This window comes from Mobula birostris, chromosome 9 (genome assembly GCF_030028105.1).
Source record: "Mobula birostris isolate sMobBir1 chromosome 9, sMobBir1.hap1, whole genome shotgun sequence".
Taxonomy (NCBI): domain Eukaryota; kingdom Metazoa; phylum Chordata; class Chondrichthyes; order Myliobatiformes; family Myliobatidae; genus Mobula; species Mobula birostris.
This window is the reverse complement of record NC_092378.1, coordinates 307708-884423: the sequence shown is the minus strand read 5'-3', so window position 1 is coordinate 884423 and position 576716 is coordinate 307708. Positions and strand designations below refer to the sequence as shown.

The window sequence follows — 576716 nt, the reverse complement described above, 5'->3', positions numbered from 1 at the left end:
TCTAAGCTCATCCTGAGATGACTACCTTGGATAATTGAGACCACCACTTCACTGGGCCAAAAGGCACTGGCTGTGATTAAACAGAATCCACTGTACTTTGTCATTTATTCATCCATTGCCATTGGGTCTGAATCCAGCAACAATGAAGGGGGGATAGAGCACAGAACAATAGAACAGGCCCTTTAGACCATCATGTTGTGCAACTAATTAAACGAATAGCCAGCTAAACACCTGTTCTGCAGACACAATGCACAATGGGGCACAGACTGAACAGCAGTGACTGGGCAGGCTCGGACACTTTCCTCGGAGTGGAGGAAGCTGAGGGGTGCCCTTATAGAGCAGAGGTTCCCAACCTGGGGTTCATACATCCCTCCGTAAATGGTAGGGGTTCACGTATAAAAAAGTTTGGGAACCCCTGTTCTAGAGGTTTATAAAATCACGAGGAACATGAATAAGATGGATGGGAAGATAGGGGAGCCTAAGAGTAGTGACAGAGGTTTAAGGTGAGAGGAGAAAGATTTAAAGGGGACCTAAGGGGCAACTTTTCACACAGAGAGTGGTTGATGTGTGCATTGATCGCTCAAAGGAAGTGGGTGGGCTGGTATAACTATAACTTTTAAAAGACATGGACAGGTATACGGAGTGGAAGTTTTAGAGAGGTATGGAACATTTATGTGAGATAAGGAACATACGTGAGGGATGAGGAACATACATGAGAGATATGATCATACATGAGATATTGAACATATATGATAGATGTGGAACATACACGATGGATATGGAACATACATGTGGGATATAGAACATACATATGGGATATGGAACATACATGAAATATGGAACATACACTATTGTGACAAGAATACACATAGATTAAGATGTTAGCTGTCCTGTGCTGGCACCAGTGGGATCAGCGTTGGTCTGCCACCTGTCTTCAGGAGAAAGAGAGATAAGGAAAACAATGGAGCAGCATTTGGAGATGTTAATAAAGGGACGGGAGAGAGTAACGGAAGGAAAGCTGTCAAGATCGGCTCCCCCTTTGAACCCTGAACTGTTTGAAGTGATGGACAGGCGATACCCCAGCAGGGGGATAAAAAGGGACAGATTCGCTAAGGCAGGACACACACGACACCCCGAGGTAACGAGACCCTGGAAGCGGTGCGTCTCCCACAAGTCGGTGGGAAGTTTTGGACGGCTGGTCGCGGGACAAGCCATAGACGCACAGGGTGGAAAGGCACGATTGGCAGGAACCTGGTGTGTGTCCACCCTTGCCTGGGTGCCGGGTTCACCACAGAGAAATGATCGTATCTGGAAACGGAGGGGTCACGGTCAGTGACCTCAGATGACATCACAAAGGGCTCGCACGAAAGCTGACTGCGAAGGTCTGTATGTGGAAGCCGTTTGAATATTCATTCGTTTTGCTCTCTCTCTCCTTCCCCCCACTGTCTGCAAACTGAACTGAACTAAATTGAACTGAACTTTGCGTCACTTTGAAACTGGTCATTTCCCCCTAGACAACGATAGAGCTTGATTGATCCTGTTATCTTAATTCTGTGTACATGTGTGTTTATCATTGCTGAACTGTTGCATTTATTATCCTTTTGATTAGAGTACTGTGTTGCTTATTTCTTTAATAAAACTTTCTTAGTTCTAGTAATCCAGACTCCAACTGAGTGATCCATTTCTGCTGGTTTGGCAACCTAGTTACAGGGTACGTAACATAAGTGGGGTTCTCGTCTGCGATTTTGAACGCTAAATTTGGGACGGAGTAAATTGATTGGGTCAAAATTCCCGAAAGAAAGAAAAGACAAACAGCAGAAATGGAGGCTGAGGAATTTATAAAGGCGCCGACCTTGGAGGCATTAGAGGATGCCAGGAAATCGGAATTGGTAGCTGTGGCCAAACGGTTGAATTTTGCTAAGGGGAAGTCGACAATGAGGAGAGAGGAGATACACAGAGCTATTGTAGAGCACTATGTATCTAAAGGTGTGTTTCCCCAAGGCGAGCTGGGGGTGGTGTCTATTGAAAAACCTGCTGGAGACACGGTACAGGTGCAGCTTGAAAAACTGAGACTCGAGCACGAGTTCCGGGTACGGCAGTTGGAGCGAGAAGAGAAAGAGAGGGACAGACAGTTGGAGCGAGAAGAGAAAGAGAGGGAGAGACAGTTGGAGAGAGAGGAGAAACAGAGGGAAAGGGAATTCGAGCTGGAGAAGTTAAGGATAAGGGCAGAGCAGGGGCCCGTGCCGAACCAAGGTGGAGGGTTCCGGGCGACCCAGGAGGTTAGGCTGGTTCCCCCATTTGACGATACCGACGTGGATCAGTACTTTCTCCATTTCGAAAAAGTTGCTACAAGTCAGGGCTGGCCGAGGGATAAGTGAGCTGTTTTGCTTCAGAGTGTACTGAAAGGGAAAACCCAACAAGCTTACTCAGCTTTGTCCACAGAAGATGCCCAGAGGTATGAGGTGGTGAAAGAGGCCATCCTCAGGTTTTATGAGTTGGTCCCGGAGGCATACCGGCAGAGGTTCCGGAATGCGAGGAAGCAGTGGGACCGCACGTATTTAGAGTTTGCCTGTGAGATGCAGACATATTGTGAGCGTTGGTGCGCCTCGAAGGGGGTAGAGGGGGATTATGATAGACTGCTACAGCTGATCCTGATTGAGCAGTTTAAAGGTTGTGTCCCTGAGGGTATGAGACCCTACCTAGATGAGAAAGAGGCAGCCACGTTAGCTGCAACTGCTAAGTTAGCGGATGAGTATGCGTTGACGTATAAAATGAAGTTTGCCCCGAGTAAAGGCTACCAGAAGGGTAGTCAGGACGGCGGGGAGAGTCCGCCAGAAAAGTCAGAAAGTAAGCTGGGGACTAACGAGAAGGATAAGGTAGACCGGGAGCAGTCTGGTAGGAAGTCTCCTGGGGTCGTCTGTTACAATTGCGGGAAAGTCAGACACCTTGCGTCCAGGTGCTTTGCCCCAAAGAAGGAGACGGGAAAAGGAAAAACGGCGATTTTGACTGGCTGTATCGGGCTGGTAAATGAACCGCTAGGACAGGACAGGTCTGCCAAAGTTCAGGAAGGGCGCAAGAAGTTTATCTCGGCCGGATTGGTGTCGGTGAGGGAGGGGTTAAAACCAGTTCCAGTGCGGATCTGGAGAGACACGGGAGCGTGTCAGTCATTGATACTGAAGAGTGTATTAGAGTTTAGCTCAGAGACCCAGACTGGGGAGGTCAAGGTCAAAGGTATTGGGGAAGGGACAGAGGCAGTCCCTTTGCACCAGATACACTTACAAAGCAACCTGGTCTCTGGACTAGTCACGATCGGGGTGAGGTCCGAATTACCGATGAAAGGCGTGGAAGTCTTGCTCGGTAATGACCTCGCCGGGGGAATCGTGTTCGAAGCAGTGAGATTGACAGGTCAGCCTGCCAGCATTGAGGCCCCGCCCATGGACTCACAGGCTCATCACGGGACTGCGGTATTAAGTTAGCTGAGACGTTTCTGCCAGCCTTGTACGAGAAGGGAGTAGAAAGTGAAAAGAAGGAGTGTAGTGAAACAAGAGGTAGTGAGGGAGCTGAGACAAACTTAGCATTAGCCAGGAAAGAATTTTGCAGGCGCAGGAGCGAGACGAGGGGCTGATGGTGTTGGTGGACACAGCTCCCTCTGACGCAGAATTAACAAGGGAACCAGTAGGCTATTGTGTGGAGGAGGAAGTGCTAAGGAAGAAAGGGAAACCAAGTACTGTACCCGCAGATGAGGAATGGGGGGTGGTGCAAAAGAGTTATGGGGATGAGGTTTTTAACCTGGCCCACAAGGTACCCCCCCCGGTGGACATTTTGCGGTGCTGGAGGAAACAGTTGGTGGAATCATGAAAGAGGTTTACCGGCTGCCCAGGAGGAAGGATGTTATTGATCATGGCAGACGCGAACTGAGACAGTCACAGGCTTTTGATATGCTAACAAACCTAGTCGATGTTAGCGCGGAAATCAATGAAGCTAGGGTCTCCCTGATAAGAGAAAAAAACCATTTTGAAAAGATGAGTATGGTATCGACCAGATGGGAGGAGGCTATTGTTTTGGCCAGCTCTGCTGATAAGGTCTCTCCCTTAATCCCCGAACAAAGCGACTCTTTAGGAGAAGTAATTAAACGACTCACACACGTGTGTTTGATTGTCCTGAGGCGATGCAAAGAACTGGGACATTAGGTGGTGTCTGTTATACTAGGTCTGCCTAGCGAGCAACAGTCATATAGAATGAGTAATTCAGTGACTAAAGGGCTGACGAACACAGAGGTGTGTATTGGCGATGTAATACGGCTGTCTGAAGCCAGCTTGATAGTGAACCTTGAAAAAAATGAATTCGGCCACACGAGAGTCACTTACCTGGGAATTGTGGTGACACAGGGGCAGCTGGCAGCGATGCAAGCTAAAGTGCAGGCTATCTCTGACATCCCAACCCCGACAGACAAGAGGGCCCTCAGAAGGCTCTTGGAGATGGTGGGGTACTGTAGGAAGTTTTGCAATAACTCTGCGGTTACTACCCCTCCCCCTCCTACTAAGCCCTTGCGAGAGAAAACTAAGTCAGAATGGGACGACCCTTGTTATTGTGGTCCGGGACGAAACCCAATGAGAGGTTACATTGATCGCAATTCATCAGTGTTTTTGGCTACTATGAAGTTTGCTAAATTGGAGCCTGGTCTAAGGGATTATTAATAACACATATAAAAGGAACAGAAAATGTGATGGCTGACTGTCTGTCAGGTGTTGACAACTTCAAATTCGCTGTATTAGCCAAATAGCTCATAAAGATGTATATTTGTGTGTATCAAATAATGTATTCATGTTTGTAATTTTTACCCCGGTAAAAATCCTTAAAGGTGGGAGGTGTGACGAGAATACACATAGATTAAGATGTTAGCTGTCCTGTGCTGGCACCAGTGGGATCAGCGTTGGTCTGCCACCTGTCTTCAGGAGAAAGAGAGATAAGGAAAACAATGGAGCAGCATTTGGAGATGTTAATGAAGGGACGGGAGAGAGTAACGGAAGGAAAGCTGTCAAGATCGGCTCCCCCTTTGAACCCTGAACTGTTTGAAGCGATGGACAGGCGATACCCCAGCAGGGGGATAAAAAGGGACAGGTTCGCTAAGGCAGGACACACACGACACCCCGAGGTAACGAGACCCTGGAAGCGGTGCGTCTCCCACAAGTCGGTGGGAGGTTTTGGACGGCTAGTCGCGGGACAAGCCATAGATGCACAGGGTGGAAAGGCACGATCGGCGGGAACCTGGTGTGTGTCCACCCTTGCCTGGGCGCCGGGTTTACCGCAGAGAAACGATCGTATCTGGAAACGGAGGGGTCACGGTCGGTGACCTCAGATGACATCACAAAGGGCTCGCACGAAAGCTGACTGCGAAGGTCTGTATGTGGAAGCCGTTTGAATATTCATTCGTTTTGCTCTCTCTCTCCTTCCCCCCACTGTCTGCAAACTGAACTGAACTAAATTGAACTGAACTTTGCGTCACTTTGAAGCTGGTCATTTACCCCTAGACAACGATAGAGCTTGATTGATCCTGTTATCTTAATTCTGTGTACATGTGTGTTTATCATTGCTGAACTGTTGCATTTATTATCCTTTTGATTAGAGTACTATGTTGCTTGTTTCTTTAATAAAACTTTCTAAGTTCTAGTAATCCAGACTCGAACTGAGTGATCCATTTCTGCTGGTTTGGCAACCCAGTTACAGGGTACGTAACACTATGGATATGGAACATACATGTGGGATATGGAACATACATGAGAGATATGGAACATACACGATGGATATGGAACAAATAAATTCATTCTCCTTTATGCTTCTGCACTGGAAATGACATGAAACAATCTTGAATCATTACATAATTCTGAGATGGTAGCTGCTGGGAAAGGCATCTTGGCTGACAAGGACTACATATGCTGAGTAGTCTGTTTTCATGCTCTGACTAGATCAGTCGTGCTTGCTGGGCTGCCCTATTCTAGCAGGCAAGACACACAAGCACTGAGACGGGGAGTGCAGCACGGACACACCTTGCCAAGTCTCCTGCCTCGGAAGATTGCAGAGCACATTACTCCCTGAACCTCACACAGATCTGCAGCTGTGAGCTTGGACGGGCTCCATCTGTTCCTCACAATCTGTGCCCCGCATGCTTTCAGAGAGAGCGGGAGGTGACACTCACCGAGGGCTCACAGTGCACACAGAAACACTGAGAGGCTGTGTCTGCGCTTCACTATCTGCGTCCTTGTGTGTTTTCAGAGAGAGAGAGCAATTACACTGACTGAGCAATCACAGTTACACTGATAAGAGTTCAATTACACTGACCGATGGTTCACAGTTACATTGACTGAGAGATCAGAGTTACACTGACCAAGGGTTCAGTTACCATTTACACCTCGGACTTCAACTACTGCACAGAGTCTTGTCATCTTCAGAAGTTTTCAGATGACTCTGCCATAGTTGGATGTATCAGCATGGGAGATGAGGCTGAGTGCAGGGCTACGGTAAGAAACTTTGTCACATGGTGTGAGCAGAATTATCTGCAGCTTAATGTGAAAAAGACTAAGGAGCTGGTGATAGACCTGAGGAGAGCTAAGTTACCGGTGACCCCTGTTTCCATCCAGGGGGTCAGTGTGGACATGGTGGAGGATTACAAATACCTGGGGATACGAATTGACAATAAACTGGACTGGTCAAAGAACACTGAGGCTGTCTACAAGAAGGGTCAGAGCCGTCTCTATTTCCTGAGGAGACTGAGGTCCTTTAACATCTGCCGGACGATGCTGAGGATGTTCTACGAGTCTGCGGTGGCCAGTGCTATCATGTTTGCTGTTGTGTGCAGGAGCAGCAGGCTGAGGGTAGCAGACACCAACAGAATCAACAAACTTATTCGTAAGGCCAGTGATGTTGTGGGGATGGAACTGGACTCTCTGACGGTGGTGTCTGAAAAGAGGATGCTGTCTAAGTTGCATGCATTCTTGGTCAATGTCTCCCATCCACTACATAATGTACTGGGTGGGCACAGGAGTACATTCAGCCAGAGACTCATTCCACCGAGATGCAACACAGAGCGTCATAGGAAGTCATTCCTGCCTGTGGCCATCAAACTTTACAACTCCTCCCTTGGAGGGTCAGACACCCTGAGCCAATAGGCTGGTCCTGGACTTATTTCGTAATTTACTGGCATAATTTACATATTACTATTTAACTATTTATGGTTCTAATACTATTTATTATTTATGGAGCAACTGTAACGAAAACCCATTTCCCCCGGGATCAATAAAGTATGACTATGACTATGACTACACTGACCGAGAGATCACAGTTGCACTGACCGGGAGTTCACAGTTACACTGACTGGGGGTTCACAGTCACACTGACCGAGAGATCACAGTTACACTGACCGAGAGATCACAGTTACACTGACCGGGGGTTCACAGTCACACTGACCGGGGGTTCACAGTCACACTGACCGAGGGTTCACAGTCACACTGGCTAACAGATCACAGTCACACTGACCAGGGGTTCACAGTTACACTGACCGAGAGATCACAGTTACACTGACCGAGGGTTCACAGTTACACTGACTGAGAGATCACAGTCACACTGACCAGGGGTTCACAGTCACACTGACCGGGGGTTCACAGTCACACTGACCGGGGGTTCACAGTTACACTGACCGAGGAATCACAGTTACACTGACCGAGAGATCACAGTTACACTGACTGGGGGTTCACAGTTACACTGACCGAGAGATCACAGTTACACTGACCGGGGGTTTACAGTTACACTGACCGAGAGATCACAGTTACACTGACCGGGGGTTCACAGTTACACTGACCGGGGTTTCACAGTTACACTGAACGAGGGTTCACAGTTACATTGACCGAGAGATCACAGTTACACTGACCGGGGGTTCACAGTTACACTGACCGGGGGTTCACAGTTACACTGAACGGGGGTTCACAGTGACATTGACCGAGAGATCACAGTGACATTGACCGAGAGATCAGAGTTACATTGACCGGGGGTTCACAGTTAACACTGACCGAGAGATCACAGTTACACTGACTGAGAGATCACAGTTACCCTGACCGGGGTTTCACAGTTACACTGAACGAGGGTTCACAGTTACGCTGACCGAGAGATCACAGTTACACTGAACGAGGGTTCACAGTTACACTGACCGGGGGTTCACAGTTACACTGACCGGGGGTTCATAGTTACACTGACCGAGAGATCACAGTTACACTGACCGAGAGATCACAGTTACACTGAACGAGGGTTCACAGTTACATTGACCGAGAGATCACAGTTACACTGACTGGGGGTTCACAGTTACACTGAACGAGGGTTCACAGTTACACTGACCGAGAGATCACAGTTACACTGAACGAGGGTTCACAGTTACACTGACCGAGAGATCACAGTTACACTGACCGAGAGATCACAGTTACACTGACCGAGGGTTCACAGTTACACTGAACGAGAGTTCACAGTGACATTGACCGAGAGATCAGAGTTACATTGACCGGGGGTTCACAGTTAGCACTGACCGAGAGATCACAGTTACACTGACCGAGAGATCACAGTTACACTGACGGGGGTTTCACAGTTACACCGAATGAGGGTTCACAGTTACACTGACCGAGAGATCACAGTTACACTGACCGAGAGATCACAGTTACACTGACCGGGGGTTCACAGTTACATTGACCGGGGGTTCACAGTTACACTGAACGAGGGCTCACAGTGACATTGAGCGGGGGTTCACAGTTAACACTGACCGAGGGATCACAGTTACACTGACCGAGAGATCACAGTTACATTGACTGGGGGTTCCCAGTTACACTGAACGAGGGTTCACAGTGACATTGACCGAGAGATCAGAGTTACATTGACCGGGGGTTCACAGTTAACACTGACCGAGAGATCACAGTTACACTGACCGAGAGATCACAGTTACACTGACCAGGGTTTCACAGTTACACTGAATGAGGGTTCACAGTTACACTGACCGAGAGATCACAGTTACACTGACGGGGGTTTCACAGTTACACCGAATGAGGGTTCACAGTTACACTGACCGAGAGATCACAGTTACACTGACCGGGGTTTCACAGTTACACTGAACGAGGGTTCACAGTTACACTGACCGAGAGATCACAGTTACACTGAACGAGGGTTCACAGTTACACTGACCGAGGGTTCACAGTTACACTGACCGAGGGTTCACAGTTACACTGACCGAGAGATCACAGTTACACTGAGTGAGGGTTCACAGTTACACTGACCGAGAGATCACAGTTACACTGACCGGGGTTTCACAGTTACACTGAACGAGGGTTCACAGTTACACTGACCGAGAGATCACAGTTACACTGACCGGGGTTTCACAGTTACACTGAACGAGGGTTCACAGTTACACTGAACGAGGGTTCACAGTTACATTGACCGAGAGATCACAGTTACACTGACTGGGGGTTCACAGTTACATTGACCGAGAGATCACAGTTACACTGAGTGAGGGTTTACAGTTACACTGACCGGGGTTTCACAGTTACACTGACCGGGGGTTCATAGTTACACTGACCGAGAGATCACAGTTACACTGACCGAGGGTTCACAGTTACACTGAACGAGAGTTCACAGTGACATTGACCGAGAGATCAGAGTTACATTGACCGGGGGTTCACAGTTAGCACTGACCGAGAGATCACAGTTACACTGACCGAGAGATCACAGTTACACTGACGGGGGTTTCACAGTTACACCGAATGAGGGTTCACAGTTACACTGACCGAGAGATCACAGTTACACTGACCGGGGTTTCACAGTTACACTGAACGAGGGTTCACAGTTACACTGACCGAGAGATCACAGTTACACTGAACGAGGGTTCACAGTTACACTGACCGGGGGTTCATAGTTACACTGACCGAGAGATCACAGTTACACTGACCGAGAGATCACAGTTACACTGACCGGGGGTTCACAGTTACACTGACCGAGAGATCACAGTTACACTGACCGAGAGATCACAGTTACACTGACCGAGGGTTCACAGTTAGACTGAACGAGAGTTCACAGTGACATTGACCGAGAGATCAGAGTTACATTGACCGGGGGTTCACAGTTAGCACTGACCGAGAGATCACAGTTACACTGACGGGGGTTTCACAGTTACACCGAATGAGGGCTCACAGTTACACTGACCGAGAGATCACAGTTACACTGACCGGGGTTTCACAGTTACACTGAACGAGGGTTCACAGTTACACTGACCGAGAGATCACAGTTACACTGAACGAGGGTTCACAGTTACACTGAACGAGGGTTCACAGTTACACTGACCGAGGGTTCACAGTTACACTGACCGAGAGATCACAGTTACACTGAGTGAGGGTTCACAGTTACACTGAGTGAGAGATCACAGTTACACTGACCGGGGTTTCACAGTTACACTGAACGAGGGTTCACAGTTACACTGAACGAGGGTTCACAGTTACACTGAACGAGGGTTCACAGTTACATTGACCGAGAGATCACAGTTACACTGACCGGGGGTTCACAGTTACACTGAACGGGGGTTCACAGTGACATTGACCGAGAGATCAGAGTTACACTGACCGAGAGATCACAGTTACACTGAACGAGAGATCACAGTTACACTGACCGGGGGTTCACAGTTACATTGACCGAGAGATCACAGTTACACTGACCGAGAGATCACAGTTACATTGACCAGGGGTTCACAGTTACATTGACCGGGGGTTCACAGTTACACTGAACGAGGGTTCACAGTGACATTGACCGGGGGTTCACAGTTAACACTGACCGAGGGATCACAGTTACACTGACAGAGAGATCACAGTTACATTGACTGGGGGTTCACAGTTACACTGAACGAGGGTTCACAGTGACATTGACCGAGAGATCAGAGTTACATTGACCGGGGGTTCACAGTTAACACTGACCGAGAGATCACAGTTACACTGACCGAGAGATCACAGTTACACTGACCGGGGTTTCACAGTTACACTGAATGAGGGTTCACAGTTACACTGACCGAGAAATCACAGTTACACTGACCGGGGTTTCACAGTTACACTGAACGAGGGTTCACAGTTACACTGAACGAGGGTTCACAGTTACACTGAACGAGGGTTCACAGTTACATTGACCGAGAGATCACAGTTACACTGACTGGGGGTTCACAGTTACATTGACCGAGAGATCACAGTTACACTGACCGGGGGTTTACAGTTACACTGACCGGGGTTTCACAGTTACACTGACCGGGGGTTCATAGTTACACTGACCGAGAGATCACAGTTACACTGACCGAGGGTTCACAGTTACACTGACCGAGGGTTCACAGTGACATTGACCGAGAGATCAGAGTTACATTGACCGGGGGTTCACAGTTAGCACTGACCGAGAGATCACAGTTACACTGACCGAGAGATCACAGTTACACTGAACGAGGGTTCACAGTTACACTGACCGAGGGTTCACAGTTACACTGACCGAGAGATCACAGTTACACTGAGTGAGGGTTCACAGTTACACTGACCGAGAGATCATAGTTACACTGACCGGGGTTTCACAGTTACACTGAACGAGGGTTCACAGTTACACTGACCGAGAGATCACAGTTACACTGACCGGGGTTTCACAGTTACACTGAACGAGGGTTCACAGTTACACTGAACGAGGGTTCACAGTTACACTGAACGAAGGTTCACAGTTACATTGACCGAGAGATCACAGTTACACTGACCGGGGGTTTACAGTTACACTGAACGGGGGTTCACAGTGACATTGACCGAGAGATCAGAGTTACACTGACCGAGAGATCACAGTTACACTGAACGAGAGATCACAGTTACACTGACCGAGAGATCACAGTTACACTGACCGAGAGATCACAGTTACATTGACCGGGGGTTCACAGTTACATTGACCGGGGGTTCACAGTTACACTGAACGAGGGTTCACAGTGACATTGACCGGGGGTTCACAGTTAACACTGACCGAGAGATCACAGTTACACTGACCGAGAGATCACAGTTACACTGACCGGGGTTTCACAGTTACACTGAATGAGGGTTCACAGTTACACTGACCGAGAGATCACAGTTACACTGACCGGGGTTTCACAGTTACACTGAACGAGGGTTCACAGTTACACTGACCGAGAGATCACAGTTACACTGAGTGAGGGTTCACAGTTACACTGACCGAGAGATCATAGTTACACTGAAAGGGGGTTCACAGTGACATTGCCCGAGAGATCAGAGTTACACTGACCGAGAGATCACAGTTGCACTGACCGAGAGATCACAGTTACACTGACCGGGGGTTCACAGTTACACTGAACGAGGGTTCACAGTTACGCTGACCGAGAGATCACAGTTACACTGACCGAGAGATCACAGTTACACTGAACGAGAGATCACAGTTACACTGACCGGGGGTTCACAGTTACACTGACCGGGGGTTCACAGTTACGCTGACCGAGAGATCACAGTTACACTGACCGGGGTTTCACAGTTACACTGAATGAGGGTTCACAGTTACACTGACCGAGAGATCACAGTTACACTGACCGGGGTTTCACAGTTACACTGAACGAGGGTTCACAGTTACACTGACCGAGAGATCACAGTTACACTGAGTGAGGGTTCACAGTTACACTGACCGAGAGATCATAGTTACACTGAAAGGGGGTTCACAGTGACATTGCCCGAGAGATCAGAGTTACACTGACCGAGAGATCACAGTTGCACTGACCGAGAGATCACAGTTACACTGACCGGGGGTTCACAGTTACACTGAACGAGGGTTCACAGTTACGCTGACCGAGAGATCACAGTTACACTGAACGAGGGTTCACAGTTACACTGACCGAGAGATCACAGTTACACTGACCGGGGTTTCACAGTTACACTGAACGAGGGTTCACAGTTACACTGACCGAGAGATCACAGTTACACTGAGTGAGGGTTCACAGTTACACTGACCGAGAGATCATAGTTACACTGAAAGGGGGTTCACAGTGACATTGCCCGAGAGATCAGAGTTACACTGACCGAGAGATCACAGTTGCACTGACCGAGAGATCACAGTTACACTGACCGGGGGTTCACAGTTACACTGAACGAGGGTTCACAGTTACGCTGACCGAGAGATCACAGTTACACTGAACGAGGGTTCACAGTTACACTGACCGGGGGTTCACAGTTACACTGACCGGGGGGTTCATAGTTATACTGACCGAGAGATCACAGTTACACTGACCGAGAGATCACAGTTACACTGAACGAGGGTTCACAGTTACACTGACCGAGAGATCACAGTTACACTGAACGAGAGATCACAGTTACACTGACCGGGGGTTCACAGTTACACTGACCGGGGGTTCACAGTTACACTGACCGGGGGTTCACAGTTACACTGACCGAGAGATCACAGTTGCACTGACCGAGAGATCACAGTTACACTGACCGGGGGTTCACAGTTACACTGACCGAGGGTTCACAGTTACACTGACCGAGAGATCATAGTTACACTGAAAGGGGGTTCACAGTTACACTGACCGGGGGTTCACAGTTACACTGAACAGGGGTTCACAGTGACATTGCCCGAGAGATCAGAGTTACACTGACCGAGAGATCACAGTTGCACTGACCGAGAGATCACAGTTACACTGACCGAGAGATCATAGTTACACTGACCGGGTGTTCACAGTTACACTGACCGGGGGTTCACAGTGACATTGACCGAGAGATCAGAGTTACACTGACTGGGGGTTCACAGTTACACTGACCGAGAGATCACAGTTACACTGACCGGGAGTTCACAGTTGCACTGACTGGGGGTTCACAGTTACACTAACCGAGGAGGAGGTGTTTGTTATCTTGTGGCAAATCAGGGTGGATAAATCCCCAGGACCAAAGTGTTCCTTTGGACCCTACAGGGTTGCAGAAATTGCCAGGGCCTTAGCAGAGATATTTAAAACACCCTTAGCAACAGGAGAGGTACCAAAGGATGAGAGGATAGTCAATGTTGTTCCACTGTTTTAAAAAAGGCTCTAAACATAAACCAGGGAATTGGATTGGACATTGGCTTTGTGGGAGAAGCCAGAGAGTGGTAATAGAAAATAGCCTCTCTGACTGGCCAAATCCTCCCTCATCCCATTGTAGTCTCCATTATTTCGGCATAATACAGTGGTTTTAGATCGAACTATTGCACCCTGCATTTGTATGAGAAATTCAGTCATACTGTGATCACTCTTTCCAAGATGATCCCTATCTACAAGATCACTAATTTTACCTGTCTCATTGCACAGGACCAGATCTAAGGTAGAATGTTCCCTTGTAGGTTCAGTAACCTGCTTTTCAAGAAAGCCATCACAGATGCATTCTATGAAGTCCTCCTCAAGACTGCTTCGACTAACTTGATTCACCCAATCTACTTGCAAGTTAAAGTCCCCCATGATAACTGCTGTTCCATTCTTACATGCCTCAGATATTTCTGTTTATTGCCTGTGCCACTGTAATGTTGTTATTCGGTGGCCGATAGACAACTCCCACCAGTGATTTTTTCCCTTTACTATTCCTATTCTCTCCCCAGGTGGATTCAACATTCCGCTCCTTAGATTTTATATCATTACTCTGACCAAGAGCTCACAGTGCAAACTAAAACAGACCCACAGGCAGCTGGCAATAAACATAATCCACGCTGAATTTGTTTTGCTGTGGATTCAAAGCATTTAGAGAGTCATACAGTCTCAGAGAAGTACAGCACAAAAACAGGCCCTTTAGCCCATCTAGTCCATGTGGATCCAATTAAACTGTCTACTCCCATTGATCTGCACCAGGCACATAGCCCTCCATGTATCTACAATCCATGTACCTCTCCAGACTGCTCTAAAATGTTGACATTGAGCTTGCCTGCACCACTTGAGCTCGCAATTCATTCCACACTCTCACAACCCTCTGAGTGAAGAAGTTTCATGTCATGTTTCCCTTAAACTTCTCACCTTTCACCTTTAACCCACGACCTCTGGTTGTAGTCCCACCCAATCTCAATGGAAAAAGCCTGCTTGCATTAATCTAATGTCTACCCCTCATAATTTCGTATACCTCCATCAAATCTTCCCTCAATCTTCCACTTTCTATGGAATACAGTCCGAACCTATTCAATCTTATTGCTCAGGTCCTCTAGAACCGGCAATATCCTTGTAAATTTTCTCTGTACTATTTCAACCTTGTTTACATCTTTCCTGTAGGTAGGTGACCAAAACTGCGCACGGTACTCTAAATGAGGCCTCACCAATGTCTTATACAGCTTCAACATAACATCCCATCTACCTGTACTCGGTACTTTGATTTATGAAGGCCAATGTGCCAAAAGCTCTCTCTATGTCCCGATCTACCTGTGACACCAGTTTCACTGAACTATGGGCCTGTATTTCAAGATCCCTTTGTTCCACCAGGTTCCTCACTACCCTACAGATCACCATGTAAGACCTACCAAGTGCAACACCTCCCACTTGTCTGCAGTAAATTCCATCTGCCATTTTACAGCCCATTTTTCCAGCTGATGCAGACCCCTCTGCAAGCCATCACAGCCTTCCTCACTGTCCACTGCACCCCATCTGCAAATTTGTTGACCCAGTTTACCACATTATCATCCAGATCATTGACATGAATGACAAACAACAAAGGACTCAGCACCGATCCCTGCAGCACACCACTAGTCACAGGCCCAGTCAGAGAGGCAATCTTCTATTACCACTCTCTGGCTTCTCCCACAAAGCCAATGGCCAATCCAATTTACTCATCTTGAATGCTGAGCGACTGAACCTTTTTGACCAATCTCCCATGTGGGATCTTGTGAAATGCCTTGTTAAAGTCCACGTAGACAGCATCCGTCGTCTTGCCTTCATCCACTTTCCTGGTAACTTCCTCAAAAATCTCTATAAGATTGGTTAGACATGACCGACCACACATGAAGCCGTGCTGACTATCCTTAATCACTCCATGTCTACCCAAATACTTATATAATCCAGTTCGTTAGAATACCTTCCGATAACTTTCTCACAACAACTGTCAGACATACTGGCCTATAATTCCCTGGTTTATGTTTAGAGCCTTTTTTTAAACAGTGGAACAACATTGACTATCCTCTCATCCTTCGGTACCTCTCCTGTTGCTAAGGGTGTTTTAAATATCTCTGCTAAGGCCCTGGCAATTTCTGCAACCCTGTAGGGTCCAAGGGAACAGTTTGGTCCTGGGGATTAATCCACCCTGATTTGCCACAAAATAGCAAACACCTCCTCCTTTGTAATCTGTACAGGGTCCATGAAGTTGATGCCACTTTGCTTCACTTCTAGACTTTGTATCTATCTCCTGAATAAATACAGATGCAAAAAAAATTACTTAAGATCTCCTCCATCTGTTTTGGCTCCACACAAGGATGACCATTCTGGGCTTCCAGGGGACCAATTTTGTCCCTTGCAATTGTTATGCTCTTAACATATCTATAGAATCCCTTAGGATTCTCCTTCATCTTACCTGCTAGAGCAACTTCATGCCTTCTTTTAGCCCTCCTGATTTCTCAAAATCTCACTTTTGAAGACCTCCCACTTACCAAGTACACTTTTGGCAGAAAACAGCCTGTCCCAATCCACACTTGCCAGATCATTTCTGATACCATCAAAGTGGGCCTTACTCCAATTTAGAATCTCAACCCAGGGACCAGACCAACCTTTTTGCATATTTACTTTGGAACCAATAGCGTTCTGGTTACTAGGTGCAAAGTGTTCCCCTACTGAAACTTCTGTCACCTGCTCTGCCTCATTCCCTAACAGCAACATTGCAGGCTCACTTGATGGGACTTCTACATACAGATAAAGGAAACTTCCCCAAACACATTTCACAAATTCTACCCATCTAGTCCTTTTACAATATGGGATTCCCAGTCAATATGTGGGAAGTTAAAATCACCTCCTATAACAACTTTATGCTTGTTGCAACAGTCTGTGATCTTTTTACAAATTTGTTCCTCTACTTATAAGACCATAAGATATAGGAGCAGAAGTAGGCCATTCGGCCCATCGAATGTACTCCGCCATTAAGTCATGGGCTGATCCAATTCTTCCAGTCATCCCCACTCCCCTGCCTTCTACCCATACCCTTTGGTGCCCTGGCTAATCAAGAACCTATCTATCTCTGTCTTAAATGCACCCAATGAATTGGCCACCACAGCTGCTTGTGGCAACAAATTGCACAGATTTACCACACTCTGATTAAAGTAATTTCTCCGCATCTCTGTTCTAAATGGACATCCTTCAATCCTGAAGTCGTGCCCTCTTGTCCTAGACTCCCCTACCATGGGAAATAACTTTGCCATATCTAATCTGTTCAGGCCTTTTAACATTCAGAATGTTTCTATGAGATCCCCTTCACTCTCCTGAACTCCAGGGAATACAGCCCAAGAGCTGCCAGACATTTCTCATATGGTAAACCTTTCATTCCTGGAATCATTCTCATGAATCTTCTCTGAACCCTCTCCAATGTCAGTATACTCTTTCTAAAATAAGGAGCCCAAAACAGCACACAATATTCCAAGTGTGGTCTCACGAGTGCCTTATAGAGCCTCAACATCATATCTCTGCTCTTATATTCTATACCTCTAGAAATGAATGCCAACGTTGCATTTGCCTTCTTCACCACTGACTGAACCTGGAGGTTAACCGTTAGGGTATCCTGCACAAGGACTCCCAAGTCCTTTTGAATCTCTGCATTTTGAATTCTCTCCCCATCTAAATAATAGTCTGCCCATTTATTTCTTCCACCAAAGTGCATGACCATACACTTTCCAACATTGTGTTTCATTTGCCACTTCTTTGCCCAATCCCCTAAACTATCTAAGTCTCTCTGCAGGCTCTCTGTTTCCTCAACAGTACCCGCTCCTCCACCTATCTTTGTATCATCGGCAAATTTAGCCACAAATCCATTAATATCGTAGTCCAAATCATTGACATACATAGTGAAAAGCAGCAGTCCCAACACCAAACCCTTGTGGAACTCCACTGGTAACCAGCAGCCAGCCAGAATAGGATCCCTTCATTCCCACTCTCTGTTTTCTGCTGATCAGCCAATGTTCCACCCATGCTAGTAACTTTCCTGTAATTCCATGGGCTCTATCTTGCTAAGCAGCCTCATATGCGGCACCTTGTCAAAGCCCTTCTGAAAATCCAAGTACACCACATCTACTGCATCTCTTTTGTCTACCCTGCTTGTAATTTCCTCAAAAAATTGCAGTAGGTTAGTCAGACAGGATTTTCCTTTCAGGAAACCATGCTGGCTTTGGCTTATCTTGTCATGTGCCTCCAGGTGCCCCGTAATCTCATCCCTAACTATCAACTCCAACAACTTCCCAACCACTGATGTCAGGTTAACAGGTCTATAGTTTCCTTTCTGCTGCCTCCCACCCTTCTTAAATAGCGGAGTAACATTTACAATTTTTCAGTCATCTGGTACAATGCCAGAATCTATTGTTTCTTGAAAGAATGTTGCCAAATTTCCCATTATTCAATGGAATTAACTTCACAGGAAAGATAAACCTGGTTACTTCTTGTAGAATTAAAGCATGAAATTGTTTTGTGATCCCCAGCATTGCCTATACCAGAGACACCAGTACCAGTGCTGCCTGTACCAGTTGCTTGGACCAGGGCAGCAGGTATCAGCTCTATGTGGACCAGGGCAGCAGGTATCAGCTCTATGTGGACCAGGGCAGCAGGTATCAGCTCTATGTGGACCAGGGCAGCAGGTATCAGCTCTATGTGGACCAGGAGCAGGTCACTGACTCTCTCAGATTGATGAACAGTTCACAAGTGGAGATATCTAGGCTGACTGCTCAGCTGACAGGTTGAGTGAATTGGGGGAGGTATGACCTGTACAAAAGTGACAGGTTGCACCCGAACCCGAGGAGGACCAATATTCTCACAGACAGGTTTGTTAGAGCTGTTGGGGAAGGTTTAAACTAATTTGGCAGGGGGGAAGTGGGAATCGGAGTGAAGGGACTCAGGATAGGACGGATGGTAAAAAAAAGCAAAGATAGCGTGCAGTCAGACTGTCAGGAAGGGCAGGCAGATGATAGGACATAATTGCAGCTAGCAGGGTGAGTATCAGTGCATTAGGGATGCAGAATCAAAAAGGGTAGCAAATACAGTACTCATAAAGTGTTATATCTCAATGCAGAGTATGAGAAATAAGGTGGATGATCTTGTTGCACTATTACAGATTGTCAGGTATCATGCTGTGGCCATCACTGAATCATGGCTGAAGGATGGTTGTAGTTGGGAGCTGAATGTCCAAGGTTACATGTTATATTGGAGGGATGGGAAGGTAGGCAGAGGGGGTGATGTGGCTCTGCTGGTAAAGAATGGCATCAAATCAGTAGAAAGAGGTGACATAGGATCGGAAGATGTTGAATCCTTGTGGGTTGAGTTAAGAAACTGCAAGGGTAAAAGGACGCTGAAGGGAGTTATATACAGGCCTCTCAGCAGTGGCTGGGAGGTGGATCACAGGTTACAACAGGAAATAGAAAAGGCGAGTCAAAAGGGCAATGTTATGGTAGTCATGGAAGATTTTAACATGCGGGTCAATTGGGAAAATCAGGTTGGTAATGGCTCTCACGAGGGTGAGTTTGTTGAATGCCTACAAAATGGATTTTTAGAGCAGCTTGTCATTAAGCCTACAAGGGGATTAGTTATAGTGAATTGGCTGTTGTGTAATGAACTTGAGGTGATTAGGGAGCTTAAGATAAATGAACCCATAGGAGGCAACAATCACAATATGACTGAGTTCAACTTGAAATTTGATAGGGAGAAAGTAAAGTCTGACGTAGCAGTATTTCAGTGGAGTAAGGGAAATTAGAGAGGGGTTGGCCAAAGTAAATGGGAAAGAGCTGCAGGCAGGGATGTCAGCAGAGCAGCAATGGCGTGTGTTTCTGGGAAATATGAGGACGGTGCAGGATGGATGCATTCCAAAAGCCAAGAACCTGCTCAAATGGCAAAATAGTACAACCGTGGCTGACAAGGGAAGTCAAAGGCAATGTAAACGCAAAAGGGAGGGGATACAAAAACACAAAAATTAGTGGGAAGGTCGGGGACAGGAAAGCTTTTAAAAACCTACAGAAAGCAACGAAAGAGTCATTTGGAGGGAAAAGATGAAATATGAAAGCAAGCTGGCAAACAATATCGAAATGGATAGTAAAAACATTTTCAAGTATGTAAAAAATTAAAGTGAGATGAGAGTAGACACAGGACCACTAGAAAATGCAGCCAGAGGAATAATAACGCGGAACAAGGAGATAGCAAGTGAACTAAATGAGTATTTTGCATCAGCCTTCACTGTGGAAGACACCAGCTGTATGCCTGATGCTGTAGTGTGTGAAGGAAGAGAAATGGGGGCAGTTATTATCGCAAGAGAGAAGGTGCTCAAAAAGCTGGAAGACCTAAGGGTATATGTCACTGGGGCCAGATGAACTGCACCCTAGGGTTCTGAAAGAGTTAGTGGTAGAGATTATGGTGGCATTAGTAATGATCTTTCAAAAATCATTGGACTTTGGCATGGTGCCAGAGAACTGGAAAATTGTAACTGTCACTCCACTCTTTAAGAAATGAGGAAGGCAGCAGAAAGGAAATTATAGATCACTTAGCCTGATCTCAGTGGTTGGGAAGATGTTGGAGTCAATTGTTAAAGATGAAGTTATGGAGTACTTGGTGACACAGGACAAGAATCGACGAAGTCAGCCAGGTTTCCTTCAGGGAAAATCCTGCCTGACAAACCTGTTGGAATTCTTTGAGAAGATTACAAGTAGGATAGATAAAGGGGATGCAGCGGATGTTGTATATTTGGACTTTCAGAAGGCCTTTGACAAGGTGCCACACATGAAGCTGCTTACCAATTTAAGATCCATGGTATTACAGGAAAGTTACTAACATGGTTAGAGCATTGGTTGTTTGGTAGGAGGCAGCGAGTGGGAATAAAAGGATCCTTTTCTGGTTGACTGCCAGTGACTAGTGGTGTTCCGCAAGGGTCAGTGTTGGGACCACTTCTTTTAATGCTGTATATCAATGACTTAGATGATGGAATAGATGGCTTTGTTGCCAAGTTTGCAGATGATACAAAGACTGGTGGAGGGGCAGGTAGTGTTGAGGAAACAGGTAGGATGCAGGACTAAAACAGATTAGGAGAATGGGATAGAAAGTGGCAAATGAAATATAACGATGGAAGATGCATGGTCATGCACTTTGGTAGAAGAAGTATATGTGTAAACTATTTTCTAAATGGGGAGAAAATCCAAAAATCTGAGATGCAAAGGGACTTGGGGTTTCATGTGCAGAACAACCAAAGGTTAATTTGTGAAAAGTTAAATGTGAAAAGTAACAGTCCCAATACTGACCCCTGAGGAACATCACTAGTCACTTGTAGTCAACCAGAAAAGGCCCCTTTTATTCCCACTCGCAGCCTCCTGCCTGTCAGCCAATCTTCTATCGACGCCAGTATATTTCCTGTAACACCATGGGATTTTATCTTGTTAAGCAGCCTCATGCGAGGCACTTTATCAAATGCCTTCCAAAAATCTAAGTAAATGTCATCCATTAACACTCTTTAGTCCACCCTGCTTTTCCACCAACATTAGCATTCATTTCAAGAGTTCTAAAAAAAACAGCAGGGATGTAAGGCACTGGTAAAGCCTCACCTTGAGTACTTTGAACAATTTGGGCTCCTCAACTAAGAAAGATGTGCTGGCATTGGAGAGGGTTCAAAAGAGGTTCACAAGTATGATTCCAGGAATGAAAGGGTTATCATACGAGGAACGTTTTAATGGCTCTGGGTTTGTACTCACTGGAATTGAGAATGAAGGTGGGGGGGGGGGGATCTCATTGAAACCTTTTGAATGTTGAAAAGCCTAGACAGAGTAGATGTGGAAAGGATGTTTCCCGTGGTGGAGGAGTCTAGGACAAGAGGGCACAGCCTCAGGATACAGGGTCATCCATTTAAAACAGACATGTGGAGTAATTTCTTTAGCCAGAGGGTGGTGAATTTGTGGAATTTGTTGCCATGTGCAGCTGTAGAGGCCAGGCCGTTGAGTGTATTTAAGATAGAGATCGACAGGTTCTTGATTAGACATGGCATTAAGCGTTACGGGGACAAGGTCGGGGAGCGGGGCTGAGGAGGGGAAAAAAGAATCAGGAATGACTGAATAGTATAGCAGACTCAGTGGGCCAAATGGCTAATTCAGCTCCTACGTCTTGTTATGGTCTCATGGTCTAGGCGCACAACCCCTCAGCTTGCCTGTAATCACTGTGAGAGGGTGATGTGGGATTGGTAACTAGCAGGCTGGAAGGTGATGGATGTCATGGCAGGTTGACGGTGTTGGGATGAGGACAGGTTTGGCCCTGGGCATTGGGAACAAGCAGTGTCTGGAGAATCAGGTGGAAGGGAACGGTGGAATTGGTGAGAGCTCAGTCCTGTATTATCAGTCTGCAGTCAGAAACTGATCATTTGAGCTAGCTCACAAACACAAGAGATTCTGCGGATGCTGGAATCCCAGAGCAACACATACAAAATACTGAAGGCACTCTGCAGGTCAGGCCGCATCTACGGAGAGGAATAAACAGTCTCAGACCCTTCATCAGGATCATTTCTATATTCTCCTGGACTATAGGTTTAGATGCCACACATGACAATAACAAACCAATACCAGTGAATACCTTTGGACTGGTGTTCCACAGAGAACAGTTTCCCGACAGCCGGACTGACGATCGCACTGAATCAGACCTTACCGACAACCTGCTAAACCCATCACCACTCAGGGAAAAACCTGCCTCACCAGCTGGTTAGACCAGGAAAGGCTTTGTGCTCACCCAGACCTGCTACCACAGCCGCATAACTCCAGAAAAAGCAGCATCTCCCAGTAGCTTCCCATTTTAATTCTTCTTCCCTTTCCCATTCCAATATGTCAGTCCATGGCCCCCTCTATTGCTGCGATGAGGCCTCACTCAGGTTGGAGAAGCAACACCTTATATTCCATCTGGGTGGCTTCCAACCTGATGGCATGAACATCGATTTCTTGAACTTCTGCTAATTGTCCCCCACTCCTTCACCATTTCCTATTCCTGTTTCCCTCTATCACCTTATATCCTGACCTGTCCACCTCCCTCTGGAACTCCTCCCCTTCCCTTCCTTCCATGGTCTTCTATCCTCTCCTGTCAGACTTCCCCATTCTCTAGTCCTGTATCTCCTTCACCAATCGATTTCCCAGCTCCTTACTTCACCCCACTCCTGATTTTACCTATCATCTACTGCCTTGTATTTCTTCCTCCCCTCCCCTCTCCTCCCCTCCCCTCCCCTCCCCCACCTTCTTACTCCCACTGCTCATCTTTTTTCTCCAGTCCTGATGAAGGGTCTCGACCCGAAACGGTGACTGTTTACTCTTTTGCAGACATGCTGCCTGGCCTGCTGAGTTCCTCTGGCACTCTGCGTGTGTTCGGCATTCTGTTACTGTTTTACCTGATTTTACTTGTTTGTCTGTTTGTTTGTTTATTTATTATTTCAAGATGCAGCATGCAACAGACTATTCCAGTTCTCTGAGCCGTGCTGCCCAGCAACTCCTAATTTAGCCCGAGCCTAATCACGGGACGATTTACAATGACCAGTTACCCGACCAACTGGTACATCTTTGAACTTGAAGGAAACTGGAGCATTGGGAGGAAACCCATGCAATCCACAAGTAGGACATACAGACTCCATACAGGCGACAGACAGACTCCATACAGGGGACAGACAGACAGGGGACGTACAGACTCCATACAGGGGACAGACAGACAGGGGATGTACAGACAGGGGACAGACAGACTCCATACAGGGGACAGACAGACAGGGGAAGTACAGACTCCATACAGGGGACAGACAGACTCCATACAGGGGACAGACAGACAGGGGACGTACAGACTCCATACGGGGGACAGACAGACAGGGGACAGACAGACTCCATACAGGGGACAGACAGACAGGGGAAGTACAGACTCCATACAGGGGACAGACAGACTCCATACAGGAGACAGACAGACAGGGGACGTACAGACTCCATACGGGGGACAGACAGACTCCATACAGGGGACAGACAGACAGGGGACGTACAGACTCCATACAGGGGACAGACAGACTCCATACAGGGACAGACAGACAGGGGATGTACAGACTCCATACAGGGGACAGACAGACAGGGAGCGTACAGACAGGGGACGTACAGACTCCATACAGGGGACAGACAGACAGGGGATGTACAGACTCCATACGGGGGACAGACGGACAGGGGACAGACAGACAGACTCCATACAGGGGACAGACAGACAGGGAGCGTACAGACAGGGGACGTACAGACTCCATACAGGGGACAGACAGACAAGGGACGTTCAGACTACATACAGAGCAGGCCGGATTTGAACTCTGAACAATGATGCCCTGAGCAGTAAGAGTGTCACGTTCTTACTCTAGCTCAATGCACAGTGTAATGATCGGATCTGTAAGAACAGTTTACCAGACAAGCTCAACATTCTACATTCGGACATGCGATAATAATAATAACAAACTAATACCCAATCTCCTGCAGTCAGCCACGCCTCAGGCCACAGCTACTTCTGGAAAGCAGAGGTAACACAGTCTGGTGTACGGTCAGTGTCCAGCGTAATGCAGTCTGGTGTACGGTCAGTGTCCAGCGTAACACAATCTGGTGTACGATCAGTGTCCAGCGTAACACAATCTGGTGTACGGCCAGTGTCCAGCGTAATGCAGTCTGGTGTACGGTCAGTGCCCAGCATTATGCAGTCTGGTGTACGGTCAGTGCCCAGCATTATGCAGTCTGGTGTACGGTCAGTGCCCAGCATTATGCAGTCTGGTGTACGGTCAGTGTCCAGCATTATGCAGTCTGGTGTACGGTCAGTGCCCAGCATTATGCAGTCTGGTGTACGGTCAGTGTCCAGCATTATGCAGTCTGGTGTATGGTCAGTGTCCAGCATAACACAGTTTGGTGTACGGTCAGTGTCCAGCATAACACAGTCTGGTGTACAGTCAGTGCCCAGCATAACACAGTCTGGTGTACGGTCAGTGTCCAGCATAACACAGTCTGGTGTATGGTCAGTGTCCAGCGTAACGCAGTCTGGTGTACGATCAGTGTCCAGCATAACGCAATCTGGTGTGCGATCAGTGTCCAGCGTAATGCAATCTGGTGTACGGTCAGTGTCCAGTGTAACGCAGTCTGGTGTACGGTCAGTGCCCAGCATTATGCAGTCTGGTGTACGGTCAGTGTCCAGCATTATGCAGTCTGGTGTACGGTCAGTGTCCAGCATAACACAGTCTGGTGTACAGTCAGTGCCCAGCGTAATGCAGTCTGGTGTACGGTCAGTGTCCAGCGTAACGCAGTCTGGTGTACGGTCAGTGTCCAGCGTAACACAGTGTGGTGTATGGTCAGTGTCCAACGTAACACAGTCTGGCAAACAATATCAAAATTTGAATTGGCTTTTTACATTCATTCTGTGTTTGGCAGTGAAGGGAAGTAGCAGGAAGTCTGGCATTTCCTGATCTCAGGCATTCCTCTGTTGCCTTGGTAGACTCCCCCCACACCTAGTCACTGTGGTCTACACACTCCAGGCAAGACTGACACTAGGCACTAGACACTAGAATACTACAGCACAGTACAGGCCCTTCGACCCTCGATGTTGTGCCAACCCATATATTCCTAAACAAAAACTCATACTGAAGTTGTACTTTGCTCCCTCTGTGTCACTGCAAGTCCAGCTGTGCTTTGACCATCCAGAACAGCAGGAGGAAGAGGTGTTAAATGTTGATACAGAAACCCTAAAATAACACAGAAATTTACAGGACCCCAGGAAAACAGTGCTCTCTCAGTATGTTCTTTCTCCAAGCAGGCTGACTGTTGGCTGGACCTGTGACCTGTGACCTGTACACACTGCACAGCCATACTCACTATGAGCTTCCCTGCAGCCCACAGACAGACACTCGGCACCAGATGAAGAGGACTCATTTCCCTTAGTACACTCCATTCTGTCTCCCAACTTTAATTCCAGGGACTGGCTCCAACATCAGCCCCCCCAGCTCTTTCGTTGTTCACACAAACTCTCTGCTTGATGTACTTCCAGCTCCCCACCTCTCTTTCATACACACACTCATCTCCACCTCTCTCTCCCACACACACACACAGCTTTCCATCTCTGTCACACACTCCCAGCTCTCACATACACCTCCACCTCTCTCCCACACACACACACTCCTCCACCTCTCTCTCTCATGCTCCCCCAGCTCTCACACGCACTCCACCACCTCTCTCTCACACCCATACACACTCCCAGTTCTACACCTCTCTCTCACACATACACCCAGCTCTCACACGTACCTCCACCTCTCTCACACACACACTCCTCTCTCTCTCTAACACTCCTCTCCATCTCTCACACACACACAACTTGCTGCCTCACACTCACACACACGCAGTTTCCTGTCTGACATACATAGCCCAGCTCTTTGCCTGACACACATGTATATGTCTACACAGCTCTCTGCTCTCCCCCACCCCACACACAGTTCTCTGTCGGTGTCGGTCACCAGCAGTGGAAGGTATTACTCACCCAGAAGATGAGGTTGAAAACAAACATCAGATACTTGAGACAACACAGGCAGCCACTGGCCATGCTGCAGCTCCGGAACTCTAAGAGGAAAACAAACGAGAGGTCCAGGTAAAACACCACATACTTGCTGCCTTTGGGGGCTGTGTACTTGTCATTCTTTACACCTAGGTCGATCAGTCCCCTGGGACGGGAGCTGGAGTTGCCGTAGAAAGCGGCCGCAGTAAAGCCACTGCCGAACTGCTGGGCCGAGTGGGACGGCTGCCCGGCGTCGGAGACCCTGCTCTCCATTGACAGGCTCCGGGGTATGGATGTTTCATCACTACTCGACCTCTCCATGTCCCTCCGTTGCACAGCTCCCACATTCACCGCCAATCATATCTTGGTGTTTAGGAAGGGGTAGAGCAGGCTAGCCTCAACGTCGGGAACCTCCCTGCAACAAACTCCATCAGAGAGCCACACTGGAAAAGTAGAGTCCTCAGCACCAGCTGCTCAATGGGCAGCCCCTCTCTAAAGCCTAAATCCAGCCGCTGAACTCAGTGTGTGCACAGAGAGAACAGCCTGTTCACCAGCCCCCACCCCCCAGTGCCATCACTCGTTCAGCTGTCAGCTCGGTAATCTCCTGGCAAATGCACGTCGGCTGCACTTTACACCATACACTTCGAGCAGTCAGTGACCCAGTCCCTTGTCAAGACACGCCTGCTCTCCTCCTGCCCGTCCAATCGACAGTGAGCCCTCGAGGCCAGCACTACTAACTATCCGCCTCTGGCTGACAAAGAGCCCAAATCCCAAGGGTCTCCACACCGACAGCGGAAGCTGAGGAGCAGAGGGAAAGGACGTGTCCGAGGCCCTTCGCACTGCCTAGTATAAGGTCAGTGTATGAGACCCAAGACTGACCCCTTCTGCTCAGGCCAAGGGGAATTCAAAGTGATGATGGTGGACCAGACTTGTCTTCAGCACAACGTGACCACTCTCCATCCACACTCCGATACCCCTGTGGTTCAGACCTCTGTCAGAACGAGACGGGGGTGAGGTGACACAGCAAGGCCAGAGAACAGGATGGGATGACCATAATGCATACAGTAGGAGCAGAACTAGGATACTCAGCCCATCTAATCTGTTCACCATGGCTGATTTACTCACCCTTTCAACCCCATTCTCCTGCCTTCACTCGTAACCTTTGACACTCGGCCTTAAATATACCCAGAGACTTGGCCTCCGCAGCCATCTGTGGAAATGAATTCCACATATTCACTTCCTTCTGGCTAAAGAAATTCCTCATCTCCACTCCATTGGAACGTCCCTCTATTCTGAGGTTTTGCCCTCTAGTCCTAGACTCATCCACTATAGGAAACATCCTCGCCACATGCAGTCTGTGTAGCGCCTTTCATTTTTCAATAGGTTTCAATGAGATCCCCCTTCATTCCTCTAAACTCCAGCCAGTACAGGCGCAGAACCATCGAACACTCACATTGACCCTATTTCTCCCTCAATAGACACTGCCAGGCCTGCTAAGTGTTTCCAGTGTTTTTGCAGTTCCTTTGATTTTTAACAAGCTGAAGATGGGACTTTTCTTTTAAATGGAAATTCCACAAAGGGATTTAACCAAATTTCACACTGACGGACAGGACTGCTGGTTAAGAATAAATTTTGTTTGACATTGGCTGACTACTGGCACTGGCAAATTTTTAACCATTTACGTAAACAGTGAGCATGAAGGAGCCCATCCCTGAACCCAGGGTCACTATCAACACACCCCACTGCAAAACAGAAATCAGCTTGATCTTTAGGATCTTAAAAATTTGAAACAGTAAAAATCTGAACGTATTTAAGAACACTTGGGGTGCCAGGGTGGCATGGCAGTTAAGTGTGATGCTATTACAGCTGAGGGTGTCAGAGTTCATAGTTCAGAGTTCAATTCCAACGTCCTGTGTAACAGAGTTTGTACTTTGTTCCTGTGTTCACCTGGGTTTTCTATGGGTGCTCCAGTTTCCTCCCACAGTCCAAAGATGTACCAGTTCGTAAGTTGATTGGTCGAGATTCCTTAAGGTGGTCATTGCCGGGGGTGGGTGAGGTGTGACGGTGGAGAGGCAGTGAGGATAAGCTCCCACTACCTATTAAATGCTCCCAATGACCTGCACCTCGAATAGCCTCTGACAACCAAGGCCAGCTCCTGGCCTTCAAGTGTGGATTAGCTTCTAAACCATCAGAACTGTTTCTACTGACAGGAGAAGGAGCAAAGGCTGGTTGTTGGGGCCTTAAAACCAGTCGCTTTAGGCAGATGGGGCTTCTCAGCCGTGGTTGGCAGCTCATCTAGAAGGAGAACTCTAATCTCAAACCTCCACTGCCTCATGGTTATACGGACTCATGGGGAAGGCTTCAGGAGTAAACTCTGAGGAAAAATCCCGAGCTGGAGTCCTTAAGGCAATTCTACATTGAGTTCAAAGCTGAGTGCCAACTCCAGCAGTGCTGCTGGTACTAAACTGAATCAGTCTCTGCTGTTGCTTTGTATTCATCAGCTGTGTGGAGAGGGAGAGCCTGTTGCTCGGGCAAAAGCTTGCTCTCCATGTTGTACTGCCCTGGCCTGCTTGTGCACTGGCTGAAAATCATATAGACAGCTGGCATGCAATGACCATGGTCAAACCTGACCAATGGGGGCCCTCAGCTCATTGTACATTGTAATGTGATTGGATTAGGCTTAAATAGGTGGTTGCTGGGCAGTGTGGCTTTGTAGGCCCAAAATACACACATACATAAACATGGCAACAGAGAGCCTCTGTGTGCTGTCTGACCGATGGGTCATACATCGTAAGCTGGGGCAGTGGTGTAGGAAGTGGGGGGTGGACAGTGTGACCCTCTCTCTGTACATCATCTTTACCAGTAACACACACAAAAATATAGAAACATAGAAAAACCTACAACACAATACAGGCCCTTCGGCCCACAATACTGTGCCAAACATGTACTTACTTTAGAAATTACCTAGGGCTACCCATAGCCCTCTATTTTTCTAAGCTCCATGTACCTATCCAGGAGTCTCTTAAAAGACCCTATCGTATCTGCCTCCACCAGAGTCACCGGCAGCCCATTCCACGCACTCACCACTCTCTGCATTAAAAAAAACTTACCCCTGACATCTCCTCTGTACCTACTTCCAAGCACCTTAAAATTGTGCCCTCTCGTGCTAGCCATTTCAGCCCTGGGAAAAAGCCTCTGACTGTCCACATGTTCAATGCCTCTCATCATCTTATACATCTCTATCAGATCACATCTCATCCTCCGTCGCTCCAAGGAAAAATGGCTGAGTTCATTCAACCTGTTTTCATAAGGCATGCTCCCCAATCCAGGCAACATCCTTGTAAATCTCCTCTGCACCCTTTCTATTGCATCCACATCCTTCCTGTAGTGAGGCGACCAGAACTGAACACAGTACTCCAAGTGGGGTCTGACCAGGGTCCTAAATAGCTGTAACGTTACCTGTCGGCTCCTAAACTCAATCCCACGGCTGATGAAGGCCAATGCACTGTATGCCTTCTTAACCACAGAGTCAACCAAAGTGCTGGAGAAACTCAGCAGGTCAGGTCAGCATAAATGCAAAGGAATAAACAATCGATGTTTCGGGCTGAGACCCTTCATCTTGTTTGTCACCTTTACTAGTGCCCCTCTCAAATCTTGTGTTTACAGAAACCTTCCCTCAATCCTGCATTTAGGAAGCAGCCTGTGTTCTGTGCTCCTCAACTTTGCATCTAGGCAAAAGTACTGTGATGAAGTTTTAGCACTGGCGGAGAGCAACCAGTCACTACACTGAAGTACAAGTGACATCAGTAGTTCATATGCAGCTCACCCCAGGAAGTGCCAGGAGGATTAGATTAAAGCATATTTATTCAGAATATCCTGCACTATCATCTAAATCAGAAATTGTTTGAACCTTGAAGCCCCATGTGCATGGATGAGGGCAGTTCACCTCTGCCATGTTACAGCCCAAAAAGTGCAGGTACAGAGAGTTTCGGGAATGTGCTGCACTGTCCCACAAATACTTCACATTGTTGAGCGTGAAGCTAGTTCTGAAATAGACATGCACAGGATGGGATGATTAAAGACTCTACGCCCATGACAGTGCAACACTATAAATAGGCTGCTCTATGCCCATGCCCCTGCCAGGCCATCACGTATGCTGCACAGCATATACATTCTGAGCACTCAAGCTCAAATATAGACATGTCCTGCTGAAAACCTTCTTCACCAGCCTGGACATCTCAACCTGTTATAATTACAGAGAACGACACAGCACAGATAAAGGCCCTTCAGCCCAATCTGTCTATGCTGACCCAGCTAGTCCCAATTTCCTGCACTACTTATGAGAGAGATATATATATCTTATTGTAATTTATAGAATATTTTATATATTGCACTGTACTGCAGCCACAAAACAACAAACTTCGTGTCATATGTCAGTGATAATAAAGAAGATTCTGATTCTGAGGACATGCTTCAGACTCCCCAGTTCCAAGGAATAAAGACCTTCCCTGTCTAACCTTTCCCCATCACTCAGCCGTCACTAATCCTTTGGGTGCATTGCCGGGCAGGGCTGGAAGGGCCTATTCCCTGCCGTGGAAGAAGGAAGAAGAAAGAAGAAAGCCCTTAACTCCGAGTGGAGTCATCGGGACGCCGTCATGACAGCGTTTTTTTAGCAGGCTTTCTTATTTTTACAAGGCCGAGTTGCTAGCTCATGGGTGGAAAGCGTGCAAGGCAGCCAGCTGGATTCGAACTTGGGAGCTTTCGCTCCGAAGTCTGGCACTGATGCCACTACGCCACCAGCCGGCCAATTCCCTGCTGTATTTATTTCTGTCTAAATAAATAATTTAGACAGAAAGCCTATCACATACAAACAGCTGATCTCTGGGCCTGAACTTCAAAGAACGTCACTTTGATCTTTACAGTGGGGAAGTCTTGAATATTTGCCACATCATGGATTGGTGATTTAAAACCAAGGGGCATGGGAACCTCACAGAGAGAGCAACTCTCTGGAACCCCCCACTCTGAGAGATAATGTGAGAAGGTTGATAAAGTTAAAACACTGGTCAAGAGGGTAAGAGGAGGACGGAGGGGAGGAGAACAAAGTTTGAGAAAGAGATAATGAAGAGAAAGGAGAGACAGAGGAGAGAGGGGGAGAAGAGAAAGAGAAACAAAGAAAGAGAGGGAGAGAGGGAAGGAGAGGGGATGAGAGATGGAGAAACAGAAAGAGTGGGAGAGAGAAATAGAAAAAGCAAGGGAAGGAGAAACAGATAAATGGAGACAAAGAGGTAGGGATGGAAGGAGAGAGAGATGGGGGAGAAAGAGAGGGAGAGAGAGACGGGGAGAAACAGAGAGGGGGAGAGACACTAGGAGAGAGGGAGAGAAAGAGAGAGACAGAGAGAGAGGGGAGACAGAATGAAGGAACAACAGAGGGGAGGGAGACAGGGGAGTAGAGAGATAGGAAGAGGGAGGGACAGAGAGACAGACAGACAGAGATGAATGAGGTACAATTCCCTATGATGAACATGATTAAACAACTCCGCATACTCACCCCCTGACCCACACACACAAATGGACACCAAAACACCAGCATGCCTGGCATGTGAAAGGGTAAACAATGGGGGGCAGGAGTGGCCCATTGGTTCATCACACAATTAAATTATGTCTGCTCTTTCCCTCTGCACCTCTTTCCTTCACTAAACCTGTATCTTTCATTTCTTTAATATCTAAGAACCTATTAAACTCTGCTTTGGTTATATCAATACACGAGCCTCTGCACACCTTGTGGGAAGCTGGTGGAGGTTGGGTAGAAACAGTGATGCCAATGTAATTAATCTAGAGATACAGCATGGTTCCAGGCCCTTCCGGCCCAATGAGCCTATGTGCCCAATTAACCCACGTAACCAATTCCACCCATGTGACCAATTAATCCACGAAGTGTGGGAGGAAACTGGAGCACCTGGAGGAAACCCATGCAATCACAGGGAGAATGTACAAAATCCTTACAGACAGCTGCGGCATTGACCCCGGGTTGATGGTGCAGTACTAGTGTTATGCTAATCACTATGTCATTGTGCTGCCCCAATTCTGTAAGTTTCTGGGTCATTATGGAAACGGATGAAGCTGCTGCTGTCCAGCGGGAGATGCAGGAGTCTTGGGTGCCACGCCACCAGGTTCTGAAACAGCTGTGGGCTGGCTTCATTCACCTCAGCCCTGAACTCACTCCACAGCTGTGGCCTGCAGCCATCGGGCTCCTGGGCTGGCTTCACTCGCCTCAGCCCTGAGCAGACTTTGTGGCTGTACACTCACTTTCGGAGACTCTGCAGTTCATGTTCAATGGGTTTTTGTTACTTTTCTTTAACTATTTGTGCAATTTGATCAAGGAGCTTCAGCGCTGAATTGAGTCCGTGGCCGTAGCCTGCAACCACCAGGCCCCTGGACTGGCATCACTTGCCTCAGTGGCTCCGTGGCTGTGGATTCGGCAGTTCACGTTCCGTGTGTTACCTGTTTATTTTTTATTTGTTTGCACAACTGATGCCTTCTTTCACAGTTTGGGTCTTTGATGGTCTTTGTTATGTGGGGTTTTTCTTTAAACAGGTTCTATTGTGTTTCTTTGTTTTATGCTGCCTGAAGGAAGTCAAATCTCAGGGTTGTATACCGTAGCCATACTTTGATAATCAATGTACTTAGAACCTAGAAGGCTGGGATACGTGGAGAGTTGGAAAGGTGGGGGCTGATCAGATTATCCTCACGATGAAGCCTCTCCTCTCAGTTCTGAATGGCTCTTTGAGATGGTGCTCCAGGTCCGAACATACCGATCGGGGAAATCGCATCCCTGAACCCATCGTGTCAGATTTTCATGCGTTTCAGTGTGACTATCTTACATTTATTGAAACTTTGGACAGTACTGACCTCAGTCTAATGTCTCCTCACATGGAAAATCCTCCATGCCAGGAACCTTGCCTACAACTTCATCACAGGTAACGCCCTCCCCACCATTGAACACATCTACACGGAGTATCGCCGCAGGACAGCAGCATCCATCATCAGGAACCTCCACCAAGGCCATGCTCTCTTCTCACTGCTGCCATCAGGGAGGAGGTACAGAGGCCTCAAGACCCACACCACAGGGTTCAGGAACAGTTATTACCCCTCAACCATTAGGCTCTTGAACCAGAGGGGATAACTTCACTCACCCCAAATCTGAACTGTTCTCAAACCTAAGAATTCACTTTCAAAGGCTGTTCATCCATGTCTAGATATTACTGCTTATTTACTTATTATTGTTATTCAGAAACACAGAAAACCTGCAGCACAATACAGGCCCTTCAGCCCACAAAGCTGTGCTGAACATGTCCTTACCTTAGAAATTACCCAGGGTTACCCATTGCCCTCTATTTTTCTGAGCTCCATGTTCCGATCCAGGAGTCTCTTAAATGACCCCATCATATCCGCCTCCACCACCGTCGCCGGCAGCCCATTCCACGCACTCACCACCCTCTGCATAAAAAAACTTACCCCTGACATCTGCTCTGTACCTACTTACAAGCACCTTAAAACTATGCCCTCTCGTGCTAGCCATTTCAGCCCTGGGGAAAAGCCTCTGACTATCCACAAGATCAATGCCTCTCATTATCTTATACACCTCTATCAGGTCACCTCTCACCCTCCGTCACTCCAAGGAGAAAAGGCCGAGTTCACTCAACCTATTCTCATAAGGCATGCTCCCCAATCCAGGCAATATCTTTGTAAATCTCCTCTGCACCCTTTCTGTGGTTTCCACATCCTTCCTGTAGTGAGGGGACCAGAACTGAGCACAGTACTCCAAATGGGGTCTGACCAGGGTCCTATATAGCTGCAACATTACCTCTCAGTTCCTGAACTCAGTCCCACGATTAATGAAGGCCAGTGCACCGTATGCTTTCTTAACCACGTTGTCAACCTGCGCAGTAGCCTTGAGAGTCCTGTGGACTTGGACCCCAAGATCCCTCTGATCCTTCACACTGCCAAGAGTCTTACCATTAATACTATATTCTGTCATCATATTTGACCTACCAAAATGAACCACCTCACACTTATCTGGGTTGAACTCCATCTGCCACTTCTCAGCCCAGTTTTGCATCCTATCAATGTCCTGCTGTAACCTCTGACAGCCCTCCACACTATCCACAACACCTCCAACCTTTGTGTCATCAGCAAACTTACTAACGTATCCCTCCACTTCTTCATCCGGGTCATTTATAAAAATCATGAAGAGTAGGGGTCCCAGAACAGAGACACCACTGGTGACCAACTTCCATGCGGAATATGACCTGTCTACAATGACTCTTTGCCTTCTGTGGGCAAGCCAGTTCTGTTTCAACAAAGCAATTTCCCTTTGGATCCCATGCCTCCTTACTTTCTCAATGAGCCTTGCATGGGGTATGTTGTCAAGTGCCTTGCTGAAATCCATATACACTACATCTACTGCTCTTCCTTCATCAATGTGTTTAGTCACATCCTCAAAAAATTCAAATCAGGCTCGTAAGACACGACAAAGCCATACTGACTATTCCTAATCATATTATGACTCTCCAAATGTTCATAAATCCTGCCTCTCAGGAATTTCTCCATCAACTTACCAACCACTAAACTAAGACTCACTGGTCTATAATTTCCTGGGCTATCTCTACTCCCTTTCTTGAATAAGGGAACAACATCTGCAACCCTCCAATCCTCCAGAACCTCTCCCGTCCCCATTGATGATGCAAAGATTATCACCAGAGGCTCAGCAATCTCCCCCCTCGCCTCCCACAGTAGCCTAGGTCCTGGTGACTTATCTAACTTGATGCTTTCCAAAAGCTCCTGCACATCCTGTTTCTTTATATACGGTACATGCTCAAGCTTTTCAGTCCACTGTAAGTCATCCCTACAATCGCCAAGATCCTTTTCCATAGTGAATACTGATGCAAAGTATTCATTAGGTACCTCTGCTATCTCCTCCAGTTCCATACACACTTTTCCACTGTCGCACTTGATTGGTCTTATTCTCTCACGTCTTATCCTCTTGCTCTTCACATACTTGTAGAATGCCTTGGGGTTTTCCTTAATCCTGTCTGCCAAGGCCTTCTCATGGCCCCTTCTGGCTCTCCTAATTTCATTCTTAAGCTCCTTCCTGCTAGCCTTATAATCTTCTAGATCTCTATCATTACCTAGTTTTTTGAATCTTTTGTAAGCTCTTTTTTTCTTCTTGACTAGATTTACAACAGCCTTTGTACACCACGGTTCCTGTACCCTACCATCCTTTCCCTGTTTCATTGGAATGTACCTACGCAGAACTATGCAGAATTTCTGTTATTTTCTTTTGTATTTGCTCAGTTTGTTGTCTCTTGCACATTGGTTGTCCACCCTGTTGGGTGCAGTCTTTCATCGATTCTATTATGGTTATCGGATTTATTCAGTATGCCCATGGTAACATATAGTTTGATAATAAATTTACTTGAAACTCTCATTTGCAAACATTTTCTTAAGGTGGGGAGACAGATATTTCAGATGCAGTCTCTACACCTGTACTCAATGGCTCCTGCAACAGAGGCCAACAGACTATTCTCTTCCTCACGATCTGCACGAAACCTTTGCAGTTTTCAATAAATATTAATGACTTTAATGTGAGTGTAGGAGGCTTTCAGATGAGTTAAACATGTTGGTGTTGTGGGTAGTGAGGAAGGTTGTCCATGAATACAGATCAGATGAAACACTGGGTGGAGTTTTGGCCAATGGAACTCAATTGCAACAAGAGTGATGTGATGTATTTTGGGAAGTTAGCTAGGTGTAGGATATACACAGTAATGGTGGTGCACTAAGGAACATTAATGAACAGAGGGGTTTCAGCATCTATGTCTGTAGTTCCCTGAAAGGTCAGGGCACAGAATAAGATGGAATTTTATAAATCATTGCAATTCTGATCGCTAAACTATAGGAAAGATGTGTTTGTGCTGAAGAGAGTGCAGTGTAGATTCACCAGAATGTTGCCTGAATCACAAGACTTTGATTATGGGGAAGAGACTGGACAAGGTGGGACTATTTTTGCTTGAATGTAGGAGGCCAGGGGAGACCTGACAGAGGTGGATAGGATTATCAGAGGCACAGGTTCATCGAATTTTTACCCCATGGGAGGGCATCAAATATGAGAAGTGTGAAGAAGGAGTTTTAAAAGGAATCTCAGCAGTGTTGTTTCACACTGAGTGGCTGATATACAGAACTCACTAAAGGAGGAGGCAGAATTAGATACAGCCATTACGTTCAGAGACACACCTGAATAGGTTATCATACATCCTAATATGGGATTAGTGTAAATGGACAATGTGGGCTGAAGGGCCTATTTCTGAGCTACATGACTCGCTGACGAACTGTGTGGTGTACGTGCAGTGATTCATGTAGAAGGAGGTGGAGCTGCCGTTGAACATCAACAGCTTTTAATCCCTGCTGGAGAAACTCAGCTCAGCACCCTGTAGCATGTCAAATGAAATGGGAGCCATTTCTTTCTCTCCACAGATGCTGCCTAACCCACTGAGCTCGTCCAACAGTTTGTTTATTTGCTCCAGTTCACCGTAGCCTTGTCTTCACTGCTTTTTAAATCAATTGGTTTCAATACTCTGTTTTCAATTTTTTGACCACAATGGGTAAGTTACTGACTTTCCATGCTATACATTTTCCATGAAGATAGGTGGAGGCACGGGTAGTGCTGAGGAGGCAGCGGGTCTGGAGAAGGACTTGGACAAGTTAGGGGAATGGGCAAAGGATTGGCAGATGGAATACAGTGTCAGGATTTGTAAGGTCATGCACTTTGGTGGAAGAAATAAAAGGTAAACTATTTTCTAAATGGAGAGAAGATTCAAATATCAGAGGTGCAAAGAAACCTGTGAGTCCTTGTCCGAAAGGTTAACTTGCAGGTTGAATCGGTGGTGAGGAAGGCAAATGCAATGTTAGCATTCATTTCCAGAGGCCCAGAGTATCAGAACCAGAACTAATATCACCAGCAAATGTCCTGAAATGTGTTGTCTTTGTACACTGCAATACAATAACAGAGAAAAAACAGTGAGTTACAGTAAGCATGTCCTGGGTGGGGGAGGTCCTTCATGATGGACGCTGCTTTTTTGAGGAGGCTTGTACCCACGATGGAGCTGAGTAAGCTTACAACCTTCTGTAGCACCCCTCACCCCACAACACCAGACAGTGACACAGCCAGTTAAAATGCTCTCCATGGTACATCTGCAGAAATTTGCAAGTGCCTTGGTGACGTACTAAATCTCCTCAAACTCTCAATGAAATATAGCCACTGCCATGCCAACTTAGTAGCTACATTGATATGTTGGGCGCAGGATAGATCAAAGATATGGTTACCCAGTAACCTGAAACTGCTCACCCTTTCAACTTCTGGTGGCTCTTTGAGGATTGGTGTGTTCCTTCGCCTTATCCTTTCTGAAGTCCACAATCTGTTGCTTGGTCTTACTGATATTGAATGCAAGGTTGTTGCTGGGACACCGCTAGCTGATCTAGCTCGCTCCACTACATCCTCTCATCACCATCTGAAATTCTGCCAACAATGGTTGTGTTGTCAGCAGATTTATAGATGGCATTTGAGCTGTGCCTAGCCACACAGTCATGGGTATAGAGAGCAGTGTGCTAAGCGCACATGCCAGCAGTGGGCCAGTGTTGATTGCCAGCGAGGTGGAGATGTTATTTCTGATCTGCACAGATTCTGGTCTTCTGAGTAAGTCACCAAGAATCCAGTTGCAGAGAGAGGTACAGAAATCCAGGTTTGGGAGTTTTTCGATCAGAACTATAGGGCCCCTTATAAGATGATAAGACCATAAGACTTAAGAGCAGAAGTAGGCTATTTGGCTCATCAAGTCTGCTCCACCATTCAATTATGGCTGATCCTGTTTCCCCTCCTCAGCCCCAATCCCCAGACTTCTCCCCATATCTTTTTATGCCATGTCCAATCAAGAACCTAAATCAACCTGGCGATGGTCTTTGCATCATCAATAGGGACAGGAGAAGTACTGGAGGATTGGAAGTTTGCGAACATTGTTCCCTTGTTCAAGAAAGGGAGTAGAGATAACCCAGGAAATTATAGACCAGTGAGTCTTACTTCAGTGGTGGGCAAGTTGTTGGAGAAGATCCTGAGAGGCAGGATTTATGAGCATTTGAAGAGATATAATATAACACCTCAGGGGTGTGTGCTTAGCCCACTACTCTCTATACCCATGACTGTGTGGTTAGGTATAGTTCAAATATCATCTATAAATTTGCTGACGATACAACCGTTGTTGGTAGAATCTCAGGTGGTGACGAGAGGGCGTACAGGAGTGAGATATGCCAACAAGTGGAGTGGTGTCTCAGCAACAACCCGGCACTCAACATCAGTCAGATGAAAGAGCTGATTGTGGACTTCAGGAAGGGTAAGATGTAGGAACACATACCAATCCTCAGAGGGATCAGAAGTGGAGAGAGTGAGCAGTTTCAAGTTCCTGGGTGTCAAGATCTCTGATGATCTAACCTGGTCCCAACATATCGATGTAGTTATAAAGAAGGCAAGACAGCAGCTATACTTTATTAGGAGTTTGAGATTTGGCATGTCAACAAATACACTCAAAAACTTCTATAGTTGTACCGTGGAGAGCATTCTGACAGGCTGCATCACTGTCTGGTATGGAGGGGTTACTGCACTGGACCGAAAGAAGCTGCAGAAGGTTGTAAATCTAGTCAGTTCCATCTTGGGCACTAGCCTACAAAGCACCCAGGACATCTTTAGGAAGCAGTGTCTCAGAAAGGCAGCGTCCATTATTAAGGACCTCCAGCACCCAGGGCATGCCCTTTTCTCACTGTTACCATCAGGTAGGAGGTACAGAAGTCTGAAGGCACACACTCAGAGATTCAGGAACAGCTTCTTCCCCTCTGCCACCTGATTCCTAAATGGACTGAAGCTTTGGACACTACCTCACTTTTTTTAATATACAGTATTTCTGTTTTTGCACGTTTTAAAAAATCTATTCAATATACATAATTTATTTACTTGATTATTATGATGTTTTACTTTTTTTTCTTTCCTACATTACGTATTGCATTGAACTGCTGCTGCTAAGTTAACAAATTTCACATCACATGCCAGTGATAATAAACCTAATTCTGATTCTGATAATCTGATTAGGGATGGTCAGCATGGCTTTGTCAAGGGCAGGCCATGCCTTACAAGCCTGATTGAATTCTTTGAGGATGTAACAAAACACATTGATGAAGGTAGAGCAGTGGATGTAGTGTATATGGATTTCAGTAAGGTTCCCCATGCAAGGCTCCTTCAGAAAGTAAGGAGACATGGGATCCAAGGAGGCCTTGCTTTGTGGATCCAGAACTGGCTTGCCCACAGAAGGTAGAGTGGTTGTAGAGAGTTTGTGGAGGATGGTGACCAGTGGTGTTCCACAGGGATCTGTTCTGGGACCCCTCTTCTTTGTAATTTTTATAAATGATCTGGATGAGGAAGTAGAAGGGTGGGTTAGTAAGTTTTCTGATGATACAAAAGTTGGAGGGTTGTCAGAGGTTACAGTGTGACATCGATAGGATGCAGAACTGGGCTGAGAAGTTGTACGTGGAGTTCAACCCAGATAAATGTGAAGTAGTTCATTCTGGTAGGTAAAATTAGAAGACAGAATATAATATAATGGTAAGATTCATGGCACCGTGGAGGATCAGCGAGATCTTGGGGTCCATGTCCATAGGACACTCAAAACACATTGACAGTGTTGATAAGAAGGCATATGTAGTGTTGGTATTCATCAACTGTGGGATTGAGTTCAAGAGGCATGAGGCAATGTTACAGCTATATAAGAGCTCAGTGAGACTCCACTCGGAGTACTGTGTTCAGTTCTGGTCACCTCACTACAGGAAGGATGTGGCTACTATAGAGAGAGTGCAGAGGAGATTTACAAGGATGTTGCCTGGATTGGAGAGTGTGCCTTATGAGAATAGGTTGAGTGAACTTGGCCTTTTCTCCTTGGAGCGACAGAGGATGAGAGGTGACCTGATAGAAGTGTATAAGATGATGAGAGGCATTGATTGTGTGGATAGTCAGAGGCTTTTTCCCAGGGCTGAAATGAGTAACAAAAAGGTCCATGGCTTTAAGGTGCTTGGAAATAGGTACCGAGGGGATGTCAGGGGTCAGTTTTTCACACAGAGAGCGGTGGGTGTGTGGAATGCACTGCCAGTGATGGTGGTAGAGGCAAATAGAATTGGATCTTTTAAGAACCTCTTAGATAAGTACATGGAGCTTAGCAAAATACAGGGCTATGCGTAGGGTAACTCTATGCAGTTTCTAGTGTGGGTTACATGGTCGGCACAACATTGTGGGTTGAAGGGACTGTAATGTGCTGTAGATTTCTATGTTTTATGTTCTATATTCTAAATACAACCAACGACCTGACCACCACAGCTGCCTGTGGTAATAAATTACACAAATCCACCACCCTCTGGTTAAAGAAATTTGTCCTCATCTGTTTTAAATGGATGTCCCTCTATTATGAGGCTGTGCCCTCTTGTCCTAGACACCCCCCACAATGGGAAACATCCTTTCCATATCTATCCTGTCTAGGTTTTTCAACATTCAAAAGTTTTCAATGAGTTCCCTCTCATCCTTTCCAATTCCAGCGAGTACAGACCCAGAGCCATCAAATGTTCCTCATATGATAACCCTTTCATCCCTGGAATCATCCTTTTGAACCTCCTCTGAACCCTCTCCAATGCCAGCACATCTTTTCTTCGATGAGGAGCCCAGAACTGTTCATAATTCTCAAGGTGAGGCCGCTCCAGTGTCTTATAAAGCCTCAGCATCACATCTCTGCTCTTGTATTCTAGACCTCTTGAAATGAATGCTAAGATTGCATTTGCCTTCCTCACCACTGACTCTACCTGCAAGTTAACCTTTAGGGTGTACTGCACTAGTTCCTTTGTATCTCAGATTTTTGGATTTTTTTTCCCCGTTTAGAAAATAGTCTGCACATTTATTTCTACCACCAAAGTGCATGACCATGTATTTTCCAACATTGTATTTCATTTACCACTTCTTGTCCATTCTCATAATCTGACTCAGCCCTTCTGCAGCCTACCTGTTTCCTCAACACTACCTGCCCCTCCACCAATATCCATATTATCTGCAAACTTGGCAACAAAGCCATCTATTCCATCATCTAAATCATTGATATACAGCATAAAAAGAAACGGTTCCAACTCTGACCACTGCGGAACACCACTAGTCACTGGCAGCCAACCAGAAAAAGATCCTTTTATTCCCACTCGCTGCCTCCTACCAATCAGCCAATGCTCTAACCATGCTAGAATCTTTCCTGTAAAGATGAAGAGAAGATGGCGGCGCAACGGCAGCACGTGCAGCCACTTCGGTGGTGATGTCTGTTATCTGTCAAGTAGGGGACCGTGCACAATTCTGATTTGATTAGACAGACGTGAGAGTACGGAGGAACATCTGGAAAATTTCTGAAATGCCTGCTTCGCTGCCGCTGCTACTGTGTGGTAACCGGAATCTCCGGAGCAGAAGGCCTCGAAATCCTCGTCTTTGCGTGTTTCAGCAGCCGGGGCGAGGTCGAAGGCGCTCGGCAGAGGATGGCGCTCGGGAGGCTGTACTGGAGGGGCTGGTCGGAAGCTCGAAGTTTTCGGACGGACGGACTTGGTGTTGGCTGTGGTCGGCTGCTTCCAAGGCATCGGCAAGTTGTCAGTGCCTGGAGGTTTATGGCAGGGAGTTTCTCCCTTTTGCCGCCTGCTATCGGGGACTCAGGAGTCCATTGACTCGGGACTTTGAGACTATATTTACTGTGCCCATGGTTTGTTCTTCATCAAATTATGGTATTGCTTTGCACTGCTGTAACTATATGTTATAATTATGTGGTTCTGTCAGTGTTAGACTTTGGTTGGTCCTGTTTTCTGTGATATCACTCCTGAGAAACATTGTATCATTTCGCAATGCATTTATGCATTTCTAAATGACAATAAAAGAGGACTGAGTGTTCTCACAATCTAATCTAATCCCATGGGCTCTTAATTTAGCAGCCTCATATGTGGCATCGTGACAAAGGCCTTCTGAAATTGAAATATACAACATCCACTGCATCCCCTTTATCTATCCTACTTGCAATCTCCTCAAAGAATTCCAACAGGTTCATCAGGCAGGATTTTCCCTTAAGGAGACAATCCTGTCTTTGTCCTATCTGGTCCTCTGTCACCAAGTGCTCCATAACTTCATCCTTGTCAATTGACTCTAACGTCTTCCCAACCACAGAGGTCAGGCTAACTGGTCTATAATTATCTTTCTGCTGCTTTCCTCCTTTCTTAAAGAGTGGAGTGACATTTGCAATTTTCCAGTCCTCTGGCACCATGCCAGAATCCAATGATTTTTTTTTAAAGATCATTTCTAACGCAACCGCAATCTCTACCACTACCTCTTTCAGAACCCTAGGGCGCAGTTCATCTGGTCCGGGTGACTTACATAACTTTAGGTCATTCAGCTTTTTGAGCACCTTCGCTTTTGTAATAGTAACTGCACCTTCTCTTCCTTCACACACTACAACATCAGGCATACAGCTGGTGTCTTCCACAGTGAAGACTGATGCAAAATATTCATTTAATTCATCTGCCATCCCCTTGTCCGCACTATCATTTCTCCGGCCTCATTTTCTTGCTGTCCTATATCCACTCTCATCTCTCTTTTTTTTACATACTTGAAAAGCTTTCACTATCCACTTTGATCTAGTTTACTGGCTTTCTTTTATATTTCATCTCTTCCTTCCTTATGATTCTTTTAGTTTCTCTCTGTAGATCTTTAAAAGCTTCCCAAACCTCTGCCTTCCCACTGATTTCTGCTTTGTGGAGACGATGTTTCCTTTTGTGGGGGAGTCAGAGAACAGAGGACACAGCCTCAGAATAGAGGCATGTCCATTTAGAATGGAGATAAGGAGGAATCTCTTCAGCAAGACAGTGACCAGTCTCTGGAATTTGTTGCCACATGCAGCTGTAGAGACCACCTCATGGGTATATTTAAGACGGTGGTTAATAGATTCTTGATTAATCAGGTCATGAAGGGGTCTGGGGAGAACACATGAGATTGGAGCTGGGAGAGAAAACGGATCAGGCATGATGAAATGACAGAGCAGAGTCGATGGGCCAAATGTCCTAATTCGGCTCCTATATAGAAACATAGAAAACCTACAGCACAATACAGGCCCTTCGGCCCACAATGCTGTGCCAAACATGTCCTTACCTTAGAAATTACTTAGGGTTACCCATAGCTCCATGTTCCTATCCAGAAGTCTCTTAAAAGACCCTATCATATCCGCCTCCACCACTATCGCCGGCAGCCCATTCCACACACTCACCACTCTGCATAAAAAAACTTACCCCTGACATCTCCTCTGTACCTACTCCCCAGCACATTAAACCTATGTCCTCTTGTGGCAACCATTTCAGCCCTGGGAAAAAGCCTCTGACTATCCACATGATCAATGCCTCTCATCATCTTATACACCTCTATCAGGTCACCTCTCATTCTCCATCGCTCCAAGGACGTTCACTCAACCTATTCTCACAAGGCATGCTCCCCAATCCAGGACAACATCCTTGTAAATCTCCTCTGCATCCTTTCTATGGTTTCCACATCCTTCCTGTAGTGAGGCGACCAGAACTGAGCACAGTACTCCAAGTGGGGTCTGACCAGGGTCCTATATAGCTGCAACATTACCTCTCAGCTCCTAAACTCAATCCCACAGTTGATGAAGGCCAATGCACCATACGCCTTCTTAATCACAGAATCAACCTGTGCAGCAGCCTTGAGTGTCCTATGGACCCAGACCCCAAGATCCCTCTGATCCTCCACACTGCCATGAGTCTTACCATTAATACTATATTCTACCATCATATTTGACCTACCAAAATGAACCACCTCACATTTATCTGGGTTGAACTCCATTTGCCACTTCTCAGCCCAGTTTTGCATCCTATCAATGTCACATTGTAACCTCTGACAGCCCTCCACACTATCCACAACACCCCGAACCTTTGTGTCATCAGCAAAGTTACTAACCCATCCCTCCACTTCCTCATCCAGGTCATTTATAAAAATCACAAAGAGTAGGGGTCCCAGAACAGATCCCTGAGGCACTCCACTGGTCACCGACCACCATGCAGAATATGATCCATCTACAACCACTCTTTGCCTTCTGTGAGCAAGCCAGTTCTGGATCCACAAAGGAACTTCCTCTTGGATCCCATGCCTCCTTATTTTCTCAATAAGTCTTTCTCAAATGCCTTGCTGAAATATCTTATCGTCTTATACAGTGGAACAACATTAGCTGTCCTCCAATCCTCCGTTACCTCACCTGTCACTAAGGATGATTTAAATATCTTTGCCTGGTTTGCAGGTCCTCTGCAACTTCTGCACTTGCCTCCCATAGGGTTCAAGGCAACACCTTACTAGGCCCTGAGAATTTATGCACCCTGATTTGCCCTTAGACAGCATACACCTCCTGCTCTGTAACCTGCATAGGACCCACAAACTTGCTGCTGCTTTACCTCACTATGTCCATCTCCTGAGTAAATACAGATGCAAAAATACCAATCTCCCCCATTTCTTGGCTGCACACATAGATTACCATTCTGATCTTCCAGAGGGCCAACTTTGCCCCTTGCAATCCTTTTGCTGTTAACATATCTGTAGAATCCCTTTGGATTCCCCTGCACTGTATCTGTCAGGGCAGCCTCATGCCTTCTTTTAGCCCCCTGATTCCTTTCCTAAGTGTTCTCTGGCATTTCCTATGCCCCATAAGCACCTCATTTGTTCATCCCTGCCTATACCTACAATGCACCTCCATTTTCTTTTCTTAACCAGGGTGTCAAAATCTCTTGAAAGCACAGATTCCCTTCTGTAAACCTGCTATCTTTACCTTTTATTCTGACAGGCACATGCAAGCTTATGAAACCTAAAGCATCCTGCAATGAACAATGGTTTTGCTTCTAAATGTTCCTGCATTCCTTTCATGATATCAGCAAAGTTCATTTTGGCTGGTTTGGTTGGAGCAAACTATTCTTTTCCAGCCAATGCAGAGTCAACAAAACTGGTACTTGTTGCTCATTGGCTTTTCCATTTGCTTTAAAATACTGCTCAATCTGCTCCATACACAGCAACCAGTTATCTGTTGTGTAATTGAACGTGTCTATCTTTCCCATATAGCCAGCCATTTCTGCTTTTTTTTATGATTATCACCCAGTACTCACTCTTTATAAACCTGTGAATTCTTCCATCTCTTGCCTTTCTTAAAACTCTGTCATCTTTCCTTTTGTGAAAAAAACATGCTGCTCCGAAGGAAAAAAAACATACTGAGCTTTTTAAAAAACTTGACCATCTCTCACTGCGCATTTTTTAAAGTCAAATGTCCTGCAGCACTTCAACAAGTAGGTAGTCGTCTCAGGTTCATTTTAAACTTACTTGTCACTGCTGTTTTGTATCTCCAAAACATAAAACTATTTGCAAAATAGACGGGAGCCAGGAAAACTTGTTTTTTACTTTAAGCAAGGTGCACACGTATCACGTGGTAGTGTCATGATGCATGTAATTCACATTATTTTTACATATAACCTATAATGCATTATTTCAACAAATAAAGAATGCTTACACAAACAATATAGTTATCAAATATTAGAAATATTGAATACACAACAGATATCCACACATATGCCCGAGTCCAGGAAGCTGTCAACAGCTGGAGCCTCAGCACTGATCCCTGCTGTCACAACACACTCTGCAAAATCCCCATTTCCTGTTCATTTCCCAATCTCCGCACCCCAACAACATATTCCTCAGAATGTCATGTTCTCTGGTTTGTGTGTGGTTTCTGAATAGAGGTCTTCCGAAGGTCCCGGTACATCACACCAACCTCCTCCAGTTATCAAATCGGTCAGTTACAACCTCAAGAAATTCCATCAGCTTAGTCAAGGTCGCTCTTCATAAACAGAGTAACCTCTGTTCAGTCCTACTAATTTCAAACTATCTGTTACACAGAACACAGTAGAGTACATGTCCTTTGGCCTACGATGTGTCAACCTTTTACCCTACTCAAATCAATCTAACCCTTCTCTCCTCGACAACCCTACATATTTGTATCCTCCACGTGCCTTTCTAAGAGATTATTGAGTGTCCCTAATGTGTCTGCCTCAGCCACCCCCAGCAGGGCATTCCACACACTCAACCCTCTCTTTATAAAGAATTTACCTCTGACATCCCCCCTATACTTTCCTCAAATCACCTTAAATCTATATCTCCTCATATTATCTTTTACATTATAAAAAATTTCAGTGATTTTTCTACTATGCACACATCTTAAACAAATTTAGACAGATGTCTGTACAACCACATTCTGGTCTATCCATTCCGAGTAAGCGTGCTCTGGGTTTAATATTTTAAACAGGGTTGACTGATAATGACAGATTAACTGTGGTGTAAAATGGGGGAGGGGTCTAGTCCCAGGAACAATTCTGTTAGCACAGCTGCATCTTAAAGGAGCAGAGAGATTGTTTCAGCATACGACCGGCTTTTGTACCAGCATCCAAAGCAAGTAAAGTAAACCAGGAGAAAAACGTGTGACTCTAAAAGATTGGAGGCATCAGAAAGATCCCAGCGTCACATCACAAGCTGCACTTGAGAACAGCGATCACAGGCAGAGCAACATGCAAACTGCACGCAGTCCCAACCGTTGCAAACGGCACACAGTTCCAAATGTTACAAACTGCACACACTCACTTGTGTTGCAAAGAGCACAGTCCCCACATTGTGAACTGCACACACTTCCCTCCGTTGCAAACCACACCTAGTGCCTGATGTTGCAAATGGCATAAAGTCCCCATGACAAATAACACATGCAAACCTCATACAGTCCCCTACATTGCAAACAGCAGTTCCCCACATTGTAAAATGCACACAATCCCCTACAGTGCAAACCGCACACAGTCCCCATTGTAACAAACAGCACCCAAATCCCTACATTACAAACCGCACACAGTCTCTTATGTTGCAAACCACACAGTACCCCACGTTGCAAATAGCACAGAAATCCCTACGTTGCAAACCACACAGTTCCCATCGTTGCAAAGAGCACAGTTCCCTCCGCTGCAAACCGTGCACAGCTCCCACGTTGTAAACCTCACACAGTGCTCCACAGTGCAAACCGCACACAGTCCCCTATGCTGTAAACTGCACACTGTCCCCTAAGTTTTAAACGACACACTATGCCTCACGTTGAAATAATAGTCTCCTCCATTACAACCCACACAGTCCCCCGTTGCGAACTGTACAGCCCCCCGTTGCAAACTGTACAGTCCCCCCCGTTGCAAACCGCACAGACCCCTACGCTGCAAACCGTGCACAGCTCCCATGTTGTAAACCTCACACAGTGCTCCACATTGCAAACCGCACACAGTCCCCCACGCTGCAAACTGCACACTGTCCCCTATGTTTTAATCTACACACTATGCCTCACGTTGAAATAGTACAATCTCCTCAACTGCAAACTGCACACAGACCCCTAAGTTGCAAACCGCACAGAGACCCCTACGTTGCAAACCGCACACAGTCCCTACGTTGCAAACCGCACACAGTCCCTACGTTGCAAACTGCATACAGTTCCTACGTTGCAAATAGCACTCAGTCCCTACGTTACAAACTGCATACAGTCCCTACGTTGCAAATAGCACACAGTTCCTACGTTGCAAATAGCACTCAGTCCCTACATTGCAAATAGCACTCAGTTCCATACATTCCTTTGGGTAATTGATATTCATCCAAGTCACATACCAGAGCCAACTCTTCAAACTGTCAGCAAGATTCTGCAGCGGAATCACACACACAGGACATTATTTTTGCAGCATTTGATGCCAGCGAGGGTTCTTCCTACCCATCAGGGTGACCCCTGTCCGGTTTAACAGATGCTCAGAAAGGCTGAGAGAACAATATTCTTGGTTAGACAATCACTTGAAGAATATGTTTCAAAGGATAATGAAGCTGGTGACACAACACAGGCTGGTTCTCACAAGTGTTTTAAAAATGAATTTCAAATTCAGACGCAGCAATTTTTAACACTGTGGGAACTGAGTACATGGACTCAGGACCTTTGGCCCATCAGCATTACACTATGTATCTAAATTAATCTTTTAGCGGCCCACAGCTTTCCGGATAATCATACAAATTCTTGAGAAGCTCTCCATCCTCTCAGTGAAGAAGAAATTTCTCAAATCCCCTTTACATTTCCTTTCTTCTTTATCTAAAACTGACACTGCCCAGACTTGAATAGTCATTTCACATAACCCTACATCTAACCCTCCAAATTCCCTCATCTTAAACTGACCATCTTTCAAGAGGGTGAACCCTTGCAAGGCTACAGGCCCCGTTGGAGTAGCTGTTAGGACTCTGAAAACCTGTGCCAAGCAACTGGTGGTGTATTCAAGGACATTTTTAATCTTTCATTACTACAGTCGGAAGTTTCCACCTGTTTCAAAAGGGCACCAATAATACCGAAGGCCTGGGAGAGCACAGTGAGTTGTGTTAATGACGACTGTCTAGTGGCACTCCCATCTACAGTGATGAAATGCTTTGAGAGTTTGGTTATAGCCGGAATTAACTCCTGTCTAAGCAAGGACCTGGACCCATTACAATTTGCCTATGGACACAGTAGGTCTACGGCAGACATGATCTCCTTGGGTCTTCACGTGGCCTTGGATCAGCTGGACAATACTAATACCTATGTCAGGATGCTGTTTACTAACTACAACTCAGCTTTTAACATCATCATTCCTATAGTTCTGATCGACAAGCTCTAAAACCTGGGACACTGTATCTCCCTGTCCAATTGGATCCTTGACTTCCAAACTCAAGACCAGAATCTGTGCGGATTGGAAATAACATCCCCACCTCTCTGACAATCAACACTGGCACATCTCAGGGGTGTGTGCTTAGCCCACTGCTCTACTCTCTCTACATCCATGACTGTGCAGCTGAGCACAGCTCAAATGCTATCTATAAATGAGGGAGTTGTGAAGTAAAGAGCTGGGAAGTTGATTGGTGAAAGAGATCAGGGCTGGTGAAGGGGGAGAACGGAAGGCCATGGAAGAAAGAAAAGGGGGAGGAGCACCAGTGGGAGGTGAAGGGTAGGAAAGGAGATAGTGAGAGAGGGAACAGGGAATGGGGAATGGTGAAGGGGGTGGGGGGGGCATTACTGGAAGTTTGAGAAATCGATGTTCATGCTATAAGACTATAAGATTTAGGAGTAGAAGTAGGCCATTCGGCCCATCGAGTCTGCTCTGCCATTCAATCATGGGCTGATCCACTTCATTCCGTCATCCCCACTCCCCTGCTTTCATGCCTTCGGGCGTTCAAGATTTCGTGATGTGTGGGGGGGGGTGGGATTGGAATTCAGTGTCAGGGCAGGAAATCAGTGTGCTGGGGGAGATGGAAGATCCAAGGCTGTGTGCCCAGAGACCCAAGATCTTAGTCATAGTCATACTTTATTAATCCCAGGGGAAATTGGTTTTCGTTACAGCTGCACCATAAATAATAAATAGTAATAAAACCATAAATAGTTAAATAGTAATATGTAAATTATGCCAGGAAATAAGTCCAGGACCAGCCTATTGGCTCAGGGTGTCTGACCCTCCAAGGGAGGAGTTGTAAAGTTTGATGGCCACAGGCAGGAATGACTTCCTGTGACGCTCTGTGTTGCATCTCGGTGGAATGAGTCTCTGGCTGAATGTACTCCTGTGCCCACCCAGTACATTATGTAGTGGATGGGAGACATTGACCAAGAATGCATGCAACTTGGACAGCATCCTCTTTTCAGACACGACCGTCAGAGAGTTCAGTTCCATCCCCACAACATCACTGGCCTTACGAATGAGTTTGTTGATTCTGTTGGTGTCTGCTACCCTCAGCCTGCTGCCCCAGCACACAACAGCAAACATGATCGCACTGGCTATCACAGACTCGTAGAACATCCTCAGCATCGTCCGGCAGATGTTAAAGGACCTCAGTCTCCTCAGGAAATAGAGACGGCTCGGACCCTTCTTGTAGACGGCCTCAGTGTTCTTTGACCAGTCCAGTTTATTGTCAATTCGTACCCCCAGGTATTTGTAATCCTCCACTTTGGGCACAGAGCTCAGAAAAAGCGACACAACAGACTTTTAACATCATAAACCAGTGAGTTGTTCGTTATTTCTCACTTTTTGCTGTGTAACGGAGACACGTCTTTCTCCCTTATTAGGGAGAGAGAGAACCTGTGGTATGTCGAATACTGGGTAACTGCAAGTCAGTGTCTTTGCTGTTGCTTTGCTCACGCTTGAGTGCTCGGTGGCCGGTGCCAATGTTTTTTTTTGCCGATGGGGCAACGGGAGATTGTTGCTTGCTGCTGCCTACGTGCGGGAGGGAGGGGAGCTGGGAGGGGACTTTCGGATTCTAACATTTAACTGTCATTCATTCTTTGGGGTACTCCTCTATTTTCGTGGTGTTTGTGAAGAAAAAGCGTTTCAGGATGGATATTGTATACATTTCTCAGACATTAAATGTACCTTTGAAACCTTGAAACTTTTGAAGTGGAATTTAAACGGGTGGTCACTGGAAGATCCCAAGGGGATCTCAACACTAAACACGTCTTTCCCTCCCCCCACTTTCTGCTTGCCGCAGGGATCACTCCCTACGCGACTCCCTTGTCCATTCGCCCCTCCCCACTGATCTCCCTCCTGGCCCTTGTCCTTGCAAGTGGACCAAGTGCCACACTTGCCCCTACACCTCCTCTTTCACCACCATTCAGGGCCCCAAACAGTCCTTCCAGGTGAGGTGACACTTCACCTGTGAGTCTGTTGGGGTCTTATACTGAGTTCGGTGTGCAGGGTATCGCCTCCTGTATATCGTGAGACCTGACGTAGATTTGCTGAGAACCTACGCTCCATCCACCACAACAAGCAGAATCTCCCAGTGGCCACCCATTGTAATTCCACTTCCCATTCCCATTCCAACATGTCCATCCACGGCCTCCTCCACTGTTGGGTTAGGGCCACACTTAAGTTGGAGGAACAGGTGGCCTCCAACCTGATCGCATGAAGACTGGTTACTCGAACTTACAGTACTGGCCCCCCCTCTCCATCACCATTTCCCATCCCCTTTTCCCTCTCTCACCTTATCTCCTTACCCGGCTATCCACTCCCTATGGTGTTCCTCCTCCCTTTTCTTCCTTCCAGGGCCCTCTGTCTCTTCCACCAATCAACTTCCAAGTTCTTTACTTCACCTCTCCCCCTCCAGGTTTCACCGATCACCTTGTGTTTCTCTCTCCCCTCCCCCACCTTTTCAATCTACTCCTCAGCTTTTCAGTCCTGCCGAAGGGTTTCGGCCCGAAACGCCGACTCTACCTTTATCCATCGATGCTGCCTGGCCTGCTGAGTTCCTCCAGCATTTTGTGTGTGTTGCTCGGATTTCCAGCGTTTGTCAATGAACTGACTATGGACTTCAGAAAGGGTAAAACGGGGGACATGGCAGTCCTCATAGAGAAATCAGCAGAGGAAAGGGTGAGCAATTTCAGATTCCCGTGTGTCAATATCTCTGACGATCTATCCTGGCCCAACACGTTGATGCAGTTACAAAGAAGGCATGATAATGGCTATGTTTCATTAAGAGTTTGAGGAGATTTGGTACGTCACCAAAGACACTTGGAAATTTCAACAGATAGAACCATAGAAACTACAGCACAGAAACAGGCCCTTTGGCCCTTCTTGGCTGTGCCGAACCATTTTCTGCCTAGTCCCACTGACCTGCACACGGACCGTCCCACTGACCTGCACACGGACCATATCCCTCCATACACCTCCCATCCATGTATCTGTCCAATTTATTCTTAAATGTTAAAAAAGAACCCGCATTTACCACCTCGTCTGGCAGCTCATTCCATACTCCCACCACTCTCTGTGTGAAGAAGCTCCCCTAATGTTCTCTTTAAACTTTTCCCCCCCTCACCCTTAACCCATGTCCTTTGGTTTTTTTCTCCCCTTGCCTCAGTGGAAAAAGCCTGCTTGCATTCACTCTATCTATACCCATCATAATTTTATATACCTCTATCTAATCTCCCCTCATTCTTCTACGCTCCAGGGAATAAAGTCCTAACCTATTCAACCTTTCTCTGTAACTGAGTTTCTCAAGTCCCGGCAACATCCTTGTAAACCTTCTCTGCACTCTTTCAACCTTATTTATATCCTTCCTGTAATTCGGTGACCAAAACTGAACACAATACTCCAGATTCGGCCTCACCAATGCCTTATACAACCTCATCATAACATTCCAGCTCTTATACTCAATACTTCGATTAATAAAGGCCAATGTACCAAAAGCTCTCTTTACGACCCTATCTACCTGTGACGACACTTTTAGGGAATTTTGTATCTGTATTCCCAGATCCCTCTGTTCCACTGCACTCCTCAGTGCCTTACCATTAACCCTGTATGTTCTACGTTGGTTTATCCTTCCAACGTGTAATACCTCACACTTGTCAGTATTAAACTCCATCTGCCATTTTTCAGCCCATTTTTCCAGCTGGTCCAAGTCCCTCTGCAGGCTCTGAAAACCTTCCTCACTGTCTATTACACCTCCAATCTTTGTATCATCAGCAAACTTGCTGATCCAATTTACCACATTATCATCCAGATCATTGATATAGATGACAAATAACAATGGACCCAGCACTGATCCCTGTGGCACACCACTAGTCACAGGCCTCCACTCAGAGAAGCAATTCTCTACTACCACTCTCTGGCTTCTTCCATCGAGCCAATGTCTAATCCAGTTTACCACCTCTCCATGTATACGTAGCGACTGAATTTTCCTAACTAACCTCCCATGCGGAACCTTGTCAAAGGCCTTACTGAAATCCATGTAGACAATATCCACCGCCTTCCCTTCATCCACTTTCCTGGTAACCTCCCCGAAAAACTCCAACAGATTGGTCAAACATGACCTACCATGCACAAAGCCATGTTGACTCTCCCTAATAAGCCCCTGTCTATCCAAGTGCTTGTAGATTCTGTCTCTTAGTACTCCCTCCAATAACTTACCTACTACTGACGTTAAACTCAACGGCCTATAATTTCCCGGATTACTTTTCGATCCTTTTTTAAACAATGGAACAACATGAGCCACTCTCCAATCCTCCGGCACTTCACCTGTAGACAGCGACATTTTAAATATTTCTGCCAGGGCCCCCGCAATTTCAACACTAGTCTCCTTCAAGGTCCGAGGAAACACTCTGTCAGGTCCCGGGGATTTACCCACTTTAATTTTCCTCAAGACAGCAAGCACCTCCTCCTTTTCAATCTGTACAGTTTGCATGGTCTCACTACTTGATTCCCTCAATTCCATAGATTTCATGCCAGCTTCCTTAGTAAATACAGATGCAAAAAACCTATTTAAGATCTCCCCCATTTCCTTTGGTTCCGCACAAAGCCGACCACTCTGATCTTCAAGAGGACCAATTTTATCCCTTACAATCCTTTTGCTCTTAATATACTTGTAAAAGCTCTTTGGATTATCCTTCACTTTGACTGCCAAGGCAACCTCATGTCTTCTTTTAGCCCTCCTGATTTCTTTCTGAAGTATTTTCTTGCACTTCTTATACTCCTCAAGCACCTGATTTACCCCCTGTTTCCTATACATTTCATACAACTCCCTCTTCTTCTTTATCAGAGTTGCAATATTCCTTGAGAACCAAGGTTCCTTATTCCTATTCAATTTGCCTTTAATCCTGACAGGAACATACAAACTCTGCACTCTCAAAATTTCCCCTTTGAAGGCTTCCCACCTACCAATCACATCCTTGCCAGAGAACAACCTGTCCCAATCCACACTTTTTAGATCCTTTCTCATTTCTTCAAATTTGGCCTTCTTCCAGTTCAGAACCTCAACCCTAGGACCAGATCTATCCTTGTCCATGATCAAATTGAAACTAATGGTGTTATGATCACTGGAACCAAAGTGCTCCCCTACACAGACTTTTGTCACTTGTCCTAATTCGTTTCCTAACAGGAGATCCAATATTGCATCCCCTCTAGTTGGTCCCTCTATATATTGATTTAGAAAACTTTCCTGAACACATTTTACAAACTCTAAACCATCTAGACCCCTAACAGTATGGGAGTCCCAATCAATGTATGGAAAATTAAAATCCCCTACCACCACAACTTTATGTTTCCTGCAGTTGCCTGCTATCTCTCTGCAGATTTGCTCTTCCAAGTCTCGTTGACTATTGGGTGGTCTGTAATACAATCCCACTAATGTGGCCATACCTTTCCTGTTTCTCAGCTCCACCCATAAGGACACAGTAGACAAGCCCTCTAATCTGTCCTGCCTGAGCACTGCTGTAATATTTTCCCTAACAAGCAATGCTACTCCCCCACCTTTCATTCCTCTGCCTCGATCACATCTGAAACATCGGAACCCTGGAATATTAAGCTGCCAGTCCTGCCCCTCCTGTAGCCAAGTTTCACTAATTGCTACAACATCATAATTCCACATGTCAATCCACGCCCTCAACTCATCCGCCTTCCCCGCAATACTCCTAGCATTGAAATATATACACCTCAAAAGATTTTTACCACCACTCACAACCTTTCTATCAACGGATTTGCTTAAACTTTCAACATCATTTATTTTCACCCCAGCCACACTGTCAGCTCTGGCACTCTGGTTCCCATCCCCCTGCAAATCTAGTTTAAAGTCTCCCCAATAGCACTAACAAACCTCCCTGAAAGGATATTGGTCCCCCCTGTGGTTCAAGTGTAACCCGTCTCTCTTGTACAGGTCCCACCTGCCCCAGGAGAGGTCCCAATGATCCTGAAATCTGAAACCCTGCCCCCTACACCAGTTCCTCAGCCACTTGTTCCTCCTCCAGAGCATCCTATTCCTACCCTCACTGGCACCTAGCACAGGTAGCAATCCTGAGATTACCACCCTTGAGGTCCTGCTTTTCAACTTCCTACCAAGCTCTCTATACTCACTGTCCAGGACCTCTTCACTCTTCCTTGCTATGTCATTGGTACCGATGTGCACCACGACATCTGGCTGGTCACCCTCCCACTTCAGAATGTCATGCAATCGATCAGAGACATCCTTGACCCTGGCACCTGGGAGGCAACAAACCATCCTGGATTCTCTGTCACGACCACAGAACCTTCTATCTGATGTAGAAAGAGTTGCATCTAACTGTGCCTTATAGAGCCTCAGCATCACATCCTTGCTCTTGTACTCCAGACCTCTTGAAATGAATGCTTATATTTGCCTTCTCACCAGCAACTCAACCTGCAAGTTAACCTTCAGGGTGTTCTGCACAAGGACTCCCAAGTCCTTCTGCATCTCAGATTCGTGGATTTTCCCCCCATTTAAAAAAGTCTGCACATTTATTTCTACTACCAAAATGCATGACCATGTATTTTCCAACATTGTATTTCATTTGCCTCTTTCTTGCCCATTCTGCTAATCTGTCTAAGTCCTTCTGCAGCCTACCTGTTTCCTCAACACTACCTGCCCCTCCACCAATAAATCCTGCAGCATTGCTGATAACGGAACACTAATCAATTAGGCACCATAAGACCATAATGCCCTAATACATAGGAGCAAAATTAGGCTAGTAAGCCCATCGAGTCTGCTCTGCCATTCCATCTTGGCTGATCCCGGATCCCACTCAACCTCATACACCTGCCTTCTCACCACATCCTTCAATGCCCTGACCAATCAATAAACGATCAACTTCTGCCTTAAATATATGCACAAACTTGGCCTCCACTGGCCTGTGGCTGAGCATTCCACAGATTCACTACCCTCTGGCTAAAAAATTCCTCCCTACCTCTGTTCTAAAAGGTTGCCCATCAATTTTGAAACTGTGCCCACCATAGGAAACATCGTCTCCACATCCACCTTATCAAGACCTTTCAACGTTTGGTAAGTTTCAATGAGACGCCCCCGCATTCTTCAAAATTCCAGTGAGTACAGGCCCGAGGCTGCCATTTGCTCCTCATACGTTAACCCCTTCATTCCCAGAATCATTCTCGTGAACCCCCTCAGGACTCTCTCCAATGACAGCACATCTTTTCTGAGATATGGGGACCAAAACTGTTGACAATACTCCAAGTGCAGCCTGACTAGTGTCTGATAAAGGCTCAGCATTATCTCCTTGCTTTTATATTCTGTTCCCCTTGTAATAAATGCCAACATTGCATTTGCCTTCTTTACCACAGTCTCAACCTTTAAATTAACCTTCTGGGAGTCTTGCACTTTGTCTCATTTAGGTAATAGTCCGCACTATTGTTTCTTTTACCAAAATGCATTATCATACATTTCCCAACACCGTATCCATCTGCCACTTCTTTGCCCATTCTTCCAATTTGTCTAAGTCCTGCTTCCTCAACACTACCTACCCCTCCACCTATCTTTGTATCATCTGCAAACTTTGCCACAAACCCATCAATTCCATTAGCTAAATTATTGACAAACAATGTGAAAGACAGCGGTCCCATTACTGACCTCTGAGGAACACCACTAGTCACCGGCAGCCAACCAGAAAAGGCCCTGTTTATTCCCATTCGCTGCCTCCTGCCTGTCAGCCATTCCTCTATCCATGCCAGTATCTTTCCTGTAACACCACAAGATTTTATCTTGTTAAGCAGCCTCATGTGTGGCTCCTTATCAAATGCCTTCTGAAAATCCAAATAACATTTACTGCCTCTCCTTTGTCTCTGTTTCTAACTTTCTCAAAGAACTCCAACAGATTTGTCAGGCAAGATTTCCCTTGACAGAAACCCTGCTGACTTTGACTGATTTTATCATTAGTCTCCAAGTACCTCGAAACCTCAGTAATAGACTCCAACACTTCCCACATCACTAAGATTAGGCTAACTAGCCTATAATTTCATTTCTTTTGCCTTCCTCTCCTCTTAAAGAGTGGATTGACATTTGCAATTTTCCAGTCCTCCGGGACCGTGCCAGGGTCAAGTGATTGTTGAAAGATCATGACCAATGCATCCGTTATCTCTCCAGCAACCTCTCTCAGGGCTCAGGACTCTGTAGTCCATCTGGCTCACCTGTTCCCTCTCTCCATCGTCCCTCTCTCACCTGGTCACTGTCCTTATCGTCTCTCCCTCACCTGCTACGTCTACCCATCATCACAGCCTCACCTGGCTCACCCGTCTTCTGCCAGCCTCTGAATCTGCCTGCCTGTGGCTCCCTTTACTGGCTTTCTTCCCTGCACACTCTCAGTCCAAAACTGTCAACGATCTCCCTGCCCCCCTGGATGCTACCTGAGTGGATGAGTTTCTGTAACAATATGGTCTTTCCTCGACTGCAATCATTAATGCTTTATCAAATCGAGACATTAGTAAAATGTACCAGAGGATCCAAAAAATAATCTCAACATGAACAATTGCTGAAATTGGATATCAGAGGTAGACTCTGATTTATACTTTCTGAAATATAATCTGCAGAGTTTTGGAAGCAGTGGTACAGGCTGATCTGTGTGTAAATCTTGGTAATGAGTAGTGATGGATGTGAATTCCTCTCTCACCATCTGCTGTGCTGAGGGAAATGCTTGTCTGCACAAATGTCTTTGATAGGCGTTCAAGGATTGTGGCTCCATAGCTGGAGTGCCTGACATTACAGGAAGCCTGCCGTGTCATCGAAATAATCCTTTGCAATCCTCAGTAATTAAATAACAGGTGCTCCCAGAAGGCCTTTTGCTCTACACTATCTAATCTTAGAGATGTTTGGCAAGGAAACGTCAAACAATCCAGCTGTCACAGAGCCAACATCTGGATTACAGCAGCAGCCTGGGGCAACTGTTCCCATGAACATATCACGGCTGCTAAATCCTATCTTCTGAAAGAGGGTTTACACTCCACAGAAGAACTATAAAATACCAACTCCAGGATATAAAATTACCACGATGCAAATGCCTTTTCAATTTGTGAAAGCGCCTTATTCCTCTGATAATTCACAGATTTAAAAGCAAAGGATTTCACACAAAGACACATTCACACAGATGCTCAAACAGACACAGACCCTCACACACCCTAACACACTCACACATCCAGACACACACACACACACACACACACATCCATCCAGACACAAACATACACACAAAGATATACTCACACATCCAGACACACATACTCTGCAAGTTATGATAACCTTCCTCCCTGGCCACTATACTGCCAATTTTGCTGTCATCCACAAACTTGTTGATCCAGTTAAGCACATTATTATCCAAATCATTGATATTGCTCCCTGCGGCACTCCACTAGTCTCAGGCCTCCAGTCACAGAGACAAGCATCGACTGCTACTCTCTGGCTTCTCCCACCCAGACATCCCACCCTGCAAAAACTCACTTCAGGGAGGTAGCACCGTCAATTTACAGGAGACTTCCGGGAGAGGTGGGATGTCTGCAATAGAGTAGCTCCTTAGCAGCCAGCCAGATAGTTTAAATAACGTTAGCTATGCTAATGAACGAATGACGCCTGTTAAACTCACCTCAACATGTCCTTTACAGTCTTAACCCACCATGGGCAATAGAAAAGTCACTGTTGCAAACAGTGCAGCGAGCAACACTGTCATTATTTTTGACCCCTGTTAGGCAGGGGTACATTCTAGTGTAGTTTGGGGTGACGTACATTTCACATTTTCTTTTTTTGAAACACTCTCACTCTTGCTCTTGCTCTTGTTCTCTCTCTCTCGCGCACACTCTCTCGCTCCTGGTCGCTCTCACTTGCGCTCGCTCTCTCGCGCTTCCTCTCGCTTTCTCTCACGCGCGCACTTGCTTTCTCGCTCTTGCTCTCGCTCCTGGTCGCTCACTCGTGCTCGCTCTCTCGCGCTTGCTCTTCTGCTCTCACGCGCTCTCTCTCTCGTGCTCGCTCACTCGCGCTCGCTTTCTTGCTCTTGTGCTTGCTCTCTCGCTCTTTCTTGCGCATTCTCTCACGCTTGCTCTCAAAAAGTTCAGTTTCCGGGACATTGTATATAATTTGCGGGCATCAAGGAGCCACTATTAATATGCAGGAGACTCCCAGAACTTCCGGGAGAGGTGGGATGTCTGCCTACAAAGCCAATGTCTCATCCAGTTTACTATTTCATCTTGAATGTCGAACAACTGAACCTTCTTGAGCAACCTCCCATAGAATACCTTATCAAATGTCTTGCTAACATCCATGTAGACAACATGTACTCCCTTGTCTGGTAACCTACTCAATAAGCATTAGGATTGCACTTGGAACTTGTCTCTACTATCTGAAGGGTCTGATCAGGGCTGGATTTAGTGGGGCCAGGGCCCCTGGGCTGGAGACCCTGATGGGCCCCTGCCGACATCGTAAAATGCTGCTGTACCAAGCAATAAAAGGTAAGAACAAGAGCAAAGGTCGTACTGGTCTAAATATCAAAGCTGTGGACCGATTCATTGGTTTAGTACAATACATAGGCTATAAACTTACGGGCCTTAAGGGGAAGGACAGGAAGTAATGCAGATTCTTAGTTTGAAGGACAGCACCTAAAGCACTCAAAAATTGACCTAGGCTTAGTTGGCTTAGTAAAGTTATGAGGGAGACGAAGTATGATGTACCCAATCTTAAATCTTTATTTAGCTATTGCTGCACATACCATTGGCCTTATTTCTCAAATATTGCCAAAGCATTTTTATCTCGGTATTTTTCTCAACCGTGTGTTCTGAGAAAGTAAAATGGAAATGAGAAACAAAAAGGCGAAGAGAGATGGCACTATGGCAAACTAGGAAACTTGACAATACTCCAACAATCTTTTTGAAAAATGAGATCTAGCACATACTAACCTATTGCTTTGCTGTGTGGCTTGTAGAGTAAAGACCACTTATTACTTACTATTAGCCTATTGCCACAAAAACAGAAACAGCACTGACACACTAGCCTAGATATTTACAAAGTCAGAAGCTTGTTTTTCAAAATTAAAGCTTGGTTCTTCTGGATTTCTTTGCAGCAAAGTCGTTGTTCAGATCACTAAGATCCAGCTTCCGAACAAAATCACTTTCAAGTGACATCACAGTAAGATGACTCAGCCTGTCCTGTCCCATTGTGGATCTGAGCCTATGTAGTTGCCGTTATTAGGCCTGCCAAATATGTCAGTGGAGCCTCGGATAGGCAATCCCCTCTCGACCAAAAACTTCACAACCACCAACACTCTTCTCAATACGTCAGTTCAGTAGACACACTCTGACTTGAACTGTTTTTGCAGCTCTGTATCTATTCTTCCGCTGTCAGACACTAGAGTAACGTAGGTCAGTATCGATTTCCTGCAAACACGAGGAAATCTGCAGATGCTGGAATTTCAAGCAACACATCAAAGTTGCTGGTGAACGCAGCAGGCCAGGCAGCATCTCTAGGAAGAGGTACAGTCGACGTTTCGGGCCGAGACCCTTCGTCAGGACTAACTGAAAGAAGAGCTAGTAAGAGATTTGAAAGTGGGAGAGGGAAGGGGAGGTCGATTTCCTGCGGTGTTCGCTATTTTCATGCTCTCCTATGCGCTCAGCGGCATGTTTCCAGTCGCTAAAGCCAGTTTCGAAGATGGACTGACAGTTACCATCACTGAAGATGCGGCATGCAAGACGAAACACACAGCCGGTGGGAGGGGAATATAAGAGCCATTGCCCATTTACGAGCTTGCGTTTGAAGTGAAATTTGGAGAAAAAAAACGTCTCTGCTGTTTGTATACTCGTTCCAAAGCTTTGATATCCACATCCTTATCCTGGCAGGACTCCGGCCCTTTCTTAGCCCAGTACGCTCGGACTGAATCACCTAACATTTCCTTTCCCCAGCGAGCAGGATCAGTGCTGTAAGGATCCTCAGTAGCGGTAATGTTAACATTAATGGTGGCCCGACTTGGTTGTTCAGAGGCCTCTGTGGTCGGGAATCCCAAAGTCATGCTCTCTGCCTCTTCAACGTTAGCTGCTGACTGTGGCAAGGACGGTGGTCCTGTGCTAACACTGGTGTTAGCACTAGCTGTTGTACAGGTCTCCATTTGTCCACCGGTCTCAGACTGTGACAACAGCGATGGTACTGCTGCATCATCGAGAACAGGTTTAAACAATTCTGTCAATTTCATGTCTTTTTTAATATTTCTTTTTTACAGTCCTCTTTTCTTGTTTATCTTTTCTTTTCTGCGCTCCACTCTCGTATTTTTTTTGTCCGCCATGATTCTAGCTACCTATTTTGGGCCCTTCAGCGGCTCTGGCCCCTGGGCTGCAGCCCAGCCTAGCCCTGCCTAAAGTCTGGCCCTGGGTCTGATTAAGTTCGAGGGTATGCAGACAAGATTCCTCAGGACTTTGCGGGGCCTGGAGGGCTTGTGTTACAGACTGGACAGGCTGGGACATCTTTCCCTGCAATGCAGGAGATGGAGGGGTAACATTCGAGGTTTATAAAGGGTTGAGTGACACAGATGGGGTGACTGGATAGTTTTTTTTTCTGAGGGGAGGGGAGGGGAGTAAAAAACTAAAGGGAGTTGGTTTAAATTGATCTGTAAAATACCACGGTATTTTACCACTGGGTTAACTGACCAAGCAAGTGCTATTACAGTCTGTAAGAATTGCACGCGCCAAGATAAACACCCCCAGCAGGTTTAGGGTCCCTCTTCGCAGAGCTCAAAAATGCTGCCAATTCTCCATGTTCCTGGCATTTTACAGACCTTGAACTAAATACAACACTTTTCTTTCAGCCACGGAAACACAGGGCACCATAGTTGCTGCACCTCAGTGGGCTAAGTTGTATCTGTGGAGGATCATCGGGATAGTTGTGTATCAGGAACAACCCTACATCAGGACTACTTTTACATTTATCTTCCTCCTTGCGTCTGTGTGAGATGGCAGCATGATATAAAAGTATGAAGAGAGAATGTCTGTTACTGCACTGGCAGAATCAATGCAGAGGAAAACAGGTGTGACCTCGTTACAGGTAGGGGCCCGATCTGGCCCTTCATGTCTACAGATCACATTACAGGTAGGGGGCTGAGCTGGGCACTTCATGTCTACAGATCACATTACAGGTAGGGGCCTGAACCTGGCCCTTCATGTCTACAGATCACGTTACAGGTAGGGGCCTGAACTGGGCCCTTCATGTCTACAGATCACATTACAGGTAGGGGCCTGAGCTGGGCCCTTCAGGTCTACAGAACACATTACAGGTAGGAGACTGAGCTGGGCCCTTCATGTCTACAGATCACATTACAGGTAGGAGCCTGAGCTGGGCCCTTCATGTCTACAGATCACATTACAGGTAGGGGCCTGAGCTGGGTCCTTCATGTCTACAGATCACGTTACAGGTAGGGGCCTGAACTGGGCCCTTCATGTCTACAGATCACATTACAGGTAGGGGCCTGAGCTGGGCCTTTCATGTCTACAGATCACATTACAGGTAGAGGCCTGAACTGGGCCCTTCATGTCTACAGATCACATTACAGGTAGGGGCCTGAGCTGGGCCCTTCATGTCTACAGATCACATTACAGGTAGGGGCCTGAGCTGGGCCCTTCAGGTCTACAGAACACATTACAGGTAGGAGACTGAGCTGGGCCCTTCATGTCTACAGATCACATTACAGGAAGGGGCCTGAGCTGGGTCCTTCATGTCTACAGAACACATTACAGGTAGAGGCCTGAACTGGGCCCTTCAGGTCTACAGATCACATTACAGGTAGGAGCCTGAGCTGGGCCCTTCAGGTCTACAGATCACATTACAGAAAGAGGCCTAATCTGGGCCCTTCATGTCTAAGATCACATTACAGGTGGGGGCCCGAGCAGGGCACTTCATGTCTGCAGATCACATTACAGGTAGGGGCCCGATCTGGGCCCTTCATGTCTACAGATCACATTACAGGTAGGGGACGGATCTGGGCCCTTCTTGTCTGCAGATCACATTACAGGTAGGGGCCCGAGCTGGGCCCTTCATGTCTGCAGATATCATTACAGGTAGGGGCCCGATCTGGGCCCAATCTGGGCCTTTCATATCTACAGATCACATTACAGGTAAGGCCCCGATCTGGGCCCTTCATGTCTCCAGATCACATTACAGGTAGAGGCCCGAGCTGGGCCCTTCATGTCTACAGATCACATTACGGATAGAGGCCTGAGCTGGGCCCTTCATGTCTACAGATCACATTACGGATAGAGGCCTGAGCTGGGCCCTTCATGTCTATAGATCACATTACAGGTAGGGGCCTGAACCTGGCCCTTCATGTCTACAGATCACGTTACAGGTAGGGGCCTGAACTGTGCCCTTCATGTCTACAGATCACGTTACAGGTAGGGGCCTGAACTGGGCCCTTCATGTCTACAGATCACATTACAGGTAGGGGCCTGAGCTGGGCCCTTCAGGTCTACAGAACACATTACAGGTAGGAGACTGAGCTGGGCCCTTCATGTCTACAGATCACATTACAGGTAGGAGCCTGAGCTGGGCCCTTCATGTCTACAGATCACATTACAGGTAGGGGCCTGAGCTGGGTCCTTCATGTCTACAGAACACATTACAGGTAGAGGCCTGAACTGGGCCCTTCAGGTCTACAGATCACATTACAGGTAGGAGCCTGAGCTGGGCGCTTCATGTCTACAGATCACATTACAGGTAGGTGCCCGATCTGGGCCCTTCATGTCTCCAGATCACATTACAGGTAGGGGCCCGATCTAGGCCCTTCATGTCTACAGATCACATTACAGAAAGAGGCCTAATCTGGGCCCTTCATGTCTAAGATCACATTACAGGTAGGGGCCCGATCTGGGCCCATCATGTCTGCAGATCACATTACAGGTGGGGGCCCGAGCAGGGCACTTCATGTCTGCAGATCACATTACAGGTAGGGGCCCGATCTGGGCCCTTCATGTCTACAGATCACATTACAGGTAGGGGACGGATCTGGGCCCTTCTTGACTGCAGATCACATTACAGGTAGGGGGCTGAACTGGGCCCTTCATGTCTGCAGATCACATTACAGGTAGGGGCCCGATCTGGGCCCTTCATGTCTACAGATCACATTACACGTCGAGTCCCAATCTGGGCCCTTCATATCTACAGATCACATTACAGGTAGAGGCCCGATCTGGGCCCTTCATGTCCCCAGATAACATTACAGGTAGGGGCCCGATCTAGGCCCTTCATGTCTACAGATATCTACAGATCACATTACAGATAGGGGCCCGATCTGGGCCCTTCCTGTCTACAGATCACATTACAGGTAGGGGACCGATCTGGGCCCTTCATGTCTACAGATCACATTACAGATAGGGGCCTGATCTGGGCCCTTCATGTCTCCAGATCACATTACAGGTAGGTGCCCGATCTGGGCCCTTCATGTCTACAGATCACATTACAGGTAGGGGACGGATCTGCGCCCTTCTTGTCTGCAGATCACATTACAGGTAGGGACCCGAGCTGGGCCCTTCATGTCTGCAGATATCATTACAGGTAGGGGCCCGATCTGGGCCCAATCTGGGCCTTTCATATCTACAGATCACATTACAGGTAAGGCCCCGATCTGGGCCCTTCATGTCTCCAGATCACATTACAGGTAGAGGCCCGAGCTGGGCCCTTCATGTCTACAGATCACATTACGGATAGAGGCCGGAGCTGGGCCCTTCATGTCTACAGATCACATTACGGATAGAGGCCTGAGCTGGGCCCTTCATGTCTATAGATCACATTACAGGTAGGGGCCTGAACCTGGCCCTTCATGTCTACAGATCACGTTACAGGTAGGGGCCTGAACTGTGCCCTTCATGTCTACAGATCACGTTACAGGTAGGGGCCTGAACTGGGCCCTTCATGTCTACAGATCACATTACAGGTAGGGGCCTGAGCTGGGCCCTTCAGGTCTACAGAACACATTACAGGTAGGAGACTGAGCTGGGCCCTTCATGTCTACAGATCACATTACAGGTAGGAGCCTGAGCTGGGCCCTTCATGTCTACAGATCACATTACAGGTAGGGGCCTGAGCTGGGTCCTTCATGTCTACAGAACACATTACAGGTAGGAGCCTGAGCTGGGCGCTTCATGTCTACAGATCACATTACAGGTAGGTGCCCGATCTGGGCCCTTCATGTCTCCAGATCACATTACAGGTAGGGGCCCGATCTAGGCCCTTCATGTCTACAGATCACATTACAGAAAGAGGCCTAATCTGGGCCCTTCATGTCTAAGATCACATTACAGGTAGGGGCCCGATCTGGGCCCATCATGTCTGCAGATCACATTACAGGTGGGGGCCCGAGCAGGGCACTTCATGTCTGCAGATCACATTACAGGTAGGGGCCCGATCTGGGCCCTTCATGTCTACAGATCACATTACAGGTAGGGGACGGATCTGGGCCCTTCTTGACTGCAGATCACATTACAGGTAGGGGGCTGAACTGGGCCCTTCATGTCTGCAGATCACATTACAGGTAGGGGCCCGATCTGGGCCCTTCATGTCTACAGATCACATTACACGTCGAGTCCCAATCTGGGCCCTTCATATCTACAGATCACATTACAGGTAGAGGCCCGATCTGGGCCCTTCATGTCCCCAGATAACATTACAGGTAGGGGCCCGATCTAGGCCCTTCATGTCTACAGATATCTACAGATCACATTACAGATAGGGGCCCGATCTGGGCCCTTCCTGTCTACAGATCACATTACAGGTAGGGGCCTGATCTGGGCCCTTCATGTCTCCAGATCACATTACAGGTAGGTGCCCGATCTGGGCCCTTCATGTCTACAGATCACATTACAGGTAGGGGCCCGATCTGGGACCTTCATGTCTCCAGATCACATTACAGGTAGAGGCCTGAGCTGGGCCCTTCATGTCTACACATCATATTACAGGTAGGGGCCTGAGCTGGGCCCTTCATGTCTACAGATCACATTAGAGGTAGGGGCCTGAGCTGGGCCCTTGAGGTCTACAGATCACATTGCAGGTAGGAGCCTGAACTAGGCCCTTCATGTCTACAGATCACATTACAGGTATGGGCCCGATGTAGGCACTTCATGTCTACAGTTCACATTACAGGTAGGGGCCTGTACTAGGCCCTTCATGTCTACAGATCACATTACAGATAGGGGCCTGAGCTGGGCCGTTCAGGTCTACAGATCACATTACAGGTAGGGGCCTGACCTAGGCCCTTCATGTCTACAGATCACATTACAGGTAGGAGCCTGAGCTGGGCCCTTCATGTCTACAGATCACATTACAGGAAGGGGCCCGAGCTGGGCCCTTCATATCTACAGATCACATTACAGATAGGGGCCCGATCTGGGCCCTTCCTGTCTTCAGATCTCATTACAGGTAGCGGCCCGATCTGGGCCCTTCATGTCTACAGATCACATTACAGGTAGGGGTCCGATCTGGGCCCTTCATGTCTCCAGATCACATTACCTGTAGGGGCCTAATCTGGGCCCTTCAGGTCTACAGATCACATTACAGATAGGGGCCCGATCTGGGCCCTTCATGTCTGCAGATCACAATACAGGTAAAGGCCCGAAATGGGCCCTTCATGTCTACAGATCACATCACAGGTAGGGGACAGATCTGGACCCTTCTTGTCTGCAGATCATATTACAGGTAGGGGCCCGAGCTGGGCCCTTCATGTCTGCAGATCACATTACAGGTAGGGGCCTGAACTAGGCCCTTCATGTCTACAGATCACATTACAGGTAGGGGCCTGAGCTGGGCCGTTCAGGTCTACAGATCACATTACAGGTAGGAGCCTGACCTAGGCCTTTCATGTCTACAGATCACATTACAGGTAGGGGCCTGAGCTGGGCCCTTCATGTCTACAGATCACATTACAGGTAGGAGCCTGAGCTGGGCCCTTCATGTCTACAGATCACATTACAGGAAGGGGCCTGAGCTTGGCCCTTCGTATCTACAGATCACATTACAGATAGGGGCCCGATCTGGGCCCTTCCTGTCTTCAGATCTCATTACAGGTAGCGGCCCGATCTGGGCCCTTCATGTCTACAGATCACGTTACAGGTAGGGGTCCGATCTGGGCCCTTCATGTCTCCAGATCACATTACCTGTAGGGGCCTAATCTGGGCCCTTCAGGTCTACAGATCACATTACAGGTAGGGGCCCGATCTGGGCCCTTCATGTCTGCAGATCACAATACAGGTAAAGGCCACGATCTGGGTCCTTCATGTCTCCAGATCACATTACAGGTAGGGGCCCGATCTGGGCCCTTCATGTCTCCAGATCACATTACAGGTAGGGGCCTGATCTGGGCCCTGCATATCTACATAACACATTACAGGTAGGAGACTGAGCTGGGCCCTTCATTTCTACAGATAACATTACAGGTAGGGGCCTGAGCTGGGCTCTTCATGTCTCCAGATCACTTTACAGGTAGGGGCCTGAGCTGGGTCCTTCATGTCTACAGATCACATTACTGGTAGGGGCCTGAGCTGGGTCCTTCATGTCTGCAGATGACATTACAGGCAGGGGCCCGATCTGGGCCCTTCAGGTCTCCAGATCACTTTACAGGTAGGGGCCTGAGCTGGGTCCTTCATGTCTACAGATCACATTACAGGTAGGGGCCCGAGCTGAGCCCTTCAGGTCTCCAGATCACTTTACAGGTAGGGGCCTGAGCTGAGCACTTCATGTCTACAGATCACATTACAGGTAGGAGCCTGAGCTGGGCCCTTCATGTCTACAGATCACATTACACGTCGAGTCCCAATCTGAGCCCTTCATATCTACAGATCACATTACAGGTAGAGGCCCGATCTGGGCCCTTCATGTCCCCAGATAACATTACAGGTAGGGGCCCGATCTAGGCCGTTCATGTCTGCAGATATCTACAGATCACATTACAGATAGGGGCCCGATCTGGGCCCTTCATGTCTACAGATCACATTACAGATAGGGGCCCGATCTGGGCCCTTCATGTCTCCAGATCACATTACAGGTAGGGGCCTGAGCTGGGCCCTTCATGTCTCCAGATCACATTACAGGTAGGGGCCCGATCTGGGCCCTTCATGTCTACAGATCACATTACAGGTAGGGGACGGATCTGGGCCCTTCTTGACTGCCGATCACATTACAGGTAGGGGCCTGAACTGGGCCCTTCATGTCTGCAGATCACATTACAGGTAGGGGCCCGATCTGGGCCCTTCATGTCTGCAGATCACATTACAGGTAGGGGCCCGATCTGGGCCTTTCATATCTACAGATCACATTACAGGTAAGGCCCTGATCTGGGCCCTTCATGTCTCCAGATCACATTACAGGTAGGGGCCTGAGCTGGGCCCTTCATGTCTACAGATCACATTACGGATAGAGGCCTGAGCTGGGCCCTTCATGTCTACAGATCACATTACAGGTAGGGGGCTGAGCTGGGCCCTTCATGCCTACAGATCACATTACAGGTAGGGGCCTGAACCTGGCCCTTCATGTCTACAGATCACGTTACAGGTAGGGGCCTGAGCTGGGCCCTTCATTTCTACAGATCACATTACACGTCGAGTCCCGATCTGGGCCCTTCATATCTACAGATCACATTACAGGTAGAGGCCCGATCTGGGCCCTTCATGTCCCCAGATAACATTACAGGTAGGGGCCCGATCTAGGCCCTTCATGTCTGCAGATATCTACAGATCACATTACAGATAGGGGCCCGATCTGGGCCCTTCATGTCTACAGATCACATTACAGATAGGGGCCCGATCTGGGCCCTTCATGTCTCCAGATCACATTACAGGTAGGGGCCTGAGCTGGGCCCTTCATGTCTACAGATCACATTACAGGTAGGTGCCCGATCTGGGCCCTTCATGTCTCCAGATCACATTACAGGTAGGGGCCCGATCTAGGCCCTTCATATCTACAGATGTCTACAGATCACATTACAGGTAGAGGCCCGATCTGGGCCCTTCATGTCCCCAGATAACATTACAGGTAGGGACCCGATCTAGGCCCTTCATGTCTACAGATATCTACAGATCACATTACAGGTAGGTGCCCGATCTGGGCCCTTCATGTCTCCAGATCACATTACAGGTAGGGGCCCGATCTAGGCCCTTCATGTCTGCAGATCATATTACAGGTAGGGGCCCGATCTAGGCCCTTCATGTCTACAGATCACATTACAGAAAGAGGCCTAATCTGGGCCCTTCATGTCTAAGATCACATTACAGGTAGGGGCCTAATCTGGGCCCTTCATGTCTAGAGATCACATTAAAGATAGAGGCCTGAGCTGGGCCCTTCATATCTACATATCACATTACAGGTGGGGGCCCGATCTGGGACCTTCATGTCTGGAGATCACATTACAGGTAGGGGCCCGAGCTGGGCCCTTCATGTCTCCAGATCACATTACAGGTAGGGGCCTGAGCTGGGCCCTTCATGTCTACTGATCACATTACAGGTAGGTGCCCGATCTGGGCCCTTCATGTCTCCAGATCACATTACAGGTAGGGGCCCGATCTAGGCCCTTCATGTCTACAGATCACATTACAGAAAGAGGCCTAATCTGGGCCCTTCATGTCTAAGATCACATTACAGATGGGGCCTAATCTGGGCCCTTCATGTCTACAGATCACATTACAGGTAGAGGCCGGACCTGGGCCCTTCATATCTACAGATCACATTACAGGTAGGGGCCCGATCTGGGCCCTTCATGTCTGCAGATCACATTACAGGTAGGGGCCTGAGCTGGGCCCATCATGTCTGCAGATCACATTACAGGTGGGGGCCCGAGCTGGGCACTTCATGTCTGCAGATCACAATACAGGTAAAGGCCCGATCTGGGCCCTTCATGTCTACAGATCACATTACAGGTAGGGGACGGATCTGGGCCCTTCTTGTCTGCAGATCACATTACAGGTAGGGGCCCGAGCTGGGCCCTTCATGTCTGCAGATATCATTACAGGTAGGGGCCCGATCTGGGCCCGATCTGGGCCTTTCATATCTACAGATCACATTACAGGTAAGGCCCCGATCTGGGCCCTTCATGTCTCCAGATCACATTACAGGTAGAGGCCCGAGCTGGGCCCTTCATGTCTACAGATCACATTACGGATAGAGGCCTGAGCTGGGCCCTTCATGTCTACAGATCACATTACGGATAGAGGCCTGAGCTGGGCCCTTCATGTCTATAGATCACATTACAGGTAGGGGCCTGAACCTGGCCCTTCATGTCTACAGATCACGTTACAGGTAGGGGCCTGAACTGTGCCCTTCATGTCTACAGATCACGTTACAGGTAGGGGCCTGAACTGGGCCCTTCATGTCTACAGATCACATTACAGGTAGGGGCCTGAGCTGGGCCCTTCATGTCTACAGATCACATCACAGGTAGGAGCCTGAGCTGGGCTCTTCATGTCTACAGATCACATTACAGGTAGGGGCCCGATCTGGGCCTTTCATGTCCACAGATCACATTATAGGTAGGGGCCTGAACTAGGCCCTTCATGTCTACAGATCACATTACAGAAAGAGGCCTAATCTGGGCCCTTCATGTCTAAGATCACATTACACATGGGGCCTAATCTGGGCCCTTCATGTCTACAGATCACATTACAGGTAGAGGCCGGACCTGGGCTCTTCATATCTACAGATCACATTACAGGTAGGGGCCCGATCTGGGCCCTTCATGTCTGCAGATCACATTACAGGTAGGAGACTAGGCTGGGCCCTTCAGGTCAACAGAGCATATTGCAGGTAGGGGCCTGAGCTGGGCCCTTTATGTCTACAGATCACATTACAGGTAGGGACCCGATCTGGGTCCTTCATGTCTACAGATCACATTACAGGTACGGGCCTGAGCTGGGCCCTTCATTTCTACAGATCACATTACAGGTAGGGGCCTGAGCTGGGCCCTTCATGTCTACAGATCACATTACAGGTAGGGGCCTGAGCTGTGCCCCTTCATGTCTACAGATCACATTACAGGTAGGAGCCTGAGCTGGGCCCTTCATGTCTGCAGATCACATTACAGGCAGGGGCCCGATCTGGGCCCTTCATGTCCACAGATCACATTACAGGTAGGGGCCTGAACTAGGCCCTTCAGGTCAACAGATCACATTGCAGGTAGGGGCCTGAGCTGGGCCCTTTATGTCTACAGATCACATTACAGGTAGGGACCCGATCTGGGTCCTTCATGTCTACAGATCACATTACAGGTACGGGCCTGAGCTGGGCCCTTCATTTCTACAGATCACACTACAGGTAGGGGCCTGAGCTGGGCCCTTCATATCTACAGATCACATTACAGGTAGGAGTTTGAGCTGGGCCCTTTACGTCTACAGATCACATTACAGGTAGGAGGCTGAGCTGGGCCTTTCATGTCTATAGATCACATTACAGGTAGGGGCCTGAGCTGGGCACTTCATGTCTACAGATGACATTACAGGTAGGGGCCTGAGCTGGGCCCTTCATGTCTACAGATCACATTACAGGTAGGGGCCCGAGCTGGGCCCTTCATGTCCACAGATCACATTACAGGTAGGGGCCGGAGATGGGCCCTTCATTTCTATAGATCACATTACAGGTAGGGGCCTGAGCTGGGCCCTTCATGTCTACAGATCACATTACAGGTATGAGCCTGAGCTGGGCCCTTCATGTCTACAGATCACATTACAGGTAGGAGGCTGAGCTGGGCCCTTCATGTCTATAGATCATATTACTGGTAGGAGCCTGAACTGGGCCCTTCATGCCTAGAGATCACATTACAGATAGAGGCCTGAGCTGGGCCCTTCATATCTACAGATCACATTACAGGTAGGGGCGCGATCTGGGACCTTCATGTCTAGAGATCACGTTACAGGTAGGGGCCTGAGCTGGGCCCTTCATGTCTCCAGATCACATTACAGGTAGGGGCCTGAGCTGGGCCCTTCATGTCTACAGATCACATTACAGGTAGGGGCCCAATCTAGGTCCTTCATGTCTACAGATGTCTACAGATCACATTACAGAAAGAGGCTTAATCTGGGCCCTTCATGTCTAAAATCACATTACAGGTAAGGGCGTAATCTGGGACCTTCATGTCTAGAGATCACATTACAGGTAGGGGCCCGATCTGGGCCCTTCATGTCTGCAGATCACATTACATGCAGGGGCCCGAGCTGGGCCCTTCATGTCTGCAGATCACATTACAGGTGGGGGCCCAAGCTGGGCCCTTCATGCCTGCAGATCACAATACAGGTAAAGGCCCGATCTGGGCCCTTCATGTCTACAGATCACATTACAGGTAGGGGACGGATCTGGGCCCTTCTTGTCTGCAGATCACATTACAGGTAGGGGCCCGAGCTGGGCCCTTCATGTCTGCAGGTCACATTACAGGTAGGGGCCCGATCTGGGCCTTTCATATCTACAGATCACATTACAGGTAAGGCCCCGATTTGGGCCCTTCATGTCTCCAGATCACATTACAGGTAGAGGCCCGAGCTGGGGCCTTCATGTCTACAGATCACATTACGGATAGAGGCCTGAGCTGGGCCCTTCATGTCTACAGATCACATTACAGGTAGGGGCCTGAACCTGGCCCTTCATGTCTACAGATCACGTTACAGGTAGGGGCCTGAACTGTGCCCTTCATGTCTACAGATCACGTTACAGGTAGGGGCCTGAACTGGGCCCTTCATGTCTACAGATCACATTACTGGTAGGGGCCTGAGCTGGGCCCTTCATGTCTACAGATCACGTTACAGGTAGGGGCCTGAGCTGGGCCCTTCATGTCTACAGATCACATCACAGGTAGGAGCCTGAACTAGGCCCTTCATGTCTACAGGTCACATTACAGGTAGGGGCCTGAGCTGCGCCCTTCAGGTCTACAGAACACATTACAGGTAGGAGACTGAGCTGGGCCCTTCATGTCTACAGAACACATTACAGGTAGGGACGCGATCTGGGCCCTACGTATCTACAGATCACATTACAGGTAAGTCCCCGATCTGGGCCCTTCATGTCTCCAGATCACATTACAGGTAGGGGCCCGATCTGGGCCCTTCATGTCTGCAGATCTCATTACAGGTAAGGGCCCGATCTGGGCCCTTCATGTCTGCAGATCACATTACAGGTAGAGGCCCGAGCTGGGCCCTTCAGGTCTACAGTTCACATTACAGGTAGGGGCCCGAGCTCAGCCTTTCAGGTCTACAGATCACATTACAGGTAGGGGCCCGATCTAGGCCCTTCATGTCTACAGATGTCTACAGATCACATTACAGAAAGAGGCCTAATCTGGGCCTTTCATATCTACAGATCACATTACAGGTAGGGGCCCGATCTGGGACCTTCATGTCCGCAGATCACATTACAGGTAGGGGCCCGAGCTAGGCCCTTCATGTCTGCAGATCACAATACAGGTAAAGGCCCGATCTGGGCCCTTCATGTCTGCAGATCTCATCACAGGTAGGGGCCCGATCTGGGCCCTTCATATCTACAGATCACATTACAGGTAAGGCCCCGATCTGGGCCCTTCATGTCTCCAAATCACATTACAAGTAGGGTCCCGATCTGGGCCCTTCATGTCTCCAGATCACATTACAGATAGGGACCCGATCTGGGCCCTTCATGTCTCCAGATCACATTACAGTTAGGGGCCCGATCTGCGCCCTGCATGTCTACAGATCACATTACGGATAGAGGCCTGAGCTGGGCCCCTCATGTCTACAGATCACATTACAGGTAGGGGGCTGAGCTGGGCCCTTCATGTCTACAGATGACATTACAGGTAGGGGCCTGAACCTGGCCCTTCATGTCTACAGATCACATTACAGGTAGGGGCTCGAGCTGGGCCCTTCATGTCTTCAGATCACATTACAGGTAGGGGACGGATCTGTGCCTTTCTTGTCTGCAGATCACATTACAGGTGGGGGCCCGAGCTGGGCCCTTCATGTTTGCAGATCACATTACAGGTAGGGGCCTGATCTGGGCCCTTCATGTCTACAGATCACATTACAGGTAGGGGCCCGATCTGGGCCCTACATCTCTACAGATCACATTCCAGGTAAGGCCCCGATCTGGTCCCTTCATGTCTCCAGATCACATTACAGGTAGAGGCCTGAGCTGGGCCCTTCATGTCTACACATCATATTACAGGTAGGGGCCTGATCTGGGCCCTTCATATCTACAGATCACATTACAGGTAGGGGCCTGAACTAGGCCCTTCATGTCTACAGATCACATTACAGGTAGGAGCCTGAACTGGGCCCTTCAGGTCTACAGATCACATTACAGGTAGGGGCCCGATCTGGGCCATTCATATCTACAGATCACATTACAGGTAGGGGCCTGACCTAGACCCTTCATGTCTACAGATCACATTACAGGTAGGAGCCTGAGCTGGGCCCTTCATGTCTCCAAATCACATTACAGGTAGGGTCCCGATCTGGGCCCTTCATGTCTCCAGATCACATTACAGATAGGGACCCGATCTGGGCCCTTCATGTTTCCAGATCACATTACAGGTAGGGGCCCGATCTGGGCCCTGCATGTCTACAGATCACATTACAGGTAGGGGGCTGAGCTGGGCCCTTCATGTCTACTGATGACATTACAGGTAGGGGCCTGAACCTGGCCCTTCATGTCTACAGATCACATTACAGGTAGGGGCCCGAGCTGGGCCCTTCATGTCTTCAGATCACATTACAGGTAGGGGACGGATCTGGGCCCTTCTTGTCTGCAGATCACATTACAGGTGGGGGCCCGAGCTGGGCCCTTCATGTCTGCAGATCACATTACAGGTAGGGGCCTGATCTGGGCCCTTCATGTCTGCAGGTCACATTACAGGTAGGGGCCTGATTTTGGCCCTTCATGTCTACAGATCACATTACAGGTAGGGGCCCGATCTGGGCCCTACATATCTACAGATCACATTACAGGTAAGGCCCCGATCTGGACCCTTCATGTCTCCAGATCACATTACAGGTAGGGGCCCGATGTGGGCCCTTCATGTCTCCAGATCTCATTACAGGTAGGGGCCCGATCTGGGCCCTTCATGTCTCCAGATCACATTACAGGTAGGGGCTCGATCTGGGACCTTCATGTCTCCAGATCACATTACAGGTAGAGGCCTGAGCTGGGCCCTTCATGTCTACACATCATATTACAGGTAGGGGCCTGATCTGGGCCCTTCATATCTACAGATCACATTACAGGTAGGGGCCTGAACTAGGCCCTTCATGTCTACAGATCACATTACAGGTAGGAGCCTGAGCTGGGCCCTTCATGTCTACAGATCACATTACAGGTAGGGGCCCGAGCTGGGCCCTTCGTATCTACAGATCACATTACAGGTAGGAGCCCGATCTGGGCCCTTCATGTCTCCAGATCACATTACAGGTAGGGGCCCGATGTAGGCCGTTCATGTCTACAGATGTCTACAGATCACATTACAGATAGGGGCCCGATCCGGGCCCTTCCTGTCTTCAGATCACATTATAGGTAGGGGCCCGATCTGGGCCCTTCATGTCTACAGATCACATTACAGGTAGGGGCCCGATCTGGGCCCTTCATGTCTGCAGATCACAATACAGGTAAAGGCCCGATCTGGGCCCTTCATGTCTACAGATCACATTACAGGTAGGGGACGGATCTGGGCCCTTCTTGTCTGCAGATCACATTACAGGTAGGGGCCTGAGCTGGGCCCTTCAAGTCTGCAGATCACATTACAGGTGGGGGCCCGAGCTGGGCACTTCATGTCTGCAGATCACATTAAAGGTAGGGGCCTGATCTGGGCCCTTCATGTCTGCAGGTCACATTACAGGTAGGGGCCTGATCTTGGCCTTTCATGTCTACAGATCACATTACAGGTAGGGGCCCGATCTGGGCCCTTCATATCTACAGATCACATTACAGGTAAGGCCCCGATCTGGGCCCTTCATGTCTCCAGATCACATTACAGGTAGGGGCCCGATCTGGGACATTCATGTCTCCAGATCTCATTCCAGGTAGGGGCCCGATCCGGGCCCTTCATGTTTCCAGATCACATTACAGGTAGGGGCCTGATCTGGGACCTTCATGTCTCCAGATCACATTACAGGTAGAGGCCTGAGCTGGGCCCTTCATGTCTACACATCATATTACAGGTAGGGGCCTGAGCTGGGCCCTTCATGTCTACACATCATATTACAGGTAGGGGCCTGAGCTGGGCCCTTCATGTCTACAGATCACATTACAGGTAGGGGCCTGAACTAGGCCCTTCATGTCTACAAATCACATTACAGGTAGGGGCCTGAGCTGGGCCCTTGAGGTCTACATATCACATTACAGGTAGGAGCCTGAACTAGGCCCTTCATGTCTACAGATCACTTTACAGGTAGGACCCTGAGCTGGGCCCTTCATGTCTACATATCACATTATAGGTAGGGGCCCCATCTGGGCCCTTCATGTCTACCTATCTGATTATAGGTATGGGCCCGATCTGGGCCCTTCATGTCTACAGATCACATTACAGGTAGGGGCCTGAACTAGGCCCTTCATGTCTACAGATCACATTACAGGTAGGGGCCCGAGCTGGGCATTCAGGTCTACAGATCACATTACAGGTAGGGGCCTGACCTAGGCCCTTCATGTCTACAGATCACATTACAGGTAGGGGCCTGAGCTGGGCCCTTCAGGTCTACAGATCACATTACAGGTAGGAGCCTGAGCTGGGCCCTTCAGGTCTACAGATCACATTACAGGTAGGGGCCTGATCTTGGCCCTTCATGTCTACAGATCACATTACAGGTAGGGGCCCGATCTGGGCCCTACATATCTACAGATCACATTACAGGTACGGCCCCGATCTGGACCCTTCATGTCTCCAGATCACATTACAGGTAGGGGCCCGATGTGGGCCCTTCATGTCTCCAGATCTCATTACAGGTAGGGGCCCGATCTGGGTCCTTCATGTCTCCAGATCACATTACAGGTAGGGGCGCGATCTAGGACCTTCGTGTCTCCAGATCACATTACAGGTAGAGGCCTGAGCTGGGCCCTTCATGTCTACACATCATATTACAGGTAGGGGCCTGATCTGGGCCCTTCATATCTACAGATCACATTACAGGTAGGGGCCTGAACTAGGCCCTTCATGTCTACAAATCACATTACAGGTAGGGGCCCGATCTGGGCCCTTCATATCTACAGATCACATTACAGGTAGGGGCCTGACCTAGACCCTTCATGTCTACAGATCACATTACAGGTAGGAGCCTGAGCTGGGCCCTTCATGTCTACAGATCACATTACAGGTAGGGGCCCGAGCTGGGCCCTTCGTATCTACAGATCACATTACAGGTAGGAGCCCGATCTGGGCCCTTCATGTCTCCAGATCACATTACAGGTAGGGGCCCGATGTAGGCCGTTCATGTCTACAGATGTCTACAGATCACATTACAGATAGGAGCCCGATCCGGGCCCTTCCTGTCTTCAGATCACATTATAGGTAGGGGCCCGATCTGGGCCCTTCATGTCTACAGATCACATTACAGGTAGGGGTCCAATCTGGGCCCTTCATGTCTCCAGATCACATTACCTGTAGGGGCCTAATCTGGGCCCATCACGTCTACAGATCACATTGCAGATGGAGGCCTGAGCTGGGCTCTTCATATCTACAGATCACATTACAGGTAGGGGCCCGATCTGGGCCCTTCATGTCTGCAGATCACAATACAGGTAAAGGCCCGATCTGGGCCCTTCATGTCTACAGATCACATTACAGGTAGGGGACGGATCTGGGCCCTTCTTGTCTGCAGTTCACATTACAGGTAGGGGCCTGAGCTGGGCCCTTCAAGTCTGCAGATCACATTACAGGTGGGGGCCCGAGCTGGGCACTTCATGTCTGCAGATCACATTAAAGGTAGGGGCCTGTTCTGGGCCCTTCATGTCTGCAGGTCACATTACAGGTAGGGGCCTGATCTTGGCCTTTCATGTCTACAGATCACATTACAGGTAGGGGCCCGATCTGGGCCCTTCATATCTACAGATCACATTACAGGTAAGGCCCCGATCTGGGCCCTTCATGTCTCCAGATCACATTACAGGTAGGGGCCCGATCTGGGACATTCATGTCTCCAGATCTCATTCCAGGTAGGGGCCCGATCCGGGCCCTTCATGTTTCCAGATCACATTACAGGTAGGGGCCTGATCTGGGACCTTCATGTCTCCAGATCACATTACAGGTAGAGGCCTGAGCTGGGCCCTTCATGTCTACACATCATATTACAGGTAGGGGCCTGAGCTGGGCCCTTTAGGTCTACAGATCACATTACAGGTAGGAGCCTGAGCTGGGCCCTTCATGTCTCCAGATCACATTACAGGTAGGGGCCTGATCTGGGCCCTTCATATCTACAGATCACATTACAGGTAGGGGCCTGAACTAGGCCCTTCATGTCTACAAATCACATTACAGGTAGGGGCCTGAGCTGGGCCCTTGAGGTCTACAGATCACATTACAGGTAGGAGCCTGAACTAGGCCCTTCATGTCTACAGATCACTTTACAGGTAGGACCCTGAGCTGGGCCCTTCATGTCTACATATCACATTATAGGTAGGGGCCCCATCTGGGCCCTTCATGTCTACATATCTGATTATAGGTATGGGCCCGATCTGGGCCCTTCATGTCTACAGATCACATTACAGGTAGGGGCCTGAACTAGGCCCTTCATGTCTACAGATCACATTACAGGTAGGGGCCCGAGCTGGGCATTCAGGTCTACAGATCACATTACAGGTAGGGGCCTGACCTAGGCCCTTCATGTCTACAGATCACATTACAGGTAGGGGCCTGAGCTGGGCCCTTCAGGTCTACAGATCACATTACAGGTAGGAGCCTGAGCTGGGCCCTTCATGTCTACAGATCACATTACAGGTAGGGGCCCGATCTGGGCCCTTCATATCTACAGATGACATTACAGGTAGGGGCCTGAGCTAGGCCCTTCATGTCTACAGATCACCTTACAGGTAGGAGCCTGAGCTGGGCCCTTCATGTCTACAGATCCCATTACTGGTAGGGGCCTGAGCTGCGCCCTTCAGGTCTACAGATCACATTACAGTTAGGGGCCTGAGCTGGGCCCTTCATGTCTACAGATCACATTACAGGTAGGGGCCTGAGCTGGGCCCTTCATGTCTACAGATTACATTACAGGTAGGGTCCCGAGCTTGGCCCTTCATGTCTACAGATCACATTACAGGTAGGGGCCTGAGCTGGGCCCTTCATGTCTACAGATCACATTACAGGTAGGGGCCTGAGTAGGGCCCTTCATGTCTACAGATCACATTACAGGTAGGAGCCCGATCTGGGCCCTTCATGTCTACAGATCACATTACAGGTAGGGGCCCGATCTGGGCCCTTCATGTCTACAGATCACATTACGGGTAGGGGCCCGAGCTGGGCCCTTCCTGTCTACAGATCACATTACGGGTAGGGGCCTGAGCTGGGCCCTTCATGTCTACTGATCACATTATAGGTAGGGTCCTGAGCTGGGCCCTTCATGTCTACAGATCACTTTACAGGTAGGGGCCTGAGCTGGGCCCTTGATGTCTACAGATCACATTACAGGTAGGAGCCTGAGCTGGGCCCTTCATGTCTACAGATCACATTACAGGTAGGGGCCCGAGCTGGGCCTTTCATGTCTGCGGAACGCTGAAGAAACGGGAAGAGGACGGTGCCACTGGGAAGGAACAGTGGCATGGCAGATCGCAATGTAGAATCAGAATTGGTTTAGGTTGAGCTTTCAAAAGGCAGAAAAACAAAAACAGAATGGGAGTTATTGATCCGGTGGCTGTAATTCTGAGGGTGGCATGAGTCAGGACACTTCAGGTTTGTGTAACAGGGATGATACCGTAACCATGTGAAACTTTAATCCAGATTGGATAGGTGAAATTAGTTTGAGGAGAAGAACAATAAAAATATTATAAAGGTCATGAGGAAAGAGTGAGTATAATATGATAGATTTGACACAGTTTGAAAATGTCATTACTCAATATAGGACCCTGGTCAGACCCCACTTGGAGTACTGTGCTCAGTTCTGGTTGCCTCACTACAGGAAGGATGTGGAAGCCATAGAAAGGGTGCAGAGGAGATTTACAAGGATGTTGCCTGGATTGGGGAGCATGTGTTATGAAAACAGGTTGAGTGAACTCGACCTTTTCTTCTTGGAGCGACGGAGGATGAGACGTGACCTGATAGAGGCGTATAAGATGATGAGAGGCATTGATCGTGTGGATAGTCAGAGGCTTTTTCCCAGGGCTGAAATGGTTGCCACAAGAGGACACAGGTTTAAGGTACTGGGCTGTAGGTACAGAGGAGATGTCAGGGGTAAGTTTCTTTACTCAGAGAGTGGTGAGTGCGTGGAATGGGCTGCCAGGTCTTTTAAGAGACTTTTGGATTGGTACATGGAGCTTAGAAAAATAGAGGGCTATGTGGAAGTCTAGTTAATTTCTAAAGTAGGGACATGTTCAGCACAACTAGAGACTAGCTTAGTTGGCCATTTGGTTACTAATCTAATTGTTTCAGTACAACATTTTGGGCCAAAGGGCCTGATCTGTACTGTGTTCAATCAGAAAGGAGAGTATTAAATTGAAACAGAGTGAACAGAGTATTGTGTGAGCCAACTGGTCAGTGGCTGTCTGGGAACACTACTGACAGATGTGACAGCAAATAGCAGCGAAAGAAATACAACAATCAGAAAAATACTCCCCTCAGCAACAAACAACAGAGATAACTTATCCATGGAGGCAAAGGGCTGGTCAACGATCCAGTCCTGAAACATCACAACTTAAACCATCCCTTTCCCTCCACAGATGCTGCTCAACCTGTTGTGTTACCCCAGCGGACTGAGCGTTGCTCCAGACCCCAGCATTTGCAAGCTTGTGTGTTGCCAGAAATTGATCCATGGCTGACAGAAGAAATAAAAGCATTGCACTAAATCCAAGGAAAAGCCACAGGAAATTGCCAGGAATAACAGTCGGCATGAGAACTGGGAGCACTTTCAAATACAGAGGAGCATTGAGGAACTGATAAAAGCGGAAAAAAGGAACATGACAGAAACTTACAAGAAATAAAAATAGGCTACAGGAGTTTCTGCTTGGCACACCGGCAGATGAGGGAGAATTCATAAGGAGTAAGAAGAGACAACAGAGAAATTCAACAACTACTTTGCAATTATCTTCATGAAAGACACAAGAATCCAGGAATCCAGCTCCGGTGAGAGTGAGCACAGGCCAGCCTGAGTCAAGACCATTTTATGGAAATTCACCCAAATGGAATCTGTTTGGATCATTGCCAGAAACCTGAGATTCAGAATAAAATTCCCTCCGACAGAAATATCTACACCAACTTCAACTAGTTAGAGTTGCAGTTTCATGACACGTATGTCGATGATAATGGCTTCACATTACTCACCATCACGACAAATGCTGCTGTCAGGAAATGCAGCCCCTTCCCCAGGGGGTCACCTGTGTGCATTTTCAGAGTAATCTCAGCAAGGTTTCACACAGGAGGATGGTCACCATGGTTATATTACTTGGGGCTCAGGGAGACATCCTACAATGGATGCAGAATCTCTCTGATAAAACAGAAATCAGAATGTGTGGTGAAGAGAATTGCTCTCAGCTGGTCAGGCTGTGACCTGCGGTGACCTTAGGCATGAGTAACGACCCAGTTTGTCATAGTATACTAGTATTACAGCCACATTGTATCCCAGTAGAAAGTTACATTATATCCCATACCACAGTACCATTGTATCTCAGTACCAGTTACATTGTACTGCAGTACCATTGCATCCTAATACCATTGTATCCCAGTACCATAGTACCATTGTATCCCAGTACCATAGTACCACTGTATCCCAGTACCATAGTACCACTGTATCCCAGTACCATAGTACCATTGTATCCCAGTACCATAGTACCACTGTATCCCAGTACCATAGTACCACTGTATCCAAGTACCATAGTACCATTGTATCCCAGTACCATAGTACCATTGTATCCAAGTACCATAGTACCATTGTATCCTAGTACCATAGTACCATTGTATCCCAGTACCATAGTACCATTGTATCCTAGTACCACAGTTACATTGTATCTCAGTACCACAGTACCATTGTATCCCAGTACCACAGTTACATTGTATCTCAGTACCAGTTACATTGTACTGCAGTACCACAGTACCATTGTATCCCAGTACCATAGTCCCATTGTATCCCAGTACCATAGTCCCATTGTATCCCAGTACCATAGTCCCATTGTATCTCAGTACCACAGTACCACTGTACCCCAGTACCAGGAAAATTCACAGTGCCCCAGTACGTCTCTCTCAAGATGACCACTGTCCTCCCTATCTACCACCTCCTGTGACTGTACACACAACCAGTCTTACTAACCTCAGTCTAACCCGGGGTTTGACTGTAACCCCGATCGGAGTTACAAACGATGTTCAGGAAAAGACCCCTGTCTAACCCGGGGTTTGACTGTAACCCCGATCGGAGTTACAAACGATGTTCAGGAAAAGACCCCTGTCTAACCCAGGGTTTGACTGTAACCCCGATTGGAGTTACAAACGATGTTCAGGAACCGATGCCTGTCTAACCCGGGGTTTGACTGTAACCCTGATCAGGGTTACAAACGGTGTTCAGGAACCGATGCCTGTCTAAGTGGGCACGTGATTGAAACACGAACTGATGCTACAAACAACATTCAAGATCAGATCCCTGTCTAAGCCAGTGTGTTATTATACCCGTGACCGGGGTTACAATCGACCTTCAGGAAAAGACTCCTTACAAGCCGGAGTGTCTGTACCCTGGCCTGAGTTAGTGCAGAGAGTAATGGTACCAAGTCAAAAGACAGGCTCTGTAGCTCAACACAATTTGTAACAGCACAAATCAAAATCAATATCCCCGCACATAATCTAGTACCTACTCTAGAGGGTGGTAGAACTATGATCACTTTGGAATTATTCCACAAACATATTCCCCTTAAGAAGAGACAGGCAAAATGGGATCGAGAGAAAGAGAGAGAGAGATAGAGACAAAGGAAGACACAGCGAGAGAGGCAGAGAGAAAGGGCGAGTGAGAGACAAAGAAAAGCAGAGAGAGGGACAGGCAGAAAGAGAGGCCAAGAGGAAGGCAGAGAGGCAGAGAGCAATGTAGAAAGCGGCAGACACAGAGAGAGTGCGAGCTCTGAAAGTAAGGATCAGACAAGTAGGAGAGACCTTACATCAGGAAGTTCAGGAAGAGAACGAGGGTGGAGCTCAGAAATAGCAGGGAATAGAAAACACCACTGGGTGTAGTCTAACGATAGCAAAACTAGTGGCAATGCAGAATATTACATAAAACAGGAAACGTGACATGGGAAATATGTTAACAATGGGGAACTTTCTACACAGTCTAGTCCAAACTAAGCTAGCAGTAACAGTGTGGAGAATAAACTCAGGCAGCATAGTGAGAAAGTACAGTGCGTGAGGAACCAGTGAGGAAATAGACTATTTTAGATCTAAACATAAGAGATTCTGCAGATACTGGAAATCCAGAGCAACATAACATGCTGGAGGAAGTCAACAAGTCGGGCAGGGGAATGAAGAGTCCAGATGCTGCCTGACCTGCTGAGATCCTCCAGCATTTTGCTTGTGTATCTCTGATCTAGTACTGTGTGAGAAGAATGATCGATATTCGAACTTGTTGATGGAACTTGGACACAGGAAGCACAGGGCATGCCCTCTTCTCATTATTACCATCGGGCAGTGGAAGACCCGCACTCAATGATTCAGTAACAGCTCCTTCTCCACCACAATCAGATTCCTGAACCAATCATGAACCCATTAATGACCTCGTTAGTTTTCTGCCTTGCGTTCTACCGCTGCAAGCTAAAACACTTCACGTCACATCCATGATAATAAGACCATAGACCATAAGACCAAGGAGCAGAAGTCGGCCATTCGGCCCATCGAGTCTGCTCTGCCATTTTATTATGAGCTGATCCATTCTCCCATTTAGTCCCACTCCCCCACCTTCTCACCATAACCTTTGATGACCTGGCTACTCAGATACCTATCAATCTCTGCCTTAAATACACCCAATGACTTGGCCTCCACTGCTGCCTGTGGCAACAAATTCCATAGATTCACCACCATCCGGCTAAAAAAATTGCTTCGCATCTCTGTTCTGAATGGGCACCCTTCAATCCTTAAGTCATGCCCTCTCGTACTAGACTCCCCCATCATGGGAAACAATTTTGCCACATCCACTCTGTCCATGCCTCTCAACATTCGAGATGTTTCAATGAGGTCTCCCCTCATTCTTCTAAACTTCAAGGAATACAGTCCAAGAGCGGACAAACGTTCCTCATATGTTAACCCTCTCATTCCCGGAATCATTCTAGTGAATCTTCTCTGTACCCTCTCCAACGTCAGCACATCCTTTCTTAAATAAGGAGACCAAAACTGCCCACAGTACTCCGAGTGAGGTCTCACCAGCACCTTATAGAGCCTCAACATCACATCCCTGCTCCTATACTCGATTCCTCTAGAAATGAATGCCAACATTGCAATCGCCTTCTTCACTACTGACTCAACCTGGAGGTTAACCTTAAGAGTATCTTGTACGAGGACTCCCAAGTCCCGTTGCATCTCAGAACTTTGAATTCTCTCCCCATTTAAATAATAGTCTGCCCGTTTATTTCTTCTGCCAAAGTGCATAACCATACACTTTCCAACATTGTACTTCATTTGCCACTTCTTTGCCCATTCTTCCAATCTATCCAAGTCTCCCTGCAGACTCTCCGTTTCCTCAGCACTACCGGCCCCTCCACCTACCTTCGTATCGTCAGCAAACTTAGCCACAAAGTCCTCTATTCCAAAATCCAAATTGTTGATGTACAATGTAAAAAGAAGCGGCCCCAACACGGACCCCGTGTTTGATTCTTCACAGTTGACTTGGTCTCATTCCACAGCCACGTAAAAGAGTCTGTCACAGGCTCAACCTCAATCTGAACGACAAACTGATTTGTTCGGTTGCCACATCAGGCAACAACACGGATGGCCGTGCTGTACTGATTCAGCATGATGCCATGCCCGAAGGCACTCCTTGCCTTGCTGACTGTCACTGTGATCAGAAACGATCATTGTTTGGCAAACACCAGGTACATTTAATTTTGAAGAACAAGAATTTCAGGGTGTATATTGCATACATTTCTTTGATATTAAACGGAACTATTGAACTATTGAGTTTCCTCATGTTTCCTCCAAAATCCCAGAGACAACAATGTGGGAAGAAAGCAGAAACCTGGGGAATCCAACGCGATCAGAGCAAGAACATGCAGACTCCACATGGCCAGTGCCGGAGGAATGGATTGAACCGATGAACTGAGGTTGAGGGAGCTACTCTGTCCACTGATCCCCACCCAATACCACCAGCTGTTGCCTTCCTGCCTGCAAAACTCCTCATTGATGGTGATTCCATTTCTGAACCCAACTGATCCAATATTCATGCTTTTGGTGCTGGCCTGGAATAGTGTAAAACGTCTTCTCTTCTGCTGTAAAGGTGCATGGAGCTGAGAAAAATAGAGGGCTGTGGGTAAGCCTAGTAATTTCAGAGCTTGGCACAACTTTGAGGGCTGAAGGGCCTGTATTGTGCTGTAGGTTTTCTATGTTTCTATGTATGAAGCAGCCCCTCCCACACCCACTGCAGGCTGCACAACATCCCAACCTGGTATACACAGAAACAAGAAAGCCTGCAGATGCTAGAAATCAAAGCAACATACACAAAATGCTAGAGGAACTCAGCAGGCCAAACAGATCATCTATGAAAGAGAGTAAACAGTTGATGTTTTGAGTTAAGACCCTTCATCAGGACTGGAAAAAAAGAGAAGTCTGCGTAAAAGGTTGGGGAGAGGTAGTGGAGGAGGAAGTACAAGGTGGTAGATGGTAGGTGAATCTGGGATGGGGGAGGGGGTGAAATAAAGAGCTGGGAAGTTGATTGGTGAAACAGATAAAGGACTAGAGATAAACTATTTGAAAATCTAGTCAAGAAGAAAAGAAAAGCTTATGAAAAGTTCAAAAAATTAGGTAACGATAGAGATCTAGAAGATTATAAGGCGAGCAGGAAGGAGCTTAAGAATGAAATTAGCAAGAGTCCGAAGAGGCCATGAGAAGGCCTTGGCGGGCAGGATTAAGGAAAACCCCAAGACATTCTACAAGTATGTGAAGAGCAAGAGGATAAGACATGAGAGAATAGGACAAATCAAATGTGACAGTGGAAAAGTGTGTATGGAACTGGAGGAGATAGCAGAGGTACTTAATGAATACTTTGCTTCAGTATTCACTACGGAAAAGGATCTTGGTGGTTGTAGGGATGAACTACAATGGATTGAAAAGTGTGAGCATATAGACATTAAGAAAGGGGATGTGCTGGAGCTTTTGGAAAGCATCAAGCTGGATAATGCTCCAGGACCAGACGAGATGTACCCCAGCTACTGTGGGAGGTGAGAGAGGAGATTGCTGAGCCTCTGGCGATGATCTTTACATCATCAATGGGGATGGGAGAGGTTCCGGAGGATTGGAGGGTTGCGGATATTGTTCCATGATTCAAGAAAGGGAATAGAGATAGCCCAGGAAATTATAGACCAGTGAGTCTTACTTCAGTGGTTGGTAAGTTGATGGAAAAGATCTTGAGAGGCAGGATTTAAGAATATCTGGAGAGGCATAAAATGATTAGGAATAGTCAGCATGGCTTTATCAAAGGCAGGTCGTGCCTTACAAATCTGAATGAATTTTTGAGGATGTGACTAAACACATTGATGAAGGTAGAACAGTATTGATTTCAGCAAGGCATTTGATAAGATACCCTATGCAAGGCTTATTGAGAAAGTAAGGAGGCATGGGATCCATGGGGAAATTGTTTTGTGGATCCAGAACTGGCTTGGTCACAGAAGGTAAAGAGTGGTTGTAGACGGGTCATATTCTGCATGGAGGTTGGTGACCAGTGGTGTGCCTCAGGGATCTGTTCTGGGACCTTTCTCTATGTGATTTTTATAAATGACCTGGATGAGGAAGTGGAGGAGTGGCACAAAGGTTGGAGGTGTTGTGGATAGTTTGAGGGCTGTCAGATACTATAGCAGGACATCGATAGGAACTGGGCTGAGAAGTGGCAGATGGAGTTCAACCCAGCTAAGTGTGAGGTGGTTCATTTTGGTAGGTCAAATATGATGGCAGAATATAGTATTAATGGTAAGACTCTTGGCAATGTGGAGGATCAGAGGGATCTTGGGGTCCGAGTCCATAGGACACTCAAAGCACCTGTGCAGGTTGACCTTCATCAACTATGGGATTGCATTTAAGAACCAAGAGTTAATGTTATAGCTATATAGGACCCTAGTCAGACCACACTTGGAGTACTCTGCTCATTTCTGGTCGCCTCACTACAGGAAGGATGTGGAAACTATAGAATATTTACAAGGATGTTGCCTGGATTGGAGAGCAGGCCTTATAAATATAGAAAACCTGCAGCACAATACAGGCCCTTCAGCCCACAAAGCTGTGCTGAACATGTCCTTACCTTAGAAATTACCTAGGCTTACCCATAGCCCTCTATTTTTCTGAGCTCCATGTTCCGATCCAGGAGCCTATTAAAAGACTATCATTTCCACCTCCACCTCTGCCACTGGCCGCCCATTCCACGCACTCACCACACTCTGCGTAAAGAACTTACCCCTGACATCTCCTCTGTACCTGCTTCCAAGCACCTTAATCTATGCCCTCTCGTGCAAGCCATTTCAACCCTGGGAAGAAACCTTTGATTATCCACACGATCAATACCTCTCATCATCTTATACACCTCTATCAGGTCACCCCTCATCCTCCGTTGCTCCAAGGAGCAAAGGCCGAGTTCACTCAACCCATTCTCAAAAGGCATGCTCCCCAATCCAGGCAACATCCTTGTAAATCTCCTCTGCACCCTTTCTATGGTTTCCACATCCTTCCTGTAGTGAGGCGACCAGAAATGAGCACAGTACTCCAAGTGGGGTCTGACCAGGGTCCTATATAGCTGTAACATTACCTCTCAGCTCTTAAACTCAATCCCACGGTTGATGAAGGCCAATGCACCGTACGCCTTCTTAACCACAGAGTCAACCTGCGTAGCAGCTTTGAGTGTCCTCTGGACTCGGACCCCAAGATCCCGCTGATCCTCCTTATGAGAATAGGTTGACTGAACTCAGCTTTTTCTCCTTGGAGAGGTGTCCTGATAGACGTGTATAAGATGATAGTGATTGCGTGGATAGTCAGAGGCTTTTTCCCAGGGCTAAAATAGTTAACACGAGAGGGCACAATTTTAAGGTTCTTGTAAGTAGGTACAGAGGAGATGTCACGGGTAAGTTTTTTACACAGAGAGTGGTGAGTGCGTGGAATGGGCTGCCGGCGGCGGTGGTGGAGGCAGATACTATAGGGTCTTTTAAGAGACTCCTGGATAGGTACATGGAGCTTAGAAAAATAGAGGGCTATGGGTAAGCCTAGGTAGTTCTAAGGTAAGGACATGTTCGGCACAGCTTTGTGGGCCGAAGGGCCTGTATTGTGCTGTAGGTTTTCTATGTTTCTATGTTTTTAGAACCTGGGCCTCTGTACCTCGTTCTGCAATTGGATCCTTGACTTCCTAACCAGAAGACCACAGTCTGTGCAGATTGGTGATAACGTCTCCTCGCTGACGATCAACACTGGCGCACCTCAAGGGTGTGTGCTTAGCCCACTGCTCTACTCTCTATATACACATGACTACGCAGCTAGGCATAGCTCAAATCCCATCTATGAATTTGCTGATACAACCATTCTTGGGACAATCTCAGATGATGACAAGAGGGCATACAGGAGTAAGTAAGATATGCCAACTAGTGGAATGCTGTCACAGCAACAATCTGGCACTTATCATCAGTCAGACGAAAGCTGATTGTGGACTTCAGGAAGGGTAAGACGAAGGAACACATACCAATCCTCATAGGGGGATCAGAAGTGGAGAGAGTGAGCAGCTTCAAGTTCCTGGATGTCACAGAAACATAGAAACATAGAAAACCTACAGCACAATACAGGCCCTTCAGCCCTCAAAGTTGTGCTGAACATGTCCCTATCTTAGAAATTACTAGGCTTACCCATAGCCCTCTATTTTTCTAAGCTCCATGTACCTATCCAAAAGTCTCTTAAAAGATCCTATCATATCCGCCTCCACCACCGTTGCCGGCAGCCCATTCCACACACTCACCACTCTCTGAGTAAAAAAACTTACCCCTGACATCTCCTCTGTACCTGCTCCCAGCACATTAAACCTGTGTCCTCTTGTGGCAACCATTTCAGCCCTGGGAAAAAGCCTCTTGACTATCCACACGTTCAATGCCTCTCATCATCTTATACACCTCTATCAGGTCACGTCTCATCCTCTGTCGCTCCAAGGAGAAAAGGCCGAGTTCACTCAACCGATTCTCATAAGGCATGCTCCCCAATCCAGGCAACATCCTTGTAAATCTCCTCTGCACCCTTTCTATGGTTTCCACATCCTTCTTGTAGTGAGGCGACCAGAACTGAGCACAGTACTCCAAGTGGGATCTGCCCAGGGTCCTATATAGCTGTAACATTACCCTTCGGCTCCTAAATTCAATTCCATGATTAATGAAGGCCAGTACACCGTGTGCCTTCTTAACCACAGAGTCAACCTGCGCAGCTGCTTTGAGTGTCCTATGGGCTCAGACCCGAAGATCCCTCTGATCCTCCACACTGCCAAGAGTCTTACCATTAATACTATATTCTGCTATCATATTTGACCTACCAAAATAAACCACTTCACACTTATCTGGGTTGAACTCCATCTGCCACTTCTCAGCCCAGTTTTGCATCCTATCAATGTCCCGCTGTAACCTCTGACAGCCCTCCACACTATCCACAACACCCCCAACCTTTGTGCAAACTTACTAACCAGTCCTTCCACTTCCTCATCCAGGTCATTTATAAAAATCAGATCACTGAGGCACACCACTGGTCACCGGCCTCCATGCAGAATATGACCTGTCTACAACCACTCTTTGCCTTCTGCGGGCAAGCCAGTTCTGGAACCACAAAGCAATGTCCCCTTGGATCCCATGCCTCCTTACTTTCTCAATAAGCCTGGCATGGGCTACCTTGCCAAATGCCTCGCCGAAATCCATATACACTACATCTACTGTCAAGGTCTTTGAGGACCTAATCTGGTCCCAACATATCGATACAGTTATAAAGGTGGCAAGACAGCGACTATACTTCATTAGGAGTTTGAAGGGATTTGGTATGTCAACAAAAACACTCAAAAATTTCTATAGATGTACAATGGAGAGCATTCTGACAGGCTGCTTCACTGTCTGGTATGGGGGTGGGGGTGGAGCTACTGTACAGGACTGAAAGAGGCTGCAGAGGGTTGTAAATCTAGTCAGCTCCATCTTAAGTACTAGCCTACAAAGTACCCAGCACACCTTTAGGGAGCAGTGTCTCAGAAAGGCAACGTCCATTATTAAGGATCTCCAGCACCCAGGGCATGCCCTTTTCTCACTATTACCATCAGGTAGGAGGTACAGAAGCCTGAAGGCACACACTCAGCGATTCAGGAACAGCTTCTTCCCCTCTGCCATCCGATTCCTAAATGGACATTGAAACCTTAAACACTACCTCACTTTCTTAATATACATTATTTCTGTTTTTGCACGATTTTAATCTCTTCAATATACGTATACTGTAATTGATTAATTGATTGATTGATTTTCTTCTATAATACATATTTCATTGAACGGCTGTTGCTGAGTTAAGAAATTTCACAACAGATGCCAGTGATGGTAAACCTGATTCTGATCCTGGAAATGGTTAAAGGTCAGCACAACATTTTGGGCTGAAGGTCACATACTGTGCAGTAAAGCTTTATGTTCTGTGTTCTGAAAGTCATCATGGCATATAGCATTAGAGCCTACCTTGTCTGTGCCAAGCTAAGAAGTTGCCTTGTCCCCACTGGACCATCACCCTCCATACCCTTTGCATCCATGCAGCTGTCCAAGTTTCTCTTAAATGTTAAAATCAAACCCTACATCCCACTACGTTCACTGGAAGCTTGTTCCACACTCCCGCCACCCTGAGTGAATTCCCTCTCGTGTCCTCTGTAAATATTTCACCTTTCACTCTTAACCCATGATCTCTAGTTCTAATCTTACCCAACCTCGGTGGAAAAAGCCTGCTCGCATTTACCCTATCTATACCCCTCATAATTTTGTAAACCTCTATATAATCTCCCTTCAATCTTCTATGCTCAAAGGAATAGAGTCGTAGCAGAGACTTTTGAGCCATTAGCTCTGTTCTTCTCCCCACGGATGCTGCCTGTACTGCTGAGTGTTTTGATGGTTCTGTTATTCTCATGCTGATAATAGCAGTGGGAGCACCCAGTCTGTCAGACACCCTTACGGTGTGCTGTCTTCACCACACGCAGACAGTGCAGGCAGTTGCAGCTATCTGTTACACAAGGTGATTGGATTCTGCAAAACTCTGCTACGTTCTGTAGCTTCCTGGAAAATCCAGGATCTCTCCATGTGACAGATAGAATCCGCAGGTTGTTCAGGTACCAGGTAGTTTTGCCAGTGTCTGTAGCACGTCCCAGATTGCTGCCTTAGCCATGTCCACAAAGTATAAAACAGTATGTTCAGTCTTTGGAAAAACAAATGGCTTCTCTAGAGAACCAGCCCCCATGGCATCAGGGTACAGAGAACACTCTGATATTGGCAATGGCAGCAGGTCTGAAACCTGGCACTGGAACACTGCCAACTTCCCTCCCCCTTCCTGTCCTGTCTGTAGGCCGAGAGCGACCAGAGCTCCCGCGTCTGTCAAACAGGGAGCACTTTGTACAGAGAGAGACTACTCAACCAGCAGAGCTCTGCATCGTCAGCACCATGGGTGGAGGGTAATGGCAGAGCAATGTTAGGAAGTATCCTGTGAACACGGAAAGCCAGAAACAGTCACAACAACAGACTGATTACTCACAGGATTCACCGCATTCTCCAATGAGTGTGGAAAGGCAGTGAACCCTGAAGTCCCAACCTAGCTTAACCCCACCAGTACCAGCTCGCCAACGTCAAGTGACTTACCAACCTAGCTTAACCTCAACAGTACCAGCTTGCCAACGCCAAGTGACTTAGCAAGGGGCAGCAGTCAGGTTGTGAGATAGAACCATGTCACAGTGGCTTGTGACAGATCACATGTATGCGCGCACACACACACACACACACACACATCCACACGTACCTGATCCACACACACACACGTACCTGATATACACACACACACACACACACACACACACACACACACACACACACACATATCCATACATACCTGATCCACACACACACACTCACTCACTCAGAAAGTTCAAAGGATTCAGGATTAGGCACCATGATACGTGTTCTGTCTCCACAACCAGCTCGAAGAATCTGTCGAGTGTACTGCAGCTACTGGTCTCTCCACTCAAACCCACTACCAAGGATGACAAGGGCTTCGCAGGCAGGGAAACACCACCACCTACAGGTTCCCTTCTGAACTGTCCAATATCCTAACCTGAAAAATGTACTGTCCCTTTGTTGACAGAGGTTTTAAACCCCGGAACTCTTTCCCATACCCACACCTCCCCCGAGGGACTGTTACCATTCATAGAACATAGAATAGTACAGCACAGTACAGGCCTTTCGGCCCACAATGTTGTGCCGACCCTTAAACCCTGTCTCCCATATAACCCCCATCTTAAATTCCTCCATATAGTAGTCTCTTAAATTTCACTAGTGTATCTGCCTCCACCACTGACTCAGGCAGTGCATTCCACACACCAACCACTCTCTGAGTAAAAAACCTTCCTCTAATATCCCCCTTGAACTTCCCACCTCTTACCTTCAAGCCATGTCCTCTTGTATTGAGTAGTGGTGCCCTGGGGAAGAGGCGCTGGCTATCCACTCTATCTATTCCTCTTATTATCTTGTACACCTCTATCATGTCTCCTCTCATCCTCCTTCTCTCCAAAGAGTAAAGCCCTAGCTCCCTTAATCTCTGATCATAATGCACACTCTCTAAACCAGGCAGCATCCTGGTAAATCTCCTCTGTACCCTTTCCAATGCTTCCACATCCTTCCTATAGTGAGGTGACCAGAACTGGACACAGTACTCCAAGTGTGGCCTAACCGGAGTTTTATAGAGCTGCATCATTACCCAGCGATTCTTAAACTCCGTCCTTCGACTTATGAAAGCTAACACCCATGAGCTTTCTTATCTACCCTATCCACCTGTGAGGCAACTTTCAGGGATCTGTGGACATGTACCCCCAGATCCATCTACTCCTCCACACTACCAAGTATCCTGCCATTTACTTTGTACTCTGCCTTGGAGTTTGTCCTTCCAAAGTGTACCACCTCACAATTCTCCGGGTTGAACTCCATCTGCCACTTCTCAGCCCACTTTTGCATCCTATCAATGTCTCTAGCCCATAGATGCCCATAGATCCTATCTCTAAGAATCTTTTCCAACAGCTTTCCCACCACAGACGTAAGGCTCACTGGTCTATAATTACCCAGACTATCCCTACTACCTTTTTTGAACAAGGGGACAACATTCGCCTCCCTCCAATCCTCCGGTACCATTCCTGTGGACAACGAGGACATAAAGATCCTAGCCAGTGGCTCAGCAATCTCTTCTCTCGCCTCGTGCAGCCTGGGGAATATTCCGTCAGGCCCCAGGAACTTATCCATCCTAATGTATTTTAACAGTTCTAACACCTCCTCTCCCTTAATATCAACATGCTCCAGAACATCAACCTCACTCATATTGGCCTCACCGTCATCAAGTTCCCTCTCATTGGTGAATACCAAAGAGAAGTATTCATTGAGGACCTCGCTCACTTCCACAGCCTCCAGGCACATCTTCCCACCTTTATTTCTCATCGGTCCTATCTTCACTCCTAACATCCTTTTGTTCTTCACATAATTGAAGAATGCCTTGGGGTTTTCCTTTACTCTACTTGCCAAGGCATTCTCATGCCCCCTTCTTGCTCTTCTCAGCCCCTTCTTAAGCTTCTTTCTTGCTACCCTATATTACTCAATAGACCCATCTGATCCTTGCTTCCTAAACCTCATGTATGCTGCCTTCTTCCACCTGACTAGATTCTCCACCTCACTTGTCACCCGTGGTTCCTTCACCCTACCATTCTTTATCTTCCTCACCGGGACAAATTTATCCCTAACATCCTGCAAGAGATCCCTAAACATCGACCATATGTCCATAGTACATTTCCCTGCAAAAACATCATCCCAATTCACACCCGCAAGTTTACATATTACTATTTAACTATTTATGGTTCTATTACTATTTATTATTTATGGAGCAACTGTAACGAAAGCCATTTTCCTCTGGGATTAATAAAGTATGACTATGACTATGACTATGACTATTCTAGCCTTGCAGCCTCATAATTTGATCTTTCCCAATTAAAGATTTTCCTGTCCTCTCTGATTCTATCCTTTTCCATGATAATGTTAAAGGCCAGGGAGCGGTGGTCACTGTCCCCCAGATGCTCACCCACTGAGAGATCTGTGACCTGACCCGGTTCATTACCTAGTACTAGATCTAGTATGGCATTCCCCTGGTCAGCCTGTCCACATACTGTGATAGGAATCCGTCCTGGACACACTTAACAAACTCTGCCCCACCTAAACCCTTGGAACTAATCAGGTGCCAATCAATATTGGGGAAGTTAAAGTCACCCATGATAACAACACTGTTATTTTTGCATCTTTCCAAAATCTGCCTCCTAATCTGCTCCTCGGTATCTCTGCTGCTACCAGGGGGCCTACAGAATACTCCCAATAGAGTAACTGCTCCCTTCCTGTTCCTGACTTCCACCCATACTGACTCAAAAGAGGATCCTGCTACATTACCCACCCTTTTCTGTAGCTGTAATAGTATCCCTGACCAGTAATGCCACCCCTCCTCCCCTTTTCACCCCCTCTATCCCTTTTAAAGCACTGAAATCCAGGGATATTGAGAATCCATTCCTGCCCTGGTGCCAGCCAAGTCTCTGTAATGGCCACTACATCATAATTCCATGTATGTATCCAAGCTCTCAGTTCATCACCTTTGTTCCTGATGCTTCTTGCACTGAGGTACACACACTTTAGCCCTTCTACCTTACTACTTTTACACCCTTTATTCTGCTTCTCTTTGCTCAAAGCCTCTTTATATGTTAGATCTGGCTTTACGCTATGCACTATACTTGCAGTTCCCACTTGACCTTTATCCTCCTCCACCTCACCATCTGCTCTAACACTCTGGTTCCCCTCCCCCTGCAAATCTAGTTTAAACCCCCCGGAGCAGCACCAGCAAACCTTCCCACAAGGATGTTAGTCCCCATCCAGTTCAGGTGCAAACCGTCCCGTCAGAACAGGTCCCACCTTCCCTGGAACAAGGCCCAATTGTCCAGAAACATGAAGCCTTCCATCCTGCACCAACTCCTTAGCCACGTATTTAGCTGCATTATCTTCCTATTTCTAGCCTCACTAGCATGTGGCACGGGTAGCAATCCTGAGATTGCAACTCTGGAGTTCCTGTCCTTCAACTTTGCACCTAACTCCCTAAACTCTCTTTGCAGGACCTCCTCCTTCTTCCTATCCACATCATTGGTCCCTCCATAGACCACGACATCTGGCTGCACACCCTCCCTCTTGAGATTACCGAGAACTCGACCCGAGATATCACAGACCCTGGCACCAGGGAGGTAATAGACCATCTGGGATTCTCGATAGCTCCCACAGAACCTCTTATCTGTCCCCCTAACTATGGAATCCCCTATCACTACTGCTCTCCCTCCTTCCCTTCTGAGTTGAGGGTCCCATCTCGGTGCCGGAGACGCAACCACTGCAACTTGTCCCTGGTAGGTCATCCTCATCAACAGTACCCAAAACGGTATACCTATTGTTGATGGGAACGGCCACAAGGGTGCTCTGCTCTTTCTGTCTATTCCCCTTCCCTCTCCTGACAGTCACCCAGCTACCTGTCTCTTGACTCTCAGGGGTGACTGTCTCCCTGTAACTCCTGTTTATTTCTGCCTCTGCCTCCCGAATGATCCGAAGTTCATCCAGCTCCTGCTCCAGTTCCCTAACTCGGTTTGTCAGGAGCTGCAGCTGGATGCACCTTTCGCGGGTGTAGTCATCAGGGTCAATTGTGCTCGCCCTGATTTCCCACATCCTGCAAACGGATCACTCAACTGCCCTAACTGCTGCCTCCATTACCTACTTCTAAGTTAATTAAATTAATTAAAGGAACTTACTCGGCCTTACCTCACTGGGAGCAGGCTCGTCCTCAGCCTCTGCTCGCTGAAGCCTCTCGAGCCAAAGCCTTCCTACTCTGTCTCCCACTACTCCGTTGCCCGCTCCTACGACGCCTGCTCCGTTAATCTGTTCGCTTTTTAAAGTCCCCCGCTGTCTCACAGGCTGACCTTCACCCCACCCACACCTCCCCAGGGGTACTGTAGCATACACAGTGGCTCAGCCCCACCCACACCTCCCCAGGGGTACTGTAGCATACACAGCGGCTCAGCCCCACCCACACCTCCCCAGAGGATGGGTGAACACGTTAGCAGTCCCCACATCAAAGTAGAGAATCTGGAATAAACAATGGGGCTGCTCACCGCCTTGCTGAAGAAGAATGAGATAGTGGAACAAGAGAAATTCTATCTTAGTGCTGTGGAACTGTAGCCCTGACACAATAATGATACTTGTGACTAACACATTTCTTTCTGAAGGACAGACAGTGTGGTCCCAGGCTGAATTTGCTCACTGACAGTATATTAGCAAGGGTGTAGGTGGATCAAACCTCTGGCTGGGTAAACTTGGCCAGGAGCCATGGTGCAGGGAGCAGTTTCCCTAGTGCCGCCTTCACCCCAGGGCCAAGGTCATCCATCACCTATCTGCACGCTGCAAATCCGGTATAACATCAGTACAGATGCCCAACAAAAGAATGGTCATATTTCTAACACTCATCAGACTAAAAGTGTTTGACCACCTGATCCCTCCTCAGCATCTCGACCTTCGACAATAACCTTTCACACTGAAATCCAACAACAATCTCATACCTCCTGCCACCAATGACCAAATTCATCGCTGCCTTCACCACACAAGCACAACCTTTGGCCAACTGAGGGAAAGCGCCTTTGAAGGTCAGCGGTGACACATAATTCATGGTGCTCTGAACATCCGTGACTCCATCCTCAGACAACGTGAAGCACAGCAGAGACACCACCAACACTGTGTCTCTAAAACCCTCCAAATCCACTGCAGCCTAGACAATTCCATATCAGCATTGGACATCATTGATAAACAGATGGACAGTCCAGATTCCAAAACACACCATCCCAAAGTCCATCACAGGATGAGAATAGCAGGTGGACAGGGAAAGAAAAAAAAATCTAGGCTTTGGTAAGAGCCTCCTTGAAAGAAGAGTAAATAATTCCCAGGAGATACACACAATACACCCCCCCCCCCACAGGAGATACACACCCCTCCCAGGAGATACGCACACCCCTCAGGAGATATACACACCCCTCCCAGGAGATACACACCCCTCCCTGGAGATACACACATCCCTCCCAGGAGATACACACACCTCCCTGGAAATACACACCCCTCCCAGGAGATACACACCCCTCCCTGGAGATACACACATCCCTCCCAGGAGATACACACACCTCCCTGGAAATACACACCCCTCCCTGGAGATACACAACCCTCCCTGGAGATGCACACCCCTCCCAGGAGATACACACCCCTCCCTGGAGATACACACCCCTCCCAGGAGATACACACACCTCCCTGGAGATACACACACCCCTCCCAGGAGATACACACACGTCTCAGAAGATACACACACGTCTCAGAAGATACACACACATCTCAGGAGATACACACACCCCTCCCAGGAGAAACACACACATCTCTCAGGAGACACACACCATCCCAGGACATACACACCCCTCCCAGGAGATACAAATGACCTCTCCAACTGTCGATGAGAAATTCCAAAAACGGCAGAGGGTCCCTGGTCCACGGTTTAAGTTAGAGACACAGTAACCTGAAACTATACAGAATAGAACCAGGCCCTTCGACTCACCAAGTCAATGTGATCATTTCAATAAATACATTACTAATAAAAGAGAAAAGAAAACACAACGAAGGCCAGAACACCTGCCCTCTCACTGAATCTACGACAACGAAGGTGAAGACATCTGCCCTCTCACTGAATCTACGACAACAAAGGCCAGAACATCTGCCCTCTCACTGAATCTACGACAACGAAGGTGAAGACACCTGCCCTCTCACTGAATCTACAACAACGAAGGCCAGAACACCTGCCCTCTCACTGAATCTACAACAACGAAGGCCAGAACACCTGCCCTCTCACTGAATCTACAACAACGAAGGCCAGAACACCTGCCCTCTCACTGAATCTACAACAACGAAGGTGAAGACACCTGCCCTCTCACTGAATCTACGACAACGAAGGTGAAGACACCTGCCCTCTCACTGAATCTACGACAACGAAGGTGAAGACACCTGCCCTCTCACTGAATCTACGACAACGAAGGTGAAGACACCTGCCCTCTCACTGAATCTACGACAACGAAGGTGAAGACACCTGCCCTCCCGGAGAATCTCTGACTCCATGACTCTACAGCAATGAAGGTGGGGACTGAGATGTCCAGAATTAGTCCCTGTGAGAGGAGAGTCCTGGAGCGTGTGACCTAATTGCACCAGAGTCCCAGCTCAGCACTGGGCCAGCCATGGTTCAGTCTCCCTCACCTCTATAAGTTTAAACTGATATGGCAGGGGGATGGGAACCAGAATGATGGAGCTGAGGATCAGCCAGCAGGTTTACAAGTACATGATACAATATGTAATGTGAATGTAAGGAAGGGCAAGCCAATGATTGGGTACAACTGAAGACAGAGCAAAAACTTAAATTATACCTCAGAGACAAAATTCCATAAAACCATAAGGCATAGGAGCAGAATTAGGCCATTCAGCCCATTGATCTGCTCCTCCCATTCCATCATTGCTGATCCTGGATCTCACCCAACCCCCTACACCTGACTTCCCACCATATCCCTTGATGCCCTGATCAATCAGGAAACTGTCAACTTCCACCTTAAATATACGCATGGACTTGGCCTCCACCGCAGTCTGTGGCAGAGCATTCCATAGATTTTCTATACTCTGGCTAAAACAATTCCTCCTTATCTCTGTTCTAAAGAATCGCTCCTTTTTGAGGCTGTGCCCTCTAGTTCTGGATACCCACACCAAAGGAAATATCCTCTCCACATTCACCCTCTCTAGTCTTTCAACATTCAGTAGATTCCAACGAGATCCCCACACATTCTTCTAAATTCCAGTGAGTACAGGCCCAAAGCTGCCAAATGCTCCCCATATGTTAACCCCTTCATTCCTGGAATCATCCTCGTGAACCTCCTCTGGACAACATATCCCTTGTGAGATATGAGGTCCAAACCTGTTGACAACACTTCAAGTGTGGCCTGACTAGTGTCTTATAAAGGTTTGGCATTATCTCCTTACTTTTATATTCTATTCCCCTTGAAATAAATGCCAACATTGCATTTGCCTTCCTTACCACAGCCTCAACCTGTAAATTAACCTTCTGGGAGTCTTGCATGAGGACTCCTAAGTCCCTCTGCACCTCTGATGTTTGAACCTACTCCCCATTTAGATAACAGTCCACACTATTGTTCCTTTTACCAAAATGCATTATCAAACATTTCCCAACACTGTATTCCATCTGCCACTTTTTTGCCCATTCTTCCAATTTGTCTAGGTCCTGCTGCAATCGCATTGCTTCCTCAGCACTACCAGCCCCTCCACCAACCTTTGTATCATCCACAAACTTAGCCACAATGCCATCAATTCCATTAATAAGTCACTGACAAACAATGTGAAATGTATCGGTCCCAATACTGACTCTTGAGGAACACCACTACGCACTGGCAGCCAACCAGAAAAAGCCCCTTTTATTCCCACTCACTGCCTCCTGCCTGACAGCCATTCCTCTATCCATGCCAGTCTCTTTCCTGTAACGCCACAGGATATTTTGTTAAGCAGCCTCATGTGTGGCACCTTATCAAATGCTTTCTGAAAATCCAAGTAAATAGCATCCACTGCCTCTCTTTTGTCCATCCAGCTTATTACTTCCTCGAATAATTCCAACAGATTTGTCAAGGAAGATTTCCCTTCACAGCAACCATGCTGACGTTGACAACAGGAATTCTGCAGATGCTGGAAATTCAAGCAACACACATCAAAGTTGCTGGTGAACGCAGCAGGCCAGGCAGCATCTCTAGGAAGAGGCGCAGTCGACGTTTCAAGCCAAGACCCTTCGTCAGGACTACAAGGGTCTCGGCCTGAAACGTCGACTGCGCCTCTTCCTAGAGATGCCGCCTGGCCTGCTGCGTTCACCAGCAATTTTGATGTGTGATGCTGATGTTGAATTGTTTTGTCATTAGTCTCCAAGTACCTCGAAACCTCATCCTTAATAATAGACTCCAACACTTTCCCAACCACTGAGATTAGGCTAATTGGCCTATGATTTCCTTTCTATTGCCTTCCTCCCTTCTTAAAAAGTGAAGTGATATTTGAAATTTTCCAGGCCTCCAGGACCATGCCAGAATCAAGTGATTCTTGAAAGATCATGGATGGGAGGTGTATGGAGGGATATGGTCCATGTGCAGGTCAGTGGGACTAGGCAAAAAATGGTTCGGCACAGCCAAGAAGGGCCAAAAGGCCTGTTTCTGTGCTGTAGTTTCTGTGGTTCTATGGTTCTATCATAACCAATTCATCCGTTATCTCTTCAGCAACCTCTCTCAGGACTCTGGGATGTAGTCCATCTGGTCCAGGTGACTTATCCACCTTAAGACCTTTCAGTTTGCCTAGCACTTTTTCCTTTGTAATAGCAATGGCACTCACTCCTGCCCCCTGACACTCACTGACCTCTGGCACACTGCTAGTGTCTTCCACAGTGAAGACTGATGCAAAGTACTCATTAAGTTCATCTGCCATTTCTTTGTCCCCCATTACTACCTCAGCAGCATCATTTTCCAATGGTCCAATATCAACCTCACCTCCCTTTTACTCTTTAAATAACTGAAAAAACATTTGGCATTCCGCTTTATATTATTGGCTAGTCTGCCCTAATATTTCATCTTTTCCCTTCTCACAGCTTTTTTTAGTTGCCTTTTGTTGGATTTTAAAAGCTTCCTAATCATCCAACCTCTCACTCACTTTTGCCACCTTATATGCCCTTTTCTTGGCTTTTGTGCAGTCCTTAACTTCCTTGGTCAGCCACAGTTATCTGCCCCTGCCATTTGAAAACTTCTTCCTCTGTGGGACATAGCTATCCTGCGCCTTGTGAAGTCCCAGAAACAGTCATCTCTGCTCTGCTGTCATCCCACCAGTATTCTCCTCCAGTCCACCTGGGCAAGCTATTCTGTCATGTGTCTCTAATTCCCTTTATTCCATTGCAATACTGATACATGTGAGTTATGCTTCCCCTCTCAAACTGCAGTATGAATTCAATCACATTGTGATATCTGTCTCGTAGGTGTTCCTTTACGTTAAGCTCCCTAATAAGATCTGGGTTATTACACAACACCCAATCTAGGATAGACTTTCCCTGCGTAGGCTCAAGAACAAGCTGCTCTAAAAAGCCATTTAATAGGCATTCAACAAATTCCCTCTCTTGCGATCTGACACCAATCTGATTTTCCCAATTCCCTTGCATATTGAAGTCCCCCATTACAATTGTATCATTACTCTTAGTACATGCCTTTTCCAGCTCCCTTTGCAATCCCAACCCCACATCTTGCCTACTGTTTGGGGGCCTACATATGATTCTCATAATGTTTTTTTTTACCCTTGCAATTTCTTAACTCCACCCATGAAGATTCAACATTCTCTGACCCTAGGTCACCTCCTTCTAAAGATGTAATTCCACCTCTTACCAACAGAGCCACACCACCGCCTATTACTTTCTACCTGTTGTTTCGATGCAAAGTATATCCTTTGATGTTAAGATCCTAACAATGGCCTTCTTTCAGCCGCAATTTAGTGATGCCCACAATGTCATACCGACCAATCTCTAATTCTGCCATGTGTTCATCCACCTTACTCCAAATGCTATGCACATTTAAATACAGCACCTTCAGTCCTGCATTCTTCGCTCTTTTGAATTTTGCATCCGTGGTAAAATTTAACTCTTTGCTCTGTCTGTACCCAATCATTGGCTTGTCCTTCCTTATATTCATGTTACACCCATCATCTACTTGTAAACCTGCTGCCTCATCCTCAGCTCTATCATCCTGGTTCCCATCATTCATAAGAGCGAATAGTAGCGAAGAAGTGGGATTGAGATTGCAAAGGGAGCTGGAAAGGGCATATAATAGGGATAATGTCACAATTGTAATGGGGGACTTCAAAATGCTAGGAGATTGGGAAAATCAGGTTGCTGTTGGATCGCAAGACAGGGAATTGTTGAATGCCTACGAGATGGCTTTTTAGAGCAGCTTGTGATCAAGCCTACTCGGGAAACGGGTATCTTAGATTGAGTGTTGTGTAATAAGCCAGATCTTATTAGGGAGCTTAACGTAAAGGAATCCTTAGGAGGCAGTGATCATAATATGATTGAATTCATACTGCAATTTGAGAGAGAGTAGCAAACTCACATGTATCAGTATCACAATGCAGAAAAGGGAATTACAGAGGCATGAGAGAGGAGCTTGCCCAGGTGGATTGGAGGAAGATACTGGTGGGGATGAAGGCAGAGAAGATATAGCTGAAGTTTCTGAAAATAGTTCCCAAGGAGCGGGATATTTATGTCCCACAGAGAAAGAAGTTCTCAAATGTCAAGGGTAGGCAACCGTGGCTGATAAGGGAAGTTAAGGACTGCATAAAGTCCAAGGAAAGGGCATATGAGGTGGCAAAAGTGAGTGGGAAGTTGGATGATTGGGAAACTTTTAAAATCCAACTAAAGGCAACTAAAAAAGCTATAAGAAGGGAAAAGATGAAATATAAGGGCAAATTTGCCAATGAGATAAAGCAGGATACTGAAAGTGTTTTCAGTTGTATAAAGAATAAAAGGGAGGTGAGAGTTGATATCGGGCCACTGGAAAATGGTGCTGGTGAGGTAGTAATGGGACAAAGAAATGGCAGATGAACCTAATGGGTACTTTGCTTCAGTCTTCACTGTGGAAAACACTAGCTGTGTGCCGGATGTCCATGACTGTCAGGAAGCAGGAACAAATTCAAGGGTCTTAAGGTGGATAAGTCACCTGGACCATGTGGACTACATCCCAGAGTCCTAAAAGAGGTTGCTGAAGAGATAAAGGATGCATTGGTTTGTCATGATCTTTCAAGAATCACTTGATTCTGCCATGGTCCTGCAGGACTGGAAAATTGCAAATGTCACTCCACTCTTTAAGAATGGAGGAAGACAAACGAGAGGAAATTATAGCCTAGTTAGCCTAACCTCAGTGGTTGGGAAAGTGTTGGAGTCCATTATTTAAGTTGAGGTTTTGGGGTACTTGGAGACTAATGATAAAATAAGACCAAGTCAGTATGGTTTCTGCAAAGGGAAATCTGGCCTGACAAATGTTTTAGAATTCTTCAAGGAAATAACAAGCAGGGGGACAAAAGAGAGACAATGGATGTCATTTTGTTTGATTTTCAGAAGGCATTTGACAAGGTGCTTCACATGAGGCTGCTTAACAAGATAACATCCTATGTCGTTACTGGAAAAATATTGGCATGGATAGGGGAATGGCTGACAGGCAGGAGGCAGCAAGTGGGAATAAATGGGGCCTTTTCTGGTTGGCTGTCAGTGACCAGTGGTGTTCCTCAGGGGTCAGCATTGGGGCCACTACTTTTCACATTGTTTGTCAGTGACTTTAGACAGTGGAATTGATGGCTTTGGGGCAAAGCTTGTGGATGATACGAAGATAGGTGGAGGGGTAGGTAGTGCTGAGGAAGCAATGCGATTGCAGCAGGACTTAGACAAATTGGAAGAATTAGCAAAAATGTTGGGAAATGTATGATAATCCATTTCAATAAAAGGAACAATGATGCAGACTATTATGTAAATAGGGAGAAAATTCAAATATCAGAGTTACAAAGGGATTTGGGAGTCCTCATGTAGGACTCCCAGAAGGTTAATTTACAGGTTGAGTCTGTGGTAAAGAAGGCAAATAAAATGTTGGCATTTATTTCAAGGGGAATAGAATAAAAAACAAGGAGATAATGCTGAGCCTTTATCAGACACTAGTCTGGCCACACTTCGAGTACTGTCAACAGTTTGGGGTCCCATATCTCAGAAAGGATGTACAGTCATTGGAGACAGTCCAGATGTTTACAAGGATGGTTCTGGGAATGAAGGGGTTATCATATGTGGAGCATTTGGCAGCTTTGGGCCTGTACTCACTGGAATTTAGAAGAATGCGTGGGGATCTCATTGAAACCTACAGAATATTGAAAGGACTAGATAGGGTGGATGTGGAGAGGATGTTTTCTCTGATGAGGGTATCCAGAACTAGAGGGCACAGCATTAAAATTGAGGAGGCAACCTGTTAGAACGGAAGTAAGGAGGAATTGTTTTTAGCCAAAGAGTGTCAAATCTGTGGAACGCTCTGCCACAGACTACGGTGGAGGTCAGGTCCATGGATATATTTAAAGTGGAAGTTGATAGATTCCTGATTGTCCAGGGCATCAAGGGATATGGTGAGAGGACAGGTGTATGGAGTTGAATGGGATCCAAGATCAGCCATGATGAAATGTTGGAATGGACTTGATGGGCTGAATGGCCTAATTCTGCTCCTATGTCTTGTGGTCTACATGAAGACCAACAGTTGAGGCAAAGCCCTCTCTAGAAGTGGACTCGTTGCAGAGTTGGCTGTGCCGCTGACAGATGCTGGCAAAGGCCAGGAGGTCTCCTGTGATGAGGGATGGTTTCATTACAATGTAGAGATGGCTATTGGTCACAAAACCTGCACTGACTGTGAAGCAGTTTGGGCTGTCCTGATGGCCGCCAGTGCTACAGAAACATAAATCCCTACTTTCTTTAAACCCAGAGAGTGATGGACTGGGATGTGATGGGTTAAATCAGAGAGGACACAGTTTCCACCGAACTACTGACATTAAACTCCACCTTCTCCTTCACAGTCAGAGGCCCATAATCTAGGGCTGGAAGGCTGTGAAGAGAGGGTGGAGATTATACAGTCACTTTCCCAATGTTGTGCAACTCCTCAGAGTGCAACAGAGATACCTCGTGGGTCACCTGTAATCTCCAAACTGAAATGTCCCAGGACAGAGACACTCCTGACCCAACATGGCCCACCCTGCTACCCCTCCCTCCCCCTCTCCCCACTCACTGCTCCCTTCCTCATCCCCCCTCCCTCTTCCTCACCCTCACCTTCACCTTTCCCTCTCCCTCTCCCAGGCCTCGCTTTCTCTCTCCCTCCCTCCCTTTCCTCCTGTCGCTTCCTCTCACTTTCTCTCTCCCCTCCCTCATTTCTCCCTCTCCCTCACTACTCCCACCTCCTCACCACTCTTTCTCCTTACCTTTTTTCACCTCTCTCCTCCTCACTTTCCTTTTGCTCTCTCACTCTCACAATCGTTCCTCACTCTCTCCTCTATCACATCCTTTCTCCCCCACTACCCCCCTCTCCCTCACTACCCCTCCATTCCTCCCTCCCCGGCGACAAGTTTAACTCCCGATCTGCCGGACCTTCCGCTCCGCCGCCCGAGACCGCTGGCGCTTTCCCGGCGCTCACCTGGAGCCGGGGCTCCGCTCGGATCAGATGGCGATCGGCTCCGGCGCCTTTGGGGATCGGGATCGGAATCGGAATCGGAATCAGTTCCGGATCGGGATCTTTTGCTTTAGTTTTTCGCTTCGCCCGCAGCGGAAATGGGAGGAAAATGGGCGGTTCACCCGTCACATGATCCAGATTCCAGCGCTGTCCCAACCTCTGGATCCGATCCCGGCAGCTGGATCTGTTCCCGACTACTGGAGCCCGTTCCCAATTACCGGATCCTATCCCTATGGAGTCCCCGCAACAAGAGAGTTTCACCTACAGGAACCACTGTCACGCCAACAGAATCTGATAGCAGCGCACTTTCCGCAACAGAACCTAAAGGCCACTCAGGGGCTGATGATAGAAAACTAAATCAGCAAATGCTGGAAACACCCAGCAGGTCGGTCAGCGTCTGAGGTGAAAGAAACAGAATCAGTAATTCAGGTTAGACCGAGACGCTTCCTCAAAACTGGGGAAGACTAAAGAGAACATGGTTAATCTGCAGGTAAAATGGAGGTAGGGGGTTGTAATGGGGTAAAATGGGGAGTAACCATGGGGATCGGGTCACTAAGTGAATGTGGACAATCCTGTGGCCAGTGGTGTGCTTGAGGGGTCAGACTGTTGTTTGGCATCTTTCTTGACGATTTGGATAGGAACATTGGTAAAGTAGATGGATTCATTGACGGTGAGAATGGTTATCAGGAGTTTACAGACGGATAGTGAAGTCGGGGAGTGGGCCAAGGAATAGCAAATAGACTTTAATTGATAAGTGTGAAGCATTCCAGTTTGGAAAGTCAAAGTGAGGTAGAAATTTCATAGTGAATGTCAGGGACTGGTGAGCGTTGTAGGACAAAGACACCTAGGAGTCACTGAAAGTAGAGTCACAGGTAGAGAGGGTGGTGAAGGTGGCTTTTGGTACACTAGCCTTTATCTGTCAGGACACTGAATACAGAAGGGGGCTGCACTTGGAGTATTGTGTTCCGTTTTGACACCCTGCTATAGGAAAGAGTGCAGAGGAGATTTACAAAGATGTTGCCAGGACTTGAGAAACTTAGTTAATAGAGAAAAGTTGACTAGACTAGGAGACTGGGGGTGACCTTATAGAGGTCTATAAAATCATGAGGGGTATAGATACTCCCACTGAGGACATCTACATGAAACACTGCCACAAGAAAGCAGCATCCACCATCAGGGAACCTCACCATTCAGGCCATGCTCCCTTCTTGCTGCTACCAACAGGAAGGAGGTACAGGAACCTCAGGTCCTACACCACCAGGTTCAAGAACAGTTACTGCATTACCCCTCAACTATCAGGCTCCTGAACCTGCGTGGATAACTTCACTCACCTCAACACTGAACTGATTCCACAACACTGTTCCGTCTAAACTCCATGGGCGCGCAGCCACACAGTAACTGAAATGCTCCCACGCACATAGCCTTTGTCGCCATGCACTGGAATTTTCTTTTATAGTAATGTTAATATAATTTTGAAATCTAAAGTATGTGATTTTTCAATTTTCATTCTAAATATTCATTGTATGCAACTTTAAAGTGCCGTGCAGTTTTCAGGCCATGTAAAAATTTCCTACTCAGCGCAATGGTTGGTCCATGTAGCTGTGTAAAAGAATTAGACAGACATTGTTCTACAACCTATGGACTCACTTTCAAGGATTCTACAACTTATGTTCGCAGTATTATTTATTTACTTATTTATTTGTTATTATTCTTGTATTTGCAGTTTGTCTTCTTATGCACATTGGCTGTTTGTCAGTCCTTGAGAGTAGTTTATCTTTGATTCTAATGTATTTCTTTGTTCCAGTGTGAATGCCTGCAAGAAAATAAATCTCAGGGTTGTATAAAGAGACATATACTTTGATAATAAATTTACTTTGAACTTGAGAAACGGTGAATGCATACAGTCTTTTTCACTGAGTTGGGGAATCAAGAATGAGAGAGTGTAGATTTGAAGAAAGTGGGGAGAGATTTAATGAGAACTTAAATCCAGCTATCTACCTAGAGACACTGGCCTTTACCCCAGAGACACCAGCCCTTACCCCATAGACAATGGCAACCTTTACCCCAGAGACACCAGCCTTTACCCCATAGACACTGTCTCTCCTTCCAATTTAATCCATCTAGGCTCCTCATATTTGTTTACATCTCAAACACCTGCTTCAGGCTCCACAGCTCCTTCAGACTCACAGTGCTCCTCTGCTCCTTCAGGATCCAGTGCTACTCTGCTCCACTGCTCCTTCAGGATCCAGTGCTCCAAGGAAAACATGTCCATTTAATCCAGTCCTTCCTCCTCACTACAATCCTACAGTCCTGGAAACATCCTCATGATTGTCTTTTGTGCCCAGTCCAACACAATCACAACTTTCCTGAACTGTTCCCAATTACTACCGTGTACACTTACAGCATAACTTCCCTGCTCCGATAGTCAAGTAAGGAAACTATCCTGTGTGGCTTTTTAATCATATCATTGGTCTTCCTGCAAATTATGAGAAGACACAAGAGACCGTGGCCTCTGCGATCTGGCACAATGAGCAATCTGCTGGAGGAACTTGGTAGCAATGGGCTGGAGGTGCTGGCAGTGGTTCAGGGATAAGAGTGGAGAGTGGTCAGTATGGGGAGGAGTAGTGGGATGGGGCAGAGACAGATGGGGAGGTGGGGGAGCCGGTAGGTGAAATAGGTGGATGAGTGGGAGGGGAAACAGGTAGATGTTCGGGGGGGGGTTATGGGAAAGGAACAGAAGTAGAAAGACTGGAAGAGGATTGGTCGGAGACACGGGAGGTGAGGATTACCTGAAATTCTTCATATCATCAGGGATCTGTGGACAAACACACCGGAGTTCTTCTTTACCCACATCCTCTGCCACCCACAAGCATTAATTATTTACTTTGCACCATGAAGAGTCTGCAACCATTGAATGAACATTAGCCACCATTCTAGAGTCAAAAAATTACCCTGTGAATCTGTTTATTTTTAGTGTCATCACCCAGCTCCTGAAAGGAGTTGAATTAAACCACAGTCACACAAAGTGCTGGAGGAACTCGAGTCACTCTAAATATCTGATGTTATTTTATTTTGCCCTTGGCCTGGTGAAGGGTTTACCTCCATAATGTGCAGTTGGGAAAGGACAATGAAACAATAAAATTACACAGCTATCATCTGCAAGTTTACAAATTCGAGCTCTCTGGACTGGAAAATCACCAGCAGGTGGGGATTTCTCTCAACTCTGTCTGTAGGCTAATGTACAGAGCATGCTCCTGACAGCAATACTTCCCAACTGAAGCCGTGCCTGGTACTCAGCGTAGTAAAGTCTGCCCATACAGAATCACGCATACTTACACAGAGGCCCATCAAGTCTGTACTAGCTTGATGGAAGAGGAGTCCTGCTAGTTCCACCACAGCAGCTTTCACCTCCCCAACCATCCTTTCAGTTTTCTGACCAACACTACACTGGAGCTGCTTTCAATACACCCTCACTCTCAGTCTATTCCACAGCATACCTCCTGTAATTTCAACAAATCTCCTTCATACACTTTTGCTCTTGTCTTCTATATCATGCAGTAGAAATTTACGGCACATTACAGGCCTTTCGGCCCACAATGTTGTGCCGACCATGTAACCTACTCTAGAAACTGCCTAGAATTTCCCTACTGCAGAGCCCTCTATTTTTCTAAGCTCCATGTACCTATCTAAAAGTCTCTTAAAAGACCCTATTGTATCCACCTCTACAACTGTCACAGCAGAGCTTCCATGCACCCACCACTCTCTGTGTGAAAAATTTACCTCTGACATCCGCCCTGTACCTGCTTTCAATCACCTATGCCCCCTCGTGTAAAAGCCTCTGACTACCTACACGGTCAATGTCTCTTATACACCTCTATCAGGTCACCTCTCATCCTCCGTCTCTCCAAGGAGAAAAGACAAAGTTCACTCAACCTATTCTCATAAGGTATGCTCTCCAATCCAGGCAACATCCTTTTAAGTCTCCTCTGCACTCTCATATAGGACATAGAACATAGAATAGTACAGCACAGTACAGGCCCTTCGGCCCACAATGTTGTGCCGACCCTCAAACCCTGCCTCCCATATAAGCCCCACCTTAAATTCCTCCATGTACCTGTCTAGTAGTCTCTTAAACTTCACTAGTGTACCTGCCTCCACCACTGACTCAGGCAGTGCATTCCACGCACCAACCACTCTCTGAGTAAAAAACCTTCCTCTAATATCCCCCTTGAACTTCCCACCCCTTACCTTAAAGCCACGTCCTCTTGTATTGAGCAGTGGTGCCCTGGGGAAGAGGCGCTGGCTATCCACTCTATCTATTCCTCTTATTATCTTGTACACCTCCATCATGTCTCCTCTCATCCTCCTTCTCTCCAAAGAGTAAAGCCCTAGCTCCCTTAATCTCTAATCATAATGCATACTCTCTAAACCAGGCAGCATCCTGGTAAATCTCCTCTGTACCCTTTCCAATGCTTCCACATCCTTCCTATAGTGAGGTGACCAGAACTGGACACAGCACTCCAAGTATGGCCTAACCAGAGTTTTATAGAGCTGCATCATTACATTGCGACTCTTAAACTCTATCCCTCGACTTATGAAAGCTAACACCCCATAAGCTTTCTTAACTACCCTATCTACCAGTGAGGCAACTTTCAGGGATCTGTGGACATGTACCCCCAGATCCTTCTGCTCCTCCACACTACCAAGTATCCTGCCATTTACTTTGTACTCTGCCTTGGAGTTTGTCCTTCCAAAGTGTACCACCTCACACTTCTCCGGGTTGAACTCCATCTGCCACTTCTCAGCCCCCTTCTGCATCCTGTCAATGTCTCTCTGCAATCTTTGACAATCCTCTACACTATCTACAACAACACCAACCTTTGTGTCATCTGCAAACTTGCCAACACACCCTTCTACCCCCACATCCAGGTCATTAATAAAAATCACGAATCTTTAGTATCCATAGTGAGGTGACCAGAACTGAACACAGTACTCCGATTGGGGTCTAAATAAGGTCTTATATAGCTTTAACATTACCTCCCGTCTCTTGAACTCAGTCCCACAGTTGATGAAGGCCAACACATCATATGCCTTCTTAACAACACTATCAACCTGTGCAGCAGCTTTGAGTGTCTTATTGACACAGACCCCAAGATCTCTCTGATCCTCCACAATGCCAAGAGTCTTACCATTAATATTATATTCTGTCTTCAAATTTGACCTACGAGAAAGAACCACTTCACACTTATCTGGGTTGAACTCCATCTGCCACTTCTCGGCCCTGTTCTGCATCCTGTCGATGACCCGCTGTAACCTCTGACAGCCTTCCACACTATCCACAACACCCCCAACCTTTGTGTCATCAGCAAACTTACTAACCCATCCCTCCACCTCCTCATCCAGGTCATTTATAAAAATCATGAAGAGAAAGGGTCCCAGAACAGATCTCTGCAGAACAACACTGGTCACCAACCTCCATGCAGATTATGAACCACCTACAAGCACCCTTTGCCTTCTGTGGGCAAGCCAGTTCTGGATCCACAAAGCAAGGTGTCCTTGGATTCCATGCCTCCTTACTTTCTGAATGAGCCTTGCATGGGGAAGCTTATCAAATGTCTTGCTGAAATCCATATACATTATATCCACTGCTCTACCTTCATCAATGTGTTTAGTTACATTCTCAAAGAATTTATGAAAGCTTCTAAGATATGACCTGACCTTGACAAAGCCATGTTGTCCATCGCTTATCAAATTGTCTCTCCAAATGCTCATACATCCTGCCTCCCAGGATCTTCTCCAACAACTTGCACAACACTGGTCAGATTCACTGGTTTATAATTTCCTGGATTATCTCTACTTCCTTTCTTGAATAATGGAATGACATCTGCAATCCTCTGGTAATTATCCCATCGCTATTGATGATGCAATCATTGCCAGAGGCTCACCAATCTCCTCCCTCATCTCCCACAGTAGCCTGGGATATATCCGGACACAGGAACTTATCTAACTTAATACCTTTCAAGAACTCCAGCACATCCTCTTTCTTAATGTCTATAGTCTCAAGCAATTCAGTCTGCTGTAAGTCATCCCCACAATTGCCAAGGTCCTTTTCCCTAGTGAATACTGAAGCAAAGTATTCTTTAAGTACTTCTGGTACCTCCTCTGACTCCATGTACACATTTCCACTTTAGCACCTGTTTGGTCCTATTCTCACATGGCTCTTTCTCCTGTTCTTCATAAACTTGTAGAAAGGCTTGGAGTTTTCCTAAATTCTGCTCGGGAAGGCCTTCTCATGGCCCCTTCTAGTTCTCCTAATTTCATATTTAAGCTCCTTCCTGGCAACCTTGTAATTTTCTAGAGCTCTAACAGTACATTACCTAGTTTCTTGAACCTTTTGTAAGCTTTTCTTTTCTTCTTAACTAGATTTTCTATATCCTTTGGACACCATGTTTCTGTTATCCTACCTATCGTTTCCCTGCCTCAATGGAACATTACCTATGCAGAACTCCACATAAATGTTCCCTGAACATTTGCCACATTTCTGCCATGCATTTCCCTGAGAACATCTGCTTTCAGTTTATGCTCCCAAGTTTCTGCCCAATAGCATCATACTTCCCCTATGTTTTCCCAAATTGTCTGTTCCCATCCCTCTCCAGTGCTATGGTAATGGAGATAGAGTTGTGATTACTACCTCCAAAATGCTCTCCACTGAGAGACCTGACACCGGATCAGGTTCATTTCCCAATACCAGATCAAGTACAGCCTCTCCTCCAGCTGACCTATCTACATATTGCGTCAGGCGACCTTCCTAAACACACCTAACAAACTCCAACCCATCTAACCCCTTGTACTAAGGAGATGCTAAACAATATTCGGAAAATTAAAATCTCCCATCACAACAACCCTATTATTATTCCTCCATTCCAGAATCTGCCTATCTGCTCCTCGATGATCTTACACAATCTTCTCAAGCCCCAATTTTGGTGACATCTAACCATGGAAACTATCTAGGCATTCAAATCATTAACAGATGTGACAACAGCAGTGGACCCAGCAATAGTCCCTGTAGCACATCATGTCATAGGCCTTCAATTTGAAAATCAGCCCTCACCACTACCTTCTGATTAGATCCATTAGGCCAGCTTTCTTTTTGTTGGCTAGCTTACCTTGGATTCCACTCACTTAATCTTTTATAGTAGTTACCATGTGGGATCTTGCTAAAGTCCACGTATACAATATCTACCTCTCTGACTTCCATCATTTCTCACTTGATCACACCTTTAAAAACTTCTATCAAATTCATGTGATACAATTTCCCATGTATAAAGCCAAACCAACTCTCTCTAATCAGTCCTTGTCTTTCAAAATGCAGGTGCTGAACATATTGTTTGTCAGAATCCCATGTAGTAGCTTCCCCACCATTGATGACAGTCTCACTGACCAGTTGTTACTTGGCTTGTCCTTGCATCCCTTCATAAATAAAGGCACAACATTAGTCACCCTCTAGTCTTCTGATACCTCATAGCAAAAGATGACACAGGTATCTCTATCCGGGCCCCGACATTTTTCCTTGGCTCCTAGTGTACTAGGTCTTGGTCAGTGTCTTAGGTCTTGCTGAGTGGGCCCAGTGCCTTGGTCAGTGTCTCAGTCAGTGTCTCAAGTCTTTCTTGCTGAGTGGGCCCAGTGCCTTGGTTGGTGTCTCAGGTCTTTCTTGCTGAGTGGGCCCAGTGCCTTGGTTGGTGTCTCAGGTCTTTCTTGCTGAGTGGGCCCAGTGCCTTGGTTGGTGTCTCAGGTCTTTCTTGCTGAGTGGGCCCAGTGCTTTGATCAGTGTCTCGGGTCTTGCTGAGTGGGCCCTGTGTCTTGGTCAGATCCAGATATGGACACAAATGCTTAGAGGCACTTTGGGCCAAATATAGGCAAACAGGACATTTGGCAAAGTTAAAAGCCACTATAATATGCTTAGGGAAGATCTGAACTCACAGGCAGCTCCGACGAGGAGGCGATCGACCAGTACAGTGCCTGGTCTGCGCATTGCATGGATTACTGAGGCAGTACAGATATCACCTTCAGAATTTTACTAAATCAACAATGTTTATAATTGATTACTCATTGTGTAACAATTTAACTGATTGCATAAGCTTATAAATAGAAAAGTTGATAGTTTTGTGGTCTATTTCCTTTTTTTGGGGCGGAAGGCAGTGTTAAGAATCAGAATTAGGTTTATTTTCACTGACGTTGTCATGGTTTGTTTTGTGGCAACAGTACAGTGCAATACATAAGATATATGATCAATTACAAAAGCAAATACAGTATATCAAACTAAGTGAGTATTGCAAAGTAGTTGAAAGACAGTGAGGTAGTGTTCATGGGCTCATTGTCCATTTGGAAATCTGAGGGCAGAGAGGAAGAAGTTTTTCTTAAAAATGTTGAGTGTGTGTGACTTCAGGCTCCTGGAACATGGTAGCAATGAAGATGACCTGCCCTGGCAATGGGGGTCCTCAATGATGAATGCTGCTTATTTCAGGCATCACCTTATGAAGGTGTCCTTGATTAGGCTGTGGTTAAATCGGTGGGCTGCTGGGGACTATGGCTCGAAGGACCCAAAAGGCCTGTTCGACACTGTCCCTCTAAATAAATAAAATAATGACTCCGCAGGTGCTGGAAACACACACATACTGCTGGAGGAACCCAGCAGGCCAGCCAGCACCTAATGAAGTAAATGAACCGTTGAATTTTTGGGCCAAGACTCTTCATCAGGACTGAGAAGAGGAAAGGGGGAAAACCATAACAAAAAAAGAGGGGAAGAGAGGAAGGAGTATAAGCAAGACGGTGAGAGATGAAAGCAGATGATGGGAAAGTAGGCAGGTGAGCAGGGGAGAGGGATGAAGTGAGGATCTAGGAGGGGAGAAGGATGAAGTGAGGATTTGGGAGGGGAGGGGAGAGATATGGTGAGGATCTGGGAGGAGAGGGGGATGGTGAGGATCTGGGAGGGGAGGGGGATGGTGAGGATCTGGGAGGGGAGAGGGATGGTGAGGGTCTGGGAGGGGAGGGGGATGGTAAGGATGTGGGAGGGGAATGGAGAGGGATGGTGGGATTCTGGGAGTGGATAGGGATGGTGAGGATCTGGGAATGGAGAGGGATGGTGGGAATCTGGGAGTGGAGAGAGATGGTGAGGATCTGGGAAGGGAGAGGGATGGTGGGAATCTGGGAGGGGAGAGGGATGAAGTGAGGATTTGGGAGGGGAGGGGAGAAATATGGTGAGGATGTGGGAAGGGAGAAGGATGGTGGGAATCTGGGAGGGGAGAGGGATGGTGAGGATCTGGGAGGGGAGAGGGATGAAGTGAGGATTTGGGAGGGGAGAGAGATGAAGTGAGGATTTGGGACGGGAGGGGAGAGATATGGTGAGGATGTGGGAGGGGAGAGGGATGGTGGGAATCTGGGAGGGGAGAGGGATGAAGTGAGGATTTGGGAGGGGAGAGGGATGAAGTGAGGATTTGGGAGGGGAGGGGAGAAATATGGTGAGGATGTGGGAGGGGAGAGGGATGGTGGGAATCTGGGAGGGGAGAGGGATGGTGAGGATCTGGGAGGGGAGAGGGATGAAGTGAGGATTTGGGAGGGGAGAGAGATGAAGTGAGGATTTGGGACGGGAGGGGAGAGATATGGTGAGGATGTGGGAGGGGAGAGGGATGGTGGGAATCTGGGAGGGGAGAGGGATGAAGTGAGGATTTGGGAGGGGAGAGGGATGAAGTGAGGATTTGGGAGGGGAGGGGAGAAATATGGTGAGGATGTGGGAGGGGAGAGGGATGGTGGGAATCTGGGAGGGGAGAGGGATGGTGAGGATCTGGGAGGGGAGAGGGATGAAGTGAGGATTTGGGAGGGGAGAGGGATGAAGTGAGGATTTGGGAGGGGAGGAGAGAAATATGGTGAGGATGTGGGAGGGGAGAGATATGGTGAGGATGTGGGAGGGGAGAGGGATGGTGAGGATCTGGGGGGGAGAGGGATGAAGTGAGGATTTGGGAGGGGAGGGGAGAGATATGGTGACGATGTGGGAGGGGAGGGGGATGGTGAGGATCTGGGAGGGGAAAGGGATGAAGTGAGGATTTGGGAGGGGAGGGGAGAGATATGGTGAGGATCTGGAAGGGGAGTGGGATGGTGAGGATCTGGGAGGGGAGGGGGATGGTGAGAATATGGGAGGGGACAGGGATGAAGTGAGGATTTGGGAGGGGAGAGGGATGAAGTGAGGATTTGGGAGGGGAGGGGAGAAATATGGTGAGGATGTGGGAGGGGAGAGGGATGGTGGGAATCTGGGAGGGGAGAGGGATGAAGTGAGGATTTGGGAGGAGAGAGGGATGAAGTGAGGATCTGGGAGGGGAAGGGGAGAGATATGGTGAGGATCTGGGAGGGGAGAGGGATGAAGTGAGGATTTGGGAGGGGAGGGGAGAGATATGGTGAGGATCTGGAAGGGGAAGAGGAGAGATATGGTGAGGATGTGGGAGAGGAGGGGGATGGTGAGGATGTAGGAGGGGAGAGGGATGGTGGGAATCTGGGAGGGGAGAGGGATGAAGTGAGGATTTGGGAGGGGAGAGGGATGAAGTGAGGATTTGGGAGGGGAGAGGGATGAAGTGAGGATCTGGGAGAGGAAGGGGAGAGATATGGTGAGGATGTGGGAGGGGAGAAGGATCGATTATGACATTATTGCTATTAATGAGACTTGGTTGCAGGAGGAGCAGGACTGGCAGGTTAATGTTCTGGATTTCCGTTGTTTCAGACGTGATAGAGGGGGATGGATGAAAGGGGGAGGAATGGCGTTACTTGTCAGGGAGAATATCACAGCTGTGCGTAGACAGGACAGCCCCAAGGGCTCACCTACAGAGGCCATATGGGTGGAGCTGAGGAACGGGAAAGGTGTGACCACACTAATAGGGTTGTATTATAGACCGCCCAAAAGTCAGAGAGAATTGGAAGAGCAAATCTGTAGAGAGATAGCAGACCGATGTAAGAAAAAGAAAGTTGTAATGGTAGAGGATCTTAACTTTCCACATATTGACTGGGACTCCCACACTGTGAAAGGGCTGGATGGCTTGGAGTTTGTCAAATGTGTTCAGGAAAGTTTTCTAAATCAATATATAGAGGTACCTACGAGAGAGGATGCAATATTTTATCTCCTATTAGGGAACCAGACAGGTCAGGTGACAGAAGTATGTGTAGGCAAACATTTTGGGTCCAGTGACCATAATGTCATCAGTTTCAAGTTAATTATGGATAAGGATAAGTCTGGTCCTCGAGTTGAGGTTCTAAATTGAAGAACGGCCAATTTTGTGGAAATGAGAAAGGATCTAGGAAGAGTGGATTGGGATAAGTTGTTATCTGGCAAGGATGTGTTCAGTAAGTGGAAGGCCTTCAAAGGCGAAATTTTTTTAGAGTGCAGAGTTTGCATATTCTTGCCAGGATTAAAGGCAAAGTTAACAGGCATAGGGAACCTTGGTTTTCAAGGGAAATTGGCGAACTGGTTAAGAAAAAGAGAGAGGTATATAGCAGGTATAGGCAACAAAGAACAAATGACGTACTTGAAAATTATAGAAAATGTAAGAAAATACTAAAGAAGGAAATCGGGAAGGCAAAAAGAAGACATGAGGTTGCTTTGGCAGATAATGTGAAGGTAAACCCAAAGGGTTTCTACAAGTATATTAAGAGTAAAAGGATAGTAGGGACAAAATTGGTCCCCCAGAAGATCAGAGTGGTCATCTATGTGTGGAGCCTCATGAGATGGGGGAGATCTTAAACAGTTTTTTTGCATCAGTATTTACTCAGGAAACTGCCATAGCGTATGTGGAAGGAAGGGAAACAAGCAGTAGTGTCATGGAACATATAGAGATTAAAGAGGAGGAGGTGCTTGCTGCCTTACAGCAAATAAAGGTAGATAAATCCCCCAGGCCTGACATGATATTTCCTCAGACCTTGAGAGAGACTAGTGTAGAAATTGCAGGGCCCTGGAAGAAATATTTAAAATGTCCTGAGCCATGAGTGCGGTGCTGGAGGATTGGAGGGTAGCTCATGTTGTTCCGTTGTTTAAAAAAGGCTCCAAAATTAAACCAGGTAATTACAGGCCAGTGAGCCTGACATCAGTAGTAGGTAAATTATTGAAAGGTGTTCTGAGGGATCGGATATACAAGTATTTGGACAGCCAAGGGCTGATTAAGGATAGTCAGCATGGCTTTGTGCATGGTAGATTGTGTTTAATGAATCTTGTAGAGTTTTTCCAAGGAGATTACCAAGAAAGTAGATGAAGGAAAGACTGTGGATATTGTCTACATGGACTTTAGTAAGGCATTTGACAAGGTCCCACAAGGGAGGTTAGTTCAGAAGGTTCAGACACTAGGTATCCATGGAGGGGTTGCAAAATGGATTCGAAATTGGCTGTGTGGGAGAAGACAGAGAGTGGTAGTGGATGATTGCTTCTCAGACTGGAGGCCTGTGACTAGTGGTGTGCCTCAGGGATCTGTGCTGGGACCATTGTTGTTTGTTGTCTATATCAATGATCTAGATGATAATGTGATAAATTGGATCAGTTAGTTTACTGAAGACACTAAGATAGGAGGCGTTGTGGACAGCGAGGAAGGCTTTCAAAGCTTGCAAAGGGATCTGGACCAACTGGAAAAATGGGCCAGGAAATGGCAGATAGAATTTAATGCAGACAAGTGTGAGGTGTTGCATTTTGGTAGGACAAATCAAGGTAGGACATACACAGTAAATGGTAGGGCACTGAGGAGTGTGGAGGAACAAAGGGATCTGGAAGTTCAGATACATAATTCCCTGAAAGTGGCATCACAGGTAGACAGGGTTGTAAAGAAGGCTTTTGGCATCCTGGCATTCATAAATCAAAGTATTGAGTATAGGAGTTGGGATGTTATGGTAAGATAGTATAAAACATTGGTGAGCCCAAATTAGGAATATTGTGTGCAGTTCTGGTCACCTAACTATAGGAAGGATATCAGTAAGATTGAAAGAATGCAGAGAAGATTTACTAGGATGTTGCCAGGTCTTCAGGAGTTGAGTTACAGGGGAAGATTGAACAGGTTAGGACTTTATTCCTTGGAGCGTAGAAGAATGAGGGGAGATTTGATAGAGGTTTACAAAATTATGAGGGGTATAGACAGAGTAAATGCGAGTAGGCTCTTTCCACTTAGATTAGGAGAGATAAATACGAGAGGACATGGCTTTAGGGTGAAAGGGGAAAGGTTTAGGGGGAACATTAGGGGGAACTTCTTCACTCAGAGAGTGGTGGGAGTGTGGAATGAGCTGCCATCTGACATGGTAATAAATTGGATAGATACATGGATGGGAGAGGTCTGGAGGGTTATGGACTGGATGCAGGTCAATGGGACTAGTGGAATAAAGTTTCAGCACAGACTAGAAGGGCTGAATGGCCTGTTTTCTGTGCTGCAGTGTTCTATGGTTCTGTGGTTCTAAGGATGGTGAGAGTCTGGCAGGGGAGATTAATGGTGGGAATCTGGGAGGGGAGGGGAGGGGGATGAAGTGAGAATCTGGGAGGGGAGAGGGATGAAGTGAGAATCTGGGAGGGGATATGTCCTCCACTGTTCACTACACCAACTCCTCTGTCCAACTCCCCTCCATCCATCACACCACATCCTCTACAGTCCACCATCCAATTTAGGTGTCATGCACAAAGTTACTAACTATGTCAGCTACAGTATATTCTCAAATCAGTAACTTGACAAACTGACAAGTCAAGTGAAGACAGGTATAGTTTTTTAGCGAGTAATAATCTAGGGAATTCAATATTTTAAACAAATATAGAACAGTTTGTATTGGAACTCACTTTATTTTCTTATTGCCAACAAACACACTTTCAGGTTACAAAATGTTCTAAATAATTGGCATCACTGGAAAACCATGATATGTGCTGTTTTACCATAGTGCTTTTCATGACTTTTGAACATCACAAAGTATTTTTAAACAAAGCAAATTAACTCTGAAATTAAATCACTGTTTTTTAAAAAATACTTTATTTTCAAAATTTTCAAAAAAAACCCCAATGAAATCAACAAAAACATACCAGCTCAGACATGTATAAAAAAGAAATAAGCAAAAAAAAGGGACATAACATTAGAGGGATGCCTATTGTACAAAGTGCTTAAAAATACTAAACATTAAATCTCAAATGAGGGCCGTGAGGAATCAGCTGGGGGGAAATTGCTCACCCGCCCCTGGCCTCATCCAGGTAGGCAAGAAATGGATCCCAGATAGCCGAAAATTTTACAATTGAATTGGTTCTCAAGGACCTAAGTTTCTCCATCTGTATGACTGAGATCATATCAGCCATCCATCTCCGAAAGGAAGGGGGAGAAGGTGATTTCCATTCCCTCAAGATAAGTCTTTTGGCAACGATCATCCCCAGCATCAGAGACTGTTGTATGGCTGCAGGGAAACAAATAGTAGATTGCGAGCAGCCAAATATAGTGAGGCCAGCTTCCAAGGGGAAGGATCTTTTAAAGGCCTTTGAGTACCAGTTGAATATTTTGGACCAAAATCCAGACAGTAATGGGCAAAACCAAAAGGTGTGTGACAACGTGGCTTCCGTCCCTTGGTATCTATCACACATTGGCGAGACAAAAGGGTAAATCTTGTGCAATCTAAGTCACAGTTTAACTTGGGTAATGGAACAATCAAGTCTGTACACACAAGTTCCCACAAAAAACTGTGTCACCATCACACAGGCAGAATAACATCAAGGGAAAATGCTTTGTTGTTTTTAAAATGAGTTTTTTTTACACCTATGTGATTTAACAAGTTAGCAGGTGGCAATTCCAATGGTTTTGAACTTTCACTACTCAAGTCTTTGCGGCTATACTTAATCCAGTTTTGTGATTGAGAGAATGCAGCCTCAGGCACAGCGAACATAAACTACCGCACAGTCAGTCAGCTTAGAGAACTGGATTTCTGAACGGTTCATAGATCAGTCTGCACGTCTGGAGCTCCTGTAACCACCCACTGGGTGCTGCAAGAGGCGAAGACCTACATCTTATAGACTAACAAAGGAACCAACACACTTTCAGCAGCTCAAAACAAACAGCAAGAGAACCATAACAACAGGAATTCTGCAGATGCTGGAAATTCAAGCAACACACATCAAAGTTGCTGGTGAACGCAGCAGGCCAGGCAGCATCTCTAGGAAGAGGTGCAGTTGACGTTTCAGGCCGAGACCCTTCGTCAGGACTAACTGAAGGAAGAGTGAGTAAGGGATTTGAAAGTTGGAGGGGGAGGGGGAGATCCAAAATGATAGGAGAAGACAGGAGGGGGAGGGATGGAGCCAAGAGCTGGACAGGTGATTGGCAAAAGGGGATACGAGAGGACCATGGGACAGGAGGTCCGGGAAGAAAGACAAGGGGGGGGGGGACCCAGAGGATGGGCAAGAGGTATATTCAGAGGGACAGAGGGAGAAAAAGGAGAGTGAGAGAAAGAATGTGTGCATATAAATAAGTAACAGATGGGGTACGAGGGGGAGGTGGGGCCTAGCAGAAGTTAGAGAAGTCGATGTTCATGCCATTAGGTTGGAGGCTACCCAGACGGAATATAAAGTGTTGTTCCTCCAACCTGAGTGTGGCTTCATCTTTACAGTAGAGGAGGTGCTCCCGATGTGGCCTTTTATATATTGGTGAGACCCGACGCAGACTGGGAGACCGCTTTGCTGAACATCTACGCTCTGTCCGCCAGAGAAAGCAGGATCTCCCAGTGGCCACACATTTTAATTCCACATCCCATTCCCATTCTGACATGTCTATCCACGGCCTCCTCTACTGTAAAGATGAAGCCATACTCAGGTTGGAGGAACAACACCTTATATTCCGTCTGGGTAGCCTCCAACCTGATGGCATGAACATCAACTTCTCTAACTTCCGCTAGGCCCCACCTCCCCCTCGTACCCCATCTGTTACTTATTTATATGCACACATTCTTTCTCTCACTCTCCTTTTTCTCCCTCTGTCCCTCTGAATATACCCCTTGCCCATCCTCTAGGCCCCCCCCCCAGTCTTTCTTCCCGGACCTCCTGTCCCATGATCCTCTCGTATCCCCTTTTGCCTATCACCTGTCCAGTTCTTGGCTCCATCCCTCCCCCTCCTGTCTTCTCCTATCATTTTGGATCTCCCCCTCCCCCTCCAACTTTCAAATCCCTTACTCACTCTTCCTTCAGTTAGTCCTGACGAGGGGTCTCGGCCTGAAACGTCGACTGCACCTCTTCCTAGAGATGCTGCCTGGCCTGCTGCGTTCACCAGCAACTTTGATGTGTGTAGCAAGAGAACCATGCAAGTGTGAGGCACCAGCCCTTTGACGCAGCAAGAGGCAGGTTCAGTGGTTACAAGGAACTTAGGGCAGTGGCTGAGGATTTGAGAGTCATTGGAATTCCCTGCACCATTGGCTGTGTGATTTCACCCGAGAACTCAGCAGGTCAGGCACCTGTAGAGGGAAATGAACCTGGACAACCCTCAGAAAACACCACTGATACCAATATCAGTATTATACTTTCTGAATTTAAAACATTAAACTAACTCAAACAAGGACACAGGAGTTTGAAATGTGTCTAACTTTGCGTTTACTTTAAGCGAGTCACATGCATATCACGTGGTAGAGTGAGGATGTATACAATTCACATATTTATACATACGACTTGTAATACATTATTTACTGAGGAGTGCAGTGGAACAGAGGGATCTGGGAATACAGATACAAAATTCCCTAAAAGTGGCGTCACAGGTAGATAGGGTTGTAAAGAGAGCTTTTGGTACGTTGGCCTCTATTAATCGAAGTATTGAGTATAAGAGCTGGAATGTTATGATGAGGTTGTATAAGGCATTGGTGAGGCCGAATCTGGAGTATTGTGTTCAGTTTTGGTCACCAAATTACAGGAAGGATATAAATAAGGTTGAAAGAGTGCAGAGAAGGTTTACAAGGATGTTGCCGGGACTTGAGAAACTCAGTTACAGAGAAAGGTTGAATAGGTTAGGACTTTATTCCCTGGAGCATAGAAGAATGAGGGGAGATTTGATAGAGGTATATAAAATTATGATGGGTATAGATAGAATGAATGCAAGCAGGCTTTTTCCACTGAGGCAAGGGGAGAAAAAAACCAGAAGACATGGGTTAAGGGTGAGGGGGGAAAAGTTTAAAGGGAACATTAAGGGGGGCTTCTTCACACAGAGAGTGGTGGGAGTATGGAATGAGCTGCCAGACGAGGTGGTAAATGCAGGTTCTTTTTTAACATTTAAGAATAAATTGGACAGATACATGGATGGGAGGTGTATGGAGGGATATGGTCCGTGTGCAGGTCAGTGGGACTAGGCAGAAAATGGTTCGGCACAGCCAAGAAGGGCCAAAAGGCCTGTTTCTGTGCTGTAGTTTCTATGGTTCTATGGTTCTAAACCAAGAATGCTTAATCAACCTATATATATATATACGCAAATATTACTGAAATGTTAAATACACAACACTCCTCTCTGCTTAGCTATAAACTCCACTCAATAGAGAATACATCTCAACTTATACACTGAGTTCTACATAATACAACTATTGTATACTGCACATACATTCACAGCATAGTAAATTTTAAATTGTCCCACTCAAGTGTAAAGATTTAAACACTGTGGAGGTTTTGTTATTCTTGTGGGATAATGTCTTTGCTGACAAGGAGTCACTCTGCTTGGCAGGTGAGACTTGTGGCTGTGAAAACAATGTCAGGTACAGGGGCCTCCTCCATGGTGGTTGTAGGAGCTGACTCCATGACTGAAAACAGTGGTTCTGATAGTTCTATACACCTTTCTTCTCTTCTTCTGGTTTATGCATCTTAATCTTGGGAAGATGCATTTAGTTCTCTGGAGTATTAATCTTTCTATTTTATGATCTGATCTCTCCTCTTGGTTTCCTCATCCACACCACCATCTGATGAATTCTGTGTTTTTGTATCTCCATTGACTCCTTTCTTTTTGGCCTTCCATTCATTCAGCTGGGCTTCGGTCTTGCATCTACAAACACTTTTACAAGCAACATTTTGTCTCCTACTTGCAGTTCATGCAATAATCTTAATGCACACAGAGTAGATTCTGGTTCTTTATACTCACAAAAAACAAATGCTCGCAACTTTCCTGAAGCTCCTTGAACTCTCTTCCAGATTAAAACCATATTTCACAACTGCCTGATTAACATATCAGAAGCTTTCTCAGAAATGTCCACAAAAACTGTTGTAATCAAATCACTGCTTTCATCACTTTCACAATCCTTCTGAACTGCATGGTCCTTCCTTGGTCCAATGTGCAATGTGTTACGAATGTCATTCCTAGTTTTCTCCAGTATAAGTTCCCAGTTGGATAGCTGCAGGCTCTAGTTCAGTATCCTTGAAATGCCGTTCAAACTCATTTTGTGTAATGACTGAAAAAGCTGAACCAGAGCCCAATTCCATTTTAATTAATTTACTGTTAACTTCTGGTGTGAGCCATATTGCTTGTCGGCTGTCAGTTTCCACATTATAAATCTCGAGGCTACACAGTGCTGTGTCACTCTCATCATTATTAGACTTTTCATCAACAGGATGCAGATGAGTAATCTTTTTGCAACTGCTACTTGACTCCTTTTTATCTTTTTCTCTTCTTTGTACAGTCCATTTAGTTTTGTCTGCCTGACATGCTCTGTATATGTGTCCTACTTTGTTGCATTTTCTGCAAGTTTTGCCCTAAAGTTTGCATTGGTCTGGTGTATGTGAGCCCCTGCCACAATGGTAACCCAATTTGTTCAGCCAGGCCAATTTCTGTTTAGACATTGAAATTTTGTTCACAGTGATTAAATCTTTTGTTCATGACTGCAACTCAATTGTGTCTCTGTCTGCGGTTTATATTAAAACAACAATTTCAACTGCTCTTTTAAGTGTAAGTTGTACTTCAGTTAGGAGTCATTTTTGAATGCTTTCTTCTAAGATTCCACAAACAAAATGATCTCTCAGTGCATTAGTAAGCCCATTACCAAACAGCTAATGCTCAGACAATTTCTTCAATTCAGCCATGTCAACTGAAGTGGAGTCCCTTCCTTTTAATTCCAATTCCACCTATAAAACCTGAAGCATTCTTCAATCAACAATGGCTTTGGTTCTAATAGTTCCTGCATCACTTTGACAACATCCACAAAACTCATTTCTGCTGGTTTGGTTGGAGCAGTCAAACTTTAAATCAAACTGTATGCACTAAATCCAACGCACTCAGTACAATTGGTACTTATTCTCATTTGCTATTTCATTTGCTTCAAAATACTGTTGAATTTACTCAGTATATAAAATCCAGTTACTGGTTGTGTAATCAAGCATATCAGTCTTTCTGATATAGCCAGGCCATTTGTTTTTTTTAAAAATCTATGATTATGATCACCCAGTACTCACTCTTTATGAACCCATGAATTTTTCCATTTGCTGCCCTTTTTTTAAAACTTGATTGTCTCTGCATATGCTGGGCTGTTTTTTTCTCACTTGCTCTTCTTTGCTGTGCTTTCCTGCACTTCAACAGGTTGGTAGCCATCTTGAATTTGGTTTAAAAATGCCTCATCATTAATGTTATGTTTAATCACTTCAAAACATTAAACTAATTCAAAGGAAGACACGAGTCCAAATGAGAGTCTAACTTCATGTTTACTTTAAGCAAGGTGCTTGCGTGTCATGTCATAGCATGACGACATTTTCAATTCACGTACTTATACATATAACTAGAAATAAATTATTTAAACAAACAAGGACACCTAATCAATCAATATATATACAAGATTACTGAAATGTTAAATACACAACACCGGCCGCATAGAATCACCAACATTCATTAGAAGGATGTGAACTCTCAGACCAATGCTGGCTTACTGAGGCATGACTCACCTCAGGTCTCTGTCACATGGAGACAAGATGACCAGGCAGACAGAGGGAAAGAGTCAGCAATATGCCTCATTGATGATGTGGAACATCCTACGATTCCTGAGAATTCTCAACCCCTGTGGCCTCAAAGTGGAGAAGCTGCAAAGCCCTTCCCACCACTGAGCACATTTACACGGAGTGCTGGCACAAGGAAAGCAGTCTCCATCATCAAAGTCTCCCACCATCCAGACCATGCCTTCTCCTCACTACTGGCATCAGATAGGAGGTAGAGAGCCTCAGGTCCCACACCACCAGGTTCAGAAACATTTATTACCTTTCAACCATTGGTTAACTCCGCTCAGCTTAACACTGAACTGATTCCACAACCAACAGACTCGATCTCAAGGAGTCCACAACTCATCTTCTCAGTATTATTTGCACAATGTCTTTTTTTTTTGCACAGAGTATTTGTCAGTCTATATTTATGTATAGCTTTTCTTGAATTCTATTGTATTTCATTACTTTCCTATAAATGTCTGCAAGAAAGTGAATGTCAGGGTTGTATACGATGATATGCGTACTTTGATAATAAATTTACTTTGAACTTTGAGAAGGGGAGAAGGCACTGACAATGGTGGGATGGTGTGTCAGGGGCAGACAGGAGCCCAGCGGAGAAGGCAGGAGGAGTGAGGACCTCACAGACTACCACCATCCAGCCCATCAGACATCTCCTGCCCAGTCTCTGGTTTTCACATCGGCCTCATCAGTCATCTGAGAACCCATGAAACCAGATGGAGACATCACCCACAAGGGACCGTCCAGGAACTGTCTGGACACCAAAGTGAATGGATTGTTGAACCCACACTGGTGATCGCTATGGGTATGGATTCCCTAAAGGTTAAACTTGTAGGGTGAGTAAGCTCCTAAGGAAGGCAAATGCAATATTAGCATTAACGTTGAGAGGACCAGAAAATAAAAGCAAGGATTTAACACTGAAGCTTTATAAAGCACTGGTAAGTATTGTGAACAGTTTTGGGCCCCTTATCTAATTTAAGACCATAATATATAGAAGTAGGCCATTCGGCCCGTCAAGTCTGCTCCACTATTCAATCATGGGCTGATCCAATCCTTCCAGTTATCCCCACTCCCCTACCTTCTCCCCATACCCTTTGATGCCCTGGCTAATCAAGAACCTATCTATCTCTGCCTTAAATACACCCAATGACTTGGCCTCCACAGCTGCTCGTGACAACAAATTCCAGATTTACCACCCTCTGACTAAAGTAATTTCTCTGCATTTGTTTTAAATGGACGTTCTTCAATCCTGAAGTTGTGCCCTCTTGTCCTATACTCCCCTACCATGGGAAATAACTTTGTCATCTAATCTGTTCAGGCCTTTTAACATTTGGAATGTTTCAATGAGATCCCCCCTCATCCTCCTGAACTCCAGAGAATACAGCCCAAGAGTTGCCAGACATTTCTCATATGGTAACCCTTTCATTCCTGGAATCATTTCTCGTGAATCTTCTCAGAATGCTCTCCAATGTCAGCATATTGTTTGTAAAATAAGGAACCCAAAACTGCACACAATACTCTAAGTGTGGTGCCTTGTAGAACTTCAACATCACATCCCTGCTCTTATATTCTATACCTCTAGAAATGAATGCCAACATTGCATTCACCTTCTGCACCACTGACTCAACCTGGAGGTTAACCTTTAGGGTATCTTGTACAAGGACTCCCAAGTCCCTTTGCATCTCTGTATTTTGAATTCTCCCCCATCTAAATAATAGTCTGCTCATTTATTTCTTCCACCAAAGTGCATGACCATACACTGTCCAACATTGTATTTCATTTGTCACTTCTTTGCCCATTCCCCTAAACTCTCTAAGTCTCTCTGTTTCCTCAGCACTATCAGCTCCCCCACCTATCTTTGTATCATCAGCAAATTTAGCCACAAATCCATTAATCCCATAGTCCAAATCATTGACATGTACCATAAAAAGCAGCGGTCCCAACACTGACCCCTGTGGAACTCCACTGGTAATTGGCAGCCAGCCAGAATCGGGTCTCTTTATTCCCACTCTTGGTTTTCTGACCATCAGCCAATGCTCCACCTATGCTAGTAACTTCCCTCTAATTCAATGGGCTCTTATCTTGCTAAGCAGCCTCATGTGCGGCACCTTGTCAAAGGCCTTCTGAAAATCCAAGTACACTCCATCTACTGCATCTCCTTTGTCTATCCTGCTTGTAATTTCCTCAAAAAGTTGCAGTAGGTTAGTCAGACAGGATTTTCCTTTCGGGAAACCATGCTGGCTTTGGCCTATCTTGTCATGTGCCTCCAGGTACTCTGTAATCTCATCCCCAACAATCAATTCCAACAACTTCCCAACCACTGATGTCAGGCTAACAGGTCTATAGTTTCCTTTCTGCTGCCTCCCACCCTTCTTAAATAGCAAAATTACATTTGCAATTTTCCAGTCATACCAGAATCTATCGATTCTTGAAAGATCATTGTTAATGCCTCCGCAATCTCTCCAGCTACTTCCTTCAGAACCCAAGGGTGCATTCCATCAGGTCCAGGAGATTTATCCACCCTCAGACCATTAATCTTCCTGAGCACCTTCTCAGTTGAAATTGTCACTGCACATACTTCACTTCTCTGACAATCTCGAATGACTGGTATACTACAGGTGTCTTCCACTGGGAAGACTGATGCAAAATACTCATTTAGTTCCTCTACCATCACTGCATCTCTCATTACAATATTTCCAGCGTCATTTTCTATTGGTCCTATGTCTACCCTCGACTCACTTTTACCATTTATATACTTAGTATCTTCGTTGATATTAATTGCCAGCTTCCATTCATAATTCATCTTTTCCTTCCTAATGACCTTCTTGGTCTCCTTCTGCAGGTTTTTAAAAGTTTCCCAATCCTCTATTTTCCCACTAGCTTTGGTTTCCTTGCATGCCCTCTCTTTTGCTTTTACTTTGGCTCTGACTTCACTTGTCAGCCATGGTAGTGTCCTTCTTCCATTCGAAAATTTCTTATTATTTGGAATATATCTGTCTTGCACTTTCCTCAGTTTTCATAGAAACTCCAGCCCTTGCTGTTCTGCTGTCCTTCCTGCTAGTGCCTCTTTCCAGTCAACTTTGGCCAACTGCCATCTCATGCCTTTGTATTTTCCTTTATTCCACTGAAATACTGACACATTAGAATTTAACTTCTTCTCAAATTTCAAAATGAACTCGATCATATTGTGATCACTGTTCCCTAAGGGTTCCTTAACTTTAAGCTCTCTTATCACCTTTGGATCATTACACAATACCCAATCCAGTGCAGCCGATCCCCTAGTGGGCTCAACAACAAGCTGTTCCAAAAAGCAATCCCTTAGACATTCTACAAATTCTCTCTCGAGGTCCAGTACTGGCTTGGTTTTCCCAATCCACTTTCACGTTAAAATCCCTAACGATTATCATGACTTTGCCCTTCTGACATGCCTTTTCTATCTCCTGCTGTAATTTGTAATCCACATCCCAGCTGCTGTTTGGAGGCCTGTTTACATCTGCCATTAGGGTCCTTTTACCCTTGCCATTTCTTAGCTCAACCCATAGAGACTCTACACCTTCCGATCTTATGTCATCCCTCTTTAATGATTTAATATTATTTCTTATACACAGGGCCACACCACCCTCTCTGTCTACTAACCTATCTTTCTGATGCACTGTATATCCTTGGATGTTCAGCTCCCAATGGCAGCCATCCTTCAGCCAAGTTTCAGAGATGGCCACAAAGTCATACTTACCAATCTGTAGCTGAATTTCAAGATCGTCCATTTTATTTCTTACGCTGCGTGCATTCAAATATAACACTTTCAGTCCAGTATTTGTTGTTTTCTGTTTTAACTGCACCACATCTCTATTGCCCTGTAAATCATCCCCTGGCTGTGATTATGCCTTATCTCCTGCCTGTCTTTTCTATCATCTCTGTTGCATGCTATCTTTGACTTATTTCTGTTTCCCCGTTCCTCAGCCCTATCACTCTCGTTCCCATCTCCCTGCCAGATTTGCTTAATCCCTCCCTAATAGCTCTATAAACCTGTCTGCTAGGATATTGGACCTCTTTGGGTTCAGGTGTAACCTGTCCTTTTTGTACCTCCCCCAGAAGGGGCCCCAATGATGTGTTGGCATTGGAGAGGGTTCAGAGGAGGTTCACAAGAATAATCCCAGGAACTAAAGGGTTAACATATGAGGAGTGTTTAATGGCTCTGGGCCTGTACTCACTGGAGTTTAGAAGAATGAGGACAATCTCAGAAATCTATTGAACATTGAAAGGTCTAGACAGGGTGGACCAGAGGGCACAGCTTCAGAATAGATCGATGTCCATTCAGAACGGAGATGAGGAGGAAGAGGGCAGTGAATCTGTGGAATTCATTGCCACAGCTGGCAGTGGAGACCAAGTTGTTGGGATATTTAAAGCAGAGGTTAATAGGTTCTTGATTAGTCAGGGTATCACAGGTTACGGTGAGAAGGCAGGAGAATGGGGTTGAAAGGGATAATAAATCAGCCATGATGGAATGACACAGCAGACTCAATGGGCCGAATGGCCTAAATCTGCTTCTGTCTTTAATGGCCTTATGGGAGGGCGGGGAGATGCTGCCGATTAAGGCAATGACACGTTTGACATCAGTGAATGGCGCAGCACGTTCAATGCACCAAATGGCTGATGTCCATTGCCTGTGTCAGTAACTTTACATTTTGCTGTAAGCTAGTGTGGTATTGGACACAGCTAGTGTTAGGCAGTGTGATATATTTTGACATGCAGATATACCTTTAATCATTTCCACCCTGATACCTGCTCTATGTTAATTCAACGTCAGACTGAACGAGGCACAGTAACTGGGATTTTTACACATTATGGTTAGAAATGATTGATATATTATTTTGCTCCTACATTCTGCAGCCAGTAAACATACTGCAACTTCTAAGCATATCCCCACCACAGGGATCAGCTACTGGCGTGGATCCGCTCGACACCAACAGGTCACCTCGCTCCACAAACCTGTACGAGAAGAGTGAAGAACATTGCAGTAACAGAGTTACTAACCCAACTAACATCCAATCAGCAAGTGTAAGTGTTGCCCGTCAACAGAAGGTCAAAGTGGTGAGCGCAGCCCAGTCCATCATGGGTGAAGCCTCCCCACCATTGAGCACATTTATAAGGAGGGCTGTCACAGGAAAGCAACATCCATTACCAAGGACCCCCACCAGTCAGGCTATGCTCAGGACTCACATCTCCAGGTTCAGAAACAGTTATTACCCCTCAACCATCAGGCTCTTGAACCAGAGGGGATAACTTCACCGCCTCAACACTGAACTAATTTTACAGCCTATGGATTCACTTTTAAGGATTCATCTCATGTTCTCAATATTTATCGCTTATTTATTTATTATTATTATTTTCTTTTTATATCTGCACAGTTAGTTGTCTTTTGCACACTGGTTGTCTGTTCATCTCTGCTGTGTGTAGTTTTGCATTGATTCTATTTTATTTGTTTCTACTTACCGTGAATGCCTGCAAGAAAATGAATCTTAGTGTAGCATAAGGTGCATATATTGTGCGTACTTTGATAATAAATTTACTTTGAATTTTGAAGGTAGCAGTAGACACTCACCCCAACAGCAAACAGCCAGACAACACTGATTAATCACAAGCCCCTGGGGAGATGTGGGTGCAGTAGGGAGATGGGAGGGAGGAGAGAGGGGGAGGGAGCAGACTGGGGACAGAGAGTAAGGGTAGGGTGCAGGAGGGAGAGGGGAGAGGGATTGAGGGGGAGGGAGGAAGATGGGAGAGACAGTGGAGGGGAGAGAGATGGGAGGGAGAGTGGAGGGGAGGGAGATGAGAGGGACAGTGGAGGGAGGGGGAGAGAGAGTGGAGGGAAGGGAGAGTGGAGGGAACATACTGGGGACAGAGAGTAAGGGGAAGGTGGGATAATGTAGGTGGGTGTGGAGGAGGCCAGACTGAGGGAGGTGAAAGAGGGTTATTGTGAGTTGCCGAAGATGGGTGGGGTTAGGGGTATTGAGGATAAAGAGGGTACAAGCAAGGTGCAGGTGTGGAGTGGTGGGAGATGGGGGACAGGCAGGAGTATCAGGAGAGGTGGTGGGGGTGAAGTCTGTGACGCTCTTGAAAAGAGCAATTTCAGTGTTTCCTGCACTTTGGCTTTGCTTCAGATTTCCAGCATCAGCAGCAATTTGTTCGTGGTATTGTGGGCAGAGTGAGGTCAGGGAAGGGAGCGGTTCTAACAGGGAGGTTAGAGGCATCCACCCAACTGAACAAGGGTCCCTTAGAAATATCCACGCACAGATCATGAAGCACTCACACGGGGTATTTATGTGAGTACGGCATCAGTCAGTGGGCCAGTGGCAGGGGTAATGCAGGGGCACGGTGGGGAATGACCTGCAGTTTCCACAGGTAACACACAGGGTCGTCAGAAAGTTCACACAGCGGATGTCAGCCAGCAAGCCCACAATCAGTGGCAGGATCACTGGTGGCCAGTGTGGTCAGCACACCACACACACAATTCAGCCTCAAATTGATGACACAGAATTCTCTCTTTCACGGTGGGGACCTGCTTGCTTTACCAGACAGAGTGGCAGGGATTTGGATGAAGTTCAGTCCTCCTCCTCCCAACCCTCACACTTCACTTCCACCTACCCGTCCTACAGTGAGTGGTAGGGCACTGAGGAGTGCAGCAGAAGGATCTGGGAATACAGGCCTATAGTTCATTGAAAGTGGTAGCAGGATCATAAAGAAATCTTCTGGCACATTGGCCTTCATAGATCAATGTATTGAGTACAGGAGATCAGATGTTATGTTGAAGTTCTATAGTCAGTTGATGAGGCAAATTTGGAGTATCGTGTACAGTTTTGGTCAGCTACTACAGGAAAGGTATAAATAAGATTGAGATAATGCAGTAGATGGTTGCCTAAGTGAGTGGAGGCCTGTGACTGGTGGTGTGCCACAGGGATCGGTGCTGAGTCCTCTGTTGTTTGTCATCTCCCATCAAGGATCTGGATGATAATGTGGTTAACTGGATCAGCAAATTTACAGATGGCACCAAGACTGGTAGTGTAGTGGACAGTAAGGAAGGATATCATGGCTTGCAGATGGATCTAAACCAGCTGAAAAAATGGAAGATAGAACTTATTGCAGACAAGTGCGAGGTGTTGCACTTCGGTAGTAACAACCAGGGTAGGTCTTACATGGTGAATGGTACAGCACTGAGGAGTGTGGTAGAACAAAGGGATCTAGGAACACAGGTCCATAATTCATTGAATTTCCTATGAAAAAGCTGCCGCTTCTAACAATCTGCATCAAAGAACTGAATGAACCCCGGATCATTCGGGAGGCTGATGGGGTGATAGATAGGACATGTAGAGAGGCATTTACACCCAAGGTGCAGGACACAGGAAACTGGATCATAGTCAGGGAGGGTAAAGGGGTTAAGGAGCCAGTGCAGAGTGCCCCTCCCTCAACAATAGGTATATCACTTTGAATACTTTTGGGTTGAGCTAGCAGAGGAAAGCCACAGTGGTCAGGCCTCTGGTACAGAGTCTGGCTCTGTGACTCTGAAGGGAAAGTTTCGGCGGGAGGAGAGAGAGCAGCGCACCTGCGCGTGCGCAGCCCTCTGGTGAAAAATGATATTGCATCTGTTAAATAGGGGCCGTGGACAATTCTGATTTGATGGAGAGGGACGTGAAAGCACAGAGGAACATCTGGAGAAATTTCTGAAACGCTTGTTTGCTGCTGTCGTTACTGCATGGTCAGGAATCTTTCGGAGGGTAGGCCTCAAAATCCCTGGCTTTGCCTGCTGTTGGCGACCGAGGTTGAGGTCGAATCGTTCGGACAGAGATGGTGCTCAGTACTCGATGTTGGAGAGCTGATCAGAGCTCGAAGTTTTCGGATGACTCAGAGTCGGACTTTGGCATGGCAGGGAGAGTTTTTCTTCCTTCTCCCATCTGCGTGAGATGTGGGACATTTGAGAGACTTTGAACTTTTACTGTGCTCATGGACTTCTTCATCAAGTTATGGTATTGTTGCACTGTTGTAACTATACGTATAATTATGTGGTTTTGTCAGTTTTTTCAGTCTTGGGTTTTGTGATATCACACCGGATGAAATATTGTATCATTTCTTAATGCATGCATTACTAAATGACAATAAAAGAGGACTGCGTGTCTTTATAATCTAAAAATGGGTAGACAAAGCATGTTGTGGTGATAGAAAATTTGCTATTTAGAGGAACAGACAGGAGGCTCTGGGTGAGAACGAGATTCCTGGATTCCAGGTGCCAGGGTCTGGGACATCTTGGATAGAGTCCTCAGCATTTTTAAGTGGGAGGGTGAACAATCAGAGGTCATAACCCATATACATGGGTAGGATGAGTGGTGAGGTTCTATATAGTGAGTTCAAGGATGAATAAGCTCGTCTCGGGCTTCTAGACAGGTATAGATATTGACTGTAACCGATGTTTCGATGACAAACTCTGGGATCTTCAGGGATTATGCCCGGGCATGTCTAGTCTGGTGGTACTTGTACCCCTGTAGTCCATCATTAGTCCTCATCCAATCAGTTTTCCACTCTTCTGCCTTGTTTACAATCAAATTCCAGTTCTTACTTAGAGCAAGACCATCGTCTTTGTTAAAATTCTTACCCTCTAGATTTATTTCAATGGCTTCCTTTACCAGGCGGTCCCAAAAGCCATTGGCGTTGCACAGTAGGTTCGTGCCGTTGTCAATCCTATAGTCATTGCAAATGCAATGTTCTGCTACCGTCAATTTCTTCAGGTAACCCAAACAGATACACGACCTGTGATCCTTGATGCGAGTTTCCACCGTGCATCCATCTGATTGATATATGCTGCTCCGCATTCACAGAGAATCCTGTAAACACCAGCTGACCCAAGTCCCAGGTCATCTCTGACCCGCATAAGCTGTGACCTGAGCTTCCTTATGAGTTTGTAGATTGTATTAATCCGGTATTTCAGGATCCTGGCGATCCTTCCAGAAACCGTGGAATAATAGGGAAGACAAGCAGTAGTGACGAATTCCTCCTCGTTGTTTCCTGGTTTTTCCATTGGCCCTTTTAAGGGACTGATTGATTTCCTTCACATAGTAGCTATTCTGTAGGAATGTTGTGTGTAATCATCTTATTTCCCCGAGGAGACACTCCCGGTCCAAAATAGTCTTTGTGTGGTTAATCAAAGTAGAAAGAACTGCTCTATGTTGGGAGGCGTGATGGTGGCTGTTATTATTGAGGTATGAATCTGTGTGAATGAGTTTCCGGTAGACAACCGTGTCCAAGGCTACCATCCAATTTCTGTCATACTAGAATGTCCAGGAATGGGAGGCAACCATTTTTTTCCATCACCATCATAAATTGAATGTTTGGATGGACACTGTTCAGATGGTCGTGGAACTGTTGGGAGTGCCTGGAGTCCATGAGGCTGTTGGCATACTTCTGTTGGCAGTCTGGATTTCTTTAGTAAAGCGGACGTCATCCTGACAATCGAATTCGTGGGATCCCGCTGTAGAACTCTTATAGGTGTGATCATCTAGAATCTGTTAGACGTTCCTGTGGAGTTCAGGAAGTTAGGTGCTAAAGGGCAGGACTTCCAGAGTTGTGCCTACCCGTGTCACATGCTAGTAAGGCTAGAACTAGGAAGGTTATACAGTTTAATACGTGGCCAAGGAGTTGGTGTAGGAGGGAGGGTATAAGATTTTTGGATCATTGGGCTCTTTTCCAGAAAAGGTGGGACCTGTACAGAAGGGACAGTTTGCACCTGAACTGTAGGAGACTAATATCCTAGTGGGAAGGTTTGTTAATGCTGCAAGATGGGGTTTAAATTAGAGTTGTAGGGGGATGGTAACCAGAATGCCAGAGCAGTTAGTGGAGAGGTTGTGAAGGCAGATGTTGGTGAGACCTCAGACAGAGTTAGGAATCAAAAGATTGAGCCAGGTGCAACAAAATCGAAAAAGGGTGAATATAGGTCTGAAGGTGTTGTATCTGGCTGCGCGCAGTGTACAGAATAAGGTAGATGAACTTGCAGCACAGATGCAGATTGGCAGGTGTCATGTTGTAGGCATCACTGAATCATACTGAAAGATTATAGCTGGGAGCTTAATGTCCAAGGATACACATTGTATTGAAAGGACATTCAGGGAGGCAGAGGGGGCGGCTTTGGTCTGTTGGTAAAAATCATATTAAATCTTTCAAAAGAGCTGACATAAGGTTGGAAGGTTTTGAACCATTGTGGTAAAAAGACCCTGATAGGAGTAAAATACAGACCCCCAGACAGCAGAATGGATGTGGTCTACAAGTTACAAAGGGAGATAGAAAATGCATGCCAAAAGAGCAATGTTACAATAGTCATGGGGGAATTCCAATATAGATTGGAAAAATCAGGATGATGCTGGATTCCAAGAGGGGGAGTTTCTAGAATGTCTACGAGATAACTTTTCAAGAAAAGCTCGTGGTTGAGCCCACTATGGGATCAGCTATTCTGGATTGGGTGCTGTAAATGAACCACAACTGATTAGAGAGCTGAAGGTAAAAGAATCTTTAGGGGAAAGTGTACTTAATATCGAGTTCACCCTGAAATGTGTGAAGGAGAAGCTAAAGTCAGATGTATCAGTATTACAGTGGAGTAAAGGGAATTATAGAGGCACGGAAGAGGAGTTGGCCAGAATTGACTGAAAAAGAACTCTGAATGATAGCAGAGCAGCAATGGCTGGAATTTTTGGAAGCAATCGGAAGCCACAAGATATGTACATCCTGAAGAGGAAGAAATATTCTAAAGGCAAGATGACACAACTGTGGCTGAGAAGAGAAATCAAAGCCAGCATAAAAGCTTAAGGGAGGACGTATAATAGAGCAAAAATTAGTGGGTAGTTGAGAGGATTGGGAAGCTTTTAAAACCCAACAGGAGGCAACTGAAAAAGTCATAGAAATATAGAAAACCTACAGCACAATACAGGCCCTTTGGCCCACAAAGCTGTGCAGAACATGTCCTTACCTTAGAAATTACCTCGGGTTACCTATAGCCATCTATTTTTCTAAGATCCATGTACCTATCCAGGAGTCTTTTAAAAGACCCTATTGTATCTGCATTCCACCACTGTTGCTGGCAGCCCATTCCACGCACTCACCACTCTCTGCGTTTTAAAAAAAAAACACCCCTAACATCTCCTCTGTACCTACTTCCAAGCACCTTAAAACCGTGCCCTCTCGTGTTAGCCATTTCAGCCCTGGGAAAAAGTCTCTGACTATCCACACGATCAACGTCTCTCATCATCTTGTACATCTCTATCAGGTCACCTCTCATCCTCCATCGCTCCAAGGAGAAAAGGCCGAGCTCGCTCAAACTATTGTCATAAGGCATGCTTCCCAATCCAGGCAACATCCTTGTAAATCTCATCTGCACACTTTCTATGGTTTCCACATTCTTTCTATAGTGAGGCGACCAGAACTGAGCACAGTACTCCAAATGGGGTCTGACCAGGGTCCGATATAGCTGCAACATTACCTCTCAGTTCCTAAACTCAATCCCACAGTTGATGAAGGCCAATACACCATATGCCTTCTTAACCACAGAGTCAACCTGCACAGCAGGTTTGAGTGTCCTATGGGCTCGGACCCCAAGATCCCTCTGATCCTCCACACTGCCAAGAGTCTTACCGTGAATACTATATTCTGCCATCATATTTGACCTACCAAAATGAACCATTTCACACTTATCTGGATTGAGCTCCATCTCCCACTTCTCAGCCCAGTTTTGCATCCTATCAATGTTCCATTGTAACCTCTGACAGCCCTCCACACTATCCACAACACCCCCAACCTTGTGCCTATCAGTTGGAAGTTATTGGAAGGTATTCTAAGGAACAGGATAAATAAGTATTTGTATAGACATGGACCTATTAAGGATAGCCAGCATGGCTTCGTGCATGTTAGGTTATGTCTATCCACCTGGAAAATGGGTGAAGGCAAGGCAGCAGAAGTTGTCAAAATTTCTGTGCATTTGACAAGGTCCTGTACGGGAGGCTGGTCAAGAAGATTCAGTCGCTTGGCATTCAGGATGAGGTGGTAATTTGGAATAGACATTTGCTTTGTGGGAGAAGCCAGGGAGTAGTGGTAGAGGGTTGCCTCTCTGACTGGAGGCCACTGACAAGTGGAATGCTGCAGGGATCAGCACTGGGTCCTTTGTTTCTCATCTATATCAATAATAAGACAATAAGATATTGGAGTAGAATAAGGCCATTTGACTCATCGAGTCTGCTCTGCCAACTTCATCATGGCTGATCCAATTTTCCTCTCAGCCCCAATCTCCTGCCTTCTCCCTGTATCATAGACATAGACATAGAATAGTACAGCACAGTACAGGCCCTTCAGCCCACAATGTTGTGCCGACCGTCAAACCCTGTCTCAGATATAAGCCCCCACCTTAAATTCCTCCATATACCTGTCTAGTAGTCTCTTAAACTTCACTAGTGAATCTGCCTCCACCACTGACTCAGGCAGTGCATTCCATGCACCAACCACTCTCTTGAGTAAAAAACCGTCCTCTAATATCTCCCTTGAACTTCCCACCCCTTACCTTAAAGCCATGTCCTCTTGTATTGAGCAGTGGTGCCCTGGGGAAGAGGTGCTGGCTATCCACTCTATTTATTCCCCTTATTATCTTACACACCTCTATCATGTCTCCTCTCATCCTCCTTCTCTCCAAAGAGTAAAGCCCTTGCTCCCTTAATCTCTGATCATAATCCATTCTCTCTAAACCAGGCAGCACCCTGGTAAATCTCCTCTGCACCCTTTCCAAAGCTTCCACATCCTTCCTTATAGTGAGGCGACCAGAACTGGACACAGTACTCCAAGTGTGGCCTAACCAGAGTTTTATAGAGCTGTATCATTACATCACAACTCTTAAACTCTATCCCCCGACTTATGAAAGCTAACACCCCATAAGCTTTCTTAACTACCCTATCCACCTGTGAGGCAACTTTCAGGGATCTGTGGACATGTACCCCGAGATCCATCTGCTCCTCCACACTACCAAGTATCCTGCCATTTACTTTGTACTCTGCCTTGGAGTTTGTCCTTCCAAAGTGTACCACCTCACACTTCTCCGGTTGAACTCCATCTGCCACTTCTCAGCCCACTTCTGCATCCTAGCAATGTTTCTCTGCAATCTTCGAAAATCCTCTACACTAGCCACAACACCACCAAACTTTGTGTCATCTGCAATCTTGCCAACCCACCCTTCTACCCCCACGTCCAGGTCATTAATAAAAATCACGAAAAGTAGAGGTCCCAAAACAGATCCTTGTGGGACACCACTAGTCACAATCCTCCAATCTGAATGTACTCCCTCCACCACAACTCTCTGCCTTCTGCAGGCAAGCTAATTCTGAATCCACCTGGCCAAACTTCCCTGGATCCCATGCCTCCTGACTTTCTGAATAAGCCTACTGTGTGGAACCTTGTCAAACGCCTTACAAAAATCCATGTAGATCACATCCACTGCACTACCCTCATCTATATGCCTGGTCACCTCCTCAAAGAACTCTATCAGGCTTGTAAAACACAATCAGCCCTTCACAAAGCCATGCTGACTGTCCCTGATCAGACCATGATTCTCTAAATGCCCAGATATTCTATCTCTAAGAACCTTTTCCAACAGCTTTCCCACCACAGACATAAGGCTCACTGGTCTATAATTACCTGGACTATCCCTACTACTTTTTTTGTACAAGGGGACAACATTTGCCTCCCTCCAATCCTCCGGTACCATTCCCATGGACAACGAGGACATAAAGATCCTAGCCAGAGGCTCAGCAATCTGTTCCCTCGCCTCCTGGAGCAGCCTGGGGATTATTCCGTCAGGCCCCGGGGACTTATTTGTCCTAATGTATTTTAACAACTCCAACACCTCCTCTCCCTTAATATCAACAGGCTCCAGAACATCAACCTCACTCATATTGTCCTCACCATCATCAAGTTCCCTCTCATTGGTGAATACCGAAGAGAAGTATTCATTGAGGACCTCGCTCACTTCCACAGCCTCCAGGCACATCTTCCCACTTTTATCTCTAATCGGTCCAACTTCACTCCTGTCATCCTTTTTCTCCTCACATAATTGAAGAATGCCTTGGGGTTTTCCTTTACCCTACTCGCCAAGGCCTTCTCATGCCCCCTTCTTGCTCTTCTCAGCTCCTTAAGCTCCTTTCTTGCTTCCCTATATTCCTCAATAGACCCATCTGATCCTTGCTTCCTAAACCTCATGTATGCTGCCTTCTTCCACCTGACTAGATTTTCCAGCTCACTTGTCACCCATGGTACCTTCACCCTACCATTCTTTATCTTCCTCATCAGGACAAATTTATCCCTAACATCCTGCAAGAGATCTCTAAACATTGACCACATGTCCATAGTACATTTCCCTGCAAAAACATCATCCCAATTCACACCAGCAAGTTCTAGCCTTATAGCCTCATAATTTGCCCTTCCCCAATTAAAAATTTTCCTGTCCTCTCTGATTCTATTCTTTTCCATGATAATGCTAAAGGCCAGGGAGCGGTGGTCACTGTCCCCCAGATGCTCACCCACTGAGAGATCTGTGACCTGACCCGGTTCATTACCTAGTACTAGATCTAGTATGGCATTCCCCCTAGTCGGCCTCTCAACATACTGTGACAGGAATCCGTCCTGGACACACTTAACAAACTCTGCCCCATCTAAACCCTTGGAACTAATCAGGTGCCAATCAATATTAGGGAAGTTAAAGTCACCCATGATAACAACCCTGTTATTTTTGCACCTTTCCAAAATCTGCCTCCCAATCTGCTCCTCTGCATCTCTGCTGCTACCAGGGGGCCTATAGAATACCCCCAATAGAGTAACTGCTCCCTTCCTGTTCCTGACTTCCACCCATACTGACTCAAAAGATCCTGCTACATTACCCCCTTTCTGTAGCTGTAATAGTATCTCTGACCAGTAATGCCACCCCTCCTCCCCTTTTTCAGCCCTCTCTATCCCTTTTAAAGCAGTGAAATCCAGGAATATTGAGAATCCATTCCTGCCCTGGTGCCAGCCAAGTCTCTGTAATGGCCACTACATCATAATTCCATGTATGTATCCAAGCTCTCACTTCATCACCTTTGTTCCCGATGCTTCTTGCATTGAGATACACACACTTCAGCCCTTCTCCCTTACTACCTTTACACCGTTTATTCTGCTTCTCTTTCCTCAAAGCCTCTCTATATGTTAGATCTGGCCCTACTCCATGCACTTCTTTCACTGCTCTATCGCTCTGGGTCCCATCCCCCTTGCAAATTAGTTTAAACCCTCCCGAACCATGTTAGCAAACCTACCTGCAAGGATATTGCTCCCCCTCGAGTTCAGGTGCAACTCATCCAATCTGTACAGGTCCCAGCTTCCCCAGAAGAGATCCCAATGATCCAAAAATCTAAAACCCTGCTCCCTGCACCAACTCCTCAGCCACACATTCAACTGCCATCTCCTCCAATTCTTACCATCACTGTCATGTAGCACTGGCAGCAATCCTGAGAATGCCACCCTTGAGGTCCTGTTCTTCAGCCTCCTGCCTAGTTCCCGAAACTCACACTTCAGCACCTCATCCCTCTTCCTGCCTATGTCGTTGGTACCAACATGTATCACGACTTCTGGTTGCTTTCCCTCTCGTACCAGGATGTCGTGCACCCGGTCAGAGACATCCCGGACCCTGGCACCCGGGAGGCAACAAACCATGCGGGTGTCCTTCTCACGTCCACAAAATCTCCTGTCTGCTCCCCTGACTGTAGAGTCTCCAATGACGACAGCTCTCCTCTTCTCCGTCCCACCCTTCTGCACCACCGGGTCAGACTCAGTGCCGGAGGCCCTGCCACCGTGGCTCACACCTGGTTGGTCATCCCCGCCAACAGTATCCAGGACGGTAAACTTGTTATTCAGGGGAATGGCTACAGGGGTGCTCTGCACTACCTGTCTGCTCACCTTCGCTTTCCCCCCTCTGACTGTCACCCAACGACCTGCTCCCGACAGCCTAGGTGTGACTATCTCCCTGTAGCTCTCATCTATGACTCCCTCATTCTCCCTTACGAGTCGAAGGTCATCCAGCTGCTGCTCCAGATTCCTTACACGGTCTTCTAGATCACTCAGCCGTATGCACTTCTGGCAGATGTGACTCTGCAGGAGAGGGGAGTTCCCCCAAGACTGCCACATCTCACATGAGAGGCACATCACCGTCTCAGGAGGCATTGTAAAAACTAACTGCGAGCTAACTTGTCCTCCACCTCTTCTCGTCGAAGCCTCTCGAGTCAAAGCCTCAAAGCTCCACTCCTTCACTGGCCCACTCACTCACCTCATGTATCCCTTCATGTCCTGACCAATCAAGAATTTATCAACCTCTGCCTTAAATATACATAAGGACTTGGTCTCCACAGCTGCCTGTGGCAAAGAATTACACAGGTTCACGACTTTCTGGCTAAAGTAATTCCTCCTCATCTCCATTATAAAAGGATGCCCCTCTATTCAAAGGCTGTGTCCTCTGGTTTTAGACTCTCCCACCAGAGGAAACATCCTCTCCACATCCACTCTATCAAGGCCTTTCACCATTCAATAGGTTTCAATGAGGTCATGCCTCATTCATCTGAATTCTAGAGCAAACAGGCCCACAGTCATCAAATGCTCTTCATATGACAAGCCATTCAATCCTGGAATCATTTTCATGAACCTCCTTCAACCCTCTCCAGTTTCAGCACATCCTTTCTTAGGTAAGGAGCCTAAAAGTTTCAACATTACTTCCTTGCTTTTATATTCTGGTCCTCTTGAAATGAATGTCAACATTGCATTCGTCTTCCTCACCACAGACTCAACCTACAAATTAACCTTTAGGGAATCCTGCAAGAGGACTCCCAAGTCCCTCTGTATCTCAGTTTTTTATATTTGCTCTCCTCTTAGAAAATAGTCAACCCTTTCATTTCTTCTACCAAAGTGTATGACCATACAGTTCCCAACACTGTGGTCCATCTGCCATTTCTTTGCCCATTCTCCTAATCTGCTTCAGTCCTTCTGTAGCCTCTCTACTTCCTCGAAACTACCTGCCCCTCCACCTATCTTCAACAAAGCCATCAATTCCATCATCCAAGTCATTGAAATATAACATAAAACAATCAGTCCCAACACAGACCATTGTGGAACACCACTAGTTACTGGCAGCCAGCCAGAAAAGGATATCTTTATTCCCACTCTTGGCCTCCTGCCAATCAGCCACAACTTTATCCATGCTAGAATCTTTTCTGTAATACATGAGCTTGTAGCTTGTTAAGCAGACTCGTGTGACAGTTTGTGAAAGATCTTCTGAAAATCCAAGTTCTGTTGGGGGTCTGTATACAAATCCCATCAGAGTCTTTTTACCCTTGCAGTTCCTTAGCTCTATCCACAATGATTCAACACCTTCCGATCCTATGTCACCTCTTTCTAATAATTTGATTTCATTTTCACCAACAGCGCAACACCACCCAATCTGCCTGTCCTTTTGATGCAATGTGTATCCTTGGACATTAAGTTCCCAGCTATAATCTTTCAGTATGATTCAGTGATGCCTACAATATGACACCTGCCAATCTGCATCTGTGCTGCAAGTTCATCTACCTTATTCTGTATACTGCGCGCAGTCAGATACAACACCTTCAGCCCTGTATTCACCCTTTTCGATTTTGTCTCCCTTTTACAATGCAACTTATCCTGTTGACTGCTATTTTGAGCTGTCAATGGCCTCTCCGCACTACACATTGCCTCTTTGTAAACCAGCTACCTCATCTTCGGCACTATCATCCACCTTTCCTACGATACTTCTTGCATTAAGGTATACACAGCTCAGGACACTAGTCACACCATGCTCAACCTTTTGATTCCTAACTTTGTCTGAGGTCTTACTGATATCTGCCCCCACAACCTCGCCACTAACTGTTCTGGCACTTTGGTTTCCATCACCCTGCAACTCTAGTTTAAACCTCACCATGCAGCATTAACAAACCATCCGAGCTAGGATATTAGTCCACCTGTAGTTCAGGTGCAAACTTTCCCTTCTGTACAGGTCCAACCTTCTCTGGAATAGAGCCCAATGATCCAAAAATCTGATGCTCTCCCTACTACACCAACTCCTTACCCACGTATTAAACTGAAAGAAAGTAAAGTCTGACGTAGCAGTATTTCAGTAGAGTAAGGGTAATTGGGCACGTGGCCAAGTGGTTAAGGCATTGGACTAGCTACCTGAAAGTCGTGAGTTCGAGCCCCAGCCGAGGGAACGTGTTGTGTCCTTGAGTTCGGCACTTAATCACACATTGCTCTGCGACGGCACTGGTGCCAAGCTGTATGGGTCCTAATACCCTTCCCTTGGACAACACTGGTGTTGTGGAGAGGGGAGACTTGCAGCATGGGCAACTGCTGGTCTTCCATACAACCTTGCCCAGGCCTGCGCCCTGGAGAGTGAAGACTTTCCAGGCGCAGATCCATGGTCTCGCAAGACTAACGGATGCTTAAAAAAAAAGGGGTAATTACAGTATTAGAGAGGAGTTGGCCAGTAAATAGGAAGGAGCTGCTGGCAGGAATGTCAGCAGAGCAGCAATGGCATGTGTTTCTGGGGAAAATGAGGAAAGTACTGGATATGTTTATTCCAAAAATGAAGAAGTACTCAAATGGTAAAATAGTACAACCATAATGACAAGGGAAGTCAAAGCAATTGTAAAAGCAAAAGAAAGGCCATCTAACAAAGCTAAAATTAGTGGGAAGATAAGAGGATTGGGAAGTTTTAAAAAGCCTACAGAGAGCAACCAAAACAATCATTAGAAGGGAAAAGATAAAATATGAAAGCAAGCTAGCAAATAATATCAAAGTGGATAGTAAAAGCTTTTTCAAGTATGTAAAAAATAAAAGAGAAATGAAAATGGATATTAGGACCTCTAGAAAGTGAGGCAGCAGAAATAATAACAGGGGACAAGGATGTGGCAGATGAGCTAAATGAATATTTTCCATCAGTCTTCACCATGGAAGACGCCAGCAGTGTGCCAGATGTTGTAGTGTGTGAAGGAAAAGAAGCAGGTACAATTACTGTTACAAGAGAGAATGTGCTCAAAAAGCTGAAAGACCAAAAGATACGTAAGTCACCTGGACCAGATAAACTGCATCCTAGGGTTCTGAAAGAGGTAGCGTTAGAGACTGTGGTGCTATTAGCAATGATCTTTCAAAAATCATTGGACTTTGTCAAGTTGCCAGAGGACTGGTAAATTGCAAATGTCACTCCACTCTTTAAGAAAGGGCGAAGGCAGCAGAAAGGAAATTATAGACCAGTTAGCCTGACCTCAGTGGGTGGGAAGATGTTAGAGTCAATTGTTAAGGTCGAGGTGATGGAGTACTTGGTGACACAGGACAAGATGGAAGGAAGTCAGCGTGGTTTCATTAAGGGAAAATTCTGCCTGATGAACCCGTTGGAATTCTTTGAGGAGATTACAATTAGGACAGATAAAGGGGATGTAGTCGATGTTGTATATATGGGCTTTCAGAAGGCAGTTGACAAGGTGCCAACACATGAGGCTGCTTGCCAAGTTAAGAGCCAGTAACTAATGGTGTTCCGCAGGGATCGGTGTTGGGACCACTTATTTTCATGCTGTATATCAGTCATTTAGATGATGGAATAGATGGTTTTATTGCCAGGTTTGCAGATGATGCGAAGATTGGTGGAGGGGCAGGTAGTGTTCAGGAAATCGGTAGGATGCAGGACTTAGACAGATTTGCAGAATGGGCAAGAAAGTGGCAAATGAATTATAATGTTGGAAAATGCATGGTCATACACTTTAGTAGTAAAAATAAATGTGCAAAATATTTTCTAAATGGGGAGAAAATCCAAAAATCTGAGATGTAATGGTTCCTTGGGAGTCCTTGTGCAGAATACCCTAAAATTTAACCTGCAGGTTGAGTCATGGTGAGGAAGGCAAATGCAATGTTCGCATTCATTTCAAGACGTCTAGAATACAAGAGCAGAGATGTGAAGCTGAGGCTTTATAAGGCACTGGTGAGGCCTCACCTTGAGTATTGTGAACAGTTTTGGGCTCCTCATCTCAGAAGAGATGTGCTGGCATTGGAGAGGGTTCAGAGGAGGTTCACAAGGATGATTCCAGGAATGAAAGTGTTATCATATGAGGAATGTTTGATGGCTCTGGGTCTGTACTCTCTAGAATTTGGAGGGATGAGGGGGTTCTCATTGAAACCTTTCAAATGTTGAAAGGGCCAAGACAGAGTAGATGTGGAAAGGATGTTTCCCATGGTGGGAGAGTCTAGGACAAGAGAACACAGCCTCAGGATAGAGGGGCATTCATTAAAAACACAGATGCAGAGAAATTTCTTTTGCCAGAGGGTGGTGAATTTGTGGAATTTGTTGCCATGTGCAGCTGTGGAGGCCAGGCCGCTGGGTGTTTTTAAGGCAGAAGTTGATAGGTTCTTGATTGGACATGGTATCAAAGGTTACGGGGAGAAGGCCAGGAAATGGGGTTGAGGAGGAGAAAATAAAGGATTAGCCATGATGGGCCAAATGGCCTAATTCTGCTCCTGTGTCTTATTGTCTTATGGTCTAGAACAGAGAGGAGGAGGACTTTCTATAGCCAGAGAACGGTGAATCTGTGGAATTCTTTGCTATTGGCAGCTGTGGAGACCAAGTCCTTGTGTATATTTAAGGCAGAGGTTGATAGATTCTTGATTGGTCAAGGTATGAAGGGATATATAGGATCAGGGTCCTATATAGCTACAACATTACCTCTCGGCTCTTAAACTCAATCCTACGATTGATGAAGGCCAATGCACCATATGCCTTCTTAACCACAGAGTCGACCTGTGTAGCAGCTTTGAGTGTCCTATGGACTCGGACCCCAAGATCCCTCTGATCCTCCACACTGCCAAGAGTCTTACCATTAATGCTATATTCTGCCATCATATTTGACCTACCAAAATGAACCACCTCACACTTATCTGCGTTGAACTCCATCTGCCACTTCTCAGCCCAGTTTTGCATCCTATCAATGTCCCGTTGTAACCTCTGACAGGCCTTCACCGCCCCCCCAAACTTTGCATCATCAGCAAATTTACTAACCCATTCCTCCACTTCCTCATCCAGGTCATTTATAAAAATTACGAAGAGAAGGGGTCGCAGGACAGATCCCTGAAGCACACCACTGGTCACCGGCCTCCATGCAGAATATGACCCATCTACAACCATTCTTTGCCTTCTGTGGGCAAGCCAGTTCTGGATCCACAAAGCAATGTCCCCTTGGATCCCATGCCTCTTTACTTTCTCAACAAGCCTTGCATGGGGTACCTTATCGAGTGCCTTACTGAAATCCATATACACTACATCTACTGCTCTACCTTCATCAATGTGTTTAGTCACCTCCTCAAAAAATTCAATCAGGCTCGTAAGGCACGACCTGCTTTTGACAAAGCCATGTTGACTATTCCTAATCATATTACACCTCTCGAAATGTTCATAAATCCTGCCTCTCAGGATCTTCCTCATTAACTTACCAACCACTGAAGTAAGACTCATTGGTCTATAATTTCCTGGGCTATCCCTACTCCCTATCTTGAATAAGGGAACAACATCCGCAACCCTCCAATCCTCCGGAACCTCTCCTGTCCTCATTGATGATGCAAAGATAATCGCCAGAGGCTCAGCAATCTCCTACCTCATTTCCCACAGTAGTCTGGGGTACATCCATCCGGTCCCGGTGACTTATCCAACTTGATGCTTTCCAAAAGCTACAGCACATCCTCTTTCTTAATATTTACCTGCTCAAGCTTTTTAGTCCACTGCAAGTCATCCCTAGAATCACCAAGATCCTTTTCCGTAGTGAATACTGAAGCAAAGTATTCATTAAGTACCTCTGCCATCTTCTCTGGTTCCATACACACTTTTCCACTGTCACACTTGATTGGTCCTATTCTCTCGTCTTATCCTCTTACTCTTCACATACTTGTAGAATGCCTTGGGGTTTTCCTTAATCCTGTCCGCCAAGGCCTTCTCATGGCCCCTTCTGGCTCTCCTAATTTCATTCTTAAGCTCCTCCCTGCTGGCCTTATAATCTTCTGGATCTCTATCATTACCTAGTTTTTTGAACCTTTCATAAGCTCTTCTTTTCTTCTGGACTAGATTTACAACAGCCTTTGTACACCGCAGTTCCTGTTTGCTACCATCTTTTACCTGTCTCATTGGAATGTATCTACGCAGAACCCCACGCAAATATCTTCTGATCATTTGCCACATTTCTTCTGTACGTTTCCCTGAGAACATCTGTTTCCAATTTATGCTTCCAAGTTCCTGCCTGAGAGCCTCATATTCCCCCTTACTCCAATTGAACATTTCCCTAACTTGTCTGTTCCTATACCTCTCCAATGCTATGGTAAATAGCATTGTGATCACTATCTCCAAAATGCTCTCCCACTGAGAGGACTGACACCTGACCAGACTTATTTCCAAATACCAGATCAAGTACAGCCTCTCCTCTTGGAGGCTTATCTACATGTTGTGTCAAGAAACCTTCATGAACACACCTAACAAACCACTCCATCTAAACCCCTCACTCTAGGGACATGCCAATCAATATTTGGGAAATTAAAATTTCCCACCACAACAACCCTGTTATTATTATTCCTTTCCAGAATCTGTCTCCCTATCTGCTCCTCGATGTCCCTGTTAATATTGGGTGGTCTATAAAAAACACCCAGTAGAGTTATTGACCCCTTCCTGTTCCTAACTTCACCCACAGAAACTCCATAGACAATACCCCCATGACTTCCTCTTTTTCTGCAGCCATGACACTATCTCTGATCAACAGTGCCACGCCCACACCTCTTTTGCCTCTCTCCCTGTCCTTTCAAAACATCTAAAGCCTGGCACTTGAAGGAGTCATTCCTGCCCCTGCACCATCCAAGTCTCTGTAATGGCCACCACATCTTAACTCCAAGTACTGATCCACACTCTAAGCTCATCCACTTTGTTCATAATACTCCTTGCATTAAGATAGACACATCTCAAACCATTGGTCTGAGTGCATCCCTTCTCTATCACCTGCCTATCCTCCCTCTTGCACTGTCTCAAAGCTTTCTCTATTTGTGAGCCAACCTCCCTTTCCTCCATCACTTCAGTTCGGTTCCCACCCCTCAGCAATTCTAGTTTAAACCCCCCCACCCCCACCAGGATATTGGTCTCCCTCAGATTCAAGTGCAACCTGTCCTTTTTGTACAGGTTACACCTGCCCCAGAAGAGGCTCCGATAATCCAGAAATCTGAATCCCTGCCCCCTGCTCCAACCCCTCAGCCACACATTTATCCTCCACTTCACTCTATTTCTATACTCACTGTCGCGTGGCACAGACAGTAATCCCGAGATTACTACCTTTGAGGTCCTGCTTCTCAGCTTCCTCCCTAACTCCCTGTAGTCTGTTTTCAGGACCTCCTCCCTTTTCCTACCTATGTCATTGGTACCAATATGTACCACGACCTCTGGCTGTTCTCCTTCCCACTTCAAGATATCGTGGACACAATCAGAAACATCCTGTACTCTGGCACCTGGGAGGCAAACTACCATCTGCGTTTCTTTCCTGCGTCCACAGAATCGACTGTCTGACCCCCTAACTATAGAGTCCCCTATCACTACTGCCTCCCTCTTCCTTTCCCTACCCTTCTGAGCCACAGGGCCAGACTCTGTGCCAGAGGCACGGCCACTGTTGCTTCCCCCAGGTAGGCCATCTCCCCCATCAGTACTCAAACAAGAGTACTTATTGTTAAGGGGGACAGCACAGGGGTACTCTCTAGCACCTACTTCTTGGCCTTCCCTCTCCTGACTGTTACCCACTTCTCTGTCTCCTGTGGTCCTGGGGTGACTATCTGCCTATAGCTCCTCTGTATCACATCCTCCCTCTCCCTGACCAGATGAAGGTCATCGAGCTGCAGCTCCAGTTCCCTAACACAGTCCCTAAGGAGCTGCAGCTCGACGCACCTGCTGCAGTTGTGGCCATCCGGGAGGCTGGGAGACTCCAGGACCTCCCACATCTGACACCAAGCACAGAAAACCAGCCTCACACACATTCTTTCTTTCTGTATTCTAAACAAATAACTTACCTCACCTCGACGCATTATCACTGAAGCCCCATTGAGCCAAAGCCTTCCTACTCTGTCTCCCTCTACTCTGACGCCCGCTCTGTAAAGATGACTTTTTAAACTCTTCCCGTTGTTCTCACTGGCCAACCTCCATGTGCTTGCGCAGTCGTGTCCCGTTCAAACTGCTGAAGAAATAACCCAATAACTGCTGAAGAAATAACTCATTAAGAAGGTAAAGTTGGAATATGAATGTAAGCTAACCAATAATACTATAGGGGATACCGAAAGTTTCTTCAAATACATAAAGTGTAAGAGACAGGTGAGAGTGGATATTGGACTAATGGGCTCATGAAGTTTGCAAAGTTACCATTACTAGAACAAAGGGTCTTAGAAAACTGAAAGGCCTGAAGATTGATCAGTTACCTGGACCAGATGATGTACACGGCAGGGTTCTGAAAGAGGTGGCTGAAGAGAGTGTGATGGCATTAGCAATGAACTTTCACGAATCACTGGATTCTGGAATGGTTCCAGAAGACTGGAAAATTGCAAATGTCACTCCATTCTTCAAGCAGGGAGAGAGGCAGAAGAAAGAAAACTATTGGCCAGTTAGTCTGATCTCAGTAGTTGGGAAGATATTGGAGTTGATTATTAAGGATAAGGTCTCAGGGTACTTGGAGGTACGTGATAAAATAGTTCGTAGTCAGCATGGTTTCCTCAAAGGAAAATCTTGCCTGACAAATCTGATGGAATTCTTTGAAGAAATAACAGGTAGGATAGATAAAGGACAATCAGCTGATTTTGTGTACTTAGATTTTCAGAAGGCCTTCGATGAGGTGCCACACCTGAGGCTGCTTAACAAGCTATGAGCCCATGGTATCACAGGAAAGATTCTAGCATGGATAAAGCTGTGGCTGACTGGCAGGAGGCAAAGAGTGGGAATAAAGGGAGCCTTTTCTGGTTGGCTGCCGGTGATTAGTGGTGTTCACAGGGGTCTGTGTTGGGACCAATTCTTTTTACGTTATATGTCAATGATTTGGATGGTGGAATTGATTTGTTTTAAAGTTTGCAGATGACATGAAGATAGGTGGAGGGGCAGGTAGTTTTGCGGAAGTAGAGAAGCTACAGAAGGACTTAAGACAGATTAGAAAAATGTGCAAAGAAGTGGAAGATGGAATACAGTATCAGAAAGTGTATGGTCATGCACTTGGGTAGAAAAAAATACTAAAAACACCACATGGTGAGAAAATACAAAAAAAAACTGAGGATCAAAGGGACTTGGAAGTCCTTGTGCAGGATTCCTTAAAGGTTGATTTGCAGGTTGGGTCTGTGGTGAGGAAGGTAAATACGATGTTAGCATTCATTTCATCAGGACTAGAATATAAAAGCAAAGATCTAATGTTGAGACTTTATAAAGCACTGGTGAGGCCTCACTTGGAGTACTGTGAGCAGTTTTGGGACCCTTATCTTACAGCTTCAGGAAAATGATTCCAGGATTGAATGGCTTGTCATATGAAGAGCGTTTGAAGGCTTTGGGCCTGTATTCTCAGGAATTCAGAAGATTGAGGGGTGACCCAATTAATCTTTTTATTGATTTAAGGGAGGGAGGGAACGTCAACTCAGACCATGAGAGGCCTGTGTTGGGCATTTTCATGCCTTACAAGGCGCAGATTGGAAGTCTGTGTGGGGTGCCACATCTTGCACAGACTAGAGCAATGTGTGATTAAGTGCCTTGCTCAAGGGCACAAACACGCTGCCACAGCTGAGGCTCGAACTAGCGACCTTGAGGTAACTAGACGAATGCCTTAACCACTTGGCCACGTGCCCAACACAAATTGATTTAAAAGGAACATAAATTCAAATAAGAGGAGAATTATCTCAAATATATATATATGTATAACAATACAAACCGAGATTAAGATAGACATCAACATCATACATATTGTTAAGCTAGTATAAAATATATAATAAAAAAAAAGAAAACAGCAATTCTCCTCTTATCAGTTCATGAAGAGGAAAGAAAAAACATTGAACTTTAAATGGAAAAAAAAAACACTACACTATACAAAAAAAAATTTTTAAAACAGGGACTGGGCAGTCCATTTCGAGGATAAGACCAAAAGAAAAAAGAAAGACTTTCTGATCAAATCTAAAACTTCAGAAAAAAAAATTGGAAGAGTAATAAATCAAATTAAATGAAAATATTGAATAAAAGGTCACCAGATTTGCTCAAATTTAAAGGATGTATCAAATGTCCGACTTCTTATTTTCTCTAAACTTAAACAGGATATAATGGAGGAGAGCCAATAAAAGACAGTAGGTGGATTAGAATGCTTCCACTTCAATAAAATGGCTCTCCTAGCCAATAAAGTCGAAAAGGCTATCGTATGTTGAGTGGAAACAGGAATATTTCCTGCTTCCAATGGGATAATCCCAAAAATTGCTGTAAGTAAATTAGCTTGTAGGTCCAGATCCAAGACTTCTGATAGCATTTTTAAAGACATCTCTCCAAAAATTATCTAGCTTTATACAAGACCAATACATATGAGTTAAAGTGGCTACCTCAATATTACATCTGTCACAAATACGATTGATATTGGAAAATACGTGCTAGTTTATCCTTTGACATATGGGCCTGGTGCACTACCTTGAACTGTATCAAGGAATGACGGGCACAAATAGATGAGTTGTTAACCGAATAAAAAATTTTACCCCATTGATTATCTGAAAATGACTCTTGAAATTCCGATACCAAGCGTATTTAATTTTATCATTAGATACCATTCGTGTGTTCAATAACTGTTTATAGATTATAGCTATCAACCCTTTTTGAAATGGTTTAAACTGAAAGAGAGCATCTGTCATATTAGGTGGATAAGCAGAGGGGTAACTTGGCAACAAACCACGTAAAAAATTCCTAATTTGTAAATATCTAAAAAAGTGTACATTAGATAAATCATATTTATCCACTGAGAGAAAGACATTAAACAGTCCCCTAAAACAAATCTGAAAAAGTTATTATTCCCTTGGTTTTCCAAATTAAAAAGGCCTTATCCAAAATTGATGGTTTAAAAAAATAATTGAGATGGATATTACTAGAAGGAATAAAATTATTTAACTCAAAAAATTCATGAAACTGTAACCAAATTCTTAATGTATGTTTAATAACGGGATTAAACTTTTATCTACTAATCTTAGAAAACAAAAAGGGAAGAGGAGCTCCCAGTAAAGAGGCCAAAGAGAACCCCTTTGCCGAGTTTTCATCCAAATCCAACCATGATGGACATTCATGTATATCTGAATAATGAATCCAAAAAGTAATATATCGAATATTAATTGCCCAACAGTACATTCTAAAATTAGGCAAAGCCATACCACCGTCCTTTTTTAATTTCTGCAATAAGAGTTTACTCAATCTCGGATTTTTATTGTTCCAAATATAAGATAAGATTATAGAATCTATTCTGTCAAAGAACTTTTTAGGAACAAAGGAAGGAATTGCCTGAAATATATACAAGTATTTTGGTAAAACTATCATTTTAACAGCATTAATTTGACCTATTAATGATAATGTCATAGGCGACCATTTAGAAAGCATTTGTTTGGTGTAGTCAATTAATGGAAAAGAACTATATTTATAGAGATCCTTAAAATTTTTAGTAATTTTAATACCAAGATAGGTAAAGTAATTTTTAGCAGTACTAAAAGGTATTTGATGAAATGGATCCGAGTAATTATTAATAGGAAATAACTCACTTCACTTTGATGTAAATTTAATTTATACCCAGAAAAACTACTTAATTCAGAAAATATAGATAACATAGAAGGAATAGATTTCCTAGGATCTGAATTATACACTAACAGGTTACCTGCATATAATGAAACCTTGTGTATTTTGTCCCCTCTCTTAATACCCTGAACAGTATTAGAATCTCTAAGATCAATAGCAAGGGGTTCTAAGACCAAGTTAAATAATAAAGGGCTAAGAGGGCAGCCCTGTCGAGTACTCCTATGTAATCTAAAATAGGGAGATTTTAGATTATTAGTTATAATAGCAGCCATTGGAGCATGATAGATCAACTTAATCCAGGAAATAAATCCTGGGCCAAGATTAAATTTTTCCAAAACCTCAAATAAGAAAGACCATTCCACCCTATCAAAGGCTTTCTCTGCATCAAAAGAAACAACACAATCAGATTCTTTAGATGGAGAAGAATGAATAATGTTTACTAATCTTTGAATGTTAAAATGTGAATATCTATTTTTAATAAATGCAGTTTGGTCATTGGAAATAACAGTAGGCAAAATATTCTCAACTCTATTAGCCAAAATCTTAGAAAGAATTTTAAAAGCCACATTCAATAGAGAAATTGGTCTATAAGAAGCGCATTTAGATAAATCTTTTTCTGTTTAAATTCTGTTCTAATTAAAGTGATTGAAGCTTCATAAAAAGTTTTCCGGAGAGTCCCAGAGGACATAGAATCAGTGAAAATATCAGTAAAAGTCTTATAAAATTCCACTGTATATCCATGTGGTCCCGGAGCCTTAGCTGATTGGAGAGAGAATATAGCCCTTGCTATTCCCTCTTGTTTAATAGGTGCACCTAATGTATTCATAAGGGGTGACCTAATTAAAACCTATTGAATGGTGAAAGGCCTTGATAAAGGGAATGTGGAGAGGAAGCTTCCTACATTGGGAGAGTCTAAAACCAGAGGATACGGCCTTAGAATTGGCGGGGTATCCTTTTAAGATGGATATGAGAGGAATTTCTTTAGCCAGAGAGTGGTGAATGGGTGGAATTTCTTGCCTCAGGCAGCTGTGGAGGCCAAGTCCTTATGCATATTTAAGAGAAGTTTGGGTAGGTACATGGATGGGAGGGGTAGGGAGGGCTCTGGTCTAGGTGCATTTTGATGGGACTACAAACGTAAGTAAAATGATAGTTCTGCACAGACTAAATGGCCTGTGTCTGTACTGCACTGTTTCAATCACTCTCCACAACTGTTGAGCTCCTCCCTCTCTGATGATCTTGGCCAGGCTGTCCTGGCGGTGATAGTTCTGGACTCGAGGCTACAGGAGGTCAAGACTGCAGTACCCACGACCCTGCCTGCCTTCGTCACTGTGAACTGTGCACCAGGAACCAGTCGCTGTTCCTGCACTGTGTAGACATGGCATCTCAAATGGAAGAAGAGGGAGCTGATGCAGAGTGCTGGCTGTGTGATGGGGTGAACTGTGCTATCCTTGCCCAGCTCCCTGATCCCTTCTTCAGCCCCTAGTGTGCAATGTGGAAAGCAACTGGTTATGCAGTCACAAACTCACTGGGTATGAAGCTTGGTGAAAGGGGTTGCAGATACAACCATAGACATAGGAGCAGAATTAGGCCATTCAGTCCATCAAGTTTGCTCCGCCATTCCATCATGGTTGATCCCGGATCTCACTCAACCCCATACACCTGCCTTCTCGCCTTATCCTGTGATGCCCTGACCGATCAGGAAACAATCAACTTCCACCTTAAATATACACATGGACTGGGCCTCCACTGCAGTCTGTGGCAGAGCATTCCATAGATTCACTACTCTCTTACTAAAAAAATCCTCCTTACTTCTGCTCTGAAAGGTCATCCCTCAATTTTGAGGCTGTGCCCTCTGGTTTTGGATGCCTCCACCATAGGAAACATCCTCTCCACATCCACCCTATCTAGTCCTTTCAACATATGGTAGGTTTCAATGAGATCCCCACGCATTCTTCTAAATTCCAATGAGTACAGGCCCAAAGCTGCCAATCATTCCTCATAGGTTAACCCCTTCATTCCTGGAACCTGCTCTGGACTCTCTCCAATGACAACACATCCTTTCTGAGATATGGGGCCCAAAACTGTTGAAAATACTCTAAGTGTGGTCTGACTAGTGTCTTGTAAAGCCTCAGCATTATCTCCTTGCTCTTATATTCTATTCCCCTTGAAATAAATGCCAACATTGCATTTGCCTTCTTTACCACAGACTCAACCTGTAAATTAACCTTCTGGGAGTCTTGCACGAGGACTCCTAAGTCCCTCTGCACCTCTGATGTTTGAACCTTCTCCCCACTTAGGTAATAGTCCACACTTTTTTTTAACCAAAATGCATTATAATACATTTCCCAACACCGTATTCCATTTGCCACTTTTTCGCCCATTCTTCCAATTTGTCTAAGTCCTGCTGCGATTGCATTGCTTCCTCAGCACTACCTACCCCTCCACCTATCTTTGTATCATCCGCAAACTTTGCCACAAAGCCATCAATTCCATTGTCCAAATCATTGACAAACAATGTGAAAAGCAGCAGTCCCAATACTGACCCCTGAGGAACACCACTAGTCACCGGCAGCCAACCAGAAAAGGCCCTGTCTATTCCCACTCACTGTGTCCTACCTGTCAGCCATTCCGCTATCCATTCCAGTAATGCAGTAGGATTTTATCTTGTTAAGCAGCCTCATGTGTGGCACCTTATCAAACACTTTCTGAAAATCCAAGTAAATGACATCCACTGCCTCTCCTAGTCCGCCCTGCTTGCTACTTCCCAGAAGAATTCTAACAGATTTGTCAGGCAAGATTTCCCTTCACAGAAACCAATTTGACTTCGAAACCTCATCCTTAATAATAGACTCCAACACTTTCCCAACCACTGAGGTTAGGCTAACTGGCCTATAATTTCCTTTCTTTGCCTTCTTCCCTTACTAAAGAGTGGAGTGACATTTGTAATCTTCCAGTACTCCCAGACCATGTCAGAATTAAATGATTCTTGAAAGATCATGACTAATGCATCCATTATTTCTTCAGCAACCTCTCTCAGGACTCTGGGATGTAGTCCATCTGGTCCAGGTGACTTATCCACCTTTAAGACCTTTCAGTTTGCCTAGGACTTTTTCCTTTGTAATAGCAATGGCACTCACTCCTGCTCCCTGACACTCACTGACCTCTGGCACACTGCTGGTGTCTTCCACAGTGAAGACAGGTGCATCTGCCATTTCTTTGTCCCCCATTACTACCTCACCAGCATCTTTTTCCAGTGGTCCAATATCAACTCTCACCTCTCTTTTACTCTTTATATAACTGAAAAAAGATTTTAGTATCCTGCTTTATATTATTGGCTAGTTTGCCCTCATATTTCATCTTTTCCCTTCTTATAGCATTTTTAGTTGCCTTTTGTCCGATTTTAAAAGCTTCCCAATCTTACAACTTCCTACTCACTTTTGCTACCTTATGTGCCCTTTCCTTGTCTTTTATGCTGTCCTTAACTTCCTTTGTCAGTCATGGTTGCCTAGCCCTGCCACTTAAGAACTTCCTCTTCAGCGGGACATATCTAAACTGCACCTCGTGAACTATTCCCAGAAACCTCAGCCATCTCTGTTCTGCCATCATCCCCGCCAGTATCCTTCTCCAGTCAACCTGGGCAAGTTCCTCTCTCGTGCTTCTGTAATTCCCTTTACTCCATTGTGATACAAATACACACCAGGTATGCTTCTCCCTCTCAAATTGATTTGGGGGTGTTGTTGGAGATGCCTTAGCAATTCTCTGTAAATGACGCAATCAGTTGGCAGTGGCAGATGGGTGAAGTATGGGGTGCCAGTCTAGTAGCCTGACTTGTCCCAGATGATGTCAGGTAGAACCATAGAACACTACAGCACAGAAAACAGGCCATTCGGTCCTTCTAGGCTGTGCCAAAACTTTATTCCGCTAGTCCCATTGACCTGCACCCAGTCCATAACCCTCCAGACCTCTCCCATCCATGTACCTATCCAATTTATTCTTAAAACTTAAGAGTGAGCCCACATTTACCACGTCAGATGGCAGCTCGTTCCACACTCCCACCACTCTCTGAGTGAAGTTCCCCCTAATGTTCCCCCTAAACCTTTCCCCTTTCACCCTAAAGCCATGTCCTCTCGTATTTATCTTTCCTAATCCAAGTGAAAAGAGCCTATTCACATTTACTCTGTCTATCCCCTTCATAATTTTGTAAACCTCTATCAAATCTCCCCTCATGCTCCAAGGAATAAAGTCCTATCTTGTTCAATCTTTCCCCGTAACTCAACTCCGGACCAGAAAACATCCTAGTAAATCTTCTCTGCACTCTTTCAATCTTACTGATATCCTTCTTATAATTAGGTGACCAGAACTGCACACAACACTCCAAATTTGGCCTTACCAATGTCTTGTACAACCTCCCCATAACATCCTAACTCCTGTACACAATACTCCCAGGCATCGGGAGTGGTATTGGAGCTGCAGCCACCCAGCAAAGTGGGGTGTCTTGAGGTTCGAGGATTTTGTGTGCGAGAGGGTGGGAGGGAGGAGCAGGGCCGTGTTTTGCTGTTGTTGCTTTGTTGCTCGTTGTGCTGTGCATTGTTTTCCTGCTATATTGGCACCAGAATGTGGGGTGACACTTCTGGGCTGCTAACGCAATTGATGCAGGTTTAGATGTACACATGATAAATAAACTTGAATCTTGAACCTTGACACAGGTGAACCAATTCAAGGTGCCTGGAGCCCTGGTACTGTTGTGGCGAGAGGTGGTCTCTCCTTCCAAAACCTGCCGGTGAAAACAACAGCTCAATGCACTGTGAAATGAAAGCAACTGAAAGAGGCAATGCAAAGGCCATTGATGAGAAAAGCTGGGCAAAGGTGCAGACAGCGGTATCAGTGTGCGCACACTCACAGGCAAGCCATCAGCGCTGGAAAAACTCCACCTCCTCCTCCTCTCTGATGATCACACAGATGAAACAGGCAGTTGTTCCGGCTCCAATCAGCTGCCGGGCAAACAACAGCAGCTTCAGAATGAGCCACAGAAAACCCGTTGTATAGCTAGCAGAGTGACAGAACATCCCTGCTCTGAAACCTACTGTAAAACACCAGCAAATATCACGTCCCAACAGACTGGGAGAACATAGGCATGTCTTGTACACTGTGCTGATGGCAAGAGCTTGCAGCCTCACAGAATCTAAGGCCGTTCTACCCATCGAACTGTTCATTCCCTGACATTCCCTGCACTCCACTGGTCTTTCAGCACAGAATCCTCACCGCCACACCGCACCACTGTTTGTCTCTGACTCTGTCATTTCTCCCTGGTTAGTGCTGTCAGTGAACAAACACTGACGTAAACAGGATTTCACATCAGACACTGAACCTAACCCTACCCCAATGTTGAGCCTCTTCAGATGGATGTCACAGTTTGTAATTACCCACGTGACTGAGCCTTTACCCTTCAGTCTACCACAGGCAGGCAGGCCTTTGCTGTGTCCCATCCCCAAGGGCTCATTATCAGGAATCAAACTAGGGTAAAGAAACAACAGACCCCAGCCTCCTGCCCCAGCTGAGTCGTCAGCACATCAAACTCATGTCCAGCTGCCCCTTCAATGGGATCTTTCCATGCCACGGATTAGATATACCTCCCAAACATGCTTGTTCTCCCAAAATATTTGCCTTTGACAAACTTGTTCCCCCAACATGCTTGCCCCCAACACACTTATCTCCCCTACCTGCATGTTCCCTTGCACACGTCCCTCTGACACGGTTTGCCCCTTCCCCCACCCCTCCCCCTGCCATGTTTGCCCCCCTCCCTACAACACGTTTGCACACCCCTTGACACACGGTAGGATTACCTGCAGGCAGGCCACGCCAATGCCAACAGCTCCCATGATCAACAGGTGATCTGCAAGTACCTGCTCCAGGACGATGAGGCATCCTCCCTGCCAACACATTCCAAAGAAAACACACAATGCTTCAAATTGGCTCAAACCCTGTGCCAGGATTCCGTGCAGTAACACAGAAACGCGCACTGAAACCTGGAGCAAAGCAAGTATCGTGACAGTGTACAAAACAATGGACAGTGGGGAAACATTTCCATTTACACAGGAAGATCCAGTGAGTGACTGATGGTTCAGGCTAGGTGATAATGAATAGTCTAGTGCTGGAGAGAAGGAGGGGAAGGGAGGGTAACGACCTACAAGATCAGCCAGAGCTGAGCTTTGTCTCCCCCGGATGCATAACTCTGCACACAGATTCAAGAGGATGATTTTATATCACAGAAATGATTATTCAGAGATTATATATTTGTTAATTGATTCACAGATATAGCTAGCATTTATTAACCACTCTTAACTGCTCCAGAGAAGGTGGAGGTGAGTCACCTTCCGCAATTGCCAACGACAGTCTCACTGTAGGGAACAGTAACAGTCACACAGTCTCACTGCGTGAGCAGTAACAGTCACACTGTCACACTGCAGGGAACAGTAACAGTCAGACGGTCTCACTGCGTGAGTAGTAACAGTCACAGAGTCTCACTGCGTGAGCAGTAACAGTCACAGTCTCACTGCGTGAGCAGTAACAGTCACAGTCTCACTGCAGGGGACAGTAACAATCACACTGCGGAAGCAGTAACAGTTAGTCACAGTCTCACTGCAGGGAACAGTAACAGTCACACCACGGGGAGCAGTAACAGTCACATACAGTGGGGAACAGTAACAATCACACCACGGGGACCAGTAACAGTCACACAGAAGGCACAACAGCACCTTTACTTCCTTAGAAGTTTGCGAAGATTAGACACATTATGTAAAACTGAAAAATTTCTATAGATATGTGGTGGAGCGTGTACTGACTGGTTACGTCATGGCCTGGTATGGAAACATCAATGCCCCTGAATTGAAAAGCCTACAAAAACTAGTGGAAGCAGCCCAGTCCATCAGGGTAAATCTCTCCCACAATTGAGCGTGGTTGTAGGAAAGCAGCATCCATCAAGGACTCCCACCATCTAGGCCATGATGTGTTCTTGCTGCTGCCATCAGGAATGAGGTTTGAATTCCACATTGAAGAGAAACTTGGATAGGTACGTGGTCGGGAAGGCCATGGTACAAGTGCAGGTCGATGGGACTAGACAGGTTAATAACTGAGCATGGACCAAAAGGCTTGTTTCTCTGCTGCAGTGTTCCAGAAGCTTGGACCAGTGACCAGTCCATATTTTGGAGTGAGTAGCAAAAACAAATTCAAATAAGGCAGGGGCAAGCTGAGTGGCCCTCGTCAGACTGGACAGAGTCAGGTGAGTGGAGATTTTGAGCCTTTAGCTCATGGAGGCTTCAGTCAGAGAAAGCAAAAACAAAAACATGCAGGTAGAGGTTTGCCCTGCCTCTTTGCATTTCCTCAGCTGGGCAGTAGAGATGTCAGGCAGGATAGTGGAATGCTCCTCTTGCAGGATATGGGAAGACAGGGGGACCTCCGGTGACCCTGACAACCACAACTGTGAGAAGTGCATCCAGCTGCAGCTTCTAACAATCCGCAGTTAAGGAGTTGGAGCCGAGACTGCCTGAACTCTGGATCATTCTCGAGGCTGAAGGAGTGATAGATGGGAGATATAGAGAGGTGGTTACACCCAAGGTGCAGGATACAGGAGACTGGGTGACAGTCAGGAAGGGGAAATAGGTGAAGGAGCCAGTGCAGAGTACCCTGCGGCCATACCCCTCAACAACAGGTATATCACTTTGGATACTGTTAGTGGGGAGGGGGGCGGGGAATGACCTCACACAGGAAGGTCAGAGCAGTCGGCTCGCTAGCACTAAGTCTGGCTCTGTGACTTGGAAGGGAAAAGAAGAAGCACGCAATGGTGATAGGGGATTTGCTAGTTTGAGAAATAGAAAGAGGGTTCTTTGAGATTCCCAGATGCTATGTTGCCTCCCAGGTGGCAGGGTCTGGGTCATCTCTGGTCGAGTCCTCAGCATTCTTAAGAGAGATGGTGAACAGCCAGAGGTTATTTGTCAATGTAGGTACTAATGACATAGGTAGAACGAATGATGAGGTTCTGCAAAGAGAGTTCAGGGAGTTAGATGCTAAGTTAGAGGGAAGGACCTCCAGGGTTGCTACCATGTGTTAGTGAAACCAGAAATAGGATGATTATACAGTTTAACATATGGCGAAAGAGTTGGTGTAGGAGGGAGGGCATAAGATTTAGGACCATTGGGCTCTCTTCCAGGGAAGGTGGGTCCTGTATAGAAGAGATGGTTTGCACCTTAACTGGAAGGGAACTAATATCCTAGCAGGAAGGTTTGCTAATGCTGCATGGTGAGGTTTACACTAGAGTTGGGAACCAGAGTGCCAGAACAGTTAGTGGAGAGGTTGTGGAGGCAGACATTGGTAAGATCTCAGACAAAGTCGGGAATCAAAAAGTTGAGCATGGCGTGACTCATGACCTGAGCTGCATATATTTCAATGCAAGAGGTATCGTAGGAAAGGTGGATGAACCCAGGGACATGGATCAAACCTGGAATTATGACATTGTAGACATTGGTGAGACTTGGTTGCAGGAGGAGCAGGGCTGGCAGCTTAATATTCTGAGGGTTCTGTTGTTCTAGACGTGACAAAGCGGGAGGGATTAAAGGAGGAGGGGTGTTGTTACTAGGCAGGGAAAATGTCACGGCAGTGCTCCATCAGGACAGACTGGAGAACTCGACTAGTGAGGCGCTGTAGCTGGGACTGAGAAATAAGAAAGGTATGAGCACGTTAATGGGGCTACATTACAGACCACCCAGCAATCTGAGGGATCTGGAGGAACTAATTTGTAGAGAGATCACAGACTGCTACAAGAAACGTAAGGTTGTTATAGTAGGTGATTTTAACTTTCCACATATTGACTGGGACTCCCAAACTGTAAAAGGACTAGATGGGTAGAGTTCGTTAAATGTGTTCAGGAAAATTTCCTTAATCAGTATGTAGAAGTCCCAATGAGAGAGTGTGCAATACTGGATTTGCTGTTAGGGAATGAGACAAGGCAAGTGACAGCAGATTGTGTAAGGGAACACTGCATCTAGTCACCATGGTGCCATTAGTTTCAAAGTAAAGATGCAAAAAGATACTTCTGGTCTGCGGTTTGAGATTCTAATTTGAAGAAAGGCCAATTTTGATGTTCTCAACAATGATCTAGGAAGTGTGAATTGGAATAGACTGTTTTCTGGCAAAGGTGTGCTTGGTAAGTGGGAGGCCTTCAAAAGCAAAATTTTGAAAAGCCTGCATGTATCTTTCAGAATAAAAGGTAAAGATAACAAGTGTCGGGAACCTTGGTTTTCAAGAGATATCGAGGCCCTGGTTAAGAAATAAAATGAGGTCCATAGCAGGTATAATCAGGAGAGAACAAATGAGGTGCTTATGGAGTATAAGAAAAGCAAGAGAATACTTAAGAAAGAAATCAGGAGGGATAAAAGAAGGCATGAAGTTGCTCTAGCAGACAAGATGTAGGAGAATCCTCAAGGATTCTGCAGATACGTTAAAAGCAAAATGACCGCAAAGGACAAAACTGGTCCACTGGAGGATCAGCATGGAATTACATATGTGGAGCCAAAACAGATGGAGGAGCTCTGAAATAATTTTTCACATCTAAACTTACTCGGGAGACGGACACAGAAGCTATAGAAGTGAGGCAAAGCGGCATCAAGTTTTTCAAGGAAGTTACTAGGAAAGTTGATGAAGGCAAGGCAGTGGATGTTGTCTACGTGGACTTTAGCAAGGCATTTGTCAAGGTTCCACATGGGATGTTGGTCAAAAAGGTTCAGTTGCTCAGCATTCAAGATGAGGTAGTAAATTGGATTGGACATTGGCTTTACGGGAGAAGCCAGAGAGTGGTAGTACAGGGTTGTCTCTCTGACTGAAGGCCTGAGACTAATAGTGTGCCGCAATGATCAGTGCTGGGTCCACTGTTGTTTGTCATCTATATCAAAGACCTGGATGATAACGTGGTTAACTGGATCAGCAAATTTGTGGATGACACCAAGATTGGGGTGTAGTGGACAGTGAGGAAGGCTATCATGGCTTGCAGAGGGATCTGGACCAACTGATAAAATGGGCTGAAAAATGGTAGATGGAATTTAATGCAGACAAGTGCAAGGTTTTGCACTTTGGTAGGACCTACCAGGATAGGTCTTACACAGAGAATGGTAGGGCACTGAAGAGTGTGATAGGACAAAGGGATCTGGGAATACAGGTCCATAATTTGTTGAAAGTGGCATCACAGGTAGACATGGTCATAAAGAAGGCTTTTGGTACATTGGCTTTCATAATTCAATGTATTGAATACAGGAGATGGGATCTTACAATGAAATTGTATAAGATATTGGTGAGGTCTAATTTGGAGCATTGTGTGCAGTTTTAGTCACCTACCTACAGGAAAGATGTAAATAAGATTGAAAGAGTACAGAGACAATTTAGAAGGATGTTGCACATCTGCAGGGCCTGAGTTATAAGGAAGGAATGAGTAAGACAGAGTCAGAGTGGAGACTTTGAAGGGTGATAAAGGCCTCCGTTGGTCAGAGTTAACCATGGATATTATGTCCTAGCTGTCTAGACACACAAGCCTGGGCAGAACAATATGGAGAGCAAGCTGTTGCTCATGCAATAAGCTCTCCCTTTCCACACATCTGATGAACGCAAAGAAACAGCAGACAACGATACAGTTTGGTGTCCAGCAGCATCACAGGAGCTGCCAGTCAGCATTGAAGTCTTAGGGACTCCAGCTCCAGATATTTCCCTCAGGGTTTATCCCTGAAGCCTACCCCATAAGTAGGTATAGCCACAAGGGAACAGAGGTTTGAGATCAGAGTTTCCCTTCTCTTAGATGAGCTGTCAACCACGGCTAATGAGCCCCATCTGCCGAAAGAAACTAGTTTTAAGGTGCCAGTAAACCACCTTTGCCCCTTCTCCTGTCAGTAGAAATGGTTCCATTAGGCTCAGTAGCTAAGCCACATGTGAAGGCTGGGAGCTGGACTTGGTTGCCAGAGGCTATTTGAGGCACACGCCATTGGGAGCATTTAAAAGGTAGTGGGAGCTTGTCCCCATTACCACCCCTGGCTATAACAACATTAAGGGTACAGATAGGGTACATGCAAGCAGGTTCTTTCTATTGAGGGTTGGGTGGGACTACAACCAGAGGCCATGGGTTAAGGGTGAAAGGTGAAAAGTTTATGGGTTATTTCTTCAGCGGTTTGAACGGGGCACGACTGTGCAAGCGCGCGGAGGTCAGCCAGTGAGAACAGCGGGAAGAGTTTAAAAAGAAGACAGATTTACAGAGCAGGTGTCAGAGGAGCGGGTGTCGGAGTAGTGGGAGACTGAGTAGGAAGGCTTTGGCTCAACGGAGCTTAGGCGATAAAGGGTCGAGGCCAGGTAGGTTACCTGTTTAAAATAAAGACAGAAAGTATGTGTGTGAGGCCAGTTTTCTGGGCTCGGTGTCAGATGTGGGAGGTCCTGGTGACTATGACTATGACTCACTGCAGGAAGGACGTGGAAACCATAGAAAGGGTGCAGAGGAGATTTTCAAGGATGTTGCCTGGATTGGGGAGCATGCCTTATGAGAATAAGTTGAGTGAACCCGGCTTTTTCTTCTTGGAGTGATGGAGGACGAGAGGTGACCTGATAGAGGTGTATAAGATAATGAGAGGCATTGATTGTGTGGATAGTCAGAGGCTTTTTCCCAGGGCTGAAATGGCTAACACAATAGGGCATAGTTTTAAGGTGCTTGGAAGTAGATACAGAGGAGATGTCAGGGGTAAGTTTTTTTTTAAAACGCAGAGAGTGGTGAGTGCGTGGAATGGGCTGCTAGCAGCAGTAGTGGAGGCGGAAATGATAGGGTCTTTTAAGAGACTCCTGGGGGGCTACATGGACCTTAGAAAAATAGAGGGCTATGAGTAAAGCCTAGGTAGTTCTAAGGTAGGGACACGTTCCACACAACTTTGTGGGCCGAAGGGCCTGTATTGTGCTGTAGGTTTTCTGTGTTTCTATGGAATATGAGGGGAAAACTCTTCACTCAGAGGTTTGTGAAAGCGTGGAATGAGCTACCAGTGCAAGTGGTGCATGTGAGCTCCATTTCAATGTTTCGGAGAAGTTTAGACAAGTACATGGATGGTAGGGCTATTATCTCAGTGAAGGTCGATGACAGTAGGCAGTTTAAAGGTTTCAGCATGGACTAGATGGACTGAAGGGCCTGTTTCTGTACTGTACTTCCCTATGATTCGAAAAGAAAGAAATATTCTTCTTGACAAAAACTGAGAATCTCAGATTGTCAAATATTCTCTGTTTCTCTGAACTCCTTCAGCGGCAGAAGTCTGTGGTCCTTGCCTAGCATGGATTGTGTGATCCCAGACACAGTGAGCTTTAATTATCCTTCAGTGTGGGGACATTTCGTGTGGCCAATGAGTGCTGGCTTTGTCAGTGACATCACATCTTCTGAACAAACAAGAGCCTGAAAGAGTGGAAAGTGAATTGGTACAATGGCATACATGCATCCATTAACTTTACAAACTATTGCCCAGCTCATTAAACTCCTGGAATGTCACCAAGTTCTGAAGACTTTCAGGACCTCCACGTTTGTATATTCTGACAGGTCAGTAAGAAGGTCACTGTGAGGTTCTTCTAGAATTCCTGTAACACATATTATTCCTGCGATGGTGATCAGGCACTTGATTTGCAGGGGGATGGGAACCAGTGTGCCAGAGCTGACAGTGTGGCTGGGGTGAAAATAAATGATGTTAGAAGTTCAAGCAAATCCGCTGATAGAAAAGTTGTGAGTGGTGGTAAAAATCTTCTGAGGTGTATATATTTCTATGCTAGGAGTATTGCGGGAAAGGCGGATGAGTTGAGGGCGTGGATTGACACGTAGAGTTATGACGTTATAGCAATTAGTGAAACTTGGCTACAGGAGGGGCAGGACTGGCATCTTAATATTCCAGGGTTCTGATGTTTCAAATGTGATCGAGGCAGAGGAATGAAAGGTGGGGGAGTAGCATTGCTTGTTAGGGAAAATATTACAGCAGTGCTCAGGCAGGACAGATTAGAGGGCTTGTCTACTGTGTCCTTATGGGTGGAGCTGAGAAACAGGAAAGGTATGGCCACATTAGTGGGATTGTATTACAAACCACCCAATAGTCAATGAGAATTAGAAGAGCAAATCTGCAGAGAGATAGCAGGCAACTGCAGGAAACATAAAGTTGTGGTGGTAGGGGATTTTAATTTTCCATATATTGATTGGGTCTCCCATACTGTTAGGGGTCTAGATGGTTTAGAGTTTGTAAAATGTGTTCAGGAAAGTTTTCTAAATCAATATATAGAGGGACCAACTAGAGGGGATGCAATATTGGATCTCCTGTTAGGAAACGAGTTAGGACAAGTGATAGAAGTCTGTGTAGGGGAGCACTTTGGTTCCAGTGATCATAACACCATTAGTTTCAACTTGATCATGGACAAGGATAGATCTGGTCCTAGAGTTGAGGTTCTTAAGTGGAAGGCGGCCAAATTTGAAGAAATGAGAAAGGATCTAAAAAGTGTGGATTGGGACAGGTTGTTCTCTGGCAAGGATGTGATTGGTAGGTGGGAAGCCTTCAAAGGAGAAATTTTGAGAGCGCAGAATTTGTACGTTCCTGTCAGGATTAAAGGTAAAGTGAATAGGAATAAGGAACCTTGGTTCTCAAGGGATATTGCAACTCTGATAAAGAAGAAGAGGGAGTTGTATGACGTGTATAGGAAGCAGGGAGTATATAAGGTGCTTGAGGAGTATAAGAAGTGCAAGAAAATACTTAAGAAAGAAATCAGGAGGGCTAAAAGAAGACATGAGGTTGCCTTGGCAGTCAAAGTGAAGGATAATCCAAAGAGCTTTTACAGGTATATTAAGAGCAAAAGGATTGTAAGGGATAAAATTGGCCTTCTTGAAGATCAGAGTGGCCGGCAATGTGTGGAACCAAAGGAAATGGGGGAGATCTTAAACAGGTTTTTTGCATCTGTATTTACTAAGGAAACTGGCATGAAGTCAATGGAATTAAGGGAAACAAGTAGTGAGATCATGGAAACTGTACAGATCGAAAAGGAGGAGGTCCTTGCAGTCTTGAGGAAAATTAAGTGGATAAATCCCCGGGACCTGACAGGGTGTTCCCTCGGACCTTGGAGGAGACTAGTGTTGAAATTGTGGGGGCCCTGGCAGAAATATTTAAAATGTCGCTGTCTACAGGTGAGGTGCCGGAGGATTGGAGAGTGGCGCATGTTGTTCCGTTGTTTAAAAAAGGATTTGGGAAATTATAGGCCAGTAAGTTTAATGTCAGTAGTAGGTAAGTTATTGGAGGGAGTACTAAGAGACAGAATCTACAAGCATTTGGATAGACAGGGACTTATTAGGGAGAGTCAACATGGCTTTGTGCGTGGTAGGTCATGTTTGACCAATCTATTGGAGTTTTTCGAGGCGGTTACCAGGAAAGTAGATGAAGGGAAGGCAGTGGATATTGTCTACATGGACTTCAGTAAGGCCTTTGACAAGGTCCCGCATGGGAGGTTAGTTAGGAAAATTCAGTCGCGAGGTATACATGGAGAGGTGGTAAATTGGATTTGACATTGGCTCGATGGAAGAAGCCAGAGAGTGGTGGTAGAGAATTGCTTCCCTGAGTGGAGACCTGTGACTAGTGGTGTGCCACAGGGATCAGTGCTGGGTCCATTGTTATTTGTCATCTATATCAATGATCTGGATGATAATGTGGTAAATTGGATCAGCAAATTTGCTGATGATACAAAGATTGAAGGTGTAGTAGACAGTGAGGAAGGTTTTCAGAGCCTGCAGAGGGACTTGGACCAGCTGGAAAAATGGGCTGAAAAATGGCAGATGGAGTTTAATACTGACAAATGTGAGGTATAGCACGTTGGAAGGACAAACCAACGTAGAACATACAGGGTTAATGGTAAGGCACCGAGGAGTGCAGTGGAACAGAGGGATCTGGGAATACAGATACAAAATTCCCTAAAAGTGTCATCACAGGTAGATAGGGTCGTAAAGAGAGCTTTTGGTACATTGGCCTTTATTAATCGAAGTATTGAGTATAAGAGCTGGAATGTTATGATGAGGTTGTATAAGGCATTGGTGAGGCCGAATCTGGAGTATTGTGTTCAGTTTTGGTCACCAAATTACAGGAAGGATATAAATAAGGTTGAAAGAGTGCAGAGAAGGTTTACAAGGATGTTGCCGGGACTTGAGAAACTCAGTTACAGAGAAAGGTTGAATAGGTTAGGACTTTATTCCCTGGAGCATAGAAGAATGAGGAGAGATTTGATAGAGGTATATAAAATTATGATGGGTATAGATAGAGTGAATGCAAGCAGGCTTTTTCCACTGAGGCAAGGGGAGAAAAAAAACCAGAAGACATGGGTTAAGGGTGAGGGGGGAAAAGTTTAAAGGGAACTTCAAAGTTTAAAGCTTCTTCACACAGAGAGTGGTGGGAGTGTGGAATGAGCTGCCAGACGAGGTGGTAAATGCGGGTTCTTTTTTAACATTTAAGAATAAATTGGACAGATACGTGGATGGGAGGTGTATGGAGGGATATGGTCCGTGTGCAGGTCAGTGGGACTAGGCAGAAAATGGTTCGGCACAGCCAAGAAGGGCCAAAAGGCCTGCTTCTGTGCTGTAGTTTCTATGGTTCTATGGTTCTATCCAGGACTCTACCTTCAATGAGGTCATGTTGCCTTCACACACCAGGCTACTGCCTCCCTGCCTACACCCCCCAACCCTCACTTACACAGAGCAGGAATCACGATGGAAAGTTGTGCAGTCACACCCACCAAACTGACAGCATTCCTTGGTGTGAAGTTTAGATCTCAGCTCAGGGAAGAGGAGTAAACTATCACTGAAGGTGCAGCATCAATGGAAGATTCCTCCAGCCTCAACACCTCCAAGAGCAATCAACAAATCTCATCATCCGTTGATACCTTTACCATGGAGTTAATGTAAAATACATAAAAACATAGAAATCTACAGCACATTACAGGCTCTTCGGCCCACAATGTTGTGCTGACCACGTAACTTACACTAGAAATATCTAGAATTTCCCTACCGCATAGCCCTCTAATTTTCTAAGTTCCGTGTACCCATCTGAGAGTCTCAAAAACCCTATTGTATCTACATTTAGCACCGCCGCCAGTAGTGCATTCCACTAACCCATCATTCTCTGTGTGAATAACTTACCCCTCACATCCCCTCTGTACCTAATTCCAAGCACTTTAAAACTATGCCTCCTTGTGTTAGCCATTTCAGCCCTAGAAGAAAACCTCTCGCTATCCACACGATCAATGCCTCTCATCATGTTATACACCTCTATCAGGTCACCTCTCATCCTCTGCAGCTCTAAGGAGAAAAGGCCGAGTTTACTCAACCTACTCTCATAAGGCATACTCTCCAATCCAGGCAACATCTTTGTAAATCTCCTCTGTGCTCTCTCTCTACAGTATCCATATCCTTCCTGTAATGAAGTGACCAGAGCAGAATATAGTACTCCCAGTGGGGACTTGCTGAGGTCTTATATAGCTGTAACATTACCTCACAGCTTTTGAACTCAATCCCACAGCTGATGAAGGCTAACATACCATATGCCTTCTTAACAACACTGTCAATCTGCACAGCAGATTTGAGTGTCCTATGGACGTGGACCCCCAAGATTTCGCTGATCTTCCACACTGCCAAGAGTCTTACCATTATATTCTGTCATCAAATTTGACCTACCAAAATGAACTACTTCACACTTATCTGGGTTGAACTCCATCTGCCATTTCTCAGCCCAGTTCTGCACCCTATCCATGCTGTGCTGTAACCTCTGACAACTCTCCAGACTATCCACAACACCCCAACTTTTGTGTCATCAGCAAACTTACTAACCCACCCTTCTACTTCCTCATCCAGGTCATTTATAATAATCACAAACAGGAGGGGTCCCAGAACAGATCCCTGTGGATCACCACTGGTCACTAACCTCCATGCAGAATACTAACCATCTACAACCACCCTTTGCCTTCTGTTGGCAAGTCAACTCTGGGTCCACGAAGCAAGGTCTCCTTGGATCCCATGCCTCCTTATTTTCTGAAGGAGCCTTGCATGGGGTACCTTATCAAATACCTTACCGAAGTCCATATACACTACATCTACTGCTCTACCTCCATCAATGTCTTTTGTTATATCCTCAAAAAATTCAATCAGGTTCGTAAGGCACAACCTGCCCTGACAAAGCCATGCTGACTATCCCTAATTAGATTATGTCTCTATAAATGCTCATAAAACCTGCCTCTCAGGATCTTGTCCAACAACTTGCCCACCACTGAAGTCAGACTCACTGGTCTATATAATTTCCTGGGTTATCTTTACTCCCTTTCTTGAACAAGGGAACAATGTTTGCAATCTTTCAATCCTCTGGTACTTCTCCCATCTCTATTGATGATGCAAAGATCATTGTCAGAGGCTCAGCAGTCTCCTCCCTCGTCTCCCATAGTAGCCTGGGATACATCTCATCCGGTCCCGGAGACTTATCCAGCTTGATGCTTTTCAAAAGCTCCAGCACATCCTCTTTCTTATCCTCTATACACTTAAGCAGTTCAGTCTGCTGTAAGTCATCCCCACAATTGTCAAGATCTTTTCCCCTGGTGAATACTGAAACAAAGTATTCATTAAGTACCTCTGCTACCCCCTCCGGCTCCATGCACATGTTTCCACTATCACACCTGATTGGTCCTATTCTCACACGGCTCATCCTCTTTGCTCTTCACATACTTGTAGAATGGTTTGGGGTTTTCCTTAATCCTGCTCTCTAAAGCTTTCTCATGGCCCCTTCTAGCTCTCCTAATTTCATTCTTGAGCTCTTTCCTGGCACCCTTGTAATTTTCTAGAGCTCTAACAGTACCTAGTTTCTTGAACCTTTCATAAGCTTTTCTTTTCTTAATTAGATTTCCTACATTCTTTGTACACCATGGTTCTTTTACCCTGCCATCTTTTCCCTGCCTCAATGGAAGGTACCTATACAGAACACCATGCAAATGTTCCCTGAATATTTGCCACATTTCTGTTGTGCATTTCCCTGAGAATATTTTCCAATTTATGTTCCTGCCTAATAGCATCTTATTTCCCCCTACCACAATTAAATATTTTCCCAAATTGTCTCCTCCTATCCTTCTCCAGTGCTATGGTAAAGGACGCAGACACGAGGAAATCTGCAGATGGTGGAAATTCAAGCAACACACACAAAATGCTGGTGGAACACAGCAGGCTGGGCAGCATCTATAGGAAGAAATACAGTCGACGTTTTGGGCCAGCATCTTGTATGTGTTACTATAGTAAAGGAGACAGAATTGTGGTCACTACCTCATCCCCACTACCCCCTTGGAACTAACTCCCAACCCAGCCCCTTCTTCACTCTCCTGCTCATCTTAATTCTTCCTCTCCAGCGTCCAAGAGGCAAACAGACCCTACTTCCTGGTGGCATCCTTCACTAGGAGGGGTCCAGGAGACAAGCAGAACCAAGGACCATTGTAAGTATATTGGTACAAATACACATTTAACAGTTGATGAGATATCACTTCCAGAAAAATGTTTCTTACCTCTACCTTGTAGACATTTGATGGGTGGTCTCGTTGGCCACAGGCCTCTGTTACAGTTTTACAACAACTGTCAGGTACAAGCCTGTCACCCGAGTCAGGGGAGAGAATGTAGACACTGTCCTGCCAGTCAGACGAGCTGTTGCTGCCACAGCACTTAAACTACAACAGAGGAAGGCGCAGTCAGTGTCATCTTCTGGTGAATGTTGTTTGCCAAAGTCAAACTAAGCATTGTGGGCCGTTCTATATTGTTCACTACCTCCAGGGGAGGCATACTGAGTGGCAGAGAGAGGGTTCTTTCTTCTCCACTCCAAATAGGCCACTGGGTAATTCCAGTGCAGAGATGGAGATTTACTGGGGGTGATTTTTGTTTTACACAAGGAGTGGTGGGTACCTGGAATGTGCTGTCAGGGATGGTGGTGGTGGAGGATGCAGTTAGAAGATAGAGACACTCGAGAGGCACATGGATAGGCAGAGAATGGAGAGATATAGACCATGTACAGACAGATGGGATTAGATGGCCTTAGGTGTCAGAGACAACAGGAGAGAGATTGTGCTGTGAGATTCCAGCAACAGGCAAGAGTGTTAGGTAGAATGGCCCTGTTTACCACACGTGGCATGAAATAACACTGCAGCTGGAGGATACATTGACATCAACGACAGGAACACAGCAGCTGAACACCACATCAAAGACAGCCCTCCACTTTCACTCACATCCCCTAGGCATTCCCTCGGTCATCTCCCACCTCCCCTCGCAGACAGAGAGAAAGCCACAATTATTTCAAGGGACATTATATTAAAGTTGTGTAAGTCGTTGGTGAAGCCTAATTTGGAGTATTGTGTGCAGGTTTGGTCACCTACCTACAGAAAAAAGGTGAATGAGTGAAAGACTGCAGAGAAAATTTACAAGGAAGTTGTTAGAACTTAAGGACCTGAGTTATTGGGCAAGGTTAACTAGGTTAGGACTTTATTCTCTAGTGTGTAGAAGACCGGGAGATTTGATACAGGTATACAAAATTATGAAGGGTATAGATATGGTAAATGCATGCAGGCTTTTTCCATTAAGATTGGGTGAAACAAAAACTAGGAGTCATGGGTTAAGGGTGAAAGTTGAACTGTTTAAGGGGAACATGAAGGGAAACTTCTTCACTCAGAAGATGGTACATGCTGCCAGCACAAGTGGTGGATTGGAGTTTGATTTCAACATTTAAGAGAAATTTGGATACGTACTTGGATGGGAAGGGAAGGGTTATGGTCTGAGTGCAGGTTGATGAAGATTAATAGCTCGGCATGGATCAGATGGGCTGATGGGCCTGTTTTTGTGATGTGCTTTTCTATGACTATGACTATGAGGCTTCAGATACCAATAACAACACGACCTTCTCTTAAAGCCAGGTCATGAGGAAAGCATAACCTGAAACTGTAGAACTAGAAGATGAATGGTTTGGTAGGGCAGACAAAGAGAAACTATGTCCAGCTCTAGGAAGGAGGTAAACAAAGGACAGAAAGAGAAGGATATTGGTTAAATGTTCAGAGAGCCAATGAAGAGAGAAGAATTGTAATGGGGAAGCATTTGCAGAAGGGTTATTGGAAGTGCAGTCAGTGCTTAAAAAGTCCACAAGATGTGGGTGTGGGCAGCCAGACTAACAAAGGCTAATCTGCTCTCCCTATCGATGGCCAGCAGTAGCCACCCAGCCGTGTCACTGAAGCTGCCAGCAATCCCAGCACTGGCCTCACCGCTCCCCCCACCACACGCATTTCCCGGAGAGCCTGTATTCTGGATCATCTGTTCCACCAACCGGCAGACAGGAACCTTCCTTTGTGGTCATATCAGCAGGAATGGAGACACTGGGGCAGCTGCCTGTGAATGGTGTAGAACGATGTAACAGCCAGAGAGAGAAGGAGTCTCCATGGATACCTCCCACCTTCTTCGCTCCAGCACAGAGCTTAGTACCGACAACCAGCTCCAGAATTTCCTGTGACAGTTCACTTCCTGTCAATCTCAGCCATTCTGCAGCAAAGTTCCGCAGGAAGGAAGAGGCTGGGTTGAAGTGGGAGAGGTGGCTGTTCTTGGAAGATATGCTTCTGAATGAGCCATCCTAGTAAACAGCAAAGTGGAGATCAGAACATAGACCAGTTAAAGCTGTCCCAGGCACCTCCCTCGCTTCCTGCCATGTCACACAGAGGAGTTGCTTGCTGTTTGAAATGCAGGGTGTTTGTATGTGATAGCTGTCGTTTCTCAGAGAGTCTGCGGGATCCAGCCGCAGCAAACACAGAAGAGCATTAAACCATTTCTGGATCCAGCCTCGTTCAAACTTCAGTACCGTCCTGGTAAAATTCAGAGCCCAGCTCCCACACCCACCAGCCTCACTGCTTCCAAATATTACATCTGGGCATTTTTACCACATCTTTTATTCCCAAGGGCACAGAATTAGGCAATTATCTACTAGTCTCTCACCAGCCCACTTCAGTAATGTTTAACAGAAGCACAGAATCAGACAGCACAGAGACAGGCATTTCAGCCAAGCTAGTCTATGCTAACTACTATGATTCCACTTGAATCCCTTTGTCAGCATTAGGCCTGTGTCCCTCTAACTTCTTTCAGAGTCACAGAGAAATGCAGCTTGAAAGTCAGGCCCTTTGGCCCATCTAGTCTATGCTAAAACCATTTAAACTGCTTACTCCCATTGACCTCCACTGGAACCATAGCCCTCCGTACCCCTACCATCCATGTACCTATCCAAGCTTCTCTTAAATGTTGAAATTGAGCTCACCTGCACCACTTGTGCTGGCAGTTCATTCCACATTCGTGACCCTCTGAATGAAGAAGATTTCCCCCATGTTCCCCTTAAACTTTTCTCCTTTCACCCTTAATCCATGTTGGCCAGAAGAAACTACAGTCTGATCAAGTTCAGGGGAAGCAGACAAGCCGGTTGTCCCCATTTTGTGGACTCTCAACTGATTCTTGCTCTTGGATAATCTAATTAGAGTAACTGAATGTGGACACAGGAAGCTTCAGGTAGTGATCTGCTAAACTGAGTACATTCTCAAACAAGTAGCCATTTGTTATGTAAAGGACAAGGCCTGACTGGGTTCAAACTCAGGAACCTTTGCTCCGGAGTCTGGCGCTGATGTTACTGCGCCACCAGCTGGTGAAATAAGTTACTTGACCATAAATACAGATTTCTCTGTGACTCACTGATTGTCATTACAAGGGGTGATTCTTGTAACACCCATGACCTCTGGTTGTAGTCCCACCTAACCTCAGTGGAAAATGCCTGCTTATATTTACCCTGTCTATACCACTCATAATTTTATCTCCCAGTACCTATCCAAATCTCTTTAAATGTTGCTGCCACCTCCTCTGGCACCTCATTCCAGATTATCAGCCCTCTTTGTGTGAAAAACCTGTTCCTCAAATCCTCTTTCCATTTCTCTACCCTCTCCTTACACCAGTACTCTCTAGTTCTTCCTGTTCTGGGAGAAAGATTCTATCCATCCCATCTATTTTTGAGGCCTCCATCGGTTAGGGTCGGCCATGGATGTTGTGTCTGAGCCTCTAGATATTCAAACCCACGTAGCAAGCTCCCCTTCTCCACGCATCTGATGAACCCAAAGGAATGGCAGAGACTGACACAGTTCGGCACCAGCAGCATTGCAAGAGTTGGCAGTCGATGTTGAACTCAATGTAGGACTGCCTTAGGGACTCCAACTCCAGATTTTTCCCTCGGGGCATTCTCTTGAAGCCTTCCTCATGAGTGGGTATACCCACAAGACAGCGGAGGTTTGAGATCAGAATTTTCTTTCTCCTAGATGAGCTGCCAACCACTGATGAGTCCATCTGCCGGAAGCGACTGGCTTTAAGGTGCCAGGAACCTGCCTTTGCCCCTTTTCCTGTCAGTAGAAATGGCTCCACCAGGCCCAGTAGCTAAGCCACACGTGAAGACCAGGACCTGAACTTGGTTGTCAGAGGCTGTTTGAGGTGCACACCATTGGGAGCACTTAATAGGTAGTGTAAGCTTGTCCCGATTTCCTCCCCCCGCTGCAACAACCTGAAGGAATCATCCTATCTATGCCCCTCACAATTTTACAGACCCTCAGTAAGGTCACCTCTCAGTGTCCTGGGTTGCAGAGAGAAGAAACTGTACAACGCCTCAACAGCTGCCTAAGCAATGGTGTGTACAGCTGCAACACCACTCCTCAACTCTTACACTCAACGTCACCTCTACGAAGAAAGCTTATTAAATACCTTTCTCATTACCCTATCTTCACACATTGTAATGGGTGCATATCTGGTAATCTTTCAGGGGCTATGGACTTCCACCCAAAGAGCTCTCTGTACCTCAACATTCCAAGGTCACTGCCATTCATTTTCGCTGCCCTATTTGCTCCCAAAGTTCAAAGTAAAATTATTATCAAAGTACATATATGTCACCATATACAATCCTGAGATGTATTTTTTTGTGGACATACTCAGTAAATCCAAGAACCATAATAGAATCAATGAAAGACCACTCCAACAGGATGGACAAACAACTAATAAGACAACAAACTGCAAATACAAAGAAAAAATGATAAATAATGAGAACATGAGATGAAGAGTCGTTGAAAGTGAGTCCATAGCTTGTGAGAATAGTTCAGTGATGGGGCAAGTAAAGTTGAGTGAAGTTATCCGTTCTGCTGCATTTCCTCACACATGCCTGGATTAAACTCTGTGAGTTACTGCTCCACCCAGCATCCCAGCCAATCCATGTCCATCTGGAAACTGACTCATCAGATCGCCAACAGTCCCATCCAAGTATGGAGATTAGCAAATGTCATTTTGTAGGGATAATCCAGGTAATTATAGGTTAGCAAGCCTCATGTCAATGATAGGGAAGCTGCTGGAGAGGATACTGAAGGACAAGGTCTATTCACATTTAGAAAGGCATAGCCTACATAGCCTCGATGCTTTGCAATTCACCTACCGGAGCAACAGGTCAATGGCAGATGCCATCTCTCTGGCCCTACATTCCTCCTTAGAACACCTGGAGAATAAAGACCCATACGTAAGGCTCCTTTTCATTGACTACAGCTCTGCCTTTAATACCATCATTCCAAATAAACTGATTCCTAAGCTCTGGAACCTGGGCCTTAGCACTCAGATCTGCAGCTGGATCTTCAACTTCCTCACAGACAGGACCCAAGCTGTAAAAATAGGGGACAAGCTCTCCTCTACAATCACTCTGAGCACCGGTGCCCCACAAGGCTGTGTACTCAGCACCCTGCTGTACTCACTGTACACCCATGGTTGTGTAGCCAAGTTTCCATCGAACTCAATATATAAGTTTGCTGATGACACAATTGTAGGCCGTATCTCGGGTAACAATGAGTTTCAGTACAGAGGGGAAATTAAGAATCTGGTGGCATGGTGCGAAGACAATAACCTATCCCTCAGCGTCAGCAAGACGAAGGAATTGGTTGTTGACTTCAGAAGGAGAAGTGGACTGCACGACCCAATTTATATCGGTGGTGCGCAAGTGGAACAGATCAAAAGCTTTAAGTTCCTCGGGGTCAATATCACAAATGACCTGACTTGGTCCAACCAAGCACAGTCCACTGCCAGGAAGGCCCAGCAGCACCTTTACTTCCTGAGAAAGCTAAAGAAATTTGGCCTGTCCCTTAAAGCCCTCACTAATTTTTATAGATGCACTGTAGAAAGCATTCTTCTAGGGTGCATCACAACCTGGTATGGAAGTTGTCCTGTCCAAGACGGGAAGAAACTGCATAAGATCGTGAACACAGCCCAGCACATCACACAAACCAATCTTCTGTCCGTGGACTCACTTTACACCGCACGCTGTCGGAGCAGTGCTGCCAGGATAATCAAGGACACGACCCACCCAGCCAACACACTTTTCGTTCCTCTTCCCTCCGGGAGAAGGCTCAGGAGCTTGAAGACTCGTACGGCCAGATTTGGGAACAGCTTCTTTCCAACTGTGATAAGACTGCTGAACAGATCCTGACCCAGATCTGGGCCGTACCCTCCAAATATCCGGACCTGCCTCTTGGTTTTTTTTGCACTACCTTACTTTCCATTTTTCTATTTTCTATTTATGATTTATAATTTAAATTTTTAATATTTACTAATTTTTACTATTTTAAATATTTTTAATATTTAATATTTGTAATCCAGGGAGTGGGAAGCGCAGAATCAAATATTGCCGTGATGATTGTACGTTCTAGTATCAATTGTTTGGCGACAATAAAGTATAAAGTATACTTAGGGACAGTCAGCAGGCTTTGTGCGGGAGAGTTATGTCTTAAAACTTCATTAGGTTATTTGAGGAGGTGACGGTGTTTGATGAGGGTAAGGCAGTGTACAATATCTGTATGGACATTGACAGGTCCTTCATCATAGGTTGATTCAGAAGATAGAGCATAGGATCCAGGGTAAATTGGGAGTTTGGATTTGGAACTGCCTTGCCCATAGAAGACAGAGAATAGGCTGTTATTCTGGCTGATGGTCTGTCACCACTGGTGTTACAAGGATTGGTGCTGAGACCTCTGTTGTATACAGTTAGTAGCATGAATTGGGGCCAGCCCCACTTCCTGAAAGGAAATTGCAGAAAGTTAATTGCATACGTCTTGCTGAAGCCGATCGATGGACTGGGTGACGCTGCCCTCTCCTGGCTGCCCGTAATTCTCCATCATCTCTTTGTTCAGCTGCTCTTTCAACTCTTCACTCAACTACACAAAGACAGAGAAGCAGAACGGTGGTTAGGGTGCCTTTACTGCTCAGTCCCCGGCGAGCAGGAGCATGGGTAGATGTGGGTGATGGGCAGGTGGAAGCTGGTGGGGGAGGTGATGGTACTGAGGGAGGGGAAGCTGAAAAAGGTGAACAGAGACTCTTCTCCTTTTCCTGTTCTGTCCACTCACCCAGCTCCATCTGTCTATCATCCCATCCCCACCCCAAGCTCCCAGCCCCTCTCTCTAAGCCTTCCCACTCACCTCTTTACACCAATTATCCCCCCTCCACCGTCTTAGCCCTGAGTCAGGGTCTCAACCCAAAACATCGACTACCTCTCTGCCTCCACAAAAGCTGCTCAGCTGTAGTTCCTCTCGACTTGCTTGGGCTGCTCAGGAGGGTTTCAGCTGGTGCAGTGAGGGAGTGGGAATCAGAGCAGTTATCAGCAGTGACAGATAGATATTAGATCAACTGTCCAATATGACACAGGAACAGAATTAAGTGACATGGCCCATCAAGTCTGCTCCATCATGGCTGAATTATTAACCCCCTCAACCCCATTCTCCTGCCTCCTTCCATAACCCTTGATGCCCTGACTAACCAAGAACCTACCAACCTCTGCTTTAAATATACCCAATGACTTCGCCTCCACAGCTGTCTGTGGCAACGAATTCCACAGATTCACTGCACACTAGCTAAAGAAACTCCTCCTTATCTCTGCTCTAAATAGATGTCTTTCTATTCTGAGGATGTGCCCTCTGGTCCTAGACTCCCCACTATAGGAAACATACTCTGCACACCTTGGCCCTTCAGTATTCGATAGATTTTAATGAGATCTTCCCTCCCCTCCAGCCTCCATCCTTCTAAATTCCAACAGTAAAAGCCAGAACCTTCAAACATTCTTCATATATTAACCCCTGCATTCCTGCAATCATTCTCATGGACCTCCCCTGGACCCTCTCCAATACCAACACATCCTTCCTTAGATAAGGTCCCAAAACTGCTCACAAAGTTCCAAGTGTGCCTGACCTGGATAATGAATACAGTGGGACTGACAATCTGGCAATGTTTTTATGAAGAGATATAATGTGTAAGGGAATGAATTCAGAACAGGGATTAATACACAGAACTGCAATGTTGTACCCATGACAGAAACCTGGTTGAGAGAAGGGTAGGACTGGCATCTCAATGTTCCAGTGTACAGATCTCTCAGATGAGATTGAGCCAGAGGTGTATTACTGATCAGAGGCATGCCACCGCTATACAGTACAAGGAGAGGACACACTGTGAAAAGCTCATCCAGCATAGCAACAGGAAAATGCAGTCACTACAATAAGGTCATACCTCAGCCCCCTGAATTGCCAGCAGCAGACAGATGAACAGATGAGTGGACAGATTACGGAAAGATGTAAAAACAACAGGGTTGTTCTAGTGGCTGAATTTAAAATATCTTCTCTCATCCTCAATATTGATTGAGACTTCTTTAGTGCCAGAGGTTTAGATGAGGCAGAATTTGTTAGGTGGATCGAGATTTCTTGAAACAGAATGTAGGTAGTCAACCAGGGGAGGGGGTGTGTGCTCAACCTTACATTGGGAAATGAGCCTGGCTAGGTAATTGAAGCTCAGAGGGGATACTCCCTCTGCAAGTTTTAAAATAGTTAAAAATAAGGATAGGACTTGTCCTTATGAAAATGCTAAATTTGGGGAAGGTTAATTGCAACAATAATCAGCAGGAAGTTTGGACATGAGATTGGGAGTATGATGATGAACCCACATTTGCCATGTGGGAGTCTATTGAAGGAGATTTGATTAGGGCTTCGGATCAGCATGTTCTGTATGATAAGAGATGGTCAGGTTCACCAACCATGGGTGACAGAAGAATTTGTACAGGAAGTTTGATCAAAAAGATAAACTGAATATAACACACAAAATGCTGGAGGAACTCCGTAGGCCAGGCAGTGGCATGCCAGACAGTCGATGTTTCGGGCTGAGATCCTTTGGCAGGACTGGAGAATAAAAAACTGAGTAGATTTGAAAGGTGGGGGAGGGGAGAGAGAAGCACATGAGATTAAGTGAAACTAGGAGGGGGAGGGATGAAGTGAAGAGCTGGGAAGTTTATTGGTGAAAGAGATACAGGGCTGGAGAAGGGGAAGTCCCAATAGGAGAGAACAGAAGGCCATGGAAGAAAGAAAAAGGGGGGTGGAGAGAAGCACCAGAGGGAGTCAATGGGCAGGCAAGGAGGTAAGGTGAGAAAGGGAAAAGAGGATGGGAATAGTGGAGGAGGTGGGGGTGGGGGTGGGGGGGAAGGATTGGAAGTTTGAGAAATCGATGTTCATGCTATCAGGTTGGAGGCTACCCAGATGGAATATAAGCTGTTGTTCCTCTGACCTAAGTATGTCATGATCACGACAGTAGAGGAGGTATCAGAATAGGAATGGGAATGGGAAGTGGAATTAAAATGGGTGGCCACTGGAAGATCCCACTTCTTCTGGTGGACGGAGCATAGGTGCTCGGCAAAGCGGTCTCCCAATCTACGTCTGGTCTCACCGATATACAAGAGGCCACACCGGAAGCACTGAACGCAGTATATGGCCCCAACAGACTCACGGGTGAAGTGTCACCTCACCTGGAAGGACTGTTTAGGGCCCTGGATGATAGAGAGGGAGGAGGTGTAGGGGCAGGTGTAGTACTCATTTTACTTGCAAGGGTAAGTGCAAGGAAGGAAATCAGTGGGGAGGGATGAATGGACATGGGGTGTCGTGTAGGGAGTGATCCCTGCAGAAAGCAGAAAGTGGGGGGGGGGTGAGGGAAAGATTTGCTTGGTGGTTGCAACTGTAATGAAAACCAATTTCCCCCTGGGATCAACAAAGTATGACTATGACTATGATCTTGTTGGAGATGGTGGAATTTGCGGAGAATTATGTGCTGGACACGGAAGCTGGTGGTGTGCTAGGTGAGGACAACTGAACATAAATAAGGTTTTGGAGAGTGAAATCAGACAAGGCCTCAAAAAGGCCATAAAATGTCTTTGGCAAGTAAGATTATGATGTGCAATAAAGGCTCTTTGTTTTATACAGAGGGTGGTGGGTGTGTATGTGGAACGCCCTGCCGGGGGAGTTGTGTGTGTGGAATGCACTGACAGAGGAGGAGTTGTGTGCGTGGAACACCCTGCCAAGGAAGGTGGTATGTGTGTGTGGAACACCCTGCTGGGGGAGGAGGTTGGTGTGTGGAATGCACTGCCGAGGGATGAGGTGGGTGTGTGGAATGTCCTGCTGGGGATGTTGTGTGTGTGGAATGCACTGCCAGGAACAGTAGTGGAAGCAGATACAACAGGAACATTTAAGTGATATTTAGGCTATATTCACACTAGACCGGATATTTTTGAAAACGCCGGTTTTGCGTAAAAACAATAGGCGTCCACACCATATGTTTTTGAAAATACCTCCGTCCACATTAAAACGGGTATTTGGGCGAATCTCCTCCTACTGGACATGCGCAGGACACATCTACAGAAAACAAGCGACATGTTTGGTGTCGAATCTCACTGTGAAAGTGCGTGTTTGTGCAGTTACACACTAGAGAAACTTAAAAGGAAATTCCCAAACAACGGACAGCTGTTGGCTCTCGCGCAGGAGGACTTAAAACTAAAAAAAAACAAATACTGGAGCGCATGGAGGCAACCTACAGCGAGTTCATGGACAGTATGACCTGGCTGATGACGAACACTGAAAAACTGACTAATTCTGTAACATTAATAAAGCACCTTGTTAAATGTATAAAACATGTCTGCAACAGTGTTATCTTGTATTTCCATACAACTTTACATTAGGCTGTTACACATCTAATGTCAGAGAAGTACTTGCATAAATAGGTAAACCACCTTCATACAAGCAAACACGAGGAAATCTGCAGATGCTGGAATTTCAAGCAATACACATAAAAGTTGCTGGTGAACGCAGCAGGCCAGGCAGCATCTCTATGAAGAATTTTCAAATCTCTTACTATCTCTTTTTGCAGTTAGTCCCGACAAAGGGTCTCGGCCCGAAACGTCAACTGTACCTCTTCCTAGAGATGCTGCCTGGCCTGCTGCGTTCACCAGCAACTTTTATGTGTGCTGCTTCATACAAGCAAGGACAGAAATCAGGGCAAAGTGAGTATACTTATTTATTTAGTAAGTTATGGGTCAAAGTATTTGGTGAGTACATTTCTAACTCTTCTGGCTTCAGTCTCGTTGCTGTCTGTTCTGAAATTAGGTTGTTAGGTTGCGTTCAAGAAAACAATGAAATGCCGCGCTGCCACCACCATCTGTTCCGGCACGTCATGACAGCGGTTTTAGAAATCTCTGGTTACCCCGTCCACACGACTCTGCCCAATTGGAGTTTTCAAATTTACACACTCTGGAGGGCGTTTTAGAAAAGCTCCGTTTTCGGGGGAGGAAAACGCCATTTCAGTGTGGACAGAGGGTCAAAATGAAGAGAAAAAGCTTCAGCTACGGATTTATCTGGTCTAGTGTGGACGTAGCCTTAGACAGGCAAGGATTTGAGAGAAATAGAGCATGTGTAGTTGGACAGGACTAGCTAGATTAGTATTATGGTTAGTGCAGACCCTTGACTGAAGGGCCTGTTGCTGAGCTGTACTGTTCTGTGTTCGATGTTCGAGACAGACAGATGGCCACAGAATTGAGGGATACGGCCACATGTTAGGCACTTGACTGAAGGGCCTGTTTTTGTGCTAAGAGACTCCACATCTCTCCATCCTTGCCATTTCTGTAATGGAGGCAATGACCAATTACTCACTCATTCTGCAAACACGATATTGGGGAAATCTCCCAGCCAACCTGACTGGGACAAATGACTGGTTAAAATGAAATTGGCCGAACTTGCCACACTCCTCTGACTGCATCCAGTGGGCACAGGCTGGGAATATTGCCCCCTGTCTGAACGGGTGATGAGGCAGTGGCATATCACCCGTCCTTGGCAGGTTGAATCTGGCATCCCGTGAGCTGTGATGTTTTAGTCAGGTTACCCCCAGGTCAAACCTTGGTGTTTTGTGTCCAGCCTGGGTCTCCCACTCCCATTTCTCCTGATTCTGTATTCCCAGCTTGAGATTTGTAGAGAGGACAGACGGGGAGGGGATGAAGTAGAAAGACAAGTTCTCTAGACTTGAGCTGTGCCACATCAATTTAAAACAGCAACAGGCAGCCTGGTGCGTGCAGATTGTCAGTTAGACTGGTGTCTAAGGGTTCTATGGATACCCAGGTCCAGTATACCAGGTTCACTCTGTCTAAATCAGGGTTAAACTCACCCTTTGATAATAAACACAAGCAAGGATGCCGGCTACCAGCTCAATCAGGAAGATTAACAAGAGTGAAGAAAAGTACTGAAAAAGAAAGGAAAGCACAATAAACACAAACCCAGTTACATTTCACTAAAGCAGTTCCATGCTACACATCACCCAACAGGCAGGTTTTTACTGTAACACACGGGAAATTTAACCACTAGGTCTTCTGGTAATACTCCAGACCAATGATTGTTTCTCATTCCTGCTCATTACACTGCTCTCTCATCAGCTCCATGGTCTCCCTTAATTTACTGATGTTCTCTGCTACAACTCCTGCCTAAGCAAGGATCTGGACCCCTGCAATTTGCCTTTCACCACAACAGGTCCACAGCGGCTATAATCTCATTGTCTCTCTGCTCGGCCTTGGATCACCCAGACAATAGCAATATCTATATCAGATCTAAGAAGAGTCTTGGCCCAAAACATCGACTGTTTATTCATTCATAGATGCTGCCTGGCCTGCTGAGTTCCTCCAGCATTTTGTGTGTGTTGCTCTGGATTTCCGGCGTCTGCAGATTTGCTCATGTTTATGATTGCCTTCATCAGGCTGCAGTTTGTTCATTGCAGCTCGGCATTCAACACAATCATACTCAGAGTGCCAATAAACAAGCTCCAAAACCTGGGCCACTCTACATTCCTATGCAACTGGATCCTTTACTTTCTCACTGGGAGATCAGAGTCTGTCCGGATTGGAAATAATATCTCCACCTCACTGACAATCAACACTGGCGCACCTCAGGGAAATGTACTAATTCCACTGCTCTACTCTGTCTATACAAATGACTGTGTGGCTAGGCACAGCTCAAGCACCATCTATAAATTTGCTAACAACACAACTATTGTTGGCAGAATTTCAGATGGAGACGAGAGAGTATACAGGAGTGATATCTGGTTGGGAGGGTAGAGTATCTTAGCCCTTCAGAGCCTTTTGGAGCAAGATGGGATGCAAAATGTGAAGAGGCCCTTGAGTCGCTGAAGGGGGTGTCCTGTATCAGGATCAGGGCAGCGGGTTGAGACCTGTTGCATATGTCAGCCGGAGTCTGTCACCCTCTGAGAAAAATTATCCCACGCACAAGTTGGAGTTTCTGGCACTGAAAAAGGCTGTTGTGAATAAGTTTGGTGCCAAGTTTCTGGTGAGTACGGACAACAATCCCCTAACTTATATCCTGACCCCGGTGAAATTGGAAGCCACAGGCCATCAGTGGATGGTGCCGTTGTCTGCCTATGATTTCAGCCTCATGTATAGGCTGGGAAGTAGGAACTGATGCTGATGCTTTGTCCCAACGTGCGCATGCAGGGCTGGACAGGGATGAAGAGTGGGAGAGCGTTCCTGCCCCGGGGGTGAAAGCCATGTGCCAGTTTGCCATCATGGTGAAGGCAGATGGAAGGCAAGGGCAGGATTGAGTGGTAGATCAGTTGGGAGTTTCTCCATTCCACAAGCCTACTGTACCCTGACTGCTCAGTGAGATGACCCGGGCATTGGTACCATTTCGTCAGCAGCAGAAAAGGGAGGCATTGTCAAGGCGGAGAGCATGAAACACCCTGCGGTGCCTCTATTACTGAGAGAATGGCCCAGATTGGAGTTGAGGAACCTGATCCTATACTGGGTCACATCATCTCTGGACGGTCTCAGTGTTCCTAGCCGGGTCTGCCTGAGAAGTATCGAAGGATTGTGTTGAAGTCACTTCATGATGATTCTGGATATTCGGGGTTGAAAAGACCTCTGGATTACTCAGAGATCGGTTTTACTGCTCTGAATGAAGCTGGAGGTCGAAGAATACAGCAAGTCGTGCATTCAGTGCCTATGGAGGAAGACGCTGCCGAGAAGGGCAGCTCCCTTGTCCAACTTGCAGAGTGCGGGGCCCCTTGACCTAGTGTGTATGGATTTCCTGTCAATAGAACCCGATGCCAGCAACTTGGCAAATGTCTTAGTCATCAAGCTTTCCCTAACAAGGATCAGAGGGCGTCCATGGTGGCCAAAGTGTTATGGGAGAAGTATTTCATTTATTATGGCCTTCCCAGGCAGATAGATAGTGATCAGGGATGGGATTTCGAGAGTATGCTCATACATGAGTTACTGAGCATGCTTGGAGTTGAGAAGTTGAAGACTACGCCTCATCACCCACGGGGTGATCCCCAGCCTTAGAGATTTAATCGGACCTTGCTGCACATGCTTGGAACCTTGGAAGTCAGCAAGAACAAGTGGAGTCGACATATTGGACATCTGGTCCACTGCTACAACTGTACAGGAAATGAAGCTACCGGGTACTCGCCATATTATCTGACATTTGGGCACGAGGCAAGGTTGCCCATCGGCCTTTGTTTTAGGACTGGTGAGGAGGACCTACCACCAAAGACATATCAGAAGTATGCATCTGATATAAGAAGGGAGCTGAAAAGGGCTTATGAATTAGCTGAGGTCATGGTTGCCAAGCAGAATCAAGGAAATAAGAGGAGGTATGATCAAAAGGTTAGGATCTCCCAATTCATGACAGGAGACTGAGCCCTCATAAGGAATTTGGGGCTACTTGGGAAGCACAAGCTGGCTGACCACTGGGCAGCTATGCCCTACGTAGTGGAGAGTCAGATGCCAAACGTACCAGTTTTCCATTAAACCAGAGAATTGGAATTCGTCTGTCAAGATTCTCATCAGAATCACCTTCTGCCTCTGGGACAAGAGGTGCAGGTTGACCCAGAACCCAACCTGGAGCCTACAGCTAGTAAGAGGACTCTGAGGCAACGCAGGGTGACTGAAGGACCAACAGCAGGAGAGATTAGACCAGCCCCCACCCCGGAATGGGATACAGACTTGGAGGATGAGGGAATGGGGGTGTAGCGTATGCTGCCCTTTGCTAACTCCCCACTGATTGAGGAAGAAATTCCCAACCCTTCTCATGTTGAGTCAGGTGTAATTGGAGGGACTACCTGTGAATAGACTGGGTTTCAGCAGGATCACAAAAGGGATGAAGCGGGGCTCAGCCAAGTGGCAGAGGGGACTGAGTTGCAGGAGGGCATGAGTGATAGACCGGGGGAGGCCTCACCTGGTAGACCAGAAGTACCCCAAGGAGTGTCTGAACCTGAACAAGTAGATGATGGGGTAAGGAGGTCTCAAAGAATCAGGAGACCACCAGATAGGTTGGCCTATGTAGAACAGAGTGTGGCACTTATCACCTTGGGGAGCTATGTCACTGGCATTTATTTACACCTGGGTTGGATCTTGTGGTTTGTATGAAGAGTTGGCAAATTTTCTCAATGTCACGAGGACATGACTAATTTTGGTGGGGGTGGGGGAGACTGTAACACCCTGGGAAAGGTTTCACTGCTAAAGTAATGGTCATTCAGTGTTTGTATTACGGTTAGAGATAACGGGTGCTTTGGAATGTGAGCCGTCCATTGAAGGGAGTGTGTTTTTCATGTTGTGTGCCTGACACCGGTGTGAGCTGGGTCTTTCGTTTGGTGGGAGATGAAGGGAGAAGATGCTGGAGAGATGAGCTCGTAGGACTCGACCTGGAGCAGGGCTATGATCTGATGAAGCTTGGGGAGATGGAAGGAGGATCGGTGAAGGGGAAACCGTGAGCTCCTACTTGTTTCATTAAAATGGGCCCTTTTCTTTACTAACCCTTTAGTCAAATTGAGAATTATAAAGCCAAATCATTTAACTGTCTGTTATTTTGTGGTGCTGATTTGTAACAGGGTAACAAATCACGCAGCATCCACACAAATGGGGATTAGTGGGCTTGCACTTCATGTTTGGTAGGGCTGGAGGGTGTCTTCCCTGGATTTACGCAACCGATGGAACCAGTGTGTTTCAATTATAATGTATTGCAATGCACTACTGCTCTAAAACAACAAAGTTCACAACATATGCCAGTGATATTAAACCTAATTCTGATTATAATCACTTCACACAGCACCAAGTTCACAACATATGCCAGTGATATTAAACCTAATTCTGATTATAATCACTTCACACAGCACCGAATTCCACATTCTTATTACTCCATGGAAATAAGTCCCTCATCTTTTCATTTGCTTTAGCTGCTCATGCTGAATTTTCCTGGTTATCATTTTGGCTCAGGTTTAGTTAATGACCATTTCCAGCATCTTCCCCAGAATCAGTTAGAGAGGTTGGTGTACTTTCTCTGTACTCTCTTTCTGGACAGGGTGTTAACACGCGGATCCAAAAATGATTGGAAGATTACAACCAGCACCTCCACAATCCAACAAGCTTCCTGAAGGATTGGAACTAATCTACAAGCTGTTCACACTTTGTAGCATCTCATCCAGTATCAATATCACCCAATGTCAGGAGTCAAGCTGCAGTAAATTGATGACATTTGCATCTATGTACGCCCAGAGGGAGAACTCACTGAGGTGTACAACTGCAAAAACAAAAGTCTTTTATCAACCTGCACCCATGTACAACATCAGCTTCTGACCGGAAGGGTTCACAGTGAGGTGATACACAATCCACTCCCCACATGATTTGATCTATCCCCTAGACCCAGGCAAGTGTCAGTGATGAAATTCACTGCTTCCTTCCAAATCTGTGTCTTCAATCAATGGAAAGGATGAACGATGCAGTCACAGAGAAATTCCTTCCTTATCACTGGGTCAAAAATTGAGAATCTGATCTATGTGTGCTGAGCAATACAACAATACCAAAAGCTAACTCACCATTTCCTTCTCAAGGACAGTTTAGTCATGCAACAAGTGTTGGTCCTTGACTGACAATATGTGTGACAATAATAAACCAATTTAATTTATATTAATTACTGATTAAATTTATCAACATTTAATTTAACATACTGATAAAAGTAGTGAGCTCCAACCTCGATAAAATGTTTTGCATAATTCTACTGCTGGTTTAATGTCACTGATCCTTGTCCAGTGTGAGCCATTCTCAAGTCAAATACTTACTGCTACAAGGGCAGATTTCTGCTCTCGAATAACAGCACAGCACCCAAGGAACCCAGTGATTGTCACAAGGCTTCCAGCGAAGATAAGGATACTGGCAGAGACAGCAAAGGTGCTAGATGGCAGAATGTTCAGGTAGTCCCTCTTTTCATTCAGTATCCAAGCTCCAGTGAGAAGCACACCAACACCAGCTACCTTCAGAGGAAAACAACATCACACAGGGTGAAACCATCACTTGGACATTATGCGGCAACTTTGATTGGCATAATCGCAAACAATACCGAGGTGGCCTACAGAGAGGAAGTCATCTCTCTGAATTTTTACAAATCGGTGTCAAGAAAACAACCTCTCCTTCAATGTCACAAAAACAAAGGAGCTGGTTGTGGATTACAGGAGGAATGGAGACGGGCTAACCCCTATTGACATCAACGCATCTGGAGTTGAGAGGGTAAACAACTTTAAGTTCCTCGGCATCCCCATCACCGAGGACCTCATGTGGTCTGTACACACCAGCTGTGTGGTGAAAAATACACAACAGTGCCTTTCACCTCAGATGGTTGAGGAAGTTTGGTATGGGCCCCCAAATCCTATGAACTTTCTACATGGGCACAATTGAGAGCATCCTGACTGGCTGCATCACTGCCTGGTATAGGAACTGTACCTCCCTTAATCGCAGGACTCTGCAGAGAATGGTGTGGACAGCCCAGCACATCTGTAGTTGTGAACTTCACATGATTCAGGACATTTACAAAGACAGGTGTGAAAAAAGGGCCCGAAGGTTCATTGGGGACCTGAGTCTCCCCAAACACAATCTATTCCAGCTGATACCATCTGGGAAGCAGTACCGCAGCATAAAAGCCAGGACCAACAGGCTCCAGGACAGCTTCTTCCACCAGGCCATCAGACTAATTAACTCATGCTCATTTCAGGGTATTTCTATGTTACATTGACGGTTCTATTTATTACAAATTACTATGATTCCACTTTGCACATTTAGACAGACGTAATGTAAAGATTTTTACTCCTCATGTACGTGAAGTAAAGTCAATTCAATTAAACTGAAGAGTTTCATTCCATAACAGAGAAAACATGCCCAGTATGAAAATAAAAAACATAGAATATCCCAGCACAGACATTGATCATGGGCCAGTGAAACCAGCCACTCTTCAGGAGACCAGCTGACCTTGATTTCCCAATCACTCCCCAAGCTCTTCTGTCCCCATTTCAGACACCTACAAACTGCAGACTTTCTCAGACATCTGCAAATTTCAGGTACTGGCCAGCACTGACTGGGTGGTACAAAAAGTAAATTTCACTGGTGTATGACTCAATGATACTATCCTCCCTCAGTTAAAGATCTCATGCAATTTCCCTTATTCCAAAAATGCAGGCGCTTCACTTTTCTCCCAGGAATTGTGCCTGGAGGAACATTGGTTCCATACCTCAACTCCATTACAATTTGAGGAGACTTGGAGTGTCACAAAGACTCTTGTAAATTTCTACAGATGTATGGTGGAGGCCATTTCTTCTGGTTGCATCACAGCCTGGTATGGAGGCTCCAACGCACAGGATCACAAGAGGTTGTAGATGGTTATACACCCTCCCTACTACAGAGGACATCTTCAAGAAGTGAAGCCTCAAGAAGGTGGTATCCATCGTTAAAGACCCTCACTATCCGGGACACATCCCCTTCACGGTGTAGGTACAGGAGCCTGAAGACCTACATTTAATGGTTTAAACTAATATGGCAGAGGGATGGGAACCAGAATGATAGAGCTGAGGATGAACCAGCAGATTTACAGGTAGATGTTGGGTGTAACATGAATGTAAGGAAGGACAGGCCAATGATTGGGTACAAATGCAGACAGAGCAAAGAGTTAAATTGCACCACAGAGGCAAAATTCAAATGGGTGAGGAATACAGGACTGAAGGTGCTGTATTTAAATGTGCATAGCGTTCAAGATGCAGAGATGGCAGAGGAACTGAATGTGCATTTTGCATCAGTCTTCACAGTGGAAGACGTCTGCAGTGTACCGGTCATTGAAGAGTGTTAGGGAAGTGAAGTTTCTGCAGTGAAAATTACACAGGAGAAGGTGCTCAGGAAGCTTAATGGTCTGAGGGTGGATAAATCTCCTGGACTTGATGGAATACACCCTCTGGTTCTGAAGGAATTAGCTGGAGAGATTGCGGAGACGTTAACGATGAACTTTCAAGAATTGATTAGATCCTGGCATTGTATCGGATGACTGGAAAATTGAAAATGTTATTCTGCTATTTAAGAAGGGTGGGAGGCAGCAGATAGGAAACTATAGACCTGTTAGCCTGACATCAGTAGTTGGGAAGTTGTTGGAATCAATAGTTAGGGATGAGATTACGGAGTACCTGAAGGCACATGACAAGATAGGCCAAAGCCAGCATGGTTTACTGAAAAGAAAATTTTGCGAGACAAACTTACTGCAATTCTTTCAGGAAATTACAAGCAGGGTAGACAAAGGAGATGCAGCAGACGTGGTGTTCTTGGATTTTCAGAAGGCCTTTGACATAAGGCTGCTTAGCAAGATAAGAGCCCAAGGAATTACAGGGAAGTTACTAGCATGGGTGGAGCATTGGCTAGTCGGCAGAGTGGGAATAAAGTGATCCTATTCTGGCTGGCTGCTGGTTAGCAGTGGAGTTCCACAGGGGTTGGTGTTGGGACCACTGCTTTTTATGGCGTATGTCAATGATTTGGACTACGACATTAATGGATTTGTTGCTAAATTTGCCGATGATACAAAGATAGGTGGAGGAGCGGGTAGTGTTGAGGAAACAGAGAGCCTGCCGAGTGACTTAGATAGTTTAGGGGATTGGGCAAAGAGATAGCAAATGAAATACAATGTTGGAAAGTGTATGGTCATGCACTTTGGTGGAAGAAAAAAAATGGACAGACTATTATTTAGAAAGGGAGAGAATTCAAAATACAGAAATGCAAAGGGATTTGGGAGCCCTTGTGCAAGATCCCTAATGGTTAACCTCCAGATTGAGTTGGTTGTGAAAAAGGCAAATGCAATGTTGGCATTCATTTCTAGAGGTATAGAATATAAGAGCAGGGATGTCATGTTGAGGCTCTATAAGGCACTCATGAGACCACACTTGGAGTATTATGTGCAGTTTTGGGTTCCTTATTTTAGAAAAGATATACTGACATTGGAGAGGGTTTGGAGAAGATTCACCAGAATGATTCCAGGAATGAAAGGTTTACTCTATGTGGCATGTCTGGCAGCTCTTGGACTGTATTCCCTGGAGTTCAAGAGAATGAGGGGGGATCTCATAGAAACATTCCCAATATTAAAAGGCCTGAACAGATTAGATATGGCAAAGTTATATATACTGACTTCAGGATTGAAGGACGTCCATTTAGAACTGAGATGCAGAAAGATTACTTTAGTCAGAGGATGGTAAATCTATGGAATTTGCTGCCACGAGTGGCTGTGGAGGCCAAGCCATTAGGTGTATTTAAGGCAGAGATTGATAGCCGGGGCATCAAAGGGTATGGGGTGAAGGCAGGGGAGTGGGGATGACTGCAAGAATTGGATCAGCCTATGATTGAACAGCAGAGCAGACTCAATGGGCCGAATGGCTTACTTCAGCTCCTATATCTTATGGTCTTATGGAAATAAGTGGACAAATAAAGCAGGAAACCAAAAGATTTTTCCAGTTATATAAAGAATAAAAGGAAGGTGAGTTGATATTGGACCACTAGAAACTCATGCTGGTGAGGTAGTAATGAGGACAAAAGAAATGCAGATGAATTTATTAAGTATTTTCCATCAATCCTCACTGTGGAAGACACTAGCAGTATGCTAGAAATTAGAGTGTTGGGGGCAGCAGTGGGTGTAGCTGCTATTACTAAGGTGAAGGTGATCTTTCAAGGATCATTAAATTCTGAAATGGTTCCGGAGGAATGGAAAATTGCAAATGTCACTCTGCTTGCTGAAGAGAGGGAGGCAAAAAAGAGGAAATTATAGGCCAGTTAATCTGACCAGTGACTGGGAAGATGTTGGAGTCCATTATTAAGAATGAGGTTTTGGGGTACTTGGAGGCACATGATAAAGTAGGCCAAAGTCAACATGGTTTCCCTAAGGGAAAATCTTGCCTGAGAAATCTGCTGGAATTCTTTAAGGATATAATAGGCAGGATAGACAAAGGAGAATGGCTGTATGTTCTGTACTTGGATTTTCAGAAGTCCTTTGACAAGGTGCCACACACGAGGCTGCTTAACAAGATGACAGCCCATGGTATTACAGGATAGAGCATTGGCTGACTGGCAGAAGGCAAAGAGTGGGAATAAAGGGAGCCTTTTCTTGTTGCCGATGACCAGTGGTGTTCCACAAGGGTCGGTGTTGGGACCGCTTCTTTTCACGTCATACATCAATGATTTGGATGATGGAATTGATGGCTTTGTGGCCAAGTCTGTGGATGCTATAAAGATAGGTGGTAGGCGAGGTAGTGAAGCTGCAGAAGGACTTAGATAGATTAGGAGAAAAGGCAAGGAACTGGTAGATGGAATACAGTGTCAGGAGGTGTATGTTCATACATTTTGGTAGAATGAATAAAGCTGTAGACTATTTTCTAAACGGGCAGAAAATCCAAAAGTCAGAGGTGCAAAGAGACTTGGGAGTCTTTGTGCGGGGTTCCCTGAAGGTTAAATTGCAGGTTGAGTTGGCGATAAGGAATGTAAATGTAAAGTTACCATTCATTTCAAGGGGACTAGAATATAAAAACAAGGATGTAATACTAAGGCTTTATAAGGCACTGGTGAGGCCTCACTCGGAGTATTGTGAGGAGTTTTGGCCCCTTATCTAAGAAAAGATGTACTGGCATTGGAGAGAGTCCAGAGGAGGTTCATGAGAATGATACTAGGAATGACAGGGTTAATGTTTAAGGCTTTTGATGTTTCTGGACCTGTACTCACCAGAGTTTAGAAGAACAGACCGAGGGGCCTGTTTCTGTGCTGTCAGTGAAGTCTATGGATATTGAGAGGCCTAGACAGAACAAATGTTAAGAGGATGTTTCTTATAGTGGGTGAGTCTGGGACCAAAAGGCACAGCCTCAAAACTGAAGACATCAATTTAGAAAAGAGATAGGGAAGAACTTCTTCAGCCAGTTGGTGGTGAATCTGTGGAATTCATTACCACAGATGGCTGTGGAGGCCAAGTCATTGGGAATACTTAAAGCACAAATTGATATAGTCTTGAGTTGTCAGAGCATCATAGGCTACGGGGAGAAGGCAGGATGGGTTTGAGAGGGATAATAAGTCAGCCATGATGGAATGCAGAACAGAATTGATGGGCTGAATCACCTAATTTTGCTCCCCTGTTGTATGTATCTACCTCTACTACCACTCCACACAGCGCATTCTAGACACCCACTACTCTCTGTGTAAAAAAAAAGATGCCTCTCACATCTTCTTAGAATCAATTAAAGTTTAATTATCATTCAGACCATACTTGGATACACAATGTTCAAACACACCGCCATCTTACCAGAAGTAGCCCCCTCTTACCTTAAATGCATGCCCTCTGGTATTAGACTTTCAATTCTGGGAAACAGATACTTTCTGTCCACTCTATCTATGCCTCTCATAACCTTATAAACCTCTCACAGATCTCCCCTTAGCCTCTGATGCTCCAGAGAAAATAACCCAAATTTGTCTGACATCTCGATACAGCACATGCCCTGTATTCCATTCGACATTCTGTTAAATCGCTTCTGCACTCTCTCCAAAGCCTCAGCATTTTTCCATAAAAGGTAACCAGAACTGTATGCAATACTCCAGTTGTGGCCTAACTAGAGGTTTATAAAACTTCGACATAACTTCCTGACTTTTGAACTTAATGCCTCGACTATTAAAGGCAAGTATGCCATATGCCTTCTTAACCACTCTATCAACCTGTGGAACTAATTTCAATGGAGCTATGAACTTGGACCCCAAGATCCATCTGCTTTTCAACACTGTTAAGGGTAAGACCCTTAACAGTGTATTATGTCTTTACATTTGACCTATCAAGGTGCAGTTCTTCATATCTGGCTGGGTAAAACTCCATCTGTCATTTCTCCACCCATATCTGTAACTGATCTACATCCTGCTGTATCCTTTCCCTGTCTTCTGTGCATTCCCAACACCACCAAGCTTCTTATCACCTGAATGATTACTAACCCATCCATCTACAGTACAGCTCGCATGTTCTCCCTGTGACTCTGTAGGTTTTCCCTTGGTGATTTGGTTTTCTCCTAGATCACAGAGGTGGGTTAGTCCATTTGTGACCATAAGTTGCCACTCGTGGGTAGATACATGGTAGAATTTGCAGGAAGTGTAATGGTGGAATAGCATATGGTTTAAGGCTGGATTAGTTTACAAAGTGGTTGCTGGTCAGTACAAACCCTGTGGGTCAAAGGACTATTTCCTTTGTCCTCTCAGGATCTAAAATATTTCAGTTTCAGTGGCCCTGATAAGAGATTGAGGAACTTTTTGTGACTGACATCATCTTGGAGATGAGGCCACACTTACCCAGAAGATGATGTTAAAAACAAACAGCAGATACTTTAAGCAGATTGTCAGATAGTCTTCTGAATCCTTTTTGTAATTTTTGGTCATTTTCAGTTACTGAAAAACATCCAAAAGAGAAGAAAAATGAACATTTTATTCAAACTGATAAGGAAGTGTATCCACTTCGATAATCCTGCGGTTGTAGATAACAGTTGTTGCTTCCCTGGTTTCACGTTTCAGGAGACTGGCTGCAGGTTACTCGAGAGTGATGGGGAGCATCAGCTGTCAGTTAAGCACACAATGCATGCTGGAGGAACTGAGCAGGTCAGACAGCATCGATGGAGGGGACGCTTCATGCCGAGGTACAGTATTTCATCAGGACTGGAAAGGAAGGCTGACGAAGCCAGAAGAAGGAAGTGGGGAGAGAGGATGGAGTACAACCTGGCAGGTGATCGGAAAGGAAAGGCAGGTGCGTGGGGGAGGGGTAATGAAGTGAGAAGCTGGGAGGTGATAGGTGGAAAAGGTGAAGGGCTGAAGAAGGAGGAATTTGATAGGAGAGGAGAGTGCACCATGGGAGAAAGGGAAGGAGGAGGTGCATCAGAGGGAGGTAATGGGCAATTGAGGAGAAGATGGGGTAAGAGGCGAATCGGAATGGGAAATGGTATAAGAGATATGGGGGAGAAGTAGAAATTACCAGAGAAATCGATGTTTATGTTGTCAGGTTGGAGGCTTCCCAGACAGAATATGAAGTGTTGCTCCTCTAACCTGAGTGTCCTCATCGTGGCAGTAGAAGGGGAATGGGGACTGAACAGTCACTGGGAAATTTGCCTGTTGCAGATACAGTGAAGGCACTCAACAAAGCGCTCTCCCAATCTATGTCAGGTGTGACCCATGAAGAGGACGCCACACCATGAACACAAGACAAACCCAACAGACTCAGACAAAGATGAAGTGTTGCCTCACCTGAAAGGATTTCTGACTGGAAGCTGTCAGAAAAATCATCCAGCACAGAAATAAGCCCTTTGGCCCAACTAGTCAACTCCTCCACAATGTGCTTCTACCTCCTCCATCAGTAGCATGTTTCAATCATCTTGTATTGAAGGAGGAGATGAAGACAATAAACAATAGTCTAACTTAGGTGTTTACAACAAAGGCCTGCGTAACATTTGCCTCGACAGTCTCCGCTTGATCACTTTACATTATCTGAACAGGCGCCTCAATCCCTGACACTCACATTTAGTCAGTTCTGAACACTAGAGTAATATTTCTCTGTTCTTCCCACCATCGTTCTCCATCTGCCACAGTTGTGCCCACTTAATCACACTCTGCATCCTCCACACAGTGTGTTCTCTCTCCACCCACCTTTGTATCACAAACAAACTTTGATGAAAGGACCAAGTCTTTTGATTCAAGTCACGGATATAGACAGTGAATATCTGAGACCCAAGTACAGATCCTATTAACAGGCTGCCGCCCTGACAAAGACCCATTTACTCATATTCTCTGCTTTCTGCCCATTAACCAATCCTCAACCCTTGCATCACTTCACAAAATATTCATGATATTCTGTGGCCATGGCTTCTGCTCCTCAAATATGTCCACCATTTTCTCAAACACAGTTTTGTTTTCATAAGCTGGGATAATTATTAAAATGTTATGAATTTTAAACACCATATTTACATATCTACATTCTTACTACCTGCTTGAAAAACAATAAAAAGAATATTACCTTATATTACAACACCATCAGACACAGGAGCAGAATTAGGCCATTCAGCTCATTGAATCTGTTCTGTCATTCCATCAAGGCTGATTTTTTTTCTCAATCTCATTCTCCTGCCTTCTCTTCATAACCTTGAACACTTTTACCAATCAAGAATCTATCAACCTCTGCTTGAAATATTCCCAGTGACTTGGCCTCTACAGCCGTCTGTGGCAATGAATTCCACAGATTCACTAGCCTCTGGCTAAAGACATTTCTCCTCATCATGTTAAAAGAAATGTCCCTTTATTCTGAACCTGTACTCACAGAACCTTGATTCTCCCTTGACAAAACACATCCTCTACACGACGACTCTATCCAGGCCTTTCTGTATCCCAAACCAGGGAGGATTGCATCCGGTGGGTTTTAATGAGATTACTCCTCATTCCTCTGAACTCTATCAAGTACAGGCCCAGGGACAAGCACTACACAAAGGTTAACCCTTTCATTCTTGGGATCATTCTCATGAACTTCCTCTGGACTTTATCCGATGCCAACACATCCTTCCTTAAATATGAGGCCCAAAATTACTTATAATAATCCAAATTATTCCAAATTAATACAAATCCTCAGCATTACATCCTCGCACTTATATTCTAGTCCTCTCAAAATGAATGCCAACATTGCATTTGCTTTCCTTACCACCAACTCAATCTGTAAGTTATCCTTAAAGGAATCCTGAACCAGGACCCCCAAATCTCTTCACACTTCCAATTTCTGAATTATTTCCTATTTAGAGAATAGTCCATACCTTTATTTTTAACCCCACTCTCCCTATGCTATATTTCATCTGCCATTTCTTTGTCTATTCTGCCAATCTATCTAAGTCCTTCCTACTTTCTCAACACTACCTGCTCCTCCACCTATCTCCGTATCAGCTGCAATCTTGGCTACTCGGCCATTAATTTCTTCTGTTTCCTCACAATTTTATTTTGTCTTTTCTGCGAGATGGTAGATTTATAAAAAATCTTGATAGTTTACTCTCCTGATCTATATTCTCCATTTTTCCATTGTTTCTTCTTCTTAAGCCCATTACCCTGACTGGGGCAGAGGCTGCTAACAGCAGCTCACCAATCCTCTGTCCTGGGTCAGAATTTCAAGAACGTTCTTCCTCCCCCGGGATGAGGTCTTCAGAACTTCTGTTGGCGTTTCTGCAGCTCTGTGTTTTTTTTTGGGATGGGGTTACTAGCCCCATGCCCAACCCTCCTCCTTTTGCAGTCTGCTTGGGACTGTCCACGGTGGAATTTTTCCATTGTTTGATGGTTTTAAAAATGTCCCAATTGTCAAGTTTCTTATTCCTCTAAGAAAAACTCTATACCTTTTCAATAAGGCTAGCCTTACCCTCTTTGGGTCAAAGTCAAGCTTATTGTCATCAGCAAACACATTCCACAAGCTTTCCTCTTTTAAACTTGGCTCCCAGACCTGTGTGCCGCCTCCTCTCTCATCTCTCTCTAACTCACGATTGGTGTGCCGGTTATAGCTGAGTTCCACAAAGCTTTCCCCTTTTAAACTTTGCTCCCGGACCTGTGCGGGAAGATGATTTCACTCAGGTCCATTGCCCGATGAGAAAAAGGCCGCAGCGAGTTGCGGCAGCGTAACAGTGCTTTGACCAGCGACCAATCGCCCTTTGAAATTGATTAGTAAGAGCAAATTAAAGGAAGGCAGGGGCAAGTGCAGCGGCCATCGTCTGAGTGGACAGAGTCTGTGTGGTGACCCTGAGGCTTTAGCTCTTCGAGGCTTCATCAGCGAAAGCAAAGAAAATAAAAGCTCAAGGTCAAGTTTTTCTTATTCCTTCTTTATGTCTGCTCAGCTGGGACAGTGGAGATGTCAGGCAGGATAGTGGGAAGCTCCTCTTGCAGGATGTGGGAAGGCAGGGAGACCTCCAGTGTCCCTGACAACTACAACTGCCAGAAGTGCATCCGGCTGCAGCATCTAACAATCCACAGTTAAGGAGTTGGAGCTGGAACTGAATGAACTCTGGATCATTCGGGAGGCTGAGGGGGTGGTAGATTGGACATAGAGAGAGGTAGTTACACCCAAGGTGCAGGACACAGGAAACTGGGTGACAGTCAGGAAGGGAAAAGGGATTAAGGAGCCAGTGCAGAGTACCCCTGTGGCCATCCCCTTCACTACTACTACTACATCGACTCAGGCCTAGGGGGCCGGCGTCGGGCATAATGACGGACTCTCCACTTCTCCCTCTCCCTCATCAGTGTGTTCAGTTCATCTACATTAGCCACGCCACTGTCTTCTAGGAGCGTGTTGACCATAGTCTTGGGAGGGCGCCCAGGGTTCATCCTCCCCTTGCTTGGGCTCCCATATGATGACTCGGCTGCCAGGGAGCTCAGTGCCCCGCTAGTTGCAGTCTTTTCACCTCGATTTTAGTGGAGAGCATCGGTAGGTTGTTATAGAGCTCAATGTTCATCATGTGCTGTTGCCAACTCACATCAAGAGCCATCCGGAGCATTCGTGTATAGCAACCATCTAGAGACTTTCACATCGTCTTAGTGAGTGTCCACGCCTCGCATCCGTACATGAGAATGGACTCTATGACTGCTAGGGAGATCCTCTTTTTAAGTCCCCTCAGCAATAGGTGTATCACTTTAAATACTGTTGGGGGGGGTGACCTAACAGAGGAAAGTCACAATGGTTGGGCCTCTGGCAGGAAGGAAAAGGGTGGGGGGTGGGGGGGAAGAGGAGGCATGCTGTGGTGATGGGGATTCACTAGTTACAGGAATGGACAGGAAGCTCTGTGGGTGAGAATGAGATTCCAGTTTGATATGTTGCCTCCCAGGTGCCAGGGCCCAGGACATCTCTGACTGAGTCCTCAGTATTCTTAAGTGGGAGGGTGAACAGCCAGAGGTCATGGTCCATGTAGGTACCAATGACATGGGTAGGATGAATGACGAGGTTCTGTGTAGGGAGTTAGGTGCTAAGTTAACAGGTAGGACCTCCAGGATTGAGATCTCAAGATTACTACCTGTGCTACGTGCTAGTGAGGCCAGAACTAGGAAGGTTATGCAGTTTAATTCATTGCTAATGATTGGTAAAGGAAGGAGGACATAAGATTTTTGGATCATTGGGCTCTCTTCCAAGGAAGGTGAGACCAGTACAAAAGGGATGGTTTGCACCTGAACTGGGGGGGGGGCGGGAGGAACTAGTATCCTAGCAGAAAGTTTTGTTGATGCTGCACGGTGGGGCTTAAACTAGAGTTTTAGGGCAATGGGAACCAGAGTGTCAGAATAGTAAGTGGAGACAGATATTGGTAAGCCCTCAGACAAGGTCAGAAACCAAAAGATTAAGCATGGTTAGACTCGTGTCCTGAGCTGCGTATATTTCAATGCAAGAAGTGTCGTAAGAATAGTGGATGAGATCAGAGGATGGATCAACACCTGGAATTATGACATTGTAGCCATCAGTGAGACTTAGACTTAGTTGTAGAAGGGACAGGACTAGCAGCTCAATCTTCTGTGACAGAGCAGAGAAGGACGGGTGGCCTTACCGGCCAGGGAAAATGTCATGGCAGTGCTCCGTCAGGAAGGCCTGGACAGCTCGACTAGTGAGGTGTTATGGGTGGAACTGAGAAATAAGAAAGGAATGACCATGTTAATGGGGCTTATTACAGACCTCCCGACAGTCCTAGGGATCTAGGAAAACAAAATTTATTAACAGGTCGCAAAATATTGCAAGAAACACAAGGTTGTGATAGTAGGTAATTTTAACATTTCCATATATTGACTGGAAATCTCATCCCGTAACAGGACTAGATGGGATAGATTGTCAAACGTGTTCAGGAAAGTTTCCTTAATCAGTGCGTAGAAGTGCCAATGAGAGAGCGTGTGATACTGGATCTGCTGTCAGGGACTGAGACAGGGCAGGTGACAGAAGTTTGTGTAGGGGAACACTTTGCATCCAGTGACCACAATGCCATTATTTTAAAAATAAGTATACAAAGAGATGTGCCTGGTCTGCAGGTTGAGATTCTGAATTGGAAAAAGGCCAATTTTGATGGTATCAGAAATGGCCTGGCAAGTGTGGACTGGGACAGGCTATTCTCTGGCAAAGGTGTACTTGGAAAGTGGGAGGCCTTCAAAAATTAAATTTTGAGAGTACAAAGCTTGTAAGTACCTGTCAGAATAAAAGGTAAATAGAATAAGTGTAGGGAATCTTGGTTTTCAAAAGATATTGAGACTTAGTTAAGAGGGGGGAAAAAAAGGAGGTACACAGCAGGTTTAGGCAAGAAGAAACAAATGAGGTGTTTATGGAGTACGACAAATGGAAAAGAACATTTAAGAAATCAGAAAGGCTAAAAGAAGACATGAAGTTGCTCTAGCAAACAAGGTGAAGGATAATCCTAAGGGATTCTACAGATATGTTATGAGCAAAATTTCTAGGGGCAAAATTGGCCCTCTGAAGGACCAGAATGGTAATCCATGTGTGGAGCATAAACAGATGGGGGATCTTAACGCATTCTTTGCATCTGTATTTACTTGGGAGACGGATACAGAGTCTATAGAAGTGAGGCAAAGCGGTATCAACTTCTTGGACACTGTACAGATTACAGAGGAGGTGCTTGATACCCAGAGGCAAATCAGGGTGGACAAATCCCCAGGGCCTGACAAGGTGTTCCCTTGGAACATATAGGAGGCATGCAGAAATTGCCAGGGCTCTAGCAGAGATATTTAAAACATCCTTAGCAACAGGAGAGGTATAAGAGGATTGAATGATAGCCAAAGTTGTTCCGCTGTTTATGGAGGCTCTAAAATAAACCAGAAAATTAGACCGGTAAGTCTGACAGCAATAGTGGCAAAGTTGTTGGAAGGTATTTTAAGGGACTGGATATACAAGTACCTGGATAGACATGGACTGTTTAAGGATAGTCAGCATAGCTTTGTGCATGGAATGTCATGTCTAACCAATCTTATCAAGTTTTTCGAGGAAGCCACCAGTAAAGTGGATGAAGGCAAGGCAGTGAATGTTGTCTACATGGACTTTAGCAAGGCTTTTAACAAAGCCCTGCATGGGAGGCTGGTCAGGAAGGTTCAGTTACTTGGCATTCAGGGTTAGTTATTAAATTGGATTTGACGTTCATTTTGTGGGATAAGCCAGAGTGGTGTTAGAGGGTTGCCTCTCTGACTGGAGTCTGTGACTAGTAGCGTGCCACAGATCAGTGTTGAGTTCTTTCTTGTTTGTCATCTATATCAATGATCTGGATGATAATGTGGTTAACTGGTCAGCAAATTTGCAGATGACACCAAGACTGGGGGTGTAGTGGACAGTGAGGAAGGCTGTCATGGCTTGCAGAGGGGTCTGCATCAGCTGGAAAAATGGGCTGAAAAATGGTAGATGGAATTTAATGCAGACAAGTGCAAGGTTTTGCACTTTGGTAGGACCAACCAAGGTAGGCCTTACACAGTACACTGAGGAGTGTGGTCGAACAAAGGGACCTGGGAGTACAGGTCCATAGTTAGTTGAAAGTGGTATCACAAGTAGATAGGGTCATAAAGAAAGCTTTTGGCACATTGGCCTTCATAAATCAACGTACTGAGTACAGGGGATGGGACGTTATGTTGAAGTTGTATAAGACATTGATGAGGCCTAATTTGGAGTAGTGTGTGCAGTTTTGGTCACCTACCTACAGGAAAGATGTAAACAAGGTTGAAAGAGTACAGAGAAAATGTAAAGGATGTTGCTGGATCTGGAGGACCTGAGCTATAAGTAAAGATTGAAAGGATTAGGCCTTTATTCCTTATAAAGTAGAAAATTGAAAAAAAATTTGATAGAAGTATACAAAATTATGAGGGGCATAGATAGGGTAAATGCAAGCAGGCTTTGTCCACTGAGGTTGAGTGGGACTATAACCAGAAGTCACAGCTTAATGGTGAAAGATGAGAAGTTTAAGGGAAATATGAGGGGAAACTTCTTCACTCAGAGGGTCGTGAGAGTGCAGAATGAGCTGCCAGTACAAGTGGTCCATGAGAGCTAAATTTCAACGTTTAAGAGAGGTTTAGAGAGCTACATAGATAGTAGGGATAAGGAGGGCTATGGTCCTGGTGCAGGTCATTGGGAGTAGGCAGCTTAAATGGTTTTGGCATTGACTAGATGGGCTGAAGGGCCTATTTCTGTGCTGTACTTCTCTATGACTCTAAAAACCATAGCTCGCTCAACTTATCCTCATAGGACACATTCTGTAATCCAGGCAGCATCTTGGTAAATCTCCTCTGCACCATCTCTAAAGGTTGAATATCCTTCTTATAATGAGGCAACTGGAACTGAATCAGCACTCCAAGTGTGCCTAACCCAGAGCTTTATAGAGCTGCAGAATTACCTTCTAACTCTGGAGCTGCAAACCCCCGGCTAACGAAGGCCAACACAGCATGTGGCCTCTAAACCACCCTATTAACTTGAGCATCAACTCTGAGGGATCAATGGACATGCAGCCCATGATCTCTCTGTTCCTCCATACTGCCATTAACCCTGTATTCTGCCTTCATATTGGATCTTCCAAAGTGAATCACGTATTCCAAATGTTCATTCATTCTACATGGCACTTTTAATTTCATTTCCCCCCTATTCTCTCTTTTCAAACCATATTCACAAATAGGGCCTCTGCGCAAAACATCAACTCTGTAGATGCTATCTGACATGTTGAGTTCCTCCAGCCATTTGTGTGTTACTCACTAAAACAATGTTTCAGTTTCTCCCATTCCCCTGACTAGATCAGTCTACCACCCCAGTTTTAATTTCCAGTCCTAACCTTAAGGCACATTGTTATATTTGCAATGATGGTTTAAATCATCTAAAATTCAAGCCAGCTTTTAAAATAGCAAGTCATGTTTAGGCTAGGTAGAGTGCTTTGTGTTTTCTTCACAAGGACACACTCTGCCTCTCATGGACCAACTGGGTAAAACTGAAACATTGCCACTTGCTTCATTGGTATTTTAGCTTTTGCTTGTGTAGGAAGCATCATCACTGCCTGGGTGTCAGACTCCCACTCAAACACTCAGAAGCCAATGTACGAAGTCTAAGCTGCTGAGCATCACAAGTAGCACAAGCAAAAGATATAAACAACTCTCAGCTGAAATCAGCAGCTCATTCACATAACAGGCGTGGGCCTGCATTCTAGAAACCCGGTCAGTTCTGTAAAGTGCTGTCCAATTAGTCACACATCATTGTTTTCCATCAGTTCACAAATCATCAACTTAAGCAGCTCTCACTTTGCCACACAGAAGTTCATTTAGAACCCACCATCACCATCAGACTGTCTATACGCTGCAGACTCTGGTCTCACCACCACACTGTTGCGGAGGTTTTAAATTAATTTGGCAGGAGGCTGGGAACTGGAGTGATAGGGCTGTTGATGGGGCAATTGGTTTACAAGCAGCGGCAACGTGCAGTGAGACTGTGAGGAAGTACAGGCAGATGATAGGGCAAAACTAGTCAGTGGGATGAGGTGCAATTTAACAGGGGGACAAAATTGAAAAGGGTGATGAATACCAGACTGAAAGTGTTATTTTTGAATGAATGCAAAAGATGATCTTGTACCACAATTGGAGATTGGCAGGTATGACATGGTAGGAATCACTGAGTCATGGCTGAAAGAAGATTGCAGTTGAGAGCTTAATGTCCAAGGATACACATTGCATTGAAAAGGCAAGCAGGTAGACAGAGGGGACGGTGTGGTTCTGTTGGTAAAAAAGTGAAATCAAATCCTCAGAAAGAGGTGACATAGGACTGGGAGATATAGAATCCTTGTGGGTAGAGTTAAGAAATTGCAAAGGGTAAAAAGACCATGATGGGAGTTATATACAGGCCTCCTGACAGTAGCCAAGATGTGGGCTACAAATTACAACAGGTGATGTCAAAAGGGCAATGTTATGACAGTCATGGGGGATTTTAATATGCAAGTAAAATGCTGGAGTGCAAGAGACGGATTTATAGAATGCCTATGAGATGGCTTTTTAGAGCAGCTTGTGGTTGAGCCCACTAAGGAATTGCTATTCCGGATTGCGTGTTGTGTAATGAACCAGGTTTTATTAGGGAGCTTAAGGTAAAGGAACCCTTTGGAAACTGTTATCATAATATAATAGAATTCACCCTGCAAATTGAGAGGGAGCCGCTAAAGTCAGATGTATCTGTAGTTGAACTTGTCCTTTTTTCCTTGGAACAACGGAGGATGAGAGGTGACCTGATAGAGGTGTATAAGATGATGAGAGGCATTGATTGTGTGGATAGTCAGAGGCTTTTTCCCCGGGCTGAAATGGCTAACACGAGAGGGCACAGTTTTAAGGTGCTTGGAAGTAGGTACAGAGGGGATGTCAGGGGTAAGTTTTTTTTTTTTGCAGAGAGTGGTGAGTGTGTGGAATGGGCTGCCGGCAACGGTGGTGGAGGCGGGTACGATAGGGTCTTTTAAGAGACTCCTGGACAGATACATGGAGCTCAGAAAAATAGAGGGCTATGGGTTAACCCTAGGTAATTCCTCAGGTAGGGATACGTTTGGCACAGCTTTGTGGGCCGAAGGGCCAGAATTGTGCTGTAGGTTTTCAATGTTTCTTACAGTTGAGTAAAAGGAATTACAGAGTCATGAGAGGGGAACTGGCCAAAGTTGATTGGACTAGAACATTAACAAGGATGACGACAGAGCAGCAATGACTGGAGTTTCTGGGAGAAATTCAGAATGTGCAGGATTGATACATCCCAAAGAAGAAGTAGTATTCTAAATGCAGGATGATGTAACTATGGCAGACAAGGGAAGTCAAAGTCAACATAAAAGCAAAGGATCTTAAAAGAATCAGTTGATCTAGGCATGGTTCTGGAGGGCTGGTAAATTGAAAATGTTACTCCACTCTTCAAGAAAGGAGGGAGGCAGAAGAAAGGAATCTATAGGCCAGTTAGACTGACCTCCGTGGTTCGAAAGATGCTGTTAAGAATGTGGTTTTGGGGTACTTTAATACATATGATAAAATAGGCAAAAGTCAGCATGGTTTCCTTAAGGGAAAATCTTGCCTGACAAATCTGTTGGAATTCTTTGAAGAAATAACAAGCAGGTCAAACAAAGGAGAATCAGCAGATATTGTGTTTTTGGATTTTCAGAAGGCGGATGACAAAGTGCCACACATGAAGCCGCTCACCAGGTTAACAGCCATGGCATTAAAGGAAAGATACTAGCATGCTTAGAGGGTAGGCTGATTGGTAGCAGGCAAAGAGTGGGAATAAAGGGAGCCTTTTCTGATTGGTTGCTGGTGACTAGTGGTGTTCCACAGGGGTCTGTGTTGGGACTGCTTCTTTCTATGTTGTACATCAATGATTTGGATGTTGGAATTGATGGTTTCGTGGCTAAGTTTGCAGACGATACAAAGATATCTTGGAGCGCAGCTAGTGTTGAGGAAACAAGGAGGCTGTAGAAGGACCTAGACAGATTAGGAGAATGGACAAAGAAGTTGTAGATTGCTTACGGTGTCAGGAAGCGTATGGTTATGCACTTCGGTAGAAGAAATAAAAGCGTAGACTAAACGTGGAGAAAATTCAAAAATCCGATATGCAAAGAAAGTTGGGAGACCTTGTGCAGGATTCCCTCAAGGATAACTTGCAGATTGAGTCACTGGTGAGGAAGGCAAATGCAATGTTAGCATTCATTTCAAGAAGACTAGAATATAAAAGCAAGAATCCAATGCCAAGGCTTTTTAAGGCCCCATTTGAAGTACTTAAGTAGTTTTAGATCCCTTACCTGAGACAAGATATCCTGACAATGGACAGAGTTCAGAGGAAGTTCATGAGAATTATTCTGAAAATGAAAGGGCTATCATTTGAGGAGCGATTGATGGCTTTGGGTCTGTACTCACCAGAATTTGGAAGACTGAGTGGGGGGGGGTGGAATCTCATTGAAACCTATCAAATATTGAAAGGCCAGGATAGAGTGGATGTGGAGAGGATGTTTCCTATAGTGGAAGAGTCTAGCACCAGAGGGCACAGCCTCAGAATTGAGGGATGTCCATTTAGAACGAAGATGAGGAGGAATTCCTTTAGCAAAGGGTGAGGAATCTGTGGACTTCATTGCCACAGGCAGCTGTTCAGTCAGGTCATTGGGTGTATTTAAGGCAGAGCTTGACAGGTTCTTGAGAAGTCAGGGTGTGAGAGGTTACAGGGAGAAGGCAAGGAAATGGGGTTGAGAGGGAAATGAATCAGTCATGATGAAATGGCAGAGTAGATTCAATGGGCCAAATGGCCTAATTCTGCTCCCATGTCTATTGGTGATCAAAAAGTGTATGGTCCATATCAATGCTGGCCTGTTCTCGGTGCTTATTTCTCTGTGACTCTGTGTAGCCACACTGTGTATGAAATAATTCTCCCCTGTTTCACCAGATTTCTCATAATTACCTCAAATGTTTGTTGTGTATCCTTGGGAAGACTGCACTGAACATGCTTTATCAACAAGATACTGTATTTTCCATTAACTCCAACCACCACAGCTCATGAACACTCACCAGTACTGCCCATTAACACTAAGCTTTACTACTTAATAACACTAACCACCGCTGCTCATTAACACTAACCATTCCTACTTGTTAACACTAGCCTCCAGCTCAGCTTTTGCTCCACACTGATTGAAATTGCCCATTCCGGGAATCTCTTCCAATGCCAGTATCCTAGTCCACACCACAGGAGCGGTTACATCAGTAGAGTTATAAAACATGGAACGGTACAGCCCAGAAATAGGTCATTCAGCCCACAGTGCTGTGCCAAACCAAATAAATTAGTAATCAAATGGCCAACTAAACTAATCTCTTCTGCCGACACAATGTCCATATCCTTCCATTTTCCTCACATTCATCTGCCTATCTAAATGTCTCTTAAAAATCCCTAATAATTTTGCCTCCAATACCACCCTAGGTAGTGCATTCCAGGTGCCCACCACTCTTGTATAAAAAAATTTGCCCTCACATATCCTTTGAAATTTTCACCTCTCACCTGAAATACATGCCCTCTGGTATTAGACATTTTAAACCCGAGGAAAAAATACCGTCTGCCTCCTCTATTAATGTCCCTCACAATCTTATTTACCTCTATAAGAGTAACAGAGTTATGTAGCAGATGAACACGTTCTTTGGCCCAACTCAACTATGCCATCCAAGGTATCTGCCTGAGCTAGTCCTCTTACCCATATTAAATGGAGTAATTTCAAATGGTCACAGTGAGATACCTGGTTGAAATGTCACACAAGACCAGAAGACCTTAAGACACAGTTTACCGCTGCAGTACAGTGCAAAGACAGACCATCCTATACATTACAACAAGAAATACATCTATAGATATAAAATTAAATAAGTAGTGCTGGAGGGGAAGAAGCTGTTCCAAAAATGTTGAGTGTGTGTGTCTTCAGGCCCCAGTGCCTCCTCCCTGATGGTAATAATGAGAAGTAATGCATCAAACTGCAGAACTGTACACCAAAGAATCCAGCCCTTACAGCTCAGCTCGTTCATGCTGCCCCTGAAGCTTTTCCACATGTCATCAGGCCAATAGCTCTCTGACCTATCCCTATCCAAACACCTTTGAGATACTGTCAGCATAAGACCATAAAACTTAGAGCCGAATAAGGCCACTTGGCCCATTGAGTCTGCTATGCCATGAAATCATGGCTGACTCTTTTATCCCCTCCTCAGCCCCACTCTGCCACCTTCTCCCTGTAATGTTTGATGCCGTGTCAAATCAAGAAACTATCAACTTCTGCCTTAAATACACCCAATGACCTGGCCTCCACAAATTCACCACCCGCTGGCTAAAGAAATTTCTCTGCATCTGTTTTAAATGGATGCCTTTCTATCCTTAGGCTGTGCCCTCTTGTCTTAGACTCCCCTACCATGGGAAACATCCTTTCCATATCTACTCTGTCTAGGCCTTTCAACATTTGAAAGATTTCAACGAGATCCCCTTCATCCTCCTAAATTCCAGAGAGTACAGACCCAGAGCTATCAAATGTTTCTCTTACGATAACCCTTTCATGCCCGGAATCATCCTTGTGAACCTTCTCTGAAATCTCTCCTGTGCCACCACATCTTTTCTTAGATGAAGAGCCCAAAACTGTTCACAATACTCAAGGTGAGGCTTCACCAGTGCCTTATAAAGCCTCAGCATTACAGCCCTGCTCTTGTACTGTAGATTTCTTGAAATGAATACTAACATTGCATTTGGCTTCCTCACCATCGACTTGACCTGTAAGTTAACCTTCAAGGTGTTCTGCACAGGGAGTCCCAAGTCCCTTTGCATCTCAGATTTTTGGATTTTCTCCATTTAGAAAATAGTCTACACATTTATTTCTACTAACAAAGCGCATGACCATGTATTTTTGAAAATTCTATTTTATTTGCAACTCTCTTGCCAATTCTCCTAATCTGTCTAAGTCCTTCTGCAGTCTAACTGTTTCCTCAACACTACCTGGCCCTTCACCAATCTTCGTATCATCTGCAAACCTGGCAACAAAGCCATGCATTCCATCATCTAAATCATTGATATACAGGATAAAAAGAAGAGTTCCCAACACCGACCTCTGCAGAACACCACTAGTCACTGGCAGACAACCAGAGAAGGTTCCTTTTCAGAATCAGAATCAGGTTTATTATCACCGGCATGTGACATGAAATTTGTTAACTTAGTAGCAGCAGTTCAATGCAGTACATAATCTAGCAGGGAGAAAAAAAACGATAATAATAAATAAAATAAAACATAATAATAGATAAACAAGTAAATCAATTATGTATATTAAACAGATTTTAAAAATGTGCAAAAACAGAAATACTGTATATTAAAAAAAGTGAGGTAGTGTCCAAAGCTTCAACGTCCATTTAGGAATTGGATGGCAGAGGGGAAGAAGTTGTTCCTGAATCACTGAGTGTGTGTGCCTTCAGGCTTCTGTATCTCCTGCCCACTCACTGCCTCCTACCAATCAGCCAATGCTTCAACCATGCCAGTAACTTTCCTGTAATACCACAGGCTCTTAACTTGGTAAGCAGCCTCCTGTATGGCATATTGTCAAAGGCATTCTAAAAGTCAAAATATACAACATCCACTGCATCCCCTTTATCTATCCTATGTGTAATCTTCTCAAAAAATTTTAATAGGTTCGTCAGGCAAGATTTTCGCTTAAGGAAACGATGCTGACTTTGTCCAATCTTGTCCTATGTCACTAAGTACTCCATAACCTCATCCTTTACAACTGATTCTAACATCTTCCCAACCACTGAGGTCAGGCTAACTGGTTTATAATTTCCTTTCTGCTGCCTTCCTCCTTTCTTCTTTTTTTTTTGGCGTGTGCCTGAATGCGTGCGAGTCTGTACATGGGCGTGTCTATGCGTGTGTGTCTGCGTGTGCATGTGTGCGTCTGTGCGGATGCCTTTTTCATGCCTTTACAAGGTGTGGAGCGAGAGAGAGACTGTGTGGCGTGCCACTCCTCACACAGACATTTTCGCAGTATTTTTCCCTTTATTTTACGAGGTCGAGTTGCAATCTCGACACTCAACCCAGCATGGATGGAAAGCGTACTCGGGAGCGGACTCGACTAGTTTCGAGCCCGGGAACCTCCACTCACGGGTCTGGCGCTGATATCATTGCGCCACCAGCCGGCCCCGCCTTCCTCCTTTCTTAAAGAGAGGAGCGACACTTGCAATTTTCCAGTCCTCTGGTGCCATGGCAGAGTCCAATGATTTTTGAAAGATCATTACTAATGTCTCCACAATCTCTACCGCTACCTTCTTCGGAACCCTAGAGTGCAGTTCATTACGTTTGGGTGACTTATGTACCCTTAGGTCTTTCAGCTTTTTGAGCACTTTCTCCCTTAGAATAGTAACTGTGCTCACCCTTCAACATCTGCCACACTGCTAGAGTCTTCCACAGTGAAGAATTCTCATTTAGTTCATCTGCCATCTCCTTGGCCCCCATTACTATTTCTCCGACCTCATTTTCTAGCGGTCCTATATCTACTCTCATTTTTTTTTACAACTTGTAAAAGCTTTTACTATCCACTTTGATATTGTTTGCTTGCTTGCTTTCATATTTCATCTTTTCCCACTTAATGATTCTTTTAATTGCTCTTTGTTGGCTTTTAAAAGCTTCCAATCCTTTATCTTCCCGCTAATATTTGCGTTGTTAGATGCGCTCTCTTTTGCATTAGCTTTGAATTTCCTTGTCAGCCATGGTAGTATATTTTGCTATTTGAGTATTTCTTTGTTTTTGCAATACATCTGTCCTGCACCTTCCTCATTTTCCCCAGAAACGCACGCCATTGCTTCTCTACTGTCATTTCTGCCAGCATCTCCTTCCAATTTACTTTGGCCAACTCCTCTCTCAGAGGAGTAAATTTCCTTTACTCCAGGGAAATATTACTACATCAGACTTTACTTTCTCTTTATCAAATTTCAAGTTGAACTCAATCATATTGTGATCACTGTCTCCTAAGGGTACTTTTACCTTAAGCTCCCTAATTGCCTCCAGTTCATTACATAACACCCAATCTAGTATAGCTGATCCCGTAGTAGGCTCAACGAGAAACTGCTCTAAAAAGCCATCTCATAGGCATTCAACAAACTCACTCTTGAGATCCATTACCAACCTGATTTTCCCGATCGACCTGCATGTTGAAATCTCCCATGACTATCATAACATTGCCTATTTGACACGACTTTTCCATTTCCTGTTGCAATCTGTGGTCCACATCCCAGACTGTTGGGAGATCTGTATATAATTGCCATCAGGTTCCTTTTACCCTTGCAGTTTCTTGACTTAACCAACAGGGATTCAACATCTTCCAATCCTATGTCACATCTTTCTACTAATTTGATGCCATTCTTTACCAACACAGCCACGTCACCCCCCACTGCCAACCTTTCTATCCCTCTGATACAACGCATAACCTTGGACATTCAGCTCCCAACTACAACCATCCTTCAGCCCTGATTCAGTGATGGCCATAATATCATACCTGGCAATCTGTAATAGTGCAACAAGATCATCCACCATATTTCTTATACTCCATGCATTGAAATATAAGACTTTGAATACTGTATTTGCTACCCTTTTTGACTCTGCATCCCTAATGCACTGATACTCATCCTGCTGGCTGCAATTATGTCCTACCATTTGCCTGCCAGGGCCTTGCCTTGCTACTGGTTCCACGTAGCCCAGTACTACCTGTCTTGGGTTGGGTTGTCGGCAACTCAACCGGCACACCCCCCGGTGCACTTCGGTTAACCAGGGAGGTGGGTGTGTAGGCACCCAGCAGGACTGAAAACAAAACCTGTCAAAGGGCGGATGAACTCTTTGTGAGTCAACAGCCACCTACCGTCTGTGTGAGGAGTGGTGCGCCACACAGTCTTTCGTTTCGCGCCTTGCAAGGCATTATGATGACAGACAACCCAACAAACCCTATACTTCCAGAGCTGGGAGTGCTCAGGAACTCTGCGGAACGCCCAGACCCTGGCCTAGACAGGCAGTATGAAGATGCAACCTCAAACCCCATGGGGAGGGTTGAGTCCGACAAGGGGGCTGAGTGAACTGCGCCTCTTTTGCATTCTAAGGTAAAAACGATTATCTCAACCTTCAACGCAAACACCATCTGCCTCTTGCCTCGATGCACAGAGTTGGCATCACAGGCAAGCAGATACAAGATCTCCATCCTGGGGATCCAAGAACACCGTCATGTACACCCTGACAAAGTGATGAGGTTCACAGAGGTAGAGGGGAAGCAGCTCATCACCTCGTCCACGTGGAGAGAGCCGATGACGATGTCAGCACAAGGTGGAGTAGGGCTGATGTTGAACCACAAGGCGAAGGAGGCTCTGAGGGGCGTAGTCTCAGTCAGTGACAGAATCCTTACTGCGGAATTCGACGGAAACCTGGCGACCTCTGTCATCATCTGTTACTCCCTGCATGACTGCAGCGAGGAGAAGGAGGTGGAGGCCTTCTACAGTAAACTTCACGAAGCTGTGGCTTCAATACCGGCACATAACTTCCTGGCTGTGCTCGGTGATTTTAATGCCCAGGTCGGACTGGAAGATGTTCCATACTCATACCAAGACTTTACCAACAGAAATGGACAATATCTAGTTGATTTCATCCAGGAACACAGTCTCATTGCCGCCAACGCATAATTCAAGAAGTGTGATGGTAAACTGTGGACATATGAAAACACAGCCTCCATCTACAGGAAACAGCTCGATTATATCCTCATAAGAACAAAATGGCATAATTGTGTGATCAACACAGAAGCCTACAGCACCTTCAACTCGGTCAGTTCTGACCACAGAGTAGTGTCAATGCAAGTGAGACTGAGCCTGTGGCAACCCAAAGCCACAGGTCCAAAAGAGAAGATAGACTGGAAGACATTCTCCTCTCAACCTATTCTTCAAGCTCAGTACACAGTGGAGGTGAGAAATCGCTTCCGCCCATGGGAAAGGGGAGAGGAACAGACTCATAGACGCACACACAAATGCAACAAAGAGTTTCCCTACTGTGAAGCGAATCAAGATGAGTCGGATCTCGAAACATCCTGACGTCATCGCAGCAAGAAGTGTGGTCAATGCTTGTCATGCTGAACTTAGAAGGAGCAAAACAGAAGAGCTAAGAGACAAGTTCAAGAAAGCAAAGAAGAATCTCTTTGCCACCTACGACCGACTGAAGGAAGAGGAACTAGCTGAGAGGATTAGAGAGATAGAAGCTGCTAATGAAGACATGCAGCATGGAGAAGCATGGTGCCTAGTCAATGAGATCAGTAGACGGAAGAAGTCCCCATCAGGTCAAATAAGTGGTAAAACAGCAGAGGACCATGCCCTGACATGGTTTACCCACTTTAAGAACCTGTTGGGAAGCCCTCCAACGATCACGGAAGAAGAAGAGGACATACCCACGATACTAAGGCAAGTTGACATCGATGACAACCCATTCACCATTGAGGAACTGAAGAAGGCCAAATATGCACTCAAACAGGGCAGGGGCGCTGGACCAGATGGGATACCACCAGATGTCCTGAAGAACTGCGACCTGGACGACATCTTGCTGGACATATGTAATACGGCACTGATGAAAGGCGACAAACCAGAACAGTGGTCAGTCTCAAACATTATCCCATTCCCCAAGTCTGGATCCCGCACAAAGACAGATAACTACCGCGGTATCAGCTTGACCTGCATCTTAGCAAAGTTATACAATCGGATGATCTTGAAGAGGATTCGCACTGCCATTGACCCTAAGATTCAATAGAATGGTTTCGGCAGAAATGCACAACAGTAATACAAATACTTGCTCTCCGGAGGATCATCGAGGAAGTCAAGAAGAACAACCTACCAGCCGTGCTTACTTACATTGATAATTGCAAAGCTTTTGACTCCATTCACCAAGGTAAAATGCTGAAGATCCTGAAAGCTTACGGAGTGCCAGACCATCTACTGAGAGCAATAGAGTCCAGCTATACCAAAACCATGGCGAAAGTTGTATCACCAGACGGAGAAACAGCAGTGTTCGAGCTCCTGGCTGGTGTGCTGCAAGGAAACACTCTGGCATCTTTATAATCGTCCTTGATTACGCTCTGATTCAAGCTACCAAAGATCATGACAAGCTTGGTTTTACCATAAAACCAGGGCGAACCAAAAGGGTCAGACCAGTTACACTCACAGATCTCGATTTTGCAGATGACATAGTCCTGCTGTCTGACCAGATGGAGGAAGCGCAGCAGCTACTGACAAAAGTGGAAATTGAGTGCAATAAAGTTGGACTTCACCTAAATGCTAAAAAGACAGAATAGATGGCGTTTAACTGTGACGAAGCTACTCTCAAGACCGTAGAGAATGATACCATTAAGAAAGTCTTTGACTACAAGTACCTCGGGTCAAGAGTGATGAGTTCGGAGAAGGACATAAAGATACGGAAGGCACTGGCGTGCACGGCTATGAACGACATGAAGGAAATCTGGAAGTTGAGTCTGACCAGAGGGTTTAAAAAGAGGATTTTCATAGCAGTCATAGAGTCCATTCTCATGTACGGATGCGAGACGTAGACACTCACCAAGACGATGTGAAAGTCTCTAGATGGTTGCTATACACGAATGCTCTGGATGGCTCTTGACGCGAGTTGGCAACAGCACATGACGAACGTCGAGCTCTATGACAACCTACGGATGCTCACCACTAAAATCGAGGCGAGAAGACTGCAACTAGCGGGGCACTGTCTACACCATCCCGAGCTACCTGCCAGCCTAGTCATCATATGGGAGCCCAAGCATGGGAGGATGAACCCTGGGCGCCCTCCCAAGACTATGGTCAACACACTCCTAGAAGACAGCGGCGCGGTTAATGTAGATGAACTAAATGCACTGATGAGGGAGAGGGAGAAGTGGAGAGTCCGTCATCGTGCCCGACGCCGGCCCCCTAGGCCTGAGTCAACGTAGTAGTGGTAGTAGTAGTAGTATTTGCCTGCCCTTCCTGATATTCTGACTGCATTCTATCTTTACTTTTTTACCATCCGTCCTATCCTGAGTCCCTTTACTCCGGTTCCCACCCCCCTGCCAAATTAGTTTAAACCCTCCCCAACAGCTCTAACAAACCTGTCTGTGAGAATATTGGTCCTCTTCGGGTTCAGGTGCAACCTGTCACTTTTGAACAGGTCATACCTCCCCCAGAAGAGATCCCAATGATCCAAGAACCTGAAGCCCTGCCCCCTGCACCAGCTTCTCAGCCACACATTAATCTGCCAAATCATCCTGTTTCCACCCTCACTGGCAGCAACCCAGAAATTACTACCCAGGATGTCCTGCTTCTCAGCTTTCTACCTAGCTCTCTAAATTTTCTTTTCAGAACCTCTTTGCTTTTCCTTCCTATGTCATTGGTATCAATATGTACCAAGACATCTGGCTGCTCCCCCTCCCTTCCCAAAACATTGTTTTATGATCCAAGACATCCCTGACCCTGGTACCTGGGAGGCAACATTCCATTCGGGTGTCCCGTTCCCATCCACAGAATCTCCTGTCTGTTCCTCACTATTGAGTCCCCTATCACTACTGCTCCCTCTCTCCCTCTTTCCCTTCTGCATCATGGTTTTCCTTCTTTACCATAGACTCAGCCTGTAAATTAACCTTCTGTGAGTCTTGCACGAGGATTCCCAAGTCCCTCTGCACCCCTGGTGTTTGAACCTTCTCCCCATTTAGATAATAGTCCGCACTATTGTTCCCTTTACCAAAATGCATTGTCATACATTTCCCAACACTGTATTCCATCTGCCACTATTTTACCCATTCTTCCAATTTGTCTGAATCCTGCTGCAATTGCATTGCTTCCTCAGCAATACCTACGCCTCACGACAGTAGAGGAGGTATCAGAATGAGAATGGAAATGCAAAGTGGAATTAAAATGGGTGGCCACTGGGAGATTCCACTTCTTCTGGCGGACAGAGCGTAGGTGCTCAGCAAAGCCATCTCCTAATCCATGTCAGGTCTCACCGATATAGAGGAAGCCACACCTGGAGCACTGGACACAGCATAAGACCCCAACAGACTCATGGTGAAGTGTTGCCTCACCTGGAAGAACTGTTTGGGGCCCTGAATGGTAGTGAGGGAGGGGTGAAGGGGCAGGTGTAGTACTTGTTCCACTTGTAAGGGTAAGTGCCAAGAGGAAGATCAGTGGAGGGGGGGGGGGGAACAAATGGACAAGGAAGCTTTGTAGGGAGCGATCCCTGTGGAAAGCAGGAAGAGTGGGGAGGTGGGAAAATGTGTTTGGTGGTAGGATCCTGTTGGAGGTAGTAGAATTTCTGGAGAATTGTGTGCCACAAAGTCATCAATTCCATCATCCAAATCATTAACAAACAATGTGAAAAGTAGCAGTCCCAATACTAACCCCTGAGGAACACCACTAGTCCCTGGCAGCCAACCAGAAAAGGCCCCTTTTATTCCCACTTGCTGCCTCCTGCCTGTCAGCAATTCCTCTATCCATGTCATTATTTTTCCTGTAACACCACAGGATTTTATCTTGTTAAGCAGTCTCGTGTGTGGCACCTTATCAAATGCCTTCTGGAAATCCAAATAAATAACATCCACTGCCTCTTCTTTGTCCAGCCTGCTTGTTACTTCCTTGAAGAACTCTAACAGATTTGTCAGGCAAGATTTCCCTTGACAGAAACCATGCTTACTTTGACTGATTTTATTTAGGAAAGAGAAGCAGAATAAACGGTGTAAAGACAGTAAGGTAGAAGGGCTGAAATGTGTGTACCTCAATGCAAGAAGCATCAAGAACAAAGGTGATGAACTGAGAGCTTGGATACATACATGGAATTATGATGTAGTGGCCATTACAGAGACTTGGCTGGCACCAGGGCAGGAACGGATTCTCAATATTCCTGGATTTCAGTGCTTTAAAAGGGATAGAGAGGGCGGAAAAAGGGGAGGAGGGGTGGCATTACTGGTCAGGGATACTATTACAGCTACAGAAAGGGTGGGTAATATAGTAGGATCCTCTTTTGAGTCAATATGGGTGGAAGTCAGGAACAGGAAGGGAGCAGTTACTCTACTGGGGGTATTCCATAGGCCCCCTGATAGCAGCAGAGATACAGAGGAGCAGATTGGGAGGCAGATTTTGAAAAGGTGCAAAAATAACAGGGTTGTTATCATGGGTGACTTTAACTTCCCTAATATTGACTGGCACCTGATTAGTTCCAAGGGTTTAGATGGGGCAGAATTTGTTAAGTGTGTCCAGGATGGATTCCTGTCACAGTATGTGGACAGGCCAACCAGGGGGAATGCCATACTAGATCTAGTACTAGGTAATGAACCGGGTCAGGTCACAGATCTCTCAGTGGGTGAGCATCTGGGGGACAGTGACCACCGCTCCCTGGCCTTTATAATTATCATGGAAAAGGATAGAATCAAAGAAGACAGGAAAATTTTTAATTGGGGAAAGGCAAATTATGAGGCTATAAGGCTAGAACTTGCGGGTGTGAATTGGGATGATGTTTTTGCAGGGAAATGTACTATGGACATGTGGTCGATGTTTAGAGATCTCTTGCGGGATGTAAGGGATAAATTTGTCCCGGTGAGGAAGATAAAGAATGGTAGGGTGAAGGAACCATGGGAGACAAGTGAGGTGGAAAATCTAGTCAGGAGGAAGGCAGCATACATGAGGTTTAGGAAGCAAGGATCAGATAGGTCTATTGAGGAATATAAGGAACCAAGAAAGGAGCTTAAGAAGGGGCTGAGAAGAGCAAGAAGGGGGCATGAGAAGGCCTTGGCGAGTAGGGTAAAGGAAAACCCCAAGGCATTCTTCAATTATGTGAGGAGAAAAAGGATGACAGGAGTGAAGGTAGGACCGATTAGAGATAAAGGTGGGAAGATGTGCCTGGAGGCTGTGGAAGTGAGCGAGGTCCTCAATGAATACTTCTTTTCGGTATTCACCAATGAGAGGGAACTTGATGATGGTGAGGACAATATGAGTGAGGTTGATGTTCTGGAGCATGCTGATATTAAGGGAGAGGAGGTGTTGGAGTTGTTAAAATACATTAGGACAGCTAAGTCCCCGGAGCCTGACGGAATATTTCCCAGGCTGCTCCACGAGGTGAGAGAAGAGACTGCTGAGCCTCTGGCTAGGATCTTTATGTCCTCGTTGTCCACGGGAATGGTACCGGAGGATTGGAGGGAGGTGAATGTTGTTCCCTTGTTCAAAAAAGGTAGTAGGGATAGTCCGAGTAATTATAGACCAGTGAGCCTTACGTCTGTGGTGGGAAAGCTGTTGGAAAAGATTCTTAGAGATAGGATCTATAGGCATTTAGAGAATCATGGTCTGATCAGGGACAGTCAGCATGGCTTTGTGAAGGGCAGATCATGTCTAACAAGCCTGATAGAGTTCTTTGAGGAGGTGACCAGGCATATAGATGAGGGTAGTGCAGTGGATGTGACCTATATGGATTTTAGTAAGACATTTGACAAGGTTCCACATGGTAGGCTTATTCAGAAAGTTAGAAGGCATGGGATCCAGGGAAGTTTGGTCAGGTGGATTCAGAATTGGCTTGCCTGCAGAAGGCAGAGGGTGGTGGTGGAGGGAGTACATTCAGATTGGAGGATTGTGACTAGTGGTGTCCCACAAGGATCTGTTCTGGGACCTCTACTTTTCGTGAGAGACATTGATAGGATGCAGAAGTGTGCTGAGAAGTGGCAGATGGATTTCAACTCGGAGAAGTGTGAGGTGGTACACTTTGGAAGGACAAACTCCAAGGCAGAGTACAAAGTAAATGGCAGGATACTTGGTAGTGTGGAGGAGCAGAGGGATCTTGGGGTACATGTCCACAGATCCCTGAAAGTTGCCTCACAGGTGGATAGGGTAGTTAAGAAAGCTTATGGGGTGTTAGCTTTCATAAGACGAGGGATAGAGCTTAAGAGTAGCGATGTAATGATGCAGCTCTATAAAACTCTGGTTAGGCCACACTTGGAGTATTGTGTCCAGTTCTGGTCACCTCACTATAGGAAGGATGTGGAAGCATTGGAAAGGGTACAGAGGAGATTTACCAGGATGCTGCCTGGTTTAGAAAGTATGCATTATGATCAGAGATTAAGGGAGCTAGGGCTTTACTCTTTGGAGAGAAGGAGGATGAGAGGAGACATGATAGAGGTGTACAAGATAATAAGAGGAATAGATAGAGTGGATAGCCAGCGCCTCTTCCCCAGGGCACCACTGCTCAATACAAGAGGACATGGCTTTAAGGTAAGAGGTGGGAAGTTCAAGGGGGATATTAGAGGAAGGTTTTTTACTCAGAGAGTGGTTGGTGCGTGGAATGCAATGCCTGAGTCAGTGGTGGAGGCAGATACACTAGTGAAGTTTAAGAGACTACTAGACAGGTATATGGAGGAATCTAAGGTGGGGGCTTATATGGGAGGCAGGGTTTGAGGGTCGGCACAACATTGTGGGCCGAAGGGCCTGTACTGTGCTGTACTATTCTATGTTCTATTATTAGACTCCAAGTACTCCGAAACCTCATCCTTAATAACAGACTCCAACACTTTCCCAACCACTGAGGTTAGGCTAATTGGCCTATAATTTTCTTTCTTTTACCTTCCTCCCTTCTTAAAAAGAGTGGAGTGACAAATGCAATTTTCCAGGCCTCCGGGACTATGCCAGAATCAAGTGATTCTTGAAAGATCATGACCAATGCATCCGTTATCTTTTGAGCAACCTTTCTTAAGACTCTGGGATGTAGTCCTTCTGGTCCAGGTGACTTATCCACCTTAAGACCTTTCAGTTTGCCTAGCACTTTTTCCTTTGTAATAGCAATGGCACTCACTCCTGCTCCCTGACACTCAGACTTCTGGCACATTGCTAGTGTCTGCCACAGTGAAGTCAGATGCAAAGTACCCATTAGGTTCACCAGCCATTTTTTTGTCCCCCATTACTATCTCACCAGCATCATTTTTCAGTGGTCCAATATCAACTCTCACCTCCCTTTTACTCTTTATACAACTGAAAAAAACTTTGTTTCCTGCTTTGGCTATTGGCTAGTTTGCCCTTGTTTCATCTTTTCCCTTATCGCTTTTGTAGTGCCTTTTGTTGGATTTTAAAAGCTTCCCAATCATCTAGCTTCCCACTTCTGCTACCTTGTATGCCCTTTCCTTGGCTTTTATGCAGTTCTTAGATTCCCTTGTCAGCTACGGTTGCCTACCCCTGCCATCTGAAAACTTCTTCTGTGGGAAATATTGTGAACTATTCCCAGAAACTTCCGCTATCTCTGCTCTGCCATCATCCCCGCCAGTATCCTCCTCCAATCCACCTGGACAAGCTCCACTCTAATGCCTCTGTAATTCCCTTTATTCTATTACGATACAGATACATGTGACTCATGCTACTCTCTCTCAAATTACAGTATGAATTTAATCATATTATGATCACTGCCTCCAAAGGGTTCCTTTACGATAAGCTCCCTAATAAGATCTGGGTTATTACACAACACCCAACTGAAGATAGCATTCTCCGCCCCCCCCCCCCCACACACACACCATGTAGGCTCAAGCACAAGCTGCTCTAAAAAGTTGTAGGCATTCAACAAATTCCCTCTCTTGTGATCCAACACCAACCTGATTTTTCTAATCCCCTTGCATTTGAAGTCCCCCATTACAATTGTGACATTACTCTTTTACATGCCTTTTCCAGCTCCCTTTGGAATCCCAACCCCATATCTTGGTTACCATTTAGAGGCCTATAGATGATTCCTATTTTTTTTTTACTCCTGCAGTGTCTTAACTCCACCCACAAGGATTCAACATTCTCTGACCCTACGTCACCTCTTTCTAAAGATGTAATTCCATCTCTTACCAACAGAGCCACACCACCGCCTATGCCCTCCTGCCTGTCTTTTTGATACAAAGTATACCCTTTGATGTTAAGCAGCCAAATATGACCTTCTTTCAGCCTCAACTTGGTGACGCCCACAATGTCATACTGACCAATCTCTAATTGTGCCGTGAGCTGTTGATAAAACTCACATGAAATCTCTGCTAGAGTTTGCCAGAAAGCTTGTGGGAGACTCTGAAGTCAGCTGGAAGCGGGGCCTATGGTCTGATGAAGTCAAAATTGAGCTTTTTGGCCATCAGACTAAGTGCTATCTTTGGCATAAGCCAAACACCACACATCATCAAAAACACACCATCCCTACCGTGAAACACAGTGGTGGCTGCATCATCCTGTGGGGATGCTTCACTACAGCAGGCCCTGGAAGGCTTGTGAAGGTAGAGGGTAAAATGAATGCAGCAAAATATAGGAAATCCTGGAGTGAAACCCGATTCAGTCAGCAAGAGAACTGCAACTTAGAAGAAGATTTGTTTCCCAGCAAGACAATGACCCCAAGCATAAAGCCAAAGCTACACAGGAATGGCTTAAAAACAACAAAATTAATGTCCTGGAGTGACCGGGTCAGAATCCTGACCTCAATCCAATTAAGAATTTGTGGTTGGACTTGAAAAGGGCTGTTCACTCATGATCCCCATGCAATCTGACAGAGCTTGAGCAGTTTTGTAAAGCAGAATGGGGAAAAATAGCAGTGTCCCAACTTGCAAAGCTAACAGAGACCTATCCACACAGACTCAAGGCTGTAATTGCTGCCAAAGGAGCATCTACTAGATACTGACTTGAGGGAGGTGAATATTTATACAATCAATTATTTTGTGTTATATATTTGTAATTTTGAGAGTAGAACTAGGAGACATTGCCTCAAGATTCAGGGGAGAAGATTTAGGACTGACATGAGGAGAAACTGTTTTTCCCAGAGAGTGGTGAATCTGTGGAATTCTCTGCCCAGGGAAGCAGTTGAGACTTGTTCACTAAATATATTTAAGATACAGTTAGATACATTTTTACATAGTAGGAGAATTAAGGATTATGGGAAAAAGACAGGTAGATGGAGCTGAGTTTACGGACAGATCAGCCATGATCTTACTGAATGGCGGGGCAGGCTTGATGGGCCAGATGGCCTACTCCTGCTCCTATTTCCTATGTTCTTATATTCTTATTAATTTAGATCACTTTGTAGAGATCTGTTTTCTCTTTGATAAGAAAGAGTCTTTTTCTGCTGATTAGTGGCAAATAAAAGCCAAATTAAATCCACTGTGATTCAATACTGTAAAACAATAAAGCATAAAAACTTCCAAGGGTGGTAAATACTTGCTATAGGCACAGTATACAGATGTAGCTGTCGCATTCTTTCTCTGCTCTTATATACTGCACCCTTACCAATGAAGGAAAACATAGCATACACCTCTTTTTATCACCTCATCCACCAGTGCAGCCACATTCAGTGAACTATAGATTTGAACCCGAAGGTTCCTCTGTACTTCAGTGTTTACGAGCTGTGATCCAACATCTTCCTTTGCAACTGGATCCTTAAGCTCCTGATCCACATATTGCAATTAGTAAGTGCTGGAGCAACACCTGCACCAAAATTCAGCAACGCTGTACTCTCATCCCCTTGCGCTACTCCTTGTACACTCATGAACACCTGGCCAGATTCTGCTCTAACTCTATCAAAAAGTTTGCAGGTGATACCACCATAGTGAGCCATATCTCAAATAATGATGAGTCAGAATATAGGAAGGAGACAGAGAACCAAGTGACCTCTTGTCATGACAACAACAACAACCTTTCCCTCAATGCCAATAAAACAAAAGAGCTGTTCACTGACTTCAGGAAGGGAGCAGTGCACATACTCCTGTCTACATCAATGGTGCTAAAGTCAAAGGATTGATAGCTCTAGTTCCTAGGACTGAACATTACCAACAGCCTGTCCTGGCCCAATCACAAGGAAAACCATGGGCAAGAAAAGTTACCAGTGCTTCTACTTCACTAGATTTAAAATCTGGCATGTCGCCTTCGAGCTTCACTGATTTTTAATGATGCATGACAGAAAGCATCCTACCTGAGTGCATCAGAACTCGGTACTGCAATTGCTCTGTGCATGACTGCAAGAAACTGCAGAGTGTTGTGGACACAGCTCAGCACATCACAGAAATCAGCCTCGCCTCCACAGGTTCTGTCTATGCCTCAGGAAAATAACAAGCATAATCAAAGACCCTACCCATCCTAGACATTCTCTCTTCTCCCTCTGCCATCTGGCAGAAGATACAAAAGCCTGAAATCTCCAGCCATCAGCCCCAAGTAAAGCTTCTATCCCATTGTTATAAGATAATTGAATGGCTCCTGTACAATAAGATCGATTCCTGACCTCACATTCTACCTTGTTATGACCTTGCACCTTATTGTCTCCCTGCACCGCACTTTTTCTGTAACTATAACACTTTATTCAGCATTCTGTTATTGATTAACCTCATTGTACCTCAACATACTATTGAAATTATTTGATCTATGTGAATGGTTTGCAAGACAAGCTTTCACTATACCTTGGTACATGTGACAATAATAAATTAATTTACCATTTTAAGGTGCCTACCGTTATCTGTGTACTTTCTCCTTTCATTTGACATCCCAAAATGCAGCACCTCACACTTGCCCAGATTGAACTCCATTTGCCACTTAGACCAAAAGACCATAAGACATAGGAGCAGAATTAGGCCATCTAGCCCATTGAGTCTACTCCACCATACAATCATGGCTGATCCTTTTTTTCTCTCTTCCTCAACCCCAGTTGCTATGTCTAATCAAGAACCTATCAATGTCTGCCTTAAATACACCAATGAGCTGGCCTCCACAACTGCACGTAGCAACAAGTTCCACAGATTCACCACCCTTTGGTTAAAGAAATTTCTCTGCATCTCTGTTTTGAAAGGGTGCTCCTCTACCCTGAGGCTCTGCCCTCTTTTCCTAGACTCTCCCACCATGGGAAACATCCTTTCTACGTCCACTCTGCTAGGCCTTCCAACACTCAAAAAGTCTCAATGAGATTCCCTCCTCATCCTTCTGAATTCCTGTGAGTACAGACCCAAAGCCATCAAATGTTCCTCGTATGATAACCCTTTCATTCCTGGAATCATCCAATGCCAGCACATCTTTTCTGAGATAAGGAGCCCAAAATTGTTCACAATACTCAAAGTGAGGCCTCACCAGTACCTTATAAAGCCTCGGCATCACATCCTTGCTCATGTATTCTAAGCCACTTGAAATGAGTGCTAACATGGCATTTGCCTTCCTCACCACCGACTCGACCTGCAAGTTAACCTTTAGGGTGCTCTGTATAAAGACTCCCAAGTCCCCTTGCATCTCAGATTTTTGGATTTTCTTCCTGTTTAAAAAATAGTCCGCACATTTATTTCTACTAGCAAAGTGCATGACCATGCATTTTCCAACATTGTATTTCATTTGCCACTTTCTTGCCCATTTTCATAAACTGTTTAAGTCCTCTGCATCCTACTTTATCCTCAACACTACCTGCCCCTCCACCAATCTTCGTATCATCTGCAAACTTGGCAACAAAGCCTTCTATTCCATCATCTAAATCATTGATATGCAGCATAAAAAGAAGTGGTCCCAACACCAATCCCTGCAGAACACTAATAGTCATTTGTAGCCAACCGGAAAAGGATTATTTTATTCCCACTCGCTGCCTCCTACCAGTCAGGCAATACTCTATCCATGTTAGTAACTTTCCTGTAATACCATGGGCTCTTAACTTGGTAAGCAGCCTCATGTTTGGCACCTTGTCAAAGGCTTTCTGAAAGTCCAAATATACAACATCCACTCTATCCCCTTTACCTATCCTACTTGTAATCTCCTCAAAGAATTCCAACAGTTCATCAGACAGGATTTTCCCTGAAGGAAACCATGCTGACTTTGTACTATCTTGTCCTGTGTCACCAAGTACTTCATCACCTCATCCTTAACAATTGACTCTAACATCTTTCCAACCGCTGAGGTCAGGCTAACTAGTCTATAATTTCCTTTCTGCTGCCTTCCTCCTTTCTTATAAAGGAATGGAGTGACATTTGCAATTTTCCAGTCCTCTGGCACCATGCAAGAGTCCAATAATTTTTGTAAGATCATTTCTAACGCCACCACAATCTCTACGGCTACGTCATTCAGAACCGTAGGCTGCAGTTCTTCTGGACCTTTAGGTCTTTTAGCTGCTTGAGCACCTTCTCTCTTGTAATAGTAACTCCAGACATTTCTTTCACACACTACATCTGGCACACTGCTAGTGTCTTTCACAGTGAAGACTAATGCAAAATATTTAGTTCATCAGCCATCTCCTTGTCCCTTGTTATTATTTCTGCTGCCTCATTTTCTAGTGGTCCTATGTCCACTCTCATTTCTCTTTTATTTTTAACATACTTCAAAAAACTTTTACTATCCACGTAGATATTATTTGCTAGTCTGCTTTCGTATTTCAACTTTTCCCTTCTAATGATTTTTAGTTGCTCTCTGTAGGTTTTTAAATACTTTCCAGTCCTCTCTCTTCCCACTAATTTTTGCTTTGCTGTATGCCCTTTCTTTTACTATTACAATGTCTATGACTTCCCTTGTCAGCCATAGTTGTACCATTTTACCATTTGAGTATTTCTTCATTTTTGGAATACATGTATACTGCACCTTCCTCATTTTTCCCAGAAATGCACACCATTGCTGCTCTGTTAGCATCACTGCCAGCAGCTCCTTCCAATTTACTTTGGTCAATCCTCTCTCATACACTGTAATTTCCCTTACTCCACTGAAATACTGCTACATCAGACTTTATTTTCTCCTTAACAAATTTTGAGTTCAACTCAATTATATTGTGATTACTGATTCCTAAGGGTTATTTTACCTTAAGCTCCCAATCAACTCCAGTTCATTACATAACACCCAATCCAGTATAGCTGATCCCCTAGTAGGCTCAATGATAAACTGCTCTAAATAGCCATCTCTTGGGCATTCAACAAACTCACTCTCTTGAGATCCATTACCAACCTGATTTTCCCAATCAACTTGCATGTTACAGTAGTCATAGGAGATTTTAACATGCAGGTCAATTGGGAAAATCAGGTTGGTAATGGATCTCAAGAAAGTGAGTTCTATTTCCTGTTGTAATTTGTGGTCCACCTCCCAGTCACTGTTGGGAGGCCTGTTCATAACTGCCATCAGCGTCCTTTTACCCTTGCAGTTTCTTAACTAAACCCACGAGGATTCAACTTCTTCCAATCCTAAGTCTCATCTTTCTACTGATTTGACGGCATTGTTTACCAGTAGAGCCACACCACCCCCTCTGCCTATCTTCCTATTCCTCTGATATAATGTGTAACCTTGGACATTCAGCTCCCAACTACAGCCATCCTTCAGCTACGACATCATACCTGGCAATCTGTACTTTTCTGCCCATATCTGTAATTGAACAATACCTGCTGTATTCTTTGATATTTCTTGTGTCTACATCTTTTGTGTCATCTCCAAACTTGCTAATCCACCCATCTACATTTTCATCAATATCACTAATATATATCACATACATCAAAGGTGCCAGCACTGATCCTTATAGAACAACACTGGTCATGGATCTTCAGCTGGACCAACACTCTTCTAACTCTGTCTTTAATGGACAAGAGACTATCCAAACTTCAGTATCACCAAGAAACTTCACATTTGTATGTCCTGTACTCAAGACCAGACAGTTCATACACAAAAGCAACAAATATTTATAACATGGGAAGTCATTTCACCCATCACATCTGTGGAAGTCAGCCGTGGCTGATATCATGTTGTATACAATTGCAGGATTAAATTTCTTGTCCTTATTCTGTATGCGGCAACACAGGAAAGAAAGCAAAATGGGCACTGGAGAGCGCGGCCAGGCCACGCGGGCACCGGAGAGCGCGGCCGGGCCACGCGGGCACCGGAGAGCATAGACAAGAATTGCCTCTACTTCCTGGGAAGACTGAGGTTTTTTTGGAGTATGCAGGCCTCTCCTTCACATGTTCTACCAGTCTGTTGTCGCCAGTACAATCTTCTATGCAGTGGTGCGCTGGGGCAATGGAATCAACACAGGTGATGCCAATAGGCTCAGTAAACTGATTAGAAATCCTGCTTTGTTATAGGAGTCAAATTGAACACACTGGACGATGTTTCTCATCCTCTGCATGCCACCTTGGCTGAACAGAGAAAGACTTTTAGTAATAGCCTAAGATAACTGCGCTATATGAGGTCATTCCTACCCTCAGCCATTAGGCTCTATAATCGGTCAGCCTATAGCTGGGGAAGTGATGACCCCGCCCCCCACTCCCCGCTCTTGATAGACTGCTTGTGCTAACTTATTTCTTAGAGCTTACCCTGCCAGCAATCAGCTCAAAAAAAGCAGCTATGATCTCCGCAAAGCTAAGAAGGCTGCAAAACAACAATACAGGGACAAGATTGAGTCAAGATTCACAACGAACAGCACACGTGACTTGTGGGGAGGGCTGCATCCCATCGCAGACTGCAAAGCCAAGCCAAACGTTGTGGTGCCACCAACATCGCAGCCTCTCTCCCAAACGAGCTCAATCGCTTTTACACTCGGTTCGATGTCGCTAACTCTGAGCCTCCGAGGAAAACCACCACTAGGAACTGCAACCTCGTCATCTCTGAGGCTGAGGTTAGGGTTAGGGTTGTTTCCAATGAGCGGACAGTCACAAGGCTGCGGGACTGGACGGCATCCCAGGGCAGGTACTCAGAATGTGCACAGCACAACTGGCAGGTGTGTTTACTGACATTTTTAACTTCTCCCTCTCCCAGGGTAAAGTGCCCTCCTGCTTCAAGTTATCCACCATTGTCCCTGTACCAAAAAAGACCAGGGTAACATGCTTAAACGACTGACGGCCTGTCGTACTCACCTCAATAATAAGCAAATGCTTTGACAGGCTGGTCAAGGATTACACCTGCAGCTTGCTACCACCCAAACTGGACCCCCTACAATTCGCCTACCAACACAACCGATTGACAGATGACGCAATAGCCACTGCTCTACACATCGTCCTTACACCTCTGGAGAAGAAGGATGCTTATGTGAGAATGCTATTCTTGGACTACAGTTCAGCATTCAACACCATAATTTCATCCAGGCTCAACAGGAAGCTCAGAGACCGTGGCCTTGACCCTGCCTTGTGCAGCTGGATCCCGGACTTCCTGTCAGCTTATCGGCAGGTGGTAAGAGTGGGCACCCTCACCTCTGACCCTCAACACAGGAGCCCCTCAGGGCTGTGTACTAAGTCCCTTCCTTTACTCCCTGTATACCCATAACTGTGTTTCCACCTACCACTCTATTCTGCTAAATAAATTTGCCGACGACACTACATTGATTGGCCTAATCTCAAACAATAACGAGGTAGCCTACAGGGAAAAAATCATTTCTGACACAGTGCTGTCAAGAAAACCATCTCTCCCTCAATGTCACAAAAACAAAGAAGCTGGTTGTGGATTACAGGAGGAATCAAGGCCAGCTAACCCCTATTGACATCAATGGATCTGGGATTAAGAGGGTAAACAGCTTTAAATTACTCGGCATCCACATCACGGCGGACCTCACATGGTCTGTACACACCAGCTGTGGGGTGAAAAAGGCACAACAGCACCTCTTTCACCTCAGACAGTTGAGGAAGCTTGGTACAGGCCCCCAAATCCTAAGAACTTTCTACAGGGGCACTATTGACAGCATCCTGACTGGCTGCATCACTGCCTGGTTTGGGAACTGTACCTCCCATAATCGCAGGATTCTGGAGAGAGTGGTGCGGACAGTCTAGTGCATCTGCAGTTTTGGACTTCCCATGATTCAGGACATTTACAAAGACAGGTGTGAAAAAGGGCTCATAGGATCATTGGGAACCGAGAGGCCCCAACCACGATCTAGTCCAGCTTCTACCATCTGGGAAACAGTACTGCAGCGTAAAAGCCAGGACCAATAGTCTCCAGGATAGCTTCTTCCACCAGGCCATCAGACTGATTAACTCACGCTGATACGAGTGTAATTCTATGTTACATTGACTGTTTTATTTATTATAAATTACTATGATTGCACATTGCATATTTAGATGGAGACATAATGTAACAATTTTTACTCCTCATGTATATGAAGGATGTAAGATATAAAGTCAACTCAATTCAATTTATTTGGGTTCCTCTTCCAAGAAAAGATATGCTGGCATTGGAAAGGGTTCAGAGGAGGTTCATAAGGATGATTCCAGGAATGAAACAGTTATTATGCGAGGAACGTTTGATGGCTCTGGGTCTACTCTCGGCGAAATTTAGAAGGCTGAGGGGGGACCTCATTGAAACCTTTTGAATGCTGAAAAGCCTAAACAGATTAGCTGTGGAAAGGATGTTTCCCATGGTGGGGGAGTCTAGGACAAGAGGGCACAGTCTCAGGATAGAGGGGCGTCCATTTAAAATGGAGATGCAGAGAAATTCCTTTAGCTAGACGGTGGTGCATTTGTGGAATTTGTTACCACAGGCAGCTGTGTAGGTCAGGTCGTTGGATGTATTTAAGGCAGAGATTGATAGGTTCCCGATTGGACATGCATCAAAGGTTACGGGGAGAAGGCTGGGAAATGGGGCTGAGGAGGAGATAAAAGGATCAACCATGATTGAATGGCGGAACAGACTCGATGGGCCAAATGGCTTACTTCTGCTCCTATTTCTTAAGGTTCTTATGGACTTATTCTTTCTTACTTCTCTCCTAATATTTGTATATCTGTATATCCGTGCACTTGTAATGCTACTGTGCACTGTAATTCCCTTTGGGATCAATAAAATATCTATCTACCCAGTTCCACCAATTCCTCTGGCAGCTCATTCCATATGATGACCTGTGTAAAAACCTTACACCACAAATTTCCTTTAATCGCACCCCCCTCATCTCAAACCTGTGCTCTCTAGTTGTAAACTTGTGTCTTGCAAACACAACTCTATCGGTCCTATCTATACATCTCATAATTTTATACATCTCTGTAAAGTCAGCCCTCAGCCTCCAACATCCCAGCAAATGTAAACCCGGCATGTCCACTGTCTCCTTATTGGTTTTAAATTAAGACCATAAGACACAGGAGCAGAATTAGGCCATTTGACTGATTGGGTCTGCTCTGCCATTCAATCATGGCGGATCCTTTTAGTTTCCCCTCCTCAGCCGCACTCCCTGGCCTTCTCCCCATAACCTTAGAGACCTTGACCAATCACAAACCTATTGATCTCCACCTTAAATACACCCAACAAAATGGACGCCCTCTATCCTGAGGCTGTGCCTGCTTGTCCTAGACTCGCTCACCATGAGAAAAATCGTTTCCACATCTACTCTGTCTAGGCCTTTCAACATTCTAAATGTTTCATTGAGATCCCCCCACCCATCCTTCTAAATTTCAGAGAGTACAGGCCCAGAGCCATCAAATATTCATCGTAAGATAACCTTTCCATTCCTGGAATCATCCTTGTGAACCTCTCCAATGCCAGAACACCTTTTCTTAGATAAGGAGCCCAAAATTGTTCACAATACTCAAGGAGAGGCCTCATCAGTGCCTTAAAAAGCCTCAGCATCACATCCCTGCTGTTATATGCAGGTCCTCTTGAAACTAATGTTATCATTGCATTTACCTTCCTCTCCACCTGCTCAACTTGTGAGTTAACCTTTAGGGTGTTCTGCACAAAGACTCATAGATCCTTTTGAGTCTCAGATTTTTGGATTTACTCCCCATTTAGAAAATAGTCCGCATATTTATTTCTTTTACCAAAGTGCATGACTGTGCATTTTCCAACATTGTATTTCATTTGCCACTTTCTTGCTCATTCTCCTAATCTGTCTAAGTCCTTCTGCATCCTACCTGTGTCCTTCACACTAGCTGGCGCTCCACCAGTGTTCATACCATCTGCAAACTTGGCAACAAAGCCATCTCTTCCATCATCTAAATCATTGATATACAGTATAAAAAGCTGTCCCAACACTGATCCCTGCGGAACACCACTAATCACTGGCAGCAAAACAGAAAAAGATCCTTTTATTTTCACTCACTACCTCCTACCAATCTGCCAATGCGCTAACCATGCCAGTAAATTTCCTGTAATACCATGGGCTCTTAATTTGTTAAGCAGCCTCATGTATGGCACCTTGTCAAAGCATTCAGAAAATCTAAATATACAATATCCACTGCATCCCCTTTAACTATCCTACTTGTAATCTCTTCATAGAATTCCAACAGGTTCGTCAGGCAAGTTTTCCTTTAAGGAAACCATGCTGACTTTGTCCTATCTTGTCCTGTGTCACCAAGTACTCCATAACATCATCTTTAACAATCGACTCCAACATCTTTCCAATCACTGTGGTCAAGCCAACTGGTCTATAATTTCCTTTCTGCTACCTCCCTCCTTTCTTAAAGAGCGTACTGCCATTTGCAATTTTCCAGTCCTACGGAACTATGCCAGAGTCCAATGATTCTTGAAAGATCATTACTAATGCCTCCACAATTTCTACTGCTACCACTTTCAGAACCCTGGTTAAGGTAGCAGGTACCCCGAGGTCTTTCAGCTTTTTGAGCACCTTCTCCCTTGTAATAGTAACTGCACTCACTTCTCTTCCCTCACATCCTTCAACACTTGGCATACTGCTAGTGTCTTCCACAGTGAAGACAGATGCAAAATACTCACTTAGTTCATCTGCCATCTCTTGTCCCCTGTTATTATTTCTCCAGCCTCATTTTTTAGCAATCCCATATCCACTCTAATTTTATATACATACACTTGAGAAAGGTTTTCTATCAACCTTGATATTGTTTGTCAGCTTGCTTTCATATTTCATGATTTTCCTCCTAATGAATCTTTAATTGCTCTCTGTGGGATTTTAAAAGCTTCCAATTCCTCTATCTGCATGCTAATTTTTGCTTTGTTGTATGCCCTCTCTTTTGCTTTTACATTAGCTTTGACTTCCCTTGTCAGCCACAGTTGCATTATTTTGCCATTTGAGTATTTCTTTGTATTTGGAATATATCTATCCTGCTCCTTCCTCATTATTCTCAGATTCTCACACCATTTCTGCTCTACTAACATCACTACTAGCATCTCTTTCCAATTTAGTTTAGCCATCTCCTCTCTCATACCACTTGAATTTCCCTTATTCCACTGAACTACTGCTATGTCAGGCTTTACTTTTTCCCTATCATATTTCACGTTGAACTAAATCATATTGGGAGCTGAACGTCCAAGGATACACGGTGTATCAGAAGGATAGGCAGGTAGGCAGAGGGGGTGGCGTGGCTTTATTGGTAAGAAATGATATTAAATCATTAGAAAGAGGTGACATAGGATCGGAAGTGCAGAATCTTTATGGGTTGAGCTAAGAAATTGCAGGGGTAAAAGGACCCTGATGGCAGTTATATACAGGCCTCAAAACAGCTGCAATGATGTGGATTACAAATTAAAACAGGAAATAGAAAAGGCTTGTCAGAAGGACAGTGTTATGATAATTGTGGGGGATTTTAACATGCGAGTGGATTGTGAAAATCAGGTCGGCACTGGATCTCAAGAGAGAGAATTTGTAGAATGTCTGCGAGGTGGCTTTTTAGAACAGTTTGTTGTTGAGCCCACTAGGGGATCGGCTGTACTGGATTGGGTATTGTGTAATGAGCCAGAGGTGATTAGAGAGATTGAGGTGAAGGAACACTTGGGGGTCAGTGATCATAACATGATTGAGTACACTGTGAAGTTTGAGGAAGAGACGCCGAAATTCAATGTGTCGGTATTTCATAGAAACATAGAAAAGAGGTGCAGGAGTAGGCCATTTGGCCCTTCGAGCCTGCATCGCCATTCAGTATGATCATGGCTGATCATCCAACTCAGAACCCTGTACCTGCCTTCTCTCCATACCCCCTGATCCCTTTAGCCACAGGGGCCATATCTAACTCCCTCTTAAATATAGCCAACGAACTGGCCTCAACTGTTTCCTGTGGCAGAGAATTCCAGAGATTCACCACTCTCTGTGTGAAGTTTTTCCTAATCTCGGTCCTAAAAGGCTTCCCCTTTATCCTCAAACTGTGACCCCTCGTTCTGGACTTCCCCATCATTGGGAACAATCTTCCTGCATCTAGCCTGTCCAATCCCTTTAGGATTTTATACGTTTCAATAAGATCCCCCCTCAATCTTCTAAATTCCAATGAGTATAAGCCTAGTCAATCCAGTCTTTCACCATATGAAAGTCCTGCCATCCCAGGAATCAATCTGGTGAACCTTCTTTGTACTCCCTCTATGGCAAGGATGTCTTTCCTTAGATTAGGGGACCAAAACTGCACACAATACTCCAGGTGTGGTCTCACCAAGGCCTTGTACAACTGCAGTAGTACCTCCCTGCTCCTGTACTCGAATTGTCTTGCTATGAATGCCAGCATACCATTTGCCTTTTTCACCGCCTGCTATACCTACATGCCCACTTTCAATGACTGGTGTATAACGACACCCAGGTTTTGTTGCACCTCCCCTTTTCCTAATCGGCCACCATTCAGATAATAATCTGTTTTCCTGTTTTTGCCACCAAAGTGGATAACTTCACATTTATCCACATTAAATTGCATCTGCCATGAATTTGCCCACTCACCTAACCTATCCAAGTCACCCTGCATCCTCTTAGCATCCTCCTCACAGCTAACACTGCCGCCCAGCTTCGTGTCATCCGCAAACTTGGAGATGCTGCATTTAATTCCCTCATTTAAGTCATTAATATATATTGTAAACAATTGGGGTCCCAGCACTGAGTCTTGCGGTACCCCACTAGTCACTGCCGTTTATTCCCACTCTTTGCTTCCTGTCTGCCAACCAATTCTCTATCCACATCAATACCATACCCCCAATACCATGTGCTTTAAGTTTGCACACTAATCTCCTGTGTGGGACCTTGTCAAAAGCCTTTTGAAAATCCAAATATACCACATCCACTGGTTATCCCCTATCCACTCTACTAGTTACATCCTCAAAAAATTCTATGAGATTTGTCAGACATGATTTTCCTTTCACAAATCCATGCTGACTTTGTCCGATGATTTCACCGCTTTCCAAATGTGTTGTTATCACAACTTCGACAACTGACTCTAGCATTTTCCCCACCACGGATGTTAGGCTAACGGGTCTATAATTCCCCGGTATCTCTCTGCCTCCTTTTTTAAAAAGCGGGATTACATTAGCCACCTTCCAATCTTCAGGAACTAGTCAAGAATCTAAAGGGTTTTGAAAAATTATCACTAATGCATCCACTATTTCTTGGGCTACTTCCTTAAGCACTCTGGGATGCAAACCATCTGGCCCTGGGGATTTATCTGCCTTTAATCCCTTCAATTTACCTAATACCACTTCCCTACTAACATGTATTTCCCTCAGTTCCTCCATCTCACTAGACCCTCTGTCCCCTACTATTTCCGGAAGATTATTTAGGTCCCCCTTAGTGAAGACAGAACCAAAGTAATTATTCAGTTGGTCTGCCATGTAGAGTGGAAGGAAATTTCAGTGGAGTAAAGAAAATTACAGTGGCATGAGAGAGGAACTGGCCAGAGTTGACTGGAAAGGGACACTGATGGGAAGGACGACAGAGCAGCAGTGGCTGGAGTTTATGCGAGAAGTGAGGAAGGTGCAAGACAGATATATTCCAAAAAAGAAGAAATTTTCAAATGGAAAAAGGATGTAACCGTGGCTGACAAGAGAAGTCAAAGCCAAAGTTAAAGCAAAAGAGAGGGCAGACAAGGAAGCAAAAATTAATGGGAAGACAGAAGATTGGGAAGTCTTTAAAAGCTTACAAAAGGAAACTAAGGTCATTAAGAGGGAAACGATGAACTACAAAAGGAAGCTAGCAGATAATATCAAAGAGGATACTAAAAGCTTTTTCAAGTATATAAAGAGTAAAAGACAGGCGAGACTGGATATAGGTCCAATAGAAAATTATGCTGGAAAAATTGTAATGGGAGATAAGGAGATGGCGGAGGAACTGAATGAGTATTTTGCATCAGTCTTCACTGAGGAAGACATCAGCAGTACATCGGACACTCAAGGGTGGCAGGGAAGAGAAGTGTGCGCAGTCACAATTACGTCAGAGAAAGTACTCGGGAAGCTGAATAGTCTAAGGGTAAATAAATCTCCCGGACCAGATGGAATGCACCCTCGTGTTCTGAAGGAAGTAGCTATGGAGATTGTGGAGGCATTAGCAACGATCTTTCAAAAGTCAATAGATTCTGGCATGGCTCCGGAAGACTGGAAGATTGCAAACGTCACTCTGCTATTTCAGAAGGGGGCAAGGAAGCAAAAAGGAAATTATAGACCTGTTAGCTTGACATCGATGGTTGGGAAGTTGTTGGCATCGACTGTCAAGGATGACGTTACGGACTACCTGGAGGCATATGACAAGATAGGCAGAACTCAGCATGGATTCCGCTAGACAAGGGAGATGCAGTGGATGTTGTATATTTCGATTTTCAGAAGGTCTTTGACAAGGTGCCGCACATGAGGCTGCTTAGCAAGAGCCCATGGAATTACGGGAAAGTTACATAGGTGGATACAGTGTTGGCTGATTGGCAGGAAACAGAGAGTGGGAATAAAGGGATCCTATTCTGGTTGACTGCCAGTTACCAGTGGTGTTCCACAGGGGTCCATGTTGGGTCTGTTTCTTTTTACATTGTACATCAACAATTTGGATTATGGAATAGATGGCTTTGTGGCTAAGTTTGCTGATGATACAAAGATAGGTGGCAGGGCCGGTAATCCTGAGGAAACAGAGTCTGCAGAGAGACTTGGATAGATTGGAAGAATGGGCAAAGAAGTGGCAAATGAAATACAATGTTGGAAAGTGTATGGTTTCTGCACTTTGGCAGAAGAAATAAACGGGCAGACTATTATTTATATGGGGAGAGAATTCAAAGTTCTGAGATGCAACGGGACTTGGGAGTCCTCGTACAGGATACCCTTAAGGTTAACCTCCAGGTTGAGTCGGTAGTGAAGAAGGCGGATGCAATGTTGGCATTCATTTCTAGAGGAATAGAGTATAGGAGCAGGGATGTGATGTTGAGGCTCTATAAGGCACTGGTAAGACCTCACTTGGAGTACTGTGGGCAGTTTTGGGCTCCTTATTTAACAAAGGAGGTGCTGACGTTGGAGAGGGTTCAGAGAAGATTCACTAAAATGATTCCAGGAATGAGAGGGTTAACATATGAGGAACGTTTGTCTGCTCTTTGACTGTATTCCTTGGAGTTTAGAAGAATGAGGGGGGACCTCAGAGAAACATTTTGAATATTGAAAGGCATGGGCAGAGTGGATGTGGCAAAATTGTTTCCCATGGTGGGGGAGTCTAGTACGAGAGGGCATGACTTAAGGATTGAAGGGCGCCCATTCAGAACAGAGATGCGAAGAAATGTTTCTACCCAGAGGGTGGTGAATCTATGGAATTTGTTGCCACGGGCAGCAGTGGAGGTCAAGTCATTGGGTGTATTTAAGGCAGAGATTGATAGGTATCTGAGTAGCCAGGACATCAAAGGTTATGGTGAGAAGGCAGGGGAGTGGGACTAAATGGGAGAGTGGATCAGCTCATGTTAAAATGGCGGAGCAGACTCGATGGGCCGAATGGCTGACTTCTGCTCCTTTGTCTTATGGTCTTATATTGTGATCACTGTCTCCTAAGGGTTCCTTTACCTTAAGCTCCCTAATCGCCTCCAGTTCATTACATAACACCCAATCCAGTATAGCTGATGCCCTAATAGGCTCAATGACAAACTTCCCTGAAAGCTATCTCAAGAGACTCAGTCTCTTGAGATCCATTACCAAACTGATTTTCCCAATCCACCTACATGTTAAAATCTCCCATGACGATCATAACATTACCCTTTTGACAAGTCTTTTCTCTTTCCCATTTAAATCTGTGGTTCACATTCCAGCTACTGTTGTGAGGCCTGTATATAACTGCCATCAGGGTCCTTTTACCCTTACAGTTTCTTAACTCAATCCACAGGGATTCAACATCTTCTGATCCTATGTCACATCTTTCTAATGATTTAATGCCATTCTCCACCAGCAGAGCCACACCATCCATCTGCCTACCTTCCTATCCCTCTGATACAATGTGTAACCTTGGACATTCAGCTCTTAACAACAACCATCTTTCAGCCACCATTCAGTGATGGCCACAACATCATACCTGGCAATCTGTAATAGTGCAACAAGATCATCCACCTTATTTCTCGAACTCCGTGCATTGAGATACAACACTTTAAGTACTGTATTTGCTACCACTTTTGATTCTGCATTCCTAATGCACTGATACGCATCCTGCTGGCTGCAATTTTGTCTGATCATTTGCCTGCTCTTCCTAACAGAGTGACTGTATAGTGTCTTCGCTTTTTTACCATCCGTCCTCTCCTGAGTCCCATCACTCTGGTTTTCACCCCCCTGCAAATTAATTTAAACCCTCCCCAACAACTTTAACAAATCTGCCCGCAAGAATATTGGTCCTCCTCGGCTTCAAGTGCAACGCGTCGCTTGAACAGGTCATACCTCCCCCAGAAGAGATCCCGATGATCCAACAACCTGAAGCCCTGCCTCCTGCACTAGCTCCTCAGCCAGGCACTTACCTGCCAAATCATCCTGTTTCTACCCTCACTAGCACATGGCACAGGCAGCAATCCAGAAATTACTATCCTGAAGGTCCTGCTCTCAACTTTCTGCCTAGCTCTCTAAATTCTCTCTTCAGGACCTCATTGCTTTTCCTTCCCATGTCATCAGTACCAATATGTACCAAAACATCTGGCTGCTCCCCCTTCCCCACCCCCTCCAAAATGCTGTAGACATGATCTGAGACATTTCTGATCCTGGCACCTGGGAGGCAACATACCACCCTGTTGTCCCATTCACATCTACAGAATCTCCATCTGTATCGAGTCCCAAATCACTACTGCTCCCCTCTACTCCCTCCTTCCCTTCTACACCATGGGCTCATGCTCAGTGCCAGTACCCCGGTCTCCATAGCATTCCCATGGGAGGTCATCTCCCACAACAGTATCCAAAACAGTATACTCATTATTGAGGGGAATGGCCACAGGGGTGCTCTGCACTAACTGTCTATTCACATTTCCAATTCTCCTGACAGTCACCCAGCTACTCTGCTCCTGCAACTTCGGGGTGACTACTTCCCTGTAACTCTGATCAATTATCCTCTCTCTCTCCTGTCCAGCTGCTGCTCCAGATCCCTAACACGATCTTCAAGGAGCTGCAGCCGGATGGCACTTCACGCCTATGTAGTTCACCGGGAGACTCTGGATCTCCCAGGACTCCAACATCTGGCATGAAGAAGACACAACAGCCATGTATTAATATGTAGAGCACAAGTCCAGGAGCCAAGTATTGAGCGTGGCTGAACCTCAGAGGCAATAATGTTCTGTCCAGAAAAATCTATCCACCATTGCCCTTTGCTTCCGGTCACTGCATTGGGTCTACTTTCCCTTCCATGCGATGGAGTTTTTCAGCCTGGCATGCAGCACCTTGCCGAAAGCATTCCTAAACTCCACATTTTACAGCAGCAACACTGACCGCATGGAAATCACTGCATCCTCATCTACAACGAATCAAGTACTTTTCGCACTTGGTCCGTTCGTTGCCTTAGTACCCGGCTTCGCACAGTGGTTGTGCTGGAGAGAGAGGTTGGGGTGAGTAAGAGGGGGAAAAGGGGCAGAGGGGGTTTCGGAGAAGGGGTGGGAGGGGAGGGGGAAGGATTAAACGCTGCTTTGGCTGAGATGTTGCCGCAGATCGGGCGCGGTCCGCAGAGCGAAACATCTTCCCCGCGGTCGCGCCTCGCCTCCCCTCCCCACCCCACCCCTCTCCCTCCCCACCCCTCCCCTCTCCCTCTCCCTCTCCCTTACCCCGCCGGCCAGCTGGCCTGTCTCTCCGCCGCTGCTCCCGTTTTCCGGCCTGAAGGCGGGAGCTCTGCCTGAGGTGAGTTGGGGTCGGGTGGGGAGGGGAAGATGTGGGAATTTAGGGAGTGTGGGCAGACGTAGATGAGGAGTGGGGTGTGAAACGCCGCCCCTCCCGAACATTCGCCCACCGATTGCGGAGCGCTCACCTCTCGGCAGCATCCCGTCCCGGGGAATGGGGAGTGTGCAGTGCGGCTGCTTTCACCAACCAGTACGGTCGCGGTGCTAAACGCGTAACCTGGTGTCGCCCAACCCACAGTCCACTAGAGACGTTAATAAATCTCATACAGTATCACCTTAGCTCCGTGTTCGCTGATCTCTGCTCGTCTCAGATATAAATCTCTGCCTCCCAAAGGCCTACTTTATAATTGGTTGTTAATATTTCGTTAATTCTATCATTAACATTTTAAGGGAGAGGTTTTCGTCGGCAGATACGATGGGGAAAAGTGATCAGGCCCATGTGTAATTGTTCATAAATTCGGATGAACATAGAAGATTGAGTTGCATGGGTGGGCAGGGGAATGGGGTTTGCTTTCTTGTTGCTTTGCCACTTGTTGTGTTCTGTGTTGTTCTGCCAAGTATGGTGGGCAAGCTGTGTTTGTGCTGGAATATATGTTGACACTTGCAGGCTGTGGTGTGTTGGTTGTATGCTGACTAGAGACAATGATGAACCAATTCCTGGGAGCTCACATCACGGATGACCTCACCTGGCCCCTTAATGCCACCTCCCTGAACAAGAAGGCACAGCCTAAGAAGACTGAGGCAAGCAAGGCTCTCCCTCCCCATCTTAACTGTGTTTTACAGGAGCACCACTGAGAGCATCCTGACAAGTTGTATGGGAGCAGTCGAGCATTGGACCAGAAGTCCCTACAAAGGATGATGTGAACAGCTGAGAGGATCATAGGGGTCTCCCTACCATCCATTGGGGTCAATTATCATGGGGGCTGTGTACGCAGGGGCCTTAGTATTATTAAGGATCCCAGCCAGCCATCCATCCAGCATCCTCTTGGATTCTCTACCATCAGGCAGGAGACTATGATGCATAAATACAGCAATGGTCAGGATGATCAACAGTCTCTTCCCCCTGGCTATTAGGTTTCTGATCTTCAAGCCGCATCATATACAAAGTGTAACTGGTTAATCTTTTCCGTACCTTACAATATTCAATATTAATGCACTTTAGTTTGTCACTTACATGTGATTCATCTGTAGATTTTATCCTTACCTTCATAAGTTTTCGTGTGTGTCCGTCCATCGTCGACATCGATGAGGACCTCAACACCATTATGATGGTGTCGAGACTAGCGCGTGATTTGGATTTAAGTGAGGGAGAGTTGCGCAGTGTCAGCCTCACTCTCTCTTCCCAATTCCCATCTGGATCCAGTGGCAAGACGGAGTCGAGACGGCTGGAGATGGGACTAATGCTGTGCTTTACACCCTGGTTCAGAGAAACGTCTCATTTCTATATACATTATATACGTTCACAAAGGATGATTCCAGGAATGAAAGGGTTATCATACGAGGAATGTTTGATGGCTCTGGGTCTGTACTCTCTGGTACTGTATTTAGAAGGATGGCGGGGGGATCTCATTGAATCCTTTTGAATGTTGAAAGGCCTAGATGGAGTAGATGTGGAAGGATGTTTCCCATGGTGGGAGAGTCTAGGACAAGAGGGCACAACTTCAGGATAGAGGGGCACCCATTTAAAACAGATGCGAAGAAATTTCTTTGGCCAGAGGATGGTGAATTTGTGGAACTTATTACCACAGGCATCTGTGGAGTCAGGTCGTTTGGTGTCTTTAAGGTATTGAAGGGTTCTTGATTGGACATGGCATCAAAGGTCATGGGGAGAAGGCCGGGTTGAGGAGGGGAGAAAAGGATCAGATGTGAATGAATGATGGAGCAGACTTGATGGGCCAGATTTCTGCTCCTATGTGTTTAGGTCTTATGGTTATAGATGTTTATATAGTTAAATGACAATAAACTTGACTTTAAATGAGAAAGTATGACAGGGAAAAGACGGTAAAGGAACCATGGTTGATAAGAGGTGGAACATCTAATTTAGAGGAAGAAAGAAGCATAGATCAAGCAGGGCTCTTGAGTACTGAGGTGCAGCCAGAATGGAGCTTAGGAAGGGACTTAGGAGAGCCAGAAGAGGGCACGAAAAGGCCTTGCTGAGTAAAATTAAGGTAAACCCTAAGGCTTTCTACATGTATGCGTAGAACAGGAGGATGACTGGGGTGAGGGTAGAACCATTTAGAGATAAAGAGGAAACATGCCTGGAGTCGGAGGAGGTAAAGAAACTCCTTAATTAATACTTTGGTCCAGTGTTCACCAGTGAGGGGGACCTTGAAAAATGTGACACAATGAGGCCAAACTCAGGGTGGAGTAGCAACACCTCATGTTCTGTCTAGGGAGCCTCCAATCCAATTGCATGAATATTGATTTCTCCACCCTCTCCCCTCCCTCATTTTTCCATTCCCCATTGTCGTTCCCCTTTCATCCTTTTTTTTTTCCTCACCTGCCAGGTCACATCATCACTTGTGAGAGGTAACTCTCTACCATCAGCATCAGTTTCCCTTCACCAAGCCAATTTTCAATCCAAGTTTAAACAAGAGAAAATCTGCAGATGCTGGAAGACTAAGCAACACACACAAAGTGCTGGAGGAACTCAGCAGGCCAGGGAGCAACTATGGAAAAAAGTACAATCGAGGTTTTGGGCTGAAACCCTTTGGCAGGAGAGGAGAGAAAAAGCTGTTGGGTAGATTTGAAAGGTAGGGGGAGGGGAAAGAGAAATGCCAAGCGATAGGTGAAACTTGGAGGGGAGGGATGAAGCAAACAGCTAGGAAGTTGATTGGAGAAAGAGACAGAAGGCCATGGAAGAAAGAAAAAGTTGGGGGGGGGGCACCACATTGTATTCCATTTGGGTAGCCTCTAACCTGATGACATGAACGTCAATTTCTCAAACTTCCAGTAATACCTCCCCCCCTCACTATTCCCATCCCCTTGTCCCTCTCTCATGTTATCTCCTTGCATGCCCATTGCCTCCCTCTCCCCACCCCCCCCATTTTTCTTTCTTCCATGGCCTTCTGTCTGTTTTTCCAATCAACTTCCTAGCTCTTTACTTCATCCCTTTCCCTCCAAGTTTCATTTTTCTCCAGTCCTGTTAACAGGTTTCAGCCCGAAACGTCGACTGTACTTTTTTCATAAATGCTGCCTGGCCTGCTGAGTTCCTCCAGCATTTTGTGTCTGTTTCGATCCAAGTAGCCAATTTGCCTTGGATCCCTTGGGTCCTAATCCTTTTGGATGAGTCTCCTATGTCCAGCCTTAACAAAGGCCTTGCTAAGGACCACTTAACTTTCCTCACAAATATACTTTGTTCCCTCATTCAGATCAGCCTGACCTGCCCTTGATGAAGCCACACGGTCTATTGGTCCATCCATTTCCAAGTGATCATTTATTCTGTCTCTCAGAATTTTTGTCCAATAGCCTCCTTACCACTGATGTTAGACACACAGACAGATCTGGAACTTACTAGACTTTTTCCTGCTACCCTTCTTAAAAGGAGCGATCACATTTTCCATCCTCCAGTCACTTAGTAGTAAAGAGTTAAAAATCACAGCCAGAGCCTTGGCTCCCATCGCAGCCTGGGGTAAACCTCATCTAACACTGAGGATTTATCCACCTGTAAGCTTGCCTTATTGAGTACCTCCTCTTTATTTTCAATGGGTTTCAATGGGTACATTTAATGTCAGAGAAATATATACAATATAAGTCCTGAAATTCTTTTTCTTCACAAACATCCACAAAAACAGAGAGATGGCCCCAAAGAATGAATGACATTTAAACGCTAGAACCCCAAAGTGCCCCCTCCAGCTTCTCCCTCCCACACACAAGCAGTAGCAAGGCAATGAACACCCTCCACCCCCGCCAGCAAAAAGCATCGGCGTCCTCCACCGAGCACTCAAGTGTGCAGCAAGCAGCAATAAAGACACAGACCTGCAGTACCCCAAAGACTACTCATTCACCCGGTAACTCGACATACCACAGGCTCTCTCTCTCCCTAATAAGAGAAAAAGAGGTGTCCCTATTTCATAGCAAGAGGGGAGACATAACAAACAACTTGCTGATTTATCATGTTACAAGTCTTTTGCGTCGCTGTTTCCGAGCTCTGAGTCCTGAGAGTCGGCCTCAGAAAGGCGCAGCCCTTTGGACACACAACCCACAGCAGCTTTTCCCGCTGTTTCGTGTTCTCCCACGATGCTTCAGTCAGGGACACCTAGAATCAGCACATCTCCAGAGCCATGAAAATCTGGAACCCTGAAGGCACGCTGGACTTCCAGGCTGTGTCCTTGGGATATCAAAAAGTCGTGAGGCCCTGACAGCAGGTCCCATTCCCGCAAAGAACTGAAGTCCAGAGTGGAACTCCAGGTCAGGGTCTTCAAAAGAACCTTGAAAAGGAAAAAAAGAGATATCAAAGATAGAAATGGAGCTGTTTATTTACAGAAACTCATCAAAATTTTACTTTTCCTTTTGCTAAATTCCCCAATTCCTTTGTGAATATCATGTTCATTTAGGACTTCTTTAAAACCTACATTCACAGATTGCCTCTGTTGTCCCTAATAGACCCTACTCTTTCCCTGATTTTTTTAGCCCTCAATATACTTGTAAAATGCCTTCAGATTTAGCTCAATCCTACACATCAGTGATATTTACTGAGTCCTTTCGGCCCTCATAATTTCATTCTTATGTGTTTACCAATGTTTTATACTTTTTGACAGGCCTCCATATATTTTAATTACCCTACCCTCTTTTTAACTTTATCTGAACCTCAATATCCCTCAATATTAACAGAATTCCCTGTACTAGTCACCCTGGCCTTCACCCTTACAGGAACATGTTAGCCTGAACTCCACTGAATGCTTCCCACCATGCAGATGTGGACTTACCTGCAGGTTGATGTGCCTCAACTACCTTAGCAAGGTCCTATCTGGTTTTAATGAAATTGGTCTTCTTCAATGATAACGATAATATACCAGGTCTATCCTATTTTTTCCAGCAACAATTTTAAAATATATGGAGTCACGGTCACCATATCCATAATGTTTTTCCATTCCATTTGATGAGCTACATTCTCCAAGATAAGGTCCAGTAAATTTTCTTTCACGGATGATCTAGAATTAGTATTGGGTTTATTGTCACCGATATATGTTGTAAAATCTGTTGTTACGTGGTAGCAGTGCAGACATGATCAGTTACAATATAGGAATAGTGAGGGAGTGTTCATGAACCAGCTGATGGCAGTGGGGACGAGGCTAAGCCTAAATTGTTAAGTGTGAAAGACTCACACCAAGACTCACCAAAGTCTAAGTGTGAGGCTCCTGTACCTCCTCCATGATTGTAATAATGAGAAGAGGGCATGAGAATAATGGTTGTAGATGGGTCATATTCTGCATGGAGGTCATTGACTCATGGAGGTGTGCCTCAGGGATCTATTTTGGGACCACTTCTCTTCATGATTTTTATAAATGACCTGGATGAGGAAGTGGAGGGATGGGTTAGTAAATTTGGTGATGACACGAAGGTTGGGGGGTGTTCTGGATGGTGTGGAAGGCTGTCAGAGGTTACAGTGGGACATTGATAGGATGCAAAACTGGGCTGAGAAGTGGCAGATGGAGTTCAAACCAGATAAGTGTGAGGTGGGTCATTTTGGTAGGTCAAATATGATGGCAGAATATAGTATTAATGGTAAGACTCTTGGCAGTGTGGAGGATCAGAGGGATCTTGGGGTCTGAGTCCATAGGACACTCAAAGCTGCTGCACAGGTTGTCTCTGTGGTTAAGAAGGCACACGGTGCATTGGCCTTCATCAACTGTGGGATTGATTTGAAAAGCCGAAAGGTAATGTTACAGCTATATAGGACCCTGGTCAGACCCCACTGAGAATACTGTGCTCAGTTCCGGTCACCTCACTACAGGAACAATGTGGAAACTATAGAAAGGGTGCAGAGAAGATTTACATAGAACATAGAATAGTACAGCACAGTACAGGCCCTTCGGCCCACAATGTTCTGCCGACCCTCAAACCCTGCCTCCCATATAAGCCCCCAACTTAAATTCCTCCATATACCTGTCCAGTAGTCTCTTAAACTTCACTAGTATACCTGACTCCACCACTGACTCAGGCATTGCATTCCATGCACCAACCACTCTCTGAGTAAAAAGCCTTCCTCTAATATCCCCCTTAAACTTCCCACCCCTTAGCTTAAAGCCATGTCCTCTTGTATTGAGCAGTGGTGCCCTGGGGAAGAGGCACTGGCTATCCACTCTATCTATTCCTCTTATTATCTTGTACACCTCTATCATGTCTCCTCTCATCCTCCTTCTCTCCAAAGAGTAAAGCCCTAGCTCCCCTAATCTCTGATCAGGCAGCACCCTGGTAAATCTCCTCTGTACCCTTTCCAATGCTTCCACATCCTTCCTACAGTGAGGCGACCAGAACTGGACACAGTACTCCAAGTGTGGCCTAACCAGAGTTTTATAGAGCTGCATCATTACATCATGACTCTTAAACTATATCCCTCGACTTATGAAAGCTAATAGCTCATAAACATTCTTAACTACCCTATCCACCTGTGAGGCAACTTTCAGGGATCTGTGGACATGTACCCCCTGATCCCCCTGCTCCTCCACACTACCAAGTATCCTGCCATTTACTTTGCACTCTGCCTTGGAGTTTGTCCTTCCAAAGTGTACCACCTCACACTTTTCCGGGTTGAACTCCATCTGCCACTTCTCAGCCCACTTCTGCATCCCATCAATGTCTCTCTGCAATCTTTGACAATCTTCTACACTATCTACAACACCACCAACCTTTGTGTCGTCTGCAAACTTGCCAACCCACCCTTCTACCCCTAGATCCAGGTCGTTAATAAAAATCACGAAAAGTCGAGGTCCCAGAACAGATCCTTGTGGGACACCACTAGTCACAATCCTCCAATCTGAATGTACTCCCTCCACCACGACCCTCTGCCTTCTGCAGGCAAGCTAATTCTGAATCCACCTGGCCAAACTTCCCTGGATCCCATGCCTTCTGACTTCCTGAATAAGCCTACCGTGTGGAACCTTGTCAAATGCCTTACTAAAATCCATATAAATCACATCCACTGCACTACCCTCATCTATATGCCTGGTCACCTCCTCAAAGAACTCTTATCAGGCTTGCTAGACACGATCTGCCCTTCACAAAGCCATGCTGACTGTCCCTGATCAGACCATGATTCTCTAAATGCCCAGAGATCCTATCTCTAAGAATCTTTTCCAACAGCTTTCACAGCACAGACGTAAGGCTCACTGGTCTATAATTACCCAGACTATCCCTTCTACCTTTTTGAACGAGGGGACAACATTCGCCTCTCTCCAATCCTCCAGTAACATTCCCGTGGACAACGAGGACATAAAGATCCTAGCCAGAGGCTCAGCAATCTCTTCCCTCGCCTCATGGAGCAGACTGGGGAATATTCCGTCAGGCCCCGGGGACTTAGCTGTCCTAATGTATTTTAACAACTCCAACACCTCCTCTCCCTTAATATCAACATGTTCCAGAACATCAACCTCACTCATATTGCCCTCACCATCATCAAGTTCCCTCTCATTGGTGAATACCGAAGAGAAGTATTCATTGAGGACCTCGCTCACTTCCACAGCCTCCAGGCACATCTTCACACCCTTATCTCTAATCGGTCCTACCTTCACTCCTGTCATCCTTTTTTTCTTCACATAATTGAAGAATGCCTTGGGGTTTTCCTTTACCCTACTCGCCAAGGCCTTCTCATGCCCCCTTCTTGCTTTTCTCAGCCCCTTCTTAAGCTCCTTTCTTGCTTCCCTATATTCCTCAATAGACCTATCTGATCCTTGCTTCCTAAACCTTATGTATGCTGCCTTCTTCCACCTGACTAGATTCTCCACCTCACTTGTTACCCATGGTTCCTTCACCCTACCATTCTTTATCTTCCTCACCAGGACAAATTTATCCCTTACATCCCGCAAGAGATCTCTAAACATCGACCACATGTCCATAGTACATTTCCCTGCAAAAACATCATCCCAATTCACACCCGCAAGTTCTAGCCTTATAGCCTCATAATTTGCCTTTCCCCAATTAAAAATTTTCCTGTCCTCTCTGATTCTATCCTTTTCCATGATAATGCTAAAGGCCAGGGAGTGGTGGTCACTGCCCCCCAGATGCTTACCCACTGAGAGATCTGTGACCTGACCCGGTTCATTACCTAGTACTAGATCTAGGATGGCATTCCTCCTGGTCGGCCTGTCCGCAAACTGTGACAGGAATCCGTCCTGGACACACTTAACAAACTCTGCCCCATCTAAACCTTTGGAACTAATCAAGTGCCAATCAATATTAGGGAAGTTAAAGTCACCCATGATAACAACCCTTTAATATATGCTGTTTAAGACCATAAGATAAAGGAGTAGAAGTCGCCCATCGAGTCTGCTCCACCATTTTATCATGAGCTGATCCATTCTCCCATTTAGTCCCACTCCCCTGCCTTCTCACCATAACCTTTGATGCCCTGGCTACTCAGATACCTATCAATCTCTGCCTTAAATACACCCAATGACTTGGCCTCCACTGCTGCCCGTGACAATAAATTCCATAGATTCACCACCCTCTGACTAAACAAATTTCTTCGCATTTCTGTTCTGAATGGGCGCCCTTCAATCCTTAAGTCATGCCCTCTCGTACTAGACTCCCCCATCATTGGAAACAACTTTGCCACATCCACTCTGTCCATGCCTTTCAACATTCGAAATGTTTCTATGAGGTCTCCCCTCATTCTTCTAAACTCCAAGGAATACAGTCCAAGAGCGGACAAACGTTCCTCACATGTTAACCCTCTCATTCCCGGAATCATTCTAGTGAATCTTCTCTGTACCCTCTCCAACGTCAGCACATCCTTTCTTAAATAAGGAGACCAAAACTGCCCACAGTACTCCAAGTGAGGTCTCACCAGCACCTTATAGAGCCTCAACATCACATCCCTGCTCCTATACTCTATTCCTCTAGAAATGAATGCCAACATTGCATTCGCCTTCTTCACTACCGACTCAACCTGGAGGTTAACCTTAAGGGTATCCTGTACGAGGACTCTCAAGTCCCGTTGCATCTCCGAACTTTGAGTTCTTTCCCCATTTAAATAATAGTCTGCCTGCTTATTATTTCTGCCAAAGTGCATAACCATACACTTTCCAACATTGTACTTCATTTGCCACTTTTTTGCCCATTCTTCCAATCTATCCAAGTCTCTCTGCAGACTCTCCGTTTCCTCAGCACTATCGGTCCCTCCACCTACCTTCGTATTGTCAGCAAACTTAGCCACAAAGCCATCTATTCCATAATCCAAATCTTTGATGTACAATGTAAAAAAGAAGCGGCCCCAACATGGACCCCTGTGGAACACCACTGGTAACCGGCAGCCAACCAGAATAGGATCCCTTTATTCCCACTCTCTGTTTCCTACCAATCAGCCAACGCTCTATCCACTTCTGTAACTTTCCCGTAATTCTATAGGCTCTTATCTTGTTAAGTAGCCTCATGTGTGGCACCTTGTCAAAAACTTTCTGAAGATCAAAATATACAACATCTACTGCGTCTCCCTTGTCTAGCATACTGGTAATTTCCTCAAAAAATTGTAATAGGTTTGTCAGGCAGGATTTTCCTTTAAGGAATCCATGCTGAGTTCTGCCTATCTTGTCATATGCCTCCAGGTACTCTGTAACCTCATCCTTGACAATCGACTCCAACAACTTCCCAACCACCGATGTCAAGCTAACAGGTCTATAATTTCCTTTTTGCTTCCTTGCCCCCTTAAATAGCGGAGTGACATTTGCGATCTTCCAGTCCTCCGGAACCATGCCAGAATCTATCGACTTTTGAAAGATCATCGCTAATGCCTCCGCAATCTCCACAGCTACTTCCTTCAGAACACGAGGGTGCATTCCATCTGGTCTGGGATATTTATTTACCCTTAGACTATTCAGCTTCCTGAGTACTTTCTCTGTCGTAATTGTGACACTTCTCTTCCCTGCCACCCTTGAGTGTCCGGTATACTGCTGATGTCTTCCTCAGTGAAGACTGATGCAAAATACTCGTTCAGTTCCTCTGCCATCTCCTTATCTCGCATTACAATTTCTCCAGCTTCATTTTCTATCTGTTCTATATCTACTCTCACCTGTCTTTTACTCTTTATATACTTGAAAAAGCTTTTAGTATCCTCTTTGATATTACTTGCTAGCTTCCTTTCATAGTTAATCTTTTCCCTCTTAATGACCTTCTTGGTTTCCTTTTGTAAGGTTTTAAAAACTTTCCAATCCTCTGCCTTCCCACTAATTTGTGCTTCCTTGTATGCCCTGTCCTTTGCTTTAACTTTGGCTTTGACCTCTCTTGTTAACCATGGTTGCATCCTTTTTCCATTCGAAAATTTCTTCTTTTTTGGAATATACCTATCTTGCACCTTCCTCACTTCTCGCATAAACTCCAGCCACTGCTGCTCTGCCGTCTTTCCCGCTAGTGTCCCTTTCCAGTCATCTTTGGCCAGTTCCTCTCTCATGCCACTGTAATTTCTTTTACTCCACTAAAATACTGACACATCAGATTTCGGCTTCTCCTTTTCAAATTTCACAGTGAACTCAATCATGTTATGATCACTGCCTCCTAAGGGTTCCTTCACCTCAATCTCTCTAATCACCATTGGTTCATTACACAATACCCAATCCAGTACAGCCGATTCCCTAGTGGGCTCAACAACAAGCTGTTCTAAAAAGCCATCTCGCAGACATTCTACAAATTCTCTCTCTTGAGATCCAGTGCCGACCTGATTTCACAATCCACTCGCATGTTAAAATTCCCCACAATTATCATAACAATGACCTTCTGACAAGCCTTTCCTAGTTCCTGTTGTAATTTGTAGTCCACATCCCTGCAGCTGTTTGGAGGCCTATAAATAACTGCCATCAGGGTCTTTTTTACCCTTGCAATTTCTTAGCTCAACCCGTAAAGATTTTGCACCTTCCGATCCTATATCACGTCTTTCTAATGATTTAATATCATTTCTTACCAATAAAGCCACGCCTCCCCCTCTGCCTACCTTTGTATCCTTCCGATACACCATGTATCCTTGGACGTTCAGCTCCCAGAGACATGCATCCTTTAGCCAGGGCTCTGTGATGGCCACAATATCACACCTGCCGATCTGTAACTGTACGACAAGATCATCCACCTTATTGCTTATGCTGCGTGCATTTAATTATAACACCTTAAGACTAGTATTTGGTACTTTTTGCTTGAGATCCTGCAAGAGATCTCTAAACATCGACCATATGTCCATATACATTTACAAGGATGTTGCCTGAATTGGGGAGCATGCCTTATGAGAATAGGTTGAATGAACTTGGCCTTTTCTCCTTGGAACAACAGAGGATGAGAGGTGACCTGATAGAGGTGTATAAGATGATGAGAGGTATTGATCATGTGGATAGTCAGAGGCTTTTTCCCAGGGCTGAAATAGCTAACACAAGAGGGCACAGTTTTAAGGTGCTTGGAAGCAGGTACAGAAGAGATGTCTGGGGTAAGTTTTTTACGCAGAGAGTGGTGAATGCGTGGAATGGGCTGCCAGCAACTGTGGTGGAGGCGGATCCGATAGGGTCTTTAAGAGACTCCTGGATAGGTACATGGAGCTTAGAAAAATAGAGTTGCTATGGGTAACCCGAGATAATTTCTAAAGTAAGTACGTGTTTGGCACAGCATTGTGGGCTGAAGGGCCTGTTTTATGCTGTAGGGTTTTCTATGTTTCTAGGGCATATCCCAGGTGGTGAGGGTTCCTCGTGGTGGATGCCATCTTTTTGAGCATTGCTTTTTGAAAATGTTCTCAATGGTGGGGAGGCTGGTGCCTGTGAAGGAGCTGACTGAGTCCAATCCTCTGCAGCCTCTTGTGATCCTGTGCACTGGAGCCTCCATACCGGAGGGCGATGCAACCAGTCACAATGGTTTCCACCCTGCACACAGAAATTTACAAGTCTTTGCTGCTGAAAATCTGAAGTAAAAGCAGAAAATGATGTAAGTACTGAACCAGTAAAATTTTCTGATGAAGGTTTGTTAACCTGAACCATTAATATTGTTTATCTCTCCAGTCTGCTGAGGATTTACAATGTTTTCTGTTTTAATATCAGATATTAGAGCACAGGGAAGTGAACAGAAAGTATATATTTCTCACTGATGGTGCTGAATTGGCAAAAGATGACTTTGTAGATTTAACATGAAGCAAGTCCTACTCAGACAGAAAGCTGTCAGAATGTTGCGAATCATAGTAAGTGTGGCATCAGCCATTGTCCTACCATCACAGTTCTGTGGGCAGGAACAAGTAGATGTGACTGTGAGTGAGGCAGGTAGGAGGACCCAAGAGGTGGTGCTGGAGGAGCCTCAGCCTTTGAATTTGTCCAAGGACCTTGAGGTTCTTGCACCTTGTGTGGGTGGATGGGAGTGGAGGCTATAGATGAATATCGTTACTGTGGCACCATGGTTTAGGAAGCTATTCAAGAGGGGGAGAGAAGAGAAATGCAGTTGTAATTGGGAACAGTATAGTCAGGAGAAAATCCTCCAGCACACAGATTCAGAATCACAAAGACTGTGTTGTCTGCCTGGTGCCCACGTTCGGGCATCTCATCTGACCTGCAGAGGAACTTGGATTCAAAGGGAAGAGATCCAGTTATTGTGGTCCATGCCAGTATTAATGATGTGGGAAGAATGAAGGAAGAGACTGTGATGAGGAATATGAACAGATAGGGACTGAATTAAAAAGCAGAACTAAAACAGTAACAATGTCTGGGTTGTTCCCTGAGCCGTGAACAAATTGGCACAGGGTTAATAGGATCAGAGCTAAGTGTGTGGCTTAAAGGTAAAGGAAATATAAATGTAATGATTGGCTTTATTTGTCTCATGTACATCACAACATGCAGTGAAATGCAGAACAGTACACTGTACTGCTGTCAAAAACAACGAATTTCATGACATATGTCAGAGATAATAAACCTGATTCAGATTCACATTGAAACTCTCCATCCATCAGAGATGTTTACCAGGAGTGCTGCGTACGCAGGGCCCTTAGCACTGTCAATGACCCCTCGCATTTGTCCAACAACCTATTTTGTCCCCATGGCATTGAGTTCAAAAGTCGTGACATAATGTTACATCTATATATGTTTTTAGTAAGACCCCACTTGGAGTACTGTGTTCAGTTCTGGTCGCCTCACTACAGGAAGGATGTGGAAACTATAGAAAGGGAGCAGAGGAGATTTACAAGGATGTTGCCTGGATTGGAGAACATGCCTTATGAGAATAGGTTGAGTGAACTTGGCCTTTTCTCCTTGGAGAGACGGAGGATGAGAGGTGATCTGATTGAGGTGTATAAGATGATGAGAGGCATTGATCGTGTGGATAGTCAGAGGCTTTTTCCCAGGGCTGAAATGACTAATACAAGGGGACATAGTTTTAAGGTTCTTGGAAATAGATACCGAGCAGATGTCAGGGGTGAGTTTTTCACACGGAGAGTGGTGGGTGCATATAATGCACCACCGGCGGCAGTGGTGGAAGTGGATACACTAGGGTCTTTTAAGAGTCTCTTAGATAGGTACATGGAGCTTAGAAATAGAGGGCTATGTGGTAGGGAAATTCTAGGCAGTTTCTAGAGTAGGTTACATGGTCGGCACAACATTGTGGGCCAAAGAGCCTGTAATGTGCTGTAGATTTTCTGTGTTCAATGTTCTCCTAGGGAAGGTATGACCTGTACAGAAGGGATAGGTTACTCCTGAACCTGAGGGGGACAAATATCCTTGTGCGCAGGTTTGCTAGAATAGTTGAGGAGGGTTTAAGCTAATTTGGCAGGGGCATGGGAACCAGAGTGATAGTGGGAGCAGTTGGTATGCAAGCAAAGGCAGTGTGTGGTGAGACTGAAGAAGGACAGGCAGATTATAGGGCAGAATCACATTCAGTGGGATGAGTTGCAGTGTAATAGGGGAGAAAATTGAGAAGGTGAATATAAGACTGAAGATATTGTACTTGAATGCATGCAGTATATGGAACAAGGTAGATGATCTTGTAGTGGAGTTAGAGATTGGCAGGTATGATGTTGTGGGCTTCACTGAATTGTGGCTGAAAGAAGATTATAATTGAGAGCTTAACATCCAAGGATACATATTGTATTGAAAGGACTGGCTGGTGGGCAGAGGGGGTAGCACAGCTCTGTTGGTAAAAATTAAATCAGTTCCTTAGAAAGAGGTGACATAGGGTCAGAAGATTAAAATCCTTGTGGGTAGAGTTACAAAATTGCAAGGGTAAAAAGATCCTGATGGGAATTGCATTCAGGCCCGCAAACAGAGATGAGGATATGGGTTACAAATTACAATGGGAGATAGAAAAGGTATGTCAAAAGGGCAATGTCATGATGGTCATGGGAGCTGAAGGGAGTGGCCTGAACTTTTCCATAGAGGCTGCCTGGCCTACTGAGTTTCTCCAGCATTTTTTGTATGTGGTGCTTGGATTTCAGGCATCTGCAGATTTTCCCTCGCTTATGGTAAGAGAAGGGAAAAACCCTGATCTCAAACCTCTGCTGCCATGCATGTCACAGAGCATGTCAAACCCAGTCATGGAGAAGGCTTCAGAAGTAAACCCCCGAGGGAAAAATCCAGAATTGGAGTCCCTAAGGCAGTCCTACATGGAGTTCTATGCTGATCGGCAACTTCTTCGATGCTGTTGGTACTAAACTGTATTGGTCTCTGCCGTTCCTTTGGGTTCATCAGATGTGTGGAGAGGGGGAGCTTGCTACATGGGTAACAGCTTGCTCTCCATATCGTACTGCCCAGGCTTGCATATCTAGACAGCTAGGATGCAATATCCATGGTCAGCTCTGACCAACGGAGGCCCTCACCTCACTAGCATGAATAGAGCATTGGCAAACTGTGGGAATTAGAGGGAGCCCTTTTAGATTGGCTGCTGATGTTTAGTGGTGTTCTGCAGGGAACCACTTTTTTATATGTTGATGGAATTGGTGGCTTAGTGCCCAGGTTTGTGGATGATACAAAGATAGGTGGAGGGGCATGTAATGTTGAGGAAACATTGACTCTGCAGGAGAACTTGGACTGATTCGGGGAATGGGAAAAGAAATTCTGTTTGGGGGGAACCAAACTGAAGAGATGGAGGAAGGGGAGTTTGGCACACAAATAGAGAAAGCTTTGAGACAATGCAAGAGGGAGGATAGGCAGGTGATAGAGAAGGGATGCACTCAGACCAATGGTTTGAGATGTGTCTATTTTATTGCAATGAGTTTTATGAACAAAGCAGATGAATTTAGAGCGTGGATCAGTACCTGGAGCTATGATGTTCTGGCCATTATAAAGACTTGGATGGCTGAAGGGCAGGAATGGTTACTTCGAGTGCCAGGCTTTAGATATTTCAGAAAGGACATGGAGGGAGGCAAAAGAGGTGGGGGCATGGCACTGTTCGTCAGAGATAATGTCATGGCTGCAGAAAAGGAGGAAATCATGGAGGGATTCACTGTGGGTGGAAGTTAGAAACAGGAAGGGGTCAATAAATCTACTGGGTGTTTTCTATAGACCACCCAATAGAAACAGGGACATCGAGGAGCAGATAGTGAGACAGATTCTGGAAAGATGTCATAATAACAGGATGTCGTGGTGGGAGATTTTAACTTCTCAAATATCGATTGGCATGTCCCTAGAGCGAGGGGTTTAGATGGGGTGGAGTTTGTTAGGTGTGTTCAAGAAGGTTTCTTGACACAATATGTAGATAAGCCTATAAGAGGAGAGGCTGTACTTGATCTGGTATTGGGAAATGAACCTGGTCAGGTGTCAGATCTCTCAGTAGGAGAGCATTTTGGAGATAGTGATCACAATTCTATCTCCTTTACCATAGAAAAAAAAAATTCTATCTCCTTTACCATAGCATTGGAGAGGGATAGGAACAGACAAGTTAGGAAAGCGTTTAATTGGAGTAAGGGGAAATATGAGGCTATCAAGCAGGAACTTGGAAGCATAAATTGAGAACAGATGTTCTGAGGGAAATGTATGGAAGAAATGTGGCAAATGATCAAGAGATATTTGCGTGGGGTTCTGCGTAGATACATTCCAATGAGACAGGGAAAGGATGGTAGCATACAGGAACCGTGGTGTACAAAGGCTGTTGTAAATCTATTCAAGAACAAAAGAAGAGCTTATGAAAGGTTCAAAAACTAGGTAATGATAGAGATCTAGAAGATTATAAGGCTAGCAGGAAGGAGCTTAAGAAAGAAATTAGGAGAGCCAGAAGGCGCCATGAGAAGGCTTTGGCGGACAGGATTAAGGAAAACCCCAAGGCATTCTACAAGTATGTGAAGAGCAAGAGGATAAAATTTGAGAGAATAGGACCAATCAAGTGTGAAAGTGAAAAAGTGTGTATGGAACTGGAGGAGATAGCAGAGTTACTTAATAAGTACTTTGCTTCAGTATTCACTACAGGAAATGATCTTGGTGATTGTAGGGATGACTTACAGTGGACTGAAAAGCTTGAGCATGTAGATATTAAGGAAAAGGATGTGCTGGAGCTTTTGGAAAGCATCAAGTTGGATAGGTCACCGGGATCAGATGAGATGTACCCCAGGCTACTGTGGGAGGTGAGGGAGGAGATTGCTGAGCCTCTGGCGATGATCTTTGCATCATCAATGGGGATGGGGGAGGTTCTGGAGGATTGGAGGGTTGTGGATGTTCCATTATTCAAGAAAGGGAGTAGAGATAGCCCAGGAAATTATAGACCAGTGAGTCTTACTTCAGTGGTTGGTAAGTTGATGGAGAAGATCCTGAGAGGCAGGATTTATGAACATTTGGAGAGGCATAATATGATTAGGAATAGTCAGCATGTCTTTGTCAAGGACAGGTCGTGCCTTACGAGCCTGATTGAATTTTCTGAGGACGTGACGAAACACATTGATGGAGGTAGAGTAGTAGATGTAGGGTATATGGATTTCAGCAAGGTATTTGATAAGGTATCCCATGCAAGGCTTATTGAGAAAGTAAGGAGGCATGGGATCCAAAGGGACATTGTGTCATGGTTTGGTCTGTGAAGTCCGCGTTCCAGTTCACGGTTTGGTCCATGGACTCCAGGTCATTCCGGCTGTCCTTGTTTCAGTTAGGCTTAATCATAGGCACCTGATGCTCGTCTTGGGGCTGGGAATATAAGTGGCCCTGGGTTCGAGTGTGGATGCTGGTTCGTCTCGTCAGTATCCCATCCTCACCTCCATGGTGTGAGTCAGGCTGTCTTTGCTGTTACCCTGCGGTTGGATCTGTTCCTTCCTGTCCTTGCCTCTGTTGGGTAAGCCAGGCCATCTTTGCTGTTACCCTGAGGCTGGACTGTCCCCTTCCCTTCCCCTTCCTTCTGAAGCCTCACCTGCTACCTTCGCCTGTGTCCTCGCTTGTAACCCCGTCAGATTCAACTGCCAGGGCAAGATCGGGGCTTTGCTGTGTCTTGATAAGGAACTGTCTTTCGTTGTTTGGAACTGTCTCTTTGTGTTCTTGCCATCACTAGGTAGGTCCGGCCGTTTTCTGTTACCTTGAGTTGGGAACTGTCTCATCGTGTTCAGCATTCTGTGTATGAGTCCCGGCCCCACGTTCTGTTCCCAAGGAGGGGTCCTGGCTCTGTGTTCTGTGTATGAGTCCCGGCCCTACGACCTGTTCCCAAGGAGGGGTCCCGGCTCAGTGTTCCATGTCCCTGTGTTCCTGTGTCTCTCAAGACCAAGGCTCCAAGCATCTAGTCCTCGTCCAAGGCTCCGAGCATCCAGTCCTCGTCCAAGGCTCCAAGGTTCCTGTCTCCCAAGACCACATCAGGTCTTCGCCTAGCTCCGGAGTGTGAGCCCGAGTCAAGACCCAGGTTCTGGGTCCTTGCCCAGTCTCTGGCTCGGAGTCCAAGCCCAGTCTCCTAGTTCCTAGTTCCTTGTCCTGGTCCTGCTTTCCTAGCTAAAGTCCTAGTCCAAGTCTGTGTTCCTGTCCCAGCTCCTAGTCTGTGTCCTGTCCCGTCCCTAAGCCTAGTCCAGTCCAGTTCCTAGTACTTCAGTGTCTGTGTCTTGCATTTGGGTCCGCCATCAACACTCACCTTATGACACATTGCTTTGTGGATCCAGAACTGGCTTGCCCACAGAAGGTAAAGAGTGGTTGTAGGCAGGTCATATTCTGCATAGAGGTCGGTCACCAGTGGAGTGCCTCAGGAACCCCTACTCTTCGTGATTTTTTATAAGTGACCTGAATGAGGAAGTGGAGGGATGGGTTAGTAAATATGCTGATGACTCAAAGGTTGGGGGTGTTGTGGATAGTGTGGACGGCTGTCAGAGGTTACAGCGAGACTTTGATAGGATGTAAAACTGGGCTGAGAAGTAGCAGATGGAGTTCAACCCAGATAAGTGTGAGGTGGTTCATCTTGGTAGTTCAAGTATGATGGCAGAATATAGTATTAATGGTAAGACTCTTGGCAGTGTGGAGGATCAGAGGGACCTTGGGGTCTGAGTCCATAGGACACTCAAAGCTGCTGCGCAGGTTGACTCTGTGGTTAAGAAAGCATATGGTACATTGGCCTTCATCAATCGTGGGATTGAATTTAGGAGCCGAGAGGTAATGTTGCAGCTATATAGGACCCTGGTCAGACCCCATTTGGAGTACTGTGCTCAATTCTGGTCGCCTCACTACAGGAAGGATGTGGAAACCATAGAAAGGGTGCAGAGGAGATTTACAAGGATGTTTCCTGGATTGGGGAGCATGCCTTATGAAAACAGGTTGAATGAACTCGGCCTTTTCTCCTTGGAGCAACGGAGGATGAGAGATGACCTTATAGAGGTGTACAAGATGATGAGAGGCATTGATCGTGCAGATAGAGGCTTTTTTGCAGGGCTGAAATGGCTCACACAAGAGGGCACAGTTTTAAAGTGCTTGGAAGTAGGTACAGGGTAGATGTCAGGGGTAAATTTTTTTTACACAGAAAATGGTGAGTGTGTGGAATGGGCTGCCAGCAACAGTGGTGGAGGCAGAAATGATAGGGTCTTTTAAGAGACTCCTGGATGGATACATGGAGCTTAGAAAAATAGAGGGCTATGGGTAAGCCTAGGTAGTTCTTAGGTAAGGACATGTTACCTTTGTGGGCCGAAGGGCCTGAATTGTGTTGTAGGTTTCTATGTTAATTTGCAAATTGAGTCAGTGGTGAGGCAGGCAAATGAGATATCAGCATTCATTTTGAGAGGACTACAATGTAAAAGCATGGATGCAATGTTGAGGCTCTCTAAAGCACCGGAGAGGACTCCTCACCTGAAGGATTGTGAACAGTTTTGGACACCTTATGCAAGAAAGGATGTGCTGACATTGGAAAGGGTTCAAAGGAGATTTACGAGAATGATTCTGTGAATGAAAGGGTTATCTTATAAGAAACGTTTGATAGCTCTGAGCCTGTACTTGGTGGAAATGAGAAGAATGGGGGGGGGGGGCGGGGATCTCACTGAAACCTACCGAATGTTGAAAGGCTTCAATACAGTGGAAGTGGAGCGAATGTTTCCCATGGTGGGGGGGGGGGGGGGTCAGGACCAGAGGGCACTGCGTCAGAATATAGGGACATTCATTTAGAACAGAGATGAGGAATTTCTTTAGCTGGAGAGGTGAATCTGTGCAACTCATCATTACAGGTGGCCGAGGAGGCTCGATCATTGGGTATATTTAAAGTGGAGGTTGATAGTTTCTTGATTAGTCAGGGCGTGACAGGTTATCGGGAGAATAGCTCTGATCGAATAGCGGAGCAGACTAGACGGGCTGAATTACCTTAGTCTGCTCCCATATTTTATGTTTGTCCGGAGAATCCGGGTCAGGTAATTTGATGACCAATTATAGGGCATTTCCAAAGCCCATCTTTCACACTGTTTTAATGGACCGCTGCGAGCGCTGATAGTTACTGGTCGTGTGCCCTCTGAACAACAGTTCCTCAACACACCTCGTCCTGTCTAAACATTTCTACTTTACCAGGGGTGGATCTGTGGGTTTCAGTGAGAGCGCTTCCAACCCCAGAGAAGTCTTTGGAGGAGTCTCCTAATCCAAGAATCATCGCGCACCTGTCGGCCTCTCCAAGGGCTGTGGAAGAAAGTCACCATCTGTCCCTTGTTCCTGACCCGATCACTCCAGGTTCCAGCTTTCAGTTCGGGACGGGGCACCAGCTCTCTCCTCCTCCGAGCCTGTGTCTCGGTCCCCAAGGGCGGCCGGGGAGGCGGGGCGCCCTAAACCGCGCTGGTTACCGCCCCCGAGAGCGGAGTCGGGCGGCCGGCTCTGGTGTCGTTCAGCGGGCTGGAGCACCGATGGGAACCCGGCACTCGAGCCGGTGCATCCTCCGCCGGGCACCGCGAGTCGCCGAGGGCGGCACCGAGGTAGGAACTGGTGCGGGTGCAGTCTGCACGGATCTCTATCCTTTTCTCCAGTCTGTCCCTGTCCCAGTCCAGTACCCCGTCCGCGGTCGTTCTGTAATTGTTCCCGGTCTGTTCGGGCTCCTGTCGTCGCTCCCCTACTCAGTACTTGGTCTTTCGCGGCTCCCCGTAAGTATTTCGGTGCCGGTTCCTGTTTCAGCCCCGTTCCGTCTCCCGCATCCCACGGACGGAGTTCTTCGCTCCTAGTGGAATCGTTGCGAGGGCTCCGATTACCGGTTGAGTCAGTTTGTGCGCCCAGAACGGGTCTCGGTCCACGGTCCGGCGCGTCCCGGGCGGGGTCGGTCCGCGGTCCGGCGCGTCTCTGGGGAAGGTGGTGGGTTTGCAGTGAGCAGAATCTGGGGCGCGGCGCTATTTATAGCTCGAAAAATGCAGAAAAACACTCGGTAGCAAAGTCAAAAATCTGAACCAGATCATTACTTTCTGTTACTACCGGCCAGGAAGTCAAACCTGGCATCTTCTACCCCTCCCGAATCTGCCCACGTCTTGGCGACTCTGAGCCAGTGGTTCGGTGCTCGTTACGGTCCGGGCAGATGAAAGCGGGTGTGTGGTTGTCTTCACAGCGGGCAGTGCCTACATTAATTGCCCCGAGTGGATGGGGGTGAGCCGACCCTTTGAATCTCCGCAGCCCCCCCCCCCCCTGTGCTGCAATGAGTTCCGAGATATCGTCTCGGTAATAGACGATATTTTTTCAAGTCCCCTTGTGGGTATCGCAGGGAAGTGTGCTGATGGTGATGCTTACGTGCATCTCCTGCCATTATCTTTGGTAGTGGTAGAGTTGGGATGAGTTGGTGGGAAGTATTGTTCAACATATGGGACAGTAACTGTAGCACTGTGCACAATGGTGGAAGTAATGAATGTTTAGATGACTCGGTGTGTCCATCCCGTGGGCTGGTTGGGCGGAAGGGTGAGGATCTGTGCTGTCTTATTCAATAAATACTATTGCTGGTATGGCTACTTTGTCCATACTGATTTTGAGCTTCTCCAGAGTTGTACTCATCTAACACCTGGGAAGTCTCCCATCACGTTCCTGACATAACTGGTGGAAAGGATTTGGGTTGTGAGGAGCAAGACAGTAACTGCAGCCTTGGATCAGCTCTTGTGGCCATGGTGTTATGTAGCTGGTCTGGTTGAACTTCTAATCAATGCTGATCCCCAGGATGTGGGGAGCAGAGGTAGTAATACCATTGAGTGTCCTGGGTGGGCGGTTGGGCTCTGCTTAAAGATCATCACTGTCTGGTGATATTTGTTCTTGAATATCAGTTGCTGTTAATGAGCCTGTTGACACAGATTTGCTAGATCTAGGCTGGGCTGTGTCATTTGCCAAGACATTCTACAATGATCATTGAACATTGCCATTTCTGATCTTACCTCTCAATCATGACGCATGGCCCTGGATGTTTCTGCTGTTCTTGCTGATAACCAGAGGCACTGCTGCAGCTTGAAAAGCAGCTGAGCACCACCTCACTGAGCAGAATTAGAGAATGCAGCCATTTCTGTCTCCGCCAGCAACACCCACATCTCATCAATACACACAGATTAACCAAGTGTACATCCCATCTGCACAAAGTAGCTTCTATTTTCAATATTGCTATCTTATTTTTATCCAATTAATTTCTCTGCTACCTCCTCCTAAACCATGGCATTAACAAAATTCCATTCAATATCCCATCTTCCACAAGATCTCTCTCTCAGTTCTGAATCAGCCCTACCCTTCAACTCCCCATTTATTACTTATGTGTAAACGAGACTTTTCGGACCTTTTTCTTTTATTCAATAATTTATTTTCATAATTAGTTTTTTTTGTACTTTTCATTTTCAGTTCTTCTACACTTCCCTTGCCTTTCCACTGTAATTGAACAGAAAATGCTGAAAACACTCAGAAGGCCAGGCAGCATCTATAGAGAGAGATGGTTACTGATTAGATCTATGACCTTACATCAAATGAAACATTCTATTGGAAACCCATTGACTACACCATTTTCTGTCTCTACCAATGCGGCCTGGCCTGCTGATATTTCTGGTATTTTCTGATTTATTTCATATTTTGAAAATCTGCAGTATTTGCTTTTGGTTCCACACTAGATTATGAATCATACACTTGTCATGATCTTCCTCTGCCTGTTTCATGGAACTATTCAGAATGCGCCATCTGTGGATGCCTTTCATCCAATCATTATGGGAATGTGGCTGGTCTAATTGATATGATAGAACCACACAGCAACACCGACCCTCCAGCTCAACCAGCCCATCAAACTATCTTATACTTATTTTGCCATTTCATTAGTCAGCCTTTGTCAGTCTATCTGAGCACAACTCTCCATCAGACAAGTTCACCTGTTGCCCATCCAGTGTTTTGAATGTTAGCATGTTCTTGTTTCTTGCTGTTATTTTGCTAAACCTGATTATACCAAACCCCATTGAAACTGACTCCACCAGCAGCACTTTCGTCCCTGAACTAGACACAGAGCACAAGGTTGGAAAGACTGACCAAGGAGGTTCTTGGGAATTATGACCCCTCTTTGTCCTTAAGCAGGGTCATGACCTGACACTGATTATTCCTTTGCCCCCAAGGATGCTACTGAACCTCATTTCTCCAGCAGCTTGCTGTTTATTCCAAATCCCAGCTTTTATGTTCTCTTTCTGCCCTCGAAGCCCTTATTTTCCAAGGATATATTAAGGTAATTAATACACTGCTTTATTGTGACTGTATAATTGCATACCTTTCTTAAATTTATCATGAAATTTCTTCCTCTCAGAATCAGGTTTATTATCACCAGCATTTGACTTGAAATTCTGTCACTGTCCTAATATTTGCTGGCTCAACTGTGCCCCAAATTAATTTAGCATCATTTCAACCTACTGCAGAGACAGCCCAGTTTAAGTAGGTCAACACTCAAACTGCAGGCTGTTGTAGTTCCCATCTGATGATGATGCAAAAAAAATCCTTCACTAGAAGAGGGAATATTTTTATTCTCTCTATATTTTAAAACTCGGGAAAATTCAGTTTAATGAGGCAATTTTATGGAAAAAATGGGACCCAGAAGACCTGAATAATCTTGATAATTTTATTTGTACTTTACACTTCAATAAAACAGATTTTCAAGCCATATGTGCAGCAAAGAAAATGCTATATTTATTCATACATAACATAATTAGCATAAAGCACAGCTATTCAATAAGGGACATGAGAAAATATGTTAACAAAAACATGAAAATGTTAACAAATTCTAAAGATCTGCTTTTTGAAAGCACATGTTGCAATTTTGCTTTTAGTGATTCATTAATTGGACATGTCCTATTATAAGGCCAGCATTTATTGCCTGTCTTATTACCTTGGGTAACTGGTGATGAAATATTTTCTTGAAGTACTGCACTGCTCAGAGTTTAGGAATTTTAGCAGCTAAGACTGGAGGACAGGACATGGGGGACAGGAATAGAGTCAGAGGGTCATAGAAAAGTACAACTCAGAAACAGGCCCTTCGGCAGAGGGATAGGGTTCCTCACCTTCACCTACCACATCACTAGCCTCCGTCTCCAGCGCATAATTCTCTGGAACTTCCACCATCTCCAACAAGATCCCACCACCAAGCACATCTTTCTGCTTTCCACGGGGATTACTCCCTACGTGACTCCCTTGTCCATTCATCTCTCCCCACTGAACTCCCTGCTGGCACTTATCCTTGTAAGCAGAACAAGTGCTACACCTGCCCCTACACCACCTCCCTTACTACCATTCAGGGCCCTGAACAGTCCTTCCAGGTGCGGCAACACTTCACCTGTGAGTCTGTTGGGGCCATCTACTGTGTCCAGTGTAACGGTGTGGTCTCCTGTATATAGGTGAGACCTGACGTAGATTGGGAGACTGCTTTGCTGAACACCTATGCTCCATCTGCCAGAAAAAGTGGGGTTTCCCAGTGGCCACCCATTTTAATTCCACTTCCCATTCCGATGTGTTCATCCATGGCTTCCTTCACTGTTGTGTCACACTTTGGTTGGAGGAACAACACCTTATATTCCATATGGGTAGCCTCCAACCTGATGGCATGAAGATCAATTTCTCAAACTTCCGGTAATGCCCCCCTCCCCCCACTCTACCTCTCCTTCACCATTTCCCATTCCATTTTCCCCCTCTCACCTTACCTCCTTGCCCACCCATCACCTCCCTCTGGTACTTCTCCCCCTTTTTATTTCTTTATTTAATTCCCAATCGTCTCCATCCTGCAACCACGTTTCTGTAATGCCCAGTGAATCATACCTCTTTATACTGATTTGTGCCACAAGTTCACTGACCTTGTTAGTCCACTTGAAATGAATGTTAACATTGCATTTGCCTTCCTCACCACAGACTCAACCTGTAAATTAACCTTTAGGGAATCCTGCACAAGGACTCCCAAGTCCCTTTGCACCATTCTCCATTTAGAAAATAATTAACCCTTTCATTTCTTCTACCAAAGTACATGACCATACCCTTCACGACACTATTCCATCTGCCATTTCTTTGCCCATTCTCTTAATCTGTCTGTCTTTTTGTAGCCTCTCTACTTCCTCAAAACTACCTGCCCCTCCACCTATCTTCATATTGTCAGCAGACTTTGAAACAAAGCCATCAATTCCATCATCCAAATCATTGACATATAACACAAAAAGAATCGGTCCCCACACGGACCCCTGTGGAACACCGCTCGTCACCAGCAGCCAGCCAGAAGAGGCTCCTTTTATTCCCACTCTTTGCCTCCTGCCAATCAGCCACAGCTTTATCCATGCAAATATCTTTCTTGTAATTCCATGGGCTCATAGCTTGTTAAGCAGCCCTATGTGGCATCTTGTTAAAGGCTTTCTGAAAATGCACAACTTCATCCCGTTTTCCATTGTCTATCCTGCTTGTTATTTCATTAAAGAATTCCAACAGATTTGTCAGGCAAGATTTTCCCTTGAGGAAACCATGCTGACTGTGGCCTATTTTATCATGTGCTTCCAAGTACCCTGAGACCTATTAAGCTTTTCAAATTTTACCCTTAACCCATGACCTCTGGTTGTAGTCCCACCCAACCTCAGCGGAAAAAGGCCGCTTCCATTTATCCTATCTATACCCCTCATAATTTTGTATATCTCTATAAAATCCCCACTCAATCTTCTATATTCTAAGGAATAACGTCCCAAACTATTCTATCTTTCCCTATAACTCAGATCCACCAGATCTAGCAACATCCATGTAAATTTTCTCTGTACTCTTTCAGCCTTATTGACATCCTTCCTGTAGGTAGGTGACCAAAACTACACACAATACTCCATATTAGGTTTCACCAATGTCTGATATACAACTTCAATACAACATCCTATCTCTTGAACTCAATACATTGATTTATGAAGGCCAATGTACCAAAAGCTTTCTTTATGGTTCTATCTACCTGTGACACCACTTTCAACAAATTATGGACCTGTATTCCCGGATCCCTTTTCTACCACACTCCCCAGTGTCCTACCGTTCACTGTGTAAGACCTACCTGGTTGGTCCTACCACAGTGCAACACTTTGCACTTGTCTGCACTAAATTCCATCTGCTATTTTTCCAGCTGATGCGGATCCTTCTGCAAGTCATGATACCCTTCCTCTCTGTCCACTACACCCCCAATCTTGATGTCATCCACAAATTTGCTGATCCAGTACAACCACATTATTATTCAGATTGTTGATATAGACGTCCTGAAAAGAGAACTTGGAGAGCTAGGCAGAAAGCTGAGAAGACCTCCAGGGTAGTAATATCTGTCGGCCACCTGTGCCATGTGCTGATGAGGGTAGAAACAGGATGATCTGGTAGAAAAATTCATGGCGAGAGGCTGGTGCTGGAGGCAGGGCTTCAGGTTCTTGGATCATCAGGATCTCTTCTAGGGGAGCTATGATCTGTACAAAAGGGATGGGATGCACCTGAACCAGAAGGGGTCCAATAGTCTTGCGGACAGGATTTTTAGAGCTACTGGGGAGGGTTTAAACTAATTTGGCAGGGGGGTGGGAACTGGAATAAAGGGACTCAGGGTAGGGCAAGCAGATGACAGAACAAAATTGCATTAGGGATGCAGAATCAAAAAAGGTAGCAAATACAGTACTCAATGTGTTATACCTCAATGCATGGGGTATAAGAAATAATGTGGATAATCTTGTACTATTACAGATTGTCTGGTGTGATGTTGTGGCCGTCGCTAAATCATGGCTGAAGGATGGATGTAGTTGGGAACTGAATGTCCAAGGTTATACATTGTATTGGGGGGATAGGAAGGTAGGCAGAGGAGGGTGGCATGGCTCTGCTGGTAAAAAATAGCATCAGATGGAAAGATGTGCTGTCAGATCGCAAGATGTTAAATCCTTGTGGGTTGAGTTAAGAAACTGCAAGTTTAAAGGGACCCTGATGGCAGGCCTCCCAGCAGTAGCTGGGGTGTGGACCACAGATTACAAAAGTAAATAGAAAAGGCATGTCAAAAGGGCAGCAATGGCTTTTTAGAGGAGTTTGTCGTTGAGCCTACTAGCTACATTGGATTGGGAGTTTAAGGTAAAAATCCCTGAGGAGAAAGTGATCACAACATGATTGAGTTCAATTTAAAATTTGATAGAGAGAAAGTGAAGTCTGAAGTAGCAGTACTTCAGTGGAGTGAAGGAGTGGTATGAGAGAGGAGCTGGTCAAAATAAATTGGAAGGAAATGTTGGCAGGGATGACAGTGGAGCAACAATGGCATGAGTTTCTGGGAAAAACGAGGAAGGTCCACGACAGATGTAATCCAAAAGCAAAGAAATACTCAAATGGCAAAATAGTACTACCATGGCTGACAAAGGAATTCAAGATTAATGTAAAAACAAAAGAGAGAGCATGCAACAAAGCAAAAATTACTGGGAAGATAGAGGATTAGGAAGCTTTTAAAATCCTGCAGAGAGCAACTAAAAGAATTATTAGAAGATGAAATATGAAAACAAGCTAGCAAATAATATCAAAGTGGATAGTAAAAGTTTTTTCAAGTATGTAAAAAATAAAAGAGAGATGAGAATGGATGTAGGACCACTAGAAAATGAGGCTGGAGAAATAATAACAGAGGACAAGGAGATGGCAGATGAACTAAATAAGTATTCTGCATCAGTCTTTACTGTGGATGACACTAGCAGTATGCCAGATGTTGTTTGTGAAGGAAGAGTGCAGTTACTATTACAAGGGAGAAGATGCTCAAAAAGCTGAAAGACCCAAGGGTACATAAATCACCCAGACCAGATGAACTGCCCCCTAGGGTTCTGAAAGAGGTAGTGGTAGAGATTGTGGAGTTATTAGCAATGAACTTTCAAAAATCATTGGACCCTGGCATGGTGCCAGAGGACTGAGAAACTGCAAATGTCAATCCACTCTTTAAGAAAAGAGGAAGGCAGCAGAAAGGAAATTATAGACCAGTTAATCTGACTTTAGTGGTTTGGAAGATGTTGGAGTCAATTATTAAGGATGAGGTTATGGGGTACTTGGTGACACAGGACAAGATAGGAGAAAATCAGCATGGTTTCTTTAAGGGAAAACTAGCCTGACGAACCTGTTGGAATTCTTTGAGGAGATTACAAGTCAGATAGTTAAAAGACATGCAGTGGATGTTGTATATTTGGACGTTCAGAAGGCCTGTGAAAAGGTGCCACACATGAGGCTGCCTATCAAGGTAAGAGCCCATGGTATTACAAGAAAGTTACTAACATGGTTAGTGCATTGGCTGATTGGTAGGAGGCAGCAAGTGGGAATAAAAGGATCCTTGTCTGGTTGGCTGCCAGTGACTAGTGGTGTTCCGCAGGGGTCAGTGTTGGGACAGCTTCTTTTTAGGCTGTATATCAATGATTTAGATGATAGAAGAGATAGCTTGTTGCCAAGTTTGCAGATGATACAAAGATTGTTGGGGGGACAGGTAGTGTTGAGGAAACAGGTAGGCTGCAGTAGGACAGACAGATTAGGAGAATGGGAAAGAAAGTGGTAAATGAAATACTATGTTGGAAAATGCATGGTCATGCACTTTGGTAGAAGAAATAAATGTGCGGACTATTTTCCAAATAGGGAGAAAATCCAAACATCTGTGATGCAAAGGGACTTGGGAGTCCTTGTGAAGAACACCGTAAAGGTTAACTTGCAGATTGAGTTGGTGGTGAGGAAGGCAAATGCAATGTTAGCATTCATTTCAAGAGGTCAAGAATACCTCTGCTGAGGCTTTATAAGGCACTGGTGAGGCCTCACCTTAAGTATTGTGAACAGTTTTGAGCACCTCATCTAAGCAAAAATGTGCTGGCATTGGAGAGGGTCCAGAGGAGGTTCACAGGGATGATTCCAGGAATGAAAGGGTTATCATACAAGGAATGTTTTATGTCTCTGGGCCTGTACTTGCTGGAATTCAGAAGGATGAGGGGGGATCTCATTGAAACCTTTCAAATGTTGAAAGGTCTAGACAGAGTAGATGTGGAAAGGATGTTTCCCATGGTACAGGAGTCTAGTTCAAGAGGGCGTAGCCTCAGGATAGAGGGGTGTCCATTTAAAACAGATATGTAGAGAAATTTCTTTAGCCGGATGGTGGTGAATTTGTGGAACTTGCTACCACAGGCAGCTGTGGAGGCCAGGTTGTTGGGCGTATTTAAGGCAGAGATTGATAGGTTCTTGATTGGACATGGCATCAAAGTTTAAGGGAGAAGGCCATCAAATGGGGTTGAGGAGGGGAAAAAAAGGATCAGCCATGATTGAGTGGTGAAGCAGACTCGATTGGCTAAAAGGCCTAATTCTGCTGCTATGTCTTCTGGTCTTATTACAAACAAAAACAGATGCAGCACGGATCCCAGTGGCACTGCACTAGTCAGAGAGACAACCATCTTCTAGTACTCTCTGGCTTCTCCCACAAAGCCAGTGTCTAATCCAATTTACTACCTTGTTTTGAATGCTGAGCGACTGAAACTTTTTGATCAACCTCCCATGCAGGACCTTGTCAAATCCCTTGCTAAAGTCCATGTAGACACCATCCACTGCCTTGCCTTCATCAACTTTCCTGGTAACTTCCTCGAAAAACTCTATAATAGATTATAGATCTACCATGCATGAAGCTATGCTGACTACCCTTAATCAGTCCATGTCTATCAAAATATTTATATATATGGTCCATAAGAATACCTTCTAATAACTTTCCCACAGCTGATGTCAGACTCAATTGTCTATAATTTCCTGGTTTATGTTTAGAGACTTTCTTATGCAGCGGAACAATGTTGGGTATGCTCTAATCCTCTGATACTTCTCCTGTCGCTAAGGATAGTTTAAATATCTCTGCTAGGGCCCAGACAATTTCAGCACTTACCTCCAGTAGTGTCTGAGGGAACAATTTGTCAGGCCCTGGGGATTTATCCACTCTGATTTGCCTCAGGACAGCAAACACCTTCTCCTGTATAATCTGTGTAGGGTCCATGAAGTTGATACCACTTTACCTCACTTCTTTCTTAAACAGTGGAACACCTTCCAATCCTCTGGTACCTCTCCTGTTGCTAAGGATGTAATATGTACAGGGTCCATGAAGTTGATGCAGCTTTGCCTCACTTTTGTAGACTGTGTCCGTCTACTGAGTAAATACAGATGCAAAAAAATTATTTAAGATCTCCCCATCTGTTTGGCCCCACACATGGAATTCCATTCTAACTTTCAGAGGACCACTTTTGTCCCTTGCAATTCTTTTGCACTTAACCTATCTGTAGAATCGCTTAGGATTGATTCTCCTTCACTTTGTCTGCTAGGGTAACTTCGTGCCTTCTTTTTGCCCTCCTGATTTCTTCCTTAAGTGTTCTCTTGTATTTCTTGTACTCCATAAGCACCTCATTTGTTCTTCCCTGCCTATACCTGCTATGCAACTCCATTTGTTTCTTAACCAGGACCTCAATGTCTCTTGAAAATCAAGGTTCTCTACAACTTTTATACTTACTTTCTGACAAGCACATACAAGCTTTATATTCTCAAAATTTTGCTTTTGCAGACCTCCTACTTACCAAATACACCTTTGCCAGAAAACATACTGTCCCAATCCACACTTGCCAGGCCCTTTCTGATACCATCAAAATTGGCCTTTCCCCAATTTAGAATCTCAACCCACAGACCAGATAGAGCTTTTTGTGTATTCAATTTGAAACCAATAGCATTCTGATTACTAGATGCAAAGAGTTCCTCAACACACACTTTTGTCACCTGCCCTGTCTCATTCCCTAAAACAGATCAAGTAGCACACACTCTCTTGTTGGGACTTGGCCAGTGAGTGAGTGGGCCAGTGAAGGAGTGGAGCTTTGAGCCTTTGACTCAAGAGATTCTGGCAATTTTGGCAGTTGGACTGTGCAATCAAGTCAATCAAGATTTGAATAGCTCAGCAGAAAGCAGTTGATTAGACAATCAAGATTTGAATAGCTCAGACTCAGCAAAAAGCAACTGATTGGGCGATCAAGGTCAGGTGACCAAGCAGTTTGAAAAGCACAAACAAGTAAATAGAGGGTTAGCTCAAGCGGAGCAGCCACTGTGTGAGTGGGCCAGTGAGTGAGTGGAGCTTTGAGGCTTTGACGAGAAGAGGCAGAGGACAAGTTTGCCCCATGTTAGGCTTTACAATGCCTCCTGAGATGGTGATGTGCCTCTCTCCTATGAGATGTGGCAGTCTTGAGGGAACTCCCCTCTCCTGCAGAGTCACATCTGCCAGAAGTGCATGCAGCTGGGCGATATGGAAGACTGTAAGGAATCTGAAGCAGCAGCTGGATGACCTTCAACTCTTAAGGGAGAATGAGGCAGTCACAGATGAAAGCTACAGGGAGGTAGTCACACCTAGGCTGCCGGAAGCGGGTCATTGGGTGACAGTCAGAAGGGGGAAAGCGAAGGTGAGTAGATAGGTAGTGCGGAGCACCCCTGTAGCCATTCCCCTGAATAATAAGTATACCATCCTGGATACTGTTGGCGGGGACGACCGACCAGGGGTGAACCATGGTGGCAGGGCCTCTGGGACTGAGTCTGACCCTGTGGTGTAGAAGGGTAGGACAGAGAAGAGGAGAGCTGTCGTCATTGGAGATTCTATAGTCAGGGAAGCAGACAGGAGATTTTGTGGACGTGAAAAGGACACCCGCATGGATTGTTACCTCCCGGGTGCCAGGGTCCGGGATGTCTCTGACCGTGTGCACGACACCCTGGTATAAGAGGGAAAGCAACCAAAAGTCGTGATACATGTTGGCACCAACAACATAGGCAGGAAGAGGGATGAGGTCCTGAAATGTGAGTTTCGGGAAGTAGGCAGAAGGTTGAAGAACAGGATCTCAAGGGTAGCGTTCTCAGGATTGCTGCCAGTGCTACGTGACAGTGATGATAAGAATTGGAGGAGATGGCAGTTGAATGTGTGGCTGAAGAGTTGGTGCAGGGAGCAGGGTTTTAGATTTTTAGATCATTGGGATCTCTTCTGGGGAAGGTGGGACCTGAACTCGAAGGGAAGAAATATCCTTGCAGGTAGGTTTGCTAGCATGGTTCGGGAGGGTTTAAACTAATTTGTGAGGTGGATGGGACCCAGAGTGATAGAACAGTGAAAGAAGTGCATGGAGTAAAGCCAGATCTAACATATAAAGAGCCTTGGAGGAAAAAGAAGCAGAATAAATGGTGTAAAGATAGTAAGGTTGAAGGGCTAAAGTGCGTGTACTTCAATGCAAGAAGCATCAGGAACAAAGGTGATGAACTGAGAGCTTGGATACATACATGGAATTATGATGTGGTGGCCATTTTAGAGACTTGGCTAGCGCCAGGGCAGGAATGGATTCTCAATATTCCTGGATTTCAGTGCTTTAAAAGGGAGAGAGGGCGGGGGAAAGGGGTGGAGGGGTGGCATCACTGGTCAGGGATACTATTACAGCTACAGAGAGGGTGGGTAATGTAGCAGGATCCTCTTTTGAGTCAGTATGGGTGGAAGTCAGGAGCAGGAAGGGAGCAGTTACTCTATTGGGAGAATTCTATAGGCCCCCTGGTAGCAGCAGAGATACTGAGGAGCAGATTGGGAGGCAGATTTTGGAAAAGTGCAAAAATAATAGGGTTGTTATGGGTGACCTTAACTTCCCTAATATTGATTGGCACCTGATTAGTTCCAATGGTTCAGATGGGGCAGAGTTTGTTAAGTGTGTCCAGGACAGATTCCTGTCACAGTATGTTGACAGGCCAACTAGGGGGAATGCCATACTAGATCTAGTATTAGGTAATGAACTGGGTCAGGTCACAGATCTCTCAGTGGGTGAGCATCTGGGGAACAGTGACCACCACCCCCTGGCCTTTAACATTATCATGGAAAAGGATACAATCAGAGGACAGGAAAATTTTTAATTGGGGAAGGGCAAATTTTGAGGCTATAAGACTGGAACTTGCGGGTGTGAATTTGTCCCAGTAAGGAAGCTAAAGAATAGTAGGGTGAAGGAACCATGGGTGACAAGTGAGGTGGAGAATCTAGTCAGGTGGAAGAAGGCAGCATACAGGATGTTTAGGAAGCAAGCATCAGATGAGTCTACTGAGGAATATAGGGTATCAAGAAAGGAGCTTAAGAAGTGGCTGAGGAGAGCAAGAAGGGATCATGAGAAGACTTGGCAAGTAGGGTAAAGGAAAACCCCAAGGCATTCTTCAATTATGTAAAGAACAAAAGGATGACAGGATTGAAGATAGGATCGATTAGAGATAAAGGTGGGAAGATGTGCCTGGAGGCTGTGGAAGTGAGCAAGGTCCTCAATGAATACTTCTCTTCGGTGTTCACCAATGAGAGGGAACTTGATGATGGTGAGGACAATATGAGTGAAGATGATGTTCTGGAACATGTTGATATTAAGGGAGAGGAGATGTTGGAGTTGTTAATATACATTAAGATGGATAAGTCCCCGGAGCCTGACGGAATATTCCCCAGGCTGCTCCACGAGGCGAGGAAAGAGATTGCTGAGCCTCTGGCGAAGATCTATATGTCCTCGTTGTCCACAGGAATGGTACCAGAGGATTGGCGGGAGGCGAATTTTGTCCCTTTGTTCAAAAAGGTAGTAGGGATAGTCTGGGTAATTATAGACCAGTGAGCCTTACGTCTGTGGTGGGAAAACTGTTGGAAAAGATTCTTAGAAATAAGATCAATAGGCATTTAGAGAATCATGGTCTGATCAGGGACAGTCAGCATGGCTTTGTGAAGGGCAGATCGTGTATAACAAGCCTGATAGAGTTCTTTGAGGAGGTGACCAGACATATAGGTGGATGTGATCTACATGGAATCTAGTAAGGCATTTGACGAGGTTCCACATGGTAGGCTTATTCAGAAAGTCAGAAGGCATGGGATCCAGGGAAGTTTGGCCAGGTGGATTCAGAATTAGCTTGCCTGCAGAAAGCAGAGGGTCGTGGTGGAGGGAGTACATTCAGATTGGAGGGTTGTGACTAGTGGTGTCCTGTAAGGATCTGTTTTAGGACCTCTACTTTTCATGATTTTTATTAACGACTTGATGTAGGGGTAGAGGGGTGGGTTGGAAAGTTTGCAGATGACACAAAGGTTGGTGCTGTTGTGCATAGTGTAGAGGATTGTCGAAGATTGCAGAGAGACATTGGTAGGATGCAGAAGTGGGCTGAGAAGTGGCAGATGGGGTTCAACCCGGAGAAGTGTGAGGTGGTATACTCTGGAAGGACAAATTCCAAGGCAGAGTACAAAGTAAATGGCAGGATACTTGGAAGTGTGGAGGAGTAGAGGGATCTCGGGGTACATGTCCACAGATCCCTGAAAGTTGACTCACAGGTAGATAGGGTAGTTAAGAAAGCTTATGGGGTGTTAGCTTTCATAAGTTGGGGGGTAGAGTTTAAGAGTCGCGAGGTAATGATGCAGCTCTATAAAACTCTGGTTAGGCCACACTTGGAGTACTGTGTCCAGTTCTGGTCACCTCACTATAGGAAGGATGTGGAAGCATTGGAAAGGGTACAGAGGAGATATACTAGGATGCTGCCTGGTTTAGAGAGTATGCATTATGATCAGAGATTAAGGGAGCTAGGACTTTACTCTTTGGAGAGAAGGAGGATGAGAAGAAACATAATAGAGGTGTACAAGATAATGACAGGAATAGATAGAGTGGGTAGCCAGCGCCTCTTCCCCAGGGCTCCACTGCTCAATATAAGAGGACATGGCTTTAAGGTAAGGGATGGGAAGTTCAAGGGGGATATTAGAGGAAGGTTTTTTACTCAGAGAGTGGTTGGTGCGTGGAATGCACTACCTGAGTCAGTGGTGGAGGCAGATACGCTAGTGAAGTTTAAGAGACCACTAGACAAGTATATGAAGAAATTTAAGGTGGGAGGTTATATGGGAAGCAGGGTTTAAGGGTTGGCACAACATTGTGGGCCGAAGGGCCTGTACTGTGCTGTACTACTTTATGTTCTATGTACTGATTTAGAAAACTTTCCTGAACATATTTGACAAACTCTATCCAATCTATTTCTTTTACAGTATGGGAGTCCCAGTCAATTTCTGGAAAGTTAAAATCACCTACTTTTACAACCTTAGGTCACTAGATTCTGAAAGGACAATGTGGCCACACATTTTAATTCCACATCCTATTCCCATTCTGATATGTTTGTCTACGGCCTCCTCTACTGTCACGATAAAGCCACACTCAGGTTGGAGGAACAACACCTTATATTCCGTCTGGGTAGCCTCCAACCTGATGGCATGAACATTGACTTCTCTAACTTCCGTTAATGTCCCACCTCCCCCTCGTACCCCATCCGTTATTTATTTATTTGTTTGTTTGTTCTTTTCCCTTTTTTTTCTCTCTTTTTTCTCCCTCTATCCCTCTCGCTATAACTCCTTGCCCATCCTCTGGGCTTCCCACCCCCTTTTTTTCTCCCTCGGCCTCCATTCCCATGATCCCCTCCCTTCTCCAGCCTCGCATCCCTTTTGCCAATCAACTTTCCAGCTCTTAGCTCCACCCCTCCCCCTCCTGTCTTCTCCTATCATTTCGGATCTCCCCCTCCCCCTCCCACTTTCAAATCTCTTACTATCTCTTCTTTCAGTTAGTCCTGACGAAGGGTCTTGGCCCAGAACGTCGACTGTACCTTCCTATAGATGCTGCCTGGCCTGCTGTGTTCACCAGCATTTCTTATGTGTGTTGCTGGAATTTTGAGCATCTGCGGATTTCCTCGTGTTTGCGATAGTGTGATTGAATTTCGCATACAGATGGAAGATGAAATAGTTAGATCTAAAGCCAGTATATTATGCTTGAACAAGGGAGACTACAACAGGATGAGGGAGGAGTTGGCTATTGTGGATTGGGAGCACAGACTATTTGGTAGGACAGTTGAGGAACAGTGGAATACTTCCAAAGAGATTTTTCACTGTGCTCCACACAAGTATATTCCAATCAAAAGTTAAGGACAGTAAGTGTGGGGAGAGCCAGCCTTGGATAACTAAGGAAATAAAAGAGAGTATCAAATTAAAAGCTCATGTGTACAAAGTCACAAGGAGTAGTGGGAGACTGGAGGATTGGGAAAACTTTAAAAAGCAACAAAGAACAACTAAACAAGAAATAAGGAAAGGGAAGATAGAGTATGAAAGTAAATTTATAAAAACAAATAGCAAAGGTTTTAATAAATATATAAAGCAGAAGAGGGTGGCTAAAGTCAACATAGGTCTCTTGGAAGACGAGAAGGGGAGATTGATATTGGGTGATAAGGAAATGGCTGGGGCATTGAATGACTATTTTGTGTCGATCTTCACAGTGGAGGACACGTTTCATATGCCAAAGAATGATGTTATGGATGAAGTGGGAGGTGAGGACTTCGATAAAATCACTGTCACTAAAGAGATAGTGATGAGCAGACTAGAGGGCCTGAAGGTAGATAAATCCCCTGCTCCTGATGGGATGCATCCCAGAGTGCTGAGGGAATTGGCGGAGGTTATAGTAGACGCAATGATAATCATTTACCAAAATTCTGAGAACTCTGGGCAGGTTCCAGCGGATTGGAAGACAGCAAATGTTACACCACTTTTTGAAAAAGGATGTAGGCAAAAGATGGGCAACCATAGGCCAGTTAGCTTAGCATCTGTAGTCTGGAAAATGCTTGAAGCTGTCACTAAGGAAGAAATAGCAAAACATTTAGAAAGGAGTGGTTCCATTAGACAGACGTAGCATGGATTCAGAAAGGGCAGGTCCTGTTTGACAAACTTATTGGAGTTCTTTGAGGACATAATGAGTGCAATGGATAGAGGGGAACAGGTGGATGTCGTATACTTGGATTTCCAGAAGGTGTTCGATAAGGTGCTGCACAAGAGACTTATAAATAAGATACAGATGCATGGAGATGGAGGAAGTGTATTGGCATAGATAGTGGATTGGTTAACCAATAGAAGGCAGACAGATGGTATAAATGGGTGTTTCTCCGGTTGGCAGTCAGTGGTGAGTGGGGTGCCACAGGGGTCGGTGCTGGGCCCGCAGCTGTTTACCATTTACATTGATGATTTGGAAGAGGGGACTGAGTGTAGCGTAGCAAAATTTACTGATGACACTAAGCTGAGTGGAAAAGCAAATTGTACAGAGGATGCGGAGAGTCTGCAGAGGGATATAGATAGGTTAAGTGAGTGGGCCAAGGTCTGGCAGATGGAATGCAACGTTGGTAAATGTGAGATCATCCACTTTGGAAGGAATAATAGAAGAGCAGATTATTATTTAAATGGTGAAAGATTGCAGCATGCGGTTGTGCAGAAGGACTTGGGAGTGCTTGTTCATGAATCGCAAAAAGTTGGCTTGCAGGTACAACAAGTTATTAAGAAGACAAACAGAATGTCATGCTGCAACTGTACAGGGTACTGGTGAGGCTGCACCTGGAGTACTGTGTGCAGTTCTGGTCTCCATTCTTGAGGGAGGATATACTGGCTTTGGAGGCAGTGCAGAGGAGGTTCACCAGGTTGATTCCAGAGAAGAAGGGGTTTAAGAGAGGGGATCTTATAGAAACATAAAAAATTTTGAAAGGTATAATAAGATAGAAGTAGGAAAGTTGTTTCCATTGGTAAGTGAGACTAGAACTAGGGGATATTGCCTCAAGATTCAGGGGAGAAGATTTAAGATTTCACTAATAGTTACTATGTTATAATTCCAGGTGTTGATCCATTCTCTGATCTCATCTGCCTTTCCTACAATACTTCTTTCATGGAAATATACGCAGCTCAGGACACTAGTCGCGCCATGCTCAACCTTTTGATTCCTGACTTTGTCTGAGGCCTCACCAACATCTGTCTCTACAACCTCTCCACTAACTGTTCTGGCGCTCTCATTCCCATTCCACTGCAACTCTAGTTTAAACCCCACTGTGCAGCAGTAACAAACCTTCCTGCTACAATATTACTCCCCTTCCACTTCAGGTGCAAACCATCTCTTCTCTACAGGTCCCAACTTCCCCAAAGTTTTGCCAGCACATCCAGGTGAGCACTTGTGGAGAAAACACACTTGACCACTGTTACACTCCCTTCCACCAATGCTTACAAAGCTCTCCTTTGCCCAGCTTTTGGAAAATCAGATCACTCTTCAATCCTGCTTTTGTCGACATAAAGGCAGAAACTGAAACAAGAGGCGGCCATAGTTAAAGCCGTCGACTGTCGGTCCGACCAATCGGCCTCCATGCTGTAGGACTGCTTCGACGACGTCGACTGGAATGTCTTCCATGATGAGGATGTCTCCGAGTTCACGGATGGAGTCACATGCTTCATCCGGAAGTACATCAACGATGTTGTCCTCTGAAGTCGGTCAGGGTCTTCCTGAACCAGAAACTCTGGATCAATGGTTCCGTGTGAGCAGCACTTACCACGTGGCACAGAGCTTATGTTGTCGGCAATCAGCAGGAGCTCAAGAAAAGCAGCTATGATCTGTGCAAAGCTATTGAGGCTGTGAAACAATACAGGGACAAGATTGAGTCAAGATTCACAACGAATAGTACACATGACGAAGTGAGGGTTGCATACCATCGTAGACTTCAAAGCCAAACATTGTGGTGCCACCAACATCATGGCCTCTCTTCCAGACGAGCTCAATCGCTTTTACACTCGGTTTGATGTCGCTAACTCTGAGCTTCTGAGGAAAGCCACCGCTGCAACCTGCAACCTGGCCATCTTTGAGGCTAAGGCATGCAGATGTTTCCAATGAGTGGACAGTCGCAAGGCTGCGGGACCGGACAGCATCCCAGTGCGAGTATTCAGGATGTGCACAGCACAACTGGCAGGTGTGTTTACAGACATTTTTAATCTCTCCCTCTCCCAGTGAAGAGTGCCTCCTGTTTCAAATTATCCACCATTGTCCCTGTACCAAAAAAAGACCAAGTTAACATACCTGAACAAATGGCGTCCGGTCACCTCGATAATAAGCAATGCTTTGAGAGGCTGGTCAAGGATTACATCTGCAGCTTGCTACCACCCAAACTAGACCCCCTACAATTCGCCTACCGACACAACCGATTGACAGATGATGCAATAGCCATTGCTCTACATACCATCCTTACACCTCTGGAGAAGAAGGATACTTATGTGAGAATGCTGTTCCTGGACTATAGTTCAGCATTCAACACCATAATCCATCCAGGCTCGACAAGAAGCTCAGAGACTTCGGCCTTCACCCTGCCTTGCGCAGCTGGATCCTGGACTTCCTGTCAGATCGCTAGCAGGTAGTGGGCTCCCTCACCTCCACCCCTCTGACTCTCAATACAGGAGCCCTTCAGGGCTGTGTACTGTCCCCTCCTTTACTACCTGTATACCCATGACTGTGTTGCTACCCACAGCTCTAATCTGCTAATTAAATTTGCCGACAACACTACATTGATTGGCCTAATCTCAAACAGTAACAAGGTGGCCCACAGGGAATAAGTCATCTCTCTGACACAGTGGTGTCAAGAAAACAACTTCTCCCTGAATGTCACAAAAACAAAGGAACTGGTTGTGGACTATAGGAGGAATGGAGATGGGCTAACCCCTATAGACATCAATGGATCTGGGGTTGAGAGGGTGACAGCATTAAGTTCCTCAGCATCCACATCTCCGAGGATCTCACATGGTCTGTACACACCAGCTGTGTGGTGAAAAAGGCACAACAGCGCCTCTTTCTCCTCAGATGGTTGATGAAGTTTGGTATGGGCTCCCAGATCCTAAGAACTTTCTACAGGGGCACAATTGAGAGCATCCTGACTGGCTGCATCACTGCCTGGTATGGGAACTGTACCTCCCTTAATCGCGGGACTCTGCAGAGAGTGTGTGGACAGCCCCAGCACATCTGTAGATGTGAATTTCACATGATTCAGGACATTTACAAGGACAGGTGTGTAAAAAGGGCCCATAGGATCATTGGAGACCCGAGTCACCCCAACCACAATCTATTCCAGCTGCTACCATCCGGAAAACAGTGCCGCAGCATGAAAGCCAGGACCAACAGGCTCCAGGACAACTTCTTCCACCAGGCCATCAGACTGATTAACTCATGCTGATTTGAGTGTACTCTGTTACATTAACTGCTCTATTTATTAATTATTATATATTACTATAATTGCACATGGCACATTTAGATGGAGATGTAACGTAAAGATTTTATTCATCATGTATGTGAAGGATGTAAGAAGAAAAAAAGTCAATTCAATTCAAAAAGAGAGCCCAATGATCCAAAAATTGAAGCCCTCCCTCCTACACCAATGCCTTAGCCACATGTTGAACTGTATAATCTTCCTATTCCTGGCCTCACCGGCATATGAACTGGTATTAATCCTGAAATCACAACCCTGGAGGTTCTGCCCTTTAATTTAGCACCTAACTCCCTGAACTCTCTTTACAGAACTTCATCACTCATCCTACCCATGTCATTGGTACCTATATGGACCATGACCTCTGGCTTTTCAACATCCCACTTAAGGATGCTGGGGACTCGATCCGAGATGTTCCAGACGCTGGCACCCATGAGGTAACATACCATCCTGGAATCTTGTTCTCGCCCACAGAACCTCCTGTCCATTCCCCTAACTAACAAATCCCCTATCACCACAGCGTGCCTCTTCTCCCCGCTTCCCTTCTGGGTCACAGAGTCAGACTTAGTACCAGAGACCCGTCTGCTGTGACATTCCTCTGCTAGGTCAACCCCCCCCTCAACAGTATCCTAAGTGATATAGCTGTTGTTGAGGGGGATGGCCACTGGGTACTCTGCACTGGCTCCTTAACCCCTTTCCTCTTCCTGACTGTCACCCAGTTTCCTGTGTCCTGCACCTTGGGTGTAACTACTTCCCTCTATGTGCTATCGATCACCCCTCAGCTTCCTGAATGATCCAGCGTTCATCCAGTTCCAGTTCCAGATCCTTAACATGGATTGTTAGAAGCTGCAGCTGGATGCACTTCTCGCAGTTGTAGCCGTCAGGGTCACTAGAGGTCTCCCTGCCTTCCCACATCCTGCAGGAGGAGCATTCCATGATCCTGCCTGGCATCTCTACTATTCTGACTGAGCAAATAATTATTTATTATTATTTTAGTCTTTTTCTATATTATGTATTGCATTGAACTGCTGCTGCTAAGTTAACAAATTTCATGACATGCCGGTGATAATAAACCTGATTCCGATTCTGAAAATGTAAAGAAGGGAGGAAAAGCTCTACGTACAACTTTTTGTCTTCTCTTTGCTGAAGCCTTGAAGAGCTCAAGTCTCAAAATCAACACTCTAACTCTGCCCTGTCTAATGATAGACACTCCACTTGCCCCTGCCTTACTTTAATTTGTTCTTGCTGATCAATCTCGGGTGCTGATTGGCTGCTGCTCAAAGCTCATGGCATAGAGGACAGGAATTTTAACATATACTCTGGGACAGAACATGGGATCAGAAATTTTAGCACCTGGCACTGGGGAACAGGAATTTTAACACATAACACTAGGGGCAGGACATAGGGTCAGGAATTTTAGCATATGCACTGGCTAACACGAGAGGGTACAGTTTTAAGGTGCTTGGAAGTAAGTATGGAGGAGATGTCAGGGGTAAGTTTTTTTACACAGAGAGTGCTGAGTGCATGGAATGGGCTGCCGGCAGCAGTGGTGGAGGCAGGTATGATAGGGTCTTTTAAGAGACTTTTGGATAGGTACATGGAGCTTAGAAAAATAGAGGGCTATGGGTAACCCTAGTAATTTCTAAGGTAGGGACATATTCGGCACAGCTTTGTGGGCTGAAGGGCCTGTATTGTGCTGTAGGTTTTCTATGTTTCTGTGATTCCTGAAAAATGAAACTCCCACCTTCATTTGCTCCCTCCTCTACTGGTGTTTCGTGTCTGATGTCTGCAGTCTGCACCAAGTGTTTTGTGATTTGCAAAGTTTTCTTTGACAGTGAATTCCACCACCCAGAAGGTGAAGGGCGGCAGGTGCTTGGGAACATTACCACATACAGGTTGTCTCCTGTTGCTCACCATAGTGATGTGGAACTATGTCACCTGCTCTAAAATACTGGTTCCAAATCCTGGTCATCCTCCCTAACCACTCTGTGCACACCTTCACCAGAAGAACTGCACTGCCTCAAGAAATGGTTCACCAAAACCTTCTCAGGGATAATACAGAATGTGCCTTGGCTGCTCTCCTTGTCAACAATGTCCACATTTTATGAATGTGTGTTTTAAGAAGGGCCAACATAAGCCAAAGGACTTTTATGAAGTTCCTGTGGTATTGATGCCTGAGTCAGTGCCAGCAACTGGAGGCAGCACTGAAAATTGGCCACATATTCATTGTAAATTAGAAGTTAGTTTGTCACCTTAATCCAGTTTATTTGAGTGAGTTCTCCCTGTCATACCTTAGTCCTGCCAACAATGCTGGCAAGTGATTATTTCCAGTCACAAGACATTCTGCAGCAACCCACAGAAAATCTAGAAACCCACAGAAAATGCTGGTGGAACTCAGCAGGTCAGAGAGCATGTGATGAAAGGTCTTGGCCCAAAACATTGAGTAGAACATAGAAATCTACAGCACATTACAGGCCTTTTGGCCCACAATGTTGTGCCAACCATGTAACCTACTCTAGAAACAGCTGGAATTTCTCTACTGCATAGCCCTCTATTTTTCTAAGCTCCATGTACCTAGTTAAGAGTTTCTTAAAAGACTGTATTGCATCCACCTCCACCACTGTTGCTGGCAGTGCATTCCATGCACCCATCATTCTCTGTGTGAATAACTTATCCCTGACATCGCCTCTGTATCTACTTCCAAGCACTTTTAAACTATCCCCCTTTGTATTAGCCATTTCAGCCCTGGGGAAAAAGCTCTGGCTATCCACATGATTAATACCTCTTATCATCTTAAGACCATAAGACGTAGGAGCAGAATCTGCTCTACCATTCAATCATGGCTGATCCTTTTTCTTTTTTCTCCTCCTCTGCCCCAATCCCCAGCCTTCCGCCCCCCCCCATATCCTTTGATGCAGTGTTCAATCAAGAACCTGTCAATCTCTGCCTTAAATACACCCAACAACCTGGCCTCCACAGCTGCATGTGGCAACAAATTCCACAAATTCACCACCCTTTGGCGAAAATAATTTCCACATCGCTGTTTTGAAAGGGCGCCCCTCTATCCTGAGGCTATGCCCTCTTGTCCTAGACTCTCTAACAAAGGGAAACATCCTTTCCATATCTACTCTGTCTAGGCTTTTCAACATTCAAAAGGTTAATTCCTGCGAGTACAGACGCAGAGCCATCAAACGTTCCTCGTATGATAACCCTTTCATTCCTGGAATCGTCCCTGTGAACCTCCGCTGGACCGTCTCCAATGCCAGCACATCTTTTCTAAGATGAGGGGCCCAATACAGTTCACAGTACTCAAGCTGAGGCTTCACCAGTTCCTTATAAAGCCTCAGCATCACATCCTTGCTCTTGTATCCTAGATCTCTTGAAATAAATGTTAACGTGGCATTTGTCTTCCTCACCACTGACTCAAGCTGCAAGTTAATCTTTCGGGTGTTTTGCACAAGGACTCACAAGTCCCTCTGCTTCTCAAATTCCTGGATTATCTCCCCATTTAGAAAATAGTCTGCACATTTATTTCTACTACCTAAGAGCATGGCTGTGCATTTTCCAACATTGTATTTCATTTGCCACTTTCTTGCCCCTTCTCCTAATCTGTCTAAGTCCTTCTGCATCTACTTGTTTCCTCAATACTACCTGACCCTCCACCAGTCTTCATACCATCTTCAAACTTGGCAACAAAGCCATCTATCCCATCATCTAAACCATTGATATACAGCTTAGAAAGAAGCGATCCCAACACCGACCCCTGCAGAACACCACTAGTCACTGACAGCCAACCAGAAAAGGATCCTTTTATTCTCACTCGTTACCTCCTACCAATAAGCCAAAGCTCTAACCATGTTAGTAACTTTCCTGTAATACCATGGGCTCTTAACTTGGTAAGCAGCCTCGTGTGGCACCTTGTCAAAGGTCTTCTGAAAGTCCAGATATACAACATCCACCACATCCCTTTTATCTATCCTACTTGTAATCTCCTCAAAGAATTCCAGCAGGTTTGTCAGGCAGGATTTTTCCTAAAGGAAACCATGTTCACTTTGTACTATCTTGTCCTGTGACACCCAAGTACTTCATCACCTCATCCTTAACAAACATCTTCCCAACCACTAAGGTCAGTTTAACTGGCCTATAATTTCCTTTCTGCTGCCTTCCTTCTTTCTTAAAGAGTGGAGTGACATTTACAATTTTCCAGTCCTTTGGCATCATGCCAGAGTCCAATGATTTAGTTTAAAGGGAACGTTAGGGGGGGCTTCTTCACACAGAGAGTGGTGGGAGTATGGAATGAGCTGCCAGACGAGGTGGTAAATGCGGGTTCTTTTTTTAACATTTAAGAATAAATTGGACAGATACATGGATGGGGGGTTATGGAGGGATATGGTCCGTGTGCAGGTCAGTGGGACTAGGCAGAAAATGGTTCGGCACAGCCAAGAAGGGCCAAAAGGCCTGTTTCTGTGCTGTAGTTTCTATGGTTTCACAATCTCTAATGCTACCTCTTTCAGAACCCTAGGGTGCAGTTCATCTGGTCTGAGTGACTTATGTACCTTTAGGTCTTTCAGCTTTTTGAGCACCTTCTCTCTTGCAACAGTAACTGCACCCACTTCTCTTCCTTCACACAATACAACATCAGGCATACTGCTAATGTCTTCCACAGTGAAGACCGATGCAAAAAACTCATTTAGTCATCAGCCATCTTCTTGTCCCCTGTTATTATTTTTCCTGCCTCTTTTTCTGGTGGTCCTATATCCACTCTCATTTCTCTTTTATTTTTAGCATACTTGAAAAAAATTTTACTCTCCACTTTGATATTATTTGCTAGCTTGCTTTCATATGTCATCTTTTTTCTTGTAATGATTTTTTTAGTTGCTTTCTGTAGGTTTTTTAAAACTTCCCAATCCTCTATCTTTCCACTAATTTTTGCTTTGTTGTAAGCCCTTTCTTTTGCTTTTACAATAGCTTTGACTTCCCTTGTCAGCCACGGTTGTACTATTTTACCATTTGAGTATTTCTTCATTTTTGGAATACACATTTCCTGCACCTTCCTCATTTTTCACAGAAACACACGCCATTGCTGCTCTGCTGACATCCCTGCCAGCAGCTCCTTCTAATTTACTTTGGTCAACTCCTCTCTTATATCACTGTAATTTCCCATATTCCACTGAAACACTGCTACATCAAACTTTACTTTCTCCCTATCAAATTTCAAGTTGAAAACAATCATATTGTGATCACTGGTTCCTAAGGTATTCTTTCACCTTAAGCTCAGTAATGGCCTCCGGTTCATTACATGACACCCAATCCAATATAGCTGCTCCCCTAGTAGGTTCAGTGACAAACTGCTCTAAAAAACATTCAACAAACTCACTCTCTTGTGATTCATTACCAACCTGATTTTCCCAATCAACCTGCATGTTAAAATCTCTCATGACTACCGTAACATTGCCCTTTTGACTCACCTTTTCTATTTTCTGTTGTAATCTGTGGTCCACCTCCCAGCCATTGTATGGAGGCCTGTATATAACTACCATCAACATCCTTTTACCCTTGCAGTTTCTTAACTCAATCCACAAGGATTCAACATGTTTCGATCCTATGTCACATCTTTCTACTGATTTGATGCCATTCTTTACCAGTAGAGCCACACCACCCCCTCTGCCTACTTTCCTATCCCTCCGATATAACGTGCAACTTTGGACAGGATAAGACAATGGAGGATAGGACCAATCAAGCGTGACAGTAGAAAAGTGTGTATGGAACCAGAGGAGATAGCAAAGATATTTAATGAATATTTTGCTTCAATATTCACTAAGGTAAAGGATCTTGGCGATTGTAGGGATGACTTGCAGTGGATTGAAAAGCTTGAGCATATAAACATTAAGAAAAAGGATGTGCTGGAACTTTTGGAAAGCATCAAGTTGGATAAGTCTCTAGGACCGGATAAGATGTACCCCAGGCTACTGTGGGAGGTGAGGGAGGAGATTGCTGAGCCTCTGACAATGATCTTTGCAGTATACTTGTTTTTGAGGGAATGGCCACAGGGTGCTCTGCTCTAACTGCCTATTTCCATTTCTCCTGACAGTCACCCAGCTACTCGCCTCCTGCAACTTTGGGGTGACTACTTCCCTGTAACTTTGGTCAATTATATCCTCACTTTCCTGTACAAGCCAAAGGTCATCCAGCTGCTGCTCCAGATCCCTAACATGGTTTCAAGGAGCTGTAGCCAGATGCACTTCACGCAAATGTATTTCCCCGGGAGCCTCTGGGTCTCCCAGTTCTCCTAATAGCATCATATGTCCCCCTACCCTAATTAAATATTTTCCTAAATTGTCTTCTCTTATCCTTCTCAAGCGCTATGGTAAAGGAGATAGAATTGTGATCACTACCTCCAAAATGCTCTCCAACAAGAGATCTGACACCTGACCAGGTTCATTTCCCAATACCAGATCAAGTACAGCCTCTCCTCTAGTTGGCTTATCTACATATTGTGTCAAGGAACCTTCCTGAACACACCTAACAAACTCCACCCCATCTAAACCCCTTGCGCTGAGATATCAGTCGATATTAGGAAAGATAAAATCTCCCATCACAACAACCCTATTATTATTGCACCGTTCCATAATCTGCCTCCCTATCTGCTCCTCGATGCCCCTGTCTATAAAAACACCCAGTAAAGTTATTGCCCCCTCCTGTTTCTGACTCCACCCACAGTGACTCAGTTAAGAATCCCTCTATGACTTCTTCCTTTTCTGCAGCCATGACACTTTCCCTAATTAGCAGTGCCACGCCCCCCCCCCCAATTTGCCTCCCTCTCTGTTCTTTTTGAAACATCTAAAGCCCGGCACACTCAGCAGCCATTCCTGCCGCTGAGACATCCAAGTCTCTGTAATGGCTACAACATCATTGATCCACATAATGATTATTTCCCCCACAGATGCTAACTGACCTGCCGAGTTCCTCCCTACAGCATTTTGTGTGTGTTACTCAATGTTTCCAGGCATGGGTTTTTTGCATGGCCCCTGGGAGCTTCTGACTGAACCAGAAACAAAAGGGAATTCAAGACCAGTATATTGCAAAAATAATTAGGGGACAAGTTTGTTTAGACAGAGCACTGTGCAATGAGAAAAGGATAATTCATCTTGACACTGAGGGAAATGGCTACAGTATGAAAGAATTGTACTGAAAGGTTGAACTTGATTAAATTAAATCTGAAATCAGAATCTGAAGTTTAAAATTAAACAAAAGTTCAGGCATGAGCTGTCCATGATTGACTGAGATACAACAGCACTATGTGTTAGTGAGGGTCAGAATAGACACATGGATGTGCGGTCGATAGCAGGTGCAGGCAGAGGGGCTTCAACTACCTGGAATGTTGGGATCGCTTCTGGAATGGAGATGATCTGTACAAGATTGGTGCATTGCATCTGAACTGGGGTTGGGGATACCGATATCTTTGTGGGGAGGTTTGGTAGTGCTACTCAGGAGAGTTTAACCAAGTCTGACAGGGGAGTGGGACCTAAAGTAGCAGTATATCAGATGATAATGATGAAGGAAATGTCATGGTTGAAGCATGTCCTGACCAGCAGCCTGCAATCTGTAAGGACAGGCAGCAACACCTCTGCCACAATTGTTCTCAGCACTGGTGCTCCACAGGATTGTATTCTGAACACCCATCCTACTCTCTGTGTAGTGGCTAGATGTTGACGGAGCTCCACATACAAGTTTGCAAATGATACCACCATTGTGGGCCATATCTCAAATAACAATGATGTGGAGTATAGGAAGGAGATAGCGAGCCTAGTGACTAGCAGTCATGACAACCTTTCCCTCGATGTCAACAAAACAGAAGAGCTGGTCACTGACTTCGCAGGGGCCAGGTTAATGCACATACTCCTCTCTGCATTAATTGTGCTGAAGTTGAGTAGATTAGGAGAGATCCAAGATTGCAGGTGTGACAGTTTGTCCACGTTCTGTACGTCTATTATGATCGGAAAACGCTGCTGGCTGTTAAATATGCTGTGCACAGCAGTTCCACCAGGCTAGTGAACTGTTAGACTGCAGAGGAGCTTTGCAGCTTGGGCTTATTGTGTACGCCATTGTCTACTTCAGACCTCCGCGAGTGACGCCGTAGGAAGAGGTGCGCAAGGAAACAAAAAAAGGGAAAACGTGCTGGAATTCGGGAACGACTTAGGTCAAAGCCCCACACACAAAATGCTGGTGGAACGCAGCAGGCCAGGCAGCATCTATTGGAAGAAATACAGTCAATGTTTCAGGTCAAGACCCTTTCTCAGGATTAACGGAAAAAAGGGATAGTAAGAGATTTGAAAGTGGGAGGGGGAGGGTGAGACCCAAAATGACAGGAGAAGACAGGAGGGGGAGGGATGAGGCCAAGAGCTGGGAAGTTGATTGGCAAAAGGGATACAAGACTGGAGAAGGGGGAGTATCATGGGATGGAAGGCGTTGGAAGAAAGAAAGGGGGAGGGGAGCACCAGAGGAAGATGGAGAACAGGCAAGGAGTTATTGTGAGAGGGAAAGCGAGAGAAAAAAAAATAACAGATGGGGTAAGAAGGTGAGGAAGGGGCATTAGCAAAAGTTAGAGAAATCAATGTTCATGCCATCAGATTGGAGGCTACCCAGATGGAATATAAGGTGTTGTTCCTCCAACCCAAGTGTGGCTTCATCTCTCTCTTAAGATTCTTCTTACACTCTTTATATTCCTCGAGCACCTCATTTACTGCATGCTGCCTATATTTATTGTAGATATCTCTCTTTTTCTGAACCAAGTTTCCAATATCCCTTGAAAACCATAGCTCTCTCAAACTTTTAACCTTTCCTTTCAACCTAACAGGAACATAAAGATTCTGTACTCTCAAAATTTCACCTTTAAATGACCTCCATTTCTCTATTACATTCTTCCCATAAAACAAATTGTGCCAATCCACTCCTTCTAAATCCTTTCGCATCTCCTCAAAGTTAGCCTTTCTCCAACCAAAAATCTCAACCCTGGGTCCAGACCTATCCTTCTCCATAATTATATTGAAGCTAATAGCATTGTGATCACTGGACCCGAAGTGCTCCCCCAACACAAACCTCCGTTATCTGACCTATCTCATTCCCTAACAGGAGATCCAACACTGCTCCTTCTCTAGTTGGTACCTCTATGTATTGCTGCAAAAAACTATCCTGCACACATTTTACAAACTCCAAACCATCCAGCCCTTTTACAGTATGGGCTTCCCAGTCTATGTGTGGAAGCTCACTTAGCGCTCAAATTGATTCACTGATGATGCAATAGCCTCTGCCTTTCACTCTGTCCTGTCCCCTGTAGAAAATAGGGTCTCATATGCCAGACTGAAGTTTATAGACTTCAGTTCAGTGTTCAACACCATCATATCCCAGAAACTGGTGGGGAAACTGTCCTCACTGGTCTCAACACCTCCCTCTGCAATTGGATTCTGAACTTCTTAACAGTAAGGCCACAGTCAGTCAGTCTGGGCAGCAACGTCTCTGGCCCCATTACACTGAGCACCAGTGCTCCCCAAGGCTGTGTATTCAGCCCACTGCTTTTCACACTGCTGGCACATGACTGTATCGCAGGATCCAGCTCAAACCGTGTCATCGAGCTTGTGGATAACACAACAGTGGTTGGCCTTATCAAGAACGATGATGAGACAGAGTATTGAGAGGAAGTGGAGCAGCTGGTGGATGTGGTGTGAGTAAACAACCTAAGACTGAACATAAGGAAGACAAAAGAAATCATTGTGGACTTCAGGAAGGTACCCCACCAAGAGTACTCAAACAGGATTGTAATTGCTGTAAGAATTAATTAAGTGGTTTATGTGTTTAAGCCTGCATTTAAACTAGTGTCACTGCTGGGATTAAGGTTTGGTGCAATTCGAAGAGAATTCTTGTGTTCTGAGCAGGGTGGATATACGCAGCCCAGATGAATTGCTGATTAGAGTGCTAAATTCAGTTAAAGTATTAGGGAAAGTTACACTCATTGAATGATGGTTTATCGATCAGCAGGTAAAGATGCGGTATTCCAGACTCTCTCTCTCTGGCTATCCATCGCATCGGATGATGATGGTTCCTCTCAGTCAGTTAGTGGGGTGGTACCCCATTCCTTAGAAAGGAACAGTATATGCGTGAGTGGATTTTAGGTGAGTAGGGGTTTGCACAGTTCCAGACGCACCCTCTTGACATCCCCTCCCGAATCCAGCGGATTGGTGGTGTCCAAGACCAGGCATATAGATGAGGGTAGTGCAGTGGATGTGATATACATGGATTTTCGTAAGGTATTTGACAAGGTTCCACACGGTAGGCTTATTCAGAAAGTCAGAAGGCATGGGATCCAGGGAAGTTTGGCCAGGTGGATTCAGAATTAGCTTGCCTACAGAAGGCAGAGGGTCGTGGTGGAGGGAGTATATTCGGATTGGAGGTTTGTGACTGGTGGTGTCCCACAAGGATCGGTTTTGGGACCTCTACTTTTCGTGATTTTTATTAATGACCTGGATGTGGGGTTAGAAGGGTGGGTTGGCAAGTTTGCAGACGACACAAATGTTGGTAGTGTTGTGGATAGTGTAGCGGATTGTCGGAAGATTACAGAGAGACATTGATAGGATGCAGAAGTGGGCTGAGAAGTGGCAGATGGAGTTCAATCCAGAGAAGTGTGAGGTGGTACGCTTTGGAAGGACAAACTCCAAGGCAGAGTACAAAGTAAATGGCAGGATACTTGGTAGTGTGGAGGAGCAGAGGGATCTCGGGGTACATGTCCACAGATCCCTGAAAGTTGCCTCACAGGTGGATAGGGTAGTTAAGAAAGCTTATGGGGTGTTAGCTTTCATAAGTCAAGGGATAAAGTTTAAGAGTTGCGAGGTAATGATACAGCTCTATAAAGCTCTGATTACGCCACACTTGGAGTACTGTGTCCTGTTCTGGTCGCCTCACTATAAGAAGGATGTGGAAGCATTGGAAAGGGTACAGAGGAGATTTACCAGGGTGCTGCCTGGTTTAGAGAGAATGGATTATGAACAGAGATTAAGGGAGCTAGGGCTTTACTCTCTGGAGAGGAGGAGGATGAGAGGAGACATGATAGAGGTGTACAAGATAATAAGAGGAATAGATAGAGTGGATAGCCAGCGCCTCTTCCCCAGGGCACCACTGCTAAATACAAGAGGACATGGCTTTAAGGTAAGGGGTGGGAAGTTCAAAGGGGATATTAGAGGAAGATTTTTTACTCAGAGAGTGGTTGGTGCGTGGAATGCACTGCCTGCGACAGTGGTGGAGGCAGATACACTAGTGAAATTTAAGAAACTCCTTGACAGGTACATGGAGGAATTTAAGGTGGGGGCATATATGGGAGGCAGGGTTTGAAGGTCGGCACAACATTGTGGGCTGAAGGGCCTGTACTGTGCTGTACTATTCTATGTTCTATGTTCTTTGTTGCCAAGTTTGTAGATGATATGGAGATTGTTGGAGGGGCAGATAGTGTTGAAGAAACAGGTAATATGCAGAAGGTCTTAGACAGATTAGGAGAATAGGCAAGAAAGTGACAAATGAAATACAGTGTTGGAAAATGCATGGTCATGTACAGTACTTTGGTAGAAGAAATAAATGTGCAGTCTATTTTCAAAATGGATGAAAATCCAATTCTGAGATGCAAAGGGACTTGGGAATCCTTGCAACACATATCAAAGTTGCTGGTGAACGCAGCAGGCCAGGCAGCATCTCTAGGAAGAGGTACAGTTGACGTTTCAGGCCGAGACCCTTTGTCAGGACTAACCTGGTGAATCCTTGTGCAGAATTTCCCTGAGGTTAGCTTGCATACTGAGTCGATGGTGAGGAAGGCAAATGCAATGTTAATATTTATTTCAAGTGGTCTAGAATATAAGAGCAGAGATATGATGCTGAAGCTTTATAAATAGGAGCAGGAGTCGGCCATCTGGCCTGTTGAGCCTGATCCACCATTCAATAAGATCATGGCTGATCTGTCCATGGACTCATCTCCACCTCCTGCCTTTCCCCCATAACCCTTAATTCCCCTACTATGTGAAAATCTATCCAACCTTGTCCTAAATATATTTACTAAGGTAGCCTCCACTGCTTCATTGGTCAGAGAATTTCACAGATTCACCACTCTCTGGGAAAAGGAGTTCCTCCTCATCTCCGTCCTAAATCTATTCCCCCGAATCTTGAGGCTATGTTTCCTAGTTCTAATCTCATCTACAAGTGGAAACAACTTTCCTGCCTCTATCTTATCTATCCCTTTCATAATTTTATATGTTTCTATAAGATTTCTTCTCATTCAGCGAGTACAGTCCCAGGCGACTCAATCTCTCCTCATAGTCTAACCCCCTCATCTCTGGAATCAACCTGGTGAACCTCCTGTGCACCACCTCCAAAGCCAGTATATCCTTCCTGAAGTAAGGAGACCAGAATTGCAAGCAGTACTCCAGGTGCAGCCTCACCAGTACCCTGTACAGTTGCAGCATAACCTCCCTGCACTTAAATTCAATCCCTCTAGCAATGAAGGCCAATATTCCAACTCTGAGATTTATCTTCTCCAGATTGCCATAAAATACAGTAAAGTAGAGAGGTGGTTGAAAGAAATACATCAATTCCACCCCCTGCTGCATGAAAAGTGGAAACAAAAACTTACAGACTCCAAAGCCCCGCCCCTCCCAACCTCTCCCTCGCACAAAAACAAACAGGTCACCCACTTGTAGAAACAACAGCTAGAACACCAAACCCCAAACCCCCAGCCCGCCAACTGGCAACAGGAAAGAATGGACGAGAATAAAAAACTAAAATAGAACTGAAAGAGGCCAATATGAACTATGGTCCAATCCATATACCTCAGAATTTCGATAATATCTCTGAGAGCATTAGGACCCAGCAGCCAGCGACTCAAACCACTGTTCCCTCCGATGTTGGCTACTCAACACCAGTGGCTCCACCAAGGCAGTGGTAGGTAGAGATTGGAAAGACTGGGTCCTGGAGCAAAGTAGGTGAGAGATGAGATGATAGTCACGTGGCATCCATGGTGAGTTGGTAAGTTGGATACAAGATGAGTTAATCATGGCAGAGTGTGGGGAATGTCTGATTGAAGGTTTATGTCTGGTTATGTTCTTCAAGGATCAGTGTGGGATCTCTTGTCTGTGATGGATATAAATTAACTGGATGATTGGGTAGTTTGATTGGTATGTTGGTAGTTGATATGAAAATTGGTGGAGTGTTGTATTTTGGGGAAGGCTGTTCGAAGATGATCAAACAGTTCTCTTGTTTAATAAAATGGATCTTTAATCTCACAATCAACATCATTATGATTTTGCATCATATTGTCTTACTGCTCTACATTTTCTCTATAACTGTTTCATAGAAACATAGCAAACCGACTGCACAATACAGGCCCTTTGGCCCACAGAGTTGTGCCGAACATGTCCCTACCTTAGAAATTACTAGGCTTATCTATAGCCCTCTACTTTATTAAGCTCCATGTACCTATTGAAAAGTCTCTTAGAAGACCCTATCATATCCGCCTCCACCACCATTGTCGGCAGCCTATTCCACGCACTCACCACTCTCTGCGTAAAAAAAACTCACCCCTGACGTCTCCTCTGTACCTACTCCCCAGCATCTTAAACCTGTGTCCTCTTGTGGCAACCATTTCAGCCCTGGGAAAAAGCCTCTGACTATCCACACAATCAATGCCTCTCATCATCTTATACACCTCTATCAGGTCACCTCTCATCCTCCGTCGCTCCAAGGAGAAAAGGTCGAGTTCACTCAACCTATTCTCATAAGGCATGCTCCCCAATCCAGGCAACATCCTTGTAAATCTCCTCTGCACCCTGTCGATGGTTCCACACCTTTCCTGTAGTGAGGCAACCAGAACTGAGCACAGTACTCCAAGTGTGGTCTAACCAGGGTCCGATATAGCTGCAACATTACTTCTCGGCTCCTAAATTCAATTCCACGATTGATGAAGACCAATACATCGTATGCCTTGTTAACCACAGAGTCGATATGCGTCGCTGCTTTGAGTGTCCTGTGGACTCAGACCGAAAGATCCCTCTGATCCTCCACACTGCCAAGAGTCATGCCATTAATATTATATTCTGCCATCATATTTGACCTACCAAAATGAACCACTTCACACTTATCTGGGTTGAACTCCATCTGCCACTTCTCAGCCCAGTTTTGCATCCTATCAATGTCCCCACTGTAACTTCTGACAGCTCTCCACTCTATCCACAACACCTCCAACCTTTGTGTCATCAGCAAACTTTCTAACCCATCCCTCCACTTCCTCATCCAGGTCATTTATAAAAATCATGAAGAGTAAGTGTCCCAGAACAGATCCCTGAAAAACACCACTGGTGACTGACCTCCATGCAGAATATGACCCGTCTACAACCACTCTTTGCCTTCTGTGGGCAAGCCAGTTCTGGATCCACAAAGCAATGTCCCCTTGGATCCCATGCCTCCTTACTTTCTCAATAAGCCTTGCATGGAGTACCTTATCAAAAGCCTTGCTGAAATCTATATACACTACATCTACTGCTCTTCCTTCATCAATGTGTTTAGTCACATCCTCAAAAAATTCAATTAGGCTCGTAAGGCACAACCTGCCCTTGACAAAGCCATGCTGACTATTCCTAATCATATTATATCCCTCCAAGTGTTAATAAATCCTGCCTCTCCAGATCTTCTCCATCATCTTACCAACCACTGAAGTAAGACTCACTGGTCTATAATTTCCTGGGCTATCTCTACTCCCTTTCTTGAATAAACAAACAACATCCGCAACCCTCCAATCCTCCGGAACCTCTCCCATCCCCATTGATGATGCAAAGATCATTGCCAGAGGCTCAGCAATCTCCTTCCTCACCTCCCACAGTAGCCTGGGGTACTTATTCATTCGGTCCTGGTGACTCATATAACTTGATGCTTTCCAAAAGCTCTAGCACATCCTCTTTCTTAATATCACACCCATCACACCCTGGACATCACCTGTTCCAACTCCTTCCTTCTGGTAGGTGCTTTAGATCACTGAATGCCAGGAAAATAGGAAAAAGGACAGTTTATTTCCATATGCCATCAGTCTTATGAACACTTGAATTTTAGTCTATTATAAACCAAGTCCACCTGTACATACACAGGTATACCTCATTGTATATAGTTCAAGATTATTTGCACTATTGTTTTGTTTGCTTTTTGATTCTGTACAGTGAGAGCTCAGGGAAACCAGCATCAAATTTCCTGTATGTGTCCACATACTTGGTGATAATAAAGGATTCTGATTCTGATTCTGATCTACATGCTGAAGCTTTTCAGTCTGCTGCAAGTCATCACTGCAATAACCAAGATCCTTTTCCATAGTGAATACTGAAGTAAAGTATTCATTAAGTACCTCTGCTATTTCCTCCGGAACCATAAATACTTTCCCACTGTCACACTTGATAGGTCCTATTCTTTCACGTCTTATCCTCTTGCTCTTCACATACTGTAGAATGCCTTGGGGTTTTCCTTAATCCTGCCCGCCAAGGCTTTCTTATGGCCCCTTCAGGCTCTCCTAATTTCTTTCTCAAGCTCCTTCCTATTAGCCTTATAATCTTCTAGATCTCTAACATTACATTGCTCTCTGAACCTTTTGTAAGCTTTTCTTTTCTTCTTGAATAGATTTATTACAGCCTTTGTACACCACAGTTCCTGTACCCTACCATAACTTCCCTGTTTCATTGGAAAGTACCTATGCAGAACTCCACACAAATATCCCCTGAATATTTGTCACATTTCTTCCATACTTTTCCCTGAGAACATCTGTTTCCAATTTAAGCCTCCAATTTCCTGCCTGATAGCATCATAATTCCCCTTACTACAATTAAACCCTTTTCTAACTTGTCTGTTCCTCTCTCTCTCCAATGCTATTGTAAAGGAGATAGAATTATGATCATTATCTCCAAAATACTCTCCCACTGAGAGATCTGATACCTGACCAGGTTCATTTCCCAATACCAAATCAAGTACAGTCTCTCCTCTTGTAGGCTTATCTACATATTGTGTCAAGAAACCTTCCTGATCACACCTAACAAACTCCACCCCATCTAAACCCTTTGCACTAGGGAGATGCCAATCGATATTTGGGAAATTAAAATCTCCCATCAGGACAACTTTCCAGGATTTGTTTCCCTATCTGCTCCTCGATATCCCTGTTACTATTGGGCGGCCTATATATTCACTTTATTCTGCACTCTATTACTGTTTTACCATGGTCTATCTCAATGCACTGTGTAATAATTTAATCTGTATAAACAGTAAGCAAAACAAGTTTTTCACTGTATCTTGGTACCTGGGAGAATAATAAACCAATTCACTAATTTGCAATTTGTCAAAGAATGCAGCGGGATAATTCAGAACTTAATCCAGATAGATATGAAGTTTTGTGATTTGAAATAACAAGTATAAGAGGGAAGTGTACAGTAAATGGTGGTATTCTAAGAAATATTGATATGTACTGTAATACAAGCAGCATTTACAGGCATTTAGACAGACACGTAAAAACTTAGGGAGTGGAGAGATATGCATCATATGCTGGCAGGTTTGATTGGTGAAGATATGGAGGGCCAAAGGCCCTGTCTGGGCTCTTTGTTCAATGACTGTATAAGAAGCATGGACAGGGAGGACAGCCAGAGTCTGTCTCCCATGGGAGGAGGATCTAAAACTAGAAGGGTTAAGTTTAAGGTGAGAAGGAGGAGGTTTAAATGGGCCCTACAGGGTAAATTTTCCACACAGATTATGTTTCCAGAATGAGCTGTCAGAGGAGGTGGTGGAGGCAGGAACAATAACAACATTTAAGTCACATCTGAACAAATACTTGAATGAGCAGGGCACAGGGGGAGGTGGAATTAATACAGGCACGTGGAATTAGTTCAAAATAAATTTATTATAAAACTACGTATACTGTACATTACCAATATACAACATTGAGATTCATTTTCTTGCAGACATTCACAGTTGAACAAATAAATAAAGTAGAATCTATATAAAAAAAACTACACACAGCCAAAGATGGATGAACAACCAATGGGCAAGTGAAGGCAAACTGTGCAAATAGGTTTCGATGGGTTCATTTAATGTCAGAGGAATGTATACAATATACATCCTGAAATTCTTTTACTTCACAAACATCCATGTAAACAGAGGAGTGCCCCAAAAATGATAGTTAAAACATTGGAACCCCAAATCCCCCCTCCCACGCACAAGCAGCACAAGGCAACGACCCCCTCCACACCCACCAGCAAAAAGCATCAGTGCCTTCCACCAAGCACGCAAGCGTGCGGCAAGCATCAATAAAGAAACAGACTTGCAGTACCCCAAAAACTATTCGTTCACCTGCTAATTCAACATACCACAGGCTCTTTCTCTTCCTAATAAGTTTCACAGTGAGAGGGGAGACATAACAAACAAATTGCTGATTTACGATGTTAAATGTCTGTTATGTCACTTTTTCCAAGCTCTGCACCCTGAGAATCGGCCCCAGAAAGGCACAGCTCTTCGGACACACAACCCCCAGCAGCTAACCCGCTGCTCCCGATGTTCCGTGCTCTGCCACGACGTCCCACGATGTCTCACCGGCCTAGAATCAGCATGTCTCCAGAGCCACAGAAATCCAAAATCCTGAAGGTGCATTCGCACCATCTTGACTTCCCTCCATGTAATTTCATAAATAATACTGAGAACATGAGTTGTGAAGTCCTTGAAATTGAGGCCATAGGTTGTGGAATCAGTTCAATCTGAGGTGAGTGAAGTTATTCACACTGGTTCAGGAGCCTGATGGTTGAAGGGTAATAACTGTTCCTGGACCTGGCGGTGTGGGCCTAAGGCTTCTGTACCTCCTTCCCAATGACAACAACAAGAAGAGGGCATGGCATGGATAAGGACGCTGCTTTCTTGTGGCAGCACTCCTTGTAGATGTGCTGAATGGTGGGGAGGGCTTTTCCTGTGATGGACTGGGCTGCATCTACCACTTTCTGTCGGCTTTCCTGTTCTTGGGCATTGGTGTTTCCGTATCAGACTGGTGCATCCAGTGAGGATAAGGATGGGATTCTCCTTGATGAGTACTTCTATTGGTGTTCACTAGAGAGAAGGGCATGGCTGATGGAGAGATTAGGGGTGGATAGGTTGATATTCCAGGGTATGTCATTGTGAGGAAAGAGATGGTGTTGAATCTCATTAAAAGATAAATGTTCCCTGTTCCAGGTGGGGATCTATTGCAGATTATTAAGAGAGGCAAGGGGAAGATTGCTGGGTTTTTCCTACATGAATGTGGGTTGTTCTTGGTGAAGTCCAAATAATGCTGAGATTAAACATGATAAATTCGCTGCAGGTCTAAGTTGCCCAATCACATTTTGCTGTTTGAATATTCACTTATGACTCACTTTCACACTTTATGAAATCGATTATTTTCTTAAACCAGGTGTCCAGTGATTCCTCAGAGCCCTTAACGATTACACAGCCAGATCAGTCGATTGGAACTACACAGCAATCACAGTCACCGACTCGGTCAGTGACCGAGACGACAGACCAGAAGGTCACTCAGACCCTGGTGCAGACAACAGGGCAGACAACAGACACAGCGGCACAAACAGTGATCCAGGAATTTCTTCAGGCAGGTTGTCTGCAGACAGGCCAAGAAGCAAAACTTTTCACTCCAGATGAAATGACTTCAAGAGATTACTACTTTGATTCTTATGCACATTTTGGCATCCATGAGGTAAAGGTTCATCTTTTGTGTGAAAGTTCAAAACCAGAGCAAATGTTCACCTGTGACCTGGGAAATCACTGCCCTTTCTAAACCCAATTCATCTGGGGTTTCAAACCCTTCATGATTGCTTCCCATCCATTCAAAAATTTGGCGGGAGTGTGAAAAATAAATTTTGAAATGTACAAGTAAAGCTAATACCTGACGTACAAATATGTAAGAAAAATACAAAGCTTCAACCGATTATAAAATGAATTATACAGAAGAAAGCTCAATTCCTGCTGATACCATACTAACCTTACAATCATTGCTAAAATATCAAGATGAATCATACAATTAAAAATATTAATCACAAGTTAATAAGCACAAGAAATTCTACAGATCCAGAGAAGCACACAAGATGCTGGAGAAACTTAGCAGATTCTGCTGTGGTCCTCCGGCGTTTTGTGTGTGCTAATCACGTCAACTGCAGTTTTAATTACACTTTCATACAATAATGTCATTGCAATATTTTTGAATGATTGAATGAAAAATATTTGCCATAGTGACCTCTGATATATTTAAAACACCTATTATTCAGATCTTTTTGTGGGAAATGAGGAAATGGGGGGGGGGACACAGATTGAGGGACTGAGGGGAAGGATGGGGAGAGGCAGAGACAGTAGGGGGGAGGAAGAGGGTAGGACGTAAAGTTTGAATAAGCTCGAGCATTGGGACTTGCTTGCTATTCCTCCCTGCTTCTCAATTCTTCACCTTCTGACTCCAACTGGGAACTACTAGTGGGTGTAAAGGAGGATTCAAAGATCCAACAGCAGGGGTGGACAGGGTAATGAGGGGCTGCTCTGCTCTGTGAGCCTGAGGTGGGATGAGATACATCTATTGGGTTTTGTCTACCAGTGCCTTTCAGAGAGCTATTCTTGCCTGATTTGGCCTGTATGTGACTCCAGACATGCTCCCTGGTGTGAGTGTTTTGTCAAGCCTGCCACTCACTCAGATAGACTATTGTCACCACATTGAAACCAAATGTTGACCTTAGACACAAAGGTAAGACATGGCAAAGTTACTGGCAAACTTGTAGAACTTTCCTGACAAACATCTGGGTGACTACTGGTGTCTTACCTGGAGAGTTGTCCTACAGATCAATCACACAACGGTCTCTCAAATTCACGGTTATTAGAGTACTTTTTCACCCCAAGGAGATAGATGAACCATGGTGTATAGACAGGAGGGTGCTGGGAAAAACCTGATACCCACGAAGTTTAATGGTGTCAAGCAGATCATGGACAGGGACCCATTGTCACCAAGGACCAGGGACACTGAATCACCGAGGACTGGGGGCACAGAGTCACCGAGGAGTGGAGGCTCAGCTCAACAGTTTTATGTTCTAAAATCCCGGCAAACAGTCTCCCTTAATAAACTCAAGCCCCAATACCCAGGAACACTCGCACTAATGAACATCCACTCCTCAATTACTGTACTAGTAATCTTTTGCTCCCCGTGCACTTGCCTAACTAGTACCCATTCCTTTCTTCATGTGTGGTTTTTACATTTATGAACTTCTGGATTATGTTGAATTCTGTGTCTTTTCTTTTACTCAGTTAAATTATCTTGATTGATACAGAGGTATTTGACATTAATATTGTGCTGAGAGAAGTGGTAGGTTATCACCTCAAACAGAACCTCCCACCTGCCAGCTCTATCATCCAATCCCATCATTCCTTAACCTGAGTTACTAATAGACCAATCAGAACCCCTCTGTTTGTATGCTGGCTTCACCACAAGGTAACTAACTATTTGCGTTCTTTGACCTCAGGAAATGTTAAAAGATGAAATCCGAACCCTAACGTATCGGAATTCCATCTACCACAACAAACACGTGTTTAAGGACAAGACGGTGCTGGATGTGGGCAGTGGAACAGGAATATTAGCAATGTTCGCAGCCAAAGCAGGAGCTAAGAAAGTGTTTGGGGTGAGTACTTGAGACTGTTCATGCACTTTCTGTTGAGACTGCTGAGTACACTGGACTGTGATCATAAAGCTTTCCAGCTAATCCTGTGTGTTTATGTTTGGCTTGTATCTCTTTAGACCTTTCCTTTCCACAAGCCTCTCCGTGTCTTTTAAGTGTTGAAATTATACCCACCTCTACCGTTTCCTCTGGCACATTGTCCCACACCCACTGCCCTCGGGCAAAAATCTTGCCTCCTAGACCTCCTTTAATTCTGTCCCCTCACCTTAAACCTGTGCTCCATAGTCATTGTCTTCCCTGATAAAAAAAATGTGTCCATTCACCCTATGTAAATAGTAGGGGACAGAGGGTCCAGTGAGATGGAGGAACTGAGGGAAATACATGTTAGTAGGGAAGTGGTGTTAGGTAAATTGAAGGGATTAAAGGCAGATAAATCCCCAGGGCCAGATGGTCTGCATCCCAGAGTGCTTAAGGAAGTAGCCCAAGAAATAGTGGATGCATTAGTGATAATTTTTCAAAACTCTTTAGATTCTGGATTAGTTCCTGAGGATTGGAGGGTGGCTAATGTAACCCCACTTTTTAAAAAAGGAGAGAGAGAGAAACCGGGGAATTATAGACCGGTTAGCCTAACATTGGTGGTGGGGAAACTGCTAGAGTCAGTTATCAAAGATGTAATAACAGCACATTTGGAAAGCGGTGAAATCATCGGACAAAGTCAGTATGGATTTGTGAAAGGAAAATCATGTCTGACGAATCTCATAGAATTTTTTGAGGATGTAACTAGTAGAGTGGATAGGGAGAACCAGTGGATGTGGTATATTTGGATTTTCAAAAGGCTTTTGACAAGGTCCCACACAGGAGATTAGTGTGCAAACTTAAAGCACACGGTATTGGGGGTAAGGTATTGATGTGGATAGAGAATTGATTGGCAGACAGGAAGCAAAGAGTGGGAATAAATGGGACCTTTTCAGAATGGCAGGCAGTGACTAGTGGGGTACCACAAGGCTCAGTGCTGGGATCCCAGTTGTTTACAATATATATTAATGACTTGGATGAGGGAATTAAATGCAGCATCTCCAAGTTTGCGGATGACATGAAGCTGGGCGGCAGTGTTAGCTGTGAGGAGGATGCTAAGAGGATGCAGGGTGACTTGGATAGGTTAGGTGAGTGGGCAAATTCATGGCAGGTGCAATTTAATGTGGATAAATGTGAAGTTATCCACTTTGGTGGCAAAAATAGGAAAACAAATTATTATCTGAATGGTGGCCGATTAGGAAAAGGGGAGGTGCAACGAGACCTGGGTGTCATTATACACCAGTCATTGAAAGTGGACATGCAGGTACAGCAGGCGGTGAAAAAGGCGAATGGTATGCTGGCATTTATAGCGAGAGGATTCGAGTACAAGAGCAGGGAGGTACTACTGCAGTTGTACAAGACCTTGGTGAGACCACACCTGGAGTATTGTGTGCAGTTTTGGTCCCCTAATCTGAGGAAAGACATCCTTGCCATAGAGGGAGTACAAAGAAGGTTCACCAGATTGATTCCTGGGATGGCAGGACTTTCATATGATGAAAGACTGGATGAACTAGGCTTATACTCGTTGGAATTTAGAAGATTGAGGGGGGATCTGATTGAAACGTATAAAATTCTAAAGGGATTGGACAGGCTAGATGCAGGAAGATTGTTCCCAATGTTGGGGAAGTCCAGAACGAGGGGTCACAGTTTGAGGATAAAGGGGAAGCCTTTTGGGACCGAGATTAGGAGGAACTTCTTCACACAGAGAGTGGTGAATCTGTGGAATTCTCTGCCACAGGAAACAGTTGAGGCCAGTTCATTGGCTATATTTAAGAAGGAGTTAGATATGGCCCTTGTGGCTAAAGGGATCAGGGTATGGAGGGAAGGCTGGTACAGGGTTCTGAGTTGGATGATCAGCCATGATCATACTGAATGGCGGTGCAGTCTCGAAGGGCCAAATGGCCTACTCCTGCACCTATTTTCTATGTTTCTATGTACACCCTTACATATGATTTCCTATGCACACGGTCATGCGGACTGTCCATAATCAGTCCTGGTCTCTCCAAATGCTTGTAGATCCTGTCCTCAGAATCCCCTCCAGTATCTTTCCCATTACTGGTGATGGGCTCACTAGCCTCTAGTTTCATGGTTTGTCCTTGCAACCTTTCTTAAATAAATTAAGACACCCTCCAGTCTTCCATTCTTTCATATTTATTCTGAAATGGGTGCATGTGGTGAGGGGAGGGGGAGAGAATCTGGTCACCCATGATTCTTGCTGCAGTTGTTCGGTCATCCCATTGTAGTACTGAAAGAAACAGTAATGTCTCTGGCCAAGTAGCCCCCGTACAGCCACACAGTGGCCTTTACCTGACAATGTGCAGGACAAATCCAATCAGCTAATTTCTGCACAGTCTACTCTCAATCAATGGAAAGGGGATGGCATGAATTCTCCATATCACTGACACTGATTTTGGGTCACTCCAGACCTCAATGCAGCCTTGATTCTAAGAACTGAATTGCAGACCTGAGCCGCAGTAACAAAGCCAACTGTAGCATAGAGGACTCATATAAAATAGGAGTAAAACTGTTCCAGGGGTTCCGTAAAGAAAGATCAGTGTGGTCATTGGTGATCAATCATTGTGCTCCCAGACTAAAAAAAAACATGGAAAACATTCAATTCACTACCTTTGATTCTCTTAGCATTAGGAAGTATAATATCTCCCTCATGAGCATGTTTCCTGATTTCAAACATGAGAAAATCTGTAGATGCTAGAAATCCAAAACAACATGCACCAAATGCTGGAGGAACTTAGCAAGCCAGGCAACATCTATGGAAAAGAGTAAACCTTTTCTCCTTGCCACCCATGGTACAGAATTCCACAGGTTTACCATGCTCCGGGAGAAGAAGTTTCCACCCTGTACGTGAGGCTGTAAGCTGTGACATGAACCTATTTTCTTCCTTTCTAGTCCCTGTCCTCACACACGTCAGAGGCAGTGGCAGGAGTTTGGTTCTTGCATGCCTGTCTCAGTCACTGGAACTGATGGTAGAATTAGGTGTGATACCATCAGCCTCCAAATGCTGGCTGTTTCTCGCTCTGACATTGGCTTCCATTTTGCTTTAGCAGATTGTGGCATTTGACCCATTACCTTGAAGCTGAAGTGCTCAGTGATTACAGACTTCACTGGAAATGCTGGGGTTCTTTTCGAATTGTGTATTCAGATCCAAGTTCAAGGCCTCTGATGTCCTTTCTCTTTTGTGCTTCAGATTGAATGTTCCAGCATCTCTGACTATTCTGAGAAGATTATCAAAGCAAACCACCTGGACAACAGTAAGGAAATTACTTGCCTTAATTTTCCATTGCTCACCCTACCCGTGGGAACTTGGACCAGGCACTCTCCCCAGTAGATTATCAATGTAATTGACACTTTCCATTGTCATTCTCCTGAGTAATCAGCATGTGTAAACTCACCTCTGCCTTACCAATAGAATATTTTTATATTCACTCGGCAGTGTAGACTTCCCAGTCAAAGCCAACAGTTAGTTGCTGATCCATTCTTACCCATCTGCCATCTTGAGCCACAGTGGTCTTTCATATGTGGGTACATTCACAATGCTATTAGGGAGAGTGCTAAAACCGTAAGACATAGAAACACAACTAAGCCATTCAGTCCATTAAGCCTGTCTGCCAATCACCAAGACTAATCTATTAACCCCCTCAATTCCATTCCCCTGTCTTCTCCCCATAAATCTGACGCCCTGACTAATCAAGAACCTATCAAATTCCACTGTAAATATTCTTAATAATTTGGCCTCCACTGCCAGAATTTTCTTCCAGGATGTGTTATAGAACATAGAACGTAGAATAGTACAGCACAGTACAGGCCCTTCGGCACACAATGTTGTGCTAATCCTCAAACCCTGCCTCCCATATAAGCCCCCACCTTAAGTTCCTCCATATACCTGTCTAGTAGTCTCTTAAACTTCACTAGTGTATCTGCCTCCACCCAGGATCTCGACCCAGCGACAGTAATAGATTTCCAAGACAGGACAGTCATTGTGTCAAACAGCGTGGAAACAGACCCAATGGTCCGAGTCCATGCTGACAACAGCATCCTGCCTGGTAGTGCCAGATGCCCATTTTCAGCTCATTAAATCTCCATGTCCCTCCCCTCCATGTATCTCCCCAAAGTCCCTCTCCCCCATATTCCTCCTCTCCATGTACCTCCCCATGTCCCTTCCCTTCATAAGACTATAAAATATAGGAACTGAAGTAGGCCATTCGGCCCATCGTGTCTGCTCCGCCATTCAATCATGGGCTGATCCAATTCTTCCAGTCATCTCCACTCCCATGCCTTCTCCCCATACCCTTTGATGCCTTGTCTAATCAAGAACCTATCTATCTCTGCCTTAAATGCACCCAATGACTTGGCCTCCACAGCCACTCATGGCAACAAATTCCACAGATTTACCACCCTCTGACTAATGTAATTTTTCTGTTCTAAATGGACGTCCTTCAATCCTGAAGTCATGCCTTCTTGTCTGAGACTCCCCTACCATGGGAAATAACTTTGCCATATCTAATCTGTTCAGGCCTTTCAACATTAGGAATGTTTCTATGAGATCCCCCTTCATTCTCCTGAACTCCAGGGAATACAGCCCAAGAGCTGCCAGACATTCCTCATACGGTAACCCTTTCATTCCTGGAATCATTCTCATGAATCTTCTCTGAACCCTCTCCAATATCAGTATATTCTTTCTAAAATAAGGAGCCCAAAACTGCGCACAATACTCCAAGTGTGGTCTCACGAGTGCCTTACAGAGCTTCAACATCACATCCCTGCTTTTATATTCTATCCCTCTAGAAATGAATGCCAACATTGCATTTGCCTTCTTCACCAGCGACTCAACCTGGAGGTTAACCTATAGGGTATCTTGCACAAGGACTCCCAAGTCCCTTTGCATCTCTGCATTTTGAATTCTCTCCCCATCTAAATAATAGTCTGCCCATTTATTTCTTCCACCAAAGCGTATGACCATACACTTTCCAACATTGTATTTCATTTGCTACTTCTTTGCCCAATCCCCTAAACTATCTAAGTCTCTCTGCAGGCTCTCTGTTTCCTCAACAGTACCCGCTCCTCCACCTATCTTTGTATCATCGGCAAATTTAGCCACAAGTCCATTAATCCATTAATCCCACAGTCCAAATCATTGACATACGTCGTAAAAAGTGGTGGTCCCAACACTGACCCCTGTGGAACGCCACTGGTAACCGGCAGCCAGCCAGAATAGAATCCCTTTATTCCCACTCTCTGTTTTCTGCCGATCAGCCAACGTTCCACCCATGATAGTAACTTCCCTGTAATTCCATAGGTCTTATCTTGCTAAGCAGTCTCATGTACGGCACTTTGTCAAAGGCCTTCTGAAAATCCAAGTACACCACATCTCCTTTGTCTACCCTGCTTGTAATTTCCTCAAAAAATTGCAGTAGGTTAGTCAAGCAGGATTTTCCTTTCAGGAAATCATGCTGGCTTTGGCCTATCTTGTCATGTGCCTCCAGGTACTCCGTAATCTCATCCCTAACAATTGATTCCAACAACTTCCCAACCACTGATATCAGGCTAACAGGTCTATAGTTTCCTTTCTGCTGCCTCCCACCCTTCTTAAATATTGGAGTAACATTTGCAATTTTCCAGTCATCCGGTACAATGCCAGAATCTATTGATTCTTGAAAGATCATTGTTAATGCCTCCTCATTCTCTCCAGCTGCTTCCTTCAGAACCTGAGTGTACATTCCATCAGGTCCAGGAGATTTATCCTCTCTCAGACTATTAAACTTCCTGAGCACCTTCTCAGTTGTACTTTTCAATGCACATACTACACTTCCTTGACACTCTTGAATGTCTGGTATACTGCAGATGTCTTCCACTGTGAAGACTGATGCAAAATACACATCCAATTCCTCTGCCATCTCTGCATCTCTCATTACAATATCTCCATTGTCATTTTCTATTGGTCCTATATCTACCCTCAACTCTCTTTTACCCTTTATATACTTAAAAAAGCTTTTAGTATCTTCTTTGATATTAGTCACCAGCTTCCTTTCATAATTCATCTTTTCCTTCCTAATGACCTTCTTAGTTTCCTTCTGCAAGTTTTTAAATGCTTCCCAATCCTCTATTTTCCCACTAGCTTTGGCTTCCTTGTATGCCCTCTCTTTTGCTTTTACTTTGGCTCTGACTTCACTTGTCAGCCACTGTAGTGTCCTTCTTCCAACTGAAAATTTCTTCTTATTTGGCATATATCTGTCTTGCACTTCCCTCATTTTTCTCAGAAACTCCAGCCATTGCTGCTCCGCTGTTCTTCCTGCTAGTGCTTTCCAGTCGACCTTGGCCATTTCTACTCTCATGCCATTGTAATTTCCTTTATTCTGCTGAAATACCGACGCATTGGAATTTAGTTTCTCCTTCTCAAATTTCAAGGTGAACTCAATCATATTGTGTTCACTGTTCCCTAAGGAACCTTAAGATTTCTTATCACCTCCGGATTATTGCACAACACCCACTCCAGTGCAGCCGATCCCCTAGTGGGCTCAACAACAAGCTGTTCTAAAAAGCAATCCCTTAGACATTCTACAAGTTCTCTCTCTTGAGGTCCAGTACTGGTCTGGTTTTCCCAATCCATTTCAGGTTAAAATCCCCAACGACTATCATGACATTGCCCTTTTGACAGGCCTGTTATATCTTCTTCTGTAACTTGTAATCCGCATCTCAGCTGCTGTATGGAGGCCTGTATACAACTGCCATTAGGGTCCTTTTACCCTTGCCATTTCTTAACTCAACCCATAGAGACTCTACACCTTCTGATCCTGTGTCATCGCTTTCTAATGACTTAATATTATTTCTTATACATGGGGCCACACCACTCCCTCTGTCTACTAATCTATCTTTCCGATACACCGTATATCTTTGGATGTTCAGCTCCCAATGGCAGCCATCCTTTAGCCAAGTTTCAGAGATGGCCACAACGTCATACTTGCCAATCTGTAGCTGAATTTCAAGATTGTCCATTTTATTTCTTATGCTGCGTGCATTCAAATATAACACTTTCGGTATTTGTTGCTTGCTGTTGTAAATTATCCCACTGTGTGTGATTATGCCTCATCTCCTGCCTGTCCTTTCTATCATCTCTGTTGCATGCTATCTTAGATTTATTTTTGTTTTCCCCTTCCTCAGCCCTATAACTCCAGTTCCCATCCCCCTGCCAAATTAGTTTAACACCTCCCTAACAGCTCTATTAACCTGCCTGCTAGGATATTGGACCCCTTTGGGTTCAGGTGTAACCTGTCCTTTTTGTACAGGTCATACCTCCCCCAAAAGAGGCCCCAATGATCCAGGAACCCGTCCATGTTCTGGTACCACTCCCCAATTCTTTCTCTGCTACTTTAAGGATGCCTGCACTGTGGAGAGCTCGTCAATTTCTGCAATTTTGCCCATAACTTCCACCCCAACCTCACATTCACTTGCTCCACCTCCAATAACGACACCTCTTCCTGCCCTGTCCGATGCAAGGGAGCTGTCCCTTCCTCCCAGTTTCTCTGGAATTGGAATTGGTTTATTATTGTTACATGTACTGAGATACAATGGGAAGCTTGTCTAGCATACTATTCATACAGATCAGATCATTACACTATGCATTGAGGTAGTACAAGGTAAAACAATAACAATGCAGGATAAAGTTGAACAGCTACAGAGAAAGTGCAGTGCAGATAAACAATTAAGTCCACAATCATAATGAGGTAGATAGTAAGATTTCCGGAAGACAAAAAAGCATAGGAGCAGAATTGGACCATTCAGACAATTGATTCGAAGAGACAGAGAACTTCACACAGGTCAGGGAGAAGAGCTTAAAAAAGGAGCGTTTTGCGGGGCTCAGCGCATTAGAATAGTGGGTATGACTACGAGGCCAGTTTTCTGTTCTGGGTGTCGGATGTGGGATGTCCGGGAGAATTCCAGCTTCCCTGATGGCCACGTCTGCACCAGGTGCATCGAGCTGCAGCTCCAGTTCCCTTCGTCTTGTGAGGGAGAGTGAGGATATCATAGACAGGAGATACAGGCAGGTAGTCAGCCCGGGGCCACAGGAGACGGATAAGTGGGTGACTGTCAGGAGAGGGAAGGGAGGGTGTCAGGTAGTGGAGAGCACCCCTGTGGCTGACTTCCTTAACAGTAAGTACTCCAGTTTGAGTGCTGTTGGGGGAGATGACCGACCTGGGGAAGCAACAGTGGCTGTGCCTCTGGTCCTGTGGCTCAGATGTGTAAGGAAAGGAATAGGACAGCAGTGGTAAGAAGAGACTCTACAGTTGGGGGGACAGATAGGCGATTTTGTGGATGCAAAAAAGAAACAAGGATGGTAGTTTGCCTCTCAGGTGCTAGGATTCGTGATGTTTCTGATGTGTCCACAATATCCTGAAGCGGGAGAGTGAGCAGACAGAGGTAGTGGTACATATTGATACCAACAACATCGGTAGAAAAAGGGGGGAGGTCCTGAAAGCAGAATACCGGGAGTTAGGAAGGAAGCTGAGAAGCAGGACCTCAAAGGTAGTAATTTCAGGATTGCTGCCTGTGCCACGTGACAGTGAATATAGAAATAGAACGAGGTGGAGGATAAATGCGTGGCTGAAGGATTGGAGCATGGGGCAGGGATTCAGATTTTTGGATCATTGGGACCTCTTCTGGGGTAGGTGTGACCTGTACAAAAAGAATAGGTTGCACTTGAATCCGAAGGGGATCAATATCCTGGCGGGGAGGTTTGCTAATGCTATTGGGGAGGGTTTAAACTAAATCTGCAGGGGAGTAGGAACCGAAGTGATGAGGTAGAGGATGGGAGGTTGGAGCACAAGTAGAGACAGCTTGTAGGGAGTTTGTGAGGAAGGACAGGCAGATGTTAGAGCAGAGATGCGCTCAGTCTGGTGGTTTGAGATATGTCTATTTTAATGCAAGGAGTATCATAAACAAGGCAGATGAACTTAGAGCGTGGATCAATACGTGGAACTGACGTTGTAGCCATTACAGAGATTTAGATGTCTTGGGCAGGAATGGCTGCTGAGTGTGCCACGCTTTAGATGTTTCAAAAAGAACAGAGAGAGAGGCAAAAGAGCTGGGGGCACGGCATTGCTAATTAGGGATATAGTGTCACAGCTGCAGAAAATGAGGAAGTCATGGAGGGATGGTCTACTGAGTCAGTGTGGGTGGAAGTCAGAAACAGGAAAGAGGCAATAACTCTACTGGGTGTTTTTTATAGACTCCCCAATAGTAACAGGGATATCAAGGAGCAGATAGGGAGGACGATTCTGGAACAGTGCAATAATAGGGTTGCTGTGATGGGAGATTTTAACTTTCACAATATTGATTGGTATCTCCTTAGCACAAGGGGTTTAGATGGGGTGGAATTTGTTAGGTGTGTTCAGGAAGGTTTCCTGACGCAACATGTAGATAAGCCAACTAGAGGAGAGGCTGTACTTGATCTGGTATTGGGAAATGAACCTGGTCAGGTATCAGATCTCTCGGTGAGAGAGCGTTTTGGTGGTAGTGACCACAACACTATCTCCTTCACCATAGCACTGGAGAGGGATAGGAGCAGACAATTTGGGAAAACACTTAATTGGGGTAGGGGAAAATATGATGCTTTTCGGCAGGAACGTGGGAGCATAAATTGGGAGCAGATGTTCTCGGGGTAACGCACGGCAGAAATGTGGCAAATGTTTAGGGAAATTTGCATGGAGTTCTGCATAGGTATATTCCATTGAGGCAGGGAAAGGATGGTAGGGTTAAAGAACTATGGTGTGCAACGTATGTAGAAAATCTAGTTAAGAAGAAAAAAAAAAGCTTATGTAGCCCCCTGGTAAGCCTCAGGCTCGGTCAGCTCACTTTCGTATAGGGGGAGCAGTCTTCGGCCCCGCCAAACTGGATAATCAAGTTTGTGTGGATGCTCTGTGATGTACCCCCACCCCGCCAAATAACAGACAATATACCATACGCGATTAAATGATTACACTTTATAGATCTTACTGGAACTATGTAATTAATAGAGATAAAATATAAAAGGAAAGTAAAAGGCGCCAAACTTATCAAAGTTCAACCACTTAGTGCACAACAGTTGGAGCTCAATTAACGGAGCCTTCTTTCCACCATTTGATCCCCGCCGACCTCCTCGACCCGCCACCTGGGACCAACCACGGTGGTCGACCAGACGCTCCATACGAGTTTGTCTTCATCTCTTCTCCTCGCTGAAGACCCAGGGCCTCGGACTCCCACTCGGGGTCCGTCCCACCGCCCAGCTTACAGCATCGTATCTCCTCTTTCTGCCCCCATCACGCCTTCTGCCTCAAAGCCCGCGCAAACAATAGCTTACAGACATACAATAAAGAATAACATCTATCCCAATTGGTTAGCAAATGAATGCAATTTTCTTATCAGTAATTATAAACCAAACAAGCTGCGAGAGAGAAGCACTTTCTCAGCAGTTAACATAACAAAGAAGCCATTTTATTCTAACATAAAAAAGAAGCCATATTTATTAGCCTTAGCAGTAACATAAAAGAAGAAACCCCTTACACTTACAAAAGGTTCAAGAAACTAGGTACTGTTAGAGCTCTAGAAAATTACAAGGTTGCTAGGAAGGAGCTTAAGAATGAAATTAGAGCCAGAAGGGGCCATGAGAAGGACTTGGTGAGCAGGATTAAGGAAAATCCCAAGGCATTCTACAAGTATGTGAAGAGCAAGAGGATGAGTCGTGTGAGAAGAGGACCAATCAGGTGCGAGAGTGGAAACATGTGCATGGAGTCGGAGGAGGTAGTGGAGGTACATAATGAATACTGTGCTTCAGTATTCACCTGGGAAAAAGACCTTGGCAATTGTGGGGATCACTTACAGCAGACTGAAATGCTTGAGCATGTGGACATTAAGAAAGAGGATGTGCTGGAGCTTTTGAAGAGCATTAAGTTATATAAGTCACCATGACTGGATGAGGTGTATCTGAGGCTACTGTGGGAAGCAAGGGAGGAGATTGCTGAGCCTCTGGCGATGATCGTTGCTTCATCAATAGGGATGGGAGAGGTCGGAGGATTGGAGGGCTGCAGATGTTGTTCCCTTGTTCAAGAAAAGGAGTAGAGATAACCCAGGAAATTATAGACCCGTGAGTCTTACTTCAGTGGTGGGCAAGTTATTGGAGAAGATCGTGAGAGGTAGGATTTATGAGCATTTGGAGAGACATAATCTGATTAGGGATAGTCAGCACTGCTCTGTCAGAGGCAGGCTGTGCCTCACGAGCCTGAGTGAATTCTTTCAGGATGTAACAAGGCACATTGATGAAGGTAGAGCAGTAGATGTAGTGTATATGGATTTCGCTAAGGCATTTGATAAGGTTCCCCATGCCAGGCTCCTTCAGAAAGTAAGGATGCATGGGATCCATCGCTTTGTTGATCCAGATTGGCTTGCTAACAGAAGGCAAAGGATGGTTGTAGATGGGTCGTATTCTGCATGCAGGTCAGTGACCAGTGGTATTCCGCAGAGATCTGTGCTGGAACACTTCCTCTTTGTCAGTTTTATAAATAGCCTGGATGAAGAAGTAGAAGGGTGGTTTGCTGTTTGCTGATAACACAAAGGTTGGGTGTGTTGTGGATAGTCGGGAGGGCTGTCAGAGGTTACAGCGGCACATCGATAGGATGAGGAACTGGGCTGAGAAGTGGCAGATGGAGTTCAACCCCAAAAAGTGTGAAGTGGTTCTTTTTGGTAGGTCCAATTTGAATACAGAATATAATACAAATGATAACAATCTTGGCAGTGTGGAGGATCTGAGAGATCCTGGGGTCTGTGTCCTTAGGACACTCAAAGCCGCTGCGCAGGTTGACAGTGTTGTTAAGAAGGCGTATGGTGTGTTAGCATTCATCAACCATGTGATTGAGTTCAAGAGCCCTGAGGTAATGTTACAACTATATAAGACCTTAGTCAGATCCCACTTGGAGTACTGTGCCCAGTTCTGGTCACCTCACTACAGGAAGGATGTGGATACTATAGAGAGAGTACAGGGGAGATTTACAAGGATGTTGCCTGGATTGGAGGGCATACCTTATGAGAATAGGTTGAATGTACTTGGCCTTTTCTCCTTGGAGTGACAAAGGATGAGTTGTGACCTGTTAGAGGTGAATAAGATGATGAGAGGCATTGATGGTGTGGATAGCCAGAGGCTTTTTCCCAGGACTGAAATGGCTAACATGAGGGGGCATAGTTTTAAGGTTCTTGGAAATAGGTACCAAGGGGATGTCAGGGTAAGTTTTTCACACAGAGAGTGGTGGGTGTGTGGAACGCACTGCCGGTGGTGGTGGTGGAAGCCGATACAATAGGGTCTTTAAAGAGCCTCTTAGGTAGGTACTTGGAGATTAGAAAAATAGAGCGCTATGCGCTAGGGAAATTCTAGGCAGTTTCTAGAGTAGGTTATATGGCTGGCACAACATTGTGGACTGAAGGGCCTGTGATGTACTGTAAATTTCTATGTTCTATTTTCTATGAATTTGTTCCAGCACTCACTCATGGCTGATTTATGGAGATTAAGTAAGAAGGTTGTCAAAGAGCAGCAAGGCAGAGGAGGAGAAGTGCCACTGATGCAGACTTTGTGAGCTGGGTGGTCTTCCCTCAGCTTTATCAGTTTAATAAATGGAGTTGGACCTTCTCTTTTGTTATGATAGAGGTGTACAAGATGATAAGAGGCATAGATTGAGTGGATAGACAGATTATTTTTCCCACAGAAGAGCTGGCTAATAACAAAGTGCATAATTTTAAGGTATTATCGGGAAGAAGGTATGTGTATGGGGTTGAGTGGGATCTGGAATCTGCCATGATGGAATGACAGAGCAGACTTGATGGGCTGAATGGCCTAATTCTGTTCCTATGTTTTATAGTCTTATGGTCTGTGCTCCCTCCCCTCCATGTCCCTCCCCATCATGTCACTCCCAACCATGTAACTCCCCTCAATATCCTTCCCTTCCCTGTTCCTACCCTCAATGTAACTGCATTCCATTTACCTCCCTCCCTTTCCCTTCCCTCTACCACCCCTCCATGTACCTACACTCCATATCCCTCCCTCCATGTTCCTCTCCTCCATATCCCTCCCAGAAGACTATAAGACTATGACATAGGAGCATAATTAAGCCTTTTGGCCCATCGAGTCTGCTCCGCCATTCAGTCATGGCTGATCGTTTTTTCCCCTCCTCAGACCCACTCCCGGTCTTCTCCCTGTAACCTTTGATGCAATGGCCAATCAAGAACCTATCAATCTCCGCATTAAATACCCCAATGACCTGGCCTCCACAGCTGCCTGTGGTAATAAATTCCACAAACTCACCACCCTCTGGCTAAATAAATTTCTCCACATCTGTTTTAAATGGATGCCCCTCTATTCTGAGGCTGTGACCTCTTGTCTTAGACTCCCCCACCATGGGAAACATCCTTTCCATATCTACTCTGTCTAGCTTTTCAACATTTGAAAGGATTCGATGAGATTACCCCCTCATCCTTCTAAATTCCAGTGAGTACAGACCCAGAACTGTCAAATGTTCCTCATATGATAACACTTTCATTCCTGGAATCATCCTTGTGAACCTCTTCTGGACCCTCTCCAATGCCAGCACATCTTTTCTGAGATGAGGAACCAAAACTGTTCACAATATTCAAGGTGAGGCCTCACCAGTGCCTTATAAAGCCTCAGCATCACATCTCTGCTCTTGTACTCTAGACCTCTTGAAATGAATGCTAACATTGGATTTGCCTTCCTTACCATCAACTCAACTTGCAAGTTAACCTTTAGGGTGTTCTGCACAAGTCCCTTTGCATCTCAGATTTTTGGATTTTCTCCCCATTTAGAAAATTGTTTGCACATTTATTTCTGCTACCAAAGTGCATGACCATGCATTTTCCATCATTGTATTTCATTTGCCACTTTCTTGCCCATTCTCCTAATCTGTCTTAAGTCCTTAGGCAGCCTACCTATCTGCCCCTCCACCAATATTCATATCATCTGCACAATTGGCAACAAAGCCTTCTATTCCATCATTTAAATCATTGATATATAGCATAAAAAAAAGTGGCCTCAACACTGACCCCTGTGAAACACCACTAGGCACTGGCAGCCAACCAATCGTGGATCCTTTTATTCCCACTCGATGCCTTCTTTCTATCGGCCAGTGCTCTAACCATGCCAGTAACTTTCCTGTAATACTGTGGGCTCTTAACTTGGTCAGCAGCCTCATGTGTGGCACCTTGTCATCGGCCTTCTGAAAGTCTAAATATACAACATCAGCTGCATCCACTTTATCTTGTTCTATGTCTCCAAGTACTCCACAACCTCATCCCTAACAATTGACTCCAACATCTTCCCAACCACTCAGGTTAAGCTAAATGGTCTATAATTTCCTTTCTGCTGCCTTCCTCCTTTCTTAAAGAGTGGAGTGACATTTGCAATTTTCTAGTCCTCTGGAACCATGCCAGAGTCCAGTGATTTTTGTAGGATCATTACTAATGCCTCTACAATCTCTACGGCTACCTCTTTCACAACCCTAGGGTGCAGTTCATCTAGTCTGGGTGACTTATGTACCTTTAGGCCTTTCAGCTTTTTGAGCACTTTCTCCCTTGTAGTATTAACTACACTCACTTCTCTTCCCTCACAATTTTCAACATCTAGCACACTGCTAGTGTATTCCAGAGTGAAGACTGATGCAAAATACTCATTTAGTTCATCCGCCATCTCCTTGTCCCTCGGTTATTATTTCTCCATCCTCATTTTCTAGCGGTCCTATATCCACTCTCATCTATCTTTTACTTTTATAAACTTGAAAAAGCTTTTACCATCCACGTTGATATTGTTTGCTAGCTTGCTTTCATAGCTCGGCATCCACATCACCGAGGACCTCACGTGGTCTGTAGACATCAGCTGCGTGGTGAAGAAGACACAGCAGTGCCTTGTTCACCTCAGACAGTTGAGGAGGTTTGGTATGGGCCCCCAAATCCTATGAACTTTCTACAGGGGCACAATTGAGAGCATCCTGACTGGCTGCATCACTGCCTGCTATGGGAACTGTACATCCCATAATTGCAGGACTCTGTAGAGAGTGGTGTGGACAGCCCAGTGCATCTGTAGTTGTGAACTTCCCATGATTCAGGACATTTACAAGGACAGGTATGTAAAAAGGGCCCATAGGATCATTGGGGACCCGAGTCACCCCAACCACAATCTATTCCAGCTGCTACCATCCAGGAAGCGGTACCGCAGCGTAAAAGCCAGGACCAACAGGCTCCGGGACAGCTTCTTCCACCAGGCCATCAGGCTGGTGAACTCACGCTGATTTGAGTGTACTCTATATTACATTGATAGTTCTATTTATAATAAATTACTATGATTGCATATTGCACATTTAGATGGAGGCGTAATGTTAAGATTTTTACTTCTCATGTATGTGAAGGATGTAAGAAATAAAGTCAATTCAATTCAATATTTCATCTTTTCCCTCCTAATGATTCTTTTAGTTACTCTCTGTACGGTTTTGAAAGCTTCCCAATCATCTCTTTCCACTAACTTTTGCTTTGTTGTATGCTCTCTCTTTTGTATTTACATTAGCTTTAACTTCTTTTGTCAGCTACGGTAGTACTAATTTGTCATTTGAGCATTTCTTTGTTTTTTGTAATACATCCATCCTGCACCTTCCTCATTTTTCCAAGAAACTCACGCCATAGCTGCTCTGCTGTCATCCCTGCCAGCATCACCTTCCAATTTGGCCTACTCCTTTCTCATATCGCTGTAATTTCCTTTTACTCCATTGAAATAAAAGCTATGTCAAACTTTACTTTCTCCCTATCAAATTTCAAGTTGAACTCAATCATATTGTGATCACTGGTTCCGACAGGTTCTTTTACTTTAACCTCCCTAATCACTTCCGGATCTTTACGTAACACACAATCCAGTATAGCTGTTCTTGAGATCCATTTCCTACCTGATTTTCCCAATTGACCTCCATGTTGAAATCGCCCATGACTATCATAACATTGTCTTTTGATACGCCTTCTCTACTGTTGTAATAACCATATAACAATTACAGCATGGAAACAGGCCATCTCGGCCCTTCTAGTCCGTACCGAACTCTTACTCTCACCTAGTCCCACCGACCTGCACTCAGCCCATAACCCTCCATTACTTTCCTGTCCACGTAGCTGTCCAATATAACTTTAAAGGACAACATCGAACCTGCCTCAACCACTTCTGCTGGAAGCTCGTTCCACACAGCTACCACTCTCTGAGTAAAGAAGTTCCCCCTTATGTTTCCCCTAAACTTTTGCCCTTTAACTCTCAACTCATGTCCTCTTGTTTGAATCTCCCCCACTCTCAATGGAAAAACCCTATCTAGGTCAACTCTATCTATCCCCCTCATAATTTTAAATACCTCTATCAAGTCTCCCCTCAACCTTCTTCGTTCCAAAGAATAAAGACCCAACTTGTTCACCTTTCTCTGTAACTTAGGTGATGAAACCCAGGTAACATTCCAGTAAATCTTCTCTGTACTCTCTCTATTTTGCTGACATCTTTCCTATAATTCGGTGACCAAAACTGTACACAATACTCCAAATTTGGCCTCACGAATGCCTTGTACAATTTCAACATTACATCCCAACTCCTATACTCAATGCTCTGATTTATAAAGGCCAGCATACCAAAAGCTTTCTTCACCACCCTATCCACATGAGATTCCACCTTCAGGGAAATATGCACCATTATTCCTAGATCCCTCTGTTCTACTGCATTCTTCAATGCCCTAGCATTTACCATGTATGTCCTATTTTGATTAGTCCTACCAAAATGTAGCACCTCACATTTATCAGCATTAAACTCCATCTGCCGTCTTTTAGCCCACTCTTCTAAACGGCTTTGAAAACCTACTTCATTATCCACAACTCCACCTATCTTAGTATCATCTGCATAGTTACTCATCCAATTTACCATCCCATCATCAAGATCATTAATGTATGTGACAAATAACATTGGACCCAGTACAGATCCCTGAGGCACACCACTAGTCACCGACTTCCAATCTGACAAACAGTTATCCACCACCACTCTCTGGCGTCTCCCATCCAGCCACTGCTGAATCCATTTTACTACTTCAATATTAATACCTAACGATTGAACCTTCCTAATCAACCTTCCGTGTGGGACCTTGTCTAAGGCCTTACTGAAGTCCATATAGACAACATCCACTGCATTACCCTTGTCAACTTTCCTACTAACCTCTTCAAACATTACCTTCCACGCACAAATCCATGTTAACTGTTCCTAATCAGACTCTGTCTATCCAGATAATTATATATACCATCCCTAAGAATACTTTCCATCAATTTACCCACCACTGACATCAAACTCACAGGCCGATAATTGCTAGGTTTACTCTTAGAACCCTTTTTAAACAATGGAACAACATGAGCAATACGCCAATTCTCTGGCACCATCCACATTTCTAATGACATTTGAAATATTTCTGTCAGAGCCCCTGCTATTTCCACACTAACTTCCCTCAAGGTCCTAGGGAATATCCTGTCAGGACCCAGGAACTTAACCACTTTTATATTCCTTAAAAGCTCCAGTACTTCCTCTTCTTTAATCATCATATTTTCCATAACTTCCCTACCTGTTTCCTTTATCTTACCTAATTGAACATCCTTCTCCTTAGTGAATACCGAAGAAAAGAAATTGTTCAGAATCTCCGCCATCTCTTTTGGCTCCACACATAGCTGTCCAGTCTGATTCTCTAAGGGACCAATTTTATCCCTCACTATCCTTTTGCTATTAACATAATGGTAGAAACCCTTGGGATTTATTTTCACCTTACTTGCCAAAGCAACCTCATACCTTCTTTTAGCTTTTCTAATTTCTTTTTTAAGATTCTTTTTACATTCTTTATATTCCTCGAGCACCTCATTTACTGCATGCTGCCTATATTTATTGTAGATTTCTCTCTTTTTCTGTACCAAGTTTCTAATATCCCTTGAAAACCATGGCTCTCTCAAACTTTTAACCTTTCCTTTCATCCTAACAGGAACATAAAGATTCTGTACTCTCAAAATTTCACCTTTAAATGACCTCCATTTCTCTATTACATTCTTCCCAAAAAACAAATTGTCCCAATCCACTCCTTCTAAATCCTTTCGCATCTCCTCAAAGTTAGCCTTTCTCCAATCAAAAATCTCAACCCTGGGTCCAGACTTATCCTTCTCCATAACTATATTGAAACTAATGGCATTGTGATCACTGGACCTGAAGCTCTCCTCAACACAAACCTCCGACACCTGACCTATCTCATTCCCTAACAGGAGATCCAACACTGCCCCTTCTCTAGTTGGTACCTCTATGTATTGCTGCAAAAAACTATCCTGCACACATTTTACAAACTCCAAACCATCCAGCCCTTTTACAGTATGGGCTTCCCAGTCTATGTGTGGAAAATTAAAATCTCCCACAATCACAACCTTATGCTTACTACAATTATCTGCTGTCTCCTTACAAATTTGCTCCTCCAATTCTCGCTCCCCATTTGGTGGTCTATAATACACCCCCATAAGAATTACTACACCTTTCCCATTCCTCAATTCCACCCAAATAGCTTCCCTAGGCGAGCCCTCTAATCTATCCTGCCAGAGCACCACTGTAATATTTTCTCTGACAAGCAATGCAACACCTCCCCCTCTTGTCCCTCAGATTTATATCACACCTGAAGCAATTAAATCCTGGAATATTTAGTTGCCAATCACACCCCTCCTGTAACCATGTTTCACTAATAGCTACCACATCATACATCCAGGTATCAATCCATGCTTTAAGCTCCTCCACCTTTCTTATAATGCTCCTAGCATTAAAATAAATGCATTTATGAAATTTTCCACCTCTTACTCTCTGTTTATCTGTGGCCAAATACCAGCTCCTGTATATAACTGCTATCAGGGTCCTTTTAACTTTGCAGTTCCTTAACTCAATCCACAGGGATCCAACATCTTTTGATCCTATGTCACATCTTTCTACTGAGTTGATTCCATTCTCTACCAGCAGAGCCATGCTATCCATCTGCCTACCTTCCTATCCCTCTGATACAATGTGTAACTTTGGACATTCAGCTCTCCATTGCAACCATCCTTCAGCCACAATTCAATGGCTATAACATCATGCCTGGCAATCTGTAATAGTGCAACAAGATCATCCACCTTATTTCTTATACTCCATGCATTGACATATAACACTTTGTGTACTATATTTGCTACCCTTTTTGATTCTGCATCCCTAATGCACTGAAACTCACCCTGCTGGCTGCAATTATGTCCTGAAATATGCCTACCCTTCCTAACAGTCTAACTGTGCACTATCTTTACTTTTTTACCATCTGACCTTTCCTGAGTCCCTTCACACTGGTTCCCACCCCCCTGCCAGGTTAAGCTCTCCCCAAAAGCATTAACAAACCTGCCCGCAAGAATATTGGTTTCTCTTGGGTTCAGGTGGTACCCATCACTTTTGAACAGGTCATACCTCCCCCAGAAGAGATTCCAAAGATTCAAGAACCTGAAAGACCTGCCCCTTGCACCAGTTTTTCAGCTACACATTAATATGCCAAGTCATCCTGTTTCTACCCTCACTGGCATGTGGCACAGGCAGCAAGTCGGAAATTACTACCTGGGACATCCTGCCTCTCAGCTTTCTACCTAGCTCTCTAAATTCCCTTTTCAGGACCTTTTTGCTTTTCTTCCTATGTCATTGATACCAATATGTACCAAGACATCTGGCTGCTCCCCCTCCCTCTCCCTCACCTCCATGTCCATCACCTCCATAAACCTCCCCTCAATATCCCTCCTCCCCATATCCCTCCAATGTATATTCCAACAATCCATAGCCCTCCAATCCATGTCCCTCCCTCCATGTCCCTCCAATCCATGTACCACCTCTCGATATCCCTCCCCTCCATGTCCCTCACATCTACATTTCATCCCCGTATCCCTCCCCTCCATGACACTCCCCTCCAATTCCACCCTCCCATTTGCCTCACCTACGTACAACTCTCCTCCATGTCCCTCACTTCAATATCCCTCCCCTCCATATACATCCAGAATCCTCCATTTACTCCCCTCCATAGATAGTGAAGTGTTCCTTCACTCTATATTGCTGCACTCTCTGCCCCCTTGATGTATCTACCCTCCATAACCCTCCTCTCAATATCCTTCCCCTCAATATCACTCTTACTCATATCCTTCCAATCCATATGCCACCCCTCCATGTACCTCCCCTGCATGTGCCTCCCCTGCAGGTGCCTTCCCTCCATATTCTTTTCCTCATTGTCAGTCCAGACCATATCCCTCCCTTCCATGTCCCTCACCTCCACATTTCTCCTCCCATTTGCCTCAGCTGTGTGCAACTCCCCTCCATGTCCCTTCCCTCAATGACTGTTCACTCTATATCCCTCCCGTACATGTTCCTCCCCTCCATATCCCTCACTTCCACATCCCTGCATGTATCTCCCCTCCATGTACCTCCCCTCCATATCCTTCACTTCCACATCCCTCCATATTCTTCACTTCCACATCCCTCCATGTACCTCCCCTCCATTTCCCTCCCCACCATGGACCTACCCTCCATATCCCTCATCTCATTAACACTACCCTCAATACTCTTCTGCTCAAGGACTCTCCCTTTCATTTCCCCCCTCCAAATGCTCCTACCCTCCATTTCCCTCTCTCAATAGCACTCCACTCAATATCATTTCCATGTCTATCCCCTCCTTGTCCCTCCCCTCCATATCCCTCTGTTCCATATCCTTCCATCTCACTCCCCTCCATGTCCCTTCATGACACTCCCCTATTTCCCTTCCCTCCACGCAGCTCTCCTTCATCTCTCCCCTCAATATCCCTCCCTTCCATATACATGCCCTCTCATATCCACTCAATAACACTCCCTCAATATCCCTCCAATACCTGCAATCTATGACCCACCCCTCTAGGTCCATCCCCTCCATGTCTCTCCTCTCCATGTATCTTCCCCCATTTACCTCCATTCCCTATATCTCCCCACCCTATCCCACTGCTCGGTGTCCCTCCCCTCCATGTCCCTCTTTTCCATGATCCCTCCATTTCCATCCCCTCCATGTACCCCTCCCTCATATATCTCCTCTCCATTTACCTCCCTCTCTTTACCTTCCCTTCATTTATCTCCCTTCCCTATCACTCTCCTTAATGCCACTGCCCACAATGCCCCTCCCCTCCATGTATCTCCCCACTATATTCATCATTTCAATATCCTGCCACTCAATATCCCACCCCTTCATGTACCTCCCCTCCATATCACTCCCCTCAGTATCAATCTCCTCAATATCCTTCCTCTCCATGCCTGTCCCCTCCTTGTTCCTTCCCTCCATATCACCCCCTCCAGGTCCCTCCCTTCCATTTCACTCCCCTCCATATTACTCCTCTCAATATCCTTCCCCTCCACGACATTCTCCTTCATTTCCCTCCCCTCAGTGTTCCTTCACTCCATATTGCTCCACTCTCTGCCCCCTTGATGTACCTACCCTCCATAACCCTCCTCTCAATATCACTCTTACTCATATCCTTCCAATCCATATCCCTCCCCTCCATATACCTCCCCTCCATGTCTCCCCCTCAATGTACCACCCCTCCATGTACCTCCCCTGCATGTGCCTTCCCTCCATATCCTGTTCCTCAATGTCAGTCCAGACCATATCCCCTGTCTATCCAAATACTTGTAGATCCTATCTCTTAGTACTCCTTCCAATAATTTACCTACTACCGATGTCAAACTTACCGGCCTATAATTTCCCGGATTACTTTTAGAGCCTTTTTTAAACAACAGAACAACATGAGCTATCCTCCAATCCTCCGGCACCTCACCCGCAGATACCAACATTTTAAATATACCTGCTAGGGCCCCTGCAATTTCAACACCAGTCTCCTTCAAGGTCTGAGGGAATACCCTGTCAGGTCCTGGGGGTTTATCTACTCTGATTTGCCTCAAGATAGCAAGCACATCCTCCTCCTCAATCTGTATAGGTTCCATAACATGTTTGCTTTATTTCCTTTCTTTCTTTTCAAATCCTTTTATTGTTATATTATACAAAATAAATAACACGAGTACATTGAAGTGACAACACCTACAATGTCTCAAAAAAGACATTATCTGAAAGATTGAAAAAAAATTTGTGATAACAAAAAAAACCTACTAAGCAGAAAAAGTGAGGAAAAAAAACCCATTAGGTGTACAACCCTGGAGCCATGCGTCATACAAAAAGCTTCTAAAAATAAACATCAAACTGCCAGCAAGAAAAGAAAATATACCAAAAAATTTACAATTAGATCATGGAAAAAATCTATCAATTAGTTCAGATGATAATAACAAGCAAATGAGCCCCATCTTTTCTCAAAATTAAATAAAGATTCAAAGGTTCGACTTCTAATTTTCTCCAAACTGAGATATAGCATCACTTGAGAGAACCATTGTGATCAAGTGGGAGCTGATGTATCCTTCCACTTCAACAAAATGGCCCTCCTAGCTATCAATGTAACAAATGCAATAACATGTTGGTCAGACACAGAAATACCATGAATATTTTGAGGAATTATTCCAAAAAACACAGTTAATTTATTAGGTTGTAGATTAATTTTAAGTGCTTTAGAAATTTTTGAGAAAACTGACTTCCAGAACTGTTCCAATATAGAACAAGACCAAAACATATGTGTCAGTGTAGCTATCTCAGTTTTACATCTATCACAATAACTAACAACATAGAAAAAATTTTAGAAAGTCTCTCCTTCATCAAATGATAACGATGTACAATTTTAAATTGAATCAATGAATGGCTAGTACAAATTGAAGAAGAGTTAACCAACTTCAAAATCTGCATCCAATGCTCAGTCATAAAAGTCAAATTGAGTTCCTTTTCCCAATCGTGTTTAAGCTTAGATAAAAGACGCTTATCCCATTGTAATAATAAATTATAAATTCTTCCAATAGAACCCTTGATCGAAGGATTCATACTCATAATAGTATCTAACAGGTCAGCCTCCAATATGAAAGGAAAATTACTTAAATATTTTTGTAAAAAATGTCTAACTTGAAGGTATTGCAGAAAGTGTGAGTATGAAAGAGAATATTTATCAATTAATTGTTCAAAAGACATCAATCTATCTTCTTTAAGTAAATCCAAAAAAGAATTAATACCTTTATTTTTCCAAAATAAAAAAAATTGGATCACTCAAAGATATACATAGACAAGCACTCTGATCTTCAAGAGGACCAATTTTATCCCTTACAATCCTTTTGCTCTTAATATACCTGTAAAAGCTCTTTGGATTATCCTTCACCTTGACTGCCAAAGCAACCTCATGTCTTCTTTTAGCCCTCCTGATTTCTTTCTTAAGTACTTTTTTGTACTTTTTATACTTCTCAAGCACTTTATTTACTCCCTGTTTCCTATACATGTCATACATCTCTCTCTTCTTCTTTATCAGAGTTCCAATATCCCTTGAGAACCAAGGTTCCTTATTCCTATTCAATTTGCCTTTAATCCTGACAAGAACATACAAACTCTGCACTCTCAAAATTTCCCCTTTGAAGGCCTCCCACTTACCAATCACATCCTTGCCAGAGAACAACCTGTCCCAATCCACGCTTTTTAGATCCTTTCTCATTTCTTCAAATTTGGCCTTTTTCCAGTTTAGAACCTCAACCTGAGGACCAAATCTATCTTTATCCATGATCAAGTTGAATCTAATGGTGTTATGTTCACTGGAACCAAAGTGTTCCCCTTCACACACTTCCGTCACCTGTCCTCATATCCCTCCACTCCATGTACCTACCCTCCATATCCTCCCCTCCATGCATCTCTGCTGCATGCACTGCCCTTCTGTGTCCCATCAATATCCCTCCAGACCATATCCCTCCCCCTTGTCCCTCCCTTCATATCTCTCCTCTTCATATCCCTCTGCTCAATATCGCTTTTCACCATTTACCTCCCCACCATGTACTCCCCCTCAATGCCCCTCCCCCTCCATGTACCTTCCTCCTTGTAACATCACACCATCTCCCTTCCCTCCATATCCCTCCCCTCCATTTCCCTCCTGTCCTTGTCCCTACCCTCCATGTCACTTCCTTCAGCGTCCATCCCTCCCTTAATGTTCCTTCCCTACATATCCCTCCACTCCATATCCCTCTGCTCCATATCCCTTGCCTCCATGTGCCTCTCCTCCATTTCCCTCCACTCCATATCCCTTCCTTCCAGGTTCCTCACCTCCACATCCCTCCCTCCATTTCCCTGCCCTCCATTTCTGTCCCCTCCATCTACTTACCGTCCAAGTACCTCCCCTCTAGTTCATTCCCCTCCATGTCCCTTGCCTCCACATCTCTTCCCTCCGTGTATCTCCCCTCCATTTCCTTTCCTTCCAAGTACCTCCCAACTTTACGCCCCTCCATCACCCTTCTCTCAATAATATTCCCCTCAGTATCCTTCCCCATGACACTATCCTTCATTTCCCTCCTCTCAATGTTTGTCTGTTCTATATCCCTCCCCTTGATGTCCCTCCTCTCCATGAACCTCCGCTCAATATTCCTCCCCTCCATGTATCTTCCCTCCCTTCAATGTCCCTCATCTCCCTGTCCCTTCCCTCCATATCACTGTCCTCTATTTACCTCCCCTCCATATTCCCCCTCCAGGAACCTCCCCTCCATGTCTCCATATCATCCTTTGCTCTGCTACCATCGAGTCAATTCAGAAACGAATTTGCTAGATGCCCCTGAATTAAACCACTGACACTCTGCCTTTAGGCCTGCCCCAACCAGGCTGCACGTTCTAGGCACCCAGCACCCACCACTATCTGTGTTTATAAAATGCTTGTCGTGCCCCCTTTACTGATATCTACACCAGCGGTTCCCAACCTTTCTTATGCCATGGACCAATACCATTAAACAAAGGGTCCGAGGATCTGATCTACATTACTCATACCTCTCATAGTTCTATATATTTATGTAATGTCACAGCTCGCTCTGTGAATGTCCAGAGAAATGGGAGCATCAGGCACCTGGTAGAAAGCTTCAGGGACAAGATAGTCTAGTGATAAAATTGCTGAGCCATTCAAGGAACGTTCATATTTCACCATCACAACTTCAGCTCAAATAACTAAACCTTCATTATGAAGTTTGAATCAGTAATGGGGGCAATGAAGTGTTGAGAGAAGTATATCTGTCATCTTTACCCATTCTGATGAGTGTGACTCTGAATCCCAGTATGTCGACCTTTTGAGTGCTATTCCATCCAGGGGTAATGAATGGCACCAATGTCTTGCTTGGAGTAAATGTAAAACATTATTATTTTTCAGTCTTCATACTCTTATGTTATAACTTTTGAGAATTTGAAGAAATACAGTATAAATGTTATTTTGGTTAAATATACCAGTGCAGCCTTTTCCAGTTAATCAGTGTTAATGGAATATTTTTTCAGTAATTGTAATTTTTAATGGTAAAGTGGAGGAAGTGCAGTTACCTGTGGATAAAGTGGACATCATTATCAGTGAGTGGATGGGCTACAGTCTCTTCTACGAGTCGATGCTGAACACGGTGATCTTTGCCCGAGACAAGTGGTTGGTATGTGCTTCTCCGTACATTTGCTCCTGTAATAAATATATCCTTAGTGCCAGAGGCTCAGGTGGGGCAGAGCTGGTTGGTTGCATCCAGGGTGCATTATTGATAAAGTATGTAGATCATTCAAGCAGGGAAGGGGCCACAATAGACCTTGTACTGGGAAATGAGCCCAGCCAGGTGATCAAAGTCAGTGGGAAGCATTTTGAGAACTCTGAAAACAGCTCACATAAAAGTTGCTGGTGAACGCAGCAGGCTAGGCAGCATCTCCAGGAAGAGGTACAGTTGACGTCTCGGCCTGAAATATCGACTGTACCTCCTCCTAGAGATGCTGCCTGGCCTGCTGCGTTCACCAGCAACTTTGATGTGTGTTGCTTGAAATTCCAGCATCTGCAGATATCCTCGTGTTTGCGTATGAAAACAGCTCTGTGTGTTTTCAGATTCTTATAGACGAGGGTAAGACTGGATCTTGGGGAATGTGTTGAACTGTGAAAAGGCTAATTACAACAGCACTGGGCAGGAGCTGGAGAGAGTAGATTGGAGTGGTTTTTATTGGAATAGTTGACATCTGACATTACACTACAACATATAGGAGCCGAATTAGGCCATTTGGCCTATCAAGTCTGCTTTGCCATTTCATGGCTGATTCATTTTCCCTCTCAGCCCCAATCTCCTGCCTCATTCTTCTGAATTCCAGTGATTACAGGCCAGAGCCATCAAATGCTCCTCATATGACAAGCCTTTCAATATGGAATAATTTTTTGTGAATCTCCTTTGAACCCTCTCCAATGTCAGCACATCCTTTCATAGATAAGGACGTAAAACTGTTCACAATACTCTGAGTGAGGCCTCACCAATGTTTTATAAAGCCTCTACATTACATCCTTGCTTTTGTATTCCAGTCCTCTTGAAATGAATGTTAACATCACATTTGCCTTCCTCACCACAGACTCAACCTTTAGGGAATCCTGCACAAGGACTCCCAAGTTGTTTTTACCTCCGACTCTTCAGTTTTCTCTCCATTTATTTCTTCTACCAAAGTGTGTGACCATACACTTCCTGACAACGTATTCCATCTGCCACGTCTTTGCCCATTCTCCTAATCTGTCTAAGTCCTTCTGTAGCCACTCTACTTCCTCAAAACTACCTGTCCCTCCACCTATTTTTGTATCATCTGCAAACTTGGCTACAAAGCCATCTATTCCATCATCCAATTCATTGACATATAACAGAAAAAGAAGCAGTCCCAACCCAGTCCCCTGGAACACCACTAGTCACTGGCAGCCAACCAGAAAAGGCTCCCTTCATTACCACTCTTTGCCTCCTGCCAATAAGCCAATGTTTGAATGTTGAAGACATGTGGGGTTCACTTAAAGCCTAGCTGGTCAGAATTCAGAATTCATCAGGAAGACAGACAAGGATAGCAAGAACATGAGATGATAAGGGATATTGCAGAAGCAAAGGGAAGCATATATAAGATTTAGGAAGGTGAAATTAGACTAGGGCTATTGAGGAATATAAAACTAGGAGAGAACTTAAATAGGGAATCAGACGGGTAAAAGGGGCCGTGAAATGTTGTTGATGAGTAGATTAATTTCAAATCTACATAACAATGACAAGAGAGTAATGAGGACTTCTCAAGTATAAAGGGGGAGGAATTTGTGCCAGAAGTCAAAGGTGGTTGGTGAGATACTAAACAAGTACTTCACATCAGTATTCACCAAAGAGAAGGACTTGGTAGAGAGTGGGATCAGAGAGGCAAATGCTGCTGTTCTATGGTTCATTGATATTAAGAAGAAAGAGAGGTTATGTCTTTTGAAGAACATTAAGGTGGATAAGTGCCCAGTGTTTGATGGACTATCTCCCAGATTAAGAGAGGCAAGAGAGGAGATTGCAGGGGTTTTCTCTTGGGACAGGAGAATAGCCAGCATTGCGTTTCCGTTTAGGAAAGTCAGTAGAGACAATCCAGGAAATTATGGGCTGGTGGTAGAGAGAATATTGGAAAAGATTCTTTGGGATAGGATCAGTTTACAGCTGGAAAAACGTAGATTAGGATTAGCATAGTCAGCATGGCTTTGTATGGGGGAGGTCATGTTTTACACACTTGAGGAAATTTCAAAGATGAGGTTAAGCAAAGAAAGTTGACTATATGGACTTCACTAAAACTTTTGGCAAGGTTTTTCATAGCAGACTGATCCAGACAATATAAAATACACGATATCCATGTAGATTTGGTAGATTGGATTCAAAATTGGCATCACCTTAGAAAGCAGAGAATAGTGGTGGAAGGGTTTTAATCTGACAGGAGTCCTTCACCAGTATTATCTCCCAGGCATCGGTGCTAGGATCTTGGTCACTTGCAATATATATAAATGATCTGGCCAAATATTAGGTGGTCTGTTTGCAGGTGACACAAAATTGGCAGAATTGTGGTTAGTGAAGAAGGTCGATCAGCTGGAAATGTGGGCAGACATATGGCAGATGGAGTTTAAGTGTGAGATGCTGCACTTTGGGAAGTCAATGTATTCAGTAAATGGCAGGACCTTTAGGTACTTTTATACACAGGGGAATGTTGGAGTGCAAGTCCATAGACTCCTGAAAGTGGGGAACAAATAGAAAGGGAGGTAAGAAGGCTTATGGGGCAGAGAGTATAAAACTTGGGAAGTTATATTTCAATGGAAGTGAGTCTACATTTGGAGTATTGTGTGCATTTATGGTCACCACATTACAGGGAAAATGTCGAGGCTTAGGAGAAGATGCAGAAGTTCACCAGGATGTTGCCTGGATTAGAGAGTATTTGATCTAAGAAGAGGTTAGACAAACTTGGATTGTTTTCATGGAGCGTAGTAGGCTGAGGAAGGTCTGATAGAAGCATAAACATTTTGAGTGGCATAGACAGATTAGTGGCTTTTCCTCAGGGTGGAAAGATAAGAAGGCATAGCTTAAAACTGAGCAGGATAAAGTTTAAGGGAGATTTACATGGCAAGTTTTTTTCACACTGTGAGTGGTAGGGGTTTTGAACAGACCGCCAGGGGAGGTAGTGAAAGCAAAAAAATCTAGTAATGTTTTAACCATTTAGCCAGGTACATGAATAGCCAGGGATTGGGGGGATATGGACCATATGTTGGCATATGGGGGTTAGTTAAAATTGACACCATAGTTGGGCCAAAAACCTGTTTTTGAGTTCTATGTCTGGGAGACAGTTTTACCGATTAATGCTGTAACACCCCACACCAAAACCAATTTTACTGAAGGAACAATTTTGTAACAGCCCACACTGAAACCATTTTTACTGATTAATGCTGTAACAGCCCACACTCGAACCAGTCTTCTGATTAATGCTGCAACACCACACACTCAAACCAGTTTTACTGATTAATACTGTTAGACCCCACACTCAAACCATTTTTACTGATTAATGCTGTAACACCCCACACTCAAACCAGTTTTACTGATTAATACTTAGACCCCACACTCAAACCGTTTTTACTGATTAATGCTGTAACGCCCCACACTCAAACCAGTTTTACTGATTAATACAGTTAGACCCCACACTCAAACTAGTTTTACTGATTAATGCTGTAACACCCCACACTCAAACCATTTTTACTGAAAAATGTTGTATAAGCCCACACTCAAACCAGTTTTTGTCACCACAAAGCTCATTGTTCTGCCTCAGTGAAACAGCACAGAGTACAGCAAACGGGTCTGACTGAAACAGTTGAGGAAGTGGAAAGGTTGCAGTAGCTGCCAGCGGAATTCCGCGATGTAAATGCTGTTCAAAATGTGGTATCTTTGTCAGGTGACTAGATTACGAGATCCATTTCCCCAAAATTCACCAACAGAAACCTGGAGGATTGATGTTCCCGGACCGAGCCACTTTGTATATCGTAGCCATTGAAGACCGTCAGTTCAAGGACTTCAAAATTCACTGTAAGATCATGTTCGATTGCTTCATACTCACCCCTTGCTATGCTTGATCATTGTTAGAGGCCAGCTGTAAAGTTTAGAGACTAAGTACGTTTGTAAATCATTCCCGGCCAGACATGTCCCTGGATCAGTGGGGATTACCTTAGGAAATTTTGTATGGGGTTACGAGGGGTGTGTATGTATGGGGATGCAAATATCTGGGGATTACCCACAGGGTGTGTGAGGGGTTTATCCATGCGGTATGAATTACCCTGGGTTGGGAGGGGGTGAGCTGGGTCTTTCTCATTTCCCTGAGCCTTTACTTGTGCCCCCCCCCCCCCCCCCCCCCCCCAGTAGCAGAGCAATGACTGTGGTCTCAGGGACCTTCTGCATTTCAGGATCTCCTGAACTACTTCCCAGGCAGGAAGGACCAGGAAACATCTGGCACATGTGTGACGTAGGAACATCTCAGTGCCAACACCATGAGCAACTCCAACAAGCAGCAGTAACATAATGCTCACATGCCTCTACTAACCCTGTGAGTTGAAAACCCTCCCATTTTGGAATGGTTTGCTATTTGCATCAGTTTGTTTGTCTTGTCCGTTTAGGGTGGGAAGACGTGTATGGATTTGATATGACGTGCATCAGGAATGTGGCCATCAAGGAGCCGCTGGTGGACATTGTGGACCCTAAACAAGTCGTGACCAATGCTTGTCTCATCAAGGTACACTGAGGCTCTTCTGAAACAACCTGTTTGATTATGACAAGCAGCCTGCATGTAACCTGTCTGATGTGGAACCAATAATACTCCATAGTTACTGGACATTACCCCTGGCATCAGGTAGGAATCCGAGAAACAAACTGAGCCAAAGACTTTCATCCGGTCTGTAGTAGAACAGGTTGATGCTTACCTGCAGGGAGATGGTGTCTGAGGAACTCAGCTGCACAGCTTCATTCCTAAACAAGGTGCATGCATGGGTACCTCTGCAGCAGGTGGCTCAATTTGTTCGTGTGAGGGCCGGAAAATTGTTTGAAGGAAACATGTAGCCTGTCCCTTTAATTGGGATGATGGAATTTAATCAGATGTGTCAAGCAATGTATGAGTCTCTGATAATGTCTGGACAGACAATAAATGGTAAAAACCATAGAAGCATTAGTGTACAGAGGGACCTTCATAATGCTCTGAAAATGTAACACACACGCATAGGGGAATGGAGAAGGCACTAAGCTTGATTGGCGGATGTGCTGAGTATAAGGGTTGGAACTTCATGGTGCAGCTGTACAAGACACTGGTTAGGATGCGCCTGGAGCACTGAGTACATTTCTGGTGGGTGCAGTTGTACCAGAGAGAGCCCAGATGTGTTTCACCAGGATGTTGCCTGGAATGGACATTTGTAGTTACAAGGAGAGATGAGATAAGCTGGGATTGTCTCACCAGAGTACAGGAGGTGGCTTTAGGTTTATAAAATTATGTGAGGCATAGATAGGGTAAATAGTGTTTTCCTAGGGCAGGATTCTAAAGCTATAGGACATAGACATTCGGACATAAAGGCACAAAGAGAACGGAGGGGTGTGGGTCAAATGCAGGAGGATGGGATTAGCATAGATAGCCACGTTGTGAGCATGGATGAGTTGGCCTCAACTGTTTCCATACTGTGTGACACTGACCCTTCTTTACTTTGTCTATTTCAGTGTCTGTTTAAATGTGTCTCAAATATTGTAAATTAGTCTGATTGCACCATCTCCTCTGGCAATGAGTTCCAGATATCAACCACTCTCCACATAAAAAACACACCTCAGATCCCCATTAAAACTCCTTCCCTTCACCTTTAACCCGTGTCCTCCTGTTTGTTTTTGATATCTTGGAAAAATGATTTTGATTATCACTATCACCCCTACTTACCTCATATAATCCTACACACCACTACCAGGTCATCCTTCAGTACTCCAGGGAAAACAGTCCCATACTGAAATCCGAGATGTAATAGTGTCAGCTAACGGTTATACTACCGTGGTGCCCTGATAATATCCCAACTCTTACACTCAGCGTCTCGAACTATAGAGGCAAACAAGCCATATGCATTCTTCTCCACCCGAATTACACGTGTTGCTACTTTCTGAAAACTATAGACCTGGATCCCAAAGTCTCTGTGTTCGTCAACATTCCTTAGTGCCCCACCAGTTCCTGAAAGCCCTGGGATTATATTCTTTAGAAGGATATGAGGAATCTAAGATCAGGTACTTCCTTCTCTGGATAAGGGGTAGGCTCTTCTTGGAATCCTCTTCTTGGGAAGGCTGTCATTAGTTTCAGAGATTGACATATTTGTGAGCACTGAGGTATCAAGGAGATCTCGAGATAGTGCGGAATGAAGGTCAGCAATCGTCTTGATGAATCTTGCTCCTAATTGTTGTGTTGTTGAAGTTCTTATGGGTGTGACAGAGTAGAGAGCAGGGTGATGTTTCCCCCGGATACTGTACTTTGTCCAGAATCAGGAATCAAGGTCTCAAAACAAGGAGTTTCCCATTCAGGAGGGTAACAAATTTGTGGAATTTTCTGCTTGTGAACTGTGGAGGATCGGTTGCTGAGAATGTTTAGGGTAAAGTGTTGGGTGAAGAGTAGCTCTGAAGTGAAAGGTCAGTCATGGTCCTAATGAATGGTGGAGCAGCAGTAAGGGCTAAATCCTGCTTCACTTATGTACCCGTGTTCTAGCCGACATGAGACCTCAGAATAAGCCGATTTTTTAACTCTGAACTTCCTTCTTAGTACAGGAGTGTTTTGTATTGGGTGGTAAATGGCAGGGCAAGTGAATAACTGGCCAATGTTTTGTTTGATTAACATTCTGACACTCTTTGAGAGGACTTGAATAGTTCAGCTGAACAGGTACCTGGTCTATGTGATGGAACAGCAGGTCTCTTTCACTAAGTCTGGAGGTTTTCTTATTCTCCCTGCAGCCTGTGACTCTGCAGTGGAGCCAGTGTTCGCTATGGGGTAAGACCATAAGACACAGGAGCAGAATAAGCCACCTCTGCCCGTCGAGTCTGTTCTGCCATCCCTTCATGTCTGATTTATTATCCCTCCCAACCCTGTTCTCCTACCTTCTCCCCCTAACCTTTGAAACCCTGACTAACCAACAACCTATCAACCTTCACTTTAACTATACTCAATAACTTGAATTCCACAGATTCACCACCCTCTGGCTAAAGAAATTCCTTCTGATCTCTGTTCTAATTGGATGTCCCTCTATTCTGAGGCTGTGCCCTCCTGTCCTAAACTCACCCATTACAGAAAACATCCTCTTCACATCCACTGTACCTAGGCCTTTCAATATTTGATAGGTTTTAATGAGGTCATCCTTTCTCCCCTCAGTTGCCTAAACCGCAGCGAGTACAGGCTCAGAGCCATCAAATGCTCCTCACACTACGTTCTATGTTCTAACACTGCATTGGCCTTCCTTACCACCAACCCAACCTGCAAGTTAACCTTTAGGGAATCTGCATAAGGGCTCCCGCGTCCCTTTGCAACTCCAATTTTTCAGTTTTCTCCCTGTTTAGAAAATAGTTTATGCCTTTATTCCTTCTACCAAAGTGCATAACCATACACTTCCCTAATCTATATTCCATCTGCCATTTCTTTGCCCATTTTCCCAATCTTTCCATGATGTTCTGCAGACTACCTGTTTCCCCAGCTCTACCTGCCCCTTGTCATATCTTTGTATCATCTGAAAAGTTGGCTACAAAGCCATCAGTTCCATCATCCAACACACATCAAAGTTGCTGGTGAACGCAGCAGGCCAGGCAACATCTCTAGGAAGAGGTACAGTCGACGTTTCAGGCCGAGACCCTTCGTCAGGACTAACTGAAGGAAAAGATAGTAAGAGATTTGAAAGTGGGAGGGCGAGGGGGAGATCCGAAATGATAGGAGAAGACAGGAGGTGGAGGGATGGAGCCAAGAGCTGGACAGTTGATTGGCAAAAGGAATATGAGAGGATCATGGAACAGGAGGCCTAGGAGAAAGAAAGGGGTAGGGGGAAAACCAGAGGATGGGCAAGGGGTATAGTGAGGGGGACAGAGGGAGAAAAAGGACAGAGAGAAAAAGAATGTGTGTATATAGATAAATAACGGATGGGGTACGAGGGGGAGGTGGGGCATTAGCGGAAGTTTGAGAAGTCAATGTTCATGCCATCAGGTTGGAGGCTACCCAGACGGAATATAAGGTGTTGTTCCTCCAACCTGAGTGTGGCTTCATCTTTATAGTAGAGGAGGCTATGGATAGACATGTCAGAATGGGCATGGGACATGGAATTAAAATGTATGGCCACTGGGACATCTTGCTTTCTCTGGTGGACAGAGCATAGGTGTTCAGCGAAATGATCTCCCGGTCTGCGTCGGGTCTCGCCAATATATAGAAGGCCACATTGGGAGCACCGGATCCCCCCCCCCACCCCCCGTCTTCTCCTATCATTTTGGATCTCCTCCTCCCACTTTCAAATCTCTTACTAACTCTTCCTTCAGTTAGTCCTGACGAAGGCTCTCGGCCCGAAACGTCGACTGTACCTCTTCCTAGAGATGCTGCCTGGCCTGCTGCATTCATCAGCAACTTTGATGTGTGTTGCTTGAATTTCCAGCATCTGCAGAATTCCTGGTGTTTGAGTTCCATCATCCATATTGTTGACATACAGTTTAACGTGAAAAGAAGCAGTTCCAATACTGACACCTGTGGAGCACCAGTTGTCACCAGCAGCCAACCAGAAAAGCTCCCCTTTATCCCCACTCTTTGCCTCCTGCCAATCAGCCAATCTTCTATATCTATCCTATTGTCCCATGGGCTCATAGCTTGCTAAGCAGCCGCATGTGTGGCACCTTGTCAAAGGCCTTCTGAAAATCCAAATAAACAACATTCATTGACTCTCCTTTGTCTATCCTGCCTGTTATTTCCTCAAAGAATTCCAACAGATTTGGTAGGCAAGACTTTGCCTTAATGCAAACTGACTATTTAAATTGCCTATTTAATCATGTAACTCCAAGTACCCCGAAACCTTATACTTAACAATTGACTCCAACATCTTCCCAACCACTGAAGTCAAGCTAACTGGCCTATAATTTTCTTTCTTCTGCCTCACTCCCTTCTTGAAGAGCAGAGTGACATTTTCAATTTTCTAGTACTCCAGAACCATTCCATAATCTAGTGATTCTTGAAAGATCATTACTAATGCCTCCATAATCTCTTCAACCACCTCTTTCAGAACCCTGGGGTGTGCACCATCTGGTCTAGGTGACTAGTCTAACTTCAGGCCTTTCAGTTTCCCAAGCACCTTCTCCTTAGTAATAGCAGCTAAACTCACTTCTGAGCCTGACAATCTTGAATTGTTGGCATGTTGCTAGTATCTTCCATAATGAAGACTGATGCATAATACTTAAACAAGAGAAAATCTGCAGATGCTGGAAATCCAAGCAACACACACAAAATGCTGGAGGAACTCAGCAGGCCAGGTAGCATCCATGGAAAAAAGTATAGTCAACATTCTGGGCCGAGACCCTTCGGCAGGACTGGAGCAAAAAAGCTGAGGAGTAGATTGAAAAGGTGGGAGAGAGGAGAGAAACACAAGGTGATAGGTGAAACCGGGAGGGGGAGGGATGAAGTGAAGAGCTGGAAAGTTGATTGGAGAAGGAGTCCAATAGGAGGAACAGAACGCCATGGAAGAATGAAAAGGGGGAGGAGCGCCAGAGGAAGGCAATGTTCTCACCAATATACATGAGTCAATCTTCATTGGGTCTCACCCATATACAGGAGTATATACTGTATAGGGGTGAGACCCGATGTAGATTGGGAGACCGTTTTGCCATGCACCTATGCTCTGTCTGCCAGAAGAAGCAGGATCTATCAATGGCCACCCATTTTAATTACTCTTCCCGTTCCCGTTCCCATTCTGATACATCAGTCCATGGCCTCCTCTACTGTCGTGATGAGGCCACACTCAGGATGGAGGAACAACACCTTATTTTCTGTCTGGGTAGCCTCCAACCTGATGGCATGAACATCAATTTCTTGGACTTCTGGTAATGGCCCATTCCCCATCTCCTTTTCCCTCTCTCACTTTATCACCTTGCCTACCCATCACCTGCCTCTGCTGCTGCTCCCCCTTTTCTTTCTTCCATGGCCTTCTGTTCTCCCCCTTCTCCAGCCCTGTATCTCTTTCACCAATCAACTTCCCAGCTCTTTACTTCATTCCTCCCTCTCCCAGTTTCACCTGTCACCTTGTGCTTCTCTCTCTCCTCCCCCACCTTTTCAATCTACTCCCCATCTTTTTTTTCTCCAGGACTTCGGTAGGAAAAAAAGGATGGAGAGTAGATTGAAAAGGTGGGGAGGGGAGAGAGAAGCACAAGGTGATAGGTGAAGTAAGGAGCTGGGAAGTTAATTGGTGAAAGAGATATAGGGCTGGAGAAGGAGTCCAATAGAAATCCTTCGGCCTGAAACGTTGACTGTAGTTTTTTCATAGATGCTGCCTGGCCTGCTGAGTTCCTCCAGCATGGTGTCTGTGATGCATAATACTGATTAGGTTCACCTGCTGCTTTTTGTCTTCCATTACTATCTCTTCAAAAGCGTTTTCCAATGGTCCAATATTCGCTCTTGCCTCTCTTTTACTCTTTTTGCTGTATACCTGAAAAAAACTTTGTGTCCTCTGATATTATTGGCTAGCTTATCTTCATATTTCATATTTTCTCTCATTTTGGTTATTTTTAGTTGCCTTCTGTCAGTTTTTAAGAGCTTCCCAATCCTCTAACTTCCCACTAATTTTTACACTCATTTGAGATGTGTGTCTTTGTGGCCTAACATTCTTTTCAGATTGGTTGTACAGAAATAGCTACACTGAACCTAATCCTTTGGAAGCGTTCCCTTATATTTGATATATGCTCCAAAAATTCTGGCTGTAAACCACAGTAACTCAGATTCCAATGTGTATTTGACCAATTTTACAATGTTTTGCAGGGGATCTGATGGGACATCAGCCTATGCTAATATTGACCTTGTGTGCTTGAACAGGGGTTAAGGAAGGTGACGTGGGAGATCAGGGGACGGTAACTGTGTAGGAGAAATAGGGTGTGCTCATGCTGGTTCCTGACATGATTGAAAAAAAATTTTTAATCAGAAATTCAGTGAAAGCAGCAAGCAGCGATGACAAGGCAAGATTTGTCTGGTCACACCCATATGTTCATCTACAAGTGTATGTTCTCTCCATTGGAGCCTTATGCCGTGAGTCACGCATGTGTTTGTAGCTGTAGTTGATCTGGGAATGGAATACAGGTATTTCAGTCATACACATATTTGTAGCTGTAGTTTGTCTGGGAATATAATACAGGCACCACAGTCACACACACGTTTGTAGCTGTGGTTTATCTGGGAATGGAATACAGGCACCACAGTCATACACATATTTGTAGCTGTGGTTTATCTGGGAATATAATACAGGTACCACAGTCACACACACGTTTGTAGCTGTGGTTTATCTGGGAATGGAATACAGGCACCACAGTCACACACACGTTTGTAGCTGTGGTTTATCTGGGAATGGAATACAGGCACCACAGTCACACACACGTTTGTAGCTGTGGTTTATCTGGGAATGGAATACAGGCACCACAGTCACACACACGTTTGTAGCTGTGGTTTATCTGGGAATATAATACAGGTACCACAGTCACACACACATTTGTAGCTGTGGTTTATCTGGGAATGGAATACAGGCACCACAGTCACACACACTTTTGTAGCTGTTGTCTGGGAACGGAATACAGGTACCTGAATTAATCCTGCTTTAGTCGGATTGAATAGATGTAAAAAACTGTGCTAGCTCATGGAATCAGCTCAGGAACTGGGGCAGGAAGGACGCCCGTGATGGTGGGGAGTTCAGGGCAGGGTTATGGGTCAGTCTCTAAGAGTAGGGAAAGTAGGCCTGAAATGAGGGGCAATTTCTTCATCCAGGGAGTGGTGAAGCTGTGCAATTCTTCACCAGTGGAGGAATTTGAAGCAAAATCATGAAGTATAAATAAGAAAGAGTTAAAATTTGTGCTTGGATTGAAGGATACAGGGAGAACGTTAGAAGGGGCACTGAATCTGAGATGATCATGTTGAATGGCAGTGATATAATGAAATGGTTTGTCTGTCCAGGAGGTGGATATCTACAATGTGAAGACCGAGGATCTGTCCTTCTCTTCCACGTTCCGCCTTCAGGTTCAGAGAAATGAATATGTCCACGCTCTGGTGACATATTTTAACATTGAATTTACGAAGTGTCACAAGAAGACTGGATTTTCAACAGGTAACTGTCACCACATTAAAGTCTGCCACGAGCCTGTCATCAGGCCGGTGCTTATGCCAGTTTCTGTGGCGTGAAGCAACTGAGAGTACGAGACTCCACACCCCCCCCCCCCCCCCGGATAGGACGCCAGTCTATCGCGAGATTAACCCCCAGCATTTTTGCCAGTATCCATTCTCAGCTGAGTAGGCTGGAGCATTGTGTGGTTAAGTGCCTTGCTCAAGGACACACATGCTGCCTCAGCCGAGGCTCAAACCCATGACCTTCAGATCGCTAGTCCAACACCCTAACCACTTGGCCATGCGCCACACTGTCACCACATATTGATTCTTTAATTAACATACTCAACAACAGGCAAATGCTTTAGATCATATGTTTGTATTTCATATTGGGTTAAAGTAATTAAGTCTTAATGGAATATAATCCAAGATAATTTAGAAATATTCCTTCTTAGTTTTGCTACACAGGAAAATTGCATTCATAGATTCACTTTGCTCTGAGAATGTGTCTTGATGAAGATATAAGACCACAAGTTATAGGAGCAGAATTAGGCCATTTGGCCCATCGCATCTGCTCCACCATTTCATCATGTCTGCTCCACTTTCCCTCTCAGCCACAGTCTCCTGTCTTCTGCCTGTATCCGTTCATGCCCTGACTAATCAAGAATCTAACAAACTTTGCCTTAAATATACCCAATGACTTGGCCTCCACAGCCACCTGTGGCAACAAATTCCACCGATTCACCACTCTCTGGCTAAAGAAAACCTATTCATCTCATTTCAAAATGGACGCCACTCTGTTCTGAGGTTGTGTCCTCTGGTCTTACATTCCCCCACCATAGAAAACACGCTGTTCACATCCACTGTATCAAGGCCTTTGAACATTTAATGAGTTTCAATGTGGTCCCTCCTCATTCTTCTGAATTCCAGTGAGTACAAGCCCAGAACCATCAAATCCTCCTCATATGACTAGCCTTCCAATCCTGGAATCATTTTTGTGACCTTTCATTGAAACCTTTCCAATGTCAGCATATCCTGTCTTAAATAAGTGACCCAAAACTGCTCACAATACTCCAAGTGAGGCCTCACCAGTGCTTTAAAAAGCCTCAACATTACATCCTTGTTTTTATATTCTAGCCTTCTTGAAATGAATGCTAACATTGCATTTGAATTCCTCACCAGACTCAACCTGAAAATAAAACTTCAGGGAATCCTGCACGAGTATTCTGAAGTCCCTTTGCACCTCAGTTTTTTTGAATGTTCTCTCGATTTAGAAAATAGTCTGCACTTTTATTTCTTCTACCAAATTCCATGAACATACACTTTCCAACACCATATTCTATCTGCCACTTTGCCCATTCCCCTGATCTGTCTAAGTCCTTCTGTAGGAGCTCTATTTCCTCAAAACTATCTGCCTCTCTACCTAACTTCTTATTGTCTGCAAACTTGTCCACGAAGCTATCAATTCCACCATCCAAATCAAAAATATATAACATAAAAAGAATCAGTCCCAACACCGACCCCTGCACAACGCCACTAGTCAACCAGAAAAGGCTCCCTTTATTCCCACTCTGCCTCCTGCCAATCATCCAATGCTCTATACATGCTAATATCTTTCCTGTAATACCATGGGCTCTCAAATTTGTAAAGAGCCTCATGTGTGTCACCTTGTCAAAAGCTTTCTGGAAATCCAAGTACACAACATCAACCAATTCTCCTTTTGTCTATCTTTGTTATTTCTTCAAAGAATTCCAACGGATTAGTCAGGGAAGATTTTTCCTTAAGGATACCATGTTGACTATGGCCTATTTAATCATGTGCCTCTAAGTACCCCAAAGCCAAATACTTAACAATCACGTCCTCTCCAGCACAATTTTCCTGCAGTTGGATGTCAACTCTGTTTTACACTTTATATATCTGAGAAAACTCTTGGTATCCTCTTTAATATAATTGGCTAGCTTACCTTTGTAGTCTATCTCTTCCTTCTTTATGATTTTTTAATTTGCCTTTTGACAGTGTTTAAAAGCTTCCCAATCTTAAAATGCCCCTTAATTTTGGCTCTATTATATGCCCTCCCTTTAGCTTTTATGTTGGCTTTAACTTCCCTTGTAAGAAACTGTTGCGTCATTCTGCATTTAGAATATTACTTCATCCTTGGGATGTATTTATCCTGTGCCTTCTGAATTTCTCCCAGAAATTCCAGCCATTGCTGCTCTGCCATCATCCCTGCTAGTGTTCCCTTCCAATCAGTTTTGGCCAGCTCCTTTCTCATGCCTGTGTAATTCCGTTTACTCCATTGTAGTACTAATATATCTGACTTTAGCCTCTCCTGAAATTGCAGGGTGAAATTTATCGTATTGTGATGACTCGTCCATAAAGCTCTTTAATCAGTTCTGGTTCATTGTGACCAGCGGTGTGCCATTGGGAATGGTACTGGATCCTTTGTTGTTTGTCATCTATATCAATTATCAGGATGATAATCTGGTTAAATGGATCAGCAAATTTGCGTCTGACACCAAGATTGGGGGTGTAGTGGACAGTAAGGAAGGTTATCATGGCTTACAGAAGGATCTGCATCAGCGGAAAAAATGGGCTGAAAAATAGCAGATGAAATTTAATGCAGACAATTGTGAGGTTTTCGCTTCAGTAGGCCCAACTGGGGTAGATCTTACACAGTGAACAGTAGAGCACTGAGGAGTGTGGTAGAACAAAGGTATGTGGGAATACAGGAGCATAATTTGTTTAAAGTGGTGTCACAGGCAGTTAGGGTTATAAAGAAAGCTTTTGGCATATCAGAATCAGGTTTATTATCACTGGTATGTGTCGTGAAATTTGTTAACTTACTTGCAGTTCAATGCAATACATAATAGAGAAGAAGAAGAAAAAAAGAAGAAATAAGTAAGTAAATCAATTACAGTATACATATATTGAATAGATTAAAATCGTGCAAAAACCAGAAATAATATATATTAAAAAAGTGAGGTAGTGCCCAAGGTTTCAATGTCCATTCAGGAATCGGATGGCAGAGGGGAAGAAGCTGTTCCTGAATCGCTGAGTGTGTGCCTTCGAGCTTCTGTACCTCCTGCCTGATGGTAACAGTGAGAAAAGGGCATGCCCTGGGTGCTGGAGGTCCTTAATAATGAAAACTGCCTTTCTGAGACACCGCCCCTTGAAGATGTCTTGGGTACTTTGTAGGCTACTACCCAAGGTGAAGCTGACTAAATTTATAACCCTCTGCAGCTTCTTTTGGTCCTGTGCAGTAGCCCCCTCCCCCCCATCATACCAGAGAGTGATGCAGCCTGTCAGTATGCACTCCACGCTACATCTATAGAAGTTTTTAAGTATATTTGTTGACCTGCCAGATCTCTTCAAACTCCTAACGAAGTATAGCCACTGTCTTGCCTTCTTTATAACTACATCGATATGTTGAAACCAGGTTAGATCCTCAGAGATCTTGACACCCAGGAACTTGATTCTGCTCACTCTCTCCACTTCTGACCCCTCTATGAGTATTGGTATGTGTCCCTTTGTCTTACCCTTCCTGAAGTCCACAATCAGCTCTTTTGTCTTACTGACATTGAGTGCCAGGTTGTTGCTGAGACACCATTCCACTAGTTGGCATATCTCACTCCTGTACACCCTCTTATCACAATCTGAGATTCTACCAACAATGGTTGTATCATCAGCAAATTTATAGATGGTATTTGAGCTATACCTAGCCACAGTCATGGGTATATATAGAGTGGAGCAGTGGGCTAAGCACACACCCCTGAGGTGCACCAGTGTTGATTGACAGCGAGGAGGAGATGTTGTTGACCTATTGTGGTGATAGGCAAAATGCAGTGGGTCCAGGTCCTTGCTGAGGCAAGAGTTCAGTCTAGTCATGACCAACCTCTCAAAGCATTTCATCACTGTAGATGTGAGTGCTACTGGACAATAGTCATTAAGGCAGCTCACATTATTCTTCTTAGGCACTGGTGTAATTGTTGCATTTTTGAAGCAAGTAGGAATTTCCACCTGTAGCAGTGAGAGGTTGAAAATGTCCTTGAATACTCCCGCCTGTTGGTTGGCACAGGTTTTCAGAGCCTTACCAGGTACTCCGTTAGACCTTCTGCCTTGTGAGGGTTCACCCTCTTTAAAGACAGCTTAACATCGGCCTCTGAGACGGAGATCACAGGGTCATCAGGTGCAGCAGGGATCTTCACAGCTGTTGATGTGTTCTCCCTTTCAAAGCGTGCATAGAAGGCGTTGAGTTCATCTGTTAGTGAAGCATCGCCGCCATTCATACTATTGGGTTTTGCTTTGTAGGAAGTAATGTCTTGCAGACCCTGCCAGAGTTGCTGTGCATCCAATGTTGCCTCCAACCTCATTTGAAATTGTCTCTTCGCGTTTGAAATAGCCCTCCGCAAATCATACCTGGTTTTCTGGTACAGGCCTGGGTCACCAGACTTGAATGCTTCAGCAGACAACGTACCTCCTGGTTCATCCAAGGCTGGGAATGGGAATGGACAGTAAACCTTTGTAAGCACACACTCTTCCACACAGGTTTACTGAGGTCGGTAACAACTGCAGCATACTCATCCAGGTTCAAAGATGAATCCCTGAATACAGTCCAGTTCACTGATTCAAAGCAGTCCTGTAGGTGCTCCTGTCCTTCCCTTGTTCGTACCTTCTTGGTCCTCACTGCTGGTACTGCAGTCTTCAGTCTCTGCCTATACTCAGGGAGTAAAGTACAGCCAGGTGATCAGACTTCCCAAAGTGAGAGCGTGGAATAGCACGGTAGGCATTCTTGATGGTGGTGTAACAATGGTTCAGTGTGTTGTTTCCTCTGGTATTGCAAGTGATCTGTTGATGGTAGTTGCTTTGTGATTTTTTTCAGACTGGCCTAGTTAAAATCTCCCAAAACGATGGTGAAGGTGTTAGGGTGTGCTGTTTTGTGCATGTTGATCCCATTACTCAGATAATCTAAAGCCTGATTAACATCGGCCTGAGCTGGAACGTATACTGCCACCAAATTGATTCCGGAGAACTCCCACGGCAGGTTAAAAGGACAGCACTTAACTGCTAAATATTCCAGGTCTGGTGAGCAGAATTGGGACAGCACTGATATATTTGTGCACCAAGAAGAGTTGATCATGAGGAATACTCCTCCACCTCTGCTTTTAAGAGATCTATCCTGACGGTGTATAGTAAATCCGTCTGAATCGCTGCATCCGGTATGGAAGAGGTTAACCAGGATTCCGTGAAACAAAGGACACACACGGTCCTAATGTTCCTCTGATTCAGCACCTTTGATTTTATTCAACAGAGACTTCACGTTTGCCAGCAAGATAGTCAGTATTGGGAGATTAAAACCCCGTTTCCTTAAGCGCACTTGTAACCTCGATCTACAGCCACGCTTCTTCTGTGGGTGCATCTGTCCGCAGACTGAGTTGTTTCCATCAGTTTTAAGCAGCGATAGTTTGTTTAAATGCATTAAGACATCATTGTTGACTGTATTGACCTTGCAAGGCTGAAACGAAAATATTTAATCGTATCCATTGAGAGTTCTGCTGCTACTCCGGTCGCCCCTAGGTGCCCTGGAAGGCCTTCATAAATTAATGTATTGAGTACAGAAGATGGGATGTTATGTTGAAGTTGTATAAGACATTGGTGAGGCCTAAATTGGAGTATTGTGTGCAGTTTTGGTCACCTACCTGCAGGAAGGATGTAAGTAAGGTTGAAAGAGTACAGAGACAATTTACAAACATGTTGCCAGATCTGAAGGACCTGAGTTATAAGGAAAGATTGAATAGGTTGAGATTTTATGCTTTAGAATGTAGAAGATTGAGATGAGATTTGATAGAGGTTATCAAAATTATGAGGGGTATAAAAAAGCAAGCAAGCTTTTTCCACTGAGGTTCGGTGGCACAACAACCAGAGGTCATGGGTTAAGGGCGAAAGGTGAGAAGATTAAGGGGAACATGAGGGGAAACTTCTTCACTCAGAGGGTCGTGAGTGTGTGAAATGAGCTGCCAGCACAAGTGGTCCATGCGAGCTCAATTTCAGTGGTTAAGAGAAGTTTGAATAAGTATATGTATAGTAGGGATATGGAGGGCTGTGGTCCCAGTGCAGGTCGATGGGAGTGGGCAGTTTAAATAGTTTCAGCATGGACTAGTTGGGCCAAGGGGCCTATTTCTGTGCTGTACTTCTCTATGACTCTTTTGCACCATACCTAATCCAGAATAGTTGATTCCCTCCTGGGCTCAACCATGAACTACTCTAAAAATCCATCTCATAGATATTCTAGAAATTTCCCTCTTGGGTTCCAGCACCAACCTAATTTTCCCAATCTACCTGCATATTGAAACCCCCGTGATTATTGTATCATTGCCCTTTTGACGTGCATTTTCTATCTCCCATTGTATTTCATAGACCACATTCTTACTACTGTTTGGGGTTCTTTATATAACAGAGTCGCGCTAACCCTTCTGCCTACCTGCCTGTCCTTTCAATATAATGTCTATCCTTGGATGCTAAGCTCTCAGATCTAATCTTCTTTCAGCCATGATCCAATGATGCCCACAATGTCATACCTGCCAAGCTCTGACTGTGCTACAAGTTCATCTACCTTATTCCATATTGTTATGTACCCCATTAAGGGTTAAAGAACCAGCAGAAATGGAAAACACCTTGGAGTCTGGTATTGCTGTTAACTAATACTATTTTATTAGTAATTATGCAATACAGTATTATAAAATCTGATAAATCAAACAGATTAGCAAAGTTCATGTACAGTATATATAAGTGTGGAAATATAAAAACCAAGCTTCTTCAAGCCTAGGGGTAAATGGATAGAGTCTTACGGTGATAGGTAAATGAAATCAGTTCAGTCCGTGGTATTGAGTTGAGTAGTGATGGAGAGAGAAAGGTGTTGTGTTTGTCTGAGTAAGCCGATGCCATCGATTCTTCCCGTTGTCTTCCAAAACTTCCAAGTTAGCCAAACTTGACCAACTTAAGAGCGCCATCTTCAAGTGATAATCTACCAACCCAGGCAAGGGTTAGACACACTGGTAGACTCCACAGGGTCACTCTTTCACACACTAATAATCACAGATCGATCCCTCACTATCGATCCTCAGTCCCACACTCGTGGGCACCTGAACAGGATAGTGGTAACTTCACCACACCTTAGTGCGTCTGCGTGCCCTGTGAAACAAGCAATTACACTGGTTTAAATACTGTTGTACTGAACACCAGCTGTCCATCAAGTAGCTCCTCCCTTCTCTCTCTGTAGGAACTCAGAAGCTGGCAGTGTCCTTGCAGAAATCCCAAACAAACTGTGAGCAGTCTTCGCCCCCCCCCCGCCTCTCTCTGTAACAAGCTGTTTGTGCTCTACAGCTGCACGCTCTCTCTCTCTTTTTAAAGGCACAGCCCATAATGAATAACTCAGGATATCGTCACAATATGCTGCATGTATTCAAATATAACACCTTAAGTCCCATATTCACCCTTTTCAGTTTTGTTCCCTTTTACATTGCAACCCACCCTGTTGACTGATATTTTGCCCTGTCATCCGACTCTTCTTGCTGGGAGTCTCACTACACGTTGCATCTAGTTGTACACCAACCGCCCCATCCTCTGCCCTATCACTCTGGCTCCAATCTCCCCCGCAAATTGGTTTAAATCTTCCCCTTTCAGCTCCAGCAAACCTGTCCTCAAGGATATTGATCCTCCTTGGGTCCATGCAGTAACATGTCCCTTTTGTACAGAGTTCCCCAGAAGAGATCCCAATGATCGATAAATCTGAAACCCTGCCCCCTGTACCAGTTCCTCAGCCACACATTCACCTGCCAAACCATCCTATTCTCGCCGTCAGTGGCATGTGGCATGAGCAGCAATCTAGAGATTACTACGCTGGAGGTCCTGTTTTTTAGCTTTCTATCTAATTTCTTAAAATCTCTCTTCAGGACCTCTGCACCTTTCCAACCTGTATGTACCAATGCATATGTACCAAGATTTTTGGCCGCTCCCCCTCCCCTTTTAGAAGGCAGTGTATCTGAACTGAGACATCCCTGATCCAGGCACCTGGGAGGCAACGTACCATCGGGGTTTCTCTATTGCGCCCACAGAATCTGGTCTCTACTGCTCTGACTATGGAATCCCCTATCACCACTGCAGTCCTCTACACCTCTGTTCTCTTCTGAGCACCAGCGCCAGAACCCGGTCACTGTGACTCCCCCACCAGGTTGTCTCCTACAATGGTATCCAAAGTGTTATACATGTTATTGAGGGGAACAGCTACAGGAGTGTTCTGCACTGCCTGCCCATTTCCCTTCCTCCAGAGAGTCACCCGGTCACCTGCCCCTGCAACCTAGGGGTGACTACCTCCCTATAGACCTTGTCTATCACTTCCTCAGTGTCCGTGTGAGTCAATGGTCAGAGAAGCATAGAGACAGAGAAATCTACAGCACATTACAGGACCTTCGGCCCACAATGTTGTGCCAACCATGTAACCTACTCTAGAAACTACCTGGAATTTCCCTACCGCGTGGCCTTTTATTTTTCTAAGGTCCATGTACCAATTTAAGAGTCCCTTAAAAGACCCAATTGAATCCACCTCTACCATCGTCACTGGCAGTGTATTCCACGCACCCACCACTCTCTGTGGAAAAACTTACCCCTGACATCTCCTCTGTACGTACTTGTGAAAAACAATGCCCCCTCGTGTTAACCATTTCAGCCCCGGGAAAAAGCCTCTGGCTATCCACATGATGAATGTCTCTCATCATCTTATACACCTCCATCAATTCACCTCTCATCCTCCGTCGCTCCAAGGAGGAAAGGCCAAGCTCACTCAATCTGTTCTCATCTGTTCTCATAAGGCACACTCTCCAATCCCAAGCAACATCCTTGTAAATCTCCTCAGCACTCTCTCTATTGCATCCGCATCCTTCCTGTAGTGAGGTGACCAGAACTGAACACAGTACTCCAAGTGGGATCTGACCAAGGTCTTATATAGCTGTAACATATATAGTGGGATCAATAAAGTTATGACTATGACTATGACTGTGACTATAACATGACCACCTGTCTCTTGAATGGTTGATGAATGCCAGCACACCGTATGCCTTCTTAACAGCTCTGTCAACCTGCGCAACTGCTTTGAGTGTCCTATGGACTCAGACCTGAAGATCCCTCTGATCCTCCACACTGCCAAGATTCTTACCATTAATACTATATTCTGCCATCATATTTGACCTACCAAAATGAACCACTTCACACTTAAGTGGGTTGAACTCCATCTGCCACTTCTTAGCCCAGTTCTGCATCCTATCGATGTGCCGCTGTAACCTCTGACAGCCCCCCAGACTATCCACAATACCCCCAACCTTCGTGTCATCAGCAAACTTGCTAACCGACCCTTCTACCTCCTCATCCAGGTCATTTATAAAAATTACAAAGAGGAGGGGTCTCAGAACAGATCCCTGCGGAACACCACTAGTCACCGATGTCCATGCAGAATGCAAACCTTCAACAATCACCCTTTGCCTTCTGTGGGCAAGACAATTGTGGAGCCACAAAGCAATGTGTCCTTGGGTACCATGCCTCAATACTCTCTGAAGGACCCTTGCATGGAGAACCTTATCAAATGCCTTACTGAAATCCAAATGCACTACATCCACTGCATAGGCAAATGTGTTGAACTGCAGCTCCAGATACGTAATAAGTAATACAAAGGAGAGCATCTTGGTGGACATGGTACAGATGTGGTTATTCAGCAGGCTGGACGTCTCTCAGAATTACATAAATCACACAGAGTACAAAACACTGCCCCTGGAGTCATCCTCACTGCATTAACTGCACTATAACAGGCAAGGAATAAAACAAAAAATGGGGACAGAGTGATCAGCAATGGGAAGAAATAATAATCTGCCACACTGACCAGTAACGTGAATGGGTAACGTGATGTAACAGTGATCAGTAATGAGAACCTGTAACGGGATGTGACGACCAGTGGTAATGGGAAGTGGTAATGCTGTCAAACTGCCCAGTAACGTATATTGGTAAAGCGTATTAACGGTGAGTGTTATTGGAAATGCACAACTCGGTATCACAGTAATCGATAACATGAGTGGTGAACGCAGTGTCAGCCTGATCAGTAATGTGGTACGGATATTATCAGTAATGTCAATCGGAAGCACAGTGTCAGAGTGATCAGTAACGTAAATGGGTCACGTGGTGTCGGTGTTATTATTTATGTGAATGGGTAACGTGGTGTCGGTGTTATTATTTATGTGAATGGGTAACGTGATGTCAGTGTTATTATTTATGTGAATGGGTAACGTGGTGTCTTATTATTTATGTGAATGGGTAACATGGTGTCGGTGTTATTATTTATGTGAATGGGTAAATTGGTGTCTTATTATTTATGTGAATGAGTCACGTGGTGTCGGAGTTATTATTTACGTGAATGGGTAACGTAGTGTCAGTGTTATTATTTATGTGAATGGGTAACGTGATGTCAGTGTTATTATTTATGTGAATGGGTCACATGGTGTCTGTGTTATTATTTATGTGAATGGGTAACGTGATGTCAGTGTTATTATTTATGTGAATGGGTAACGTGGTGTCGGTGTTATTATTTATGAGAATGGGTAACGTGGTGTCGGTGTTATTATTTATGTGAATGGGTAACATAGTGTCGGTGTTACTTTTAATGTGAATGGTAACGTGGTGCTCTTAAACATAGAAATATAGAAAACCTGCAGCACAATACAGGCCCTTCGGCCCACAAAGTTTTGCCGAACATGTCCTTACCTTAGAAATTACTAGGCTTACCCATAGCCCTCTATTTTTTAAGTCCATGTTCCTATCCAAAAGTCTCTTAAAAGACCCTATCGTATCCGCCTCCACCACCGTTGCAGGTAGCCTATTCCACGCACTCACCACTCTCTGAGTAAAAAAACTTACCCCTGACTTCTCCTCTGTACCTACTCCCCAGCACCTTAAACCTGTGTCCTCTTGTGGCAAACATTTCAGCCCTGGGAAAAAGCCTCTGATTATCCACATGATCAATGCCTCTCATCATCTTATACACCTCTATCAGGTCACCTCTCATCCTCCGTCACTTCAAGGAGGAAAGGCCGAGTTCATTCAACCTGTTTTCATAAGGCATGCTCCCCAATCCAGGCAACATCCTTGTAAATTCCTCTGCACCCTTTCTATGACTTCCACATCCTTCCTATAGAGAGGTGACCAGAACTGAGCACAGTACTCCAAGTGGGGTCTGACCGGGGTCCTATATAGCTGCAACGTTACCTCTTGGCTCCTAAATTCAATTCCATGATTAAAGAAGGCCAATACACCGTATCCCTTCTTAACTACAGAATCAACCTGCGCAGCTGCTTTGAGTGTCCTATGGACTCGGACCCCAAGATCCCTCTAATCCTCCACACTGCCAAGAGTCTTACCATTAATACTATATTCTGCCATCATAGTTGACCTACCAAAATGAACCACTTCACACTTATCTGGGTTGAACTCTATCTGCCACTTCTCAGCCCAGTTTTGCATCCTATCAATGTCCCACTGTAACCTCTGACAGCCCTCCACACTATCCACAACACCTCCAACCTTTGTGTCATCAGCAAACTTACTAACCCATCCCTCCACTTCCTAGATCTTCCATTTCCGACACCTCCCTCCCCTTTCTAGATCTTTCTGTCTCTATCTCTGGAGACAGCTTATCTACTGACTCTCACAGCTATCTGGACTATTCCTCTTCTCACCCTGTCTCTTGCAAAAATGCCATCCCCTTCTCGCAATTCCTCCGTCTCTGTTGCATCTGCTCTCAGGGTGAGGCTTTTCATTCCAGGACAAAGGAGATGTCCTCCTTTTTTAAAGAAAGGGGCTTCCCTTCCTCCACCATCAACTCTGCTCTCAAACGCATCTAACCTATTTCACGCACATCTGCTCTCACTCCATCCTCCCGCCACCCCACTAGGAATAGTGTTCCCCCTGTCCTCACCTACCTAACCCCACCAGCCTCCTGGTCCAACGTATTATTCTCCATAACTTCCGCCACCTCCAACGGGATCCCACCACTAAGCACATCTTTCCCTCCCCCCCCCGCTTTCTGCAGGGATTGCTCCCTACGCGACTCCCTTGTCTGTTCGTCCCCCACCATCCCTCCCCGCCGATCTCCCTCCTGGCACTTATCCTTGTAAGCGAAACAAGTGCTACACATGCCCTTACACTTCCTCCCTTACCACCATTCAGGGCCCCAGACAGTCCTTCCAGATGAGGCGACACTTCACCTGTGAGTCGGCTGGGGTGATATACTGCGGCCGGTGCTCCCAATGTGGCCTTCTATATATTGGCGAGACCACCGCAGACTGGGAGATCGTTTCGCTGAACACCTACGCTCTGTCCGCCAGAGAAAGCAGGATCTCCCAGTGGCCACACATTTTAATTCCACATCCCATTCCCATTCTGACATGTCTATCCACGGCCTCCTCTGCTGTAAAGATGAAGCCACACTCAGGTTGGAGGAACAGCACCTTATATTCCGTCTGGGTAGCCTCCAACCTGATGGCATGAACATTGACTTCTCAAACTTCCGCTAATGCCCCACGTCCCCTCCGTACCCCATCCGTTATTTATTTATATACACACATTCTTTTTCTCTCTCTCCTTTTTCTCCCTCTGTCCCCCCTCACTATACCCCTTGCCCATCCTCTGGTTTTCCCCCTACCCCTTTCTTTCTCCTGGGCCTCCTGTTCCATGATCCTCTCATATCCCTTTTGCCAATCAACTGTCCAGCTCTTGGCTCCATCCCACCCCTCCTGTCTTCTCCTATCATTTCGGATCTCCCCCTGCCCCTCCCACTTTCAAATCTCTTACTATCTCTTCTTTCAGTTAATCCTGACAAAGGGTTTCCATCCGAAACATTGACTGTACCTCTTCCTAGAGATGCTGCCTGGCCTGCTGCATTCACCAGCAACTTTTGTGTGTGTGTTGCTTGAAATTCCAGCATCTGCAGATTTCCTCACGTTTGCCTCCACTTCCTTATCCAGGTCATTTATAAAAATCACAAAGAGTAAGGGTCCCAAAACAGATCCCTGAGGCACTCCACTGGTGACCGACCTCCATGCAGAATATGACCCATCTACAACACTCTTTGCCTTCTGTGGGCAAGCCAGTTCTGGATCCACAAAGCAATGTCCCCTTTGACCTCATACCTCCTTACTTTCTCAATAAGCCTTGCATGGGATACCTTATCAAATGCCTTGCTGAAATCCATATACACTACATCTACTGCTCTACCTTCATGAATATGTTTAGTCACATCCTCAAAAAATTCAATCAGACTGGTAAGGCATGACCTGCCCTTGACAAAGCCATGCTGACTATTCCTAATCATACTATACCTTTCCAAATGTTCATAAATCCTGCCTCTCAGGATTTTCTCCATCAATTTACCAACCACTGAAGTAAGACTCATTGGTTTATAATTTCCTGGGCTATCTCTACTCCCTTTCTTGAATAAAGGAACAACATCCGCAACCCTCCAATCCTCCGGAACCTCTCCTGTCCCCATTGATGATTCAAAGATCATCGCCAGAGGCTCAGCAATCTCCTCCCTCGCCTCCCACAGGAGCCTGGGGTACATTTCATCCAGTCCTGGCGACTTATCCAATTTGATGCTTTCCAATAGCTCTAGCACATCCTCTTTCTTAATATCTACATGCTCAAGCTTTTCAGTCTGCTGCAAGTCATCCCTATAATCACCAAGATCCTTTTCCATAGTGAATACTGAAGTATTCATTAAGTACCTCTGCTATTTCCTCCGGTTCCATACACACTTTCCCACTGTCACACTTGATAGGTCCTATTCTTTCACGTCTTATCCTCTTGCTCTTCACGTACCTGTAGAATGCCTTGGGGTTTTCCTTAATCCTGCCTGCCAAGGCCTTCTCATGGCTCCTTCTGGCTCTCCTAATTTCCTTTTTAAGCTCCTTCCTGTTAGCCTTATAATCTTCTAGATCTCTAACATTACCTAGCTCCCTGAACCTTTTGTAAACTTTTCTTCTTGACTAGATTTATTACAGCCTTTGTACGCCACGGTTTCTGTCCCCTTCCATAACTTCCATAACTTCCCTGTCTCATTGGAACGTACCTATGCAGAACTCCACACAAATATCCCCTGAACATTTGCCACATTTCTTCCGTACTTTTCCCTGAGAACATCTGTTCCCAATTTAAGCCCCTAATAATTCCCCTTATTGTAATTAAACGCTTTTCTAACTTGTCTGTTCCTATCTCTCTCCAATACTATTGTAAAGGAGATAGAATTATGATCACCATCTCCAAAATGCTCTCCCACTGAGAGATCTGACACCTGACCAGGTTCATTTCCCAATACCAAATCAAGTACAGCCTCTCCTCTTGTAGGCTTATCTAGATATTGTGTCAAGAAACCTTCCTGAACATATCTAACAAACTCCACCTCATCTAAACCCCTTGCTCTAGGGAGATGCCAATCGATATTTGGGAAATTAAAATCTCCCATCACGACAACTCTGTTATTATTACACATTTCCAGGATCTGTTTCTCTATCTGCTCCTCGATATCCCTGTTACTATTGGGTGGCCTATAAAAAACACCCTGTAGAGTTATTGACCCCTTCCTGTTCCTAACCTCCACTCACAGAGACTCCGTAGACAATCCCTTCATGGCATCCACCTTTTCTGCAGCCGTGACACTATCTCTGATCAACAGTGCCATGCCCCTACCTCTTTTGTCTCCCTCCCTGTCCTTTCTGAAACATCTAAAACCCGGCACTTGAAGTAACCATTCCTGTCCCTGAGCCATCCAAGTCTCTGTAATGGCCACCACATCATAGCTCCAAGTACTGATCCACGCTCTAAGCTCATCTGCTTTGTTCACAATACTCCTTGTGATTATTTGTAGTCCTGTTATTATTTATGTGAATGGGTAACGGGGTGTCGGTGTTTTTATGTGAATGGGTAACGTGGTGTTGTCATTATTTATGTAAATGAGTAATGAGGTGTCGCTGTTATTATTTATGTGAATGGGTAATGAGGTGTCAGTGTTATTATATATGTGATTTTGCCAGTATTGCCGGCCCACTGACTGGAGAGTGTTGTGATTAAGGGTCGAAACACTCGGTGAAGTTTGGGAACCACCTGATGACATCTGCTCCTGGCTGAAGGCTACGGTTACCTTATAAGGTAACTGGAGAATGTACCCTAACAGGTGTATGTAACAAGTAATCTCTGGTTTATACCGTGGCTTCCAGGAAAGACTGGATGCCAACCAAGGAAGGTCGGTGACGCTGGAGAGACAGCTGACTTCCAGGAAAGACTGGCACGGGCTCACAATGCTAGCAACCTTGTGGGCAGCGCTCACAAGAGGGCACCACTCAAGCTACGACTGAACACGAAGAGCAATACCCCCAGAGTCTCCCGAGTGGGGGAGAGGATGAGAGACTCAATGGGACGGTCATACCGGCAACGGCCAGGACAGGAAACATGACTACGAGGAAGCTAGAGCAAACAACACTGACCGGAGAGGAATTCATGGTAAGGTATCATTGCGGGAAAGTCTGCAAAAACAACAGAGGGGTCAAGATACACCAGAGCAAGTCTAGAAGTGGATCACTGGTGATCCAAGTGCAGCGCACAGACTTAGTGTCCAGTGAGGCGAAGGAGAATTCCAGCCAGGAAGCACCCCACAGAGCTGAAGATCTCTCCGCACTTGAATCACCTCAGCACCGAACAACAGACCTAGTGAGTTCCTCCTCGGCTACCCCAATCCATTCGTCAAGGAAAGACAGGATCAAATGGCCTAGATCATCAGACAATGTCGCCTGGACGCAGTTCGATGATGATCTAGACGAAGCGGGTCCAGTGCACAGAAAGATCAGCTCCCTCGCAGCCATAGCATACAATCTAGCTAAGGAACGATTTGGCCCAACAGAGCGGAGAAGCCAGCCCGAGTTACCGCGGCAACCAAATAGGAGGGAAAGGGAGGTTCGGCACTTGAGAGGCGAATTAAAGACGCTCAACAAGAGGTTTAAAACCAGCTCACTGGCTGAAAAAGGAGGTATCAAGGACTTAACCAGTATGCTGTGGGAAAAGCTGTGCAAACTCCAAGGGGCGGAACATCTGCGACATCAAAAAAGGAAGTAAGAGAAAAGGCGAGCGCAGTTTGTGAGAAATCCATTCAGCTTCGCCAGGACTCTTCTCGGCCAACAAAAATCTGGTATACTATCCAGCTCGAAGCCAGAGGTAGAGGAGTTCCTGTGGGAGGCATACAGCCACCCATGGAGGGGTCAGGGACTGGGACCAATCGGGCTGTCCGTAGACCGGAAAACCATCAGTTGAGCTGAATATGAAAACATGGCAGGAAATCCAGGACATCATCCGGAAAGCTAAAGAATCAGTTGCCCCAGGCCCAAGCGGCATATCTTATAAGGTGTATAAGAAATGTCCAAAACTTCTTTGGAGGCTGTGGAAGGTCATGAGAAAGATCTGGGCCAAAGGTACTTTTCCATCAAGTTGGAAATTGGCAGAGGGATGCTTTATTCCAAAGGAAGAGAATTCTTCCACAATTTCCCAGTTCAGGACAATTTCTCTAATGGATGTGGAATGTAAGATTATCTTTTCTGTGCTCGCAAGAAGGCTGACTTCTTACATGACGCAGAACCACTATATCAACACATCCATCCAGAAAGGTGGTATTCCAGGCTTTTCGAGGTGTCTGGAACACACCTCAATGATTAGCCATTTGATCCGTGAGGCCAAGCAGAAAAAAGGCGACCTAACAGTTGTCTGGTTATACCTCGCAAATGCCTACGAGTCTATTCCACGTGACCTCATCCTAGAAGGACTCATCCACTACTACATCCCAGTGGCTATTCGAGACATGATCACCAGCTACCTAGGAGGATTCAAACTCAGATTTACATCAGCCCATTTCACAACTAGTTGGCAGGACCTCCAGAAGGGGATTCCAACAGGGTGTACCATCATCCCCATCCTATTTATTTATGGGAATGAACCTCCTATTATCAGCAGCAGAAAATGTAACCCGCAGCCCGATGCTGGAGTGAGGCATTGTTCAGCCGGCTGTATAGAGTTCATGGACGACATCACTATAGTAACTGTGTCACATAGAAACATAGAAAATAGGTGCAGGAGTAGGCCATTCGGCCCCTCGAGCCTGCACCGCCATTTATTATGATCATGGCTGATCATCCAACTCAGAACCCTGCCCCAGCCTTCCCTCCATACCCCCTGATCCCCGTAGCCACAAGGGCCATATCTAACTCCCTCTTAAATATAGCCAATGAACTGGCCTCAACTGTTTCCTGTGGCAGAGAATTCCACAGATTCACCACTCTCTGTGTGAAGAAGTTTTTCCTAATCTCGGTCCTAAAAGGCTTCCCCTTTATCCTCAAACTGTGACCCCTCGTTCTGGACTTCCCCAACATCGGGAACAATCTTCCTGCATCTAGCCTGTCCAATCCCTTTAGGATTTTATACGTTTCAATCAGATCCCCCCTCAATCTTCTAAATTCCAACAAGTACAAGCCCAGTTCATCCAGTCTTTCTTCATATGAAAGTCCTGCCATCCCAGGAATCAATCTGGTGAACCTTCTTTGTACTCCCTCTATGGCAAGGATGTCTTTCCTCAGATTAGGGGACCAAAACTGCACACGATACTCAGGTGTGGTCTCACCAAGGCCTTGTACAATTGCAGTAGTACCTCCCTGCTCCTGTACTCGAATCTTCTCGCTATAAATGCCAGCATACCATTCGCCTTTTTCACCGCCTGCTGTACCTGCATGCCCACTTTCAATGACTGGTGTATAATGACACCCAGGTCTCGTTGCACCTCCCCTTTTCCTAATCGGCCACCATTCAGATAATAATCTGTTTTCCTATTTTTACCACCAAAGTGGATAACTTCACATTTATCCACATTAAATTGCATCTGCCATGAATTTGCCCATTCACCCAACCTATCCAAGTCACCCTGCATCCTCTTAGCATCCTCCTCACAGCTAACACTGCCACCCAGCTTCGTGTCATCCGCAAACTTGGAGATGCTGCATTTAATTCCCTCATCCAAGTCATTAATATATATTGTAAACAACTGGGGTCCCAGCACTGAGCCTTGCGGTACCCCACTAGTCACTGCCTGCCATTCTGAAAAGGTCCCGTTTATTCCCACTCTTTGCTTCCTGTCTGCTAACCAATTCTCTATCCACATCAATACCTTAGCCCCAATACCGCGTGCTTTAAGTTTGCACACTAATCTCCTGTGTGGGACCTTGTCAAAAGCCTTTTGAAAATCCAAATATACCACATGTCCAAGCAAGATGGGTATTGGAAACCCTGGGTAATGTAGCCACTTGAGCGAGGATGTCCTTCAAGGCCAAGAAGTCCAGGTGTATGGTGATCAGAAAGGGCAAAGTTACTAGCAAGTTTAGCCTCCAAGTTCAGGGTGAGGTCATCCCTTCCATCGAAGATAACCTGATAAAGTGCTTGGGGAAGTGGTTTAATGTGTCACTGACAGATGGGACCAATGTCACCAATGCTGTGAAGCAGACAGATGAATGGCTGAAGAAGATCGATAAATCCAGACTTCCCGGTAAATTCAAGACCTGGCTGTACCAATACGGCCTTCTGCCCAGGTTTCTCTGGCTCTTCACACTTTATGAGTTCCCCATGACTGTCGTCGAGGGCATCGAGAGGAAAACCAACAAGCACCTGCTGAGGTGGTTGGGAGTTCCCCCAAGTTTCTCTTCAGTGGGGCTCTACATTGGTTCTGGGCAACTGCAGCTTCCCCTGTCATCTGTTGCGGAGGAATTCAAGGTGGCAAAATGCAAGGTCTTATTAAGCTTGAGAGATTCCAATGACGTCTTGGTAAAGCAAGCATGTGTTACAACCAGATCTGGGTGCAAGTGGGCAGCCAACGCAGCTGTGGAGGAGGCAGTTTATTCTCTGAAACCGCAAGATATCATTGGCATCCCCTGCGTCAGGCGGTAAGGCCTCGGCTCAGTTCACTTTCAGCAGTGGGGAAACGCAAGCATGAGGAGCAGGCGAGACATGGTACAGGCAGAAGTACAGATCCGTGAGGAAGAGAAACGGATGTCAAAGACAGTGGAACAAGGGTCCCAGGGTGCCTGGACAAAATGGGATCTGCCCAAGCACAAGATCTCATGGGCAGAGTTATGGAGACTGGAGCCCTTCCGTATTTCCTTCCTCTTGCGATCTGTGTGTGACACCCTTCCTTCACCATTACACCTGTACACATGGGGGATGAGAGAGAACCCGAACTGTAAGCTCTGTGGTCAAAAGGGATCACTGGCTCATATACCGTCCGGGTGTAAAACAGCCCTAACTCAAGGACAGTATAGGTGGCGCCATGATAAGGTGCTTCTGGCTCTTGCTGACACACTAGAGCGGGAGAGATGCAAGAAGAGGGCGGCTGGCACAGGTTTGAGGAAGGCCATCACCTTCATCAAGGAGGGAGCTAGGCCTTTCATAACCAAACAACCAAAGCCCAATCTGCTGCTAACGGCCAGGTCCTGGGAGATGAGGGTCAATGCGGGAAGGAGGCTGCAGTTCCCGGATGTTGTGCACACAACCCTACGCCCGGACATTGTACTGTGGTCAACCGAAGACAGGAAAATAATTCTGGTTGAGTTGACTGTGCCGTGCGAGGAGGGATGGGAAGAAGCCCATGAGAGAAAGGCCTTGAAGTACCATCCCTTACTGCAGGAGTGTAAAGACAAGGGATAGCAGGCATGGCTGTTCCCTGTGGAGATCAGCTGCAGAGGTTTCCCAGCCAAATCAGCATGGCGGTTGTTGTCAGATCTGGGCCTGGACGAAAGGAGCAAAAAACAAGCATCTCGTAGGATGGGGGAAGAGGCAGAACGAGCCTCTTGTTGGATTTGGAGTAGGCGAGAGGAGGGGAGCTGGAAGCCAGGAACAGATGGGCAGTGATTTGGCCACCACTGCTGGCCCACCAACTGGAGAGTGTCGTGGTTAAGGGTCGAAACACTTGGTGAAGGTTGGGAACCACCTGATGACATCTGCTTCTGGTTGAAGGCTACGATTACCTTTTAAAGTATCTGGAGAATGCACCCTAACAGGTGTATGTAACAAGCAAGTGTGAATGGGTAACAAGGTGTCGGTGTTATTATTTATGTGAATGGGTAACGTGGTGTCTGTGTTATTTATGTGAATGGGTAATGTGATGTTGGTGTTATTATTTATGTGAATGGGTAATATGGTGTCAGTGTTATCGTTAATGTGAATGGGTAACGTGGTTTCACTGTTATCATTTATGTGAATGGGTAACGTGATGTCGTTGTTATTATTTACATGAATGGGTAACGTGATGTCGCTGTTATCATTTATGTGAATGGGTAACATGATGTCGTTGTTATTATTTACATGAATGGGTAACGTGATGTCGTTGTTATTATTTATGTGAATGGGTAACGTGGTGTCGGTGTTATTATTTATGTGAATGGGTAACGTGATGTCGTTGTTATTATTTATGTGAATGGGTAACCTGATGTCATTGTTATTATTTATGTGAATGGGTAACGTGGTGTCGGTGTTATTGTAGCTACTACACTCTGTCCCCAAAGACAACAAGATCCTGCTACTCAGCAACTTTAATGCCCGAGTAGGCAGTGACCATCAGTCTCGGTCGGAAGTCCAAGCACGGCCTTGGAAAGGAGAATTCTAATGGGCAGCTACTACTCACCTTCTGCGCACAAAATGGGCTGATAATCACCATCACCCTCCTTCCAGCTTCCAGACATCCACAAGGCAACCTGGGTGTACCCGTGCTTCAAGAACTGGCAGCTGATTGATTACTTGATCACAAGGCGCCGGGACATCAGGGATGTGATCATTACCAGAGTGACAAGGTGTGCAGACTGCTGGACTGATCACATCCTGCTGAGGAGCAGGCTGTCATTTTAGATCGCCAGGGTGCACAGGCACCAGCAAGCTGAGACCAAGCTGAGGCTGAACATTCAATGGCTTGCTGACCCCAGCATCAAACTGGAGGAACGACTTGAGCAACTGCCTGAGGAAATGGACCCAGAAACAGTATGGGCTGTCTTCAGAAATATTCTGTGCAGCGCTGTAGGTGGCGTTCTCAGGAACCCTAAGAGGACACATCAGGATTGGTTCGATGAGAACAACTCTGATATTGTCACCTTTCTCAGGCAGAATCACGAAGCTTTGCAAGCTGCCTCAGTCACAAGTAGTCAACCTCCAAATGTGGCCGCTTGAAGTACCTCTGTGGTAAGGTCCAGGCTGAGCTGCGGAAGGTGAAAGATCAGTGGTGGGAGGCCAAAGCGGCAGAGTTTCAGCACTGAACTGACCAGAACAACACCAAGTTGTTAATTGATGGTCTAAAGGTCAGTGTACAGTCCTTCCTCCGACATCATGGCACCAGTCTGCTCCTTGGATAGAGCGGTCCTCACTGACAGAGGTGACATTGTCCAACACTGGGCGGACCATTTCAACCATCCCAGTTAGACGACCAGGCCACAGAAGACATCCTCTGGCCTGGATGGGATCCCAACAGAAGTCTTCAAGGAGGGTTGTGAATCCCTTCTCCAGAGGCTGGCAGAGCTCATGCAGCAGTTCTGGGAGAAAGCCTGGGTACCACGGGAATTTAGGGATGCAAACATCATCCACCTGTACAAGAACAAGGGGGAAGGACATCCTGTGAGAACCACAGAGGCATATCTCTGCTGAGCATAGCTGGGAAGATCATGGCCTACTGAACAGGATTACCTCTCAGCTCTGTGATGATGCTTTCTCAGAGAGTCAATGTTGTTTCAGATCTAACAGAGGGACAGTGGACATGATCCTTGCTGTCAGACAGACCCAGGAGAAGCGAGGGAAAATCTGTGGATGCTGGAAATCCAAGCAACACACACAAAATGCTGGAGGAACTCAGCAGGCCAAGCAGCAGCTATGGGAAAAAGCACAGCTGATGTTTTGTGTCAAAACCCTTCGGCAGGATCTAGGAGAAGAGCCAGGAACAGAACCAGAATCTCTCCATCCTCTTTGTGGACCTGACGAGCGTATTTGATGCCGTCAGTCGCAGAGGCCTTTGGATACTTCCTTACCAAGTTAGGCTGCCCCCGCTGCCCCCGCCCCCCCCCCCAAAGCTGGTCAGCATTGTCAGGTCATTCCACGATGGAATGATGGCCAGGGTCATTAAAAACGGCTGCATCTCTGACCCCTTCTTAGTAACTAATGGTGTCCAGCAGGGCTGTGTCCTTGCACCTACTCTGCTCAGCCTGCTGTGGCAGCAAGAAAATTCGGCCTAATCACCATCCTGCAGAAAACAGAAGTTTGACTTCAGCCCGCACCCCAGACCAGCCCTACAGAACCACGAATTGAGATTGAAGGCTCACAACTCAACAATGCTGATGACCTGGGAAGCTGCCTCACCTCCTCCTGCAGTCTAGATCGAGAGGTCTCAAACAGATTTACAAACATTGGGGCATCCTTTGGCAGGCTATGGATGTGTGTGTGTGGGAAGAACGTGACATCCAGTTAAAGACCAAGATGGCAGTCTACAGAGCAGTCGCCCTGACTTCTCCGCTATAAGTCTGTGAAACATGGACCCCATACCACAGGCACATCAAGATGCTTGACCAGTTCCACATGCGATGCCTTCGCACGATCATGGTCATCTCGTGGCAGGACAGAGTCCCCAACACAGAACTGCGATGAAGGGCCGAGAGCTCTGGCACAGAGATACCGATCATAAAGGTTCAACTTCAACGGGTTGGACATGTGGTCTGGATGGAAGACAACCACCTTCCAAAGATGGTATTCTTTACCGAGCTGGCACATGGCACCAGAAAGCAGGGAGGCCCCACAAAACGCTACAATGATTGCATGAAGCGTCCTTGAAGAATGCAATATCCCTGTGACTGGTTGGGAGGCCTTGGCCAAAGAATCAGAATCAGGTTTATTATCACCGGCATATGACGTGAAATTTGTTAACTTAGCAGTTCAATACAATACATAATTTAGCATAGAGAAAAAAAATAATTAAAATAACAAAAAAAAGTAAATCAATTATGGTATACGTATATTGAATAGATTTTAAAAAGTGCGAAAACAGAAATACTGTATATTAAAAAAAATTGAGGCAGTGTCCAAAGATTCAATATCCATTCAGGAATCGGATGGAGAGGGGAAGAAGCTGTTCCTGAATCGCTGAGTGTGTGCCTTCAGGCTTCTGTACCTCCTACCTGATGGTAACAGTGAGAAAAGGGCATGCGCTGGGTGCTGGAGATCCTTAATAATGGAAGCTGCCTTTCTGAGACACCGCTCCCTGAAGATGTCCTGAGTACTTTGTAGTCTGCACCAGCACGTGTGAAGAGCAGTGGCTGAAGGACCTCGATCAAAAGCGCCAGGACCACAAGGAGCGACGACCTGACCCGACCCGACCCTTCAATAGCTGGAACGTGCCCGACCTGTGGACATACCTGCGCTTCCCATTTCGGGCTTCACTCTCATCAGAGGCGTCACTGATGGACATCCAGGAAGAATAAGCTCTAACAGCATCTATAAATTTGCTAATGATACAACCACTGTTGGCAGAATTTCAGATGGTGATGAAGAGTGAAGAGCAAGAGGATAAGATGTGAGAGAATAGGACTAATCAAGTGTGACAGTGGAAAAGTGTGTATGGAACCAGAGGAGATGGCAGAAGTACTTAATGAATACTATGCTTCAGTATTCACTGCGGAAAAGGATCTTGGTGATTGTAGGGATGACTTGCAGTAGACTGAAAAGCTTGAGCATGTAGATATTAAGGAAGAGGATGTGAGATATTAAGGAAGAGGATGTGCTGGAGCTTTTGGAAAGCATCAAGTTGGATAAGTCACCGGGACCAGATGGGATGTACCTCAGGCTAATGTGGGAAGCGAGGGAGGAGATTGCTGAGCCTCTGGCAATGATCTTTGCATCATCAATGAGGTTGGGAGAGGTTCCAGAGGATTGGAGGGATGCGGATGTTGTTCCCTTATTCAAGGAAGAGAGTAGGGATAGCCCATGAAATTATAGGCCAATGAGTCTTACTTCAGTGGTTGGTAAGTTGATGGAGAAGATCCTGAGAGGCAGGATTTATGAACATTTGGAGAAGGATAATATGATTAGGAATAGTCAGCATGGCTTTGTCAAAGGCAGGTCGTGCCTTACGAGCCTGACCGAATTTTTTGAGGATGTGACTCAACACATTGATGAAGGTAGAGTCGTAGATGTAGTATATATGGATTTTAGCAAGGCATTTGATAAGGTACCCCATGCCAGGCTTATTGAGAAAGTAAGGAGGCATGGGATCCAAGGGGACATTGCTTTGTGGATCCAGAACTGGCTTGCCCACAGATGGCAAAGAGTGATTGTAGACAGGTCATATTCTGCATGGAGGCCGGTGACCAGTGGTGTGCCTCAGGGATCTATTCTAGGACCCCTACTGTTTGTGATTTTTATAAATGACCTGGATGAGGAAGTGGAGGGATGGGTTAGTAAATTTGCTGATGACACAAAGGTTGGGGTGTTGTGGATAGTGTGGAGGGCTGTCAGAGGCTACAGCGGGACATTGATAGGATGCAAAACTGGGCTGAGAAGTGGCAGATGGAGCTCAACCCAGGTAAGTGTGAGGTGGTTCATTTTGGTAGGTCAAATATGATGGCAGAATATAGCATTAATGGCAAGACTCTTAGCAGTGTGGAGGATCAGAGGGATCTTGGGGTTCGTCCATAGGACACTCAAAGCTGCTACGCAGGTTGACTCTGTGGTTAAGAAGGCATATGGTGCATTGGCCTTCATCAATCGTGGGATTGAGTTTAAGAGCCGAGAGGTAATGTTGCAGCTATATAGGACACTGGTCAGACCCCACTTGGAGTACTGTGCTCAGTTCTGGTCGCCTCACTATAGGAAGGACATGGAAACCATAGAAAGGGTGCAGAGGAGATTTACAAGGATGTTGCCTGGATTGGGAGCATGCCTTATGAGAATTGGTTGAGTGAACTCGGCCTTTTCTCCTTGAAGCGATGGAGGATGAGAGGTGACCTGATAGAGATGTATAAGATGATGAGAGGCAATGATCGAGTGGATAGTCAGAGGCTTTATCCCAGGGCTGAAATGGCTAGCATGAGAGGGCACAGTTTTAAGGTGCTTGGAAGTAGATACAGAGGAGATGTCAGGGGTAAGTTTTTTACGCAGAGAGTGGTGAGTGTGTGGAATGGGCTGGTGGTGATGGTGGTGGAGGTGGAACCGATAGGGTCTTTTAAGAGGCTCCTGGATGGATACATGGAGCTGAGAAAAATAGAGGGCTATGGGTAAGCCTAGGTAGTTCTAAGGTAAGGACATGTTCGGCACAGCTTTGTGGGCTGAAGGGCCTGAATTCTGCTGTAGGTTTTCTATGTTTCAATGTCTATGTTACTATGAGTGAAATATAGCAGTTAATTGAGTGGTGTCATAGTAACAATCTTGCACTTAAAGTCATTAAAATCAAAGAGCTGATTGTGGTCTCTAGGAAGGGTGAGATGAGGGAATCAGAAGTGGAGAGCGCGAGCGGTTTCAAGTTCCTGAGTGTCATTATCTCTGAGGACCTAACCTGGATGAAACATTGATGCAGCTATAAAGGAGGCTAGACAGTGGCTATATCTCACAACAGAAATTTGTGTAGGTGAACACCTTGCATTCAGTGATCACAATGTTATTAGTTTCTAAGTAACTATGCAAAGAGATAGGTCTGGTCTGCGGGTTGAGATTCTAATTTGGAGAAAGGCCAATTTTGATAGCATCAGAAATGATCTGGCAAATGTGGGTTGGACAGGCTGTTTTCTGGCAAAGGTGTACTTGGAAAGTGGGAGGCCTTCAAAAATGAAATTTTGAGAATACAAAGCTTGTATGTGCCTGTCAGAATAAAAGGTAAATGGAATAAGTGTAGGAAATCTTGGTTTTCGAAAGATATTGAGACTTGGTTAAGAGGGAAAAGGAAGTGCATAGCAGGTATAGGCAAGAAGGAACAAATGAGGTGCTTATGGAGTACATTAAATGCAAGAGAATGCAAAGAAAGAAATCAGGAGGACAAAAGGAAGGCATGTAGTTGCTCTGACAAGGTGAAGAAGAATCCTAAGGGATTCTACAAGTATGTTAAGAGCATCAGAATTGGTCATCTGGAAGATCAAATTGTTAATCTATGTGTGGAGCCAAAACAGATGGGGGAGACATTAAATGCATTCTTTGTAACTGTATTTATTTGGGAGACGGATACAGAGTCTGTAGAAGTGAAGCAAAGTGGCATCAACTTCATGGACCCTGTACAGATTACAGAGGAGTTGTTGGCTACCCAGAGGCAAATCAGGGTGGATAATTCCCCAGGGCCTGACAATGTGTTCTCTCGGACCCTAAGCAAGGCAAGTGCAGAAATTACCAGAGCTCTAGCAGAGATATTTAAAATATGCTTTGCAACAGGTGGGGTACTGGAGGATTGGAGGATAGACAATGTTGTTCCGCTATTTAAAAAAGACTCTAAACAGAAACCAGAAAATTATAGGCCAGTAAGTCTGACAACAGTTGTGGAAAAGTTGTTGGAAAGCATTCTAAGGGACCAGATGTATAAGTATTTGGATAGACATGGACTGATTAAGGATAGTAAGAAAGGCTCTGTGCGTGGTAGGTCATGCCTAACCAATCTTAGAGAGTTTTTTGAGGAAGTTAACAGGAAAGTTGTTGAAGGCAAGGCAGTGGATATTGTCCACTTGGACTTTAGTAAGTCATTTAACAAGGCCCCTACATGGGAGGCTAGTCAGGAAGGTTCAGGTCACTTGGCAGGTAGTCAATTGGATTAGACATTGCTTTTGTGGGAGAAGCCAGAGAGTGGTAGTAGAGGATTGCCCCTTTGACTAGTGGCGTGCCACAGGGATCAGTGCTAGGTCTTTGTTGATTGTCATCTATATCGATGATCTAGATGATAATGTGGTTAACTGGATCAGCAAATTTGCAGATGACACCAAGATGGGGGTGTAGTGGACGGTGAGGAAGACTATCATGGCTTGCAGAGAGATCTGCATCAACTGGAAAAATGGGCTGAAAGATGGCAGATGGAATTTAATGCAGACAAGTTTGAAGTTTTGCACATCGGTAGAACCAACCAGGATAGGTCATACACAGTGAATGGTAGAGCACTGCGGAGAGTAGTAGAATGAAGGTATCTGGGAATACAAGTCCATAATTTGTTGAAAGTGGCATCACAGATAGATAGGGTTGTAAAGAAAGCTTTTGGTACATTGGCCTTCATAAACCAATATACTGAGTACACGTTGGAGGAACAACACCTTATATTCCGTCTGGGTAGCCTCCAACCTGATGGCATGAACATCGACTTCTCAAACTTCCGCTAATGCCCCACCTTCCCCTCGTACCCCAGCCATTATTTATTTATTTATATACACACATTCTTTTTCTCTCTATCCTTTTTCTCCCTCTGTCCCTCTGACTATACCCCTTGCCCATCCTCTCTCTCTCTCCCCCGCCCCGCCGTCCGTCTTTCTCCCTGGGCCTCCTGTCCCATGATCCTCTCATATCCCCTTTGCCAATCACCTGTCTAGCTCTTGGCTCCATCCCTCCCCCTCCTGGCTTCTCCTATCACTTTGGAGCTCCCCCTCGCCCTCCCACTTTCAAATCTCTTACTAACTCTTCCTTCAGTTAGTCCTGACGAAGGGTCTTGGCCCGAAATGTCGACTGTACCTCTTCCTAGAGATGCTGCCTGGCCTGCTGCGTTCACCAGCAACTTTGATGTGTGTTACTGAGTACAGGAGATGGGATGTTTTGTTGAAGTTGTATAAGATGTTGGTGAGGCCCAGTCTGGAGTATTGTGTGCAGTTTTGGTCACCTACCTGCAGGAAAGATATAAACAGGGTTGAGAAAGTACAGAGACAATTTACAAGGATGTTGCTGGGGCTGGACGACCTGAATTGTAAGGAAAGATTGAATAGGTTAGGGCTTCCTGCTTCAGAACGTAGAAAATTGAGAGGAGATTTGATTGAGGTATACAAATTATGAGGAGTATAGAAACGGTAAATGCAAGCAGCCTTTTTCCTGTGAGTTTGGGTGGGACTACAACCAGAATTCATGGCTTAAGTTTGAAAGGCGAGAAGTTTAAGGGGAATATGAGGGGAAACTTCTTCACTCAGAGGGTCATTAGTGTATGGAATGAGCTGCCAGCATGAGGTGCATGCAAGCTCAATTTCAAAGTATAAGAGAACTTTGGATAGCAACTTGGATGGGAGGGATATGGAGGGTTATGGTCCCGGTGCAGGTCGACGGGAGGTGGTAGGGATATGGAGGGTTATGGTCCCGGTGCAGGTGGATGGGAGGTGGTAGGGATATGGAGGGTTATGGTCCCGGTGCAGGTGGATGGGAGGTGGTAGGGATATGGAGGGTTATGGTCCCGGTGCAGGTGGATGGGAGGTGGTAGGGATATGGAGGGTTATGGTCCCGGTGCAGGTCGACGGGAGGTGGTAGGGATACGGAGGGTTATGGTCCCGGTGCAGGTCGACGGGAGGTGGTAGGGATACGGAGGGTTATGGTCCCGGTGCAGGTCGACGGGAGGTGGTAGGGATATGGAGGGTTATAGTCCTGGTGCAGGTCGACGGGAGGTGGTAGGGATATGGAGGGTTATGGTCCCGGTGTAGGTCGACGGGAGTTGGTAGGGATATGGAGGGTTATGGTCCCAGTGCAGGTCGATGGGAGGTGGTATGGATACGGAGGGTTATGGTCCCAGTGCAGATCGATGGGAGGTGGTAGGGATACGGAGGGTTATGGTCCCGCTGCAGGTCGATGGGAATAGGCAGCTTAAATGGATTGGGCTTGGACTAGATGGGCAGAAGGACCTCTTTCTGTGCTGTAGTTTTCTAGGACTCTATGATCCTATGATCTCAGTCTCTAAAGCTGATCTGCAGGCTGGCTTCGGAACAGTGAATGCATGAAAACTACGTGGACCGGACGGTTACCTGGCTACATTGCTAAACACCTGTGTTGACATCTAATTGGTTTGTTCACTGCTATCATTACCCTCTCATTTTGGCAGTGTGTGGTACCCACCTGCTTCAAGGAAGTTTCAATTATACTAGTGCCCAAGAAGGCCATGGTGACCTGTCTCAATGACTATCGTCCAGTTGCACTTACATCCACAGTGATGAAGTGGTTTGAGAGATTGATGATGAAGCATATCAGCTCCTGCCTGAGAAACGACTTGGATCTGCTCCTATTTGCCTATGGGAGCAACAGGTCTAGAGCAGATGCCATGTTGTTGGCTCTTCACTCAATCCTGGAACATCTGGACAGTAAAGATGCATACAGCGTGATGCTCGTCATCAACTCAGCTCAGTATTTAACACCATCATCCCTTCAAAACTAATCAATAAACTCCAAGACCTGGGCCTCAATATCTCTTTGTGCAAATTAATTCTGGATTTCCTCAGTTGTAGAACCCAGTCATTTCAGATTGACAACATCATCTCCTCCATGATCCCAATCAGCACAGGTGCACCACTGGGCTGTGTGCTCAGCCCCTGCTCTACTCACTTTACATCTATGTCTGTGTGGCTAAGCACAGCTGCAACACCATAATCAAGTTTGCTGATGACACTGCTGTTGTGGGATGAATGAAAGTTGGTGATGAATCGCCATACAGGAGGGAGATTGAAAATTTGGCTGAGTGGTATCACAACAACAACCTCTCACTCAATGTCAGCAAGACCAAGGAACTGATTATAGACTTCAGGAGAGGGAAACTAAAGCCAGCCTCACAGGAGGATCAGAGGGTTAGGAACTTTAAATCCCTGGATGTTAATATTTCAGAGGACTTGTCCTGGGCCCAGAAATTGCAAAGAAAGCATGACAGAACCTCTACTTCCTTAGGAGTCTGCGAGATTCAGCATGACACTTAAACCTTTGACAAACTTCTATAGATGTGTAGTGGAGAGTATATTGACTGGCTGCATCACAGCCTAGTATGGGAACACCAGTGCCTTTGAATGGAAAATCCTACAAAAGGTAGTGGATTTGGCCCATTTCACCAAGGGTAGTGCCCTCCCAAGCATTGAGCACATCGACATGAAACGCTGTCATAGGAAAGCAGCATCCATCATCAGAGATCCCCACCACCAGGCCATGCTCTCTCCTTGTGTCTGCCATCAGCTGGAAGGTACAAGAGCCTCAGGATTCACACCACCAGGTTCAAGAACAGTTACCACCTCTCAATCCTCAGGCTCCTGAATAAAAGGGGATAGCTACACCCATCATTGAATTATTCCTACAGCCAATTATCTCACTTAATAGCTCATTATTTCATGTTCTCATTATTTATATTTGCATACGCACAGTTTGTTGTCTTCTGCACTCTAGTTGATCTTTCATTGATCCTGTTATAGTTACTGTTCAATAGATTTGCTGTGTATGTCCACAAGAAAATGAATCTCAGGGTTGTATATGGTGACATGTATATATTTTGATAATAACATTTACTTTGAACTTTGAGAGCATTCAAATGGTTGCATCACCGTCTGCTATGGGGGGCAACTACACAGGATCAGAAAAAGCTGCAGAAAGTTGTAAACTCAGCCAGCTCCATCACGGGCACCGGTCTCCCCAGCATCCAGGACACCTTCAAAAGGCGATGCCTCAAGAAGACAGCATCCATTATTAATAGTCATAGTCATAGTCATACTTTATTAATCCCGGTGGAAATTGGTATTCGTTACAGTTGCTCCATAAATAATAAATAGTAATAGAACCATAAATAGTTACATTGTAATATGTAAATTATGCCAGTAAATTATGAAATAAGTCCAGGACCAGCCTATTGGCTCAGGGTGTCTGACCCTCCAAGGGAGGAGTTGTAAAGTTTGATGGCCACAGGCAGGCATGACTTCCTATGATGCTCAGTGCTGCATCTCGGTGGAATGAGTCTCTGGCTGAATGTACGCCTGTGCCCACCCGGTACATTATGTATTGGATGGGAGACATTGACCAAGATGGCATGCAACTTAGACAGCATCCTCTTTTCAGACACCACTGTGAGAGAGTCCAGTTCCATCCCCACAACATCACTGGCCTTGCGAATGAGTTTGTTGATTCTGTTGGTGTCTGCTACCCTCAGCCTGCTGCCCCAGCACACAACAGCAAACATGATAGCCCTGGCCACCGCAGACTCGTAGAACATCCTCAGCATCGTCCGACAGATGTTAAAGGACCTCAGTCTCCTCAGGAAATAGAGACAGCTCTGACCCTTCTTGTAGACAGCTTCAGTGTTCTTTGACCAGTCCAGTTTATTGTCAATTCGTATCCCCAGGTATTTGTAATCCTCCACCATGTCCACACTGACCCCCTGCATGGAAACAGGGGAACCGTGTTAAGAACCCCTATCAACCAGGACATGCCCTTTCATTGTATATACTGTATATACTTATTGTAATTTATAGATTTTTATTACAATGTACTGCTGCCACAACAAATTTCACTACATACGCTAGTGATATTAAACCTGATTCTCATTCCCTATCTAACCCTTTGTTTCATTTTCTTGCGGGCATTTGCAATAAATGCAAAGAAAAGCCATGGAATCAATGAAAATCCACTCACGACAGACGGACAAACAACCAACATGCAAAAGACAACAAATTGTGCAAATCCAAAAAAAGAGAAATAAATAAACAATAAATATCGAGAACACGAATTGTAGAGTTCTTAAAAGTGAATCCATACAGTACAGTGCAAAAGTTTTAGGCACATGTATATAGCTAGGGTGCTGAAGAGTTTTGCACATTACTGTAGCAATTTTATTTATTACACTGTACTGCTGCCACAAAAATAAAAGAAAAATCACGACATGTAGGTGATAATAAACTTGATTCTGATATGGGTCTCCATTGTGGACTGAGAGTGGAAAGGGGGCAGGGAGCAGAAAATCATGGTTGGGAAAAGGGGAAGGTGTGAGAAACACCAGAGAGATATGTTGTATTGATCAATAAACCAATTGTTTGGAATCAAATGGCCTTGCCTGGTGTCTCAGGGCTGGGTGTGTCTGTACCCATGCCAACCCCACCCTGGCACTTATTCTCTGCCACCGGTCCCACATTCCACGGTACTCCTTACTTGCGGTTCCCAACGTCCTTTACTCCTGCCAGATTTGCAAGCTTTTGCACAGTACTGTAGGTTGTGGAATGAGTTTAGTGTTGGGGGAGTGAAGTTACCCCCCCCCCCGGTTCAAATGCCTGAGGGGTAAAAACTGTTCCTGAACCTGGTGGTGTGGGGCTTGAGGCTCCTGTACCTCCTTCCTGATGGCAGCAGCAAGAAGACAGCATGGATTGGATGGTAGGAGGCTGTCCTATATTAAGAGTTAATGGCCTTGGGGGTGTGTTGTAGAACAGAGAGACAGGGTGGAGAAGACGGCATGTGGCACACTTGCCTTTATTCATCAAGGCACTGAGTACAAGAGTCAGGATGCTATGCTACAACTGCATAAGGCATTATTGAGGCAACACTTGACTGTGTGAAGTTCTGGTAGCCCTGTTACAGGAAGAATGTGGAGGCTTTGGAACTGGTGCAGATGAGGGTCATCAGGATGTTGCCTGGATTGAGCAATAAAGCACTGAGGAGATGTTGGACAAATTTGGACTGTTTTCTGATGGAATTGTGGCCAAGTTTGCAGATGATACCAAGATAGGTGGAGGGACAGATAGGGTCATAGAGGCAGGGAGGTTGTAAAAAGGCTTGGACAGTTTGGGAGACTGGTCAAAGAAATGGCAAATGCAATACATCATAAGAAGAATAAAGTTCGAGACTACTTTCTAAAGGGGAAGAGGATTCAGAAATTGAGTTGCAAATGGACTTTGTAGTCCCAGTTCTAAATTCCTTTATAGTTATCTTGCTGGCTAAGGAAGGCAAATATAATGTTAGGTTCATTTCAAGAAGACTAGAATATAAAAGGAAGGATATATTGCCAAGATCTTATAGGGAATTAGTCAGATCACATTTGGAATATTGTGCGCAATTTTGGGCCCAATATACGTGCTGGACCTGGAGTGAGTCCAGAAGAGGTTCACAAGAATGATCCTAGGAATTAAATTCTTAATGTATGAGAAGAATTTGATGCCTCTGGACCTGTACTGCATGGAGTTTAGAAAGATATGCAGGAATATCATTGAAATCTATTAAATATTGAAAGGTCTGAATAGAGTGAATGTGTAGATATTTCCATCATTTAGAGATTCTGGGATTTGAGGGCACAGCTTCAGAACATAAAGAGATGTTCCCTTAACACTGAAATAAGGAAGAATTTCTTCAGCCAGAGGCTAGTGAATCAATGGGATTTATTGCCACAGAAGACTGTAGAGGGCAAATCATTGGGTGCACTTACAGCAGAGATTGATAGGTTCTTGACTGGTAAGGGGGTTAAGGATTAAGCCAAAGCCAGCATAGTTTCCTCAAGGGAAAATCTTGCCTGACAATTCTGTTGGAATCCTTTGAGGAAATAACAAGCAGGATAGACAAAGGAGAAACAGTTGATATTGTGTACTTGGATTTTCAGAAGCCACATATGAGGCTGCTTAACAAGCTACAAGTGCCTGGTATTACAGGAAAAATTCTAGAATGGATAAAGCAGTGGCTGATTGGCAGGAGGCAAAGAGTGGGAATAAAGGGAGCCTTCTCTGGTTGGGTGCTGGTGACAAGTAGTGTTCCACAGAGGTCTGTGTGGACCGATTCTTTTAACGTCATCTATCAATAATTTGGATGATGGAATTGATGGCTTTGTTGCAAAGTTTGAAGATGATATGAAGATAGGTGGAGTGGCAGGTAGTTTTGAGGAAGTAGAGAGGCTACAGAAGGACTTAGACCGATTAAGAGAATGGGCAAAGAAGTGGCAGATGGAATACAGTGTTGGGAAGAGTATGGTCATGCACTTTGGTAGAAGAAATGAAAGGGTTGGCTATTTTGTAAATGAAGAGAAAATACAAAAAACTTAGTCACAAAAGGGACTTGGACAACCTTGTGCAGGATTCCTTAAAGGTTAATTTGCAGGTTGAGTCTGTGGCGAGGAAGACAAATGCAATGTTAGCATTCATTTCAAGAGGACTAAAATATAAAAGCAATGATGTAGTGTTGAGACTTCATAAAGCACTGGCGAGGCCTCACTTGGAGTATTCTGAGCAGTTTGGGCCCCTTATCTTACTGCACATCGTTCAAAGGAGGTTAACAAGAATGATTCCAGGATTGAATGACGTGTCATATGAAGAGCGTTTGATAACTCTGGGTTATCAAAATTCAGAAGAATACGGGGTGACCTCATTGAAACCTATCAAATGATGAAACATCTTGCTAGGGTGGATGTGGAGAGGATGTTTCCTATGGAAGAGGAGTCTAAGACCAGAGGACACAGCCTCAGAGTAGAGGGACATACTTTTAGAATAGAGATGAGGAAGAATTTCTTTAGCTAGAGGGTGGTGTATCTGTGGAATTTTTTGCCAAAGGCAGCTGTGGAGGCCAAGTCTTTATGTATATTTAAGGCAGAGGTTGATAGATTCTTGATTGGTTGGGGCATGAAGGGATAGGGGGAGTAGGCATGAGATTGGGGCTGAGAGGAAAATTGGATCAGCCATGATGAAATGGCAGAACAGACTCGAATGGCTAAATAGCCTAATTCTGCTCCTTTCTTACGGTCTTATTACAGGGAGAAGATGGGAGAATAGGGTTTTAAGAAAACTCAGTCACGATTGAATGGCAGAGCAAATCTGATGGTTGAATGACTCATTCTGCTCCTGTGTCTTATAGTATTAGAGTCTAAGAGCACTGATGTCCTGGTCAGTTATAAGATCGAAAGAGAAAGTGAGTTACTGAAAGTTGCAGAATTCAATAGCATATTCAGTGTGCCATTTCATAAAATTGTACCATACTTTCCAAAAGACATAGGAGCAGAATTAGGAAACTCGGCTCCACCATTCCATCATGGCTGATTTATTATCCCTCTCAACCCATTGTCCTGTCTTCTCCCTGTAACCTTTGGCACCCTGGCTACCCAAGAACCTATTAACCTCCACTTTCAATATACTCAGTCACTTGGCCTCCACAGCCTTGCAGGTTAAGGAAGGCAAATGCAATGTTAGATTCATTCCAAGAGGACAAGAATGTAAAAGCAAGGATGTACTGCTGAGGCCTTACAGGCCAGTTGTCTGTGCCAGTTCCAAGATTCACCACCCTCTAGCTAAAGAAGTTCCTTCTCATCTCTGTTCTAAATGGATGTCCCTCTATTCTGAGGCTGTGCCTTCTGGTCCTAGACTCATTGACTATAGAAAACATCTTCTCCACATCTCATTTCCCATGGGCTGGCGTTGACTCCCTTAGTGCATAGGCTTAGAATGGGCTGAATTTGTTGGTGTGTCGTGGGAGGGGTATGTCTATAAGTTATATATAGCATTTAGGAGAATGTATTTTCAGGTTGTAATGTTCTTGCCGACTTGTTTGTTTGAAGCTCCAGACGCTCCATACACACACTGGAAACAGACAGTATTTTACTTAGAAGACTACTTGACAGTGAAACTGGGAGAAGAGATTTGTGGCACTATCACAATGAATCCCAATGCTAAAAACAACGTAAGTCAAACCTAACTGCCAATTTGTTATGGAGTGTTATCCCATTCAATATAGTTCCTGCTCTGGGGCACATTCTAGCTTCTGAGTTAGAAAATGTATGCCTTCAAGTTGTACTGCAGGGATCTGAGCTCCAAATATAGGCTGGCAGCCCAGAACACACAAAAGACTTCCGGTCCTGGTGAAGCGTCTCAGCCTGAAATATTGAATTCATTTCCATAGATGCTGCCTGACCTGCTGAGTTTCTCCACCATTTTGTGTGTGTTGCTCTGGGTTTCCAGCATCTACAGAATCTCATATGTTTAGAGACTTTGTCACTTCAGACTGTGGTCTTTTGATGGAAATAGCCAGTCTGCTGCAGCTGTATAAAACTTTGATTTGGCCCCATTTTGAGTATTGTGTGTAACTCTGGTCACCACATTACAAGAAAAATGTGGAGTCTTTGTTGAGGATGCAGAAGCATTTCACCGGATGCTGCTCAGATTGAATGATATTAGTGCTAAGGAAAGGTTGGGCAAATTTGGATTGTATTCTCTGGAGGCTGAGCAGTGATCAGATGGAAATATGTAATGTTATGAAAAGCATCTTTTTTCCCAGAGTGGAATGCATTTAATAGAAATGTGTGAGGCAAGTACTTACACCCAGCAGCTGGTAGGTGTGTGAAACACACTGCCAGGAAGGCACATATAGTAGCAATGTTAGAGACATTTAGACAGACAAGGCTGTAGCTAAGAAGAATATGGCACCCATGACTAAGAACTCTCACCATCTGGGACTACCATAGGGGAAGAGGTACAGGAGACTGCAGACCCACATGCAAACATTTAGAAACAGTTTCTTCTCCTCTGCCATCAGATTTATGAACATGCCATGAACCCATGATCATATGAACATATGAGACCTATTGTCTCAGCTTGCTCCTGCCCCACCGAACTCGTTTCTGCATACCCCGACATGGTTTTATCCCCCCTTGTTCAATCCCTTCCTACCTATATTCGTGACACTTCTCATGCTCTTAAACGTTTTGATGATTTTAAGTTCCCTGGCCCCCACCGCTTTATTTTCACCATGGATGTCCAGTCCTTATATACTTCCATCCCCCATCAGGAAGGTCTCAAAGTTCTCCGGTTCTTTTTGGATTCCAGACCTAATCAGTTCCCCTCTACCACCACTCTGCTCCGTCTAGCGGAGTTAGTCCTTACTCTTAATAATTTCTCCTTTGGCTCCTCCCACTTCCTCCAAACTAAAGGTGTAGCTATGGGCACCCGTATGGGTCCTAGCTATGCCTGTCTTTTTGTTGGCTTTGTGGAACGATATATGTTCCAAACCTATTCTGGTATCGTCCCGCACTTTTCCTTCGCTACATTGACGACTACATGGGCGCTGCTTCCTGCACACATGATGAGCTCGTTGACTTCATTAACTTTGCCTCCAACTTTCACCCTGCCCTCAAGTTTACCTGGTCCATTTCTGACACCTCCCTCCCCTTTCTAGATCTTTCTGTCTCTATCTCTGGAGACAGCTTATCTACTGATGTCTACTATCAGCATACTGACTCTCACAGCTATCTGGACTATTCCTTTTCTCACCCTGTCTCTTGCAAAAATGCCATCCCCTTCTCGCAATTCCTCCGTCTCCACCGCATCTGCTCTCAGGATGAGGCTTTTCATTCTAGCACGAGGGAGATGTCCTCCTTTTTTAAAGAAAGGGACTTCCCTTCCTCCACCATCAGCTTTGCTCTCAAACGCATCTCCCCCATTTCACGCACATCTGCTCTCACTCCATCCTCCCGCCACCCCACTAGGATTAGGGTTCCCCTAGTCCTCACCTACACCCCACCAGCCTCCGGGTCCAACATATTATTCTCTGTAAATTCCGCCACCTCCAACGAGATCCCACCACTAAGCACATCTTTCCCTCTCCCCCCACCCCGCTTTCCGCAGGGATCACTCCCTACGCGACTCCCTTGTCCATTCGTCCCCCCACCCCTCCCCACTGATCTCCCTCCTGGCACTTATCCTTGTAAGCGGAACAAGTGCTACACATGCCCTTACACTTCCTCCCTTACCACCACTCAGGGCCCCAGACAGTCCTTCCAGGTGAGGCGACACTTCACCTGTGAGTCGGCTGGGGTGATATACTGCGTCTGGTGCTCCCAATGTGGCCTTCTATATATTGGCGAGACCCGATGCAGACTGGGAGATCATTTCGCTGAACACTTAACGCTCTGTCCGCCAGAGAAAGCAGGATCTCCCAGTGGCCACACATTTTAATTCCGCATCCCATTCCCATTCTGATATGTCTATCCATGGCCTCCTCTACTGTCAAAATGAAGCCACACTCAGGTTGGAGGAACAACACCTTATATTCCGTCTGGGTAGCCTCCAACCTAATGGCATGAACATTGACTTCTCTAACTTCTGCTAATGCCCCACCTCCCCCTCGTACCCCATCCGTTATTTATTTATATACACACATTCTTTCTCTCTCTCTCCTTTTTCTCCCTTTGTCCATCTGGTTATACCCCTTGCCCATCCTCTGGGGTTCACCCCCCCCTTTCCTTCTCCCTGGGCCTCCTGTCCCATGATCCTTTCATATCCCTTTTGCCTATCACCTGTCAAGCTCTTGGCTCCAACCCTCCCCCTCCTGTCTTCTCCTATCATTTTGGATCTCCCCCTCCCACTTTCAAATCTCTTACTAGCTCTTCCTTCAGTTAGTCCTGACGAAGGGTCTTGGCCCGAAACATTGACTGTACCTCTTCCTAGAGATGCTGCCTGGCCTGCTGCGTTCACCAGCAACCTTGATGTGTGTTGCTATCATCTCTCATTATTCCTCTTTTTGCACCATTTATTTATTCTGTAATTTATAGTATTTTATATCATTGCACTGTACTGCTGCCACAGACCATCACATTTCACATCATTTAAATCTGTAATAATAAATATGATTCTGATTCAAATCTTCATCAGAGCTCAAGCAATCTCTTCCCTCCTTCTGTAGCACAATCTGCTGAAGGCAACTCATGTTTGGCTGAACCTGTGAGGTAAGAGGAAAGGTGGATGTAGGGATCTGGTAGATAGCATCAATATGTATCCCCACAAGATCTTTGAAAGCCAAGAAAACTTTACAAGGCTCCAGTGAAGGGGCCAGTCAGGTGGGACTAGTGAATCATTATTGTTGGGAACAGGGTTCAGTGAGAGCTACCCCCCCCCCCCAACACTCGCTGGAGTTTAGAAATATAGAGCATAGAAAACCTACAGTACAATACAGGCCCTTCGACCCTCAAAGCTGTGCCGAACATGTCCCTACCTTAGAACGACCTAGGCTTACCCATAGCCCTCTGTTTTTCTAAGCTCCATGAATCCATCCAGAAGTCTCTTAAAAGACCCTATTGTTTCCGCCTCCACCACCGCCGCCGGCAGCCCATTCCACGCACTCACCACTCTCTTCATAAGAAACTTGACATCTCCTCTGTACCTATTTCCATGACCTTAAAAATATGCCCTCACCTCCTAGCCATTTCAGCCCTGGGAAAAAGCCTCTAACTATCCACATGATCAATGCCTCTCATCATCTTATACAGCTCTATCAGGTCACCTCTCATCCTCTGTCCCTCCAAGGAGAAAAGTCTGAGTTCACTCAAACAATTCTCATAAGCAATGCTCCCCAATCTAGGCAACATCCTTGTAAATCTCCTCTGCACCCTTTCTATGACTTCCACGTCCTTCCTGCAGTGAGGCGACCAGAATTGAGAACAGTACTCCAAGTGGGGTCTGACCAGGGTCCTATGTAGCTGCAACATTACCTCTCAGCTATTAAACTCAATCCCATGATTGATGAAGGTCAATGCACCGTACGCCTTCTTAACAACAGAGTCAACCTGCGCAGCAGCTTGAGTGTCCTATGGACTCGGACCTCAAAATCCCTCTGATGCTCTACACTGCCAAGAGTCTTAATATGAATGCTATATTCTGCCATCATATTTGACCTACCAAAATGAACCACCTCACACTTATATGGGTTGAACTCCATCTGCCACTTCTCAGCCCAGTTTTGCATCCTATCAAAGCCCCGCTGTAACCTCTGACAGCCCTCCACACTATCCACAACACCCCCAACCTTTGTATCATCAGCAAACTTACTAACCCATCCCTCCACTTCCTCATCCAGGTCATTTATAAAAATCACAAACAGTAGGGGTCCCAGAACAGATCCCTGAGGCACACCACTGGCCACTGACCTCCATATAGAATATGACCTGTCTACAACCACTCTTTGCCTACTGTGGGCAAGCCAGTTCTGGATCCACAAAGCAATGTCCCCTTGGATCCCATGCCTCCTTACTTTCTCAATAAGCCTTGCATGGGGTACCTTATCAAGTGCCTTGCTGAAATCCATATACACTACACCTACAGCTCTACCTCCATCAATGTGTTTAGTCACATCCTCAAAAAATTCAATCAGGCTCGTAAGGCACGACCTGCCTTTGACAAAGCCATGCTGACTATTCCTAATCGTATTATGCCCCTCCAAAATGTTGATCTTGCCTCTCAGGATCTTCTCCATCAACTTACCATCCACTGAAGTAAAACTCACTGGTCTATAATTTTCTGGGCTATCTCTACTCCCTTTCTTGAATAAGGGAACAACATCCACAACCCTCCAATCCTTCGGAACCTCTACCGTCCTCGATGATGCAAAGATCATCGCCAGAGGCTCAGCAATCTCCTCCCTCGCTTCCCACAGTAGCCTGGGATACATCCCGTCCAGTCCCGGTGACTTATCCAACTTGATGCTTTCCAAAAGCTCCAGCACATCTTCTTCCTTAATATCTACATGCTCAAGCTTTTCAGTCCACTGCAAGTCATCCCTACAATCACCAAGATCCTTTTCCGCACTGAATACTAAAGCAAAGTATTCATTAAGTACCTCTGCCAACTCCTCCGGTTCCATACACACTTTTCCACTGTCACACTCGATTGGTCCTATTCTCTCTCGTCTTCCCCGCTTGCTCTTCACATACTTGTAGAATGCCTTGGAGTTTTCCCTAATCCTGTTCGCCAAGGTCTTCTCATGGCCCCTTCTGGCTCTCCTAATTTCATTCTTAAGCTTCTTCTTGCTAGCCTTATAATCTTCTAGATCTCTATCATTACCTAGTTTTTTGAACATTTTGTAAGCTCTTCTTTTCCTCCTGACTAGATTTACAACAGCCTTTGTACACCACGGTTCCTGTACCCTACCATCCTTTCCCTGTCTCATTGGAATGTGTCTATTGAACATTTATCCCCTGGACATTTGCCACATTTCTTCGGTACGTTTCCCTGAGAACATCTGTTTCTAATTTATGCTTCCAAGTTCCTGCCTGATAGCCTCATATTCCCCCTTACTCCAATTAAACGTTTCCCTAACTTGTCTGTTCCTATTCCTCTCCAATGCTATGGCAAAGGAGATACAGTTGTGATCACTATCTCCAAAATGCTCTCCCACTGAGAGATCTGACACCTGACCAGGTTCATTTCCCAATATGAGATCAAGTACAGCCTCTCTTGTAGGCTTATCTACATATTGTATCAAGAAACCTTCCTGAACACACCTAACAAACTCCACCCCATCTAAACCCCTGACTCTAGGGAGATGCCAATCAATATTTGGGAAATTAAGATCTCCCACCACAACAACCCTGTTATTACTACTCCTTTGCAGAATCTGTCTCCCTATCTGCTCCTTGATGTCCCTGTTACTATTGGGTGGTCTATGAAAAACACCCAGTAGAGTTATTGACCCCTTTCTATTCCTAACTTCCATCCACAGAGACTCCGTAAACAGCTCTTCCATGACTTCTTCCTTTTCTGTAGCTGTGACACTATCTCTGATCAACAGTGCCACGCCCCTAACTCTTTTGCCTCCCTCCCTGTCCTTTCTGAAACATCTAAAGCATAGCACTTGAAGTAGCCATTTGTGCCCCTGCACCATCTAAGTCTCTGTAATGGTCACAACATCATAGCTCCAAGTGCTGATCCACGCTCTTAGCTCATCTGCTTTATTCTTAATACTCTTCTCATTAAAATAGACACATCTCAAACCATCGGTCTGAGTCCGTCCCTTCTCTGTCACCTGCCTATCCTGCCTTTTGCACTGTCTCCAAGCTTTCTCTATTTGTGAGTCAACCTCCCTTTCCTCCGTCACTTGAGTTCGGTTCCCAACCCCCAGCAATTCTAGATCAAACTCTCCCCAACAGTCTTTGAAACCCTCCCCACCAGGATATTGGTCCCCCTGGGATTCAAGTGCAACCCATCCTTTTTGTACAGGTCACACCTGTCCCAGAAGAGGTCAATAGACAATAGGTGCAGGAGTAGGCCATTTGGCCCTTCGAGCCAGCACCGCTATTCACTGTGGTCATGGCTGATCATCCACTATCAGTATCCAGTTCCTGCCTTATCCCCATAACCTTTGATTCCACTATCTTTAAGAGCTATATCCATCTCTTTCTTGAAAGCATCTAGAAACTTGGCCTCCACTGCCTTCTGGGGCGGAGCATTCCATATATCCACCACTCTCTGGGTGAAAAAGTTTTTCCTCAACTCCATTTTAAATGGCCTACCCCTTATTATTAAACTGTGGCCTCTGGTTCTGGAATCACCCATCAGCGGGAACATGCTTCCTGCCTCCAGTGTGTCCAATCCTTTAATAATCTTATATGTTTCAATAAGATCCCCTCTCAGCCTTCTGAATTCCAGAGTATACAAGCCCAGTCACTCCAATCTTTCGACATATGACAGTCCCACCATCCCGGGAATTAACCTACGCTGCACTCCCTCAGTAGCAAGAATGTCCTTCCTCAAATTTGGAGACCAAAACTGCACACAGTACTCCAGGTGTGGTCTCACCAGGGCCCTATACAGCTGCAGAAGGACCTCTTTGCTCTTATACTCAGTTCCCCTTGTTATGAAGGCCAGCATGCCATAGAACCATAGAACCATAGAAACTACAGCACAGAAACAGGCCCTTTGGCCCTTCTTGGCTGTGCCGAACCATTTTCTGCCTAGTCCCACTGACCTGCACACGGACCATATCCCTCCATACACCTCCCATCCATGTATCTGTCCAATTTATTCTTAAATGTTAAAAAAGAACCCGCATTTACCACCTCGTCTGGCAGCTCATTCCATACTCCCACCACTCTCTGTTTGAAGAAGCCCCCCCTAATGTTCCCTTTAAACGTTTCCCCCCTCACCCTTAACCCATGTCCTCTGTTTTTTTTCTCCCCTTCCCTCAGTGGAAAAAGCCTGCTTGCATTCACTCTATCTATACCCATCATAATTTTATATACCTCTATCAAATCTCCCCTCATTCTTCTACGCTCCAGGGAATAAAGTCCTAACCTATTCAACCTTTCCCTGGAACTGAGTTTCTCAAGTCCCGGCGACATCCTTGTAAACCTTCTCTGCACTCTTTCAACCTTATTTATATCCTTTTTGTAATTTGGTGACCAAAACTGAACACAATACTCCAGATTCGGCCTCACCAATGCCTTATACAACCTCATCATAACATTCCAGCTCTTATACTCAATACTTCGATTAATAAAGGCCAATGTACCAAAAGCTCTCTTTACGACCCTATCTACCTGTGACGACACTTTTAGGGAATTTTGTATCTGTATTCCCAGATCCCTCTGTTCCACTGCACTCCTCAGTGCCTTACCATTAACCCTGTATGTTCTACCTTGGTTTGTCCTTCCAACGTACAATACCTCACACTTGTCAGTATTAAACTCCATCTGCCATTTTTCAGCCTATTTTTCCAGCTGGTCCAAGTCCCTCTGCAGGCTCTGAAAACCTTCCTCACTGTCTACTACACCTCCAATCTTTGTATCATCAGCAAATTTGCTGATCCAATTTACCACATTATCATCCAGATCATTGATATAGATGACAAATAACAATGGACCCAGCACTGATCCCTGTGGCACACCACTAGTCATAGGCCTCCACTCAGAGAAGCAATTCTCTACCACCACTCTCTGGCTTCTTCCATCGAGCCAATGTCTAATCCAATTTACCACCTCTCCATATATACCTAGCGACTGAATTTTCCTAACTAACCTCCCATGCGGGACCTTGTCAAAAGCCTTACTGAAGTCCATGTAGACAATATCCACTGCCTTCCCTTCATCCACTTTCCTGGTAACCTCCTCAAAAAACTCCAACAGATTGGTCAAACATGACCTACCACGCACAAAGCCATGTTGACTCTCCCTAATAAGCCCCTGTCTATCCAAATGCTTGTAGATTCTGTCTCTTAGTACCCCCTCCAATAATTTGCCTACTACTGACGTTAAACTCACCGGCCTATAATTTCCCGGATTACCTTTTGATCCTTTTTTAAACAACGGAACAACATGAGCCACTCTCCAATCCTCCAGCACTTCACCCGTAGACAGCGACATTTTAAATATTTCTGCAAGGGCCCCCGCAATTTCAACACTAGTCTCCTTCAAGGTCCCGGGGATTTATCCACTTTAATTTTCCTCAAGACAGCAAGCACCTCCTCCTTTTCAATCTGTACAGTTTCCCTGGTCTCACTACTTGATTCCCTCAATTCCATAGATTTCATGCCAGCTTCCTTAGTAAATACAGACGCAAAAAACCTATTTAAGATCTCCCCCATTTCCTTTGGTTCCGCACAAAGCCGACCACTCTGATCTTCAAGAGGACCAATTTTATCCCTTACAATCCTTTTGCTCTTAATATACTTGTAAAAGCTCTTTGGATTATCCTTCACTTTGACTGCCAAGGCAACCTCATGTCTTCTTTTAGCCCTCCTGATTTCTTTCTTAAGTATTTTCTTGCACTTCTTATACTCCTCAAGCACCTGATTTACCCCCTGTTTCCTATACATTTCATACAACTCCCTCTTCTTTATCAGAGTTGCAATATCCCTTGAGAACCAAGGTTCCTTATTCCTATTCAATTTGCCTTTAATCTTGACAGGAACATACAAACTCTGCACTCTCAAAATTTCCCCTTTGAAGGCTTCCCACCTACCAATCACATCTTTGCCAGAGAACCTTTTTAGATCCTTTCTCATTTCTTCAAATTTGGCCTTCTTCCAGATCAGAACCTCAACCCTAGGACCAGATCTATCCTTGTCCATGATCAAATTGAAACTAATGGTGTTATGATCACTGGAACCAAAGTGCTCCCCTACACAGACTTCTGTCACTTGCCCTAATTCGTTTCCTAACAGGAGATCCAATATTGCATCCCCTCTAGTTGGTCCCTCTATATACTGATTTAGAAAACTTTCCTGAACACATTTTACAAACTCTAAACCATCTAGACCCCTAACAGTATGGGAGTCCCAATCAATGTATGGAAAATTAAAATCCTTTACCACCACAACTTTATGTTTCCTGCAGTTGCCTGCTATCTCTCTGCAGATTTGCTCTTCTAAGTCTCGTTGACTATTGGGTGGTCTGTAATACAATCCCACTAATGTGGCCATACCTTCCCTGTTTCTCAGCTCCACCCATAAGGACTCAGTAGACAAGCCCTCTAATCTGTCCTGCCTGAGCACTGCTGTAATATTTTCCCTAACAAGCAATGCTACTCCCCCACCTTTCATTCCTCTGCCTTGATCATATCTGAAACATCGGAACCCTGTAATATTAAGCTGCCAGTCCTGCCCCTCCTGTAGCCAAGTTTCACTAATTGCTACAACATCATAATTCCACATGTCAATCCACGCCCTCAACTCATCCGCCTTCCCTGCAATACTCCTAGCATTGAAATATATACACCTCAGAAGATTTTTACCACCACTCACAACCTTTCTATCAGCGGATTTGCTTAAACTTTCAATATCATTTATTTTCACCCCAACCACACTGTCAGCTCTGGCACTCTGGTTCCCATCCCCCTGCAAATCTAGTTTAAAGCCTCCCCAAGAGCACTAACAAACCTCCCTGAAAGGATATTGGTCCCCCTGTGGTTCAAGTGTAACCCGTCTCTCTTGTACAGGTCCCACCTGCCCCAGGAGAGGTCCCAATGATCCTAAAATCTGAAACCCTGCCCTCTACACCAGTTCCTCAGCTGCTTGTTCCTCCTCCAGAGCACCCTATTCCTACCCTCACTGGCACCTAGCACAGGTAGCAATCCTGAGATTACCACCCTTGAGGTCCTGCTTTTCAACTTCCTACCAAGCTCTCTATACTCACTGTCCAGGACCTCTTCACTCTTCCTTGCTATGTCATTGGTACCGATGTGCGCCACGACATCTGGCTGGTCACCCTCCCACTTCAGAATGTCATGCAATCGATCAGAGACAACCTTGACCCTGGCACCTGGGAGGCAACAAACCATCCTGGATTCTCTGTCACGACCACAGAACCTTCTATCTGCACCTCTAACTATTGAGTCCCCTATCACTACCACTCTCCTCTTTTCCCCCCTCCCTTCTGCACTGCAGAGCCAGACTCAGTGCCAGAGATCCGGCTACTGCAGCTAGTCCCAGGTAAGTCATCCCCCCCAACAGTATCCAATGCGGTATACTTGTTGTTGAGGGGAATGGCCACAGGGGAACCCTGCTCTGCCTGCCCTTTCCTCTTCCCTCACCTGACAGTGACCCAATTTCCTGTCCTCTGCTCCTTTGGTGTAACTACCTCCCTGTAGCTATGATCTATAATCTCCTCATTCTCCCGAATCATCCGCAGGTCATCCAGCTTCTGCTTCAGTTCCCTAACGCGGTTTGTCAGGAGCTGCAGCTGGATGCACTTCTTGCAGGTGTCATTGTCAGGGACACCGGAGGGCTCCTTGACTTCCCACATCCTGCAAGAGGAGCATTCCAACATCCTGCCTGGCATTCTCTCTGCGCTAGACAATCTGAATAAAAAACTTACCGGAACCTACCCTGGCCTCTGCCTGTTTGAGTCAAAGCCGCCCCACTCTGACTCAGTCCACTCCGACGATGGCCGCTACAACGATGGCCGCTGTATATGGTGGTCTGCTTTTTAAACCTAATGCCATTAGCTTTTTTCACTGCCTGCTGTAATTGCATACTTGCTTTCAGTGACTGATGTACAAGAACACCTAGATCTCGTTGTACTTCCCTTTTTCCTAACTTGACTCCATTTAGATAATAATCTGCCTTCCCGTTCTTACCACCAAAGTGGATAACCTCACATTTATCCACATTAAACTGCATCTGCCATGCATCTGCCCACTCACTCAGCCAGTCCAAGTCACCCTGCATTGTCATAACATCCTCCTCACATTTCACACTGTCACCCAGCTGTGTGTCATCGGCAAATTTGCTAATGTTACTTTTAATTTCCTCATCTAAATCATTAATATATATTGTAAACAGCTGCAGTCGCAGCACTGAACCCTGCAGTACCCCCTTGGTCACTGCCTGCCATTCCGAAAGGGACCTGTTAATCGCTACTCTTTGTTTTCTGTCAGCCAGACAATTTTCAATCCATGTCAGTACTCTGCCCTAATTTTGCCCACTAATCACCTATGTGGGACCTTATCAAAGGCTTTCTGAAAGTCTAGGCACACTACATCCACTGGCTCTCCCTTGTCCATTTTCATAGTTACATCCTCAAAAAATTCCAGAAGATTAGTCAAACATGATTTCCCCTTCGTAAATCCATGCTGACTCGGACCGATCCTGTTACTACTATCCAAATGTGTCGTAATTTCATCTTTTATAATTGACTCCAGCATCTTTTCCACCACCGACGTCAGGCTAACCGGTATATAATTCCCTGTTTTCTCTCTTCCTCCCTTCTTGAAGAGAGAGACAACATTAGCCACCCTCCAATCCACAGGAACTGATCCTGAAACATAAAGTTGTGGTGGTAGGGGATTTTAATTTTCCATATATTGATTGGGTCTCCCATACTGTTAGGGGTCTAGATGGTTTAGAGTTTGTAAAATGTGTTCAGGAAAGTTTTGTAAATCAATATATAGAGGGACCAACTAGAGGGAATGCAATATTGGATCTCCTGTTAGGAAACGAGTTAGGACAAGTGATAGAAGTCTGTGTAGGAGAGCACTTTGGTTCCAGTGATCATAACACCATTAGTTTCAACTTGATCATGGACAAGGATAGATCTGGTCCTAGGGTTGAGGTTCTTAACTGGAAGAAGGCCAAATTTGAAGAAATGAGAAAGGATCTAAAAAGCGTGGAATGGGACAGGTTGTTCTCTGGCAAGGATGTGATCGGTAGGTGGGAGGCCTTCAAAGGAGAAATTTTGAGAGCGCAGAATTTGTATGTTCCTGTCAGGATTAAAGGCAAAGTGAATAGGAATAGGGAACCTTGGTTCTCAAGGGATATTGCAACTCTGATAAAGAAGAAGAGGGAGTTGTATGACATGTATAGGAAACAGGGGGCTTGAGGAGTATAAGAAGTGCAAGAAAATACTTAAGAAAGAAATCAGGAGGGCTAAAAGAGGACATGAGGTTGTCTTGGCAGTCAAAGTGAAGGATAATCCAAAGAGCTTTTACAGGTATATTAAGAGCAAAAGGATTGTAAGGGATAAAATTGGTTCTCTTGAAGATCAGAGTGGTTGGCTATGTGCGGAACCAAAGGAAATGGGGGAGATCTTAAATAGGTTTTTTGCATCTGTATTTACTAAGGAAACTGGCATGAAGTCTATGGAATTAAGGGAAACAAGTAGTGAGATCATGGAAACTGTACAGATCGAAATGGAGGAGGTCCTTGCTGTCTTGAGGAAAATTAAAATGGATAAATCCCCGGGACCTGACAGGGTGTTCCCTCGGACCTTGAAGGAGACTAGTGTTGAAATTGCAGGGACCCTGGCAGAAATATTTAAAATGTCGCTGTCTACAGGTGAGGTGCCGGAGGATTGGAGAGTGGCTCATGTTGTTCCGTGTTGTTTAAAAAAGGATTGAAAAGTAATCCAGGAAATTATAGGCCGGTAAGTTTAACATTGGTAGTAGGTAAGTTATTGGAAGGAGTACTAAGAGACAGAATCTACAAGCATTTGGATAGACAGGGACTTATTAGGGAGAGTCAACATGGCTTTGTGCGTGGTACGTCATGTTTGACGTACTATTGGAGTTGTTGGAGGAGGTTACCAGGAAAGTGGATGAAGGGAAGGCAGTGGATATTGTCTACATGGACTTCAGTAAGGCCTTTGACAAGGTCCCTCATTGGAGGTTAGTTAGGAAAATTCAGTTGCTAGGTATACATGGAGAGGTGGTAAATTGGATTAGACATTGGCTCAATGGAAGAAGCCAAAGAGTGGTAGTAGAAAATTGCTTCTCCGAGTGGAGGCCTGTGACTAGTGGTGTGCCACAGGGATCAGTGCTGGGTCCATTGTTATTTGTCGTCTATATCAATGATCTGGATGATAATGTAGTAAATTGGATCAGCAAATTTGCTGATGATACAAAGATTGGAGGTGTAGTAGACAGTGAGGAAGGTTTTCAGAGCCTGCAGAGGGACTTGAATCAGCTGGAAAAATGGGCTGAAAAATGGCAGATGGAGTTTAATACAGACAAGTGTGAGGTATTGCATGTTGGAAGGACAAACCAACGTAGAACATACAGGGTTAATGGTAAGGCACTGAGGAGTGCAGTGAAACAGAGGGATCTGGGAATACAGATACAAAATTCCCTAAAAGTGGCTTCACAAGTAGATAGGATCATAAAGAGAGCTTTTGGTACATTGGCCTTTATTAATCAAAGTATTGAGTACAAGAGCTGGAATGTTATGATGAGGTTGTATAAGGCATTGGTGAGGCCGAATCTGGAGTATTGTGTTCAGTTTTGGTCACCAAATTACAGGAAGGATATAAATAAGGTTGAAAGAGTGCAGAGAAGGTTTACAAGGATGTTGCCGGAACTTGAGAAACTCAGTTACAGAGAAAGGTTGAATAGGTTAGGACTTTATTCCCTGGAGTGTAGAAAAATGAGGGGAGATTTGATAGGGGTATATAAAATTATGATGGGTATAGATAGAGTGAATGCAAGCAGGCTTTTTCCACTGAGGGAAGGGGAGAAAAAAACCAGAGAACATGGGTTAAGGGTGAGGGGAGGGGGGGAATTTAAAGGAACATTAGGGGGGGGCTTCTTCACACGGAGAGTGGTGGGAGTATGGAATGAGCTGCCAGACGAGGTGGTAAATGTGCGTTCTTATTTAACACTTAAGAATAAATTGGACAGATACATGGATGGGAGGTGTATGGAGGGATATGGTCCGTGTGCAGGTCAGTGGGACTAGGCAGAAAATGGTTCAGCACAGCCAAGAAGGGCCAAAAAGGCCTGTTTCTGTGCTGTAGTTTCTATGATTCTATAGAACATTGGAAAATGTTTACCAATGCGTCCACGATTCAGATCTGAATCCTTGCCCCCTACTCCAATCCCTCAGCCACACATTTATCCTCCACCTGATTCTATTCCTATACTCACTATAGAAGAATGGGGGAGGGGATCTCATAGAAACCTTACGAATATTGCAAGGCCTGGATAGAGTGAATGTGGAGAGAATGTTTCTGATAGTGGGGGAGACTAGAACCAGAGGGCACAGCCTCAGAATAATGTCCATTTAAAACAGAGATGAGGAGGAATTTCTTTAGCTAGAAGGTAGTGAGTTGGTGGAATTCTTTGCCACAGATGAATGTGGAGGTATTTGAGTCACTGAGTATATTTAAAGCTGAGGTTGATAGGTTCTTGATTAGTCTGGTCATCAAAGGCTACGGAGAGCAGGCAGGAGAATGGGGTTGAGAGGGATAGTAAATCAGCCATGATGGAATGGCCTAATTCTGCTGCTATGTCTTATGGTCCAATGGCTTCTCTAGAGCAGGGTTAAGGTTGGGAACCCCTGCTCTGGAGATACGAGAGACTGTTTGCAGCTTCCGATTCCACATCTGCAGTCTGCCGGAGGAGCTCAGTGTGCCCAACAGCAGCTGGCTGGCAGCCCTTTTCTCCAGCTGGCAATGTCAAATACTTAAAGGTGGGGAAATTTTAAAGAAGATTTGTGAGACAGTTTTTAATACCCACCAGAGGTGGTTGTGAAGCAGATATTTTAAAAGGCAATTAGATTGCTATATGAATAGACAGGGGGATTGGAGGGATATGGACTGTGTGCAGGCAAGTGGGATGTTTAATTTGGCATTCTGGTCAGAGCAGATGTGATGGGCCAGTGGACATGTTCCTATTAGAGGTTTATTTACTGAACTTGAGGTCCAGTTTTAAAACAGCCAGCAGTTTTTAAAATGTGTTAAATGTAGAGATTCCTGCACGGATCTGGAATTCGGGACAGTGCAGTCTGTATGTTTCGGATGGGGAGGAAGGCGGGAGGGGTGGGATAGGGTGAGGAAGAGCTGCAGAAATTTGTTTGCTAAGAAAAAGGCTTGATTTTCGGAAGTCTTGTTACTTCCAGTATCTTTGAGAAATCTGGCAGTGGATAAAACAGTGATATAACTGCAAGCAGGCACACTAAATCCACAGATCTGACAACATTGAGCGGAGTTACTCCCCTGAAGGGATATCTGTATTGCAGAACAGTAGGAGTTTTATTTCGGATGAAAGGAGGTTTATTTCAGATCAATGACCCTGTAATAATGTCACCATATGTAAGCAGTTAATTTTCTTTCATTGCAGCGCGATCTGGATTTTACATTGGAGCTGGATTTCCGAGGCCAGTTGTGCGAAGCATCATTCTCTCATGATTACAAAATGCGTTAACTGTTTCACAATTCTTTATCTCATATCTGCTATTATTCTGGTGTTATGGATATTGGGATGTGGAGTCCAGCACCTGATAATCCCCAACACAAGTTACATTCTAGAGACATAAATGCCCTTCTTTCTGATCTCTCAGAGTTAGGAAGGCACAAAGTGTTTCAAAGCCAGAAAATCAAACCTGCTGCATTAAAACGTAACACTATCACTTGTTTCAAGATTCCTCTTCAGAAACAGAAGTGTGCCAAGAATTAATACATGGTGAAACCTGATTTTGTGTTGGTAATTATTGGCTGCTTCACATCTACTTGCAAGTTACGTCAACGTTTTTGTAAAAGGTTTCTGAGATGTATAGCAACGGAAGGTATTCTGATCACAAACGAGAAAATCTGCAGATGCTGGAAATCCAGAGTAACACACACAAAATGCTGGAGGGACTCAGCAGGCCAGGCAGCATCATGGAAAAGAGTACAGTTAACGTTTTGGGCTGAGACCCTTCAGCAGAACTCCTGATGTCATGAGCCCTGATGGAGTATCTCGGCCCAAAATGCCGACTGTACTCTTTTCCGTAGATGCTGCCTGGCCTGCTGAGTTGCTCCAGCATTTTGTGTGTGTTGCAGTGGAAGGTATTGGTGTCCTTCATGATGAGAAATAAAATATCATAATTTCTGACTTTCCATATATTGCAATTGAAACGACAAAACAGAAATAGCGGGCTGGCAGTGTCATCTGAAGAGAAACTCCATCGGCAGGGACTAGAGCCATACATCGACATCTTGCTCATATTCTTTGTTGCATTTTCAGTCAGATGATTAGAATTCAAAGATTTTCAATCTTTAAAACACAGCTTAATGTGCATTTTAAAGAATAAAATATTTGCTTTGTAACATTTGCTGAAATGTTCTCCATATTGTTATATAATTCATACAAAGATTGTAAATTATCCAGCAACTGATTAAATTCTATTTGTACAACTTGCAATTAACTTGCTTTTATTGATTGCATTTTGTGTAATTCAATAGTGTGAAGTTCCAAGATTTCCAGATAGTAAAACCGACATAAAACTGTAGCATGTCTCACTTTGTCAAGTGGTAAATTTGGGCTCTGTGCTTTTATTTGCAATTATACTGTGTTCCTGCAGAATACTTGTCAACATATCTATTAAAATACTGAGGTGTCATTTTTTTAAAACAAACTTTTAAAAATCAAAGCAAATGCAATTCATTCATTCATTGAACTACAACAACTTTCACCACATTTATTTATTGACACAGGTTTGGACAAGTAACCAAATTTCACTTATTCTCACAATCAATAACCATGCACTTAACACTGGTTTGAGTCCAGCTGCTTTACAAAATTTTTTACACCATTTATCAAAGCATAATTCTGGTAGGAAAGTGAGTAAGCTCAAGCTCCTTTCATGGGAATAGCCACTTTGTTAAATTGTTGTACTAATAACACAGAAATTGCAAAACAAATGAGCTCAGATCCCAGCAGAGCAAATACGAAAATCAAATTCAGTTAATTTCTATAATCTGGAACTAAATTTTAAAACAAATAGCAAGTCTCAGAAGAAATGCCTGCTTTATTAATTCCCTTCACAGAAGGAAGTCAGCCAGCTGAATGATTATGCAGGTCCTGTCTCACAATGGTGTTTGACTCCTCATTGTCTTATGAAATAACTCCCCAATCTAGTCAGTTGTGTCAGAATCTGCAGTGCTAAAGGAGAATTAGCATAAAACTGGACTGAAGCAAAGAATTTTGAACAGTCAAGTTGATTCCAGTCAGTGAACCTTGATAAATTCACACACACCCACGGACTGGGGGTCTAGTCTGGGACAGCTGTACTACAAAATTGTTCAACAATAACTTGAGTATTTGTACAAAATCAAAGACCATTTACACTCCTGACAGAGACCTTTACTATTAATAAGGAGAGCTCACAAGTCTAATCCCACCTTCCAACACTGGGTCTCAAAGTCACTTTCCCATCATCCAGCCAAGTGCTTTTTAAATGAGACGTGGTCTTATGCCTCGCTGAAGCTCTGTGCATTCTGGATGAAAAGTACTTTTCCTTTCTTCCCTCAAATCATGACCAATGCTCTGGGCAACAGGTGTATTGTTCTTAGTCCATCCAGGCCCCTTAGAGATACAGCACAGAATAAGCTCTTCTGACCATTCAAGCCACCCCAGCAATCTCCCAATTTAATCCTATCTAATCACGGGACAATTTACAATAACCAATTAACCTACCAACTGGTATGTCTTTGAACTGTGTGAGGAAGTGAGAGCACCCAGTGGAAATCCCCGTGCACATGGTAAGAACATACAAACTTTCTCACAGAGGATGCTGGAATGAACTCTAAGTTCTGACACTCTGAGCTGTAATAACGTTGTGCTAACTGCTAATCTACCATGGTGCCCCTATGACCACACATAACGAAATAAAAGCCCTTTTGTTCCAATGAAAGCAATCTCAACTTTTCCCATAAACACACTTTTCCAGTCTTAGCACTATCTTGGTGAATCTCTTCTGTATCCCCTGCAGTGCAGTTACATCTTTTGCATAAAGCCATGACTAGAACTGGACATGATACTTCAGTTGTGGTCTATATAGTGCTGTATATAGTCCTAGCGTTACTTCCCAACTCTGAAATTGTTCCCGTGACGAGCAAAGAAAAGTATCCTGTATGTTTTAATAGTGTTTTACCTAAGGCAATATGGGTAGAGCTAAACAAACCAAGAAAAGTGCAATCACTCTGATTGGCCTATCAATAGCCAATGGGAAATAGAGACTTAGGCAGATCATGGAAAAGCAACAGAGTTGCAATTTAACTTCCCCAATATTGACTGCAACTCAATGCAAGCTTAGATGGGACAGAATTTGTAAGGTGCATCTACAAGGGTTTTTTGAAACAATACACAGATAGTCCAACTAGAGGAGGAAGCCATACTAGATCAAGACTGTTTCAGTGGGAGAGTACTTTGGGAATAGTGATCACAATTTCTTACGTTTTAAAATAATTATGAAGAAAGAGAAGTTTGGACTTGGAATGGTAAAGTGATACATTTGAGAAAGATAAATTACTATGTTATTAGGCAAGAGTTAAGGAGAGTAGGATGGGAGTGGTTGTTATTGGGCACGCCCACATCTGGCATATGTGAATCATCTGAATACGGGACCAGTATGTTCCATGAAAGAGTAAAGAATGGCAACTATACATGATACTTCAGGTTTAGGAACTTGTAATTATAAGAGATGATATAAATTTAGACAAAAAGAAAACTTAGTCATATACAAGGTTTAGGAAGCTGAAATCAAACAAGGGTCATAGAAATACAAAGAAATTAGGAAACAACTCCCACTGAGACTTTAAATGATCAAAAAGTGGCCATAATACATCCTTGATGAATACGATTTAAGGTTTGTCCATCGTCACCGATGAAGACCTCAACAGCATTAATACTTTTTACGAGGTCGAGTTGCTAGCTCGACACTCAACCCGGCACAGATGGAAAGCGTGCCTGAGAGCGGCTCGACTGGATTCGAACTCGGGAACTTTCGCTCCTGGAGTCTGGCGCTGATGTTACTGCACCACCAGCTGATTAACGGTGTCGAGACTAGCGCTTGATTTAGATTTAAGTGAGGGAGAGTTGCACAGCGTCAGCCTCACTCTCTCTTCCCAATTCCCATCTGGATCCAGTGGCAAGACAAGAATACGATTAAGGAACACACAAAGATGTTTGATGCATATATTATAAACAAGAGGGTAGCATGGAACAACTGAAGTACAAAGGGGAGAAGAGCTGCCCTTTGGTAGGAAGGAAGGGAGGCTTTGGAGAGGGTCCCTGGATTGGAGTGTATTAGCTCTGAGAGAGGTTGGACAGATTTGGATTGTTTTCTCTCAAGTGGGTCAGGCTGAAGGTCAATCGGATAGAAGTTTATAAAGTTATCAGAGGCTTCGATAGGATTGATATTTTCCTCATATTGGAAGTGCCGAATACTAGAAGGTAGAAGAGGAAGAAATGTTTAAAGGAGACAATGCAAGGCAAGTCAGTTTGCCATACAGTAGTAGCTGCCTTGAATGTGCTGATATTTGATCACTTGCAGCCATAATTCGATCACAAACGATTTAACATGCATGGAATCCCCGTATGTACTCAACGTTCAGTAACACAACAAATAGTAACTAGAAAAACTACCAGCCAGTAAATCTACTCAGGATGGCTGTTTCCAACTCACACAACCTCTACAGTGCAAGTAATCACTTCTGAAGATACAACTTCCCTTGACGTCTTTCCTCATCACACGATTCATTCTCTATTATTTGGAACAGCAAGAGTTCTGTTGAGGTGAGTTTATATCGAGTTCAACAAACTTTTCCTTTTCTTTATCTTCCAGCTCCTTCAAAAGTCTAACATAAAAACAAAATAACTGTTAACCACAATTATAATAAAGTACATTGATAGTTTGAAATTTTTCTACAATCTTTGTACAAATGTAAAAAACTTCAGTGAGCACATGGCCCCAATGGTCAGTGAAGTACAGGTTACTGAATGAGGACTTTAGGAGAAAGTGGGAGGATCTCATTAAGGCCTACTGAATGTTGAAAGGACTAGATAGGGTGGATGTGGAGAGGATGTTTTCTATAGTGGGGCATATCCAGAACCAGCGGGCACAGTCACAAAACTGAGGTGTGACCTTTTAGTACAGAGGTAAGGAAGAATTTTTTTAGCCAGAGAGTAGTGAATCCGTGGTATGCTCGGCCACAGACTGCATTGGAGGCCAAGTCTGTGGGTATATCCAAAGTGGAAGTTGTTGTTTCCTGATTAGTCGGGGCATCAAAAGATATGGCGAGAAGGAAAGTGTATGGGGTTGAGTGGGATCCGGGATCAGCCATGATGGAATAGCAAAGCAGAGTCAATAGGCTGAATGGCATAATTCTGCTCCTAGGTCTTACAGTCTTATGCATCTAACCTAACTGTAACCCCCCACCCAGAGCAGTGTGCATGCACCCACCTGTCCACATCTCATGGACAGGCTACAGCCTGATCCCCACTGCCTATGTACCTGCAGTGCCCCTCCTACTGTACAAAGGTCACCTCGAAAGCCCTGACATAGCCCACCCCAAAACCCCCCTACGCAGCCTGTCCCAAAACTCCCTACAGCCCATCCCAAAGGGCTTAATTAGGAAGGGGAAAAAAGATTATGAGAGAAAACTGGCAGGCAACATAAAAATGGACTGTAAAAGCTTTTATAGATATGTAAAAAGGAAAAGACTGGTAAAAACAAATGTAGGTCCCTTGCAGACAGAAACAGGTGAATTGATTATGGGGAGCTAGGACATGGCAGACCAATTGAATAATTACTTTGGTTCTGTCTTCACTAAGGAGGACATAAATAATCTTCCAGAAATAGTAGGGGACAGAGGGTCCAGTGAGATGGAGGAACTGAGCGAAATACATGTTAGTAAGGAAGTGGTGTTAGGTAAATTGAAGGGATTGAAGGCAGATAAATCCCCAGGGCCAGATGGTCTGCATCCCAGGGTGCTTAAGGAAGTAACCCAAGAAATAGTGGATGCATTAGTGATAATTTTTCAAAACTCGTTAGATTCTGGACTAGTTCCTGAGGATTGGAGGGTGGCTAATGTAACTCCACTTTTTAAAAAAGGAGGGAGAGAGAAACCGGGGAATTATAGACCGGTTAGCCTAATGTCGGTGGTGGGGAAACTGCTGGAGTCAGTTATCAAGGATGTGATAACAGCACATTTGGAAAGCGGTGAAATGATCGGACAAAGTCAGCATGGATTTGTGAAAGGAAAATCATGTCTGACGAATCTCATAGAATTTTTTGAGGATGTAACTAGTAGAGTGGATAGGGGAGAACCAGTGGATGTGGTATATTTGGATTTTCAGAAGGCTTTTGACAAGGTCCCACACAGGAGATTAGTGTGCAAACTTAAAGCACACGGTATTGGGGGTAAGGTATTGGTGTGGGTGGAGAGTTGGTTAGCAGACAGGAAGCAAAGAGTGGGAATAAACGGGACCTTTTCAGAATGGCAGGCAGTGACTAGTGGGGTACTGCATGGCTCAGTGCTGGGACCCCAGTTGTTTACAATATATATTAATGACTTGGATGAGGGAATTAAATGCAGCATCTCCAAGTTTGCAGATGACACGAAGCTGGGTGGCAGTGTTAGCTGTGAGGAGGATGCTAAGAGGATGCAGGGTGACTTGGATAGGTTGGGTGAGTGGGCAAATTCATGGCAGATGCAATTTAATCTGGATAAATGTGAAGTTATCCACTTTGGTGGCAAAAATAGGAAAACAGATTATTATCTGAATGGTGGCCGATTAGGAAAAGGGGAGGTGCAACAAGACCTGGGTGTCATTATACACCAGTCATTGAAAGTGGGCATGCAGGTACAGCAGGCGGTGAAAAAGGCGAATGGTATGCTGGCATTTATAGCGAGAGGATTTGAGTACAGGAGCAGGGAGGTACTACTGCAGTTGTACAAGGCCTTGGTGAGACCACACCTGGAGTATTGTGTGCAGTTTTGGTCCCCTAATCTGAGGAAAGACATCCTTGCCATAGAGGGAGTACAGAGAAGGTTCACCAGATTGATTCCTGGGATGGCAGGACTTTCATATGAAGAAAGACTGGATGAACTGGGCTTGTACTCATTGGAATTTAGAAGAATGAGGGGGGATCTGATTGAAACGTATAAGATCCTAAAGGGATTGGACAGGCTAGATGCAGGAAGATTGTTCCCGATGTTGGGGAAGTCCAGAACGAGGGGTCACAGTTTGAGGATAGAGGGGAAGCCTTTTAGGACCGAGATTAGGAAAAACTTCTTCACACAGAGAGTGGTGAATCTGTGGAATTCTCTGCCACAGGAAACAGTTGAGGCCAGTTCATTGGCTATATTTAAGAGGGAGTTAGATATGGCCCTTGTGGCTACGGGGGTTAGGGGGTATGGAGGGAAGGCTGGGGCGGGGTTCTGAGTTGGATGATCAGCCATGATCATAATAAATGGCGGTGCAGGCTCGAAGGGCCGAATGGCCTACTCCTGCACCTATTTTCTATGTTTCAAACCCCCTACAGCTCATCCCAAACCCCCTCCTACTCAGCCCGTCCCAAACCCCCCCTACGTAAACTGTCCCAAAACCCCCCTACAGCCCATCCCAAAACCCCCCTACAACCCATCCCAAAACACCCCTACAGCCCATCCCAAAACACCCCTACAGCTCATCCCAAACCCCCCCTACGCAGCCCATCACAATCCCCCTCCTACGCAGCCCATTACAAACCCCCCCACAGCTCATCCCAAAACCCCCTTATGCAGCCCATCCCAAACCCCGCTTTGCAGCCCATCCCAAACTCTCCCCCACGCAGCCCTTCCCAAACCCCTACGCAGCCCTTCCCAAACTCCTACGCAGCCCTGACCAACCCCCCCACATAGCCCTTCCCAATTCCCCCCTACAGCCCATCTCAAACCCCCCACGCAGCCCATCCAACCCCTACGCAACCCATACAAACCCCCCCCACGCCACCCATCCCAAACCCCCCCACGCAGCCCATCCAACCCCTACGCAACCCATCCAAACCCCCCCACGCAGCCCATCCCAAACCCCCCATGCAGCCCATCCAACCCCTACGCAACCCATCCTAAACTCCCCCATGCAGCCCATCCCAAACCCCCCATGCAACCAATCCTAAACCCCCCTACACAGCCCACCCCAAAACCCTCCTACGCAGCCCATCCCAACTCCTTTGCAGCCCATCCCAAAACCCCTCTAAGCAGCCCAACCCAGAATCTCAACACAGTCCATCCCAAAGCCCCCTACGGTGCCCACCCCAAACCCCTAAACAGTCCACCTCAAAGCTGCTACGCAAACCATCCCAAAACCCCACCATGCACTCCCTCCCAAAGAACCCTACTCAGCCTTCCCCAAAACCCCCTACGCAGCCCATACGAAACCCCTACGCAGCCCATATCAAAACCCCTACGCAGACCATACAAAAACCCCTATGCAGACCATACAAAACACCTACGCAGCCCATATCAAAACCCCTACGCAGCCCATACAAAAACCCCTATGCAGCCCATACAAAACACCTACGCAGCCCATATCAAAACCCCTATACAGCCCATATCAAAACCCCTACGCAGCCCACACAAAAACCCCTATGCAGCCCATACAAAACACCTACGCAGCCCATATCAAAACCCCTATGCAGCCCATACAAAACACCTACGCAGCCCATACAAAACACCTACGCAGCCCATACAAAACCCCTACGCAGCCCACATCAAAACACCTACGCAGCCCATACAAAAACACCTACGCAGCCCATATCAAAACCCCTATGCAGCCCATATCAAAACCCCTATGCAGACCATACAAAAACCCCTATGCAGACCATACAAAAACCCCTACGCAGCCCATACAAAACCCCTACACAGCCCATATCAAAACCCCTACGCAGACCATACAAAAACCCCTACGCAGCCCATATCAAAACCCCTATGCAGCCCACACAAAACACCTACGCAGCCCATATCAAAACCCCTGTGCAGCCCATACAAAACACCTACGCAGCCCATATCAAAACCCCTATGCAGCCCATACAAAACACCTACGCAGCCCATACAGAAACCCCTACGCAGCCCATACAAAACACCTACGCAGCCCATACAGAAACACCTACGCAGCCCATACAGAAACCCCTACGCAGCCCATACAAAAACCCCTATGCAGCCCATACAAAACACCTACGCAGCCCATACAAAACCCCTACGCAGCCCATATCAAAACCCCTATGCAGCCCATACAAAAACCCCTACGCAGACCATACAAAACCCCTACACAGCCCATATCAAAACCCCTACGCAGACCATACAAAAACCCCTACGCAGCCCATACAAAACACCTACGCAGCCCATATCAAAACCCCTACGCAGACCATACAAAAACCCCTACGCAGCCCATACAAAACACCTACGCAGCCCATACAAAAACCCCTACGCAGCCCACACAAAACACCTATGCAGCCCATACAAAACATCTACGCAGCCCATATCAAAACCCCTACGCAGACCATACAAAAACCCCTACGCAGCCCATACAAAACACCTACGCAGCCCATACAAAAACCCCTACGCAGCCCATACAAAACACCTACGCAGCCCATATCAAAACCCCTACGCAGACCATACAAAAACCCCTACGCAGCCCATATCAAAACCCCTACGCAGCCCATAGAAAAACTCATATGCAGCCCATACAGAAACCCCTACGCAGCCCATACAAAAACTCCTATGCAGCCCACTCTAAACCCTTGACACAGCTCACCCCAAAATCTCTACACAGACCCCCTCAAAGCCCACTCCAAACTCCCTGCTCATCTTCCTCGGGATATGATCACATTGGGTGATTGGTCCCTATCGAGAGCCAGATAACTGATTCTCTTTGACAGGGTGTATTTAAGATATAGAGATTGCAGAGTAACTTTACAAGGAGTGCTTGAGTTAGATAGGGAGTGATGCTGTGTGTTGTGTGGGCACGTGGCCAAGTGGTTAAGGCATTGGACTAGCTACCTGAAGGTCGTGAGTTCGAGCCCCAGCCGAGGCAACGTGTTGTGTCCTTGAGCAAGGCACTTAATCACACATTGCTCTGCGACGACACTGGTGCCAAGCTGTATGGGTCCTAATGCCCTTCCCTTGGACAACATTGGTGGCATGAAGAGGGGAAACTTGCAGCATGGGTAACTGCTGGTCTTCCATACAACCTTGCCCAGCCCTGCGCCCTGGAGAGTGAAGACTTTCCAGGTGCAGATCCATGGTCTTGCAAGACTAACGGATGCTGTGAGTTGTTTATAAAATCAAGAGGGGAATTGACAAGGTGGGTCATCACAGTCTGTTTCACAGATTAAGGTAGTCTAAAACTAAATGTCATAAATTTAAGAAGTGAGGGGCAAAGGAGATCTGTGAGGCAGGTTTTTCCACAGAGAATAGTGTGTGCAGAGCTGTCAGAGAAAGTGGTAGAAATGTAAACAGTTACAATTTTTATAGTAATTTTTTATGGACAGGTGCATTATCAGGAAAGGTTTCTAACATATAAAACCATAAGACATAAGAGCAGAATTAGGCTATTCAGCCCGTCAAGTCTACTCTGCCATTCCATTATGGCTGATCCCAGATCCCACTCAACTCCACACATCTACCTTAGAATATAGAACATAGAACATGGAATAGTACAGCACATTACAGGCCCTTCAGCCCACAATGTTGTGCCGACCATCAAACCCTGTCTCCAATATAACCCCCCCCACTTTAAATTCCTCCATATACCTGTCTAGTAGTCTCTTAAACTTCACTAGTGTATCTGCCTCCACCACTGACTCAGGCAGTGCATTCCACGCACCAACCACTCTCTGAGTAAAAAGCCTTCCTCTATTATCCCCCTTGAACTTCCCACCCCTTACCTCAAAGCCATGTCCTCTTGTATTGAGCAGTGGTGCCCTGGGGAAGAGGTGCTGGCTATCCACTCTATCTATTCCTCTTATTATCTTGTACACCTCTATCATGTCTCCTCTCATCCTCCTTCTCTCCAAAGAGTAAAGCCCTAAATCTCTGATCATAATGCATACTCTGTAAACCAGGCAGCATCCTGGTAAATCTCCTCTGTACCCTTTCCAATGCTTCCACATCCTTCCTATAGTGAGGCGACCAGAACTGGACACAATGCTCCAAGTGTGGCCTAACCAGAGTTTTATAGAGCTGCATCATTACATCGCGACTCTTAAACTCTATCCCTCGATTTATGAAAGCTAACACCCCATAAGCTTTCTTAACTACCCTATCTACCAGTGAGGCAACTTTCAGGGATCTGTGGGCATGTACCCCGAGATCCCTCTGCTCCTCCACACTACCAAGTATCCTGCCATTTACTTTGTACTCTGCCTTGGAGTTTGTCCTTCCAAAGTGTAGCACCTCACACTTCTCCGGGTTGAACTCCATCTGCCACTTCTCAGCCCACTTCTGCATCCTATCAATGTCTCTCTGCAATCTTCGACAATCCTCTACACAACCACAACACCACCAACCTTTGTGTTGTCCGCAAACTTGCCAACCCACCCTTCTAACCCCACATCCAGGTCGTTAATAAAAATCACGAAAAGTAGAGGTCCCAGAACCGATCCTTGTGGGACACCACTGGTCACAACTCCCCCAATCCGAATGTACTCCCTCCACCACGACCCTCTGCCTTCTACAGGCAAGCCAATTCTGAATCCACCTGGCCAAACTTCCCTGGATTCCATGCCTTCTGACTTTCTGAATAAGCCTAACATGTGGAACCTTGTGAAATGCCTTACTAAAATCCATCCACTAAAATCGAATGTTGAAAGGCATGGACAGAGTGGATGTGGCAAAGTTGTTTCCAATGATGGGGGAGTCTAGTACGAGAGGGTATGACTTCAGTATTGAAGGGCACCCTTTCAGAACAGAAGTGCGAAAAAAATTTTTTTAGTCAGAGGGTGGTGAATCTATGGAATTTGTTGCCACGGGCAGCAGTGGAGGCCAAGTCATTGGGTGTCTTTAAGGCAGAGATTGATAGGTATCTGAGTAGCCAGGCATCAAAGGTTATGGTGAGAAGGCGGGGCAGTGGGACTAAATAGGATAAAATGGATCAGCTCATGACAAAATGGTGAAGCAGACTTGATGGGCCGAATGGCCTATTTCTGCTCCATTGCCTTTGTCTTATGGTCTAGATCACATCCACTGCACTACCCTCATCTATATGCCTGGTCACCTCCTCAAAGAATTCTATCAGGCTTGTTAGACACGATCAGCCCTTCACAAAGCCATGCTGACTGTCGCTGATCAGACCATGATTCTCTAAATGCCCATAGATCCTATCTCTAAGAATCTTTTCCAACAGCTTTCCCACCACAGATGTAAGGCTCACTGGTCTATAATTACCCAGACTATCCCTACTACATTTTTTGAACAAAGGGACAACATTCGCCTCCCTCCAACCCTCCAGTACCATTCCCATGGACAACGAGGACATAAAGATCCTAGCCAGAGGCTCAGCAATCTCTTCCCCCACCTCGTGGAGCAGACTAGGGAATATTCCGTCAGGCCCTGGGGACTTATCTGTCCTAATGTATTTTAACAACTCCAACACCTCCTCTCCCTTAATATCAACATGCTCCAGAACATCAACCTCACTCATATTGTCCTCACCAGTATCAAGTTCCCTCTCATTGGTGAATACCAAAGAGAAATATTCATTGAGGACCTCGCTCACTTCCACAGCCTCCAGGCACATCTTCCCACCTTTATCTCTAATCGGTCCTACCTTCACTCCTGTCATCCTTTTTTTCTTCACATAATTGAAGAATGCCTTGGGGTTTTCCTATACCTTACTCACCAAGGCCTTCTCATGCCCCCTTCTTGCTCTTCTCAGCCCCTTCTTAAGCTCCTTTCTTGCTACCCTATATTCCTCAATAGACGCATCTGATCCTTGCTTCCTAAACCTCATGTATGCTGCCTTCTTCCACTGGACTAGATTTTCCAGCTCACTTGTCACCCATGGTTCCTTCACCCTACCATTCTTTATCTTCCTCACCGGGACAAATTTATCCCTAACATCTGCAAGAGATCTCTAAACATCGACCACATGTCCATAGTACATTTCCTGGCAAAAACATCATCCTAATTCACACCCGCAAGTTATAGCCTTATAGCCTCATAATTTGCCCTTCCCCAATTAAAAATGTTCCTGTCCTCTCTGATTCTATTCTTTTCCATGATAATGCTAAAGGCCAGGGAGCGGTGGTCACTGTCCCCCAGATGCTCACCCACTGAGAGATCTGTGACCTGGCCCGGTTCGTTACCTAATACTATATCTAGTATGGCATTTTCCCTAGTCAGCCTGTCAACATACTGTGACAGGAATCCGTCCTGGACACACTTAACAAACTCTGCCCCATCTAAACCCTTGGAACTAATCAGGTGCCAGTCAATATTAGGGAAGTTAAAGTCACCCATGATAACAACACTGTTATTTTTACACCTTCCCAAAATCTGCCTCCCAATCTGCTCCTCTGCATCTCTGCTGCTACCACAGGGCCTATAGAATACCCCCAGTAGAGTAACTGCTCCCTTCCTGTTCCTGACTTCTACCCATATTGACTCAAAAGAGGATCCTGCTACATTATCCACCCTTTCTTTCTGTAGCTGTAATAGTATCCCTGACCAGTAATGCCACCCCTCCTCCCCTTTTACCCCACCTCTATCCCTTTTAAAGCACTGAAATCCAGGAATATTGAGAATCCATTCCTGCCCTGGTGCCAGCCAAGTCTCTGTAATGGCCACTACACCATAATTCCATGTATGTATCCAAGCTCTCAGTTCATCACCTTTGTTCCTGATGCTTCTTGCACTGAGGTACACACACTTTAGCCCTTCTACCTTACTACCTTTACACCGTTTATTCTGCTTCTCTTTCTCAAAGCCTCTCTATATGTTAGATCTGGCTTTACTCCATGCACTTCTTTCACTGCTCTATTGCTCCGGGTCCCATCCCCTTTGCAAATTAGTTTTCTTGCCATATCCTTTGATGCCCTACCGATCAGGAATATGAGCCTCAGATTTTAATATAGGGAAGAGTAAATATGCAGATATCTCCGTAAATTTAATTCCCACCCCTTGCTGTTCCTCCACATTTAGAATGAACAGAACAAAACAGTTGGACTGAACTAGTTTAATCATCTCAATAAATAATGAAAACAATTAATTAGGTGTCTACAAATTAGTGAATTCAAATGAATCAAGGACAGTGAAACAGACAGGCCAATTGTTTTTGTTCTTGCCATGAGGTCAAAGGAATGGATACTGCCATTTTGTGAAGCTGTTCTGTAACCTCCATTTTGTGAACTATTGGAAAACTGATTCTTACTCTGGAATAATCTAATCAGAGCAATTAAATGTGGACACAAAGAGTTTCTGCTATTGACCTTCTAAACCTGAGATCATTTGCAGATAAGCTGCGTATTGTGGAACATGGCAGTTTTAAAGATGTAATCTCGTTAGCTTGGTCCAGTGTCTGAGTGACCTGGTTAGTATGCTTTGAGCTAGTGTTGAACAGAACAAAAGAAGCTACCCAAGGCATGAAGTTGTGTAGCCCTTAAACTTGAGCCAATAAGGTGTTAAAACTCAGTCAAATAACCCATAGCCAATGATACTGAAATGCAGCATTTGAACTGGTAAGTAATGAATATAAAAGCAGAGGCTTCGAACGCAAAGTAACGACAATTCTGAAAATTAGCCGTCACAAACACGTGTGAATGACCCTACGTGGAACGTGTGCGGAATGGATCAGGACTACGAGGGATTTCTGGCCAGTATAAATTCCTTTGTCGGGGTATTAACTTTACTATTGTTTGACTATTCAGGAGAGTAAGGGAAACCTAGTGGGTGTGCACACAGGTATTTAGAGTATGAATTCACATGAACATAGAACATAGAAATTTACAGCACATCACGGGCCCTTCAGTCCACAATGTTGTGCTGACCATGTAACCTACTCTAGAAACCGCCTAGAATTTCCCTACCGCATGGCGCTCTATTTTTCTAAGCTCCATGTACCTATCCAAGAAGCTCTTTGAAGACCCTATTGTATCAGCTTCCACCACTGCCACTGGCAGTGCATTCCACACACCCACCACCCTCTGTGTGAAAAAATTATCCCTGACAACCCCTTGATACTTATTGCCAAGCACCTTAAAACTAACCCCCTCATGTTAGCCATTTCAGCCCTGGGAAAAAGCCTCTGGCTATCAACACGGTCAATGCCCCTCATTACCTTATATACCTCTATCAGGTCACCTCTCATCCTCCATCGCTACAAGGAAAAAAGGCCAAGTATACTCAAACTATTCTCATAAGGTACGCCCTCCAATCCAGGCAACATCCTTGTAAATCTCCTCTGCACTCTCTTGATAGCAACCACATCCTTCCTGTAGTGAGGTGACTAGAACTGAACACATTACTCCAAGTGAGGTTTGACCAAGGTCTCTTATAGCTGTAACATTACCTCACGGCTCTTGAACTCAATCCCATGGTTGATGAAAGCCAACACACCATATGCCTTCTTAACAACACTGTCGACCTGTGCAGAAGCTTTGAGTGTCCTATCAACATGGACCCCAAGATCTCTCAAATCCTCCACACTGCCAAGAGTCTTACCGGTTATATTATATTCTGTCTTCAAATTGGATCTACCAGAATGAACCTCTTCACACTCATCTGAGTTGAAGTCCATCTGCCACTTCTCAGCCCAGTTCTGCATCCTATTGTTGTCCCGCTGTAACCTCTGACAATCCTCCACACTATCCACAACACCCCCAACCTTTGTATTATCAGCAAACTTACTAACCCACCTTTCTACATGCTTGTTAGTTTAGACAATAAAGGTATTGTCAGTAATCACAGATTCTCTGTGCCTCTCTGATCATTATTACTAAGGAATAATCCTTGTAACAAGTGGTTGAATGCTGAAGCGTTGAAACCAAAGAACTGTAACATGGTTTTTCAGATTGTTCCTCTCTTACCTTGCCAAGTGCATGATAGCTTCAGTGATGTTGGCACCAGTGAAGGCACTGCATTCATAGAAGATCATATTGGATTCCTGTAAAAAGGGTTTCAGTTAGATTGAATCTGCTCTAAAACGTACACAGAGACCCATCAAATCCAGTCAAAGCCCACATCCCTCCAGCTTCTCCCATTATTCCCAATCCAGCTCTATGAATTCATGGAGAATGCTTAGAGAATTAATGGCACCTAATGGCAACTCCTTTGCGTGCATCTTCAGAAACAGCTCTATTTCCATCTTTCATATCTCTATTCTTCCCTTTCAAAGGTTCTTTTGAAGACCCTGACCTGGAGTTACATAGTGACCACGGTTCTTTGTGGGAATAGGACCTGCTTTCGGGGTTTCACGACTGACAGTTGTCCGGCACGCCAAGGGCACAGGCTAATAAGAGTCCGCCTTCAGAGGGCTGAGATCTCGTGGTTACGGAGACTGGTGGATTGAAGGTCGATGTCCGGGCAGGAGATTGGTGTGTCGTGGGAGTTGGAAGATATACGGCTGTGTGCCCAGAGAGCTGAGATCTTTGGGCACAGAGCTCAGAAAAAGCGACGCAATGGACTTTTAACATCGTAAGTCAGCGAGTTGTTTGTTATGTCTCCCCTCTCGCTGTGAAATGGAGACATCTCTTTCTTCCTTATTAGGGAGAGACAGAGCCTGTGGTATGTCGAATACTGGGTGAACGAGTAGTCTTTGGGTTACTGCAAGTCTGTGTCTTTGCTCACATTTGAATGCTCAGTGGTGGGTGCTGATGCTTTTTTTTGCCCATGGGGCATGGGGGAGGGGGGGATCGTTTTTTGCTGTCTCTTATGTGTAGGAGGGAGGGGAGCTGGGGGGACTTTGGGGTTCTAACATTTAACTATCATTCATTTTTTTTTGTAGATGGTTGCAAAGAAAAAGCATTTCAGGATGTATACTGTGTACATTTCTCTGACATTAAATGTACCTTTGGAACCTTGGAACATTGGATGGTCAAGGGCCAGTTAAAGACTCCTTAAAACTAATTACTGTATACTATTCACCTCAACCACTTCTGAATTCTACGACAGGAACAGTTGTATTTCTCTCAAATTCTCTGCAGGAGATAATTTCCCAAGAATCAGAATTATTATGACAAGGAAGAAATGATGGAGGATCAGAAGATTAGAAGATGTGTAGAAGTCCCTAAAATAGAACCCAGTGAAAACCCTTGAACAGATTTACATTCAAGATTTACCCAATGTGGATTTGAAATTATGTCCAATCCCATGTCCAAAATTTTAAATATCGAATATTAATTGCCCAATAGTAAAATCCAAAGTTCGGCAATGCCAGGCCACCCTCCTTTTCAGACTTCTGTAAATGTCTTTTACCTAACCTAGGATTTTTATCCTGCCATATATATGAAGAAATTTTAGAATCAACATTATCAAAAAAGGATTTCGGAATAAAGATTGGCACCGCTTGAAATAAATATAAGAATTTAGGTAAAATAATCATCTTGATAGTATTGATCGACTTATCAATGACAGAGACATTGGTGACCATTTAGCAAACATAGAAACATAGAAACATAGAAAATAGGTGCAGGAGTAGGCCATTCGGCCCTTCGAGCCTGCACCGCCATTTATTATGATCATGGCTGATCATCCAACTTAGAACACCGCCCCAGCCTTCCCTCCATACCCCCTGACCCCTGTAGCCACAAGGGCCATATCTAACTCCCTCTTAAATATAGCCAATGAACTGGCCTCAACTGTTTCCTGTGGCAGAGAATTCCACAGATTCACCACTCACTGTGTGAAGAAGTTTTTCCTAATCTCGGTCCTAAAAGGCTTCCCCTCTATCCTCAAACTGTGACCCCTCGTTCTGGATGTTTAAACAGATGTTTAATCTGACATTTAAAGGTAAAACATTAGCCTTAAATAAATCCTTGTGCTTTTTTGCAATTTCAACCCCTAAATAAGTGAAATAGTTGGTAACCAATCTAAATGGTAAACAACCATATATCGGAACCTGCATATTCAGCGGAAACAGTTCACTCTTATTAAGGTTCAATTTATAACCAGAAAAATTACTAAACTGAGCCAACAAGGATAAACTGCAGGAATGGATTTCTCAGGATTGGAAATATATAAGTAACAAATCGTCTGCATATAATGATAACCTTTGTATCTCATTCCCACGGGTAATACCAAGAATATTAGTTGAATCTCGAATAGCAGTTGCTAAAGGTTCTAGAGCAATATCAAATAATAATGGACTAAGAGGACATCCCTGCCTAGTACCCCGAAATAAGTGAAAAAAGGGAGATCAAACCAACAGAATAGAAAATAATCTTTGCTCTTTCTAAATTGTATAAACAAATGGATAATCCAATAGTTAAATATACTTTATGAATATGGTTTCAATTTCAAAAATTCTAGTAAGTCCTATTATATCTAATTTTTTTTCCAACCCTCTATTATGGATCAAGCCTATTTGGTTTGGAAATCCAAAGGTATATTACGATTTTGTGATCTATTTTTGGATAATTGTTTCATATCCTTTGAACAATTATCTAATAAATATAATTTGCCTAGATCCCATTTCTTTAGATATTTACAGATAAGAAACTTTTTAAATACTGTTCTTCCTACCTTTCTGAATCTACATCCAACAGATATTTTGGAAAAAATTTTGGATTTAAGTCCTTTTCAGAAAGGTGTAATAGCAACTATTTATAATATAATTATGAAAATACGTCCAGACTTATCTAATAAAATTAAGAATGATTGGGGAAGGGAACTTAAGCTTACTTTACCTATTGAAAAATGGGAAAAAAATTCTTCAATTAGTTAATTCGTCCTCTATATGTGCTAAACATGTGCTGATACAGTTTAAAGTAGTACATAACGCCCACATGTCTAAGGATAGATTAGCTTGTTATTTTTCTCATATAAATCCTGTACGTGATAGGTGTCACTCTGAGATAGTTTCTTTAACTCATATGTTTTGGTCATATCCTTTGTGAAAAAATACTGGAAAGATATCTTTGATATTATTTCAACTGTTCTGAGTCACCCTATTACTGCAATTTTTGGTTTACCAATGATAGAACCAAATCATTTAACCTCTTCAGCTCGTCAGATCATTGCATTTCTTACATTAATGGCTAGAAGATCCATTTTGCTGAATTGGAAAGAGATTAATCCTCCCACCACATTTCATTGGTTTTCTCAAACTATGTTGTGTTTAAATTTAGAAAAAATTAGAAGTGTCATTTATGATCCTTCTATAAAATTCGAAAAGACTTGGAGGCCATTTATTCAACACTTCTATATGATGTAATTTGATCTTTTCCAAACCTATCCTATTACTTTCAAATATATGGAGAGGGGAGCAGAGTTAATGACACTAATGGTTCTATTTGACGTAACACAATAGCCCATGTCTTTTTACTTTCTTTAGTTTAGTTTAGTTGATTAGTATTGTTTAGATTAGTATTTTTGGGGGGTATTTTGTTTTTTTTTTCTTTTTTCATGTTACTTCTGCATTTTTTTTCTCATATTATATTCGTATTTTGTACGATTTTGGGAGGTTCAATATCCATGTGCTAACTGAGCTTATATTTATATATGCTAATTATTAATGTAATCCCAATAGCTTTGTTTTAATACTATGTTATGTTTAACATTTTGATATTAACAAAAAGATTGGAAAAGAAGATGTGTAGAGTTAGAAACTGCAAGGGCAAAAACACCCTGATAGGATTTACAGTATATATAGGCCCACAAACTGTAAACAATATGTAGGGCACAAATTACAATGGGAGATAGAAAAGGCATGTAAAAAGGACGGTTACCATGATCATGGGGGAATTCAATATGCAAGCAGATTGGGAAAAGCTGATTGGTGCTGGATCCTGAGAAAAGGAGATTGATTTTTAGGGCAGCTTTCAGTTGAGCCCACTAAGATAAATCTAGATTGTGTGTTCTGTAATGAACCAGATTTGATTAGGGAGCTTAAGGAAAGGAACCTTTAGGAGACAGTGATCATAATATGATAGAATTCACCCTGCAGTTTGAGAGAGATACGCTAAAATCAAATGTATTAATATTACATAGAAACCCTACAGCACAATACAGGCCCTTCAGCTCACAATGCTGTGCCGAACATGTCCCTACCTTAGAAATTACTAGGCTTACCCATAGCCCTCTACTTTTCTAAGCTCCATGTACCTATCCAGGAGTCTCTTAAAAGACCCTATCGTATCCGCCTCCACCACTGTTGCTGGCAGCCTATTCCACGTACTTATCACTCTCTGCGTAAAAACTTACCCCTGACATCTCCTCTGTACCTGCTTCCAAGCACCTTAAAACTGCGTCCCTGGGAAAAAGCCTCTGACTATCCACACGATCAATGCTTCTCATCATCTCATCTCTTATCCTCCATCCAAGGAGAAAAGGCCGAGATCACTAAACCTATTCTTGTTTTTTGTAATTTATTTTTTATTGAAGTTCATCATCAAACAAACATTTCCATAAGATGTATTTCAGATATTGTACATATATATCATATAGTCACATTTGCCACAAATCTCCACATAATATTTATCTCAGGTATACACTTATAGAAAAGAGGAAAGAAAGAACAAGCAAAAGGAGAAAACTATGTACAAGTAGGGAGTGATCTTTTTTTTTACAACCTATTCATTGACTTAGACCATAAGACCATAAGACAAAGGAGCAGAAGTCAGCCATTCGGCCCATCGAGTCTGCTCTGCCATTTTATCATGAGCTGATCCATTCTCCCATTTAGTCCCACTCCCCCACCTTCTCACCATAACCTTTGATGCCCTGGCTACTCAGATACCTATCAATCTCTGCCTTAAATACACCCAATGACTTGGCCTCCACTGCCACCCATGGCAACAAATTCCATAGACTCACCACCCTCTGACTAAAAAAATTCCTTCACATTTCTGTTCTGAATGGGCACCCTTCAATCCTTAAGTCATGCCCTCTCGTACTAGACTCCCCCATCATGGGAAACAACTTTGCCACATCCACTCTGTCCATGCCTTTCAACATTCGAAATGTTTCTATGAGGTCTCCCCTCATTCTTCTAAACTCCAAGGAATACAGTCCAAGAGCGAACAAACGTTCCTCATATGTTAACCCTCTCATTCCCAGAATCATTCTAGTGAATCTTCTCTGTACCCTCTCCAACATCAGCACTTGTGAGAATAAAATCAGGCCTATGAGGTGTTATGTAGTTAAACCATTTTTCCCAGTATGAATCAAACTGTTCCAACTTATGATTAACAGATGCTGTTATTTTCTCCATTTTGTAAATGTCCATTGTAATTTCCAACCATGCATTTAAAGTTGGGCTCTCCTGTGATAACCATTTCCTGGTAAGAGTCTTTTTACCAGCCACCAGCAGTATATTCATTAAATATTTATCTCTTTTCAACCATTCTTGAGGTATATATCCAAAATATATGGTCCTACTTCCTAAGGGTATTTCACATTTAAAGATGTCTTGTAGGGCATTGTGTATCCCACTCTAATATTCCTTGATAACGGGGCATTCCCAGAAAATATGATAATGGTTTGCATTTTGATTTCCACAATTTCTCCAGCAAACAGGGGGTTACTATCATAATGAGATTTCTGAGAGGGTGTAATAAAATATCTTATCAAGTTTTTCCACCCGGACTCCCTCCATTTCTGTGAACTGGTACACTTCCATTGATACCTCCATATTATTGTCCATTCTTCCTCAGATATTATTATTCCTCCTTCCTTCTCCCATTTTGTTTTAATGTATGAAGTCAAATGTGTTTTAAGATTTGACAAACCTTTATACACACTTGAAATGATTCTACTACCATTATCTGAATTAAATGCTTTTCTAAATAGCTCTATCAAACATGTACTTGCCTTGGTTACATTTTTAACCCTCCTATTAACATACTGTCGAATCTGTAAATACTGATAAAAGTCTTGTTTTTCTAAAAAGTGTTTCGCTTTAAGCATTTCAAAGCTGACCAGTGTTCCTTCCTTCATTATATTGTGAAGAACTGTTATTTCTTTAGCTGTCCAGTCCCTAGGTCTGGCATCCAGTTTATTTGGCATAAAATCTGAGTCAGATGCACACTATTTAAGAATTGCAATATCTCCCCCTAGTTTATATTCTTCTGTAACAGTTTTCCATATTTTCAGGTTCCATTTCACCCATGGGTTATCAATAGTATTTATGTACCTTTGTAGGTTGTTATCAGCCAAAATTGCCTGTATGGGGATGGGAAGTATCCCTCCTCAATGTTTTTCCATCAAGCGTCACATGATGGGTTGCACCAGCATATCATGGCTCTCAACTGTGCTGCAAAATAATAATCTCTAAGAGAAGGTAGGCCCCATCCCCCATTTTCCTTGGCTAATTGCAAAGTTTTGAGACAAACTCTAGGCCTTTTACCTTGCCATATATATCTTGATAACATTTTGTTCCATTCATTGAATTGATTTTGATTAATCTCTATTGGTAGGGTCTGAAAGAGATATAATAGCCTGGGCACTATATTCATTTTAATAGTTTCAATCCTTGAACTGTGACTCAAAAAAAGAATTAGGTTCCATGTTGTTATATCTTCCTTAATTTTTTATATAAAGGCTGATAATTGCATTCTGATAATTTTGCCAAATTTTTTGGCATAATGGTGCCAAATATTTGACAGACTCTGTTTGCCATGCCCAAGGATATCTACTTTCAATTTCTCTTGGTGGGCTATAGTTATATGAAAGTAATTGGGTTTTATCTATGTTGATCTTGTATCCTGATAATTGACCATATTGTTCAAAGGATTGCATCAATTTAGGTAAAGAGTATGTTAGTTGCCCTAGATAGATCAAAATGTCATCCGCGTAAAAGGCCAATTTATGGTCTGTCCCTTTAATAGTAATTTCCCTGATGTCTTCATTTTGTCTGATACATTGAGCTAATGGTTCTAGATATACTGCGAAGAGTAGAGGTGACCATGCACAACCCTGGCTCGTGCCCCTTTTTAGGGTAAAACTATTTGATAAATATCCATTGATTTTAATCCTAGCAGTAGGGTTGTCATATAGTGCCTGTATAGTTTTAATAATTGTGTCATGTAAACCAAATCTATGTAAAACTCTGTGAAGAAAATTCCAATTAACAGAATCAAATGCCTTTTCAGTGTCCACGCTTATCACTATTGCTTCGATTTTATTTTTTGTATGTGATCCATAATGTGAAGTCTTGTGCTTGGCATTGTTGTATAAAACCTGTCTGATCCTTATGCATCAGTATGGGTAGAAATTCTTCTAATCGTTTGGCCATGATGGAGGTAAATAATCTATAATCTACATTAAGAATGGGTATTGGTCTAAATGACCCACATTCCATTTTATCCATGCCTTCTTTTGGAATAGCTGAGATTATCTCTTCCTTCCAGCTGGGGAGCATTTGTGCCTTTTTTAGAGCCCAGTTCAGTGTGGGGAGTAAGACAGGAATAAACTCATTTTTAAATTCTTTGTACCACTCTGCCATATACCCATCTGATCCTGGTGACTTGCTTAATTTAAGCCCACTCATTGCAACTTTTAGTTCAACTTCAGTTATGTCAGCAGTCATCGTTCTATTTTGTTCTTCGCTTAAAGTGGGTAACTCTAGAGAATTCAGGAAGGTGTCAATTTGGGTTATGTTTCCCCCTGGAACTTTGGAATATAGAGTTTTGAAAAACACTTCAAAAGCTTCTTGAATTTCACTTAGCTTATTTTTTTTTTATCATTTTTGTTCTTGGATCCCTAATTCTATGAATTGTATTTTCTGCTATCTTTTTTACCAATTTCCACACCAGTATGTTCATAGACTTAGATCCACTTTCATAACGTCTCTGTTTCAGAAACATTAAAATTTTCCTGATTTCTTGCGTAGCCAAACTATTAATTTCATTCCTATTTTTAAAAATTTCCTCTTATGTATCCTGTGCCAAATTCAATTTGTGTTTTTTTTCTAGTTCCTTCAGCCTATTTTGTAATTCCTCTAATGTTTTATTCCTTATTTTTTTCTTATATGAAGATACTGCTATAATTTTCCATCTTAAGACAGCCTTTAGAGTATCTCATAGAATGGGAAGTGAAACCTCTCCATTATCATTGAATTCTAAGTAAAGACCAATTTGTTTTTTAATTTGTTCCTTAAAGTAGGGATCATTGAGTAGACTTGAATTTAGTTTCCAAATAGTATCCTTTGGTTGTAGGTCAAAATCAACAGATAAATATATAGGTGCATGGTCACTTACATCTATTGTCCCAATTCCACAGGTGATTATTTTGTCTTTGTCTTTTCCAAATGTTATGAAATAGTCTATTCTTGTATATACAGAATGAGGGGCAGAATAATGAGTGTAATCCCTTCTGTCAGGGAAAAGGTCCCTCCATATATCAATTAGACCAATATCCTCAAAAAGTATATTCACTTATTTGTGTAAGGATTTTGTTTCATAGGTTTTTCTATTGGAAGAATCTAACTTTGGTTGTAATTGTAAATTTAAGTCTCCCCCACATATCAGGAGACCTTCTGTTTCCGTTACCATAATATTAGTAATTTTCTGAAAGAAACTAATATCACTTTTTGGGGGTGCATATTTATTCAATAGAGTAACCAGAATATATCTGCCCTCCTTATCTCCCATTTCAAATACTTTTTCAAAATTTAGCTTGCTTGAGATAAGAATAGCAACTCCTCTCCTATGTTCTGATTTATATGAGGAGAAAAACAAATTAATGAAGCCCATTCTCTTTAGTTTTCCATGCTCGTTATCACTTAAGTGAGTTTCCTATAAATATACTACATGGGCTTGTTCTCTTTTTATTTTGGATAGAATTTTACTGTGTTTGATTGGATTCAACAGCCCATTGACATTAAAAGAAATGAATTTTACCTTGTCCTTATCCATGTGTATTTATCTGTCAATATATCATTGAAATTAGCAGAATAAAACTTAATCAATCTACTGCCTGAACAAATAAGAACCAAGAAATGCGAATAATAAAAAAAAGGCAACGAAGGTGTGATTGCAAGGCTGAGGTCTCTAGTAGATGACCCTGGGCTGAGCTGGAGGAAATGCCTAGATGTGGGGGATAGTCTCTCCTACCTGTGAGTTGGGGGCCCCCATTACAGGACCCATAAAAGTAAGTGAACAAGTCTATGTTCATTACACAGAAAAGATTTCCCTGTGTATTCCTCCCATATATATATTCTGATTTAGGTGGGAAAAAAAGAGTGAATGAATGAATAAAAAAAAAGAGTAATATAAAATCTACATTATAATAAGTACTTCTTGAGATAGGTATAGCACCGTCTATTTTTGCTTCCGTTTAGCTTATCAACACTTTTAAAGTTAGCCAAACCTTATGGCTCTTCTGGAGGGGGTGAGGGCTGTCTTCGGAAAACTCAACAGTCTCTTCCTGATATTCTTCTCTCGCCCTCCTCCTGTCCCCTGCTTTCTTGGTTCTCTTACTATTTCCCAAGCAGATCGGGATAACTGCTCAGCCAGGCTTTCCCTCGGTTTGATCACACTGACGGGCATCCCTCTGTTCATGTCTGTAGTCTCCTCTTCCACTGTCTGATACAGTTGCATCCCACCTTCATAAAACACTCACAGTTTAGCAGGGTACAGAGCTTGGAATCTAATCTTTCCTTGCTTTAATATTCGCTTTACTTCGGAGTATTCCTTATGTTTCTGCAGGACCGCTGGGGGGTAACCTTGATCAAAATTTCCCATTCAAAAACACCCTCTTCTTCCCAGGCCTTTTGTAGAATCTCTGCCTTGGTATTGCATCGAAGGAATCTAATTACTACTGAGTGTGGCTTATCTTCTCTGTCTCCAATAGGCCTCGGGATGAGCACACGATGTGCCCTCTCTAGTTCAAGCTCCATGGTGAAGGGAATCTCCAGTGCGTCCCACAGCAACTTTCCTACAAACTCCATCATAGACAAACCCTCCCCTCCTTCAGGAACATTGTATATCCTGATATTTTTCCGTCGTGATCTTCCCTCCTGGTCAAGCAGTTTACTTTCTTGTTGATTTAATATTTTTATCATCTTTCTTAGTATCCGTTCCACGTTTTGCACACTATCTTCCACCTTCTCAATTCGTGCTTCTGTCACCACTATTTTTTGATTGACGTTGGCGAGCTCTGACTTGATATCATTTAGTTACTGTTTTATGTCTTTTTGGAATCCCCGTGTCTCTTCCAGAATTTTTATCATATTTGCCGCTTCGCCTGAACGAGTCCCATCGTCAGCCTCGCTATCACGCACTCATGTAGGCAAGCCACTCATTGCACCCCTTTCGTCCACAGGCTCTGCAGTGATGCTTTTTTTTAATCTCCATTCTTTCTCCCCATTCTTGCCCCCTTATCAATTCAGATATTTTCGAAAGATCTTATATTTGATAGATTAATGGGGCAAAATATATGTTTTTCTGGAGGAGCTATTGATTTAAGCTGCCATTCTAGACAATGACATCACCGGAAACCCACTCAAGGCATGCTCCCCAATCCAGGCAACACCCTTGTAAATCTCCTCTGCACCCTTTCTGTAGTTTCCAATCCTTCCTGTAGTGAGGTAATCCACAACCAGCTCCTTTGTTTTCGCGGTATTGAGTGAGAAGTTGTTTTCTTGACACCACTGTGTCAGAGAGATGACTTCTTCCCTGTAGGCCATCTCATTATTGTTTGAGATAAAGCCAATAAACATAGTGTCATCGGCAAATTTAATTAGAAGATTAGAGCTGGGGGTGGCAACACAGTCGTGGGTATACAGGGAGAAAAGGAGCGGACTTAGTACACAGCTCTGAGGGGCTCCTGTGTTGAGAGTCAGAGGGGTGGAGGTAATGGAGCCCACTCTTACCACCTGCTGGTGATCTGACAGGAAGTTCAGGATCCAGCTACAGAAGACAGGGTGAAGGCTGAAGTCTCTGAGCTTCCTGTCAAGTCTGGATGGATTATGGTGTTCAATGCTGAACTGTAGTCCAAGAACAGCATTCTCACATAAGTATCCTTCTTCTCCAGATGTGTCAGGGCGCTATGTAGGGCAGAGGCTATTGCGTCAACTGTCGATCGGTTGTGTCGGTAGGCTAATTGTAGGGGGTCCAGTGTGGGTGGTAGCAAGCTACGGATGTAGTCCTTGACCAGCCTCTCAAAGTACTTGCTTATTATTGAGGTGAGTGCGACAGGACGCCAGTCATTCGGACATGTTACCTTGGTCTTTTTTGGTACAGGGACAATGGTGGATAATTTGAAGCAGGAGGGCAATCTACACTGGGAGAGGGAAAGATTTAAAGTGTCTGTAAACACACCTGCCAGTTGTGCTGCACACATCCTGAATACTCGCACTGGGATGCTGTCCGGTCCCGCAGCCTTGCGACTGTCCACTCATTGGAAACATCTGTCTACCTCAGCCTCAGAGATGACCAGGTTGCAGTTCCTAGCGGTGGCTTTCCTCGGAGGCTCAGAGTTAGTGACATCGAACCGAGTGTAAAAGCAATTGATCTCGTCTGGAAGAGAGGCCGCGATGTTGGTGGCACCACAACGTTTGGCTTTGAAGTCTACGATGGTATTCAGCCCTCGCCACAAGTTATGTGTGCTATTCGTTGTGAACCTTGACTCGATCTTGTCCCTGTATTGTTGTTTTGCAGCCTTGATAACTTTGCGCAGATCATAGCTGCTTTTCTTGAGCTCCTGCTGATTGCCGACAACATAAGCTCTGTGCCACGTGGTAAGTGCTGCTCACACAGAGCTATTGATCCAGGGTTTCTGATTCAGGAAGACCTTGACTGACTTCAGAGGACAACATCGTTGATGCACTTCCGGATGAAGCATGTGACTCCATCCGTGAACTCGGAGACATCCTCATCATGGAAGACATTCCAGTCGACGTCGTCGAAGCAGTCCTACAGCATGGAGGCCGATTGGTCAGATCGACAGTGGACGGCTTTAACTATGGCCGCCTCTTGTTTCAGCTTCTGCCTGTACGTCGACAGAAACAGGATTGAAGAGTGATCTGATTTCCCAAAAGCTGGGCAAAGGAGAGCTTTGTAAGCATCGCGGAAGGGAGGACAAGCTAGCTCACAGTTAGTTTTTACAATGTCTCCTGAGATGGTGACGTGCCTCTCACATGAGATGTGGCAGTCTTGGGGGATCTCCCCTCTCCCGCAGAGTCACATCTGCCAGAAGTGCATGCAGCTGGGCGATCTGGAAGACCATGTAAGGAATCTGGAGAAGCAGCTGGATGACCTTCGACTGGTAAGGGAGAATGAGGCAGTCATGGATGAGAGCTACAGGGAGGTAGTCACACCTAGGCTGTCGGGAGCAGGTTGTTGGGTGACAGTCAGAGGGGGGAAAGTGAAGGTGAGCAGACAGGTAGTGCAGAACACTCCTGTAGCCATTCCCCTGAATAATAAGTTTACCGTCCTGGATACTGTTGGCGGGGACGACCGACCAGGTGTGAGCCACGATGGCAGGGGCTCCGGCACTGAGTCTGACCCGGTGGTGCAGAAGGGTGGGACGGAGAAGAGGAGAGCTGTCGTCATTGGAGACTCTATAGTCAGGGGAGCAGACAGGAGATTTTGTGGACGTGAGAAGGACACCCGCATGGTTTGTTGCCTCCCGGGTGCCAGGGTCCGGGATGTCTCTGACTGGGTGCACGACATCCTGGTACGAGAGGGAAAGCAACCAGAAGTCGTGATACATGTTGGTACCAACGACATAGGCAGGAAGAGGGATAAGGTCCTGAAGTGTGAGTTTTGGGAACTAGGCAGAAGGCTGAAGAACAGGACCTCAAGGGTGGCGTTCTCAGGATTGCTGCCAGTGCTACGTGACAGTGATGGTAAGAATTGGAGGAGATGGCAGTTGAATGTGTGGCTGAGGAGTTGGTGCAGGGAGCAGGGTTTTAGATTTTCAGATCATTGGGATCTCTTCTGGGGAAGCTGGGACCTGTACAGATTGAATGGATTGCACCTGAACTCCAGGGGGAGCAATATCCTTGCAGGTAGGTTTGCTAGCATGGTTCGGGAGGGTTTAAAGTAATTTGCGAGTGGGATGGGACCCAGAGCGATAGAGCAGTGAAAGAAGTGCATGGAGTAAAGCCAGATCTAACATACAGAGAGGCTTTGAGGAAAGAGAAGCAGAATAAATGGTGTAAAGACAGTAAGGTAGAAGGGCTGAAATGTGTGTACCTCAATGCAAGAAGCATCAGGAACAAAGGTGATGAACTGAGAGCTTGGATACATACATGGAATTATGATGTAGTGGCCATTACAGAGACTTGGCTGGCACCAGGGCAGGAATGGATTCTCAATATTCCTGGATTTCAGTGCTTTAAAAGGGATAGAGAGGGCAGAAAAAGGGGAGGAGGGGTGGCATTACTGGTCAGGGATACTATTACAGCTACAGAAAGGGTGGGTAATGTAGCAGGATCCTCTTTTGAATCAATATGGGTGGAAGTCAGGAACAGGATGGGAGCAGTTACTCTATTGGGGGTATTCTATAGGCCCCCTGGTAGCAGCAGAGATACAGAGGAGCAGATTGGGAGGCAGATTTTGGAAAGATGCAAAAATAACAGTGTTGTTATCATGGGTGACTTTAACTTCCCTAATATTGATTGGCACCTGATTAGTTCCAAGGGTTTAGATGGGGCAGAGTTTGTTAAGTGTGTCCAGGATGGATTCCTGTCACAGTATGTGGACAGGCCGACCAGGGGGAATGCCATACTAGATCTAGTACTAGGTAATGAATCGGGTCAGGTCACAGATCTCTCAGTGGGTGAGCATCTGGGGGACGGTGACCACCACTCCCTGGCCTTTAGCATTATCATGGAAAAGGATAGAATCAGAGAGGACAGGAACATTTTTAATTGGGGAAAGGCAAATTATGAGGCTATAAGGCCAGAACTTGCGGGTGTGAATTGGGATGACGTTTTTGCAGGGAAATGTACTGTGGACATGTGGTCAATGTTTAGGGGTCTCTTGCAGGATGTTAGGGGTAAATTTGTCCCGGTGAGGAAGATAAAGAATGGTAGGGTGAAGGAACCATGGGTAACAAGTGAGGTGGAAAATCTAGTCAGGTGGAAGAAGGCAGCATACATGAGGTTTAGGATGCAAGGATCAGATGGGTCTATTGAGAAATATAGGGAAGCAAGAAAGGAGCTTAAGAAGGGGCTGAGAAGAGCAAGAAGGGGGCATGGGAAGGCCTTGGCGAGTAGGGTAAAGGAAAACCCCAAGGCATTCTTCAATTATGTGAAGAAAAAAAGGATGACAGGAGTGAAGGTAGGACCGATTAGAGATAAAGGTGGGAAGATGTGCCTGGAGGCTGTGGAAGTGAGCGAGGTCCTCAATGAATACTTCTCTTCGGTATTCACCAATGAGAGGGAACTTGATACTGGTGAGGACAATATGAGTGAGGTTGATGTTCTGGAGCATGTTGATATTAAGGGAGAGGAGTTCTTGGAGTTGTTAAAATACATTAGGACAGATAGGTCCCCGGGTCCTGACAGAATATTCCCCAGGCTGCTCCACGAGGTGAGAAGAGATTGCTGAGCCTCTGGCTAGGATCTTTATGTCCTTGTTGTCCATGGGAATAGTACCGGAGGATTGGCGGGAGGCGAATGTTGTCCCCTTGTTCAAAAAAGGCAGTAGGGATAGTCTGGGTAATTATAGACCAGTGAGCCTTACGTCTGTGGTGGGAAAGCTGTTGGAAAAGATTCTTAGAGATGGGATCTATAGACATTTAGAGAATCATGGTCTGATCAGGGACAGTCAGTATGGCTTTGTGAAGAGCAGATCATGTCTAACAAGCCTGATAGAGTTCTTTGAGGAGATGACCAGGCATATAGATGAGGGTAGTGAAGTGGATGTGATCCATATGGATTTTAGTAAGGCATTTGTCAAGGTTCCACACGGTAGGCTTATTCAGAAAGTTAGAAGGCATGTGATCCAGGGAAGTTTGGCCAGGTGGATTCAGAATTGGCTTGCCTGCAGAAGGCAGAGGGTGGTGGTGGAGGGCGTACCTTCAGATTGGAGGATTGTGACTAGTGGTGTCCCACAAGGAGCTGTTCTAGGACGTCTACTTTTCGTGATTTTTATTAACAACGTGGATGTGGGGGTAGAAGGGTAGGTTGGCAAGTTTGCAGACGACACAAAGGTTGGTGGTGTTGTAGATAGTGTAGAGGATTGTCGAAGATTGCAGAGAGACATTAATAGGATGCAGAAGTGGGCTGAGAAGTGGCAGATGGAGTTCAACCCGGAGAAGTGTGAGGTGGTACACTTTGGAAGGACAAACTCCAAGGCAGAGTACAAAGTAAATGGCAGGATACTTGGTAGTGTGGAGGAGCAGAGGGATCTCGGGGTACATGTTCACAGATCCCTGAAAGTTGCCTCACAGGTGGATAGAGTAGTTAAGAAAGCTTATGGGGTGTTAGCTTTCATAAGTCGAGGGATAGAGTTTGAGTCACGATGTAATGATGCAGCTCTATAAAACTCTGGTTAGGCCACACTTGGAGTATTGTGTCCAGTTCTGGTTGCCTCACTATAGGAAGGATGTAGAAGCATTGGAAAGGGTACAGAGGAGATTTACCAGGATGCTGCCTGGTTTAGAAAGTATGCATTATGATCAGAGATTAAGGGAGCTAGGGCTTTACTCTTTGGAGAGAAGGAGGATGAGAGGAGACATGATAGAGGTGTACAAGATAATAAGAGGAATAGATAGAGTGGAGAGCCAGCGCCTCTTCCCCAGGGCACCACTGCTCAATACAAGAGGACATGGCTTTAAGGTAAGGGGTGGGAAGTTCAAGGGGGATACTAGAGGAAGGTTTTTTTACTCAGAGAGGGGTTGGTGCGTGGAATGCACTGCCTGAGTCAGTGGTGGAGGCAGATACACTAGTGAAGTTTAAGAGACCACTAGACAGGTACATGGAGGAATTTAAGGTGGGGGCTTATATGGGAGGCAGGGTTTGAGGGTCGGCACAACATTGTTGGCCGAAGGGCCTGTACTGTGCTGTACTATTCTATGTTGTTCTATGTAACAGAGGTCAAGTGTGTTATCTCCACAAGTGCTCACCTGGATGCGCTGACAAAACTTCGGAGAGACTTCCGTCAGCGATGCTCAATTAAGGTCACCGGCAACGATGAAGGCAGCCTGTGGGTGTGCCGCCTCCAGCGTGTTGATGGTCTCGTACAGTTCCTTGAGAGCCAGGTCAGTATCAGCTTGCGGCGGAATGTACACTGCTGTGATGATAACAACTGTGAACGCAGCGGTAGGGTGTGCACAGCAGCCCCAGGTATTCCAGGTCTGGGAAACAAAATAATTTGAAGGCATGCTCATTCTGGGGGTCACACCAAGCATTGTTGACCTTGAAGCACACCCCTCCTCTTTTACTCTTCCCAGAGAGGTTTTTTGACCTGTCCACTTGGAACAGGGAGAGCCCAGAGGGCTCAATAGCATGATCCGGTATTTCCTCTGTCAGCCAGGTCTCCACGAAGCACAAAACGTTGCACTCCTTTGTTTTCTGCTGGTAGGAGATTCTTGCTCTCAGTTTGCACAGCTTGTTGTCCAGGGACTGAACGTTAGCCAGGAGTACGCTAGGGAGCGGCAGTCGAGCTGCACGCCGTCTCAGCCTCACCAGGACACCGGCCCTTCTCCCTCACTTCCAACGCTTCTTCTGAGGTAGTGATGGTGTAAGAGGTGAGTCTCCCATGGATCGCACAAGCAGGGGTTCCCAGTGTTGGAAAGGTGGCACATAGTGGGTAAATACCATCTTTCTGATGTTCAGAAGGGTCAGTCTATCATTTCTGATGTGACTATCAGCTACTTGAACAGAAAATGCTAAGAAACTTGTAGAAATTAGTAGTATACTGTAGATTTGGAATGAAGCTCACAACACGGCCACCGTACGTGGCGCCATCTTGAGGAACGAATCAGTGCATGACTTTGTGGCCATTATGGTGACTTGGATATCAGAAGGGTAAGAATGGCTGATGAATGTTCCGAGGTTTAGATGTTTCAATAGGGACAGAGAGGGAGGAAAGGAGGTGGAGAAGGGACATTACTTATCAGTATCACAGCTGCAGAAAGGGTGGACACTGTGTGGGTAGAATCAGAAACTATATCGTTTGTATTCTACAGATCCACCCCCCCGCCCCAATAACAGAGCCACTGAGAGCAGAACAGGAGACAGATTTTGGAAAGCTGCAAAAATAACAGGGTTGTTGTCATGAGTGACTTCAACTTTCCAAATATTGACTGGAACCTCCTTAGTGCAAAAGGTTTATCAGAATAAAGGGTAAAGGTAACACGTGTAGGGAATAGAAACATAGAAACATAGAAAATAGGTGCAGGAGTAGGCCATTCGGCCCTTCGAGCCTGCACCGCCATTTATTATGATCATGGCTGATCATCCAACTCAGAACACCGCCCCAGCCTTCCCTCCATACCCCCTGACCCCCGTAGCCACAAGGGCCATATCTAACTCCCTCTTAAATATAGCCAATGAACTGGCCTCAACTGTTTCCTGTGGCAGAAAATTCCACAGATTCACCACTCTCTGTGTGAAGAAGTTTTTCCTAATCTCAGTCCTAAAAGGCTTCCCCTCTATCCTCAAACTGTGACCCCTCGTTCTGGACTTCCCCAACATCGGGAACAATCTTCCTGCATCTGGCCTTATACGTTTCAATCAGATCCCCCCTCAATCTTCTAAATTCCAACGAGTACAAGCCCAGTTCATCCATTCTTTCTTCATATGAAAGTCCTGCCATCCCAGGAATCAATCTGGTGAACCTTCTCTGTACTCCCTCTATGGCAAGGATGTCTTTCCTCAGATTAGGGGACCAAAACTGCACACAATACTCCAGGTGCGGTCTCATCAAGGCCTTGTACAACTGCAGTAGTACCTCCCTGCTCCTGTACTCAAATCCTCTCGCTATAAATGCCAGCATACCATTCGCCTTTTTCACCGCCTGCTGTACCTGCATGCCCACTTTCAATGACTGGTGTATAATGACACCCAGGTCACGTTGCACCTCCCCTTTTCCTAATCGGCCACCATTCAGATAATAATCTGTTTTCCTATTTTTGCCACCAAAGTGGATAACTTCACATTTATCCACATTAAATTGCATCTGCCATGAATTTGCCCACTCACCCAACCTATCCAAGTCACCCTGCATCCTCTTAGCATCCTCCTCACAGCTAACACTGCCACCCAGCTTTGTGTCATCCGCAAACTTGGAGATGCTGCATTTAATTCCCTCATCCAAGTCATTTATATATATTGTAAACAACTGGGGTCCCAGCACTGAGCCTTGCGGTACCCCACTAGTCACCGCCTGCCATTCTGAAAAGGTCCCGTTTATTCCCACTCTTTGCTTCCTGTCTGCTAACCAACTCTCCACCCACACCAATACCTTAACCCCAATACCGTGTGCTTTAAGTTTGCACACTAATCTCCTGTGTGGGACCTTGTCAAAAGCCTTCTGAAAATCCAAATATACCACATCCTCTGGTTCTCCCCTATCCACTTTACTAGTTACATCCTCAAAAAATTCTATGAGATTCGTCAGACATGATTTTCCTTTCACAAATCCATGCTGACTTTGTCCGATCATTTCACCACTTTCCAAATGTGCTGTTATCACATCCTTGATAACTGACTCCAGCAGTTTCCCCACCACCGATGTTAGGCTAACTGGTCTATAATTCCCCGGTTTCTCTCTCCCTCCTTTTTTAAAAAAGTGGAGTTACATTAGCCACCCTCCAATCCTCAGGAACTAGTCCAGAATCTAACGATATTGGTCTTCAAGAGATATTGAGGCCCTGGTTAGGGGTACAAAGAGGTGCATAGCTGGTAAGGCAAGGAAGAACAAATGATGTGTATGTGGAGTACAAGAACTGCAAGAGAACATTTAAGAAAAAAATCAGGAAGGCTAAAAGAAGGCGCAAAGTTACTCTAGCAGACAAGATGAAGGAGAATCCGAAGGGATTTTAGAGATATGTAAAGACAAAAGGGATTGCAAGGGACAAGATTGGTAATCTGGAAAACCGGAATGGTAATCCATGCGTAGAGTAAAAACAGATGTGGAGATCTTAAATGCATTCTTTGCATCTGTATCTACTCAGGAGATGAACACAGAATAGACAGAAGTGAGGCAAAGCAGCATCAACTTCATAGTCCCCGTACAGATTACCAAGAAGGAGGTGTTTGCTACCCTGAGGCAATGAGGGTGGATAATTCACCAGGGGCTGACAAGATGTTCCCTCAGACCCCAAGAGAGGCAAGTGCAGAAATTGCTAGGGCCCTGGCAGAGGTATTTAAAACATCTTCAGCGACAGGAGAAGTACCACAGGACTGAATGATAACCAGTCCTTTGTTCTGCTGTTTAAAAAAGGGTCAAAACAGAAACCAGAAAATTATAGGCCAGTAAGTCTGACCCAGAGCCTCCAACCTGATGGCATGAACATCGACTTCTCTAACTTCCGCTAATGCCCCACCTCCCCCTCGTACCCCATCTGTTACTTATTTTTATATACACATTCTTTCTCTCACTCTCCTTTTTCTCCCTCTGTCCCTCTGAATATACCCCTTGCCCATCCTCTGGGTCCCCCACCCCCCTTGTCTTTCTTCCCGGACCTCCTGTCCCATGATCCTCTCGTATCCCTTTTGCCTATCACCTGTCCAGCTCTTGGCTCCATCCCTCCCCCTCCTGTCTTCTCCTATCATTTTGGATCTCCCCCTCCCCCTCCAACTTTCAAATCCTTTACTCACTCTTCCTTCAGTTAGTCCTGACGAAGGGTCTCAGCCTGAAATGTCGACTGTACCTCTTCCTAGAGATGCTGCCTGGCCTGCTGTGTTCACCAGCAACTTTGATGTGTGTTGCTTGAATTTCCAGCATCTGCAGAATTCCTGTTGTTATGGTTTTATGGTTTTGTGCATGGCAGGTCATGTCTAACCAATCTTATTCTTGATTGGTCGGGGCATGAAGGGATACAGGGAGAAGGCAGGAGATTGGGGCTGAGAAGAAAATTGTATCAGCCACGATGGAATGGTGGAGCAGACTCAATGGGCCAAATGGCCTAATTCTGCTCCTATATCTTATGGTCTTATAGAGTTTTTCGAGGAAGTTACTAGGAAAGTTGATGAAAGTAAGGCAGTGAATACTGTCTACATGGACTCATGGACGTCAGTAAGGCATTTGACAAGGTCCTGCATGGGACGTTGGTCAAGAAGGTTCAGTCGTTTGGCATTCAAGATGAGATAGTCAAGTGGATTAGACATGGGCTTTGTGGGAGAAATGAGAGAGTGGTAGTAGATAACGATATAGCCATATAACAATTACAGCATGGAAACAGGTCATCTCAGCCCTTCCAGTCCGTGCCGAACTCTTACTCTCACCTAGTCCCACTAACCTGCACTCAGCCAATAACCCTCCATTCCTTTCCTGTCCATATAGCTGTCCAATTTAACTTTAAACGACAACGTCAAACCTGCCTCAACCACTTCTGCTGGAAGCTCGTTCCACACAGCTACCACTCTCTGAGTAAAGAAGTTCCCCCTCATGTTACCCCTAAACTTTTGACCTTTAACTCTCAACTCATGTCCTCTTGTCTGAATCTCCCCCACTCTCAATGAAAAAACCCTATCCATGTCAACTCTATCTATCCCCCTCATAATTTTAAATACCTCTTTCAAGTCCCCCCTCAACCTTCTACGTTCCAAAGAATAAAGACCCAACTTGTTCAACCTTTCTCTGTAACTCAGGAGATGAAACCCAGGCAACATTCTAGTAAATCTCCTCTGTACTTTCTCAATTTTATTGACATCTTTCCTATAATTCGGTGACCAGAACTGTGCACAATACGCCAAATTTGGCCTTACCAATGCCTTATACAATTTCAACGTTACATCCCAACTCCTATACTCAATGCTCTGATTAATAAAGGCCAGCAAACCAAAAGCTTTCTTCACTACCCTATCCACATGAGATTCCACCTTCAGGGAACTATGCACCATTATTCCTAGATCCATCTGTTCTACTGCATTCTTCAATGACCTACCATTTACCACATATGTCCTATTTTGATTAGTCCTACCAAAATGTAGCACCTCACATTTATCAGCATTAAACTCCATCTGCCATCTTTCAGCCCACTCTTCTAACTGGCCTAAATACCTCTGCAAGCTTTGAAAACCTGCTTCATCATCCACAGCTCCACCTATCTTAGTATCATCTGCATACTTACTCATCCAATTTACCACCCATCTTCAAGATCATTAATGTATATGACAATTAACATTGGACCCAGTACAGATCCCTGAGGCACACCACTAGTCACCATTCTCCAATCTGACAAACAGTTATCCACCACCACTCTCTGGCATCTCCCATCCAGCCACTGCTGAATCCATTTTACTACTTCAGTATTAATACCTAACGATTGAACCTTCCGAACCAACCTTCCATGTGGAACCTTATCAAAGGCCTTACTGAAGTCCATATAGACAACATCCACTCCTTTAACCTTGTCAACTTTCCTAGTAACCTCTTCAAAAATTTCAATAAGATTTGTCAAACATGACCTTCCACACACAAATCCATGTTGACTGTTCCTAATCAGACCCTGTCTATCCAGATAATTATATATACCATCTCTAAGAATACTTTCCATCAATTTACCCACCACTGACGTCAAACTCACAGGCCGAAGATTGCTAGGTTTACTCTTAGAACCCTTTTTAAACAATGGAACCACATGAGCAATACACCAATCCTCCGGCACCATCCCCGTTTCTAATGACATTTGAAATATTTCTGTCAGAGCCCCTGCTATTTTCTCACTAACTTCCCTCTTGTCCGGACCCAGAGATTTATCCACTTTTATATTCCTTAAAAGCGCCAGTACTTCCTCTTCTTTAATCATCATACTTTCCATAACTACCCTTCTTGCTTCCCTTACCTTACACAATTCAATATCCTTCTCCTTAATGAATACCGAAGAAAAGAAATTGTTCAAAATCTCCCCCATCTCTTTTGGCTCCACACATAGCTGTCCACTCTGATTCTCTAAGGGACCAATTTTATCCCTCACTATCCTTTTGCTATTAATATAACTGCAGAAACCCTTTGGATTTATTTTCACCTTACTTGCCAAAGCAGCCTCATATCTTCTTTTAGCTTTTCTAATTTCTTTCTTAGTCATAGTCATACTTTATTGATCCCGGGGGAAAATGGTTTTCGTTACAGTTGCACCATAAATAATAAATAGTAATAGAACCATAAATAGTTAAATAGTAATATGTAAATTTATGCCAGTAAATTATGAAATCAGTCCAGGACCAGCCTATCGGCTCAGGGTGTCTGACCCTCCAAGGGAGGAATTGTAAAGTTTGATGGCCACAGGCAGGAATGACTTCCTATGACACTCTGTGCTGCATCTCGGTAGAATGAGTCTCTGGCTGAATGTACTCCTGTGCCCACCCAGTACATTATGTAGTGGATGGGAGACATTGACCAAGATGGCATGCAACTTAGACAGCATCCTCTTTTCAGACACCACCATGAGAGAGTCCAGTTCCATCCCTACAACATCACTCGCCTTACGAATGAGTTTGTTGATTCTGTTGGTGTCTGCTACCCTCAGCCTGCTGTCCCAGCACACAACAGCAAACGTGATAGCACTGGCCACCACAGACTCGTAGAACATCCTCAGCATCGTCCGGCAGATGTTAAACGACTTCAGTCTCCTCAGGAAATAGAGACGGCTCTGACCCTTCTTGTAGACAGCCTCAGTGTTCTTAGACCAGTCCAGGTTATTGTCAATTCATATCCCCAGGTATTTGTAATCCTCCACCATGTCCACACTGACCCCCTGAATGGAAACAGGTATCACCGGTACCTTAGCTCTCCTCAGGTCTACCACTAGCTCCTTAGTCTTTTTCACATTAAGCTGCAGATAATTCTGCTCACACCATGTGACAAGGTTTCCTACTGTAGCCCTGTGCTCAGCCTCATCTCCCTTGCTGATGCATCCAACTATGGCAGAGTCATCAGAAAACTTCTGAAGATGACAAGACTCTGTGCAGTAGTTGAAGTCCGAGGTGTAAATGGTGAAGAGAAAGGGAGACAAGACAGTCCCCTGTGGAGACCCAGTGCTGCTGATCACTCTGTCGGACACACTTCCTAAGATTCTTTTTACATTCTTTATATTAGTCGAGCACCTCATTTACTCCAAGCTGCCTGTATTTATTGTAGATCCCTCTCTTTTTCCGAACCAAGTTTCCAATATTCCTTGAAAACCATGGCTCTCTCAAACTTTTAACCTTTCCTTTCAACCTAACAGGAACATAAAGATCCTGTACCCTCAAAATTTCAGCTAAATGAACTCCATTTCTCTATTACATACTTCCCATAAAATAAATTGTCCCAATCCACTCCTTCTAAATCCTTTCACATCTCCTCAAAGTTGGCCTTTCTCCAATCAAAAATCTCAACCCTGGGTCCAGTCCAATCCTTCTCCATAATTATATTGAAACTAATGGCATTGTAATCACTGGACCCAAAGTGCTACCCAACACATACCTCCTCTATCTCATTCCCTAACATTAGATCCAACACTGCCCCTTCTCTAGTAGGTACCTCTATGTATTGCTGCAAAAAACTATCCTGCCCACATTTTACAAACTCCAAACCATCCAGCCCTTTTACAGTATGGGCTTCCCAGTCTATGTGTGGAAAATTAAAATCTCCCACAATCACAACCTTATGCTTACTACAAATATCGACTATCTCCTTACACATTTACTCCTCCAATTCTCACTCCCCATTAGGTGGTCTATAATACACCCCTATAAGCGTCACTACACCTTTCCCATTCCTCATTCCACCCAAATAGCCTCCCTAGACGAGTCCTCTAATCTATCCTGCTAAAGCACCGCTGTTATATTTTCTCTGACAAGCAATGCAACTCCTCCTCCTCTTGCCTTTCCAGTTCTATCACACCTGAAGCAATGAAATCCAGGAATATTTAGTTGCTAATCACATCCCTCCTGCAACCATGTTTCACTAATACCTGCAACATCATACTTCCAGGTATCATTCCATGCTCTAAGCTCATCCACCTTTCCTACAATGCTCCTAGAATTAAATTAAATGCATTTAAGAAACTCTCCACCTCTTACTCTCTGTTTATTCCTAATGGAGCAAACAACTTTATCTTTTTCTTCCTTCTCCCCTACATCTTCGGTCTGAGTGCTCCGATTCTCTGTCCCCTGCCTATCCTCTCTCACACAGTCTACTAGCTTTCTCTATTTGTGAACTAACCTCCTCTCTCCTAGTCTCTTCAATTTGATTCCCACCCCTTAACCATTCTAGTTTATAGTCTCCTCAGTAGCCTTCGCAAACCGCCCCGCCAAGATTCAAGTGCAACCTGTCCTTTTTGTACAGGTCACATCTGCACCAAAAGAGGTCCCAATGATCCAGAAACCTGAATCCCTGCCCCCTGCTCCAATCCCTCAGCCATGCATTTATCCTCCACCTCATTCCATTCCTACGCTGTCACGTGGCACAGGCAGTAATCCTGAGATTACTACCTTTGCGGTCCTTCTTCTCAACTCCCTTCCTAACTCCCTATATTCTCCTTTCAGGACCTCTTCCCTTTTCCTACCTATGTCATTGGTACCTATATGTACCACGACCTCTAGCTCCTCACCCTCCCACTTCAGGATATCTTGGACGCGATCAGAAATATCCTGGACCCTGGCACCAGGAAGGCAAATTACCATCCTCTCTGATGTCAGAGAGATAGTTGTCTCTCTTACTGAAAACCTGTGACTGGTGGAGTGCCACAGGGATCGGTGCTGGGTCCTTTGTTGTTTGTCATCCATATGACTGGGTGATAATGTAATTGGGGGTGTAGTGGACAGTGAGGAAGGCTACCATGGCTAGCAGAGCGACCTGCATTGGCTAGAAAATTGGGCTGAAAAATGGCAGATGGAATATAATGTAGAGAAGTGTGAGATTTTGCACTTCAGTAGGACCAACAGGGTAAGTTTTACACAGAGAATGGTAAGACCTAACAGTGGTCACCTACCTACAAGAAAGATGTAAATAAGGTTGAAAGAGTGCAGAGAAAATGTAAAGGATGTTGCTGGGTCTGGAGGACCTGAGTTACAAGGAAACATTGAATAGGTTAGAACTCTAGCCACAAACTTCCATCCTGCCGAAGGGTTTCGGCCCAAAATGTTGACTGTACTTTTTTTCCATAGATGTTGCCTGGCCTGCTGAGTTCCTCCACCCTTTTGTGTGTGTTGCTCGGATTTCCAGCATCTGCAGATTTTCTCTTGTTATAGGTTAGGATTGTATTCTTTAGAACATAGAAGATTGAGAGGAGATTTGATAGAGATGTACAAAATTATGGGGGCGGCTGGTGGTGTAGTGGCATCAACACAGGACTTCAAGGCAGATGGTCCTGAGTTCAAACCCAGCCAGGTCCCAATTAGCGCAGAAGAAAGGCCTGACGATCTACTTCCGTATCTTTCCATGAAAACCCTATGGACACTTTGGTCCATGAGATCACAAAGAGTTGGACTCAGCATAACAACTGAATAACAACAAATAAAAAATTCTGAGGGGTATGCAAGCAGCCTTTTTCCACTGAGGTCTCACCCGTAACCTACAGCCAGAGGTCATAGGTTATGGGTGAAAGGTGAGAAGTTTAAGGAGAACTTGAGGGGAAACATGTTCACTCAGTTTTGTGAGAATGTGCAATGAGCTGCCAGCACAAGCGATCCAGGCGAGCTTGAATTCAACGTTTAAGAGAAGTATGGATAAGTACGTGGACAGTAGGGATATAGGGGGCTTTGGTCCCGGTGCAGATCAATGAGCGTAGGCAGTTCAAATAGTTTCAGCATGGACTAAATGGGCCAAAGGGCTTGTTAATGTGCTATACTTCTCTATGACTCTATCTTTAAATGTTTTATTTGAAATACAAACCATTGCCACATGCTTCCCTTGTTCTGTAGAAACCTGGCGTTCACTTTCCAGATCAGTCTTATTGGCCAGGAGAAGGATTAAAACTTCAGGACCTGCTTCTTCCTGTAAAAAAAAAAATTGACATTTGATACATAGCACACGTATAGAACCCAGACCAGGGGTTAAACTGTATCTAGTACACCAGGCATTATCTCACGACCAAAACCTTCACTACTTCCACACAGAGACTGCCCAGGCTACTGCACTTCCCAGCATTTTACAGAAGTAGCAGAAGACTAGAGGTTGGCAAATGTCACTCCACTCCATAAGATGGGACAGAAGCAAAAGAAACAAAATGATAGGCCACTAGCCAGATGTCAGAAGTTTTGATGACTTTGGAGTCCTTATTTAAGGATGAGGTTTCGGGGTACCTGGAGGCACATAATAAAATAAGCCAATGGCAGTACGGTTTCCTTAAGGGGAAATCTCGCCAGACAAATCTATTGGAATTCTTTGAAGAAATAGCAGGCAGAATAGACACAGGAGAGTAAGTGGATGTTAGATTCTTGGATTTTCAGAAAGCCTTTGACAAGGTGCCGCACACGAGTCTGCTTAATGTGGTGTTACAGGAAATATATTAGCATAAATATGGGATTGACTGACTGGCAGGAGGCAAAGAGTGGGAATAAAGAGAGCCTATTTATGGGTGTTATGTAATGGACTGCAGGCGACTGGGGAGCTTAAGGTAAAAGAACCCTTAAGAGCCATTGATCACAGTATGACTGAGTTCAACTTGAAATTTGATAGTGAGAAAGTAAAGTCTGATGTAGCAGTATTTCAGTGGAGTAAGAGAAGTTACAGTGATATGAGAGAGGAGTTGGCCAAAGTAAATTGGAAGGAGCTGCTGGCAGGGATGACAGCAGAGCAGCAAAGGTGTGTGTTTCTGGGTAAAATGAGGAAGGTGCAGGACACATGTTTTCCAAAAACGAAGATATACTCAAATGGCAAAAGACTACAACCGTGGCTGACAAGGGATGTCAAAGCTAATGTAAAAACAAAAGAGAGGGCAACAACAAAGCAAAAATTAGCAGGCAGATAGGGGGCTGGGAAGCTTTAAAACCCTACAGAGAGCAACTGAAAGAATCATTAGGAGGGGAAAAAATGAAATATGAAAGCAAGCTAGCAAACTATATCAAAGTGGATAGTAAATATTTTTTCGAATATGTAAAAAATAAGAGAGATGAAGGTGGATATAGGGCCACTAGAAAATGAGGCTGAAGAAATAATAATGGGGGACAAGGAGAGGTCTGATGAAATAAATGAGTATTTATTTAGAAGTGTGCCAGATGTTGCAGTGAGCGAGGGAAGAGAAGTGAGTGCGGTCATTATAACAAGGGAGAAGGTGCTCAAAAAACTGAAGGACCTAAGGGCACATAAGACACCGGGACCAGATGAACTGCACCCTACAGTTCTGAAGAGGTAGCAGTAGAGATTGTGGTGGTATTAGAAATGATCTTTCAAAAATCATTGGACTCTGGCATAGTGCCAGAGGACTGGAAAACTGCAAATGTCACTCCACTCTTTGAGAAAGGTGGAAGGCAGCAGAAAGGAAATTATAGGCCAGTCTGACCTCAGTGGTTGGAAAGATGTTGGAGTCAATTGTTAAGGAGGAGGTGATGGAGTACTTGGTGACACAAGGCAAGATAGTACAAAGTCAGCAAGGTTTCCTTAAGGGAAAATCCTGTCTGACAAACCTGTTGGAATTCTTTAAGGCGATTACAAGTAGGATAGATAAAGGGGATGCAGTTGATGTTACATATTTTGACTTTCAGAAGGCCTTTGACAAGGTGCCACACGAGGCTGCTTACCAAGTTAAGAGCCCATAGTATTACAGGAAAGCTGCTGGCATGTTTAGACCATTGGCTGATTGGTAGGAGCAGTGAGCAGGAATAAAAGGATCTTTTTCTGGTTGGCTGCCAGTGACGAGTGGTGTTCCACTGGGGTCAGTATTGGGACAACTTCTTTTTACGCTGTATATAAATGATTTAGATGATGGAATAGGCAATTACCAAGTTTGCAGATCATATGAAGATTGGTGGAGGGGTGGGTAGTGTTGAGAAAAAAGGTAGGATACAGAAGATCTTAGACAGATTAGGAGAATGGGGAAGAGAGTGGCAAATTAAACGGGGCACGACTGTGCAAGCACGTGTAAGTCGGACCATGAGGCGGCTGGAGTAGTTAAAAGAGAACAGATTAATGGAGCGGGCAACGTTGTAGTGGGCGACAGAGTAGAGGGAGACAGAGTAGGAAGGCTTTGGCTCCTGAGGCTTCAGCGAGCAGAGGCTGAGGAAGAGCTTCACTCCAAGTGAGGTAAGGCCGGGTAAATTCCTTTAATAAATCTAATTACCTTAAGAGTAGGTAATGAAGGCAGCAGTTAAGGCAGCTGAGTGCTCCGTTTGCAGGACGTGGGAAGTCAGGGCGAGCACAATCGTCCCTGATGACTACACCTGCGAAAGGTGCATCCAGCTGCAGCTCCTGACAAACCGAGTTAGGGAACTGGAGCTGGAGCTGGATGAACTTCGGATCATTCGGGAGGCAGAGGCAGAAATAAACAGGAGTTACAGGGAGATAGTCACCACTAAGAGTCAGGAGACAGGTAGCTGGGTGACTGTCAGGAGAGGGAAGGGGAATAGACAGAATGAGCAGAGTACCCCTGTGGCCATTCCCACCAATAATAAGTACTTCGTTTTGGATACTGTTGATGAGGACGACCTGCCAGGGACAAGTTGCAGTGGTTGCGTCTCTGGCACCGAGATGGGACCCTCAGCTCAGAAGGGAAGGAGGGAAAAGAGGAGAGCAGTAGTGATAGGGGATTCGATAGTTAGGGGGACAGATAAGAGTTTCTGTGGAAGAGATCGAGAATCCCAGATGGTCTGTTACATCGCTGGTACGAAGGTCCGCGATATCTCGGATCGAGTTCGCAGTATTTTCAAGAGGGAGGGTGAGCAGCCGGATGTTGTGATCCATGTAGGGACCAATGACGTGGGTAGGAAGAGTGAGGAGGTCCTGAAAGGTGAGTTTAGGGAGTTAGGCGCCAAGTTAAAGGACAGGACCTCCAGGATAGCAATCTCAGGATTGCTACCAGTGCCACATGCAGGCAGGTTTAGAAATAGTAAGATAGCGCAGATCAACACGTGGCTGAAGGCATGGTGCAGGAGGGAGGGCTTCAGATTTATAGATAATTGGGCAGTTTTCCAGGGAAGGTGGGGCCTGTTCCGGCAGGACGGTCTACATCTGAACTGGAGGGAGACAAATATTCTTCCAGGTAGGTTTGGTAGAGAGGCTCCGGTGGATTTAAACTAGATACGAGGGGGGAGGGGAACCAGAGTGTAGGAACAGATGTAGGGAAGAAGGAAGAAAAAGAAAAGAGTAAAGTTGTTTGCACCGTTAGTGATAAACAGAGAGTAAGAGGTAGAAAATTTCTTAAATGCATTTATTTTAATGCTAGAAGCATTATAAGAAAGGTGGAGGAGCTTAAAGCATGGATTGATACCTGGAAGTATGATGTGGTAGCTATTAGTGAAACATGGTTACAAGAGGGGTGTGATTGGCAACTAAATATTCCTGGATTTAATTGCTTCTGGTGTGACAGAATCAGAGGAACAAGAGGGGGAGGTGTTGCATTGCTTGTCAGAGAAAATATTACAGCGGTGCTCTGGCAGGATAGATTAGAGGACTCGTCTAGGGAGGCTATTTGGGTGGAATTGAGGAATGGGAAAGGTGTAATAACACTTATGGGGGTGTATTATAGACCACCTAATGGGGAGTGAGAATTGGAGGAGCAAATTTGTAAGGAGATAGCAGATATTTGTAGTAAGCATAAGGTTGTGATTGTGGGAGATTTTAATTTTCCACACATAGACTGGGAAGCCCATACTATAAAAGGGATGGATGGCTTGGAGTTTGTAAAATGTGTGCAGGATAGTTTTTTGCAGCAATACATAGAGGTACCAACTAGAGAAGGGGCAGTGTTGGATCTCCTGTTAGGGAATGAGATAGGTCAGGTGATGGAGGTTTGCGTTGGGGAGCACTTCGGGTCCAGTGATCACAATGCTATTAGTTTCAATATAGTTATGGAGAAGGATAGGTCTGGACCCAGGGTTGAGATTTTTGATTGGAGGAAGGCTAACTTCGAGGAGATGCGAAAGGATTTAGAAGGAATGGATTGGGGCAATTTGTTTTATGGGAAGAATGTAATTGAGAAATGGAAGCCATTTAAATGTGAAATTTTGAGAGTACAGAATCTTTATGTTCCTGTTAGGTTGAAAGGAAAGGTTAAAAGTTTGAGAGAGCCATGATTTTCAAGGGATATTGGAAACTTGGTTCGGAAAAAAAGAGATATCTACAATAAATATAGGCAGCATGGAGTAAATAAGGTGCTCGAGGAATATAAAGAATGTAAAAAGAATCTTAAGAAAGAAATTAGAAAAGCTAAAAGAAGATATGAGGTTGCTTTGGCAAGTAAGGTGAAAATAAATCCAGAGGGTTTCTATAGTTATATTAATAGCAAAAGGATAGTGAGGAATAAAATTGTCCCCTTAAAGAATCAGAGTGGACAGCTATGTGTGGAGCCAAAAGAGACGGGGGAGATTTTGAACAATTTCTTTTCTTCGGTATTCATTAAGGAGAAGGATATTGAATTGTGTAAGGTAAGGGAAACAGGTAGGGAAGTTATGGAAACTATGATGACTAAAGAATAGGAAGTACTGGAGCTTTTAAGAAATATAAAAGTGGATAAGTCTCCAGATCCTGGCAGGATATTCCCTAGGACCTTGAGGGAAGTTAGTGTGGAAATAGCAGGGGGTCTGACAGAAATATTTCAAATGTCATTAGAAACGGGGATGGTGTCAGAGGATTGGCGTATTGCTCATGTTGTTCCATTGTTTAAAAAAGGTTCTAAGAGTAAACCTAGCAATCTTCGGCCTGTGAGTTTGACGTCAGTGGTGGGTAAATTGATGGAAAGTATTCTTAGAGATGGTATATATAATTATCCGGATAGACAGGGTCTGATTAGGAACAGTCAACATGGATTTGTGCGTGGAAGATCATGTTTGACAAATCTTATCGAATTTTTTGAAGAGGTTAGTAGGAAAGCTGACGAGGGTAAAGCGGTGGATGTTGTCTATATGGACTTCAGTAAGGCCTTTGACAAGGTCCCACACGGAAAGTTGGTTAGGAAGATTCAATCATTAGGTATTAATATTGAAGTAGTAAAATGGATTCAACAGTGGCTGGATGGGAGGCGCCAGAGAGTGGTGCTGGATAACTGTTTGTCAGTTTGGAGGCCGGTGACTAGTGGTGTGCCTCAGGGATCTGTACTGCGTTCAATGTTATTTGTCATATACATTAATGATCTGGATGATGGGGTGGTAAATTGGATGAGTAAGTATGCAAATAATACTAAGATAGGTGGAGTTGTGGATAACGAAGTAGGTTTTCAAAGCTTGTAGAGAGATTTAAGTCAGTTAGAAGAGTGGGCTGAAAGATGGCAGATGGAGTTTAATGCTGATAAATGTGAGGTGCTACATTTTGGTAGGACTAATCAAAATAGGACATACATGGTAAATGGTAGGGCATTGAAGAGTGCAGTAGAACAGAGGGATTTAGGAATAATGGTGCATAGTTCCCTGAAGGTGGAATCTCATGTGGATTGGGTGGTGAAGAAAGCTTTTGGTATGCTGGCCTTTATAAATCAGAGAATTCAGTATAGGAGTTGGGATGTAATGTTGAAATTGTACAAGGCATTGGTGAGGCCAAATTTCGAGTATTGTGTACAGTTTTGGTCACTGAATTATAGGAAAGATGTCAACAAAATAGAGAGAGTACAGAGAAGATTTACTAGAATGTTACCTGGGTTTCATCACCTAAGTTACAGGGAAAGGTTGAACAAGTTGGGTCTTTATTCTTTGGAACGTAGAAGGTTGAGGGTAGACTTGATAGAGGTATATAAAATTATGAGGGGGATAGATAGAGTTGACGTGGATAGGGTTTTTCCATTGAGAGCGGGGGAGATTCAAACAAGAGGACATGAGTTGAGAATTAAAGGCAAAAGTTTAGGGGTAACATGAGGGAGAACTTCTTTACTCAGAGAGTGGTAGCTGTGTGGAACGAGCTTCCAGCAGAAGTGGTTGGGGCAGGTTCGATGTTGTTGTTTAAAGTTAAATTGGACAGCTATATGGACAGGAAAGGAATGGAGGGTTATGGGCTGAGTGCAGGTTGGTGGGACTAGGTGAGAGTAAGAGTTCGGTACGGACTAGAAGGGCCAAGATGACCTGTTTCCGTGCTGTAATTGTTATATGGTTAAATGAAATACAATGTTGGAAAATACATGGTCATGCACGTTGGTAGTAGAAATAAATGTGCAGACTATTTTCTAACCAGAGAATAATCCAAAAAATATGAGATGCAAAGGGACTTGTGCAGAACACCCTAAAGGTTAGCTTGCAGGTTGAGTCAGTTTTGAGGAAGGCAAATGCGAGGTTAACTTTCATCACAAGAGGTCTTGAGTACAAGAGCAAAGATGTGATGCTATGGCTATATAAAGCACTGGTGAGGCCTCACCTTGAGTATTGTGAACAGTTTTAAGCCCCTCGACTTAGAAAGGATGTGCTGGCATTGGAGAGGTTCCAGAGGAGGTTCACAAGGTTGATTCCAGGAATGAAAAGGTTATCATATGAGAAACATTTGATGGCTCTGGGTCTGTACTTGCTGGAATTTGGAAGGATGAGGGGGGATCTCATTGAAACTTTTCGAATGTTGAAAGTCCTAGACAAAGTAGATGTGGAAAGAATGTTCCCCATGCTGGGGGAGTCAAGGACAAGAGGACACAGCCTCAGGTTAAAGGGGCATTCATTTAAAACAGAGATGTAGAGAAATTTCTTTAGCCAGAGGGTGGTGAATTTGTGGAATTTGTTACAGGCATCTGCTGTGGCCAGGTTATTGAAAGTATTTAAGGCAGAGATTGATAGGTTCTTGACTGGACACGGCATCAAAGGTTACAGGGAGAAGGCCAGGAAATGAGATTGAGGAGGGCAAAAAAGGATCAGCCATGATTGAATGGTTGAGGAGAGTTGATGGGTCAAATGGCCTAATTCTGCACTTGTGACTTATGGTCTATTCTAGTTGGCTGCCGATGACTAATGGTTTTCCGCAGGAGTCAGTATTGGCACAACTTCTTTACATATTATATGTCAATAACTTGGATGACAGAATTAGGCAATAGACAATAGGTGCAGGAGTAGGCCATTTGGCCCTTCGAGCCAGCACCGCCATTCACTATGATCATGGCTGATCATCCACAATCAGTACCCCGTTCCTGCCTTATCCCCATATCCCTTGACTCTGCTATCATTAAGAGCTCTATCTAACTCTTTCTTGAAAGCATCCACAGAATTGGCCTCCACTGCCTTCTGAGGCAGAGCATTCAACAGATCCACAACCCTCTGGGTGAAAAAGTTTTTCCTCAACTCTGTTCTAAATGGCCTACCTCTTATTATCAAATTGTGGCCTCTGGTTCTGGATTCCCCCAACATTGGAAACATGTTTCCTGCCTCTAGCGTGTCCAATCCCTTAATAATCTTATATGTTTCAATCAGATTCCCTCTCATCCTTCTAAATTCCGGCGTATACTCTCATCCTTCTAAATTCCAGTGTATACAAGCCTAGTCGCTCCAATCTTGCAACATATGACAGTCCCGACAACCCGGGAATTAACCTCATGAACCTCTGCTGCACTCCCTCAATAGCAAGAATATCCTTCCTCAAATTTGGAGACCAAAACTGTACACAATACTCCAAGTGTGGTCTCACCAGGGCCCTGTACAACTGCAGAAGGACCTCTTTGCTCCTATACTCAACTCCCCTTGTTATGAATTGGTGGCTTTGTAACCAAGCTTGCAGCGGGTACAGAGATGGCTGGGAGGGCAGGTAGTGTTGAGGAAGCAGAGTGTCTGCAGAAGGACTTAGACAGATTGGGAAAACGGGTAAAGAAGAGGCAGATAGAATTCAGTGTAGGGAAGCGTATGGTCATGCACAGAAGCAGTAAAGGCATAAACTATTGACTTAATGGGGAGAACATTCTAAACTCGGAAATGCAAAGGGTCTTGGGAGTACTCATGCAGGATTCCCTAAAGTTTAATTTGCAGCTTGAGTCAGTGGTGAGGAAGGCAAATACAATTTTATCATCCATTTCAACAGGACTAGAATATAAAAGCAAGGATAAAATGCTGATGTTTCATGAGGAATTGATTGGACGACACCTAGAGTGGGTCCCTTATCTAAGAAAGGATACACTGGCATTGTACTGGGTCCAAGAGAGGTTCATGAGAATAATCCTGGGGATAAAATAGTTAACGTAGCAAGATAACATATTGATGACCCTGGACCTATTCTTAATAGAAACATAGAAACAGAGAAAAACCTACAGCACAATACAGGCCCTTCAGCCCACATAGTTGTGCTGAACATGTCCCTATCTTAGAAATTACTAGGCTTACCCATAGGCCTCTATTTTTGTAAGCTCCACGTACCTATCCAAAAGACCCTATCGTATCTGCCTCCACCACCATTGCTGGCAGCCCATTCCACGCACTCACCACTCTCTGCGTAAAAAACTTACCCCTGACATCACCTCTGTACCTTCTCCCCAGCATCTTAAACCTGTGTCCTCTTGTGGCAATCATTTCAGCCCTGGGAAAAAGCCTCTGATTATCCACACAATCAGTGCCTCTCATCATCTTATACACCTCTATCAGATCACCTCTCATCCTCCGTCGCTCCAAGGAGAAAAGGCCGAGTTCACTCAACCTGCTTTCATAAGGTATGCTCCCCAATCCAGGCAACATCCTTGTAAATCTCCTCTACACCCTTTCTATGGCTTCCACGTCCTTCCTGTAGTGAGGCGACCAGAACTGAGCACAGTACTCCAAGTGAGGTCTGACCAGGGTCCTATATAGCTGCAACATTACCTCTCGGCTCCTAAACTCAATCCCACGATTGACGAAGGCCAATACACCGTACGCCTTCTTAACCACAGAGTCAAGCCGCGTAGCAACTTTGAGTGTCCTGTGGTCGGACCCCAAGATCCCTCTGATCCTCCACACTGCCAGGAGACTTAGCATTAATACTATATTCTAACATCATATTTGACCTACCAAAATAAACCACTTCACACTTATCCACCTGCCACGTCTCAGCCCAGTTTTGCATCCTATCAATGTCCCGCTGTAACCTCTGACATCTCTCCACTCTATCCACAACACCCCCGACCTATGTGTCATCAGCAAACTTACTAACACATCCCTCCACTTACTCATCCAGGTCATTTATAAAAATCATGAAGAGTAAGGGTCCCAGAACAGATCCCTGAGGCACACCACTGGTCACCGACCTCCATGCAGAATATGACCCGTCTACAACCACTCTTTGTCTTCTGTGGGCAAGCCAGTTCTGGATCCACAAAGCAATGTCCCCTTGGATCCCATGCCTCCTTACTTTCTCAATAAGCCTTGCATGGGGTACCTTATCAAATGCCTTGCTGAAATCCATATACACTACATCTACTGCTCTACCTTCATCAGTTTGTTTAGTCACATCCTCAAAAAGTTCAGTCAGGCTTGTAAGGCACGACCTGCCCTTGACAAAGCCATGCTGACTATTCCTAATCATATTATGCCTCTCCAAATGTTCATAAATCTTGCCTCTCAGGATCTTCTCCATCAGCTGACCAACTACTGAGGTAAGACTCACTGGTCTATAATTTCCTGGGCTATCTCTCCATTTCCTCATCCAATGTCAGAGGTTATGCGGAGAAAGCAGAAGAATGGGGTTCAGAGAGATACTAAATCAGCTACGATGGAATGGCAAATCAGATTCAATGAACTAAATAGTGTAGTTCTCCTCTTATCCTAAATTAATTTGGCAGGGAGATGGAAACTGGAGTGATAGGGCTGAGGACGGGGTAGTTGGTTTACAAACAGAGGCAGTGTGTAGTGAGACTGCCAGCAAGGAGAGGCTGATGACAGGGTAAAACTGCAGTGTGCAGGATGAATTGCAATGTAAAAAGGAGGACAAAATCAAAAAGTGTGATGACTTCAGGACTGAAGATGTTATATTTGAGTGTGCGCAGTATACGGAATAAGGTACATGAACCTGGGCATCACTGAATCATGGCTGAAAGAAGATTATAGTCAGAAATTAACATCCAAGGATACACATTGTACCAAAAGAACAGGCAGGTGGCAGAGGGGGTGGGGTGGCTCTGTTGGTAGAAAGCGAAATCAAACCATTGGAAAGACATGGCATGGGACCGGAAGATGTAGGGCATGAGTGAAAGAACCCTGATGGGAGTTATATGCAGACCTCCAAACAGTCGCAACCTGGCTGTGCTTTTGATGTACATAAGCCGAGGTCTTCCTCTAGGTTTACTCCCCTCAATCTTTCCAGAGAGTATAAGTTTTTCTAGTTCATCCTTCCGCATGATGTGCCCTAGGAATCTGAGTTGTCTTTCTCTTATTGTTGGTATAAGCGATCAAACTGCTTGGGCTCTTCTGAGAACTTCTTCATTTGATGTGTGCGTGGTCCATGATATTTTTAACATTCTCCTGTAGAACCATAATGCTGCTGCTTCTAGTCTCTTTTCCATTGCTGCAGAAATGGTCCAGCATTCACTTCCATAAGTCAGGATAGAATAAATGTAGCACTGCAGTATTCTGTTTTTAGTGTGCGTGCTCATCTTTCTGTCTGTTAATATGGTCTTCATTTTTTGGAAAGCTTCTTTCGCCATTGCTATTCTGTATTTGATATCTGTGTCGCACCTGCCATTACTTGTAACTAGGCTGCCAAGATATTTGAATTTGTTGACTTGTTTGATGTTTGTATTTCCGATCTTGATCACACATTGTGGGATGTTTGTCTTTCTGGAGATGACCATGCTTTCTGTCTTCCTGGTGTCGATTGAGAGGCCTCTGCGATTACTTTCTGCTGCCACTATAGTGAGTAGTTCTTGAAGTTTTCTTTCCAAATCAGCTACGATGTCATCAGCATACCTGATGTTATTTATATTATGGCCTCCGATTGTGAATCCTTTGATGTCTTTGATACTTCTCAAGATATTTTCACTATACCAGGTTGAATAAGTCTGGTGAAAGGACACAACATTGCCTGACTCCTCTCATGATTTTCACATACTCACTCACTTCTCCTTCTATTCTGATGGATGCTGCCTGGTCCCAGTATAAGTTTCTTAAGAAATGTATATCTTTCCCATCTATGTCAAGATCTTGAAACATTTCCAGATCTTGCTGTCTGACAATGTCAAAAGCTTTTGTATAGTCAATGAAACATAGGTAGATGTCTTTTTTTTTTTAATACACAAATAGACTGGGAAAATTAGGTTGGTGCTGGATCCCAAGAAGGTTGTGGTTGAGCCCACTAGGGGATCAGCTATTCTGGACTGGGTGTTGTACAATGAACCAGAATTGATCGCAGAGCTTAAGGTAAAGGAACCCTTAGGGACCAGTGATCATAATATGATAGAATTCACCCTACAATTTGAGAAAGAGAAGCTAAAGTCAAATGTATCAGTATTATAGTGGAATCAAGTGGGATTACAGAGGCATGATAGAGGAGTTGACCAATATTGATTGGAACAGACCACTGGCAGCGATGACAGCAGAACAGCAATGGGTGGAATTTTGGATGCAATTCGGAAGCCATAGGATAGATACATCCCAAAGAAGAAGTATTCTAAAGGCAAGATGAATCAACAATGGCTGGCAAGAGAAGTCAGAGCCAGCATAAAAGAGAGGGCATATAATAGGGCAAAAATTAGTGGTAAGGTACAGGATAGGGAAGCTTTTAAAAAATGGACAGAAGACAACTAAACAAGTCATAAAGAAGGAAATGATGGAATAGAAAAGTAAGCTAGCCAATGATATTAAAGAGGATACCAAAAGATTCTTCAGATAAATAAAGTGTAAAAGAGAGGCAAGATGACAGGTCCTGATGAAAGGTCTCGGCCAAAAACATTGACTGCTTACTCTTTTCCATAGCTGCTGCCTGGCCTGCTGAGTTCCTCCAGCATTTTGTGTGTGCTGCTTGAAGTTCCAGCATCTGCAGATTTTCTCAAGTTTGTGAGGCAAGGGTAGATATCAGAACACTGGAAAATGATGCTGGAGTGGTAGTAATAGGGAACAAGGAAATGGCAGACAAGCTGAATAATATTTTGCATCAGTCTTCACTGTGGAAGACATTAGCAGTGTGGTGGAAGTTCCAGATGTCAGGGGGTCACAAAGTGTGAGAAGTTACCATAACTAGAGAGAAGGTTCTTGGGAATCTGAAACATCTGAAGGTAGATGTTACCTGGATCAGGTGGCCTACTCCACAGGGTTCTGTAAGAGGTGGCTGAAGATATTGTGGAGGTATTAGTAATGATCACTAGATTCTGGAATGGTCCCAGAGGAATGGATAATTGCAAATGTCACTCCACTCTTCAAGAAGGAAGAGAGGCAGAAGGAAGGAAATTATAGGCCAGTTAGTCTAATCTTAGTGGTTGGGAAGATTTTGGAGTTTATTATTAAGAATGAGTTTTCAGGGTACCTGGAGGCATATAATAAAATAGGCTGTAGTCAGCATGGGTTTCTTAAGGGAAAATGTTGCCTGGAATTCTTTGAAGAAATAACAAGCAGGATAGACAAAGGAGAATCTGTGGATGTTTGTTCTTGATTCTTTAGAAGGCCTTTGACAATGTGCCAAACATGAGGCTGCTTAACAAGAGACCTTGGATAGACACTAGCATGGATAGAGCATTGGCTGATTGGCAGGAGGCAAACAGTGGGATAAAGAAATCCTTTTCTGGCTGACTGCCAGTGAGCAGTGGTGTTCCATGGGGGCCTGTGTCGAGACAGATTTTTTTTACGTTAGATGTTAATGATTTAGATGATGGAATTGATCTCTTTGTGGCCAAGTTTGTGGATGATGTTAAGCTCCAATTATGGTCTTCTTTCAGTGACAACTCAATGATGCCCACAATGTCATACCAACCAATCTCTAATTGTGCCTCAAATTCATCCACCTTATTCCAAATGCTACGTGCATTTAAAAACAACACCTTCAGTCCTGCATTTTTCGTCCTTTTGAATTTTGCCTTTGTGGTACAAGTTAACTCTTTGCTCTGTCTGCACTTGTACACAATCATGGCTTGTCCTTCCTCACATTCATGTTACACCCATCATCTACTTGTAAACCTGCTGGCTCATCCTCAGCTCTGTCATACAATAGAGGGACATCCTTTTAGAATGGAGATGAGGAGGAATTTCTTTAGCCAAAGAGTGGTGAATCTTCAGAATTTATTGCCACAGGCGGCTGTGGAGGTCAAGTCTTTATGTACATTCATTTTGAGAGGACTGGAACATTAAAGCAAGTTTGTAATTTTGAGGCTTTATAAGGCACTGGTAAGGCCTCACTTGGAGTATTGTGAGTGGTTTTGGGCCCTTATCTAAGAAAGGATGTGCTGACATCACAGAGAATTCAAAGGAGGTTCATGAAAACGTTTCTGGATTGAAAGGCTTATCATTTGAAAAGTGTTTAATGTCTCTGGGCCTGTAGTCACTGGAATTCAGAAGAATGAAGGGGGATATGATTGAAACCTATTTAATGTTGAAAAGCCTCAACAAAGTGGACATGGAGAGGATGTTTCCTATGGTGGGGGAGTTTAAGACCCAAGGTCACAGCATCAGAGTAGAGGGACATCCATTCAATATGGTGATGAGGAGTAATTTCTTTAGCCAGAGGGTGGCAAATAGGTGAAATTTGTTGTCACAGGTGGCTGTGGACACCAAGTCATTGGGAATATTTAAGACAGGTTAATTCTTGATTAGTTAGGGCATAAAGAGATACGAGGAAAAGGCAGGAGATTGGAGCTGAGAGGGAAATGTAAAGTTAAAATGGTGGAGCAGACTCAATGGGCCTAATTCTGCTCCTATGTCTTATGGTTTCCCTAATAGTCTAATGCTCTAAACATATTTATTTGCTCAAGGAAGATAATTGGGATAATCCTGGGAATTGTCGACCAGTAAGTCTTAGGTCAGTGGTGGGTAACCATTGGAAAGAATTCTCAAACACAGAATTTGTGAGCGTTTTAAGATGCATAGTCTGATTAAGGATAATCAGCATGTCTTTGTGAAAGGCAGGTCATGCCTTACGAGCCTGATTGAATTTTATGAAGTGCGAAAAAAAATTCATGAAGATAGAGCAGTGTGTGTGTGTGTATATATATATATGGATTTTAGTAAGGTGTTAGGCAAGGTTCCCCACTGGAAAGTCAGAAGGCATTGAATCGAGGAAATCTGGCTACATGGAATCAGACAACACACATCAAAGTTGCTGGTGAACGCAGCAGGCCAGGCAGCATCTCTAGGAAGAGCTACAGTCGATGTTTCAGGCCGAGACCCTTCGTCAGGACTGTACCTCTTCCTAGAGATGCTGCCTGGCCTGCGGCGTTCATCAGCAACTTTGATGCATGTTGCTTGAATTTCCAGCACCTGCAGAATTCCTGTTGTTTACATGGAATCAGAACTGCTTTGCTCACATAAGGCAGAGGGATATTCTACCTGGAGGTCATTCAGCAGTGGTGATCCATAGGGATCTGTTCTGGGATCCCTGCTCTTTGTGAATTTTATAAATGATGGAATGAGGAAGTAGAAGTGTACGTTAGCAAGTATGCAGGTGATACCAAGATTGGTGGAGTGGTGTATAGCTTAGATGGTTTTGTTGGTTACAGTAGGACATTGACAGGTTGTATAGCTGGGCTGAGAAGTGGCATAGCATTCAATTTGGAAAAGTGCCAAGTGATTCATTTTGGAAGGTTGAATTTGAAAACAGAATACCAAGTTAATGACAGGATTCTCAGCAGTGTGCAGGAACTGATGGGATTTTCATGTCCAAGTCCTTAGGTCCCTATAAGTTGCCACTCCAGTTGATAGGATAGTTAAAAAGGTTACATAGTGTTGGCTCTCATTAGTCGGGTGATTGAGTTCAAACTGTGAGGTAATATTACACCACAACCAAATTCTGGTTGGACCACAGTTGGAATATTGTGCTCAGCTTTGGTTGATTTATTATAGGAAGCTTTAGGGAGGGTGCAGACATTTACCAGGATGCTTCCTGGATTATGTCTTATGAGGCTAAGTTGAATGAGTTATGTCTATTTTCTTTGGAGTGTGGGAAGATGAGAGGTGAATAGATAGAGATGTACAAAACAATAAGAGGCAGAGATAGAGTGGATAGTCAGAAACCTTTTCCTAGCCCAACTTTTTCTCACTCTGTGACACCTGGTCCAGACTTTCAGCCATAGAAAGTATTTTCCCAATATTGTATCTCTCAAGTCTGTAAGAATTTATTCAATTGCAATTTTCTAAACTCTAGAGACTAGATCACTTGAGCCAGGGTCAAAACTTTGCACCATTGAGGAGCTACACTACTTCCTTGATGAACATAGTGTTGTGACGCCTGCCATGCAACCCAAGAATCCTGAGTACTGTACTGTCAATGTCAAGTTAGATAACTTTTAATCATAAAACTAATGTTTGTATTAGTAATAGTTACTTTACTGAAGTGAAATGCTCTTACAGTAACTGGCACAAAAGAAGAAACAATAAATTGTAAAGTAATCAAATCACAAACAAGAGAAAATCTGCAGATGCTGGAAATCCAAGCAACACACACAAAATGCCGGAGGCACTCAGCAGGCCAGGCAGAACCTATGGAAAAAAGTACAGTCAATGTTTTGAGCCGAGACCCTTTGGCAGAGCCGCAGAAAAAAAGATGAGTAGATTTAAAAGGTGAAGGAGGGGGGAGAGAGAAACACAAGGTGATAGGTGAAACTGGGAGGGGGAGGGATGAAGTAGAGCTGGGAAGTTAATTGTGAAAGAGATACAGGGCTGGAGAAAGGGGACTCTGATAAGAGAAAACAGAAGGCCGTGGAAGAAAGAAAAATGGGGAGAAGAACCAGAGGGGATGATGGGCGAATAAGGAGATAAGGTCAGGGAGAGAAAAGGGAATGGGGAACAGTGAAGGGTATCATTACCAGAATCCATGTTCATCCCATCAGGTTGGAGGCTAACCAGATGGAGTATGTTCCTCCAGCCTAAGTATGGCCTCATCACGACAGTAGGGGAGGCCATGGATTGACGTATTGGAAAGGGAATGGGAAGTGGAATTAAAATGGGTGGCCACTGGGAGATCCCGCTTCTTCTGGGGGATGGAGCATAGGTACTCGGTGAAGCGGTCTCCCAATCTACGTCAGGTCTCACCGATATGCAGGAGGCTACACCAGATGCACTGGACATAGCATATGACCCCAACAGACTCACAGGTGAAGTGTCATCTCACCTGGGGCCCTGAATGGTAGTGAGGGAGGAGGTAGGGGCAGGTGTAGCACTTGTTCTGATTGCAAGGGTAAGAGCCAGGAGGGAGATCAGTGGGGAGGGACAAATGGACAAGGGAGTGATCCCAGCAGAAAGCAGAAAGTGGTGGGGAGGGAAAGATGTGCTTGGTGGTGGGATCCTGTTGGAGATGACAGAAGTTCTGGAGAACTATGTGTTGGACGTGGAGGCTGGTTGGGTGGTAAGCGAGGACAAGACGCACCCTATCCCTGGTAGGGTGGTGGGAGGATGGGGTAAGAGCAGACTTGCGTGAAATAGAAGAGATATGGTTGAGTGTGGTGGAAGGGAAGCCCATTGTTTTTTGAAAAGGAGAACATCTCCAAAAAGGCAGAATATAGTATTAATGGTAAGACTCTTGGCAGTGTGGAGGATCAGAGGGATCTTGGGGTCCGAGTCCATAGGATGCTCAAAGCAGCTGCGCAGGTTGACACTGTGGTTAAGAAGGCATACGGTGTATTGGCCTTCATCAATCGTGGAATTGAATTTAGGAGCCGAGGTAATGTTGCAGCTATATAGGACCCTGGTCAGACACCACTTGGAGTACTGTGCTCAGTTCTGGTCGCCTCACTACAGGAAGCATGTGGAAACCATAGAAAGGGTGCACAGGAGATTTACAAGGAAGTTGCCTGGATTGAGGAGCATGCCTTATGAGAATAGGTTGAGTGAACTCGGCCTTTTCTCCTTGGAGCGACAGAGGATGAGAGGTGACCTGATAGGGGTGTATAAGATGATGAGAGGCATTGATCATGTGGATAGTCAGAGGCTTTTTCCCAGGGCTGAAATGGTTGCCACAAGAGGACACAGGTTTAGGGTGCTGGGGAGTAGGTACAGAGGACATGTCAGGGGTAAGTTTTTTTACTCAGAGAGTGGTAAGTGCGTGGAATGGGCTGCTGGCAACGGTGGTGAAGGCGGATACAATAGGGTCATTTAAGAGACACTTAGATAGGTACATGGAGCTAAGTAAAATAGAGGGCTATAGGTAAGCCTAGTAATTTCTAAGGTAGGGACATGTTCAGCTCAACTTTGTGGGCTGAAGGGCCTGTATTGTGCTGTAGGTTTTCTCTGTTCTATGTTCTATCTCCTTCGTTCTGCAATGAAAAGCCTCATCCTGACAGCAGAGGCAGAGGAACTGAGAGAAAGTGATGGCATTTTTACAAGTAGCAGGGTGAGACGAGATATAGTCCAGGTAACTGTGAGAGTCCATGGGTTTCGAATAGACATCAGTGGATAAGTTGTCTCCAGAGATAGAGACAGTGAGATCAAGAAAGGGGAGGAAGGTATCAGAAATGGACCAGGTAAATTTGAGGGCAGGGTGGAGTCGGAGGCAAAGTTGAAAAAGTTGATGAACTTGGCATGGATCCGATTTAACACCTTACAGTTAGTAAAGGAAGGAGGAGATATGACACTTCTTTGTTTGAGAAATTATTTTTATGCTTCACAGATAACCCCTCTGTTATATTGGTGCAATAGGGAATACAAGGCCAGATGGAAGGAAATAGAATTTGGATTGATTGACAGTTCTCCTCTACAGGCCTCAATAGCAGACAAAGGATTGATGGCCCAATTGGAAAAGATTAAAAGCAGCTGGATAAATCTCACATTGAAAGTATGGTAGGAGGTACCAAATTCACATGGAATCAATAACATGTTAAAACTTTTCAGATGGTGTGCTTATTTCTTCCCAGCAGAGGAGATAAAAGATTTGAACTGTGGATAAAGAAAGGTCTTACAACCTACCTCTCATTCACACATAAAAGTGTATTACAAAGTTTTCAATCCCTGCAGGACAAACATGGCCTAGAACACAATGACTTTTTTAGGTACCTTCAACTACAACATCATGTTAACCAGAGTTGTAGATATACAGACTTATCAACAGTAGAATTAGAATTTTTCAAGATTCTGAATTCGGCTTACAGTTCAATACCAAGTAAATCAGTTTCTCGATTATATAACGCCCTCTCTCATGCCAAAAATGTAAACACACTGTATATTAAAGAGAAGTGGGAGAAAGAAGCGGGGTTGGTACTTTCAGAGGAGGCTTGGGAGAACATATGCAGCTTTCAGTGGTCTTCGACTAACTCTTTGACTTGGAGAGAACATTGTTGGAAAATATTATAAGATACTTCAAGACCCCATACCAGGAAAAATATAAAGACACAAACGTGGCGTGTTGGAGAAGGTGTGGCTCCAAGGAGGCAAATCATTTCCATATTTTTTGGGATTGCCCTGAATTAAGTTTATATTGGGAAGGTATTCACAGAACATTGCAGAGGGACTTGGACCAGCTGGAAAAATGGGCTAAAAATGGCAGATGGAGTTTAATACTGACAAGTGTGAGGTATTGCACGTTGGAAGGACAAACCAATGTAGAACATACAGGGTTAATGGTAAGGCACTGAGGAGTGCAGTGGAACAGAGGGATCTGGGAATACAGATATAAAATTCCCTAAAAGTGGCGTCACAGGTAGATAGGGTTGTAAAGAGAGCTTTTGGTACATTGGCCTTTATTAATCAAAGTATTGAGTATAAGAGCTGGAATGTTATGATGAGGTTGTATAAGGCATTAGTGAGGCCGAATCTGGAGTATTGTGTTTAGTTTTGGTCACCAAATTACAGGAAGGATATAAATAAGGTTGAAAGAGTGCAGAGAAGGTTTACAAGGATGTTGACGGGACTTGAGAAACTCAGTTACAGAGAAAGGTTGAATAGGTTGGGACTTTATTCCCTGGAGCGTAGAAGAATGAGGGGAGATTTGATAGAGGTATATAAAATTATGATGGGTATAGATAGAGTGAATGTAAGCAGGCTTTTTCCACTGAGGCAAGGGGAGAAAAAAACCAGAGGACATGGGTTTAGGGTGAGGGGGGAAAAGTTTAAAGGGAACATTAAGGGGGGCTTCTTCACACAGAGAGTGGTGGGAGTATGGAATGAGCTGCCAGACGAGGTGGTAAATGTGGGTTCTTTTTTAACATTTAAGAATAAATTGGACAGATACATGGATGGAAGGTGTATGGAGGGATATGGTCCACGTGCAGGTCAGTGGGACTAGGCAGAAAATGGTTTGGCACAGCCAAGAAGGGCCAAAAGGCCTGTTTCTGTGCTGTGGCTTCTATGGTTTCTAACATTAGTTAAGGTATTTAAGACTCAGATACCTCTGAACTTTGAGACTCTCTACTTGGGGCATGTATCGTTTTTGGAACAGAAGAGAGATATAAAGCAGCTGCAGGCCCTTTTAGCGGCAAGTAAGAAATCAATCACCAGAAAGTGGTTAAATCCAACATCACCATGAAATTATTTTGGAAATATTTAAAATGGAGATGACCTACTCTCTGAGAATCCAAAAGGAAAAATTTTTATCAAATTTAGAATAAATGGATTGAATTTATAACCCCAAAGTGAGCAGACTTTAGATGACTCTCCTAATAGTTTATACTGTTTATCTCACCAACATAGTAATAGTGTTAACGTAAGCACCCTTGGCTCGAATGTTTACTGTTCTTTTTTTTTGGAAAATGTGGAATTAATACAAGTAAAGAAAAGATCTGGGGAAATTTTGGACCAGAAAGAAATGGACCAGAAGAGATACATGGAAATTAGTATTCAACCACTATTATTAATATTTTTATAACAATTATTATCATTATTTAGTTTAATAGAGTGGAATTACAATTGCACATAAACATCTATTTGGATGCCTAATTATTTTCTATATTATCTCAATGTGCACTTGTGAATGTACAAATTAATATAGATTTACTCACGTAAGAAATGGAAAAGGTTATATATGTAAAAAAAGTTTGTGTATTACTTGTGAATACCTTTTCAAATGAAAATAAAATTAAAAAAAAGAACTTGGCACGGATGCAGGAAGTAGCACCAATGCTGTCATCAACGTAGCATGGGAAAAGTAGGGGACGGACACCAGTGTTGGCTGTTCTGTTTCACGTAGCCGACTAAAAGGCAGCCATAGCTGGGACCCATGCAAGTGCCCATGGCTACACCTTTTGTTTGAAGGAAGTGGGAAGAGCTAAAGGAGGAATTATTAAGAGTGAGGACAAGTTCCGCTAGATGGAGGAGCGTGGTGGTGGAGGGGAACTATTTGGGTCTGGCGTCCAGAAAGAAACAAACAGCTTTGAGCCCTTCCTGGTGGGGGGGTAGAGGTGTAGAGGGTCTGGATATCCACAGTGAAAATAAGATGATGGGGGCCATGGAACTTGAAACAATTTAAAGTATTCAGAGCGTGTGAAGTGTCACAGATGTAGGTGGTAAGGGCCTGAACCATGGGGAATAAAGAGTCGAGGTATGCAGATAGGAGTTCAGTGGGGCAGGAACAAGCTGAAACAATGCATCTACCTGGACAAGCGGGTTTTTGGATCTTGGGTAGGAGGTAGAAACGGGAGGTACGGAGTGAGTGAACTATGTGGGGTTAGTGGCAGTGGATGGGAGATCCCCAGAGCTAATAACGTCAGGGATGGTGTGGGAGACAATGGCCTGGTGCTCCTTGCTGGGATCCTGTTCAAAGGGTAAGTAAGAGGAGGTGTCTGAGAGTTGTAGCTGGGCCTCAGCAAGGTATAGGTTAGTCTGCCAGACTACTACAGCACCCTCTTTATCTGCAGGTTTGATGGTGAGGTTAGGATTAGTGTGGAGGGAGTGCAGAGTAGAGTGATTGGAAGGAGTGAGGTTGGAATTGAAGAGAGGAGTGTTGAAGTCGGGATGATTGATATCCTTTCAGCAGTTGGCAATGTAAACTAAGTTAACTTTGGGAATGAGAGGATGTGTGCTGTCCCAAGGTATGAGAAGACAGAGCACCTGCACACTTTGAACCCAGTGTTGCACTGCGATGAAGCTGGCTGCTGCTGTGATGTCATAGACCAGGACAACTCCATCGACCTTGCGGAGGAACTGCTTTGTAATACTACGAAACCTGCAACAGGATAAAATTCATCAGTGATAAAGCTTGCAAACTAAAAATATTTTCATAGACATTCTTTTACATTTCCAAAATAGACGTAGAACTGGAATCTAAAATTGTTTTAATGTGTTATCATTGAATCACAGATGGATAGCAATTCAGATGGACCAAGTAGCTAAGTTCCAGGATGCACATGTAATTCCTAAAGCTGCAGGAGATGGCGATTCATTGAGCTAAAATTCACAGCATTATTTGAATGATCTTTCTCCCTCAACTGTTTTCTGTTCTTTGTATCAATCCATAATCTCTTCATTTTGACAGTAGAGTAGAGTTGACTATCACATGTCCAGGCCAACGGAGAGGTACTGTATATTAAAAAGACCATCCCATTTCCCTCTGAACTCTTATCATTCATATACCTGTCCACATATTCTTAAACAGATCTAATGATCCTGCCTCAATCACTTCCTCTAGCAGTTGGTTCCATAGATGTATTATCCGCAATATAAAAACATTGCCTGAGATTATTATTAAACCTTTCACCTCTAACCTTAAAACTATGCATTCTAGTTTTCATTTCCCTAACCCTGGATGAAGGATTGATCACACTATGTAAGCCCCTCATGATTTTATACATCACTGTAAGATCACTCCTTGGTCTTCTATAATCCAATGAGCTCCAAAGGCCCAACCCATCTAATCTCTCCCCTTAACTCAGTTCCTCAAATCCTGGCAACGTTCTGGAAATTTTTTTCACACTATTTCTGGTTTAGTCACATCCTTCGTATAACAGGGTGACCAAAACTTGACATTGGTCTCACCAATGTCTTGTACAATAGCAACATGACCTCCCACCTTTATATTCAATCCCTTGACTGATTAAGGTCAGCAGACCATATCCTTCTTCACTGCTCTATCTACCTTGACTCAATTTTAACGGAGGTATGCACCCATGAGTTTGACCATGGTTTTCTTAACAAATAGATTTTAGGAAACCTAGTATCTAGCAATGGTGGTTCGCTATTGCCTACCATTGGGCAAACTAAAGAAATCACCATTTCTCTTCCCAAATGTTCATCTGCCTGTACTATAGCCGTTGACATTTGAGGTCCTAGCTCATCCGCCTTCTCCATCATTAAGTTCAGTTACTGAACCTGCAGGATCTGCCGTTGGCCTTCGCTTGTATCCTGAGCAGGAACCCTTGCAGGTGCTACCGTTTCGGGTCAGAGCGGCCCTGGGAGCAATGAATGACTAAGGGGTAACTCCACTTTCCCCAAAGCTCTGAAAGTCCCCAATCACAGCCTCATCACTGGTTGCAGTTTAGAGTCATACCCAGGAATGAAATGTTACATTTATCCAGTTATGTCATATGTTATATGTTTAGAGTATTGCCAGGACGACCATGTTGGACGATATCTAGTAACATGAGGAAACAAATTGAAGCAGCAGAGATGTGGTTTTTGAGGAGGATGCAAAGAATATCATGGACAAAACAAATATCTAACAAAGATGTCATGAACAGAGCAAACACAAAAAGTAAAATAATATATGAGATCATGAAAAGGCAATGTAACTTCATTGGACATGTGATTAGGAAAGAGAGTTAGAATACACGGCAATTATGGGAAAGATTGAAGGGAAGAAAGCAAGAGGAAGACAAAGACAAATGATGATGGAGACGGCAGCCAGAGAACTGGAAATGAATACCAATGAATTGATCCACTTGACCCGAAACAGGAGTGTGTGGGCCATGGCAGACAAAGCTCAAACTGGGCACGGCACCTGGTGATGATGATGATGCACCTGTACTCTAAGGACCCTCTGTTCTACAATAGTACCCAGGCACTTTTATTCCATGTTCTACCTTGATTTGTCTTCTGAAACAAAACACTTTGCACTTACGTCGTTTAAATTCTATTTGCCATTCCTCAGCCCACCTATCCAGCCAATCAAAATCCAGTTGCAATTCTTGATATTCCTCTTCACTGTCCACAAAATCGCCCAATTTATTGTCATCTGCAAACTTACTAACTGCTCCTTGCATATTCTCACCTATAATCGTTAATATAGACAATAAACAAGAATGGGCTCAACACCAACTCCTGGGGCACACCACCAGTCGGAGACAAAGAAACATCCTTTCACCATTAAATCTTATTTCCTACCATCAAGCCAATTGTGTATCCAATTAGGTCATCTTCTTCTGTTATGCAGAGGGGGAGTATACATCGCGGACCTCGTCCATCTCCTGCTGCCCCACACAAACATGTCAATTATGGTCTTGGAGAAGCCTTATTTTCTCTCTAGTTACTCTTTTTCTCTTAATATATAAAATCTTTTTGGATTCTCTTCAATCTTTGCCAAAGCTATCAGAACTTTTTGTTTGCTTTCAGGTATACTCCTGCATCCTTTATACTTGGTTCCACTCCTGTATCTGACCCATGCCTCCTTTTTTTCCTGACATCTGATATCCTTTATTCCTGATATCCTTCATCATCCAGATCCCTACCCTCAGCTTTGCCCTTCATAAGACCATAAGACATAAGAGCAAAATTAGGACATTCAGCTCATCGAGTCTGCTCCACCATTCCATCATGGCTGATCCTGGATCCCACTCAACCTCATACACTTGTCTTCTCGCCTTATCCTTTGATGCCCTGACTGATCAGAAAAGGATTAACTTCCACCTTATATAGGAAGCTTACAATGTTGAATTCTCCCTTCTCACTTTTGAAACCCTACTACTTGTCAGACATTTCTTTGCCTACAAACAACCTACCCAATCAATTTTTGCAAGATTTTATTGATACTGTCAACAAATTGTCTTGCTCCAGTTTGGAACTTCAACTTGTGTACCACATAAGTCCCTCTCCATAACTCATCTAAAACTAAGAGAACAATGGTCACTGGTCCCAAAGTGCTCCCCATTGATACATCAGTCACTTGCCCTGTCCTAGTTCCCAAGATTGTCCCTTCCCATAGTCGGGTCTGAGGAAACTCTCCTGATCACACTTAACAAAATCCACCCCCAATCTAAACTCTTGGCACTATCTCAGTTCATATTCGGAAAGTTAAAACCTCCCACCATAGGAACCCTATTAATTCTTGTAACCTTCTGCAATCTAACTGCATGAAGGCCAGGAACTGGGGTTGAGGAGGAGAAAAAAAATGATCAGCCATGGTTGAATGGCGGAGCAGACTCGATAGGCCAGATGGCTTAATTCTGCTCCTATGTCTTACGGTCTGTATCCTGGAATAATTAGTTGCCAGTCTTGTCTCTCCCTTAGCTATGTTTTTGTAATGGTTATCCCAGTCCCAAGTAGCTATTCATGCCCTGAGATTATCTGCTTTACTTGTCAGGTCTCTGGCATTGAAATAAATGCAATTTATTCCAAAAAATTTCCTTCACTCCTTGCTAAGCTGCTGTCTGTGCTGTCTAGTGACTTTAATATCATTGAATTATGCCTTCGCTTCCAGCCTCCCATATGCCTCACTTCTGATTTGGCTCCCTCCATCTCCCTCCATTTATTATCTCTAATTGTAGTTAAACTGCTAACTTTTATGTTCCAACTTCCTCTCCTATCAGATTCAAACATCTGCAGCCTTTTGTAGATATTACCTCCCAGCCTCCCCTCCCCTATCTGCCTGTCAATTCTCCTTACCTGGATCCTCGCATTGGCTACCAGCTCTTGCTCCATCCTTTTTCTACTAGCTATCTCACCATTACTGTTAAATCTAGATGAAGGGTCTCAATCCAAACATCAACTGTCCATTCCTCACACCTTGCACAGATACTGCCTGACCCGCTGAGTTCCTCCAGCCTTTTGTTTGCTTTGGATTTCAGATCATGCAGTCTCTTGTTTCTCCAAGATATCATTTGTCCTTCTACCTGTCTGCATGTTAACTACCAAGTCCTGTGGGCAAGGAGACCTGGATTCCTTGTAACATCAACTTTACTGAATCACCCTCCATTTCATTACTACTCAATATCTCTGGTTCCTGTACCAAAGAGGATAATTGCATACTGTTCTTTTTGTATTCTTCCGCCATCGTATTGTCCACTAGCTAAGCTTGCTTACACTCATGAGAAGCATCTTTACATTCTCATCAGTTCTCTCATTCCCAGTTCCTTTGCTACTTTCAGCAATTTAAAAACATCTTATATGGTCCCCACACACTAATTATTGAAAAAGATTATTCAGTGTTGGAACTTAATCGCTATTTCATTTACCTTATCAGTCATAACCATGGCCAGTGTCAGAGTTGTAAAGTCATAGAAAACTACAGCACAAAAATAGGTCCTTTGACCCATCTGGCCTGTGCTGAAACATTTAAACTGCTTACACCCATCAAGCTGCCCCAGGACCATAGCCCTCCATCCCCCTACCATCCATGAACCTATCCAAATTTCTCTTAAACGGTGAAATTGAGCTCACATGCACCACCTGTGCTGCCAGTTTGCTCTATGCCCTCACTATCCTCTGAGTGAAGAAGTTTCCCCTCATGTTCCCCTTTAATGTAAAAGACGGAAAAAATTTAAAAAGGCTAAATACAGGACTGAAAGTGTTTCTATTTGAATGTGTGCAGTATACGTAATGAGGTGGATTAATTTGCAGCACAGATACAGATCGGCAAGAATGATGTTGTAGGCATCACTGAATCATGGCTGAAAGAAGATTATAGCTGGGACTTTAATGTCCGAGGATACACATTGCATCGAAAGGACATGCAGGAAGGCAGAGGGGGTGGCATTGTTCTGTTGGTAAAAAATGAAATCATATCATTTGAAGGAGGTGACATAGGGTAGGAAGTTGTTGAATCATTGCAATAGAGCCAAGGAACAGAAAATGTAAAAAGACCCTGATGGGAATTGTAAACAGACCCCCAAACAATAGTAAGGATGCGGCCTACGAATAAATCCCCGGGACCTGACAGGTGTTCCCTCGGACCTTGAAGGAGACTAGTGTTGAAATTGCAGGGGCCCTGGCAGAAATATTTAAAATGTCGCTGTCTACAGGTGAGGTGCCAGAGGATTGGGGAGTGGCTCATGTTGTTCCGCTGTTTAAAAAAGGATCGAAAAGTAATCCGGGAAATTATAGGCCGGTAAATTTAACGTCGGTAGTAGGTAAGTTATTGGAGGGAGTACTAAGAGACAGAATCTACAAGTATTTGGATAGACAGGGACTTATTAGGGAGAGTCAACATGGCTTTGTGCATGGTAGGTCATGTTTGACCAATCTATTGGAGTTTTTCGAGGAGGTTACCAGGAAAGTGGATGAAGGGAAGGCAGTGGATATTGTCTACATGGACTTCAGTAAGGCCTTTGACAAGATCCCGCATGGGAGGTTAGTTAGGAAAATTCAGTCGCTAGGTATACATGGAGAGGTGGTAAATTGGATTAGACATTGGCTCAATGGAAGAAGCCAAAGAGTGGTAGTAGAGAATTGCTTCTCCGAGTGGAGGCCTGTGACTAGTGGTGTGCCACAGGGATCAGTGCTGGGTCCATTGTTATTTGTCATCTATATCAATGATCTGGATGATAATGTGGTAAATTGGATCAGCAAATTTGCTGATGATACAAAGACTGGAGGTTTAGTAGACAGTGAGGAAGGTTTTCAGAGCCTGCAGAGGGACTTGGACCAGCTGGAAAAATGGGCTGAAAAATGGCAGATGGAGTTTAATACAGACAAGTGTGAGGTATTGCGGGTTGGAAGGACAAACCAAGGTAGAACATACAGGGTTAATGGTAAGGCACTGAGGAGTGCAGTAGAACAGAGGGATCTGGGAATACAGGTATAAAATTCCCTAAAAGTGGCGTCACAAGTAGATAGAGTTGTAAAGAGAGCTTTTGGTACATTGGCCTTTATTAATCAAAGTATTGAGTATAAGAGCTGGAATGTTATGATGAGGTTGTATAAGGCATTGGTGAGGCCGAATCTGGAGTATTGTGTTCAGTTTTGGTCATCAAATTACAGGAAGGATATAAATAAGGTTGAAAGAGTGCAAAGAAGGTTTACAAGGATGTTGCCGGGACTTGAGAAACTCAGTTACAGAGAAAGGTTGAATAGGTTAGGACTTTATTCCCTGGAGCGTAGAAGAATGAGGGGATATTTGATAGAGGTATATAAAGTTATGATGGGTATAGATAGAGTGAATGCAAGCAGACTTTTTCCACTGAGGTAAGGGGAGGAAAAAACCAGAGGACATGGGTTAAGGGTGGGGGGGGGGGGGGAGTTTAAAGAGAACATTAGGTGGGGCTTCTTCACACAGAGAGTGGTGGGAGTATGGAATAAGCTGCCAGATGAGGTGGTAAATGCGGGTTCTTTTTTTAACATTTAAGAATAAATTGGATAGACACATGGATGGGAGGTGTAGGAGGGATATGGTCCGTGTGCAGGTCTGTGGGACTAGGTAGAAAATGGTTCGGCACAGCCAAGAAGGGCCATAAGGCCTGTTTCTGTGCTGTAGTTTTTCTATGGTTTCTATGGAATTACAACAGGAGATGGAAAATGCTTGCCAAAAGTGCAACATTACAATAATCATGGGGACTTTGATATGCAGGTACATTGGCAAAATCAGGATGGTGCTGGATTTCAGGAGGGGTATTTTCTAGAGTGCCTACGAGATGGCATTTTAGAGCACCTCGTAGTTGAGCCCACTAGGGTATCAGCTATTCTGGATTGTTGTGTAATGAATCAAAATTAATTAGAGAGCTTAAGGAAAAAGAACCCTTAGGAGCAAGTGATCATAATATGAACAAATTCTCCCTGATCTTTAAGAAGGAGAAGCTAAGCTCAGATGTATCAGTATTACAGTAGAGTAAAGGGAATTACAGAGGCATGAAAGAGGAGTTGGCCAGAATTGGTTGGAAAGGAACACTGGCAGGGAAGACAGGCAGAGCAGCATTTGCTGGAATATCTCGAAGCAATTCAGAAGGCACAGGATATACAAGTCCAAAGAGGAAGAAATATTCCAAACAAAAGACACAACCATGGCTAACCAGAAAAGTCAAAGCAACATAAAAGCCAAAGACAGGGCATTTAATAAAGCAAAAATTAGTGGAAGGTAGTGGATTGGGAAACTTTCAAAAACCAACAGAAAGCAAATAAAAAAGCCATTAGTAAGGTCAAGATGGTATACCCGACAGTAAGCTAGCCAATAATACTAAAGAGGATACCAAAAGTTTCTTCAGATACATAAAGTGTAAAAGAGAGGCAAGAGTGGATATTGGACCACTGGAAAGCAATGCTGGAGAAGTACTAGTGTGGGACAAAGAAATGGTGGACAAACTGAATAAGTATGTCGCGTCAGTCTTCACTGTGGAAGACAATAGCAATATGGTGGAAGTTCCATGTGTCATGAAGTGTGTGAAGTTACCAAAACAAGAGAAGGTTCTTGGGAAATGGAAAAGTCTGAAGGTAGATAGGTCACCTGGACCAGATGATGTACACTCCAAAGTTCTGAAAGAGGTGGGTGAAAAGATTGTGGAGGTATTAGCAATGATCTTTCAAGAATCACTGGATTCTGGAATGGTTCTAAAAGATTGGAAACTTGCAAATGTCACTTCACTCTTCAAGAAGGGAGAGAGGCATAAAAAAGGAAACTATAGGACAGTTAGTCTCAGCTCAATGGTTGGGAAGATGTTGAAGTCAATTATTAAGGATAAAGTCTCAGGTACTTGAAGGCACCATCATAAAATAGGCTATAGCCAGCATGGCTTCCTCAAGGGAAAACCTTGTCTGCCAAATATGTTGGAATTCTTTGAAGAAATAACAAGCAGGATAGATTACAGAGAATCGGTTGATGCTGTGTACTTGGATTTTCAGAAGGTAGCTCACATGAGGCTGCTTAACAAGCTACAAGCCCATGGTATTACAGGAAAGATTCTAGCCTGGGTAAAGCAGAGGCTAACTGGCAGAAGTCAAAGAGTGGGCGAAAAGGGACTGGTTGGCTTGCCAGTGACTGGTGCTGTGTCCTCTTGTCCTAGACTCCCCTACTATAAGAAACATCCTTTGCACATCAACTCTGTCTAGGTTTTGCACCATTCGAAAGGTTTCAATGAGATCCCCCACTTATCTTTCTAAATTCCAGCCAGTATAGACCCAAAGCTTTCAAACGTTCCTTGTATGATAACTCTTTCATTCCTAGAATTATGCTTGTGATCCTCCTCTGAACTCTCTCCAATGCCAGCACATCTTCTTTTAGATGAGGAGCCCAAAACTGTTCAGAATACTTAAGGTGAGGCCTCACTAGTGCCTTATAAAGCCTCAGCATCACATCCCTGCTCTTATATTCTAGACCTTTCGAAATGAATGCTAACATTACATTTGCTTTCCTCACCACCGACTCAACCTGCAAGTTAACCTTTAGGGAGTTCTGCACAAGGACTCCCAAGCCTACAAAAAGGAGTAGATGCAGCTCAGTCCTTCACAGGTAGAGCCCTCCCCACCATTGAGCATATCTACACGGAGCACTGTCACAGGAAAGCAGCATCCATAAGAGACCCTACCCATCCGGGCCATGCTCTCTTCTCACTGCTACCATCAGGAAGAAGGTACAGGAGCCTCAGGACTCTCATCGTCAGTTTCAGGAACAGCTATAACCCCTCACTATCAGGCTCTTGAACCAGAGGGGATAACTTCACTCAACTTCACTCACCCATCACTAATCTGTTCCCAGAACCCATGGCCTCGCTTTCAAGGACTCTTCATCTCATATTCTCTACATTCATATCTTGCTTGCTTATTTATTTATTTGTTTGTTTGTTTGTTTTTTACATTTTTTGCATTTGCACAGCTTGTTTGTCCATCCTGTTGGGTGCAGTCTTTCATCGATTCGATTGTGTTTCTTTTATTGACTGTGATTTCCCACAAGAAAATAAGTCTCGTATATGTACTTCGATTAAATTTATTTGAATTTTAAATTTCAAAAATGCTTCTCTAATCTCAGTGATGCTACATTGGTGCTGCATGAAGCATATCTGTCTCTCTGCCCCACCTGAGGCCCAGGCACACAGCACTTGATGTCAAGTCTACGATGTGAGCTTATCTTTCATTTAGGGGATTTGATGGACTACATTCTCTGGGGAATAAGCCTGGCCATCCCACAAACGGTCACCATTCCAGGTATTAATAACAATATCAAGGACACTCTCACCAGACGAACATTCTAAACAGTTAATCCTCCTTTAGAAAGTAGCCAGAATGACCCACCGTTCCTGGCCGGCAGTATCCCACAACTGGAGAGCCAGCAGACTACCAGCAACATTCACCGTCCTCACACAGTAATCGATACCTGGAAGCAGAAGTTACTTATATAAGGAAGCAGTTACTAATTATAGAAATGCCACTTCAGTTTACATCCCACAGTACGGTTATCATTGACAAGCAAATGAGAGTAAGTACTGGACAAAATAATGGGAATAAAGGTTGGCTGGACCTTAAAAAAGTAGTTGTAGGGCTAGTGAATGCAGTGACAGTGGCTCTGTAACATTCCCAGAATTCTAGAATGGTCTAAGAGGATTGGAAAACTGGAAAAGAGGAAGAATGAATGCAAAAAACAATAAACCAGTTGGTTTATTCATCATTAGGAAGAAGCTGGAATCCAGAAGGTACTTGTAGCAGATCATTCAGAAACTCATAATATAAAGAGTAGATATTGATCATTTAACGGCAAAATTGTGTTTTTTTTTACAAATTTATTAGCGTATTTGGAGTGTAATAATCAGGATGGATAGAGGAAAACTAAAGTCTTGCAAGGTCCACGTAGACTACAACTACTGTCTTTCTTCATCAGCTTTCCAAGGTAACTTCCTTTAAAATCTCTATTAGATTGGGTGTACCTACCGTGCACAAAACCATGTTGACCATTCCTAATCAGTCCCTGTCTATACAAATACTTAGATATCTGGTCCCTTAGAATACCTTCCAATGACTTCCCCACTCCTGACATCAGGCTAATAATATCCTGGTTTATTCTTAGGGCCCTTCTTAAAAAATGAAACAACATTAGCTACCCACCAGTACCTCACCTGTTGTTAAGGACATTTTAAATATCTCTGGCAGGGCTCCTGCAATTTCTGCTCTAGCCTTCCACAGGGTCCAAGGGAACACCGTGTCAGGCCCTGGGGATTTATCCACCCTCATTTGCCTCAAGACAATAAACACCTCCTCCTCTGTAATCTATGTAGGGTCCATGATCTCACTGCTATTTTGTCTCATAGACTTCCGAGTAATGATGCAAAATCTGTCTTCTGAGTAAATACAGATGCAAAAAATCCATTTAAGATCTCTCCCATCTCTTTCAGCTCCATGTATAGATGACCACTCTGATCTTCTAGTGGACCAATTTTGTCCCTTGCTATCCTTTTGTTTTTAATATATCTGTAGAAGCTCTTAGAATTCTCCTCATGCCTTATTTTAGCCCTCCTGATTTCCTTCTTAAATGTTCTCTTGCATTTCTTATACTACTCAGATAGCTCATTTGTTTTTTGTTACATTTATCTGCTGTGCACCTCCTTCTTAACCAAGGCCCTCAATCTCTTGGAAATCAAGGTTCCCTAATCAGTTAGCCCTGCCTTTTATTCTGACAATTTGTATATTCAACAAGGTACTACCATTGAACGAGGTAGGGTGATGAACAGAATGTTGGATCAATCAACATCTGTAGAAGAAGGGACAGATCAATGTTTTGGGCATCAGGACTGAGAAGGAACATGCAAAGTTGGAGGGAGAAACAAATGGAGAAGAGAATGAAGTGAACTGGGAGTGTGTGTGGGACACCAGAAACTGGGAAGTTGGGTGCTCATGCCTTTGAGTCAACTCTGCCAAGCCTGGCTGCAAAAGGAAGTGTTGGGTATGGGGCTAGCAACCTCATCCCATCAGAACCCAGCACTACAGAAAAGTAAACCTCATCCCATAAGAACCTAGCGCGACAGAAAAGTAAACCTCATCCCTTAAGAACCTAGCGCTACAGAAAAGTAAACAGTAGCTCCAAATATTTCATCCTTGGGAGAGGGAAGGATATGCCAAGAAGATAGGTACATATGGAGACAAGTTGAAAGACTGGCCCAGAACAGAGAACTCTGGCAAGCTGCTGTCCACGGCCTATGCTCCAGTAGGGTTGATGGGCTAAGCAATTAAGTAATACATTTGGATGATAAATTACAATTATCAGAGGGGAAAATCTAATAGCAGGTTCATATATATAGTTACAGAAAACTGAATGCATATCAGGAGATGACGGGGTGATGAAAGTTGATGTCAGCTCACGTACCAACAGTCGCACAGATCCCAGGATAAAAACCATCACCACAAAATCTTCTCAACACAGAGCTTTTCCCCACACTGGAGTTACCAATCAAAATTATTTTGAATAAACGGTCGGGGTTGGAGAATATTTCTCTGTCCTGCAAAAATATCTGTTGTTTAGTTAAACGGCTTTGATAAATGAAGTATTACTAAGTAGGTGTGTTACACAAAAGTGGTCTGGCAGGGTCAGGAGTGATTGTTGTTTCATGTCCCCATTAGGAAAGAGCAAAAATGTTTCAGAAAATGTAGATTTGCTAGACTGAGAAATGGAGGTTATCTCACTTGATAAAACCATAGGACACAGGAGTAGAATTAGGCCATTTGGCCCATCGAGTCCGTTTCGCCATTCAATCATGGCGGATCCTTTTCTCCCCTCCTCAACCCCCCTCTCCGGCCTTTGCTCCATAACCTCTGATGCTGTGGCCAATCGAGAACCTATCAAACTCCATCTTAAATACACTCAACGACCTGGCCTCCACACATGGCAACAAATTCCACAAATTCACCACCCTCTGGCTAAAGAAATTTCTCTGCACCTCTGTTTGAACCGACGCCCCTCAATCCTGAGCCTGTGCCCTCTCATCATAGACTCCCTCAACATGGAAAAAATCCTTTCCACATCTACTCTGTCTAGGCCTTTCAACATTCAAAAGGTTTTAAGAACATAAGAAACAGGAGCAGGAGTCGGCCATCTGGCCTGTCAAGCCTGCTCCGCCATTCAATAAGATCATGGCTGATCTGGCCATGGACTCATCTCCACTTACCTGCCTTTCCTCCATAACCCTTAATTCCCCTACTATGCAAAAATTTATCCAACCTTGCATTAAATATAATTACTGAGGTAGCCTTGACTGCTTCATTGAGAATTCCACAGATTCACCACCCTCTGGGAAAAGCAGTTCCTCTTCATCTCCGTTCTAAGTATTCTCCTCTGAAACACGAGGCTATGTCCCCTTGTTCTAATCTCACCTATCAGTGGAAACAACTTTCCAGCCTCTATCTTATCTATCCCTTTCATAATTTTATGTTTCTACAAGCTCTCCTCTCATTCTTCTGAATTCCAGCGAGTACAGTCCCAGGCGATTCAATCTCTCCTCATAGTCTATCCCCCCACCCAAATCTCTGGAATCAACCTGGTGAACCATCTCTTCACCACTTCCAAAATCAGTATATCTTTACTCAAGTATGGAGACCAGAACTGCACGCAGTACTCCAGGTGCGGCCTCCCCAGTACCCTATACAGATGCAGCATAATCTCCCTACTCTTAAATTCAGTCCCACTAGCAGTGAAGTCCTACATCTCATTTGCCTTCTTGATAGCCTGCTGCACCTGCAAACCAACTATTTGTGATTCATGCACACTCAAGTCCTTCTGCACTGCAGTATACTGCAATTTTTTACCATTTAAATAACAATCTGCTCTTTTATTTTTCCTTCAAAAGTGGATGACCTCGCATTTACCAACATTGTACTCCATCTGCTAGACTCTTGCTCACTCACTTAACCCATCTATATTTCTCTGCAGACCCTCTGTATCTTCTACACAATTTGCTTTTCCACTCAATTTAGCATCATCAGCAAACTTAGATACACAACACTCAGGTCCCTCTTGCAGATCACTAATCTCTATCGTGAACAGTTGTGGGCCCAAAACCTACCCCTGCAGCACACCGCTTACCAGAGTAACATCCATGCATCCCAACTCTCTGCTTTCTGTTAGTTAACCAATCCTCTATCCATGCTAAAATACATCACCCCCAACTCTATGCATCCTTATCTTATGGATAAGTCTTTTATGCGGTATCTTATCGAACGCCTTCTGGAAATCCAAGTAAATAATGTCCATCTATTCCCCTCTATCTACTGCGCTCGTTATATCCTCAAATAACTCCAGTAAGTTTGTCAAAGACCTGCCTTTGCTGAATTCATGCTGCATCTGCCTGACGGATCCATTTCTTTCCAGATGTCTCGCTATTTCTTCTTCAAATATAGCTTCAAGCATTTTCCCAACTACAGATGTGAAACTAACTGGCCTATAGTTACCTGCCTTTTGCCTACATCCTTTTTTGAACAGTGGCATGACATTCGCCATTTTCCAATCAGTCGGAACCTGCTCAGAGTCCAGAGAATCTTGGTAAATGATCACCAAAGCCTCCATAACCTCTGCCATTTCTTTCAGTACCCTGGGATGCATTCCATTAGAACCAGGGAACTTATCTATCTTCAAGCCCACAAGTTTGCTCAGCACTACCTCTTTAGCGATAGCTATTGTATCGAGGTCCTCATCTCCCATTTCATCTATAACATTGCTCTTTGTTATATTGGACATGTCCTCCACCATGAAGACTGACACAAAAAATCATTCGAAGCCACTGCCTTTTCCTCATTACTCAATATCACTTCCTCCTTCTCATCCTCCAACGGATCTATGTTCACTTTACCACCTTTATCCACTTGATATAATTATAAAAACTTTTACTATCCGTTTTTATATTTTATGCTTGTTTATTTTTATAATATATTATCCCTTTTTTTATTACTCGCTTTGTGGTTCTTTGTTGCTTTTTAAAGTCTTCTCAGTCTTCAGGTTTCCCAAAACTCTTGGTGACTTTGTACACGAGCTTTTAGTTTGATGCCTTCTTTTATTTTCTTAGTTATCCAAATGAGAGCCCCCCTCACTCTTCTAAATTCCAGTGAGTACAGACCCAGACCTACCAAAAGTTCTTCATATGATAATTCTTTCATTCACAGAACCATCCTTGTGAATCTTCTCTGAACCCTCTCCAATGCCAGTACATCTTTCCTTAGATGAGGAGCCCAAAACTGTTCACAATACTCAAGGTGAGGCCTCACCAGTGCCTTACAAAGCCTCAGCATCACATCCCTGCGTTTGTATTCTAGACCTCTTGAAATGAATGCTAACATTGCACTTGCCTTCCTCGCCACTGACTCAAACTGTAAGTTAACCTTTAGTGTGGTCTGCACAAGGACTGCCAAATCCCTTTACATCTCAGAATTTTGGATTTTCTCCCCGTTTAGAAAATAGTCTACACATTTATTTCTTCTATCAAAGTGCAAGACCATGCATTTTCCAACACTGTATTTCATTTGCTACTTTCTTTCCCATTTTCCTAATCTATCTAAGTCCTTCTGCTATCTTCCTGTTTCCTTCAGCACATTTTAGAGAAGTTTGGATAGGTACACGGATGGTAGGGGTATGGAAGACTATGGTCCTGGTGCAGGTCAATGGGAGTAGGCAGGTTAACTGGTTCAGCATGGATTAGATGGACTGAAGGCCCTGTTTCTGTGCTGTACTTTTCTATGACTCTAAGCTTTAAAATATGGGCCTCTGTACCTCCCTCTGCAATTGGATCCTTGGATCCTCATTGTGAGACCACAATCTGCGCGGATCGGAAATAACATCTCTTCCTCACTGGCACACTTCAAGGATACGTGCTTAGACCTCTGCTTTACTCTCTCTGCACCCATGAATGTGTGGCTAAACACAACTCAAATGCCATCTTTCAATACTCCAGTGACACACCTATTGTGGGCAGAATTTCAGATGGTGAAGAGGGGGTGCAGAGGAGTGAGATAGTCAGCAACTATTTTGAGTGGTATTGCAGCAACTACCTTGCACTCAACATCAGTAAGACCAAGGAACTGATTGTGGATTTCAGGAAGGTTAAATCAAGGGACACACACCAGTCCACATCGATGGATCAGAAGTGAAAAGGGTGAGCAGTTTCAAGTTCCTGGGTGTAAACATCTCTGAAGACCTGTGCTGGGCCAAACATATTGATGTAATTGCAACAAAGACACGACAGCAGCTATAGTTCATTAGGAGTTTGAGGAGAATTGGCATGTCACCAAAAGCATCCACGTGTTTCTACTGCTGTACCATGAAGAGCATTCTAACTGGTTGCATCATCCTTTCCTACGGTGAGGATGCTACACAGGATCGGAAAAAGCTGCAGAAAGCTGTAAACTCAGCCAGATCCATCACTGGCACTAACCTTTCCAGCAACAAGGATAGCTTTAAAAGATAATGCCTCAAAAAGGTGGCATCCATCATTAAGGACCCCCCATCACTTAGGACATGCCCTCTTCTCATTACTACCATCAAGGAGAGGCTACAAGAGCCTGAAGACATCAACAGCTTCTTCGCATCTGCCATCAGATTTCTGAATCAACATTGAACCCATGAACACATATATACATTACTATATATTGCAATGCACTGGTGCCACAAAACAACAAATTTCACGGCATACACCAGTGATATTAAACCTGATGCTGAGTACATCTGTTCCCATTTTGTGCTCCCCAGTTCCTGCCTAATAGCATTGTGACTGGGATGGAATTTTCAAAATTTAAAACTTACTTGTTCCAATGTTGCTGGATCTACTGTTTGGCTGCTTGGCAGCGAAGGAGTCTCTGCTATATCTTGGCTTTGCTCTTCATGCAGCTCCTCCTCTTTTAGCTCAACCCAGTTATGTAATGGAGTTGCTGAATGTGCTTCAAGAAGGTATGGTAGTGGGTCTTCTTCAATTGAAATAATTCTCTGCAAGCACCTTCGCTCTGCTGGTGGAGATTCCTTATTCATTCCTTTTCTGATATGGCTCAGTCTATTTGCTTGCCACAGATTGTTCAATGATGGCTTTGAATTGCCAATGTCCTGCCTGATTTAATTAACAAAATGCAAAAGGTTAGTGGAATTACAAAGTCCAACTTGCCCAAGTTCTCCACAGGGCTTTAATTTGCTTTTGTCCATCTCCAGTGGGTCTTTGACTTTGATGACTAACCTCATTTCTCATTTCCAGGAAGTGGGGGGGGGGGGTGGCAATCAGAGAGAGACTGTTGACAAGGAATGTTTTCACTAGAGTGCAGACTGATACATATCATGTTAAACCTCCAAAATTCTGACAGGTTCAGAAAGAATGGTGTAAGGAGGCCATTTCCCTCTCAGGGATATCATGAGTCAAGGACTCAGATTTAGGACTGAGATGGGAGTGAAGTTTCTTTCCTCAGGGGTGTTCAACCCCCGACATTTACTATTGAAAGGATGGCGGAAGCCCAGTTGTGAATATGTTTAAGGATATGGGTGAGAGCAGGCACATGCTGCTGAAGTATCCTCACTATTAGTGAATCACATCAAGAATCCACCTGCATTTGTGAAGGTAATCACTGTTTAGGCATGATCCACATGACTTTGTATCTGAGGAATTGTATCTCATGTACTTAATGGATGGTCTTGAAAAGATGACCAAGTGGACTGATGAGGGCAGGTTGAGATTATTTACAGGAGCTTTAGCAGAGCTTTTGGCAAGGTCCCACATGATACACTGGCCTAGGGGAGATAATATTGGAGCCATGGTGAAGTTGGACACAAAATTTGCTTTGTGGAAGGTAGGTGGTAATGGAGGGCTGCTTTTTTTCAGATTGGAGGCCTGTAACTAGTGGTAAGGAAGTGAGTTTGAATGTCATGTTATAGCTGTTTGGGACATTGGGAGACTGCAGAAGGAATATTGGAAGATTTGATTAAACTAGAAAGGGTGCAGAAAAGATTCAGAAGGCTGCTTCTGGTACTGGGAGCTTGCATTATGAGGAGAGACTCGATAGGTTGGGACTGTTTTCTCTGGAGTGAAGGAGGCTTAGGGTGGCTTTATAGATTTATAAACTCATGAGGGGCATAGGTAAGATAAATGGTCAAAGTGTGTTTTGTAGAATAGGAGAGTCTAAAACAGGAGGGATTAAAATTAAGGTGAGAGGGAAGGAGTTCAAAGAGACCTGGTGACAAATCTTCCCATACAAAAGGTGGTGGGTAAAAGGAGCTGCCAGAGGAAGTGGTAAAGGTGGGTATGACTACAAATGACATTTAGTTTGGTACAGGGAAAGATTCAGAGAGATATGGGTTGCATAGGACCAGCTCCGGAAGACACCTTAATCAGCATGGACAAGTTGTGCAGAAGAGTACGTCTTGGTGCCATGTAACATAGAAACATAGATTACCTACAGCACAATACAGGCCCTTCGGCCCACAATGCTGTGCCGAACATGTACTTACTTTAGAAATTACTGAGGTTACCTATAGTCCTCTATTTTTCTAAGCTCCATGCACCCATCCAGGAGTCTCTTAAAAGACCCTATCGTATCCGCCTCCACCACCATCGCTGGCAGCCCATTCCACGCACTCACCAGTCTTTGCATAAAAAACTTACCCCGACATCTCCTCTGTACCTCCTTCCAAGCACCTTAGAACTGTGCCCTCTCATGTTAGCCATTTCGCTCCAGGGAAAAAGCCTCTGACTATCCACACAATCAATGCCTCTCGTCATCTTACACACCTCTATCAGGTCACCTCTCATCCTCCGTCGCTCCAAGGAGAAAAGGCCGAGTTCCATCAACCTATTCTCACAAGGCATGCTCCCCAATCCAGGCAACATCCTTGTAAATCTCCTCTGCACCCTTTCTATGGTTTCCACGTCCTTCCTGTAGTGAGGTGACCAGAACTGAGCACAGTACTCCAAGTGGGGTCTGACCAGGGTCCTTTATAGCTGCAACATTACCTCTCAGCTCTTAAATTCAGTACCATGGTTGATGAAGGCCAATACACCGTATGACTTATTAACCATAGAGCCAACCTGTGCAGCTGCTTTGAATGTCCTATGGACCCAGAACTCAAGATCCCGCTGATCCTCCACACTGCCAAGAGTCTTGCCATTAATACTATATTCCGTCATCATATTTGACCTACCAAAATGAGCCACCTCACACTTATCTGGGTTGAACTCCATCTGCCGCTTCTCAGCCCAGTTTTGCATCCTATCAATGTCCTACTGTAACCTCTGACAGCCCTCCACACTATCCACAACATCCCCAACCTTTGTATCATTAGCAAACTTACTAACCCATCCCTCCACTTCGTCAGCCAGATCATTTATAAAAATCACAAAGAGTAGGGGTCCCAGAGCAGATCCCTGAGGCATACCACTGGTCACCAGCCTTCATGCAAAATATGACCCATCTATAACCACACTTTGCCTTCAGTGGGCAAGCCAGTTCTGGATCCACAAAGCAATGTCCCCTTGGATCCCATGCCTCCTTACTTTCTCAATAAGCCTTGCATGGGGTACCTTATCAAGTGCCTTGCTGAAATCCATATACACTACATCTACTGCTCTTCCTTCATCAATGAGCTTAGTCACATCCTCAAAAAATTCAATCAGACTCATAAGGCACAACTTGCCTTTGACAAAGCCATGCTGACTATTCCTAATTATATTACGCCTCTCCAAATGTTCATAAATCCTGCCTCTCAGGATCTTCTCCATCAACTTATTGATGTCCTCATTGATGACGCAAAGATCATAGCCAGAGTCTCAGCAATCTCCTCCCTCACTTCCCAAGTAGCCTGGAGCACATCCCATCGGTCCTGGTGTCTTATCCAACTTGATGCTTTCCAAAAGCTCCAGCACATCCTCTTCTTTAATATCTACATGCTCAAGCATTTCAGTCCACTGCAAGTCATCCTTACAATCGCCAAGATCCTTTTTGTAGTGAATACTGAAGCAAAGTATTCATTAAGTACCTCTGCTATCTCCTCCGGTTTCATACACACTTTTCCACTGTCGCACTTGATTGGTCCTACTCTCTCACGTCTTATCCTCTTGCTCTTCACATACTTGTAGAATGCCTTGGGGTTTTCCTTAATCCTGTCTGTCAAGGCCTTCTCATAGCCCCTTCTGGCTCTCCTAATTTCATTCTTAGCTCCTTTCTGCTAGCCTTATAATCTTCTAGATCTCTATCATTACCTAGTTTTTTTGAACCTTTCATAAGCTCTTCTTTTGTTCTTGATTAGATTTAGAACAGCCTTGGTACACCATGGCTCCTGTATGCTACCATCCTTTCCCTGTCTCATTGGAACGTACCTATGCAGAACCCCATGCAAATATCCCCTGAACATGTGCCACATTTCTTCGATACGTTTCCCTGAGAACATCTGTTTCCAATTTATGCTTCCAAGTTCCTGCCTGATAGCTTCATATTTCCCCTTACTCCAATTAAACGTTTCCCTAACTTGTCTATTCCTATCTCTCTCCAATGCTATGGCAAAGGAGATAGAATTGTGATCACTATCTCCAAAATGCTCTTCTATTGAGAGACCTGACACCTGACCAGGTTCATTTCCCAATACCAGATTAGGTACAGAGCAGACGTCAGGGGTAAGTTTTTTTTTACGTAGAGAGTGCTGAGTGTGTGGAATGGGCTGCTGGTGATGGTGGTGGAGGCGGAAACGATAATTTTAAGAGACTCCTGGATAGGTACATGAAGCTTTGAAATATAAAGGGTTATGCGTAACCCGAGGTAATTTCTAAAGTAAATACATGTTCGGCACAGCATTGAGGGCCGAAAGGCCTGTAATGTGCTGTAGGTTTTCTCTGTTTCTAAATACAGCCTCTCCTCTTGTAGGCTTATCTACATATTGTGTCAAGAAACCTTCCCGAACACACCTAACAAACTCCACCCCTCTAAACCCCTCACTCTAGGGAGGTGCCAATCGATATCTGGGAAATTACCACAACAACCCTGTTATTAATACACCTTTGCAGAATCTGTCTCCTGATCTGCTCCTCAATGTCCCTGCTAGTATTGGGTGGTCTATAAAAACACCCAGTAGAGTTATTGACCCTTTCCTATACCTAACTTCCATCCACAGAGACTCCGTATACAACCCCTCCATGACTTCCTCCTTTTTTGTAGCTGTGACACTATCCCTGATGAACAGTGCCACGCCCCCACCTCTTTTGCCTCCCTCCCTGTCCTTTCTGAAACATCTAAAACCTGGCACTTGAAGTAGCCATTCCTGGCCCTGCACCATCCAAATCTGTGTAGTGGCCACAACATCATAGTTCCAAGTGCTGATCCACACTCTAAGCTCATCCGCTTTGTGCATAATACTCCTCGCATTAAAATAGACACATCTCAAGCCACTAGTCTGAGTATGTCCCTTCTCTATCACCTGCCTATCCTCCCTCTCATACTGTCTCTAAGTTTTCTCTATTTGTGAGACAACCTCCCTTTCCTCCGTCACATCAGTTCGGTTCCCATCCCCCAGCAATTCTAGTTTAAACTCTCCCCAGTAGCCTTGGCAAACCTCCCTGCCAGGATCTTGGTCTCCCTGGGATTCAAGTGCAACCTGTCCTTTTTGTACAGGTCACACCTGCCCCGAAAGAGGTCCCAATGATCCAGAAATCTGATTCCCTGCCCCCTGCTCCAATCCCTCAGCCACGTATTTATCTTCCACCTCATTCTGTTCCTATACTCACTGTCACGTGGCACAGGCAGTAATCCCGAGATGACTACCTTTGTGGCCCTGCTTTCTCAACTTCCTTCCTTTTCCTAACTTCCACCCACAGAGACTCAGTAGACAATCCCTCTATGTCTTCCTCCTTTTCTGCAGCCATGACACTATCTCTGATCAACACTGCCACGCTCCACCTCTTTTGCCTCCCTCCCTGTCCTTTCTGAAACATCTAAAGCCTGGCACTCTAAGTAACCATCCTTGCCCTTGAGCCATCCAAGTCTCTGTAATGGCCACAACATCATAGCTCCAGGTACTTATCCATGTTCATGATGCTTCTTGCATTAAAATAGACCCATCTCAAACCATCAGTCTGAGCGCATTCCTTCTCTACCACCTGCCTATTCTCCCTCTCGCACTGCCTACAAGCTTTCTCTATTTGTGAGTCAACCACCCCTTCCTCTGTCTCTTCACTTCAGTTCCCACCCCTCAGAAATTCTAGTTTAAGCTCTCCCCAGTAGCCTTAGCAAACCTCCCTGCCAGGATATTGGTCCCCCTTGGATTCAAGTGCAACCCGTCCTTTTTGTACAGGTCACACCTGTCCCAAAAATGATCCAGAAATCTGAATCCCTGCCCTCTGCTCCAACCCCTCAGCCATGCATTTATCCTCCACCTCACTCTATTCCTATACTCACTGTCGCGCGGCACAGGCAGTAATCCCGAGATTACTACCTTTGAGGTCCTGCTTCTCAACTTCCTCCCTAACTCCCTGTAGTCTGTTTTCAGGATCTCCTCCACTTTCCCACCTATGTCGATGGTACAATATGCACCATGTCCTCTGGTTGTTCACTTTCCCATTTCCGGATATCCTGGACACAATCAGAAGCATCCCAGACCCTGGCACCTGAGAAGCAAACTACCATCCGTGTTTCTTTCCTGTGTCCACAGAATCTCCTGTCTGACCCTCTATAGTCCCCTGTCATTGCTGCCATCCTTTTCCTTTCCCTACCTTTCTGAGCCACAGGTGTGGTGACTGTTGCTTCCCCCAGGTAGGCTGTCTCCCCCAATAATACTCAAACAGGAGTACTTATTGTTAAGGGGGTTCAGCCACTGGGGTGCTCTCTAGTGTCTGGCTCTTGCCCTTCCCTCTGACTGTTACCCACTTATCTGTCTCCCTAAGTCCCAGGGTGACTACCTGCCTATAGTCCTATCACCTCCTCACTGTCCCTGACCAGATGAAGGTCATCGAGCTGCATCTCCAGTTCCCTAACCCAGTCCCTAAGGAGCTGCAGCTCGACACACCTGGCGCAGATGTGGCTGTCGGGGAGGATGGGAGTCTCCCAGACATCCCACATCTGACACCCAGTACAGAACACCAGCTTCACAGACATACTTCCTGTTCCTCACAAGTAGCTTACATTGCCTCGACCTGTTATTGCCAAAGTCCCGTTGAACAAAGCCCTCATACTCTGTCTCCCTCTACTCTGTCACCCACTCCTCCGATACTCGCTCTATAAAGCTATCACCTTTTAAATCCTTCTCACTGGTCTAACTCGCTGATATCCAAGTGAGTTACAAGTATAACTTGTGACTGTGGCTGTAAGAGGCTTTGAACAGCAGGCCCATTACACAGCACGGTTACCTGTCTGAACATAGCTTGTTCTCCACACATTGACCAGCGGCACAAACAGCTCCTTGCTTCCCTGATCCAGATTTGAATGGCTTCTGAAATGTAACAAAGATGAAATAATTGTACAGTATATTTTCCAAAGGTGTGTGCTTGATCCGTGACATCTTTTCACACCAACATTCAGCAACAACAAACTGTTTACCTGTCTGTAAGAGGCAGTCATAGAACTCATCTTGAAATTGGACATATCCTGTTCATCTCGAAGGTGTTTGTTCATTTCTCTGCAATATATTCAAATACAGAAGTGACATTCCAGTCAAACTCTCATCCTGCTTCAGAATAGACTGCTGTACCAATTTCCATCTGGCAACGCTGAGACAGCTCACCTCAGGAAGTATTTTGATGACATTCTGCACATTTTCGTAACCAATTCAGGAACTAAGCAAATAGTTTGATGTTGTGGTGTTTGCCAAGCTTGGCAATTAGCTTGCAGACGTTTCATCACCAATTGAGGTGACATCTTTGGCGCGCAGTTGTTGGTGTTACTCTCTGGGAGTACTTGTGTTCATACAAACCCCCGTTTGCTTGCCTCAGTCCTGATTGGCCATCCCTTAATGTTGACATTTGAATTCTATTGGTTCATGTTCCTTTGGCTTTTAGGGGTTCGTAGATAGCACTCACCTGTGGAGACTGCAACAAGAACTACGTTGGCCAGACAGGATGTAAACTCTCAGCTTGTTTATGGGACCACAAACTGGTGTCACAAGGATATCTTCCACTGTCGCTGATCTCAGTACATGAAGACTGAGAAGGACACCGCTTTAACTGGGACACCACAGAGTTTCTGGCGCAAGCAAACACAGAGCAGACACGAGAATTTTTAGAAGAACGGTTCTCTTCTGATAACTCCATAAACAAACATATCAAAATAGATGCTATCTACCAACACCTAAGAGCCAAAGGCACATGAGCCAGTAGAATTCAAAGGTCAACTGAAGGAGTATCTAATCAGAACTGAGGCAAATGAATGGAGTATGAGCACTCCCAGAGAGAAACACCAACAACTTCGCACGGGGGATGTCACCTCAACTGGTGATGAAACATCTGCAAGCTAATTGCCAAGCTCGGCGGACAATACAACATCAAACACCTCAACCTGAGTTCCCAATATGCACAACAATCCTGACCAAATTGTGTTTATTGTAAGAGATGGAAGCCAGATTCAGCCATCAATCTCCATTCCAGCTCTACAATTCAATCAGATCACAGGTGATCTTTTACCTCGGCACTACTCTTGTACCCTCCTTCCATACCCTTTGATTCCATTAATATCAAAATATCTGTCATTCTTCCCTGAACACACTCAATGACTGAGACTCCATGATAGAGAAAGGATGTGTTGTCATTGGAGAGACTCCTGAGGTTGTTCAAGAGGATGATTTTGGGAATGAAGGGGTTAACATATGAGGAGAATTTGGCAGCTTTGGGCCTGTACTCACTGGAATTTAGAAGAATGTGGGGGGCGGGGGGAGGTTTCATTCTCATTGAAACCTACCGAGTGTTGAAAGGACTAGAGAGGGTGGATGTGGAGAGGATGTTTCCTTTGGTGGGGTATCCAGGACTAGAGAGCACAGCCTCAAAATTGAGAGGTGGTCCTTTAGAATAGATGTAAGAAGGAATTTTTTTAGCTAGAGAGTAGTAAATCTGTGGAATGTTCTGCCACAGACTGCAGTGGAGGACAAGTCCATGAGTATATTTAAGGCAGAAGTTGATTGCTTCCTGATTGGTCAGGGCATCACAGGATGTGGCAAGAAGGCAGATGTATGGGGTTGAGTGGGATCCGGGATCAGGCATGATGGACTGGTGGAGCAGACTCGATGAGCGGAATGACTCAATTCTGCTCCTATGTCTTATGGTCTTATAGTCTTAAGTATTCTGAAAGCAGCAGAACTGCGGCTGACAAGGCAAGTCAAAGCCAACATACAAGCTTAGGAGAGGGCATATAATAAAAATTAGTGGGAAGTTAGAAGACTGGGAAGCTTTAAAAAAAAACAGAAGGCAACTAAAAAAGAAAAGATGACATATAAAGGTAAGGTAGCCAATAATGTTAAAGAGGATACAAAAATTTCTTAGATTTCTAAAGAGTAAAAAGAGGCAAGAGCAGATATCCAATCACAAGAGAATTATGCTGGGGCATATGGAAACGGTAGATGAAATGAATAAATATTTCCCATCCATCTTCACTGTGGAAGATTCGAATAGTATGCCAGAAGTTTGAGAGGTGTGATGTGTAGTAATTAGGTAGGCCCAAATACAATAGGTCTTACACAGTGAAGGGTAGGACACTGAGGAGTGTGGTAGAACGATAGGATCTGGGAATACAGGAAGGTAATTCATTGAAAGTGGTATCACAGGTTGATTGGGTCATAAAGAAAGCTTTTGGCACATTGGCCTTCATAAATCAAAGAATTGAGTACAGGAGATGAGAGTACAAAACATTGGTGAGGCTTAAATTTTGGAGTATTGTGTACCATTTTGGTCAAGTATCTACAGCAAAGATGTAAATAAGGTTGAAAGAGTGCAGAGAAAATTTTCAAGAAGGTTGCTAGGTCTGAAGGACTCAAGTAATATGGAAATATTGAATAAGTTAGGACTCTACCCTTTGGAACGTAGAAGATTGAGGGAGATTTGATAGAGGTATTCAACATTATGAGGGGCATAGATAGGATAAATGCAAGCAGGCTTTTTCCACTGAGGATGGGTGGGACAATTAGAGGTCATGGGTTAAAGTTGAAAGGTGAAAGAGTGTCATGAGAGTGTGGAACACGCTGCCAGTGCAAGTGCTGCATGTAAGCTCAATTTCAACGTTTAATGAAGTTTGGATAGGTACATGGTGGTAGTAGTATGGAGGGCTATGGTCCCGGTGGAGGTCAGTGGGAGTAGGCAGTTTAAATGGTTTGGCACAAACTAGATGGGCAGAAGGGCTTATTTTCTGAGACACAGGTGACACCAGACGGATGTGGCAGGGAATTAAAGCTCTGACAGACTACAAGATCAGGCAGAAAACTGACGACAGCGACACCTCTCTACCAGACAGGTTTAACAATTTCTTTGCCCACTTCGAAGCATCAAACACTACAGCAAGGGGGAGAACCAGTCCCTTTTTACCATCTGACCGGCCGGCTCCAATCATTGATCCAGAGCAAACACGGAGGACCCTTGTCAGGATCAACCCACGAAAAGTGGGAGGTCCCGACAATATCCCTGAACGTATGCTCAAGGAATGTGCTGATGTATTAGCTGATGTCCTAACAGACATTTTCAACATCTCCCTTAGTCAAGCTATTGTCCCCAGATGCTTCAAAACCTCCACAGTCATCCCTGTAGCAAAGAAATCAGTTGTAGCCTGTCTGAATGATTACTGTCCCGTTGCCCTGACCCTCATAGTGATGAAATGTTTTGAACGGCTTGTCAAGCCTCATATCACAGCCAGCCTCCCCTCATCGCTGGATCCTCTACAGTTTGCTTATCGTCCAAATTGCTGTGCGGAGGAGGCAATATCCACCACACTGAACACAGTTCTCTCTCACTTGGACAACAAAGACACTTATGCCAGAATCCTGTACATTGATTTCAGTTCAGCGTTCAATACCATCATCCCGCAGAGACTAGTGGAGAAACTGTCGCTGCTTGGCCTTAGCACTGCTATGTGTTGCTGGATTCTGAATTTCTTGACAGAGAGACCACAGTCAGTCCGTGTTGGCAGGAACATCTCTGACTCCATCACACTGAGCACTGGATCCCCACAAGGCTGTGTGCTTAGCCCATTGCTGTTTACACTGCTAACACGTGACTGTGCAGCCAGATTCAAGGAGAACCTGATCATTAAATTTGCAGATGATACCACAGTGGTGGGGCTCATCAGCAAAAATGATGAAACTATGTACAGGGAGGAGGTCAAACACCTAGAGAGCTGGTGCAGTGATAACAACTTGATGCTTAATGTCACCAAAACCAAGGAGATGATCGTCAATTTCAGACAGTTTCAGCCTGAGCACACACCCCTCAGCATCAGCGGCTCCACAGTGGAGAGAGTGGAAAACATCAAGTTCCTTGGGGTGCAGATCTCGGACAATCTCACCTGGTCCAGGAACATCACTGGGATTGTGAAACAGGCCCAGCAGAGATTGCACTTTTTGAGGAAGCTTAAACAAGCATCACTCCCCACTAACATCTTAACTACATTCTACAGAGGCGTGGTTGAGAGGGTGCTGACTGTTTGCATCACAACCTGCTACTCCAACTGCAGTGCTGTTGACAAAAAAGGCTTGCAGAGGGTGGTTAGGGGAGCAGAGAAGGTTATTGGGGTCTCCCTACCTTCTGTCCAAGACCTCTTTCAGAGTCAATGCCTCCAGAAGACACGGTACATCATTAAAGACCCCTCACACCCTCTCCATGAACTGGTTGTTCTTCTGCCATCAGGCAAACGTTACAGGAGCATGAAAACTAAAACCACAAGGCTACTAAACAGCTTCCTCCCACAGGCAGTCAGACTGCTAAATAGCTGCTCCATCTGACTCTGCTTTGGACACTTTTAACTTGCACTGGACACTTATAACTGATTTTAACTGGACTATTTATTGTTATGTTTATTATTTAGTGTTGCGTTTGTTATGTTATGATTGCACTGCCCCTGAGAAACGCTGTCTCATTCTGCCCTGCAGAGCTGATGTATGGTTAGAATGACAATAAAGTTTTTTGAATCTTGAATCTTGTGTGCTGCACTTTTCTGTGACTCTATGAGCGTCAGGATGCAGAAATAAGTGAAGTTGTCATTATTAGGAAGAAGGTGCTTGGGAAACTGAAAGGTATGAAGATAGATAAATCACCTGGACCAAACGGTCTATACCCCAGGGTTCTGGAAGAGGTTGCTGAAGAGATTGTGGAGGGATTAGTAATGATCTTTCAAGAATCAATGGATTCTGGAATTGCTCGGGAGGACTGGAAAATTGCAAATGTCACTCCATTCTTCAACAAGGGAGAGAGGCAGAAGAATGGAAATTATAGGTCAGTTAGTCTGATCTCAGTGGTGGGGAAGATGTTGGACTCTATTGTTAAGGTTGTGGTTTTGGGGTACATGAATGCATATGATAAAATAGACCAAAGTCAGCCTGGTTTCATTAAGCAAAAATCTTAGCTGACAAATCTGTTGGAAGTCTCTGAAGAAATAACAAGAAGGATAGACAAAGGAGAATGGGGGGGATGTTGTGTACTCGGATTTTCAGAAGACTTGTGACAAGGTTCCACACATGAGCTCTTTAATAAGTATTACAGGAAAGATACTAGCATGGATAGAGCACTGGCTGATTGGCAGGAGGCAAAGAGTGGCAATAAAGGAAACTTTTTCTGGTTGGCTGCTGATGATTAGTGGTGTTCACAGGGTTCAGTGTTGAAACTGTTGCTTTTTACATTACATTTCAGTGATTTGGATGACGGAATTAATGACTTTGATGCAAAGGTTTGCAGATGATACAAAGATAGGTGGAAGGACAAGTAGTTCTGAGGAAGTAGAGGCGCTATAGAAGGACTTAGACAGATTAGAAGAACGGGCAAATAAGTGGTACATGGATTGCTGCGTCAGGAAGTATACGGTCATGTACTTTGGTCAAAGAAATAAAAAGAGCAAGTTATTTTCTAAATGGAGAGAAAATTCAAAAATCTGAGGTGCAAAGGGACATGGGGGTCCTTGTGCAGGATTCCCTAAAGAGGATTTGCAGGTTGAGTCTGTGGCAATGAAGGCAAATGCAATATTAGCATTCATTTCAAGAAAACTGGAATATAAAAGCAAGGATGTAACGTTGAGGCTTTATAAAGCACTGGTAAGGCCTCACTTGGAACATTGTGACCAGTTTTAGTCCCCTTCCCTATGAAGGATGTGCTGACATTGCAGAGAGTTCAGAGGAGGGTTACAAAACTGATTCCGATAATGAAAGGGTTACCATATGAAGACCAATCGATGGCTATGGGCCTATAATGACTATCATTCAGTAGAATAAGAGGGGAATCTCCATCTGCCATTTCTCAGCCCACTTCTGCAACCTATCAATGTCTCTCTGCAATCTTTGACAATCCTCTACACTATCTACAACACCATCAACCTTGGTGTCGTCTGCAAACTTGCCAACCCACCCTTCTACCCCCACACCCAGGTCGTTAATAAAAATCACGAAAACTAGAGGTCCCAGAACCGAACCTTGTAGGACACCACTAGTCACAACCCTCCAATCCAAATGCACTCGCTCCACTACGAATGTCTGCTTTCTGCAGGCAAGCCAATTCTGAATCTACCTGGCCAAACTTCCCTGGATCCCACGCCTTCTGACTTTCTGAATAAGCCTACCGTGTGGAACCTTGTCAAATGCCTTACAAAAATCCATGTAGATCACATCCACTGCACTACCCTCATCTATATGCCTGGTCACCTCCTCAAAGAACTCTATCAGGCTTGTTAGACACGATCTGCCCTTCACAAAGCCATGTTGACCGTCCCTGATCAGACCATGATTCTCTAAATGCCCATAGATCCTATCTCTAAGAATCTTTTCCAACAGCTTTCCCACCACAGATGTAAGGCTCACTGGTCTATTATTACTTGGACTATCCCTACAACTTTTTTTGAACAAAGGGACAACGTTCATCACCCTCCAATCCTCCGGTACCATTCCCGTGGACAACGAGGACATCAAGGTCCTAGCCGGAGGCTCAGCAATCTCTTCCCTCACCTCATGGAATAGTCTGGGGAATATTCCATCAGGCCCCGGGGACTTATCCGTCCTATTGTATCTTAACAACTCCAACACCTCCTCTCCCTTAATATCAACATGCTCCAGAACATCAACCTCACTCATATTGTCCTCACCATCATCAAGTTCCCTCTCATTGGTGAATACCGAAGAGAAGTATTCATTGAGAACCTCGCTCACTTCCACAGCCTCCAGGCACATCTTCCCATCTTTATCTCTAGATGGTCCTATCTTCAGTCCTATCATTCTTTTGTTCTTCACATAATTGAAGAATGCCTTGGGGTTTTCCTTTACCCTAATCGCCAAAGCCTTCTCATGCCCCCTTCTTGCTCTCCTCAGCCCTTTCTTAAGCTTTCTTGCTTCCCTATATTCCTCAATAGACCCATCTGATCCTTGCTTCCTAAACCTCATGTATGCTGCCTTCTTCCACCTGACTAGATTTTCCACCTCACTTGTCACCCATGGTTCCTTCACCCTACCATTCTTTACTTTCCTCACCGGGACAAATTTATCCCTAACATCCTGCAAGAGATCCCTAAACACCGACCACATGTCCGTAGTACATTTCCCTGCAAAAACATCACCCCAATTCATATCCGCAAGTTCTAGCCTTTCAGCCTCATAATTTGTCCTTCCCCAATTAAAAATTTTCCTGTCCTCTCTGATCCTACCCTTTTCCATGATAATGCTGAAGGCCAGGGAGTGGTGGTCACTGTCTCCCAGATGCTCACCTACTGAGAGATCTGTGACCTCACCCGGTTCGTTACCTAATACTAGATCTAGTATGGCATTCCCCCTCGTCAGCCTGTCAACATACTGTGACCGGAATCTGTCCTGGACACACTTAACAAACTCTGCCCCATCTAAACCATTGGAACTAATCAGATGCCAATCAATATTAGGGAAGTTAAAGTCACCCATGATAACAACCCTGTTATTTTTGCACCTTTCCAAAATCTGCCTCCCAATCTGCTCCTCGGTATCTCTGCTGCTACCAGGGGGCCTATAGAATACCCCCAATAGAGTAACTGCTCCCTTCCTGTTCCTGAATTCCACCCATACTGACTCAAAAGAGGATCCTGCTACATTACCCACCCTTTCTGTAGCTGTAATAGTAATTAGTAGCTGTAATAGTGACCAGTAATGCCACCCCTCCTCCCCCTTCCCCCACCCCATCCCTTTTAAAGCACTGAAATCCAGGAATATTGAGAATCCATTCCTGCCCTGGTGGCAGCCAAGTCTCTGTCATGGCCACTACATCATAATTCCATGTATGTATCCAAGCTCTCAGTTCATCACCTTTGTTCCTGATGCTTCTTGCATTGAAGTACATGCACTTTAGCCCTACTATCTTACTACCTTTATTCTGCTTCTCTTTCCTCAAAGCCTCTTTATGAGTTAGATCTGGCTTTACTCCATGTACTATACTTGCAGTTCTCGCATGACCTTATGGTCTTATATTAGGTAAAAAACCCATCTTTACCCAATATAAAAAAGGACAGGTTGCACTTGAATCCCAGGGGGACCAATATCCTGGCAGGGAGGTTTGTTAAGGCTATTGGGGAGCGTTTAAACAAGAATTGCTGGGGGGGGGGGTTGAGAACTGAACTGAAGTGACGGAGGAAAGGGAGGTTGGCTCACAAATATAGAAAACTTGGCGACAGTGCGAAAGGGAGGATAGGCAGGTGATAGAGAGGGGACGCGCCCAGACTGATGGTTTGAGATGTGTCTATTTTAATGCGAGGAGTATTAAGAATAAAGCCGATGAGCTGAGAGCGTGGATCAGCACTTGGAGCTATGATGTTGTGACCATTACAGAGACTTGGATGGTGCAGCGGCAGAAATGGCTACTTCAAGTGCCAGGCTTTAGATGTTTCAGAAAGGACAGGGAGGGAGGCAAAGGAGGTGGGAGTGTGGCACTGTTGATCAGATATAGTGTCACGGCTGCAGAAAAGGAGGAAGTCACACTCACAACACGCTGGAGGAACTCAGCAGGTCGGGCAGCATCTGTGGAAAAGATCGGTCGACGTTTTGGGCTGGAACCCTTCGTCATGAGGAAGTCATGGAGGGGTTCTCTACGGAATCTCTGTGTGCGGAAGTTAGGAATAGGAAAGGGTCAATAACCTTACTGGGTGTTTTTATAGTCAGATTATGCAAAGGTGTAATAATAGCAGGGTTGTTGTGGTGGGAGATTTTAATTTCCCAAATATTGATTGGCATCTCCCTAGAGTGAGGGGTTTAGATGGAGTGGAGTTTGTTAGGTGTGTTCAGGAAGGTTTCTTGACACAATATGTAGATAAGCCTACAAGAGGAGAGGCTGTACTTGATCTGGTATTGGGAAATGAACCCGGTCAGGTGTCAGATCTCTCAGTGGGAGAGTATTTTGGAGATAGTGATCATGATTCTATCTGGTTTACTATACCATTGGAGAGGGATAGGAACAGACAAGTTAGGGAAACGTTTAATTGGAGTAAGGGGAAATATGAGGCTATCAGGCAGGAACTTGGAAGCATAAATTGGGAACAGATGTTCTCAGGGAAACGTATGGAAGAAATGTGGCAAATGTTCAGGGGATATTTGTGTGGCGTTCTGCACAGGTATATTCCAATGAGACAGGGAAAGCATGGTAGCATACAGGAACCGTGGTGTACAAAGGCTGTTCTAAATCTAGTCAAGAAGAAAAGAAGAGCTTACGAAAGATTCGAAAAACTAGGTAATGTTAGAGATCTAGAAGATTATAAGGCTAACAGGAAGGAGCTTAAGAATGAAATTAGGAGAGCCAGAAGGGGCCATGAGAAGGCCTTGGCGGACAGGATTAAGGAAAACCCCAAGGCATTCTACAAGTATGTGAAGAGCAAGAGGACAAAACATGAGAGAATTGGACTAATCAATTCAAGTGTGACAGTGGAAAAGTGTGTATAGAACCAGAGGATATAGCTGAGGTACTTAATGAATACTTTGCTTCAGTATTCACTATGGAAAAGGATCTTGGTGATTGTAGTGATGACTTGCAGCGGACTGAAATGCTTGAGCATGTAGATATTAAGGAAGAGGATGTGCTGGAGCTTTTGGAAAGCATCAAGTTGGATAGATCACCAGGACCGAATGGGATGCACCCCAGGCTACTGTGGGAAGCAAGGGAGGAGATTTCTGAGCCTCTGGTGATGATCTTTGCATCATCAATGAGGTTGGGAGAGGTTCCATTGGATTGGAGGGTTGTGGGTGATATTCCTTTATTCAAGAAAGGGAGAAGAGGAGTCATGTGACGCAATGACAGAGGTGGCTGCTTAGAACAGTGCTCCGTGCCAGTGGTATATAATTATACTTTAAAAATTTGCTTTCACAGTCTATTTTATCACTGTTGTAGCTCTAAAGTGTTACTGTCTGTGTAAGATGCCAAAACAACTTAAAATGAAGACTTCCGGAGATATTAAGGGGCATTTGAGGTCGCAGTGCTCTGGGTAGACGGCCTCTGATCAAAATGGTGGAAGATCATCGTCTGAGGGAGACCAACATGAGGTGAGTCATGACTTGGCTGACATATATGCAGCTTTGAAAAAAATCTCGGATGACCTGGTAGGCCTTGAAGATATACACCGATCTATATCGTTAGTGGAGTCAAAGCTGTCATCACTGATAACCAGGCTTGCAGATGTCGAGAAGCCGGTTGACTATCTAGAAGCAGCAGATAAGGAATGAGAAGTCAACCCATTGGCTACCAAAGTGGATATTGACCAGCTAACAGATAAACTGGAGGACATGGAGAACCGTAATCAGCGCAACAATCTCCGATTCATCAGCATTCCAGAGGGAAAAGCAGGGCAGGATATCACCGCGTTCATGGATAAACTAGTCTCGGAGCTTGTCAGTGATAAGGAGGAAAAACTGTAAATAGAACACGCACACAGAGCGCTGGGCCCTAGACCCAGTACCGGAGATAGGCTTTGGCCTATCCTCACAAGGTTCCTCAGGTCAAAGGATCAAGATTTTGTGCTGCCAGTGGCGAGGATCACGGGCAATTTTTCCTGGGACAACAATCATGTTACGATCTTCCCGGACTTCTCCAGATCCACGCTAGTAAAACGAGGAAAGTTTAAAGAATCTAAGAAGATGCTTCAGGGGCAGAATGTGAGCTTTGTGCTGCTTTACCCAGCCAAGCTAAGAATAGCGACTAAGGATGATTTCAAGTTTTTTTGAGTACCCAAGTAAAGCAAGAAAATTTATTGAGGAGATGGGGGAGCTTAATTACACTAGTTAAATTGAGCAAGATATGAGTCAGGTTGTGTTTGTTATTTTTTAAAATCTTGCTGGATTGTAATGTACTGAAGCTACCTTAATCGCACCAGGGCTGACATACTGTTAAGTGTGCTAAACAGCACACTGTGAAACTGCACCGGCGTTGTTTCTGAGCAGTTAAAACTGGTCTGGGAGTTTCATGGACCATAATCCTTTGTGGAAGGGACGTTTGGCCGTGTTCTATGGCTACCGTTGCGCGTGGGAGTTTTACGCGCCATTCTGTTACTTTTCAGTTTAAACGGGGGTTTATGAGTCAGTATCAAAATATTGCACTGTATTTGTTTGTTTGTCCTAACTATGACTTCTCTTAATTCAGATAAAATATGTTTCACCACATGGAATGTTAACAGTCTGGGGAATCCTATAAAAAGGAGAAAAGTAATGAATAAGCTTAAACACAAAATAATCTGCAGATGTTGGGGTCAAAGCAAGACTCACAACACGCTGGAGGAACTCAGTAGGTTGGGCAGCATCCGTGGAAAAGATTGGTCGATGTTTCGGGCCGGAACCCTCCGTCAGGACTGTAGAGGGAAGGGGCTCCGGATCCAGCACATTATCCTCCGCAACTTCCACCACCTTCAACAGGACCCCGCCACTAAGCACATCTTTCCCTCTCCACCCCTCTCCACTTTCCATGGGGATCAGTCCCTCCGCGACTCCCTGATCCACACATCCCTCCCCATGGATCTCCCACCTGGCATTTATCCCTGTAAGTGCAAGTGCTACACCTGTCGCTCCACCTCCTCTCTTGCCACCATTCAGGGCCCCAAACAGTCCTTCCAGGTGAGGCAACATTTCACTTGAGAGTCTGTTGGGGTCATCTATTGCATCCGGTGCTCCCGGTGCGGCCTCCTCTACATCGGTGAGACCCGACGCAGATTGGGGGACCGCTTCGTCGAGCACCTCCGCTCCGTCCGCCAAAACAGACAGGATCTCCCAGTAGCCACCCACTTCAACTCTGCTTCCCATTCCCATTCGGATATGTCCATACATGGCCTCCTCTACTGCCATGATGAGGCTAAACTCAGATTGGAGGAGCAACACCTCGTATACCGTCTAGGTAGTCTCCAGCCCCTTGGCATTAACACTGAATTCTCCAACTTCCGGTAATTCCCTCCCCCTCCCTTCCCCTATCCCAGTTTCACTCTGCCCCCTCCCCCAACTGCCTATCACCTCCCTCATGGTTCCACCTCTTTCTACTACCTATTGTGTTTTCCCCTATTCCTTCTTCACCTTTCCTGCCTATCACCTCCCTGCTTCCCTTCCCCCACCCCTTTATCTTTCCCCTTACTGGTTTTTCACCTGGAACCTACCAGCCTTCTCCTTCCCACCCTCCCCCCACCTTCTTTATAGGGCCTCTGCCCCTTCCCCCTACAGTCCTGACGAAGGGTTCCGGCCTGAAACGTCGACTGATCGTTTCCACGGATGCTGCCCAACCTGCTGAGTTCCTCCAGCGTGTTGTGAGTGTTGCTAATGAATAAGCTTAAGAGACAAAATGGGATGTGGTATTTCTACAGGAAACACATTTATCAGCAGAGGAATCAGTAAAGCTACTGAGGGGTTTTACAGATCCTGTTTTTTACAGTGCGGGGGCGTTATAACACTTATCAACAGGCGGCTGCAGTTTAGATGTGAGAAACAGACCAAAGATGAAGCAGGGAGAATTCTTACTATTGTGGCAGAAGTACAGAAGCAACATATTATTTGTGCAAACATACATGGACTGAATATAGAAGATGCAGGATTTTTTGTTGATCTTGAAGGAAAGTGACATTCTATTGGAGCTACACACATAAAAGTTGCTGGTGAACGCAGCAGGCCAGGCAGCATCTCTAGGAAGAGGTGCAGTCGACGTTTCAGGCCGAGACCCTTCGTCAGTACTAACAGGACGAAGGGTCTCGGCCTGAAACGTCGACTGTACCTCTTCCTAGAGATGCTGCCTGGCCTGCTGCGTTCACCAGCAACTTTTATGTGTGTTGCTTGAATTTCCAGCATCTGCAGAATTCCTGTTGTTTCTATTGGAGCTTATGATATCATACTTGGGGGAGATTTTAATTTGGTAATGGATCCAATCATCGATCGTAGTAAGATGTTATCATATAGCAGGGGTCCCCAACTTTTTTGCACCGTGGACCGGTTTAATATTGACAATATTCTTGCGGACTGGCAGACCGGGGGAGGGGGGGCGTAGGGTTGCCAACCGACAAGAGTAGCAGAGTAGCAGTCAAATACAGGACACTTGTGTTTACCCTGACAAAGACTATCATTACCATGAAACCTTGCACGGGCACCTGTGTGCTCATGCGTTTGCGTGTACGTGCCGATTTTTTTCTACGCATCATTTGTGGCGATTCTGTTCAGTGAAATTACACTGTACATACATTATTTCTACTTTATATAGGCTGTGTATTTATCATATCATTCCTGCTTTTACTATATGTTAGTGTTATTTTAGGTTTTATGTGTTATTTGGTATGATTTGGTAGGTTATTTTTTGGGTCTGGGAATGCTCAAAAATTTTTCCAATATAAATTAATGGTAATTGCTTCTTTGCTTTATGCCATTTCGGCACAAAAGGTTTCATAGGAACGCTGTACCTTAGCGGGGGAAATAAGGGACAAGGGCGGTCCCATATGGGACAAACCAATTTAGCCCAATATATGGGATGTGCCGGCTAAAACGCAACCGTGGCGGGGGGGGGGGGGGGGTGTTAATCACGACAGGAATATAGGTGATAAGTCAACTATTAGTCACTTATAAGTGGCTAATACACTCTATTTCGTTTCTAAAAGGGTTTATCTAACAAATTTACTATTAAACACACAGCACATATTTTCCTCACATGAATATAGTGATAAGTCAATTATAAGTCAATAGCATCATAACATTTTAAGTAACGTTTGGATATTAAACACACAGCACATATTTTCCTCGTATGAACATATAAAATCATTGCAACACACCAATATCGCTGAATCAGTGGGAGCCCTAGGCTTTTTCCCTGCAACAAGACGGTCCTATCAAGGGGTGATGGGAGACAGCGATACTCGAACGGGGTTCCTTATGTCCAGTCTATTCCGCAATTTAGTTTTCGTTGCATTCATTGCAGAGATATGTTGGAAATGTTGGCAATGTTTTCAGTGCTTTCATGGCTATCTTAGGATATTCAGCCTTGACTTTGATCCAGAATGCCAGCAGAGATGTTATGTCAAACATACTTTTCAGCCCGCCGTCATTTGCAAGCTCGAGGAGTTGATGTCCTTCCCGCGCTGACCTGGATGACGCATGCGTAATGACCTCACGTACGTTCAAGCTCAACAGTGGGCGTGACAGGGAATGAGGAAAGGTGCAGCTGACTCATATCGCCAAATCACATCATCTCCTCACAGCCCGGTAGCACATGCTTTGCGGCCCGGTACCGGTCCGCGTCCCAGTGGTTGGGGACCGCTGTCATATAGAACCTCAAAACTCACTATGATGGTACAAAAAATGTGTAAAGCACTCAGGCTTATGGATGTTTGGCACCTTATGAATCCCAATGGGAGGGATTACAATTTTTTTCTGCAGATCATAAAATATATACAAGGATTATACCTCTACTTTTCGTGATTTTTATTAAAGACCTGGATGTGGGGGTAGAAGGGTGGGTTGGCAAGTTTGCAGATGACACAAAGGTTGGTGGTGTTGTAGATAGTGTAGAGGATTGTCAAAGATTGCAGAGAGACATTGATAGGATGCAGAAGTGTGCTGAGAAGTGGCGGATGGAGTTCAACCCAGAGAAGTGTGAGGTAGTACATTTTAGAAGGACAAACTCCAAGGCAGAGTACAAAGTAAATGGCAGGATACTTGGTAGTGTGGAGGAGCAGAGGGATCTGGGGGTACATGTTCACAGATCCCTGAAAGTTGCCTCACAGGTGGATAGGGTAGTTAAGAAAGCTTATAGGGTGTTAGCTTTCATAAGTCGAGGGATAGAGTTTAAGAGTCACGATGTAATGATGCAGCTCTATAAAACTCTGGTTAGGCCACACTTGGAGTATTGTGTCCAGTTCTGGTTGCCTCACTATAGGAAGGATGTGGAAGCATTGGAAAGGGTACAGAGGAGATTTACCAGGATGCTGCCTGGTTTAGAAAGTATGCATTATGATCAGAGATTAAGGGAGCTAGGGCTTTACTCTTTGGAGAGAAGGAGGATGAGAGGAGACATGATAGAGGTGTACAAGATAATAAGAGGAATAGATAGAGTGGGTAGCCAGCGCCTCTTCCCCAGGGCACCACTGCTCAATGCAAGAGGACATGGCTTTAAGGTAAGAGGTGGGAAGTTCAAAGGGGATATTAGAGGAAGGTTTTTTACTCAGAGAGGGGTTAGTGCGTGGAATGCACTGCCTGAGTCAGTGGTGGAGGCAGATACACTAGTGAAGTTTAAGAGACTACTAGACAGGTATATGGAGGAATCTAAGGTGGGGGCTTATATGGGAGGCAGGGTTTGAGGGTCGGCACAACATTGTGGGCCAAAGGGCCTGTACTGTGCTGTACTATTCTATGTTCTATGATTGATTTCTTCCTTATACACAAGTGACTTATTCAGTCTGTGTCTCAATGTGCAATTGGTAATATTCTAATATCAGATCATGCTTGGGTTTGTCTAGAAACAATACCTCAGTGCAGTATAAGAGAATGCAGTCACATAGATGGAGATTTAATTCATCCTTGTTACAAGATTCAATATCTAGGCAAACAATGAGACAACAAGTCAAGGAGTATTTAGAGATAAATACGCCTACGGCCTCCTCGGCAGGGACTAACTGGGAAGCCCTGAAGGCAGTTTTGAAGAGATATACTATTCAACATATTTCTTACATATAAAAAAACAGAATAATCAGAAAATAAAATCAAAGAGATTAAGAAAAAATTGAAGCAGCGGATGTCATCCAAAGATTTGAGAGAACTAACATGGCTGAAATATCAATACAATCTAATATTATCCCAGAAAGTAGAATTTTGGCTTTTCAGGGCAAGACAAGGGCAATTTGAATCGGGGGAGAAAGCTGGCAAGCTTCTGGCAAGGTGTATAAAACAGAGAGAATCAATATCTATCATCCCAGCTATTAGATCAGCAACAGGTGATACTTTGACGACACCTAAAGAAATTAATGATGCATAAGGACTTATATACATCAACCTCCAACTCTAGTAAGGAAGAAATTGATAGCTGAGGCCATTAAGGTTACCCAAGCTGATGAAAGAACAACAACAATACTTTGATTCCATTATAACGTTGGGGATAAGGCAGGAACTGGATACTGATTGTGGATGATCAGCCATGATCACAGTGAATGGCGGTGCTGGCTCGAAGGGCCGAATGGCCTACTCCTGCACCTATTGTCTATTGTCTATTATTGGAAGAAATTATATCAGTGATTAAGACCTTACCTACTGGGAAAGCTCCTGGCCCAGATGAACTTACAGCGGAATTTTTTAAATGCTATGCGGAGGAGCCAGCTCCACTACTACTGAATATGTACAATGAGTCTATCAAGCGGGGTAATTTACCCTCTACTTTATCACAAGTGCTAATTACATTGATTCTGAAAGAGGGGAAAGACCCGTGTGAATGTAAGAATTATAGACCAATTTCCCTAATCCCAATAGATGTGAAAATTTTATCAAAGATCCTTGCAAACTGTTTAGACACAGTAATAACAAGGTTGATACATAGTGATCACGTGGGACTTATCAGGGGCTGCAGCTCATCTGATAACATAAGGCGTCTTGTGAATATTATGTGGTCGGTAATCAGTCACCTATAGCAGCTATTTCACTAGATGCTGAAAAAACACTTGATCAAGTAGAATGGGGCTATCTGTTTAAGATGCTTCAATTTTTTGGATTTGGACCCATCGTTTTAAAATGGATTAGACTGTTATATAATAACCCTAAAGCAGCGGTTCAAACTAGTGGTTACATTTCACCTTACTTCTCTCTGGGAAGGGGTACCCGACAGGGTTCCCCACTTTCCCCAATGTTGTTCTGTCTAGCTCTGGAGCCCCTGGCAGCAGCTATCAGAGAGAATGAGAACTTTATAGGGATATCTGTGGGAGGACAGATTTATAGACTGATGCTTTTTGCGGATGATATTTTATTATTTGTGTCAGACTGTAGTCAATTGGTGTCATGTCTTTTTAACATTATAAAGTCTTACTCCAGATTCTCAGGCTATAAGGTTAATTGGACAAAATCGGAAGCACTACCATTGATTGCACACTGCCTTGCATCTGCTTTTCATCCAGGTAAACTTCACTGGCCAAAGAAGGGTATACAATATTTAGGTATTAATTTTCCCCCTCAACCGAAGGTTTTAGTAAAGGTAAATTTTGATCCATTATTGCAGAGAATTTAATGTGATGTAGACAGATGTTCATCATTGCATTTGTCAATGTCAGGAAAAGTAAATACCTTGAAGATGAATAGCATTCCAAAGGTTAATTATCTGTTCCAATCATTACCAGTTCAAATCCAATTAACATAATTTAAGCAACTTGATAAAATAATTAAGGCTTTTATTTGGAATGGTAAATGCCCACGCTTAAACTTTAACAAATTACAATTGCCAGTTGAAAGGGAGGGCTTAGGTTTGCCAAAGTTAATATACTATTACTATGCCTTTAGTCTTAAACATTCAGCACATTGGTCTCTCCCTCCAGAGAGAGCGCCTCCTTGGTATAGTATTGAGTGTTCTGCTCTTCCTCCCATCCCTCCATTACAATGTTTGTCTATCAAGTTACCTCCTGAGGCAAGGTCTCACCCAATTATATTGCATATGCATTTGTTTTGGAATAAGATAACTAGATTATTTAAATTTAATCCATATTTGAATGAAGCTTCGAGTATCTGGATGAATCCAAAGTTGTGTATTGATAAGTCCCCTTTCTTCTGGAGGGAATGGCAAGGGAAAGGTATAATAAATTGGGAGACCTTTATAATGGTGACAGTTTAAAACCTTTCAATCAATTAACCCAACAGTACAATATCTCTAGGTCACAATTTTGGAGATATCTTAAACTGCGTCACTTGCTACATACAACTTTTGGTTCTACACAGCAACCTCCACAAGTAGCTACGATACTGTCTACTGTACTGGCTGCATATGCTAAAGGTCACGAAGCCTCAACTTATTATTTAGCTTTAACACAAATTTCCGGGGACAAATTTCTGTTGGGTCTTAAAAGAGCATGGGAAAAAGACCTGACTGTGACTTTTGAGACAAAGGAGTGGGATAAAATTTGCAAAAATGTCAAAACGATGTCAAGAGACCTGAGGGTGCACCTTATTCAGTTTAAGATCCTGCACCGTTTTTACTGGACTCCAGCAAGGTGACATAGATTAGGGTTGAAAAACACCCCGAATGCTGGCACTGAGAGGTGGATAAAGGGGACTTGGTACATGCTCTCTGGTCCCGTCCCAGAATTCAAGAATTTTGGATTATAATACATAAGTATATTGGTGAAGCTTCGGGTATTCAACTCCCTTTCTGCCCCACACCCTTTGTCCTGGGAGACACACTTGGGTTACTTGGGATAAACACTCTCAAAATTGGATCCAGACAAGTATAATGGTAGGAAGACAAATTATACTTAGAGGTCGGAGGAACTTGGAGGGACCATCATTTCAGGAGTGAGTCACAGAAATAGCCAAAGTGGCAGCTTTAGAATGCATCTCTTACAAACAGTTTGATAGATTGGACATCTATACACAAAAACGGGGCAAATATTTAGGTTTCTAGGGCGGTGGGAATAGAGGTGAATGTGTGGTGAAGCATATTGCTGAATGGCAGTCTTTTAAGTTATTAGAGGTCTAAATAGACACACATGGTTATTATATTGATATTTATTTCTGCCATGTTTGTTTTTTATTTTATGGATAATTTTACGTTTTGTAAGCTATGATTTGCATAACTTCAACACTGATTCAAGGGTTCGGGGAAAAATTGTAAAAGAATTCAATAAAATTTAAATCATAAAAAAAGGGAGAAGAGATAGCCCAGGAAATTATATACCAGTGAGTCTTACTTCAGTGGTTGGTAAGTTGATTGAGAAGATCCTGAGAAGCAGATTCACGAACATTTGGAGAGGCATAATATGATTAGGAATAGTCAGCATGGCTTTGTCAAAGGCAGGTTGTGCCTTATGAGCCTGATTGAATTTTCTGAGGATGTGACTAAACACATTGATGAAGGTAGAGCCATAAATGTAGTGTATATGGATTTCAGCAAGGCATTTGATAAGGTACCTCATACAAGGCTTATTGAGAAAGTAAGGAGGCATGAGATCCAAGGGGACATTGTTTTCTGGATCCAGAACTGGCTTGCCTACAGAAGGCAAAGAGTGGTTGTAGATGGATCATATTCTGCATGGAGGTCGGTCACCAGTGATGTGCCTCAGGGATATGTTCTGGGACCCCTACTCTTCATGATTGTTATAAATGATCTGGATGAGGAAGTGGAGAGATGGGTTAGTAAATTTGTTGATGACATAAAGGTTGGGGGTGATGTGGATAGTGTGGAGGGCTGTCAGAGGTTACAGCAGGACATTGATAGGATGCAAAACTGGGCTGAGAAGTGGCAGATGGAGTTCAACGCAGATAAGTGTGAGGTGGTTCATTTTGGTAGGTCAAATATGATGGCAGAATATAGTATTAATGGTAAGACTCTTGGTAGAGTGGAGGATCAGAGGGATCTTGGGGTCTGAGTCTATAGGACACTCAAAGCTGCTGCGCAGGTTGACTCTGTGGTTAAGAAGGCGTATGGTGCATTGGCCTTCATCAATCATGGGATTGAGTTTAAGAGCCAAGAGGTAATGTTGCAGCTATATAGGACCCTGGTCAGACCCCACTTGGAGTACTGAGCTCAATTCTGGTTGCCTCACTACAGGGAAGACATGGAAACTATAGAAAGGGTGCAGAGAAGATTTACAAGGATGTTGCCTGGCTTGGGGATTGGGGAGCGTGCCTTATGAGAATAGACTGAGTGAACTCAGCCTTTTCTCCTTGGAGCGATGGAGGATGAGAGGTGGCCTGATAGAGGTGTACCAGATAATGAGAGGTATTAATCATGTGGATAGTTAGAGGCCTTTTCCCAGGGCTGAAATGGCTAGCATGAGAGGGCATAGTTTTAACGTGCTTGGAAATAGGTACAGAGTAGATGTCAGGGATAAGTTTTTTTATGCAGAGAGTGGTGAGTGTGTGGAATGGGCTGCCAGCAACGGTGGTGGAGGCGGAAACGATAGGGTCTTTTAAGAGACTTTTGGATAGGTACATGGAGCTTAGTAAAATAAAGGGTTATGGGTAAGCCTAGGTAGTTCTAAGATAAGGACATGTTTGGCACAGCTTTGTGGGCCGCAGGGCCTGTATTGTGCTGTAGGTTTTCTATGTTTCTATATTTCTATCTTCTCTAATCAATGAAGTTCCTTTACACGTACATTAGACATTCTATGAACGTATGCATAAGGCTCTCCAACAGCTTGCCCTACCATTCAGAGGACCATGCCTGATCCTGTTGTAGGCTTAGACTCACATTCTTACCTCATCTGGTGATGAAGAATCTCTCTAACACTACCCAAAACTGCTCAAAGACTCTGCTTCTTCTATCCCTACAGGAGAAGAGTTAGAAAGACTCACAATCCCCTCCCATCTGACTTAAATAATTAACTCATTAATTATAGACAGTGATCACAGGCTTGAAATTTTTTTTCCACAGAGGAATCAGCTTCTTCCTGTCTTTCCAATGTCAGCACATCCTTAGAATCTTACATTTAAATTAGGTGTCATCTCAGGCTTTAAACACCAGAGGATACAAATCTGTTCAAACTTTCCTCATAAGACAACCCATCCATTCCACTTAATACATGAGGAGGAGACTTCTGTCTAACTTTCTAGTTCTCTGTGTTTAATACACAGCAGAACAATTAAGTTCCTGAGTGACAGAATCAGAGAATAGCACAGCATCGAAACAGTGCATTTAGCCCAAATAATTCACACTAAATAGTTTCCCAATGCAACTTTGTTAAAAGCCTTACTAAAATCCATGCAAACTTCATTAACCACCCTCATAACTACATATTGCTGTAAAACAACAGAAAATGCCAGAAGCATGGTCTGTGTTTACATTTTAGATCTGCAGTATCTACAGATATATTTTGATTTTCAATACAGTTTATCACTTTGACAAATTCAATCTGATTGTCAGATGGAAATTCAACGTAACAAAGCCACGCTATCTTTAATTAATCTTTGTCCTTCCCTCAGAATTTGGGAATGTCATACTTCAGAACTTGATTTAAAAAAGACAAAAACTCAGTGGCCAGGTCACATCATTAGATGTGTTACATTTGAATGTCTTCCTTCACCCAGAGTTCACAAAGCCCTGTAACTCAGAAATAACAGCACTGCACAGACTGTTTCCAATGACACAACTTACCTCAGGAGATCCAACTGCTTACAAAGGCTTAGCTTCTCTCTTTCCATGCTTTCAGTCACACGATAGAGCTCCCTGTGGGAAATATCTCATTCAAATATTGAAATACTGAATAAAGCAGACATTATTTCTCATTTTCAACTTTCATAGCTGACAGTGAAAGGGGATTTCATTTTAAGCAGCATAACAGAAACACTATGGATGGATATCTTCATGAAAATGCAATACAAGAGAGCAATCCAGCTTGTCCCACTCACCCACCATCTCTCCTGAGAGCAATGCAGCTAGTCCCACTCTCCCATGTTCTCCCCTGAAAGCATTCCAATTTGTCCCACTCTTCCACATTCTCTTCTGAGAGTAATTCAGCTTGCCCCACTGTCCCACCTTCTCTTCTGACTGCAATCGAGCTTATCACACTCTTCTTTCTTATCTCCTGACTCAGCTCATCAGACTCTCCAAACTTCTTTCCTGAGAGCAATTCCACTCGTCGCATTCTCCCACCTTCTCCTCTGAGAGCAATTCAGATTGCCCCACACTTCTATCTTGTCTCCAGAGACTAATCCAGCTCGCCCCACATTCCCACCATCTCTTCTGACAGCAATCCAGCACGTCCCACACTCCCACCTTCTCTGCTTCGAGCAATCCAGCTCATCTCTCTCTTCTACATTCTTACTTGAGTGTAATCCAGCTTGTCCCACAGCCTACCTTCTCTGCTGAGAGCAATCCAGCTTGTCGCACTACAGAGAACATTACAGGCCCTTCAGCCCACAATGTTGCGCCGACCAGGTTACCTACTTTAGGAACTGCCTAGAATTTCCCTACTGCATAGCCCTGTATTTTTCTAAGCTCCATGTACCTATCCAAGAGTCTCTTAAAAAACCCTATTGTATCCACCTCTACCACCATCGCCGGCAGTACATTCCACACACCCACCACTCAGTGTGAAAAACTTACCTCTGACATTCCCTCAGTACCTGCTTCCAAGTACCTTAAAACTATGTCCCTTATGTTTCATCTCTGGGAAAAAGCTTCTAACTATCCACACGATCAATGCCTTTCATCATCTTACACACCTCCATCAGGTCACCTCTCATCTTCCATTGCTCCAAGGAGAAAAGGCCAAGTTCACTCAACCTATTCTCATAAGGCATGCTCCCCAATCCAGGCAACATCCTTGTAAATCTCCTCTGCACTCTTTCTACAGTGTCCACATCCTTCCTCTAGTGAGGTGACCAGAACTGAATACAGTACTGCAAGTGGGATTTGACTAAGGTCTTATGCAGCTGTAACATTACCTCAGGACTCTTGAACTCAATCCAGTGGTTAATGAATGCCAACACACCATACGCCTTCTTAACAACACTGTCAAATTTGATCTACCAAAATGAACCACTTCACACTTATCTGGGTTGAACTCCATTTGCCTCTTCTCAGCCCAGTTCTGCATCCTATCAATGTCCCGCTGTAACCTCTGACAATCCTCCACACTATCCACAACACCTCCAACCTTTGTGTCATCAGCAAATTTACTAACCCATCCCTCCACTTCCTCATCCAGGTCATTTATGAAAATCACAATGAGGAGGGACCCAGAACAGATCCCTGAGGCCCATCACTAATCACTGACCTCCTTGCTGAATATGAACCTTCTACAACCACACGTTGCCCTCTGTTGGCAAGCCAATTCTGGATCCATAAAGTAAGGTCTCCTTGGATCCCATGCCTCATTACTTCCTGAATGAACCTTGCATGGGGAACCTTATCAAATGCCTTAATGAAATCCGTAAACACTACATCCACTGTTCTACCTTCATCAATGTGTTTTCTTACATCCTCAAAGAATTCAGTCTGGCTCGTAAGGCATGACCTGCCCTTGACAAAGCCACGCTAACTATCCCTAATCAGATTAATTCACTCCAAATGTTCATAAATCCTGCCTCTCAGGATCTTCTCAACAACTTGCCTACCACTGTTGTAAGTCTCCCTGGTCTATAATTTCCTGAGTTATCTCTACTCCCTTTCTTAAACAAGGGAACAAAATTTGCAACCCTCCAATCCTCTGGTACTTCTCCTGTCCCTATTGATGACTCAAAGATCATCGCCAGAAGCTTAGCAATCTCCTCCCTTACTTCCCACAGTAGCCTGGGGTATATCTCATCTGGTCCCAGTGACTTATCTAACTTAAAGTTCCAGCACATCTTCTTTCTTAATGTCTATATGCTCAAGTGTTTCAGTCCGCTGTAAGTCATCTCCACAATTGCCAAGGTCTTTTTCCCTGGTGAATATTGAAGTGACTCCATGCACACGTTTCCACTATCACTCCTGATTGGTCCATTCTGCACGGCTCATCCTCTTGCTCTTCACATACTTGGGGAATGCCTTGCAGTTTTCCTTAATCCTGCTCACTAAGGCCTTCTCATGGCCCCTTCTAGCTCTCCTAATTTAATTCTTAAGCTCTTTTCTGGAAAGCTGATAATTTTCCAGAATCTATCAGTACCCAGTTTCTTAAACCTTTTGTAAGCTTTTCTTTTCTTCTTAACTAGATTTTCCACATCCTTTGTACACCATGGTTCTTTTATCCTACCATCCTTTCCCTGCCTCAATGGAACATTACCTATGCAGAACGCCATACAAATGTTCCCTGAACATTTACCACATTTCTGTCATGCCTTTCCCTGAGAACATCTGCTAACCTGCCTAATAGCATCATATTTCCCCCTACCTCAATTAAATGTTTTCCCAAATTGTCTGTTCCTCTCCTTCTCCAGCACTATGGTAAAGGAGATAGAGTTGTGATTACTACCTCCAAAATGCTCTCCACCAAGAGATCTGACACCTGACAAGGTTCATTTCCCAATACCAGATCAAGTACGGCCTTTCCTCTAGTTGTCTTATCTACATATTGCATCAGGAAACCTTCCTGAACACACCTAACAAACTCCACCACATCTAAACCTCTTGCTCTAAAGAGATGCCAGTCAATATTAGGAAAGATAAAATCTCCCATTACAACACCCTATTACTATTGCATCCATTCCAGAATCTGCCTCCCTATCTCCTCCTCAATATCCCTGTTACTATTGGGGAGTCTATAGAAAACAGCCAGTAGAGTTATTGCCCCTTTCCTGTTTCTGACTTCCACCCACACTGACTCAGGAGACCATCCCTCCATGACTTCCTCATTTTCTGCAGCTGTGACACTATCCCTAATTAGCAATGCCATGACCCTACCTCTTTTGCCTCCCTCTCTGTCCTTTTTGAAACATTTAAAGCCTGGCACACTCAACAGACATTCCTGCCGCTGAAATATCCAAGTCCCTGTAATGGCCAAAATGTCACAATTCCACTCTCCCACCTTCTCGCCTGAGGGCAAACCAGCACCTCCCTCTCTCTCATGTTCTCAACTGAGTGCAATCCAGCTTGTCCCACATTTCCAACTTTTCCACTGACAGTAATCCCACTCTCCCTCATCTCTCCTGAGAGCAATCCAGCACGTCCCACTCTCCCTCCTCCTCTCCTGAGTGCAATCTAGCTCATCCCAACCACCTATGTTATCTCCTGAGAGCAATCCCTCTCATCCCACTCTCCCTCTTTCTCTCCTTTCTTTCTTTTTAAATCCTTTTATTGAATAAGTATACAAAAAGGTAAGCCATATAGGCACTAATACACTGTTAGAATATAATAAAATTACAGGAGATATTAATACAGAAAAAAAAGTGATACAAACAATGTAATTTAAACATAACATACTAAGGTAACATAATAGTATATATATATATATATATATCTCAATAGAGAAAAGGAAAAAAAAACCACCGTGCAACTAATCTAAAAGCAAAGCAAAGCAATGGGCTCACTTGGAACCAAGTAGAGTTAAAGAACTGAAAATCACGTCCTCAAACCCGACCTCCATTAAAAACAGTAAAAAAAAACAAGAAGGGTATACAAATATGGAGCAAAAAAGAGAAGAAAAAAAATTACATTAAATGAAAATATTGAATAAAAGATCTCCAGGTCTGTTCAAATTTAAGTGAGGAATCATAAAGATTGCTTCTAATTTTCTCCAAATTCAAGCATAATATCGTCTGAGAGAACCAAAAAAAGGTGGTTGGAGCATTAAGCTCTTTCCAATGTTATAAGATACATCTTTTCGCCATTAAAGTAAGAAATACAATCATTCTACGGGCTGAAGGAGAAAGATTACTGGAAATTTTAGGTAGTCCAAGGATAGCAGTAATAGGGTGAGGAGAGATATCTATATTCAATACCTTTGAGATAATATTAAAAGTGTCTCTCCAAAAAGTTTCCAGAGTAGGACAAGACCAAAACATATGAGTTAAAGAGGCTATCTGCCCCGGACATCTATCACAAAAAGGATTAATATGAGAATAAAAGCGAGCTAATTTATCTTTGGACGTATGTGCTCTATGAACAACTTTAAATTGAATTAGGGAATGTTTAGCACAGATAGAGGAAGTATTAACTAATTGTAAAATCTGCCCCCAGTCATCCACGGAAATGATAGACCCCAATTCCTGTTCCCAATCTACCCTAATCTTATCAAATGGAGCTTTCCTAAGTTTCATAATAATATTATAAATCATAGCCGATGCACCTTTCTGACATGGATTAAGGTTAATTATAGTATCTAAAATGTATGTAGGAGGAAGCATTGGAAAGGAAGATAGTACTTAGGAAATTTCTAACTTGTAGATATCTAAAAAAATGTATTCTTGATAAATTATATTTATTAGATAATTGTTCAAAAGACATAAGGGAACCATCTAAAAATAAATCCAAAAACCGTGAAATACCCTTAGTCTTCCAAATTTGAAAAGCACGATCCGTAAAAGAGGGAGGAAAAAATATGTTGCCTAAAATAGCAATCGCTAGCCCAAATTGGTTAAGATCAAAAAATTTTCTGAATTGAAACCAAATACGTAAGGTATATTTAACTATCGGGTTAGATACCTGTTTAAGGCGTTTCAAATCAAAAGGAAGAGAGGAACCTAAAATAAAGCCAAGTGTATAGCCCTGAACAGATTGTAATTCCAATGCTACCCATTTAGGAATGGATAGTATATCCTGGTCAAGTAACCAAAATTTCATATGTCGAATATTAATTGCCCAATAATAGAATCTAATGTTAGGTAATGCTAAACCTCCATCTCCCTTAGCTCTCTGTAAGTGTGTTTTACCCAGTCTCGGGTTTTTATTTTGCCAAATAAATGAAGAAATTTTTGAGTCAACTTTATCAAAAAAAGATTTTGGAACAAAAATCGGTAATGCCTGAAATATATATAAAAATTTTGGCAGAAAAAAACATCTTAACTGCATTAATACGACCAATCAAAGTTAAATATAAAGGAAACCATTTAGATGAAAGTTGAATAATATGGTCAATTAAGGGTAAAAAGTTAATCTTAAATAAATCTTTGTGTTTACAAGTAAGTTTAATCCCAAGATATGAAAAATAATTATCAATTTAAACAGAAAGTTATGATATAAGGGAAGTGGTTTATTAATCGGGAAAAGTTCACTCTTACTAAGGTTTAATTTATAACCTGAAAAGAGACTAAATTGTGCTAATAACTCTAAAACAGCAGGGATGGATTTTTGAGGATTAGAAATATATAAAAGTAAGTCATCAGCATAGAGTGATATTTTATGGGACTTCAAGCCCCGAGTTATCCCAGTAATATTTGGAGATTCTCGAATGGCAATTGCAAGAGGTTCTAATGCAATATCAAGTAATAAAGGACTAAGAGGACAACCTTGTCGAGTACCTCGAAAAAGAGGGAAAAAAGGTGAGCTTAGAGAGTTAGTACGGACCGAGGCCACAGGAGAATGATATAACAGTTTGATTCAGGATATAAATTTCGAGCTAAAATTAAACATTTCAAGCACCTTAAATAAGTAAGGCCATTCTACTCTACCAAAAGCTTTCTCAGCATCTAAAGAGATAACACACTCAGGAACATTTTGTGAGGGGGTATAAACAATATTTAACAGTGTGCGAATGTTATAAAAAGAGTAACGACCTTTAATAAAACCCGTCTGGTCTTCTGAAATAATAAAAGGAAGTACTTTTTCTAATCTGTTTGCTAATAACTTAGAAAAAATTTTAGAATCAACATTTAATAAAGATATTGGTCTATAAGATGCACATTGAGCAGGATCTTTATCCTTCTTTAATATTAGAGAGATTAACGCTCTATTGAAAGATTCAGGAAGTTTACCAAGTTTTAATGAAGCCTCGAAAACCCTACAGAACCAAGGGATTAATGAAGGTGCAAAACATTTATAAAATTCTGCGGTAAACCCATCAGGGCCAGGGGCTTTCCCCAGGTTCATAGAGGAAATAACATTCTTAATCTCATCAGTGGTAATGGGAGTATCTAGCATAGAAGACATATCCTGTGAAATTTCAGGGAAGTCTAGGTTATCTAAAAAATCATTCATATATTTAGAGTCTCGAGGAGACTCTGATTGATATAAGGAAGAATAAAAATCAAAGAAGGTTTGATTAATCCCAGCATGATCAAGTATCAGTCGATCATTTTGATTATAAATCTGATAAATTTGAGATTTAGCATAATTAGACTTCAATTAGTTAGCCAACAGTTTGCCAATTTTGTCACTGTGTACATAAAGTTCACTTCTTGTTTTCTTTAATTGGTTTACAATCGAGGATGAAAGTAATAAACTGCGTTCCCTTTGAAGTTCAGTTCTTTGTTTATATAACTCCTCAGAGGGAGCTGTAACATATTTCTTATCAATTTCCTTAACCTTGTCCACAATTACCAACTCCTCCTGCCTCAGCTTCTTCCTCAAAGCAGCAGAATACGAGATAATCTGACCACGAATATAAGCTTTAAAAGTATCCCAAAGAATGTTCACAGAAATATCCTCTGTATAGTTGATTGTAAAAAAAAGATCAATCCGTTCATTCATAAAGTTAACAAAGTCCGAGTCCTGAAGCAACAGCGAATTAAAACGCCATTGTCTATTATTTTGTGTATTGGCCTGAATTTTAATAGAAAGCTTAAGTGGAGCATGATCCGAAATGGTTATAGAGTCATAATCACATTTAATCACTGAAGAAATAAGACGAGACTCAATAAAGAAATAATCAATTCTTGAATAGGAATGGTGAACATGTGAAAAAAAAGAAAAATCTTTTTCCTGAGGATGCAAAAAGCGCCAAATGTCCGTTGACCCAGAATCAGAGAGGAATGAATTAATCAAAGTTGCAGATTTATTAGGCAAGGCCCATAGAGGAGCTGAACGGTCCAAAGCTGGAGATAAACAGGTATTAAGATCTCCGCCCCAGATCAATGAAAACTCATTCAAATTCGGGAACTGATTGAATAATGATTTATAAAATTCCGGACAGTCCATATTGGGAGCATAAACATTAACCAAAACTACCTTTTTATTAAATAATAGACCACTAACCAGTAAAAATCTACCATTCCGATCAGAGATAATATCATGTTGTATAAAAGTAACAGAGGAGTCTATAAAAATAGAGACGCCTCGAATCTTAGCATTAGAGTTCGAATGAAACTGTTATTCCTTCCAGAATTTAAAAAAACGTAGTCTGTCCCCCCTCCGCACATGGGTCTCTTGTAAAAATAGAATTTGTGCTTTAAGTCTCCGGAACACTTTAAAAACTTTTTTCCTTTTAATAGGATGGTTAAGACCATTAGTATTCCAGGAGACAAAATTAATAATAGGCTCCATAAACCCTAAAGTCAACCCGCAAAAAGGAGGAGTGACGATAGGCTCGGCCCACGAACCCGGAAAGTGAACAGAACAAATAAGAGATACCGGGAAGGAGAACGCAACCAATACTTCAATAGTGTACATAGCCCAAGAAGAAAAAAACTAAAACGTGAAGCCCCTCCCACCACCCCCCACCCCATGACCCCAAGGTTAAATCTAAAACAGACCAGCCAGAAAGAAGCAAGCACTAAAACTACCCCCATGACTTCCGATAGACGCTCCCTAAAAAAGTGTAAATATAAAAAAGATCAGCTAGTTATAAAACAGTAAAAAAATAAAAAAAGTAAATCAATAAAAACAAACACTTAATATAACAGAGAAAAAGCCAGAAAATATAAAAAAACTGCAACAAACCCCAGACCCTATGAATAAACAAAAAAAGAAATGAAATTATTAACATAAACTAGTTATGAAAACCTACAAAAAAAAGATTTAAAAACTACAAAATTTAAGGCCTCAAAGGAAATACGTAGAATGACGCTGGGGGAATAACCACCCAGAATCCCCTGGGAAAAAGAAAGGAATGACGCAGATAGAAAGAAAGTTTAGCAACCATATTAATTAATCAAAAATAAACTTTTCTGCCCATATAAGGCAAAAAAAAATTAAGGCCGACAGATTCACAACCTCCGATCAAACGGAGATTGTTAACAATTACGATTAAGATGTTGAAGATGAAAATTGATCCAGATAACTCTGGGCATCCGATAGAGATCCAAAAAAACGGAAGGCTCCATCCAACGTACGAATCCTTAGACGTGCTGGGTAAAGCAGCGCTGGTTTTAAATCCATCTTGTAGAGTTCCGACATCACAGATCTATAACGAACCCGTTGATCCCGAATTGGTTTACTGAAATCCTCCACAAACCGAAAATGAAGATCCAAAAAATCAATGTAACCTTTAGATCGAACGAATCGAAACAGTTTCTCCTTGTCTTGAAAGTAATGAAAACGTAAGATGACATGTCAAGGTTTATCTGACTTAGACGAGTATGATGGAACTCTATGAACACGATCCAATAACGGTGGTTGGTCAGGAAATACAGTAGGAAATGCATCTTTTAAAAGTTGAGAAAAAAACTTCATTGGGTTGTCAGATTCAGCAGCTTCACGCACCCCAATCATTCGGAGATTCTGCCGTCGCATTCTGGATTCTAAGTCAGAGCTTTTAAAGGTCAGAAAGTCAAGTTTCTTCTTCATTACATTAATTGTTTCTTCAATTTTCCCCATCTTGAGTTCATTTTGTTGCGTGGATTTTTGAAGATTACGTATAGCCGACTGATGTTCCGTAATAGATGTTTGTATTTTATCGATTGAATCGGCAATTTTCTGGAAATTAATTGAAATTTCCGCACGAATCAGCTCCGTAATAGAGGTTGAAATTTCCCTTTGAATTAGATCCGATATAGCTTTCAAAGTCACCGGTGGTTCAGTCGGAGGAAAATCGGTACCTTTCGGTCTAACCGGAGGTTTGCCGTCTTTCCCATTTTTTCCATCCTTAGACATAGCATACCTTAAAAGCGTCCGATTATCAAAGAGCCCAATTTGTTTCAAAGTATTGTAAAAGTCGATGCCTTAATGGTTAGTTAAAATATAGCTGATCATAAGAAGAAAAACTCAGAGGTAATGGAGCAAGTCAAGAACACGACTTCACTCCATGAGCACTACCGGAAGTCCCTCCTTCTCTCCTAAAAGCAATCCAGCTTGTTCCACTCTCCCTCCTTCTCTCCTGAGTGCAATCCAGCTTATACCACTCTTCTTTCCTCTCTCTTTACACTAATCTAACTTATCCCACTCTCCCAACTTCTCTCTGGAGAATGATCCAGCTCATGCCACTCACCCACCATCTCTCCTGAGAATGATCCAGCTTGTCTCTCCTGAGAGCGATCTAGCTCATCCCATTCTCCCAGTTGACTCCAATGAGAGCAATCCAGCTTGTTCCTCTCTCCCACCTTGTCTACTGAGACTAATCCAATTCATCCCATTCTCCCACCTTCTCAGCTGAGAGCAATCCACCTTGTCCCACTGTCCTACCTTCCCTGCTGAGAAATATCCAGCTTGTCCCACTCTCCTATCTTCCCTGCTGAGAAATATCCAGCCTGTCCCACTCTCCTACATGCTCTCCTGAGACAAATCCAGATCATCGCATTCCCCCACCTTACCTCCTGAAAGGAATCTCGCTCATCCCATTCTCCCGGTGTCTTCCTTGAGTTTAATCCAGCTTGTCCCACTCTCCCACCTGCTGTCATAAGAGGAATACAGCTCGTTCCTCTCTCTCATCTTTTCTCCTGAGAACAACCTACTACATCCCACTTTTCCATCTTCTCTCCAGAGTACAATCCCACTCATCCCATTCTCCCTCCTCCTCTCCTGAGAGCAATCCATCTTGCCCCAACTACCCATGTTCTCTCTTGAGTGCAATCCCACTTATCCCACTCTCTCACCTTCTCTCCTGAGCAATCCACCTCATTCTACTCTGCTACCTTCTCTCCTGTGTGTGATCCAGCTCGTCCTGCTCTCCTGAGAGTGTTTAGCCTTTTTTCCTTTCTTTTTGTAAGTAATGCGTTCAAAGATACATGTGATAAAAATGAACATCAATATGTCAGTGATAATAAATGTGATTCCGAGTCTGGATGAGAGTTACGGCATTCATATGTGTTTATTTTAAGTTAATATGGAGACACAAGAGGTCATGGGGTTAAGGGTGAAAGATGAAATGTTTAAGGGGACCATGATGGGAAACTTCACTCAGACGATTGTGTTAAGGTAGAATGAGCTGCCAGAGGAAGTGGTGGATTCGGGTTCAGTTTGGATAGGTTCATGGATGAGAGGGGTATGGTTCAGGATGAGGTCAATGAGACTAGGCAAATTAATAGTTTGGCATGGACTAAGACAGGCCGAAGGGCTGTTTCTGAGGTGTAATATTCTATGAATCTATGATCCAACCTGACCAAGATTCTTCTCTTGGCTACTCCCCTACTTGGCTGCATACGGCCCATATACTTCTAAACTATCATAAAGGTACTGAAGTCTCCAAACCTTATTCTACAGGAGTTAACAAGAGCACTTAAAGATAAAGATTAGTTTTACTTGCTACATGTACATTGTAATGTCAAAAACTACTGTGAAATACGTCATTTGTATCAAATCACATCAGCGAGGATTGCGCTGGGGGGCAGCCTGCAGGTGTCGCCATGCTTCCTGCGTCAACATAGCATGTCCACAGCGTAGTATCCCTAATCCATACGGCCATACAACCAAGACATTGGAGCAGAATTAGGCCATTCAGCCCATCGATTCCACCTCGCCATCTCATCAAGGCTGATCCTGGATCCCATTCAACCCCATACACCTGCCCACTAGCCATATCCCTTAATGCCCCGACTAATCAGGAAACCATCAACTTCCGCTTTGAATATGCCCACGGACTCGGCCTCCACCGCAGCCTGTGGCAGAGCACTTCACAGATTCGCTACTCTTTGACTAAAAATATTCCTCCTACCTCTGTTCTAAAAGGTCACCTCTCAATTTTGAGACTGTGCCTTTTAGTTCGGATACTCCCACCAGGGGATACATGGTCTCCACATCCACCTTATCTAGTCCTTTCAACATTTGATAGGTTTCAAAGAGATCCCCCCTCCCACATTCTTCAAAATTCCAGTGAGTACAGGCCCAAAATTTCCAAACGTTCATGTTAACCCCTTCATTCCCAGAATCATCCTCGTGAACCTCCTCTGGACTCTCTCCAATGACAATACATCCTTTCTGAGATAAGGGGCCCACAGCAGTTGAAAATACTCTGTGAAGTTTAACCAGTGTCTTATAAAGCTTCAGCATTATCTCCTTGCTTTTATATTCTATTCCCCCTGTAATAAATTCCAACACTGCATTTGCCTTCTTTACCACAGACTCAACCTGTAAATTAACCTTCTGGGAGTCTTGCACGAGGGTTCCAAAGTCCCTCTGCACCTCTGATGTTTGAATTTTCTCCCCATTTAGATAATAGTCCGTACTATTGTTCCTTTTACCAAAATGAGTTATCATAACTTGTAAGTCTTTGGAATGAGGGAGGCAACTGGAGCACCCAGAGAAAACCCATACGGTCATTGGAAAAATGTGCAAACTCCATAAAGACAGCCGTGGGAACTGAGCCCCAACTGGTGATTGCTAGCACTGCAAAGTGATTGTGCTAACCGCTGGGCTACCATGCTGCCCTATTTGAATCAATTTTACCACTACAATGACATTAATTGGTTGCACGAAAATTGATGCTTGGAATAGGTACAGAGGAGATGTCAGGGGTAAGTTTTTTTATGCAGAAAGTGGTGAGTGTGTGGAATGGGCTGCCGGCAGCGGTGGTGGAGGCGGAAACGATAGGGTCTTTTAAGAGATTCCTGGATGGATACATGGGGCTTAGAAAAATAGAGGGCTATGGGTAAGCCTCGGTAGTTCTAAGGTAAGGACATGTTCGGCACAGCTTTGTGGGCTGAAGGGCCTGTACTGTGCTGTACGTTTTCTATGTTTCTAATTACAACAGATAAGATGACTAAAGTAGCACTCTATAAAAAATTAAGTAAGCAAATGCTAATTGCTTATCAATATTGGAAATTCATATGACAATCGGCTGAATTACAAATTTTCTAAAATGTTTCAATTTCACATCATATTCAGAGTGAACTCACATTTCCTGTTCCTCCTGGAGTTGTGATGATCTTTGCTGCAGCGCCTGTATCTGAAGTTGAGCATCCAGTAGGTCATTGTTTGCTTTTTGGAGAGATTCCTCCAACTCCTCTGTGGTCCTTTTTAATCTCTGGTTCTCCATCTTGCATTCTTGCTTTTCACTGACCAGTTCTCCAAACTCCCTCTCCAACTGACACAGTCAAGGAGAAGATAAGCAGTAAAACTAGGATGCACACGCCTACAGAATGTCAAACCATTAATGCAGCCTTAGTATTACCCAACCTTACTTGAGGGATGATCATATATAGACTTTCACCAACAGGCTGCCGACATCCAAAAAGCAGAACCCAGTCACATAATGTATAAAGTCAAGAACTTAATGTGCTTGGCCACGAGGGTCCATGATGAAACATTTATCAACAATTGATATGATGCATTTTGGGATCTAATAACCTACAGTGAGAGATACAAACCACATAGTTGATGGGCAGTTTAACCTAGCATCATAGAGCGAAGGGCCTATTCCTGTGCTGTACAATTCCCTGCTCTACGTGAATGAATATAGGCAGTAATGACGAACGGTATACAAAGTTCCAGCAGCACAAGTAGATAAGCTAACAAATTTCACGTCACATGCTGGTGATAATAAAGCTGATTCTGATTCTGACTCTGAGAGGGTAGTGAAGGCAGCAAAGGAATCCTTGACTCATTCTCCAGGGAATAAAATACAAGAGAATGGAGATCTTAGTAAAACTTCAGAAAACATTGGTTAGGGCACAGCTGGAGTAGAGTGTGCAGCTCCAGTCACCACTTTACTAAAGGATGTGAGAGTTTGGAGAAGGTACAGGAAAGATTCACCGTGATGTTGCCTAAATTAGGGGCAATTAACTGCATGGAGAGGTTGGCCAACTGGAATTCCTTTACTTGAAGCACTGAAATCTGATAGAGGTTTATCAGATAATGAACACCTGAAATGAATGCTAACATTACATTTGCCTTCCTCACAACTGACTCGACCTGCAAGTTAACATTTAGGGTTGTTCTGCACAAAGACTCCCAAGTCCCTTTGGGTCTCAGATTTTTTGATTTTCTCCCCATTCAGAAAATAGTCTGCACATTTCTTTCTTCTACCAAAGTGCATGACTATGCATTTTCCAAAACTGTATTTAATTTGTTACTTTCTTGCCATTCCCCTAATCTGTCTAAGTCCTTCTGCATCCTACCTGTTTCCTCAACACTACCTGCCCCTCCACCAATCTTCATATCATCTGCAAACTTGGGAACAAAGCCATCTTTTCCATCATCTAAATCATTTATATATAGCATAAAAAGAATCAGTTCCACCACTGACTGCTGTGGAACACCACTAGTCACTGGTAGCCCACCAGAAAAGGATCCTTTTATTCCCACACGCTGCCTCCTACCAATCAGCCAATACTCTAACCATGCCAGTAACTTTCCTGTAATACCATGGGCTCTGAAGTTGGTAAGCAGCCTCAGTTGTGGCACCTTGTCAAAGGCCTTCTGAAAGTCCAAATATACAACATCCACTTCATCCCTTTTATCTATCCTACTTGTAATCCCCTCAAAGAATTCCAAAAGGTTCATCAGGTAAGATTTTCCATTAAGGAAACCATGCTGACTTTGTCCTATCTTGTCCTGTGTCATCAAGTACTCTATCACCTCATCCTTAACAATTGAGTCCAATATCTTCCCAGCCACTGAGGTCATTTTATCTGGTCTATAATTATCTTTCTGCTGCTTTCCTCCTTTCTTAAAGAGTAGAGTGACATTTGCAATTTTCCAGTCCTCTGGCACTATGCCAGAGTCCAATGATTTTGAAAGATCATTACAAATGCCTCCACAATCTCTACCACAACCTCTTTCAGAACCCTTAGGGTACAGTTCATCTGGTCCGGGTGACATGTATCCTTGGCTCTTTCAGCTTTTTGAGCACCTCCTCCCTTGTAATAGTAACTGCACTCACTTCTCTTCCCTCTCACCTTTCAACATCTGGCACACTGCCAGTGTCCTCCACAGTGAAGACATGCAAAATACACATTTAGTTCATCTTCTATCTCCTTGCCCCCCACCGTTATTATTTTCCCAACCTCATTTGCTAGTGATCCTATATCCACTCTCATCTCTTCTTCTTCTTTTTTACATACTTCAGAAAGCTTTTACTATCTTTGATATTGTTTTAGAAACGCAAACAACAGGAATTCTGCAGATGCTGGAAATTCAAGCAACACACATCAAAGTTGCTGGTGAACGCAGCAGGCTAGGCAGCATCTCTAGGAAGAGGTACAGTCGACGTTTCAGGCCGAGACCCTTCGTCAGGACTAACTGAAGGAAGAGTGAGAAAGGGATTTGAAAGTGGGAGGGGGAGGGGGAGATCCAAAATGATAGGAGAAGACAGGAGGGGGAGGGATGGAGCCAAGAGCCGGACAGGTGATTGGCAAAGGGGATATGAGAGGATCATGGAACAGGAGGTCCGGGGAGAAGACAAAGGGGAGGGGGGAACCCAGAGGATGGGCAAGGGGTATAGTGAGAGGGACAGAGGGAGAAAAAGGAGAGAGAGAAAGAATGTGTGTATAAAAATAAATAACGGATGGGGTACGAAGGGGAGGTGGGGCATTAGTGGAAGTTAGAGAAGTCGATGTTCATGCCATCAGGTTGATATTGTTTGTTAGCTTACTTTCAATATTTCATCTTTTCCCTCCCAATGATTCTTTTAGTTGCTCTCTGTAGGTTTTTAAAAGCTTCCCAGTCCTCTGCCTTCCCATTAATTTTTGCTTTGTTGTATGCCCTCTCTTTTGATTTTGAGTTAGCTTTGGCTTTGCTTGTCAGCCACTGCTGTACTATTTTGCCATTTGAATATTTATTTGTTTTTTGGAATACATCTATCCTGCACTTAGAACCATAGAACACTACAGCACAGAAAACAGGCCATTCGGCCCTTATAGTCTGTGCTGAAACATTATTCCATTAGTCCCATTGACCTGTATCCAGTCCATAACCCTCCAGACCTCTCCCATCCATGTACCTATCCAATTGATTCTTAAAACTTAAGAGTGAGCCCGCATTTACCACGTCAGATGGCAGCTCGTTCCACTCTGAGTGAAGAAGTTCCCCCTAATGTTCTCCCTAAACCTTTCCCCTTTCACCCTAAAGCCATGTCCTCTTGTATTTATCTCTCCGAAACTAAGTGGCAAGAGCCTAGTCACATTTTACTCTGTCTATCCCCCTCATAATTTTGTAAACCTCTATCAAATCTCCCCTTATTCTTCTACACTCCAAGGAATAAAGTCCTAACCTGTTCAATCTTTCCCTGTAACTCAACTCCTGAAGACTCAGCAACATCCTAGTAAATCTTCTCTGCACTCTTTCAATCTTACTGTTATCCTTCCAATAGTTAGGTGACCAGAACTGCACACAATACTCCAAATTTGGCCTCACCAATGTCTTATACAACCTCACCATAGCATTCCAACTCCTGTACTCAATACTTTGATTTATGAATGCCAGGGTGCCAAAAGCCTTCTTTACAACCCTGTCTACCTGTGACACCACTTTCAGGGAATTATGTATCTGAACTCCCAGATCCCTTTGTTCCTCCACACTCCTCAGTGCCCTACCGTTTGCTGTGTATGTCCTACCTTGATTTGTCCTTCCAAAATGCAACACCTCACAATTGTCTGCATTAAATTCCATCTGCCATTTTCTGGACCATTTTTCCAGTTGGTCCAGATGCCTCTGCAAGCTTTGAAAGCCTTCCTCGCTGTCCACAACGCCTCCTATCTTAGTGTCATCAGCAGACTTGCTGATCCAATTTACCACATTATTATCTAGATCATTGATATAGACCACAAACAACAATGGCCCCAGCACAGATCCTTGAGGCACACCACTAGTCACAGGCCTCCAGTCTGAGAAGCAATCATCCACTACCGCTCTCTGTCTTCTCCCACACAGCCAGTTTCGAATCCAGTTTACAACCTCTCCATGGATACCTACTGTCTGAACTTTCTGAACTAACCTCCCATATGGGACCTTGTCAAAGGCCTTACTAAAGTCTATGTAGATAACATCCGCAGCCTTTCCTTCGTCTACTTTGTTGGTAACCTCCTCGAAAAACTCTACAAGATTTGTTAAACTTACCTCATTTTTCCCAGAAACACGTGCCATTTCTGCATCTCCTACCAATTTACTTTGGCCAACTCCTCTCTCATACCACTGTCATTTGATAGGGAGAAAATAAAATCTGGCAAAGCAGCATTTCAGTGGAGTAAAGGATGTATGTCAATGATTTGGAGTATGGGATTAATGGATTTGTGACTAAATTTGCCAATGATACAAAGATAGGTGGATGAGCAGGTAGTGTTGAGGAAACAGAAAGCCTGTAGAGGGAATTAAATAGTTTAGGGGAATGGGCAAAGAAGTGGCAAATGAAATACAATGTTGGAAAGTGTACGGTCATGCACTTTGGTGGAAGAAATAAATGGCCAGACTATTACTTAGATGGGGAGAAAATTCAAAATGCAGAGATGCAAAGGGAATTGGGAGTCCTTGTGCAGGATACCCTAAAGGTTAACCTCCAGGTTGAGTCGGTGGTGAAGAAGGTGAATACAATGTTGGCATTCATTTCTAGAGGTATAGAATATAAGAGCAGGGATGTGATGTTGAGGCTCTATAAGGCACTCGTGAGACCATACTTGGAGTACTGTGTGCAGTTTTGGGCTCCTTATTTTAGACAGGTTCTTGATTAGCCAGGGCATCAATTTTAGAACTGACATTGGAGAGGGTTCAGAGAAGATTCACGAGAATGATTCCAAAACTGGAAGTGTTACCGTATAAGGAACGTCTGGCAGCTCTTGGGCTGTTTTCCCTGGAGCTCAGGAGAATGAAGGGGGATCTCATAGAAACATTCCGAATATTAAAATGCCTGAACAGTTTAGATATGCAAAGTTATTTCACATGATAGGTTAGTCTTGGACAAGAGGGCATGAATTCAGGATTGAGGAACGTCCATTTAAAACAAAGATGTGGAGAAATTACTTTAGTCAGAGGGTGGTAAATCTGTGGAATTTGTTGCAACAAGCAGCTGTGGAGGCCAAGTCATTAGGTGTACTTAAGGCAGAGATGGATAGCTTCTTGATTAGCCAGGGCATCAGAGGGTATGGGGAGAAGGCAGAGGTGGGGATGACTGGAAGAACTGGATCAGCCCATGATTGAATGGTGGAGCAGACTCAATGGGCCAAATGGCCTACTTCTGCTCCTGCTCCTATACCTTATGGTCTTGTGGTCTAAAAACCTACCGAGAGCAACTGAAAGTATCATTAGGAGAGAAAATATGAAACATAAAGGCAAACTAGCAAATAATATCAAAGTGGATAATAAAAGCTTTTCAAGTAAGAGAAAAAGAAAAGAGAGATGAGAGTTGATATAGGACTGCTATAAAATGTGACCAGAGAAATAATAAAAGGGGATGAGGAGATGGCAGATGAACTAAGATGATAAGATCATAAGATGTAGGGCAGAATTTGCCATTCAGCCCATCGAGTCTGCTTCACCATTCCAGGGAATAGACAGAGCTCTCTGTCACGAGGATAAGAGCATCCCAAAGGCTGTGTTGCCTGCCTGGTGCCCGGGTTCAAGACATTGTATTTGACCTGCAGAGGAGTTTACAGTGGGAGGGGAAAGATCCAGTTGTCATGGTCCATGTGGGCACAAACAACATAGATTGAATGAGGAAAGAGGTTCTACTGAAGGAATTTGAGCAGCTAGGGGCTAAATTAAAAAGCTGAACCAAAAAGGTGGTAATCTCTAGATTACTATCTGAGCCACATGCAAATTAGCATAGGGTCAAGAAGATTAGAGAGTTGAATGTGGGGCTCAGGATTGGTGTGGGAGAAGTGGATTTGAATTCGTGAGAAGTTAGCACCAGTACAGGGGAAGGAAGGAAGGAAGGAACTGTACCATTAGGACAGGCTCCACCTGAACTGTGATGGGATCTGAATCGTAGCAAATCACGTAACTAGGGCTGGGGATAGAGCTTTAAACTAAATAGTAGGGGGGTGAGTTCAACAGATTGGAGAAGTAAAGCAAAAAAGAAAAGTGTGGTAAAGCTAAAGAAAAAGCAAAAAATAAAATTGAGAAAAGTAAGAGTGGAGTGAAGAACAGTCAAGTGCAAAAGAGTAAAAGATTACAAGATTTTAAAAGCACAATGAGTGGAAGGGCAGTTTATTTGAATGCTTGTAGTATTCGAAACAAGGTCAGTGAACTTGTTGCACAAATCAGTACAAGGGGATATGAATTAGTGGCCACTACAGAGACGTGATTGCAGGGTGGATTGGATTGAGAATTAAATATCCGAAGATATCAGGTACTACAGAAGGATAAGCAGGAAGGAAAGGAGGTTGGGTAGCACTCTTAAATAAAGATGAGATCAGGCCGATAGTGAGAGACGATACCAGATTTAAGCAGCAGAATGTTGAATCCATCTGCGTAGAGAGAAAGAATGGTAAAGGGAAAAATTCACTGGTGGGGGTTGTCTATAGGCCACCGAATAATAACTTTACAGTGGCACAGGCAATAAACAGAGAAATATCTGAGGCATGTAAGAATGGAACAGCAGGTATCATGGGGGACTTTAACTTGTACATACAGTGGTATGCAAAAGTTTGGGCACCACGGTCAAAATTTCTGTTACTGTGAATAGCTAAGTGAGTAGAAGATGACCTGATTTCCAAAAGGCATAAAGTTAATGACACATTTCTTTAATATCTTAAGCAAGATTACCTTTTTATTTCCATCTTTTACAGTTTCAAAATAACAAAAAAGGAAAAGGGCCCAAAGCAAAAGTTTGGGCACCCTGCATGGTCAGTACTTAGTAACACCTCCTTTGGCAAATATCACAGCTTGTAAACGTTTTCTGTAGCCAGCTAAGAGTCTTTCAATTCCTGTTTGGGGGATTTTCACCAATTCTTCCTTGCAAAAGGCTTCTAGTTCTGTGAGATTCTTGGGCTGTCTTGCATGCACTGCTGTATTGAGGTCTATCAACAGATTTTCAATGATGGTTAGGTCAGGGGACTGTGAGGGCCATGGCAAAACCTTCAGCTTGTGCCTCTTGAGGTAGTCCATTGTGGATTTTGAGGTGTGTTTAGGTTCATTATCCTGTTGTAGAAGCCATCCTCTTTTCATCTTCAGCTTTTTACAGACAGTGTGATGTTTGTTTCCAGAATTTGCTGGTATTTAATTGAATTCATTCTTCCCTCTACCAATGAAATGCTCCCCGTGCCACTGGCTGCAACACAAGCCCAAAGCATGATCGATCCACCCCCGTGCTTAACAGTTGGGGAGGTTTCCTTTTCATGAAATTCTGCACCCTTTTTTCTCCAAACATACCTTTGCTCATTGCGGCCAAAAAATTCTATTTTAACTTCATCAGTCCACAGGACTTGTTTCCAAAATGCATCAGGCTTGTTCAGATGTTCCTTTGCAAACTTCTGATGCTGAATTTTGTGGTGAGGACACAGGAAAGGTTTTCTTCTGATGGCTGTTCCATGAAAATCATATTTGTGCAGCTATCACTGCACAGTAGAACAGTGCACCACCACTCCAGAGTCTGCTAAATCTTCCTGAAGGTCTTTTGCAGTCAAACAGGGGTTTTAATTTGCCTTTCTAGCAATCCTACAAGCAGTTCTCTCGGAACATTTTCTTGGTCTTCCAGACCTCAACTTGACCTCCACCGTTCCTGTTAAATGCCATTTCTTGATTACATTACGAACTGAGGAAACCACTACCTGAAAACGCTTTGCTATATTCTTATGGCCTTCTCCTGTTTTGTGGGCATCATTTATTTTAATTTTCAGAGTACTAGGTAGCCACTTAGAGGAGCCCATGGCTGCTGATTGTTGGGACAAGGTTTGAGGAGTCAGGGTATTTATAAAGCTTTGAAATTTGCATCATCTGGCCTTTCCTAACGATGACTGTGAACAAGCCACAGCCCTAACAAGCTAATTAAGGTCTGAGACCTTGATAAAAGTTATCTGAGAGCTCAAATCTCTTGGGGTGCCCAAACCTTTGCATGGTGCTTCTTTCCTATTTTTCACTCTAAAATTGTACAAAACAAAAATAATACACTAATCTTGCTTAAAATGTTGAAAAGAATGTTTCATCTTTAACTTTATGACTTTTGGGGATCAGTTCATCTTCTACTCACTTAATTATTCACAGGAACAGAAATTTTGACCGGGGTGCCCAAACTTTTGCATGCCACTGTAGATTAGGTGAATCAAGTTGGTCGAGGCAGTCTTGAGGAGGACTTCATAGAATGCATCCGTGATTGCTTTCTTGAACAGCATGTTATTGAACCTACAAGGGAATGTGCTACCTTAGATCTGGTCCTGTGCAATGAGACAGGTAAAATTAGTGATCTTGTAGTTAGGGATCCTCCTGGAAAGAGTGATCACAGTATGATTGAATTTCTCATACAATGGAGGGTGCAATAGTTCAATCTAAAACCAGTGTATTATGCCTAAACAATGCAGACTACAATGGGATGAGGGAGGATTTGGCTAGTGTAGACTGGAAATACAGGTTATATGGTGGGGCGGTTGAGGAACAACGGAAGACTTTCAAAGAGATTTTTCCACAGTGCTCAACAAAAGTATATTCCAGTTTGGGCTCCTTATTTTAGAAAGAATATACTGACATTGGAGAGGGTTCAGAGAAGATTCACGAGAATGATTCCAGGAATGAGAGGATTACAGTATGAGGAACGTCTGACAGCTCTTGGGCTGTATTCCCTGGAGTTCAGGAGAATGAGGGGGGAATCTCATAGAAACATTCCAAATGTTAAAAGTCCTGAACAGATTAGACATGGCAAAGTTATTTCCCATGGTAGAGGATTCTAGGACAAGAGGGCACGACTTCAAGATTGAAGGAAGTCCTTTTAGAACTGAGATGCAGAGAAATTACTTTAGTCAGAGGGTGATAAATCTGTGGGATTTGTTGCCACGAGCGGATGTGGAGGCCAAGTCATTGGGTGTATTTAAGACAGAGATAGATAGGTTCTTGATTAGCCAGGGCATCAAAGGGTATGGGGTGAAAGCAGGGGAGTGACTGGATGAAGTGGATCAGCCCATAATTGAATGGCAGAGCACACTCGATGGGCCGAATGGCCTACTTCTGCTCCTGAACCTTATGGTCTTATGGTCTAAAAGCAAGGACAGTAAGGATAGGGAGAGCCAGCCTGGGATAACTCAGGAAGTAAAAGAAGGCATCAAAACAAAAGTTCATGCATACAAAGTTGCCAAGGGTAGTGGAAAAATGGAAGATTAGGAAAACTTTAAAAAGCAACAAAGAACCACTAATTGAGCAATAAAGAAAGGGAAGCTAGATTATGAAAATAAACTAGCACAAAATATAAAAACAGATAGTAGAAGTTTTTATAATTATATAAATGGGAAAAGGGTGGGTACAGTGAACGTAGTTCCCTTGGAGGATGAAAAGGGGGAATTGATAATGGGTAGTGAGGAAATGGCCGAGGCTTTGAATGACTACTTTATCAGTCTTCATGGTGGAGGACACGTCTAGCATGCCAAAGAAAGATGTTATGGTTGCGATGGGAGGTGACAATCTTGATACAATAGCTATCACTAAAGAGGTGGTGCTGAGCAAACTTGTGGGCCTGAAGATAGACAAGTCCCCTGGTCCTAACGGAATGCTTCCTAGGGTACTGAAAGAAATGGCAGAAATTATAGGAGAGACTTCAGTGATTTACCAAAATTCCCTGAACACTGGGATGGTTTCAGCAGATTGGAAGATGGCAAATGTAATGCCACTGTTCAAAAAAGGATGTAGACAAAAGGCAGGTAACTATAGACTGGTTAATTTAATATCTACAGTTGGGAAAATACTTGAAGCTGTCATTAAAGAAGAAATAGCAGGCATCTGGAAAGAAATGGATCCACCAGGCAGATGCAGCATGGATTCAGCAAAGGCAGGTCCTGTTTGACAAACTTATTAGAGTTCTTTGAGGATATAACGAGCTCAGTGGATAGAGGGGAACAGATGGATGTTATTTACTTTTATTTTCAGAAGGCGTTCGATAATGTGCACATAAAAGACTTATCCATAAGATAAGGATGCATTGAGTTGGGGGTGATGTATTTTAGCATGGATACAGATTGGTTAACTAATAGAAAGCAGAGAGTTGGGATACATGGGTGTTACTCTGGTTGGCAATCAGTGGTGAGCGGTGTGCCACAGGGGTCAGTGCTGGGCCCGCGACTGTTCACGATATACATTAACGATCCGGAAGAGGGGACCGAGTGTAGTGTACCTAAGTTTGCTGATGACACTAAACTGAGTGGAATAGCAAATTGTGCAAAGGATACATTGAGTCTGCAGAGAGATATAGATAGGTTAAGTAAGTGGGCAAGGGTCAGGCAGTTGGAGTACAATGTTGGTAAATGCGAGGTCATCCACCTTGGAAGGAAAAATGAAAGAGCAGATTATTATTTAAATGGTAAAAAATCGCAGCATGCTGCTGTGCAGAGGGACTTGGGAGTGTTTGTGCATGAATCACCAAAGGTTGGTTTGCAGGTGCAGCAGGCTGTCAAGAAGGCAAATGGAATGTTGGCCTTCATTGCTTCATTGCTAGAGGAATTGAATTCAAGAGCAGGGAGGTTATGCTGCAACTGCACAGGGTACTGGTGAGGCTGCACCTGGAGTACTGTGTGCAGTTCTGGTCTCCTTACTTGAGGAAGGATATACTGGCTTTAGACACGGTGCAGAGGAGGTTCACCAGGTTGATTCCAGAGATGAGGGAGTTAGACTACGAGGAGAGACTACAGGAGATGACTCACTCGTTGGAATTCAGAAGAATGAGAAGAGATCTTATAGACACATATAAAATTATGTAGGGGTCTGTCTAAGTCTGCTGCAGTCGCATTGCTTCCTCAACACTACCTATCCTTCCAACCATCTTTGTATCATCCGCAAGCTTTGCCACAAAGGCAGCAACTCAATTATCCAAATCATTGACAAACAATACTAACCCCTGAGAAACACCACTAGTCACTGGCAGCCAACCAAAAAAAGGCCCCCTTTATTCCCACTTGCTGCCTCCTGCCTGTCAGCCAGTTTTCCGTTGGTGTCAGTATCTTCCCTGTAACTCATAGGATTTTATCTTGTTACGCAATCTCATGTGTGGCACTTTATCAAGTAATCCAAGTAAATGACATTCTCTGCCTCTCCTTTGTCACCTTGCTTGTTACTTCCTTGAAGAACTCTAACAAATTTGTCAGGCAAGATTTCCCTTTACAGAAACCATGCTGACTTTAACTTATTTTATCATTAGTCTCCAAATACCCCAAAATGTCATCCTTAATAATAGACTCCAACACTTTCCCAACCACTAAGGTTGGGCTGACTGGCCTATAATATCCTTTCTATGCCTTCCTCCCTTCTTAAAGAGTGGAGTGATACTTGCAATCTTCCAGTCCTCCGGGACCATGCCAGAATCAAGTGATTATTGAAAGATCATGACCAATGCATCCATTATCTTTTCAGCAACCTCTCTCAGGACTCTGGGTTGTAGTCCATTTGATCCAGATGACTTATCCACCTTACAACCTTTTGAGTTTGCCTAGCACTTTTTCCTTTGTAATAGCAATGGCACTCAGACCTGCTCCCTGACACTCACGGTCCTTGGGCACACTACGAGTGTCTTCCACAGTGAAGACAGAGGCAAAGTTCTCATTCAGTTTATCTGTCATTTCTTCGTCCCCCATTGCTACCTAACCAGCATCATGTTCCAGTGGCCAAATATCAACTCTCACCTCCCATTTACCCTTTATATAACTGAAAAACCTTTTGGTATCCTGCTTTATATTATTGGCTAGTTTGCCCTCATATTTCACCTTTTCCCTTCTTCTCACTTTCTTAGTTGCTTTTGTTAAAAGCTTCCCCATCATCCATCTTCTGACTCACTTTTGCTGCCTTAATATGTCCTTTGCTTGGTTTCTATGCACTTTCCTTGTAAGGCACAGTTGCCTACCCCTACCATTTCAGAACTTCTTCTGTGGGAGATATCTATCTTGCGCCTTGTGAACTATTCCCAGAAACTTCAGCCAGCTCTGCTCTGCCATCATCCCTGCCAGTATCCTCCTCCAATCCACCTGGGCAAGCTCCTCTTTCATGCCTCTGTAATTCCCTTTATTCCATTGCAATCATGATACATGTGACTTATGCTTCTCCCTCTCAAATTGCAATATGAACTCAATCATATTATGATCGCTGCCTCTAACACGGGTTTCTTTACATTAAGCACCCTAATAAGATCTGTGTTATTACACAACACCCAATCTAAGATGGCCTTTCCCTGAGTAGGCTCAAGCACAAGCTGCTCTAAATAGGTCATCTCGTAGGCATTCAACAAATTCCCTCTCTTGCAACCCAACACCAACCTGATTTTCTTATCCCCTTGCGTATTGAAGTCCACCATTACAATTGTGTCATTACCCTTTTTACATGCCTTTTCCAGCTCGCTTTTCAATCTCAACCCCTCATCTTGGTTGCTATTTGAAGGCCTATATATGATTCCCATAATGGTTCTTTCACTCTTGCAGTTTCTTAACTTCACCCACAAAGATTCAACATTCTCTACCCTCTGTCACCTCTTTCAATAGACAATAGGTGCATGAGTAGGCCATTCGGCCCTTCGAGCCAGCACCGCCATTCACTGTGATCATGGCTGATCATCCACAATCAGTACCCTGTTCCTGCCTTCTCCCCATATCCCTCAACTCCGCTATCATTAAGAGCTCTATCTAACTCTTTCTTGAAAGCATCCAGAGAATTGGCCTCCACTGCCTTCTTCCACCACATTCCACAAATCCACAACTCTCTGGGTCAAAAAGTTTTTCCTCAACTCTGTTCTAAATGGCCTACCCCTTATTCTCAAATTGTGGCCTCTGGTTCTGGACTCCCCCAACATCGGAAAGATGTTTCCTGCCTCTAACGTGTCCAATCCCTTAATAATCTTATATGTTTCAATCAGATCCCCTTTCATCCTTCTAAATTCCAGTGTATACAAGCTCAGTCGCTCCAATCTTTCAATATATGACAGTCCCGCCATCCCGGGAATTAACCTCGTGAACCTACGCGGCACTCTCTCAGTAGCAAGAATGTCCTTCCTCAAATTTGGAGACCAAAACTGTACACAATACTCTAGGTGTGGTCTCACCAGGGCCCTGTACAACTGCAGAAGGTCCTCTTTGCTCCTGTACTCAACTCCCCTTGTCATGAAGGCCAACATGCCATTAGCTTTCTTCACTGCCTGCTGTACCTGCATGCTTATTTTCAGTGACTGATGAACAAGGACACCTAGATCTCGTTGTACTTCCCTTTTTCCTAACTTGACACCATTCAGATAGTAATCTGCCTTCCTGTTCTTGCCACCAAAGTGGATAACCTCACATTTATCCACATTAAACTGCATCTGCCATGCATCTGCCCACTCACCCAACCTGTCCAAGTCATCCTGCATTATCTCAACATCCTCCGCACATTTCACACTGCCACCCAACTTTGTGTCGTCTGCAAATTTGCTAATGTTACTTTTAATCCCTTCATCTAAATCGTTAATGTATATTGTAAATAGCTGCGGTCCCAGAACTGAGCCTTGCAATACCCCACTAGTCACCGCCTGCCATTCTGAAAGGGACCTGTTAATCCCTACTCTTTGTTTCCTGTCTGCCAACCAATTTTCTGTCCATGTCAGTATCCTACCCCCAATACCATGTGCTCTAATTTTGCTCACTAATCTCCTATGTGGGACCTTATCAAAGGCTTTCTGAAAATCCAGGTATACTACATCCACTGGTTCTCCCTTGTCCATTTTCATAGTTACATCCTCAAAAAATTCCAGAAGATTGGTCAAGCATGATTTCCCCTTCATAAATCCATGCTGACTCAGACCAATCCTGTTACTGCTATCCAAATGTGCCACTATTTCATCCTTTATAATTGACTCCAGCATCTTCCCCACCACTGATGTCAGGCTAACTGGTCTATAAATCTCTGTTTTCTCTCTCCCTCCTTTCTTAAAAAGTGAGATAACATTAGCTACCCTCCAGTCCTCAGGAACTGATCCTGAATCTATAGAACATTGGAAAATAATTACCAGTGCGTCCATGATTTCTAGAGCCACCTCCTTAAGTAACCTGGGGTGCAGACCATCAGGCCCTGGGGATTTATCAGCCTTCAGTCCCATCAGTCTATCCAACACCATTTTCTGTCTTACGTGAATCTCCTTCAGTTCCTCCGTTACCCTAGGTCCTCCAGCCACTATTACATCTGGGAGATTATTTGTGTCTTCTCTAGTGAAGACAGATCCAAAGTACCTGTTCAACTCGTCCGCCATTTCCTCATTCCCCATAATAATTTCACCCGTTTCTGTCATCAAGTGCCCAACTTTGGTCTTAACTAATTTTTTCCTCTTCAAATACCTAAAGAAGCTTTTACTATCCTCCTTTATATTCTTGGCTAGCTTGCCTTCGTATCTCATCCTTTCTCCCCGTATTGCCTTTTTAGTTATCCTCTGTTGCTCTTTAAAAGTTTCCCAATCCTCTGGCTTCTCGTTCATCTTTGCTACGTTATACTTCTTCTCTTATTTTTATTCTGTCCTTGACTTCCCTTGTCAGCCATGGTCACCCCTTACTCCCTTTAGAATCTTTCTTCCTCTTTGGAATGAACTGATCCTGCACCTTCTGTATTATTTCCAGAAATACCTGCCATTGTTGTTCCACTGTCATCCCTGCTAGGGTATCTTTCCAGTCAACTTTGGCCAGCTCCTCCCTCATGGGTCCATAGATGTAATTCCATCTCTTACCAACAGAGCCACACCACCACCTATCCTTTTGATAAAGTATATCCTTTGATGTTAAGGTCCAAATATGACGTTCTTTCCCACAACAACCAATCTCTAATTGTACCATGAGTTCATCCACTTTATTACGAATGCTATGCGCATTTAAATACAGCACCTTCAGTCCTGCATTCTTTGCCCTTTTGAATTTTGCCTCTGTGGTACAATTTAACTCTTTGCTCTGTCTGCACTTGCACACAATCATTGGCTTGTCCTTCCTCACATTCATGTTACACCCATCATCTACTTGTAAACCTGCTGGTTCATCCTCAACTCTATCGTACTGGTTCCCATCCCAGATTAGTTTAAACTACTCCCAATAGCTCTAGTAAATCTGCTCACAAGAATATTGGTCCCCCTAGGATTCAAGTGCAACCCGTCCCTTTAGTACAGGTCCTACCTGCCCCAGAAGAGCACCCAATTATCCAGAAATCTGAAACCCTGCCCCCTGCTCCAATTCTTCAGCTATGTATTTATCTGCCACCTCATTCTATTCCTGTCCTCACTGTCACACGGCACAGGCAGCAATCCAAGATCACTACCCTTGAGGTCCTGCTTCTCAGCTTCCTACCTAACTCCCTATATTTTTTTTTCAGGATCTCTTCCCTTTTTCTATAGTCATAGTCATACTTTATTGATCCCGGGGGAAATTGGTTTTCGTTACAGTTGCACCATAAATAATTAAATAGTAATAAAACCATAAATAGTTAAATAGTAATATGTAAGTTATGCCAGGAAATAAATCCAGGACCAGCCTATTGGCTCAGGGTGTCTGACCCTCCAAGGGAGGAGTTGTGAAGTTTGATGGCCACAGGCAGGAATGACTTCCTATGACGCTCTGTGCTGCATCTCGGTGGAATGAGTCTCTGGCTGAATGTATTCCTGTGCCCACCCAGTATATTATGTAGTGGATGGGAGACATTGACCAAGATGGCATGCAATTTGAACAGCATCCTCTTTTCAGACACCACCGTCAGAGAGTCCAGTTCAATCCCCACAACATCACTGGCCTTACGAATGAGCTTGTTGATTCTGTTGGTGTCTGCTACCCTCAGCCTGCTGCCCCAGCACACAACAGCAAACATGACAGCACTGGCCACCACAGACTCGTAGAACATCCTCAGCATCGGCCGGCAGATGTTAAAGGACCTCAGTCTCCTCAGGAAATAGAGACGGCTCTGTCCCTTCTTGTAGACAGCCTCAGTGTTCTTTGACCAGTCCAGTTTATTGTCAATCCGTTTCCCCAGGTATTTGTAATCCTCCACCATGTCCACACTGAACCCCTGGATGGAAACAGGGGTCACCGGTGCCTTAGCTCTCCTCAGGTCTACCACCAACTTCTTAGTCTTTTTCACATTAAGCTGCAGATAATTCTGCTCACACCATGTGACAAAGTTTCCTACTGTAGCCCTGTACTCAGCCTCATCTCCCTTGCTGATGCATCCAACTATGGCAGAGTCATCAGAAAACTTCTGAAGATGACAAGACTCTGTGCAGTAGTTGAAGTCCGGGGTGTAAATGGTGAAGAGAAAGGGAGACAAGACAGTCCCCTGTGGAGCCCCAGTGCTGCTGATCACTCTGTCGAACACACAATGTTGCAAGCACATGTACTGTAGTCTGCCAGTCAGGTAATCAAGAATCCATGACAACAGGGAAGCATCCACCTGCATCGCTGTCAGCTTCTCCCCCAGCAGAGCAGGGCGGATGGTGTTGAACGCACTGGAGAAGTCAAAAAACATGACTTTCACAGTGCTCGCTGGCTTGTCCAGGTGGGCGTAGACACGGTTCAGCAGGTAGACAATGGCATCCTCAACTCCTAGTCGAGGCTGGTAGGCGAACTGGAGGGGATCTAAGTGTGGCCTGACCATAGGCCGGAGCAGCTCCAGAACAAGTCTCTTGTGTCTGCTTGTGTCGTTGGTACCAATATGTACCGCAATTTCTGGCTGCTCACACTCCCCTTTCAGGATATTGTTGGGCACGTGGCCAGGTGGTTAAAGCATTCGTCTAGTGTTCTGAAGGTCGCTAGTTCGAGTCTCAGCTATGGCAGCGTTTTTGTGTTCTTGAGCAAGGCACTTAACCACACATTGCTCTAGTGTCTGTGCGAGGAGTGGCGCCCCACACAGACTTCCAATCTGCGTCTTGCAAGGCATGAAAATGCCTGACACAGGCCTCTTATGGTCTGAGTCGACGTTCCCTCCCCTCCCCTCAGAATCATCGCAGACTCTGGCACCTGGGAGGCAAACTACCATCCATGTTTCCTTTTTGTGTCCACCGACTATAGAGTCCCCTATTACTGCTGCCATCCTCTTCAGCCCCCTACCTTTCTGTGCTGCAAGGCCAGACTTAGTGCCAGAGGCACGGCCGCTGTTGCTTCAGATCGGACAGATCAGCCATGATCTTATTGAATGGCGGGGCAAGCTCGAAGGCCGGATGGCCTACTCCTGCTCCTATTTCCTATGTTCTTATGTTCTTCCCCCAGGTAGGTCATTTCCCCCAAAAGTACTCAAAATGGTAGTTGTGGTGGCAGATGGTTGCCTCTCTGACTAGTGGAGTGCCGCAAGGATCGATGCTGGGTCCATTGTTGTTTGTCATCAATATCAACAATCTGGCTGATAATGTGGTTAACTGAATCAGTAAGTTTGCAGATGACACCAAGATTGGGGTTTTAGTGCACAGTGAAAAACGTATTATGGCTTGTAGAGAGATCTGAACCAGCTGGAAAAATGGGCTGAAAAATGGCAGATGGAATTTAATGCAGACAAGTGCAAGGATTGATAGGACCAAACAGGGTAGGTCTTACCTTGTGAATGGTAGGGCACTGAGGATTGCTGTAAAACAATGCGAACTGCGAATGCAGGTCTATAACTCATTGAAAGTGGTGTCACAGGGTGATAGGGTCAGAAAGAAAGCTGTTGGTACTTTGGCCTTCATAAATCAACGTATTATGTACAGGAGATGGGAAGTGTACCAGGTCCCTTCCTTTAATCCTTGTATACCCAAGACTGTGTCGCCACCCACAGCTCTAATCTACTAATTAAATTTCTGACAACACTACATAGATTGGCCTAATCTCAAACAATAACGAGGTGGCCTACAGAGAAGAAGTCATTTCTCTGACAGTGGTGTCAAGAAAACAACCTCTCCCTCAATGTCACAAAAACAAAGGAGCTGGTTGTGGACTACAGGAGAATGGAGATGGACTAACCCCTTTGACGTCAATAGATCTGGGTTGAGAGGGTAAACAGCTTTAAGTTCCTTAGCATCCACATTACTGAGAACCTCACTTGGTCTATACACACCAGATGTGTGGTGAAAAAGGCACAACAGTGCCTTTCATCTCAGAAGGTTGAGGAAGTTTGGTATGGGCCCCCAAATCCCAAGAACTTTCTACAAGAGCACAATTGACAGCATCCTGACTGGCTGCATCACTGCCTGGTATGGGAACTGTACCTCCCTCAATCGCAGGATTCTGCAGACAGTGGTGTGAACAGCCCAGCGCATCTGTACTTGTGGACTTCCCATGATTCAGGACAGCTGTGTAAAAAGGGCCCGTAGGATCATTGGGGACCCAAGTCACCCCAACCACAATCTATTCCAGCTGCTACCAACCAGGGAATGGTACTGCAGCATAAAAGCCAGGACCAACAGGCTCCGGGACAGCTTCTTCCACCAGGCCATCAGACTGATAAACTCGTGCTGATTTGAGTGTATCTCTATGTTACATTGACTTTTCTATTTATTATAAATTATTATATATTACTATGATTGCACATTGCACATTTATGCGGAGACGTAACATACAAGATTTTTACTCCTCATGTATGTTTAGGATGCAAGAAATAAAGTCAATTCAATTCAATTCAACGTTATGGTGAAGTTGTATGAGACGTTGATGAGGTCTAATTTGGAATATTGTGTGTAGTTTTGATCACCTACCTACAGGAAAGATGTAAATAAGGTTGAAAGATTACAGGGAAAATTTTAAAGAATTTTGTGGGGTCTAGAGGACATATCTCACAAGCTATTCAGCTTGGGTTATGGGTTAATTCCTCCTCATTCCCACACTTTACTTCTGGTGTTTCAAAATTATTGCTGACATGTTTGCCTTTGCTATTAATATTGTTAGCATTGTCATCATTATTGACTGACCTTGAGAAAGTGTTGCCAATGGAATAAACTTGTCCACAGAAAGATTCTTGCCATCCACAAAGGTGTTTGTTTCTGTGCCTTGGATATCTGGTGCAGGATGATGCATAGTTCCTATTTTCTTTACGCTCAATGTGAGGCCAAAATTGCACAGACAATGGCAAACTTGTCCACGCCTTGCTGCATTTCAGCTTCCAAGCTTGCATTGTGCAAAGACCTCAGCAAAAGGGAAGTGTGTTAAGATGGTTTCTCACTTTTGGCTTTGGTTGACTCTCAGGTTAAGAAGAACTGAGAAACCAATATCCAAGGCAGATTCCATCATCGTTATCAGGGTAGACATCAGACAGTATTGCAGAAAACATTATACTAAGCAGTGTTGGTGGCATACACACAGTCTTGGTTCAGGAACTGATCTGAAAATTCTCTTTCTTCCAATACCTGGGCCATCATACCATCATGGTGTTGTTGGACAATAGTGACAAACATTTCTGGAAAACTGTACCTTGGTATGAGCTTAGGTATGCTTTTGTCTGGTTGCTTGTCAAGTGGAGACTTGATTTCCTCATTATTTTTATTGAACTAGTCTGGTTGCTTCCATGTCTTTGACCAAAGCTTTCCACAGACAGTTCTGTACATGGTGTCTCTGTGTATGGCACAATCATGCACTACATCGTAAGACATAGGAGCAGAATTAGACCATTTCAAATGTTGAAAGGTCTAGACAGAGTAGATGTGGAAAGGATGTTTCTCATGGTAGGGGAGTCTACGACAAGAGGGCACAGCCTCAGGATAGAGGGGCATCCATTTAAAACAGATATGCGGAGAAATTTCTTTAGCCAGAGGTGGTGAACTTGTGTAATTTGTTGCCACATGCAGCTGTGGAGGCCAGGTCATTGGGTATGTTTAAGGCAGAGATTAATAGGTTCCTGATTGGACATGGCATCAAAGGTTACGGGGAGAAGGCTGGGAAATGGGGCTGAGGAGTTAAAAAAAAAGGATCAGCCATGATTGAATGGCGGAGCAGACTCGATGGGCTAAATGGCCTAAGTCTGCTTCTATGTCTTATGGACTTACAACTTTGTGGCTCTTGAACTCAATCACCTGTCTGATGAAGCCAACACACATACACTTTCTTAACATCCCCATTAACTTGTGTGGCAATTTTGAGGGATCTATGGAGCCCTTCGTTCCTCCACACTGCTAAGAATCTGCCCCTTGACTTTCCACTCTGCATTCAAGTTCGACCTTCCAAAGTTAACTACTTCACACTTTTCTATATTGAACTCCATCTGGCACTTCTCAGCTCAGATATGCACCTTGTCCATGTCCCATTATAAGCTATGGCACCACTAGCCTTGTGATTTTATACACCTCTATAAGATCACTCCTCAGTTTCCGTCACTCCAAGAAATAAAGTCTTAGTCTGTGCAGCCTCTTCATATAACTCTATCCCTCAAGTCCTGGTAATATCATAGAGTCATACAGCATGTAAGTAAGTTCTTTAGCCCATCTGGTTGGTGCCAACCATAGCGTCCTCCTTCCATCCTTGTAAATATTTTCTACTCTTTTCAGGGCAATTAAACTGAACACAATATTTCAAGTATGGCCTCACCAGCTTCCTGTACAACTGCACCATATCTCCTAACTTTAATACCCAATGTCCTGACTAATGATGACCAAAACACCAAAATCTTCTTTATCAAAGTTCAAAGGTCAAAGTAAATTTATTATCAAAGTACATACTGTTTATGTCACCAGATACAACCGTCAGATTCATTTCCTTGAGAGCATACTCAAAAAATCCATAACAGAATCAGTGAAAGAGCACACAAACTTGAGTGTTCAAGCAGTGTGCACAAGGCAGCAAACCGTTCAATTACAAAGAGAAAGAAATAATAACAAACAAACATGAGATGAAGAGTCCTTGAAAGTGTGTCCACAGGTTGTGGGAACAGTTCAGCAATGGGGCAGGTGAAGTTGAGTGAGGTTGGTCCAAGAGCCTGATAGTTGAGGGGTGAACCTGGTGGTACAAGTCCCAAGGATGTCATACCGAATCCTCACAGACTCCTAAGGAAGTAGAGGTGTTGCTGTGCTTTCTTCATAATTGCTCTGAAATGATAACACCCTGCCTACCCGTGAACCATGCACTCCAAGGTCCATCTGTTTCATAACATTCCCCAGAGCCCTGCTGTTCACTGCGAAAGTCCTACCCGGAATTGACTTTTCAAAATGCAATACGTCGCTCATTCAAATTAAGCTCCATTAACCATTCTTTGGCCCAATTGATAAAGATCCTCGATCATTTTTGATTAGTTAGAGCTTCATTGTCATTGCTGAGGACAATCAGATTGCAGTGCTACTCCATTCAGTGCAAAACAACATACTGGCAATTCAATTACTAAAACACAATGGCTACATTCAAAAAAATGTCTGAGTTATTTAGAATGACTTCTAAGTTGCAACTGAATTAAAAACAAACATCTCTAAAATTAAAGGAAACAGTGGCTACCCCATTCAAGTGCTGCACATGCCCATGTTATAAACATTTGATAACCAACTTCATTGTCCACTTTGTTCACTATTATTCTCATGGACCACATTGTTTAATGGGTTAGGTAGGACACATATCCGTGAAGTTTAAAAACTAAAGCCATAATTCTAATTCTAAAATAAGGCTCAGAGTGAATGAAAAACTGCCAGTATTACCCTCTTGTGGCTTTGTGAGAGTTGCTCCTGTTCTTGCTCTTTAACCCTTAGCACCTCTTCTAATTCTTGACATCGAGACTTCAAATCCATACCCTGAGCAAAAGAAAGGCAGGTACACAGCATCATATAACCTTCTTAAGCAAAGCTTCCAGGATATTTTAAAAATGAAAATAAATAACCACATAATTTAACAAAAAACTAATTCACCAAGGATACATTTAACCTCATACTTTGTCAAATATTCTCTCTTTTTCCCTTTGAATCTGTTGCTCTGTTTCATCATAGAGGTGTTTAATTTCTTCAAGGTATTCTGTCTCTTTTCTGCAAATAAACAAGACATTTAGTTTGAGATGAAGCTAATGCACAGCTGCTTACTTTGTGTTCAAAGACTTCAACCAAGTGTCAATACAGGGGAGGAACTATCAAGAACGAAAAGTTGGATGTGCAAGGAGCATGGGTTCCAATTCCTGGAAAATCATTTATTTAGACATACAGCATGGAATAGCCCTTCCAGCCAAACAAGGGGCACCACCCAGCAACCCATCTATTTAATCCTAGCCTCGTCACAGGACAATTTACAATGATCAATTAATCTATTAAACAGTACACCTTTGTGGGAGGCAACTGAAGCACCCAGAGGAAACTCACAGTGTTCAAGGGGAGAATGTGCAAACTTCTTACAGATGGTGCTGGAATTGAACTCTGAACTCCGTAACGCCCCGAGCCATAATAGTGTTGAGCTAACTGCCACACTACCATGGTACTCCTCCTTTCTGATGTTCCTATTATGTGGTACTGACTCCAGTTCAATACCTTCAATCAATCATACAGGTCACTCTGAGGATTAGATGGTCAGCGCTAGGTAATTCTGAGCAGACGGATTTGAGCATTGTGGTATTGTATAAATGCATCAGTTTTATCTCCAAGGTCATGCATCAAGATTTCAGATCAAGCAAATACGAAAAAGACTAAAATCTGAACTAAAACTGATTCTCATTGAATGTGTTGCTCTATTTCAGTGGGGCAGACAGCATCCGTGGAGAGAAAGAGGATGTTCGTGTGTCAGGTCGTTTACTTTTCAAATTTTCTTATTTCCACGTATGTTTTTCAATTTGGATTTTGAGTACATGTTGAATTTAGTTCTGTGACTTGGAATCCAGTTAGTCATGGAGTCATACAGTTGAGAATGCCGGTTCTTTGCTCCAGCACGTCCATGTCAATCATTAAGTACCAGCATTGGACCTGCAGCTTCTGGTAGAAGACATCCTGGAGGAACTGTAACATCTACCACACACCTATCCAAACTTCAGTGCCTGGCTACAGTTATGCTGAACTACCTGATTAATACCTTAGAATTGATAGTCATCCAGCTTATTGCTTGGGTTTCATGAGTGATGGGAACAATCAGTTTAAATACACAATTCACAAATTTTTTAAATAATGCCAGTTATCTGTTAAATAGAAATTATTATAATGCAAACAAACCTTTTCAGAGCAAACTCCATCATTTCCTTTTCCTTGCTTGCCTCTCGTATCTGGATGGAAATTTTTGCCAGAAGTGCTTCAAAATTACTGAGCAATTGGGGCTCATCTTTCCGAAGTTGTAACCAAAGGAGTTGTACTTCCTCTTGACTAAAAAATATGTATAGATGCATTTGATATCTGCCCCTTGGCCAATTGTTTTCAATTATCTTCAAGGTGATACAATTTATCAAAATCTGAAATGTTCAATAAAAATAAAAAGTACTGGAAAAATATGTAATAGCTCACACAGTATTGGACACACATCTCCGTAGGTATATATCAATCGTGGCAAGTTGCAGGTAGTTGAGATCTGAGTTCTTAAGTGTAAAGCATTGCCAATACGATAAGTTCATAAAGACATAGGGGCAGCATTAGGCCATTCGGCACAGCAAGTCTGCTCTGCCATTCAATCGTAGTAGATTTATTATCCTTCTCAACCCCATTCGTCTGCCTTTTCCTTGTAATCTTTGACAACCTTACTAATCAAGAACCTATCAACCTCTGCTTTAAATATACCCAATGACGTGGTCTCCACAGCCATGAATTCCACAGATTCAACACCGTCTGGCTAAAGAAATTCCTCCTCGTCTCTATTCTACAGAGCCATCCTTCTATTCTGAGAATGTGTCCTCTGGTCCTAGACTCATCCACTGTCAGAAACATCCTCTCCATTCCCACTCTGTCTAGACCTTTCAACATTATGTAGGCTTCAATGAGGTTCCCCCAGCATTCTTCTAAACTTTAGTGAGTACAGGCCCAGAGCCATCAAATGCTTCTCATATATTATTCCTTTTATTTCCAAGATCATTCTCAATATCCTGATAGACTCTATGACCAAGAGAGAACACCATCACCTCTACTTCCTCAGAGGGCTAAGGAAACTCAGCACATTCTTGACCTGCACCATTTTTGTTGCAGATGCATCCCACCTGAATGCATCAGGGCTTGCTATGGCAACTGCTCTGCACAAGACTGTAAATACCCCAGAGTGCTTTTTTAGATTATGAGGACACTCAGTCCTCGTTTATTGTCATTTAGAAATGAACGCATTAAAAAATGATACAATGTTCCTCCAGTATGATATCACAGAAACACAAGACAGACCAAGACTAAAACTGACAAAAACCACATAATTATAACATATAGTTACAACTGTGCAAAGCAATACCGTAATTTGATAACAGCAGACCATGGGCACAGTAAAAAAAAAAGTCTCAAAGTCCCGATAGCCCCAACATCTCATGCAGACGGTAGAAGGGAGAAACTCTCCCTGCCATGAGCTTCCAGCGCCGCAAACTTGCTGATGCAGCATCCTGGAAGCACCCGACCACAGTCCGACTCCAAGTCCGTCCGAAAACTTCAAGCCTCCGACCAGCCCTCCGACACCGAGCACCATCTCTGCCAAACGCTTCGATCCAGGCCCCGGCTGCCAAGCAACAGGCAAAGCTGAGGATTCGGGGCCTTCCTCTCCAGAGATTCTGGAACACACAGTAGCAGCGGCAGCGAAGCAGGCATTTCAGAAGTTTCACCAGATGTTCCTCCGTGTTCTCACATCTGTCTCCATCAAATCAGAATTGTGCACGGCATCCTACTTGACAGTTGTGGTCACAGTTCAGCACATTACAGAAACAAGCCTTTGGACTCTGCACCTCACTGCCTCAGAGAAGCAACCAGCATAATCAAAGACCCGTCCCACCTTGGAGAGACTCTCTTCTCCCCATTTTCTTGGGGCAGAAGATACAGCACACACCACCAGGCTCAAGGACAGCTTCTATCCTGCTGTTATAATGCTACTGAAAGGACCTCTTATACATTGAAGATAAATTCTTGATGTCAATCTACCCAGTTATGGCCTTGACCATACAGTTGGTCTGCATTGCACTTTCCCAGTAATTATAACACTATGTTATTTCAGTGGAGTAAAGGAAATTACAGTGGTATGAGAGAGGAACTGCCCAAAGTAAATTGGAAAGAACTGCTGACAGGAATGGCAGCACAGCAGCAATGGCGTGAGTTCCAAGAGAAAAAAGGAGGAAGGTGCAGGACAAATGTGTTCCAGAAATGAAGAAACACTTAAATAGCAAAATAGTACAACAGTGCCAGACAAGGGAAGTGAAAGCTAATGTAAAAACAAAAAGAGAGGGCATACAACAAACCAACAATTAACAGGAAGAGGATTGGGAACACTTAACAACCTACCGAAAGCAACTAAAAGAATCATTAGAAGGGAAAAGATGAAATATGAAAGCAAGCTAGCAAACAATATTAAAGTGGATAGTAAAAGCTTTTTCAAGCTTTTGAAGATGGGAGGTGTATGGAGGGATATGGTCAGTGTGCAGGTCAGTGGGACTAGGCAGAAAATGGGTCGGCACAGTCAAGAAGGGCCAAAAGGCCTGTTTCTGTGCTGTAGTTTTTCTATGTTTTTTTCTAAGTATACAAAAAAATAAAAGAGATATGAGAGTGGATATAGGACCACTAGAAAGTGAGGCCAGAGAAATAATAACGGGGTACAAGGAGATGGCTGCTGAACTAAATGAGTATTTTGCATCAGTCTTCACTGTGGAAGACATTAGCAGTGTGCCAGATGTGTGTGAAGAAAGAGAAGTGGGTGCAGAGAGAGAAGGTGATCAAAAAGCTGAAAGACCCAAGGGTACATAAGTCAGCCGAACCAGATGAACAGCACCCTAGGGTTCTGAAAGAGGTAGTGGTAGAGATTGTGGAGGCACTTGTAATATTCTTTCAAAAATAATTGGACTTCAGCATAGGTGTCAGAGGATTGGAAAATTGTAAATGTCATTCCAATCTTTAAGAAAGGAGGAAGGCAGCAGAAAGGAAATTATAGACCAGTTAGCCTGACCTCAGTGGTTGGGAAGATGTTGGAGCCAAATTGCTAAGGATAAGGTTATGGAATACTTGATGACACAGAACATGAAAGGACAAAGTCAGCATGGTTTGCTTCAGGGAAAATATTGCCTGACGAACCTGTTGGAATTCTTTGAGGAGATTACAAGTAGGATAGATAAAGGGGATGTTGTGTATTTAGACTTTCAGAAGGCCTTTGACAAGTTGCCACATGAGGCTGCTTACCAAGAGCCCATGGCATTACAGGAAAGTTACTAACGGGCAAGGAAGTGGCAAATGAAATACAATGCTGGAAAATGCATGGTCATGCACTTTGGTAGTAGAAATAAATATGCAGACTATTTTCTAAAGAGGAGAAAATCCAAAAATCTGAGATGAAAAGGGATTTGGGAGTCCTTGTGCAGAACACCCAAAAGGTTAACTTGCAGGTTGAGTTGGTGGTGAGGAAGGCAAATGCAATGTTAGCATTCATTTCAAGAGGTCTAGAATACAAGAGCAGATTTGTGATGCTGAGGCTTTATAAGGCACTGGTGAGGTCTCACCTTGAGTATTGTGAACAGTTCTGGGCTCCTCATCTTAGAAGAGATGTGCTGGCATTGGAGAGGGTCCAGAGGAGGTTCACAAGGATGAATCCAGGAATGAAAGGGTTATCATACGAGGAACGTTTGATGGCTCTGGGTCTGTACTCACTGGAATTTAGAAGGATGAGGAACGATCTCATTGAAACCTTTCTAATGTTGAAAGGCCTAGACAGAGTAGATGTGGAAAGGATGTTTCAATGGTGGGGGAGTCTAGGACAAGAGGGCACAGCCTCAGGATAGAGGGGCATCCATTTAAAACAGAGATGCGGAGAAATTTCTGTAGCCAGAGGGTGGTGAACTTGTGGAATTTGTTACCACCAGCAGCTGTGGAGGCCAGGTCATTGGTTTTATTTAAGGCAGAGATTGACAGGTTCTTGATTTGACATGGCATCAAAGGTTACGGTGAGAAGACCGGGGAATAGTAAACACACAATAATCTGCAGATGCTGGAGTCAAAGCAACACTCACAACACACTGGAGGAACTCAGCAGGTCGGGCAGCATCCATGGAAATGATGAGTTGACGTTTCGGGCCGGAACCTTTTGTCAGGACTGTAGGGGGAAGGGGCAGAGGCCCTATAAAGAAGGTGGAGGGAGGGTGGGAAGGAGAAGGCTGGTAGGTACCAGGTGAAAAACCAGTAAGGGGAAAGATAAAGGGGTGGGGGAGGGGAAGCAAGGTTCCACCTCCTTCTACTACCCATTGTGTTTTCCCCTATTCCTTCTTCACCTTTCCTGCCTATAACCTCCCTGCATCCCCTCCCACAGAGGAGTTAGGGGAGAAAGGAACTGGGCCGGAGGGAAAAGGAGAGAGCTAGGGGAGAAAGGAACCAGGCCGGAGGGAAAAGGAGAGAGTTAGGGGAGAAAAAAAACGGTGAAACAGGGGCTTTTCCATGGGACTCCTACTTGTGGATTTCAGGCAGGAGAACGAAGCAAGCTCTGCGAGTTACAAGAAATCTACCATGATTTCATGCAATGTTATCATACATCTTGAGGTGATTTTATTCTTCTTACCCTTTAAAGAGATTCTTAGCTCCCAGGTCGTCCATTAGCATCTGAAAGCAATGTTCCTCATCGTTGTCCGTCATCACCGACCGTTTCTCTGATGGATCCCAATTTAGCCCTTCATTTTGATGCTGGACTGAACTTACCTTGTTTACAAAAATCTTTTCTTGAAGCAGAAATTGACCTGAATGACAAAAACTTCCAGGTTATAAAGATCAATTAATATAAAAACATGATTATTTTGCATTTTGATCTGTTAAATATCAAATGATAGCTTGGGATTATTCATCATAAAGATCTTTCAGTGGATTTCCACCGTGTTTAGGTGCATCATCAAATCTAGAACAAAGCATCTATTGTTTTTATATGTTTGTCTATTTCTCTTAATTTTCATCCAACAACATTTCTGCAATCTGAATACAAATTGGACAAGTATTTGTAAGTACCATTTGTTACTGTTCCTTGTAAAACCAATGGGTATTTTAACAAACATGAAACCTACAATGAACCAGCATAAAACTGTAGCATTTACAAATGCTTTCAAATGTTTTCTTTGATGCACTTTAGTGAAGGAACCTAGTGCAGTTTTAAACCAGACACATTAAGTACAAAATAGCTCATTTGGTAACTCTGCCATGGACGGTTCCCAGGCCTGGCTGCAAAAGGAGGTGGCTTGGACATGAGGCTAGAAACCCCATAGCTACAGAAATGCCAGAAGAAGCTTCAAAGATCTCATCCCTGTGAGAAGAATGAGACACCAAGGAGATGGGCTACACGTGGAGACAATGTGAAAGACCGGCCAGGACAGAGGACTCTGGTGAGCTGCTGTCAGTTGCCCATGCCCAAGTAAATAAACTCACTGGGTTAATGCTGAGATCTCTAAATGCTCACGTCCCACTGCACAAGTTGCTGTTTCAGAGAAGTACTGAGGGAGAACTGCAGTGCCAAAGGGGCATTGAGGAACCAATAAACTATTGGACAGACTGTACTAATAAAACACTGTCACAGTGCTGAAGACTAATAGCCTATTGGACAGACTAATGGACTATTGGACAATAATCTATTGGACAGACTGTACTAATAAAACACTGTCACAGTGCTGAAGACTAATAGACTATTGGACAGACTAATGGACTATTAGACAATAAACTATTGGACAGACTGTATTAATAGAACACTGCCACAGTGCTCAAGACCAATGGACTATTGGACAATAAACTATTGGACAGACTGTACTAATAGAACACTGCCACGGTGCTGAAGGGATTCCTCTCTGCTGAAGATACAGCACAGAGAGCATGCCACAATGTTGACTGGTACTATGGAGCTAAGGTGGGGTGAGCAGTTCTGAAAATATCTTAGAGTTTTACTGTACTATTCACCCATTGTACTGAAGAATCATTTTTTTTACTAAATCAACTTTATAAATAACAATGATAAATGTGATTTTAAATATTCCTGCATCCAAAATAAAAGCTCAACTTTGAGACCCGAAAGCCTGCAAACAGACACAATTAGTAGATATTTTGTGAGGGTTTGAACTGAATCGAGGGCACGGGTGTATTGAGGTGAAAACTACTCCCTATTTTTACACCATCATAAAAGACTACTGAATTCTAAATGAATGATTACTTCTCTTTGTAATTCCTGTCTGTGCTAAAGTCCAATCCTAATAAAAAAGGTTTAGGCCATTTATAAACTTACTCCTTGTTGTAGCTTAAGTTTAACAATTGTAAAAGGAACTCACTAAATCCTGTAGTAAATTCCTCCAGTGTAAGCTTTCCGTTCCCATCTGTATCCAATGCCTCAAACACGTCCTTCAACTGCTCTGCACTGAGCGATACCTCTGCCTGAAGGTGCTGGGAAAATGAGAAACTTATTCTGCAGAATTCTTTCCAGTCACACCAGAAAATACCAATACACAATATGCAAAAGCATACATTACCAATGTCACAGAGCATCAGAAAAAGGAGTGTGACAGGACTAAATGTAAAAGAAAAATGACTTAAATTTGGAGAGGTTGGAGACAGTTCCGTACACAGAAACAAAGCAGATGGTGCTGTAGATACAGTGTAGATCAGGCAACAGCTGTGGAGAGAGGAACATTTCAGATGAAAGACTATCTGAGAAGTATTTAGCTTTTGAAAGACACGCACAAAATCAGTCTGAAGGTTATTATGCAGTCAACGTTATAGAAGAATGAGTACACATCAACCACTTTTCAGAGTCAAATATACTAAAGTCTAGGACAAATAAGGAAATTGAAAATAAGAACATTTAAAACAAGATTCAATAAAATGATATGGCAACAAAGTATAAAACATCTGGCATGGTCTGCTGGAGACCACAGATCCTTGATGGAGAGCACAAATCCCTCTAGACCTGCAGGACTATTGAGCTAGGGGCAACTTTCCAAAAGAACAATATTTGTATCATCAGTTGTGATGAATAGTCTTCAAATTGAAATGTTTCTCTTTCCACAGACGTTCAAATTTTTTGGTTCGATTTATGTATCTTTTATTTGTGATGCACCATTAGGGAAAGCTACCTTGTATATTTTATACAGGAATATCATCTCTTAGATTTGGTAATAAACTGGAACTTGGTAATAACTACCATTTATTGTATACGTTCAGTCCTTACTTGACTTCTCAAAATGCTTAACTTGCACCAATTGGGATAGAATGCTATCTGCCAACTCTGTCAAACTTCATCTGATGACCTGCTGCAGTCTTAGACAATCTTCCTCACTATCCACAATACCACCAACTTTTGTGTCTTCCACAAACTTACCAACAATTCCTCCAATATTCAGAATGCTCCTCCCTACCACAGCGGCCTCCAATGTTAACGGATCTCCTTTAACATTTTCAGCACGTCCAACATGATGCCACCTCCAAGCACATTTCCCCTCTCATCTTATTCTCAGAACTGAATTAGAATTAGAACTTATTTAAATCTTACATCCATCCAACATGAGAGTAAAAATCTTTGCGTTATGACTCCATTGCAATGTACAGACATATGAATTTACAAGTCTAATGGCATGCAGAAAGAAGCTGCCCCATAGCCTGTTGGTCCTGGCTTTAATGCTGCGGTAGCATTTGCGAGATCGAAGCAGCTGAAACAGTTTATGGTTGGGGCGAGTGGTGTCCCCAGTGATCTTCCAGGCCTTCTTTCTACACCCGCTGCTGTAAATGTCCTCAGTGGAGGAAAGTTCACATCCACAGATGCACTGGGCTGTCCATACCACTCTCTGTAGTGCCCAGTGATCAAGGATGGTGCAGTTCCCATACCAGGCAGTGATATAGCCAGTCAGGATGCTCTCAATCGTGCCCCTGTAGAAGATCTTGAGGATTTGGGGGCCCATGCCGAACTTCTTCAGTCGTCTGCAGTGGAAGAGATGCTGTTGGCTTTTTTTGCCACAAAGCCGGTGTGTACAGTCCAGGTGAGATCATCAGTGATGTGTGTACCAAGGAACTTGAAACTACTCACCCTCTCAACTGCAGACCCATTGATGTTGATCAGGCCAAGCCTGTCTCCGTTCCTCGTGTAATCCACAGTCAGCTCTTTTGTTTTTTGAACATTGAGGGAGAGGTTGTTACCCTGGCACCACTGTGTCGGGCAGTCAACCTCTCCTCTGTAGGCTCTCTCATCACCACTAGAAGTAAGGGTTATGGGCCAAGTCAGGAAGGGGACTTCAGGTAACTAGTTGTTCATCTCCTATTGCCATGGACATGATAGATTAAACGGTATCTTCAGGTCTCATATAATTCAATGTAAAATGCAAAAACAAAAATAGCAGCATTGGCACACAAAAATCACCATTGTCTCCTTATCAGTAGAGGTTTCCTGAAGTGCAAACCAGAAGAAATAAAAAGGCAGTCACTTCCCCGAGGATGTTCTCAACAGAGAGTCACTCAGGTGAAGTATTTTTTTTAATATGATATTTTTTACATAAATTTCTAACGTTACTAAAAACTAAAATATATTGTTCATGAACAATGATCAAAACATAATACATTGATCACGCAGAATGCCTTTAACATACCTCCAGATCTCTTTGGTTAATAAAGCCCTTGCAGTCTCGGTCACAGATCAAGAAAAATTCCTGAGCTTTCTTTGTCAGATCCAATTCAGCCCTCTTCCAGTCAAGCACTGAAACACTATCTTCATCTTCAATTGTTGTCTCACCCAAGGGAACTTTGCCAAGAGCTGCCATCAATCAATTCCAAAAGGTCAGGCCACTTCAAATTCTTGGACTTTTTCTACACACTACTTTATAGGCCCCTTAATTCATCTGTGGCACCTGAAAAAGGAAAACAAATTCTTTGTAAGTCTTAGTAAGTTCATTGATAAACTAGATTTTAGTAAGTAAACCCAAAATAAATGCTAAATAATTGTAACAACATAAATGAAAAGAGGTTAATTAATATCACAATGGAAGGGCTTCTCAAAGAACAGTAAATTGTACTGGTACAATGGAATAACTACTGCCGAACAACTGGCTTGCCCTATTTATCACAACTGAAAATTATTAATTGGTTTATTTTTGTTATATTTACTGAGATACAGTGAGAAGCTTTTGCTTGCATGCCATCGATACAAAAGTTGGCATGTTGTAGATAGTCTGGAGGGTTGTCAGAGGTTACAATGGGACATCAATAGGATGCAGAACAGGGCTGAAAAGTGGCAGATGGAGTTCAACCCAGCAAAGTGTGAAGTGGTTGATTTCAGTAGGTCAAATCTGAAGACAGAACATAACATTAACGGTAAAACTCTTGGCAGTGTGGTAGATCAGCGAGCTCTTGGGATCCACGTCCATAGGATATTCAAAGCTGCTGCACAGGTTGACACTGTTGTCAAGAAAGCATATAGTATTGGCCTTCATCAACAGTGGGATTGAGTTCAAGAGCCATGAGGCTATGTTACAGCTATATAAGACCTCAGTTAGACTCCACTTGGAGTACTGTGTTCAGTTCTGGTCACCTCATTACAGGAAGGATTTGGATACTATCGAGAGAGTGCGGAAGAGATCTACAAGGATGTTGTCCAGATTGGAGAACATGCCTTATGAGAATACATTGAGTGAACTTGGCCTTTTCTCCTTGGAGCAACTGAGGATGAGAGATGATCTAAGAGAAATGTGTAAGGTGATGAAAGGCATTGATAATGTGGACAGCCAGAGGCTTTTTCACAGGCCTGAAATGGCTAACACAATGGGTTGTAGTTTTAAGGTGCTTGGAAGTAGATATAAGGAGGATGTCAGAGGTAAATTTTTCACACAGAGAGTAGTGGGTGCGTGGAATGCACTGCCAGCAAAGGTGGTGGAGGCAGATACAATATGGTCTTTTAAGAGACTCTTAGATAGGTACACGGAGCTTAAAAAAAGAGGGCTATGTGGTAGGGAAATTCTAGGCAGCCTCTAGAGTAGGTTACATGGGCAGCACAACATTGTGGGCCAAAGGGCCTGTAATGTGTTCTAGATTTTCCAAGTTCTATGTTCTATCCAGATAAATCATTCCTAAGTACATAAGGTGCTAGGGAGTCAGTACAGAGGAGATGTCAGGGGTAAGTTTTTTTATGCAGAGAGTGGTGAGTGTGTGGAATGGACTGCCGGCAACGGTGGTGGAGGCGGATACGATAGGCTCTTTTAAGAGACTTTTGGATATATACATGGAGCTTAGAAAAATAGAGGGCTATGGGTAACCCTAGTAATTTCGAAGGTAGGGACATGTTCGGCACAAATTTGAGGGCCGAAGGGCCTGTATTATGCTGTAGGTTTTCATAGAGCATAGAACATACAGCACAGTACAGGCCCTTCGGCCCACAATATTGTGCCGACCCTCAAATCCTGCCTCCCATATAAGACCTTCACCTTAAATTCCTCCATATACCTGTCTAGTGGTCTCTTAAACTTCACCATTGTACTTGCCTCCACCACTGACTCAGGCAGTGCATTCCATGCACCAACCACTCTCTGAGTAAAAAAACCCTTCCTCTAATATTCCCCTTGAACTTCCCACCCCTTACCTTAAAACCATGTTGTCTTGTATTGAGCAGTGGTGCCCTGGGGAAGAGGCGCTGGCTGCCCACTCTATCTATTCCTCTTAATATCTTGTATACCTCTATCATGTCTCCTCTCATCCTTCTTCTCTCCAAAGAGTAAAGCCCTAGCTCCCTTAATCTCTGATCTTAATGCATACTCTCTAAAACAGGCAGCATCCTAGTAAGTCTCCTCTGTACACTTTCCAGTGCTTCCACATCCTTCCTATAGTGAGGTGACCAGAACTGGACACAGTACTTCAAGTGTGGCCTAACCAGAGTTTCATAGAGCTGCATCACTACCTCCCGACTCTTAAACTCTATCCCTTGACTTATGAAAACTAACACCCCATAAGCTTTCTTAACTACCCTATCTACCTGTGAGGCAAATTTTAGGGATCTGTGGACATTTACCCCCAGATCCCTCTGCTCCTCCACACTACCAAGTATTCTGCCATTTACTTTGTGCTCTGCCTTGGAGTTTGTCCTTCCAACGTGTACCACCTCACACTTCTCCAGGTTGAACTCCATCTGCCACTTCTCAGCCCACTTCTGCATCCTATCAATGTCTCTCTGCGATCTTTGACAATCCTCTGCATTATCTACAACACCACCAACTTTTGTGTTGTCTGCAAACCTGCCAACCCACCCTTCTACCCCCACATCCAGGTCGTTAATAAAATTCACGAAAAGTAGAGGTCCCAGAACAGATCCTTGTGGGACACCACTAGTCACAACCCTCCAATCCGAATGTACTCCCTCCACCACGACCCTCTGCCTTCTGCAGGCAAGCCAATTCTGAATCCACCTGGCCAAACTTCCCTGGATCCCATGCCTTCTGACTTCCTGAATAAGCCTACCGTGTGGAATGCCTTACTAAAATCCATGTAGATCACATCCACTGCACTACCCTCTTCTATATGCCTGGTCACCTCCTCAAAGAACTCTATCAGACTTGTTAGGCATAACCTGCACTTCACAAAGCCATGCTGACTGTTCCTGATCAGACCATGATTCTCTAAATGCCCAGAGATCCTATCTCTAAGAATCTTTTCCAACAGCTTTCCCACCACAGATGTAAGGCTCACTGGTCTATAATTACCCAGACTATCCCTACTACCTTTTTTGAACAAGGGGACAACATTCGCCTCCCTCCAATCCTCCGGTACCATTCCCGTGGACAACGAGGACATAAAGATCCTAGCCAGAGGCTCAGCAATCTCTTCCCTCGCCTCATGGAGCAGCCTGGGGAATATTCCGTCAGGCCCCGGGGACTTATCCGTCCTATTGTATTTTAACAACTCCAACACCTCCTCTCCCTTAATACCAACATGTTCCAGATCATCAACCTCACTCATATTGTCCTCACCATCAAGTTCCCTCTCATTGGTGAACACCAAAGAGAAGTATTCATTGAGGACCTTGCTCACTTCCACAACCTCCAGGCACATCTTCCCACCTTCATCTCTAATTGTTCCTACCTTCACTCCTGTCATCCTTTTGTTCTTCACATAATTGAAGAATGCCTTGGGGTTTTCCTTTACCCTACTCGCCAAGGCCTTCTCATGCCCCCTTCTTGCTCTCCTCAGCCCCGTTAAGCTCCTCTCTTGATACCCTATATTCCTCAATAGACCCATCTGATATTTTGCTTCCTAAACCTCATGTATGCTGCCTTCTTCCACCTGACTAGATTCTCCACCTCACTTGTCACCTATGGTTCCTTCACCCTACCATTCTTTACCTTCCTCACCGGGACAAATTTATCCCTAACATCCTGCAAGAGATCCCTAAACATCGATCACATGTCCATAGTACACTTCCCTGCAAAAACATCATCCCAATTCACACCCACAAGTTCGAGCCTTATAGCCTCATAATTTGCCCTTCCCAATTAAAAAATGTCCTGTCCTCTCTGATACTATCCTCTTCCATGATAATGCTAAAGGCCAGGGGGCAGTGGTCACTGTCCCCAGATGCTCACCCACTGAGAGATCTGTGACCTGACCTGGTTCGTTACCTAATACTAGATCTAGTATGGCATTCCCCCTAGTCGGCCTGTCAACATACTGTGACAGGAATCCGTCCTGGACACACTTAACAAACTCTGCCCCGTCCAAACCCTATAGAAAACCTTATAAGATTTCCCCTATAGGAAACATCCTTTCCACATCTACTCTGTCTCGGACTTTCAACATTCAAAAGGTTTCAATGAGATCCCCCCCATCCTTCTAAATCCAGTGAGTACAGATGCACAGCCATCAAACATTCCTCGCATAACCCCTTTAATTCCTGGAATCATCCTTGTGAACCTCCTCTGAACCCTCTCCAATGCCAGCACATCTCTTCTGAGATGAGGAGCCCAAAACTGTTCACAACACTCAAGGTGAGGCCTCACCAGTGCCTTATAAATCCTCAGCTTCACATCCATGCTCTTGTATTCTAGACCTCTTAAAATGAATGTTAACATTGTGTTTGCTTTCCTCACTGAAGGCACCATCTCAACCTGCAAGTTAATCTTCAGGGTGTTCTGCACAATGACTCCCAAGTCCCTTTGCATCTCAGATTTTTGGATTTTCTCCTCTTTCAGAAAATAGTCTCCACATTTATTTCTTTTACCAAAGTGCATGACCATGCATTTTCCAACAATGCACTGCATTTTATTTGCCACTTTCTTGCTATTCTTGTAATCTGTCCAAGTCCCTTCTGCAGCCAACTTGTTTCCTCAACAGCACCTACCCTTCCATCAATCTTTTTATCATTTGCAAACTTGGCAACAAATCTAACAAAACAAAGGCCTAATTCTGCTGCTATGTCTTTTGATCTTATAGGTTATGGGGAGAAGGGTGAGGAATGGCGCTGAGGAGGGGAAAAAAGGATCAGCCATGATTAAATAGTGGAGCAGAATCGATAGGCCAAATGGCCTAATTCTGCTCATATGTCTTATGGTCTTATTCCATCATCTAAATCATAAAAAGAAGTGGTCCCATCACTGACCCCCTGCGGAACACCACTGGTCACTGGTAGCTAACCAGAAAAGGATCCTTTTATTCCCACTCACTGTATCCTACCAATCAGCCAATGCTCCAACCATGCCAGTAACCTTCCTGTAATACCATGGACGCCTATCTTGGTAAGCAGCCTCATTTGTGGCACTTTTTCAAAGGCCTTCTGAAAAAGCAAACATCTACTGTATCCCCTTTATCTATCCTACCTGTAATCTCCTCAAAGAATTCCAACAGGTTAGTCAGGCAAGATTTTCCTTAAGAAAACCATGCTGACTTTGTCCTATCTTGCCCTGTGTCACCAAGTACTCCATAATATCATCCTTAACAATTGACTCCAACATCTTCCTAACCACCGAGGTCAGGCTAACCGGTCTATAATTTCCTTTCTGCTGCCTTCCTCCTTTGTTAGAGTCGAGTGACATCTGCAATTTTTCAGTCCTCTGGTAACATGCCAGAGTCCAATTATTTTTGAAAGATCATTGCAAGTGCCTCCATAATCTCTCCCGCTACCTCTTTCAGAACCTTAGGATGTAGTTCATCTGGTTCAGGTGACTTATGTACCCTTTGGTCTTTCAGCTTCTTGTGCAGCTTCTCCCTTGCAATAGCAACTTCACTCACTTCTCTTCCCTCACACCCTTCAACACCTGGCATACTGCTAGTGTCTTCCACAGTGAGGCTGATGCAAAATACTCATTTAGTTCATCTGTCACCTCCTTCGCCCCCATTATAATTTCATTTTCTAGCAGTTCTATATCCACTCTCATCTCTCTTTTATTTTTTACATATTTGAAAATGTTTTTAATATTCACTTTGATATTGTTTGCTAGCTTGCTTTCATATTTCATCTTTTCCCTCCTAATGACTCTTTTACTTGCTCTCTGTAGGGTTTTAAGAAGCATCCAAATCTTCGGTCTTTCCACTAATTTTTGTTCTGTTGTATGCCCTCTCTTTTGCTTTTACATTAGCTTTGACTCCCCTTGTCGGCTGTAATGTCTCAATAGGAATGCCAGTCTCTTTCCCATACTAGACGGCGTAGATTGAAGGTGAGAATGGGTAAGGTTAAGAGAGATTTACAAGACAGGTTTGTTTATTTTTTTTAAAAAAGCACAGAGCATGGTAGGAGCTTGGAATGTGCTTGAAGGGAAGTGTGGAAGTAGGTACAATAGCAATGCTTACACCAGCATATGAACAGGCAAAGGCGGCCGGGATGTAGACAGTGTATGGGAAGACGAGGTTCGTCCAGAATCAGATTTACTATCACTGGCATATGTCATGAAATTTGTTAACTTTACAGCAGCAGTTCAATGAAACACATGATGAATATATAGAAAAAAACTGGATTGTATTAAGTATATCTGTCTATTAAATAGTTAGGTTAAAATAAGTAGTGCAAAATAACAGAAATTTTAAAAAAGTATGAGGTAGCGTTCATGGGTTCAACGTCCATTTAGAAATTGGACGGCAGAGAGGAAGAAGCTGCTCCTGAATCAAATGATCACAGCTAGCGTAGACATCCGTATTGCTCTATGTTCTATCATTTCCCTCTTGATACACCCACAATCCTAACCTATGACTCTTCAATTTCAACTTCGGGGATTTGCACAGGGTGGTTCCAGAAAAACCATGATACAGTTCTTGGTATAGAGGTCCTGCAAAAGCAGAAATGCTGAAGAGGGTGCAGTTTGTAAACCACGTGAAAGAAAACTCTAGCCACAACATGCAGGAAACTATACAGAAGTTGAGAAATAAAGATTAAAAGAACCACAATCAACTAGCAGTGTCATATGGTGAGCTTCTCAAACTCCAGCCAGTTGACAGACACATCTGAGGTTCATTATCTTTGTTCAACTGTGTTATCTCCTATGGTTTGTCATAAAACATTGGGTGTGCACAGAATTGTTACACTGCCTTCTTGAAATAGTAATAGTGACCGAACCAAAGCCCTATCAGCCCATTGGAAGCATCGAGGTGTGAAAACTGATCTAATGAAAACATCTTTTATTTATTGTGTTTAGTGATACAGCACATAGGCCCTTCCGGCACTTTGAGGTGCACCACCAGCAACCCACTGGTTTAACACAAGACAATTTACAATGACCAATTCACCTAATAACAGGTACATCTCTGGAATGTGGGAGGAAACCAGGATGGCTAATACAAAAGGCATGAGTTAATATGATTGGAGGAAAGTATGGGGGGATGTCAGAGGCAGTTTATTTTACACACACAGAATGGTGGTTGTACAGTTGTGTGAATTTTCCTTTAGCATTATGGTTAGCATGACAAGGTAGGGACTATCCTGGGCTGTACTTTTCTATCTCTAATGTTCTAATGATCTCATGTGCTATGTGCTTAATGGTCGTATTATTAATAACCCCTGCTAACTCTCGGCAACAGTCCTTTATAGTATGCTTACGAAAACTTATAAGATTATGACAGGCATAGATAAGATAATTAGAGACTCTTCCCCAAGTGGAAATATTAACTACGAGAAGGTATAGATTTATTATCGAATTACATATATGTGAACATGTACTATCTTGCGATTCATTTTCTTGCAGGCATTTACAGGAAAAAATACGATAGAATTTATGAAAAACTATAAATAACAAAGACTGATAAATAGCGAATTTACAAAACACAGGAATGCAAATAATAAAAATGTAAATAAATACTGAGTTGTAGAGTCTTTGAAAGTGAGTCTGTAGGTTGTGGTGTCAGTACAATGTTGAGGTGAGTGATGATGCCCACGCTGATTCAGGAGCCTCACGGTTGTAGGGTAATAACCGTTCCTGGACCTGATGCTGTGAGACCCGAGGCCCCTGTACCTTCTGCCTGATGGCAGCAGTGAGAAGAGAGCATGGCCTGGGTGGCAGAGGTTCTTGATGATGCAGGCTGCTTTTCTGTGACATCGCTCCATGTAAATGTTCTCAATGATGGGGATGGCTTTTCCTGTGATGAACTGGGCTATATCCACCACCTTCTGTAGACTACTCCATTCCTGGGCATTGGTGTTTCTATATCAGCACCTATAAATGTTTGTCAGAGTTTCAGATGGCATGCCAAATCTACAGAAACTTCTAAGAAAGTAGAAGACCAAGGACCTAATAGCGGCAGTCAGAATAATACCATAAAAGACCATAAAACTCAGGAGCAGAATTAGGTCATTTGGACCATCGGGTCTTCTCTACCATTCAATAATGGGTTATCCTTTATTTTCACTTCCTCAGCCTTCTCCCCGTAACCCTTGATGGAATATTCAATCAAGAACCTATCAATCTCTGCCTTAAATACACCCAATGACTTGGCCTCCACAGCTGCCTGTGGTAATAAGTTCCACAAATTGACCACCCTCTGGCTAAAGAAATTTCTCTGCATCTCTGTTTTAAATGAATGCCCCTCTATCCTCTCTATCCTGAGGCTGTGCGCTCTTGTCCTAGAATCCTCCACCATGGGAAATATCCTTTTCACATCTACCCTGTCCAGGCTTTTCAACATTCAAAAGGATTCAATGAGATACCCCTCATTCTTCTAAATTCCAGGAAGTACAGACCCAAAGCTATCTTATGATAACCTTTTCATTCCCAGAATCATCTTTGTGAACCTCCTCTAAACTCTCTCCAATATCTTTTCACATCTTTTCTTAGATGAAGAGCCCAAAACTGTTCACAATACTCAAGGTGAGGCTTCACCAGGGCCTTATAAAGCCTCAGCATCACATCCCTGTTCTTGTATTCTAGACCTCTTGAAATGAATGCTAACATCACATTTGCCTCTGTCATCACCAACTCAACCAGCAAGTTAACCTTCAGGGTGTTCTGCACAAGGACTCCCAAGTCTCTTTGCATCTCAGATTTCTGGATTTTCTCCCCCTTTAGAGAATAGTCTGCACATTTATTTCTTCTACCAAAGTGCATTTTCCAACATTGTTTTTCATTTGCCATTTTCTTGCCCATTCTCCTAATCCAAGTCCTTCTGCAGCCTACTTGTTTCCTCAACACGACTTGCCACTCCACCTGTCTTCCTATCATCTGCAAACTTGGCAAAAAAGCCATCTATTCCATCACCTAAAGCATTGACATAAAGCATAAAAAGAAGCAGACCCAACACCGACCCCATGGAACACCACTAGTCACTGGCAGCCAACCAGAAAAGGATCCTTTCATTCCCACTCACTGCCTCCTACCAATCAGCCAATGCTCTAACCATGTTAGTAACTTTCCTGTAATACCATGGGCTCTTAACTTGGTAAGGAGTCTCATGTATGGTTGAGGCCTGCTGTAACCTTGTCAAAGGCCTTCTGAAAGTCCAAATATACACATCCACTGCATCCCTTTATCTATCCTACTTGTAATCTCCTCAAAGAATTCCAACAGGTTCATCAGGCAGGATTTTCCCTTAAAGAAACCATGCTGACTTTGTCATACCTTGCCCTGTGTCACCAAGTACTCCATAACCTTGTCCTTAACAATTGACTCCAACATCTTCCCAATCACTGAGGTCAGGGTAACTGGTTTATAATTTCCTTTATGCTGCCTTCCTTCTTTCTTAAAGAGTGGAGTGATATTTGCAATTTTCTAGTCCTCTGGCACCATGCCAGAGTCCAATGATTTTTGAAAGATCATTACTAATACCTCCACAATCTCTACTGCTACCTCCTTCACAACCCTAGGGTGCACTTCATCTAGTCTGGGAGACTTATGTACCCTTCGGTCTTTCAGCTTTTTGGGCACCATCTCCCTTGTAATAGTAACTGCACTCACTTCTCTTCCCTCATACCCTTCAACATCTCATGTCTTTCACAGTGAAGACTGGTGAAAAAAACTCATTTAGTTCATCTGCCATCTCCTTGTCCCCTGTTATTATTTCTCTGGCCTCATCTTCTAGTAGAAACATAGAAACATAGAAAATAGGTGCAGGAGTAGGCCTTTCGGCCCTTCGAGCCTGCACTGCCATTCATTACGATCATGGCTGATCATCCAACTCAGAACACTATACCTGCCTTCTCTCCATACCCCCTGATCCCTTTAGCCACAAAGGCCTTATCTAACTCCCTCTTAAATATAGCCAATGAACTGGCCTCAACTGTTTCCTGTGGCAGAGAATTCCACAGATTCACCACTCTCTGTGTGAAGAAGTTTTTCCTCATCTCGGTCCTAAAAGGCTTCCCCTTCATCCTCAAACTGTGACCCCTCATTCTGAACTTCCCCAACATTGGGAACAAACTTCCTGCATCTAGCCTGTCCAATCCCTTTAGAATTTTATACGTTTCAATCAGATCCCCCCTCAATCTTCTAAATTCCAGAGAGTATAAGCCTAGTCGATCCAGCCTTTCATCATATGAAAGTCCTGCCATCCCAGGAATCAATCTGGTGAACCTTCTTTGTACCCCCTCTATGGCAAGAATGTATTTCCTCAGATTAGGGGACCAAAACTGCACACAATACTCTAGGTGTGGTCTCACCAAGGCCTTGTACAACTGCAATAGAACCTCCCTGCTCCTGTGCTCGAATCCTCTTGCTATGAATGCCAGCATACCATTCGCCTTTTTCACCGCCTGCTGTACCTAGTAGTCCTATACTCACTCTCATCTCTCTTATTTTATTGAAAAAGCTTTTAATATCTATCCATTTTGATATTGTCTGCTAGCTTGCTTTCATATTTCATCAGTTTTGGTCTCCAAATTTGAGGAAGGACATTCTTGCTATTGAGGGAGTGCAGCGTAGGTTCACAAGGTTAATTCCCAGGATAGCAGGACTGTCATATGTTGAAAGATTGGAGTGACTGGGCTTGTATACACTGGAATTTAGAAGGATGAGAGGGTATCTGATTGAAACATATAAGATTATTAAGGGATTGGACACACTGGAGGCAGGAAGCATGTTCCCGCTGATGGGTGAGTTCAGAACCAGAGGCCACAGTTTAAGAATTAGGGATAGGCCATTTAGAACGAGTTGAGGAAAAACTTTTTCACCCAGACAGTGGTGGATATATGGATTGCTCTGCCCCAGAAGGCTGTGGAAGCCAAGTCTCTGGATACTTTCAAGAAAGAGATGGATAGAGCTGTTAAAGATAGCGGAATCAAAGGTTATGGGGATAAGGCAGGAACTAGATATTGACTGTGGATGATCAGCCATGATCACAGTGAATGGCGGTGCTGGCTCGAAGGGCCGAATGGCCTACGCCTGCACCTATTGTCTATTATCTTTTCCATCCTAACGATTTGTTTAGTTGCTGTCTGTAGGGGTTTTAAAAGCTTCCCAATCCTCTGTCTTCCCACTAATTTTTGCTTTGTTGTATGTCCCCTCTTTTGCTTTTACATTAGCTTTAACTTTCCCTTGTTAGCCACGCTTGTACTACCAATACTTTTCAATTTCTCACCATTTCAAAACCACATTGCCGTTGCAGTTTTTTTCTCTAACAAATGCGGCGACTTTACATTTTCTGTTTGATCTCGGTCACTTTACCACCTGCCGCTCTAGAAATCTGTGACCGTCCCCGAAGCGCCTGTGCATCGTCCACACGGCCGCCTCGCTTTCTAATCATGTGATCTAGTCGGAATCAGAACTGACTCCATGTCCCATGTGTGAATTTTCAGAAGCCGCTTCATTGTGTCACAAACTCGATTCGTAGAATAACACAGAATAAAGGAGCAAGAAGTTAAAGCAAGAAAATATAGCAAGCGGGTGTGATGGGCCGAATGGCGCGCGCGCGAGTGTGAGTGTATTTTATTTATATATATATATATATATATATATATATATAAATGAGAGAGAGACACAGACAGACAGAGAGAGAGACACACACACACAGGCGCTGGAAATGTTAGAACAGCGGTACAGATATAGAAACATCAGAAAGTCATTAACAATTAACGATATCAAACAATAATGTTACAAACTTTCCCCAAGGCATGAACTTTGCCTTAATGCTTCATAAGGAAAACGTGAATACATGTAATTCGAAACTCAGCCGGGTCTGTCCTTCAATTCCAGTCGTCGATGAAACCGCGCTTCTGTTTAAAATGATCACAGAACACAGGAAATACCGCCGATCTCACTAACGATAAGAGTAACCAACACAATTAGCTGCAGCCACGTTTGTCCTCCTGCCCTACCTCCGACTCTCGCAATCCCGCCACTGCAACTTCTGCACCGGGCAGTAACTTTGAAAAAACTCACGGTGACAAAAGCCCGCGCTGCCGCAGTCTCAGTCCAGTCCCGTCCCGTCTCCGAACTCCTGGAGGCGGATGGGGAGATCCGGGACCAGATCCCCACCCGCCGGCGAGCTCCGTTGATGGGGTGGAGCCGCTACTAGAACTGGCTCTGCCAGCTCACGGACGGAGGAAGCCCTATCCGGATGATGACGACCGTGACAGGCGACTCGCAGTAAATCTCTAGAGGGCGTTTACATAGTTCTTCACACTTTCAACTTTTAATTTCATTTGTCCGTATGCAGGCCGACATTTCTACCTGTTCGTGACTACCCTTGAATCAGTGACGTTAAACCATCACCTTGAAATGTTTCAGTTCCGCTGTTGTGATGTTCCCACACGGGAACCTTGGGAATACCTTGTTTTTTATGTTTAAGATCTGGAGCGCTTTAAAACGCTTTAACAATTTCCAACTAAACTGGTGGAGACAGTTTTAACCACTTAATGCTTCCCGACATGTTGTTAGTAGATTTTGTCTTGATTGATGTACCTGAACTTTGTGGCCAAGCAGGAGCTAGAACGTCAGTCTCCGTGACTTCAATTTGCTTTTGGTCCCTTTGGAGCAATTTACAACTCAAAGGTATTAACATTGAGAAGGTGAAGCAGACATTGCCACACTTGCCTTTATGCATTGAGTACAAGAGTTGGGATATCATGTTCAAGACATAGGTGCGACCACTGTTGCAAGATTGTGGGCAGGTCTGGTCACAGTAGAATAGGAAGTGTGTGATTAAACTGGAAAGGGTGCAGAATAAAATTACAAGGATGTTGCCAGGACTAGAGAACTTGATTTTTAAGGAGAGAGTGAATGGGCTGTGATTCACATCTCTGAAGCAGAGGCTGAGGGGTAATCTTTTAAGATCACAGGGGAAATGCTGAGGTGAACAGTCATAGTCCCTTTCCCCTTTAGAAAAATACTGAGTGCATTCACCCTAGCTATGACCCCCATGATTTTATACACCACAGAAAGATCATTTCTCAGTCTCCTACAATCCAAGGAATAAATTCCTAGCCTGTCCAACCTCTCCCTCTCACTAAACCACTCAAGTTCTGGTAGCATCTTATCAATCTTGTCTGTACTTTTTCCAGATTAGCTAATGGCATGCTGGCCTTCATAACAAGGGGAATTGAGTATAAGAGCAAAGAGGTCCTTCTACAGCTGTACAGGGCCCTGGTGAGACCACACCTGGAGTACTGTGTGCAGTTTTGGTCTCCAAATTTGAGGAAGGACATTCTTGCTATTGAGGGAGTGCAGTGTAGGTTCACAAGGTTAATTCCCGGGATGGTGGGACTGTCATATGTCGTAAGATTGGAGCGACTGGGATTGTATACTCTGGAATTTAGAAGGCTGAGAGGGGACCTTATTGAAACATATAAGATTATTAAGGGATTGGACACGTTGCAGGCAGGAAGCATGTTGCCGCTGATGGGTGAGTCCAGAACCAGAGGCCACAGTTTAAGAATTAGGGGTAGGCCATTTAGAACGGAGTTGAGGAAAAACTTTTTGACCCAGACAGTGGTGGATATATGGAATGCTCTGCCCCAGAAGGCTGTGGAGGCCAAGTCTCTGGATGCTTTCAAAAAAGGGATGGATAGACCTCTTAAAGATAGTGGAATCAGCGGTTATGGGGATAAGGCAGGAACTGGATACTGATAGTGAATGATCAGCCATGATCACAGTGAATGGCGGTGCTGGCTCGAAGGACCGAATGGCCTACCCCTGCATCTATTGTCATTGTAACATCTTTCCAATGACATGGCGTGCAAACTGAAGACATTGCTCCAAGTGGGGCTTCACCACATCATGACCTCCCAACTTTCAGATTACATGCTCTGAATGATGAAAACCTCTCTACCAAACACCACCCTGTCTACTTGTCATGGCACTGACTGAAAGTGAAGCAAGTACCTGTCCACCTGTTCCACAACAGGCCCCAGGGAAAGAGGTGAGAGTGGTTATTGGACATTGGAAAACGACGCTGATGAGGAAGTAATGGGGGATAAAGAAATGGCAGATGAACTTTACAAGTATTTGAGACATAGGAGCAGAATTAGGCCATTTAGCCCACCGAGTCTGCTCTGCCACTTCGTCATGGCTGATCCATTTTTCCTCTCAGCTCCAGTCTCCTGCCCTCTCCCCGTAACCTTTCACGCCCTGACCAGTCAAGAATCTAACAATCTCTGCCTTAAATATACATACAGACCTGGCCTCCACAGTTGCTCCACTCCCTGTCTAAAGAAATTCCTCCTCATCTTTATTCTAAAAGGGTTCGCTGTATTCCAAGGCTGTGTCCTCTGGTCTTAGACTCTCCCAACATAGGAAACACTGTCTCTACAACCACTCTATCAATACCTCTCATTGTTCGATAGGTTTCAATAAGGCCTCCCCTCATTCTTCTGAATTCCAATGAATACAGGCCCAGAGCCATCAAACACTCTTCATATGATAAGCTGTTCAATCCTGGATTCAATTTCATGAGCATCCTTTGAACCCTCTCCAGTTTCAGCACACCCTTTCTAAGAGGCCCAAAACAGCTGACAATACTCCAAGTGAGGCCTCACCAGTGATTTATAAAGTCTCAACATTACATCCTTGCTTTGCATTAGCCTTCCTCACCACGGACTAAATCTTTAGAGAATCCAGCACAAGCACTCCCAAGCCCCCTTCAGCCATAGTTTTTTGTATTTTCTCCCCATTTAGAAAATAGTCAATCCTTCGTAGATGTTGTATATTTAGACTATATGGATGTTGTACATTTGGACTTTCAGAAGGCCTTTGATAAGGTGCCACACATGAGGGTGCTTACCAAGTTAAGAGCCCATGGTTTAACAGGAAAGTTACTGGCATAGTTAGAGCATTGGCTGATTGGTAGGAGGCAGTGAGTGGGAATAAGGGGATCCTTTTCTGGTTGGCTGACAGTGACCGGTGTTGGGACCGCCTCTTTTTATGCATATATCAAGGATTTAGATGATGAAATAGGTGGCTTTGTTGCCAAGTTTGCAAATGATAAAAAGATTGGTGGAAGGGTAGGTACTGTTGAGGAAACAGGTTGGCTGTAGAAGGACTTGGACAGATTACAAGAATAGCAAGAAAGTGGCAAATAAAATGCAGTGCATTGTTGGAAAATGCATGGTCATGCACTTTGGTAAAATAAATAAACGTGGAGACTATTTTCTGAAAGAGGAGAAAATCCAAAAATCTGAGATGCAAAGGGACTTGGGAGTCATTGTGCAGAACACCCTGAAGATTAACTTGCAGGTTGAGGTGATGCTGTCAGTGAGGAAAGCAAACACAATGTTAACGTTCATTTTAAGAGGTCTAGAATACAAGAGCAGAGATGTGATGCTGAGGAGTTATAAGGCACTGGTGAGGCCTCACCTTGAGTATTGTGTACAGTTTTGGGCTCCTCATCTCAGAAAAGATGTGCTGGCATTGGAGAGGGTTCAGAGGAAGTTCACAAGGATGATTCCAGGAATTAAAGAGTTATCTTGCAAGGGATGTTTGATGGCTCTGGGTCTGCACTCACTGGATTTAGAAGGATGGGGGAGGGGATCTCATTGAAACCTTTTGAGTGTTGAAAGTCCTAGACAGAGTAGATGTGGAAAGGGTGTTTCCCCTGGTGGGGGAGTCTAGGACAAGAGGACACAGCCTCAGGATAGTGGGGCATCCATTTGAAACTTAGAGGTGGAGAAATTTCTTTAGCCAGAGGGTGGTACATTTGTGGAATTTATCACCACAGGCAGCTGTGGAGGCCAGGTCATTGGACGTACTTAAGATAGAGATTGATAGGTTCTTGACTAGACAGGGCATTAATGGTTTCGGGGAGAAGACCGGGGAGTGGGACTGAGGAGGGGAAAAAAATGATTAGCCATGGTTGAATGATGGAGCAGACTCAATGGGAAACGGCATATTTCTGCTCCCACATCTTATAGTCTTTAATTTCTTCTACCAAAGTGCATGACCATATAACTTACCACACTGTATCACATCTGCCACTTCATTGCCAATTCTCCGATACTGTTTGTCCTCCTGTAGCCTTTCTACCTCCTCATCTACATGCCCCTCCACTTATCTTCATATCATCTGCAAACTTTGCAACAAAGCCATCAATTCCATCATCCAAATCATTAACATATAATGTAAAAATAATTGGTCCCAACACAGAGTCCTATGGAACACCACTAGTCACCAGCAGCCAACCAGAAAAAGCTCCCTTTCTTCTCTTTCTTTCCCTCCTGGGATTCAGCCACTGCTTTATCTATGCAAGAATCTTCTCTGTAATACCATGAGCTTGTTAAAGCAGCCTCTTGTGTGGCACCTTGTCAAAGGCCTTTGAAAATCCAAATACACATCAACCAATTCTCCTTTGTCTATCCTGTTTGTTATTTCTTCAAAGAATTCCAACAGATTTGTCAGGTAAGGTTTTTCATTGAGGAAACCATGCTGACTGCGGACTATTTTATCATCTGCCTCCAAGTAACCCGAAACCGCATCCTCAACAATCAACTCCAGCATCTTCCCAACCACTGACGTCAGACTAACTGGCCTATAATTTCCTTTTTTCTACCACTCTCCCCTCTTGAAGAATGGTGTGACATTTGCAATTTTCCAGTTCTCCAGAACCATTCCAGAATCTAGTGATTCTTGAAAGATCATTACTAATGCCTCCACAATGCCACCTCCTTCAGAACCCAATGCAAAAAAACTTATTCAATTCATCTGCCATTTCCTTCAGAACCCAATGCAAAAAACTTATTCAATTCATCTGCCATTTCCTTGCCTCCATTACTACCTCTACAGCATCGTTTTTCAGCGAACCATTTTCCACCCTCACCTCTCTTTTATACTTTATGTATTTGAAGAAACTTTTGACATCCTTTTTAATATTACTGATCAGCTTGTTTTTGTATCCCATCTTTTCCTTCTTAATAACTTTTTTAGCTACCTTCTGTTTGTCTTTGAAAGCTTCCCAATCCTCTAACTTCCACTAATTTTCGCTCTTTTTTATGGCTCTTATGTTGCATCTGACTTCTCTTGTTAGCCATGGTTTAGAGTACTTCTTGCTCTTTAGGATGTATATATCCTGTGCCTTCTGAATTGTTTCCAGAAATTCCAGCAATTGATGCTCTGCCATCATCCCTGCCAGAACCAGAATCTGAATCAGAATCAGGTTTATTATCACCGGCATGTGACGTGAAATTTGTTAACTTAGCAGCAGTAGTTCAATGCAATACATAATCTAGCAGAGAGAGAGAAAAACTAATAATAATAAAGTAAAACATAATAATAAATAAACAAGTAAATCAATTATGGATATTGCATAGATTTTTTTTAAATGTGCAAAAAACAGAAATACTATATATTTAAAAAAGTGAGGTAGTGTCCAAAGCTTCAATGTCAATTTAGGAATCAGATGGCAGAGGGGAAGAAGCTGTTCCTGAATCACTGAGTGTGTGCCTTCAGGCTTCTGTATCTCCTGCCTGATGGTAATAGTGAGAAAAGGGCATGCCCTGGGTGCTGGAGGTCCTTAATAACGGACGCTGCCTTTCTGACACACTGCTCCCCCAGGAATGTCCTGGGTACTTTGTAGGCTAGTGCCCAAGGTGGAGCTGACTAGATTTACAAACTTCTGCAGCTTCTTTCAGTCCTGTGCAGTTGCCCCTCCGTACCAGACAGTGATGCAGCCTGCCAGAATGCTCTCCATTGTACAACCATAGAAGTTTTTGAGTGTATTTGTTGACATGCCAAATCTCTTCAAACTCGTAATGAAGTATAGCCGCTGTCTTGCCTTCTTTATGACCTCAATATGTTGGGACCATGTTACATCCTCAGAGATCTTGACACCGAAAACTTGAAGCTGCTCAATCTCTCCACTTCTGATCCCTCTGTGAGGATTGGTATGTGCTCCTTCGTCTTACCCTTCCTGAAGTCCACAATCAGCTGCTTCATCTTACTGACATTGACTGCCAGGTTGTTGCTGCAGCACCATTCCATTAATTGGCATATCTCACTCCTGTATGCCCTCTTGTCACCACCTGAGATTCTACCAACAATGGTTGTATCGTCAGCAAATTTGTAGATGGTATTTGAGCTATGCCTAGCCACACTGTCATGTGTATACAGAGAGTAGAGCAGTGAGCTAAGTACACACCCCTGAGGTGCGCCAGTGTTGATTGTCAGCGAGGAGGATATGTTATCACCAATCTGCACAGACTGTGGTCTTCCGGCTAGGAAGTCAAGGATTCAATTGCAGAGGGAGGTATAGAGGCCCAGGTTCTGCAACTTCTCAATCAGGATTGTGGGATTGATGGTATTAAATGCTGAGCTGTAGTCGATGAACAGCATCCTGACGTAGGTGTTTGTGTTGTCCAGGTGGTCTAAAGCCGTGTGAAGACCCACGGAGATTGTGTCTGCCATTGACCTATTGTGGCAATAGGCAAATTGCAATGGATCCAGGTCCTTGCTGAGGCAGGAGTCCAGCCTAGTCATAACCAACCTCTCAAAGCATTTCATCACTGCCGATGTGAGTGCTACTGGGCGATAGTCACTAAAGCAGCACCCATTATTCTTCTTAGGCACTGGTATAATTGTTGCCTTTTTGAAGCAAGTGGGAACTTCTGCCCACAAGCAGTGCGAGGTTGAAAATATCCTTGAATACACCCCCTAGCTGATCGGCACAGGTTTTCAGAGCCTTACCAGGTACTCCATCAGGACCTTCTGCCTTGCGAGGGAACACCTGCCAGTGTTCTTTTCCAGTCAATTTCTGGCCAACTCCGCTCTCATGCCTCTGTAACTCCCTTTACTCCACTGTGTTATTGATACATCTGACTTCAGCTTCTCCTCAGATTTCAAGGTGAATTCAATCTTATTATAATCACTTGTCCCCTGAGGGTTCTTTTACCTTAAGCTCTCTAATTAATTCTGGTTCATTGCACAACACCCAGTCCAGAATAGCTGATCCTCCAGTGGCCTCAACCACGAGCTGCTCTAAAAAGTCATTTCAGGGACATACTAGAAATTCCCCCTCCTGGAATCCAGCACCAACTTGTTTTTCCTAATCTACCTGTATATTGAAATCCCCCATGACAACACGGCACCTGGAGCCATTGTTGCTAACCTACTATGCCCTAACAGCTGAGGAATTAACAAATAAGGACAGAGAGAGTAACTTACAAGACAGTTTACCTCATTAAGCCTGATCTCACCTAAGGCTGATGAGCCAAAGCCACTCTAAGCATTGGCACACTCCAAATGAATGGCCTCTCCGCTTGAGTTATTCTTATTGGCCCTTTCTAGCGAATCCCTCTTGCTGATTGGTCACTCCTCAAATGAGAAAACTGCCGCAGAACTCTGCCTTTAAAATCTCAATAGCCTCCCTGATTAAAAAGTAGCTCTTTTCCACACACCCCTGGTGTGGATTGTCCAACTCAGATAAAACTGGCTTGAAGATCCGCTTTTTAAATCTTGAACGCAGACCTAACTGAAAGGTAGCTGTTTTTAAACACTGGCACTTGCTGATTGGTGGCTCCTCAAATCACAAAAACTGCCATGACACTCTGCCTTCAAAATCTCAATATCAGCCCTGATTAAAAAGTAGCTCTTTTAACGTACCCATGGTGTGGATTGTCCAATTTTGCTTGTCTGTGGAAGCCAACAGCACCATGCCAGAAATTCAAGAGTGTCAAGGTTCAGAAGTGAGATTAGTTGTTATTACTAAGGAGAAGGTGCTTGGGAAGCTGAAAGCTCTGGAAGTAGATAGTCACCTGGACCAGATGGACTATGCCCCAGGGTTCTGAAAGCGGTAGATGAAGACATTGTTGAGGCATTACTAGTGATCTTTCAAGATTTACTAAATTCTGGAATGCTTCTGGGGCCTGGAAAATTGAAAATGTCTCTCCACTCTTCAAAAAGGGAGGGATGCAAAAGAAAGGAAACTATAGGCCAATTAATCTGACTCCAGTGGTTGTGAAGATGCTGGAGTCCATTATTAAGGATGAGGTTTCCTTGAAGGCAGATTTGCTCGAGCTGTTCGGAGGGATTAAACTAATTTATCTGGGTGATGGAAACCAGAGTGATACTGCTGTGGATGAGGTAGTTGGTTTCCAAACAGAGGTGGTGTGTAGTGAGACTCCTAGCAAGGAGAGGCTGATGACAGGGTAAAATGCAGTCAACAGGATGAGTTGCAATATAAGCGGCAGACAAAAGCAAAAGCGGTGAATCCAGGATTGCAGGTGTTACATTTGAATGCAGACAGTATACGGAATAAGGTAGTTAACTTGTAGTACAGTTGCAGATTGGCAGATTGGCATGTATATCACTGAACATACATGAATCACTGAATCATGGCTGAAAGAAGATTGAAATGAATTGACTTTATTTCTTACATTCTTCACATACATGAGTAAAAATCTTTACGCTACATCTCCATTTAAATGTGCAATGTGCAATCATAGTAATTTATAATAATTTATAATATATAGAACAGTCAATGTAATATAGAGTACACTCAAATCAGTGTGAGTTCATCAGCCTGATGGCCTGGTGGAAGAAGCTGTCCCTGAGCCTGTTGGTCCTGGCTTTTATGCTGCGGTACCATTTCCCAGATGGCAGCAGCTGGAATAAATTGTGGTTGGGGTGACTCGTGTCCCCAATGATCCAATGGGCCCTTTTAACACACCTGTCCTTGTAAATGTCCTGAATCATGGGAAGTTCACAACTATATGCGGACAGCCCAGCACTCCTGTAAAGTAAAGATTATAGCTGGGAGCTTAATATCCAAAGATACACATTGTATCAAAAGGACAGGTAAACAGGCAAAAAGGGTGCATAGCTCTGTTGGTAAAAATGAAATCAAATCATTAGAAAGAGGTGACATAAGGAACTGCAAGGGAAAAAGGCTCTGATGGGAGTTATAAAAAAACCCCAAAAGAGTAATAAAGATGTGGTCAAAAATTACAACAGGATTTACAAAATGCATGCCAAAAGGTCGATGTTACGATAGTCCTGGGGGATTTCAATATGCAGGTAGATTGGAAAAATCAGGTTAGTGCTGGATCCCAAGAGGGGGACATTCTAGAATGCCTATGAGATGAATTTTTATAGCAGCTCGTGGTTGAGTCCACTAGGGGATCAACTGTTCTGGCTTGGGAGCTGTGCAATAAAATGGAACTGATTAGAGAACTTAAGGTAAATGAACCCTTAGGACCAAGTGATCATTATATGATAGAATTCACCCTAAAATTTGAGAAGGAGAAACTAAAGTAAGATGCACCAGTATTACAGTGGAGTAAAGGGAATTAAAGAGGCATGGGAGCGGAGCTGGCCAAAGCTAATAAGAAATGAACACAGGCAGGGATAACGGCAGAGCAGCAATGACTGGAGTTTCTGGAAGCAATTCAGAAGGCACAGGATATATACATCTCAACGAGGAAGAAGTATTCTAAAGGCAGGATGACACAACAATGGCCGACAAGAGAAGTCAAAGCAAACATACAAACCAAAGAGGGGGTATATTAGTGGGAAGTTAGAGGATTGGGAAGCTTTAAAAAACCAACAGAAGGCAACCAAAAAAGTCATAAAGAGAGAAACAATGGAATACAAAGGTAAGCTAGTCAATAATATTAAAGTGGATACCAAAAGTTTCTTCATTTACATGAAGTGTAAAAGAGGCAAGAGTGGAGATTGCACTGCTGGAAAATGATGCTGGAGAGGTAGTGATGGGGGACAAGGAAATGGCAATGAACTGAATAAGTATTTTGCATCAATCTTCACTGTAGAAGACACTGGCAATAACCCAGAAGTTTAAGTGTGACAGGGGACAGAAGTGTCTGAAGTTGTTATTACTACTGAGAAAAATCTTGGGAAACTGAAAGGACCGAAGGCAAATAAGTCATCTGGAGCAGATGGTGTACACCTCAGGATTCTGAAAAAGGTGGCTGAATAAATTGTAGAGGCATTAGTAATTATCTTTCCGGGAACAATTGATTCTGGCAAGGTTCCAGAGGAATGGAAAATTGCAAATATCACTCCACTCTTCAAGATAGGGAGAGAAGTAGAAGAAAGGAAATGATAGGCTTGGGAAGATGTTGGGAGTCGATTGCTAAGGATGTGGTTTTGGGGTACTTGGAGGCATATGATAAAATAGGCCTTAGTCAGTGAGGTTTGCTCAAGGGAAAATCTTGCCTGACAAATCTGTTGGAATTCTTTGATGAAATAACAAACAGGGTAGACAAAGGAGAATCAGCGGACATTGTGTATTTGGATTTTCAGAAAGCCTTTGACAAGGTGCCACACATGAGGCTGCTTAAGAAGTCAAGAGCCCATGGAATTACGGGAAAAATACCAGCATGCATAGACTGTTGGCTGATTGGCAAGAGGCAAAGCTTGGGAATGAAGAGAGCCTTTTCTGGTTGGGGGACGGTGTCTAGTGGTGTTCTATGTTGGACGATGGAATTGGTAACTTTGTGGCCAAGTTTGTGGAAGGTACAAATAGAGGTGGAGGGGCAGGTGGTTTTGAGGCTAGAGAAGGACTTAGATTAGGATATTGGGCAAAGAAGTTGGGAATACTGTGTCGGGAAGTGTATAGACATAGACTTCGCCCTTCACCTATGCTCCATCTGACGGAAAAAAGTGGGATCTCCCAGTGGCCACCCATTTTAATTCTACTTCCCATTCTCATATGTCTGTCCATGTCCTTCACTGCCACAATGAGGCCACACTCAGGTTGGAGGAGCAGCACCTTATATTCTGTCTGGGTAGCCTCCAACCTGATGGCATGAACATTGATTTCTTGAATTTCTGGTAATGCCCCTACCACCCCCCTTCACCATTCCCCATTCCCATTTTCCTCTCTAACCTTATCTCCTTACCTGCCTATCGTCTCCTACTGGTGCTCCTCCCCCTTCCCTTTTCTTCCATGGCCTTCAGTCTTCTCCTATCAGAATCTCCCTTCTCCAGCCCTTTATCTCTTTCACCAATTGACATCCCAGCTCTTTACTTCACCCCTCCCCCTCTCCCAGTTTCACCTATCACCTACTACCTTGTATTTCTTCCCCCCACCCACCTCATCTTCCTGCTCTGACTTCTCATCTTTTTTCTCCAGTTCTGATAAGACTATACAATATAGGAGCAGAAGAAGTCCATTCGGCCCATCGAGTCCACTCCGCCATTCAATCATGGGCTGATCCAGTTCTTCCAGTCATCCCCACACTCCTGTCTTCTCCCCATTCCCTTTGATGCTCTGGCTAATCAAGAACCTATCTATCTCTCCAATGTCAGTAGACAAAGGAGCTCAAAACTGCACACAATACTCCAAGTGTGGTCTCATGAGTGCCTTGTAGAGCCTTAACATCACATCCCTGCTCTTATATTCTGTACCTCTAGAAATGAATGCCAACATTGCATCCGCCTTCTCACCACCAACTCAAGCTGGAGGTTAACCTTTGGTGTATCCTGCTCAAAGACTCAGAGACACTTTGCGTCTCTGCATTTTGAATTTTCTCCCCATCTAAATAATAGTCTGCCTGTTTATTTCTTCCACCAAAGTGCATGACCATACACTTTACAACATTGTATTTCATTTGCCACTTCTTTGCCCACCCCCCTAAACTATCTAAGTCTCTCTGCAGGCTCTCTGTTTCCTCAACACTACCCACTCCTCCACCTATCTTTGATTCATTGGCAAATTTAGTCACAAATCCATTAATCCCATAGTCATTGACATGCATCGTAAAAAGCAGAGGTTCCAACACTGACCCTTGTGGAACTCCACTGGTAACCAGCAGCCAGCCAGAATAGGATCCCTTTATTCCCACTCTCTGTGTTCTGCCGATCAGCCAATGTTCCACCCATGCTAGTAACTTTCCTATAATTCCATGGGCTCTATCTTGCTAAGCAGCCTCATGTGCAGCACCTTGTCAAAGGCCTCCTGAAAATCTAAGTACACCACATCTACTGCATCTCCTTTGTCTACCCTGCTTGTAATTTCCTCAAAAACTGCAGTAGGTTTTGTCAGGCAGGATTTTCCTTTCAGGAAACCATGCTGGCTTTGGCATCTCTTGCCATGTGCCTCCAAATACTCTGTTGGAATCGATTCCAACAACTTCCCAACCACTGATGTCAGGCTAACAGGTCTATAGTTTCCTTTCTGCTGCCTCCCACCCTTCTTAAATAGCAGAGTAACATATGCAATTTTCCAATCACCTGGTACAATGCCAGAATATATCAATTCTTGAAAGATCATTGTTAATGCCTCCGCAATCTCTCCAGCTACTTCCTTCAGAACCAGAGGGTGCATTCCATCAGGTCCAGGAGATTTATCCACCCTCAGACCATTAAGCTTCCTGAGCACCTTCTCAGTCATAATTTTCACTGCACATACTTCACTTCCCTGACATTCTTCAATGTCTGATATACTGCAGATGTCTTCCACTGTGAATATCTCCAGCGTCATTTTCTATTGGTTCTATATCTACCCTCAACTCTTTTTTTTTCACCCATTATATACTTAGAAAAGCTTTCAGTATCTTCTTTGATATTAGTTGCCAGCTCCTTTTCATAATTCATCTTTTCCTTCCAAATGACCGTAGTTTCCTCCTGCAAGTTTTTAAAAGCTTCCCAATCCTCTGCCTTCCCACTAGCTTTGGCTTCCTTGTATGCCCTCTCTTTCGCTCTTACTTTGGCTCTGACTTCACTTGTCAGCCACAGTAGAGTCCTTCTTCCATTTGAAAATTTCTTCTTATTTGGAATATATCTGCCTTGCACTTCCCTCATTTTCGCAGAAACTCCAGCCACTGCTGCTTTGCTGTCCTTCCTGCTAGTGTCCCTTTCCAGTCAACTTTGGCCAGCTCCCCTCTCATGCCACTGTAATTTCCTTTATTCCACTGAAATACTGACACATTGGAATTTAGTTTCTCCTTCTCAAATTTCAAAGTGAACTCGATCATATTGTGATCACTGTTCCCTAAGGGTTCCTTAACCTTAAACTCTCTTATCACCTCCGGATCATTGCACAACACCCAATCCAGCACAGCTGATCCCCTACAGGGCTCAACAACAAGCTGTTCTAAAAAGACATCCCTTAGACATTCTACAAATTCTCTTGAGGTCCAGTACTGGCCTGCTTTTTCCAATCCACTTTCATGTTAAAATCCCCAGTGATTTAGAACAGCTTGTTGTTGAGCCTACTAGGGGATCGGCTGTACTGGATTGGGTATTGTGTAATGAACCGGAGGTGATTGGAGAGATTAAGGTGAAGGAACCCTTAGGAGGCAGTGATCATAACATGATTGAGTTCACTGTGACATTAGAAAAAGAGAAGCCAAAATCTGATGTTTCGGTATTTCAGTGGAGTAAAGGAAATTACAGTGGCATGAGAGAGGGACTGGCCAAAGTTGACCGGAAAGAGACACTGGCGGGAAAGACAGCAGAGCAGCAGTGGCTGGAGTTTATGCGAGAAATGAGGAATGTGCAAGACAGGTATATTCCAAAAAAGAAGAAATTTTCGAGTGGAAAAAGGATGCAACTGTGGTTGACAAGAGAAGTCAAAGCCAAAGTTAAAGCAAAAGAGAGGGCATACAAGGAAGCAAAAATTAGTGAGAAGAGAGAGGATTGGGAAGTTTTTAAAACCTTACAAAAGGAAACCAAGAAGGTCATTAAGAGAGAAAAGATTAACTATGAAAGGAAGCTAGCAAATAATATCAAAGAGGATACTAAAAGCTTTTTCAAGTATATAAAGAGTAAAAGACAGGTGAGAGTAGATATAGAACCGATAGAAAATGATGCTGGAGAAATTGTAATGGGAGATGAGGAGATGGCAGAGGAACTGAACAAGTATTTTGCATCAGACTTCACTGAGGAAGACAGCAGTATACCGGACACTCAAGGGTGGCAGGGAAGAGAAGTGTGCGCAGTCACAATTACAACAGAGAAAGTACTCAGGAAGCTGAATAGGCTAAAGGTAGATAAATCTCCTGGACCAGATGGAATGCACCCTCATGTTCGGAAGGAAGTAGCTGTGGAGATTGTCGAGGCATTAGCAATGATCTTTCAAAAGTCGATAGATTCTGGCATGGTTCCAGAGGACTGGAAGATTGCAAATGTCACTCCGCTATTTAAGAAGGGGGCAAGGAAGCAAAAAGGAAATTATAGACCTGTTAGCTTGACATCTGTGGTTGGGAAGTTGTTGGAGTCGATTGTCAAGGATGAGGTTACAGAGTACCTGGAGGCATATGACAAGATAGGCAGAACTCAGCATGGATTCCTTAAAGGAAAATCCTGCCTGACAAACCTATTACAATTTTTTGAGTTAATTACCAGTAGGCTAGACAAGGGAGATGCAGTGGATGTTGTATATTTGGATTTTCAGAAGGCCTTTGACAAGGTGCCACACATGAGGCTACTTAACAAGATAAGAGCCCATGGAATTACGGGAAAGTTACATACATGGATAGAGCATTGGCTGATTGGCAGGAAACAGAGAGTGGGAATAAAGGGATCCTATTCTGGTTGGCTGCCGGTTACCAGTGGTGTTCCGCAGGGATCAGTGTTGGGGCCGCTTCTTTTTACATTGTACATCAACGGTTTAGATTATGGAATAGATGGCTTTGTGGCTAAGTTTGCTGACGATACGAAGATAGGTGGAGGGGCCGGTAGTGCTGAGGAAACGGAGAGTCTGCAGGGAGACTTGGATAGATTGGAAGAATGGGCAGAGAAGTGGCAAATGAAGTACAATGTTGGAAAGTGTATGGTTATGAACTTTGGCAGAAAAAATAAACAGGCAGACTATTATTTAAATGGGGAAAGAATTCAAAGTTCTGAGATGCAACGGGACTTGGGAGACCTCGTACAGGATACCCTTAAAGTTAACCTCTAGGTTGAGTCAGTAGTGGGGAAGGCGAATGCAATGTTGGCATTCATTTCTAGAGGAATCGAGTATAGGAGCAGGGATGTGATGTTGAGGCTCTATAAGGCACTGGTGAGACCTCACTTGGAGTACTTTGGGCAGTTTTGGTCTCCTTATTTAAGAAAGGATGTGCTGACATTGGAGAGGGTACAGAGAAGATTCACTAGAATGATTCCGGGAATGAGAGGGTTAACATATGAGGAACGTTTGTCCGCTCTTGGACTATATTCCTTGGAGTTTAGAAGAATGAGGGGAGACCTCATAGAAACATTTCGAATGTTAAAAGGCATGGACAGAGTGGATGTGGCAAAGTTGTTTCCCATGATGGGGGAGTCTGGTATGAGAGGACATGACTTAAGGATTGAAGGGCGCCCTTTCAGAACAGAAATGCAAAGAAATTTTTTTAGTCAGAGGGTGGTGAATCTATGGAATTTGTTGCCACGGGCAGCAGTGGAGGCCAAGTCATTGGGTGTATTTAAGGCAGAGATTGATAGGTATCTGAGTAGCCAGGGCATCAAAGGTTATGGTGAGAAGGCAGGGGAGTGGGACTAGATAGGATAAAATGGATCAGCTCATGATAAAATGGCGGAGCAGACTCGATGGGCCGAATGGCCTACTTCTGCTCCTTTGTCTTATGGTCTTATGGTCTTATGGATTATCATGACATTGCCCTTCTGACACACCTTTTCTATTTCCTGCCGTAATTTGTAATTCACATCCCGGCTGCTGTTTGGAGGCTTGTATACAACTGCCATTCGGGTCCTTTAATCCTAGCCATTTCTTAACTCAACCCATAGAGACTCTACACCTTCCGATCCTATGTCATCCCTTTCTAATAATTTAATATTATTTCTTATACACAGGGCCATACCACCCCATCTGCCTATTAACTTATCTTTCCAATACACAGTATATCCTTGGACGTTCAGCTCCCGATGGCAGCCACCCGTTAGCCAAGTTTCAGAGATGGCCACAACGTCATACTTGCCAATCTGTAGCTGAATTTCAAGATCCTCCACTTTATTTTTTATGCTATGTGCATTCAAATATACCACTTTCAGTCCAGTATTTGTTGCTTGCTGTTTTTGCTGCACCACACCTTTATTGCCCTGTAACTCATCCCACTGGCTGTGATTATGCCTCATCTCCTGCCTCTTCTTTCTATTATCTCTGTTGCACGCTATCTTTGATTTATTTCTGTTTTCCCCTTCTTCAGCCCTATCACTCTTGTTCCCATCCCCCTGCCAAATTAGTTTAAACCCTAACAACAAGAATTCTGCAGATGCTGGAAATTCAAGCAACACACATCAAAGTTGCTGGTGTACGCAGCAGGCCAAGCAGCATCTGTAGGAAGAGGTGCAGTCGACGTTTCAGGCCGAGACCCTTCGTCAGGACTAACTGAAGGAAGAGTGAGTAAGGGATTTGAAAGTGGGAGGGGGAGGGGGAGATCCAAAATGATAGGAGAAGACAGGAGGGGGAGGGATAGAGCCAAGAGCTGGACAGGTGATAGGCAAAAGGGGATACGAGAGGATCATGGGACAGGAGGTCCGGGAAGAAAGACGGGGGGGGGGGGACCCAGAGGATGGGCAAGAGGTATATTCAGAGGGACAGAGGGAGAAAAAGGAGAGTGAGAGAAAGAATGTGTGCATAAAAATGAGTAACAGATGGGGTACGAGGGGGAGGTGGGGTCTAGCGGAAGTTAGAGAAGTCGATGTTCATGCCATCAGGTTGGAGGCTACCCAGACGGAATATAAGGTGTTGTTCCTCCAACCTGAGTGTGGCTTCACCTTTACAGTAGTGGAGGCCGTGGATAGACATGTCAGAATGGGAATGGGATGTGGAATTAAAATGTGTGGCCACTGGGAGATCCTGCTTTCTCTGGCGGACAGAGCGTAGATGTTCAGCAAAGCGGTCTCCCAGTCTGTGTCGGGTCTCGCCAATATATAAAAGGTCACATCGGGAGCACTGGACGCAGTATATCACCCCAGCCGACTCACAGTTGAAGTGTTGTCTCACCTGGAAGGACTGTTTGGGGCCCTGAATGGTGGTAAGGGAGGAAGTGTAAGGGCATGTGTAGCACTTGTTTCACTCTATTCCTCTTCTCACCCTGTCTCTTGCTATTCCTCTTCTCACCCTGTCTCTTGCAAAAACGCCATCCCCTTCTCGCAATTCCTCTGTCTCCGCCGCATCTGCTCTCAGGATGAGGCTTTTCATTCTAGGACGAGGGAGATGTCTTCCTTTTTTAAAGAAAGGGGCTTCCCTTCCTCCACTATCAACTCTGCTCTTAAACGCATCTCCCCCATTTCACGTACATCTGCTCTCACTCCATCCTTCCACCACCCCACTAGGAATAGGGTTCCCCTGGTCCTCACCTACCACCCCACCAGCCTCCGGGTCCAACATATTATTCTCCGTAACTTCCGCCACCTCCAACAGAATCCCACCACTAAGCACATCTTTCCCTCCCCCTCTCTCTGCATTCCGCAGGGATCGCTCCCTACACAACTCCCTTGTCCATTCGTCCCCCCCATCCCTCCCCACTGATCTCCCTCCTGGCACTTATCCGTGTAAGCGGAACAAGTGCTACACATGCCCTTACACTTCCTCCCTTACCACCATTCAGAGCCCCAAACAGTCCTTCCAGGTGAGGCAACACTTCACCTGTGAGTCGACTGGGGTGATGTACTGCGTCCAGTGCTCCCGATGTGGCCTTTTATATATTGGCGAGACCCGACGCAGACTGGGAGACTGCTTTGCTGAACATCTACGCTCTGTCCGCCAGAGAAAGCAGGATCTCCCAGTGGCCACACATTTTAATTCCACATCCCATTCCCATTCTGACATGTCTATCCACGGCCTCCACTATTGTAAAGATGAAGCCACACTCAGGTTGGAGGAACAACACCTTATATTCCGTCTGGGTAGCCTCCAACCTGATGGCATGAACATCGACTTCTCTAACTTCCGCTAAGGCCCCACCTCCCCCGCGTACCCCATCTGTTACTCATTTTTATGCACACATTCTTTCTCTCACTCTCCTTTTTATACCTCTTGCCCATCCTCTGGGTCTCCCCCCCACTTGTCTTTCTTCCCGGACCTCCTGTCCCATGATCCTCTCGTATCCCCTTTTGCCTATCACCTGTCCAGCTCTTGGCTCTATCCCTCCCCCTCCTGTCTTCTCCTATCATTTTGGATCTCCCCCTCCCCCTCCAACTTTCAAATCCCTTACTCACTCTTCCTTCAGTTAGTCCTGACGAAGGGTCTCGGCCTGAAACGTTGACTGCACCTCTTCCTACAGATGCTGCTTGGCCTGCTGCGTTCACCAGCAACTTTGATGTGTGTTGCTTGAATTTCCAGCATCTGCAGAATTCCTGTTGTTTATATTAAAGGCATATGAGTTGGTTCCGGAAGCGTATAGAGAAAGATTCAAAAATTTGAAGAAATCGGTGGAAAAAGCTTATGTGGAATTTGCCTATGAGAAATCTGTGTGTTTTGAGAGATGCGTTTCCTCTAAAAATGTGAATGGGGAGTATAATAAATTAAAAGAGTTGATTTTGCAAGAGGAATTTAAAAGAAGCATTCCTGTTGAAGTGAGAACATACTTAAATGAACGGGATGCTGCTACATTGCAGGAGATTGCTAAATTAGCTGATGAGTATGTTTTAATTCATAAGAAGAAATTTTCTCCTGGTAAAATTCTTAAAAGGAAAAATAGCACAGAGAGTCAAGGTAAACCAGAAATTAAACCTGAAGTTAGTGTGAAAAGTAAGGATGAAGCGAGACATGTGAAGGAAAGACATTTTGGTATTATTTGTAATTATTGTAAGTAACCTGGACATGTAGTAGCTAATTGCTTCCAATTGAAAAGGAGAGAGAAAGAAGTGGTCCCAGATGTTTCTGTGTAGCATATTGAAAAACCTGTAAAGCCACAGGGTTCAGAAAATATTAATGAAGATGTGTCAGAGTTTGACCAAGTTAAGAGGGGATATGAAAATGTTATAACAGAAGGATTTATATCCTTGAAAGGAGGATCCAATTCAGTACCAATAAGAATACTTAGAGGTACTGGAGCTTCTCAATCACTAATATTAGACAGTGTGCTAAAGTTTAGTGATGAGTCTGACATTGATGAGGTAAATTATATAAGAGGAGTTGGGAGTACCCTTATGCCAGTACATTTACATAGAGTAAATTTAAGGTCAGGATTAGTTACAGGGGTTGTCAAAGTAGGACTACAATCCAGTTTACCTGTGAATGATGTTTCTCTTTTGTTAGGGAATGATTTGGCAGGTGGACAAGTTTTTCCTGAAGTGCATTGACAATAAATTCAAATTCTGAGGCGCCACAGAGGGATTCTAACACAGATTCTTCCTGTGTTGTAACAAGAGCTATGGCTAAAAAGACTGATGTAAAGGATGAGGTTGTTACCCATGACAGTTCAAATCAAGATTCAAATTTTGAGGATGTATCAGAAACTTTCTTACCGACATTATTTGATCAGGATTTTGGTGGTAAGTCTGAACAGGAAGATTTGTCTTTATCCCAGAAGGAGATGATAGCAGAGCAGGGTAGAGATCCTGAGATAGTTAAATTAAAGGAACAAGCTCTTCCAGATAGTGAAATTGAAAAAGTGCCAGTAGGATATTATTTTGAAAAGGAGGTATTAATGAGAAAGTGGAGATCCCCTACAATTCCTGCTAGTGAGGAATGGGAAGTTAATCATCAGGTAGTAGTTCCTAAAATTTACCGAAATGAGATTTTAACTATGACTCATAGTATTCCTTTGGGTGGTCATATAGGTGTAAAGAAAACTATGAACAAGGTTTCTAAACATTTTTATTGGCCTAGTTTAAGACAAGATGTGGCGACATTTTGTAGAACATGTCATACGTGTCAAATTGTGGGTAAACCTAATCAGGTTACTCCAGTGGCCCCACTGCAACCAATTCCAGTATTTGGTGAGCCACTATCAAAAATCATTGTAGACTGTGCAGGTCCTTTGCCAAAAACTAAAACTGGATATCAATATTTATTAACTATTATGTGCACAGCGTCTAGGTTTCCAGAGGCAGTACCTCTTAGGAATATAACAGCCAGAACTGTGACAAAGGCTCTTATTAAATTCTTTACTTATTTTGGGTTGCCTAAGGAAATACAATCAGATCAAGGTAGTAATTTTATGTCTGGATTGTTTCAGCAGATAGTTTATAAATTGGGAGCAAAGCAGATTATTTCCTCAGCCTATCATCCAGAATCACAAGGAGCCTTGGAGAGATTTCATTCTACATTAAAAACCATGATTAGGACATATTGTGTGGAAAATGAAAAGGACTGGGATGAAGGTATACATTTACTACTTTTTGCAGTAAGGGAGGCAGTACAGGAATCATTAGGTTTTAGTCCTTTTGAACTTGTGTTTGGGCATAGAGTTCGAGGACCTCTGGCCTTGTTGAAGGAACAGTGGATTAATAAAGAGGTACACACTAATCTGCTAGATTATGTTTTAAAATTTAAAGAAAGATTGTATAAAGCTTGTAGCTTGGCAAAAGAAAATTTAAAATTAGCTTAAGAGAAGATGAAGAGATAAGGAAGCTAGGATGAGGTTATTTAAGCCTGGAGATAAGGTGTTGGTTCTTTTCCCAGTGAAAATGAACCCATTACAAGCTAAATTTCATGGTCCTTATGAGATTAAATCTAAGGTAAATGATGTAGATTACGTGGTAAAAACCCCAAATCGAGAAAGACAACACAGCTGTGTCACATAAATATGGTAAAACCGTATTATGAGAGAGAAGCTGCTATTATGACTGTTGTGATCAGTAATGAGTCTGATCTTGATAAAAACTTAATGGAGGATTCATCTGAAACTCATTTTAAACCCAACATTATTTCAGCCAGGTTACCAAATTCAAAAATTCTAGAAAATATTGATGAAAAATTAGTTCATTTACAGCCAGAGCAGAGAGAGCAGGTGAAACAGTTAATTTTTAAATATAGAGATTTATTTCCGGATGTTCCTAGAAGAACCACCGTAACTACACATGGTGTAGATGTTGGAGATGCAAAACCCATAAAACAACATCCATATTGAATGAACAGGGAAAAATGTGAACTTGCTGAACAAAAAATTAAGTATATGTTAGAGAATGATATTATTAGACATTCTAATTCGAATTGGAGTTCACCATGTGTTATGGTGCCTAAACCAGACAATAGTATAAAGTTTTGTACAGATTACAGGAAGGTGAATGCTGTGACAAAAACTGATGCATATCCAATCCCTAGGGTATATGATTGTGTGGATAAAGTTGGACAAGCCAAATTCCTTACAAAAATGGATTTGTTAAAAGGTTATTGGTGTGTTCCATTGACGGATAGAGGTAGAGAGATTTCAGCATTTGTAACCCCATCTGGGTTCTATGAATATAATGTTCTTCCATTTGGGATGAAGAATGCACGAGGTACTTTTCAGAGGATGATTAATAGCGTGATTCAGGAATTAAGAGATACAGATGCCTATATTGATGATTTAGTTACAGAAAATAATACGTGGAAAGCACATATTACTGCAGTGGAGAAATTATTTGAGAGACTTTCAAAAGCTAACTTAACTATTAACTTAGCTAAAAGTGAATTTGGTCATGCTACTGTGACTGATAAAGAAAAGGGTTAAGGAAATTAAACTCTAATTTAATAATACAGTTTAATGTTACAGGAGTACAATATTTTGATTACTCATATTAAAGGTAAAGATAATGTGATCGCTGATTGTCTATCTAGATGTTAAATATACAATAACAATTTGTTTTTATGGAGTAGTATTTTAACATTTGTAACACTCCTACTGTATATTAGTTTGTAAAGTGCTGAAAGATGAGACTGTATATATTGTGTATGTTATATATTTTATACCTTTTTTTTGTATAAATTGTTAATTGTTAAAATTTTGTTCTTTAAGAGACCAAATTTTTTTTGGAGGGAGGTGTTACATACCTCAGGGAGATAGAAAACCATAGAACCATAGAAAAACTACAGCACAGAAACAGGCCTTTTGGCCCTTCTTGGCTATGCCGAACTATTTTCTGCCTAGTCCCACTGACCTGCACACAGACCGTCCCCCTCCATACACCTCTTGTAAGAATGATGTAATGGTCTTTTGGAGGTCACCTGATGTAATTTTCCTGCCGACGTGAGGTCACGTGATGACATGTGCACCACGGGTATATAAGGGAAGACCTCAGATGACGCAGTTAGTTTTTAGT

At 44.5% G+C, this 576716-nt stretch overlaps 4 protein-coding genes and 1 pseudogene across 8 annotated transcripts in view; 2 read left to right on the top strand and 3 right to left on the bottom strand.

Annotated features, from left to right (window-relative positions):
- The window catches only part of LOC140202466 (tetraspanin-9-like), a 204610-nt gene extending 97739 nt beyond the window's left edge, over positions 1 to 106871 (bottom strand). The window contains exons 1-3 of one of the 5 annotated variants that reach the window (XM_072267334.1): positions 106730 to 106794; positions 82231 to 82393; positions 26747 to 26826 (exon numbers count right to left, since the gene is read on the bottom strand). In XM_072267334.1, coding sequence (XP_072123435.1) covers positions 26747 to 26809 — 63 coding nt within the window. In that variant the 5' untranslated portion in view covers positions 26810 to 26826; positions 82231 to 82393; positions 106730 to 106794. Of the gene's footprint in view, positions 1 to 26746; positions 27352 to 82230; positions 82394 to 106683 lie in introns of those variants that run through there. The other 4 variants (XM_072267336.1, XM_072267337.1, XM_072267335.1 and 1 more) reach the window with 4 other exon arrangements.
- Positions 106872 to 159407: 52536 nt separating this feature from the next.
- Positions 159408 to 240943, bottom strand: tspan11 (tetraspanin 11). The gene is made up of 9 exons (XM_072269308.1): positions 240866 to 240943; positions 196809 to 196904; positions 190265 to 190456; positions 185309 to 185383; positions 179902 to 180006; positions 173281 to 173439; positions 160518 to 160604; positions 159575 to 159665; positions 159408 to 159448 (listed from the first exon to the last, which is right to left on the bottom strand). The coding sequence occupies exons 2-8, from the start codon at positions 196893 to 196895 to the stop codon at positions 159585 to 159587; spliced, it is 786 nt and encodes a 261-aa protein (XP_072125409.1). The 5' UTR covers positions 196896 to 196904; positions 240866 to 240943; the 3' UTR covers positions 159408 to 159448; positions 159575 to 159584.
- Positions 213667 to 258886, top strand: LOC140203264 (uncharacterized; annotated as a pseudogene).
- Positions 258887 to 299584: 40698 nt separating this feature from the next.
- LOC140203263 (protein arginine N-methyltransferase 8-like) lies at positions 299585 to 391586 on the top strand (the record flags this gene model as incomplete). The annotated part of the gene is made up of 9 exons (XM_072269277.1): positions 299585 to 299800; positions 301602 to 301757; positions 305035 to 305098; positions 327353 to 327495; positions 331335 to 331422; positions 332007 to 332122; positions 339566 to 339716; positions 375324 to 375445; positions 391078 to 391586. Coding segments are annotated over 9 exons (1140 nt in total), but the record flags the coding sequence as incomplete, so codon positions are not given.
- Positions 391587 to 394942: 3356 nt separating this feature from the next.
- Positions 394943 to 554631, bottom strand: cracr2aa (calcium release activated channel regulator 2Aa). Its single transcript, XM_072269306.1, has 18 exons — positions 554520 to 554631; positions 542340 to 542597; positions 540036 to 540147; positions 538298 to 538472; positions 533806 to 533952; positions 532551 to 532641; positions 532321 to 532413; positions 510533 to 510720; positions 498066 to 498137; positions 476698 to 476776; positions 476508 to 476590; positions 469946 to 470243; positions 465527 to 465659; positions 463465 to 463546; positions 454150 to 454264; positions 432857 to 432958; positions 406787 to 406863; positions 394943 to 395576 (listed from the first exon to the last, which is right to left on the bottom strand). Exons 2-18 carry the CDS (start codon positions 542508 to 542510, stop codon positions 395486 to 395488), a joined length of 2109 nt encoding a protein of 702 aa, XP_072125407.1. The 5' UTR covers positions 542511 to 542597; positions 554520 to 554631; the 3' UTR covers positions 394943 to 395485.
- Positions 554632 to 576716: the final 22085 nt, after the last annotated feature.

Excerpts from the sequence above, each read along its gene's own strand:
- tspan11 (XM_072269308.1), bottom strand. The coding sequence starts at position 196,895 with ATGACCAAAAATTACAAAAAGGATTCAGAAGACTATCTGACAATCTGC. Across the intron at positions 173,440-179,901 it reads TCGATCGGCTTCAGCAAGAC|TTTAAGTGCTGTGGCAGCAA; the intron begins GTATGCAATTAA and ends CCTCTGTTGTAG. Across the intron at positions 159,666-160,517 it reads TTGGCGTGGCCTGCCTGCAG|CTGATTGGAGCCGGAACAAC; the intron begins GTAATCCTACCG and ends TTTGCCCGGCAG.
- cracr2aa (XM_072269306.1), bottom strand. The coding sequence starts at position 542,510 with ATGGCAGCTCTTGGCAAAGTTCCCTTGGGTGAGACAACAATTGAAGAT. Across the intron at positions 532,642-533,805 it reads ATGGAGTTTGCTCTGAAAAG|AAAAGAGACAGAATACCTTG; the intron begins GTTTGTTTGCAT and ends GTTTATTTGCAG. Across the intron at positions 510,721-532,320 it reads TCTCACAAAGCCACAAGAGG|TTGGAGAGGGAGTTTGGAGA; the intron begins GTAATACTGGCA and ends TGACTGTGTCAG.